At 36.5% G+C, this 522,968-nt stretch overlaps 3 protein-coding genes and 2 pseudogenes across 8 annotated transcripts; 1 reads left to right on the forward strand and 4 right to left on the reverse strand.

Moving 5' to 3' along the window:
• Nucleotides 1-16,315: 16,315 nt before the first annotated feature.
• GPM6A (glycoprotein M6A) lies at nt 16,316-339,504 on the reverse strand. 2 transcript variants are annotated; one of them, XM_058524925.1, is made up of 7 exons: nt 339,427-339,504; nt 70,185-70,377; nt 54,809-54,965; nt 32,767-32,920; nt 26,325-26,401; nt 25,712-25,777; nt 16,316-18,425 (listed from the first exon to the last, which is right to left on the reverse strand). In XM_058524925.1, the coding sequence occupies exons 1-7, from the start codon at nt 339,428-339,430 to the stop codon at nt 18,273-18,275; spliced, it is 804 nt and encodes a 267-aa protein (XP_058380908.1). In that variant the 5' UTR covers nt 339,431-339,504; the 3' UTR covers nt 16,316-18,272. The 2 variants fall into 2 exon arrangements, with proteins under 2 accessions (XP_058380908.1, XP_058380909.1); XM_058524926.1 differs by lacking the exon at nt 25,712-25,777.
• LOC131393846 (protein dpy-30 homolog) lies at nt 204,365-205,355 on the reverse strand (annotated as a pseudogene).
• A 5,226-nt stretch (nt 339,505-344,730) lies between the features above and the next one.
• Nucleotides 344,731-346,968, reverse strand: LOC131393869 (serine/threonine-protein kinase MARK2-like; annotated as a pseudogene).
• A 58,532-nt stretch (nt 346,969-405,500) lies between these two features.
• WDR17 (WD repeat domain 17) lies at nt 405,501-493,173 on the forward strand. Of its 5 annotated transcripts, none has more exons than XM_058524927.1 (30): nt 405,501-405,566; nt 422,237-422,365; nt 428,147-428,330; nt 431,750-431,980; nt 437,434-437,685; nt 439,638-439,760; nt 442,496-442,680; nt 452,063-452,231; nt 454,791-454,882; nt 457,385-457,467; nt 459,454-459,540; nt 464,199-464,363; nt 466,827-467,029; nt 467,509-467,658; nt 467,746-467,876; nt 468,166-468,291; nt 469,327-469,482; nt 471,530-471,594; nt 474,393-474,525; nt 474,995-475,086; nt 476,106-476,205; nt 477,046-477,185; nt 479,379-479,406; nt 481,268-481,420; nt 485,552-485,693; nt 485,991-486,093; nt 487,045-487,146; nt 490,273-490,371; nt 490,686-490,869; nt 493,023-493,173. In XM_058524927.1, exons 1-30 carry the CDS (start codon nt 405,501-405,503, stop codon nt 493,140-493,142), a joined length of 3,993 nt encoding a protein of 1,330 aa, XP_058380910.1. In that variant the 3' UTR covers nt 493,143-493,173. The 5 variants fall into 5 exon arrangements, with proteins under 5 accessions (XP_058380910.1, XP_058380911.1, XP_058380912.1 ...); XM_058524928.1 differs by having other exon boundaries at nt 479,379-479,399; nt 481,309-481,420; XM_058524929.1 differs by lacking the exons at nt 405,501-405,566; nt 479,379-479,406 and having other exon boundaries at nt 422,243-422,365; nt 481,309-481,420.
• A 4,296-nt stretch (nt 493,174-497,469) lies between these two features.
• On the reverse strand, nt 497,470-508,693 carry SPATA4 (spermatogenesis associated 4). Its single transcript, XM_058525388.1, has 6 exons — nt 508,476-508,693; nt 507,528-507,657; nt 507,053-507,171; nt 506,722-506,942; nt 500,902-501,018; nt 497,470-497,728 (listed from the first exon to the last, which is right to left on the reverse strand). The coding sequence occupies exons 1-6, from the start codon at nt 508,691-508,693 to the stop codon at nt 497,622-497,624; spliced, it is 912 nt and encodes a 303-aa protein (XP_058381371.1). The 3' UTR covers nt 497,470-497,621.
• Nucleotides 508,694-522,968: the final 14,275 nt, after the last annotated feature.

Here is a 522,968-nt window from a genome sequence, read left to right on the forward strand (position 1 = left end):
TATTCTAGGCCCTAGTAAATGATGGTGCATATGGCTCAGTGAACGAAGCCAATCTGAAAAAGCTACATACTGTACATATCCAACTATATGACTTTCTGGGAAAGGCAAAACTATGGATACAGTAAAAAGATCAGTGGTTGCCAAGGATTGAGGGAGAGAGGAGGGATGAAGAGGCGGAGATAAAGATTTTTAGTAACTCTATGTCTAACCTTTTGAGGAACTGCCAAACTGTTTTTCGAAGTGGCTATGGTACATCTAGACAATGGAATATTGTTTAGCGCTAGAAATAAATGAGCTATCAAGCCATGAAAAGAAATGGAGGGCCTTTTGACTAAATGAAAGAAGCTAAACAGAAAAGGCTACATATTGTATGATTCCAGCTATATGACATTCTGGGAAAGGTAAAACAATGGAGACAATAAAAAGGTCAGCGATTGCCAGGGGATAGGGGGAGGGAAAGGGAAGAATAGGCAGAGATAAAGATTTTTAGGGCATGAAACTATTCTGTATGTTACTATAATGATGGAGACATCGTAATTATACATTTATCCAAACACATAGAATGTACAACACCAAGAGTGAACCCTAAGGTAAACTACAGACTCTGGGTGATGAAGATGTGTCCATATAGGTTCATCATTGCAACAGATGCACCCTCTAGCGGAAGAGGTTGACAGAGGGGGCAGCTGCACATGTGTGGCAGTAAGAGTATATGGGAAATCTCTGTACTTTCTTCTCAATTTTGCTATGAACCTAAAATTGCTCTAAAAAAAAAAAGTAAAGAATATTGGCTAAGACCTCCACTAAAATGTTGAAAAGAAATACTGATAAAGGATATTCTTGCCTTTTCCTGATCTTTGGGGCAAAACATTTTCAGTATTCACTGTTAAATGTGATCATTGTTTTAGGTTTTTTGTAAATACTCTTTATTAACTTGACAAAATTCTCCTTTATTCTTAGTTTTTTGAGTGCTTTCATCACAGATGGGTGTTGCATTTTGTTAATTGCTTGCTCTGTATCAATTAAGATAATTATATGTTTCTTCTTTTTGTGTGTACGTTAATGTGGTAAATTAAATTGTTTGATTTTTCAAATGTGAAACCTTGTATTCCTGGGATAAATCTGACTTGGTCATATTGTATTAATTATCCTTTTTATATGTGGGTGGATTCAATTTGCTAAAATTTTGTAAATATTTTTTTGTCTGTATTTCATGAGAGATGTTTGTCTTTGTTTTGTTTTGTTTGTAATTGAGTATCAGAGCATCGCTGGCCTCGTCTTGTATTCACTGGAAAGGTTTGTGCGGAATTGGCATTACTTATTTCTTAAAGCAATCACAATCTTCAGTTTCCTTTGTGGAGCAGTTTTCAACCACAATTTTACTTGCTTTAGTTGACATAGGGCTATTTAGGTTACTTATTTCTTCTTAAGTCGTTTCTTCATAGCTTCTTAGTAGGTTGTGTCTGTCAAGGAATTTGTACATTTCGTCTTAGTTACCAAATTTATTGACATATGGTTTTAAAAAATATCATCCTTTTATCATTTTGTCTATAGGGTCTAACATATTGTCCTCATTTTTTTTCCAGATATTGGTAATTTATGTATTTTCTCTTTTGGGATTTTTCTGAATAAATGTTCATCAATTTTATTGATCTATTCAAAGAACCAACTTTGGAGTTCATTGATTTTCCTCTGTTGCTTTTCTGTTTTCTATTTCATTGATTTCTGCATTTATCCTTATTGCTCCCTTTTGCTTACTTAAGGTTTTATTTGTTCTTTTTTTTATAGTTTCTTAACATGGAAGATTAGATCTTTAAGATTTTCATGTCTTCTAATATGAGCATTTAATGTTATAAATTTCTCTCTAAGCCCGGTTTCACTTGAATCCCACAAGTTTTGATATGCTGTATTTTCATTAGCATTCAATTCAAAATAGGTTCAAATTTCGGTTTTGATTTTTTTCTTTGACCTACGAGTTACATAGTAGTGTGTTATTTTGTTTGTAAATTTTGAAAGACTTTGTCAGACATCTTTCTATTATCGATTCTTAGATCAGTTTGTTGTGATCAAAGATCATATTTTGATTAATTTCATTCTTTTTAAATTTATAACAATGTGCTTTACGGCCCAGGATATAGTTTGTCCTGGTGAATGATCTACATGATCTTGATGAGATTAGCATATTCTGTTGTTGGATTGGGCCTGCTGTTAAGATTTGTTTAGGGTCAGTTCAGAGCAGTCTTTGGTCTGGAGCTAACTGATGCCCACTACTGAACTGATGCTTTTCCGAGGACTCTACCCAACGCTTGTTTATTGTAAAGTCCTTCTATTTTGGCAGGTGCAAATGATTCCAAACTCTGCAGGTGCTTCGGGAGTTTCCAGTGGTTCCCCATCTTCAGGTAGTGCCTCCCTGTACACAGCAGATCAGTGCTCAAAGACTTATGTGCCTCCCTCTGCAGATCTATAGAGCTTTCCTTTTGTGAAGCTCCTTCCTTTCAGATAACCTGCCTCACAAATTGAAGCCACCTTGGTTGACTCAAACTCCAATCTCTGTCTCCTCAACTAAGTAACTACTGCTTGGTTTTCCCCAATCTGTGTGATGGCTTCCAGACAGTAGGCTGAGGCAAATATATGGTTGACATCATTTGTTTCCTTTATTTCAGGGGTCACAGTACTCTGTTGCCTATGGTCCAATGTTGGAAATCTATCGTTTCATGTTTTGTCTAGTTTTCTAGTTGTTAAAGGTAGGATGAGAGTTGTAGTCTCATTTACTCCATCATGGCCTTCAATCTACTTGTGGCCTTCTTTTTTTGAGTTACATTTGCTTTGAATTCACATTTCTCACAGTTATGCCCAGTTTTTGAAAGAATGGTTATTAATTTTCCTATTTTACAGAGGAGAAAATAAAGTTTAGAGAGATCAATAAATGGGCTACAGCATGTTATTTTCTTTTTATTAGGCTTTCCCCACCCTTTGGTCCTCCACTGATTCTCTTAAGCCATGGTTCTTATTGGAATTTGGAATCAGACAGTTGTTTTGAATACAGCACCATCATTTAATAGGACCTAGGACAAGTTAATTAAAATTTCTGTCTGTTTTCTCACATGTAAAATGGAAATAATAACAAAAATATGCTCTCAGCAGTGCCTTATAATGGTAAGCAACATTACTTTGAATGATACAAGTTTGAATGATAAAGACGATGATTAAAAAACATCAGAACTCCTATAACTGGTCCCCATATCAACACTCAGTATTCTGCATTGCTTCTCTGATAGTATTAAAATTAGTGGTAAGGAAGGGAATGAACTCTGATGTCCTTCTTGCTCATTTATAGCTCAATTTAATAAGTGCCTCATTTTGTGTTTTATCACCAACTTCATGAGCAGTCCAATATATCATGAGTGTGTGTGTTTGACACTGAAATCTAGTGTAATGTCCTTATAGCGTCCGTCCCACTGAACCTTACGTTGCTCTCTGAAATTCCTACCATGTAAAGAAACTAAAGACAAGCATGACCCAAAGTAAAGAGTACAATTTACATTCCCAACAGTCAGGAAATATGACCTTTTTCCTACTTTCTTCCTTTTGAACCTGGAGATATTTTGAGTCTGGTGACATAAGGGATGTTACCCATTGCTGAGAAGTAGCATGATTCTTTAAATGCCTTGAATATGAAGATAACAGATAGAATAATTTTGAGAGAAGGGTAACAAAATTATTTGATATATCCAGACTTCATCAGCCGCAGAGCATTTTTAGAGACCGTTGATCCAACCAATGCATGCTAACCTGTCATGAACTGGAAAAGCAAGAGGCATAGTTCTGTGCACCCCCCTTCCTGGAGACACATATTATTCTTTTTCCACAAAGAAATCTGTGAATACTTGAACTGGATTTTTTTTCTCTTCTTCACATAGGGATTCAGGTGAAATCAAACCATGTGTTTTTTTTGGTTTCTTAAAAATAACTCCACCTGCTCATTTCCTGGCCTTCCTGTCTTCTCTCTCTCCTACCCATCTCTGTCCAACACCCAGGCCTTCTTCAGAGCCATGATGATTCTCATAGTTTCAAAAGGAAACAGAATGGTTTTGAAGTCAGTATAAATAGTAGGGATCAAAGAAAGTATAAAACCAGATAACCCCTGAACCTCTGTTATTTTGCTCTGGTCTCTACCAACTTAATTTTATTCTTCTGCTCATACAACAAAAATAAACAAAAGAACAGAGGGAAGTCATCTACATCTCACATTCCTGAGATGAGATGAAGGATGGAGATAAATTATTTGCTGTCTTCCTTCTGCCCCTTTGGTGTAATTAATAAACACCCAACTAAAAGAAACTTTAAAATTGCAAAATTCAGCACACAACCTACAGTTTTAGTATAATTCTCCCCATATCCATAGAATTTCTCCATTAACTTGCTAAATTCTTGAGTGGAGGAAATACATCTTGTTCAAATTCCGCAGTAGATTGTCCTATAATATCTGTCACTTAGTTCAGTGTTCAATTAATGCTAGTTAAAGAAGCAAAGGAATTAAAAATATTATAATTTCCATTTAGCTCCACTGAAGCTTGTTTGGCCAACATGAAGCATAATATTGGAAAATAAGCAAATTTCTATGATTATGTTATAAAATATTAGCATATAACATGGAATTAATAATCATATTTGAGGTCTACAAAATCACAATGCACTAATTTGATCACATTTGTTATTTTCATTTTAGTCAAAAAGGGACAGTTTTGGGTTTTTTTGCATGCTATTTGCAGGTCCACACAACATAATATCATCATTTTGCCTTTTATACATCTATAAAATCACAGCCCATAATTTTTATAAAGACATCGATATTATCCATGGTCAATTTCAATGTGTCTCATTAGTATGATTGAGACGGAGCTGTTCTCATGGACTTTTATATGGAGGACAGATAAACATAACGCTTAGTTTCATCACATACATAAATAGATTTCATTAATATCCATTCTTTGAAAAATTAATGAAAATCCAGAGTGTGACAAAACGTTCAACTTAAATTCAATTCCATAGATAATGAGTGAGGTATGGCTCAGACATGTGGCTCTCTGAAGACCTAGATCAATAGACAAAATAACTTTTAAAAAACTAGAAAAATGGTAGGAGAATATGTTCCTTAAACCAGTAATTCTTGGCCTTTAATAATTTATCCACATCAATCATTCTATCAAAGCTCAGATTTTATTGTTATTAGTAAAGAAAATTTCTCTTTTTCTGAGAAGAATCTTTCTGTTGTGCAAGCATCCTCCTTATGTCTTAATAATTTTGCAACTCTATTAACTATTTTGGTCTACCATTAATGAACATTACTATCGATTTTTATATTCTTCCTTAGCTCATCTTCTTAAAATATAATTGGCTTCAAATTAGCTCTTGCTTGTAGCTAGAAGATAAACATTTATGTTGTAACCTTTGATAAAGCCTGAAATATTAATTATTGTCCTTTTCTATCAATTAAGGGGGGTTTCATAATTTCAAAACTAAACTATATAGTATTTTTGATATAACATTATTTAAGATAAGATACCAAGCCAAGATTCTTGTGTGTATGTGGCACATTTAGCCTCTGCTCATATGTAACCCAGAGCCAAAAATCAAGATTTTTATTTTTTAAAAAAGATTTGAACATTCAATCTGTTGTTAAATATTTTCTGCCTATTTAATCCTTATGTAATCCTTGTATAATCCAATTTCTTGAGTTAATTTGTTGGCTTATAATGTTTCAACAGCCTTTAAAATTAATGTCATTAAATGTAGTCCTAAAATAAAAACAGCATCCTTTATAAATGTAATATACATTTTTGCTGAACATAAATTTATATATTGTATTTCAAAATTTTTCTAGTTTTAATGTGAACAGGCAGCATTTCAAACCACCCTACACAGAACTGGAATCAGGCCAAGACCCATAGTGGTTTTTGAAATCCATGGCATGCTCTTTATGGTGAGACCCACACATGTGCAACTGAGACGAACCTAGAAGCTCATGAACAGCTCCATGGGATCATTTTCCCCAGATACTCCCTCTCACTCTCTTTGCAGTGCTTACTATTTCCCCTGGGGCTCTCCTTCTTGGTCCTCTGGCCAGAAAGCTAAGGATTTCTTTACCCTCTCTGTCCCACAGTTTTCTGTTATTGCATCTGCATGTGAGGTCAAGCAACAGGAGGACAGGATGATCATGCCATCCTCTTGAGACAACAGTTCCTTCACTCTGAAAAAATGACCCCACTGTCATGGCTGTCACTACCACCCTTATCACAGGCTTGCTAGGGAGCTGGGGCATGAGAAAACAGAGAAAATAAAATAAACAGGATATTTCCTCTGCCCTTTCTGAGTGTTGGTAGATCTCTTTCACGCTCCTCAAGCCAGAACTAGAGGGGTCCTGCTGGAACTTTCTCTCTGTCCACGCTGATGCCCACTTCCAAATTTTGGGCTGCATTGAGACAAGGCCAAGGATAATGGGTGAAAAAAATGAAAGTTAAAACCACCACTAATTTAGGGGTACTCCAAGTGCTGTTTATCCCCCTAATCAGTCTATTACTATTGACTTTTTTAAAATAAATTTTAATTTTTAGAGCAGTTTTAGGTTCATAGCAGTATTGACCAGAAGCTACAGAGATTTCTCGTATGCCCCTACACATGCACAGCCTCCCCCATTATAAACACCCCCACCAGAAAGTACATTTGTTACAATTGATGATCTAGATTGACACATCATTATCACCCAGAATCCATAGTTTACATTAAGGTTCAGCCTTGGTGTTGTACATTCTATGGGTTTGAAAAATGCATAATGACATGTATCCATCACTATAATATTATACAGGGTAGTTTCACTGTCCTAAAAATCCCCTGTGCTCAGCCTATTCATCCCTTCCCCTTCAACCCCTGGCAGCCACTGATCTTTTTACCATGTCCATAGTTTTGTCTTTTCTAGAATGTCGTGTTGTCGGAATCATGCAGTATGGCAGTATGTAGCCTTTTCAGATTGGCTTCTTTCACTTAGTAATATGCATTTAAAGTTTCCCCATGTCTTTTCATTGCTTGATAGCTCATTTCTTCTTAGTATTGAATAATATTCCATTGTCGGGATGTACCACAGTTTATCCATTCACCTACTGAAGAAAATCTTGGTCCTTCATCTATCTTGGTTGCTTTCAAGTTTTGGCAATTATAAGTAAAACTTAAATATAAAATCAGCTTTGCCTTTTCTCTTTCTCTTTCAGGCCCCTCCCTATTTTTCAGGAAATCCACCTTAGGAATATTTCGAAACTGTGGCCACTTCACATTACCTCTATTGCTATTGCAATGGTCAGAGCTATCATCATCCCTTGGCCAAATTAATCTAATAATCTATATTTCTTCTAGAATTTAATTTACAAAAAGGCTAAAATCTTAGCGTTTTTTTCTATAGTGATATAGACAAGCCTTAAAACAGTACTTGGTACATAGAAAATGTTCAATAAATATTTTGTGGATGAATGAATGACAGCTAATACATAATTTTAATAGCTAAAATATGCTGTGCCTACAATGAGCCAAGTTCTAATTTAGACAGAGGGATGGATGGATGGATGGATGCACGGATGGATAGATGGATTGATAGACATATATATATATATATACATACAATTTAATCCTCATTAAAACCCTATGAGATTGGTACTGTTATCATTCCCTCTTATAGATGAGGCAACATGGACAACAATCTCAGAGTTAACCCCAACCCATATTGCTCATACAGTCACACAAGACTGGTTAGCTGATCTTTATACTCAATCGTGTTATACCTATTGGAGACAAAATCATTGATGGCCTATCCTGGATCGCTCAGAGACTCTTGCAATTTAAAAGGCTAAGTTAACGGCTATCCAGGGACAGCTGTGTCTATCTTCATCCTCACAATTGAAAATGAATGCAACTGTTGGGAGAAAATTTATAGAATTTTTATAGTATTATTTTACACTGCTAGACGGGCAATGTAAAGATGGACAATGTAAATATATAAGCCCTCTCTATATATAGGCCTACATCAGGGGACCCTCTCCTTTTCACAAAGATTTCCATTAACAATTAACATAATGAAAGCTGAAATTTGTCATTGAATTCTTCTAATTAGAGATGTTTCTCCAAAGTTGCAAAAATCAAGATGTACACAAACTGAACAATAGTTTTTATAGACCACACCTCTTATTAAACAAACTGTTAATATATTTAAAAGCAAAATAGGAAAGCCAACATACTTTCAGAAAGCTAGTAGACAAATGGCATATCATCCTTCGCCAAAACGAAGCTCTACCAAATAGCAGACACATCCAAATATTTCTGTTGTGATGAACCGTAGACCTAATCACTTTCTGCGGCAATTTATTTACTGTCTCCTGGGATAAATATTTTATATCAGATGGTGAGCTTGCTGTGACAGCATAACATTTGGGTTCGTTCTCATCCTTCAAGTAGTTGCTATAATGTACACTAACGAAAGTCAATAAAGCCACAGTAAACATTCTCTCAAGCACAATTTTAATGGAAAATAATGAAACAAAAATAGAAATACAATAAAATAGTATATTATCCTGGTACCTAATGTTTGCATTCTCAACACAGTTACAAAACTATCCTAAGGCTGGTCATTTGAAGCCACTGATGTTAGTTTCCCAGGATATAAATTCTACAAAATAATGACTCCACAGAAAAGTGATGAAAAATATCTAAGTACTTTTGAAATGCAAAGGGTTAGAAAAGTATTAAATATTACGATAATACAGACACGTACATATATTGTTGATCACAGAGATTGAGCCATTGTAATGAAATGACCAAGAAAGGGCACCAGCTTATTTCAAAGTTTGGAGTAGTCACAGACCTACTCTGTCGTTGGCTTCTGACAGTGATTCTTCAGTGGCACCTTAAAGTATGAAGAATATATTAAAGGTCAAAAAATAAGCTTCCATTTAAAATTAGCTTCCATTCACATCAGATGCACACTAACTCATATTTATATTTTAATTCACTCATCACTGGAATTCTTTGTTTGAGGTTGATTTCATTATTATGAAAAATCTGAAATTATGAGACAACTAAGTACACAAGAGTTTTCAATTCAAGACATAAGACTTTTCCAACGCCTTTGTGATGTTTTTGAAACTAAGGGCTAAAATACAAGTACTATTTATAAAAAATAAAAATAAAGATATACTCTTTGGTATATAATCACTTGTAGATTAATCAACCAAAATTGGCTATAATCAGTTGCAAACTCCTTCACAGAGTATTATTGTTGAAAGTGCCACATAATGAAGGAATTCTTTTCTTCAAAAACTCATATTCTATTTTTTATGTAAAAAAATTGCCATTTTAAATACAACTAATTTTCAAACACTAATTTTACAAAAAAGACTTCAATGCAAGGCCAACTGTTTTGCTTTTTAGCACAAGAGTATAAATTATAAACACATAGATTTCCCTTTTTTCATCAACAAGATGGGAAAATGGTAAATTGCTAAAATTATCACCCGGGCAGATGTCTGTGAAAATAGTTATAATATCAAATGAGTTCTCATCAGTTTAATACATTTAGTTATATTGTGCCTTTAATTTTTTCACAGAGGGCTTCATATTCACTGTGAAACACTCAACCCAAAATCCCATGGAAGTCATAGAAGCAAAGAAAAGATAGTATGATGTTACCTACTTCAGCCAGCCCTCAACTCAGTTGAATCATAATGATAGAAAATCTGAGATACAGCACAAGGTTGATAAATAAATTACTGTATTTCTTGGGCAATTCACTTAATGTCTATGAGTTTATTTATGTATAAATGAGAAATTTAAAAATGATTGAGGCTGGCCCATGGGTGTAGCGGTTAAGTTTGTGCGCTCTGCTTTGGTGGCCCAGGGTTCCAGGGTTTGGATCCTGGGCACAGGCCAACTCACTGCTTGTCAAGCCATGCTGTGGCGGCAGCCCATATAAACTAGAGGAAGATGGGCACGGATATTAGCCCAGGGCCAATCTTCCTCAGCAAAAAGAGGAGGATTGGCAACAGATGTTAGCTCAGAGCTAGTCTTCCTCACGAAAAAAAAAGTGATATCCACAGTCCTTTTCAGTCTCCATATCCAATGATTATGTTAATATAATTAACTATTTAAGACATATAATAATATAATGATCTGTCAGTCACTTCACACAGAGTATCTTGAAAAACTTTATGAAGTAGTTACCATTATATACCAATTTCAGTTTTATAGATATGGAAACTGAGACAAAAAGAGATTAATACCTTCCCCAAGACCACAATGGCAGAAACAAGATATGAACCCAGAGAGATGTTCTCAAAAGTCTGCAGGGCCGGCCCAGTGGCTTAGCAGTTAAGTGCGTGTGCTCTGCTACTGGCGGCCTGGGTTCGGATCCCAGGCACGCACCAACGCACCGCTTCTCCCGCCATGCTGAGGCCGCGTCCCACATACAGCAACTAGAAGGATGTGCAACTATGACATACAACTATCTAATGGGGCTTTGGGGAAGAAAAAAAGGAGGAGGATTGGCAATAGATGTTAGCTCAGAGCCGGTCTTCCTCAGCAAAAAGAGGAGGATTAGCACGGATGTTAGCTCAGGGCTGATCTCCCTCACACACACAAAAAAAAGTCTGCATTTTTCTTCTTTTGATTTTGTTGAATCTGATTTTTTTTAATTGAGGTATAATCATTATATATAACATACATAAAATGAACTTCATAGATTTTTATTTTTTTGGTGAGGAAGATCGGGCCTGAGCTAACATCCTTTGCCAATCTTCCTCGTTTTGCTGAGGACGATTAGCCCTAAGCTAACATCTGTGCCCATCTTCCTCTATTTTGTATATGGGATGCCACCACAGCATGGCTTGATGAGCAGTGCCTAGGATAGAGCCTGGGATCCGGGCCTGTGAACCCTGGCTCCATGAAGCAGATCCCGCAAACTTAACCACTATGCCACCAGGCCGGCCCCATGAGGTTCATAGATTTAAGTGTACAGGTTCATTAGCTTTGAGAAATGCATGCACTCATATAACCACCACCCCAGTAAGGATACAGACTACTTCGTCACCTCAGGAAGTTCTCTTAACAGCTTGTGAGAAAGTGAGCTGTCAGCGCATAGCCCACAAAGAACTGAATCCTGCCAACAACAATGTGAGTGAGTAAGATACGAAGGAGATCCCTCCCAGGCAAGCCTTGAGATGACTGAAGTCTTCCAAGAGACCCAGAGCCAGATAATCTAGATGGTCTAGATTAACTGTGTGTGGATTACTGACCCACAGAAACAGACAATAAACATTGTTTTCAGCCACTGAATTTGGAATAATTTGTTAGACAGCCATAGACAACTACACAGTCATAACAGGCTTGTCATAGGATTTGCATTTGGTTTGGGAGATTTAGGACAGTGTTCTAGGATGCATGCTCTGGATTGGACACTGTCCGAAAGTGGGGACAATTCTGTGATTGAATATCTTAATGATTTTATCTAAAATGCAGGAGGAAAAAGGTAGCATTGAAAGTCAAGTGGCAAAGAAGGAGCAGTCATTTAAATTAGCAATGAGAGGGAGAAGCAGACTGACTCTTTGTGAGGTTGGCTTGGACCATTCTTGTTTTTGGCTGTGCCCAAACATAATTCTGGAATGGTCTTGGTTTTGTCTTGCTCCATCATTGTCACAGATTGACTGTTTTTGATTTGGTGTTCTTTGAAACTGTGTTCAACTAGAGAAAATCTCTAATGGCTAGACCAGCTACCTCCCAGTTGAAAGCAGTCAGGGGTTGTTTGTCTCTTTCTCAACGCATAAATACGCTATGGAAATTCTCGTACAAGTCTTTTTTGTGGACCCGTGAGTTCATTTCTCTTGAATAATGTCTAGGAGTGGAATGGTCATAGTCTAGGCACATATACAACTTCATAAGGAATTGCCAAACTGTTTTCTCCCCAGTAATGTATGAGAACTCCAGATGCTCCACATTTTCAACACAGTATTGTCAGTTTTCTAATTTTAGCTATTCTAATGAGTGCAAAGTAGGACCTCATTTGGATACAATTTGAATTCCCCTGATGATTAAGTATATTGAGCGTCTTTTCAGGTGTCCATTAGCCATCTGTACATCTCCTTTGACAAGTTTCTTCTCAAGCACTTTGCACTTGTCCAATTTTATTGAATTTTCTTTTACTTATTGATTTGTAGAAGAAAAATGCATTCTGAATTCATTTTCTTTGTCCTTTGTCACATATATGCATAATGAGTACTTTCTCCCAATCTATGTTTTTTGTTTTCATTTCCTTGTCCTTTGATAAGCTGAAGTTTTTGATTTTGATAAAGTTTAATCCATCAACGGCTCCTTTTATAGTTTAGGCTTTTACAATCTGTCTAAAAATCTTTGCCTCTCCAAAAGTCATGAAGATATTCTTCTGTATTTTCTTCTAGAAGCTTTATAATTTTAGCTTTTATGATTAGATCTATGATCCACTTCAGATTAGTTTTTGTGATTTTTCCCATTGTGTTGCCTTGTCACTTTTTTCAACAATCCTTTGACCTTATATGTATACATTTATTATCAGATCCTGAATCCCATTCCATTGTGACATTTGTCCATTGTTACCCCCAAATTACACTATTATTTCCAGAGCTTTCAGATAAGTCTTGAAATCAAGTGGCGTAAACACTGCAACTTCACTTTTTGTTTTGAGTATATTGGCAATTATAGATCCATTGCATTTCCATATTAATTTTAGAATTGGTTTTAAATTTCTGCTCAAAAATGATAAAAATTTGAATGAGTTGTTTTTTAATCTATAGGTCAATTTTGGAAAATCAACCTATTAAAAACATTGAGTCTTCTTGTCCCTGAACACGGCATATCTTTTCATTTATTTAGGTCTTCTTAAATTTCTCCCTACAATGTTTTGTAGCTTTTATTATAGAAGTAGCATATATTATTTTATTACATGTATTCCTAAGTATTTTATATTTTATGATGCTATGACATTATTATTTAAATTTCATTTCCGATGTTCAGAGTATATAGAAATATAATTGATAACTGAATATGAGTCTTATATCCTGGGACCTTGCTAAACTCACTTTTTAGTTGTAGTAGGGCTTTTTTTGTAGATTTCTAAGGATTTTCTATGTATCATGTCATGTAGAAATAAAGATGTTTTCTTTCTTTCTTTTTGACCTATGTGTCTATTTCTTCTTCTTGCCATATTGAAACAGGCTAGGATTCTACCAAGTATAATATTGAATAGAGTTAGTGAGAGAATACATTCTTAACTTGTTTCCAGCATATAGTCTGTCTAGGAGAATGTTCCACAAGCATTTGAAAAGAATACTTATTGTGCAATAGTTTAGGGTTGTGTTTTAAAAATGTCAGTTAAGTCAGTTTGGTTGATAGTGTTGTAATCTTTCTTCCTCAATGATTTCTTTTCTACTTTATCAACTACTGAGAATGTGGTGTTATAATATCTGGCTATATTTGTGAATTTCTCTATTTTTCTCTTCAGTTCCATAAATTTTGTTTCATGTATGAGACACTCTGTTATTAGATGCATACACATTCAGGGTTACAAAATATTTCTCTGTGTCTCTGGTAATGCTTCTTGATTTTAAGTCTGTTTCTCTGCTATTAATATAGTGGCATCAAGTTTCCTAGGATTTGTGCTTTCATTGTATATCTTTTCCCATTTTTCACTATTAATCTGCATTTTTCATTATATTAATGTGTATCTCCTGTAAAGAGGATAAAATTGAGCTCTGCTGTCCATCAGTCTAACAATCTCTGCTTTTTTATTGAAGTTGAAAAGCCATTTACTTTTAATGTAATTATCAAGCTGCTTGGATTTAAGTCTACCATCTTACAATGATGTTTCTATTTGTCTTTTAGGTTCTTTACTCTTATATCCCTTCTTTCTATTTGAGCTTAATATTTTTAGTAATACCTTCTACATTTATACAGACTTTTCAGCTTTTCTTTGTATTCTTTCAGTTGCTCTGCCAATTACAATATGTATATTAATGTATTACATTCCATCTTGAATTAACATTATACCACATCATATATATATTGTAAGAATGTTACAAATATATCAAAAGTATTATACCGTTTACACACTTTCCTTTCCTTAGCACTACTGTTGTCTTATATTTTAATACCTGCAGTCTCAATTGTTTTTCTGTACTTTTTTTTTCATTTTGTAGGCTGTTTCTTGGTTTGATCCTTGGTTTTAGTATTTTTTACTTTCTTTTTTAAATTCCTCCCCATGCAATATATATCTTCCAATAAAACTGCTCCTTTCTTTCTCCCTTTTACTCAAAGAATAACAGTAGGATTACTTGGATTTATTCTCTTTCCTATTTTTCTATTCCCCCACTGTTTGTTTATTTGTTCTATTTTGTTTGTTTTTATTTCCATCTGTAGGAGGTTCCACAGGTTAGAAATAAAAATGGTCAAGATAAATTTTATTTCATTTTAATATTTTACTTATTTCATTAATACTTTTAATAATTCAACTTATTTCATTTTCTAAGTTCTTTTCAATTTTCATGCATAATGGATTTTTATGGAAAAGAGCAAAAGAACCTAAAACAATCAAACAGGTAAAATTCACTTTTGCGAGAATAAACTCAAGGTCTTGGGCTTATTTAAGTCAGTAGAAAGATGTTTACATTTGAGCTTTTTTACACAGACTTGCCTCCACTGACTTCAAGTGATCTGCTATCTGAAACCTTGCAAACAACTTTAATAGAGTATTTCTTTAAGGTATGATAATTTAATTCAAATTTCATCATGTTCAACATATTTCAGCTATCAGGTTACTTAATGGAAATACTCTAAAATAATATGTTTCTGTTTTGTCTAAAAGGCAAAAATAAAACAAATGGAACAAAAAGTCAAGTCTACTTAATCTTTGAGTGAATAAATCAGAATCTACTTTTCTAAGTTTTAACATGAAGAAGTAAACTGATTACAACCAGGTCAGAGCTGGCCAACACATCTTTTACTCTCAAAATGAGTAATCTCCTTAGTCTTAACATTAGCTTTATAATTCCCAAAAGAATTATGTCAATTATATCTCAATAAATCTAGGGGAAAAAATTCCCAAAAGGAAAATACTCACTTTAAAGATAGTTGTGTATTTTTGCAAAGAGAAATGGACTTTTAAATTTTCAAAAATTCTAAGTATCTTACAATGATCAGTCTTTTGAAAAGCATATATGCTAAGAATTCCATAAACACTGGAAAGAATAAGAATTATCATTTAATAAGATTTAGATACGAGATAATTTTCTTATTGTCTTAAAAGTGACTTTTTTAAAGCATAAGACATTTTGTCCAGATTCACTTATGATTACTGTAGATATTTGTAACCTAAGTATATGAAGTTTTCAAGTTGCCACTCAGAATAATGCATATATAATTGAAGACTAATACAATTCCTCAGGCTTTATGAAAATTAAGAATTTTAGACAAGCCAGCCCTGATGGCCTAGTGGTTAAAATTTGGTGCACTCTGCTTCAGTGGCCCAAGCTTGGTTCCTGGGCATGGAACCACATCACTCTTTTGTCAGTAGCCACGCTGTGGTGGTAGCTCAGATAGAAGAACTAGAAGGACTCACAACCCAAATATACAACTATGTACAGGGGCTTTGGGGAGAGAAGAAAAAAAAAAAGGAAGGAAGATTGGCGACAGATATTAGCTCAGAGTGAATGTTTCCCAGAAAAAAAATAATAATAAGATTTTTATTGATTATTATTTTATTATTTTTAAATTGCTGTCACTTCTAGTTTGGCCAGAAGAAATTCCATCCAAAACAAAGAAAACGTCTAGAAAATATTTTTCATTTTATTGCTCTCACCTTGTTATTTTGAAGCCAACCAACAAATCATTTTTCTTTCTCAAGTGCATTGGTCTTTTTTGTTTCTCTTTTTTTAGTTTATGAAGCACTAAAGAAAACACAAAACAATAAAAATTAGGCAAGGAAATAGCATAAATTGGGAATCATTATCATTTGCTAAATGAAATGACCTCCAAAGTCTTTACTCCTTCACCCTCTCCGCAGCTCCCTAGCATTCCTATACTGTATGTTCATGCACAGAATTTTAAGTGAATTTTGAAGTCTTAGGTCAGCTCAATCGAGGTAATGAGCATCCTGAGGAGAGTCTATTGCATGTGGAAAGAATGCACATACAGAGGAAAGAGGAATAAACAAAACAAGGAAAAAAAAAAAACACTGTAGAAACTAATAATAAGTACACAAAGTACACAAGTGTATTTATTACATTTTGCAAGCACTTTGTTCTACATTTCAAAAACGCCACCATCAAGCTGTTGGCACATTTATGTACAAAACAGATTAATTGTAATGCCTGCTACAAAGCATTCTTTGTGAAAATACAAACTCTAATACCAGAAAGAAAAGCCCAAAGCATCAAGATCATTACGTAAGTTTAAAAGACAGGTTTAAAAATCATCACAAACTGTTAAGACACAGAAACAAAACACTATCATATAGAATTTAAAGAAGCCCGTTAATACTTTTGCTGAATATCTGTAATACTGCATATATCAGAAAAATGTTGAACTGGTAAGATAATCTAAGTGTAAAAAAAGGAAGCAAAACCCCAAATTAATTAAATAATACTACAGAATGCATAATCATGCCACAGATAACCCTAGTAACATCCCCCTACCTACTATAAGAACTTGTAAAATTATGGATAATGCATGACTAGTCATTGTACAAAGATTGTTTCACTCAATAAATTTTATTAGAAATGCACTTACACTGAGAAAAGATTTCACAATGATCATATCAGTGCACAATACTACCTAGTTTTTATACACTGACAAAAATGTCTTGTCAGGCTACATCATTTTAAAAGACACTTTACAGCATTCTTGTAGCATTAGAAATAATCAAAAGAAGAGTCAAGGTTAAAACAAACACCAAATTTGGTCCAATAATACTGATTGCTTTTTTTTTTTTTTATTCCCTTGATATAGGTACTTCTTATAAATGAATACGAATGGATATTTGGTTAAAATGACTTACTTGAAATAAAAACACAAATCTATCACTACACTTTGAAAGGATACATTCTATAGTGGCCTTTGACCACATTTTAAAAAACACTACAGGTAAACCAACATAGATTGGAAGGCTGCAAGCAAAGCTATCATATTAATGGAAGCCTTTTCAAATATATCATACACATTTGAAGGATAGTCTACAGAGGTGCAATCCATTAAAACTTTTTAAGGTAGGTAAAATAACTTCTGAGGGGTTAGTGTGCTTATTTTTAATATACCACCTTCATAAAGGTAATTAATGTTCCACATTAGCATATTAAAAGTTCCAATCCAGCCATTGCTTAAATCACAAAAAGATCATTCTCCAATAGACCACAGTAGATATTTCCATTAAAATTGTCTCTATACTAAACTTTAAAAGGTAAGCATGGTGTCACAATCTTAAAAAGGCAACTAGCCATGCATTAGCATCATTGTTCTACATGCTCACAATATAACCATGAGTGATCAGAGAGAAATACCTTTTAAGTACATCAAGAAAAACTACAATGTTAACAAAGATAAGAAGCACTTTTTTTTTTTAACCTACTCTTACAAATTTAGAAATTGCACCTTAGATTGATGAAAACAGTAACCAGGGCCTATAGTAATGCGGCCACTGATCTTCAGACAAGATTTCCATATTTCAAGAAGAGTCATCATGATAGTATCTCTGTCTATTGTTCATAATGTACAGTGGTCCCTTTGAAGGTTACCTGTAGTTAAACTAGTTACCGAAATCAAAACTAAAAAGTATAAAAAGCTATTTTTCTTTTCAAAACATAAGAAATAATGCAAAAGGTGTTACGCATAACACATGGAAACTGGTTAAAAATCAAATAAATCTCTGCATTTGACAATGTTAGTATCTTCAATCTTACAGAATTATTAAATGTGTTTGAGAAATTTAAAAAGGAAAAAGGCTGGATAGGAGCTTGTAGAAGAGATCTGATTACACCAATTTGACAAATTAGGAAATTAAGTGCTCAACAACAAAGTATTGTATTCAGGTGATTCATAAGTCACCCTACATATCATTGATGAGAAGCACTTTCATTTTATTTTTCAAAAGGTTGGATGGTTGGATGGCCCTTAGTTAAACACCAATGCATCTGAATGGTAGAAAGAAAAGGAAGGTTTTATGTGTAAGCATTGAGCCGCTCTTTGGAGCGAGTAGAGTGGATGTCATGAAGCTCTTGCTCCTCCTTCGACTTGATGTCCTCATACTTCTGCATCCGGCAGGCATCTTTCACATAAGCCCAGTTGGCGGACAGAACCATAAGGTAGTGAACCTAAAAAAGACAAAAATAATTTATACTGCAAGACTGTTCAGTGTCTTCATGACGCCTTGCTAGCAGGAAAGAAATATTCAGATTATATGCTTATATAGGATATGTTCATTAATAAAATGGAACCAAAATTTCTGTGGCAATAGGAACGATATAAATAAAACATATTCCTTCCTCACCCCTGCAACTCTCTGACACTGTCTTCTTGGCTCCCTTTCTTTCAGTATCTCTTTTTCTTCTTCTTTTTCAACTCTGAAATATCCAAGACTGATTCTTAATCTTTATGTGATGTTTCCTGTCCATTCTGCCTTTATTTACCAAAACCATAAGGCTATACATTTCAAGTTCATGTATCTATGTTCTCTAAGCCATAATCAGAAATAGTCTCATATACAGTTAGAGTCTAGTCAACTTGAATTAATGAGAGGATATATTGCCCACTGAACAACAGAAAGAGAGATCATGGAAACCACAAGATAAATCAGTGGCTTTAATTATCAAATTAACTTTCCACAGAATGGAATTTGCAGTTGCCTTTAGATTGCAAACTGTAAGACAGCAAGTTTCATGTCATATGGATTTTGTGTATTTATATGCATTCATAATAGCTGGAATAGTGCCATGTTCAAAAAGGAAGCTCCTGATTTGTCTTGGGTAATGAAGTTACTCAAGTAATGAAGCTCCTGGTTTGACTGAAATTGATTCAGCAATGAGATCACTTAATTTTTTTTCTTTCTTTCCCTTCCTCTTGGTCCATAGAAGAGATAAAGCAATTTTCCAAATGAAGGATTTTGACGGATGAATAGGAAAGAGAAACTAAGTTGTCAGTTATTTACCTTCTCTGAGTTTTAAAGGGTGGGCAATATTTTCATCCATAATGTAGTAAAATAGAACACTACAATTTTGATTAGTCAAGAGTACATTGAAAGGCAGGAGGTAGGCTGTTTCTAAAAAGTAAAGATGGACAAAAAGAAAGCAAAGTCAATTCTAAATGGTGACTATTGTGGTATATTAAAGTAGTCAACAGTAGAAAAAGATTAACAAAACAATTTTGACACAATGATATAGGAAAAAGATGCATACCAATAAGAATGTCAGTAGGAAATTTCAATGAAAGAGGAGAAATTACAAGAGACAGAACATAAACACAAAGGATTATAAGAGACTACTATGAAAAGCGATACACCAACAAATTGGATAGCCTAGCAGAAATGGATAAATTCTTAGATCATACAACCTCCCCAAATTGAATCAAGAACAAATAGAGAATCTGAATAGACCAATCACAAGAGATTGAAACAGTAATCAAAAACTTCCCAAAAAACAAAAGTCCAGGTTCAAACAGCTTCTTTGGTGAATTCTACCAAACATTCAAAGAAGACTTAATACTTATCCTTCTCAAACTCTTCCAAAAAATTGAAGAGGGTGGGATACTTCCTAACTCATTTTACAATGCCAACATTACCTTGATACCAAAACCAGCCAAGGCCATACAAAGAAGAAGGAAAATTACAGGCCAATATTGCTGATGAATGTAGATGTAAACATCCTCAACAAAATTTTAGCAAATCAAATACAACAATACATTAAAAGGATCATATACTACAACCAAGTGGGATTTATTCCAGGGATGCAGGGATGGTTCAAAATCCACAAATCAATCAATGTGATACCACATTAACAAAATGAAGAATAAAAATCACATGATCATCTCAATAAGTGCAGAGAAAGCATCTGACAAGATCTAACATCCATTTATGATAAAAAACTGAATGAAATAGGTATAGAAGGAAAGTACCTCAGCATAATAAAGGCCATAAATGACAAACCCACAGCAACATCATACTCAATGGTGAAAAACTGAAAGCTATTTCTCTGAGAACAGGAAGAAGACAAAGATGCCCACTCTCACCACTCTTTTTCAAAATAGTACTGGAGGTGTTAGCCAGAGAAATTAGGCAAAAACGAAATAAAAGGCATCCAAACTGGAAAGGAAGATGTAAAACTGTCACTATTTGTGGATGACATGATTCTATATATAGAAAACTCTAAAAAATCCACCAAAAAACTATTAGAAATAATCAACAAATATAGTAAAGTTTCAGGGCACAAAATCAACAGGCAAAAATCAGTTGCATTTCTAAACACTAATAATAAACTAGCAGAAAGAAAAGTCAAGAATACAACCCCATTCACAATCACAACAAAAAGAATAAAATATCTAGGAATAAATATAACCAGGGAGGTGAAAGAACTTTACACTGAAAACTATAAGACACTGAAAGAAATGGAAGAAGACGTAAACAAATGGAAAGATATTCCATGCTCATGGATAGGAAGAATAAACATAGTTATAAAATGTCCATATCAACTAAAGCAATCTACAGATTCAATGCAATCCCAATCAGAATCCCAATGACATTCTTCACAGAAAGAGAACAAAGAATCCTTAAATGTATATGCAACAACAAAAGACTCCAAATAGCCAAAAGAATCCTGAGAAAAAAGAGCAAGGTTGGAGATATCACACTTCCTGAATTCAAAATATGCTACAAAGCTATAGTAATCAAGACAGCTTGGTATTGGCAGAACAACAGACACACAGATCAGTGGAACAGAACTGAGATGCCAGAAATAAAACCACACATCTACAGACTGATAATCTTCAACAAAGGAGCCAAGAATATACAATGGAGAAAGGAAAGTCTCTTCAATAAATGGTGTTGGGAAAACTGGACAGCCATATGCAAAAGCCACATTATTAACTCAAAATCGATTAAAGACTTGAATGTAAGACCAGAAACCATAAAACTCTTAGAAGAAAATATAGGCAGTACACTCTTTGACATCAGTCTTAGTAGCACATTTTGAATACCATGTCTACTCTGGCAAGGGAAAAAAGAGAAAAAATAAACAAATGGGACTACATCAGACTAAAAAGCTTCTGCACAGCAAAGGAAACCATCAACAAGAGAAAAGACAACCCACAAACTTGGAGAAAATAATTGCAAGTCATGTATCCAACAACGGGCTAATTTCCAAAATATATAAAGAACTTATACAACTCAACAACAAAAACATGAAAAATCTGATCAAAAAATGGGCAGAGGATATCAACAGACAGTTTTCCAAAGAAGATATGCAGATGGACAACAGGCACATGAAAAGATGTTCAACATCACTAATTATTATTGAAATGCAAATCAAAACTACAATGAGATATTCCTTCACACCTGTCAGAATGGCTATATTAACAAGACAAGAAATAGGAAGTGTTGGAGAGGATGTGGAGAAAGGGAACACTCATACACTGCTGGTGCGAGTGCAAACTGGTGCAGCCACTAAGGAAAACAGTATGGAGATTTCTCAAAAAATTAAAAATAGAAATACCCTATGATCCAGCTATTCCACTATTGGGTATTTATCCAAAGAACATGAAATCAATAATTCAAAGAGATGTATGCATCCCTATGTTCATTGCAGCATTATTCAATAGCCAGGCTTGGAAGCAACCTAAGTGCCCATCAATTGATGAATGGGGTAAAGAAGATGTGGTGTATATATATACATATATATACACAATGGAATATTACTCAGCCATAAAAAAGACAAAATCGTGCCATTTGCGACAATAGGGATGGACCTTGAGGGTGATATGTTAAGCAAAATAAGCCAGACAGAGAAAGACAAACACCATATGATTTCACTCATATGTGGAAGATAAACAAACACACAGACAAAGAGAAAAGATTAGTGGTTACCAGAGGAAAAGTGGGTGGGGGGAGGGCAAAAGGGATAAAGGGGCACATGTGTACGGTGATGGATAAAAACTAGACTATTGGGGGCCGGCCCGGTGGCGCAAGCGGTTAAGTGCGCGCGCTCCGCTGCGGCGGCCCGGGGTTCGCTGGTTCGGATCCCGGGCGCGCACCGACGCACTGCTTGGTAAGCCATGCTGTGGCGGCATCCCATATAAAGTGGAGGAAGATGGGCACAGATGTTAGCCCAGGGCCGTCTTCCTCAGCAAAAAAAGAGGAGGATTGGCGGATGTTAGCTCAGGGCTGATCTCCTCACAAAAAAAAAAAAAAAAAAAAAAAAAAAAAAAAACTAGACTATTGGTGGTAAACATGATACAGTCTATACAGAAACTGATATATAATAAGGTACACCTGAAATTTGCACAATGTTATAAGCCAATATGACCTCAATGAAATAATAATTAAAAAAGGAATTTTCAGAATGTTTTATTTCCTCTGAAATTTTGCATTTTGTTTAGTGGAAATTGTAAGCCACATGCAGGCAGGGGCTGTGAGTCATATTCTTGTACTCCACGGCATTTTCATAGTGAAAGCTTAGTCACTATATATGTGTAGAGTGAATAAGGCTTATACACATAGCCAAATGTCTGTGATATTTTGTTGTTGTTGTTGCTGTGAAAATATCAAGTGCTGTGGAGAGTGCTGAGCAAGTAGTAGGTACTCAAATTACTTGCCACCTGAATGAATATATTTTTAGATGTTCAAAAGCTTTCCTTTTAAAGTCTGAGAAAATATGACCTCTCAATTATTATTAAATATGCATGAGTGAAATACTAAAAAGAACTTTAATGTTCCTCTCATTCAGAAACCGGTACTTCTCAGTAGGTCCTCAGGCATTTCCTTGGGCCTTAGGGGCACACACGCTGTCCAGTTTGTTACTGTCCCTCACCAGATGAGTAACCATCGCTGGAACTTGGTGCAACGCCAAGCTGACTAATCTTATCAGCATACAGAACTTCCTAACATCTCTAAAAAATAATGGAGTAGAGCACATGTTCATTTTAGCACAAATTCTTATAATCTTTGCCTTAAATTATATTGATGTTTTAAATATTTTGGTAGAGTAGAATTCATCTCCATTTTCTCATCTATAATATGGAATTCACGATGGTAGCTACATTGTGAGTGCTGAATGAGATCGTGACGAAGTTAATGACAGCTGCTATAGTATGAGTACTGAATGTGTTCATGTATATAAAGCATTTGACCGTGCTTTTAACAGAGTAAGTTTTAAAGAAATATTAGCTAATAGAAATACTAAATTGGTAGTAGTATTAGTACCACAAACAGTGGCAGTAGTTACATTATCCCTGTCTCCTAAGACCTAAACTATCGCCAGAGCTGATACATCGGAAATACTGGTGCCAATCAGTGTTTAGATGTTATTTATTTCTTAAGGAATTTATGCTTTTCATAGATTTAGATACCCAAAAGGATGCTTAGTACTTTAAAAAAAAAATCTTCTAAACTCTCGCTGTTTGAAATAAAATTTATTTATAACTTAATATCTAAATCTATGCAAAGCATAGATTCCTTAAGAAATACATAACATCTAAATTTCTATTAGCTTAAAATCTTTTGATAATAGAATGGTTTCAGAGTAAGCACTTTTAGGGACATTTAAATAATATTATTCATTTAGACAAATACTTTTGGCTAATATATGCCTGAAGGCATGCATTTTTACACAGAATTTTACACTCACATGTATGTTGCAAATGCAAACAAATGCTTTATTATACACCTCTATCCACAAAGTACTTTGACAGACTTCTTATACATGAGTGTATATTGCTTGAACTTACAAATGTCCCTAAAAACGATACATCACGCAGGAACGTGTGTGAACAGAAATGTACAGAAGTTACCTCTTATCTCACAGCCAGGCTAGGTGCTGGGGGACCACGAGTGCTTAGAACATCACTGCCTAGAACATGGTGATCCTTCCCCAGGGCATATTGTAGCATTGATTTTAGATTAGGAATATAAGGCCTTTGCTTACTGTTTTATTGTGATTCCCTTCAATTTATCAGAACATGATCTTACTAAGCATCTGATATTCTGAAATGAAATTCTTATGTAGAGGTTTATACACTAAATTTAAAATGTTGAACAATAAACATAACATTAAATTAACAAAATATCTGAAAACTCACTTTAGCAGTGACAGTTTTTGTCAAATATTTTAAAAAATCATTTCTAATAAAACAGAATCAGATATTAACACAAAAGTGTTTATGAAGTGACCGAAAATAACCAGTCTGAACTGGATCATTAGCATTGTCTCATCATTCCTATATTTAGTCTTTGACAAGAGATAAAACACTCATATTTTAAAACGTGTTTGTTTCACCAACACAGTAGATAATGTATTGGCATCATAAGGAGCAGAATTGAGTAAATCCAAGTTAGTTCATCATTTTTGCATATTGAATTAGCTATTACATTTGTGGGGTTACTGGGAAACTTCTAGAGTTCTATTCTACTTATATTCTAGAATACAAAAATAAGGACTGGAGACCTTGGCTGCAGAAGCTATTACTGATGCTCAGAGCATTGGTTCATTGGTGACATTTGGCATTCCAGTGAGCAAACTGGAATTCATGCTGAGTTACAAAGGCAGAGACAGAGTCCAGCACACTGAAGGTCCTCAAACATCGGTAAAAGCCTGATTTTAAGGACTTGTTCTTAATATTTCTGAAGAAAATTAGATAATAGAAGACATGACATGAAACTACTGAGGTTTATTTTATGAAAAATAAATCCTTTTTTCATAAGTTACTCAATATGGCCATTTTTTTGTGTGTGTGGTGAGGAAGATTAGCCCTGAGCTAACATCTGTTGCCAATCCTCCTATTTTTGCTAAGGAAGATTGGCCCTGGGCTGACATCTGTGCCCATCTTCCTCTACTTTATATGTGGGACGCCTGCCGCAGCGTGGCTTGATAAGTGGTGTGTAGGTCCACGCCCTGGATCCGAACCTGTGAACCCCGGGCCGCTGAAGTGGAGCGTGTGGACCCAACCACTACACCACCAGGCTGCCCCCATAATATCACTTTTTATGTCCTTATTTAAAGAGGAAAAAAAGATAATGTAAGTTAATAAATTGATTAGATTACTCAGAATATCACACTGATACATACGTCTATGCTACAGAAATAAATTTTTATGTTAATAGTAATCTAATATCTAAAATGCTAACAAATTTACTTATTTTTAATATTATCAATATTATTGAGTGTTGTAATCCTTAAACTAATTACAAATATTATCTCTACTGTAATGATAATATCTGAGTTAAGCTTTGTTTTTAACTTGTTTATTTTGCCATTGTTCCCTCTCCTTTTTTTCACTGATACTAAAATAAATATAATTCATATGAGTTGCAGGCATTAGATATGAATTATCATCTCTACAAGCAAATACCTTTGTAATTCAAATTGAAAAACCAAGCTTTAGAGCTTTGAGGTCTTACCATAGCAATCACTGCTGCCCCAGCTCCAGCAAGCGCCACAATAAACAAGTGGAAGGTCATGTTCAGCTGCAAAGGAAACCAGAGAGAACCAAAACACGGGTCAAGGTTACAAGCAGCAGCGGGATCAGGGCTGCTGCTGTCTTATGAATAAGAACTTTGCACATCTCTAACAGAAGTGAGCCTGTGATCACTTACTTGATCAAACATTATCACAATATCTTTTCACCTGCAAATTACTTAATTCTTTGCAACTGCATCACTTTAATATAATTTTATTACAAAGATGACGTTGTGATTAGTAATGATGGTTTTCAGTAATATTATAACAGCATAAGGCTATGTTATCTCTTTTCAAATATAACTTTATAAGTTTTTCAACTTTCATTAAAATGATAGTTTCCAGAAAAAATTAAAATATTTATTACAATTTTTATTGAAATATGCAGAGCATCTCATTCAGATTTATTCTCTAGTCCCCCTGCAGAACATCACTACAAATAAAATTGCCTCTGAAAGCAAAGGGGAAAACTCAATGTACATTTAATTATATATTTTTCAAATAACAACATGAAGCTAAAATTATGACAAAATTAAAGGCTGTAAAAATACTCACCTCAGTGGATTCACACATCCTTAAGAAATTCTCAGAGACAGTGCAAATTTTCTTCTCGTCTCCAATTGTCACAATCCCTACAACATGGAGAAAATTACAGTTTAGCACTGTAAATGTTTTCAAGAACGCAGAGATAGAAAAAGAATCTTTTGCTGATAAAATCTAAGCACGTTCCATTTTATGTTATATTATAATGGAAAAATTCTTCCTCGGCTTTCATTGCTAGATGATAATTATAAATAGAATTATGAATGAAAGATAAAAACTATTTAGCCTTCAAGCAGTTTAAAACATTTTCAATCTGAATTCAATTGAATCTAGCCACCAGAGTCTTCAGATTCAATTGTAGCTAGTTCATTGGTTTGGTCCATTAATGCAATGGTGTAGGCATCACAATTATTTTGATAACTATGCCCCAGACTGTTCTGAAGTCTGGATCTAAATTTATTCTGCTGGTACAAAGCTTCTCTGTAAAAGCATATTGCCCAGGGGAGTAATTTTTCTCTGCTAATATTGAAAACAGTGCTATTAGAAAGGGAAAATAAAAAGATCTAATTTCACTCATATTTACTCTGGCTTCAGTCGGTTTATGGACCAACTGCATCAGAATCTCCTGAGGAATTATTACAAATATGTATTTCTGGACTCCAGTACAGAACCGTGAAATCACAATTCACGAATGTTTGCATTTTTAACAAACACTTGGATGATGCATAGCCACAGAGCTCATTTTAGAGAAGATCAAGTCCATCCTACAATGGGTCTTTAATTTTGTCTTGAGAAACTGAAGTGTTAAACGCACATATACATGAAAGAAAAAAATCACAAGTACCTGAGCTTTTAGCTCTTGCTGCTCTATATTTAGTTTTAGTGTGTGTATGAATTCACATATTCTGAGCTTTGAGGTACACCATCAGCTCTCCCTCTCTATGGAGCTGCTGCTATTCTGCTTTGCCAATAGTTTGTGAAATTATTTCAGTTTCAAAAAATAATCTCCTTGTAGAACATCAAATGCAGAAATCCTTCTCTGTGACCTTTCCTTTCTTCCAAGACAGCTCTAAGAGGTCGGAAAAAAGAACTCCCATAAGATTTGTCTAATAAACCATCATTATTGAGAAAGCTTCCTGATAAAGGCCATCTTTCTCCATGCTGATCTATTAAACTTTATTCACATGGAATACCTAGGCTGTACATACATTTCCTTACCCATTTCTTTATTCACCTTTGCAGCAAAACTCCTAGAAAGCATTGCTTATGCTCACCCTCTGCATTCCTTTCTTTTCATTTCCACTTACACTCTTGCCAGTCAGTTTTCACCCCAACCCTCCACGGGTTCTTTGTCATTCTTTGTCATATAGAGATCACCAACGACCTCCACATTGCTAAAACCAGAGATGATGTCTCAGTTCTCATTTTACTTGCCAGGCAGCAGTACTGGAGGCAGTCGATGGCTCCCTCCTCCTTCATGCTTTCTCCATTTGGTTTCCAAAATCTATAGTCTCCTGTTTTGGTCTTTCTATCGTTGCTGGCTGCTCCTTCTCAATATTAGTATTTTTGTGTGTGTGTGAGGAAGATCAGCCCTGTGCTAACATCTGCCAATCCTCCTCTTTTTTTACTGAGGAAGACTGGCCCTGGGCTAACATCCATGCCCATCTTCCTCCACTTTATATGGTACACAGCCACAGCATGGCTTGTCAAGTCGTGCGTCGGTCCGCGCCCGGGATCCAAACCAGCGAACCCCAGGCCCCCGCAGCAGAGCACGCGCACTTAACCGCTTGCGCCTCTGGGCCGGCCCCCTTCTCAATATTTTTGTCTGGCTCCTCCTCCTCTCCAGCACCTCTCTCATTGGAGCGCCCAGCCTTTAGTCCTCAGTCACCTTTCTTCCTTGCTGATCTCATCGAATCTCAGAGCTTTACATTTTAAATATTACCAATGACTCTTAAGTCTACATAGTCAGCCCCATACCTACCTCACTCCTGAAATCAAGATTCTTATATTCAATTTCTTACTTGACAACTTTAGTTAGATTTCTAATAAGCATCCAAAAATAAACATCTTCAAAACTGAATTTCTGATCTTCTCCCTTGCCTGCCCTACTCCAAAGCAAGCTCTTCTCTTAGGCTTTCCTATCTCATTTGATTGCACATCAGTCTTCCCAGCTGCTCCGTCAAGAAATAAATTCCTCCTTGAATCCTCTTTCTCTCTCAAATGCAACATACAATCTATCAGGAAATTCTGCTGCTCCTAATCTTCAAAATACATCCAGCATCAGACCACTTCTCCCACTTCTCTTGCTACCATCCTGAGGCAAGCCACAATATGTCACACCGGGATTACCTCAAGAGTATAACTGACACCCTGCTTCCTCTTTTGCCACAGTCTCTTCTCCATACAGCAGCCAGAGTGACCTTTCTATAACAAAAGGGAGACTTTGCTTGTCTTCTGCAAATATTGTCTACTTCCCTCAGAGTAAGAGCCCCTAATCTGATACGTCTTGTAATGCACTCATCATGATTCTATATGTTCCACGAGCTCTCAGATTTCATCTCAATCTATTCTCCCTACTTCCTTATTCTGCTTCAGCCACACTGGTCTCTCTGTTGGGTGAAGATATTGGGCAACGTATTACCTTAGTCACTTTGCACTGAATCTTCCCTCTACTAAGAATATTCCCAAGTCCCTCATTTCCTTCAAATGACAACTATTTAGTGAAGCCTTCCTCCATCACTCTTTTGAATATTGTACCCCAACCCCCCATCCAGTACCCAGCACACTTTATGTTTTATATATATATATAGATAGATAGATAGATACAGTTTTTATGATAGAAGTACCACATACCAAAAATATATATTGCAAATTAATTGTAGTTTGTACGTCAACATTTGTATAGTATGAAGCTGTAAAAATGAGCATGTGTATATAAGACATGCTGCAGTACAACTCTGAAAATTTGATTATTTTGATTCATGTGTATCTGTCTATGAGTGGCCAAATTAGCCTAACCCAAAATTAAGACCCTTGTGATTACATTGGGTCCCCTGGGATCATCCACGGTAATTACCCTATCTCTAGACCAGTTGATTAGTAACCATCTGTAACCTAATTCCCCTTTGACATGTAACCTAACACAGGAATACTCACACAGAGGAATGGCCTAGGCAAGAAAAATATAGCCAAGATTTTACCAAATAAAGTCTTGAATTATTTAGCAGAAACGAATATAGTTCAGTAATTAGCAATGACACATAGCTAAACACAAAAAAGATTTCCTATTAACAGTATATGTATCTAGTTTCTACACTAATGTAAAATGTCTTTGTGAACAGAGTGGGCTAAAGTCAAAAGTGCTGTTTATTTCTAGTTTCAAATCTGTTCTATCTTGTGCAAATAATGCAATATTCCTCGGTCATGGTTGCCTTCTCTAGAAAAAGCATGATGGGCCAGGTCCATGATCTGAGTGTTTGTCAAACTTTGTTTTATTTTACTTTTTTTGTCATGGAAATTTTCTTTTCTATCAAAATTGAGCAGAGCTTACACATAACAGAAGCTCAAAAAGTATTTGTTGGAAAAATAAGTAAGTGAAGTGAAATCCTACTGAGAAGGGCTTTCTGGAAATCAGAAAAAAGCAAACTGCTATTGCTAAAATGGCTGGCCGTGCTGGGCAGGAGGGTTGGCTAAAAGCAGCCCCACATGCTTTGGACCACTTTGGCCCTGAGGTAGTTTCATCAAATCTCCAGGTTTTAACAGAACACAGTTCTAAATCCTGGATCTAGATATTATGGGAACCAATTTCCACATTTTATGAAATTAATTTACTAGGATAAATTCCTAATACAGTCAATGTCACTAAATCACTGTACATATAATTGAAGGACAACAGAAATAATTATTAAAGCAAGAAAAAGTTAAAATTGCAAGTAAAATTATTCCATGACTCACTTTTTTCTTCTCTTTTTTTTTTTTTTTTTGTGACGAGATCAGCTCTGTGCTAACATCTGCCAATCCTCCTCCTTTTTTGCTGAGGAAGACTAGCCTTGGGCTAACATCCGTGCCCATCTTCCTCCACTTTATGTGGGATGCTGCCACAGCATGGCTTGACAAGCTGTGCGTCGGTGCGCGCCCGGGATCCGAACAGGCAAACCCTGGGCCGCCGCAGCGCAGCTTGTACACTTAACCGCTTGCGCCACCGGGCCGGCCCCCATCCATGACTCACTTTTAAATACAGCAAACCTTGATATAATAAACTATCTTTAAATTCCTAAACTGTATGAAGTAATGCCTCTGCTTCCCATTAGATCTATTTGAAAGGTATATGTTCATTACAAGCATGGGGATGAGTAGTGAGATGCACAGTAGAGACAAAGCAGGCATAATAGCCACTGCATGGTGACAGTTCCCATTATGCAGTTAAAAGACCTTGGTCTCCTAAGAGAAAAGACACCATCTAGATGCAAATGAGACAACTTTGCAAAACAAGGGAAATCGTTTTATAGTATGTTATTACCTACTAATTACTTTTTGATGAAATTACTAAACGTCTGTACTGGTCACATTCCAAATTTGGCGAGTGGTTCTTTTCTATTCTGATGCCCCTTGATAATAACATGATTGTATATGTACATTAAGGATTCTTATTAAGGACATATTATCTTGGGAGTGAATAAATGCTATCCAGGCAGTAGATTCTGTGTTAAGGGCAAACAGAAAATCTTGATAGCTGATGTAAAAGGCTACATGACATCTGAAAAGTGCCTTCTCTTCCGCATCAAGGAGAAAAGTTAAATTTGAATAAATCTTAATAACTATGTCGTAAACAGTGCTAAGGTTCAAAGAGCAGCTTGAATCATAGTTAACGCTTTGTACTTACTGTAAGGATGGCCTATTCAATATTTAGGATATACTGCCCTAAAAAAATATATTGTTTATTATCTGAAATTCAAACTGAACTGGATGTCTTGTATTTTACCTGGGAACCCTTTCTGAGAGACTAGTCATGTCTTCTCCAATTTCAATTTTTTGGATCAGCAGAATAAAAGGAAGACAGTGAGGGGGAGGGACTGAAGTCAGACCCGTGGTTTTCCAGGCAGCTGTTCTCCAGTGACCCCAGCAGCATCACTGAGGTTTCCTTTTCCTGTGTTTACAGGACATGATTCCAAGGTTAAAACCTCCCCAATGGAAGAGCTTCCATACTCCCTCTATTGTCTTCCTGCCAAGAATTTCATCCACAGAACAGATCATCCTGCTTTTCGTTTGGATCAGTCAAAGGGGCCTGAGAACTATGTCTAACAGGATGGTGGGTGGGCCACAGTTCTGGAACACACAGCTAGTTGTCGACAGGATAGTTATATCATACCCTACAATCTATCTGTAGTATATCTATAGATCGCACAGTCTGCAGATACCATCTGGTGAAACGTTTCCCACTTTCCTCAAGAATGAGGAAACCTCATTAGAGAAAAGCATTCAGAGCATTCCCAGATGTTTAATAGGTTAGATTTTAATAGCCGTACTGTGAAAAAATAATCCATTTGAAATGTGGATTTGCATATCTTTTATAAATTCTGTAGCGCCCATGTTTTTACAAATGATGGAAGAGAATTCCAAATAGGTTAGGTGAGATGAGCTTCCCCCTTTCCACTCACATAGTTCAGTAGTTGTTTCGACAGGAGAGGCAACTGACTTATAATGAAGAACACAGACTCTGAACCTGGACGGCCTGGGTTTGAATCCTGGCTCTGTCACTTACTAGCTGTATAACCTTGGGCAAGTCTTTAACCTCCTGTGTCTCAGTCTTGTCATTTATAAAGAGGATAATAATAGTGTCCACTATATAGAATTGTTGTGAGAACTAAACAAGTCAACACATATAAACCATTTAGAATAGGGTCTATACATCATAAGCCCATAAACACATACGAAACTATTATTATTACATGAGGTTTTAGCCCTAAATAAAAATAATCAAAGAGGATTGCTGATTTATTTAACAACCTTTGATTTTGCTATTACTAAATGCTAAGGTTTTTTGCTCTATTTCAGAAGACAATGAAGTACATATTTCTTAGGTGATCTCCACACTAGACTTCACAATTTGTATAGTTCATCACAGAAGAATGAAAAGAGGATGCAAACATCACACTGAGTCTGGAAAAGTGCAGAGGAATCAGGACAAGGAAATCACAATTAGAACTTGCCAATACCAGCAAGTACAACCTGATAGCCTGTTCAAGTATACATGTTTGCATGTTCACGTTATGAGATCAACTTCCCATAATCCTTGAATTCCTACTTATTTCAACGTAAAAAGAATGTCTTAAAAGGGAATACTCTGATACATTTATCTCTTTGGTAGATGAAGTAATTGGCCCCAAAGTGATTTACAATATTTCAGAGGCAGGTAACATATGAGGTGTTGTTCCACAGTTAGAGATCCACCTACCGAACTGACGGAGGTCCAAGCAGAGATTCGCTCCCTCCACTAAGGTGGTGTTTCGGCAGATGGTCCACAGATTGAAGTACATGTACACAGGCAGGGAGGTGAAGGCCGTGACCCCCAGCCACGCCAACATGAAAAGGTACGTCAGCATGATAAACTGCAACCGAGAAAAAGTCGAGAGAAAAAACATATCATCTACTGGAAAAGAAGAATTTTGCATTGAATCGACAAAGCTCAATATTGAAGGTTTTAAACGCTATAGGACACAGATCAATATGACAACACTGGTAGGAACTGCAGCGTGGGAAGCTGAGAGACGGTGAATACAATGGGTTATGCAAATAAACTTGCTAGAAAATCGCATCTTGGCAGAGGTTCTGATGTATACAGGAAGAAATAATGTCTGCATCTTAATGCCTGTTTCATTAATGTATTTATCTTAAAATTCTCACCACATGTTTATTAAACTTTGGAAAACATTAACTGGTATATTTAGAGAAGGATTCTGCAAAATGTTTTAAAACGTTGTCAGTAAATTTACATTACAGCTAAACGGGCACCATTTCATATCATACGTATTTAAGCTACTTAATCATGTTTACTTTTAACACTATAAATATGAGAATTCTCAAGTCATTTTACTATCTAATGATATTAGTGTGTACCTTTCTTCATTTTTAATGATGTTTGTAAACTTTAAATCTGTCTTCTTTCATGCATATTAATTTTACTTTTGCTATAGAAACAATAAAACATGATTTTAAGTTTGAAAATAAAGTTTTTTCTTCCTTTATTTCAGAAATTTTTTTAATATTTATAAAATGTAGTAACAGGTTGTTCATGTATCCTGGATATAGTTGAATAAGAGACAGTTTCAGCATAGGTTAAATGGATTTTTAGTTCAAGCATTGCTTAGATGCTGGATAAAAAGACAGATAGATGCACGTATTGGAAGACGGATGAAGAGCCGACAAAAAATAGAGAGGTGTATTAATGTTGCTTCAAATTGCTTATCAGTTATTTAATCTATATTATCTATACATAAAATTGTCTACATAAATATACACCCTTAATTGTCTCAGTTAACACTTGTATTAACAACTGTATTCAGATGTAACTGAAAAAGACCAAGTGTAAGTCACAATGCCCAGAGGTTTAAATGTACGAATCCACACATTGATACAAATTGATTATATTTCCTAATGCAAGTTATGCATCACTGGATTTATTAGCATATTTCCCATGATCATAGCAGTAATTCATTATATGAAATGTCCATGTAGGTACTGAAAAGTAGCCAAATAAGAAAATCACTACTGTAACAATTTTCTGGCACAATATCTACATCTGGTTTTTCTCATCTGAATCTTGAAATTGTCCTTTTAATCCCTTAAACGTATTCTATTAACTAATACAGCAACAGGATTATATTTGCAAATGTCTGAAATGTAGCCTTTGCCCACCAAAAGCTAAGTTTCTATAGATATTTGGACCCCTTCTGAGTTTCAGAAGCACACTTTCAGAAGACTTTTGAAGAGAAACAGTAGTGTATTCTGGCTTAACTTTAACACCTCAGGTAGTCACATTTTCAAAATGACCAACACAACATAAAATAAATAACGCTGGATGAAACTAAATCTCTTCAACTCTATTAATTCTTTTGGTGATGAGTTGTGGAGTGACTTTATTCCATGATTTTGGTAAAATCTCAAACATGTAAGACTTCTTTGATAACTCTCACAATACATACTAAAAATAACACTCTTGAAAAATGGGAACCTTGGTGTCAATGTCACGTTGGAGCTTATGCACATATATTAAAGTCAAGTTGTGATTAACACAGACAGAGATTATTGGGATTAAGGATAGTAGGGAATTTACATAAGAAATAGGAAAAGAGCCAGGATAAAGCCCATGAGACCTAAGAACAAATCTGTCCCCTATAAAGTACCTCAGAAACCCAGAACATAATTAAACACATGCTTTCTAATAACATTAACTCCTCTCAAATCTGACTTCCTGTTAGTAGAAACTAACAACCTCTGAAATACTAGTGGCTGGAGAGTTTGATGAGCCAACATCCATCCTAACAATGTCCTTAAACTATGATTTCAACAGATGTATTTACACCTTTTACATCCAAGATGAAACAAAGCCTGGTCTAAAAATACTAGCAAATAAAACTCGTCGAATATTAAATTATTCAAATCAGTGAAGAAACTGCAGTAAATATCCTTCAACGGCTATTTACTCTTGTAATAGAATTGTTAAAGTTTACATCACTTTTAGAATTATTTCGTCTTGCTCAACAAATACTTGATGATGGCCTAATATGTGTAACAGTAGACAGTAGGATTTCAGTCACAGAAAGCAATAAACACTTTCTCCTTATTTTACTTGTCAAAAGAACAAAAATATTCCATGTGGAAATCTAGGCAACATCTGGTCTTGAAACATACTGATTGTCTATGGTAAACATTTTATTTGACCCTACCAGAGAGAAAGGAAAATATTTCTTGGGTGGTCTTTATTCTTTCTCCTTTCTGGAATTTAGAATGAAGCAAATCAACACATGAAGCTCACTGGGCAGTGTGGCTGCCTGCTCAGGAGTCTTCCTTTCTCATGGCCCTGTGCACCCAGTCTACATAAATATAAACCCTGTTTAGCAGACATTTCTCACTAGTGTAGATGAGAAATGTCTGCTAAATCTCCAAGTATTGATCAGCATACTGCAAGTATCAGTACCCATTCACTCCTAACATTATTAATCTGTGTGATGTGAGGCAAGCCATTTCCATTCTTTGCCATTGGATTCTATCTGTAAGAGCGTAGAGATTGATTGATCGATTGATTGATCAAGCACTGACATGCCACATTTATTTAGCAATAAAGAGGGCTTTACAGCATGTTGATTAAAGGCACAGGCTTTTGAGTTGGATCGAGCCTAGGCTGCTCTTTATGCTTCTGTATCTGCCTGTGTAAAATGAGAATGCCTCCTAAACTGATCTCACACGACTGTAGTGAGGCTGGAAGGAGATAATACCTGAAAAGCATTTAGCATAGAACCTAGCACAAAGAAGCACAAACAGAATATTAGCTATTTTTATTCTAGGTAGTATTATTGTGATTACTGCTATTACCAAAATATATGTTTTGCCTGAATGATAGGACTATACAGAATAAGAGAATGAGATTTCATTTCATATTTGGAGACAATAAAAAGAGGGCCGGCCCCGTGGCTTAGTGGTTGGGTGCACACGCTCTGCTACTGGCGCCCCGGGTTCGGATCCCAGGCGCGCGCCTCCGGCCATGCTGAGGCCGGGTCCCACATGCAGCGACTGGAAGGATGTGCAACGATCACATGTAGCTGTCTGCTGGGGTTTGGGGGAAAAAAAAAAAGGAGGAAGATTGGCAATAGATGTTAGCTCAGAGCCAGTCTTTCTCAGCAAAAAGAGGAGGATTAGCATGGATGTTAGCTCAGGGCTGATCTTCCTCACAAAAAAAAAATAAATAAAAATAAAAAGAATGAGAAGTTCTTGAGTTTGGGAAAGTTATTCAAAGAGAGCTCTCACTCAAGGAGAAAGGCTCTAGAAAATTTACAAAACCACTCCAAAACTGAAGAAATCTTGTTAATGGAATTCCTTTGAGGAAAGAGCCCTCTTCATTAACATTTTCATTATTTGCAACTGTAGACCTCAAGGTTAATTTATAGTCTCAGGAACAATGAATGTGATACGGCAGCTTGAAGCCCGAAACTTTGGAAGGCTAAGAGTACCTCAAAAGTCCATGGGAGAATAACCAGCATGCTTTTAGCTACAACCTCTCTATCTTGCTTTCCTTTCTGTCCCAGGAGACTTTTCAAAAGCTTCTTTTGAAGGTGCTATTCACCGTAGAATGGGACTTAATGATTCAATAGGTTTAGATTCAAAGTGTATTGGAACACTTTGAACTGCGTTGCTGCGGCTACTATTCAAGGCGATGAAAGGCATGACTTCTGAAACCACGGTACTGAATCATATTTGCTTTCCTCCAGAAAGTATAATATTATAGCCCCTTAATAAAGCTGAATGTTATAGAGTAAATCATTACTGTGAGAAAATATTTTCATTTCTACTAACGCATAAGTTTTGTTCTAAGAAAGATACAAAAGACTTTCCTTTTGGGTTTTGAGTGCAAACTCGTTATATCTCAAGGCATAATAGTTCATATTCACCAAAGTACTCAAACTAAACAGTTAAAAATATAATTCTACCTTCACGTTTTACCTTAGAAGCTGATGATTATTAAGATTGAAAAATTATTCAAATTGATCAAATGTAATCCTAAATAAAAAACTCTCTATGTAATAAAATATCTCCTAATTATGTTTCTTTCTAGTTTTCTGTTGTTAGTAACATGACAGATATACATTTTGTCATCTAAGCATTAAATAAATAAATGAGCTACTCATTCTTATTAGAACAATCTCCAAGAATTTGAAAATTTCTTCTGATTTTGAAAATCTTTTTTTTTTTTTTTGCCTTTATGAACATCTATTTTTAGATGAAGATGAAACACTTTCTGAAATTCGACTCCACAACAGCTGTTTGGGTAGTACAGTGAAAACAAACAAACAAATAAATACTGGAAGAAATAAAAGTATAACTGGATTGAAGTCAGGGGAGGATTCACTGGTTGTGTGAGCTGGATGTATCATTTAAACTCTCAGAGTCACCTCTTCATTCCTAAACTGGAAATTAGCATACCTCTCTCACAGGCTATGATATAAACAGAAAAGAAGCTCATATATGAAGTCACTTAACAGTAAACACAGTCCACAATAAATCTTACTTTAAAAATAAACCCAAACAAAGGAAGTTGTTTGATTTAGCAAAAAATTAACTATTTTGTATTTCTAAAGGTTAGGTATGGACAGAAATAATCTATTTATGTTGCGATTCCTGTTTATTGCCTGAACCACACTGAATTTTAATTTTTAGTCACTCTGGCCCTGTTTATAGGAAGGAGGAAAGGATGGGTCTTGTGGAAGTTAGGTGAGTAAAGTGGCCTCATGGGCTTTTCTTACTTCAGCCATTGTTTAATATGTCACTCACCTAACTCACAAAGAAAAAAATTTCCATAAAATTTCCTTGGTTTGGTTTAGATTGGTTTAGATTAATTAACTCACCGATCTTGGACAGTAAAAACTGCCATAAAATGACAGGGATTGGGTGCCAGATTCATAATTAATGTCAAGCACATCTCATTATCACATCATTATTTTAGTACCATTTCATCAGAACATGCAAATTGACTGTCACAATAAGCATCTTCTTGCTATCATATTTCTTGTTTTGTTTTTATTTTCACTCAAAATACATTTGTTGAGGGCCTACTATGTGTTAGCATTAAATTCAAGACAATTGCTATGAATTATTTCTTAGTGGCTTGAAATTGAAAAAAACAACATGTAATTATTGTTTTGATCTCAATATGGATATTCTAATCATTCTTAGAAAATCAGTAGGGAGGTTGAAACACAGAACTGCAAGAGGGAATGTCTCTATAATCTTTGGAAGAAGCCTAAAATGGATGATTCCTCCTTGATCCTATAGCCATTGAGATTACAGTGTATTTAACTTGAGAATGATTTGCAAAAGGTAATTGATTTTTCATCTGAACTCTTATGAACTTAGACTTGATGTCTAAGAAAATCACACTTCATCGAGCTACAGACTTTCTGTGGAACTTGAGCAAATGTGCACCCGTCGAGGTAAAAATAACACCTTAGAAATCAGCAGCATTGATGAAAAGGAGCCAGCTGACTCTGACTCCACAAGTCTCTGAGTCTATGAACTACCTAAATGCTGAAAAAATATGCCACATATTGAATGGGATGTTATGATATAATGAACAGATTCGGGTATAAGGCAGATCCAAATGTTAGTGAAATGAGCAAAATAGATCTATTGATCTATGCAAAATCTCTTTGTAACCCAAAACATACTATCAGGTTCTACTCAAGTCATTGTCTATGAGGTCCCTTCTCATTAACTGTTTCCAGGCACAGGATATAGGGAGTTTGCTAAATCTTAGCTCAGAGCCCCATCATTTCACAATAATAAATTTTTATTTTTATTTGGCAACATTTCCTCATTTGGAATGCATTTAAAGAGTATCAATTCCATCATGTTTCCACTTCAACATCAAAAGGAAACAGCTTTAGATTTCATCAAAGGCAGAATTAGCTCAGAGTTTAGAGATCCTGTGATCAAGAAGTCTCACCAGGTAGACACTAGCTGAGGGAGCACAGCGTCCAATAGTGGTTTTCAACCATGGCCACACATTAGGAGCATCTGGCAAATGTGAGACAGAAAAAGATGCCCAGGACTTGCCCATGCCAATTATATTTATATGCAAAAATTTCTGCACGTGATTTGAATGGGCATCCAGTGTTAAGAACTACTACTCTAGTGGAGTCAATAAAGCTCTCATGAATACATTTGATGTGAAGGTTTCTTTGATGTTCATCTTTAGGTTCCTCACAGTACTACACCTGAAGTAACAACAACAACAATAAAAAATACAGTCGGGGTGATTTGCCAGAGACTCATGCCAGTGTCAACAAAACAGCCAAATGCACAGATGAGTGAGGTACTGGACATGAACCAAATTTCTAAGTCATAACCAAAAATTCAGCATTTTTGGAATTTGGGGCCAGAAAATTCTTTGTTATGGAGAATGTCCTGTGCATTGCAGTGTGTTTAGCAACATCCTTTACTTCTACCCGCTAGATGGCAGTTGCGTAATCAAAATTTCTCAGTGTCCCCTGGAAGGAAAATAACTCCTGGTTGAGAACCACAATTCTAATATGTGAAAATACCAAGTCAAAGACAAGCAAACGAACACCTGAATATACTATCACTACAAATGCAACATGACACAACATTAACAATATTGAACTCAGTAGGGTCTGAAAAATATACAGTGTAAAGCTTACTGCAGAAAAAAATTACATAAGTTATTATGTAAATTACTTTAAAATGTGAAATCATCATCATCATCTTCATTTTCATCATTATGGCTCAAAACTACCTAATCACAAGTAGTGTTTGGAAAATTGTTTAAAAACCTATTTATTATGTTTCCAGCAGCTTTATTCATAATTGCCAAAACTTGGAAGCAGCTCTGATATCCTTCAGTAGGTGAATGGATAAACTGTGGTATATCCAGACAATGGAGTATTATTCAGTGCTAAAAAGAAATGCGCTGTCATGAAAAGACATGCAGGGAACCTTAAAAATACATATGACTAAGTGAAAGAAGCCAATCTGAAAAGGCCACATAATGTGTGATTCCAATTATATGAAATTCTAGAAAAGACAAAACTATGTTGACAGTAAAAGAATCAGTGTTTGCCAGGGGTTAGGGGAAAGGGAAGGATGAATATGTGGAGTACAGGGGATTGTTATGGCAGTGAAAGTACTCTGTATGGTACTAGAATGGTAGATACATGTCATTATACAATTGTCCAAACCCAGAGAATGTTCAACACCTAGAATGAACCCTAATGTAAACTACGGATTTTGGGTGATCATGATGTGTCAATGTAGGTTCATCGATTGTAGCAAATGTACCACTGGTAGGGGATTTTGATAGTGATGGAGGATATACATATGTGGGGGCATGTGGTATATAGGAAATCTCTGTACTTTCCACTCAATTTTACTGTGAACCTAAAACTGCTCTAAAAAATAAATCTATTTAACAATATACTAATTGTAATGCTTTCTTCTTTATTACCTTGCATCTTCTTATTCATTCAACAAATCAAATTCAAACAGAATGTAATACATGATCCACCAGGATTTTGAACCTGCCTAATCTAACACCTGGATAAGTGCAGTATTCTAAGTATTTCATCCTAATTTGCACACTCCATGTTACTAAAGGAACTTCTTTCTATCCTCCAAACCCCAGAGCAAGAGCCCCTTTACTCATTAATTCATTAATAATTAAAATTTTCTGTGTGTGCACAATATGCACTGTATGACACCTTGGGCATATACTGGTCAACAAGTCCTCCCTATAACAGACTTTAATCACCTTCTTTCTGTGCAAATGACATAAAGTTACCCACGTTCATCAATATGCTCAGCATGTGTGTGCTTATGTACGAGTCTCTTGACTATTCCAACTAGACTAGGGCTCCTCAGCATCAGGGACACTGCCTTGTTCCTTTTCAGATCACCAGTGCCCAGCATGGCCTCTCAATCTTTGTAACAGACCCTAAAAAAATTGAGGTAAGGAGATTTTACTTTCTCAAGTGAAGGCAGAATTCAAATAAAATCAAATTATATTAAAAACAAAAACATCACTGTCCTAGTAGAATACATTCTTTTCCAACAAATATTACTATAGAGGAAACTATTTTTAGTGAATGCTATTTTAATATCAATTATATTGTAAATGTCTGAGAAATGTTCTTTTGACCAAGGATCCCAATATAATAATACCTGGCTTAGTGATTCCTCAGTGAACTTTTAATTTTTATATCTTCAATATACTTAGTTTCCCCATAAAGAATTTTAAAACATAAACTATGGTAGTTAATCTCAAAATGAGAAAAAAAGACAGTCTCAAAAATGTGGTGAAGTATGATCTGTTTTTGTATAATGCTACTGATTTAAAGCCAAAGTCAGAAAAATATATAGCTCTTACTTTTTTTCTAAAAGCAAACATAAAAATAAATATCTTTTGTCTTGAGATTATTCACAGCACAGTGACCATAAAGCTCCTAATTGGAAAAGAGAGGTATCATTAACCAAGTAATATTTTTTTTTTTTTTTTTTTGAGGAGATCAGCCCTGAGCTAACATCCGCCAATCCTCCTCTTTTTTTGCTGAGGAAGACGGCCCTGGGCTAACATCGGTGCCTATCTTCCTCCACTTTATATGGGACGCCGCCACAGCATGGCTTACCAAGCAGTACTTCGGTGCGCGCCCGGGATCCGAACCAGCGAACCCCGGGCCGCCGCAGCGGAGCGCGCGCACTTAACCGCTTGCGCCACCGGGCCGGCCCCCCAAGTAATATTTTTTTATTTTATTTTTGTGTGTGTGTGAGGAAGATTAGCCCTGAGCTAACATCCGTTGTCATTCTTCCTCTTTTTGCTGAGGAAGATTGCTCCTGGGCTCACATCTGTGCCCATCTTCCTCTACTTTATATGGGATGCCACCACAGCATGGCTTGACAAGCAGCTCGTCAGTCTGCACCTGGGATCAAAACCTACCAACCCTGGGACGCTGAAGTGGAGCGCGCAAGATTAACCACTACTGCCACCAGGCAGGCCCCCAAAGTAATATTTTTTAGAAGATCATTTGTAATCCATGATTTTTATTTCATCCCCAATCTAGTGGCCTATTTAAATTATAACTATTATATGTATGGAAATATTTGGCACATTAAAATCAATGGAACCAATTTTAAAAATTACACTTCTATAAAAAGGCAAGAGCATCATGGTGGAGTGTGCTTTCCCGTAAACTCTTCCCCCAAGAAGATACAACAAAAGGGACAGGCAGAGACCAACAATGGACTCCTAGAGCGCAAAAAGGAAGATCGGAAAGATCCACACTGCCACACATCTGAGAGTAGACGTGCTGGGACCCCCTGGAGAGAGGTAACAAGAAATCCTCTCCCTCCCCATAAGACCAGCAATCTGGGTCCATGCAGCTCCCAAAGAGGGGGGAGGGGCGGTCCTCTGCAGGGAAACCGTAGCTCTTCTGGCTCTCTCAGCCAGTGGGAAACTCCCACACAGAGGACTCAGAGATGCCGCAGGGGTGCCATCAACATCTGACCACCCCAGGAGAGCAGATAATGAGGGGCGAGTGAGAAGCCCCCCATGCCAAGAACCCAGCAGGCAAAAGAGAGAGCCCCCTCCCCCCTGCATGCCTGAAACTGCAGCTCAGCCAACCAGACCAGACAGAGCAGCTGGGCCAATTGCAGCAAGCAGCTGGGGCAGAGCACAGGAGGCTCAGATTACACAGCCCTTAACCCCAACACTGCAGCAGCAGGCAGAAACTGCAACCAGATATTCCCAGGATGAGGAAAAACAAAGCGAATACAGGAACCACAATGCAAAGGTACATGAAATCACCAGACCAGAAGGAAAATGACAAGCACCCAGAAACCAACCCTGAAGGCATGGAAATCCATAACCTAAATGACAGAGATTTCAAAATAGCTACCATAAAAAACCTCAACAAAATATAAGATAACACAGACAAACAATTCAATGAGATAAGGAGTTTCTTCACAAAAGAGATTGAAATCATAAAGAAAAACCAATCAGTACTGATGGAGATGAAGAACACAATGGAGGAGATAAAGGAGAATTTGGAATCTTTAAAGAACAGAGCTGACAATATGGAGGAAAGAACTAGCATTATAGAGGATAGGAATACAGATATGTTCCAGCTGGAGGAGGAGAGAGAACTAAGACTAAAAAGAAATGAAGAAAGTATCCAAGAAATACCTGACTCTATTAGGAAATGTAACATAAGAATTATAGGTATTCCTGAGGGAGAAGAGAGGGAAAGAGGAACAGAGAGCCTGTTCAAGGTAATAATAGCTGAGAATTTCCCAAATCTGGGGAAGGAGCAGGAAATACCAGTAGGTGAAGACAACAGGTCTCCTAAATATGTCAACAGGCAAAGACCCACTCCATGGCATATAGTGGTAAGGCTGGCTAAAGTCAATGACAAAGAAAAAATATTAAGGGCAGCTAGACAAAAACAAAACATAACGTATAAAGGAACTCCCATCAGGCCCTCAGCGGATTTCTCAACAGAAACCTTACAGGCCAGGAGAGACTGGAATGATATATTCAAAATACTGAAAGACAAAAACTTTCAGCCAAGAACACTCTATCCAGCAAAAATATCCTTCAAATATGATGGAGAAATAGTAACTTTCCCAGATAAACAAAAGCTAATGGAGTTCGTGGCCACAAGACTCCCATTTCAAGAAATATTCAAGAAGGCCCTCAGGCCTGAAAAAAAGAAGAGAAAGGGAATACAAAGCTTGGAGCAAGGAGAAAAATAGGTAGACAAAATCAGAAAAATAGTAAATCTTTACCAGAATAGGTTAGCAACCACTCAAATACCAAAATAAAAAAGATCAAAGGAAAGAAATCACCAAAAATAAATATAACCACATCACTGTAAACACACACCCACAACACAAGATAGAATAAGTTGTAACAAGAATGACTTAGAAGGGGAAGAGGAAAGAGATTGAATTGACTTAGTGTAAGAAAATAAGAGGTCATCAGATAATGGGCTATCTCATACATAAGATTTTTTATACAAACTTCAAGGTAACCACTAAACAAATAATGAAAACAAAATAACCTATGATAAACAAAGAGAAAACTAGAAGAGTCATAAGACAGAATAACCAAACTGAATTGGCAGTCTGAAACAAATGGGACAAGAAACAAAGGAAATGCAAAACAACCAGAAAAAGAGCAATAAAATAACAACAAGCCCCCATATATCACTAATTACAATAAATGTAAATGGACTGAACTCTTCAATCCAAAGACACAGAGTGGCGGGATGGCTTAAAAAAAAAGACCCAACAATATGCTGCCTCCAGGAAACACATCTCAGCTCTAAAGAAAAGCACAGGTTCAGAGTGAAAGGATGGAAGACAATACTCCAAGCTAATGGCAAACAAAAGAAAGCAGGTGTTGCCATACTCATATCAGACAAAGTGGACTTCAAGATAAAACAGGTTAAGAGAGACAAAGAAGGGAAATATATAATGATAAAAGGGACACTCCACCAAGAAGACATATCAATTATAACTATATATGCACCCAACATAGGAACACCAAAGTACATAAAACTATTAACAAACCTAAAAGGAGATATTAACAACAACACAATCATAGTAGGGGATCTTAATATCCCACTTACACCAATGGATAGATCATGCAGACAAAAAGTCAATAAAGAAACAGTGGACTTAAATGAAAAACTGGACGAGATGGACCTAGTAGATATATACAGAGCACTCCATCCAAAAACAGCTGACTACACATTCTTCTCAAGCACACATGGAACATTCTCAGAGATAGACCATATGTTGGGAAACAAAGCAAGCCTCAATAAATTTAAGAAGACTGAAATCATAACAAGTACCTTTTCAGACCATAATACTATGAAACTGGAAATCAATTACGAAAAAAAACCTGGGAAAGTGACAAAGATGTGGAGATCAAACAACAGGCTACTGAACAACCAATGGATCATTGATGAAATTAAAGGAGAAATCAAAAACTATCTGGAAACAAACGAAAATGAAAATATGCCATACCAAATCATATGGGATACAGCAAAAGTGGTCCTGAGAGGGAAACTCATAGCGATACAAGCCCACCTTAACAAACAAGAAAAAGCCCAAATAAGCAACCTTAAATTACACCTAACAGAACTGGAAAAGGAAGAAAAAACAAAGCCCAGAGTCAGCAGAAGGAGAGAAATAATAAAAATCAGAGCAGAAATAAATGAAATTGAGACCAAAAAAAACAGTAGAAAGGATTAATGAAACAAAGAGTTGGTTCTTTCAGAAGATAAACAAAATTGACAAACCCATAGCCAGACTTACCAAGAAAAAAAGAGAAAAGACTCAAGTAAATAAAATTAGAAATGAAAGAGGAGAAATTACAACCGATACCATGGAAATACAAAGGATTATAAGAGAATACTATGAGAAATTATATGACAACAAATTGGACAATCTAGAAGAAATGGATAATTCTCAGACTCATACAACCTCATAAAACTGAACCAAGAAGAAATGGAGAATCTGAATAGACCAATCACAAGTAAAGAGATTGAAATAGTAATCAAAAACCTCCCAAAAAATAAAAGTCCAGGACCAGATGGCTTCCCAAGTGAATTTTACCAAAGATTCAAAGAAGATTTAATACCCATCCTTCTCAAACTATTCCAAAAAATAGAGGAAGATGGAACACTTTCTAAATCATTCTACAAGGCCAGCATCACCCTGATACTAAAGCCAGACAAAGACAATACAAAGAAGGAAAATTACAGGCCAATATCGCTGATGAACACAGATGCAGAAATCCTCAACAAAATAGTGGCAAACCGAATACAGCAATACATTAAAAAGATCATACACCATGATCAAGTGGGATTTATACCAGGGACGCAGGGATGGTTCAACATTTGCAAATCAATCAACGTGATACACCACATCAACAAAACAGAATGAAAACCACATGGTCATCTCAATAGATGCAGAGAAGGCATTTGACAAGATACAACATCCATTTACGATAAAAACTCTCAACAAAATGGGTATAGAAGAAAAATACCTCAACATAATAAAGGCTATGTATGACAAACCCACAGCCAACATCATACTCAACGGGGAAAGGCTGAAAGCCATTCCTCTGAGAACAGGAATGAGACAAGGCCCACTCTCACCACTCTTATTCAACATAGTACTGGAGGTTTTGGCCAGAGCAATTAGGCAAGAAAAAGGAATAAGGGAATCCAAACAGGCAATGAAGAAGTGCAACTCTCACTATTTGCAGATGACATGATTTTATATATAGAAAACACTAAGGAATCCATTGGAAAACTATTAGAAACAGTCAACAACTACAGCAAAGTCGCAGGGTATTAAATCAATCTACAAAAATCAGTTGCTTTTCTGTACGCTAATAACAAACTAACAGAAAGAGAGCTCAAAAAGATAATACCGTTTACAATTGCATCAAGAAGAATAAAATATCTAGCAATAAATCTTACCAAGGAGCTGAAAGACCTATACAATGAAAACTACAAGACCTTATTGAAAGAAATCAATGATGACATAAAGAAATGGAAAGACATCCCATACACATGGATTGGAAGAATAAACATAGTTAAAATGTCTATGTTACCTAAAGCAATCTACAGATTCAATGCAATCTCAACCAGAATCCCAACGACATTCTTCACGGAAATAGACAAAAGAATACTAAAATTTATATGGGGCAACAAAAGACCCTGAATAGCTAAAGCAATGCTAAGAAAAGAGAACAAAGCAGGAGGGGTCACAATCCCTGACTTCAAAACATACTGCAAACCAATAGTAATCAAAACAGCATGGTACTGGTACAAAAACAGACACACAGATCAATGGAACAGAAGGGAAAGCTCAGAAATAAAACCGCACATATACGGACAGCTAATTTTTGACAAAGGAGCTAAGAACATACAATGGAGAAAGGAAAGTGTCTTCAATAAACGATGTTGGGAAAACTGGACAGCCACATGCAAAAGAATGAAAGTGAACCATCTGCTATCGCCATTCACAAAAACTAACTCAAAATGGATCAAAGACCTGAAGGTGAGACCTGAAACTATAAAACTCATAGAAGAGAATATAGGCAACACACTATTTGACATTGTTTATAAAGGAATCTTTTTGGATGCCATGCCTACCCAGACTAGGGAAACTAAAGAAAAAATAAGCAAGTGGGACTTTATCAGATTAAAGAGCTTCTACAAGACAAATGAAACCCGAATCGAAATGAACAGATAACCCACCAGCTGGGAGAGAATATTTGCAAAACATATATCTGACAAGGGGTTAATCTCCGTAATATATAAAGAACTCACACAACCGAACAACAAAAAAAACAAACCCGGTCAAAAAATGGGCAGAGAAAATGAACGGACACTTCTCCAAAGAAGATATATATACATATATATACACATATATATATTCATGGCCAATAGGCACATGAAAAGATGTTCAACATCACTAATCATCAGGGATATGCAAATCAAAACAACACTAAGATATCACCTCATGCCCGTTAGAATGGCTATAATCACCAAGACAAAAAACAACAAATGTTGGAGAGGATGTGGAGAAACAGGAACCCTCATACACAGCTGGTGGGAATGCAAACTGGTGCAGCCACTATGGAAAATGGTATGGAGATTTCTCAAAAAATTAAAAATAGAAAGACTCTATGATCCAGCTATCCCACTACTGGGAATCTATCCAATGAACCTGAAATCAACAATCCAAAGAGGCTTATGCACCCCTATGTTCATTGCAGCATTATTCACTATAGCCAAGAAGTGGAAGCAACCCAAGTGTCCCTCAACTGATGATTGGATCAAGAAAATGGACATATATATACAATGGAATACTACTCAGCCACAAAAAAAGACAAAATCGTCCCATTTGCAATAACATGAATGCACCTGGAAGGTATTACTTTAAGTAAAGTAAGCCAGAAAGAGAAAGACAAACACTGTATGATCTCACTCATATGTGGAATATAAACCAACACATGGACAGAGAAAACTGTATTATGGTTACCAGGTGCAATGGGGGTGGGAGGTGGGCACAAGGGGTGAAGGGAGACATGTATATGGTGATGGACAAACAAAAATATACAACCCAAAATTTCACAATGTTATAAACTATTAAAATATCAATAAAAAAATTACATTTCTATTTGCAGTGTCACCTGAATATATAGAATTGAGGTTACTCCCAGTAGTTGCAATTACAGTGAGTGAATGCACTCAGGATGTTACCTGGGATTCATAAAATCTGTAAACTTGAGAACATTTCCTATCCTTAAGATGAATTTCTAGCTTTATTATAAAAATTTGATTGAAAAACCTATACCTACAGAGGACTTCATTTAAACTAAAGTTTTTTGTTTTTTTTTGTGAGGAAGATTAGCCCTGAGTTAACATCTGTCACCAATCCTCCTCTTTTTGCTGAGGGAGATTGGTCCTGGGCTAACATCTATGCCCAGCTTCCTCTACTTTATATGTGGGACGCTGCTGCAGTATGGCTTGACAAGCGGTGCGTAGGTCTAGGCCTGGAATCTGAACCCACGAACCCTGGGCCGCTGAAGCAGAGTGTGTGAAGTTAACAACTATGCTATCAGGCTGGCCCCTAAACTAAGATATTTTTATAAGTAGAAATTTAAAATTCATTAGTTATAGTGATATCCTCCCAGAAATTTTCAGTGGCATTAAATTCTAAGAGTAATCTATGTTAATTAAATCAGAAACTGAAGGTTTTGAGTATTCTGCGAAAGGAAAATAGAGGTCTATAGAGTATTATCCTGCTATGTGCAGGTGACTTTATGATAAAATATATTTTAACATGATTATTTTTAATAGAACTATTTTGTTTAGGAAAACATGGATCAGATAATGTCCTATTTCATATCTTTAGTTTTTCTTATTCAATAATAGAACTTTAGATATACTATATATGATGTGACTAGAAAGACACTTTACTTCTGTAGTCTTCCTCATGTAGTACTTCCCTGAAGTCCAAAACCCCACAAGAAAAACATCAGACAAATTTCAATTGAGGTAGAGTCTGGAAAACATCTAACTAGTACTCCCGGAAACTGTCAAGGTCATCAAAAACAAGGAAAGTCTTAGAATGTCACAGATCAGAGTAGCCTAAGAGAGATGACTTAACTGTAATATGGTGTCCTGAATGGGATCCTGCAACGGAATAAGAACATTTGGTAAAAACTAAGGAAATGTGAATAAAGCGTGGCCTTTAGTTAATAATAACATTTCTATATGGGTCACTAATTGTGAGAAGTGTGCCATCCTAATATAAGACGTTAATAATAGGGAAAAATGGGTTTGATAGATACAGAAACTCTACCCTCTTCAGTGTTTTGTAAATCTAAAACTATTCTAAAATTAAAAAATTATTTTTGAAAAAATCCTTCAGGATTTTAAAATATAAAGCGTCATAAATGCTATGAAGTTATATCCTAGGATAATCTGATATGTAGATAAATCCAATGAGAATTAAAATGCCACTGAATATACAAATTAAAAAAAAAGGTTTAGCAGAAGACTATATCTCATGATTTGAGTAATCAAAAGAACAAACAAAACAAAACAAAACTTTGGCTCAACATTTTGAGAAGCTATTTTTATTTGGATTGAATTCCAGTCATGACTTTTGCTGATTTGAGAAGCATTAGCAGGATTCACACTTTTTTTTTCAATTTTTCATTTCCAGCGGCTCTAAGTCTCTTGAATTGAAAAATCTAACACTAGAAGGTTTACACTTTACAACAGAGTTTTCCATTTTGTCGATGTCATCTTACGAGACTAACTGACATTTCCTATCAACTTTTATGCCCCAAATCTGAAAAGAATGCGATCTGTGTTTTGTTTTTTCTTATAATTGATGCACTAGCATTGTTAATATCTGAACAATCACACTGAGATTGGTCCCCTGTCCTAGTATTTACAGTTCAGTTCTGAAACCATGTGTGATATTTACTTCAGATACTCCTGGCAAATGAAATTCTGGTTCCTTCTTCCACAATACAATCAATTTTGAAACATTTTTTCTAAATATTACCACTATGCCTCTTCCCTTCCTTATTTTTTTTTTCCCTACTGAGAAGCCAGTGTTAAAGTGTATTGTTATAATCTGAAAAAACAATGTTGCCTTCTCCAGGTTAGATTTGGAGTATCCTAGAGAGACACTAGGCTTTATTCTAGGAACTCTGTCTTGGCAGTCTTGGATCAAGCATCATTTTTAAAATTTTAATTTCAAAAGACACTGTATTTTAGAGAAAGACCGGAATGCAGAGTTCCTTGATGACAACCTGACTTAGAAAGTTGCCTTAAGACTCTTTACAGTTAGTCACCAAAATAGAAAAGTATCTTAGACTATTGAATTCTTTCCTGTTCCACAGAGCATCCTTCTATTATAAAAAAGAGTCAATTCACAACTGTGGATAAAAGCGAAGTTAAAATGAGAACATCTCTGCAATGAAGGAACTTTCCAGTTATCAACAGAAAGTGGCTGGTGAATTACAAAAGACCCTCACCACCAGATAATTATTCTATTAAATTAGCCCAAATAAACGACAAAATGATAAGGCAAATCTTGATCATGGGGTTAGTGACAGGGGCTTTGTGCAGATGCTTGAATTCAAATCTGGCCCCACCAACCACCAGGTACCCTGAGTAAGTCACTCATCTTCTCGAGGTCGCGGTTTCCTCATCTGTGAAATGAGGGTAATACTCTATCTACTTCACACAGTTGTGTGGAGGATTAGATGCTCTCATATTTTGTAAAGTGTATAGTACAGCTATTGGCACATACAAGCACCTAACAAACATTTGCTATTATTACTATGGACTTATTATTAAAACTTGACTTTAAGCTATGAAAATGAACTGTGAGGTACGACGTATTGAATAGATTTAAAGGTAATTATACAGAGTACTTCTTATAAATACTAGTCTACTACGCTGTGGTCAAAATCTATATACATCTGAGGCTAACAGGAAAGGTATTTAAAAATAAATCGAATACGTTTCTTCATCTGTAAAACAGGGGTAACAATAGCATCTGCTTAATTTCATTGCTTTAAACGTTGGTTATGGCATATTGTTGCTGTTATAAGGCACATTGTTCCTACAAAATTCATATGATTAATTCCTAACCCCCAGTACCTCAGAATGTGACCTTATTTGGAGATAGGGTTTTTACAGACATGAGCAAATTAAAAATGAGGTCATTAGGGTGGGCCCTAATCCAATATAACTAGTGTCCTTTAGAAGGGGAATCTGAGCACAGGCATGCATACAGCGAGAATGCCATGTGAAGATAAAGGCAGTGATCAGAGATGCTTCCATAAGCTTGGAATGCCAAAAATCACCAGCAACCCACCAGAGGCTAGAGGAACAGATTCTTCCTCACAGCCCTCAGAAGGAACCAACCTTGCCAACACCTTGATCTTGGACTTCTAGCCTCCAGAAATGTGAGACCATAAATTTCTGTTGTTTGAGCCACTCAGGTGGTAGTACATTGTTATGGCAGCCCTAGCAAATGAATACACATACTTTGAAAGTCTCCGTTGTTTTATTCAACTCTTAGAGCAGGTAGATTTATGGAAAATAAATATATTAACTTCCACAGACAGTAGCACATTTAAGAACTCTATTACTTCAAAACTATTGGGCTTATAATTCTTAACTGTCAGAACAAGCATAGACAAATTCTGAGATTCATATTGGTATCATAATAGTAATGGGAAATTTTTAGAAATAAGACAACTTAGTGATGGACTCAACAAATATCCCAAGATTTCAAGATAGGAAACACTGCCTGCTTCTCAAGTTGCAATTGAATAAATAAATTATTTGGATTAAAATTTAATAGGGAAGAAATTCAAAGGCAACAAAAATTTCTATATTAATTAAGCTTAATAAATTCATGTTTAATAACATATTTGACTTGTACTCAACTTGGTGCCATTTAATATTTAATTTAAATAAATTTTGTTACTTAAAATATTTTAATAACTTTTCACACAATGTCTTAATAAACTAGTTAACATTGGTTTTCATCCCCAAAGGTTAATACTGTGCTTTTGTGTTTTATGTGCCTCATACTCAGGATTTTGAATGACAGCATTTAAAATTTTGAAATGAACTCGAATTGGTCTTGATACTGCAAGAGAGGAAACACATAATGCAGATCAAGTGATGCTTTCAAGAACATTCATTAAGAAAAGAGAATATTGATTAGCATCCTCTATTCAGTGATATAATGCTGCTTTAAAATTAATTGCATTTGTGCTGATGCAGATTCACTTAGTAACCATTTTATTTTTTATACAGCACAGAGAGATAGAATAACAAGATTCTTTTAGTACCAGTTCTGGAAGCTTTTAATATAATATGATTGTTGCCAAAAAAATTTATTCCACTCTTTAATATTATTCATTATTCTGAATAGAAATGCATTGATCTAGCTTCAAAGGGACATTGTTAAAAGCTAAGGAAGACTGATGAAACAGGTTAAGAGGCATAGAACGTGAAGTAGACTGTAAAATACACTCTATCTACACGGTGGGGAAAAATGAAGCAGAATGGAAATAGGAAAAAAAGGAAGATAAGTAGCAGGAGAGGGTGATTGATAAAACTTTGTCTTTTTTTTTCTCCCCCTGATTCCATGAAGCCACAAGTCCCACATGATAAGCAAGCCGGGTGTCGGGGGGGAGAGAGGGTTGCAGGGTTCTGCAGCGCTGCAGCCATTATTTACTTCTGGGCCAGGGGAACCAGTCCCCTTCACACAGGGAGTGGCCATATGGCCGGGGCATGCTCGAGGCCGCACCCACTGCACTGCATTGCTGCTTCTGCTGTATGCACAAGAATGCAGCTTCTGCCTCTGCCTCAGTTCTGCTCATTCCCTGGGAGGCAGAGGGGGTGCTAAAGGAGTGGGTGGGGGCATCTTGGGGGGCTGGCTCCCTGCTGCATCGCCTCTGGAGGAGCCCACGCAGCTGCTGCCACCCTTCTGGTCTGTTGAGTGGGACTGGTGACACAATTGTTACTATTATAGAAAAAATGTTTTTTTCTATGTTTTTCTATGTGTTTTTCATGTTTTTGCTTTAAAAATTTTTATTTGAGATATCTTTGAGAGGTTTGAATGGCAAGTAAGTAATTATTAATTGTACATAGACATGCATTTTCTCCTGTGATTTTTTACTTCTGCGTACAATCCTATGAAGTGATTTCACGGTTCTCAATGACACAGCATAATCACAGGTACTCTTCCCGGCACAGGTTACTCCCCACTGGTAAAACTGTGCCTGGAGACCTTTTTTCTCTATCATTTCACCAGTGCTTTAGAATCATGGACTCTTTGAGCCGGAACAAGCTTTAGAGATGATCTAACGTCTTCATTCTGTAAGTGAGTGAGCTGTGATGCAGAGGAGCGAAGGGATTTGCTCAGGCCCACAGGTGGTACCATAATGACACTGTCCCAATTACAGGGCAAAGCCTATCGTTAATTGACTTCACTATACTCTATTGGCAGAGTTTAAATGAATCCAAAATCAGAACTTGCCTTCTTAATAGAGAAATTGCTTAAGTATCGCTGACAATCGGCCCACGGAATATTCGTATTTTACTTTTTTAACTAACCCAAGACCTTTAACTTAACTTCCTCCAGATCTATAATTTGACATCACTGATCCTAAAAACTTAGGTATTACAATAAGCATTGTCTCAAAAAGGAAATGAGTCTTACAAGAAATTATTCCAGAGACAACTACAAGTACCCACAACACAAGCAAACTATTTTATCAGATTATTATCACTACTGACACTGAGCAGCATAATAGAACTTGTAACAAGCTGGTAAAAAAATAATGTTTGGTAGTTAACAGGTATTTTTGAACTTTTCTGTAAGACTGAAATAAATTATATCATTCCTTACTAGAGACATCTTACTTAATATTAAATATATGCTGTAATTAAATACGTGTTCTTATGTAACGTTGGAAAAATAGAAAAGCATGTTAGTCAAGGATGGAAGCTCTAATGTTTCTTTTTAGGAAAATTATTCTTCATAAAAACACAAAAGTACTTTCAACTATATTTCTCTTACTTTTCACCACCTGTGTGCTTTAATAGAAATACAGGCTTTGTCTGCATTGCATTAGCTCTAGAGTGTGACTGTAAGTTTGATTTACCATTAAATATTATATCAATAAGAATTTAAAAACTAAATTAGTATAATTCTTATCATATCAATATTAAACAGAAATTACATGATATAGTTGCTCTAAATTTATAGTAAAATACAGAGACATGTATTTAAGTAGGAGAGACACATGTATTGTCTATAAATTGCAGATGGATTTTTCTGTTATTCTAAATATTGTACGGGAACCCCAAAGCCCTTTGGGAAAAAAGTCATGAGACAAGCATCAGTTTTGTGGCCTCTAGAAACAAAACTAAGTGTGTTGCCTATGATTTCAGAATGTGAAACTGAATTTTCACACGGCATAATCTTAATTTAGAAAATAATATTATTAAGATTTAAGACAACCATCATAGGAGGGAATGTTACTGTGTTAAAAAAATACTTTAATTCTTGGCAGATGAATACAAACACCTGTGTGCTATTGAAATAAACCCACATTAAACCCTGAGCATAGACAAATAACATACCCAGGCGCTCACGCATCTGCCGCAAGTGGTGATTTTGAAATCCCCATAGAGATCTTTGATGGCACCAGTTGTGAAGAAACCTTCCACCATCAGCAAAATGCCGTACACAAAGAATGCAGCTGCGATGCCATAGATCACATACTTGAAGATGTCAATCCTGGCGGAGAAGAAACAAAGTGATTTATTTCAATAACTCTTCAAGGCGGATCTGCAACAATTGATTCTCCCATGCTCATGGTTCCTTTGGAATGAAAGCTATAGAATATTTCTGTCCATAATGGAAGTTGGATATGAAAACATGTTTGCTTTATATGCCTAATGTTTGTATGTGCATTTTGTTCTGCCACTTCTAGTATTTGTTGACAACGGCTTTGCACATTTGTATGTTTCGTCCTTTTACCTCCCAGCTTCTCCTCTGGTTCACATCAACGTAGTTTTGGATAAGCAGTGAATCCCATTCCTAAAGGACTTTGCTGAAATTCATTTGATAAGTGGGATAATCATCACACAATTTCTCTAATTATGACAAAATATCAAATATAAAGATTTACTTATGTAACACTGAGTTTTTAAAACATAAAAGAGGAAAAAAGCTTTATGGTTAATGATGCGTTTATTTTTTTTTTATTTTTTATTTTTTTTGTGAGGAGATCAGCCCTGAGCTAACATCCGCCAATCCTCCTCTTTTTTTGCTGAGGAAGACTGGCCCTGGGCTAACATCGGTGCCCATCTTCCTCCACTTTATATGGGACGCCGCCACAGCATGGCTTACCAAGCAGTACCTCGGTGTGCGCCCAGGATCCGAACCAGCGAACCCCCGGCCGCCGCAGCGGAGCGCGCGCACTTAACCGCTTGCGCCACCGGGCCAGCCCCGTGATGCGTTTATTTTTGATAAAATGGCTACCCCATATTTTTCTTATTATAAATAGTCAATCGTAACTGTGTTTTATTTCACACTTACTGTAAAGCATCACTAATATTTTCTGCTGATGATAATGTCAATAATGAAAAAATTATGGTTTTATAGATGTGATAATTTTGACAACTAAGCCTTTTAGGCAGAATCACTAATGGATATTACATGGACTTGAGCCTGAGCCAAGTTATAGCATAGTTCCACAGAGGAACGGAAAGGTATTCTCTCTTTTCTCACAATTGAGTGCCCATGTACTTAAGGGGGAGAGACACATGTATTGTCTATAAATCACACATGGATTTTTCTGTTATTCTAAACATTATATGGGAATCCCAAAGCCCTTCAGAAAGAAAAAATCATAAATTAATCAGTTTTGCTGCCTCCAGAAACAAAACTAGTTTTGTGTAGCCATGGTACGTGGAGAGGCATATGTATTAGCTCTAGTTCTGTATTTGCAGTTGTTATCCCTTTGTAAAAAAATTGTTCTTTATTTCATATTGTCAAGCTTGATTTTTACTCTCTCCTCTCATTAATTAGAGCGAGTGGAGTAGAGAGGGAGGCAGCAAATGATAGAGAGATCCTGCTGACTTTAAACAAGGGGGAAATGAGGGCACAGAGAGCTCATTCATGCTGATGGAGATTTAGAAACTCTGGATGCTATGACAATATTTTAAAAATAATACACATAATAGCATAAGTGAATTTGTTGCACATAAAATGAACGAGAAGAGCTTGCTAATGTTCAGTGCACCAGAGCAATTTTTTAGTGACTGATTTCCACTGTCTGAAAAATCTAAATATTGCACGATTCTCTTTGTCAAGGGCAACGATGCAGATGATGTTAATTGTGTAAGCCTGTCATGCATGTGAAAGAATCTGAGGATGTCAACTCACAGATCTAATTTGACATCATAAATACTTTAAAGAGTTTGGTTTAATGGGCTTTTCCATAAAATTTTTAGGTTAAAAATGACTTTAAAATATATTTGTAGATAATTTCAAATTTACAAAAAAATTTGCAGAAAATGAATAGTACAAAGAAAAATTGTACATCCTTTATCTATTTTATAACATTTTACCTCATTTACCTTACTGTTTTCTTGTGTTTCTCTTTCTCTCTCTTTCTGGATAATTACATCTGAACATAGACAGATTTTCCACAGTACGGTTAACAACTTCAGGAAATAGAACTTTGATATAATACTGTGTCAAATCTATTATTTTTATTCCAGTTTTATCATTGGACTGACCCAATGATAAACTTTATGGCTTCTCCCTAACCAATATGGGATCCAGTCTAGGGGTTAGTGTTGCATTTATTTGCCATGTATTTTTTTTTTTTTAAGAGGTTCAGTCTCTCTCTTTTTTTTTTTTTTTTGAGTAAGACTGGCCCTGAGCTAACATCTGTTGCCAATCTTCTTCCTTTTTACCTTTTATCTCCCCAAAGCCCCAGTGGATAGTAGTATGTCATAGTTGTACATCCTTCTAGTTACTCTATGTGGGATGCCGCCTCAGCAAGGCTTGATGAGTGCTTGCGTAGGTCTGCACCCGGAATCTGAACCTGCAAACCCCAGGCCGCCAAAGCAGAGCGCGCAAACTTAACCACTGCGCCGCCAGGACGGCCCCTGCCATGTCTCTTTAGTGTCCTTTAATCCAGAACATTCCCACAGCCTTTCTTTGTCTTTATGACATTACCATTATTGAGGAATGCAACGCCACTCCCTCCTTATTAAATAGAATGCTCTTCCTTTTGAGAGTGTCTGATGTTTCCTCATGATTAGATTCAGATTACTCATTCTTGGCTAGAATAGCCTATAGGTGATATTCTGTTCGTTTGCCCCTCAGTAGTTATGCTAATTTTGATCATCTCGTCAAGATGATGTCTCATTTCTGTACTGGCTTCTGAGTTTGTCTCTCTCAAAACTCCCCTGGCCTATCTCTCATAAGGATACACGTGATTGCATTTAGGGCCCACCTGAACGTTCCAGGATAAGCTTCTCCTCTCAAGATCTTTAACTTCATCACAATTTACACCACATAAGGTAAAATTCACTCTTTGTCAAATAAGGTAATATTCATAGGTTTCCAGGGTTAAGAAGTGAATACATTTGAAGGGAAGCATTTTTTTAACCTACCACAGTAGAAGAAGCCAGGTGAGTAAAGGCAGCAACTTGGAGCATTAGAAGAATACATAGAAGCTGAAAGGAAAAGCATCTTTCTAGGTTCAAAGAAGGGACTAGAGCCCATTTCCATACGACCTAAAATAAATGTACACACACACACACACACACACACACACACACACACACAATCTTTTACTGATTGTTTTCACTTCAATCTATAAGTTATTTAGTAAAATTGCTATGTTTCCTAATAAACTCTTGATAAATAGGAATAAATGGATGTTTTCATTTATATATAAACATCACAACTCTAAACCCAAAATATTACCCAATGAGGCATTCACACTAAAGTCAGGAACAAGAAAATCAAGGATAATCTCTGCTTCTATTTAACATTATTCTGGATGTATTTGCCAATTCAATTAGATTAGGGAAAATTATCAGGGACATAAGAATTGGAAAACAGGAAATAAAACTACCTCTATTTGTGGATGACATGATGGTGTACCTGGAAAATCTTAGAGAATCAGTGATAAAATTAATTCAAATAATAAGAGAACTCAGCAAGGTAGCAGGATATAAAATTTACATGCAAAAATCAATAGCATTTATATAGACAAATAATAACCAGTTTGAAGATGTACTAGGAAAATTTGATTTACAGTGGCCACAACAGGTTAAATAATAAACTTAACAAGAAATGCTCAAAATTTACATGAATTAAACTGCAAAATACCTCTGAAAGATAAAAAAGTAGACTTGAACAAATGAAAGGTGTCTGAAATGTTAATACTCTCAAAATTAATACATACACTAAATGCACTTTAATAAAATTTCAGAAGAAGAGAAGATACTGTGAAGATGTAGGCAGAGATTGGAGTGATGTGGCCTCAAATGAAGGAATGCCAGCAACCACCAGAACCTGGAGGAGGCAAGGAACAGAATCTTCCCTAGAGTCTCAGGATGAGGTGCAGCCCTCTTTTCCCCTCTTGTTGTCTTCCTTTCTATTTCATTTATTTTTTGTAGTGACATGCTTTGATTCCTTTCTTCTTTTCTTTTGTGTATCTACTATAGGTATTTTCTTTGTGGTTACTGTGGTGCTTACATAAAACATAGCTAACAATCTATTGTAAGCTGATAACAGCTTAACTTCAATCATATGCAAATACACTAAACTTTTACTTCTCTCCCCCACACACTTTATGTTATTGATATCACACATTACATCTATTTTTTTTTTTTTGTCTGAGGAAGATTGGCCCCGGGGCTAACATCCGTCCTTGCCCATCTTTCTCTACTTTATATGGGATGCCACCACAGCATGGCTTGACAAGAGGTATGTTGGTCCAAGCCCAGGATCAAACCCAAGAACCCCGGGCTGCCAAAGCAGGGCATGCAAACAATCACTACACCACTGGGCCGGCCCTACATCTTTTTATATTACGTATTAACATATTTTTACAGCTATAGCTTTTTTTTTGTATATTTTTGTCTTTTAAATTCTATGCTAGAATTAAAGGTGACTTGTGCACTACGATTACAGTACTACAGTACTCTGTATTTGTCTATATGTTTACCTTTATCAGAGAGCTTTATATTTTCATAGACTTTTGTGTTGCTATTTAAAGTCCTTTCATGTCAACTTGAAGGGCTCCCTTTAGCATTTCTTGTACAGCGATTCTAGTGGTGATAAACTCTCTCGGCTTTTTTTAATCTGGGAAATTGTTTATTTCTCCTTCATATTTGAAGGACACATTTGACATATATAATATACTTGATTGGTAGTTTCTTTCTATCAGCAATTTGAATATATCACCCCACTCCCTCTGGCCCCCAACGTTTCTGCCAAGAAATCCATTTAAAGTCTTATGGGGTTTCCCTTACAGGTGAAGAGTTGCTTTTCTCTTGCTGCTTCCAAAATTCTGTATTTCACATTTGACAATTTGATTATAATATGTCTTGGTGTGGATTTCTTTGAATTTATCCTAGTTAGAGTTCTCTGATGTTCTCAAAACTAGATGCCCATTCCCTTACCCAGATTTGGAAAGTCTTCTGTCATTATTTCTTTAAATAAGTTTTCTTCCCCTTTCTCTCCTCTCCTTCTGTGACTCTCATAATGTACATATCAGTCCACTATGTGGTGTCCCATAGTCCCTTTGGCTTTCTTCACTCTTTTTCATTCTTTTTTTTCTTTTTTTTTCTCTGACTGGATAATTTCAAATGACTTGTCTTTGAGTTTGTAGCTTCTTTCTTCTGCTTTATCAACCTGCTTTTGAGCCCCTCTAGGGAATTTTCAGTTCATTTATTCAACTCCAAAATTTCTGTTTGGTGCTTTTTTATATTTTCTGTCTCTTTGATGATATTATCATTTTGTTCATGCATTGCTTGTTTGAGTTTTTAGAGCATCTTTACAATGGTTATTTTGAATTCTAAGTCATGTAATTCATATAGATCCATTTCTTTAAGGTTGGTTTCTGGAGATTTATTTTGTTCCTTTTTTGAGTGATGTTTCCCTGTTCCTTCAGGTGTCTTGGAACTTAGTGTTGGACTCCATGCATTTGTAAAAATAGCTACTTCTCTAGTCTTGAAGGAACTAGATTTGTATAGAAGAAGACTCACTAATCAACCTAGCTAAACATTCTGGGGGCCTCTCAAACCTTTCGTGGGGAGATATGACTTCAAAAGGCCCATGTATGCAATTTCTCAATTAGAGAGCCTTGCTGCTTTCTTTATCAGGAGCTCATAATCTTACTCCTTCTGGTGAATATCTGTGCCGCGACAAGTTCTGGTTCGACATCAGCAAGCTGCCCTGATCTCTCCTGCTCTCAGTTGCCACCAGGCATCTAAAGTATGCCAGCTCCCTATCACCACCCCGAGTTAGAAAAGACAGATATCATCACTCTGGTAGCTGGAACACTGGACACAACTCCACTCCTCTCCCTCCAAAAGGAGAATCCTCAAGTTGTGTGCTGTCTCCCAATCATGCTGATCTGTGCCACTGCAGCAAGCTGCTCCCCACCTTCTTTGTTCTCAGTGATCCCCAGACATCCAAAGACACCAGTTCTTCAGGGCTCCCAATGAGGCAAGACAGAAACCAGTTCCTTGCGCAGCCCTTGGAAAAGCCAGAACATTGGATGCATGCTCCACTTTTTCCCCCCAAAGGAGAAGTCATGAAGTAGGGCATTCTCAACTGGCACTGAGCTGTGTTTGTTTGCTGTTAGAAACTAATGCAGGTAAAGTGAACTTGGTCTACTTACCCATTTCAGTGTGGCTGTTTTTGGCTTTGTGCTTGTCTGGGGTATTACAACTTCTTAACTGGATTCTGGAAATAAAGGTATTTTGGTCCACATCTCATAACACTATTGATAAGCTGGTGTTTCTGTGTGGGAACAAGCACTGGAATTCCCATTCCACCATCTTGCTGACATCAGTCCTCCCAAATTCATGTTTAATTTAGGTAGAATTCATGTGTGCTTCAAGTCTGGCATTTATACTGGAAGTATAGTTGCAAATTATTGATGACAATTACATAGCAATTATTAACCCTTTAGTTTTAGCTTTCCAAAATTTAGCTCAAACACTGTGTAAGGGTATCTGGTAGTAAATACTACAATAAAGGGGCCTAGCTATGAATTAATTTGCTATGGCTGCTCCAACAAATTACCACAAACTTGGTGGTTTAAAACATCACACATTTATTTTCTTACAGTTCTGGAGGTCAGAAGTTTGAAATCAATTTCACTAGATTGAAATCAAAATGTTGGCAGAGCTTCACTTCTTCCAGAGACCATACGGAAGATTTTCCTTATACTTTTCACCTTCTGTGCATTCCTTGGCTAATAATCCCTTCTCCATCTTCAAAGGCAATAAGTAGCCCCTTGTTTCAATAGTCACATTACCTTCCTCTCTGGTCAAATATCTCTTTGCTTCCCTCTTATAAGGATACTTGTGTTTAGATTTAGGGCCCACTCAGATAATCCAAGAGGATCACCCCACCTCAAGATCCTTAACTTAATTTCAACTTCAAAATCTCTATTGCATATAAAGTAAGTCTCAAGTTCCAGGGATTGGGTTCTGGTTATCTTTGAGGGTCATTATTTAGACTTCAATAAGTTATATACTTTATTGAAGCTGATTGTTAATTTCTCGACATTCAAATATTCTTACCTAAAGTTTTTCTTCAAAAAATCTGAGGATGGAAATTTCCTAATCTTACATTCAAAAATGCATTTCAAAATTTTAAATCATGAAAATATTTTAATTATAATATATTTGACATTACCTTACTGGCTTGAATCTCTCTACTTGAGCAAAAAAGTAATTGTTTATAAACATGCAATATATGAACTTAGAACAAAGAACTTCAAATAAGATATTAGGAAAATTAAACTTTTTTCATGTATAAAAATGAGTTTTCCGTCAGTGCTCTGTCAACAAAATGCATTAATAGCCCTCTAATCGTGATGTCACTGATTTTATGTCCATGGTAGGGTGAAATATCAGAGAATCATTACTAGCTCTGACCTTTACTACACTACTTTCACTTTCCAAAGTAACAATCCACATTATCCTACTTCTTAAGGAATTGATGGAAGTACTTAACCTGTTTTCTAAATGCAAACTTTCAAATTTGACAATGTTTCTGTAAACAACAGTTTTACTGATAGTAAAGTAATATATGTTCATTATAGAAAAAATGAAAATAAAACCAGAAAAACACAGACTATTCACTATTTATCTTCCCAGTTTTTTCATATGAATTATAACTCATTCCAAAAGTTATGATTATTATATACTGCTGTGCAAAATTCATTTTTAGTCAATATATTATGAATATTTAAAACTATTACATAAGATTATCAAGATTTTTTAAAGATTATGGCACATTCTATCATTTGAAGGTTTCATGTTATATTTTACCAATTCTCTACTTTTGTTCAGTGGTAGGAAGGCTAATAGACCCCCTGGATTTTCATATCTAATCTCCAGAACCTGCAAATATGTTACCTTGGTAAATGGGACTTGGAAAACATGATTAAATTAATGATTTTGATATTTGGAGATTATCCTGAGTTATCTGGGTGGGCCCTATATAATCACAAAGGTCTTGATAAGTGAAAGAGGGATGCAGGAGAGTCAGGGTCAGACTCAGAGAGAGATCTGAAGATGCTACACTGCTGGCTTTGAAGATGGAAGGGGGCCATAAGCCAGGGAATGCAGGTGGCCTCTGGAAAGTAGAAGAAGTAAAAATATGGATTCTCCCTTAGAGCCTCCAGATGAAATACAATCCTGCCAATACCTTGATTTCAGCCCATTTCAATAAGCCCAGTAAGACTCATTTCAGGCTTCCAACCTCCAGAACTGCAAAAAAATAATGTCTGTGTTTTTTTAATCAACTAAATTTGTTGTAATTTGTTACAGCAGCAATAGGAAACTAATGCATCACTCTTACAAACAGCATGGTAATAATGATCATTTTACATAAATCTTTTTTCATTTTAGATAAATCTTTTTTCATAGTGTAGGTTTTTTTATGGGATAAATTCCTAGAAATTTTTATGGTATATATTGTCAAAATGGTGTTCAGAATGTCTGTACCAAAATAAAGATGCATTGATAACAAGGAAGAGAGCCTGTTCTTTCTTTGTTTTCCAATACTAGGTATTATCATTTAATTTTTCTGATAAATTGATAGTTAAAAAACCATGGTATCATTTTAATTAATGTTCTCAGTTTAGTCCTGTGGATGAACACGTATTTACAAGTTATGAATCATTTGTATTCTTTAATGCAATACGTTTTTATATTTTGCCAATTTTTTCTGTTAGAATATGTGTCTTTTTGTTGTTGAAATAATTCCAGATTTGTTAAAATTAAGAACTCTTGTCATGTAAGCGGTAAATATTTTTCTCAGATTTTGCATATCTTTTAATGTTTTTTAAATAATACTTTAATGAGTAAAATGTAATTTATATTATGTCAAATCTATAAATCTTTTCTTTTGTGATTTCTTACAATGTTTACATACTTCTTGCCCCATAATAAGTGAAATCTTAATCTATCTTTTCTTCTAATTTTACAAATCAGTTCACTCTTAAATTTTAACTTTCACTGCATCTGAAAGTTTTTTGGTAAAAATGTGAGTAGGGACATAATTTTATATATACTTATAAGTACTTAACATGTATGTCTGTGCCAATACCATATAGTATTAATTATTGTAGCTTCTCCACTCTGTCTATTTCATTACCTGATGCATCCTAGAAACCAGCTCAAGTACTACCATTCTCTGATTCACATCTGTCTAGTCTGATGTGGATGGCACTTTGCTAACCTATCTTTCCTATGTGAAAAGGAAATTGCAGAAAACTTGAGGAAAAGGAATTTGTCTTGTTCTACCTTGTATCCCTAAAGACTAGTCTAGTGATTAGCACATAGTACAACCCAGTAATTTTTGCTGAATAAATGAATTCATTAAAAGACAAACCAGACAAGAGATAAGCCTGAAAAAAGATATCTACATATTTGAAAACAAGAATATTATAGAAATATAATGAATTCAAAGAGTTTTAAATATGTTTCCATACTTGATACTCACATTCACCCAACTAGTGAAATAGGCACTAATACTAAGATAGCTGTTCTTGAATAAAAAAGACTAAGGTTTGGTAAATGAATTATAGATTGTAAACATGTCAGAATTGCAAGTTCATTGCCAGCCTTGTTGAATACCTTCACTTACAGGCAAATCACTACATTCCAAGGCAGCCCAAGTACTCTTTAGAAAACTCTGACTTTTGCAAAATTCTTTTATACTGAGCCAAAAAACTATTTCCCAATAAACTGGAATCCATTGGCCCAAATCTCTCTCTGAAGCACAAAGAGCAAAGCAAGTTTCCTTCTACCCGATAATCTTTCAAATGCTATTTGAATGAAATCATCATGTTCTTATTTGTAAATATTTTTTCCTATAAGTTGCTGTATTCCTGGGTGTTAGAAAAGAGAATAGAAATTAGATTCATGAATTCTAATCCAGTCTAAAACTTACTCAGTTGCTTACGTTGGCTGAAATATCTACTCTAGTCAAATAGTCATCAGTAGGAGTATTATAAGGTAAGTAGGGTGAGTCCAGGGACAATTAGACTTTAGAAAGCATGATAGTGGGCATTAAAATTATGATACAGCTTCAGGGAAGACATCATCATCATTATGATCACCATCATGTTCCTAAACAGTTGTATACTGCTTATCATGTGCAGCTGTGTTATAATTGTTTTGAAGTGTCAACTCATTTTATCCTTGAACAACCTTAGGAAGCTAGGCAGCATTAGTAGGTCCCTCTTACTGATGAGGGACTGAGGCACACAGGTTAAGTGACTTGTCCAGGGTAAGGTAGGTAGAAAGCTGCAGAGACCACAGAGACCATGGAACAAACCCGAAGAGTTTCGCCCCAGGATCAGTGTCCTTACCCACCACACTATGTTGTCTCTCTTTCTAAATTCCTCATGGTTTATGCATTTGGTTTCGTTGTTGTTGTTTTATATTAGTGGGTTTTTTATTTAAAACACTCATTTGAGGACTACTAGTCTGGCTGAAATATTGCATAAGGAGATGCTCACTCTTTATTACAACAGACCTTAGGAATTTAGTATGGTTTTCTAACATAAGTTCTAGCTAGGGCTGAAATTATTTTTGACTCTCCAAGACTAATCAGTAACCTTACATCAATACTAACTTGTCTGATCTTCAAGCTTCTTATAAGTAGAAGATTTCAGCAATCTGATTGGCTTGTCAACCCCCTAGGTCAGAACAGATGGTTTGCCCACTGCTGTGATTTCTGTCAACCTGCGAAACTGGCTTTGTCTTGTCATGAATTCCTGCTTTCTTCCCCTTCTCACTCCCATCTATTAAGCTACTAAGAATTGTTTTCTCTTTCATTAACTTCCAAGGAATAAAAATGAACTACAAGCAGACATATAGATTTACACACATATGAGGTTAGTTGAGGGCAAAACCAATATATCTATTTTATCTGAGCTCACTGCCCACTTTTGTTTTAGGCAAATAGGGGTGAATTTTTATGTGTGCATTAGATATCAAAGAATTCATTATTTAGTAAACTCAGTTTTTGATGCATTGACCTCAAGTCACAGTCATAAAATTTGGAAAATAAAATATATTCACTCTTGAAATCAATGATATCAGATGCCAGACCCTCACTATAATTTGTCAAAACCCAAATAGAGTCCCTGTCTAATAAATTATGGGAGGTATATTTGTGAATAAGGCTGTCCTTTGCTCAGTCCTCAGGGGAATTATTCAAGGAGCCAAGTCACTTAGCAACAGTAGTGGTTTGGATTGTTGGATATCTAATTTTCTAACCAGTTTTCATATTTCATTGTCCTATATGCATCTGCTTTGCAGAAGTAAAATACCTACCCTACTTCTTGCTCACTCAGTCAAATGAAACTTACGGAGCACAATAATAACACCTTGCCAAGGGGCTCTCAGATAAGAAAGTCTGAATCCCAAATCAGAACACAGATCTCCTAATCACATAGCAGAAAGTAGCAGAGCAGTGAGCTGCTTCCAGTGTTGAGGGGGCCTAAATGGCTATGCCAAATGAATAGAAGTTGTGGTTAGAATGTAGGTGCATCCCTCAATGCGAGCAATGGGTTCAGTTACACACTCATTGCCACAACAAGTTGGAGCCAACAAATGACCAGGGACTCGAAGGACTAAACTGACAGATTAAGGGATGAGAAGCTTCTGGGAAACTGAGTAGATGAGGAGGGATAGAGTTATACTTAAAAATACATCAATGGATCACAAAGTCTTTGAGAAGTTCACTCTTTTTTCTCTCTACAGGGTTCTCCACATCTCAAATTGAATATGACAAAATGATTTAATGGGCAACATTAGCCAAAGATGTAGGAGCTACACTTCAGATCACCTGCCATTGGTGAGGGCTGATGGTATTTAGAATTCTATGTCTAAAATATAGATTGCATGAGAATGGAGGTTATTTACAAACTTATTTATGAGAAGTAGGTTTCGCTGCTAGACAGATGATTAGTGAAATGGAACAGTCATATTTCAGTGCGGTTGCCCTTCATATGTCTCTCTGTAGACTGGGAGATATTGACCCCATTGAGATATGTGTTTGTGTTTAAGAGGAAAGAGACGGTGAGGAGACAGAGAGAGAGAAGCTGAGATAAAGAAGGGAGTAACTCCTCAGATCCTGAGGAGCACAGGTGGAAGACGGGCCTTGGGCCATTGGTTTTATCATTTAGTTCACATATCCAGCCAACAGGTTTCTTTTCCTTTTTAAGTATATGAGGTAGGAGTGCTTAATTTAGTTGAATCAAGCACGAGAACTATGGAGAAAAATACAGACTCTCTGTAAATTACTGAAGTTGGTCAACAAGTCTTTTCTTCACAATCATTCTCTTACACATTCTTTTCCAAACAGCTTATTTCCAAGCAACTTGTATTGTCTGCAAACATATCTCTCGCTCACCTGTGCTTTATATTTCCTTATTTCACTTCCTGTTTCTCCCTCACCTTGTCTATTCCTCTGACGTCCCTACAAGGCAGCCTGCCACAGGGTAATCTCCACCTCCTCTAGACCTTTAAGTGATTTTTGAATGTATCGATTGGCACTAACTGTACCCAGTAGTTTATGGCACCTATCTTCCCTCTGGTTTTTCATGAAGTGTTTGCTGACAGGGAGAGAGTCTTACTTCATTTGGTAGCTGCACTGGGCCAAAATAAGGAATTTTAGTTATTTGAAATATGAAAAGACAGATAATATGAGCTCTTGCTTTTATTCCAATCACAATGGTATTCTACCCATTCCAAAAATGCATAATATATATATTTATTTCCAGTATGACAGACCAAAGGTAGAAGTACCAAATTAATCAAATGATTTCCGATTTCTCTTCTGAGCTCCCACACATACGACTCCTTCAGAGCGTTAGTAGAGCTCTGTGATATATCGAAGTTTGCTGTCTAAATGTGGAATAAATATCTTGACTATTGGTTTCATCACCTCATGCCACTTGTCAGACTTATGATTTCTTACAAACTTCTATAACTAAAGTTAGCAATTTGGATGTAGTCTAAATATAGAGGATCTGTAGATTTTAAGGACATCTGTGGTAGCTTAAAATAACGCACAGTGAAAACATACTTTGTCCAGTGTAGGCTGAGACAAAACTGAAAAGAAAATGTCAGTTTTACCACATTAAAGTATGACCATGCAATCATTTTCTTAAGGCTCTCTGCAAACTAACCTGCAATAATCCAAAGCATTTTCAGATAGTGTAATTATATACCCAATGATGAATATCATTTATAAACTCAGGGATCAATTCATGCTATATAGCTAATGTAATGGAAATTGATCAACTGTCTACTACAGGCTTAAAGAATTCAATTTAATGGATAGAGCTAATTTTTCAGAACTAATTTTCAAAATAAAGTCACATTGGGAAATATAAGGAGAGTGATATAATTCCTTCACCTTTTGTAGGTCATGACTTTTTAAATTTGCTATTAATTCTCCATTTCCACTTGTCAGTGACATTGATGAAGCTCTAAATTGACACTTCAGCATTAGGGACTATGTTTATAAATAATGTTAATTTTTAACTGAGTGGCTAATCAACTTCCTCCTCCTCTTAATCACCGTGTGTGTGTGTGTGCGTGTGTGTGCAGGGAGGTGGTTGCCCAGTCTCACACATTTGCTTTGTTATATTTCTTATTTTCTGCCCATTGTTTCTCAAATTTGAAGTGGCAATATATTTTAGACAAACATAAATATTTCAGCTTTCCTTTTCCTAAAAATTTAGGTATGTACTCTGTCCAGGAGTACACGCCCTCTACTTCCCAAAGTAGCGAATTCTTCCTCTATTACTTCATAGAAATGTGTACTTCTTTTCTCTTTTCATTTTCACGGAAATCAGCAACTTTAAAGAATAAAATAACAAACACAATTTATGAGCAATACTTTGTTCAAGACAATCTTCCTTTAGCTGATGGATTATTTAAAAATGTATCAATATGATATATTTTCTGATACTGGAGTTGGAGGAAAATTGTCTTCTACCTAGAAAGTTGTCGGGATTGACCAAGTGTTGTCTTAGATTAGAGTCTTAGGTTATAATTACACCAGGTCAGCAGAAACTGCCATGAGTAGATAAGAAACATGATTAACTTCTTTTCGATGGAGTTACAAGAGTAAAAAGCAAAGTAACTCTAACCAGCCATATAACCACTAAGATTCATTAAGTCTAAAATCATCTTATTCCATAAAAAGTATATATAAATTAAGAAGGTTTGAATTTATTTAGAATGATAAAATAAAGCAGCACGAAAAACATTATAATCACACGGTATCAAGAATCATGAAATAAACGCAAGAAGTTGTAGCGGCAATAAATGCTACAGTGGCTAACGCAATAAAAGTCTACCCTCTGCTGGGATTGTGAAATAAATTGTACTAAGTGAGTTATTTTTTGTTGTTGTTGGCATGAAATCACTGAATAAATTATCTGAATCAGGAATTTATTTGGAAATAAATTCTTCTGTAATTCAATCCTCACCTTTTGCTCCTTTAATATTAGGCAATAAAGGAGTGAAACTTGAACAGCAAACTCTTTTTTACCTCCAAACTATGTTTGAGTCACCTTTTTAAAAAATATTAACATCACCATAATCTCATAATCCCAGGAGTTTACATTTTATGGGTAAAATGATCGTTTTAAGCATAACTGGCGCTTGCGAAAAGGTGCTCAATATTTCTCATGATTTATTCTTTGACAGAAGTCAATAAGAATCTTTTGCAAAGTTTACTTAAGTGTCACATCATTTTTGTGAGGCAGGGAAAGGAAGATAATAGCATACCCACGGTTGAATTAACATTTTTAAAAAGGGGAGCATCCACAGACTTCTGGTGATTTTCCTAGAATCAGCGAAGAGTCTACACATTTATACCTGGCTCTGTTCTCTGTTCTATTCTATTAGAACAGCCTCTGCTCAAATTTGAAGAGGAAGAGAAATGCAAGTATTCCACTTAATGATAACCGAATTTTGGATAAAACTTTACAGTCAAATTAAAACACAAATGAAGTCCAGATTAAGCTGACCTCTGATCTGCTGTGTCTGTATTCGTGGTAAAGGTCAATGTCCTTTTGACTCGTATCTGTATATCCTAAGAATTTTTTTCTTCGTATGTAACATTGCCTCACTTAACTCTAAATCCCTGTTTATGCAACACACAGCAATGTGTACATACACTCCCAAAATAAGAAGCAATACTAGAATGACTTACATGGTAAAGACGTCCAGTGTATCTCCAGTGGTTCTTGCCATCTCAAAGTAGGTTTGCAGAATGTTGACAGTTCCAGACAGCGCTTCATGACCACAGCCACAGAAGAGGGCAACTCCAGCGTAGAGCAGGATGGTGGCAATCAGAGATGCGTAGGGAATGCCTCCCAGGCATTTAATACAGCACTCAAAACACCCTGCAGAAGATCAACAGAAGAAAAGTTAGAAATTAATATTTTTGGTTAATCTGATTAAATTTCTTTTTTTTTCTTTTTGCTGAGGAAGACTGGCCCTGGGCTAACATCCATGCCCATTTTCCTCTACTTTATACGGGACGCCACCACAGCATGGCTTGCCAAGCAGTGCGCCAGTGTGCGCCCGGGATCCGAACCGGCGAACCCTGGGCCACCGCAGCAGAGCATGCGCACTTAACCGCTTGCACCCTCAGGCCGGCCTGATTAAATTTATTTTCAAACTTCAGCGTTAAGGGCAAGTATATGTGCACTTACAGATGACATCAGGTCAAACATATAAATCAAGTCCTAGGCTGCCCTAGAGGGTATAAAATCAAGTTTCTTAATATAAACCCATGCTCCACAGACAAGAGAATGCTTCCTTCCACTGAGGGTTTCCTCTTCCACCCCAAAACCAACAGAAGCCCTTCCTTCCCAACTCAGACTGCCTAGAATAATCTTCACATACATGCACGCATATCATTCTATCTTAACTTTATTACTTTCAAATTTCACATGCTTAAGTTTTTGCATCAATGACATTTATTCTTTTGAACTCCCTGTAGTTGTATCTTTTAAACAATGAGTCAAAACCTGTTAGCTGTGGGTGAGCCCAATTTAGTGAACTTTGACCAGCAATTTTTAAAAATAAAAGAGAATAGACTAGCCAATATCTGAGTGCATTGCATGTAGAAAGGCAAATCATTTTAGAATCCTTTGAGTTCAGATATTTCTGTACATCATCTTTGTAGTGACTCATAATGCAAAATCTATTTCTTGCTGTGGTTAAAAAAATATTAGAAAGATACTGTTACAATAGAAAAGAGAGACCAGGCAGGTTAGACCATATATCCACCACTGCATGTTTTTTGGCAAGTTTGTCATTTTGATTTCATCATTTGTAAAATGCTGACAGTAAGAATTTCCCTCAATGAATCTTGTGAGCATTAAATGAGTTAATACATAAAATAGTGCATGACATAGGGTAACTACTCATTAAATGTTACATCTACCATTCTTAGACGTTATTTTAACTATTATCAATATAAACTATTATCATGTTGTAGAATGATTTTCAAAAATTCTTTAACCACAGTAATCACTTTTGTTTTTTGAAGTTTCATCACTTTAGCCTTTAATTTTCAAAAGATGACTTTAAACATTTAGTCTGAGACATCAGAAAAACATGATTATTAATATTCAACATAAGTATCAGAATTTCCTAGGTGACTTCTAGATATTTTCTTCTAAGAGATTAACTAGAAATGCTTAAGTATATACATGCTTTGTAATAAGAAATATTGATGAGATATTACGTGCCAGTCAGTGGTGAGAAAGGAAACTTCACGTAAGACGAATTCCTAAGATGCTCTCAGTTTCACCTCTGTCCACTTCTGTCCCTTACCCATTCCCCATACATATCCTATTCCAAAGATTTCCTCCTACTTTTCTCCTTTTGGAAATTCTTGATCAAATCTCCTTTTGTAATGTTCAAAAACTCTCCACATAACTGACTTTTTCTTTCCTCAGAAACAAATATCAAATGAGATGAGAAAATGGATTAGTGTTTATTTTACTTAAGTAAGTCTTAGGAAGATCCGTGTGCACTTTATCTAGAATGCATATATGTTTAGAGCAACACATGATACATGCAATAATTGCAAAGTTCCTAGGTGAAGTAACTCTATATTCAGAAGGTGGCCTAGTCTGTTATTTTAATATTGATCACTGAACTGGCCTTCTTAAGAGAATTTATGGCTCATTTATTCTGCTCCAGAGGAGGTAAAAAAAAGAAGTGTGAACACCTCCTCACTTCCATAGCTCTTGGTTGTACAGGCAAAATCATTTCCTGAACATTCATCCCCCGACACACACACACACACACACACACACACACAAAACACGGAGAAGTAGAAAAGGATAGAACAGCTTGACACTTCATACGATAGGAAGAATTTCAGCAGCAGATGGATGAGACCAGTGTGTGTAGTATCTGAATGTCATTGAACACAGTTTTGGGTGGAGATTAACAGGGTAGCAGAAAAATCTTTGGACTATCTCTGTCTCTCCATGTCATAAAATTTAAAAATAAAGACAAAAGAAAAAGAAACAAAGCTAGTACTAACCCAAAGAAGACTTACCCTTAATTTTGGCAAGTGCACCAAACAGCCCCATGATCTCAAATTCCATTCCTTTCTGATTTTTCTCTCCTACCATCCACAAAGACTTTGATACAGGTGTGTGAGATTTCTACTGCAGACATTGAGGTGTCAAAACCAGATTAACCTTTCAATAAACTTCAAATTCATAGGTAGGAATTACCTTTGCTGGGTCCTAGACCTAAAGCTCATAACAGAGTAAAGATAAAACCAGAATGAGAATGGCCGAGGAGCAAATGAAGTGGTAAGCCCATAGCTGATCACCAGAACTGCCAAGGAGGACTTCTGATTAATTCTACTACTAATTTCTAATTTACAGTTTCTACTTATTTCACATTTTCTCCATTGTGGTTTAGATGGACCAATATGAGCCTCCAGGCAAGCAAGCCTAGTTAACTAGACTATACATGCAAAGGAGGGGGGAGCTATTACTGTCATAGTTAATTATATCCTTGAGTAGTGTCTTTTAAATTTGGAAAAACATGAGATAAAGTTCAATACTAGGTAAACCTAAATCAACCATCCTGAGTTAATAGGCATTCTCTAAGGAGAATGAGTTTAAGATCTCTGAATTAAATGGAAATATTTCTTTTACTCCCTATTTAAATGCCTCAGAATTATATTACCCCTATTGACAAATACAAATTCCTCTAAACCTCCATTACTTTCAGGTCAGGCTAGAATATTTCAATTGAAGTGTTGATCCTCTGCAAAACTGTTACTCAAAGGAAGAAACTTTAAGTATCTCATCACGCACATTTTGCACTTATAATGGGCTAGATCCTAATTAGCCCCGCTCTTCCGCAGGGCCTGAGTTGCCGATTGGATTTAAAAGAAGATTCTTAGAACTTCTATCTGGGGAAGTAGCGCATCATTTCAGCGTTCTCTCCAGCTGCCAGAATCCCACGTAGTTGCTGGCAGGGGAGTTTCTTTCCACCCACAGTGAGAAACAGCCTTGGCAGAGCAGCAGAGTCACCATAGCAACCATGCTCCAGGGCCCAGGATACGGTCCCAACAACCATCCTTTAAGGCTGAGGATTCTGCTGCCACCCTTCACCACGTTTTTACTGCACCTCAAATGAGAAACCACTCTATTAAATGAATATCAGTGAAAGCATTGTAAGTGGAGTGCTGGCACTGGAGAAAATACCTTTCTTGAGAAAATCTCTGTAAAAACAATAAACATTACTTTGCATAGGAAACATTTTCAATACAAATATTACAAGAATAGAGCCAATGATTTTCAAATAAAGCTGATGCTTCAAACACTGAACACAGAATTTACATGCTATAGACACTATCTATATACACAAGGAAGCATTTCTCATATCCAGTTCCTGGTTGTATTTTTTCAAATGAACTAACACTATGCCTTTACTTTCACATGAAAAAAAAATATATTAAAAGAATTATAAGACTTTCTTTCCAACACATTCTCAAACAATAGCATTGGTTCCATGTTTATGGGGGGATAGATTGACTTGTCCTAATATAGTAATTTCAAAACAAAATAGAAGCTCTTGAGATACTTTTAATTTTTAAAAAGAAGAAATATATGATAGTTTACTTCCTTTTAAACATGGTGAGATAAATACAAGCCTTTGCTTTTGCTCAACCCACAAAGTGCACCAAAATAAATAAAGGGAAAAGAAACTAAACCAACAAGAAAAAAAGCATGGGAGATAAACAACTGAGAAGAGAGGCCAACACAACGGTGGGTTCTGGAAAAGAGATTGACAAGTGAGATTGATAAGAGACTGACAATTTATTCATTGACAAGTTTTTCCTAGCACCATTTACCAAAGAGTTGATTTTTCCTCTACCGAATCACAATTGCACCTATGTCATTACCAAGCATCCAGAGAGGTATGGGTCTGTTTGTGAGCTATCTATTCTGCTCAGTGGGTCTATTGGTCCATCCTTGAGCGAATACCATACCGCCTTATAGTTTGTCTTGGTTTGTGGTGGAGAAAATTTCCGTTCATCTTCCTCACGTGTATCATGCTATTCATGGCCCTTTTACATTATCATACAAATTTTAGAAACAGTTTGCCTGATTCCACAGTTTAACTCATTGGGATTCTGATTGGTATTTTTATACAGATTTTGCATCTAGAAATTTTGCAAAATTCTTTTGTTGATCCTCTGAATTATTTTGAGTTGCCTATGTTGATAATTATACCATTTGTGAAGATTTTGAGCTTTCTTTCTTTCTTTTCATCATTTGTACCTTTTTATTTATCTTTCTGTTGACTTACTCTGTTGGGGAGAATACAGTGAGAAGAGTAGCAATAATGATAATAAGCACCTTTTCTTGATCCTAATATTAAAGAAAACACTCGCCAGGTTTTACCCTTAAGTGTGATGTTTGCTGTTGGTTTATTGGTTAAAGAAGGTCTCTAATTTTGAATTCCTTAGCATGCTTTTTTCCCATCTGTTGAAATAATTTTATTTTTTTCCTTTTATCTGCCATTCCAATAAATTTTTCTAATTTAAAATAAACTTGCATTCCTGAGAAAAATCCAACTGAGTCATGCTGTATTTTTTACTACAGTGCTGAATTTGTCATGCTAACATTTTCTGCAATACTTTTGCACTTATCAATTCATTCCACACATAGTTTTTGAGGCCTCACCAGGTGCCAGGCACTATGCTAATTGCTGGAGCTGTGGAAGTAAATTAAATAAACAAAAATCTCTCGTTCTAGAGGTGGGAGATGGATCATAAACAAGACGCAGAAGTAATATTTGTGAGATTGTGAAAAGTGCAGAGAAGAAAACCAAAACAGGGAAGAGGGGTAGGGAATATTGGAATAATGGTTTCATTTCTTCAGGAAAGGATTAACTGAGATGACATTTTTTAAAAGACGTGAAGGAGGTAAAGGAGCCATCCAAGAGGATCTCTAGGAAAAGTGGATTTCCAACAGAGGAAAAGTAAATGCTAAAATTCTGAGGCAGGTGTGTGCTTAGAGTATTTGAGGAAAATCCAAGAAGCCAGCAGTGGCAAAATAAACAAAGGAACCTAAGATGAAATTAGAAATGTAATGGATGAGGAGAGGGATATCTAGGTTAACGAATGTGACCAACATCTAATTTTTGCTTTCTTGTTTTGGAATCAAGTTTATACTAGTCTTGTGAAGTGATCTCCTCTTTCTGTACTCTGGGGAGGTTTGCACAAGGTTTAGCTGCATAACAAATGTTCGATAGAACCAGCTAGTAAAACCATCCAGGCTGCATTGTACTTTATGGGAAGAATTTTAACTACTGTCTATTTTGCTAATGGTTATAGAACTAATAAAGTTTTCTATTTCTTCTTAAGTCTGTTTGCTAAGTTCAGTTTTTATAGGCATTTGTAAGCCTAATATAAGATTTAAAATTTATAGTGAGGTTGTCCATAACTTTGTTTTATAGTATTTGTAATTTATTCATCAGCTGCACATATTTCCTTTTGTTTTCCCTGATGATTTCAATTCCCTTCCTCCCTACCTTCCTTCCTTCCTTTCTTCCTTCCTCCCTCCCTCCACCTCTCTATCCCTCCATCCCTCCCTCCCTGTCCCCCACTCTTCTCTCTTCTTCTTTCTCTCTTTCTTTCTTTATTCTTAAAGTGCATCAGTCAGGATAGCCTATGTTTTATGTTCTATGTTTGCTACAAAAATAAAAAAAAAATTCAATAACTTAAAACATCAGATTTTATTTTTCAATCAGTCTTTAATATTTCCATCCCAGGTTAGTAATGAGGCTCTCTGCCCATTATAGCCCATTCAGAAACTCAGGCCAATAAAGGAGACATCATCTTGAACATTGCCAGTCATAACATTAGAATAAAAAATATCAGGAAAGTCTCATCTTGACAATTAAATACTCTGGGCTTCAAGTGATATATGCCATTTCTACTCACAGTCCAAAAGCTAGAAAGAATCACGTCTCCCCCTCGACCACACAAAACAAAAAGTGCAACTCTACCATGTTTCCACAAGACAGAGGGCCACAAATACTTAGCAAATAACACTGATGGCTATCATAATAAGTAATGTCGATAGTTTTTCAATATTATTATTCTTTTCAAATAACCAATTTTGCATGATTATCTTATGTTTCATTAATTTCTTTTTTAAAATTATTTCTTTATTTTTACTTTCTATGGGTGTACTTTGCTACACAATTCATAATGTCTTGAGATAGATGCTAAACTCATTAATTTTCAGTCTTTCTTCTTTTCTAACATAAACATTTGAGAATATAAAGTTCCTTTCTAATTTTACTTGAGTGAATTCCCCAAGTTCTAATAGTAACCTTTTCATTATTGTTCAGTTATAAGAATTTTCTAAAACTTATTGTGATTTCTTTTCGACATGCAATTTATTTATATATTTGTTTGCTCTGGTTTTTTTTTTGGTTTAATTTCCAAACGTGAAATTTTTCTATTTTTTAGTTTGTTACTTGTTGGTATCTTAATTGCACTGTTGTTAAAAAACATAGTTTATTAGATAGCTATCTTTTGGAATTTATGGTGATTATTTTTAAATTAATTCTTAGACTTGAGTTTTTCAGTCTCCAAAGGCAGCAGAAATTAAGGTCACAAACTCACAGGACAACTGGCTTGTGTATCAAATTCTGAGAAGACTTTTCTCCCCATCAACCCACCCAAGGTAAAAGACAGGTAATTTTCTTTTCTGTCTTACACAGAATTTTTGTCATTATTGCTGTTCTGTTTTTTTTTTTATTTTGTTTCATTTTGTGTTCTTGGTTTAGCCTCTCACTGAAGCCTTTTAGAGTCCTGGTTTTTAGACTGTTTTCAAGTTGACTCCCCACCTAGGAACTCAGGCTGTTTCCTAACCTCTGCCACCAGGACACCAAACATAAAGCCAAGGAGACCAGGAACATGAAAATGATCACAGAGCCTGCTGTTGGCTTCAAAGCCATCTTGCTGATCCCTCTGAACTCCTCCTTTGGCTTTATTTTTGGCCTCTAAGGATTCTGCGTACTCTTTTGTCAGTACACCAATGTAAACGTATACAAGTAAATATGTTTTAATTATATCTATATTTTAAATATATCCATATTTTAAATACACACATGTATGAATTCCATAATTTTAATTGTTTTGGCACAGCAGAGTTTTTCATGTTATTTAGTCTGCCATACTGCTGGGAGTTCACTCTTAATTATAAAGGGACAACAAAAGATCACCAGGTATTTGAGGAATAGCTCCAATCTGAAAGAAGGAAACCAGAATAAACACACACAAAAGGGATGCAGGGAAATGAGAGACAAAGCAGGCAGCCGACGAGAGTTTAAAAAGGGTTCATGCCACACAAATACACACACACGTACGTATATTCCCCTAGGATATAATTAAATACATTGCATTCTTGACATGAAAGTAGATGCTGAAAATAGGTAACTGCAAAAAAGTTAAAAGCTCTTATTAAATAAAAATATGATAGCAGAAGTTTAAATTTCAATGGAAGGGCTAAAAGACAAAGAAAAGGAAATCTATGGCAAGGTAGAACAAAAAGAAGTTAGAAATTGGAGAGAAAAGATAAGCGACTTAGAAGATCAGATGAGGAAGTCCAATATCCACATCCAAATATAATGAGGTCTATCAAGGAAAACAGAGAAAACAAAAATTAGCAAATTAATGAACACTATAAAACAGTTTCCTAGAATTGAAGAACTTGAGTCTCCAAATGAACAGGACTTTCCTTTTGGGGCTGATTCCCTTTCTGTGGTCCTCACATCCCCCACTACCTACTGCTCTCCTGCAGATCACGCCAACACCAAAGAGGACGAGAGGTCTGATGCCAGATTTTGTGACCAGGATAGCTCTTCCAATTACAGCAGTTGGGGCCATGGATAGTATGTGTCTTAGACAAAGTCATCATCAGACAAGGCAAATGTGAAGTTATCAGCTAAAGTTAAAGGAAATAATTTTTCAGAGGACTATTTTTGAAAACTTGTAACAATTCAACATAGTCTTAGAATTCTTAAGTGTCTGGAAATGTAAGTGTCATGGAGCCAACCTGATTTCTCTTATTTTATTATACAAGGAAACATGTCCCTTGGATAGAAATGGTATAGTCACAATTAAATCAAGACTTGACTGTACTAAATTTATTTCACAAGCTCACTCTTTTTTCCTCTGCCTTGCCAGCAACATGGACACTGAAACACTATATCAATATTCAGCGAATGCTTTTTGACCACCTACTAGTTCTATACGCTGAGTATGCAGGAATGACAAAAAAAAAAATGTCTCTACTCTATGCAAGCCTACAGACTAGTGCGAAATAAAATTAGAAATTTCTAGCACCTTTGCAGAAACTTTTCCAAAAAATTTTTATCTAAATATCTAGTTTTGTGATATCTTGAGTGTCCAATCAGAGCAGCCAGGGTCACAGGATTCATCAACAAATGAGAGAGAGTGGCAGTGGGCTTGGAGTTCAAAGTTATTTAAACAATAGCAGAAAAATGCCCTTGGTGTAAAGTGTAGCATACTAAAAAGATGAGCAATACGGTAACTGTTCAAAATTGTGCTTCTGGAGCATGCTTTACGCTGTAAAGTTTATAGCAAATGGGCTTTCTAATAGTTAACCCTTTAGATTAATGACACGATCATCTACATTTTTAAAGCATTCTAGAATATAATCCAAATAATCCCCAAATATTATTATAAATTTTATTAACATTTTATTTAAGTATATTCCTGGCCTAAACATAGTACCCTAACACAGAGTTAGGGTAAACATTTGAATAATTCAGAATAAAGTGGCCTTATCAAGATAACAGACTCAAATGACAGGTTTTAATGTTAACTATTTTATTCATTGCTATAATCCTGTGCTTAAACAAATCAGTTCCTAATTTAAAAAGAACATCTTGAAAAAGGAAAAAGAATGCAGAGTTTGGAGATTTTCTTCATATCCTTCTAATTTTGTGGCTGGGAACCAAAATCACCAGGGTTTTTGTCAAAAATAGAGATCAGAGGATTCCCTCCATTAAAACTTTGTCTGTTTTTATCAAGTGTTTCTGTGGATTCTGATGTACAGATGTCGCAGCCTATGGAAATCATGCAGTATTATATAAATCATATTAAATACCTGACATGCTTTCCAACGAGTTGATAAACTAAATATACATGTAATGCAAGGATTAAAAAGGATTTAATCTAAGAATTTTGAACAAATTATTAAACAAAGTATGCAGTTTATAACTAAACAACATCAATAAGAATTTTTTGAACATTTCTAATGCATCAGAAACAGCGCCAAGATTTTTAACGTATTGACTGGTGTGATCTCCACAGCAACCCTATGAGAGAGGTATAATTACATACAGGCAATTTCTTACATGATTATTGAGAGCTAATATTGAAAAGCACGTGAAAGTCCATGTATTGTGAATTTTCCAGAAGAATGATGACATTTTTCTTTTAAAAATGTTTTTACTATGGAAATTTTTATAATATTAATATTTTATGATTCAGATAGTTTTTAAAAAAATATGTCACTAATTACAGAACATTCTGTACTGGTCAACATGACTTAGCAAGAATGTTTTGATTAATTAAACTTATTTCCCAAAGGCAGAAAAGTTAATTTCCTCAATAATGATTAGAACCATACTCTTCTGACTGTGATATATAAGCCCCTGGGTGAGAAAATAATCAGGTGGAGACATGTTTCTGATGTACAATGAGAGCAATCCCTGGAAGGACAAAAATGGAGTGCCAAAATTGGTCCATGTTCCAGACACCTGGAGGATTCTGTAGAACACATCTGGCTTGTTCAGATGATGCTCAGAGATCCAGCTAAAACCCTCATCCTCCCCCGTAATGAATGGACCAATGGACATCAATATTGGCCTGGCTTGTTTCCTCACAACATTCAGGCCTTTGTTCAAAATGCGGCTTCTTTTTTTGGATTATCCACTGCTGCCTAACAAGTCATCCCAAAAATATATTAGCTTAAAACAGTATATTATGATTTCTCACATTTTCCTGGGTTTACTGGACTCAGATGGACAGTCTTCACTTGGAATCATTCAAACAGTTTCAGCCAAAAGGTGAATGGGGCTGGAGTCATCTGAAGGCCAAAAGGTGAATGGGGCTGGAGTCATCTGAAGGCCAAAAGGTGAATGGGGCTGGAGTCATCTGAAGGCCAAAAGGTGAATGGGGCTGGAGTCATCTGAAGGCCAAAAGGTGAATGGGGCTGGAGTCATCTGAAGGCTTGATTGAGCTGGGTGTCCAAGATGGTTTCTTCACTTGCATGGATGGTGCCCCAGCTAGCATGCCTGGAGCAGCTGAGGGCTTCCTAAGAATATCTCATTTCAGGTGGTCTCTCCCAACAGCTAGTTTAAGCTGACTCACAGCACAGTGAGACATAATGGATGGCTCCATCAAAGCAGGAGCTCCAAGAGAGAGAAAGCAGAAGTTTCCAAATTTCTTAAAGGCTTAGCCCAGAAATGGCAGAGCATCTTTTTTGCCACATTCTACTGTCAAAGTAGTCACAGGCAGTCCAGATTCTTGGAAGTTGAGAAATTGACTCCAACCTGGATGGGAAGGGTTGTAAGGAGTTTGTCATCATCGTTAATCTGCCACAAGACCTTCCAGTTTAAAATTGAACTCTCTGGCCCAAGAACTGCTTTGTTTTTCTCCCCGACACTCATCAGCATCTGAGATATTATTTATTTTACTTGTTGACTTTGTTTACTCGTTTCTCCTCATCAAAGCGTAAAAGCTATGAGGATCCTATTTTCAATATTAAAAAGTCTACTGGAAACCACGTATTCATTGATGATAAGGTAGAATTCCCTTAATCGTAACATATCTTGTTTTTTTTTTCTGCTGGGAAAGATTCGCCCTGAGCTAACACCTGTTGCCAATCTTCCTCTCTTTTTTTTTTTTTCCCTCCCTGAAGCCCCAGTACATAGTTGTATATCCAAGTTGTAAGTCCTTCTCATTCTTGTATGTGAGCCACCACCACAGCATGGCTACTGACAGACGAGTGGTGTGGTTCTGTACCGAAGAACCAAACACAGTCTGCTGAAGTGGAGCGCGCATAACATATCTTAGAGCTCATCATTTATTAACAAACATTTATTGTTTAATTACATATTTTTCTGCATCAGTACTTATCACTTGGTCACCAGTGAAGAGCTGCCCAGATTGCCAACACTTCTGCTTTAGTTGGAATTTTATAATAGAGTACAGTAGCTCTAGTATTAATTGTCATTTCCATATGTGTACATATAAGTGAGCAATAAAATAAAAACATTAATCATTACTTAAGTCTCTTTAGATAGACAACTAGAAAGAAGGGAGAACCTGTGATAAAATGGATCCTCTAGGAGAAACTGGGGATAGGCTGCTTGAAATGGAAATATTTCACACTTAACGTGAAGTACACAATTTACCCTGCAGGTTTCATTCTTGGCTAATATGGTGAACCATGTATTATAAAAACATTTTTAAATGTCTTCTGCACGTCACAAAAGAACTGCAATAATTGCCAAAAATTTTCAGTATAATAAGGCATTCCTTGTTGTGAAATAAGCATTATGTGTCATATCCTGAAGCAATATGGCATTACAAGGTAATTTAAAAATTTTGAACAGTATATAATGCTTTGTTAAATTGCATTAATTAAATACAGCAGTTTAGATTCCAGATCAAGTATCCTAAACCAGTGCTATATTTGAACCTCAAGATCAAGGCAATTTTAAGATGCTTTTTATCTTTATGATCACTGAGAAATTTTTTATAACCAAAATAACAACAGCAAAAGCAGCAATAGTTTGCTTATGTCATTATGCCAGATACTCTCTGGATTTTTTAAAAATAAACTTAGTGTTTGCACACAGTATAAGTTTACTCTTATAATTAAATGGATTTATTAGCCTTTTAAAGGGAATATCTGAATGCTTTATGAATACCTTACACACAATTTAAATCATCAACAAATATCATTTTGATCTATATTTTGTTATATTGTTACTTTAAAAACAATAAGAGAATCAGTCTTGAAAAAAGAATAACGTTTATATTATTAAAATTAAATTGGTCAAAAAATAAAAAAAACATATTGATCAATGTTTCAAACACATGACAATAAAATAAAAGTATCGATAACAATTATCTTTGAAACTCCAGCGAAAAAAGGCAGAGATGGATCATCTACTAGCATACTTCAAGTATCTGATCAAATACGTATCATTTTAATAGAATTGGAGCATACTTAAAATATAACTGAGGAATTTGAAGGCATACTTGAAAATAAAAATATAACTTTAAGAGCTAGTCACTAAAATAACTACCAACTAATTCATAATTATGAATTAAAGTTGTAAAAGAAAAATTAGAAAATAAAAAAATACACATTCTCTTTTAAAAGCTAGCATGAATTACTTACAGAAACTTTATTTCTTTAATTTTAGTTCACGGAAATTCACTATGCCATTTGCAGATACAACCATATTTCTCTAAATGTAATGATAGGCTTTTAATGCAATCTAGTATTTTAGAATTTACACATTTATCTAAATTTAAAGAACATTTTGTTCAGAAAGGCAGATATTAAAAATTTCTATGTCATAGTTACTACAATATACAAAAATTTGGCATGAGGCAAAATTTAAAGCCATATTCTGAAACATCAAAATGATAGGACTATTTTAAAATACAATTCCTACATCAAAATGTTATTTCAAAACATATACAGTAAAGAGACCAAAACAAACCATCTCCTGATAATCACATTATGCTCTTTTACCATGAACATTCGCAGAATTTTCAAAATAGGTATAGAGCAGTATTTTTTCACAATTAGTCACAAATTGTCACAACTTGTTAGGAGGAAAACTCTCTTCTGTGGTCCTGAAGTACTGTGAACAGCATCTGAATTGTCTAATGTATATTTGGAAATAGGCAAAATGGCAGCATTTCAAAGTAGAAATGTCAGTTCTGCAGGCACTCTCTTTTCTCAAGCACCAGGGACTTTAAAAAGCTAAAATATATTTTTAAATCAACAGAATAATATTTTTCTTTTCCTTTCTCTCGCTGTGCCTGTCCCTATCCTTCTCTCATTAGAGGAGTTATTGTCATGTGCTCTGCTCCCTAAAGACCAAGGAAGCATCAGTTCAAAGTCTCTAATAAATCTTTTTAAATGTTGTCGAGGAAATGTTGATTTTATTTGAGCCAAGCAGAAGCCTGTCATTTGGTTGCTTCTATTACAATCTGAATGAGCACCGTGATCACAAAACAGAGATGCACTGTTTTCTTATTACTGCAATTTTCACTCTCTGCTAATTTGCCCCATACCCCAAACACTTAATGTCCTTTGCTTCTTTTGATCAGATCCCATATGACTCCTAGATAATGGCGGTTGCAAAATAAAGGTTTAGAGAGAGATAAGAAGACTCTACAAAGCAGCCTGTGAACATAACGAATAAGCCCTTTAGCTGTTTTCGTATCCTGCTCACCACAGGGTGCATCTTTAAGAGAGCTCTATGTATGAAAACCTGCACTTCACATAAATCTTTGTATTTCACGTTACTAATCCCCAGAATTTTATGAATACACACAAAGCTCATTTTCTGTTCCTGCCCGTCACCTCTAGTGGCTGTGAAGTAAAAGTAAGGATGGCTGGAAAAGTAACAGAAGAATGCCCAAGGAAAACTGAAAAGGCAGATGTATTAAATAAAACATACGATTTTTATAACCTCTAGTACAGCCTCTACACTTAGGTATAGTGCCCCCGTACTGTGGTTGGCGTGTGATTTGATAATCAGCTTCTGAGATCAGGGACTAGGATTTACTTATCTTTCTACATCCAGCATGTCATACAGAGTTTGGCTCATAAACATAGAAGCACGGACTAACTGCAAGAACTTACCTTCTATCTCTATTTGGTGCTGTTTTTCATTGTTTTCGTTACCTATGTACAGGAAGGCTAAGTCAACTTTACCCATCAAAATGTCTATCCGTCAATTTCAACATGTCAACTCAAATTATACTGGAAAAAAATATATTGGAGTCACGGCAATAGAATCAAAAGATGGAGCTAAACCCGAGGAAACCTTAAAAGTGTATTTCACAATGTAAAGAAAAATAGTAATCTCTGTCTTTGGCTGTGACCGGTCATTGCTGAGATATGATTAAAAGACCCCAGAGAAAGTAGCAGCAGAACAGTGTAATATTTCTGCTTTTTTCCATAACTAGTAGTTACTTAAACTTTTCTAGTGCTTAGTTTTTTTCTGTTTTTAAAAAAGCAAAATCTAATTTTAAAAAAACTCCACTGGGGTGTTGTGCGGGATGTGGGATTGGCTTTCTTACCCTTAAAGCTGCCGCATAGACTCATTAGCTTAACGTTTTTCTCAAATCACTGGAAAGTCCTAGGTTAGATAATTCTTAAAGACACTGCTTACTAAATAAATACATTGTTTGAAATTACAACATGGAAGACTATTTTGTATTCACGAAGAAAACTGTTGACGCTTTATGCAGCTTCAACAGGTATATATGATCAAATTTAGATAATAAAAGAATTATCTTTATCTAACACATCTGGTAATGTTCATGTTAAGACTGAACTTGGAAGTGAGAGAAAGTAATTGGACTGAAAGACATTTAAAATTGTTTTAATTAATGACAGTAAAAAATGTATTCCAATGGCATGGTAATTTTTACTATCTTCTTTTAGTTCTCAAATGTGACCAAATTCCATGCAATAATTGATAAAATTAGATGATGCATAATGTAAAATATGTAAAAAATTTCTCTCCACTGTTAAAAATAACAATATTTTAAAACATACTATTATTGTTTGTAGATAATATTCTGGGAGAAGAGGTTTACAGTAACTCCAATGGTTTCCTCTCATCATGAGAGTCTAAGTGAAACCTATCCTTCCTGCTGTTTAGTTACACAAAGATGATATATACGTCTAAGATTATTTTCCTTTCACTTAAGAAACCACAAGACCTGAAATATTTCATGACCAAACTAAATGAGGAAAATTTAGGAGAAATATGCTACAAAAGTGACCTTGACCATCTCATGACCAGGAAGCAAATGTCCCGGAGGGACGTGGCCTCCAGTTATGTTTGATCCCAGACAAATGTGCAATGAAAGTAAAGTCATTGTCTGTTGGGTTTTCGCCCTGTTTTGTCAGCATTATCACGACTCCCGTTTCAACCAGATATTTGATTTTTAAACTACGTAGTCGTAGCTGACTAGTCAGGAAGTCTATCAGTTGAAAAATTTAACAGATGCTGAAGTGGGAAAGGGCAAGCAAAAAGGATATTTCCAGGGGAATCTGGCCAGAATACTGTATTTTTATTAAAGAGCCCCAGAATTTTAACTGATAGACTACTGTATTTTAATCATCTATTACCTAAATTAAGAGAAAATATGGAACGTTCATCCAATAGCCTGGTTGCTTTTGAAAATGAAGACTAATAAGAGGGAGCCGGCTTTGTCATTTATAAAGATATATTAAGTTACTACATGTTGAATATGTTACTGGACTGAAAGTGGAGAAATTAACAGAAGATCTATGAGTCCAGACATTAACACCACTACATTTGGAACTCTAATATTGAAAAAAAATTGTTTTAAAACTGTATACTGTGCATTATATATGCCGTTTGTTAGTGGACAATAAATATGCATGGCAGTAGACCTGGGAGCTTGAGGGTCAGAAGAGAACACAAACAGACAGGCGTGAGGGTGGGTGCTTTGCCCAAAACCTGCGATGGCACTTCATTTCCCTTGGAGTAAAGCCCAGATCCTTACAAAGGCTTTCAAGACCCTGCCTGATGTTCTCCTTCATCACCCTCCTGACCTCAACCACCACTGTGCTCCTCTTCCCTCCCTCTGCCCCCTTCTCCTCCTCACTGTGGAGCTAGCGCCCTGCACACCCTGAGCCTTGGGCATTGCTAGTGACTGTGTGCTCTGCTGCAAACACTCGTCCCTCAGATATCTACTGAACTAACTTCTTCAAGCCTTCAGGTTTTTATTCAAATTCTATCCTGGCTCTCCAACTTACAAATTGTCTCCTGCTTTCCCCATATTCAGCGATGTAGAATCTAGATTCCCTTTACTCATACTTTACATACGACCTTCTAACATAACACAAAACTTACTCATCTGTGTTATCTATTGCTTATCTGTCTCCTCCACTGAAGTGTAAACTCATACATGGTTGGTGCTCAATTAACATCTGTTGAATGAATATTATCTTCCATACACATAAAAGCCTATGCTTATGATTGCCAAGTAAAAACTTAAAATTCACAGTCAACAAGGAAAATAACAAAAAGAATTTGCTTAAAAGATGAAGAGTTTATATCCAATATCTTACATTCATGTGTATTTGGAAGTAATAAACTTCTATTTAGCAATAAAACCTATATTCAATATATATTTCTAGTCAAAATATCAATTAAAATTCAAAAAATCAAAATCAAATCTATAGCCATAAAGATAAATGATAACCTTATATTAAAAACTGCACTATATATTCCATAACCACACACAAAAAAGAATGCACAGCCTAGGGCCAGCTCTGTGGCGTAGCAGTTAAGTGCGCGCGCTCCACTGCTGGTGGCCCGGGTTCGGATCCCAGGCGTGCACCGACACACCGCTTGTCAGGTCATGCTGTGGCGGTGTCCCGCATAAAGTGGAGGAAGATGGCATGGATGTTAGCTCAGGGCCAGTCTTCCTCGGCAAAAAGAGGAGGATTGGCATGGATGTTAGCTCAGGGCTGATCTTCCTAACCAAAAAAGAAAGAAAGAAAGAATGCACAGCCCTTTGACTGGATCCCGGGTTTCCACAATATCACAAGAATTCTTTAAAAATTCCTGGAGAGTAAAACTATAACATTATTTGGAGATTTTAACAAATTAGCAATAGAGTTCATACATAAAGATTTCATTCCCCATTTACTTCAGCCACCAATCTAATCAATATGGCAGGTATTTCAATAAACAGAAGTACTCATAAGGTTTAGTTATTGTTCAGTCTCACTTTGTGAAACATTTCTTCCAATAGCTTAAAAAACAAAGAAACAAATTAAAAAGTCTACTTGTATTGTAGCCATAAACACTGCAGTGTTTATATAGGAAATGGTACATATATATTGACTACATAGAACAGTGAATTCTAAACATATGTTCTAAATTATTACGTGGTAGACAAAGCTAGAGTCATTATTTAAGATTCAACGGCAAAGAGCTTAGACCGGGGAGCCAGTGACCTGGCTGCTCAGCAAGCTCTATGGCAGCTTTTATGTCAGAGGGCAAGTCTCTCAACCGTCATTCATTGTTAAATGTTCCAGTGAACTGAATGATCCCTCAGCTCCCTTTCTGCCTCTAAAACGTCTTTTAAAATCTTTTTAAAAATTCACTAGGTTTGATTTTCCTACTCCATTGCTCAGTAAATCATTAACAATGTATTCTGGACGCAGGGAGAAAGGGTGTATTTTTATTACTCCAGAAAGCTTTAACCCAGTTAGGACCCAGTATCAAGTGGCAAGAAGGAGTTTAGGAGGCCCCATAGCCATATTCGGGGGACATGGGGAGAAAATGCCTCTGGAGCACAGAATATTGGCCTACCCTTGAAGTCCAGTCATTACCTCTCTTCAAGAAGCCCCCGTGATTCCTTGAATCGCCATTTGTCTGGGAAGCTTTGGGAGGATGAAGGGGTGTTGATGAGGCAACCACAGTCCATTTTTGCCACTTGTTCACCTACCAGATTGTATATAGGAAATGCGTAACATTGCAATAGAGTGTAATGTTTTGAATTTTAGAGGTCTTTCAAAGAGTAGGGTTTGAAATTGTATTATAGTAGTAAATTTTCTTAGCTTTAAAATATTTGATATTACATTTAAAAATACAAGAAATAATTTAGCACATTATTTTATTTAAAATTATTAGAAAATGTAGGATTATTCTATAATGGGAGAGTAAACTCTAATATAGCTTTTACAAATACCTGATACCTAAACTTTACCATTGTGCATGTTCTGCCACTATATAAGATCCACTCAGATTGTGATAATGAATATTGGTACTATAATATCCATTTTTATATATAATGCAATGACTGGTTACTGACAAAGAAATCCTGCTACATTAGCAAAAATTTGAAGTAATTGTTTTTTTTTTAAAGACTTTATTTATTTATTTTTTCCTCCCAAAGCCCCAGTAGATAGTTGTATGTCATAGCTGCACATCCTCCTAGTTGCTGTATGTGGGATGCGGCCTCAGCATGGCCGGAGAAGCGGTGCGTCGATGTGCACCTGGGATCCGAACCTGGGCCGCCAGCAGCGGAGCGCGCGCACTTAACCTCTAACCCACGGGGCTGGCCCAGTAATTGTTTTCTCTTAATAGTTATTAAATAAACAATTTCATTCAAATAGTTAAATCTTGGTTTCATTAAATTTTTAGTAATTACTTGAAATTATGGAAATTATTTTAAAGCAAAAGATGAAGTTTGAAATCATGAAACACTTGCCAAGCCTGAGATTCTAAGGTCCACCTGCCGGGTAGGCAGTTTATTGCTTGCCCTCTTCCTTGTCTGTGGATGCCTGGCTATTTCCGTAATTTCTGAATCTGACAAGAATGAAACAAAAATTTTAAAGAACAAAACATACTTCTCTAATAATTCCACCCAATAATACTCTACACACGACAATAGCACTTGTCTGTAGTGTATATTTTTCAATCTAATCATACTCAAGTGAATGCTTCCTTATATAGTGGCTTGTGTAGTTCTCCAGTGGTATGTTCTACGTAAATTCTCACATTGTCCCCCAGTACAGCCAAAGTGGGAGCAGGGATCATGAATGTCATGGTTGAATTCAAGGAGAAAAAGCGAAGTAAAACATTAAATATGACTGGAATAAGTATACTTTGTAATGCTAAATGTGGCAGTCCATAATAAAAAGTTTATGCTTCAAAAGGAGTAATAGTAGCATTAATAAAGCTAGAATTATAGAAAATATTAACATGTAGAAAAAAAGGCATTGATAGTCAAAAATTTTAACCCATCTCTTCCTGTCTGTGGTAGATTATATGATTTTGGTAGACTGAATAGGTGAAAAACTAGATAAGTGTACAGAATACCTAAACTACATAATGATAAAAATAACACACACGCACACACACACACACACACACACGTAACCTAAAAAAGAGATAATATACCTTCCCTTCAAGAATCTATGGAAAAATTGCAAGATAGGTTATATTTTTCTAATATTTAAATGTTGGAAGATATAAGTATAGAACTGAATATGAGTTTGAGAGATGGCGGGAATCTGAGTCAATGGAGAAAATGACTATAGCAATATTCTGGGCAGAGGTAACATGATGAGCAAACGCAAGCAGAAGGTACTGGCTAAAGAGTGGGAGGTAGAGAGTGAGGAAAATAACTGACTGGAGAAGCATGCACTTGTTAACATGGGTCAGGGAAGAGAGATTTGTCCAGGAGTAGAGCACGCATTTTGTATATCGAGAAGTTTCCTGTTTACGTCACGGGCGCTTGGAAGTCCTTGCAGGTTATTGGAATGACATAGTAAATGAGGCTAGTCATCTAGTTTGTTGGTGCAAAAGTATTGGAGAAAAAAGAACTGAAGTAAAGATAAAAGTATTAGACTACTACTACTAGATATGTAAACTGTAAAATACATACTGCCGAGGAATGAAGATTTACTGCAAAGTGGTGGCAACAGGAGAATCAATGAAGGGGTGCATTTAAAGGGAGAATGAAGGAAAAATTGCAGGACACAATGTCAGGCTGAAAAATGAAGGAATCAAAGTTGACTCCAGATTTCAGTAGTGGGGAAAGGGCAGTAAATGCATGAGAAAAGAAAAATATGTGACGATATGAAAAGGTCCTGAGCTTCTCTCATTGCTATTTTTGCATTATTACTGCCTTTCTCCTAACTTAATACTGTATTTTTCATGTGCAGAATTTAAAACCTGAACTCTTGGAATTAAATTTGGATCAAACTTGGCCGCTAAAGTGTTTTGTTCGGCCAACATTAGCCTACTGTTTTCCAGCCGAATGTGAAACATTTAGGCATGGCAGGCTCTCATCAGTTTGCCCAGCCTTCTCCACGCTCCATCCCTTTACATCCAGCTGTTCCAGAGGTTTGTGTTATCTGAGACTCTAGATAAGGAGTGTTGACTGATGAAAGCTTCTAGAAAATATAAATATCTTATGGCAAAGGCATACATAAAAATAAAATATTAACATTAATAACAGGACATACTGCTCAGCACACTCTGGGCATTGCTTTTTTCTATGGTGTAGAATGGAGTTATTATCTAAATTTATAGAAGAATGAAAGTTTTGGTGATTTATAAATAAAGTGGAAAATCTGCTTAAATATTAAATATTATTTTACAATGCATTTTATTGTACCTTAAAAGGTTTGTTTCGTGGGAGGGACTTTAAAAATTTTGGGAGGGGCTCCAGCTTGGTGGCATAGTGGTTGAGGTCGTGCGTTCCGCCTTGGCAGCCTGGGGTTTGCAAGTTCAGATCCCAGGCATGGACCTACACCACTCATCAAACCATGCTGTGGCAGTGACCCACATACAAAAATGGGGGAGGATGGGCACAGATGTTAGCTCAGGGCCAATCTTCCTCACCAAAGAAAAAAAAATTATTTTTGTTTTTTAATTTAGCCTTTAGTGATGTAATACACATGCAGTATTTAGAAGAGGATTTGGTACATAATAAGAACTTAATAAATATAAGCTATTTTTATTATTATTAGCCTGAAAGCACTGGTGCTACTTTGTTTTTTTAACGTGCCATTGTCATTTTTTTATTATTCAAATGAAGAGTGTTTTATTAGTATATTTTGGTTCCCTGTCACATTGACTTTTATTCAGATTTAAATGATACAGCCCATAATTCAAAAACAGTATAGAAGAGTATAGTATAATAGAAAGTAAATTTGTCTGCTGTTTGTCATATACCACAAGCCACAAAATAAATTGATACGCTATTTTCCATCTTTATAATTTAATGAAACAAATGCTTTACAGTTCATTAAACTAGATGTAAGCCTGAAAATCATAATTCAACTTGTCAACATGAAAGATATATTTAAAAACAATTAATTTTATAGTAAAATACTTCATTGGGATATTACCAAATTTATCTTCATATATCATATCATGATTTCCAAATATCCTGTTTTTTTCCCTAATGTAACTAGAGCACAGTTGAGTTTTCAAAGCAGTAGGGTATGTTTAATTCAATCATTTTATATACCTGTACCTATAGAAAAATGCTGCTGAAAGTCTTTTATGAAAAACTCCTAAGAATTGTTTTTCCTTTTTCCCAGAAATGCTGTTCCCGTATTATAGAAAATACATCTAAATATATCCTAATAAATATTTTTGTGTTTGTGGTGTAAGGCAGATTTTAAAAAGCATATTATGTATCTAAATAGTGAATTTACTAAGGCAACTATCCTAAAGATTTCTATGTTGGTTACCATATTCTAGAATTGACTTTAGAATCGTGTTCCTATGAGTGAAGTTCCAAAGCATTACTGTAATTTACAATGCAGAGGAATAAGAAGACACCAAAGTAAAAAAGCAAAAACGTTACCTTAATTTTCTGTAAGAAAAAAAAAAAAACTCCCCATTATTTTCCAATTTTCAGTAACCAAAAAGAAAATGAACATATTGCAGAAATTCTATACCACATTGTACGAAAGGAAATAAAAATAGTACTGAATGATATTTTGCCATCGATATTATTGACAGATAACTTGCTTGAAATCTATGACACATACTTTGGAAGAATTACTTATTTACAAAACTGGAAGTGGTATTAGGCTTCAAAAAAGGCAATCTAGCCGACATAAAAACAAAATCCTACCAACGCAGTTAGTTTCCTCATATTGGGAAATCTACAATGTAAGAGATGAGAAAGAGCCAATAATCTTCTACCGTTGCAAATGAAAAAAATTCTTTACATTTAATAGAGAAAGAAACACAGAGAAAAAGTTATCTAGTCTGTATTTATTCAATATCGTAAACTTTTGGTTACAAATCTATGAGAGGGATCAGAAATAGGACAATTTCTGGTCTTTTTAATTAAATAACTCATTTGCCAGAGTATCACGAGTAGGTCCACGGGGAAAATGCCAAACTAATGTGGCCTGATTTGCTATGGATTTGTGTCTAATAGTTAATTGATTAGAACACCCATCACCCAGTGATATACTGCCTGCATGTCACCAATTATCCAGTCATTCTTCCTTAATGTCATTACACAATTATAAAGCCTTCTAACACTGTGTGTCTAGGAAATATTTAAATAATTTCAGATAATCTCACTTCTTACATACGTCTCATAACAATGGAGCAACTATGCATTCCTTTAATTGATTTATTATTATTAATCATCATAAATAAGATTATGATATCAAATTATAGGTAGGTACTTAGAAATACTATTAGGTAGAGTTAAAATATAAAACATGTGAGCCTATGCAAATAGATTACCATCATTTTCTTATGAGAATCGAAGAGAACAATGAAGTCCTTACCATTAAAAACACAAATTAAAAGTGATCCGTCGCCAACCAAACCAAACCTAACCAAAAGTATTCAAAAACTTCATTGAAAAGATCTTTGGCAAGTGCTATTTTGAGAAGAACATAGAGCATCTGAAGCTGGAGTCTATGGTTTTGTTTTCCAGGCTTTTTATTTACTGTTCTTCGGACTTTGTATATTTACTTCACCATGGTGACAGTTCCTAATTTGTCAAATGTAGATAAAGAATAAAATCACCACCACTGCCATCTCCACTATTACTAGAATTTTCTTAGTTGTGGTGTGGAGACCTTCAGTGCCTACAAATAATCACATTTCCTCACATCACTCTTTGCATTTCCTCTATGCATTTGTTCCTTGCAACTTCCCACCTCTCTGCTGACTCTCGGGAGCTTACCTTGACTGCACTTCACTTTGGTTTTGATGAAAACTGTTGGTGCACTCTTCATGTGACTTGTCCCTCAGCCCTTCACTTAGTTGCATGATAGCTCAACTTCCAAACCATAGTGTTTGCATTTCTTTCCCTGAAGGTGTCTTCAGTCCCACAAATGCTTTGTCTGCCATTGAGGTAAGTACAGGCAAATAATGTCTACCTGAGGACAACCCTCATCCAATGATTGGCAGGCGTTGAGTATAAATATCTCAGCTTCTCTTCAAGGGTGAGAGAACCCTACATTGGATCCCAGTGTTTGCCCAGCTGGATGAGGTCCCAACTGCTCAAAGTGATACCTGGCTTGAGGCACGCTTCATTGGTTTCCTTCTTTTCCCAAACTTTATTAGCTACCTCAGTTTCCCACTCCCCTAGTGGTATTTCCTTCACATTTCAAATATAAATCCAAACCTCAAATCTGTTTCTGGGGGAACTCAACTTAAGACAGTGACCGTAAGTTCCAGTTTGACAAAACAATCTCAGCTTAATTATGAACCATACCTACTTTCATTCCTCAAAGTGTCCTATTTGGATGACAAGTCATACCGTCATCTCATTCTAGGGAATATAGAAACCAAAGGATTAGAATGTTTGCTTCTTTCTGGTGGGAATCATGCAGATCTGCCAATGCCTTCAGTCTTGACCCATTCTGATTTTCTTCTACTTCAGAAATGAAAATCCCTTCACTATTGACAAGTGAGACGATCTCCCTACTTATTTAAAGCTAATTCCTCTCCTCCTGATATCTATGGATTCTTGTACAATCAATTTATTCTGTCTTTGTTGCATATTCAACTTCTCCACTGGATTTTCCCAATGGCTTCCAAATATTCTCAAATCTTTTTTATTTTAGAAATATAATTTAAGAAAGCTCTCCCTTATTTCCACGTCCGAGCAGCTAAAGTATGGTTGCTGTCTCAGTCCACTTCTCCCTTTCATAGCCAACTGCTTCTAATCACTGCATGCATGTTAGGAGACCTAGAGATAGCACCTATCTCACTCTACAAACTACCCCTCTAGTTTGGCTTCCTGATCATCACTACACTGAAACCATTTCCCATGGGATCCTATGTTCCCCAATGTACGTGATTCAATTTGCACCCAAATTGACCACCGATTGCTCCTCCCTCCTTGACAATTCTTTTACTTGGGCGGCAAGATCCAACAGTTGTCTGGTTTCTTGGTTTTCTCCCTGCCTCCCTGGCATCTCTTCCTGTACTCCTTTGCCTCTATCTTCTTCTACCAAGGTTCTAAATTCTGACAGCCCATCTTGCAATCCTCTCTCTTTGAGACCACTGAATGTGCCCTTCATGGGTCTTGCTGCATCCTCATGGGCCCATCTCAATAGAATACTTTGTTTGAATATAAATTTTATGCCCTTTCTTTGCTTTATAATACATTAATGACTTATATCCTAGGATAGCTTATAATGGTCTTGATCTTTGGATAAAAGACAAAGCTGGCCTTCAAAATTCTTCATTCTCTGGCCCTTCCTTAGTGGGACCTTTGTCTCTTGCTACAGCTGACACTGGAGTCTGAGTTCTTCTCTTTGTCATACTCAAAATTTCCTGCCCATATACTGACCCCTCAGCATCTGGAATGCACTCCCAAACACAGACACGCACACACACACACTCACACACGCACACACGCACAATGCACCTTCATTTTCACCTGCCTAGCTTTATACTTCTTACGATCTCTTCACCTAATGGTAACTTCATGGGACAACTTTCCCTGATGTTCCTGACAAAATCATTTCACTCTAGAATATGGTTTTAAGCATGTGTTTGACTCTTTCAGCAATGTTGCTGTGCATAAGGGTAAAGTACAACAGGTTTTTGCTCAATGTTCTATATTTAGTGCCCAGCACAAAGCCTGGCAGAAACCAGAAGCTCAAGAATATTTGTTGGAGGAACAATTAAAGAATCTGAAAAGTGTCTGTAAAGGGTCAGTTTTAGCTAGTATAACTTACTTCTGTTCTCAAGAGAACAGCCTGAATGATTGCATTAAAAAGTTAGATCACATGATCCCTCTTCTTAAAATCCTTCAATGGCTCTTTGGTAGACGCAGAGTTACACCCAAAGTCCTAATGAAGGTCAAAAGCTTCATAATTTCCCTACCTGTTATCTCTCTGACCTTTTCTTTGCCTGAGGTAATGCTCACTCACTTAGCTCCAGCCCCAATGGCCCTGCTGCTCCTCAAACATGTCTCAAGATGTTTGCACTGGCTGTTCCTTATGCCTATAATGCTCGTCCCTCAGATATCTACACGGCTTGTTCCTTCACCTCCAGTCTCTGCTCAAGTGTTATTTTTACAGTTGAGGACCCATCTTTTTAAATCTTATCTAAAACTCTGATATTCTCCATTCCCCAGTTTCTTTTTTTCCTGTAGAAATTATTGCCTTTGAGTATAATTGTAGTAGACTATGTAAATTACACATTTTTATGTCTGCAGGATGTAAGATACATAAGGACTTCTCGCCTGCTTTATTCATTGCTGTATCTCCAGCACCTAGGACAGTGCCTGGCGTATAGTAAATGCTTATACACACTTGTTGATCAAATAAAAAAATCATTACCATCAGATTAATCTCTCTTCTCTTAGCTACTAAAGTGAGAATAAAAATCTTAACCAATAAATGCCATGCAGATGAAATATATATTCTTAGCAAACTTTTTTTTTACTAATTGTTATTGTAAGCTGTCATTATACTATAGTTAATAAAATCAAATGTTTGTCCACCCTTCAAAACAATGATAAACAAAAATAAGAACCCAGAGAAAAGGAAATAAGACTTTATTACACATGGTGCAGATTTGCATATGAACATAAGAAATTACAGACATGAGAATCAATAGGCACATTTGTAGGACAATCAAAATACATGGAGAGCTAGAGCAGAGTGTGCTAAACTTGGAGATTTAATTTAGTACTCTTCCATAATCTTTTCAAATCATATAACATGCACCTCAAATTGCCTTAGTTTTATTTTCATATATAATAAAATACCATGCTGAATATTGGATGGGACTTGACTAGGCACAAGAAATATTAAAGCAGAGTGGGAGTGATAGTCCTAGTTGAAAATTCCAGGCCAGCCACTTAACTAGGGGTATGGATTTAAACCACCTACTTGCCCTTTCAGAAACTTATTTTTTTTTTCTTACTTAAAACACCCACCTCAGATTTTTTTAATAAAGATGCAATGTAAGTGACAATAAAATTTGTCTCCCAATTCAGGATACTTTTGGAAACAAAAGAGAAGTGAGTACTCAATAATTGAGCCTGGACAACAAGAAATATATGAGATCGTTCTGGATAAACTGAGACTGTCCTGAGAAACTGGGATATATGGTCACTCCAATTAAATGGGACTATGTATCTGGAAAAATCTGGTGTGGATCATCTGTTCAACAAACATTTGTTTTAAAAAAAGACTCAAATTACCTGCCAAAATTGATATAAATTAATTGTCTAATTTTGAGTAGGTCACTTAATTTTCAAACACTATGGCACCCATACCTTTAAAAAGAGAGGGACAGAGTCTTCAAAGTGTGTGTGTGTGTGTGTGTGTGCGTGTGTGTCTATGTATACATACACTTTTTCTCATTAAATTTATCTATATAATATGAAGTAGCAAGGGACTTTGGAGGATTTATATTAGTTCGGTAAATGACACATTTATACTACAGCAGATAAGAAATATTCCATCGTCTAACTTAAAAACATACAAATAAAGAGAATCTTTTGACATGAAAATATTACCCTATGTAACTAACTCAAATACTTACTGGTGCAATTTAAGGCTGCCTGGTATCCTGCCAGATACCAGGAGAGCTTACTGTAGTCTCTGTATAATATTCCTTCATAGAATTGAAGATTATCATTAACTTGCAACTTATCTCAGAGAAATATTATGAAATAATACTAGGATTTACATTTATATAGGGGTTCAATTTTGAAGAAATTTCCCATTTATTTAGGCCAACTATTATGCAAGAATTTCTATGTTATTATCTGTATTTTATAACCTGAGGAAACTCAGCCCTGGAGATATGAACTGATTTGCCTGAGGCCACGCAGATTGAGGTAGCAGAGTTCACATATAAGCCAGATCTACTGAGTGTCAGACCCATGTGAGGGATGGGCAATATAATGATGAGTGAAACTGACATGCTACTTCCCTCTTGAAGCTTTAGCCCAGCGGCAAAACAGGTTTCTATTGTATAACATCACCTCTTTATGTAAAAGATGCTGCTTGTGAAAGATGTAAAAACAGTGAGAAATCAAGCTATTTAAACAGTTCAAGCTATTTTCGAAATATCCTTTGTTGTTGCTGTTGTTTTACCTACTGTGGGGAGAAATATCTCTTTATTGGAGATTTGACTATCTCGATAACTTTTCTCCAGGAAGCAAATGTTTCTCACAAGTCAGCATGTGCTCTTTCCTTTAGCCACCTGATAACTAACTCATTCATTCTCTCTCTGAGAGCCCGTGAAAAGAATAGGATACAAAGATCCAGGTTAAAGACTAAGTCTTGTTATCTGCATAGTTTTTTAGCCTGATTTTATTTAAGGATAGTGGGTACACAGCATGGATATTTAATTTTGCTTAAAAAGTAACCTTAAACGATCTCTAAAATGGCATTTTAATTCCAATTTGAGAATCAGTTTAATTTAGAGGATTAAAATGTTGTCTTTCATTGATGAAAGAAAATATTATCATTTAATGATAATAGTAATGACATTCCTATTTAATCTTTCAACCCAAACATCTAAATTCCTATCGAGTGTGTCCAGTTCAATATTTTGTAATACTCAAAATTCCCAAAACTGAACTTTATCATCTCCTTCAAATTGACTTCCATTATCCCAAGCTAGAAAAATTAAATTGTATGTTTATTAAATCCCTCTCTTAAGTTGCCTATATTCTATCTGAAGCCAAGTTATTTTATTATTTTCTACCAAATCTCTTTTGTCTTTGATTCAACATTTCCCTGCCATGTTCAGCATTGCCATTTTAACTTGTAACTCTTCAATTCTTACTTGGGTTTATGGCTCAGAATCATATTCTGTTCCCTTGCCTCTAGTTGTTCTGTTTTCTAATACACATCCAAATAGTCATCAATTAATATGCTTCATCACCTTCTATTGGTCATTTCCCTATGCAAAAATGTGCAGTGGTCCTCTGTTTTATATATGATTGCCAATCTTCTTTGCTACTTTTCAAGGTTCCTCAACTTATGTTAAATTATTTCAAAGTAGTCAGCCTTTTACTTTAAAAAAAATGCTATAATATTTACATTAGGTAAATTATTCCTTATTCTGTTTTTGTATTTGGAATCTCAACTTATTTTATTTTATTTTTTGGTGAGGAAGATTCACCCTGAGCTAACATCTGTGCCAGTCTTCCTCTATTTTGTATGTGGGATGCCTCCACAGCACGGCTGATGAGTGGAGTAGGCCCGTGCCAGGGAACCAAGCCCGTGAACGCAGGCTGCCGAAGTGGAGTGAGTGGAACTTTAACCACTCGGCCACAGGGCCGGCCTCCTGGAATCTCCACTTTTTGACAGCCAAAATGTTTCTTTCTGGAGCAAGATTATACCTCTCAGAATGATTTGTTTATAAGAACTTTTTCATACCGCATATGCTTTGCAATAAGCCAAAAAGCAATTATTGAACGTTTACTTTATAAATGTCACAAAACTACATTTATTTTTGTTCATAACAATGCCTTCTATTCTATATTTTATACAGGTTACTTAGCAGAACTTATAATAAATTGTTTTCAAAGAACATCCTTCTGGATTTTTCCATCACTTCAGGATATTTTAAATTTCTAAAATCTAAAATTAATAGCTATGCTTATTTTTTCTGGAAAAAATAACTTCCAAGTAGTTACACCGTGAAGAGTGAATGTAAGGGTTAAACAAGAAAAGTATAAACAAATGGGCCTAGATTTTAGGAGTTTAATATCTTATAGGTCATATAAAGAGAAAATTGACTATAGTTGCATTCAGATTCTGTCCTAAATTCTGTCTAATTTGAGAAGCAAAGAGAAAGAGTTGTTATTTCTAATTATTGTTATTAAGTGGTCCATTCTTAGTCTCCAAGAAGGAAAAATACACTAATCAAGCTGTGAATGTAATGAATGCATATATGACACCACTGTAAGTTTTTTCACAAATAAAAATCATTAACCAAAAGTAGAGTACAAATTATGAGCCTATATTACAAATAACCATCAGAACTATTTATGAGTCTGAGAATACAAATGGGTCTGGAAGATAAACAATGTGCCTGTAGTCATTTAAAAATAGATCTGCATAAAAATACAAAGGCAATCACATCCCATTCTAAAAACAATCTGGTGGATTTCACCCACAAATTCCCTGATACTAAAAGACCCTTGTCTTGTAGAAAGTACTGTTGGAAGAAGGCATCTATAAAATGTGAATAAACCAATTTAAAGTCTTGACACATGAGGTTCCATCCTGTTTATTTTTTTAGAATGACCATCATGCTACCAAATGATTGTCTCCTGGTGACAATACCAACTTTAAAAAAAAAAAACTCCTTGAAATTAATTAAAATGCTCTAATAAGGAGAAGGATAATTTTTTCTCTATAAAATCGGCTTTATGTTGTTGAAATAAATAAATTTTAAACAATATCCCAAAACAGTTAAATTTACCAGGTGAAAACTTCCAGCAAAACAGAGCCTTCAGATTTAACAAGTATGCTTACCGGAATATTGTATAAAATGACTTTTAAAAGACAGTTATTGACTAATGGTAATAAGATGAAATAAAGCATAAATATGCAAATCATATCAATTACAAGACAAATTTGCACGTTTTTTTGTTAGGAGAGAGTTCTGACATTCGTGGGTTTTAGAGTCAAAAAAAATTATAGGTAGAATTTTCATAAAATCAAAATGCTTTTTCCTTAAAATAAAATTATAACCAAGTGCCTGGCTCTGCAAAAAAGTAGTTACAAATATCAATCAAAACAACATTATCCAGAAACTGGCTTCAGGAAATTAAAATTAATACTACTATTTATATTTACTTGAAGGCATGTTAGTTCCTTTTGCATTTTTTCTTATGAATGTGAAACGAGAAAAAGTATGGTTTTAAGGAGAATATTTTAATACTAATGAAATACGTGCCTGTTAAAAGCTTATTTATTGAAAGTGCTGTCTTGTTTTTTTTTAATTTTCAGATAAGAAAGGCATGGAAGAAGAGCTTTAGTCAATATTCAACAGCATTTACTGAGTGCCTGGAGTATACCAAGAACTCAGCTTTGTGTAAGTAAGACTTTATCCTATTTTCCCAATGTTCATAACCCAGCAAGACAGACATACACACAACAAACCATAATAACTTCTGCTACTGTTACGCTGACCTGCTCCCTCACTCACTCAGCTCCAGCCAACCTGACCCCAAGGCATCAGAGTCCATCCCACCTCATGCCTTTGCACTTGCTGTTCCTGGGCCTGGAATGCAATACCCCACTTTCTACCACCCAGTCTCTTCCATTCTTCAAGTCCTTGCTCAAATGTGACCTTCTCAGTGGGAGTGTCCCCGACGCTTCCCCCCAATTAAAACTGTAAACCCCCCGACCCCTGGGAACAACCTATTCTCCTTCCATTCTTAATTATTTTTTAACTTTACAGTGATCTTTTTTTATTTGTCTACTTCTTTTTTCACTTGTCTGTCACCCACCACCACAATGTAAGTTGAGCAAAAAAGCGGTTTTTGTCTTTATCTTGTTCTCTGCTAACCCCTGGCAGTACTTGCTACACAAAAGAGCACAGTTAAATCTGACAGATGATGGGAGGCAATGGAGAGTTTTTTTAGAGAAGGTGAGATTTTAACTGAGCCTCTGGGGAAACCCATCCTGGCAGGTAGCCTGGGATGATGTTTTCTAGGGAGGAAACAATGTGGGATCCAACCTACTTTGCTATCCCTAAAACTGCCTAAAGCAACCTAGAAAACCTTTCTGTGGACTACTTTTAACCACATCAACTAAATATTCTCAAGTCATCACTGACATCGCTTCCTCAAAAGTTTGAGTGTGGGATTCTGTTGCAAATGCCAAAAAAAGATCATTCTAATATTCTGTTACTCTAACAAATATTTATTAAGTGGCATTATCCTAATCATTGGATTTCACGAGTGGATATCACAAAGATCCCTGCCCTCATGGATCTTACATCCTGGAGTGTGGCAAAGAGACAATAAACAATAGCCAAGAAAACATAATTAAGAAAACCATTAAGTAGGTTAAAATGTGACACGAGCATCGACACAAAGCAAAAGTATAGCACGATAGGGATGGGATCCAAAGAGTGAAGAGGAAGAAAGATGGGCAGGAGGCAGAATTAAACTGGGTGGGCAGGCTTCATTGTGAAGGGGAGAGTGGAACAAAAGCTTGACGGGGATGGGAGAGTTGGCTGTGTGATTATATTGAGGGAAGGAATGTCCAAGGCAGAGGAAGCAGCCCCAGCAACGCCTTAAGTAGTGTATTCAAAGAAGAGGCAGACAGCCACTGCTGCTGGACCAAGAGCATCAGAAGAAGAGTAGCAGGAGATGAGGCCAGAAGAGTTATGAGGGCAGATTGTAAGTGGCCTTGAAGCCATTACAGAACACTGGCATTTACGTTGCCCCAAATGGAGAACGGAAGGTAACGAGCAGAAGGATGACATAATCTGTCTTTCTGAAACGATTGCTCTGCTTGCTCTGTTGAAACGAAGGTGAATCAGACCAGGGTTGTAGCAGTGGTGGTGATGTGAAGAGGTCAGATCTGAACGTATTTTCAAGGTGGAGTTATAGGATTGCATTACGGAATGGATGAAAGAATACAAGAGGAAAAGGAGTTTCTAGGGCAAATCCTTGAGCTCCAAGGACTTTAACCTGAGCAAATACAAGGGTTCATTTGCCATCAGTTGAGGTGAGAAATCAGTGGGCAGGACAGGTTTCAAAAAAGAGTGAATGTTGGGGCCGGCCCGGTGGCACAAGCGGTTAAGTGCGCGCGCTCCGCTGAGGCGGCCCGGGGTTCGCTGGTTCGGATCCCGGGCGCGCACCGACGCACTGCTTGGTAAGCCATGCTGTGGCGGCGTCCCATATAAAGTGGAGGAAGATAGGCACCGATGTTAGCCCAGGGCCGTCTTCCTCAGCGAAAAAAGAGGAGGATTGGCGGATGTTAGCTCAGGGCTGATCTCCTCACAAAAAAAAAAAAAAAAAAAAAGAGTGAATGCTATTTTGGACACGTTTGAATTTGTGTTATCTCTAAGATAGCCACGTGGAGATGTCAGGTAGGCCATTACATAAATGAGTCTGGAGTTTGGGAGAGAGAATCAGCTTGGAAAAATGTGGGAAGATATATGGTGCTGGAGGTACAAAAGTCAGACTTGCTTCCATCTTCAGTAACCTTACAACCCGACAAGAAGGCAGTGTTTTTACCACCACATTCCTAACTATGTCAATCTTTTAGAACCAATCAGTTTATAAGCCTCTGCCATTGGTAATCAGTATGTGTTAAACTCTGCAATAACTGATGAGACTAGCTAGAAGTAGGTAATCATTGATGATGGCGAAGATAGCATTCTTTCCCTACGAAATACAGATTAAAAATTTTGTTTGGAGAAACATCCTATTTTGATAGGCTTCAAAAATAATTTGGATATTTGTCACTACAAAATAAATGATGACATTTTAGCCTAGATATACACAAATTAAAAGATTCTTTCTGTCCCCTTGGAGGAGGACAAAGAACAGAACCACATAACTTACAAGAGCCTGGGTCAACCTTTGGACCCACCTCAGCTTACTAGGCCTTTCCAATATTGGTGTATGATGAAAGCTTACTTAATTTAAAAGTTGCTACATGAGGGAATAATTTGATAAATGAAAGCCCTTATCACTGAACCCGGCATATAGGAAACATTCAACAAATGAGATCATTATTTATGTTTTACAGAGTTCAGATGGGGCTTATAGAAATCCACAGCGGTAGAGAATGCTGTAAAGAACTCCATGACATTTGCTGATAGCTTGAAAAGTATGTGCCAAACTGAAACAAAGCTCCTTTACAAAAACTTTCCATTTCCTATATAAAATGGACTTCTAAATTCAGTTTTACATATGTGTTTCAATGCTTTGTGTTTACCAGTATCATTTTAAGCAAAAGTAATGAATACCAACAAAGAAAGTATCATCATTTTTTGGAGGGATCAGCTACTTTAATAGTTAGCTACTGTAAGCAATTAGTCTCTGAAAAATGTGACAGTAACAGGAAACAGAAAATGAAATTGGGAGCCCAAATGTTCATTTCCAATAGGTAACTAAAATTTTAATTTTTGAATATATTTGAACCTGTTTACTATATCATTTAAAATTATACTGAATTTCTATTATATTATAAAGTAATTAACTCTAACTTCTATACATGCAGCAATCAAGATAATAAATTGTACTACCTTTAATTATCACCTTAGTATTGTCTTATTTCTCCTATTGACATTTCTGTGTCTTAATATACACTATAAATTCTGCATTTATAAAAGGGTTCTTAGCATATGATGAATATATTATACCAGCACTTGCCATCCTAATATAAAAAACTAAAACTACATAAAAACAAAAAATGGAACTCAGCCAAATAGGCAACCAGCCTTTCACAAAGAGTACCAGCCAGAAAGAATTAGAAACTGTCACTCAATGAAAAAAATAATTTATTCTCCTCTTCGGGCATTAATATTAATTTTCCAAATTTGTATATGTACCTGTATTATTAATACACATTACCTTGAAATTTGTTTGAGGCCAAATGCAAACAACGAATAGTTATTATTCCATCTACATTTCCACTCACAACTGTTAAATGGCTGCTGAAAACAACCACTGTGCATCCAACAGACAAGATACAAGAGACAAGAACTGTTCTATGGAAAACATGCCAAAGCTATCCTCAGCTTTATCTTCAAGATAATTCAGTTATGGTTCCTAACAGCTATTTGATAAATAAAGTAGCTTGTGTGCACAGACATAGAGTCACATAGACATGTCACCTACCGATTTACATGTACCCATTACCAGTTTTAAAGTGAGTGAGGAGGGCTCATCAAAAACAGTGCTTATGAAAACTTATCATCAAATGTTAGAAAGCAAAACAGGTACAGATGATTCAGTTCAACTCCTACTTCATCCAAATCACCCACATTTTTTTTAGAGAAACAAATTAAAAATTTGTTTTAACAATTTTCTTGACCACAAGAAACTGAAGTAGCATTTCCATGGTCTCAGAGCCCTTGAGGAAGGGGCAGAGGAGGGATTCGAGCCCATTCCTGTGCTGGTCTCTCATGCTTATGGAACCTAAACTACCTGAGGGCAAACATCAGTCCTTCTTAAATATTTTTAAATATTAAATATTTACATTTATATATTTATCTGAAGTTTATTGAATGAATGAATGAATGAAAATTTAATCTGAGCAAATTCTCCATATTTAAGCTCAAGTATAATTACACATTTTAAAATAAATCAGCATTGCACCTCTTTGGGAAATGAAGCACTGATATTTTAAGACAAATTACAGTTTCATGACATTTCATAATCAACTGAAAAACAATAGAAAATAATCTTTTATTCAAGCATTATGCAAATAAAATATATGAAGGCAAAGAGAATTTATCTATGGAAGAATGAGCACTAAAATCCAAATTCCAGATATCACATTATTTACGAAATAAATAAGTCCAAATAATTCTTCGTTTTTTTTTTTTTCTGGGGTGCAGGGAGACGGTAGAAAAAACTAAATAAATTCACCTTTAGTATCTAAGATTGAAATGATGCCTCTTCTAGAAAAACGCTAAAAATAGATGTCATCGATTTCTATGTTTCTTAATAACTAGTTCAACAATATTCTGTGCTCACAGTTCAGTCACTATTCCAATTATTCTAACCACGAACTTCCAAACCTTCTATTTTAAAATCTTCATAACAACAAACACGTTTTGTTTCTTTAGTGCCGGGTTTCTTGTTCTGTGAAAATTCTGCTATATCAGAAAAATTGGTTTTCAAATATGTCTGACAAGTCAATCCATAGAGAATTAAAAAGAGGAGCTATTTAATGTAAGGCATTTTTAATTATATGTTAAAGGAATTTTAAAGCCAATTAAGCTATAATAAAAGAATATTAATAATAGCGCAAATATATGATTTTATGATGCTGACCACTCAGAGATAGCTGACGTAACAGAAGATAGGCATTTCCATTCCTACTTAAAAGGAATCAAAAGGTCTGAAACCATCCTTCTGATCTTGAAAGGACTCTAGGCCAGTAGCATCAACGGTAGAGCTCCCTTGGGCACTCACCATTATAGGAACATGGCGTGAGGTAGGAGGTGCTCACTGCTCTGGTGCTCTCAAATCCCAAAGCATCCCTTGGCCACCGAACCTCGAAACAAAGTGACTTTGTTCACTGCTCATCATTGGCAATCACTGACAACTCTTCTTGAAAATGTCAACATATTTTAGTACCAGTACTATCATCTTGCTTTTGTTGGCGGCACCAGCTTGAGAAAATTTCCTCCCATCCTTTCTGGAAACCACTCCAAACAAAGTACAGATACTGCATCAGCAAGCAAAGGCCTCAGGTCCCCTGTATTCTGCACTGTGTCTCCGAAGGTGATCGGTAAGGATGCAGTGAAAAGGGCAAAATGGGGCCTTTGCTAAAAAAAGAAAATGGGAAAATAGAGAGCTCAGAGATGGATGTTCAGTAATCTAAGAATTTTGTTTAACTTTTTTCTGCACTAGACAAGCCATCTTTGATAAATAAACAAAATGCAAAGACAACTTTTTGTTTTGGTGAGGAAGATTGGCCCTGAGGTAACTTCTGTTGCCAATCTTCCTCTATTTCGTATGTGGGATGCTTCCACAGGATGGCTGATGAGTGGTGTAGGTCCACGCCTGGGATCCCAACCTGCGAACCCAGGCCGCCGAAGTGGAGTGCATGGAACTTGAACCACTCGGCCACAGGACTGGCCCCAGCAAAGATGATTTTTCAAAATGCAACTCTCAATTTAAAATGGAGCAATGTGTTCATATCGTAAACAATTGAACATGCAGATAATTTGATTAAGTCAAAGAAATTCCATGAATTTTTGTTTCAGATGTGTTCTACAGTCCTACCCGCCCCACACCATCTGCTATCTGTTTTAGATGTACGCAGTCATAGGTGGAGTAGATATCAGATTGATTTTGAAAACCTTAATCTTCAAAACTCATGGCTTAATTTTGAAGCGTAGTAGCCTTCGCTGTCATGAAAAGCATTTAACTATAAAATTGACATAATTTGTGGAGGTGGTCATATCTTGTTCTAAGAAACTAAAGAGCATTTGGCGTAAGTCTAAAACAAGCATTAAAAAAACTACGGCTGTGGTTGACAAGGTGTTGAATAGAGGATATTTTATTTTAGTTTCCATTTGACAGCATGAGTTCCTAATTATTCTCACTAAGTTCTTTGCCTGAATTTAAAAATTGGTGTATCTGTTTTTCTATTTACCTCAGTCTTCCACCCAAATTTCATGTCATGTTATTTAGTCATCTGGGGTATATATTTTTGCCAAGGAAATATATATTCAATAATAAATAATAATAAATTAGATGCATTTTTTCCAAACATCCATGGATAGAGGTTTCTTTCAAAAGGTCTCAGGCACAAAAATCTGCCATATTTTCTACACATACACTCAAAAATATGGTCTATTCCTAGAAACAATATCTATTTCTTAATTAACGTCATTCATGAGTCACATTTTTATAAGTAAATAACTGTATAATATTAAACCTCTAATTCTTAGGGTAGTAAAAAAGGACATTTTAAAAATACTCTGATGAACCATTAGATGCCTGAGTCATTTGGCTTCACCCAGTGTGTTAAGCCATCATAATATCTTAAAAATTTCCTTTTAACATGTTAATCCAGCTTATATATGAAGAAGTAAACTTTTAGAAGTTATCAAATTATTCACATTTTCCTTTCATAAAAATAAAGATTTTGTTAATGATCATTTTATTTCTCAAACAAATCTGATAATTATCTAAAAATATGCCAGAAAATAGAAGACATAAAGCAAAGAACTTCAAAAACAGCTTAAAAACATAGTAAGTAGTATTTGACCAATAGTTTGCCAATAGAAATATAGAAAATATTGTCTCTAAAACACAAAGGGTTTTTTTTCTGGTTAATTTAGTTCCATTTTAGGAAGTCAGGAAGAAACAGGTTAATAAATTTAGGTTATCATATTGAACATGTTTTGAGGCACGTGATCTAATAAAACACTCAAAAAATACAAAATGGCTACTAGAACCATATTCTATGAGTAATATATTTAATTTAAGGTAGAAATCATACTAAAATCACTAGTATAATAAAAATAACGAAGACATGAGTCTTAAGACACTGTGCCACTACACATTTTTGGATGATACCTTATGTCAATTTAAATTTGTAAAGAATCAGCATTACATGCAAATTATGGATAGAATATAAATAACTTAACATTTTTAGTTACAACCATTAAAAAGAGTTTCCTTGTGGAACCTCATGTTAAGGACCAGCAAGAGTCATTGTGAACATCCTCAGCAGAAAAAAAAAAAATCTCTCATTTTGTTTTCTGTCAATTTTTTCCCGTGAATGCCTCTACACAGAAAGAAAAACTAAATTAATATATCTCATTAGTGATAGTTTCAGCCCCAGAAACATTTTGGAGGTGGATGAATTTTGCTTCATGTATGTATCTATGTGGAGAGATAAGAAGTTATTAGATTAGAAAAGATTTTTGTATCATTTTTATTTTATTATAATTGATTTTACAATTTTAGTTTTTAGAAGGTTTTATTTCATGTTCATATTTCTTTCAAAAACTGTCAATTTAAGGGGCTTCCAAAATAAGCTGAAAGTGTAGCATTTTAAGCAGCACTAAAGAAACCGATGAAAGGCATTTTAGAAGCAAACATGAAAGTATGAAAGTGTGGGTAGACAAATGCATAAAGACCATAATTGTAAGTTTATTCTAGTACTAGTGTTTGGGAATGCAGTTGCCTAATAAATATTATTGAAATATCACTCATTGTTTCTACTACCTTACCTCCCTAATCCTCAAATGTAACTCTACAATTTGACTCTACAGTTTGAGGTCACCTGATCATTCTATTGAAATGATGCTCAAGGTGGCCACTAATAGTCACTTACATTCCAGATCTAAATACAGCTTTTCAATTCTCTTCATCGAGGTTTTTCACAGCATCTGACATCACTAACGTTGTTTTCTTGAAAATCTCTTTACCTTTCTTCATTAACACCATTATTTCTCAGTTCTCTTCCATTCTCCTCAACTTCTTTATCCTCCCTTCTGGCTCCCCTTCCTGTCTCATATTATAAATGTTGCTGGTTCCTATGGTTCTGTCATCTTCCCATGTTGTACCCTTTTCCTCCATGATCTCATCCATTATCACTATTTTGTATATTACCTGCTTATACTTCTCAAATTTCTCTCTGTAGTATAAGTGGTCTCCTAAGAACCAGAACTGTCTAACTGTTTCTCCAACGTATCCACAGGCACCTTAAACTCAACATAATCAAAAATAAATTACTTTTGCATTACTGTGTAAAAGCTGATAGGGCTCAAAACTACTCAATTTAGAAACACAAAACCACAAGTTAGAAACATGAAAAGTTTCCCCTTTGTTCCTTTCATATCTCCTATCCCAATAGTCAGCAGGCTCTGTCTATACGAATTTCCTAAATCACATTTAAAACCATGTTTATTCTGGTTCTTCATCACTACCATCTCTTATCCAGACTACTAAGAATCTTCTGCATTACTTTAAAACATAAAACTGATGTTTCTCTTTCAATCCATTTTCCATAGTGCCACCATTCTTAGCTTTTGAAGTATGATCTGAGGATGTAGTTGCTAACTGAAGACATCCTTACCTTTCTCCACGTGGAATGCATGAACCTTCATTATCAGGATGTGACTAACAGCCTCATCTTCTACCAGGCTCCCACAGAACCTTCAGACATACCAAGCCAATGCACTTATAACATTGTTACAACTATGGGTTTGGTCTGCTGATGCCTACCTAGGTTTCAGGTTCTTTCAATCTAGGATGTATGTCTTATTCATTTATTATCTTCACTGCAGCATGGTAACCAGTATTTAGTTGGCATTAATATATTCCATAATTTCTCAATTTCATAACATAGGGTTTGTTTCACATTTTAATGTTTCTGGGATTTGTGTTACAATTACTGTATAATTCAAAGCAAAAAGTCTCCATTTTTTTTCCTTAAAAGTTGTTATTAAATTAATGATGGGTCTAGGCAATCAATGGTAACTTGGAATCCATGCTATGGCATTTATGGAAGGAAGAGTAAGAGTAACAGAGAGTTAGAGGCAAGAAGTAAATTATTCTAACCAAAGTCATCATGTGTTCACAGAAGCAACTGTCAATAAAATATTTTATAGTCATTATTTTATTAAAAATATTCTGGAAAATTTTTGAAAATAAAATATATGAGGCCAAAACACATAGAAAACTTTTTCCTTTGAACTAGACTAAATTGAAAAAGTATTTACCCCACTAACTACCCAAATACTCATAATATCTTTGTATTATACTTTACTCATTCTGTGAAGTGGGACTGAAAGTCTATTCTGATGCCTGAACCATGTACATTCACAATATAAAATAATTCCCTCTATTCCGTCGGGGTGGGTTGGCGCATTCCAGAGTGGTTGTAAATGCTTTGTTGTACCAAGGATCAGATAAATTTGCACAATGTCTCACTTGCTTAAAACGTAAATTAAATTCCCAGAAGCATTTATGAAACTGAAATACAGATATACAGAATATATCAATAATACACTGGTTTATCAGTGACTTTTTAAATATTCATTTCCAAAAATTGGATTACACTGTCTACTTTTCTCTACATTTTTTGATCCTCTTTGTATTGAGTAGCTATATTCATAAAATCCATTATTCAGGAATGAATATGAAAGTAGACATTAGAAAATAGGCATTTAACATAATGTATATTTAAGACCGAGCTATTGGATGTTCATTTCCAGGTACAAAAGCTGTTTCTTAGAATAATATTCCTGCAGAAAACAATATGAAAGCTAGATCAATATAAAAACTAACACAAAAGCAGATATGCGAAAGCTTCTAAAAGCAATCAAAGCAGCCATGATGCGAGGGGCCAAGATCCTGGAGAAAACTGAATCAAGGAAAGCTCTAAGTTTGCTGATTTCACAACATGAATAACGGAAGCCAAAAACATGACTTATATAAATAATTAAAGTGCTGGGGCTGGCCCTATGGCTTAGCAGTTAAGCGCACATGCTCCACTACTAGAGGCCCGGGTTTGGATCCCAGGGGCACACTGATGCCCAGTTTGTCCGGCCATGCTGAGGCAACGTCCCACATACAGCAACTAGAAGGATGTGAAACTATAACATACAACTATCTACTGGGGCTTTGGGGAGAAAAAGGGAAAAAAAGGAGGAGGATTGGCAATAGATGTTAGCTCAGGGCCAGTCTTCCGTCTTCCTCAGCAAAAAGAGGAGGGTTGGCATGGATGTTAGCTCAAGGCTGATTTTCCTCACAAAAAAAAAAAAAAAAGTATTTAAGTTCTAAAAGAAAATATTTTTTCAGAAACAAAAACAGAAAAAGAGAGAACAAACTAGAGGGTTTTTTTTCTTTTTAGAGACACAAAAACATAGAAGGAAAATGATGCCAGATAGAAGCAGGACAGATGGAGGGACAGAAAAATCATCATAAAGCCTAAATTTGTGGGTAAATCTAAATGAATACTGACTGACTAAAAAAAAAATGTATGTGACTCAAAATATAAGTACACCTAAATTAAATGTCAATAATAGTGCAAAAGGAATAAAGTAAGTGGAATTAAAGCAGTGTATGTTACGGTGCAAAGTCTGAACACGTATATTTTTTATTTAAGGTAGACTGAAATAACTTAGTGCATTTTGTAATCTCTAGGGAAATCACTAAAAGAATTTTAAAAAGTAAATAATATTAAACTAATAAGAAAGAAATTTTTAAAAACATGATTAATATAAAATAAGGTAAAAGGAGAAAGAATGAACAAATAGAAGTAAAGACAAATAGAAGTAAAATGATAGATTTGGACCTAAATATATTAGTACTAAAATAAAAGTAAATGGACTAAATTAAAGAAAAAGAAAAATAAAAAAGGTCAGAAAAGAAACTGATATGCTGTTTACAATTAAAAAAAAAACTTTTAAATATAAGGACGCCGAAATATGAAAAGTTTCAGGGCAGAAAAAAAAGTATAACAAGAAAATACTAAACAAAAGAAAGCTGTATGACAATTCTGATAACAGTCAAAGTGAACGTTAAGGCAAAAGTTATTGTTAGAGATAAAGCAGGACATTTCACATGATAAAAGATTTACTTCAAAGGGAATGTAAAATAGTTCTAAATTTCTAGCATCAAACATGCAAGGTAATAACAGGATCAAAAAGAAAAATAAACACAAAATCATCATTGAAGAGTTTTGCAGACTTATGTTACTAACTGAATGAACAAAAAGGTAAAGTCAAAAAACGATACACAAGAGATAAAATGATTAAAAAATTGAGCAAACTGACATATATTTAATAGCTGTAGGATACACATTCTTATCAAATGCACATGGAACATTTGCCAAAATAGGCCATAGAGTAAGCAATAAAGTAAGTTTCATCAAATGTCTAAAAGTTTGAAATATAGCATATTCTCTCACGAAAGTGGAATTAAGTTACACATGATTTTTTTAAAAACTAAGGGAAAATCACAAATATGTTATATTTAAGCAATATATTTCCAAATCACCCATGGGCCAAGGAGAAATCAAAAAGGAAATTATAATATACTTTGAAATAAATAATAATGACAAGAGGGCATGTCTCAAAACCTCTGGCATGCACTAAATCTCTGTTACAGAGAATTTATGGTCATAAATGCGTCAACTTTAAAATAAGAAAGACTGCAAGCCATGACCTAAGCATTCATCTCAAGAAGCTTAAAAGCCAACAACAACAACAAAAAGAATGTATAATTAAGCACTAAAAAATTAGAAGGAAGAAAATAATAAAAATAAGAAGCACAATCAACATAACAGAAAAATAAAAATGTAAAACTTTGAAAAGTCTAACACTATTAAAACCCCCTTGATATTAGATTAGCTCTCTGAGCTTTGTCTTTCCTAGCAAATTGCACAATATCACTTACTTTGCTGGAGTTTGGGAAAGAAAAAAAAAAAAACATGCAAAAAACTTCAGCAGTACTTGGCTCATACTGTGTACTCAAAAGATGTTAGTTTCTCTCTCATTCACTTTTATCTAGAAGATAAAAATTGAAACCTTGAGTGGAAACTGTCCATAAACACAAAACATTTTAGGGGAAACATTCTTTTTCCTTGAAATTGAATATATATCCTGCTTCTGGGTCTAACGGTCTGTCATATTTTTTCATTTGAGCATGAGGGTGGTGGGAAGAGATGGGGGTAATTGGGGGAGACTGTGTATTTTTACTTCAGAGAACTCTAAATAGTTCAGCACAATGAAGAGAAAAAGACAGAAAAATAAGCGCTTTTGCCAGGACCTCAATTTCTTTTTTCACTATTCTTTTTCTCTGAAAGTAAAGCCCAAAGAGCTTTTCCTCTCTGTCTGATCTACTGCCCAAGCTACAAAGGAGAAGAAAAGGAAGAAATCATTGATGCAAGTATTTTGATGAAAAATCAGAAAAGGCATGAAACGCCAGATTCTTTACAACATACACAAAATATTCATGCGCAAAGTCTGTTATCTTGGCATACAGTAAGCGTCTGCCTTTTCAATAGCAGGACTTGAGACTACAGGCGATGGGTTCATTTTAGAGATGCAAGAGCTAATGAATTTCAGTGAAAAATTAAGCAGGTGTAGAGCCTTTTCTGGGGCTGATTCCTCCATATTGTGAGTCAGCTGCAGCTGCCATTGTGGAGCACACTTAATTTGCAAATCAGCAAATGATAGAGCCAAAACAAGAGCTTTGTTTGATTCAGTTCAACAAACATGTTGCCCACTGCGCCGAGCACTGAGCTAGGTGCTAGAAGTACCACGGTGAATGAAAGCAAACCCTGTCTCAGGAGGCCTAGCATCCTTGGCAGGGAGACTACAGTCTTCCCTCTAAGATGATGTGTCTGTGTAGTTCACTAAATCCTCCTACAGAGGGGATGTCAGCATTATTATCATTCCTGTGATACAAAAGAATTATTCAAGTAAAGGAAGATGAGGTTGGCAGAGAGTATGGAATGACCAAATACACAAACTACTCAAGAAACATCATGGTACGTGGAGAGACATACCATCACTGCTGACATTGCAAGGGTGGACACTGCAAAGTGAGGAAAGATGTAATCTGAGGCTGGAGAAGGAGATGGGAGGCAGTCCACTAGGGGCATGGAGGGCCTCTTCATGCTAGCTGCTCTCAGTTTTATTTATTCAGAGGGTGACATAGTCAGATTTATATTTTAGAGAGATCACACCACTTACAGTGTGGATGATGGGTTTAAGCTGGGACCAGACCTGAGGCAAAGAAATCAGGTGTCAGTTTTAATAGCCTCAATGAGAGATGACTAGGGTTACATTAGGACAGCAGAAACAGTAGCAAGAATAAAGAAAAGGGAATGGATTCATCTGCTGAACTAAAAGCATACATTTTGAGCAGATCCAGAGAGACAGGCTAAAATTTCCATATAATTAATACGAACATCAGCTTTCCTCAAAAAGTGCTCATTCAAGTGCAAATTACAAGATATAGATTCGTAAAACTGAGTATTTGATGGGAGAACCACTACGAAAACCAAGGAAGAGGATCTAAACAGGACCATTATAGAAACACTTTCTGCAGCTACCCTTGACTGAGGGTTTTATTAATTCCTTAGTGAGAAAATATTAGAAGTTATCTTTTTAATTTCCTATGTACATCTTCTTAAGTTGCCTGTATATTAGCTGGTATATGTCATATAATACTATGAATTCAATAATCCTCAACCAACCCTTTGTGTGGTCTCTTAAAAGACCAGACTTAAAGATCAAAATCTGAAGCAAATATGGTATTTTATATTCTTTTAGGAAAGTTTCTGAAATGTGAAACCCATCATAATTAGAAACAAGCTTCTGAGTCTCAAAATGGGCAGATCAGAAATAAGATACCATTTAAAGATTGGACCCTTCATATATTCATTGTTCCCAGGGACTTTGCTCTTATATTTCTAAATCTATGCCAGATTACATTTGGTTTAAAAGGTAAAGAGTTCCCAGATTAGCTAGATGATGATTAAGTATATCTTTTGAAAACCTTAAATATCAGACATCAAGAGAGTTGAACCTTTACAAACTGATACAAAGCTATATCTACAGATTATCAATACTCTAACTGAAACAAAAAACAGGAAGTCAACCTTGTTTCCGTTTTGTCTGCTGCCAGGCAAGTGATTTGGCAAATTGTAACCCATTAAAATAGTCTGGATAATCTCTTGTCATGCAGACACTGCAAAACTTAAATGCATTGTTTTAAAAAAAGGAAACCTAGGGGCCGGCCCTGTGGCTTAGCAGTTAAGTGAGCGCGCTCCGCTCCTGGCGGCCTGGGTTCAGATCCCGGGCGCGCACCGACACACCGCTTCTCCAGCCATGCGAAAGCCGCGTCCCACATACAGCAACTAGAAGGATGTACAACTATGACATACAACTATCTACTGGGGCTTTGGGGAAAAAAAAAGGAGGAGGATTGGCAATAGATGTTAGCTCAGAGCCAGTCTTCCTCAGCAAAAAGAGGAGGATTAGTACGAATGTTAGCTCAGGGCTGATCTTCCTCACAAAAAAAAAAAAAAGGAAACCTAGAGCACAGTGCCTTTTTCATGCCTGTTATAATAAGTATTAGACTGAATTCAATATTAATCACTAAGTGAGGGAATATGAAGTACAAAGGAGATCATTATTTTAAGCCAATAGCTTTAAAACATATATTAGTATGTTCTTTAGTATCCTTATTATATATAATAAGTTATATGTGGGTCAAAGTTTTCTTTCTCTGCTCAAATAATGAACATAGAGCAGAACATTACATCTTGACTCCCATAATAGCACAGTTCTACATGACACTACTTATGATGAACATATATGTAAAAACAGATGGGTATCACCAAGTTACTCTTACTTTTTTTAATATATATTTAAGTAAAATTTCATGATCATCTGAATATGAGTTCCTCTTTTTAAGACATTCTTCTGAGAACCATTTGATGACAATTTTCCCACAACTAATAGGCCAGCATGAGTTGTCAGGAAAGAAAAAAGTTGTTCCACCATCATTTCTGCCCTCCGCCTCCTTCTGGTCTAACTATTCTCCAGGACCCGCCATTTAGCACTTGACTGACAGGTAAAGTTCTCACAGCCTCAGCCATTTTTAGTATGCGCACAAAGGTCAGATCCTATAACTACAGTCCTATTAAAAATATCTACTTATTTTTACCCAAAAGCATGCCTATTTCTAAACCAAAGCATTGTCCTTGAAGTTTATGTGGGTTATGACTTCTAGAAGCCCAGACTTTTATGTGTACAGAAGCACTCTTCAATTGAAAAGTGGCAGTCTTGAGAAATGCTCGTGACAAAGTCAATATGATAACATTCAAGAGGTTATAAAAGTGTACGCATACTAAGAGTTTGCATTTCTCTATTTCAGCCTCTTCTTAACTAAAGCTCTTTAAACAGTTCCAGCTGAAATGTAGAGAGGACTATAATTATGATTATAATCTTCAGAGAAATTCATCTAAAATCCACAAATAAAGTAGACATATTGCATCCTTAGTAGTTGCAATGGTAGATTACGTTGTAGTAAATTGGAAATGTGAGACTTGAGATGATGTGATTGGCAGGGGAGGAAAAAAGATCTATTTCTACAGTCCTGTAAACAATTTTGATTCTAAATGCTAGAACACAATAACAAGAATTTAAATTCAGGGAATTATGAAAGTTTTTTGAAGAGTCAGAAAGATGAATATGAGGGTATGATAGTGTTTAGCATCACAGGGAACATGGAAGACATGTATTTTCATAAAATATAAAATATCATTATGTAAAATCATTATATGTTACGAAATATGGAATGAGAGTCATATGAAAATTGTAGTCAATCAACAACATAAAGTTAATTTTTCAAATTTCTCCTTAAAACCTAGAAATGGCATTTTATTGTTTCAAGCATATCACAGAAAAATGTCCTGTTTCTTTCTAGTCACTAATCTTACTACATTCTAACTCTACAAGCTACCTATATTATACTGGATATAAACAGGTTTACCTTCAGCAAATTTCTTAAACTCTACAAAGTGATACTGTCTGTAGTAAGAACATCTGTATTAACTGGAGTGGGAAGATTGAGGTAGGACTTTTTTCCAGCTGATTTGGCAGAAGTGGTTAAATCTATTTTGTATGTACTCTGGGGCAGATCTTCAAGGATAAATTAGAACTGATATAATTTTACACGTGGTTATGTCATGGACATAAACAGAGGGTGACCCAGGGTCACATAAAGCAATGTTTATTTTTTACAATTCAGGGAAAATGGACTTATATTTTATAATAGGGTGGAGGATAAAATTTAGAAACAGTGGAGAACGAATGAAGAGTTGAGGAAGCAAGTTCCTGTATTTAGTGAATGTTGGAAATAAACAGCATGAGTAAATGTTAGCCTTGGAAATGACGGCAGACAGCATTTTCTCTGAACTTAAGAGGGTATTATAAGAAGAAGCAGGAGTCAATTTGATGTTAGCTCCCTTTTCCCTGGCACATTTTATTCTGGGTCCAGTCCTGTTTAATGGCACTAAGAAGTCTTCAGTTGCTAAAACCTATGGAGTCTTCCTGTTGTTTTCCCTTTCTTTCAATGCTCCCACATACTCTGTTTGGTCTATTCTATCTAGTAATACTTTTTAATTTGTTCTTACCTCTCCCTCCCACTACCATTCATAGAGATCATTTCTTGCTTAGGAAGATCATTTCTTTTCTCATTTCTTGTGTAGGTTGTTACCTCCTACCAATACAGGATGATGGTTTAAAATGCAAATATTATCAAATTCTTTCCCTTTGTAAAACTCTCTAGTGTTCTTCTCGGCCTTTCCATTTCCCCAAAAATAGAATCTAAACTCTTTAGTGGACAGAATATTGAACAGTTCCCTGATTTAGATGAGCTTATTTACAATCCTGTGCCTCTGTACATGCCGTCCTCCTCTCTACTGGAATTCTCCCACGTTTGCTGGATTAATTTCTACATACTTGTCTTTCAAGCACAGTCACACTCAGTCCTCCTGGCCTCGTCAAGCAGAATATGGTGATCCTTCCTCTATGCTCTAATAAAGTCTGCTCCAAGAAGGAAGGATTGGGCCAAAGAAACGGCCCCACAGAAGATGTTTCCCAAGAGTTTTGAAGGTTATTTTCAAGTCCTCAACTGCTAGGAATATCCACTTTTGATACATTATAATTAAGGGAAACAGCCCTTACTTCTAGCTCCCTCTATTTGCTTATATATCTCCTACAAGAAAATAAAGCCTAAAGGCAAAGATCTCTTCTTGTTTTATAAATTGTACCCTGAAGCATCTCTCTCTTGGTTATAATATTTCTTTTCTTAAAAGGGATTTGGGGACCTAATCTGGACAGTGAGATAAGGAAACAGCTTACTTCATGAAGCTGCGTTAAGGTTCCATCTGTATAGAGTGAAAGCCTTGCCTGTCAGTCCAATGGTTAGAAAGGCAAGCATCACACCTGGCAATGTCCTAACAACTAAAGACAGAATGTTCTCCAGTTTTGGAAAGTATCATTTAATCAATTCCATTAGTGTTCCCACTGACTGAAGCATAATCTATATTTCCCATATGGAACACAAAGTTAAAACCCCTGTACAGACATGAACTCATTTCCAGAGCTAGGTCCACAACCTTGTCCCTTGGTTATGGTACATGAAACAATCACAGAGATTTTCAACATCATTAATATTTGCTGTTCCACGTTCAGCATCCTTCAGTTACCTTTAACCATAAAAAAGGCATCAATTTTAACATGAAATGTATATCTACCTATGCGAAAAATCATATCCAGTGATGTTTTACATTTATTAGGAGAAGCTTTTAAAATGATTAGAAAGCAATTATAAACAAACCAACACAGCTGGGTTAGTAAAATTCATATATAAACAGAGAAAATATATTTTTACCTCAGATTTCAAATGAAAAATATCAAAGTGAAATAGACTGGAGATAATTATGTTTCATAGATAAAAATAGGAATGCCATTTTAAAAGGAAATCTGACTAGTGAATAGTTTTACTTGAATTAATAAACCCTGAAACAACTGACTGTTTTTACCTTCATGACCTATCTTATTCAAGGTCCCAATTTTCCTACTGCCTTCATTAAATAAGAAATTTTACTCTTTGGTACTTAAATCCTAATTCTTCATTATCTTACAACTCTTTGTGCCCTCATATCTAAACTAACAGCCTTCTAAATGGTCTTCCAAACTGGTTTCTCTACTTTCTAACTCACTATGTATACAACTTTCAGACATATTTTTCTGAAAATTCTATTTCCATTTTTAGTGTATTATTCAACTAAAATTCATATTACTTTGCAAGGACCTATGTTATATCCACAATTTGATCGTGTTTTGCCTTTCTCATCAAGTAGCATCACGACCTTCTAGGTACTCCATCATCTACTGTTCTGTTAGCTATGCAATTGTGCCCTGACACATATCAAAATACCAGGTAGGTCCACTCTTCATAAGAGAGAAGTGTGTTTTCTCTGCAGTGTTTTGTTACACCTATTACTCCACCTAGAAGGCTCTATGCTCCACTCCATCAATTCACATGTTTCCAATCTCTGTACTAAAAGTATTGCCAATTCACTATTTCTCAATATATATTAATAAGCAGATATGTCAACTACTTCTTTTAATCCTAATTCGTTTCACACCCACTGCTAATTCCAAGTGGAATACTAGGTGCATGGTAGTTGAATAATGCTGCATATTTGCTAGATGCATGAATATGTACATGGTGGGCTGAATCAAAAATCTCCTTGATGTCCTCAAGTTAGTTGTTTAAAATGACAATAATAACAGCAACAGTTACAAAGTCCTTGCTTTAGAAGATTAAGGTATTGAAAGGTATAGGTTAGCCTCATGAAAAGAACCCCATGGAAAGTAGAATCCTTTCAATCACAAAAGTAATTTCTAAGCAAAAAAAGATAAAGAAACATCTAAGGATAACAAACACCCCCAAACTTCTGTCTTTCTATATACCAGTGGGTTAATCTTAAATTTATATTTCTATTTCATAGTCTAAATACATTTTGTTCAATTGCAAAGCAATAACCTAAGAAGAAATGAAAACAATCCTGAAATGGTCAACATTAAACTTTAGGGCTCAGATTCTTAAATAGCTACATTTTTTAATGTACTTTCTTTCAAGGTGTTTGTTATTTACCTCAAAGCACAATAACAGTATTCAAGTTGAAAAACAGATTATACACAAAGCCAGTATCTGGAAAGATGTTCACATTTGTTTTACTTACACATAGAATGTATAATCCAGTGACAAAGACAAGGCAAGAACAGAGTTGTAAATTATTTATCTAATTAAAATAAAGAAAATATGCAGTTAATTATTCCGCCTTTACTTTCTCAACTATTTATTCCAGATGTCAGTGTCCAATAATTTTATTCCAGCAATAAAGTGAAATATGCATTGGTTCTGTATTCCTGTTGCTCTAAACCAAAGAAACATATATATTTCTTTGTATATATCACATACACACATGTATATATATATACACACACACACATACATATACACACACAAAAACACATATATGTATTTTTTTCTTACAGGCACTTTTCAATTTTGTCTCGAGAAATAGAGGCATAGAAAGTCTTTTAAAAATTTTTGTGTATTCAAACATTACTATATTGTAAGGACAAAATAAAACATCTAACTTTTTTTAATTTAAAATTCCCTCTTGTATTATAACAACATAAAGACTCAGAGAGATATGATTTGTTGTAGTTATAGGGGAAAAAAAGAATAATGATACTGTAGAAAACAATGTGGCATTTCTGGATGGCAATGTGATAAATGTACTGAAAAATGTTTTAAATGAAAAAAATAAATATGACATTCTTAGCTATAGCTAAAATAAATTCCTATTTCCTTCTCTGTAATTACATGAATGCCACATAACCCAAATTTTGAGTTTCAAATGCAGTCAAGAAGACTAGACCTAAAACTTATCTTGTAGCTTGCAAGAAGCAAAAGAGATTTTTCAGTTCTAAAAGGAAACTTTGACCCCTATAATCAGTAGTAACATTTTCAATTACCAAGCTTCAGGGTAATTAAAAAGGTTTAATTCTTTTCTAACACTTTATATGAAATAATCAAAACTAAGCCACATTTCCTTGAGTTCAATGTCATAGTAAAGAAACTATGAATTGCTTTTATTCAAAATTGTATATATAGATGTTTTCTAATCAAATGCTAGTAGTATTTACTTTTCTGCAAGTCCAACAAACAATTTCTTGGAAATGCCATCAACACACAATCAATTGTATTGTGGGTAATTAGGTAGTGCTCCTGAATGAGTCAGAATCTAGCAATCCATCTACTTAGGTCAAATGAATGAATTTCTGTTTCCATTTATTAGCATTTCACTGATGACTTCTGTGTTATCAGTCACTACAATGAGCTCAGGAGAACTGGAAAGAATTAGTCATAATCCTTGACATCTACAGGTTTGCAGGCTATCAGGAGAGAAAACTAAAGAAGGAAAGTCTCAGTCATAAGGTGAGTTTAAGGAAAGCTTTCCCAGAAGAGGTAATCTTTGCACTGAGTCTTGAAAGATGAGTTGGTGTTCTGTAGATGAGAGAGTAGGAGGAGAAAAGGCTTCAGGGTTGAGTGTGTCACCACAAGAGCTGAGAGTCTGCTGCATTGGGAATTCCAAGTTACTCAGATGATTAGGGGTCTAGTATGTTCTGGAAGGTATAGGAGTTAGAGGTGGTGGTAAAGGGAGCAGAGAGAGTTAAACAAAGAACAAAGTGTAAGGTTATGTTGCAGGGTAATGAGGAGCCATTGAAGGATGCCCTTCAAAAATTCTGAAGGATAAATTTATGATGGAGAGGTGAAAAGAATGATGAATATTTAGGAGACTAATGACATAGTCCAGTCAAGAGACGACAAGATTTGAATTATGGGCATAGCAATGCAGATGGGGGGCATATGGCAATCTCGAAAGGTATTAGGAAGGTAAACTCCATAAAACACTGTGACTGGTTTCATGTTGTGTATGAAGAAAAGAATCTCAAGTAACTAACAACGTTTGGCTTGTGAGAATAGCATATGGTGGAACCATTCACTAAATTTGACAGGATAGGATGTGGCGACAGCAGAAGGGAAAACACAGACATAAATTTGAGTTGTCACAGGGATATAAAAGCATGGATATCTAACAGGTAATAGAATATGTAATCTAGAAAAAATCTCAGAGCTAGATATGTGAATTCATGGAGCATCCATAGACAGTGAAAGAAATACTCTAAATAATAATGCAATTGTTAATAGTCATGCACTGTTGAATTGGTATGGAAAAGTACCCTGGATAATAAGCAATAAAAGAGAGTGAAACAAATTGTTCCTTTGATAAAATACTGGCCTCCTGAAGTAAATTGAGATTATAAGCATAGACAACAACTTTGAGGATAAAACAAATATTATTTATTTTATGAAGAAACAATAGTAAAATAATAAAGGCAAATAAAGGACAATCAATGGGTTTAAGGAAGCATAATGGAGACCTACTCTGGGATGTATACTAGCCAGTCTCTAAGATGGCTCCCAACGATACTTCTGGTATTCATTCCCTTAAGTAGTATCCTCCCACATTGCGTTAGGTCTCGTCTGTGTTACCAAAGAGGTACAACAGACGAGACAGTGTCACTTCTGAGGCTAGTTTATAAAGGGCATTGTGTCTTTAAACATTCTGGTAGAAGCTATCTGCCAAGCCATGAGGATGCAGAAGCAGTCCTGCAGAAAAACACAGGCGGAGAGGAACTGCGCCTTCCCACTGACAGCCAGCACCAACTTGGCAGGTTCAACCTGCAAGTGAATCATCTGGGAAGTGGATCCTCCACTCCTGTCAGACTTTCATATAACTACAGACCCCACTGACATTTGACTTCAGCCTCATGAAAGAACCTGATTCAGAACTGTCTAGCCAAGCCACTCCCAAATTCCTGGCCCACAGGAACTGTAGGATATGAAAAAAAATGTTTATTGTTTTATGCCATTAAAGTTTATTATTAAGCAGTAAATAACTAATATAGGGTGCATACTGCAGATCAATTACACAAGTGGGGACTACACACAGTTCTTCTAGGGTTTCTAGCAAGAGTAAGGTCCAAAATGAATGTTCATTATACCAAATCCTCAACATAAAGGGTATTTCTTACCAAGAAAGGAAACAACCTATCAGGTACACAATCAGAGATTGGGTAAATTGGTTTATATGCCTTAATTTTAAAGTTCATGAAAAATAAATATAATGAAAATTATCCAAGAGAACCACATAGGTCTTAAGAAAACATTACTACAGGAACAAGAAGTGGGAGCAGCCCTGCATCCTAAAAGGAAGAAAGATAACACTTGATTGACTGAATTCAGAATCAGCCATAGAACCAAAATAAATATGAAAATCTACAGATTAGAGATGTTTGAACAGATTAGGAAGAAATAGAATAAAAAGTAGATTAAAAGGCTAATATTATTATAAAATAAACAAAATAATACAATTTCAATTATATAATTGCAAATACATTATATAATCTTCCCTTTCAAACCACAGCAAAAGAATGGGAAATGAACAAAGAAAACAGAAGCATTTTGATTTCTCATCAGTAACATTTTTATGAAAACAAATAACTTTTGAGAAATCAATATGGAGTAGTAGATAATATGATCGAACTCTTAAATGTGGCTAGAATCAATCAAACCTGCTGGCTTCACCAGTTTAATTCCAAACCTGTGAGAATATATGTGAACTACCTTTCTAACTGTACAGCACTGCATAACTGTGAAGTGTTCCTTGGGAGATACCAGCAGAGGGCATCAGTTGAGTCAACAGGGAGTAAGTAGCAAATTAAATCTAAAAATGACCATTTTTATAAATGCTAAAAGGAACATTGAGAAAACTTTTTTAGAGTTACAAAAACAGAGTGTTGCTCAGTGATTGTTCCTGGGGCTGTAATAGTATGAAAGTCCTGGTACATAAAAATAAATCCAAGATAATGAGCACATCTCGCTGTCCTCTACTGGGGCACAGCAGGAAATGAAGACTCTCCACACAGGAAACATGCGGTTACCTCCAGGGTCCAGGAGGCAGTCGGCTTTCTAGTTAGCCCTTTAAAAGCTGCCAAGACATCAAGTTTTATTTCTAAGTCCATGTTAATTTATACATGGTAGTCCATCTCTTCCATTTATAAGCAAATCAAAGTCACAAAAATCACTAGACTCTACACTCCTCGATGGTAGGGACTGGGTCTTGTTCGTAATGTCTGGCACACAGCAAACAGTTATACTATAAAATCAATATGGTGCAAAATTAAATCTTTGGCTCATTCATTCAAAACCATCAAGCACCCATTATGTGCCAGCACAGTCAGGGTGTGGATGACTCGGAAGGCACGTCAAGGCTTGTGAGTCTCACTGTTAGTGTCTGAAGAAAATATCCAGTTATTTGATGATTTTCCATAGGTGCTTATCTGCTTCATGATGATGGTTACCTTCAGAAAAGAAAGTTATTTTTGTAACTTTGAGACAGGGAACTAAAATAAAGAGAAGCTAAAGGAATACAAGAAGACAAGATAATGATTTTATTTACGTGGAGATAATTCTCCAAGACAACTTAGCACTAAAGATAAAAGATCAAGATGATAAGAAGTTGAATCTTTTTATAAAACATGTAAAATGCCCTTTTTCTGTATTCTTTTTCTCCCTTTTGAAGATAGCTGGCTAAATAATTTGCCTTATGAATTTTGAGGGTCTTTTTTTCTTTCTTGAAAAAGACTTCCAAGACTATCCTGGCGTTCTATCTAAGTAACTCAAAAAGAGTACTCAGGTTACTTACTGACAGATTATGAGCGTAAACTGGTATCTTGTGTTTGAATTAAAAGTTTACAGACGTGTATAAATTTATTAATGATGATTTATCCCCAAAATGAATCTTAGGATTTTGGGGAGGACTAAACGGGGCTGTTAATTTTTCTCTTACATCACCCATAGCTTTTGATGTTTTACCATGACTGTACATCACTTTGTAATAAAAATATTTCGTATCTCTAAAATATGAGGAATTTTATTTTAACAAGGGAGGATAATTTTCTCTTTCAGAAGGAAGGGGTTTATTCTTTGGAATATTACCAGAAAGAATATAAGAATGCTCTGAGGGCCAGCCCCAGTGGCCTAGTGGTTAAGTTCAGCACGGTCAGCTTTGGCGGCCCAGGTTCCATTTCCAGGCGTGGACCTACAGGGCTCTGTTAGCAGCCATACTGTGCTCACGACCCACGTACTAAAAAGTAGAGGAAGACCGGCACAGATGTTAGCTCAGGGCGAATCTTCCTCAGCAAAAAAAAAAAAAAAAAAAGAATGCTCTGTTTTTCACCTAAATTTAAACACTTTCTCTTCAAATCAAATTGATCCATGTATATATTTTTTGACGCTTGATAGCTCCCAAGTAATTCCCAGGGACAGGTTAGCGATACTGAATCACAGTGTGATGATACTCAAAATGTACAGATCTATAAGAAGGCATCTGAGAAAAGAGGCACAAACAAGTAACACAACATGCCTTGGGGAATTATTTTTATGTCTTATATGTTTTCACATTATAGAAGTCTAGGGTGCTTTACAAAAATATATTCACAAGACTCTGAGCTTGACGAAATATGTTAAAAGCTTTAATATTAAATTCTAGATTCAAATGCAGCTTATAAATTAGAGAAAAATTATAGGAAAAAGATAAATGTTCTTCACGAGTTGAAAACTTAGGGAGTATTTATAAAACTATAGCTTCAAGAATAGCAAATTATTCTGTCATTAAACAAGTGCAGAAAGAAAGAGAGAGAATGATAGATGTAAAGATAGAGATAGAGACATAGATCAAGATCTTTCTGCTTGGGAATTAAAAAAACACAGAAAAATAATACTTTTAGAATGGGAAATGCTCATCTGGGTATGTCTGAAATGTAAACAGTAGTGACGGAAGATCAATAGACACCTTAATTACTTCAGAGTGACTGTGACATAGGAATAATAGTTAACAGTTATTAAAAACTTATTTTATGCCAGTATTAAGGCCTTTTATTTCCTTTAATCCTCCTAAAATCTCCTGAAGAAGGTGCTGTTGTTATCCTGAATTTACCGACTCCGGATCTCATGCAGAGAAGTAATGACTTGTTCTCAAAGTCAACAGTTAAGTCCTACACTGAACTAGAAGCTCGGGCAGCCTTATCTTAGAGCCCACACTGCTGCACACCGTTTGTGCTCAATAAATGTGTGTTGAATGAATGAAATGATGATTGATGTTACTATAACTTAACATTGTATTTCTATTAAAATATAAGATCTTTCTACCAATATTTCAGGTCAATATTGATTCACAAAAGCTATGCACTTTTATTCTACTTTTTATATCTATTTTGCCATAATTAAACAGTTAGGTAATAGATTTCAAACTGTGGAATAAATAACCTAGAAATTCACAATTTAACCATTAATAACATACTGATAAAATTTTTTTTAAAAATTAATACAAATGACCTGAATAATATCTCTCCCTCCCCGCAGAAAATTAAAGATAAAAATTATGAAATCTAAATGAATATAACCTTTGTGGTCTATAAACATGATGAATAACATCAACGATTTCTTACCCGTCAATAATAAGCTTTAAATATCTGAAAGAGGGCATAGGTTCCTCAAGCATAAGTGTCCTCTCAATGTGTCTGAATTCCCTCATGCATCCTATGCTCACTTGACATCAAATAGGCATTTTATGAGATTTTGCTGAGTTCTTAATTGAATGCATAGATGCCACTTAATATTATAAACAACTACAAAAGAAATATAGCCATGAGCATCTATAGTCAGTATCAATAAAACATATTATATTCTCCATATACCATCAGTTTGCCATATTTTTATTCACTCATTCATCTATCTTTCATTCAGTCACACAAAAACCTTTACACTACACTAACATTCACTATATGTCAAATATTGAAGCCACAGGAGTAAATTCACTATTCTAGTGCCAATTTGCTACTCTCTTATTGATTGTTGTTGTATTTATTATGGAATATATTTAAACTCTGACTGAAATAAATACAGGACATTGGTCAGACTACTAATGTAATAAAGGATTTAAATGCTCAAATCTAAGTATATATTTCTGGGCAGATAAAATGTTATTCATATATATTATAAAAAGCTGCTAGATTAGGGGGAAAAAAAGGATTGTGGGGAAGGAATTCCAGCTGCAGAAAAGAAAAAAGAGAATCTATGAGCACCCCTGCAGTTGGCCAGAAATAAATATGACTATCTCAAGAACAAATGCAGATGATTGCCTTTTCTTTCCCCACAGCCTCCAGGGTGAAACCTTAATTCAAACACTAAGAACACCAGAAATAAAAAACAAAATGGATTACCACTTCACAATAGAGCTGCCCATCCACAGAGACAGAAGGTAGATTGATTTTTTTTAGTGATTGCCTAGGAATGGGAGAGTGGGAGGGGAAATGGGCAGTGACTGCTAATGGGTAGGAGGTTCCTTTCTGGGGTGATGAAAAGGTTCTCAAGTTAGATTGTAGTAAAGATTTCAAAACTCTGCCTATATACCAAAAACCACTGAATTGTAAACTTTAAGTGGGTGCATGTTATGACATGTGAAGTATATAAATATAAATCTGTTAAAAAAATAGATGCTGCCAGAATTTTTTCATAAATAATCCAATGCCTTCTAACACCTTTTGCAATACATATATATCTATTATTTTTTTTTTATAATCATCCATATATATTTTTTTTTTTGCTGGGAAAGATTCGCCCTGAGCTAACAACTGTTGCCAATCTTCCTCCTCTCTCTTTTTTTTTTCCTCCCCAAAGCCCCAGTACATAGTCGTATATTCTATTTGTAGGTCCGTCTAGTTCTTCTATGTGAGCCACTGCCACAGCATGGCTACTGACAGATGAGTGGTGTGGTTCTGCGCCCGGGAACTGAACCCAGGCTGCCCAAGCAGAGTGTGCTGAACTTTAATCACTAGGCCATCAGGGTTGGCTCGCAATATTTTTGAAATTTATTTCAGAGCTGTGTCTACTTCCAAAACTGTATTTTTTTAGAAAGTAATCTTTCCTTCTGGATGATCATCAATTGACTCATGTGAAATGAGTTTCCTTCCTGTTATTGTGACCAAGTATTTTTTTCTTTCAACAGTATGCTGTTTTTAATAATCATATTATTTGACTAATACTATTAAAATTTTCAGGTTTTAAATACAGCATGGCTGACTTAATGACCAATGAAAATTAATTTCACTTTCCACTTAATGAAGTGTCAAATTCTTAACATTTGCAATGAAGCCTCATTAAAGGTAGTTTATCTAGGGAATAAAATGCAATGATGTAGAATAATATCAGACTATTTAATTATAAAATCCTTACTTAACAGTGTGAAAAAAAAACATCCTACGTGTCTCAATGATAAACTTTAAGTAATAACATGGATTTCTTCTGGAAATAGGTCTTCTATTATCAGAAAACAGGCAGATTTTTTCCTAAACAGTCTTCTATGTATCCAAAGAAAATAACTTCAAGTTTGTTTTTCTTCTCCAACACAAAGTTTTCAATTTTAAAAATCCTAAGCTACTGTTGATTTTAATAGAATATAATCAATATCCCTGGAAGTTCTGCAGTTGGTGTTATTAGACTTATTCTTCAACAAACACTTTTCATGTAGCCTTGTGGAACATGATTTGGGAAATGCTGTTTTAGTCAATAAATATTTTATTTGACCCCTTCATTATTGTGGTAAAAATATGTAAACATAAAATTCACCATTTTAAATATTTTAAAGCATACAATTTTCTGTATTTAGTATATTCGTGGTGTTGTGTGACCATCACCACTATCTAGTTCCAGAACATATTCGCTACTCCTAGAGGAAACTGTGTACCCATTCAGCAGTCACTCCTCATTTCTCCCTTCTCCTCAGTACCTGCCAATGACTCATCTGCTTTCTGTCTCTATTGATTTGCCCATTCTGGATATTTCATATAAATAGAATCATATAATATGAGTCCTTTTGTGTCTGGCTTCTTTCACTTAGCATATTTTTTTCAAGATTCATCCAAGATGTGGCATGTGTCAATATTTCCTTCCTTTTTATGGCTGCATATTATTCCATTGTGTGGCTATACCACATTTCATTTGTCTGTTCATCAGTCTATGGACATTCAGCTTGTTTCTACCTTTTGGCTATTATTTTAGCACTGGTCTTTTGTCAGCACTGGCCTTTTAGCAGTTCATTTTGCTTGCTTTTCAGAAAAATATAGATGCCATGTGATATGTTTCTTTCTAAATTACAAATTAAGAGAACAAGAATATAAGATTTGGGGAAATTTCTTTTTCTCTCTAAACAGGAAGAAAACTTTTTTTCCATTCAAGACCTCACCCTTCATATGCCAAACATAAAATGAATACCTTCAATGAAGCATGAAACTCAATGAATTTTAAGGATATAATAAAATATCAGGATTGATAGCCAAGAACCTACTTGATATATCAAGTTGGATATCTTTATACATCGCAAACTTAACATGTCTGATTTATTTATCTGCATCTCCCTCGGCCTTCTCCATTTCTATAAAATGGCAACTCCATTTATCTGGTGACTCAAGCCCTAAGCCTGGTAGCCGTTCTTTTTTTTTTTTTGTGAGGAAGCTCAGCCCTGAGCTAACATCCATGCTCGTCTCTTTGCTGAGGAAGACCGGCCCTGAGCTAACATCTATTGCCAATTCTCCTCCTTTTTCTCCCCCGAGCCCCAGTAGATAGTCGTATGTCATAGTTGCACATCCTTCTAGTTGCTGTATGTGGGACGCGGCCTCAGCATGGCCGGAGAAGCGGTGCATTGGTGTGCATCCGGGATCGGAACCCAGGCCGCCAGTAGCAGAGCGTGCACACTTAACCGCTAAGTCACGGGGCCGGCCCCAACTGGTATCCATTCTCAGCACAGTTTTCTCTCTCATTACCAATGTAAATTCCATCTTCACATCCTGTGCATTCGATGTGCAAAACAGCTTGAACTCTTTCGCTTTTCTTTATTTCCACTGCTGCTACACGAGACCAAGTCACCATCACCTTTTATCTGGACTGCTCCCTCTTGTCTTGACCATCACAAATATATTCTCTACCAAAAAGATTGGAGGGATTCTCTTAAGAATTTAAATAAATTATGTCACTCCCTTGCCTTAAACCCTTTGGAGGCTTTCTGTTACCCCTAAAATAAAACCCCAATCCTCAATACAACCAATCAGTCTCTCTATTACCTGGACTCTGACTTGCTCCACAAATTCATCTGATAGCACTCCCTCTCTTCCTTATAATACCCCATCTACACCGGCCTTTTGTCAGCATCCTCCCTGCACTGCATTGTTCTAGAACCTTCCCAAATGCAGTTTTAATTCTCTCACTGTCACCTAATAACTCTTCACTTAACTTTCCAGTCATTTTTCAGGCCTCTACTCATATGCCATGTTCTCCAAACTACCTTCCAACTCCCCCAATCAAAATTAGAGTGTCCTAATGCTTCTCCATTGAAATGAACTTAATTAATTGTGTTCTTAGAACTTAAGGTAGTTTATTACTATATAGTTATTCTACTGTTTATTTGTTTAATCTCCCATTCCCACAGTAGACTGTAAACTCATTGGGGCTTTTTATAGTAAGAAACAAATATCCCTCTTTTAAGTAATACGATCATATATCAGTTCATTAAATGTTATTCTTTGGTCTCTAAAAAAGTTAACTAAGATGTTTCAGAAATGTTAGAAATTAGGCACAGGGTTTTCATTAACTTTATTTTATCCCTTGAATTTTATGGATGAAGAAAATAAAACAGTGTCCAAGGGAACGGATGCTGCAGAGCAGCAGGTCAAATTTTGTTAGAGAAACAGTGCTCGGTAAAAGAAGCCTCTCTCTGGGGAAAAAAAATCTGAAAGGATGTCAATCCAAATTACATGAGTGATTTCAATTAAAGCAATTTCAATTTATGCTAATCAGTTGAGTTTTGGTCACTAGCTTCATTTTTCTTCCTTTTTTTTCTTTTTTTCGAACTCAGTTGCACTTGATTGTCTTTAATAGATCAATATGTAAGTGAAATAGACTCAAATCCACCTAATATACTATCATTGACGCAGTTCTGACTGCCCATCACGTTTCCAATGGTGTATTAGGATATCAGTGTGTCCACTCACCCTTTACCTCTGAGTTTGCTCCTCTGATCATAACCTTTTTTAGCAGTTAATCAACCAAACTAGTTGGCTTTCTGCCATTGCCTTTCAGGGCATGAAGAGAAATGCAGTGAGAGGTAAAGACTGCTCTTCTCTCTTCTCTTTCTTTTTATGACTAACGAGTCTAACACAGTTTCTTGAAATAAAATCAATCAGAACTGTTTAAATATTCAGCGGGCACGTCAGTTCTCCTGAAGACACATACCATTCTTTCAAAAGAAGTTAGAGAATTTATCAAAAGGATCAAGGGCTACAGAGGGAGCGGCTTTTTGAAAGCCAAGATTCAAAATCTGCCCCCTTTTTGGCAGAATAGTGCTACATATGTTGTGATGAGGTGACACTCCTGTGGGGGACAGGAAGATGCCTTCTCTATACATGAAAATTGTTTGTCATCTGGCCAAAGAAAATGTGTTTGCACGACGTACAGCAAACCTTTGCCAAAATCAGACCCCCCTGACTGGGTTGCTTCATCAATCAAACTTCAAAAGAGCCTTTACAAATTCACTGTCTAGCTTTACAAACCAGAAAACAAACACAGTTTAGAAAATTTATTTTCTCAGAGGAATTATTTTCACTTCTTATTTCTTTTTTATAGGCTATTTCTCATAAAATCAACTGTGTTTCTATTGTGCACCATCAAATCAAATACACGGCTGTCATCAAGGCTTTGGTCATTTGAACAATAATGCACTTGAGGAGTTTTGTAATATTCTTTCTATTTTGTTCATTACATTGACTAGCTAGATAGTTTGGGTTTGCTGAAATATATTCATCAGACACAGGCTTGGCACCCATGAATTCGCACTTGTAATAATGATATAGAGTGGATGGTTCACTCTAGAACATTCTAAGGCCTCCAGGGCTCTACCACTGGGAGAAAATATAAACCCTTTGTATAGAAGATATCTAAGATGCAATATATTGCAGATACAGGAGAACCACGTAGTCTGATTGGGAGATTCAAATGGATATCACATTTTTCAGGAGGTTAAGGGTTACAGCATTTAGTTTAGCCTTTTCCAAAATGGACAGTATTTTTATATTCAACCCTCCAACTGAGATAAAAACACAGCTAAATAAGAGCTTCCTTTAAAAACAACAATATGCTTCATGTTTATCTAGAAAGTGGAAGAATTTCTATTTTAATTATCACCTGATTTTGAATTACTACTTGATTACAACTTGATGGTGCTCAGTTAGCCAAGTATAATTCTAAGAAAGAGCTTTCAGCTGATTAAGATTGGGAATGATATGAAATGCTCAAAAGTGGTTTAAAAAAAGGCTCTATTTTTAGACTGTGAATGTTGCATTAAAAAGTATCAAGTATTCTAGAAGGAAGTATCGCAGCAGTTTTGTGTCACTGATTAGACAGATTGTGACTTCCAGACTTCTTCCACTGAAAAAATATATAAACTCTGTAGAAGTTGTTTTAGATGCCACATATTACAAATATAGGAAAAAGAGGTAGTGTGTTGGGGAGATTCAAGTGGCTATTTCATTTCTTAGGAGTTTAGGAGATGCCAGAGCAATGAGGAAGGAGAAAATAAACAAAAAAATTTAGTTCTATGCAGTGACTAAACCCCAAGAAGATGAAGGAGATATAATGACGGCCAAGTAGAAAGGGAAAAAATGATCTATTGCCTACAAACTTAATTTGTAACTCAATGAAAGTAGCTTGTGCATTTTTAATTTTTTATTGTGCAATATACTGCACTTTACATGTATTACAAAAGTTGAGTCTAAATATTTAGGGACTATTTATCATTCTGAACATAAATATTTAGAGGTAGATATAGACAATTATGTGTAATGCAAAAGACACCAAGGTACTATTTGAAAGATAGTTTTTAGAAATATCCATTAGATTCCTACATAATAGAAGGTTCATTGAAAAGCAGTTCATTAACTGAGATTGTGTATTATCTTACCTTCAAACAATCTTGGGTTTAAACCTTGACTTTCCAATGAAAGTGTGCAAGGGAGTAGCAATGGGAATTTGGAAAAACCACATAATCTTTCAAAGCCTCAGCTAGAAAATGGGGATCATTTTCCTTACCTTATGAAGTTAAATGAGATAATGCACACAAATACTTCTTAGAGTGTCTAACTGAATTAAGCATAAAAAGGCCAACCTGGGTTTGACGTTTGGAGAGAACGAGACAGACCAGTAAACAAGTTGCGTAAAGGATAAAGATGAGTTTACAGTTACAAGTGAATGGAAATCTCCCCCGTGCCTCTCTGTGCATCCTGACGGTTCATTCCATGGTCAGTGACCCAAACAGCACAGAGTAAGGTCTTGGCCAGGTCTGAGGAGTCCAGGGCTGCATGTTGACCAACTCTGAGACCACAGCCTATAAGAGGGGCGAGGACAGCACTCGAGGATCCACCACTCTCCAAGCAAATTATATATTCCCACATCTTATTTCTTAATTTGTCCTTGGACCCAAAGAAAGTCTGGCCATGGACCACCACACTTATAGTAAATGCTAAACTTGTCTGCTAACTGTTTTCATTCTGTTAAATTTTATATTTCTAGTTTTTCTTCCAGTGGAAAATTAATGTCCAGAAAATATTAAACATATATTGAAAGTTAAGAAAAATGTTATATAGTCTCAATAGATTAGCAGTCTCATCAAGTGGCTGAATTTTATTTCTAAGTGACATTCTGCTAGAATATTCAAAAAGAAGAATAGCATGGTGAATGTTACTATTTGAGCACTTTTGGCCTATTATCTTCACTTTTAGGTATTATGAAAGAGACACCAAGATCCTTCAACAGCCAGAATGGCCGCCAGTCTGGCCTACCCTTAACCTCTTAGCTCTTAATCTCATCTCTCTGCAGCCAGAGTGACATTTCCAAAATGCTAACTTTAACATTATCACTTACGTTATTAACACCTTTTCTAGGAGGTTTTCCATGCCTCATTTCAAGTTTTCTAGAATGGCTCATAAATTCCATTCTGTTTGGGCACTTACTTAGCTGTCTCACCTCATCACTCATACTTTCTTCTCTGCACTCTATGCTCTCATGATATTGAATTACTTTAAATTCACTTTCTTCAGGATTTTACATGTGCTCTATTTGTGCTAGAACAACCTTCCCCTTCAAAATTTTCCTCCGTGGGTCCTGTCTCTGAAGACTGAGCTTTGACCTCCCTGCCAAGTCCCTGTCCTTCCCACTCATCTCTGACCTCACTCCACAATGCCCCTCTGCTGCATCTTTAATACCTCTCTTTCTACTAGTTCCTTAGCCATAATATCCTTACATGCTCAAATATTACCTACGCAGATTGTTTTTCATCTCTTTACATGGTTTTCCCAAAAGTTATCACCTCTAATAACCTAACTGATTTCTCCCAAAGTGACTTCACCCATGGCACATCCCTTATTCACCAGTATTGAGAATTGCTTCCTGAACTTTCTGAAGAATGAAACAGATGGCAAGGAAAGTCAAAAAAACGCGAAAATATTTAGATTTTTATCTGGATATATATCTAGAAGTTACCTCTCACAAATATGTGATGTTTCTTTGTTCACTCTTGGAGGGGTGTGTGTGTTAAGAACTATTTTATCTATTCCAACCTTTATCACTTTGATTATGGCTATAGTCTCCTAACTTCTGCTTCTTTTATTCCTGTTCATTCCCAACCCCACAACCAGTAAGGCAACCTTTACCAATTCAAATTGGATTTTGCCACTTTCATTGCCTAAGATCTTTCAGTGTCTAAAATGCTTTCATTTTTTGTTCTATGAATTTTCATAAACACCATAGCTGATGTTTATAAAACATAAAACAGATTGAAAGCATGGAAAAAGCAAATAAAAATACAAATACAAATTCAAATAAAAAGAAAATACAATGCCTGTGATTACATTGCAACTGTACAGACAGATAAATCATTTATTTATTCATTAATTCAAAAATGTTTGTTACTGCTATTATGGACCAGTCATGGAGCTAGGAACTGGATGTACAATAGTAAACAAGACAGACAAGATCCCTGCCCTTATTTTTTTGAATAAATGGGATGGTTTTACCTTGACATAATCTAATCTAGTTCACTGACTCAAAACCTCAGTGAAAATCTTACATTCCCTGTTTCAAATTTTTAAGTTAATTTTGTATATCATCATTAATCTTAAATAATTCTTATTCATGTGAGAGGCCACCAGACTGATTTTAGATTCTTGCTTCTGTCCTGTCCTCCTGTGCATTACTAGGAATTGCCTCTTGTATTATTCTTCTGTTCAGTACACATTTGTAGCTCTTCCCAGGTCAACCACAAGAGAAAGGAAAAGGGTATCTTACTCATGAACATTTCCCCCACACCTTCTTGGGGCTGTAGACAGGAACCCTTTCATGTGGCGTCAGCATATCTGTCAATCACAACTTATTATCAGTGACTTGAAATAGGACACTGCTTCTGTACTTATCCTCAGTAAAAGCCAGTTTTTAATTGGGAAGAGAGGGATGAATGCTGAGCGAAAGCCACTTTGAAAGAGGATTTGGTTGGAATAACAGCATCAGGAAAGGTTAAAGCCCCAGGGGGTTTAAAGGATGAAGAGCAATCTGAGAAAAGGATGTTGTCTGCTGGCAGAGGTGTATCACTGGCACAGAGTTCTGTCATAGCCTATGTCACCGGTGTTTCACCCAGAAATGTCACCAGCAGATTGCAGAGGAAGAAACTTCAGCCTATCCTAATCCAAATCGCACCTGTTGAGACTAGCCAACCCGCTTTCCTACCATTGTGCTGAGTTTGAACCTCAGATCCTCCTTAATGGGCTTCTATCCACAAAAGTAAAGGCAAAAGGAAGAGACATCACACAGAACAGACTCTAGTCTCACTTTCACAGTCTCTTGGGTTAGCATCCATCTTCCTTTTTTCTATTTATTACACTGATCCATAGATTTCCATAGTTTTCCTCTCTACCTATTAGGTATATACTGAAAAAGAAAGACAGAGAGATAAAGAGAGAAGGATATTCATCATATAGAAGAAAACATAATCATCTACTATTCAGAAATCAAATGGAAGCAGAGAAAGTCCAATTCATATAAAGTAATGTGTTCACAGATAGAAGCATCCTGAATTTCCTCACTCCCTTGGTCAATAATTCATTCTAGGTCTTAACCAGGGCATTGGAATAAATCAGCATACTAAAAGTCCTTTATGATTATTTAACTAACCAATACTTTTCCATTTGTATATCTTCCTTCAAAACATCCTGGTCCACTGACATTTTTGTGGGGATTCCATACATCTCTATGGACATTCTCCATCAGCTCATATAGCCAAATGTTTACCAGCTGTCTTATATGTTGAAAAACAGTTGAATGGGTTTTCAGGAGATCAGTTTTCTATGTTCAAGGTTTATTAATCGCTACCATCATTATGCCATGTCAAGGAATAAGATCATCATATGCCATTAAGGACTTAGTGGAAAAAAATCTCTATTCTCATAAACTCAAAGCTTAAATAGAACAAATATCTTGCACCGAAATTATCACCAGACTCAATATTTCATCTTTACAGTAATTATAGAAAATAGGAGAGTCTACTTGGCATGATTGGTTGCAAATTGGAAAAGAAATAAAATCTCAACATTCAAATTTAAGGAAACATTTTTATCTGACATAAAAAAGGACAATTCTCAAGATAAATATTGATTTTGTATTTATCAAATGATCTTTAAAAATAACAGTAACACTAATACTAAATAACACTAATTTGATACAAAATGCCATATGCCTATTATGACATTTATGGGAAAAATTAATGGAATTGCATTTGAATTCCTTAGAGAACAACTGAAACCACAATTATATGTTAATGAATTGAATAGGGAAAGAAACTCTGATTGGCTTATCACTGTGCATTGTTGGATAAGACCTCGGTACCTCAGAGTCCTGCCGTTTCCATAGAAACCCAGCAATAGCTAGTGTAAAAGCTACAGTCACCACCAGACAAAGGCCATGTCTGAGTTTTCATTTCGGTACACTGAAATCTGAAGAACAAAGCCTTTATCTTTAAAAACAGAAAGGAAAATTTTCAATATGCTAAATGTCAAAACCAAAATGATATACCGTTTCACAAATATCTTTAAAAATAAATCCCTCAACAGAAATTAATTGGAATGGAATAAATAAAATTCCCTTAATTATTTCTTTAATCCACATATCAAAGTAATGAAACCCAATTCTATCAAGATTGTTGCCCAACATAGCTCGAAGTTCATCAGCAAAATTGAAAATCCCAGTTGTTTAATGTCCATGAAGGACAATCAAGGTTTGTGGACTACAGTTCTGTTAATATCACTGTTTTCAATTTAGATATCTGCTTAGTGAAAATATGATCCCATTAGTGTGTATGAAGCCAAGTGAGGAGGAAATTTGCATTTGAGTTTATCTTTTGTTTCCCTCTTATACTGTACCAAAAGTCCCTCAAAAGGTCAGCAATTAACCATTGGGTTAATAACATAGTATCTAATATAACTTACCCTGGTAATTACTCAAAAGTATTAATAAGCTTATTCATTTTTTTCATATAAAATCTAAATCCATCAAATAGCATGTCATTAGAGTCCCCTCCCTATCCAATCTATAATACTAATACTGAAGTACTTGAAATATATGTTCACAAAATGGAGACATTAATACAGTCAAATAATAAAGCCAATTTAATTAACTTAAAAAAATTGATATTTTATTTTGGCATAGAATCCAAAAATAGAGAAGTTCCAAGGAGAAAATGAAAACAGTCAGGCACTGAGATTTTCAGATAAAACAATTTAAGTAATGAATGAACTTCACAAATATTTTATGCAATGAAGAGTATCATAAATAACGCTAAGATCTTTGTAACAACTGAACAATAGAGCAAAGAATACATGTCAATGTCAACATTGGATCACTAAACTACAATCAGTTAAAAAAAAACTCATGTTACAATCACGACTGTCTAACAAACGGCATTTTTAAAAGGGAAACAACTGACAAATCACTAAAAAAAAAGATAGGTAAAACATAGTTATTTTCTAATCTCTGAATTTATAAAATTGATGATACATAAAAAAATACATTCTCAAACACTTAATAATAAATTGAATTTTGTTCATTGATTCATTGTTTTAATTAAGAAGGTCCATAAAATAGTTTTTGTTTTTAAGTTAACCTGATGATCCCAAAATTGTGACCAGACCATATTTCAACATGAATGCAAAATAAAATCAGGCTATAAGGTGAGCCGATTTATGTAGTGCTTACATTTTTATTGTCTCTCTTATATTCCTGAGTGTGTAAAAGCTACCATGACTGAGAAGGCTCATACCTATATCAATTTTAATGTTCAGTTAAAACATTTGGAAGTATTTATAGTTGCTCTAGAACTCTGCAAGGCCATATAAAAGTAGTATTGCCAACATATTTGCAGTTAAGAAATATCTCTGTGCCAAACAAACAATATTACCCTCACAAAATTTCAAAAAGTTGAGGAATCCAGACTCAATTGGGTATAAAACACATATCTGAGGAGGACCCCAGATGTTTTGTAGCCACTGAAGGACATGAATGCGAAAAGACAATGTGTTTTCTCTATTTCTAAGATTCCTACTTAAAAAAATCAAGGTAAAACAAGCAACACTTCTATAATGGCCTTTCTCCAAAGTCATGCCCAAAAAAGGAAAGTGAGGACTCTGATGTTTAGCATATCTATTCAGGATTTTACTAAACTCTCCAGATTTCTCCATTAACCCAAATGCCATTTCAGCCTGCTGGTAATTTTTAATCCTCTGCTGTCCACTACCAAATATTTTCTATTTCAAAATAATGTGGAAAAAAATTGACACACTAAAGGAAAAAAATGACGGCTTCCTTCCCCAAACACCTTGCTTTCATATTCCTTTAAAGAACATGTAAAGGACTATCTACTGAATTTCAAAACAAGAGAAATCAGGAAAACTTCTGATGATATAAAAAAGCGTACAAATTATTGTAAAGCAAATCATGTGTGAAATACACTCCAGAATGTAATCTACTATCTTCAGAAAAGCCAATTAAAAGTTTATGAAAATGCAGCCATTGTTTTCTACCATCTTTGATCAACATGCTGTGAAAATCTAAGTGATAAATCTATAAATCAGCCCAATGGGATGAGAGCACACAAAGAGACATTATATTCTATTCCATATAGATTGACATTGGACTAGAACACCAAAGAGGAACGCTTGAGAAAAATGTAAAAATGTCGAGATATACTAACAGACTGACACCAACTTCAAGAAAATCTTCAGGTTATAAAAAGCCAAGGACACAATATGCCTGACATCTTTACTAATTTGTGGTGTGAAAATTACCATAAAAATTGCAAGAAGTTGAAACAGACATTTTTTTTTTAAAGGACAGTAAAAGAGATAGCACTTTGATGAGAAAAGGCTTTTTTAAAAAGAGATCTATGGCAAGACCCTTAGTAAAACATTCTTAGATAAAATTTTCAATTCAATAATATACTAGGCATTATACTAAGTGTCTCTCCTAAAAGTGCCCTGTTTTGAACTGACTTACCCCCTGTGTTAAGTCAATTTATATGTAAATTCTATGGAGAATTAGGTTAATGTGCCTTTTTCATGTAACTGACAGGAAGAGCACGTGTATCTTGCCACTTGGCTTCTAAACAAAGACCTAGCCAACCTTGATGTGAGGAAGGGAATCTGGAAGGAGTAACAGAAACTCAGACTCTGAAAGAGCGAACTGTACTGACTCATGATGTCAAAACTTGAGCTGCTGCCAAAAAAGTCAGGTGTGTAAGGGATCTCTGAGCATCTTTTAACTTATTCAGTCTCTAATATATTCAAACATTGATCTCGGAAGAACGACAAGGGCTAGCAATAAGCTGCCCTGGGAAATCAATTTCATGAAGAGGAGGAGTAAGAATTTCCATCTGAATAATATTTAGTTTCATTGTATATTAATTTTCTAACAAAGTTTTCATTTCCTTACTAAAGGTTACCATTCAATTTCACATTGACATATTATGTATCCATCCCCCACCATGATATCTAAAACCTGTAATATATTTTAATATATACAAAGGAAGAGGTATGTAAAATAAGTGGACGCCCTGAAAACAAAGAGAAAATAAGAGTATATGCATTGAAATGATGAATCCAATAGTGATGTAAGTCTACAAACCACAGATTGTCAAGGCCTATGCACCCAGCTCAAATCCAACAGCAAGCCCTATTTGGAGAAATTCTAATCTTCTCCAAAAGCAAAGAAACAAAGACTATATATATTTTAATAACAACATTTATAAGTTCCCAACTTAATTTTTTATTTTCCAAATAACAATGGATGCATGGGTGGGGGAAGACAGAAGCAGAGAGGAGGATAAGTAAACGCAACATAGTGAGGCCAGCTGTTGTTATGGAAACAGTCTTTGGAAGTCTATAGGCTTGTGTTTGAATTCCAGTTCTGGTGATTATTAGCTATGAGACTAGATTCAAGAACTGGCCTAATATCCTAGCTAGAGATGATGAAGATCATAGGTTTATTTAATTGTCTTTATGAAAAATAGCACCAAGTCTTTCAGAATCTTTGCAAATGGGTTCAATATTACCTAGTATTGAATATAGAATAGGTAAAATTACATATCTTAGTCCCTATCATATAGTAGGCACTCAATAAATTATATAAGAAATATATTTTTTATTATATAAGAAATATATTTTTGGGGCCAGACCCGTGGCACAAGCAATTAAGTGCTTGTGCTCTGCTGCGGCGGCCCAGGATTTGCTGGTTCGGACCCTGGGTGTGCACCGACGCACTGCGTGGCAAGCCATGCTGTGGCGGCGTCACATATAAAGTGGAGGAAGATGGGCACAGATGTTAGCCCAGGGCCAGTCTTCCTCAGCAAAAAAAGAGGAGGATTGGCAGATGTTAGCACAGGGTTGATCTTCCTCCCAAAAAAAAAAAAAGAAATATATTTTTATTACCCTAAACATGAAGTTATTTCTCTGTATAACATGCAATTATGACAGAGGGAACAGTCTCTTCTTTATTAACTTAGTACAAAAAATTATAATACAAATTTTTTCTACAAGATTCCGTGAGTATATCTATTTGTAAGTTGCAGGGTTAGATTTCATATTTTGTAATTAGTAATGCAATTGTTAATTAGAAAATATCAAAACATTGCAAATCTTAAATATAATTAGTTTTCTAACAGTATATTAAATTAGCATAAATGAATATGTTAAACTATAATCTTAAGCCATTGCTTCAATATTATTAGAATTCAATAATGTGTCCAATGTATTATCTACATATAGATGATGAAGACCACAGGAGTTACTCACTTTTCTTAGAGAAAAAAAGATCTCATTCTGGAGTAGGGAAACTGTGAAGAATAACTAACGAAACATTTAAGTTCTTCACATGACACCATAGCAATGATCTTTGCTATACACTTTACATATCATTGAGAACTACCCCAAAAAGGACAGTTTGATGTTTAAAAGAATGTCTTTAATTAATCCATTTGGTATTTATTGAGCAGCAACCATGGAAACTACTGTCTTTAGCATGTACTTATTTTCTCCCATTTATTTCACTGCATAAAGGAGCAAAGATCTAACCCACTTACCTTTCACTACTCCTCAAATTCAGCGCTACTGGACTCCCAGCTCAGAAATGTCAGAACACAACTACAAGACTGCTAGGGCAGGCCCAGCAGAATTCTGTGTTCTTATAGGATCAAAGTTTCCTGGGGGAAAAATCATCCTAAAGTAATGTGAAGCATTTAATCTGGGCTATAAATATTACACTGATCATAAGAGGCTTGGAATGATATTTATAATTCAAGTTTGGTATCTGCCACTGACATTTATCCAGTAGTCCAGGTCTACTGTGTTTCTCCAACTAAATATTTAAGATGATGACAAAGAACACTCTGTAGAGCAGGAGAAAATCAAACACGACAGAGATTTCCTTATTAAAGACTCTTCCATTTTTTTCCACTTAATATGGCATAGTTGACTACTATTACCTAATAAATCTTTCTCATTCATAACATATCTATCTATTATATATATAAAATATAGCATAGTTACTATATATAAAAAACTATCATTTATTATATAATTATAATATATGAATATATCAATATATAAATATCATATATTAATAGCATATAAACTGCCATATAATGATGCATAGAATTATAATATAGAAACTGTTACATTAATTATACAATTGGAATAAAATTAATTCTTTATTTACAAATTTATTATATAACATTTTTCAGTAACTGAGGTAAAATCAGTCTTACAAAGTGATATTCCAGCAAAAAAAAAAAAGTTACTAGTAAGCTATCAAGTTCTCACAAATGTTGGTCGAAATGATGGCAGAGTAGTTTCACACTATCTGTGTACCTCTATCTGTATCCTCACTCTCTCTGCTTGTTTATCTATCCCCGTGAACACCACTGATATTCTCATGATGTTGCCGGTTACAGCTCACCGAGCTTGGTGTAATCACAGCTAACCATTTGACATATAAGTCTCTGTAAATATTCCCCTGCCTGCAAAAATATGTAAAAAGCATGATGCATATGGAGAATGATTTCTAACTTGTTTTGGTTTTATAATGTATACTGGACATCCTCCCAAATCACTCTATGCAAAGTATATTCCATTGTAGAGCTTAGGATATTGGGTAACCCTCTAGTGGTTCCCAGTTTAGTTGGTGAGTTTTATGCGGAGCAACATGAATGAGTGTTTGCCATGAGGTACTGTTCTAGCACACTTTCTCAAGTTTCATGGCCCTCGGGAATATATGCTACCCTCACAAGCTAAATCAGGGGCATTCTGTTCCACACATCTCTGGAAGAAAACACTGAAGATCAATTAACAAGATTTAGAAGAGTTTTCTATTAAACAGAATAAAAATTAACAACTCTGTGGGGTTTTCTTCCCTTTGGCAGCAAATCCACAAGTCTTGGCAATAGTGTGAATATGTTGCCTAACCGGCTAGTACTACATATATTCTTAGTAAGGAAACATAAGGGTAAAATTGTTAAAAGGAAATAAGGGGAAAACTACAAGTTCAAAATTAATATGCTTTATGAAAAGAATGACTTCTTTTAAAAAAGATAATAGATTTGTATTCATTTTGCAAAACAAACAAAAACTGTAATAACATATAATAACTTAAAGGTGGCAGTACGCTCAGTGGAAAGAACATTTTGCAGTCAGAAGAAATGGTATCTTAATCCATACTCTAACTTCTTTTGTGTGTGTGTATGTGTGTGTGTGAGAGAGAGAGAGAGGCAGATTAGCCCTGAGCTAACATCTGTTGCCAATCCTCCTCTTTTTGCTGAGGAAGACTAGCCCTGGGCTAACATCCATGCCCATCTTCTTCTACTTTATATGGGATGCCGCCACAGCGTGGCTTGATGAGTCATGCATGGGTCCATGCCCGGGATCCGAACCTGCGAACCTCAGGCCACCAAAGCGGAGCGCGAACTTAACCACTATGTCAGCGACCAGCCCCCATACTCTGACTTTTGATGGATTACAGATTACCTGCGTGAGCTTCAGGTTCTTATTCTGCAAAAGGAAGTGCACATGTACAAGAGCACGGCTTTCTGTTACTTTTGTTCACCCCAAGTGTCTGGCACAGGCTAAGCACTCAGGTATCTGTTGAACGAGCGAATAGCTATAATGCAGGTATAGTGAGAATTAAATACTATAGTGTAAACATAAACATCAAATTAGCTCATGTTTTCTGATTAAGACCTACAATATCTGGATACTACAAAGCTTTAGATAAGCAAGAAAACCAATTTCACAATCAGCCAACAAGGAGTTCCCTACCTCCAAAATAAGCGAATTTGTAATCACCCATCTAGAATAGCATTGTATTTGATTCAATGGATACAATACCTTTGAATGGATACAACACTTGTAGATACCTTTCTACGGCAGGACTAAGTCAAAGCTTCAGTTCTAACTACTAGACTAGTCAGGTTAAATGATAACACCAGCACAAAAGACTAGCACGTTGTCGAGGAATTTAGGAACCTTAGAAAGTATATGCTCCATCAATTGGAAGGGCAAGATGTTCAGAGATACAGGAAATGAAGTACATAGTTCCTCACCAGCAATACCAAATGACTCAGAGTTGTGTAAAAACAGCCTATAAATGAAGCAGAGAGCCTCAGGGACAGGAATAAAAAACCAAAAATAAAATAAAAATGACAGCCATCGCATTGACTTGTTTAGTTTTAATAACACCAGTCAAATAACACTCCCAGTGGGAAAATAAGACCACATAAGCACATAAATTTTTCTATCCAAGACCCAAGTGGCAACAAGAAATCCAAGTGGTTTATTTGGATGCCCTGAAGAAAGGAAGGGAAGGGATGGGAGGGGAGGGGATCCACAGCTCCTCTCTCATGTTGACCAAAAATTATGAAGCCAGAACAGGAAACATATTTCAAGTATTGTCACTGACATCTTAATATCCGGATCTGAAATTAGTCTCAACCTCAACCACGTCAAGCTTCTTAAAACGCCTTCTTTTTTGAACTTCTATCTCACTGCACTAACTAATCTTCAATATAATTTTCTGATACCTTTGCTATCTCTTTTCCCTCGTTTGTCCCTCATTTGTCTGCTAAATATGAGCATTCCCTGAATTCGGTCCCTTCCTCAATCCCTTTCTTTCTTTCTTTCTTTTGTTTTTTTGAGGAAGATTAGCCCTGAGCTAACATCTGTTGCCTATCCTCTTCTTTTTTGCTGAGGAAGATTGGCCCTGGGCTAACATCTGTGCCCATCTTCCTCTCCTTTATATGTGGGACACCTGCCATAGCATGGCTTGATAAACGCTGTGTAAGTCCGCACCAGGGATCTGAACCCTCAAACCTTTGGCCAGCAAAGTGGAGCGCGCGAACTTAACCGCTATGCCACCAGGCTGGCCCCACAACCCCTTTCTTTTCGTCTCTGATATCCTCCAACCCAAACCTTTAATTAGTGTCTCTATGCAAATTATTCAAATTTCTTCATTCACAAGCTTGTTCTTTCACTTGAGATTCATTTTCACATTTCTAAATGCTTTGGACTTTCCACATGCGGCATAACATAGTCATCTGGATGACCATCCAGTGCAAACTCCCCACCTAAAACCAAACTCACCTTTGAATTTATAGTGATAGGCCCATCAGTCACCTGGTTACTAAAGATCAAAACTGTGTCATGATTTTGGTTCTTCACTTTCTTATTCCCTCTACATCAAATTGGTCATCTATCAAGTCCTGCCGGTGCTGTTAGCCACTGTCTGTCCAGTCATATCACATCCCTATCATTCCATTAACATTTTGATTCTAAAATAGATATGTAGATAGCTGCAACCACTTCCTTAATGACCTCAAATCTCCTCTCCAGTATACACTTCTGAATTCTTTTTTTTTTTTAAGCATGGCTTTAAATACAGCTCCCACTTTCGTAAAGATTCAAAGGTCACATCGTATAATGAACTTGAGCAGAGGAGCAAGTAATGGAACATCTCTAAACTTCAAGTTTCTCAACTATACTACGTAAAAATAATAATGGCATCTCTCTCATTGGATTGTTGCAAGGAAGATAGCAAGGCTCAGTAAGTGCCAGCCATAACACACATCATCATTTTTATTACCAAATTCTGCTGCTAGAGTCTAAGAAGTTTAGGCTAACATCTTCCCATTATCTGACCCCGATTTGATTTCACAGACCATTCTTCCATAAACCGTGGGATAACAAAGAAGAGATTTTGAGTTTCTCAAAATTCTTTTTCCTTACCCACCTGGGGCTTCCACTAAGACTGTTTCTCTCTCACCCATTTCCACCTTTCAAAATCTTAACTATCCTTAAAGTTTCACAAGAAAAGAATCACCTTTGCAGGGAAGCTCCCTGAAATCCCACCTGAAAGAACACTAAGAAAATCATACCAGCCTTGTAAGGTGAAGACATAAATTCATATTTATGTCTCCCTCCCCTACTGAGTCACCTGTTCTTTAGAGATGGAAATAATGCTTCGTTTATCATTGTATTCTTGATGATCCTTGGCTAAACAACATAGCAAATTAATAAAACTCAAGTGCAGTTATACTCTCCAGCCTACATAAATTCATTACGTTTGATTAACCAGAAGAAGAACAAGTCAAACAAGAAAGAGCACTTTATTATCTGAGAATATTTGCAATTATGGAAATTATAGATAAGTTGTATAAATTACATTATTTGCATATAACTTAAGGAATAGAGCTGATTAATAAATAATTTTCAAAATTAAGTAGTGTAAATAATTATGTTATTCTCATTTCTACTTTTAATATATAACTACTAAAATGCTATTTACATACAGAATGGATGGTTCAATGACTATCATTCTAAAATAAACATTTATTTCGTTCTGAATACATTGAGTAAAATCAATGCATAATTTGTAATACATCTCTAATACAGATTTGAAAAAAATATATTGCCTTAAATTATCAGCAAAAATGAAAGAAAACTCAGAAAAACTAATATTAATACTAAATTATTTTAAAAACTTTCCTAGTTTAAAAATAGTTTATTTAATTTGCTTCTGCCCTTGTTAGACTTATTAAAATGAGAATTGTTTCGAATTAACTTTATTTCCTTACAAAGTAATATTTTTGTTTCCTTTCTTTTCTATAATAGTAATGTAAAACATAAACCCAAATTATCAAATAATCAGGCATTGCCACGACATCCATATTTTCAGCTGCATAAGAAACCTAACTCAAAAGTAGAGCTTGTTCTAGATTGTCATATCAATTACACCAGTGAAATTTTTTTTAAGAATTGATAAAGAAATTGAACAATTGTGAATTATTCATAGTAAGTGCTGTATATTTCTCTATTTTCTTCGGAAATTTTAAAAATCTTTCTGACTTTAATATTCCATAAATTAAATTCTTTAAGAAATTTGATATTGTAGAAGACCAAATTTAATAATTCAGAAATAAAAATTAGTGGCTTAAAACACTGCACAACCTATCAAAGCACAATACTAAAGCCTAATATTTATTTGTGCCAAATTATATGCTTTAATATAATTACATAAGATGAAGGCATCTTTGATTTGATTTATTAAGATAGAGCTAGTAAATGAAATGCGGGTAGAGATAAAATTTTGTAAACTATATATTTTAAATATATTTTATCGTTTGGTAAATAGATTATATTAGAAATTATGTAGGTTAATAAAGAATTACTTGCATTATATTATGGTCCTCCATTTTGCTACATTATACCATAGCATTTACAGACAAAAATATCGAATAATTATAAAAATAAATTTTATAATTAAAAGTTCACATCTGAGGAGAAAAATCATGATTAATCAGGAGCGTTTCAAATGCATTCTATGAGTGGCATCATATTTGCATAGCCTCAGAGGATCTCTTGGAAATATTTATTAATGGAGGTGGTGATTTTAATATGTTCACAAACATTTTGATAGCACTTCCTCCAGGAGATGGAACTTGAGTGGAGCTCCTTATGGACAGGATGGACTTAGCGACTCGCTTCTAACAAATATAGTGTGAAAAGGGAAAAATAGTAACTTTACAGTGGAGCAACCTGCTAGACAGTATCTTAACCAAGTGATCAGTGTGAACATCACCTCTGATGTACTCTTCCTCAACATCCATAACCCAAGCCAACCATAAGAAAACATCAGACAAACACAAAACCAGGGAAATTCTTCAAAATACTTGACCAGTATTGTTCAAAGGTGTCAAGGTCATGTAAAACAAGGAAAGATAGAGAAACTGTCACAGATTGGAGGAAACCAAGAAGATATGACTAAATGCAATTTAGTATCCTGGAGGGGATCCCAGAACATTGTAAATGACATTTATGAATAACATGAGAATATCCAAATAAATTCTGTAGTGAATTAGATCATATTGTAGCAATGTTAGCTTCTAAGTTTTCATAAATGTACCATGGTTATGTAGGCTTTAGAGGAAGCTGGGTGAAGTTTCGTATTATCTTCGCAATGCTTCTGTAAATTTAAAATTATTTCAAAACTAAACTACTATAGAAAAAATTCATTCCATGAGTAAATAAAATGATCAATGTGAACCCCAATAAACTAGGCAAAAACAGTGTATCATAGCCATTATCATCATTACCATCATGATCTCTAAATATATTTAACGTGTGCGTGTGTGTGTGTGTGTGTGTATGTGTGTAATCATATATGAGCAAGAACAGTATTGCTGGAGGTAAGGCAGTAATAGGTTGTGATAAAGAGCACAGACACTGGGGGTAAATTCCCCAAGTTTAAGCCCTGGAAGGCTGCATTTATCAGCTACAAAACTAAGTTACCAACATCTCCTCATTTCTAAAATAAGAAAAATAGTACCTACATGTAGTGGATAGTCAAAGATGGCCACTCTTGATTTCATTTCCTCTCTTTTTATGCATGCTGCCTCTTATATAGAAAAGTGGGATCTAATTCCCCTCCCCTTGAATCTGGGCTAGCTTTAGTGACTTCCTTTTACAAATACAATGTGGCGGAGGAGAAGTTCTCAGAATTCTGAGATCATAAGAATCATTGCGACTATTGCCTTGATCTCTAAGAACACTTGCTCCTGAGATGCTCCCTCTCAGAAGTCAGCCACCATGCCCTGAGATGTCCAAGTCACGTGTAGAGGCCACACATAGGCGTACTGGCACAGTCTCAGTAGCTCACAGCCAACAACTAGCATCAACTGAGCCCTCTTGGACATTCCAGCCCAATCAAGACCCCAGATGACTGCAGATTGCCTCAGTGTCTTGCAGCTAATATCACACGGAGCAGAATGAATCAGACAACCCACATGACTGTAAGAGAGAAAAAATAAATTCTGTCTTAATCCACTAACTCTGGGGGTAGTTTGTTATGCATTATACTTCCTACAGCTGTTTGGAGAATAAAATGAATTAAGTGCGTCATAAGAATTTTAACAATTGTTATAGTTATTATTCTCATGTCTACCACAACTCCCTTAAAAATGTACCCAAACTGATTATTCATCTAATTCACTTTCTTTTATCCAGAACTAAGAAAGCAATTCTTTTTTTAGCACTTGTATTCATTCTGTTCATAGATTGTCAACAGATGTCACATAGACCATTAAGATGACTCCACTAAAAGAAAATGCCAGATATTAATTTAGAGTTTGAAAAATGCACGCAGATAAATTAGCATTGTACATAAAGACTAATATGATTAACCTACTCATAATTTGGATTAATTCAACAACTAGTTATTGAACACCTGCCAGAAGCCAGTCACTGTGCTGGTGCAGGGGACACAATGGTGAACAAGACAGACGTGGTCCCTCTCCTTGTGTGGTTTGCAGATTCAGTCAAGCAAGAAGGACAGAAAATCACACAAGGAATTATGATAGACTGCAATATATGTTCTGATACAGAAAGAGGAGTAAGATACGAGAAAGCATAGCATTAACCTATGGTTTCCAATCTGTGACCCAAGGCACCTCACAACGCTGTAGCAAATTCACAGGATACCACTGGATATTTTTTAATTTTCAACAGAAAACATAGTAACATCTATCTGAAACTATTGGACTACTATTATTAAGTTAACTATTTAATAAATAAATGTGCAAGGTATTTCTTTGGGCCTAGAGATGCAATGTGTTTCATCAATTTTTCCTCACCATGTTCCCTTGAATCAGTTGAATCCTTTCAATTTACAGTCTTTATCTTGGTCTGGCTCATGTCACCACCAACCTTAGTCTCTTATCCTCCAGTTCATCCTGCACAAAACCTCCAGACTAATTTCACTACAACTGTGCTTTCTCCAACAGAAAATGTTGGAGACCAGACACACAAAAAATGAGACTTAGACAAACCTTCCTTCTTTGTGTTCAAGAAACACATCTAAACTTTACTGTTTAAATGGGGATGGGAAAAAAATCTGTGGTTGTCTTTAAAAGTATTTACTAACCTTTCCAGCTACTCTCTAGACTTCAGCACCTCCCCACGTGAACCTTCCTCTATCAGTTTCCCATCAGCCTATAATTTATGGGGTTTTTTCTTTCATTTTCTATTTCTCCCACTATTCTGATTCTTTGCCTTTGACACAAATGTATATTCAAATCCCTACCATATCAAAGATCAAACCAACACATGAAAAAATAACATCCTTCTTATAGGATGTGACATACCAGGTAATTAAAATATATCTTAAAGCTTTAGTAATATATTTAACATGGTATGAGCTACAGAGAAATACAGCAGAAAAGATTTACCCAAGGGTTTAACTGACACTGCTCTCACCAAAGTTACCCTTGACCTTGTCCTACTGGTCATCACGAGAATGTGATGCTTCTGGCCACTTCATCCTTTGTGACCTCTCTCCTGCCTTCACTCAAGGACACAATACATCCTTTCTAACCCTAACATTCTTTTCCTATTCTCAGTTTCTTTCTACAATGATTTCTTTAACAGTCTATTCAGAGTCCCTTCTAGATCTACAAACACTTTTAGTTTGATTTAATCAACACCAATATCACCAGTGGTCGCATACTTGATAACTTACAAGCACAGAATTCCAATGCAGATTTCTCTCCTAAATTCTGAACCCATACGTCAAACTGCTTACTGGACACCAATCGTCACAGTCAAACAAATTTAATCCATGCAAGACATAATTTTCTGGGAAAAATCTTTTCCTTTTGTTCTTACTTCTGAAAAGAATATATTCATAAACAATATAAAGCACCATTTTTAAACTTAGTTTTTATCCACTAGATTATAGGCTCCAGGAAGACTAGGACTTTGTGTCTTTGTTTGTGTTAGTGTTTTTAACTGCTGTATCCCAAGCAATCTAATTAGAGCTGGCACAAAGTAGGCACTCATTATAAATTTATTAAGTGATGAAGGAATGACTCAATCAATCCAATAAAAAATGAAAAAATATCTTATATAAATATATACCATGAAGTTTTAACGTACAAAAATAGCATTCCTGTCCCTGATGAATGAATGAATCAATTAGTCCAATAAAGAATGAAAAGATATCTTATATAAATATACACCATGAAGTTTTCACTTACAAAAATAGCATTCTTGTCCATTGTTTTACCCTTTTTCTCCCATTTTTTTCTATGCCCACACTCCTCATCTTTCATTTCAGCTTTTCCTTTCCCAGCACATCTCTTCTCCATCTCACCCTCCTTCTCCACCCACTCTTTTTGTTCTTTTGTAGATTTTCATTAATGGGCGTTAATCTAGTCAAAGCAACTGGAAGAGGGGGAGAGAGGGTGTATTTGAATAGTAAAGAGCAAGACAGAGAAGAGACCGGAAATAGAACGGAAAATGAGAAAGGTCTGAGGACAGATCGAAAAGAAGAAACAACAGAGCATGAAAACAAAGATTTTTAACTGACATGTCAGAAAAAAACAAAAGGAAGGGTAAGAGGCATGTGTATTTCCAATCCTGAAATGAAGGAAAACAGGCAATTTTTTCTCAAATAAATATCTTTAAATTGGTAAGATATATTTAGTTCATATTCATTAACTGAAATAACAAATATAAAACAGAAACATACAGACACTGATTTTTTTTTAAATGTAACACTTCTGAGTCATAATGTTTTAAAAGCTTTAACCAAAGCATCATGAGGATAACACAAGACAAAACCTTTGTCCTCAAAACTAGAAAATGTAGTGAAAGAGCCAGTTCTAAAACAAACTGAAGCTACATTTTATTATTGTTAGTCATCATTTGCACAGTAATCAATGAAAATTTTACAGAAGCGTGTATCTATAATGCTACAGATTAACTTCAAAAGTTGATTTTGTTTTTCAGAGTTGATTTTTAAATGCCAGTCAATGACAGGTAAATATTTAACCTAGGCCATCCTTCAATAACTCTTGATGAACAAATAAGACATTTAAATATAGTAAAAATATTAATATGGCTATCTCAAAATTAAATAAACAAAAACCAACACATAAAGTAATAAATTAGAGCTCATAGCTCCAGACAGGGAACTGTAATGAAGAAAGAAAATGGAGAATATCAAATTAAAGTCATTGTACCAACAGTGTTGGTTTCATTTGCACTAAATGGACATCTCATGGAACTAGGGAGTTACCACGTCTGCCCACAGTATGGGTGGTGGTGGATTAGAAGGCATCACGGTGCTACAAAAAGAGCCTGCATTTGAATGAGGCCACCGGGGTTTTAGGCCTAGTTCTATCACTAAATAGTTCCTTAATCCTACACAGTTAATTTCCTTTTATAGAATGAAGATGATCTGTAATATCTCTTCCTCTCAAAAATGTTATAATGGATACTGATTTTTTAAATTTATTTCTACAACAGATTTTTGGAATGATCTTGGCCTATGTAAAATTATTTATTTTTATAGTTGATATCCATATTCTGTTCATTGCTTAATCAAAACATCCAGATTTGAATGTTCATATAGGCATACTAATAAAAAAGAATCAAATTAAAATATGCTGCCTTCAGCATATTTTGATTGTCTTGCCACCTAAACTGAGTTACAAAAACAGTAAATCTGGTATGTCCATTTTACCTTGTCTTTATTATTTTATTAGCCAGATAAAAGCAAGCTAGTTAAAAAAAGAAAAACTTGCTAGATAGTCGATTTCTTTTCCTCCTACCCAAATATTGTCTGAGGTATTGGAAATAAAAGAAAATGAATGGCAAAAAAATATGAAGTGTCCTATGATTATAATAACTTTCTTTCATTTACTATCTCCAAATTTTGTCTTAGGTTAATAGTTATGTACAGGCCAAAGGAATAGAGCTGAAATACAGAAGAAAAAAGATATTAGTAAGCCATATTTTCAGTCATCCTTCAATGATCTGTTTCTCTCGTTAATGAGTTATCCTTTTACCATCTTCCTGGTCCCTAAATTTGGCTGTGGCAATACTGACCAACAAAGGCAGTGCCTGTATGCCAATACGCCAATCCATGCCATCTGCATATGTCATCTGCCATGTGCTTCACGGAATGGTTTAAAAAGGAAAGAGCTAAATAGAAATTACCATTATAGCAATTACATTTGTTCCAAGTCTATTAGTATTTTCTCTAAAAGAATACTTAATATTTTAAGGCTATTTCAACCTTTTCTCATTAAAATCCACACAAAATTGAAAATATATCTGGTAATCAACTAAGTGAATTTTTCAACATCTAGCCTTTGGACATCTTATGTTTATCTTATTAATACTACGTAAATAAATATGGAATAGCACCTTCAAGGCAATGATTAGACATTTCTGTCCATTTTACCATTCTCTAGACAGTTTTCTATTCCCCATCTAGTTAACATCTTCTGAGAGGCACAGCTTCTCAATTTCTGAGCATGTTTAATCGACCACTATGGTTGTCATGCCAACCAACACAGAGAATTCTGAGCTTACATGGGGCATTTCAATACGGTGACCCAATTACTATCCGTCAACAAATTCAGCAGCAAAATAAAGGGACTGATACATTAATGAGATTTATTTCCTAAGACTGAACTATAGAGATGTTTGCAATAAGACTGTCATCAATTTTTTAAATAATCAGAATACTGCATCACAAGTATTTTAATCCTTTGCCCTGGTTATTGCCTTATGAATTTATTTTCTATAAAAAATGTCTGAGGTCAATATATATTTAGCTTCCCTTTTACTACAAAAGCAATGCCACTGGGACACTTACGTATACACGGCCTAAAGATACCGGATTCTCCAAACTGGAAATCACCAAATAGCAAAATTATCCCAATTTTGTATTATAAAATGAAAGTTTATGAAGACGTGGGTTAAGTTGTATACTCGTGTTAACTATTGTTTAAAGAAGTCTTTAGTTCAAAGGCAAGAACAACAAATGCTATGGATTGGAGGACTTTGCAACATGAGGAAGTCACCTATTAATTGCAAAAAAAGATATATTGTTCCTCCTTGTAGAGGAAAAAAGATCAGCAAAAATGCCAGCACTGGGCTGAAAGAAACATTTAGACTAATCCTTTAGATACACAATATGTGAAATGTTTTACCTTCACTTGACCACTTTTTCTTATATTTATGATAATTTGCTTTTGTTATGTAAGAGTGTGTGTGTGTGTGTGTGTGTGTGTGTGTGTGTGTGTGTGTGTGTGAGAGAGAGAGAGAGAGAGAGAGAGAGAAAAGGAGAGAGAATAAATGAGTAAAATATAAATGTTTCTATTTTCTGGTAAATACTTCTATGTGCTTTGAACTACAGATTCTTTGTAATAAAATCCATATAATATAATTCCATATAATGGAATCATTTTATGTGTAGGCTCTATCTACTAGCTAACAGAATACTGATGCTCAGATGAGTTTATTTTACAAATAATATCACATGACAGAAGAGCTTATTTTATAAAAAATAAGTAGAGGAGGCCAGCCCTGTGGCCTAATGGTTAAGTTCAGTGTGCTCCACTTCAGTGGCCCAGATTCATGAGTTCGGATCCCAGGCGCAGACCTACACACCGCTAAGCAGTCATGCTATGATGGTCACCCACATACAAAATAGAGGAAGACTGGCTCAGGTATTAGCTCAGGGCCAATCTTCCTCACCAGAAAAAAATAAATAAAGAAGTGGAGATTAATAAAACGTATGAATAGGAAAGATATTCTAGTTCTAGTAAAGTGACAAAAATGTAATAAAGTTCTTACATTAACTTTGAAAATATTAGCTTTAAAAGGCATGTCTAAAATTAATAGAAAGCATAGCATAGAACTCTAAGTGCATTTCCTTAACATTACAAATAGGCAAATTAAGGTCCTAGAGGTTAAGTGATCTGCCATATGCCACCCAGCCAACTAGTGGCAGCCACATAATTTGAAGCTCACTTCATTATTCCACACGAATTTGCAATTTTCTTGGATGTGCTGTTATAAATATCTTATATATAAAGGAAGATTAATTTACAAAAGACTAATTTTACATGTTTAAAGTTGAACTTAGGAATTGATTGCAATCATCTTAATCCATGGAAGGAAGAAGTTTCTATTATCTCTTAGCTAATAGAAACTACTCATAGAATGATTATATTAAAATGGAAGCACCAATCTAAAACACAAAGGAGAAATATTTACCACAAAATAGGAACATTCATATTTTACTCACACACGTACACATACTCCACAACAAGACCAAATTATTTTCCAAATATTTTGTGGTTTTTCACTATCTTCCTGAAAATGGACGTATTGTCCCCCAACACCTCCCAGAGCATTTCCATATATTAACATCTTTATGGGAAGCATACCTTTTAATCAAATTAATGCCTTGATGTCATAGCCTCTGACTGTATTTATTTATTGATTATACAACCTAAGGAATCTTCACACCACCTAAGCAGTCATCAGTAAAATTAGCGTCGAAACAAAAGAATTTATTAAGGCAGGTAATAATGCTGCAAATAAATGATTGTTTTGCTTAGAGCATAACATTGACTCTGGATGAATAATTTGATCTTATTACAAAAATGTATTTTAGTCTTCTTAATTTCCATCTAGAATTTGGACGCTCATATGTGGACTTTCAATCCCTGTGTTTACTAATAGTAACATATAGCATTACATCATCTGGTTTTGCATTAGATTAAAATTGCCAACAAAAAGCTGAGTCAAATTTGCAGAAAACATTAAGCTCAGAGTGTGGGTTGTACCAAATCTTTTTTTACTCTGGATTTTCCACAGGATATTTGGGGTCCACTTTTAAAAGTTTGCTTAAAAATAAAAAAAAATCAGACTAAGAAATAATTAAAGGAAGAAAATAACCAAAAAGAAGAGGCAATTTTATATAGTCTTTGTTACTGCTCTTATAATACATTTATTTTTAATGCACTTGGAAAATATACCTATTCTTATAAAGATACTCTATAAAGTTTGAAATGGCATTACTTTTTAAAATAGCAACTAAGTTTACCTGGCGTATAGCAGTTGATAATTAAAATTAATGAATATTAGGGCCAGCCTGGTGGCATAGTGGTTAATTCTGCCATGCTCCACTTTGGCAGCCCAGGTTCGCGGTTCAGATCCCGGGCACGGACATACACCACTCATCAAGCCATGCTTTGGTGGTGAGCCACATACAAAATAGAAGAAGAGAGGCACAAATATTAGCTCAGGGCCACTCTTCCTCAAGCAAAAAAGAGGAAGATTGGCAGTAGGTGTTACCTCAGAGCCCATCTTGCTCACCAAAAAAAAAAGAAATTAATGAATATTAGTAAAATTTGGGGTATTAAATTCCACTTTGCTTAATAAATTTATGTTTTAAAATACAATATAAAACTTATTATCCTGGAATTTAACTTCTAATTGTTTAGTATTTAATAAAAAATTATTGCCTATATCAAGGGAAAAATTGAAATCAAAGACAAAAGTATGTGTCGTATCTCCATTTTATTGCATTGGTGTCTTTACTTTTCAATTTTTAAATTATGAAACATTTCAAATATAAAGCAAATAATATAGCGAGCAATTATATATAAATGATATAATGTATGTACTTACAAGCAGTACATTTGTGGGCTTTTAAATACGTTTTTCATTTAACATTATATTTCAGAAAGTAATCCATGCTGAAATATTCTTTGAGTAGTAAAGATCAGTCCATGAGTATGGACTATATTATGGATTCTGGGTAGCCCTCTCCCAAAAATACTAATAATAACTGCCATTCTGAAACATGTTCTATGGCTCCACACAATATGGGATGCCACCACAGCATGGCCTGACAAGTGGTGCGTCGTGTGCTCCCGGGATCCAAGCCTGGGCTGCCAGCAGCGGAGCGCGTGCACTTGAATGCTACGCCGTGGGGCCGGCCCCTGATTAACTCAATATTTACTGAGTATCAATTGTTACCCCATTGTACTCAGAACTTTGAATTCAAAATTAACAGTTCTTGGATTTTATTCTAAAAGGAAAGTATAGAAAGAAAAAAAAGCAAACATAATTGTTAACTCAATGAGCTGAGTGACATTATAGAAATTTACTAGACCTAGAGAAATTCATGGCTTATAAAGAATGTAGGAGTCTGGGAAAACTTCCCTGATGAGGCGTTGGTTGAGCTGTGGCTGGAATGATGAATGTGATTTAACAGATAAGAAAGAAGATAAAGAAGGAAATCAGGATGGGCACATAAGAGGGCATGCCACGCTGAGAGAACCTACTCTACCTTTGGCCCATATTGCTTTGGGCATACTCTATGCACATTGCCCATATTGTAAAGGGCCTGATATGCCAAAATAAGGATAATGAATTTAATCTTACAGCGAGTGAGAACAATGGAAGCCTTTAAGCTACAGAATTCATGAATATACTTAGTTTGAGAAAAATGACTCTAATTAAAATGAGTAGAGATTAGATGAAGAGAAGCACAGAGAAGACAATTGTGCTAGCTTAAGGCAAGAATTGATTAACAGTCTCAGGGCTACAACTGAACAGATGCAGATGAGAAGTCAGAATTAGGAGACATTTCTGAGGTAAAAGCATATGATGACCAATTAGATGTAGATGAAAATGTGGAAGGCATTTGTAATGACCCCTAGACTTTCAGGTTTGGGCACAACATGTATAAATGATGGAACATAAGTGATGGAATCGAGAACAAAGGATGTAGAGTAGATTCAGCAGTAAAATGATAAATTCCATTTGGTGCATGTTACATTTGAAGTCCCCGTGGATATCTGGGGTAGGCAGCCTCTTAGATGGTACTCAAGGATCCCTGCCTCAGAGCACCCATGCCTTTCTGAAATCTCTCCTTGAGTAAGGGCTACATTTATTGACTTCATTCTAATGAATAGAATATGCAGAAGTGATGGAATGTTGTTTCCAAGATTACACTATAAAAGCACTATGGCTTCTTCTTGCATGCTCTCTGGCAATTGCTCTTAGATCCTTTGCTCAGGAGAAGCCAGATACCATGACACGAGGCAACCCTGTGGAGAGGCCCACGTGGTAAGAAGTTGAGGCCTGCCAACAGGGTGGCATGTGAGTAAGCTACCAAACAGATTCCCTCCCACAGGTTGAGCCTTCATATGAGACTGCAGCCATGGCCAACAGCTTGATTACAATCTCATCACTATCTAACATATCGCTCTGTTATTCTCATAAGCATGTCACTGATATTTTCTTACTCATCTATTCATTCACATGTGGATGTTGTGTTAGTTGTAGTCTGTCTCCACTTTCACATCAAAAGTTCCATAACCTAGTCTGCCTTGTTCAGTGATTGGCACATAGTCATTCTAAAATAATTATCCATATATAATCACAAAAATTTACAGATCTGAGGGCTTTTAGCACGGACAGGGAGGCAATATAACATAATGAATGAAAATAATATTTTAAAAGATTTTTAAAAATCCATTTTGATCATCTATAATTTACCAAGCAGCATCAATCGTGTAGGTGATTTACAAACATTATCTCATTTAATAATATACCAATGCAAAAATACAGATATTATTTTTCCTATTTTATGAATGATAAAGTTAAGTCTCTTGATCTGAAGTTAAGTTAGTTACCTGACCAACAACATGGCCAGTATCTGGCAGAGTTGGATTCAAATCCATATTTGAATGGTTCTGGTTATTTCCACTATCTTCCCCCTGGAAGTTTAGGGTTTTTCATTATGAATATGTAAACACTAGGATAAAAGCCATTTGCTCTATTCTATTGCATTAACAAAACTTTTACATTGTGTTTACCAAAAACAGGTCATAATTCAGCAACGATGTTTACATCTGAGAATTCTGGAAGAAGCGGTGAGGTAGAATTCCCAGGGGTAGCGCTGAGGGAAGACATAGTCTTCAAGCTCTTTCATCTGTGCAAGCTGTTTGCTATTTTGTTTTTCAGCTAATGAGCATATAATAAGTTCTAATAGGCATTTCCTTCCCCAGAGCATACTGAACTCACTTTGAGAGTTGTTCTGATCCAAAACAATAACTTCAAGAATTTCTATAAAGTCTTAAACTGTGTTTTCTGTGTGTCAAGCCTCTGTCTTTATTTTTCATAGTGAAATAATGACCTCAGATTCTTAAGGGTTCTCTTCTCTAGAAAAAATACCTAATTTGATGCCATATTCCATACCACTGTGTGAAAAACTGCAAGTTATTTTATTTCTTCTAGATAATATATGTACACTTTAACAGGGGAGTGCAAAAAACTAAATAAATAACTCTATAACGCACGATAATTGGGATCTCAACGGTTACATTTTTTACTTTCCTTTTATTTATTCTATTTGTGAATAAAAAACACCCTGTGATCTTAGTCACAATATTGATAACCAACTATTTCAACTACGTTTATAGCTGGTCTTCATTAGATCTTTCATAATCTCTGACACCAAATTTTTTTGTTTACAATGTTCGTTAATTACTTGGTGAGACTGGCAACAGTATTAATACCAGAAACAATTTATGACAGTCAAGTTTGATGTGGAATCAATGTATATACCCTCCCCTCAAATAATTGAGCTCCTTGTATACTGAATACATGATAACTGTTTTATTGTTGCATTCATTAGCATTTTCAATAACTGTAGGTTTCCCATTTCAATCAATTTCTCCCCATCATCTCATGGTTATAATTTTCCCCTATATCTACTGAATAATCCAGATGGAAGGCTATATATCATTGCACATTTCACAGAACTTTTTGAAGTAATCAAGAGCTTCTGCACATGATCATAGATTTCAAAAATCCTTTTGATTTTCAAAAGCAAAATTTTTGAGTTATTATCCAGAAAGTTCTCATTTTAAATGACTGCATCTCTGACTACGTCTTCCTCTCAGACTTTGGGACTTTGGGATTTCGAATCCATAATATCTTTATTTTGATATATACCTTATAAATCTCAGTTGGGCAATTTACCATGAGTTTCACTCAGTGGCAGTAATCGGCCAAACCAGTGGTTCTCTATGTGTGTTCCTAGGATTAGCAACTATAGTATGTCTTGGGTAAGTGTTTGAAATGCAGATTCCTGGGCCCCAGCCCAGACCAACTGAATCAGAAACTTGAGGTGGGGGGGAGGGGCAACAATCTAGTTTTAACACACCCAAAAATAGATGATACTCAAGCAAACTGAAATTTGAGAACTACTCTATTAGACTATGGTACTGCCTCTCATGTTTAGTTTACAAATATGCATAAATCCCAAACGCACAAAAATAGCACATCCATTACAAAGTACAGTTAATAATCATTCTTCTTTTATAAGTTATTCATTTCTAACAGTTTACAACAAAATCATCACTTACCTCTAGCGAAGTTTGCTGCTACACCATTCAATAATCTTTAAGGAAGCTCAGTTATTTAAACGTGACATTAAGATTATCTTGAAACCAAATGTCTTAATAGTTCTCAATTTACCATTTTAAGGCGAATAAAACTCTGTTTATGACATTTATAACCCAGTTATGTAGGGTGGATAAATATACCCTTTGTAGCCCTGCTCCATCTAACTAGCCAAACAGAAGCACGTGGTTATGGAAGGAAGAAAACTTGCGGAGCTCAGCTTTGGTATAACAATGAGTAATGTGGTCAGTTTCCCTCATCTTCCTTGCGAATTTACCAAACATTGCCTTACCAAAAACATATCAAACAACACAAAAACTCTTTTTAACTATTTTTTGGTAGGGAGAGGGAAGGCAACTTAACGCTTTTATTGACAGTCACAGACAGGGAGTCTGATTTGTGCTCTTCTCAATTGTGTCATTTCCATTAATCTCTTCCACCCAAGTCAATTCTTTGTCAGAGCAAATGTAGCACACAGTTGAAATGGAAAGATTTTTTTTTTCTTTCTGGCCTACATTTTCTCCTTAGAAAATAGTGGATTTCCTCGGGAAAGCAATTTTACCAAGGGAAATATAAAATGCATTTTTTTTACCCTGCTCCAAAAGAGGTATTCAATTTTTGTCTGGTGAATCCTCAGCGGTATTTCACATAAAAGAAAACGAAGGAAATTGGAAATCCTTGCCAGAGGCTAGTTATGAGCAGACAGTTCAAAGATTTCAGTGGCCTAATACATAGTAACATCTCCTTTTTTTTCTTTTTTTTCATTTTGCAAATGGGAAACAACATTGTTCTTTCAACCATGCCCTCGAAACAGCTCTCAGTCTTGTTCCCTGCCCCTGGACATCTTAGGCAGAGCCCACACATCTGGATCCTCAGCTACCCCAGGGAGCTCCAGCCAGCTCTCTTCTCTAGACTCTTATCCGCACCACCCCTCTTCTGAAATATAAATCTGTTCTGTTTTGGACAAAACATATATTCATTTCTTAAATTTTTGACTGAACCACTGTCATTTCTGGGCAGTAGCATTCGCTGGCCTCTTCCAAAACACCAGACACTGGGCTGATGGTCCTTCATGTACCCCTCTCACCCTATGAACTGCTAGAAATTTCCATGAATCTAAGAATCAACTGAAAACAGTTTTGGAACCTCAAGTTATAATAAAGACTGATATTAGCGATACAAAATGAAAGCATATAGAGAATATTGACATTTTTATATACAAAGTAAACATTTAAATGTTGGCATGAGGAGAGGGCTGAGGTACAATAGACACTTCCAAAAGACTTTTATTCATCACCCTAGAATAAGACATATCTTCAAAAATAAACAAAAAACCCTTAGTCAAAAGGCATAATGCAAAACTCTTTTGATAAAAATATGATTCAACTATATTTTCACATTTAGTATTTTTTCATTCAACTTGTTATGATCTCTTAAGTCAGATGGGTTTTTGACAATAAATTTTGAAGAAATTTTTAAAATTTTCATTTCAAATAATATGATCCTGAGAGTGCAATTTTTTTTAACTATATGGATTTCTCCATGGTCAAGAAGTCATTAAATAATTCCAATAAATGTGTAACTTGCGGTGGATGATTAAACATTGTCACAGAGATTGAAGAGGAATGTTATTTGAAATTTTACAAAATGGAAACCTAAATACCTAAAAAGAATATATAAAATATAACAAAATAAAATATAACAAAACAAAATACATGTACCAAAATCTGAGTTAGAGAAATAAATTGCTTTACTTAATCAATGTATGCTAACCACGTGTATCTAAGTCCATTTTTCATAATGTCATATTAATTGTGCTGAATGGAAATCACCTAAATTATGGATGGGACACTCCACTCTCGGGGCCAAAGCTGGTCTAAAACAATTTAGTCCACCCTAGAGCAAGATCAGGTGCATCCAGTTCTTTCCTAACCATTCCCACTTTTTTCTCACACCTAACTTAAAAATTAACAGGTAAAATTATATATCTACATAAAACAAACGGCATTTCATTGTTCTCCAGTGCTGTCCTGCATTATCGTCCTACTCTGAAGTCTAAATTATTGCTTCATAATATTTCTAAAACATAGATCATAAGACCCTTTCAATGAAGGCTTCTGTTTCATGCACAATAAAACTTCAAAACAATCAAAGAGATAATAATAATTCAAGTTAATGTCTGGGTTACATTCAATATTGAAATAGTATGTAATTCTTTGTTCTTCAAGGACCACAAACAGCCTTGCAAATTTTTCTTAAATGATATAAAAAAGGACCACTCGTGACAGAATGGTGTTCAAAGCTTGTAGGAGTTGAGATTCCATTGAGTCACACCACATATATGAAAAATGATTCTGGAGTGTTATTTTATCCAAGGAAAAACAAAACAGGTATTCCACTCTCTAGATGAAAGGACATGCTGTCTACTCTGAGGCAGGCAAAGTAAATCATAGACATTAATTTAGTACTACGTTTAACAAGCCCCCAAAGTCCCAAACAGACATGACCTCAAAAATGAGAAAAATGTTAGCTTTGTCATTATATGAATGCATCAAACAATAAAGTCTCCAAATATTTTGCCAATTTTTGCTAAAATTGAAACTAACACAACAAATTAATAAGCTCACAAAGATTTTGGAGAATGTTTGATAAGCTTACTATACTCCAAGTAAATATAATATGCAAACCTTAATCATGTCATATCATATATTATTTTTCTGTTTTCTATATGGGAATGATGAACACATTAAAAATCTTATAAATGTAGCATGCTCATAGTATGGATATACTAAAGTGCCATTTTTGTAGATCAAAATTGTCTAATATTAGCAATTTGACACGATTCAACCTACTACATCTATAATATAGTCAAATAAGTCACAAATCACACACTAGACACTTAAAAATAATTATTTTAATACCTAAAGGCTGAAGCAAAATGGACATGGATCAATAAATAGAAGACGACGTGCCAGGAACCTGACAGAGATGGAATGCAGTGAGCAGTGGATCTGATTTTTTTTTAATAGAGCATATTAGATGAAAAAACACACTTTATATTTTTAATATTTTAAAAATTATGAAATGTTTGGTGGCACAGAGGCATGGGGAATCCAGCTGCCTGAAGAGACCTCAGCACCTTTAGGTCATAAGGATGTTGCTTTTGCAACACTGCAGGATTTGACAGAAAATAAAGCAGAAGAGTTGAGGCCAGATATTGTAAAGATGATACAACTGTGAATGTGACACAAACTTCCCTTCCAATTTACAAGAAACAATGGGTACAAATATTTTTAATATTCTTATAAAAATAGTGGCCACACTTGATACACAGATGGTATTACCAAACATCATAATGGAAGAAACCACATATGCCATATATTAGTAGCTCCTTTCATTCTTTTGTGATATAGAAACCAATGTCAGTAACATGTCCTCCACCCCTGTGATGATTAAATTTTTATCTAGTGTTGCAAGAAGTCACTGTATAAAAATGACACATAGATAGGGGCTGGCATGGTGGCACAGCAGTTAAATGCGTGCGCTCCTCTTCCGCGGCCAGGGGTTCACAGGTTCGGATCCCGGGCACACACAGATGCACCACTCGTCAGGCCATGCTGTGGCGGTGTCACATATAAAGTAGAGGAAGATGGGCGCAGATGTTAGCTCAGGGCCAGTCTTCCTCAGCAAAAAGAGGAGGATTGGCATCAGATGTTAGCTCAGGGCTGATCTTCCTCACAAATTAAATAAATAAATAACACATAGCTAACTAAATAATCTTTTCCCAAGATTATGCTTTTTGGCCTGGCCATAAAACTGGCATATAAAACATGACATTATTTTAGATGTTCAGGAAGAACTCACTCTCAATTTCATCAAATCATGGTATCACATGTTTACCCCAAAGCATAAATTAGTGATTAGGTTATAAAAAAATTAGTACACCAAAACTACAGAGAGAAAGAGATAACCATTCAAATGCTGTGTGGAAATACTCCTCACATACCATTGGCTAGAGGTCGAACGCCCCGTTTTCAGACTGCACCTTGTTCACAAGCACAATATCAGGCAATTTTTAAAGACTGTATACTGATAAAAATATGAAAACTGAAAGCATAAAAGCAAAAAGGTAAAAGGAAACTTGTTACTCATTGACATGATAGGCTTTGAATTTATGATCTTGAAAACTGACTGACTAGATACAGCCTTGGAAAAGTCTTGTTAAATTGTCCTTGATAATTTTTTTTAGTTTTATTTATTTATTTATTTATTTATTTATTTATTTACTTACTTATTTGTTTTTGTTGAAGAAGATTCACTCTGAGCTAACATCTGTTGCCAGTCTTCCTCTTTTTGCTTGAGGAAGATTCGCCTGAGCTAACATCTGTGCCAGTTTTCCTCTATTTTGCATGTGGGTTGCTGCCACAGCACGGCAGCTGGCGAGTGGTGTAGGTCCATGCTCAGGAACCGAACCTGGGCTGTTGAAGCAGAGCATGCCAAACTTAACCACTAGGCCCCGGGGCCAGCCCCTGAATAATTTTAAACTGCTATTTCTTATACAGTTTTGTTTCCTTTGATTAACACTTTCTAATGGATACAGTGAGCCTAGTGTCAACAAATTTATAAATCACTATGTTACATTTTCCTTATCAGCATTTCATAAAATGTTATAACACATAACTTTCTAAGTTTCAGCAACCATCTGCTGAACTTAACAATGTATTTCACTTAATTGCTAGAATTGTAATGTGAAAAATATATGGGCTCTTTAATAACGAAAACAAAAATCTATTCATTTTTCATGAAGGCTGCTATCAAACTACTGAATGTATTTCAGGTGAAAAAAAAAGAATTCTTTTTAATTTAAATCTAGCAGCATAAAGTGGTAATGGCAGCATTTTTCCAAGCTAGGTTTAGCTGCTCTGTAAGATCTGTCTTTATTTAGAAAAGAAAAGGTTTCATCCTTCCTTTACCCTGAATGGTTGACCTCATTTTTTTTTATTCCCCCTCCCTCTTTCTTTTCCTCTCCTCCTGATCTCCATCATCATCATCATCATCATCATCATCATCATCATCATCATCATCATCATCATCATCTGATATGAATGGCACTGTATTCAGACCACTTTGCAGGTTGGGTTCAAGAACAAAAGATAAAATCTGTACCCTTAAGGAATTTGTACTTTGAAAAGGGAAATGAGGCATAACATATACATAATAAGATAAACAATAAGAGATTCCATTTATTAAATGCTAAACAAGTATTTCGAAAATAACAGTTACAACAATTCAAAAAGTGATTAACCTTTTAGCATTCTTTAATTTTCATTTCTGACTATCTGTCTCAAGGAAAGTTGCCTAGTGTTATTTTTTAAACAGTCACAATGTGTTACGATGAGGTGAAAGGAGACATGAAGAAGCAATCTGAATTGACCAAACTCCTACCGTGTTGCAGATACTATGATAGGCACTTTCCCCTATTCATTGTTGCATCTAACACTCACATTAAACTCATCAAACCCAAAGATAATGGTAGAAAAAACTAATGCTCAAAAAAATGGGTTTTGAGAAAACTAGGATTGAAAATACCAATAAAGTTATACAGAAAGTGAGCTTCATTAGAGGAAAAAAGCCAGGGCTGTGGCAGAAGTCATCTCTGATCTGGGAACCCATAAGTTAACTGGCCACTCAGTATGACGGTTGACTACAAAAATTGCTGGCTTTTCTACACGTTCAAAGTTTATGGAGAGAATTTGAGTGCATGGTTTCTGAATTCTAGATCTTATGATTTAATTACAACTTCCTATTGTGGATGGTCGAGTAAAGAGATTTAAAATGTTTTTTAGTTCAATTATTCTATGAGTAGCATTCAAAATCAATCATCTTTTGCTGTAAAAGGATGAGGTTTTAAAAAATTTGATGAAAAACTATAATAAAATCTCTGAAGTATAACAAATTATTAAGTGAATTTGGGTTTGGTAATATACTGACACTACTTAAGAGCATTAGAACTTCTCAAGGCCTAAGGTTGGTTTTCATGGACATTCATGGACAAACCATATTCAATGTCATATCTAAGAGTTCCATAGCTCAAACAATGCTCAACCCTACATTTTTAAAATTAACTCTAGTTGCAAAATACTTAAAGGTGTTTTATCAAAAATAAATACAATTCTTTACTACCACCGAAAAAGAAATTTTCAGTCTATAATTCCAAAATTTGTATTTGAACACTATTATTATGGGAAAAAAATGATTTTTCTAACTAGACACATTTTTTTTCTTAGGGCTGAAATGAAGACTATTCATTTCATTAAGTTAAAATCCTCTTTGTTCTCTGGATATTTGTGAGGTTTTCTTCTAGTTCCCTGTAGAGTTGAGTTTGAACTAAATAGTCATTGACTAAATAGTTTGCCCATAAAGTCAAAGAACATTTGAAATTGATAAGAAAACTATCAATATTTATTAGTTAATTAGACACTAGATACTTGATATGAAATACTTAGAACAGTGCCTAGATTATTAAATATTAGCTATTATATTTACTATTTTTCCATGAAAAATAAATCATCTTAATAAAGGCAGTTAGCTATGTTTCAGATGTGCAACCACTAAATTGAAGTGCTAAATTCACATGGTATAGACTATTAAAAAGCCAAAATAGATATCTACTAACACAGGAAATGTGAAGAGGTGTCTCAGAAATTGAAAATAATGGCTGCTAAATTTTAGGGGAAAGGAATTTGACCATGTACTCTTTCTTTATTTGAATTTTTTACTAAAACTTTTTCTCATCATAAACAATAAAAGAATATAAACGATTATAATGTTTTTCTTACACATTTTATTTTATTAAGAAAGTACAGCTAATTCATTCAAAGAACCGTTCCAATAGGGGAAATAAGTTGCATTAAAAAAATATTTGTCGAGGGCCAGCCTGGTGGCATAGTGGTTAAGTTTGCACATTCTGCTTCAGTGGTCCAGGGTTCGCTGGTTCAGATGCCGGGTGCGGACATATGCACCACTCCTCAAGCCATGCTCTGGAGGCATGCCACATACAAAATAGAGGAAGATGGGCACAGATGTTAGCTCAGGGACAATCTTCCTCCAGCAAAAAAAAAAAAAAAAAAGAATATATATATATATATATATTTGTCAAAACATTGAAATTTCTATTATTAATTAGCAGAAAATGATAGCAAAAAGTTTTAATTGCCTCACTTTTACTTGAGAATAAAGAAAAGGCACGCATGCTCCATAACAATGTGAACAATATGTTTTATGTTCCCAGCATCATTCTCAGGGATAGATTCCATCAAATTATTCTCTTTTGTAGAGGTAGGTATACTAAAAGATTATTGATTCTCATATGATAGAAATTTAATTCCAAAAACATTAAGCAATTTAAACAATGTGCCAAAATGTCTTTCTTTCTTTTAGAAATTATTCTGGTTATTCACAGCAGTAATGTTCCAACATGTTGATATATCTTAATATTTTAGGAACATACATCATTTAAAAGCCAACAGTCCTCCTTCCTTTTTCCTCTGATCTCAGCTTTGCTCATACTGTAACTTAATTCCCTGGGGAACTCTATAAACAGACCCCAATAAGCTACTGACTTTCATCTGTAACAAAAGTTAAATTTCCCACTCACAATTTGAGAGAAACAAATCAGCTATCTTCTGTTTTTCTTTCCTTTTATTTTCACAGAGCAAAGAAGGAAGTTTCTTTGAGATTAAGACTATCCAAGACAATGCTCACAACTTGAATAGAGAACACATGGGAAAACATGAATTATTTTTATAACGTCAGCTAATCCACAGCTGTGCCACCTGTTACTAGGGATGCTATCCAACAGGATTTTGAAAATAAGCCAGGCAGTCTGCCTTCAATGTATGAAAAAGAAAATTGTCAAACATTTTGCAAGGAGGGAGGAATGTATATATGGAGGAAACCGGAGGCAAAAATTGACCAACTAGAAGTTATTTCCTATGTTCTAAGAATCCCACATGAGCCATTGCCTTTTGGATTAATTAAAAAATAATTAATTTCTAAGAACCATTTTGAAGTCATCACTCCAAGTGATGTATCAATATCTCAGTCTACCACACTGTATTTCTCACTTAGTCTCCTTAAATATTTAAGATTAAGTTTCAGTTCAGGGAGGTAATGAATTAACTATATCAAGCACTTTCATTTTAAAAGGTGAATGCACTCATTCTAATGATTTTGTAAAAAACAAATCTACATATATCCTTTATCCTAACAAGATGGTAGAACGTGTGTCATTGAGCATTTTGGATCTCTGAGACAAACAGTACCACAGTTATGAAAAACATAATTAGCAACTGACCCAATGAAAATATAAAACGACAAAATTCTAAAACATTATATCTAAACCACAGAAGTCATAATAACCAGAGCAATGCAGAAGGTGTGGGAATATCTGTTAAATTTTATGAAAAATACACCTAATTTTCCCCACTGACAGGTGTCTTAGAACTACATTTGATAACATGAAGTTAATTTCTTAGACTCCAGCATTAAATGCCAGTAAAAGCACAGCTGTCAAATTATAGGACAGATTTCTATTATATACTTTATAAAATATGAATCTCTATGTTTCTTCTAGCTTTGTTATTCAAATGCTAAGATGGCAGTTGACAATATTTGTTGAGGTGAAATTTGTCCACATAGAGCTAGAAAAACAAGAGAAATTCCCTTTTTCATTGATCTGCAACTAGCCAACAAGAAACAAAGGAGGCTAATTAATTCTTTCATTTCAATAATTGTTCAAAGTTTTTTTTTTTTTTAATCGAGGTCATAATAGTTTGTAACATTGTGAAATTTCAGTGGTACATTATTATTTGTCAATCACCATATAAATGCGCCCCTTCACTCCCTGTACCCAGCCCCCCAACCCCTTTCCCTCTGTGTACAAAGGTTTTTAGTCTTGTTACTTTCCCAGCCACTGGTCTATGGATTTCAATGGCATACTATTAAGGATTCTAATTCTATTAATAAAGCAGACACTTTGGCTCATTATGGATCTTTAATTCCTTTGCAATGGTTCTCAAAATATTTCACTACCAATACTTACTTACTGGTAGGTAGTGGTTTTAGGATAAACTAATTATTCAAATTATAAAAACAAAAGATTGATGAGGGAAAAATTCAGAATCACCTAGGATATGTTAAAGAATAGTGTCAAGTTGAGATTTAAGTATACAGTAAAGTACATGTTTTGTTACATATATACAATTTTATACATTTTGGTTCAGCTGCCACTTAGCAGGTTAAACATGGGGAAAAGTTCTTAACATTAAGCCTCTTTACACAAGACTCCTAAAAAGATCTGGACTTTTTTTATTTAGAGGTCTTTTGATTGCAAAGATCAGAGATTCACTCAGATTAGCTGCAGGATGGGCAGCATAGTCACTATAAAGATATATGGAGGGATAAAGAGACCTTCAGGACACTCCAAAAATCATCTTTTCCCAATTCTCAAGAGAGGAGTCCCATTGACCCAGCTCATCTTGGACTCAAGACTTACAGGTCATAGTTTGCTGGCACACCCAGGGATTAGATGCCCTTGGTAAAGCTGTCCACATCTGGCCCAAACAGCCAGAGTTGGTGATAAAGAATACAGCCGTAAATTACAGAGCGTGGCTGATTAGTGCAGTAGAAGGGTGTGGTTGAAGCAGAGTCACTTAGAAGGGGGTATGGCAGACAGGCCATTATTGACATCTAGTGCAGTGCAGGGTGTGGTGGAAAGTCAGGCTCTGGCCCCAGACTGACTGTATTGAACCCTGGCTCTACTACTTGCTACTATGTGATGATTTTGGTCAAGTTAATTCACCTATTTGATTTTTAGTTTTCTCACTACTAGTACCAATTCAGGTCATCATGAAGAGTCAACAAGTTAATTTAATAGGCCACTGTCTGGCATTGAAATCATTGGGCAATTTGGGTTGACCAATATCATCCAGTCTCATAGAGCGAAACCTACCTCCCTTTTCATTTATTATAGTGGTGTCTCTCCTTCAGGGATGAGGTCTGCCTAATGAAGGGTTAGGATCCAAAGTCATTTCTCAATGCAAAAACAACCCTAGTCAAAAAAATTTTTGAAAAGACTTTCAGTCAACTCATAAATATGACAGATATGCTTTTGTGCATAGATTCCTTTATACCAATATGTCTGTATAAATGTGCAATGTAAAATGTAAAGTATATAATTCTGAGCAGACGTCAAATATAATTGAACGAGACAGAAAGAAAATAAACCTGTGCACTGTCCTTTCATATAGATACTCCTGCTGGTTTTAATAAGTTAAGGATATGCTGACATGACACATATGTTAGTGGTGTTGGGCTAAGGATGAATGATGACCACTCAACAGTGGCCATATGATGGGTGTTGAGATGATGAACCTAGGCCCTGTTCACATCAAGATTGACCTTCTACTTCCTCTAGTGATCCATCCTTGAAGGTCACCAAGGATTCAAGGATTGATTCTCTTGAGGAGATGGTAGACCAGGCTTCAGTGTCAGAGAGGACGTCAGTGGCTGACTCTGTTCAGCTTGAGAAGTTGACAGCATAGATTCATAAGCTGCTGGTTAATTATACTAGAAAGACATGGTGAGTACCACCGTGGCTGTTATCTTTTGAGCTGATCAAACATTTCCAGTACATTACATGTAATTTTGAGGCTTTGTTTCATATGACGTTCATGTTCAGAAATTACATCAGTCAGGTTTAGGGTTTGAACAGTTCAGCCAGTTCATGAAGATTACAACTTGCTAGCTCTTCGTGTTCATTTGCCATTTTCTTTTTATCTCTATATAATTTTTTCACTTCTTCTAATCACTGATTCATCAGCCATCCCCTGTGACCTCCTCCTAATTCAGTAATGCATTCATTGAGGTCATCTACAAAGTAATGGTCACCCACTTGCCTGGCTACCTGAACATGCATTCACTAATTCACTAATGATAAGATACTCTTAAATCATTTATATCTTTTCCCATAGGACTTGGCAAAATATTCCAGACATAGTTGCATGTCCACAAGTAATAAATGTATACCTTTTAAAACTTTGTAAAAATCTCTTCGTGCACTTTGCTCAACCCCTCTACATAACTGAAGCCCTTGTTGCCATGATTTGGTGACCACGTATCTCAATTTTTGATGACAGTGATGTTAGGTTTATTATGGTTGTACTTAAAGGCCAACCTCCTTTTCTTTTTTTCTCCAATACCAGAACACTGTTGCCTTGGTTGAACACAAGATAAAGTCATTGGCTTTCATTTAGAGGATAAGCTTTATAAAAAATACATGGTTCTCAAAACACTAGACTCCCACACAGCACCATGAGATACTCATCATTTGGGAGGGTGGCAGAAATGGATGGGGCAACAGATTAATAACCCCCTTTTCAGTTTCACACCAGTGCATGGGCTCACTGAGCAGAATGGCTGGGGAAGTCACCCACTCTTTTAAATTATCCTCTTTCCCAGGATGAACACATAGTTAAACTAGGGTAAACGTTAGGATTGTTTTCAATTGCCTTTTAAAGATTAAGTGGGGAAGAGAGATCTCATTATGAAGAAAAACGTATTTCTCATGGGAGATCCTTTTAAGTCCTTAAGCATCAATTGCATTATTTTTTTCAAATATGTTTATGAAACCACTGGCTTCCACTTTACGTTCTAGTTGAATTTGGAAGGTGACATGGGTAAAAACTGACATGAATTTAGGTCCTAATTTGTAACAGGGAAGAACAGATTTAAACTATAAGAAGGGACAGGAAAGCATCTTTCAAACGGAAGAGAATTCTGTGATATCTGAATTATTATTTAAGACAATTCTACACAATTTAAGAAAAACAGGATAAGAATTCATGCAAAGTGTTGCTGTCCTTTAAAGCATATGGATTATTAAATCTTTCCATCTAAAACCTGGAAAAATCTTTAATGATTTTATCTACCCGTCAAGTGGCTCCTGCAACTTAGATCCCATCAAATTGCACCTTGTTCTTCCACTCCTGCACATGTAGAGAGAGGGTTTATATTCAAATATAACTTTCTAACAACAAACTTATATAGAAAAGGTGTCACAGGCATAGTTGAGAGGAATAGAAGACCAAGAATGAAGAGAATTAAATCTTCTCTTTCTCAATTAAGGGAAGAAAAATCTTTACCATAGATGTTTTACTTATATATCTTTATATACTTATAGACCATTATACAACTTTACTTTCAATTTTTAGAAAATTGTTTTCCACTGCTCTGCCTGATTTAAGTATGCACGTCTTAACGATAAAAAGAGCCCACTGCGACAGGATCTTCCCCATCACATCACCACTGCCCCCGCCCTGCAAAGGAAAGATTTTCAGTGTTACCTGAGAAAAAACATCACAACTAATTACATCATTTTTCTTGGTTCCCACATCTTATCAAAGCTTGCTCAGACATATTCAACCTGTTACCACAATCCATGATTTATCTCAAGGATTTATTTAGTGTAATGTGTATCATTTCTCTATTTAAAATTATCAGTTTGTCTTTCTTTAAGCAAGTTGACTGGCCAAGAAGCAATCTCACTATGTGCTATACAAAAGATATTAAAATTCGATGTTTTATTCCTAAAGTAAAATAGTCAATTTAGATGCCTTTTAAGGGTGGAAATTACCATAAAATTTGCCATTTCAAATCACTGATGAACATGTAAGCTATTTATTCAAATGATAAAGGTAGCTGAGATTTTTTTAATTTTAAAAATAGATTACATGATATCTATGTAGATTATTGTGTTTCTATTACAGAACATCATTAATAAGTGTGCTAATGACTAAAACTTAGACATTAGCTTATCTATTATTTTCCTCTATTCCTTATAAAAAACCTTTATATATTTAATGTCACTGGCCTCTGATTATATATATGTGTGTGGGTGTGTGTGTTAACATAAGAGACCCAGCAAAGCCAAATGGCTCCAAATAGTGAAAAAACTATACTATGTTTCCGAACTAGCTATTTTATCATGTAAAATATAGTTTTCTAAAATAATGCATTTACATACATTAGTAATCAAATTCGACAGCTAAATCTTTTAAATACTACTCTTAAATATTACCTGTATGTAGTGTTACCTGTGTTACTGTTCCCATCCTAAGAACACAAGAGCGTTTTCTATAACATTACATAAGTCTGAGAGCAGACATGAGAGGAAACACTGCTGATTCTGGGGTGAAAGCTACAGTTCCCTCCAAAGCTACCACTGGACACACACACATTCTAGAGTGTTTGAATCGTTTGAAATTGTCAATATTTGGTCATTTTGAACCTATAAAAATGACAATTTAACTTTAATTTATACAGCCACATTTACCTACACAGGCTTAAAACATGCATGGGAAAATATCCCTGACATCTATTACTCAAAAGTCAATTACAGCCAACTTTATAGAAAGGAAAACCTTAACGTCACTATACACGTTGAACAGTGATGAACCTTTGCTCCATCTATATTAAAACTAAACTGCATCCACGCAAAGAAAAAAAGGTTTTTTAAAAAGGTGCACCCACCAAAATAGAATAAAGACACTCTCGGTCTTTGTTCCATCAGATATCCATTCAAAGGTATCGATAACGGTCACATCATCAGATTTTTAACTAGAACTAGCTCCAAACATTGCATTTACGGCTTACACCAGGAATCCCTTGACCCAGCCCGACAAGCGTGAAAACATGAAATAAATGAAGGTTAACAAAGACTGGTCTAAGGGATAGTTCGCCACAATACTGCAATGCTCTGATCACCAACACTGGACTGTGCATCTGGATGCTTATATCTGAAAGATTTGCAAATAATGACAACATTCATGCTGGACGTTACTGCAAGTGAGAAACAGACCAAATGGGAAACAAAAATGCCTTCCAAGAGAGAAACATTCATTAGCTTTACTGGCAAGAGTCTAAAGCAAACAAGGAAACTGCGAAATAATTACTTAGTTACAAGTAAACCCTTTTTAGCACAGTACCTTTTTGTGTCTGTCCCTCTTCCATATTCTCTTCCATGGCTACCTTTCTTCAGTAGAATCTGGTACACGGAATTAATCAAAAGCTCAATTAGATGTTGGAAAAACTGGCGATTTTTTTTTCCCTGGGAAGCTCCGACAGCAGTGGCTTGGGCAAGTCCTCGGAGCTTAGCTGAGGCTCCCTCGCGCCTCTTGCTTGCTTGGAGACAGGCTGTCAAGTGTAATTTCATTCAAATTACTCTTCCGTGAAGATTATCAATTTTTCTTCTCAAAGCTGCCCATTGTGTACCACTGTAGGCAGGTATTCAAGCAAAGAGCCTGCGAATTTTGGGGGAAAATTTGGTCTGAATCCCAGTAGCTGAGACTATGATGCACAAGCCTGGCTTTGCATTTAAAATGGGGAAAAGAAATTGAGGTTTGTCCTGAAATCTGTGCTTTAAATTGGAAACAGGCTGAGCTGTGAACAGATGGAGGGGTGTCCTCCTAGCATGAAGCAGACCACCAACCCATAATTCCCCCTCTTCACCACCAGAGTGGGAAAGCCCAGATTGCTGTCGGTTCCTTATGCTGCAGCAGTTGCTCACCCAGTCAGACACCTCAGAAAAATGCGTTTTCCTTTTCTCTCCTCGCTGAGTATCTAGTTAATTTGATTTAAAAGTGCCAAGAAGGGACACAATTATACCATCTCAGCGTTTATCTGTAAAAGGTGATTATTAAGAGAGGACTTACAAGCTCACAACTTGCAGATTTAAAAGATATAGAAGTATGGTTTTCAAAAGGAGTATAAACCTTGAAGCCTGAGAGATATGTTTTAAGTAATTATCTTACTTCAGTGCCGTAAGACCCTTAAAGGAAAGGGAGAAAAACGCCGAAATTTAAAAACAGAATCTATTGATGTCTTTGTAATGTATCATTATGATTTTAGCCCACAAATGAGAATCTCTTGAAAGAGAATTTTTTCAAGGGTCATTATTGAGGAATGAGTAGGATGATAAAAGAAAGGGGCAAATTCCAGAGAAGGAACAACGGGATAAGCAATTTATAACGGGAATCTGCAGTCTGATTTGGAATGCAAATCACAACGCTGCAGTCTGGCAGTAAATTAGCATTTGTACTTCAGCCTCCTGAGTGACAGGGCACAACCCAAGAGTCTCAATACTTCACAAAAGGAATAGTAAGAAAATAAACAGTGTCTCTTTCAAGGGGGCATAAACCTTTACTAGAGTATAAAGGAAGAAAGATTCCCTGTCTCTATGTCCATCGCTAAATAAGCAAGCACACAGGGAAACACACACACACACAAACACAACTGTAATTCCTTACCTTTAATGATAAATAATTTACATCTAATTATCCACAGTATAAGTTTCTTGTACTATAGCATATGTTTCTGATACATTTCTTAAAGTAGGTCAGTAGCATGCTCCACACCACCCTTAAAATCATTACAAAAGCAACTGCTTAGAAGAAAGACAATTCTCGTACAACATTCCACTTTGTTTCTCATTATTTCTCATAAAAGAATGCTTGGCCTTCTTCCTTCTACAATCATTTGCTATTTACTTTCTCTATTCAAACGGATTTAACCCAAAAATAAACACAATTCGAATAAATCGAAAACCTATCTCTTCTGAATATACTGAATCTGTATTCAAGGGTTTGTGAGAGAGCTGCTTGCTCAGGGCACGGATTGAAAGAAGAAACCGTAAGGGAAATCAGACAAATCCTCGCAGCATCTCTGCCCCCCACGAACCCCTAGGCTGACGTAACCTGGCACAGAGTCACAACGGAATGGAACATCCCTCCTCATTTATATTCTTTATTCTTTTTATACCACAGAAATCAGCAGTGAAACAAATCATTAATAGTAATAGCAGTAGAAATAATAACGCCACTTTAAATTTTTAGAGCAATTTACAATCTACAAAACTTGTTCACATGCATTAACCCATTTGGAGAACAAATAAGGAAAGTGTTATTCCCTCCATTTTATGTTGGAAAAACTGAGACTTAGGAGGACCCAGGGACTGGGCTGGTAGAGCACCAGCCACGTGGGTTAGAACCCACGTCAGCGATTCCTTGTCTAATGCTCTGAATCTGAAAGCCGCTTTTCCTGCCGGCCCTCTTCCATTATGAGCGTCTTCAGTGTCTTTAAAAATCAGCCTCAGTTCCAGCTTTCTTCTTGACCGTGCATACGAGGGGAAAAAGAGGAAAAGGAAAAAAATATTCATTGGGCAAGATGAATGGAAAAGTAACTATGACTTCTTTTCCTCCTGGAAACCTGTGCAGCAGAGCAACAAATTCTTATAATGATCAACTTTTTGTCTAAAATAGACTTTTTCACATAAAAATTGTTACCAAAAGGAGACAACAGCAATTTATACTGATTTTTTTTTTTTTTTTGGTGAGGAAGATCAGCCCTGAGCTAACATCCGTGCTAATCCTCCTCTTTTTGCTGAGGAAGACCGGCTCTGAGCTAACATCTATTGCCAATCTTCCTCCTTTTTTTTTTTTTTTTCCCCCAAAGCTCCAGTAGATAGTTGTCTGTCATAGTTGTACACCCTTCTAGTTGCTGTATGTGGGACGCGGCCTCAGCATGGCGGGAGAAACGGTGCGTGGGTGCGCACCCGGGATCTGAACCCGGGCCACCAGTAGCGGAGTGCGTGCACTTAACCAATAAGCCAAGGGGCCAGCCCTATACTGATTTTTTAAACATACAATGAACCATCTCAAATCTAGGCTAAACGGACTTTTATGAGCAGAAACACGCACAGACACAGCTTCCATATGGCAATCACCTGTCAGTGAGCAGAGATTAATGGTGGTAAAATAGACATAGCATAAAATGTACCATTTTAATCATGTTTAAGTGTACACTTCTGTGGCATTAAGTACATTCACATCGTTCTGCAACCATCACCATTATCCATTACCAGAACTTTTCATCTTCCCAAAGGTAAACTCTGTCCCCACTGAAGACGAATTCCTCATTTCCTTCTCCCCCTGTTTGAGGGCAGCTGAGTTGCTGTGGCTGATTGTTGTTTTTAGAATTGTTTTTTAAAATCTTGATCTCATTTGAATGAAAAATATTCTGAACAACTAAGTATCTGAAAACTAACTAGAAAAGAGAAACGGTTGACATTATCGTAGGTTAACTTCATAAATTCTAAAATATACTACATGAACTTTAATAACTGACAATGCTCTTTCTTCTAGATCTCCTTTAAGACCCTCAAGTTGAGATGACAAGATACCTTATCTAATATTCTTTCCATTATATCACATTGTATTTGCTCCATTCTATTTCTAAAATATATATAAGCTCAATACATAGCTAAAAATGATAATAAATGTTAAATACTATTTTCCTTTCAAATACTGTCTAAGAAATATTTATAATAAATATTGCTTTTTTTCTGGTGTAAGCTAGAAGACACATTGCTCACTAAACCTAAACCCATAGTAAGTCCTCATTTCTCTTAATTCACCTTAATTTGGAGCTGGCTCTTTCTTTAACACTTCATCGTATCTTTATAAAACACTTGATTATACAAACCAAGAAAATATCTATATATTCCACTATTATATAATTCATCATCTTTGTGATACAATGTTCAAAATATAGTCAAGAAAAGAGGTACAGATGAAACAAGTTAATGCTTCCAAATACAGCATCAACTGTCAAAAAATGGAAAAAAAATCTTCAAGGTCCTTGAGCTAGACGTGGAAAAAAGGAGATGTGGAAACATGTTTATATGAACCAAGTATAGCACACAAGACAAATAGACATGAACATTGTTTAGAAACTGGTTTTTTACCTCTGATGTTTCAGACACAGATCCAAGACTATCTTGAGAACAAAATGTCTTAGTTGGTTTCTTCCTATATTTTGACAAAGAAAACAACCTTTTTGACTGCTGGCTTAAGCTCTAGGTTAGAAATTGACTTCCATAAAATTTTTGTAAAGAAAATTAAAACCACCACCCACACTTGACTGTTTTAAATGTGTTATAAAAGTAGCATAACATTCCTTGGCGTTTTACAATCATATAACGCAATCCAGTCACAAAATGACCACGGTCTTTATTAAGTATCATTACCCTACTTCCTGACATTCTTTAATTGTACAAATGTTTATTTAGTTTATTTAGTATTCTTACAGATATAGGAACTCACTGTAGGCAAGAAAGATACTAACCACAAACCCCTGCCCTAATGATGCTCACAGCCTAACAGCACAAGACAGGTCAGAATCACAACGCTGTACAACAAGTGATACCCAATAAGGATAGAAAAACACAGGCTGCTCCATGAGCCTGGAGCAAGGATACCTAACCTATTACTCAGTTTTGATAGTTGGGAAAGTTTTCCTGCTATCCTAGAAGGTACAGGTTGATCTGACCTGATACCAAAGGAGGTGATATCTGCCAGGAATAAGGGAGGGGGGTGGTGTAGGGGAGAAAGAAACGGTTTGCTAGACAGTCAAAACTGAATACTCAAAAGCACATAAGGAGAGATGTTCTTCTGATTGCAGGTAATGGACTAACATCTGGCCACATGGGAGGAAATCCCCTTCGTTAGGCATCTTATCCCCAGGGTGTTCAGTAGTCCTGGGCTGGAAAATCCAGTGCTGAGTCTTGGCCCTCAGTTTCCCTACAGTTACTAAAGAGGCAGAGAGATACTTGAGAGATCTGTCCTGTACCCTAGAAGATTGAAGTCTTAAAAGGGAGGAGGTGAGAAATCTATTATGATTTATCCCAAAAAATCACCTTCAGGTCTTTCACGCTCATTCATACCAAGATATTTCCTCTCGAATCTATTAATACTGTATTTTCAGAGTTAGCCAAGCCTGCTGCCATGACAGTGTCATGGCCCTGTGGTTTGCCAGAACCTTAAGATGATGTTTAACCTCCTCAGACTGGCTGAAAAGATGAGGCGTGACATGGCAGGAACCTGTCTCTCCCGCCTAACCTCCCTCTCTATTTTTCACTCACTTATTCCCTTCTCATTTCTCAGAATTGTCTATTTTTACACATTACTTCTTCTGCCTAGAACAATTTTCCCTCCACCTTTAGATACCTAGATCTACTCATTTTTCAGATCTCAGCTTAAATGTATTGTCCCCTGGCAAAACTTCCCTAACCCACTAAACAGGCCTCCTTTAGTACTGATAACACATGTCCTTATAGAGTTATCCCCCAAAGTTTGCATTTGACATTATTTTCCCCACCGGCCTGCAGCCTGCAAGTGCCATGAGGTCAAGAACTCACTGCACCTCCCCCAAGACAAGCACATAGTAAGCTTCTAGAGATATTTGTTGAATGCAGGAAGGAGTGAATGAAATAATAATGAAAAATGAATGGATAAATTCAATGGCTTAAAATTTACTTTCTCTTACGTTTAGCAGCTTCCACAAAGTATTTTGGAGTGTGAACCTTACTTACAATAATTCCAGGAGATACACGTCATATTCATATATACCAAATGCCATGCCTAAGAAGTTGATGATAGAATGATAATGAGATAGTTCAAAAAGCAAACAGTAAGACAAAAAGGCACTGGGAAAGCATTAATTGTGTGCCATGCTTCCCGTACTAAGAGAAAGCCGTAGTGTCAGAGCACTGAGGATAGTAAGGAGAGAGAGAAAAAATTCAAGAGTAACACCTACCAGATTTACCCTTTCAAAATAGGAAGAATCAATTCTAAGTATTTATTGTAAACTCAAAAGTTTATAAAAATTTAAAAACTTCTTGGAGATGTGGTATATATATATATTTATATACAATGGAATACTACTCAGCCATAAAAAAAGACATTTGCAACAACATGGATGGACCTGGAGGGTATGATGTTACGTGAAATAATCCAGACAGAGAAAGACAAACGCTGTACGACTTCTCTCATATGTGGAATATAAACTATCACATGGACAGAGAAAACAGTTTGGTGGTTACCAGGGGGAAGGGGGTTGGGGGGGTGGGCACAAGGGGTGAAGGGGCGCATTTATATGGTGACTGACAAATAATAATGTACAACTGGAATCTCACAATGTTATAAACTATTATGACATCAATAAATAAAACAAAAAGAAAAAACTTCTTGGGGTGGCCCAGTGGCATAGTGGTTAAGTTCGTGCATTCCGCTTCGGCGGCCTGGGGTACACGGTTCAGATCTCAGACCTACACACTGCTCATCAAGCCATGCTGTGGCGGGGTTCCATACACAAAGTAGAGGAAGATTGGCACAGATATTAGCTCATGGACAATCTTCCTCAATCAAAAAGAAGAAATTGGCAACAGATGTTAGCTCAGGGCCAATCGTCTTCACCAAAAAAAAAACCCCAAAAAACAACAAAAAAAACTTCTAAACAGTTTTTGTCTTTCTCCAAAATGCTAGCAAACCAGAGAACCAAATTCCTTTTTGGTAATTACGTTTTCCCTAAAACATTGCAGAAAGCAAGGGGGTCGGGGAGCACGCTTCCAAGAAGCAATGAGGTAACCACCAGTGGCCTGTGCTTAACAACTCAAAATCCAAACACTTCCACTGATTCAGAAAGAGATAAAAATTGGCCCAAGCTGGTTCTTTAGTTTCTCAAAAATGCTACTTAAATTGAGCTCACCAGAAAAATCAGCTCTACAGCTCACTCTCTGCCTCACTCAGCTTGTGTTGATTCAATGATGACCATGTGGCAGAAGCTGGGCTGGGGGGCAGGACAGACGTGGGTCCCTGCTCTCACAGAGCTAACAGCCCAGCTGAAAGACAGAGACACACAATTAAACAAGCAATCGGAACAAAGTATGATAGACGCAATTACAATAATAATAACGAAAATTATACTCAGCACTGAGCATGTGTGAGCCCTGTTCTAAGGCACTTACAGTATTTATCTTACTGAAGCTCCACAAAAATCCTATCAGGTAGTTACTATTATCCTCATTTTTATAGATAAGGAGCGGGGCACAGAAAAGTGAAATTCTTTGTATGAAGTAACAAGGTGGTGGAGCTGGGATTCAAATCTAGTCATTCTGACTCCTAAGACCATTCGTCAAAGCACCCCTATATCTGCCTCCACCTATGTGAGTAATAGACCCAAGAGCTGTTTTTGGTTTTGTCTTTTGGAGTTTTTATTATTTTTTTTTTATTGATGTCATAATAGTTTATAACATTGTGAAATTTCAGTTATACATTATTATTTGTCAGTCACCATATAAATGCACCCCTTCACCCCCTGTGCCCACCCCCCAACCCCATTCATCTTGGTAACCATCAAACTGTTCTCTCTGTCTGTTAGTTTATCGTCCACATATGAGTGAAATCATACAGTGTTTGTCTTTCTCTGTCTGGCTTATTTCTCTTAACATAATACCCTCCAGGTCCATCCATTTTGTTGCAAATGGTACCACTTTGTCTTTTTTTTAAGGCTGAGCAGTATTCCATTGTATATATACACCACATCTTCTTTATCCAATTATCTGTTGATGGACACTTGGGTTGCTTCCACTTCTTGGCTATAGTGAATAATGCTGCAATGAACATAGGGGTGCATAAACTTCTTTGGATTGTTGATTTCAAGTTCTTTGGATAGATACCCAGTAGTGGGATAGCTGGATCATAAGGTATTTCTATTTTCAATTTTTTGAGGAATCTCCATACTGTTTTCCATAGAGACTGCACCAGTTTGCATTCCCACCAGCAGTGATTGAGGTTTCCCTTTTCTCCACAACCTCTCCAACATTTGTTATTTTTTTGTGACCCAAGAGCTTTTAATATGGGCGAAGGCCCTTTTCACAAAGTCCGATTTCAACATAGATATAACATTTAACTTCTTACCACATGCCAAATATGTTGCCAGATGCTATGAGGGACACAAAAAAAGCTGAAGAAAGGATTTCTGTATTCAAAGAACTTACGGTCGAGGCTAAAAATAATAATAATACTCATTTTAAACAGCAATAAATCAATGAATAAGTGTGTTTCAGATTAAAACTACTAGAAGAAGTTGAAGTAGAGAAAGTCCTTTAATAGATTTAATTAAAAAGTACAGCTATCATAGAATAGAGAGTCCAGAAATAAACCCATGCATACATGCTGAATTAATTTATGGCAGAGGAGCCAAGAACACACAGTGGGGAAAGGACGGTGTCTTCAAGAAATGGTGTTGGGAAAACTGAACAGCCACATGCAAAAGAATTGGTGCAGCCACTATGGAAAGTATGAAGCTTATGAAGCTTCCTCAAAACAGTGTGAAGGTTCCTCAAAAGATTAAAAACAGAACTACCATATGATCCAGCAATTACATTTCTGGGTATTTTTATCCAAAGGAAAATGAGTGAAAAGTGTCCAAATGTACAAATTCCAGTTAAAAAATAAATAAGTCCTGGGATCTAATGTACAGCATGATGACTATAGTTAATAATATTGCACTGTATATTTGAAACTTGCTAAGAGAGTAGATCTTAAAAGTTCTCATCACAAGAAAAAAAATTTGTAACTCTGTGATGGATGTTAACTAGACTTATTGTAGTGATCATTTCACAGTATATAGAATCATTATGTTGTACCCCTGAAACTAATATAATGTTATATGTCAACCATATCTCAACAAAAAAATACAACTATCTTCATATTCAAAGTGATTTAGCAGAAATATGGAGAGATTTACTTAATGGACATATTTCTGATCTAAAAATACTCAGTGCCACAATTTAGCAATTGGGACATTATGGACAATTCCTATTCCTTCTTTTTTTTAAATTAACTTTTCAGACATAATATTGTATTTAAATAATAAGCACCTGTATACCTACCACCCGACATATAAAATAAAATATTGTAAAGACAACTGTGCCCGTTCGTTAATTGCATTCCTCTCCTTACCTTTCCTCAATCCTACCTCCTCACTCCTGTTAACCATCTGTCAGTATCAGGGTATTTTATTCCTGTTTACTGTCCTCATAACTTAATATAACAATTTTATAAGCCTGACAATGGTAAGTTGGTTACCCCTGTGACCTACCATATTCTAGGTATTGGGCTATCAATTTACATAAATTATTTCTAATACCCACAGCAACGCAAGCTAGGTGTCTGTCCTTTGAGAAAATTGGGGCTTTCAAAGGTTAAGTGACTTTCTCCAGGAAACACACATGAAGAATGAAGGAATTGGGGTTTGAATTTTGGTCTTTCTGCTTCTAAACTCCCCCCACAAAAAGATAAGTCATTCGGTACTTAATTAACCAAGTCATAAGGCATTTCATATGAGCATTTCTTCATTTTTGAGTAAAGTCTTGTCACATCAATGACAACAGACATAAATTATACCTTAGTTAAAGCATGAGATTTGTTGGGTTTTTTTGTTCCATTTATTTGAACCAAAGTTTAACAACTTAGAAATCAGTTAAGCCTAACCTTACATATCACACCGGATATTGCAAATGACAAGCCTGGAAAAGTAAATAAATAGACAAGAACAGAGAGCGAGAGAGAGAGCGAGAGAGAGAGCGCGAGAGAGCGAGAGAGCGAGAGAAAGAGAGAGCGAGAGAGAGAGCGAGAGAGAGCGAGAAAGAGAGAGAGAGAGAGAGAGAGAGAGAGAGAGAGAGAGCGAGAGCAAGAGAGAGAGGGCAGGAGGCAAACACCATGTGACGCAAAGCTGCAGCTTGTCGGAAGCTTTGAGTGTTGAAACGCTGATTTTAAATCTTGCTTGGGATGTTCCTGCAGACACAGATGATAGAAAAAAATCCTCTGAAAAAGCTGATTACACAACATGATGCATAGAGAAATGAGGAGGAAAATTAAGATTCAAGTCTTCTCAGCTTTATAATAAGCATTTTGGTCTTTTTGCTTATACATTAGATTGCAAATCCTTTTATGGACAAAAAAACATACATTAAAGTCTAGTCTTACATTTCCAGAGATCATCTCAGGCAACCTAAAGATTCTTCTTATCTCATAAAAGGAAACGACTCACAGATGGACAACTTTCCTCATTCTTCAAAATGCCCTCTACCAATACATCTGAACTAATGACTCAAAAGCAGGGAGTAACAGGCTTCTCCAATGGGCAGTCAAGATGAAAGGCTCTTCCTTTTCTACTTCTAAGAAGGATGTGTGATTTTAAGCATTGTTCCTTTTTGTGAGCTGAATATCTGAGGATATTTTGGAGGGTTGTTAGTCTTGAGTAAGAGGCCTTTGATTGTCATCTACTCTCCATTAACTAAGGAGAATACAATATGCCCAAGTCCTCAAGTACCAGAACAGCCAGAAAACATTCTCCTGAGAAAGTTTATTGGCAATGATGTGGTCTATTTGGATGACAGATCATGTCTCCAAGAAGATCGACACACACGAGCCTTCAAACAACACAATTTACAACCTACAAGTTTCTTTGCTCCAGGTGCACACTGTTAGGTTCAAAGGAACCCTGGAGAACACCACTCAGCTCCAATCTGGTTGAGCAGCAGCCACACAATCCATCAATTTGCAACTGTTCTTTATGGTTTTCTGCAGTATGCTCAAGTCACCAATAAACACCGCACTGTAGTTGTCCTAGACAAAATGCAAACCTGTTCTCAGAATTTGATATTGCGACTATTAAGGGAGAACTTATTTATTTCCTCTCTGCATCCCACTGCCTGAATTTCAATATCATCTGTCTACAACTCATATTTGCCAAGTATCGTAAATTTTTTCATTTTTAATACTTCAATATGGATGATATGTCTTTCCTTGCCTATTACTGAGACCAGAAACCATGAGCTACACTTGTTTCTCCATCATCGTTCATGAAACCAGACTGAGGACAAACTTATTTTGAGATGCCCAGCTATCCAGGGACCAGGTTAAATTCTTCTTATTCAATAATATTTAACAAATATTTGTGTGTCATCTGCTGTATGCTAGGCATATTTTTTATCTCAATGATTATTACAATCCTGAGAATAAATGGTATTCCCATTTACTGAGATTTAGAAAAGCAAGTAATTTGCACAAGTTCCACAGCTAAGAAGCAAAATTTGAACATAAAATCTCTCCAAATTTAATTGTTTCCATTACATTAAATGACTCTATAAACAAAAAGTGAGCAAGTGTTTACTAATGAATTCCTGCAAATAAGTGATATAAAAATATATTAAAAAGTGGCCCTTGTTTAACAGTCTTAACATTTGTAGCTAAGTAGGTAGGAGGCCAGTATAAATTTCTAAGTATTTTTCTAGGCATTTCTTATTCTATATCCTGTGTAGATCATAAAGAATCATCAATGTAAATTACACTGTAAATTAAAATGAATTTAAGTTTTAAAAAAACATTATCTTAAAATACAAGATGTTCAAGGAAATCTTGCTCAGGAGTAGTCTTTCATTCATGAATTCATCAACTATATATTAAGTGCTTACCTTCTTTCAGATACAAATCTAACTTCTGGGGCAAGTTTAATGGAAACATATACTGAGTCCCTGTTCTCAGAGCATTTACACTCTAGAACAGGAAGGTAAGAGGCTAAACAAACAACTACACAAAGAAGACAATATCAAGTTCTGATATGTGCGATGATGAAATAAATCAGGGTGATAAACTAAAGAGTGTTTGAGGGGCTCCTTTAGCTTGTGTTGTCAATATATAGGGCCCTTGAACATTATCCACAGCCATAATAATAAACATATATCTGAAAATCCCTAGAACGAAATGGTCACCGTAGAATTTTATTATTTATTAGATAGGAAGGAAAACAATGAGAGAGAGGCTTGAGCAATCAGCAGTGGTCATAAATGCTGTGTTTCCTGTCCAGATTGGATCTTTTGTAATTGTCTTGATGTGCTAACAGCGTAACATTTTTAAGTGTAACATTTTCAAGTCAAGTTGAAATCAAGTTGTAGTTTAAGAAAAAGTGGCTTGTCACATTCCATCTCAAAAACAATTTGTCATCAAACTATATCCTGAGGCTTAGAACACCCTGAAATATTACCTAATGCGCAAATCCATTCTGTGTGTGTGCGTGTGTGTGTCCTGCATTAGGATCAGGATTGAGACACAAGTCTGTGTGGCTCCAAAGCTATCATACTTTTCATTATAAAACACTGCCTTTTAAATATACTTAAGTGGTCATTCAGCATTTCTGAGTTAATATAGTAATTTCTTTTGATCACATTCACTAAAGAAGGTAAATATTGACATATATAAAACAAAAATAGTAAACAACCCTGGGTGGTAGAAGCAGATGGTAACAAGCAGCCTTCTCTGGATGGTCTAGAGAGGAGAGCGCAAAAATGGACAATGTGTGCAGTGAAATCTACATCTTTTGTAAAATTTCCCATGTCTGAAAAAACAGAGATTACTGAGTCTCTTATGAATGAATTCATGTTATACCCACCATGTCCATGTATGTCAAATCAGGCAGTACAATAAAATGGGGGGACCACTAGCCTTTAGGGAAAAAATGACTTCTAATGATAATGTACTTCTTTATTAACAAGCATTCTGTTGGGTACTCTGCTAAGGGCTAAGATGTACCACTAACTCATTATATGATTCTAGGCAAGGATATTCTTTCTCCATTTCCTTGAATACATAATGAATTTCTTAATACTTGCCCTGCTAGCTTCCCACGGTGACTGCATCAGGTGCCAGATACCATGCTAAATGTTTTATATACCTCATCTCATTTTATCCCTCCAACATCTTCATGAGATGGGCATCACTCATTAAAGCCACTTGGCATGGGCCGGCCCATGGCTTAGCGGTTAAGTGCGTGCGCTCCGCTACTGGTGGCCTGGGTTCGGATCCCGGACGCGCATCGTCGCACCGCTTGTCTGGCTGTGCTGAGGCGGCGTCCCACATACAGCAACTAGAAGGATGTGCAACTATGACATACAACTATCTACTGGGGCTTTGGGGAGAAAAAGGGGGGAAAAAAAGGAGGAGGATTGGCAATAGATGTTAGCTCAGGGCCGGTCTTCCTCGGCAAAAAGAGGAGGATTGGAATGGGTGTTAGCTCAGGGCTGATCTTCCTCACAAAAAAAAGAAAAACCATTTGGCAGATGAGGGAAATAAGGTTCCAGATGAAAGTAAATGAAAAAGTTCTTTGAAAAATATAAAATGCTATACAAAAATGAAGTAATTACAACCATTGTTATAACTACATGAGAAGAAGTCAATTAAGCTGTATGAAAAATATTATCCACTAGGGTACCCCTAGAAAATGCAAATTGATAGTAGCACATTAGTCTAGCTGATACGATTCAAAACAACAGTGCAAAACACCTAATTAGGGCTTATTATGTGCCAGAAACAGTCCTTAGCATTTTTATCCATTCTTTTACTCAGTCATCTTCAAAATAACCCTAGGAGGCACACACTATTGTTATGCCCATTATACAGATGTGGAAACAGAGGGAGAGAAAGAACAAGTGACTTGCTCCAAGGAACAGCTCGGAAATGGCAGAGCTAGGATTAGAGACCAGGCAGTCTGGTTCCTAAGCCTGTGCTCTTCATTATAACACTAAACTACTTCTGTGGAGTAGGCTATAAAGGAGGCAAATCAATTAGCTATTTATTCAACAAGCTTAAGGAACAAATAGCTGGATTATTTTTCCTCACGTAGAGGCCTTTCGGCTGTTCTCTAGGCTCAGTTAGGTCAGCATGATGTACCGGAAGGAGCTTGGTTTAGCAATCAGTTTCAAATGGCAGCTCTATCGCTCTGTACATCCTCCACGCCCTCTTTATGGTTCTGTTTCTCATTTGTAAATTAAGAAAAAGAAAGCCTATTCAGGGGGATTTTGCAGGATCAAATGCATTCAGCACAGATCTTGGCACAGGTATGGCTGGCACTCAGGACATATTAGACTCCTTCTTTCTCCAACCTCGAATGTGACATCAGTTCAAATAATTTACTCTCCCATAAACTGCTTAGGAAAAGATAAGAGAAAGGCTTCGGGTCATGAAATGTTAGGTTTTAAATTAACTATACATTGTCTGGAGTCATAAGGTCATCTGCTTTGTGAAAATAATGTTATCCCGAGTATCTATAAATAGGAATTTTTTTTTCTCCCTAAAACAGTCTGTATCGATTTTCTCAGGGGTCAGTATATTTGATTTGATAGACTGGTAGACTGATCTGGTTTGACGATTCCTGGGTCAGTTCTATACTTGCCCAGGCCATAGGTCTGCCTACACAAATTTGATCACGAAGTAGAATTGTCTTGTACCTGCTATGAGGCTGGGTAGGAAGCATGAGACCTAGAGCCTGCTAATAAACCACACTGAACGTCAGGGGGCACGTGAGCTTCTCATATTATAAACTGTGTCCAAGGCTTAGCAAAGGGCATAATTTGGAAGTGTCATGAGTTTGAACTTCAGAAACTTCCATGACCTCATTTTAAAACTTTATTTTAAGAGTGTCTGAAGAATAAAAAATAAGGCAGGTGACAATCTTGCCATGTTGTTTCAAGACAATGGTTATTCTTTGTAGAGTGGTTGTGCTGTTTACAAACAATATAATAAAACAAAATAAAATATCTATTTTTGTGAGGAATTTTTCATATTATAAAGGCTCTTTAAGTCCCACATGCTGTGTTTTTAATTATAGTTAATAAAATTAGCTTAATTGCTACCAAAATTTGTGGTTTTGTGGCCCTGTTACGTTTCAAAATCCCAATCTGTGGGTGGTGTTAGAGGCAAATATACATACACACCATGTCGAGTCTTTGAAATACACTAAGCTAGAAATAATAACAAATACAGTGATTATAAAAGGAATTGTAGAACCCATAGAGCTTATGAATTATTAATATTAATTAGGAATTTTAAGAAATACTTTAAATTGTTCTTGTGTAGTTGATATTTGCAAGGAAAATTTCAATTGTATTAAACATTATCTTTTAATGATGCAATATACAGTTTGCATATGTAGAAAGAGTGCAAAGTAATATTTCTTGTTTAGTGCCAGCAGTAAAAACATTATTTAAAATTTCAAAAATTGGAAGGAATGTTAAACTTTTTATACATCTAAAATAAATTAAAAATGGATTTGATATATTTCAGCAATAAAGTATAACCATATCAACAGAGAGAAAAGTTTCAAGTTGCAAGATCATTTAATAATATCCTTTTAGACCAGAATATATGCTGGAAAACACTACTCCAATATGAACAATAATTTGTTAAAGAGGCTGTGTTGGGGAAATTGCAACAGACAATGTTACAATTAGTTAAATGGTAAAGTCAATGATACAGCCGGATGCCGAGTGAAAAAATTTTTAAATTAGTGTTTCATCTGCAGAGCTACTAGTTAAGGGATTTTAGCAGTTTTCAGTTTTTGCATGTAGAGACTTTAATAACGTTATTTCAGAAAAATTACCAAGATGAGCTGCTTATGTAATAAATGCAAGATAAGAACCTATCCATTATTCTTAGGGGATTTAGGAAGTTACTATAAGACTAAATGCAGATACCATGAACAGGGTAGATTTAGAATGGACTGGACTGGGATGGTCCCGTAAATTGTTTACTTAAAACGTATTAATTTAAACATTGGATACTAAATGATCAACTTCTCATACTTGCTATGATTTGAGCAATGGAGGTCAGACTGAGCCCAGTGCCTGGGCACGGCGGTAGGCCCTGCATGAAGTGGACATCCATTTTCTGGAGGTCAATACATAGACTGCCATTGGTTTGGAGCAAGGAGAAGAGGACCAGGGAGAGACAGAGAGAAAAGAACAGAGAAGTGAAGGCATAGGGTCAAAAAGATTTATAGTTGGTTGGTGAGAGTAGAGCTGGCCATGTGAGTTTAGGACCCACGAGCTAGCAACAAAAATGAAATCACTCTACCTTTTAATTCCATTGAAACTCAAACATTCAGTAAGGTTGTGTTAAACATCAGAGGCTGATCTTAGCTGAACTTCAGAGAGTTAACAGTGGGCATATTTGTCACATCACATTTGTTACACACATAGACATACACAAACTTTTCACAACTTTTATTGACACACTGTAGCTATGTAGCCCATAGTGTGTATAATAATAGCTAATGTTCATTTAAGCCCTTTCCATGTGCCAGGCATTTTGCTAAGAACATTACGTATATTATCCCATTTAATCTTCACAACATCTCTATGAGGTAGATACTATTGTTAACCCCATTTTGTAGATATCAAAACTGAGGCACAAAAGATTTAAGTGATTTTACCCAGATCACACAGCTAGTGAGTGGCAGAGTTGAGACTCAAAGCAGGTAGTCTGTCTCTAGAGTTCATATCCTTTATCCATTTTGAGTAAAGAGTATATACATAAAACAGAGGCTCTTATTATACTTGCAGTCCATGCATGACACCATTCTGTGCTTATCTCCCTTCCTGTATTCGTTTAGCTTCATATACAGTCTCCATTATTTCTGATTAATTTCTCCATTGATTCTTTGACATATTTCCTGATGGATTTTTGTCTATAGCCTCATAGAAGTCCTAGACTAACTTGGCTAAGAAAAAAAAATGAGCTGATTAACTTTAGATTTATTTTGGTGAGTTTTATTCATCCCCTGAACTGGAAAAGGAATCCAAATTGCTGAGCCCATTTGATTCATGTATCTCACTTATTTATCTATTTTTAAAAACTTATACAAGAATTCTTTTTTATTGGAAATAATATAGCAACTATTTCTACTTGTCTTTTTATTGTCAACTAGTAATTAAAGCTGGAGTTTCATCAAAACACAGAGTGGTTGAAAGAAATGCCCTTTATTTAATTACTGTGAATCCCTGTAGAGCTACACTCTGGATAAATTAAACTCACTGGATAGAAACAAAATGATATTTGAATCTAATAGATTACATATTTAAGCCTGAAGACACCAAGAAAGAACAGGAAAAAATTATTAGTCAAAACTGGAGGTGTCTTTGAATGGCTGCCTCCATTTATTGTAACACTACCTCCTTTGGCACAATTTTTTAAAGAAAAGCTCAAAAGCACTAGGCTTGCATTCCCAGAGTCTAAATTACAGAGAATAATTTATTTTGAACAAACCAATGCCCCAATGAACCAAATACTAATTCCTCAACATGAAATTGAAAATATTCCATTGATGGGCTCGATGTCAAAAACATAACATCTTCTTTCTCTGTTTTGCAAAGCAAATCCATGTCTTAATTAGATTAATTGGCAGGCTTCTCCCACCTCTCTCCACCCTCTAGAAAGTCCCTTGCAATTTGATTTCCATTCATTTCATTCCTCTAATATTGCTTTCAAAAGTCATGAATGGAACTTTTGATTTCTGAATTTAAGGACCAGTTTATCATCTTAATCCTACATGACTCCTCAACAGTGAAAGCACCTCCCTGATCTCAGACATAGATTTGTCTAGATAGCGCCCCCCTGATCTTTCCTCTGATTACCAATTCCCTGTCTCCTTTTTTTGTTTGTTTCTTAAAATTCTGGTTCTCTAATCTCTTTCTCAAAGAATTCAGCAACTCATTTAGTAACAAGCATAAAAACAAATAAAAAACTATTATTCTTCAGCCGATTGACTCCAAAAACATTTTTTAATCTTGATCTCTTACAAGCATTTGAGATTCAGACCTTAACTCCAACTAAATAAGAAGATAGTAGTAATTTTTTCCCTTTTAAATAAATTATCTGACAGTAAAAGGGGAAGCTTAATATTATTGTTTTTTTCCTTCATAAATACAAGGATTATAAAACAAAATAGTGTAGTATATAATGTAACAGACTTCTACAAACTGTCCTGGCTATTCCAAGGATTTTGTTTCAAGATAATATATTATTATATTATATTATAATTAATAATATTAATATATTACTTCAATTCAAAATTATTCGTATGTAGTCATTCACCACATAATGACATTTTGGTCAACAACAGACCACGTATACGATGGTGGTCTCATAAGATTAGTTCCACATAGCCTAGCTGTGCAGTAGGCTATACCATCTACGTTTGTGTAAGTACACTCTGTGATGTCCACACAATGACAAAATTGCCTAACAACACATTTCTCAGAACATATCCCCATTGTGAAGTGACACATGACTGTAGTTCTTATTGGGTATCAGAAATTGTGCTAGGTGCTAACAACCCAGAAATCAACAAAGCATATCTGCCTCCCAAGAACTTAAAGTCTGTTTAGGATCTGGCAGAAGGAACCAATGATAGCTGGAACAATAGGAAGGAAACATTAACCTGGGTATTATTTTATGTTCCTACAAAACTTTAACACATATGACAGAAACTAGATTGGTATCAATAAGAAACCACCAGAGACAGAAGAGAGGCTAGAGTAGATCAGCTCATCTGAAACAAGATCAAGAAAGAGGCAGCATTGGCAGTGGACGTCGAAATTCCTACCAAGCATGAGGTCACGCTGACATTCTCAACATCATACAGAAAACTAAGCAAACAGTAAATCCAGCACTGAAGTAGACAAGGCCAGGGTATACACAAGCCTAGTGTCATAGTCCATCATGGAGGTCGAAAGCAAACTTAGACACCTGCTTGATTACAGTCCTGGGCAGCAGATCGCTATTGTTTCTTCTACTCACAGTCCATGGCTTATATTTGCCATCCTGGCGTTTCGGCACCATTTTGCTTTCTGGAGCTGTGCAGTGTGAAGGAGAAATGCACAGACTCAATATAATGTTGGTTTGTTTTATTGTTAAGTCTCTTTACCACATCCTTAATCCATCTCATAAAGCAATCTTCAATCCTCATGCTTATATCTTCCTAGCCAACAGATTTCTTTTTTGGAATAAGGCAAGATATAAACATGCAAATAGATAAATATTTTTAGTCAAATCTAATTCAGCTTCACATTATTCCCAAAAGAGAAATTAAGATATATTATTTTCCCATTTAACAAATAAGGAAATTAAGGGACCAAGAATTTAAGCAGTATGCCCTGACAGTAGAATGAGTCACAGCAGAAACTGATTCACTGTGACCATCCAAACTTTTCTCCCTAACCACCAGCTTCAAATTATTTTTGGTCCCTAACGTGCACCTCAAATCAGCAATACAAGTACCTAAAACCAACAAACAGTTGCCAGGTCTGAGAGAGGAAAGAACAGAGAGAAAAGCAGCCTCACTAAACCCTGACTTTGGCCAGTAAGATTTAGGCAACCGTTTCTTGAATTATAAATGAAGAAACTGGGCTAGAAGCCTCCCCGGTCCTTCCAAAGAAAGGCTACAAGGCCAAGTCTCTGAGCCAGTGTGTTTTGGAAAAAGCCAGTTCCACTGGGTTCTGTGTAGCTACCGTACTAGGTAAATGAGAGACTGACACCCACAGCAACTTCAGAGGAAAGTGGACACTTAGTGCTGCCAAAGTGGTTGTTGACTACCCAACCGAGAGACGTGTTAAGACTTACTCAAATATTTATTTGTAAGGCCTTTAATCTGAAAATCATGCCCTGGCTTTCACAAAGCAAAGTGAAATCGGCTATAGAATGTCTCCACGCCTCAATGCTGGCTTCCAGCCCAGCATGGGGAGGGAGAAGAATATGCTTCAGCAAAAGGACAAAAGACTCTACCATCCCTTAGAACTGTTCAACTGCTTTTTTTAGCTTATTTTATTCTTGGCTTGGTTGTTTGCTTGGGTGGATACAAAATCTTTAAAAAGTGAGAAATGATGCAGAATTCTCAGTCCTCCTACCCAAGGATGCAGTCTGCTGGCATATTCACAATTGAGGTCTGCATCTCTGACCTTCCCAGGCTGTTTTTCCCTTCTTTACTCCTTTTGTATTGAATGTGTACTGTAAACTCACACAGCTGGAGTACGTACACAATGTCTCCATTATATTTCTAATCCTGAATGGAATGGATTAAACTATCAGCATTCTCTCACCTGGGCACTTTTCCCTTTACAAGAATTCTTTTAAAAAAGAAAAAAAAAAAAAACCTGTTTATACGTTTATACTGACAAGAGCTGAGAGAGCCTGAATCACAAAAATAATAATTATAATAATATTAGAATTATTATTACCATCTCTACTATTATAAAAAAGAGCACATCCCTTCTTCACGCTATTGAAGCTCCTGTGAATCGTTTGCATCATATATCTCCCCCAAAGAGAGGAAAGAATAAAGAAGCATACAGGTCATTTGGTCGATTACTTGTCAGTTTAATTCTTTTCATCCTTGAATACTCCAAACTGGGTCAGGAGCCCCATGGCTGGGCCACATGGCACCTGCTCTCCCCTCTGTTCTGGCACTTACTATACGACTCTGTTCTTCCCTCCCTTATCTGTCTCTCCAGGTCTGCTTGCCCTCACCATAGGATCCCATTATGTGTTCATGTGTTGGCATTGAGAAGCTGGTGTTGTAGATCTATATCTTATTTTCTTGGGCTTGTTACAAAATGCCAATTCCTGGGAGCTCAGGAATGCCCTCTAGGACTGCTTGGTCCCTTTATGCTGGAAAACCACTGCCATAGTGTTTCTCCTTAGGAACTATGAATACATAAAAAGTACATGAAAATATCATTGGCTACAACCCATTTAAGTGATTAGGAAACATAAATTATATCACATGATGGAAATTTACTTACTTTTGTTGACTTCAGTATAAGTTTCTCAGAAATAGCTTACTCCCTGCAAGAATATAGTGTCTTAAGGAACCAGAGATGATTTTCTAACCCTGGCTTTATATCTGAATCACCTGAGAAGCCTTTAAGAAAATACAGATCCCAGAACTTACTCTATACCTACTGAATCAGAAAATTTGGCGGAGAATCTCAGAATTGTTTCTGAAAGCAATACGATGTACAAAAATATATCTGAAATTAATAATCTTCTGTGTCCCTCCCCATTCCCTACCTCCACTATTCCTCCAAGAGGACCAGTGTTAACATCTGCTATGTATAGTTCCACTCCGTTAGCATGCCCATATACACACACACAGCTATCTAAGAATACATAATAGAGTTGAATTTGGGTGTGTTTAAAAAATAGGGGCTACACCACATTTACCAATTAGAAGAGTGCTGACATATAAAAATGTTATAAAATATAGTTACTGTTTAATTTTCTTATAACAAAGAGAGAAAGATACATAGATATGCAAGATATTAACAGAAACTAGATATATATGGTAGGATTATGAATTTATCTTCCTTCTGATTATCTATGTTTTCCAATTTTTCTACACTTATTGATTTTGTTATAAGAAATTTAACTTTCCAAAATTATTTGGTTACAATTAATTTGCCAAATTTATTTACCACTAGAACACCATTCCTACATTAATGTATATTATTTGTTGTATTATGCTCATTGTTGTAACAAATCAATCCCTAAATGTAAAAATGTAAAATGACTCAAAGATAATAGAAGCTTATTTCTTGCTTGTTTACATAAGTTGCTAGGTGAAATGTTTGGTACTACCACCCTCCTACAAGTAGTCATTCAGAGATTCAGGTTGACATGAGCTCCGCCATCTTTAAATGTGGCTTCTATTGTTTTCCTGGAAGTTGTCTCCTGTTCAAAAAGCCAGAAAGAGAAAAGAGTTTAAAGGTACAGAACATGGGAAGCTTTAATGGGTCTGACCTGGAAGGGTGCCCTTGAATCCACTGAGATCCTTTGGCTCGAGTTCTGTCACATGCTATACCCGACTGTAAGGGGGACTAGGAAGTGGAATCACTAGCTGGGGAGACACTTCTCAGCAATGGCTCCATGTTTTAAACGGGGAACATGAATCTTTGATGAATCGGTAATTTTCTCTGCCACATTATGTTCCAATCACATCAGCTTTATTGACATTCCCTGAGTACTCCACGTCCTCTGTGCCTTTACTCACTGTCCTCTCTCCACCTGGAATATACTTCTCTGCATACAACAAGCCTGCTTACTCTTCTAGCTCGGTTCCATTTTCTTCTGCTCCCTCAGCCCCCATTCCTTTAGTCTGTTCTTTCATTCAACTAACATTGTTTGAGGTCTACTACATGGCAGGAATTCTTTTAGGCAATGGGGAGTGAAAAGTAAATAAAAAATACAAAATCACTACCCTCTTGGTATAGAGGTCAAGAGAAAAACAAAAAAAATTTAGTAAATAAACCATACTGTAGGATGTGTAGCAGTAAGTTCTAAGAGGATGAATAAAAAAAAAAAATGGAAGAGAAATATGAAATTTCCAGGGGTGAATTTTTAGATAGGCTGGCCAGGGAAGGCAGCATTGAGAACAGGAGTTTAAGTAAAGACTTAAAGGAAGTGCGAGAGCTAGGTAAGTTAATATTTGGGAGGATTCTAGACGGAGAAAAGAGACAGTGCAAAGGTCTTAAGGCAGAATGTGTTTGAACATGCGCCACTGACAGCATGGATGACTCTATGACTTAAGCGTAATGAATGAAAGGGAGAGGAGGTTATGATGTCAGAAAGACAATGGGGCAAGGCCAATCACGTAGGATTTGCAGGCCATTTAAGAACTTTGGCTTTTATTAAGAATGAGTTTAGAGCTATTCAAGGATTTTAAACTGAAGAGTGATATATGATCTTATTTACTTTAAACAAGATCATCAGGTGTAGTAAGAAGATGTTATTTCACACAAAAAAAGGGATTTGGAAGATGTGATTAAGTTAAGGATCTTGAGGTGGAGAGCTTATCCTGGGATATCTGTGTGGGTCCAATATAATCACAAGGGCTCTATAAGAGGAAGGCAGGAAGGTCAGAGTCAGAGAAGAAGATGTGACAACAGAAGCAGAGGTAAGACAGAGGGAAAGACACACACCGAGACAGACAGAGAGAGAGGGAAAGATGTTACACTGCTGGCTTTGAAGATGAAGGAAGTGGCCGCGGGCCAAGGAAGGCAGGTAACCTCTAGAAACTGGAAAAGGCAAAGGAACAGATTCTCTCCAAAGGTTTCCAGAAGGAACCACCCTGTTGACACCTTGATTTTAGCCCAGTGCAACCCATTTCAGACTCTGACCACAAGAACTGTGAGATAGTAAATTTGTGTTGTTTTTTTTTTCTTATCTTTTTTTTATTGCGGTAACATTGGTTTATAACATCGTATAAATTAAATTTGTGTTGTTTTAAGCTACAAAGTTCATGGTAATTTATTACAGCAGCAATAGGAAACGAATACACCAAGCTGCCGTGTTGAGAACAGACTACAGGGAGCAAGAGCTGAAGCAGGGAGTCCCGTTAGAGGACCACTGAGGTAACCCAGGAGAGAGAGAGGAGGATGGACCGAACCATGGGGTGCCTGGGTGATTAGTGAGAAAATGTCAAAGTATGGAAATATTTTGAAGGTAACACTGACAGAATTTTCTCAGAGCTTGCTTGTGAGGTGTGTGAGAAAGACAAGTGAAGAAGGACATGGAAGTTTGCAGCTTCGGCACTGAAAGGGAGTTCCTATCAAGGAGATGGAGCAGGACGAGCTTGTTTGGGGAAGTAAGAATCAACCATCCCTCTTCTCTGCCACATATAGGACTTGGTTATTTTCTTTAGCATTAATTATACAGTCATTTGTGTCCATGTCTGTGCTTGTGGCTAGATGATAAGCACGGAAATCTCTACTATGCATTTTCAACTTAAGAACTTTGCTAGATACAAAATTATACAAAACGTGGCTCTTCAACCTATGACCAGCACACAGTGATGGGACAACTTCTGGAAACAAAACACACTCTTAAATAGAGGATTATCTGCACCTGAGACCAAAAGCCAGGTCTCTGGATTCTTTGATTCCACAAAGCACCAGCACAACACCTTGCAAAGACTAGCCATTCAATTGGTGTTGGTTCAACTGCACACATGCTCTTCCAATAACGACTTATGATTAAATCATCAGTTCTGCTTCTGTTTTCCAAGAAAAGGGATTGAAGGGAAAAAAAGTAAGGCAATTCTTAACCTATTTATGAGAACTTCCCATTCCATTTGAAATTATTCCATTTCTCCCATGGAAAAATAGAAATAAGCATCATATTATCATCTAAGCTTCAGACAGTAAGGATGTATGGACTTGAATTATACCATGAATTGCAGATAAACATTAATTTGTAACCCAGCCCAAAGACCTTCATGATTCATGAAACGTGTCTCCCTTAGCATAGGAGGAAATAACTCCCTTGAAGTCAAGTCTTGGATCCAACTGTCTACCAAAGAGATCTACTAGGCATATTATAGGCATCTCAGACTCAATCTTTCCAAAACTGAACTATTTCCGCACCCCCTTCACCTAAGGCCCCTCAGAAGAAATCTGCTCCGCTTATAATGGTCTTTATCTCTGAAGATGAAAACTCATATTTCCAATCGCTCAGGAAAAATAGAAATAAAAACACACTTGCTCACATGAAATGCTACTGCCCTAAATAAGGAAGCTATCGCTTTTCCTTTTGTCTACTGCACTAAATGCTAGTTCCCTGCAGCAGAATCAGCAATCCACTCCAAGGAAGTAGTACTGATTATAAACAGATATAATAAACTTTGTCACTATATCCGCATTCCCATTTAATCTATTACTCCCTCCTGGCCATCAGGAAAACTTTTTGTGAGTAAAGGATATGGTGTTTTTAAGAGGCAAGTTGTAAATCTATATGTGATACTAAATCTGTCTTCAGGAATAAATCAAAAGAAACAGCTATTTGAGGCACCATTTTTCACTATTCTTTTATTTTAATATTGCTGATATATTTCATTTAAGGCTATTCAAGATAAAATAAAAGTTAATAGACTCTTTAAAAGGCTGGACTTTGAAATAGTTGCTATTGGTGCAAGATAGTATTTTGAAAAAGAGGTTCAATCCACACCTCACATCATACACTAGAATAAACTCCAAATGGATCATAAAAAAATCAAATAAATAAGATCAAACAAGTGCTAGAAGAAGACACCGATGAATTCCTCGGTAGGCTGAATAAGGGAAGCAGCATTTCTAACTATGACTAATATTCCAGATGCAATAAAAAGAAAAATATTCTACTACATTAAAATTCAAAAAAACTTTGCATGAAAAATAAGCTAAATAAAACACAAATGACAAACTGGAAGAAAACAGTTTTGACTTCATCAGAAGTAAAAACATTTTTTTTTGAAAAACACTGTTAAGAAGAAGTAACGGCGGGGCCAGCCCGATGGCGCAAGCGGTTAAGTGCGCGCGCTCCACTGCGGCGGCCCGGGGTTCGCCCGTCCGGATCCTGGGTGCACACTGACGCACTGCTTGGCAAGCCACGCTGTGGCGGCGTCCCATATAAAGTGGAGGAAGATGGGCATGGATGTTAGCCCAGGGCCAGTCTTCCTCGGCAAAAAAAAGAGGAGGATTGGCAGATGTTGGCACAGGGGTGATCTCCTCACAAAAAAAAAAAAAAAAAAGTAGTAATGGCGTCACAGACTGAGAGCAACGTTTGCATTATTTGATAATAACTTGTGTGCAGAATAGATAAGGAGCTCTTCTAACTGAAATTTAAGAAAACAAACATGATGATTAAAAAATAATAAAATCAATAGGCAAATGATTTGAACAAAAACAGACACTTCACCAAAATAGTAGGTACGATCTAAACATTTTCACTGTAAGAACAGAACAGGCTTGGACACCAGTTTCCTAGTAAAACACTTAATAGCTTGAAGCTATTAATCATTGCTGATTCTCATTTAGCTTGTCCGCTTATTATAACTTCAAAGAATTTCCTCATGTCCTATTGCTATCAAATGATACACACCTTTATCTGAAGAAGTCAGAGAGGACCCAAACCAATAATACTCTACCATGATATCTTTTAAGAACGTCACTTACATTATAATTCCTAAAAAGAGAAAGCAATGTAAATGATGTCTAAATGAGAGCCATCTCAATCAAATTTCTTATACAGGTAATCTAACGATATTCTTCAGGCTGATTCATCAAAAAGAAATAATAACAGTCATCTCCAATACAACAGGAGGACATTTTGTTAGATTTGATGATAGACAGTAAAAAACAGCCAGGGCTATAGCTCACTCCAGAGTATAAACAAGATTGTCTCATACTTAACAGTAAACCTAACCCATGACAAGTTCTCCAGAACATCGGATATGCCTCGTTTGGAAATTTAGGAATCATTTCTATCCTTAAAATATCTATTTAGTGGGGGGCCGGCCGGGTGGCATAGCAGTTAAGTGTGTGCTCCGCTTTGGCAGCCCGGGGTTCACAGGTTAGGCTCCTGGACGTGCACCGAAGCACCGCTTGTCAAGCCATGCTGTGGCGGCATCCCACATAAAGTAGAGGAAGATGGGCATAGATGTTAGCCCAGGGCCACTCTTCCTCAGCAAAAAAAGAGGAGGATTGGCATCGGATGTTAGCTCAGGGCTGATCTTCCTCACACACACACAAAAATATCTACTTAGTGATTTAGGAAATGAGCAAATATCTGGGCAGTTTAAATTAATTTTCCCCATTATTTACTACTTCAATAAATATGTATCCTTTTCCATGTGGAAGAACAGAGAGTAAACTAGAAATAAAATAAATATACAATTTCCAAGGCCTATAAGCAGCAAGGAAGTAGCGTATCAGTTACTGTGAGAGAGAAAACAGGATGTTAATGATAACTCAATGAAAAAGTCATAAGGCAACAAACAGTTTCAAGTGCTTGAAGAATGAACAGGAGAGTGAAAGATAATAATGGCAGAAACAACATTAATCGAGCACTTATTTGGCTCAAATTACCATTCTAAGTACTTTACATATATTAAAACGTTTAATTGTCACAATAACTCTGTTATTATTTCTGTTTTACAGATAAGGAAACTGAGAAAGAGATTGTTGAAATAATTTGCCAAGGTCACACAGCTGGTTAGTGGTAGAACCTATACTCAAATCCAACAAATTTCTCTGCAGTAATGAATTCTAGAGGTAAGTGGCTGCTGAATCATGAAGGAACACGTAGGCCAAGGTTAGGAATTTGGATAAACAACATGATTCTCTTCATGTTGCAAAATGTTTTCCTATGTAAACTGTACTTATACAACTAATAATAAAGTAAGAGTGAAATACAACTTATTAGCTTGAAATTGGAATTGAATCTTGCCTTTTTGTTTTCCATTATAATTCTTTTTAAAAAAAAATCCAGGTCCGGCCCCATGGCTTAGTGGTTAAGTCCACACACTCTGCTACCGGCGACCCGGGTTCAGATCCCAGGCGCCCACCGACGCACCGCTTGTCCGGACATGCTGAAGCGGTGTTCCACATACAGCAACTAGAACGATGTGCAACTATGACATACAACTATCTACTGGGGCTTTGGGGAGAAAGAGGGAAAAAAAGGGAGGAGGATTGGCAATAGATGTTAGCTCAGAGCCAGTCTTCCTCAGCAAAAAGAGGAGGATTGGCAATAGATGTTAGCTCAGGGCTGATCTTCCTCACACACACACAAAAAAATCCTAGTTTTTAGAGCCAAGAGCTAAGCATTTATTTATTATGTACACTCCTGGAAAATCTAACATTCCCCCACTCCAAGGTTTTTAAGAAATCCTATTGTGAAAAACATTGAAAGATGGCAAAGTAAAGACTGGTGTTTTTATTTAAAGGATAAGGATGCTTGTCCAAAACCAACTTGAATGATAGAGAATCTATAAAAAGCAAAGCACAGCAGATAAACCTACTTGAAAATCTTATTTCCATGACAACAGAAACAGCATTAAAGGGCCAGCACACCTCTGCAATGCGTCATTGCCAACATATTCAATCATCTAAAATATTTTCAAGAAAAGGAATAATCTTTCATATACAGGCTAAATTATAACTAGTTGAACATATGAAAACATGCTAGCCCTTTTTAAAAACAGAGAGATAAAAAGCTAATGTTTTTAATAGTCATATACAGATTAGCAGGTTTTCTGCTGATTCTGGAAAATGCAGAAATGAAATGTAAGATATAAACTGATATTGCATACAAAATATGAGTTTTATAGTTTCCATATTTATCACTGAATTTATAATTTTAAAAAACATCCAGTTAATCTATATTGTTTTAAGATAACATAGAGAGTGTCTGGTCATGAATATACACGTGGCCAAAATAATTTTTTATTTAAAAAAACCCAATATTATTTTATAATATGAGACATACATAGTCATTCATACTTGGTTCTTCTGTAAATTGGAATTTACTTTTTGGTTTTGTATACATAAAACATTTGAGAAAATTCTAGAAAAATAGCTTTCATCCTCTAAGGTAATAGCAATATTTTGTACAGAATTCCTTTTTGGGATAATATTTCTAAGGCTTCCTAAATTTAAAAGATTCTCCAAAGGCAAATTTAGCATTAAATTATGTAGGATAATTTTGACTATGCTATTTAAAATTACATATATATTACATTACATATTTTAAAGGCATTATGTATTGAGTTTGGTCTTCACAGAAACCCAGTGGAAAGTGGAAAGGGCAGATATTGTTTTCAACATTTTTTCATTGGTGAGGTATTTGATGCTCACAAACATTACATGCTAAGTGGCCATAAAAAGAATAAACACTGTTCTTTATGTTTCTATGTCCAGCTTTTTTCTGCTCCATGATGCTAGCTGCCACACTTAATTTAAAAGATTAAGAATTGTCATCATAGTTCAATTTAATTACACTTTAGTAAGAATGTGAATTAATAGTTTTATGCAAAAAATAAAAAAGAGGGCATTCTTAATCCTCAATCTGTGCTTACTTAATTACAATAACAAGTGATGCAAAATTTGTTTTTGATTTGAAATTTATCAAAATTATTAGCTATGTACCTATTCTTTATACCATCAGCAGTTATATATATATATATATATATATATATATAATATCTCAAACTTCAAGTAGGAACTCTTTCAGTCTCTAACTCTATAAAATAAATATGTCAATCTCTCTACACCCATGAATGCTAAGAAAAATGACCCCTTTCCAGAGCATAAGAGGATGAGTTGGAAAGCCCACTGGATCAGACCATTTCATCTGTAATCCTAATTCTATCACTAGAATGCTGAGTGACCCTCACAAAGTTACTTAAACCTGCTGAGTCTCTGTTTCAACACACAACTTAGGGCTTTAGCAGAAAAGCAAACCACAGACTCTACTCTCAAGAAGTTGGGACCTAGGTCTACTTCATGGATGGATGACCTGTGGAGTCATGTGGGACCCCATACTTAGAAAAGCCCAGTGCTTGGTTTAATGCCTTACTGTAGCTCCTTTGAAATTCTTTTCTTTTTGTAATTGAAACTTTTTATTTTGAGATAATTGTAGATTCGCATACAGTTGTAAGAAATAACACAGAGAGTTCTTGTGTCTCCTTTAACCAGTTTCTCCCAATGGGAACATCTTGTAAACCTATAGTACAAATTCCAGATGGGCATGATGCATTCTGCGAAGAGGGAATAAGATGGAGCTTATTTCTATTTTTGATGTTTTAACAGTTTATTTTGAAGGTCATTTTTAAAACAAAGACAATCTGAGAAAAGACTGCACAGAATACACTCATTAAATAAGTATTGTGATTAAATCAAAATAAGAGAATATGTTCTCTTCTGCAACTCCAGAAATAAGTTCTGTTGTCCTTAAGGTTCTTATACTCCCCAAAAGTGGAAAAGTCATGGCAACTAAAACTGCCTCTTAATCATGTAAAGCTACAGTAGCAACCAAATTTTTCTGTTCTTCCCAATAAGTCAGTTTTGATCTTCAAACTGTGCCCTTTTTTTTTTTCTTAAGAGATGATGCTGGAAATTCAAGGGGATTTGGTGGTCCTTCCTTCACAAGGGCAGCAAGTCCTGGCAATAAGACAGGCACAACTGTCTGAGCAGGTAGGCACAGGTGGCAGACTGGAGATCTACCTTCTATTCTGATGACTTTTCTGCATTAATCTTCCCATTTCTACGATACTCTCAACGTTGTCTGTGAGGCTGTACTCAGAGTGAGGATTTTCTGCAACCTGTGTCTTGTCCTTCCAGCACCTGCTCTGGCTCCACGGCGGATCCTGCAAGTCATAGTCCCTGGACACCAGTCCATGCCCAAGCCATTGGCTCCTAAGAGCTCGGCACCTTGCCACAACATTTTCACGTTGCACCAAGGCTCGCAAATTATGTAGCCAGTCCTTGCTGGGACAATTACTTAGAGGCAATTTCATCTGTGAAATAAGGCAACTGGTACATTCATCACTGACAAAGACTCGCAGCTTGATCAAACTTTAGACAGGCTCCTCTGAGCCCTCTTTTCAACTAGGCTCTGAACTTGCGCCCCGTCCTCGACCTGCTTAGCCCAGTTTTAGGAAGAGTCCTGCTAAGTCAGATTAGAGAGGATCCCTCACCCTGGGTATCTGATCACCCTTGGTAACTGATCCAGGTCTTCATCCCCCGCCTTTGATGTATGAATCCTTGGCCAGTTTAGCAAGAATCCCCCTACCCTTATGACTCCTCTTAGTCATTTTCCAACCACTAACCCTCTCACTCTGCTCCTTGGCCACACATCCCCCACTGTCTTTGCTGTATTCGGAGTTGAGCCCAATCTCTCTCCTCTGTTGCAACAGTCTTGACTCCTTTTGCAGGAGTCTTGGACAAGTGCCAGAATAATTTTTATTTCACGTGACAAATACAAAATTACTATATGAGTCTAAATCTCTCTCCCTGAATAAAACTCTCACCTTCAAACACAGAGGTCATGGGATTCTCAAGGTAGTCTAGAAGACAGAGCAGTCTGTCAAATTCCCCCCCAACAAGGCTGAGCAATCTCAAACCTGCTTTACCCTATGGCAACATTACTTCTATTCAAATGGCAACATTTTCCCTCTTCACTGTATAAAACCAAAAATGTGAAATATCCTTCAATTTCGAAGTCTTATTTTGGTCTTTTTGTCTTGTCTTGATTTGTCCATTTTAGGTTTCAACGACAGAACAATTTTCTTTTCTCTACACAGACAGCAGATGTTCGTTTTCACATAGAAACCGATTTCATGTTTGTTCTTCTCGACATCCTTTAAAATCCAGTATTATTAAAACAGGGGAAGATCTCAGTAACCATCGTCCATGATCATTCAGATCATGAAATGGTGGTTAAAAAAGTCCTGTAGCTTGCACAAGACTTATCTCAAAATATCGAAGTTATCTCAAAAATAACTAAGGATTCATTAAATTCCTCTTAATTTTCTTTTAAATACTTATGTCTGATTTTCTTATCACTGCCAAGAATTTATAAGTGTCTCTTGGGCTCAGGGCATTGAGTTTATTTTTTTATTATTTTAATTTATTTTTTATTGAATTTATTTTTAAAAATTTTCTTTATACATTGCTCTTTCTTAAGAAGATAGGTATAGGTGAAAATTATCTTAAGCTCTTTCACCTTTTCCAGATATAAAGGCTAGAGAAAAGGGTCCTATTATATATTATCTAATATTTGCATTTATCCTTGCTCTACACCAGCTTAACTAAATCCTCTTCTAATACCTGTAATAGTGCTGGTATCTTGAATTATTCCTTTATACTCAATAACAACACCAAAAAAGAAACAGACTTTTTTTTTTGCAACAGAAGTCAATTAAGAACATTTTCTCAGTTAATTCCAGAAAATATGAGTGTACCCTTAAAATGTTCTTTCATCGTGGTGGGTCTATGCCAATGAGATATAGGATTATATTTTCAAGGACTTCTCAGCCAAGTGTTTATAATTACAATAAACAAACACAAGTTCCTATTGTAGAGGAAAGTGTGCTCCACATTATTCATTTCTAATGTAAATATTTTACTTACAGGGATAACATGATTTTCTCAGAGTTTACTTCATTTTACCAAACAACATGGATCCTATATTAAATTATTTTAAATTCTTTAATAATTGATATATTGATTAGTAACTTCTCATCCATGCTAAATGTTCACTTATCACTGTAAACATCTATATGTGCATCGAGTTACCATTCTGCTTATGAACTCATATTCACCACTGAGTGAGTTAAACTACATTTAAATTTCCTCAAAACAAAGAACATGGAACCAAAAATGCAGGTTCCACTTCAGATTACTCTTTCCCTCGCCCTTACCCAGTCTGATGAAACTCCTTTTCTTGAAATTTCTGTAATAATTTAGATCTTCCTATTCCCACAATTTCCACATTTAGCAATCCTTATCTGGATCGTTACAACAACATCCCAATTAGTTTCTATGATTCAAAAGCTCCCCTTCCTAATATTGTCAGGACAATCCTCATAACAGGGATTTTATCACATTAATCCCATTCTAAAACACTTTGTCTCCATTATTTAAATGATTGAATTCATGAATCTGGCTCCAAGCTACCTGTGTAATGTATAATGCACTGTACCCTTTCTTATACTTTATACGAGGGACAAATCAAATAATTTGCTGTTCTCAAAACACACCCCAAAAGTGCTCAAGCTCTTCTCTTGGCCTGGACTGCCCCTCATTCCACTTTAGTTTTCCAAATATTAGCCAACCTCAAGTTCACAGCACCTGTCCTATATGAAATATTTATTGAGGTACTGCAAGGGACTGAACATTTGTGTTTGTGCCTGCCTCAAATTCATGTTGAAACCCGAGCCTCAGTGTGACGGTGTCTTGGAAGTGGGGGCTTTGGAGGTGATTAGGTCATGAGGGTGGAGCCCTCATTAATGAGATTAGCACCCTTATAAAAGAGACTCCATACAGCTTTCTCACTCTTTTTCTGCCACGTGAGGACACAGCGAGAAGACGGCCATCAATGAACCAGGAAGCAGGCCCTCACCAGACACTAAATCTGCCCAGACCATGATCTTGGACTTCCCCAACAGTAAGAGATAAACGTTTGGTGTTTAAGCCACCTAGTCTGTGGTAATTTGTTACTGCAGCCTAAATGGACTAAGACAAGTACCCTTTCCAAATCTTAATATTCCATGGGGGGCTAGCCCGTTGTATAGCAGTTAGATTTGCGGGCTCCGCTTCAGCAGCCCAGGGTTCGCAGGTTTGGATCCCGGGTGTGAACCTGCGTACAGCTTATCAAGCCATGCTGCGACGGCATGCAAAGCATAAAGTAGAGAAAGATGGGCCAATCTTCCTCACACACACACACACACACACACACACGCAGAAAATATTCCATAACACTGTGTCTCTGCTCTCAATTTTGCTTTTAAGTCACTTATTCCAGTTTACCGTATATTTAAACAAAAGAAAGAAACTATTATTTCAATGATTCCCAAATTTTTGTGCATCATAGGCCCTTTTAATAACCTGATAAAAGCTTTCGACCTTCTATCCCATCCCCCTAAAAATGATTATATGAAAACCAACAAAGTTTTGTGTACATTTTTGGTGTTTCAGGAAGCTCAATATGAAACCATGCTTTAAAGTCCTACAAAATTCAATTTAAAAAACCTAGAATATTGGAAAGAAAATTTAAACATTGATTTTTCTCTGAAGAAACTTACAGGGAGGAGCACCCAGAGGCAGGGAGGCTGATTTATCTATGTAACCCCTAGGCACTATGCCCTTGGCGTATGTCATAAGGCCTTGAACCTGAGAGGAACTCTGGTTTAATTAAATACCAAGTATATCATTATGTTTTTATTTCTTTTATTTCGAAAAGTATTACATAGCAAATAATTGGTTAATATATTTACAACTTTTAATGTTCAGAAAACACGATTTTTTCTTAGTGATTAGAGAAATGGATGTATTGAAGCATAAGGTTGCCTACTGCATTTGACTGATTCTGCCATATTGCATGACAATCCAAAAGTCTGTATAACAGGATATTATGCAAAGTATCAAGAAATAGAGGTATAGAATATTAAATTCAAATAATCTCATATACGTAGCAATTATATTAAGTACTTAAATACAAACATCCAAAGCTTCTATGTGCTTATTCAATCTTATACCTGTAAGACGTGTGCTTCAATGGGACTTACTCTAAATATGAAGGAATGAAGGTGAGTTCAATGCATTTGTCTTACATAACTTCATTTTGAGCTCAAAAACAAACAATATTTTTGGAACATTTTTGTTGCCAATAAGTAAGAACCAGCAATCAATGAATTTCCCTCTTTAGCTTAAAGCATACTGGAACATATAGAAAAAGACATAATGCAGATAGTTACTAAACCAAAGTAGTAACTCAGTGTAGAAGCAGGAGGCAGTATGGCCTCATAGAGAAAAAGAAACAGAATACTCCATCCAATACATGTTCTAATAAGTGAACTTAAGACTATTCCACATACTACAGATTTTCATTTGAAACTACCCACGGTATGCTCTCCTTTCCTTCAATCTAGAAACAACATTTCTATACGTACATCTGCCCATTATGGCAAACTCCTATCCTTAAGAAACTCACAGTATTTTCTAACCAAGAACAGTATTCTTCAAATAAAATATTAAATTGTTTAATTCTCTCTCAAGATCATATCTTCATTTCTCTTCTGCCCTCTCCACCACTCCCTGATACCTACTTCTTTTCCCATTGAAAGTTGGCAAGATAGCTCATAGAGCTCTTTTTGAATAGTTGTCAAGACACCAAGGCTGTAAGCTAGCGACTCGAGGCAGCCGCATGCGGAAAACAGCGTTTTCTGGAACATTTGCAGTAATGTATCATCATTTTTAAGGACAGCCTGTTTTGTAGTTGTCTAGCCTTCCAAGTTTCAAAGATAGCAGCCCCTAATGAAAAGCCTTTTCATACATGAATACATTTCCATTTGTATCTCGGAAAGCCAATGAATTGAAACTATTTGGTGTCTTTTGGGACTCACTGGATGAATGTGTTCTTAATTGGATGGCCTTAACTCTTCCTTCGCATTTTATGTTTAAGTTCTAAAACTATCCAACTGTCTTACAGACTTTAAAATAAAATATTTTAGATACTATTCTTGAGGTTAAGAGGCAAACTAAGTTATGATTAAGACCTCCAGTACTCGACCCGAGAACATATTATAACTTAGAGTCTAGCATTAGGCATAACAGGTACCAAATTCTAGCTTTACCTTGCACTAACTGTGATATTTTTAGAAAGTCATCATCCTGTCTTACCTTCAATTCCCTTTCATATAAAATGAGAATATTAATAATTTGCCTACCAAAGAGGAGTGTTCTGAAAATTTCAGAGGATGATGTCTACAACGCTCTTGGCATATGTTTCTAGTACACAGCAATAAATATTGTTATTTATTAACTAATAAACATAAAACCTAATAAATACTGTTATTGTTGTTATTATTATTAAGCTAAGGAGCTATTACAATAATTTTGGAGCTTTATTGATCTGTGTGTAAATAAAAAAAATCTGAGTAAGAAACTAATAAGACAATAAATATATAAAATTCAGATTCATAGTAGAAAAGTGATAAGCCATTCAATTTTAATTTTGGATTTTTTATTGTTCAACCGATTCACTTACAAGGAAATCATATTGAATGGTATGAAATATTGTTCCTTGATAATTGTTTCTATGTATAAAATTTATTAATTTCAAAATTGGTGATTAACTTTATGAATCTTTATAGTTCATAGTGTAAAAGATTTTCCTATTCAGAGGTACGGATAATCTTCCTATCCAGAAGTAAGTACTAGCTCATCTGCTAAGGGAGTGTGGTAAATGCTGCACCAAATATTCATATGCTCCCCAATTCTCTCAGTCCCTTTGCAGTTGGATGGGACCCTGTGACTAATTCTGGTTGATCAATTATGAGCAGAGAACCTGTGTGTCACTTCTAAGCAAAAGCTTGGATAAGAGATATGAGCAATACAAATCTGTGTCTACTTTTTTGGTTTATGAAATATGATAGAAGTTGAGTCTCCATTGGCCCAGCACTCTAAGTAACTATGTGGCACAAAGTTCCCTTATGATCCACATCAGACCTGTGGCATCCACAAAAAATAATCCATTGATATCAAGCCACTAAGATTTGTGAGTTAATTTGTTATTGCAGCATCATCTACCCTGCTCTGGTTAATATAGAAATGGTTTCACTGACAAAGAGATGAAAATAATAGTTACAGGGCATTAAGAATTATCCCTTGATAACTGTCTTTATCTATGATATTTCCCAATTTCATAACTTTTCTTTCATTTGATAAATAGATATTGGAACTTATGTTCCAATATGCACTTTTTCTGCTCAAAGTAAGTCATTGTCTTGTAAGAAAGAGAAGACATAGACATTTATAATAAAACATAGAATCATAGTGTTACATAAGCACAGATAACGTGTTAAATGAATTTTGAGAATAGAAATATGAGCCCTACTAGAAGATTTCTGGGAAGAGATGTGAGATGGTCTAACTCTGGAAGAAGGGGATGCTTTTAGACATGTGTGGATGAGCAGAACATGGGAACAGAGTCATGAGTAGGAGTCCAGAATGAGAGAACAGCATGAGCAACTTCATAAACAAAGAAGAGTGGTTGAGACTGGAAGGAGGGAAGGATGAAAATAAATCAATAAAAAGTTACCATCCACCTTCATGTACTTCTACAAGAAATAAGAGATAAATCTGAGAACGTTATTTAAGTAACGATCTGAAGAGAGAGATGGAAACTATTCAGTCTGAAAGAAGAAAACCCGGAAGGATTTTAATCAGGAGAGGAGCATAATTATACACTGTGCTTTAGGAATCTCGTACTATAAAAGGGACGAATAGAGACATGACAATTAGTAAGAAGTTTATCACAACGCCCTGCATGGCCCATAACAAGAAACTAAATTAGAATGCCAAGGGGCTAACGAGGGGAATTCAGGAGAGATGATGAACATTTTTAGGGATGCAGATTCAAAAAGTTGAGGAAAACAAAAATATGGATATGAGGACAGCAGGAAGGGAGGAGATTCAGATGTGAATGATGAAGGACTGTCATTAGAATAAACAAAACTAAGAAATGCAAGAACAGGGGCTGGCCCGGTGGCATAGTGGTTAAGTTCACACGCTCCGCTTCGGTGGCCCTGGGTTCACGCGTTCGGATCCTGGGCGTGGACCTACGCACTGCTTATCAAGCCATGCTATGGCAGGTGTCCCACACATACAGTAGAATAAGATGGGCACCGATGTTAGCTCAGAGCCAATCTTCCTCAGCAAAAAGAGGAGGATTGGCGATGGATATTAGGTCAGGACTAATCTTCCTCACAAAAGAAAAGAAATGCAAGAACAGAAACAGGTTTGGGATGAGGCAAATTGATTTGGGACATGCTAGCTTTGATACACTAACAGCACTCAGGAGGAAGATGAAGGTGGGTCTGGAAGTCAGGGAAGAGGCACAATCTAAGAGATGCATCCTTAACAGCAACAATAATCTGAGTTATTCCACCTCAAATGATTTGGGACACCCTAATGTCTATTTCTATAATACATTAGGAAAAAAAATATATATATATACACACAGACATACATATATATAAAACTAATATCCCTGCCAGTTAGGCGCTCTTTCTTTCCCTGTCATAATTTCAACAATTTTTCTTACTAGAAACAGTCCTCCTAAAATGCACAAAGTATATTACCACAGCCCATTTTCTCCTTTTTTCTGCCCCTTTGCTCTCTGGAGGCTGCAGTCTCCAACTGAATCTACAAAGGCTCTTGATGTGCAAGGACAGGACTTAATATCCAGGTTCCTTTGAAGAGGGAGGGCACCTGGTCCTCTACCTGGGGTAAAACAGGGCTCATGGATACAGCGGCTTTGGAGTAAGGAGGGGGACACGTGACCCTCCTTTCAGGCTGACATCGCTTGCTCTATCTACAGGTGGCAAAAGATGCAAAGGAATTGTGATCTGCAAGTCCAGTTTGCCCACTGCAGAAATTTCATTCACACCCAAGGTTTTGTTTGGTTTTCAGTTTAATAACGAATTTAAATAATTTTCTATTCTGTATTGAGCTATAATTTACTCTATTATCTTAGTTTTCAGTAAAATCTGTTTTATGTGACAGACGTGTCAGCAGTGCCTTAACCAATGAAAAAAGAGGGCAGTGGCCACACACAGGGTAGAGCTATGTGGGAAAAATGCAGCCTCAGGAAGTGACTGGGAATTAAAAGATCAGTTAGAGCAGGAATTTAGAAGAAGAGATATATACAAGAAAGCAAGGGGCCAGCCCTGGCGGCCTAGTGGTTAAATTCGGGCACTCTGCTTTGGCGGTCTGGGTTTGGTTCCTGGGCGTGGATTTATACCACTCATTGCCGGGCATGCTGTGGCAGCGACCCACATACAAAATAGAGGAAGATGGGCACAGACATTAGCTCAAGGCGAATCTTCCTCAAGCAAAAAGAAGAAGATTAGCAACGGATATTAGCTCAAGGCGAATCTTCCTCAGGAAAAAAAAATAAAAGGAAGAAAGCTGTCAGGAGAGGGTGTTGAACTCCCTCTAATACTGGGAATGGGAGCTCCAGTCATCTTTTTAGACGTTAAACAAAAGGATGAGACCAAAAGGTAAAATCTATATTCCTAGCATTTGGTATTATTCCTGGGACATAATAGATATTCAGTTTGGAACGAATATATAAATAAGTGGAAATGCATGAGAACCTGATGGAGAAAATATCAAGAGAAAAGATAATGGAAATAAAGCAACTTTTAAAATAAACCTATATTACTAAAGGGTAGTAATAAGAAAGGGTTGATAAGAAGTGAGGGATAGTTAGAGAGACAGGTGGACCACCACCCACAGAAGTCCTGTGGTGCACAGAGCAAACGCAACCAGATCAAATAAAGAGTGGTTTTTAAAAATTTAACAGCTCTTTCAGGGCCCAGACTCATCTTCATTCTTGCTCTAATTTGCGCTTTATTAGAGATGACAAAGAAATAGTGAAACATCCCCTTATTGCGTCGTTATAGCTTCATTCCAAACTCTTTCAGTCTCAAAGTGCTTAGAGTTCATATGAATCATAAGTGTTTCTATGCCCAAATTTCAAAATGCACTGAGACTTTTTTTTTTTAACTTAAAGAGTGGAGTGTGGAAAATCATTTCAGAGTGCTAATTGTACAACATTTAAGTTTCTCTCCTATTTATTTAATATTCTGCTGCCTTTAAAATATAAAAAGGAAAGTCTCTTTTTGCTCCCAGAAAAATATGAAGAAAAAAATCTTGACACTGTAATTAAAATGTGGAAATAGTAATCAAATAAAATATTTCACATTCTTACAGCAAGGAGGAAATTAAAAAAGACGTACCCCTTGTATTAAACAATTTATAATAGATTACATAAGATGTAGCAAAGTGTCTGAACAATACTCAATAAACATTGTTTTCCTTTCCTTAACATTGTACCTAAATGGGCCAGACAGTCACTGCTGGCATCACATTTCTTCTCAGGTCTAACATTCTCTTCTTTAGGGTACATGATTCCTACAAAAGTTTGGTTATGGAAATCTCTGAAGATAATTGACTGCTACAATTAACATGCCTTATTTTTCCCCATTATTTATAATTTAAGGGAAAATTTTCAAACCACTTTAGTTCAAAGAGATTAAAGCACTTTAAGAATAATTTACCACTTCTATCCTTAATAATTAATACATATTTACAGTGATTACTTCCACTCAACTCCCAAATATTATTGAAATGAGGCTTTTTTGGCACAATATCAAAAAGGATTATTTAATAAAAAAAAAAAAACTGGTGCTAAGTTTACAAGAAAGTATTAACAAAAGAAGCTTTTCTTTTTCTCTTTTTACCTGATCTTACCTAAAAACTTAAATTGAAGCTTAACACAATATTAAGGAAGTATTAAATAATAGTGCAGTGTAAACCAGTTAATAATTGGGAAATCAAACAAGTTCTTTTTTTGGTGTTTTTCTTAGCTTTGCAAAGCCACAGAAACAATGAGATCAAGAAGTAAGAAAATCAGGAAATCTTTATTGCTCTTTACAAAGAATCAATAAGATTACCAGCAGAGTCATTCTCTGCTTTTATGTAAGGGGTTATGTTCTAAGGAATTTAGGAAAAAAGAGAAAAGACAATACCCAACAAATAGGAGTTGTGGCAACTTGAGAACTCACATGACTCACTGAGATTTTATTTCTCAGCAGTACTTTTGTAAGAAGATATTAATATCACTCAGTTACCAAAAATAAAAACTTTAAGACTTCTTAGCAAGTTCAAACAATCTTTGTAAGCCTAAACATTCTTAATTATTGCACTATCAAAGAGTGAAATAGAGTCTATAAAATATATTTTATAACTGGTCCACATCAATTTAAACTGTAGCTACCCACTTTATCTTGAAATTAAATGCAAGCTGCCAATTGATTTAAACATGCCAATAAGTTAGAAAACAAAGGGAATCCCATAAAAGGAGAAATAAGATAAAACACAGGGAAAGCATATTTCTGACCTGGCAGCTTAACTGAAAATGTTGCTGACCAAAGTTCTGAGGACCTAATTTTTATTACAAAAGAAGCACATATTTTGGAAATATGTTTGTGTCAGCACAAGTTAGCAGAAGATAAGTATCTCTAGGATAAAGACACTGAGATAATCAGTTTCTTAGAAAAAAATAAAAAGCAAATCAAAAAAGGAAACAGAACAAGGAAAGTAAGAAAGACATGAAGACCGAGTGAAGGTGTGTCATCCAGAAATTACAGGAAGCCTCTTGAACTTAAAGATGGGGCCAGAGCTTAAGTTTCATAAAGAATGTTTTCATCTGATACCAGTGAGAGTTCTCACAGGTAAAAATCCTAGGACTTAAGAGAAAGGAAAGTTCTAATGAATGACTAGTGGGTGGACTATTGCTTCAGGCCAAGATTGAGTAATTGGGATTGGATTTACTCTCACACCTGAAACAACCAAAGATTGAACAAAATCTATGAAACAATGGCTTTCAAGACAAACGCCATCATGCAACAAAAGATGGAGATCCCTGAGAGATGGGCTACAAAAGACAGATCCCTGAGAGATGGGCTACAAATGAGGTGGATATGCTCATGATCTCGACTATGGTTACAGTTTCATGGATGTATAAATATGTCAAAACTTATCAAATTGTACATACTAAATATGTGCAGCTTTTCAACTCAATTATATTTCAATAAATCACAAAGAAAAAAACTTTTAAAAATCGAAAGAAAGTTAAGTTAAATCTTCAAAAATTTTAGAGACAGGACCCTCTAAGTTTGGGAATCATGATGTCCCTGTACACATAAAGGAGAGAGAACAAAAGATGGAAGCAGTTTAATCTTCTAAAGTAATGCTAAACTAATTAAGGAACATGAAACCTAATGTGTATTATTCACTTTTAGTTAAGTATATAATTTGTTCCATGAAATTCTCTTCCACTAGAGAAAATATCTCCACACCCTTCGTGAACCCCAGGTGTGCTGTACAGCAGAAGAACAGAAAGGTGCACATCCTACAGAAAGAAGATCCCAGTGAACCCAGAGAAATAGTATTTAGACGAGATTTTCTCTCCACTTCCCTCTCACTTGACTCACACGTTCTTGTGAGATTCGGGATACAAAGACAAGAATCCAGATGGAGTGTTCTCAGATTTTCTTGGAGAATACCACAAAACATCAAATTGCTAGGAGCTTGATGCTCATAAACAAAACCAGCCGTGCTGTGACTCCATGAATTCAAAACAACTATGAGTAATATCTTAAGAGCTTTACTATAAAAAGTAAACAACATAAAGATAGCTGGAAAATCCCAAATATTTGGAAATGAAGCAATATACTTCTAAATAACACATGGGTCAAAATGTTTCAATAGAAATTTTAAAACATTTTGACACAAATGAAAATGAAAATATAACTTATGGAAATTTGTAGGATGTAGTGAAAGCAGTATTTAGAGGGAAATTTCTAACATTAAATTCATACATTAATAAAGAAGAAAGATCTGAAATAAATAACCTAACCATCTGTCTTAGGACACAAAAGTAAAAAGACCAAATTAAGCCTAAAGCAAGAAGAAAGAAGATAATAGCAATTAGAGCAGAAATTAATCAGATTAATTAAGTGTAAGCAACTTTCAATTAATTATATGAAACTGTGTATGTTTAAGCAACTTCTTCAAGCATTAGAAAAAGAAAGGACTAGCTTTTGTTGGGTGAAATCTATAACTTTGGTCTTATTATTCTAATGGGACCATAGGCAAACTAGGCTTCACATTCTTCCAAATGGCTTCGTAAGGCAGCCATCCCCAGGATGGTTATAAAACACCAGTGAGAAGGCTATATCCCATTAAATTATTCCACTGCATAATCCAAGAGAGTTCTGACATATTGTCCAAATTTTCACTGTCCTAATTTCCATGCTTTTAGTCCTATTTCAATATATTCTACTAAATAATTTACCTTGTTCTATGCAGTTTATATGCTTTAAATATTTATAGGCTATTAAATAGGCATTAGAATGTTTTCTGCTATATGTGCTCTGCCTTAATTATCCACATTTTTCAGATTTTAAAAACTGAATCGTGTATTTCCTCTTTATAATTAATTTAAATACAGCCTACTCCAGATATCTATTATCCAAGAAATTGTATGACATTTAAAGCTTTCCCCAAAACTGCAAATACGCATTTTTCCACTTATTAAGATATATGTTTGAAGCTCAATGACACAAAACAGAATCCCAGGGCTCGCTTACTCTCATGCTAATCTACTAGCTCATATCAAATCTATGGCAAGGTTGTGACTTAAGGTAATTCAATTTGGGAGATGAGGTAGAAATGGTAATGTATATTCCAATGTTCTGACGCCTATGATCATGACATCTTCAAAGCACCACTTTTAAAATTAAAAAAAAAAATCATTCCTAAAGAATCATGATCATCACACACATTTTTCATGTGTTGATAGTCTATGACATTTCCAAATTTGATTTGCTACTTCTCATTCTTACAATAATCTGGACAAAATTTGTAATCATATATAGGAATATATATTTTTTCTGTGGCTGGTATTTGCACTATTTTAAGTGTCTTTTGAAGAACAAACATTTTAATTTTGATTGAATTTAATTTATCATATTTTGTTTTATTGGGAAAACGTTCAAGATATTCCTTTATTATCGTCTTAACGTCTGTAGTGATACACCCTTTGTCATTCCTGATATTGACAATTTGTGTCTTCTCTCTTTTTTCACTAAATAGGTTGGCTAGGAGTTTACCAGTTTTATTTGTCCACTCAATCAGCTTTCGGTTTCATTGATTTTTGTCCATTAATTTCTTGTTTTCTATATCATTAATTTCTTCTCATCATTATTATTTCCTTCCTTCACTTATTTTGGGGTTACTTTGCTCTTCTTTCCCTAATTTCTTAACGTGAAAGTTAGATCATTGATTTGGGATATTTATTCTTCTTCCTTCATTCTTCTTAATATATGCAGTTAATGCTATGAAGTTTCCTCTAAGCAGAGCTTTAGCTGCATCTCACAAGATTTGATGTTATGTTTTTCTTTTCTTTCAATTCCAAATGTTTTCCAATTTTTCTTGTGATTTTTTTCCCTTAACTTATTAGTTATTCAGAAGTGTGTTGAACAGTTTCCAAATTTTTGTGGATTTTCCAGTTATCTTTCTGTTATTGATAGCTAATTTAATTTTGTTGCTGTCAGAGACATGCTATGTATAATATCAATCAGTTCAAATTAATTGAGACTTATTTTATGGCCTGGAGTATAGTCTACTTGGTACATCTTATTATCATTGAGTGACAATCTTTGTAAATGTTAAATCTTTACTTGATGAATGAATGACATCACCTTTCTTGGAAGTCACTCATTTCCCCTTCTGTGCTCATTAGTTGTATGATCTCAGAAGACTGTCAATTCAGTCTGGCCCCCGTAACTTATACTATTAATGACTTGAGTTAGTCTACATCAATTGCTAGGATCTTTCTAGTTTCTCATGTTATGATTACATTTGTACATAACATCCCAAATGCTAATTCCAGGCCTTATAACTTATGTAATCACCAGCAATTTACTTCAAAAAACTACCACGCCTGAGAGAAGCACAAATGACTAAATTTCACATATTTTCAAAGTTACTCTCAATTTGTCAAAAACCTCAAAACTTGGGGCCAGCCCGGTGGCGCAAGCGGTTAAGTGCGTGCACTCTGCTGCGGTGGCCCGGGGTTCGCCGATTCAGATCCCGGCGCACACCGACGCACCGCTTGTTAAACCACGCTGTGGCGGCATCACATATAAAGTACAGGAAGATGGGCATGGATGTTAGCCCAGGTCCAATCTTCCTCAGCCAAAAGAGGAGGATTGGCAGATGTTAGCTCAGGGCTGGTCTTCCTCACCAAAACAAATAAATAAATAAAAATAAAACCTCAAAACTTAAACCCATGAATGCCAATGATTTATAATGCTTTCATCTTTTTTCTATGTATTTTTGCACAGTTGTAATCATTGTTATAAAAATTAAATGAAATAAAATATATCTTGCCTTTTTTCTAATATGATATTGGCCTACTAGCTAACTGCTAATGACTTCAAAAGTCTCTTCTTTATATAAATATGTGACTCTGTGTAAAAAACAAACAGAAAAGAAAAACGTGGCACATAAACCTAGAGAGACTCTTTTAGTCACTTACAAATATATGATATGTATTTATTTTTTAAAAAACACAGCAATGTAGCACTTACTATGTGCGAAGCATTGCTCTAAACATTTTACAAATTCTAGTTCACTTAATCCTCCTAACTAAATCCATGATGTAAGTGCAATTATTTTCCCCATTTTAGCAGAAATTTAGGAATTTAGAACATTAGAATTTTAGGAAATTCAGCAGAGAGACATTAAGAAGTTTACCTAAAGTCACATGCGAATAATTTGCAGCATTAGGATTTGAACCCCAGCTATCAGGTTCCAGGGTCTGTGCTCTAAATTATTGATCTACATGAGAAGTATGTCACTACTTATTTTCTTTTACTCACAAATTGATTAACAAACTAAATTACAATACTAGTGTAATTAGTATCATTAGTTCTACTGTTCCAAAGAATATACAACACTTTTACGTATGTTATCTTTGTCTTCAAATATTTATTAGTGTTTCCTTGAACCAGAGTATAGCACCCAAACTTCACTTTAAATACAAGATCTACTTGTTCCTGAAACAAGTCTTGACATTATCTCAGTTTTTTTTCAGTGAACTAATTCACTTCCTCAAATATCAAACAGCAATGCATCATAGAAGAGTTCCTGTGAGAGAAAAAAGGTTAACCTAATCTTTTTTTTTTTTTTTTGTGAGGAAGATCAGCCCTGAGCTAACATCCGTACTAATCCTCCTCTTTTTGCTGAGGAAGACCGGCCCTGAGCTAACATCTATTGCCAATCCTCCTCCTTATTTTCCCCTTTTTTTCCCCAAAGCCCCAGTAGATAGTTGTATGTCATGCTTGCACAACCTTCTAGTTGCTGTATGTGGGATGCGGCCTCAGCATGGCCGGAGAAGCAGTGCGTTGGTGCGCGCCCGGGATCCGAACCCAGGCCGCCAGTAGCGGAGCGCGCACACTTAACCGCTAAGCCACCGGGCCGGCCCTACCCTAATCTTTTTAATTCAGGTTCTCAGGCTACCTTGTTGACATTGAACATTCAACTATCAGGTGGTCTTTTGTCTCTTTACTCACTCTTTCAATAAAGTTTTATTAGACACCTACTCTGTGACAAGCACCATGCTAAATATTGAGGAGAGAAAGGAAAAAAAAAGTACATAGATTTTTATTTATGCAACTTAAACTTTCTTAAGTTTTTACTTTACATTCTAAATCTCACAATTCTTATGGACTGCTAACACAGGGTTCTATCTAGAACCCTGAAAACTTCCTCTTCTAATATATTGAAGTCCTGTTTTCACTACATGGTTTCTTTGCTCTTCTAATTTCTCCTTGCTCCCATATTTTTTTTTCCTGATGAAAAAGTGCTCTTTCAGCAGACTTTCTCTCCTGTCTCCTGTCTATAGTGATTAAGAGCTCTAGCTCCCATGGGTAAACAACTAAAACATCCAGTTTCTAGCAGCCTGGATCGTGGACAAGTACCTTTGTCTTTCAAAGCCTGTTTCTTCATCTATAAAAAGAAGACTAAAGGAAACTTATTCTAAAGAATTGTAAGGATTAAATAAATGCACTCAAGAAACAAAATGTTCGTGACACATAAGAAATGTTCAATAAATATGAGTTGCTACTATTATTTATCTTAATGATGTTAATATCATGTTTTTAGAGCTTATTTACAACCATTCATCTTCTTTTTTCCAAACTTCCTGCTTTATTTACTTGTACATTAACAAGTCTTCTGGTGTTTCCCTAGTGTCTCCTTGTGATTTATTTTAATCACTTTACCTTCGCCTTGGACAAACAGTTTTAACCAAAATATTGGAATTTTTATATTCAAAAGAAGAAAATCTTACCAACAAAAATAGTTGCTTTTTCCCCATCTCTGAATATTTCTCAAAGCTCCTTTTTAACTCTTGCCATTATTTTTGTCTCTCTCCTCCTCATTACTTCCTTTGGCAAGCAATGACACCATTCCCTACACCCATCCACACCATCATTTCTGGCTTATTCTGACCTCTTCCATCCCAGGACTACCTGTCCTTATATTTCTCCTGTATAGGAACATTGCATGTTCAGGGCCTTTGTGTAAACTTTATAGCATTATGATGTCTTTTTACCCTTAACCAATACAATCCCTAGTGACCATTTTGTATATAAATATCTGTGATCTACTCACAATTTTTGCTACAGAAACAGATCAAAAGTTTTATTCTTTTTCTTCCTCCAGATATTTCCAAAGAGATCATAGACTGTTTCATTACTAAAGCTCAACTAATTTGTCCCTGACATATGCATTCAGAGAAAACGTCTGATGCAGTCTACTGAGAATTTTCAATTATGGTTTATAAAATATAATCTCTTTATGCTTTTTTTCTTTTTTCCTGGATTCCTTGCAAGGTAACATCCTTTAATCTTTCTGTTGTTCTCTTACTTTCAGAGATATCACATATTCATTCATTTATCTCTACTGCCTTCTCCTTTTTCTCCTGGTCAATTAGACAAGCTAATATGTTAAATCAATATTAAAAGTAACTTTAAAAAAAATCTCTCCTCTCATTGTCACAGTTTACAGAAGTGCATATTCATCAGGTGTGGGTCTAGTGCCCTTCAGTTCTGTACACCATTGCAGTGTCTCTGATCACTATGCCACACAGTGGGGTCCCCCTGTTTACTCTATCCCCACCTCCTCCCTCACTACTCTACTTCAGGCTTAAGCTCTTCTCCTCTATTTCCAGGTATATCTTAAAATTGCTTCAAGAGCTTCTTTGATTTCTTTCTTTCTTTCTGAGGCATCAACCATCTTTGTTTTTGCCCAGGAAGCATTAAAATATTCTTATAAAGTAGGTATGGTGAATTGCCATGCAAATTAAAGTATATAAAACTGAGGAGAAGAGAGAGACTGAAATATTTCTAAAATTCATGTAATAGAATTCTCTGTACTTGGCTTTCATTGAGAATTCGAGGAAGCATTATAAATTTCATCTATTAAAGTCAATATAGCATAAATATTCTTGTCTTTAAAGTTGCTCTATTACTTGGAGTACGTAGAGTAAAAGTTCTTCAATTCTATTTTAGAAATACAAGGGTTAATAACTAAAAAATGCCAAAATTGGTGTGACAAAAGGTGCAAAATAGTTAATGCATTTGAAGCAATAAATTAACATGTAGACAGATGGTATAACCTTCCTGTGAAAATAAGATTCTAAAATGTACACTTCTGTGAAACCAAAATGTGATCATCAGAGTTCTCTTTAACAAGTCCTATTAGGATTGATTAAATTATATCCCTCTGGGTTTAGAAATAATGCTAATTAACCCTCATAGAGGGCTAAAAAGAAATGCATTATTTACTGGACAAATACATACCTGCTGATTTTATTTAAGGTATTTATTTAAGAAGAAGGAGAAAATATTTCGGTGTATTTTTAAAATTTTTGTTCTTCTGAGTCTGTGTCTGTGTGTGTGTACATTCTAGCTATTTTGATTGAATATATATATTATGTTAATTTTCAGATGAGTAATGAAGGGAAGTGTGTATGCCTGCCTCAGCTTAATGAGTTAACATCAGCAGGCTTTTTTCTAAAAAATTATCATTTACTTAGTACTCATAATTAAATGTCACATTAAGATCTTTCTTTATTAAACTAATTACTTTGTCATTTATAACTTTATGTCTACTGAAAATTTACCTACAAGTCTGCAAAGAAAATTGCTTAGTAAAGAAAAAAAAAAAATCACTGTTAATATTTCATATGAAATATTGTTACAATTAAGAACATAATCACATTTTCTGCTAAACTAGGTAGCTGTTTACATTTTAAAATATACATAACAATACTTTATTTGCTATTCAGTTATATTATTATAATTTTCACAATAATGTGAAAATATATTCTAATAAAATTAATGGGAAAATATATTCTAATAAAAACATGACCAAATTATGAAGCAATTAATTGTAATAAATCAAAGATCTGAAGGATCAATTCTGTTTTTTCTCATTGATGACTAATAATAGTCAATGAATTAACTTCATTTTTCCAAAAGAAGGCATTAAATTTTTGTTAAAAATTTCATGTTGTCTCATTATTTCCTATATAGTTGTAATACAAATCCTTAATTTTTAAGAGAATAAAATGTGACTGTCTCTTTTAGTACCTTTTCTATGACAGACTCTCAATATGAAAACAATTTATAGTTCAAAAAACTCAGTAAACAATTGTGCTTATATTCATTACTGTGCCCCAAGCTGTTCAATTATCTAACATTTGCTTCTATTGTACTCCATTTTCCTACCGACTTTTATTTTCATTGTTATTAATTTTCTTCATCAATTTAACCATTATTTATTGAGCACGTGTCATATAGTGAAAAAGTAATGAAACAGTCCCATAAACTCCAGAAAACTACAATCTATAGAAAACTAGAGCAAAATACACAAATAGCTAATCTAAAAGGTAAAAAAATGACATCTTTCATAAAGGAGGCATATTGAAGTACAAGGAAAAGTGGAGCTCCAAACTCCTGAAAGAAATGGGAATCTGGGCCACATATCTCCACGTTGCTCAGGTCAGTAAAGATGGTGGAATAAAGAATAGAAGTGATGACAAGCCTAAGGATGTATCACTGATGAACACCCACATACAATTTGTTAGAGAAACAAAATATTCCAGAAGAAAGTCAGAAAATAAGAGGTTAAAGACATTTTAAAAATAGAATGTAATGCTGTGAAGCCAAACAAAGATTTTTCAAGAAAAGATAATCAGTCAACAAGAGTTCAGAGAGCTCAGTGAGGGTAAGGAGGGATAAAAGTCCTTTGGCACGGGGACAGTTCTCTGGTGACTTGAGAAACAGTTTGAGAACTTGACATGGAGGGGAGAGAAAAGAGTAGCTACTGAAGGAGCAAAGCTAATGGGTATGACCTACACTTTCCTCGTTTTCACTGAGAAACTGGAGAGACTTTATGGTACTTTAAGGCAAGAGAATGTCAATGGCAAGGTTTGTTGATTTTTTTTTAATAATTTGGAAATGAGAAGGTGAATATCTTAAAAGTCAAGAAGAAAATGACAGTGATAATGAGATTAAATATGAGAAAGAAGGTATGTGATAACAGAAATTTCCAGAAAATGTAGATGAGATTGAAAATAAGGGATCCTTGTTTTGAAATAAATGGGAAATGGGAGAAGAGGAAAATTTACACAGCTCACTGCAATTGACATTAATCTTTTCAATTAATCCAGTATCACGGCCATCTGCAAAGAAGGAGAAGGAGAGTATGCAGGATTATGGAACAAGTGTTGTTTTCCACACTGAATCCTTTCCTACTTCTTTATAGCACTTCCATTTCCTTCTGTGGAATTCCCTATTCCCCAGTGTTTGTGGGTGTGCTTCAACACGAAATCCAGGTGCCTGCCTCCAATTACAAAAGCTGAAGGGGCCAGATCTTGCTTTTCATGACCACGTACAGCCAAGAGGCAGACCTGTGTCCTGAGCTTAGCTGGAAGATTTACTCCTGGGACTTTGGACTTGAAGCAAGACCAGAGAAAGGTGGGAGTACATACTCGCCAGCAGCTGTGCACTGACCTACTCCTGCCAAATAACCATTCCCATCGCTCCTCCTTTCTGGCTCCCCGAGTTGCCTTGGCCTTGGCCTCTTCAAGGCTGTTTCTTGAGCATTCTTGCAATTCCACGAGCTTTTGATACAAAGCCAGTAACTTTTGTTTGCATTAAGTTATCCATATGTCCATAAGTAGTTTTATTTCTTACAACAACACCCCCCTGTTAGAACAAATGTAACTGGCACAGGAGTTGGAGACTGAAGGAGGAGAGAAAGCATTTGTAACTGAGATCACGGATAATTAACAGAGAGTCAACTAAAGTTGAAAGGCAATCACCAATACCACTGATAACCTAGTTAAAATTAATGGACATAAACTTACAGTTTTATAATGGCCAAGCCTAATGTCCTACATGATAACTATTGTCCATGTTACATTTTTTACAACAAATCATGTGGTACATTCCCAAATTTAGACAATCAAGATGCTGGTTACTCGTAAAGGCACTGTACATGGCTCCCTAAAACATCATTGCATTTGCCAAATAAAAATGCAGAGATATCCGAATACAGCAAAATGATTTATAACACATCGAATTTTTCCAAGCTCAGCAACCTATAGAAAAGTAGTGGATGATCATTCATGATCATTCCAAGGTCCCTAAATTCTTTTAAGAATGAACGCCTTGGAAATAGAAATATTACCTTGGTTCTCAAGGGCGGACTATATAGAGGATTACTTATCTTTAAGAGCTATAACCAGCCCCCCCGGTAGACTAGCCTTGAATGTCTGGTCATGATAAAGCAAGCAGTAAGAAACCTACAACAAGTGCAAGAAAATGAACACAAGGTCTAACAAGTGCTGGTTTTATTTCTAACCACTGGCTTGACTAGATAAGTCAGATATCTTTTTTGTCTTTTACTTTTTCATCTGTGAATTGAGATTTTTGTCAAAAATTTTCACCTAGCTCAAGCCTTCCAGAATCGGTGCTGTGATTTCTCCATGTAGTTTAATTCCATATGGTACGTAGATCTAAAAATAGCATTAATGTGGGAAGAAACCTAAGAAGAGTGTGGTGACAGTCCCACGAGTTTCAGATGAGCAGTTTCATGAAGTAGCTCCTATTAGATTCCCAGAATATTGACTTTCTTACCAGAATAAGCTATAGAAGTAATAACATGACTCATGCAATGGCCAAAGTCATGATTATAATTCATTAAATAGATTAGATTTGAAGTAACAAGGAAGTTTTAAAAACTAAAATTACACTTTGCATTTTACTAACATATACTGTACTTTATGTCCTCAATTTCTGGAAAGAAAATATGCCACTCTATTTTCAGTTTTTACTTCTGTTTGTAGAGGAGATGCATTTCTCTCTGAAAGCTGTCTTTTGAGTACCATGGTAACCACATCCCTGCAGTTAAGTCTGTCCTGTCGGATGCGCAATTTAAGACATTTGCAAATGCCACCTAAGATCACACACTAAGCAGACAGGAAAGGGTATGCTTTAAGATGAAAATGGGAACAGTGCTTAGTGTTGGTCAAAACGAAATGCCAAGAATGGGGAAGAGGAACGGGATTCAACCAATACAACAACTTTTGCCACTGCTCTGAACAATCCAGGAGTTCTTTTTTTTCTATGCATCCTCACCATTAAGTCAGTCTGGTATTTGCTCCTCACCTGGTTCTCTGCGCTGGGGTGAATCCCATGGTTAGAGAAACACAGGCCGGAAATGATAAGATTCCAGCTAAGGGGTAAGAAGGGTAACAGAGACGGTGACACTGTCCCGATGGGATTGTGCACGAGCAGAGAGTGCCTCAAGGTCCAATTCTGGAGGCTCTAGCAGCATTATTAGAAGGAATACACCTGATGATTCCCTGCCATCAGGGAAATAAAAGTCAGCGGATGTCAAACGGCAAAGTCAGCGGATGTCAAATGGCAAATCCAGCAGGAAGTGACATTTGCCCTGAGGTGAACGCAGCCAGCAGATTCATCTGCGAGCACACGTGAGGCCCACGCCACCATGATCACCTCCGGAGAAGTTTTGTTCCTGCTTCAGATAGAAGGAAAGGAGGGACAGCAAATCAAAGTCATTTTAATGTGGCAAACAAAGTAAGTGACTATCTATAGCAGGACAGCAATCTAGCTAGAGTGTTCTATACTCTAATAACAAAAAAGGACAATTGAACACCTTTATACAAAAACATCAAAATAGTGGGGTAAATGGCTTTTTTTCCTCTACTAAATATTATGTATAAGAAATTGATTTTCCTTTGCATTATACCCTCAGTGTCCATCCATGTGTACACCTGAAATTTTTACAATGCTATAAGCCAATGTTACTGCAATAAACAAAAAATTAAAAAAATAAAAAATAAACAACAAAAAAAAAGAAATTGATTTTATTTTTGATACATATTTTTTGGCTAAAAAAATGCTATTTATTATTGAATGCTATTTATTATTGAATAGTAATGATAATAATCATTAAAAATATTGAAACAGCCTTTTCTAAAAACCCACTATGTCAAGCAACAATCAAAATAAAATTTCTAGTCAAAAAGATTTTTTAAAATATACTTACGGAAGAAGTTGATTAAAATAATTCACATCTAGGGGCTGGCGCCGTGATGTAGCAGTTAAGTTTGGCGCACCCTGCTTCAGCGGCTGAGGGTTCGCGAGTTTAGATCCCAGGTGTGGACTTACGCCACTCGTCAGCCATGCTGTGGCAGCAACCCACATACAAAATAGAGGAAGACTGGCACAGATGTTAGCTCAGGGCTACTCTTCCTCAAACAAACAAAGAGGAAGACTGGCTCAGGACCAGTCTTCCTTAACGAAAAATAAATAAATAAAATAATTCATATCTAATTTTTTAGATTAATAGTTTGTTATACATTTATTTATCCATAGTTCATTATTATTTTAATCAATTAAAATTAGAAACCTTATGTCTCATTTCCTCCATTTCCAATTAATATAAGGGAAGAGAGAATATATATTTTCCACTTTGCCTAAGGTACTGTGGTTCTTTAATAATACCTATTATTATTTTTTGGTGACATAATTTTTCTTTAATATTTCCCATGAGGTCTGCTATGTACTTATCAAAATATTTAAAGGTAGCTGATACAGTTAGTAATTTAATGCAAGAATGAGCACTGAAATTATTTTATGCTACTGGATGGTTAATAAAACTGTCAGTAAAAAATGATAAGGACTCAATATTAATATCTTGCATTTATAGGTTGCCTTATTTTATATTAAATAAAAAATGGAAAGCTCATATTTTTTCATATTATTTATCCTCAGAGTTTTGACAAATATTTAAAATTATTCTTCCACAAAGCTACGAAGATTGCCATAGAGACCCAGCCTATCATTTTTATAAACTTTGACATTTTTATTTTTCCCTCTTGCATTTCATCTTCTCTTTAAAATCAGATATTTTACTTTATGTTTTCCTCGTTCATGCATTTAAAAAATATTAGTATACACACTATGATCCAGGTGCCATGCCAAACACTGTAAGGAACATGTAAGGAAACATAAGGAACAGGCTAAAAAGAATTCGCAGTCTAGTAGGGAATAGATTTGTAAAATAAGACTACATGGTAAAGGGCAATAACAGAGTCATGAGGAAGACACAATGGTTACACAGAGGAAGATCAATCTTCCATTGGAAAAAGTCAAGGAACTTATCAAATAGGAAAAAACAAGAGTTGAGTCTGGGAAACACTAGTAGGAATTCACCAGTCGGTCAGGTGATAAAGGGATTCTAAGAAGCAGGAACAATTTATGGAAATTTTTAAAGCTCTTGAAATTGCGTGACATGATCAAAGGTCTTAAAAAGACTCATTGTTTAATGCATACTAAAGGGCAAGGGGGAGAAGAGTAGGTCACGTTGCTGGAACAGGAGTCAGGGTCTAACCACGGAATCTGTACAATCCTAATGAATTGATATTACTTCCTACAGCCAATGGAAAAACATGAGATCAAAACATGAGGTAATTGGGGCCTGCCTGGTGGTGCAGCGGCTGGGTGCACACGCTCCGCTTCCACGGCCCGGGATTTGCAGGGTCAGATCCCTGGCGCACACCAGTGCACCACTTGTCAAGCCATGCTGTGGCAGCGTCCTATATAAAGTAGAGGAAGATGGGCCCAGATGTTGGCCTGGGGCCAATCTTCCTCAGCAAAAAAAGAGTTGGATTGGCATAGGATGTTAGCTCAGGGCTGGTTTTCCTCACAAAAAACAAAAAAAGAAAGAAACGAGGTAATTCATCCAATTTGTTCTGTAGCATATTGGTTTGGAGTTTCTTGCTCTGAAAATATGCACATCTAAGCTACTGCTCTAGATTATCACTGTACAGAGAACGATAAAGTGAGCCTCATATGTTAAATTTTCTAGTAGGAACATTTTAAAAAATAAAAATAAAAGAGGAAATTAATTTGAATGATACGTTTTATTTAACCAGATATTCAAAAGATGTAAATATTATCATTGCAACATTTAATCAATATGAGAAATTATTAAGGAGATATTTCACTTTTTTTTGTTTTGGTGAGGAAGATTGGCCCTGAGCTAACATCTGGGCCAATCTTCCTCTATTTTGTATATAGGACACTGCTACAGCATGGCTTCATGAGCAGTGTGTAGGTCCGAGCCTGGGATCCGAACCTGCAAACCCCAGGCCACCGAAGAAGAGCACACAAACTTAAAAACACTACGCCACCAGGCTGGGCCCCACATTTTTTTCACCAAGTCTTCAAAATCTGCTATGTATGTTATACATACAGTATATCTCAATTTGAATGCTAAATTTTGATCAGAAATACTTAATCTTTATTTATATTTCATAGAATTTAAACTAGGAAAAGTAGATTCATATTTCCAAGTTATTCCAAATCTACTTAAAAGTTTCCTGATAACTGAATTGGATACCAAAAACTAATTTTCCTTCAATTTGTGCAATAACACTGACAAAACTGGTTCATGTTTTTTCAGAACAATAGATTTGGCTTTAAAGCAAAAACAAATCAGTTTCTAAACTATGTTTTGAACGTACATCAGTCCAAGGTAAGTAAATTAACTAACTTCTATGACAACTCAGTATTAACACCAAATTCAAAGAAACGTCAGATGAATTGAAAAACAACTCTAAATTTACCAACAGCAAAAAAGTATTGTTCAAATTTTTCTTGTCGCTTTTACAGCCAATTTACATAATGCTGTTAATTACAATTAAAATGTTCTACACATTGATTCATATTACAAAAATGTTTCAAATCATTATTGATTTTTATTATGAAATGTTTCCATTTCAAAATAAATTCTCACTGCTATCTAGCTAAATCAAAAATAAGCTTTTCCTTTTCTTAGAGCTTCAAATTTAGCTTATTCATATGCAGTGTGATATTGATGACAAAATATAAATCACATTGCCATTTTCATCCCTTATTATTGAATATTTGGCAAGCATCACTTTGTTTCAAGAAATCTTTGAATGGAGTTAACAGAACTGCAAACTTTGTAAAACTCTTCCGTGACTCAACCAACAAGCATTGGCAAAGAACACAAGATCATTCTGTTCATTGTCTTCCACTTCTTTTGACATTTCCATACACTAGTGGTGATTCCTATCATTTACACATAGATTCTGAACAGTTTTAACCACCATATCCATGGTTCATTCATAGAGTCTGCTTTAGGAAACTGAGCAAAATATTTTCAAAATATATTATACAGTAGAACAAAGCAAGAAGGCAAAAGTCAGTCTCTTGTTTAAAAATTCCAATAAATCCAATATTTGACCTAACATAGCTGAAGCACCACTTATTGTTAGAGAAATTATTTTTTCATACCTAGATGAAATGCTTCTTCAACATAGGTAAAAGATTCAAAAGTATCTACTGTTGAGTTCAAATGTCTTTGTAAATTTGGAAGTCTTTTGAGACACAATGGTGAAATGAAAGAGACAGACAAAACTAAGTGCTGATGGGAATACTGAGAAACTGGACCTTTCAGACACTGCTGGAAATAGTTTAAATTGGAAAACTTTTTGACATTAGCTACTAAATCTGAACATATCTGAACTGTGTGACTCAGCAATTTCACTTCTCGAGAATATACCTTTCAGAAATGTATATATGTATGTGTAGCAAAAGATAGATAAAAAGTGTTCGAACCAGCCCATTTCATAGTATCCAAAACCTGAAAACAACCAAATATCGATTAATGTTTGAATGAAAAATTAATTGTGGTATAATGATACAATGAAATACTACATAGCAATGAGAATGAGTGAAATACTACTATACGCAACAAAATGGATGTCTCAGAAGAAGAATGTTAAGTGATAGAAACCAGATACAGAAGAGTACATGCTTTATGATGACTGTAATACAAGCGACAAACCAGTGGCAAGTTTTATCAAGAATAAAAGGAAGGGAGGCCAGCCCAGTGGCGTAGTGGTTAATTTGTGTACTCTGCCCTGGCAGCCTGAGGTTCGCAGGTTCGGATCCTGGGCACAGACCTATTCACCGTTCATCAAGCCATGCTGTGGCAGGCATCCCGCATATAAAGTAGAGGAAGATGGGCACAGATGTTAACCCAGGGCCAATCTTCCTCAGCAAAAAGAGGAGGATCGGCAGATGTTAGCTCAGAGCTAATCTTCCTCACCAAAAAGAAAAAAAAAAGGATAAAAAGGAAAAGACAAAGACAGTTTTAGGTGTAATAGGATATAACTATAATAAAATTTTTGAAAAAAATAAGAAAACATTGAAAACAATTTAAGTATATTCAAAAATGTTGATAAAATGGACATTTTAAATGTTTCAAAAGGAAATAGAAAACTTAAATATGATTATAACAATTTACATAATGAATCAGTAGTTGAAAATTTACCCACTGATGAATAGCAAGGGCCAGACAGTATTAAACAAAAGCCCAATGAAAACTTTAAGAAAAGATAATTCCTATTTTAAATAAATCCTTTTGCAGAATAGAAAGACAGTAAACTTTGCAATTAAATGTGATGATACCAGATAAATCTTGATGCTAAAGATAGATAAGGATATCATCAAAAAGGAAAATTTAAGGTTGATTTTATGAACATAAATTCATAAAAATCTTATTCAAAATGTAAAAATAGTACATAACAACCAAATAGAATTCAAGGATGGCTTAACATCTGAATACAAAGATGGTTTAACATTAGAAAATCTTAATGTAATACACACAAAGATATTATCCCATGTTCACTAATAAAAAGTCTCAATATTTAAAGGCAGATATTTTCCCCACAATTTTATAAACTAACGCAATTCATATTGAATTCCCCAAGGGATCCTAAAGAACATATCATGGTGAATATGAAAGCAATATAGAAACATAAAGAGCCAAAAATAGGTTAAGTAAGCTTTGAAGAAATATAAAAAATAAAGAGTTAACTAAAACATTGTGATATTTCCATTAACAAATTGAAGAATATAAGAAAATATAGAGCCCTGTTATAGATCCATGCATATATGAAAACTAGACTCAGGAATGCGGTAACATCATAAATCAGAAGGAAAGGTGTGCTGGACAACAGACTAACCATATGGTTGAAAAAGAGAAACAGATCCCAGCCTCAAACTACATACACACACACACACACACACACACACACACACATATCAAGTGAGCTAAATACCTAATGTAAAACATGACCCTTTAAAACTTTTAGAAGAAAACTGAAAAGACTAACTTTATATCATCAGGATAGAGTAGGATTTCTTAAAAGACATGAATAATACAAACCATAAAGGAAAAAACTAACAAATTTGATCACACTGAAATTAAAAACTTCTAGATGAGAAAATTTGAAAAGGGAAAAGATAAGTCACAGACTGTACAAATGATTAGTGTCTAAAATACGCAAAAATAGACTACAAATCAATAAGCAAAGGATCTAAAATTCAATAGGAAAGTGACCAAATATTATAAAAAAGTCATGCCCCAAATAGAAAACCAAATGGCCAAAAAACGCATAAAAATATGTAGGCTCATAAATTAGAGAAAAGCATATTAAAATATCAATGAGATTCTACTGCATACCCAGAAGACTGGCAAAAGTTAAGTTTGATAACAAGTACTGCTGAAAGACATAGGGAAAGAGAAACTCATACAGTTCAGGACAAAGTAAAAATGTGTAGAATTAATTTTTGGAGATCAACTTAATACCTAGTAAATTTGAAAGGGTCATTTTCTTTTAGAATAAACACCTTAGATAAACTCATACACGTGTATGTAACAGGTATTTATATTTATGTTTTTGGCAGTGCTACTGCAATAATTATAATAATAGAAAACCCACATAATTAAACTGACTGTCCACCCGTAGATGATTCAATGTGGCTTATTCATACAATGGGACTGTATCGTGTGTGTGTATTATGTATTATACACACACAGTTAAACACAGTGGACCGGATGCATCAAGAATGAGCATTTTAAAAAGCAAATTATTAAAGATTATGCATACAGCATGTCATTTGTATAAATTTTAAACAAAAATCAAAATTATAAACATTATATATATGTATATGTATACATATAAGCATATAGATATATGAAAAAAGCAGCCCTTGACATCTGGGAGCAGATCCAGTACTATCAACTAGGAACTGGCCTGGTACTTATCTTTATGAGTTTCATAACACATGGCCTTTATGTTCTTCTGCTGAAAATAAATAATTTCGTAGAACATCAACATCATACAAGGCTGCTCTGTGACCATCATGGATCAAGATAAAAAACAAGACCACTATGAATTCATGTGGAACAAAGGCAAACCAGGAATACTGATCAAACATCCCCCAACCCGGCTAATATGAGTGCCTGTGGCTTCTTTCCCAATTACAGCTTTAGCTTCATCCTATTGTTCCTTTCTTTTAGGTAAGATTTATTAAGATATACTCAGTAACAGAACTACTTCTGCTTCCCAATAGTAATCAATTCAGAGCAAAGCCCTACTTCCTTAAATCCTACCCAAAATCATCTAACACAAGCCCAAATCTATAATAATTCCTCTCTAACACCCTCTGAGATTCTTCACACTTCCCTATGACATGCACTCTCCATCACTGAAATACACCCAAACTACTCAAATGCAGGAGTGTTCCTGGTGGACTTTGGAGGACATTGACTAATGTAAGTAATTAATACAGAAACATACATAGGAAAACATCATACTAGTTTCAGGACAGAGGTTATTCCTTGGGAGAGAGTAAGGGAGAAAAGCAGGTGGTGAGCACTCAAACTATAGCTTAGAATTTACTTTGCTTTTCTCTCTTTTTAAGAAATATAAAATATTGAACGAAATTTAGACTGGGAATAGAGGAATCAGAGACTAGTCTGAAGCTTTAACTCATAATTTCAAAGCTCATTTAGATAATTATAGTACTAAAGAAAGACTAAAATGAAAAGGCAAGGCTATGACTCATAATACTGCAAACTGGGATGCTGCAGTATTGGCAAGAGCAGAGATCAACACACAGGACTGAAAGCTTCAGTGTGGCTCTTCCCCATTGTTGTATTGTATGTTGTGTGTGTGTTGCCACTGAGACTGAAAGAAATCAGAAGGCTTGTTTGGGAAGCAGTCTACTAAGGATGTAACTTTGCCACCTTTTGGTAACCGAGGCAAACTACATCTTCCATTATCAAGAAGAACAAAATTAACAAAATGGCATCTCGTTAATATGAATCCACCCCAGAGAGATGCTGTCACAGGCATCCAGCGTTTGAATAATTAAAATTCTCAGATAGGAATTCAAAGTATTGTCTTATCTCATTCCAATTTACTTTATTAACCTTAAAAAAATTTTAGATCTGGAAAAAATGTGCTACTTATTATTCTCTATCCCTTTTCTATTTTTTGTCAGTTCTCAATCGTTATTTATGCTCTCTTCCCTCTGCTTCATGTCCTTCCTTCTTCTCACATGTTCCAAACTCTGTCTTTCAGTTTGTAATTCGTGTGCTAACAATTTCATAAAGCATTCTTGAGCAACCCTACTGGAAGTAACGGGTCACTCCTGAGAAATCTTGTTGCACTTTATTTTTACTTCTCTTGTTTATTTGTGCATTCTTCCATTCAATTATTCAATAAATACTTTTACTCATTTTGTAAGAGACTGAAGAACTAAGAATTTCCCACAGTGGCTCTTGCTTGTCCTTGATCCCCACAGTTGTGCCCTCTTCCTACCCTCTCTTGCACATGCCCTTCACCGTAACTGCTCCTTCCCGCCCTGTTGATAGAATCTGAATTGCCCAAACAATGGCAGTGAATGCACAAGAACCGCCTATGACTGACTATTCCTGCTATTAAGTGAATATCAACTGAGCCCTTTTGCTAAACCTCAGGAAAAATTCCATCTTCCTTCTGAGTCTTCCTTGCCTGACATTTTTTAATAAAGGTTTTACTGATGTTCTGGTTGATTTCCTCCCACCATTTTGATGCTGGGATTCAGACTAGGACTGGGTATTCTAGCACTCAGCCTGGGCCCTTCAACATGCCAGACACCCTGTAGATGTCTTAGGAGTCCTAGTGACCACAGTTGGGCTAGCCCTTCCCCTGACCAGTGCTCTGCTCTCTCTGCTTGAGAGCACCGCCTGAGCTTTTATTCTTCCATCGTTATTGTCCTGGGTATAAGCCTTTTGTTTCACTTTTTTCACTACTTAGTGAACAAATGGGTAAGGTGGAGTTGGGGGGCAGTGACGGTAGACCCAGGATACCAAGAGTCTGACTCTCAGATTCTCTTGTTTCAGCCAGTTGCCTGGTCATTTCAGTGAGCCTGTCGGCTGCTGTCTAGCTTCCTAAACTCTAGGATTTTCCCCATAAACAATTTTGAACTTTATTGCCCACACCAGAGGAACTCGGGGTATAAATAAAAATAATCATTTTGTGAGAAGCCTTACAAAAAGAGATTGAAATACTCAATGAGCTGCATTTTTTACTGTTATGAGGAGGCCTCTGAAACTTAAAATTGCCTCCCTTAAAAACTCCTTAGAAAAGGTAATAAAAACATGCAGTACCTAATATCCAAACGTGAACACTTTCCTCTCCTGACCCGATTCCTATCAGCGTCCTTCCTGGCTGCTTGCAAACTGACATCTTCCTCCTCCTTGGTCTGTTCTTTCTCCTATTCTTCTAGCACCTTCGCGTTATCCTCTTTCCTTCTTAAACACATCCCTCTGAATGTATGATATTCCTTCCTAATGTCTTATAATATTGGTGGAGATGATGACCGACCTCATTGGTTTCATAGCTTCAAATCTTGGTTTAGGTTGGCCTTGGTTTGTCTTGCATGATTTAGTTAAGAAATTCCCTAACTCTTCTGAGAAAAGACACAGAGGAATTTAAGTTTATCCTAGGCATTTATAGTCTAGGATACCCTAATGTCTATCAATTAACCCATCTCCTTGAGGGACCTAGAGACGCTAAAACTTAGTTAGAAAAAGCAATGTGAATTTATATATTAACAAAATGATAGCAAAGATAATGATCATAATTTGACCCCAGATAGCTCCAAACTTCACATTATATTTCTAAGATCTTATCTGTCAAAATTGACTAGTCAAAAATCCAGTCTTACAAATAGGGAATGAATGAATTAATCTCTGATTTCAGAGACCATTTAACTCCACCTTCCAAGAATACTCCGGTCTCAGCGAAGGTGATAATTTCATAAGTGCCTTCTTCACCTTCTTTGTTGATGATCTTAAAACTGAGGTGATAGATCTAGCTGGAAAACAGAAGATAGGACGGCAGACTATCCCCATCTCTGAATTGCAAGACTTTTGTGAGTGTTTTGAAGATACTTTCACTCAGAAAAAAGGAAAAGTTACAGACCAAATTAAATGCTCTCAATTAAGTGATAAGATAAGTCCAAGAACGGGGAAATCATCTGTATCTAATCCAGACAAAGACATTTGTGTATATTGCAAAGAAAAGAACCTCTAGAAGAGCAAGTGCTCTATATTAGCTCAAAAGATACACTCCAAAATACAAGAGACTAACTTTGTCTGACAGAATGAGACCCCTCTGAGGAAGCAGCTGCTCCATTCTTCCCACAATTGCTTTTCACAAAAAGGGAGATATTTCCATACAATTGCGAAAAAAGAATGTTCTATTTCTAGTTGATGATGGAGCTACTTTCTCTACCATAAACCTTTCCACCTTTTCACCACTGCTTCTTAAGAATAACCCGCACAAGCAACTAGACATAAGGATTTTCATGGTAGCAGTATTTTTAATAGAACATCAGAAACCACTCAAAACCATCAAGAGGAGAAAGGTTAAGTCATTTTAGCTAAATCTATCCTAAGGATACTCTGCAGCAGTTAAAAAAGGTTAATTGTGCATTAAACAATGTGTGAAGATCTCCAACACAAAATAAACCAACAAACAAAAAATGTAGCTCCAGGTCAATAGTATCATTTAGGGGGAAAATTCATACACAAAATACTATAAAGGGGATATATGATCCTCTTTCTCATGTGAGGAGTATTTAAGTTCAGAGATTTAATATCATGTTTAAGGTCATTCAGATAATAAGTACCAGATCCAAGTTTTAATGACAGTCTCTGTTTCCAAAACCCAAGCCACTATTACTACAACACACTGCTGCCTAAGTCAGTATATAGTATTGATGAGACAAGTTACAATGGGTTTCTTGCTGTCCATTCACTGTGTTACTTAGTACTTCACGGGGCCTCGAATTCAATAGAGTTGGAGACCATGAGTCTGTCAGCTAAAGCACACTCAAATACAACTGAAGTAGAAAACAAAATCTTATTTTATCTTTAGAACAAGATCACCTTATGGTCCAGAATGTCAATGGACACTTGAGATACTACTGATGAAGCCAACTTACTTTTAAATATTCTCCCCATATTTCTCTGTTTGGAAAGCTTTCTTAGGGGCTGGAATAAAGATCAAAGGATTCCATGTGCTCAATATAAAAAATTCAAAATTCTATTTTTTCTTCTCAGAATAAATTTTGGTTAATATCAACAAAAGTAATTTTGATATAAAGTATGTATTCTGTTTTCCCAAAAAATTAGTGAATACATTAACCTTTCCTGTTGTCAATTTCAAGTAACTAAGGACTTTGAAAGTAACTAATATTTTATGATCATTTCAAAAGTTATAGATTTTCTTTGTAGAAAATATAGATGTGGAAAAAGGATATCGACATGTATCACCAAGAGATAGACAGTTACTAATAAATTTAAACAGATGAAAACACATTAAAAACAGGTCAAAAATTCCAGGCCAGCCTATTAAGTAACACATAGGCATATTCTCAGTAATTGTTTCTGGTGCTTATTAATATAGAAAAGATTTGAAAAACTAATATTTATGGAGTTTGTAATATTTGCTAAACTCTGTGTTAAGTACATTGGCATTGATCTATCATACACAAGCATAATGGGTTTTTTTTTTTTTGCAATTATTCTTGAAATTAAAACATGTTTTGACAGCTTTTTAAATAACTATTCATAATCATACCTTAGCATAAATTGTTACTCCAAAATCTTTAATCTATCTTGCACTTGATTTTATTCTGTTTTGGCTTCTATTGCTCCCGAATCTCTCCATTTGTGGCCTTCCCACTAACTTTTATAAGCAAATTTGCTGTTAACATCTGGTAGTTAAAATATGATTTGCAATAGCTTTGCAAATTAAAAAGCATGATCTAAATATGATTATTTTTGCAACAGGTATAAATGTGAGTCAGCAGATCTAGATGTACCTTTAGTATTACTGTTATTGATTTTCTTAAAGTCAACCTAATTCTGGCTTCTAGCTTCCGTCCTTCAAGACTGGCAGGAAATTCAACATCCATCTTTTCTGGGAGCTCTGCATTTTAGGACAACAAAGGCTCAGGGGTTTTCTGGGACTCTGTGGCACCAAGACAGATGGCAAGATTCCACGTCCATCTGCTCTGGCAATGACCATGATACTCAGTGTCCCCATCCACGTGGTTCCTCAGGTCAGAAAGCTCTGGAGTTTCTGCGGCAGCCTTAAGACACTGGACTCACAAGTACCTAGGACTCTGCCACTGATAAGGTTCTCTCATTACCCAAATTCTACTCAGGCTTTTCTGAGCTCTTTTGCAACTAGGCTTGACTTTCAGGCTTCTGTGTTCATCTCTGCATTGTTCAATTTTAGCAAGAATCTTGATAAGTCAATTTTGCCATCCGAGATATCTGAGGGGGTTCCTCATCTCCCACCAACCCCCAGGTGATGCCTGACCACCTGGCCTGCCATCAGAATCCTGCTAGGTCACTTTCCTCAGAATCTTCCCTTACCCCTGAGGTTTAGTGATTTCCCATCCACTGGCCCCCATCCTGCTCCCTGGCTGTAAATTCCCACTTGCTTATGCTGTATTCAGAGTTGAGCTCAATCTCTCTTCCCCACTGTAAAACCCCATTGCAGTGGTCCCTACACCTATTATGTTAGCCTACCTTGAATAGCGTCTGTCTTGTGCTTTAACAAGTGTCATGAATAATTTTTTTCCTTTAATAGAATATTATTTTTTCTTCAACACCTCCTAAATGCACCAGAAAATAATTCTCTGAGATCCTGCACCCTGCTTTGGGAGGTGCCCAGGAGCATGAGGTGAGTCCCAGCTACCTCTGAGATCCAGAGATCTCTTCCCCCTTAGGAGCCTGAAGGCTTTCTACAACTCCACAAAGGCCGTCTCACCCCAACTCAATCCTCATTCTACCCCAGGCATGCACCAGACAATATTACTTAAAGAGTTGAATAGAATCAAGTGCCATTGACTTTAGGAGCCCTCTACTTCTGCTTCCTGTCTTGAAAAAATCCCCCAGTTAGATGATCACAAAGAGACCTGTCTGTCTTCTTGAGTTGGGGGACGAGCAGAGTGGAATTTGAAGAGAAATAAAAAAACTAATATTCAGTAAAGCAACTTGCCACAGTAGTTATATTCAAGGCCAAATTCTGCATGTGTCAATGAAAAGAGGTTGAAGTTTGACAAGGTTTTTGGTTCTTTTGTTTGTTTGTTTTTATATCACCTAGAAATCCTCTTCTGTGGGGTGGCATCTTTCATTTGAACAGTGTATCAGGGATAATGATTATAGTTACTGAAAGTGTTTAATTCAGGATGATTTAACTCAAGCCCTTAAAGAACACACTTGCCCTGTGAGTCAGTCAGGGTCCGACACGGAAAACCAAAACCACTCTATGGGAAGCCCATGGAGGTCAGCATCTCTCATACACTGAGCATAGGAGAGGGGGGACTGGACCTTCGAGCAAACAGTCCAGAAACTGGCATATCTAGGAATTCCCAGTTTAACACAGGGCAGAGCTACACTCATATACTGAACAAAATTTCTAGCTACAACTGGATTCCTTTAATGAATTTGCTTCTTGCCTAAACTGGAAAAATATTACAGAGCTATTCTTTGAAATATAAGATATTTAAGACCAGCGAGGCATGCAATTGAGTAACCAAGAGAAAAGTGTGGTACTGGACTCTGCATTTCCTTCCATGCTAGAATTCCTTCCCAAATCTCTGAAGTATATCTAGAATGGCATTGTCAATTAAGTCAACTGAACTACTTCGATTAAAGAATAAAATCAGCCTAGATTTCAGAACAGCAGTATTAGATCCTCTCTACAAGCTAATGAATCTGAAAAATGACTGTACTTAAATTAGAATCCCTTTTCTTTTTGCTATATTAGTGATGCCTATTATATTTTACTGAAATCGGCAAGGAAAACAGTTCAAGCATTTCTTTTCAATTTCAAATTGTGAATAATCAGAGATAGGCAAAATAAAACTATCTTAAACCAGAATCATACCAGTTACTTTGATATGGTTAGTTAATTTTGACAAATAAAAGCCATCACTCTGAGTGGAAATTCTCTAGCTTCCTTAATAATTTCTCTCTTCAAGTGATGCAGCTGGTTTCTCCACATCAATCTTGCCTTCTTTCAATCCGTTAGACAAATTTTTTTTTTAATTTTATTTATTCATTTATTTTTCCCCCAAAGCCCCAGTAGATAGTTGTATGTTATAGCTGCACATCCTTCTAGTTGCTGTATGTGGGATGCGGCCTCAGCATGGCCAGAGAAGTGGTGCGTCCGTGCGCACCCGGGGTCCGAACCCCAGCCGCCAGCAGCGGAGCGCATGCACTTAACCGCTAAGCCACGGGGCCGGCCCTCAATCCGTCAGACAAATTTAAAAGTGATCTATATAAAATATCAATCTGGCCATGTCATTCCCCTGCCTATATCGCTTCAGTAGTTCCTCATTAATGACTCGATAAAACCCAAACTCTTCGATTTGTAACTATAAGTTCTCTGAGACCTGGCACCCAACTGGCTCTGACCAACTCTACCTCTGTTTTTGACCTTATATCAGTATGATTTCCAAACTGCTAGCTATTGACTGTATGAACACACACCCAATGCTGAGTCACAGGGAGTGTCTGTGTTCATGCTGGATCTCTGTAGAAACATCTGCCCAACTTCCCTCCTCTGGTTGATACCCAGGTAGATCCAACTCAAGTCAAGGGGGTCCTTAATGCCCAAAGATGGACTTGAAAACACATGCCCAGGGAATACATTCATCACTATAATTACTGCACTACATAGTTGTCTGTTTCTGTTTCTACCTCCCCAACCATACAGTGAGCCCCTAGAGAGCAAGGGATTTTTCATCCTTAGGAAACCCACCAAGTATGTGAGGCACACATGGCCCTCAGTAAATATGTGCTGAATGAATGACTAAATGCCACAAAACCTACTTCTTCCACTCTCTCCTTTCTGCCATGAATTATACAAATGGCCACCAAAGTTAATCTTCAAAATAAATAAATGAGATCATGTCATTTCTCTACTGTAACATTGCTCTTGGTATTCATGCAGCTGTAGGGTACAAGGATTCAATGATTCATTTTTCAACATATGTCCATGGAACACCTACTAGTTTGCCAGATACTGTGCTAGGTACTGAACATCTAATAATAAATAAACAGATGAGCACCTGCACTTATAGAACTGACTTTCTATACTCTTTCACACATTTCCTTCCTTACACACACTATTATTCTCGTGACTTAGCAAAACTCTAGTCACCTTCAGGCCATGCTCATATATTACATGTTTTCCAACACTCATACCAGAATTATTTGCTTCTTCCTCTCTCTACCACAGCTCATGCTGCTACTAAGCCACTTGAACTGTATAATGTATTTATGTGCTTTCTCCTGTAGTATTCTTCTGGTCCTGGAAAGCTGGACAAAAGACCTTGCGCCAAGACTATATAAAATATTTCTAACAACTCAATATTATAAAGGAAACAGTTTATTTTGAAAATATGCAAAAGAGACATTTCACAAAGATAGATGTACAAACAGAAAATAAACAGGTGAAAAGTGCTCAATATCATTAGTAATCAGGGAAATGCAACTGAAACTATAAAATATGAGATAGGACTATCTCCATTAGAATGGCTAAGATTAAAATGAATGACAACACAAAACGTTAGCTAGGATATGGAACTACCAGAACTATCATATATTTTTGGTGGCAATATAAAATAGTACAACCGTTTTAGAAAAAATTTGGCATTTTCTTAAAAATATTTTTAAAAATAAAACATACTTCAGCCCATAACTCCACTGCTATATTTTTACCCCATAGAAATAAAAATAAATGGCAACAAAAAGACTTAGACAAAAATGTGCATAACATCTTTGTGCATAGTAGTCCAAAACTAGAAACAACTCCATTGTCCGTCAACAGGAGAACGGATAAAAAATTTGAAATATATTCATGTAAGAATGCTTCTCTGGAATAAAAAAGAATGATTTGCTGATACATGGAACAACCTGAATGCCTCTCATAACTATTAAGCTGAGTGAAAGAAGCTGGACGCAGAAGAGCACATAGTTGATATTCCATTTATATGAAGATCTACAATAGTAACACCTAATGTATGATAAATATATATACGAATAAATGCATATAAATATGCACACATTTATAGAGAGAGCCTAGAAGCAATAACACGTCAATAACAATACGCACATCTATGACCCAGATCTTGTTTCTGAATATCAATCTCCACTAACAGGAACCAAGGCTTCATAGAGAAATGATTGATTGTGGGGCTGAGGAAAGGAAAATACAAAATGAGCTGGAATGTTGTGTTGCAATTGAAAGTAATAGACATGTTTAAAAGACGACGGAATCATATCCCGAAGACCCCGAAGCCAGCCTGAAGAGGCTCTCACTAGCTAAGTCCAAGTCATTTGAGCATCAAAATAAATAATTATAATAATGAATTAGAACTTATTGATAAAATAATAATCAATGAGTAAGTTAATAAATAGAAAAAGTCTACCTTAAAGTGTAGTGCACACTAATAAATATAGAAGGAATAATGAAGTTTGAAAATCACCAATTGAAGCTAAAGCTAGTGGGTGAAAAATTTCATGAGGAGGAAAATTTATATATAATCTCAAAGTACCTCCCCACAAATTATTTATTAATTAGGAAGGGAAAAAAGAATATCTTTACACTAGAGAACCTTTAATCAAGTGATCAAAGTTAATATCACCAATTCCAGGCCAAACAGATTCACATGTTCCTCATGTGATGCCCTGGGAGCAACACAACATGCTTCTGTGGGACTCCTGCTGAAAACACAAAGCCTGAGTTTAATCTTGAGGAAGCATCAGACAAACCCCAATTGAGGGATATTCTATAAAATAACTGGCTGGTACTTTTCAAAAAAACCTCAAAATTAAAAAAAAAAAAGGCTGAGAAACACTTTCAGATTACAGGAAACTAGAGAAACATGAGAAAGAATACAGTGGGGGATGAGGGGTGGGAGAGGAATAGCTATAAAGGGTATAATGTGGACAACTGACCGACTGTGCATATGGACTATGGATAAGATGATACTATAGTATCGATGAATAAATGAAGAGCAATACATATATTGGAGTATATGAGGAAGCCATTTGGTTTAAAACTAATTTGGTCTGATCTTGTTTTTCCAGAAAGGCCTGACGTGGCCTGTTGAGCATGCATTGCACATCTGCTTTAAACATTTACAATGTCCCCAAAACAGGAATGATGCTCTTAAAGGTAGCAATGTTGCCTCCCCTATATCAGCATTTCTTTAAGTATAAGCTTTTCTCTCCAGAAACTAAGGACTAATTACCGACATGCTTTAACTCATCTTGTGACCACTGACCTGCTGATCACCAACTTGCTGTGCTCACCTTGTGCCCACTGACCTGCTGTGCAGGCTAACCAACTCATGACAGTACTAAAAGAGATATTCCTGTCATATGTGATGTATGCTCTTTGTTCCAAGGTGGTATAGAACCACTCCGTACACTCCACTTCTTTGGAGAGCTCCCTTCCTTGGTGCAAAAGTTCTTCCTGGTTATAGTCCTCAAATGGGCTCATAATAAATTCACCCCAATTTTGATTTATAGATTGATTATGGATTATTTGCATCAATAGTATCAATACCACATAGCAAGATTTTTATCACTGCAGTATGGTTACATCAGAGAACGTTCTTCTTCTGTGGAAATATACAGGGAAGAGAATATTTTTCTCAAAATAAAACAATATGAAACAAAGCAAGAAAGATGTTTCTACTCTATTTTGTGTATAAGGGGTAAAAAGAAGGAGTATAGAGAAGCTGGAGAGTAGAAGCTACTATCTTAAATGTTTCCAATGACATTCAAAAACCGAATTCATGAGAAGATAATAGTCACATTTATGAGTAATCTTTAATAGCATTTGTAATAAAAACTCATTCTTTTATTAATTTTTCATGAAAGACACTATTTACAGAAGAAACTATTCTGTAAGAATAGTTTCACTATTAAGAAATCTAATAGTTTTAACTATTCTAATAGTTTCACTATTAATTCTAATAGTTTTACTATTAAGAAATCCAGGTTTCTTAATCTGCCCAAAATAACAAATGCATCTTTCAGTTTTACGGCAGGCAACTGATAACGTTAGGAATTATCAAGAAAACAAAGAAAGAGAAAACTTCATTTAAAATATCTGCTTTCAGTAAAGTGTCCAGCTTTATCAGTCAAACTTTTTTTAGATTTGGGCTAATATAAAAAGTATTTGACTTTGAGTAGATTTTTATACATACATGTATATATATAAAAATACATGCAAATATATACATATATATATTTACACATACACATGGATATATATACATATATGTACATATATATTTACATACACACAAAACACATGTATAAAATAGATATTCTTTTCTTTAAGACAAATTCCAAAGATGGCAAAAATGAATATTAAAGTATATACTCTTCTAATTTAGGAATTTTTTCAACTGCAATTAAAAATGAGTTTCAAAATCTTAAGTTTTCAGACCACCTTGAAAGTTCTACTCAGGCAGAAAATAAGACCTCCTGAACAGTCACACAGAGGTCACTACCTCTTGCCACTCAACAATGGTCACCCTGAAATAGTGTGAACATTTAGTCTTTATGGCTTGCTACATTTGAGCACTAAAATTTAGTATATTTAAAAAATGTAAAACCTATTCCTGACAGCAAAGTTCCTGCAACTTACAAGAAAAAAATTTAATATTTTAACTTCATAATTCCTAAGTGTTTTTTCCCCAGCCTTGTGTTTTGTGTCAATTGTTAAGTATTTGCTGAAATTTCTAATTTTAAGATATATCAAAAGTAACCAAAGAAATTATTTTCAGCATCTTCAGAAGGCATATCAATATTAAATTTTGGCATTTCCTAGTTCATTTCACTAAAAGGAATGGACATTGTAGCAGAGCAAACACTTTTCCTCTATCCTCCTATGTCCTGTGAAAGGGACCCTGCAAATTAAACTGACAAAAGATTAACGAGAGAAATAGTTTATTCCACACGCATATGGAGGCCTTCACAGAAAAAAGGTGAAGACCCAAAGAAGTAGTCTCAAAGGGCTTATATACAATTTTAACAAAGAAAAACAAATTGTGAAGACAGACAAAGGAAAGAAAGTTAAGGCTTTTAAGGGTAGTAAATTGTGGGAAAGTAAATGAGGGAAACTAATGGAAGATGGGTATTGTTTGGTGAGGTTTATTATGCAGATTCCTCTTCTTGCAGTCTCTGGGCTAATATCATTCCACCCTTCCTGTACGAGGGGTGGGAATGGGGTTGGGCTCATCTTCACAAAGGGAAACTTATGCCCTTCTTTTAGGCAAATGGGGGATGGTAGAGAACTTTTCTGTGTCTGTTGTTTCTCAATTGCCTTTAGCTCAAAATCATCCTATACCAAAGTGGCATATTCCGGGGTGGCATACTCTGAGCTCCTTCAATACATATATACTCTAACATTGAGGAATCATCTTCTCAAAGAACTGGTCTTCATATTATATAAGTATGCTAATGTTGGAAAAAAGTCATCTGTCATGCTTACATTAAATTGCGAAAATGTAATGCCCTTTTGTCCTCTCATCATTAAGAAAAGAAGAGCATTTTAGTGGAGTGTTCTGAACGTGAGCACTTGATTTCTGTCTAAATTGGACTGAAACAGCTGGTGTGGATGCATTTCTTTGTATCTTTGCTGACAAGAACCATTTGGGAAGTAGAAAGAGTAACATTTCAACAGGGACTTCTTTTGGTAATGAAAATTGCAGAATAGTTTCAATAACAGTCAACATTTAAGACCCATTAAGTCGTCTTTCTTATTGTGCTTAACACCATCAAATTCAACGAGTGAATCAGTGGCCACAGCTGGATGCAAGAAGCATTGAAATTCAAGCAACTATGTCACTGCATCAGTGATAATAAACCTAAGAAGTAGTGGGTGAAAGATACAAAGTTATCACTGAATTTTGATTGTAGATCAGCAGCGAGATAAGAAGATGACTTGATATTTCACAATGATTTGTTAAAGATAAGATTCATAATATCTAGAGGAGGGAGACAGAGCATAAACATTCTTGAATTTCAGCAGTGAGCATTTAAAGACAAATTTATGATTTACTTTTGGTTTTAATTTAGTCAAGATAATGCAAGCCACAGGATCAGACAAGTAGATAAAAACCAATCTTAGAAAAAAAAAATGTTCAAACTCCAGCGCTCTTATTTTCCTCTCCTCTTCTCATTATTTTTGTAGACCGTAACCATGGTGTTATTCAGAAACACAGCTCTGTTCCTTGCACAGCTTCTAAGCTTGCATATCTGCACATCACCACCTCCTTGACAGCAGCCCAACTCAGATTCCTTTGAAATCCAGTTTTAACTTTCTTTCTTTCTTTCATTGCCTTGTGATTCTAATGAGTTCAAGTTTATACTGCCGACTTGGGGAGACCATCAAACACATCTTTTCCTTCTCAGAGCTGTAGGCACAGATGCTGCAATTGACTTGGATAGAAATCTCCTCCGATGAGAACCAAATTAAGTTGGGAAATCTCAGCTACAGATGTTAGGAACATTTTCAGCCATTGAAACAGATCAAAGGGAAGGGCATTTATAGCATCACTGAAAGTAAATATTGTCTTACAGATTCTGTCAATCTGTAAAATTACCTTTACCGTCACAGCACAACCACAACTCACCACAAGGACAAATGACCTGTGACCATTTCTGTTAAACAGCTAGCATTCCTTCTTAAACCTCAAAGGCCCAACTTGCTTCTCAGTCATTTTAGCTGCCAGGCTCAGCCAGTGCTTCAAGAGTGATCTGGCTTCTCTGGCTTACTGTAGTAGCTTCTGGGCTGTCATGCCACCTCTTCCTGGTCTGTCTTACAGAGCATCTGCTGCCTCTGATCTCTGGATCTCTGGTTTTCCTCACCTACATTATCACTTGCTATGGGCTGAATGTTTGTGTGTCCCCCTCCCCCCATTTATATGTTGTAATCCTAACCCCCAATGTAACGGTATTAGGAGGTGGGCCCTCTGGGAGGTGATTAGGTCATGAGGGTGAAGCCCTCATGAATGGGATTAGTGCCCTTATAAAAGAGAGCTCAGAGAACTGGCTTGCCCCTTCCACCATGTGACCTTACAGTAAGAAGATGGTTGTCAATGAGGAAGTGGGCTCTCACCAGACACCCAATCTTCAGCACCTTAATTTTGGACTTACCAGCTTCCAGAACTGTAGGAAATAAATTTCTATTGTTTATAAGCCACCCAGTCTCTGGTATTTTCTTATAGCAACACGAACTGTCTAAGATATCATTCTTCCACCTCTAAACACACAGACACACACACACACACACACACACACACACACGTCTCAGAGGACTACATATTCCCATAAGAATCCTCTAATTTCATTTTTGTTCTTTTCCAATATCAATCCTAACTAAATCCCTTTTGTTCTTTGCTTATCCTTGCCTTTTATTAAATTGCCTAATCTCAAAACCTCATCTGTTTGACGTAGTAGAACTTCTAGATATAGTTCAAATGAACCTGCATCTACACCCGTGTCCTCCGATATTCCATAAATCCTAAATCTATACAGTATCCATGCACAGTCAGCCCTATCCTCAAAGTCAAAGATCCAAACTGTCAAGTAGTAAAGCCTTTAGGAGTATTAACTAAATAACTATTTGGCCATAAATGATTATGTTAATTAGTTATCACTATTTGATTTACGAAATCATAAGTCAAAACTCCATTTGATAAATTTTTTAAAACACAATCTATTTAATCAAACTAGAGAGTCTAAATAGTCTGTACACACACTCTGTTCCCCATCCCACACACAAACACCAACATACCAATGACACCATGCCTATGGGTGCGACCATCCACTTCTAACCCTCGTGACATTGAACATGCCCAGATTCTTCAGATCCCTGAGTCCTCCAAATCCTAATCCTCAAAATGGAATTGATTGGATGATTGCTAGGATCCTACTGAGCTCAAAGGCTGATGTTAAGGATTCTCCTAGCTTTATTTTAGGCTGTAGACCAGAAGGTCTCTGTAGCAACTACTCGACTCTGTCACTGTAGTCCAAAGCAGCCATATATAATACATAAAAATGAATGAGTGTGGCTATATTAAAATTTTTTCCAAGAGGCAGTGAGATTTGGCCTGAGAGCTGTAGCTTGCCTACCCCTGCTTCACAGCCTTGGGCAGCATGCATCATGACACCTGCTGGCGCCCTCTCACATGTGCCCCCACAAACACTCATACATCCCATGTCCTGATAAACCAAGAGGGTGAAATAACTCTCCAAACCTTGGGTCACTAGGTCAGATATATGCCGTTTAGATTTCTCAGGGGTCTTAGAATCAGTCCACCCTGTCCACCAAGTGGCAAGGGTGTGTATTAAGCTATCTGAGTGTTCTCCTTAGAACCTTCCTTTGTTGACTTGAGTGGAAGGTTTAACACAAGTTTGGGGGGAGGGAGGTGAGAAGAATGAGACTCATAGCACAGAAGCTACTCTTTAAAAAAAAATCCTCTTACAATCTAAAAGTTCTAATGTTTTTTAATGTCCCACATGTTGGCAAGAGGTTTTTCCTCTCTTAATTTGGAAATACTACCTAAGGCCTGATACCTCCTCAGAATGTGTTAACTATTATCCCTTGTACTTTAGCCCAAACTTCCATTTTAGCATCCCATTGTAGAAGGTTTACTAGGAGTATTGGCTCAGATCATATTAGGCCATCTATCCCAAACGAAGTGATTTTAACTCTATTCAGTGAGTAACAGTGAAGTATTTAAGGGTTGCGAGTTGATGAGTGATGTACGGAAACTCCTGTTTAATAAACAGAAATTCAGTAATGAGCGGGATATATTGAAAAACAGGGGATATTCTGACAGCAGGGAACTCAATTAGCAGGTTCATACAGATAAAGTGATAATACAAACTAGGATTATATGCATGAAAATTATACCAAAAGAGAGTGTGTGTGAAAGAGATCAAAAATCTGAAGATGACTGATTACATCAAACGAAAGAGGAGTAAGTAAACTTTTTTCTTCAAGTTTAGATGTCAGAAAAAATGGCAGAGAGAAATAAACAAATCAAGAAGGGGACAGAATGGAGTGATGAGAGAGATGATGAATTCCACTCAGGACAGGTATGATTTGAGGTAACGTTGACAAACCAAACTGAGGCTGTCCAGAAGGCAGCATCAGAGATAGAATAATAATTAATGCTGAGATGTGGCTAGACTTATAGAATTTTTGAAAGCTAAATAAATAGATGATATTAAGCAGAAACAGGATTAGTTCACACAGCAAAAGAATAGAGAGAGAGAAGAGAGGAGGGAAGGGGAGGCGAGGGGAGAGGAGGAAAGGGAGAGGAGGAGAGGAGAAAGCTTTTGGAAATGGTCCCAGTCAAGGGCAGGAGGAAATAACATAAAATAGCAAAGAAATTGAGTGGTTTTTTTTATTATTATTATTAACTCCATATAGGAATTCTCGGGAAAAAGTAAATTCTCTACAGTGGCAAAAAAAAAATCCCTTAAAGTCAATTTTTAAAATAAGATATTGAAATGTTTGTGTTCAGTATACAATTAAAAATGAGAAATATTGTTTTACATAAAATAGTAACGTTCAGTTATATACAACTGTAGAATGTAAAGTCATGGTTTAAGCTTATAGGTCTTAGTACCAGTTTGCCGTCAAAACACTGTGTTATCCACTTGGCAATTCACGTCACCTCTCTGGGCCTCACCTCCGCATTTTGACAATGTTGCTAATGATGGCACCTATATCCCAGGGTGGCTGGCAAAATTAAACGAGGTTACGCATATAATGCAAAGAGCATGCTGTCTACTACCTTGTAAGTGCTCGATAAATGTTAGATACCATTATTATGATTATCATAAATTCATAAAATGAGATCAATTACACCTTGTTTCTCTCTTTACTGGAAAACATTGCTTGTGGGTTGCTTGTTTGTGTGTCTTTTCTCCACAAAAGTTACTTTTCTTTATGTATTTGGCAAAATGATTCTAATAGAAACAAACTGCCAGAATTTTCTCCAGAAAATCTAAAAACTCCTGTGTATGAATAAGATTATAGACATGCACAGTTGCAAATAAGTGGAAAAATATGTTGCTGAATTTCTTTTTATGCTGTTTTTCCAGCATTATTTCAAATTGTCTCTACATTTTACAGTAACAACCTCAACTTCCAAGACAAGTGTCTACTCTATAGGTACATACACATCTAACAAAGAGACGATTTCTACCAACAGAATCAGCCACTCGTGTCCTTCAAGAATTTTTTCCGTGCATATACATTCACGTATTTTTAATAGCTAAATAGATATGGATAAAGAATACATCTGCGCATATATACTTTGTTACATACATGAGATCGCCTTATACTTCTGCTCAACAACTTGCTCCCTTTCTCCCTGACGTCCTACCCAAAATGGTAGCCAGTAGTCCTTTTAAACTGTAAACCACATCAGTCACTCCTCTTCTCACAATCCTGCAAAGGTTCCCATTTCACTTGGAATAAAAGTCAAAGCCCTTACAACAGGATTCAGTGCTCTCCATGATTGGACGCCGTTACTTCACCAGCCTATCCCCTACCTCACCGCCTTGTTCATTCCACTTCGGCCACACTAGCCTCCTTGCTGTTTCTGGAAGAGGCCAGGCATGCTCCTGCCTCAGGACCATTGCACTGACTATTGTATTTGCTGGATGCTCTTCCCCAAGGTCCATTCCCTCATTTCTTCCATGTCTTTGCTTAAATGTCACTTTCTCAATGAGGCTGCTCTGACCACCCTATTGTAAATGTCTCCCCAACAGCACAGCACTCTTGATCCAACTTTTTCTGCACTTCTTTCTTTCACCACAGTACCTACCACCTTGTAACACAGAATAAAAATTCTTTACTGGTAAAGTATATTTTTACTTTTCCTCTCCCCTTTTGCATTGTAAATTCCATGAGGCAGACCCCAAGGAATACACTCCAAGAACCTAGAAAAGTGGCTAACACATGGACATGCCCAACAAATATTTTTGAATAAATGTTAATTAATATTTATTTTAAATGTTGAAAAACAGTGCCAAATTGGCCTCCTAAAAGTTTTTTTGATTCTTATTTCTTTCCCCATGAGAAAGACAAATGTAAAAAATAAAACCATGATAGTATTGAGTGAAGAAAGATTTCAAAGCAAGATGTGAAAATCAAATGCTATAAAGAAAAGGCAAAACACTGACAAATGTAATCATATTACAATTTAAAATGTCTGTCTGAATCCAATAGGTAAATGATAGACTGTGAAAAAATATTTGTAATATGTTTATCAGGGAGGAGGCTCTTCTTCCTTAATTAAAAATCAGTGCATAGAAATCAACGAGACAAAGACCAACAGCCATAGCGAAAAACTACAAAGAAACAGGTACTTGACATAGAAAGGGTCAACAAAAATATAAGGAGTCAGTCTCACTCGTAATTAGATAAATGCAAATCAGTCCAATAATGTTATTTTTCATCTCCCACCCTGGCAACGTCCAGGGTGTGGGATGAAGAAGAGTGCAGGGAAATAGACAAAGTTGTCTAGGTAAGATGATAGTCTTTCTGTGTTGTTCTTGTTATTTGCTGTGGTTATTCAATGATTTTGTTGTTTACTGTTTTGCTTCATTGTTTGTGCATCTCCAAACGAGAATGGAGCCACATGGACCTTACATTTATCAGTACATAGGGAATAAGGATCTCTTTCAGCCACTTGTATGCACACAGGTGCTGGGTCATCCATCAATCCCGTCTCAGCTCTAAGGCTGAAGGGGAGGCTGATGCAGGGTACTCAGAGTAATCTCTCGGTTGTCCTCCGCCTGTTACTATTAGGCTGAGATGTGCTATTCTCCTGTCCCCACTGCCAGGTCTCTGATGGTCTGACCACGTATATAAAGTAGATGCATGCAAAACAGCACTCTTTAAAATGCCCTGCGCTCTGTAGAAAGCACACCTCCCATCCCTCCCTACACACCACACCATTTCCTCACTATTTTGTTTTCTGTTATATAGTGGGTTATACAGGGAGTATGGGTTAAAAACCTCGCATCCCTGCTGTACAGATTGTTGTTGTTAGTAGTTGATTCCAACTCCTAGTGACCCTGCAGACAGCAGAGCTGAACCCTGCCTGGTCTTTTTGCGCCATCCTCTCACCTTCCGGTGCTGTATCAGACAATGCTCTGCTGCTATTCATAGGACTTTCACGGCCGTTTTACAGAGGTGGGTGGCCAGGTCCTTCTTCCTAGTCTGTCTTAGTCTGGAAGCTCCACTGAAACTTGTCCACCATTGGTGACCCTGCTGGTGTTTGAAATATCGGTGGCATAGCTTTCAGCCTCACAGCAACATGCAGCCGCCAGAGTATGACAACTGACAGATAGCTGTTAAGGTTCCCTGACCCGGGACGTGAACCCGGGCCTCGGCGCTCACCACCGAACCTTAACCACTAAACCACCAAGGCTGGCCTCTGCACAGATACAGAAGCCCAATATTCTGTTTAGTGCACTCCGTGACTCTCTTGACCGTGGAACAGACAGCACAAGGGTGGCTCCAAGGATATAATATATACAGGCTAATTCCACCACCTTTGGAGGTAAATCAAAACTACCCCATATTCTGGCAAAATTTTAGGTAAATCAAAACTACCCCATATTCTGGCAAAATTTTTAAACATTAGCTGAAATAACTGCTTTAGTAATAAACCTGAGAACTTTAGGTTCTCAACATCATTGAGAATGTTGTCTTTTTTCTGTGCCTACTATTTCAGAGGGAAGTTATAAAAGCCTGTAAAAGGAACTGCTAATTGTAGATCATATTAATCAGAATCCTTGAACATCAATTCCTTGACTCCAGTGCTGATTTTGTATTTTATTTCCCCCATTCTGTATCACGCCAGGGGCAGCCCTGGGAGAGGAAATAACTCAGGAAGCTGGCCTAAAGGTTGTACACATCATGGGGAAAAGGTACTAATCTGAGCTAACCCACACTTATAAACTGTCAAATCAGACTCCATAAATCAGAGTTCTTACACAGTATCAAGTTTACCAATAATTTCAAGGATAAGAACCATCAAGGGGCTCAGATAAGGAAGCTGGGATACCCCACGTAACTCCCCAGGTCCCTCCTTCCTGCAGTGGACATGGTTTCTCTGGCCCAGAGTAACAGATGAGTGCAGGAGAGGTTTTATAGGTTATTACTCACATAGAAGAGTTTTTAATTAATGAAACATCTTCATTTTACACCAAAGCATTTTGTGGTTGAGGGGGATTCTCCTGCCCCATAAATCCACGGCCTCACGGTTTCCTATACTCAACCCTTTAGTCAAGGACATCCTGAAACGCATGCCTGCTGAAGAGATAAAGTCTATTTTTTCTGGTAAATATCATTGGTCTACAGGAGTCCACTCAACAAGGGAACCAGATGGGTTCACCTGACGGTTTACACGGCCCACCTTTCCACCCCCCCAACCCCCCCCCCCCCCGCTTCCACCCCGGCAGGGGGCTGTGGGGCAGAGGAAGGCATCTCCCCGGTGAAGCAAGAGAATGGATCACAGGCAGCTTCTTACAGTTTGCCCTCCACATAATCACATTTATCTTTAGGGGTCCTAAAATTTAAAATGCCCTTCTCATTTTAACCTCCCCTAAAAAACCTACCTTCTCCCCTTAAAACTGTTCCTTACCTGCACTGTAGGGCCCCGCTACAGGCTACTGTTGGTTGCCTGTTGTAAGAAATGAAATGTTAACAGTAAATAAGCAAAATAATGAAATATAAGGGCTTAAGATAGCGAAGGAATTCTTACCAACAAAAAGCAGCATATGATTCTATCAAGAACAAAGAAGTGCAAAGCGGGCTGACTAGATTTTATCTGGCCACGTATGTTAGCACAGGAGGGCGGGCGGCTATTAAAAACTCACAGAAGAGATGATTTTTTTTCATTCATATTCCTTGATACAAAAATTTAAAATGGGAGGAGGGGAGAAAGATCATAAAATAATTTGGGATGAACATGTTAAAAACTATGAAATCTAATACGTGGGAGAAATGAGTTGGTACAAAAAACACAGAAAAAAAAGGTAACGGAAAAATAATCCAAATGGTTCAAGACATCTCAACCCAAGGAGAGGAAGGCATTCTAAAGAACACATTACAGAGAGACAACAAAGTGAAATTGACTTATAAGTGAGTAATTTGTAAGTAATTATATACTATTATTATAATTTTTAAATAATTGGATCCTTTCTTCCTGATTCTCTTTAATGAAACTTAAAACAGTCATCTCATTTTAAACATTAGCTGAAATAACTGCTTTAGTAATAAATCCCATCAGGTAAAAAAGTAAATTGTCATAATTCCTTTTCTACCATATCATATTCTCACAATAAAGAGTTTTTATGGGGGCATATTTTGCATACATAATTAAAGCCCTGACATTGAACGTGGACAGCAGAGTGAACAAAGAAGAGAAACTTTATAATGAAGAGATATTTCAGACAAACTTGAGATAACTATATGTGCAAACTATGTATTTTATTTAAAAACTTTGGACAAACTACAACAATGGAAGCTGGGAATTTGTCAGTTTTTAAGAAAGGAAAGTTTTGCTTAGGTAATGGAACTGACACTGGGCATAGCAGCCCCTGAGCTACATGTGGAAGAAGCTTTAGAAAAAAACAGAATCAAGAAGAAAATTCTCTAAATAAGGATAAGGAACAGATACTCAATATTGCAGTAGTTTCTGAAGAAATATTAGTATATGCTGAGAAGATACAGACATGGCTCCTTTCTTTAACAAAAAAGGCTGATGTCAGACAAATAAATTCTGGGAAGATATCTTAAATTATTATCTACCAGTTCCATAGGGAAGAAAGCTTGGCAAGAGTTATTAGAATGCTTGTAACTAAAGACAGCATTTCCTTAACACAGGATTTTTGACTGAAAGATTTTTAACTTGGTTTCTTGGAATTTACTAAGAAAGCTGCATACCATCTTTCTGAAGTTTTTCAAAAAATATATTCATAGCGCAATATCTGAAATATACAGAAATGTATATATTTTTAACTATTGGTAACTTGTTAGGCTATAGCACATCACTCTTTTTTATCTTGCATGTCTTTGAATATTAATAAGAAAGAATTATTTTCATGTTTATGGCCATTCTTTTCTTTTTTTTTTTTAATTTTTTGTTTATTGCAGTAACATTGGTTTATAACATTGTAAAAATTTCAGGTGTACATCATTGTACTTCTATTTCTGCATAGATTACATCATGTTCACCACCAAAATACTAATTACAACCCATCACCACACACATGTACCGAATTATCCCTTTCACCCTCCTCCCTCCCCCCTTCCCCTCTGCTAACCACCAATCCAATCTCTGTCCCTATGTGTTTGTTTATTGTTGTTATTATCTACTACTTAATGAAGGAAATCATACGGTATTTGACCTTCTCCCTCTGACTTATTTCACTTTGCATTATACCCTCAATGTCCATCCATGTTGTCACAAATGGCTGGATTTCATCGTTTCTTATGGCTGAGTAGTATTCCATTGTGTATATATACCACAGCTTCTTTATCCATTCGTCCCTTGATGGGCACTTAGGTTGCTTCCAAGTCTTTGGCCATTCTTTTCTGAGTTGTCTGTTTATGGTGTCTGTTTTATTTCATAAAATAAACCCTTGACTAATAAAGAAAAAGACCTTTTCATATTTGTTGATTTTATAGCCTCAAACTTTGAAAGAAAATTGAGCACACTAATAAGTTGATCTAAAACTGGGGAAAGTAGAAAGATTACCTTTTATAGTTAGGATAGGATGGGGTATACTTTCAGTACATCTAAAAATAACTGTACGGTTAATTAAAATATCTGCTTAGGACTGTTGCCCGCCACTTATAAAAAAAATTCAACCCTTTCAGTGATCTGTCTTGTAAGAATGAGGTCTCTGGCAGTCTAATTAAATGTAATGACTTTCTATTGAGGAACTTCCAAAAATTATGTGTATCATAAAACTTATTTATGATATCTAAGTGGGCCTCATTCCACCATCACCTTCTTAAATCCAGGGTCTCACTTTTGTAATAGAGTAAGATCCACAGACCAAAAAAAGATTTATGGCTCAAAATAAGCTTAATTAACAATTGACACTTTCACCCAAACATTCCTAACTTAAATACAGCAGGGGTCTTTTTATTTTCCAATCATCAACAAAGCTCACCCTTCATTAGAAGAATCAATGAAGTGTGCCAAAGATTTTCCAGCAGCTTCTACTTAACAGTATGCAAGGGCAAACAAAGAGGAATTAGACCAAAGTTTTTATCTTTCATAAAAAGATATAGTGAAGAGGGGCCGGCCTGGTGGCGCAAGTGGTTAAGTACGCGCGCTCCACTGTGGCAGCCCAGGGTTCACCGGTTCAGATGCAGGGCACGCACTGATGCACTGCTTGGCAAGCCATGCTGTGGTGGCGTCCCATATAAAGTGGAGGAAGGTGGGCATGGATGTTACCCCAGGGCCAGTCTTCCTCAGCAAAAAAAAAAAAAAAGAGGAGGATTGGCAGATGTTAGCGTAGGGCTGATTTCCTCACCAAAAAAAAAAAAAAAAAGATATAGTCAATAGATGAGTCCATGACTGCTAATTGCCTACCAAACATACATTCTCTCTTTTTCTTTAAAATTAAAAGAACTCCCATTTAGAACTGGGCATCCTACTAAAGGAACACATTTCCCAGCTGACATTGCAGCTGGGTAAGGTTTATTGCCTAGGTTATGGACGATGAGCTAAGTGGAGCTGAGCAGGGATCTACTTCAGTCTGGAATCTAGCTGTTACCTCAGAACTTTCCTATAATTGATAGCCATAGAGTTCCAGAAATTTCCTTATGTTTTCATATTACGAAGTGTCATCTACGTAAAAGAGCACACTCCCTCTGGTTCAGATCTTCATCTCTGTCTAGACCCCTAAGAAGGATGTAGTGAACCAAAAAGAGCCTTACATTTACAGTTTCTTCTTTTTGTCTTCTCACATCTGGCCATCTTTGGTCCTGAGTTAGAGTCTCATTAAAAGTAAACTGGGCTTTGGTACCGAGAGTGATTTCAGCACCATGGCATAGTGAGTTGTTCCCTTTGTCTCTCCCCTCTAAGTTACAACTCAATGGACATTCATTAACCAACAGCAGATTCCCTACACAGCAGGATGCCTGACAGATCCATGCAGCCATACATCTGAAGGTAGGTGGACTGGATCCCCAGGAAGCAGTGGAAATGGGTGAGTGGACCCCTCTTACTCCCTGTGAGCCAGGTCCCAGATTCTCACATAGCGGCCAGCCCAGGGCAACTGTAAGTGGAGGGAGATGCAGCCCTGCCTGTGTGTGAATGCTTTCAGAGTGGTAGCCTGGTCCACAGGAGCGCCCATCCTACTGCAGCGGCCTCACCCATGGGAACACTCCCCACCAAGTTGAGGGTGCTCAGCCCCACATAGGTGCCCCTCCTGCTTAGTGCTGCAGAAACACCCACAAGCACAGCTCTGGCCTATGCGAAAGAAAGAGCCCCTCCCATCTGGTGCAGTGGCTCAGCTGGTCCCCATGCGCATGCAAGAGTGACCTGCCCACTGAGCACAAAGGCCCCACCCACATGAGTGCAACCTGCCAGGAAGCTGCAGCCAGCCCATGCAAAAGCTGAGCAACCCTACCAGCACAACTACCAGCATTTGGGGCAGGATCAGAAAACACATCTCCTGCCCACCCCCCAGTGGTGGCAGGTGGAATCTGTGACCTGATACTACCACAAATGCAGTGGCAAAGGATCAATTCATTAAACTCCACCAAGAACTACAGTAACACTTCAGAGAAGATGGAAAATGACAAGTCTCCAGAAACAAACCCTGAACTCACAGAAGTTTACAATCTAAATAGCAGAGAATTCAAAATAGTTGTCAGAGAGAAATTCAATGAGCTACAAGAAAACTCAGAAAGACAGTTCAAAGAGTTCAGGAGTGAAATTAATGAGCAGAAGGAATACTTCCTCAAAGATATTGAAGCTCTAAAAAAAAACAGAAATTCTGGATATGAAGAACACAATTATTGAGGAAAAACATAATCTAAAACCCATCAAAAATAGAGCTGACATTATTGAGGACAGAATTAGTGAATCAGAGGATAGAAATACAGAAATGCTTCAGGTGGAGGAAGAGAGAGAACTAAGATTTAAGAAAAATGAACAAATTCTTCAAGAAATATCCAATTTAATTAGGAAAAGCAATATAAGGTATCCTAGAGGAAGAAGAGAGGGAGAAAGGAGCATTTCTTTCTTGTTCAAAGAAATAATAGCTGAGAACTTCCCAAACGTGGGGAAGGAACTGGACTTACAAGTACATGAAGCCAATAGAACTCCTAATTACATCAATGCAAAAAAGACTTTCTCTGAGGCATAATATTAGAACTGGCAAAAGTCAATGACAGAGAAAAAGTACTAAGGGCAGCAAGAGAGAAGAAAATAACCTACAAAGGAACCCCTATAAGGCTTTCAGCAGATTTCTTAGCAGAAACCTTACAGGCTAGGAGAGAATGGAATGATATATTCCAAATACTGAAAGACAAAAACTTTCAGCCAAGAATATTTTATCCAGCAAAACTACCCTTCAAATATGATGAAGAAATAAAAGCTTTCCAGATAAACAAAAGCTGAAGGAGTTCATTGCCACTAGAACTGCCTTAAAAGAAATGATGAAGGAAGCCCTCCTACCTGAAACAAAAAGGCAAAGGTTTACAAAGCTTTGAACAAGGATACAAACAGACAAAATCAGAAAATTGCAGCTTTCTATCAGAACACATTAGCAAACACTTAATTTTAACATAAAAGATAAAGGGAAGGAAAGCATCAAAAATAACTATAAACACTTCAATTTAGTCACAAACTCACAACACAAAAAAGAAGAACTTGTGACAACAATAACTAAGAAGGGGAAGAGGAAAGGAATGGAACCTGCTTAGGCTAATGTAGATACGAGGCTACCAGAAAATGGACTAGTTCATCTATGAGATCTTTTAAACAAACTTCATGGTAACCACTAAACAAAAAATCAGAGTAGAGCCACAAATGATAAATAAACAGAAAACTGAGAGAACCATCATAGAAAACCACCAAACTGAAATGGCAGTCAAAAATAGAAAAGAAACCATGGAAATACAGAACAACTGGAAAGCAGAGATAAAATGGCAGTATTAAGCCCTCATTTATCAATAATCACCCTAAATGTAAATGGATTGAATTCTCCAATCAAAAGACACAGAGTGGTACGATAGATTTAAAAAAAAGACCCAACAATATGCTACCTCCAGGAAACACATCTCAGTTTGAAAGACGAACATAGGTTCACAGTGAAGGGATGGAAGACAATACTCCAAGCAAATGACAAACAAAAGAAAACAGGTGTTCCCATACTTATATCAGACAAAGCAGACTTCAAGATAAAAAAGACAATGAGAGACAAAGAGGGAGCACTATATAATGATAAAAGGGACATTGCACCAAGAGGACACAGCACTTTTGAATATGTATGCACCTAACACAGGAGCACCAAAGTATATAAAGCAACTATTAACACACCTAAAGGGAGAAATTGACAGCAACACGATAATAGTAGGGGACCTCAACACCCCACTTACATCAATGGATGGATAGTCCCGACAAAAAGTCAACAAAGAAACAGTGGCCTTAAATGACACACTAGACCAAATGGATGTATATATATATATATATATATACACATACATATAACATGCCATTCAAAAACAGCAGAATACACATTCTTCTCAAGTGCACATGGAACATTCTTAAAGATAGATCATATGCTTGGAAACAAGGCAAGCCTCAGGAAATTTAAGAACACTGAAATCATATCAGGCATCTTTTCTTTTTTTTTTTTTTTTTGATATTTTAAAACAACATTCATTTATTGTCACTCAGGTATCTAAAAGAGAGCTGGATTTTGGCTGATCCAGGCTGGGTCACTCTGTTTTAGGTTGCAGCAGGCAGGGTGCTCTGCTTCTTGCTGTTGGTCTGCAGGGTGGCTCTACTCCACATGTTTCTCACCTTCCTTGGACGAGTAGGCCAGTCTTGCCGTGTTCCTCTCACAGTGGTGGCTGACGCCCAAAAGCAAAGCAGAAACACACAAGGTCTCTTAAATCCTAGATTTGGAAGGGTACACACATTTCTGTTTACGTCATTGACTGAAGCAGGCACCAAAATCAAGGCCGAAGTCAGCAGTGTGGATGTGGGGAGGGGTGAAAGAGTCAACATACCACATCTTCCTCTTCTTTACTTCCCATAGCTGACACGTAACATTGGCTTGCTTGGCTTATTGATTTTATCACCATCATCTCCTGAATATGTCTAGTTCTCATCCTCTCTTCCAGCACTGCCCTAGGCTAAGCTACCATGGTCCGCTTGGACTCTGCAATAGCCTCCTAATTGGTCTCTACTTATCCAATCTTGGACCAAACCCCAAAGTGATCTTTCAATGTCACAGATCTGCTCATGTCACTTCCTATGACTGTTCTTTGTTCTGAAGATAAAGATAAAAATTTCTTATGTCATCTAGGGACCCACATAATCTGACAGCCATTAGCTCTTCTGTCTCATCTCATAAGATTTCCTATGATTTCCTTCATTAAGTAGTAGATAATAACAACAATAAACAAACACATAGGGACAGAGATTGGATTGGTGGTTACCAGAGGGGAAGGGGGGAGGGAGGAGGCTGAACGGGATAATTCGGTACATGTGTGTGGTGATGGGTTGTAATTAGTATTTTGGTGGTGAACATGATGTAATCAGGCATCTTTTCTGACCATAGTGCTATGACACTAGAAATCAACTACAAGATAAAAGCTGGGAAAGTCACAAATATGTGGAGACTAAACAACATGTTACTGAACAACCATTGGATCAATGAAGAAATCAAAGGAAAAATCAGAAAATACCTAGAGACAAATGAAAATGAAAACACAACATACTAACTCTTATGGGATGCAGCAAAAATGGTACTAAGAAGGAAATTTATAGAAATACAGGCCTATATCAACAAACAAGAAAAATCACAAATAAGTGATCTTAACTACAAAACAGGAATAGAAAAAGTAGAACAAACAAAGCCCAAAGTCAGCAGAAGGAGGAAAAATAACAAAAATTAGAGCAGAAATACATGAAACAGAGACTACAAAAGCAGTAGAAAGGATCAATGAAACTAAGAGCTGATTCTTTGAGAAGATAAACAAAATTGACAAACTCTTAGCCAGACTCACTAAGATAAAAAGAGAGAAGGCTCAAATAAATAAAATTAGAAATGAAAGAGGAGAAATTTCAATGGACACCACAGAAATATAAAGTATTATAAGACAATACTATGAAAAACTGTATGCCAAAAAATTGGATAATCTAGAAGAAATGGATAAATTTTTAGACTCATGCAGCCTCCCAAAACTGAATCAAGAAGAAATAGAGAGTCTGAATAGACCAATCACAAGAAAAGAGATACAAACAGAAATCAAAAACCTCCCACAAAACAAAAGCCAAGGACCAGATGGCTTCTCTGGAGACTTCTACCAAACATTCAAAGATTTAATACCTATCCTTCTCAAACTATTCCAAAAAATTGAAGAAGATGGAATGCTTCCTAACTCATTCTACGAGGCCAACATCACCCTGATACCAAAATCAGACAAGGACAATATAAAGAAGGAAAATTGCAGGCCAATATAGCTGAGGAACACAGATGCAAAAACCCTTAACAAAATATTGGCAAACTGAGGGGCTGGCCAGGTGGCACAGTGGTTAAGTTCACACACTCCACTTCTGGCAGCAGAGGGTACACAGGTTAGGATCCTGGGCGCGGACCTACACATCACTCATCAAGCTATGCTGTGGCAGGCATCCCACATAAAGTAGAGGAAGATGGGCACGGATGTTAGCCCAGGGCCAATCTTACACAGCAAAAAGAGGAGGATTGGCAACAGGTGTTAGCTCAGGGCTAATTTTCCTCACACACACACACAAAAAAAATGGCAAATTGTATACAGCAATACATTAAAAGGATCAAACACCATGACCAAGTGGGATTTACACCTGGGACACAAGGATGGTTCAACATTCACAAATCAATCAATGTGATACATCACATTAACAAAATGAAGAATAAAAATCATATGATCTCCTCAATAGATGCACAGAAAGCATTTGACAAGATCCAACATCCATTTATGATAAAAACTTTCAACAAAATGGGTATAGAAAGGAAAGTACCTCAACATAATAAAGGTCATATATGACAAACCCATAGCCAACATCATACTTCACGGTGAAAAACTGAACACCATTAGTCTGAGAACAGAAACAAGACAAGAGTGCCCACTCTCACCACTCTTATTCAGCACCATACTGGAGGTTTTGACCAGAGCAATTAGGCAAGAAAAAGAAACAAAAGGTATCCAAATTGGGAAAGAAGAAATAAAACTCTCGCTGTTTGCAGACAACATGATTCTATATACAGAAAACCCTAAAGCATCCACCAGAAAACTATTAGAAATAATCAACAACTATAGCAAAGTTCCAGGGTGCAAAATCAACCTACAAAAATCAGTTGTATTTCTACACACTAATAATGAACTAGCAAAAGGAAAAGTTAAGAATACAATCCCATTTACAACTGCAACAAAAAGAATAAAATATCTAGGAATAAATTTAAGCAAGGAGGTGAAAGTCCTCTACATTGAAAACTATAAGATATTATTGAAAGAAATAAAAAAATACATAAAGAAATGGAAAGATATTCCATGTTCTTTGATTGGAAGAATAAACATAGTTAAAACGTCCATATTATCTAAAGCAATCTATAGATTCAATTCAATACCAATCAGAAGCCCAATGACATTCTTCACGGAAATAGAACAAAGAATACTAAAATTTATAAGGAACAACAAAAGACCCCAAATAGCCAAAACAATCCTGAGAAAAAAGAACAAAGGTGGAGGCATCACAATGCCCAACTTCAAAATATGCTACAAAGCTACAGGAATCAAAACAGCATGGTATGGGCATAAAGACCGACACACAGATCAATGGAACAGAATTGAAAGCCCAGAAATAAACCCACACATCTATGGACAGCTAATCTTTGACAAAGGAGCCAAGAACATACAATGGAGAAAAGAATGTCTCTTTAATAAATGGTGTTGGAAAAACTGGACAGCCACATGCAAAATAATGAAAGTAGACCATTATCTTACACCATACACAAAATTTAACTCAAAATGGATTAAAGACTTGAATGTAAGATCTGAAACCATAAAACTCTTAGAAGAAAATATAGGCAGTACACTCTTCAACACTGGTCTTAGCAGCATCTTTTCGAATACCATGTGTACTCAGGAAAGGGAAACAAAAGAAAAAATAAACAAGTGGGACTACATCAGACTAAAAAGCTTCTGCAAGGCAAAGGAAACCATGAACAAAACGAAAAGACAACCCACCAACTGGGAGAAAATATTTGCAAATCATATAACTGACTAGCGGTTAATTTCCAAAATATATAAAGAACTCATACAACTCAACAACAAAAAAACACACAATCCAATCAAAAAATGGGCAGAGGATATGAACAGACATTTTTCCAAAGAAGATACACAGACGGCCAACAGGCACATGAAAAGATGTTCAACATACTAATTATTAGGAAAATGCAGATCAAAACTACAATGAGATATCACCTCACACCCTTCAGAATGGCTATAATTAACAAGACAAAAAATAACAAATGCTGGAGAGGATGTGGAGAAAAGGGAACCCTCATGCACTGCTGGTGGGAATGCAAACTGGTGGAGCCACTATGGAAAACAGTGTAGAGATTTCTCAAAAAATTAAAAATAGAAATACCATATGATCCAGCCATCCCACTACTGGATATTTATCCAAAGAACGTGAAATCAACAATACAAAGAGATTTATGCACCCCTATGTTCATTGCAGCATTATTCACAATAGCCAAGACACAGAAGGAACCCAAGTGCCCATCAACTGATGAACGGATAAAGAAGATGTGGAATGTATATACAATGCAATACTACTCAGCAATAAAAAAGACAAAATAGTCCCATTTGCAATGACACGGACAGACCTTGATGGTATTATGTTAAGCAAAATAAGCCAGACAGAGAAAGGCAAACACTGTATGATTTCACCCATATGTGGAAGATAAACACATGGATGAGGAGAATAGATTAGTGGTTACCAGAGGAGAAGGGGCTGGGAAGTGAGCGAAAGGCATAAAGGGGCAGGTATGTATGGTCACAGATAAAAACTAGACTATTGGTGGCGAGCACGATGCAGTCTATACAGAAATTGATACATAATAATGTACACCTGAAATTATACAATGTTATAAATCAATATGACCTCAATAAAATTAAAGAAAAGAAGAAATGTCAAAAAGGAAAAACAAAAGAAGGTTTGTACCTTCCAAGATTGTTTATTTTTGAAACACTTGAAAGAAAACTGGCTTTAATTCAGAAAATGGCTCATCCATTTGTTTGGAGGGACACCGTGAGGTAGGGTTGATGAAACAGTGACAGAGGAAGAAGCTACAGGGCCTCAGCACCAGGCCACCTCCCCCTGGGCCTCCATGACTCCCAGAGGAAAAGGGAGAGAGAGAGAGTGGAACAGGAGCCCGGGAGAGAAGTGATCTAGGCGAGAACTGACGGGCCCAAGTGAGACCTGCTGGATCCGGTACACAAGTGGACCCATGCCCACCTCAAATGGCACGACACCTGCAGGAAGGATCAATATCTTTCCCCGCTCAGGAACCTTGGATCTGTTCGTGCTGGAACAAGCATTGAGTTTAGCACCAAGGGCTCTAAGCCATAGCCTGGAAGAGCCTGCATGTCAGAGCTTGGTGGAGAGACAACGTTGGGGGTGCTGCAGATGCCAAGAGAGGTCAACAGAATCTTCAGTGCCTGGGAGGGAATTTGGACTTTATCCTGGGCAATGAGGAGCTGTTGAAGAGTTTAAGCCAGGAAGAGGCAGAATAAAATTTGATTTAGAAAATATGTAATGAAAAAAAAAAAAAAGTAAAGTGGGCTTTAACGATGACTGAACCTGGCCTACACTCACAGTACATGCACATAAGTAAATATGTGATGTGATGGATGTGTTAATTAACCCCATAGGGGAATCTTTTCACAGTGTACACATATATCAAATCACCACGATGTACACTTTAAATATTTTACAATTTTATTTGCCAATTATACCTTAATAAAGCTGAAAATAAAATAAAAAGACATCAAGACAAAGAATAAAAGGCTACAAACATATGTATGACTTCTAGCAATTATACACATTTGAAAAAAAAATGTGCTGCCAAATGACACAAAAAATAAAGAACTTAGAACTGCCCCATGCACACAGCAAGCACTCAGTAACCATTAGTTACCAACATACCAACATTGGTGTTGTCAATCTAGATAATGATATCATTTGGTAATTTAGTCACTTACTGAGTTCAAACTATGTTCACAGAAATAATAGTTATACTACTGTTTATAGGAATTATGCTTGGAATATACACTAAAGGTCTCTGAAACATTATTACTCCGTATTAAGTTGCAATATTGATATAGGTGATTAGTTATAAATACTTTCTTGCATCAGAATGCTGTCAAAGCATAGACTTACACTGTGAATGAGGAAACATAATTGCAGTATTAGTACTTTATTAAATAAGAACATAATTTCTAAAATGAAGAAAATTAGCAGGATTGTCATTTAACCAATCTATTTATATTTCTAATGTGATATTTTACGTTCCTTGGAATTGATAGGGAAGGTGAAATCTTTATGATATTGACTTAATTATTACTCACTAACAACTTTTAGTAACACAGGATTCAGAATCAATGTTTTTATTTATCAAATTCAATTGTGATCTATTAGAAAAGAATGATATCCAGTCTTTAAGCATCTAATCTCAAAAACTCATATCTCATATTGCATCATTCAATCCCAAATTCCCTCTAGTTTAGATGTCAACATTTAGCTTTGCTTCTTGTAAACTCAATATGCATTTCTTCTTCAGTTCACTGGAGTGCTCAAAAAGGCAATCTTGTATTGGATAAGGGTAGTTAAACCCTGGGCCTTAGTTAGCCAAAATAAATTACTTTAAATTACTATCACAGAAGAAATAGTAATGATTGCCAGGAGGGGCCATTAAGACATTTTTGTCGTCATCATTTATTGCTAAAATGCACAGCAGAAAAGTTTTACAAAAGGCATTAATTAGTTCCAAGGGCAAACAATCAAGGTATGAAGAGTTGAGGAATGGAGTCTCTTCAAAGATGTCTGCTTTTTAGTATTAGGGTCTTGGGTGTAGCTGTCGCAATGATGAGCTTCAAAACACGTTATTTGCACAAAATGGATGCAGGATGAATCAATCTAGTAAGTAACATTTATGCTTTAACAATTGGCTTTTCTTGTCAAATAAGCTTCCCTTCTATAGCTCCTCGCACTAATACGTGCTTCATTAAAATATAATATTAAGCAGTACGGCATTACAATATCATTTATGTCACACTTCTATAACAAAATAGCTTTGATAGTTTATCACAAAATGTCTAAAAATAGTTCATAGACATTACATCAAAAATTATCACTATCCATAAATATCCTGAGGAAGGTCCTTCTTCAGGGCCAGCTGAGTGTCTTCGAGGAAGACAGTAATATAGGGCAGGGATACATTTGCAATTATTGGCAATCCTGAAATGAGTGCCTCTTTCCTAGTTGAGACTCACTAGTTGATTTATGCGAAAATGATTCCGCAATATTGCTAGAGCAAGAGTTGTAAAAGAAAAGGAAATTACCCTGCAAATGCAGTGAGAGAGCAAAACTATGTATTAGAAAAAATCTTCAGATTAAACACAAATGGCAAATCATCCAAGATCTGCAGTAACAGATTTCATTTAGACTCTGCGAACTTTATATCAATAAAACCATCCTTTAAAACACTTATAATACACAACCATGACTAACGTCTTTCCTTTAAAAAAAAGAAGAAAAGATTGCCCAAATAGATTATAAACTCATTTGGTTAATTAGGCAGGCAATGTAACAGGGACTTGAATCTGAGTTCCATGGGTTCATGGATGTCCTCCAAAACCTGTGAACTGACTGAGGTTGAACACAAAATTTTGTTCATACGTGGAGAGGAGAATTTCAATATTTTAATCAGATTCTCCAAGGAGGTCCATGCCCTATCCAACCAAAAAGTCAAGGACCATTGTTCCCAATGAAAAAAATTGAATATAAAGAAGATGAAATGTTCTATAACCTGTCAAATACATGAAATAACTAAAGCCTCAAGGAACTCCTAAGAAAGGTAGAATGCGGCCCTAATTTTGTGCATACAGTGAGTTTAACACCTTTTGGAAACCCAGTTTTTTATGGAAGAATAGAATGGGATGATACTACATTACAGAAAGGATTCAAATTCTGACCATGATTTATCATCTTGGTTGCTACACTAGGTTTCCTACCACTTTTTTTGTTGTGTTTTGGGAGTGGGATTTTGCATTTCCTTATTAGAGTGTACCATATTTCCCAAAATAGCAAAAATGAGAACCCAAATTGTAGAGGCCTGATGCAGGTGGTACAGGAGGTCTATCCAGGTTGGTTATCCTTCTCCAGCACTTGATGTCTCGCCAGCAGTAATCTAAGAGCCCAGATGGGGAATAAGGAGGATATTAGCTTCTGAGGAGGACAGTGGGGGACCCAGTTCGTGTACGGACAGAACACAAGCCTTGAAAGACAAGAGAGCTGAGCTCCAATCCCACCCTCCATCCTAAAATGCAAATGACACACAAAGGTGGGAGGGAAATATGTAACTATAAAATAAAATACATATCTTCCAGGGAACATGAAGATTGCATGAGACAATGTATGTGAAATATCCAACACGTAGCAGACACTCAGTTAATGTTACTTTCCTTTCTAGGCTGACAGCAGTATTGAGGGAATTTCCAGTAATATATGATGACATTCAAGTGTGCAATGTGCTCCACAGCGGTCTTCTTGAGCACCCGAAATCAACCCACTGTAGCAGATTTTTACCTCCCCCATATCTTTATGCTAGAAGTTCCTTTTGGACTCTCTGATCAGATATTGCTCCAGCTCCATAATAAACTCAGAGCCCCAAAGATCCTTAGATATAGGCCAAGGTTACTTTATCGTTGTATATTTAAGCCAGGCTGGAAAGAGTCCTAAATTCTTTCAGCCTTACCTCTGCCCTGAAGTCCACACCAAAAAGAAGAAATTTGATATTGGAGAAATAAAAATGTTTCCATAATGGCATAATGAAATGAAAATCAGGGAGCCCAATTCTAACATCTCCAGATAGACGAAACCATCTCAGTTCATTTCCTTTCTCCTGGCATCAAGTTTGAGTTCAGATAAAGATCAGTTCATTTGGAGTTTACAATAATATTTGCATGATAAAATTTTTATCAACCCTCAAGCAAAATCCCTAATTACTAGTAATTTTAAATCGATTGAACATAAAATCTAATTGAATATTAAAGTCTCTTTTAACCTACTTTCACTACATTTTCTTCACTTCTTTGATGAAAAGGGATACTGTATTAGCAGTTATAAACGTAAACACATCATCGTCCACCAAAAGAATACTGTTCTATAATTTAATCAGTGCACTTTTCCGATCACATTTATCTCTGTGTTGGTGAATTACAGTGCAATCCCCATACAATGGAGCACACGTGACACCAGTGGCTAGGGAGAGACTGAGGTAGCAGTGGGAGAAGTATTTGATGCAGCTATACCACTTTGGCACGTGTTGAACCTGCCAGGTGTGCTGCGGCCTTTGCTAAGGACTGTGAGAGGAACTGAGCTGTCAGGCCCTATAGTCGGAGGGATGGGTGAGGAATACTGGGAATTATAGGTTAGATGTATGTGAAATATGGGAGAGAAATAGAGAATGAGCAGTTTCGCCTGAGAACAAATGAAGAGAAGTCTCAACACGCATGCAACAGTGCTTGTGTCATTAAATCTACATTTATTTATCATTTATTTTGGCAAAGCCTTTCATTTTGCAATGAAACATTTTGCCATCAATTAGCTCGAAAGGTCATTTTTAATGAAAATATCAAGTACCGAATTTCCATCATCAACCAAAGAAGTCGATGATGAATGTGCAATTTTTCAAAATGTTTGTTGACTGAGTCATGGTAATATATCTAATCACATGAAAACCAGAAAACACAAATCTGCCGAGGGAGAATACCTTTTTAAACGTTAGCAGTTACATTAAGAAGCCTGTCCCTAAACACAATGATTTAAGATGTGAAGCTACAGAAGGGGGTGTTTACATCACCCTGTGAAGCATGCCTGACTTCGAGATTAGTTTTGTGCATTATTTTATTCTGTTTTCTTGTGCCCATCAGCAGAGCTATTAATACATTGTTTCCATTTAGCAAATAAACTGCACAGTTAAATGATTCTATGTCATAAACGCTTTAAATAGAGAAATAAAAATTAGTTAAATTTAATTCCCAGAATAATTTGAATTTTAAAATCTAATTTATATATTTGAAACAAAGCTTTTAGAAATTCATTCTGTTGAAACTGAAACACGTAACATTATGACAAACACTTGTAATTGTAGTTAAAAAGTTCATCATTGACAAAACAACTATTTGCTTTTATGAATTCATATGATAATATGAATACAAATTGTGTTGGAGCATGGCTTTGGAATAAAAATAATGTTTCTAATAAATGTACTTGGTTGGAATTGGTTGAGATGAATTATAATTTGTAATAACATCCAAACTAGTTTCTAGTTTCAATATTGTACTAATCAAAATACCGCTGTAGGTGTCAAAACTTATGTGTGCGTACATATATTTGCGTGCATTTATAAACAAATTCTCTAAATTTTTAATGTATATCTCTAAATTTTGAATGTTTTTTCAAAGTATTCAATAAATGGAGTGCCAAAAATGTTGGCTTTTGAAGTTTTGGGTCAATTGTAATTACTGAGAATAAGCTGAAACAGAAAACAATAGACAAGGATAAAACTGAGCAAATTAAACACTGAGAGATCCAATGGACTTCAAGATCTAATTTTTAAATTCTCTGTGTTTAAGAATAGCTTGATTTGTGGGAAGAATCTTTTAATAGAGCACCTATTTTTTGTTGGATAATTTTATACTTTGTATGAGAGTAAAATAAAATTGAGATGACCTAAAATTACATGGTGTCTAAATTTGATAAAGCATTCAAAAGAATCAACTTGTTTAACAAATTTTATTTTATATATTTTTCCAAGAAAATTCCTCTGAATCAGGGCATAAAGATGGTATTTGTGAAAATATTTGACCTGAAATATTTATTATTTTTCAATATGAAAATATTAGAATTAAGAATATTTTTCATTTAGCAAAATTTTCTCTGAGCCCATGAGAATCTCAGCATTTATAGAGAGATGATATTGAGAATTCAAAATACTATGGTTTACAGAGAAGTGCCAATTGAAGGAGTACTAATTTTGAATTTAATAACCACATAATAAAATGGTACCTTTTAAGGTACTTAAAATCATACCTTCAAATCATTGCCTTAACCCATATTCATATATATGGGAGTTTATTTAGTCACATTGTTTGCAATAAAAATATTATTGTTTACAATTATACTTTAGTAAAACCAAATAAATGTCTATGCTCTTAATGAAATTTTATTTAAAATACTGTTGACTTTATCTCATGCTTTTCTAATTTTTATTTTTAAAATATTTTTATAATCTACATATTATATAAGTACAATGCTATGTGCATAGAATTTATAAGTGTACACCTATTGGGTATACATGTGGAAAATGTTTTTACTGATAGGGTCCATAAAAGATAAAATTTGGAGACCAACACAAGAAATGAAGCTACCTATTGGGACAGAAGAACATGGCTTTGAGGGGATGACTCTTTTTACTGAGAAACGTCCACTCATTTCTGAAAGCATTATGCCGTTCCCCGCGACCACAGTTCAAATACAGACAAGGAATGCAGTTTCCACGGTCTATAGGAACTAAGCGCTTGCTCCAGACAGAAGCTCAAAGCTTATTAGCACAAGTTCACCACAGTCTACGAGCATTTGGCTCGAAGAGATGCATGAATCCCTTAAAGAGAAAACTGAGGCCCGTGGATCTGTCCAAGATGACGCAGTCAGTCAATGGCTGAACTAGATCCAGATCTTCCAACTTCTATTCTCGTGCTTTTTCATTAACTGTACCATGTTTTCTTCACAGTCCTATTTAAGAGAGTACTGATTAAGAATAAAAGTATAACTCATCTCATGCTAATCAACCTTCTTTATTTCTACCTACTTGTTTCCCTGAGGTTAACTAGTTTGTGGAGGGAGGGTCGTCCCTGTTTAGGAAAGTGCTGTCCTCATTTTTCAGAGAGGACATGAAATGGAAGTCACTGTTAGAGAGAAGACATTCAAAAACGGAAGACTTTCCTATTTTTTCATAAATTTACACTTTGCTTTATAAAATGAGTGTCCTGAAGTGAGCAAATTCTTCCTTCTGAATCCTGAAGACTTGAGAAGACTATATATTGCAAAGAAGTTCACAGTACGCCTTTCAATGATATAAACTTACTAACATGATAGCAACAAAAAGGTTGGAGTAAACGGAATGAAATACTACAGTTTTGAAGGCATTATTCTCAAAAACACATATATTGGAGAAGTCTTGCTCTATTGACACAAACCCTAACCCGGGAAAATTATCCCACTTTTTTCTCTTTAGTTTACTTGTCCACATGGAGCGTCTGGATGTAGGATTTCATAACAATGTGTTACAAGTTTATAAGACTGGGACATTGCTTCCCAGTTCTACTACAACTTCCTCCACTCAGAAATAAAGATTAGGGCCGGCCCAGTGGCATAGTGGTTAGGTTTGCACACTCCGCTTTGGCGGCCCGGGGTTCGCAGGTTCGGATCCCCGGCAAGGACCCATGCACCGCTCATTAAGCCATGCTGTGGCAGGCATCCCACATATAAAGTAGAGGAAGATGGGCACGGATGTTAGCCCAGGGCCAATCTTCCTCAGCAAAAAGAGGAAGATTGGCAACAGATTTTAGCTCAGGGATAATCTTCCTCACCAAAAAAACAAAAAGATTTAATTAAAATTAAAAACTCATCCATAAGAGCTTGGCACAACAGAGGAGGGTATTTACGAGTCATTTCAGAAGAAAGATGTGTACTGACCAGCTGAGTGGGCGCTGCAGTGGGCCTGGCTGGCATGTGGTGGGCAGAGAACCGAAAAGGCACCAAGAAAGGCAGTCATGAAAACATCAAGTTGTTGTTTTTTTCCCCTGTTTGAATTATCATGTGCCAAAGAGTCAGAATATAAATAAGCATATTTAACTCCAATTCATCACATTTTAACATATGCATTTTTATAGTGCAGTTTAGCCAAAGAACTCTGATTTATAAAAAGAATTTCTATTTAATATCAAACTCTCAAAATTAAAATAATGAAGGGAAACATCCTAATCATTATTAACTGGTTACGGGCTTGATTAATTTGCATGGATGGGGTTGTCTGAAAATACATTTTATTGCACATTTCTACAATACATATTTCCGGGAACACTGACTTGATTAGGTGGCTAATGCAGAAGGAAGTCATGGATGAGGTGACCTCACGCTGCAAGTCTAAGGCTCATGTGGAATAAATAAACAATAACTCTCAATAGTTTCAGGGCTGTGATTAAGTAAAAGAAATAAACAAAATTTTAAAAGCAAGAGCCTTCCCAGAAATAGCTATGAAAATTAAAGATGACAGCCCTATGACACGGAACACAGCACAGGCTTTAATTTTAGAACACCAAGGATTTTTTTCTGTATTTAGGACACTTTCATAAACGAAAAGGAACATCTTTATATTTCTGAAATCATCTATCTCAGTCACAATATTTTGAAAGCTAAATCCCATATTCTCATTAGCTCATGCTTCAAGAAGCCAGGATTCCTTTGGAAGTATAGAGCTTATTCTAAGAGGCCTACTGTTTTGTAGTTATTTTCTGAAAGGCATATCCCCATTGATAGGAGTCCTGGGTTAAACAATGATGAATTCAGTTATTAAAATACAAGTAAAATAGTACTGTTCTGCATTTGTAAAATGGTCCCGGAACATATTAATTGGATGGGTCATGTATACAACTTGCAACTGGTGTTTGCAGTGGGGGAGCAGTCTTGCGGGACTGAGCCCTTAACCCGTGGGATCTGACGCTAACTCCTGGCAGATAGCGTCAGAATTGCTTGGTGTGGGAGGAAAACCCACACATCTGGAGTATAGAAGTATTCAGGGAGTAAACATACTGAGATTTTTTCCTTTCAGCTATCATGACCCACAAATTCTCCAAGAAATGTGTACAGAGCCTTGGTCATGTGTCAGCCACCATATTAGTTAGTGCAATAGATGTAAATATAAACAAAACAATGCTACTAACATCTTGATGCTTCCAGGTCAGTAAGAGAGAGAAGTATATAAACCATCAAATTATAAAGCAGAATGTGATAAATGCCTAGAGTGGTAGAAACACACAGAGAAGTATAATGTCAAATAATGGAGATATCAAACAAGAGTAGGAAGGAATATGTTCTCCTATATATATCATGGCCTTGTACCTGTTTTGGGGTGACTTGAGCCAAAGGGTATTTTGAAATGAAGAGCTAGTCCAGTCTCACCCCTGTCCCCAAGGAACCTTCATATTCCCTATGGATGAAGGCAAACCTAAAAATCACTTAAACTCAACTTCCATTCTCTGGTTCTTTCTGTTTTCAACAAAAACAACCATCAATAGTTGTTTTATTTTATTTGATGTTCTACGTGAGCTCCAGAGATGAATAACGTCACAGTCATGAAACACAGGGATAACACTGACTCTCAATTGAGGCAATCTTCTTTTGCTAATAAAAACATCTTGTAAAAATTGTGCTTTTCTGCCATGGCTTGAAAATAGCATCAGCAGTTTCAAAACAAAAATACCAGAGCAGTTTAGCTCATGGTGAAGATTACTTCCATGTAAATATTCTTCTTTTTAAAGAGAAGGTTTCTGGACGAGGCGAGCGCATCAACAACAGAAAGCATAACATAAGCATAAACTTTAAAAAAAAAAATCTTTATAAACCTTTCTTCTGCTATTTTTGAAAAAAGTTTCAACATGAACTCATCTTCTAAGGAGCATTTTGGGTATTATACAGCATATTTTATGCACTTCACAAGCTAAACTTAGACAATTATACTCAACTCTAAATTAAATTCTAAAAGAATCTTTTTTGCTTGGAGAGGTTCTTTTGAGTCTCAAACGCTGAACCTCGTATTAATCCCTTTGATTCTTAAGAATAAAAGCTATTCAAATAATGTGAAAACTTCTATCAAGAATCCTGGCACTTTTCCTGCAAATAAAATGGGCATTCCATGCCTCCCACATACCAAACAGCGAAGGCAACACAACTATTTCCTAAACATAGACTTTTCCTTCTCAGTTAACATTACATAATTTTGGTACAATATGTTATTAAATAATTGATACTCTGATAAATAACTATGTGGTACAATGTATGAGATTTAGACAATATATAGCTAAACTGCCAATCAGATTCTTGAGACAGGAAATCATGTCTATTTTAAAAACATAAAAAACAGTAACAAAAACAAACAATAATAGTAGCAATCACAGTGTCTTGGTATGATAATCATTCTTACGGTCATCAACATCACAGTGAATATTTACCAAGCACTTAGATTAAGACAGGCATAATTCTAAGCACTTGTTTCTCCTATCTCAATCTACACAACCATCCTATTAGGTAATCACTATTATTGTGCCCATTTTACAGATGAGGAAAGTGAGGCAGAGAGAAACATGGAACAAATATTGGCTAATGCAACCACTATTGAAGCCTGAGCTAAAGTTGGTGTGAGGGTTAAGATTCTTCTATCCTTCCTCTGCTCATGGATGGCAGTTAGGGGTGCTGGATAAAGTACAAGATGCCTAGCTAAATTTTAATTTTAGATAAATAACAAACGATTACTATAACTATGTTCCATGCAATATTTGAGACATACTTATACTAAAGTTATTTGTTGTTTATCTGAAATTCAAATTTTATTTTTATTAGCTAAATCCGGCAATGCTAAATTAGCAGTTTATTACTTCCTTCCATCTCCCAACCCAGATTCTATGCCTGAAGTTTTAATAACCAGTGCACACAATATACACACGTGTGTCACTATATAAACACATACACATGCACAATAATAATTTTGAATATCCTATATTTTAGAGTTTTAAAGTTCTGATAATAGTTTCCAAATCTTACTGAGCAGTTACAATGTGCCATACCTATTCTAAGTGCTTTACATGTCTTACTGCTTTTAATCCCCATCACAACCCTGTGATGTAGGTATCATAATGTATCCCATTTTTAAAGATAAAGAAACGGAAGCAGGGAAAGTGCTGTGGTCTGAATGGCTGTCTGCTCCAAAAATTCATATGTTGAAACCCTAACCCCCAAGGTGACAGCATTAGGAAGTGAGGCCTTTGGGAGGTGCTCAGGTCATGATGGTGGAGCCCTCGTAAATGGGATTAGTGTCCTTATAAAAGAGACCCCACAGAGCTCCTTAGACCCTCTGCCACATGAGGACACAGTGAGAAGTCAACAGATTGCAACTCAGAAGAACGCAACCATGCTGGTGCCTTGATCTGGGATTTCCCAGCCTCCAGAACTGTGAGAAATAAATTGTGTTGCTTATAAACTACCCTGTCAGTGATATTTTGTTATAGCAACTCGAACAGACTAAGACAGAGAAGTTACAGACTTTAGCCAAAAGCACAAGACAAGTGGTGGGATCTGAGCTCAGGCAATTGGCCATAGAGGACTGACTCTAAATCACAATTGTATATAGAAGAACAGCCAGGGAGATATATGCTAAACAACGTGCAGAGAGCTTTTTGAATTTCAACCAGCCATAGTAGATAATCCCTGTCGAGGGCTCAAGGCAAACAGCAGAGACCTTAGAAGGGTTCCATCTTAGCACTAGGGCTGAACTAGTCAGTCCTAAACTAAAGACAACTGTAAACAAGCCTTTGCAAATTTTAAACGCGAGCTTACAAGGATCAGGTTGATCTACAAGTAACTTCACTTCCCGCTAAAACAAACATCAGCATTCTTAATAGAAGACACAAAATCCAAGCACTCATAACCTCAGACAGCCAATGAAATATTACTAAAAGTCAAACCAGAGGAAAATCAATCAATAGCACAGACTCATATATCCTAAGTGCCAGAGATAATGGAATCAGCAAACAAGAACTTTAAAACAGCTATTATAAATATGCTGAAGGATTTAAAAGAAACAAATGGAACTTCTAGAAATAAAGAGCATAATATCTGAAAAAACGTGCCTTAGATGGACCTAATAGTACAATATATTCTGAAGACTTGAAAAGTTGAGGGTCCAGTCCAGTGGTGTAGTGGTTCAGTTTGCGTGCTCTGCTGTGGCGGCCTGGGGTTCACGGGTTTGGATCCCGGGTGCAGAACTACACACCGCTCCTCAAGCCACACTGTGGCAGCGTCCCACATAAAAAATAGAGGAAAACTGGCACAGATTTTAGCTCAGGGACAATCTTCCTCACCAAAAATAAAAATTTGAAAACATAGCTACAGAAACCATGAAAAACAAAGTATAGAGAGATAAAGAAAACAAAAGAACAGCAGAATCTCAGTGATTTCTGGGACAGTTTACTATATCTGTGACTGGAGTGTGAGAAAGAAGAGAGAGAGGTAAGACAGAAAAAACATTTTCAAGAAATAATAGCTAAAATTTCCCCAAATTTAATAAAATCTCTAAATCCACTGATCCAAAAAACTTAACAAGTCTCAAGGTATATAAACACAAATAAAATCACACCAAGACATATCATAATCAAATTGTTGAAAACAGATGATAAAAAGAAAATCTTAAAAGCAACCAAAGAGGAAAGACACGTTACATGTAGAGGAACAAAAACAAGATCTTCAGACTTCTCATCAGATACCAAACAAATCTGAAGGACGATGAAACATTATTTTTAACGTGCTTGGAAAAAAAACTGTCAACTTCAAACTCTATGTCCAGGGAAACATATACTTCAAGAAGAAAAATGAAACGAAGACCTTTTTCTTATAAACAAAAGCTTAGAGAATCCATTTCTAGCAGAAGAGCTACAAAAAAAATTGTAAAAGGAATTCTTCAGAAAAAAGAAAATGATACTAGATAGAACTCAGGTCTACAAAAAGGACTGAGGCAGTCCAGAAATGATAAATATGTAAGTATATCTTAAAGGCATTTTCTCATTTTTAAAACATTTCTTGATAATTATTGAGACAAAAATAACAGCAAAGTATTCTGGATTTATAACATATATAGAAGTAAAATGTATGACAACAATACTGCAAAAAAAAAGAAGGTGGAAACAGTACACTGTATTAAGGTTAATACATTATATATGAAGATATATATTATATGAAGGTAGATTGTAGTAAGTTAAAGTGCATATTGTGCATCCTAGAGCAACTACTAAAAAACTAAAAATGAAATATAGTTGATAACAAAATAGAAGAATAGTAAAAATACTCAACTAACCAAAAAGAAGTCAGGAAAAAATTAAATAATGAACAAAGAACAGATGGAACATATAGGAAACAAATAACAAAAAACACTTAAATCCATTCATATTGTCAATTACAATAATATTCCTGGTGTAAACACTGCAAATAAAATGTCAGACTGAATGAAAAATCAATGCTCAATGATATTCTCTCCATAAGATATGCACTTTAAACATAAAGAAAGAAATAAGGTTAAAAGTAAAAGGTTGGAAAAGATACACCATGCAAATACTGATCACAGGAAAACCAGCAACTCCATTCAAAATGGGCAAAGGATAAGACATTTCCAAAAGTAATATAGACAAATGATCAATAAGCTCATGAAAAGATCCTCAACATCTCCAATCTTCAGAAAAATGCAAATTAAAACTGTAATGAGATACCAATATATACCTTCTAAATGACTAAAATAAAAAAGTTGACAGTATCTCATATCAGTGAGGCTGTGGAGTAAGACGAAGTCTCGTGCACTGCCGGTGGGAATGCAAAATGTACAACTTTGGAGAACAACTTGACAGTTTCTTACAAAGTTAAACATACACTTGCCATATGACCCTGTAATTACACTCCTAGTAGTTAGTGAAGAAAAACGACAACGTGTCCACACAAAGACTTGCATATAACGTTCTTAAAAGTTTTTCTTTTTTCATAGTAGCCCCAAACTGGAAACAACCCAGCTGTCTATCAACAGGTGAGGGTATAAATGAAATTATAAATCCATACAATGGAATACTATTCAGCATGTATAAGAAATGGACTATTAATACATACAACAAATGAATCTCAATGACTCAGAATCTCAAAAGCTTTGTGCTAAGTGAAAGAGGCCAGACACAAAAAGCTAGATTCATTTATATCAAATTCTAAAGCAGACAAAACTAATCTATAGTGGCAAAAGCAGATCAGTGATTGCCTGGGGGCGGGGGGGTGATAAGAAGCAAAAGGCACAAGTGATCTTTCTGAGGACCAATGGTGGTTACACAGGCTTCACATTTGCCAGGAGTCATTGAATTCTACACTTGAAATGGGTGCATTTTATTATAGGTAAATTTTTCGTCCACAAGGTTGATTTTTGTAAATGTTAATTTTGCAGCATTTACTCTCTTTTGTAAACTGGTGATTCTCCAACTTTCATCAATTAAGACCTGAGAGGAAAAAGGTTATATCCATGAATCTAGAAAATCATAGATACACCAAATTTTGACTGTAGATCAAATTAATCAATAATTTATGACTTAATAAAAACTAAATTGTTTAGTGAAATTGTTAATTTGAAGTATTACTGACTGGAATGCTCTAAAATATCACCCAAATCTGGAGATGCAGGAGAAATTACATAGACTATATTCATCTCAATAGATGTCGGCACCATAATTTTCAAAAGATACTGTTCAAACACTAAAATGTATATTGCTTGAGGGCATGTGCCAGTGTTTTGCTTTTGGTTCTCAAATTTATGGGGTTTTGTTTGAAATTAACTGGCTCAATAAAAGTAAATATAAAAAAGGAAATTAACTTTCTATAAATAAACGCTTTCAGATACTCTTTCACATAACAGCAAGGCAATAAAACCATCACATTTAATTTATTTTCCTTCCATGTATAATTTTGAAGCTATCATTTATGCCTCCAAGCATTACAAATGGTATAACAAACTGCTTCATACTGACTATGTTAGTCATAAAGTGTAGCCCATTTTTTAGATTGTCGCTTAAACTAGCTAACCCTCTGTATATATCCTTAAAAACAATAATGATAACATTAAATTATTGCTCAAATCCCCATCTCCTGCTCAGAGGTCACAACCAAGCATAAAATTCCAAAGCAGATATTAAAAACTGTTTATTTAAGAAGGAACGATAATCTCTCAGTCCCATTTAATGCCACGTGCATTTCCTGATTATGGAATGATGATGACATGACTCCTAAAACGTCCTCTGTGCTAGGCATTGTGCAAAGCACTGACCCTGCAGAGTGCAGTAATGTGCTTTTATCTTGAGTTCCAATAGAAAAGACAGTTGTTTGGGCACTGTCGCATTAATTCACTGTCCTAGATTTACCCAGCCGACTACATAAGAGCCTGCAGTTCACTTCTCACCTCTACACCTCTGATCTCCTGGTAGCAGATCCCTTGAATCCACTGACTTTGGTTGTTTATCACAGTTCTCAGGAATTACTCACTCAAAGGTGAGTGAGTACTGGGGAAAGAGAAGCAAGACATTGCTCTAGGTAACTCACCGCATCCAAAGGTAAAGACCCTCACTGTACAGAAAAGAAGATACCCTCCACTATGAAAGAAAGCCCGCCCAGTCGTACATGGTCTACTTTCCCTCTGCCACCTCAAAGCCAGTGAAAGACCTGGATTTCTAAAACCACCACCAGGGGAAAAGAAATACTCACTTAGAGAAATTACAATTTTTTAAATCCCCATTTAAACACCAACAAATAAAAAAGAAATGTATATGACTTCTGAAGAAAAATATAAAACATGAAATGTACTTAAGAAGTAAAATATGACTTGAATAAATTCACATTCCTGAATTCAAGGAGTCATTAATATAAAAATCTCAGTTCCTCCCCCCATTCATCTAGCAAATCAGTAAACCCCAGTAAAATTTTTATAATATTATAAGTTTTATACAACGTAATGAGCAAATCCAAAGTTGATCTTGCAGACTGAATGTGCTAGACTCGTTAAAAATAATTGAAAAAGTACAATGATATTATTGCTTTAGTAAAATTAAGTTCAGAAACATGCTGATTCATTATTGTTACGTTTTCAAGTTTTAAAGTCAGTAGACCATGAAGTACTATGCAACAAGTTGAATAGAACATATTGGCTAAACATTTGGTAAAAAATAACTATATTTCTATTTCCAATAAAATAAAAATAAATTCCACGCATGCCACTCCTTCACTGCACTTATCTCAGTTTGTAATTACCTTCCTTAAAGTGCTTATCTGATTAGTGTCCTTAGGACACCAAAGCCCATTGGGAGCAGGGCTCCTGTTGGATTAGCTCCACCTGGTATCCCAGCACAAGACACAGATCTTAGCAGCCAGCGGACGGACACTTAAGGGTATTTTATGAATTACTAAATTGTATAACTAAATGTTAAAATATATATAAGCTATCTAGGAAAATATATAAAAGAAATTTCAAAATCTTGGGAAATTAAAGGAGAACCTGAGACGTAAAACCATAAGCAATATGAAAAAAAAAATTTTCCTAATAACATAAAAATTTAAAACATTTATAAAGCAAAAATATCATAAAGTTAAAAGATAAGCACAATACTGAGAGAAACTGTTTATTAAATTTATATTATCCATAATATATTTAGAACTATAATATCCATAATATATTTAGAACTTTAAATGATAAAAAGACAAGCAAAACAACAGTAAAATAGGTTGCAGAAAATAAATATAAATGCCTACTAATACACGAAAAGATGGTCAATCTCACTCAGAATTAAAGAAATTTAAGGGGCTGGCCCCTCCACTTTGGTAGCCCAGGTTCAGTTCCCAGGCGTGGACCTACACCACTCCTCAGCCATGCTGTGGTGGTGACCCACATACAAAATAGAGGAAGACTGGCACAGATGACAGCTCATGGTGAATCTTCCTCAGCAGGAAAAAAAAAATTAATAAAATATATCTTTTATTATATACCTATAATTAAGAATGATGATTTCTAACATTGCCAGGAGTACAAGACAACAAAACCATCATTCGTTTTTTCACTTTTAGTGGAAAAGCTTTTGAGGGAAGCAATTTATCAAAATATCAAAATTATAAATGTCTGTCTTCTTTGACTCAGCCGTTCTACTTTTAGAAGCCAAATCCACAGAAATTCTGACATATGCACGTAAGGACAAACTTTTCATTATAGCATTTTTTGTAAATAATAAATAAAAAGGAATCAACCCCAATGCCCCTCAATTAAATACATTACGTACCTAATACAGGTATATGCAGCCCTTAATGCAAATGAGTTGTATCTATATGTCCCTTTATAGAAAAACTTACTGAAAATTAAAAATAAGAAACAAGTTATAGAACAGCTTGCATAGTGGGAGCCAATTCATGTTATAAAAATATACAAATGTGCCTGACACATACAAACAGATATGACACTCTGCATGATACATAGTACTTAAATGTTTGATTAATGTGTGAACAAGTCATTGAATAAATAGGAAGAAACATGAAAGCATCCAGCATGTTGATAATGGTGGTTACTTATGGATTGGAAAGCAAAATGAGGGAGGGGAAATGCTGTGGGGATAGGTATCACATTTTATATTAGATGTTTACTTGAATTTTTTAAAGAAGTTATTTTTGAAATCTTGCATCTAAAATTAAATTAAAATCTAAAGAAAGTGATCTGGCTATTAGAAAATTGTTCACATAAAAGCACTAAGTGAGAGCAAAGCCAGACGAACAGGCCAATTTTTAGAATGAAAAATTGCACCTAAATTGACAAGCGCCACTTAGATCAAAATCGGAAATCAAATAATGCAATTGGTTTGGTCAATAAGGTGACTCTCAATCAACCAATTTAATTTTAAAATTGTTGATCAATTATTTATATAGACGTGACCTCAAGTGAATGGATAACATAGAGTCTGAGATTCATCTTTTCATACCTCAGGCTTGTTCTCAAGCATTTTATTTTAAAAATTAATAATTTATTTAATAAGCACATTTTTGAAATTTGCTTATTAAAATTGTTTTGAAAAATGCTCGTACTTAAAAACTGTAACTCTGTTTATGATTGCTAATTGACTGTATCTGCATAGAAATCTAAATTATGTCTGTCCACATATGGATTAGAGTTCAGGATAAATTCTTAGAAGAGCCAATATTATTCCATCGAAGACAACTAATGGCACTCGGATGCTGCCATGCCAGAGAAATAGCAAGGAATCCTGAAAAAATATATAGACAAGCTCATGTAGCAATATTCATGTCTACAATTCTATTTCTAGAGTATTTAGAATTGTGAATGATTTAATAATCCATATTCTTCCTGATGGAAAACCTGTTATCCACATTAAGAGACTTTTGTCTCTCTTAAATCAGTATAGCTAAATTTAATAGAATTATGCTTTCCTAGCTGATTTACATTTTCTGCCAGGCAAGTTAAAAATACCAAATAAAAAGCCAATAAACATGTCTTCCCCAATTAAAGACAGGCCACTCTTCACCAATTTAAATGGCAATTAAACAGTTCGCTAATTTTAAAGCTATTTCAGTTAACAACATAATATACTCATTGTATGTGTCCATTAACTATAAGTCTACGAGAAGGAAAAAGTCAGAATAAAATTCAATTAGAAGTTAAAATTTATTTTGTAATCAACTACATATGAGGGGCTACATCTTGGCCTAGAAATAGAGTATGATGATTTTAAACATAAGCAACAAGAAAAAGAATCAAGTCTTTGCAGCAGGAAATTTTTCATGTTTTTATTTTACATTTATCTGCTTCAGTCTTAACAGCCAGGAAAACATTTACAGTTTGGCTGTCACAGGTTTCCCATAAGCACAAATGGAATCGTAGGGCCTAGTTCCAGGCTACATACGTTATTCCTGGGGAAATGCACACGTGCCATAAAGATCCCACGGCAGGTCAAATAGGAACCCAGCAGCAGAAGATTGCCAAAGAAAGTCACATTAACGATGATGCCCCAGTCCATTTATTATTGTATAATAAAATATACTTTGTGTGACAGTGACCAGTTCTATTAGTGAAATTGAAAACGCCTGAGGGACTAGCATTTATGAAATATGTAAAAGGTTTTAAAAACAGAGGAGGGCATGAAACCACCACACACTAATTGTTTTTAAAAATGTATATGTTGGGGCCAACCCGGCAGCGCAATCGGTTAAGTGCATGCGCTCCACTGCGGCGGCCTGGGGTTCGCCCGTTCAGATCCTGGACGCGCGTCAACACACCACTTGTCAAGACATGCTGTGGCGGCGTCCCATATAAAGTGGAGGAAGATGGGCACGGATGTTAGCCCAGGGCCAGTCTTTCTCAGCAAAAAGAGGAGGATTGGCAGATGTTAGCTCAGGGCTGATCTTCCTCACCAAAAAAAAAAAAAAAATGTATATGTCAACCAATGTAAATATGATTCAAATATGTTTGGGAGCATAATCACAACAATCTGTCATAAAAAATACTTTGAACAATCTAACAGAAAAGGTTTACCTATAGGTTTGCGGAAAAATATATTGTAATTTTCTGAGAAAAAAGTAATGCCTTTTTGGTTTATCAAACATTTTACTAAGGCAGAAATGAAGGTACTATATTTTAATTAATAATAATAATAATAGGGGCCGGCCCTGTGGCTTAGCAGTTAAGTGCACACCCTCTGCTACTGGCGGCCTGGGTTCGGATCCCCGGCGTGCACACCGATGCACCACTTGTCTGGCCATGCTGAGGCCGCGTCCCACATACAGCAACTAGAAGGATGTGCAACTATGACATACAGCTATCTACTGGGGCTTTGAGGAGAAAAAGAGGAAATAAAAAGGAGGAGGATTGGCAATAGATGTTAGCTCAGGGCCGGTCTTCCTCAGTAGAAAGAGGAGGATTGGCATGGATGTTAGCTCAGGGCTGATATTCCTCACACACACACATACACACAAATAATAATAATAATAGCATTTTCACATTAACAATAAAAAGGTACGTAAAAGTAATTATACTCTAAAATTTCTATTGTTGATAATGTCTTTGACATCGTAAAACAGTTGCTCAGCTGCAAAATGATAATGAAAAGGAATGAGAATGTCTATAACATTTTTTTGGTATCTGCTCTAACTAGAATGACGTAGTTAGGATTACTGAAATAGTAGCTAAGGAGCCAGATTTAATTCTGTCTAATCCTCCATCTCATTGCATGATGTTGGACGAAATGACCTAGGGTCCCTGGTATATAAGTTTGACACACAATAAAAAATAATGGTTTGTCAAACCTGAAATCAACAATCCAAAGAGGCTTACGCACCCCTATGTTCATTGCAGCATTATTCACTATAGCCAAGAAGTGGAAGCAACCCAAGTGTCCCTCAACGATGATTGGATCAAGAAGATGTGGTGTATATATACAATGGAATACTACTCAGCCGTAAAAAAAAGACAAAATCGTCCCATTTGCAACAAAATGGATGGACCTGGAGGGTATTACGTTAAGTGAAATAAGCCAGAAAGAGAAAAACAAACACCGTATGATCTCACTCATATGTGGAATATAAACCAACACATGGACAGAGAAAACTGTATTGTGGTTACCAGGGGCAATGGGGGTGGGGGGTGGGCACAAGAGGTGAAGGGAGACATGTATATGGTGATGGACAAACAAAAATGTACAACCAAAAATTTCACAATGTTATAAACTATTAAAACATCAATTAAAAAAAATAATGGTTTGTACTAAGTGATCTCCAAGACTCTTTAAAAATTCAATAAACAGAATGTTGATGTAGATTGCCCATATTTTAGAAAACATGAATGTTCAAATATTGGTTTCTGGCTCAACTGCTTAGTCACAGCAATCTAATAATTTTGGTTTCTAAATGATGAACATCCTTTAGTAATATTTTCTGATAGGAAAAGAATGTTAAATGCATATAAATTGCTATTAATTAATATGTTAAGGATAACACTAATAATGTCCCACTTGTAATAGATCTTCATCTCTTAAAAACATTTCGCATCACTTATTTTAACATCAATCCACTTTAGAGACTTATTTTCATTTTAATAACAAATAGCAGAAAATAACAGATTTAAAATTATGTACAAATATCTTTTTCAGAATAGGTGGTAATAAAGTGCCAAAAAGCAAGCTACAAGCTGTTTGTGGCCTAAGACATGCAAAGAATTAAGTTTTGTGCTGGCATATACTGTAATTAGAACTGGTTCTGTGCATCACGATTAAACCAGTAACTATGGTAACGAAAGCAGGAAAGCACAAGGGCAAAAGGAGAGAGCCCCAAGAAGCCAATGAGAGGCTGGTTTTCTTCTGTTTATTTTTAAAGTCTTTGTAATAAGCAGATCTATAAAATGCATATTAATTTTTATTCCAATTCCTGTAATTCATCAACGACAGATTAAAACACAGTATTCCTTAAACACACGCATACACACACACGCACAGTATCAGCCAGAATAGATTAGGATTATTATCACATTTAGAGAGCATACAGTTCTTTTAAAATATTATTACCAGGGGAACACTATTACAATCTACACACATCTCCCTGGTTTTCATAGAGTCGCATGGAGGCAATGACAGAGCAGAAAATTCAAGTAAGAAATTCACTGTTTTTGGAGTCTTAGCCTTTTTGCCACAAATTTATAGCAAAACCACCTGTTTCTTAGCTGCATGAGGCAACAGGTTCACGTTAGTAGGCAACAAGGTTGAACAGAAAGAAGGAAGGCAACCACCAGCAACGCATTTCCTAATGACCTGTCTCGTGGGCTTCACCCATGGCAGTCTGCTGGGAGACCTCAACACAACGCCTCCATCACCCAGACCTGGAATCATCCTTGGGCTTTAGGGTACATTTTTGGTCTCAAAACCATGAAAGAATATGAGGAATATTTAGAGCAGTTTCAAAGGAGATCATCAATCAAAACTGATGAAAGGTATAAAAAGTAATAAGTAAGGTAAAAAAAATAAGCTATTTGAGAAGAGGTGTTTTTTTTCTTTAATCATTTATTGAGGCTTTCTAGAAAAGACTCTGAGGAAGCTAAGTATGTGAGTGTGAACAGCAATTTTCTCTTTATAGAAGACAGAACACTACAGAATAACACAAATTTCAGAAAAACAACTTTAATTTGTGAAATAACTTATTGTACAGATATAAAATATTGAATATATCACTAAATAAGCTGTGGAATCAAATTGAATTTCATAAAAAAGACATAAAAACATCATGTTCTTGTTTAGCACAAGAACTCATTAAACATTCTCCCAAATGTTTAAATTTCATGATTCTATAATAGAGCTTCTGTCTAAAGAATTGCAAACCTTTCACAAACCTTATTTCAATGTGAAATAAATTAGGAAGTTAAATTATTTCAAAGGTGGAAAAATGAGTCTCAACTAATACAGGGCACCAAAGAGTATTTAATTGTTCAGTAAAACTTTTAAACAATGGACATCAATTAGTTAATATCATTTTCCATTCATTTATTCATTGTGTCAACCAATATTATGCATCCGCCATGTATGAAGCGCTGTTCTAGGTTCTGGAACACAACTGTGAAGAAGACGAACAAATCTCCCGCCTCGTGCAGCTTCCATTTTTGTGAGGGATACAGACAGTGAATAGATTACACAGTCATTGAGATCGTGATAGGAGCTCTGGAGTAAATAAATGGGCGATATGACAAAGATCAACTGTCAGAGCCTACTTTGCTAGGTTGGTCCGGGAAGACATTTTGAGATAGGTGAGGTTTGAGCCCACAGGAGCCAGTGATGTGATGAAGAGCACACCAAGAACAGCGAACTGCAAGTCCAAATGTGCAGCGTCTGAGGGACATAAAGAAGGCACCACAGCCAGAGGACTGTGAGCAGTGGAAGAACAGGACAACGTAAGGCTGTAGAGGTAGGCTGGCAGGGGAGACAATGGTGGACCTGGTAGGCTGTGCTAGGGCTTGGATTTTTTAAATGTATCAATGCTCCCAACAAGTTAAAATGTTTTTTTCCTTTTGGAATGATTTCTTAAAAGGTGCCTGTAAGAAAGACCAAATATGCTTACTCACCCAGAACTTCTGCTCAACTTCCTGTGAGGAAGCGGAGATGGGAGATTACCGCAGTGCTGCAAGCAGATCAGGCAAGCAGGCAAACCGCCACCTCAGAGCCTGTATTGGAAAGAGCTTCATGCATATGATGAAACGGAGCGTGTGCGCCTTCTCTCTTGATTCTTCCAAGCCTAGGATGTCTTAACCATCGTCTCCACTCAAATCAATTAGATACCATACAAGGAGCAAAGAATTTTCTTCTTCATTTTCAAAAACTGAGTCTCACATAATTTTAAAAATCCAACTGGATAGTCTTTTAAAAAAAGCTAGCTAACATCTTCTCAATAATTCAGAGCATTTTTTTTAATTCTTTTTAGTTTGATTGTCTTCTTTTCCATTCGAACATTTAGCATTACAAACTCTCCATGTGATTTCCCCAGGAACCACTAGAGGGAAAACTTCTACTGAAGAAAGTCATTTTAAAATGTTATCTTCATTTGTTTCATAAATCTGAAGAACTCAAAAATAATGATGTCTCGAAGATGAAATATTATAAAAGCATCTCAAAATCCCACATGTATTTTCAAATTAGTCCTGATAATGATAGTATTTGTGCCATAATATATATTCTGCAAATGCTCTTATATTCATTCCCTCATTTGCTTCTCCAAACAAGTGGCTAGTAGAGCAGGCATTATGACCACTCAGCTAAAATTAAAAAATGCAAATGATTTAACCAAAGGCACTCAAGATTTTAATTTCACAATCAATATCAGAACTGAGATCTGAGTATTTTTTTCAAGTATATTATAGTCTCCCCACCACTTCTTTTAGGAAAACTGAAAACTTTATAGTCTCAATTTTCCCATCATATTCTAGAATTTTAGCAAGATAACTGGAGCATTGTAGACACTTAGATAATTACTGAATGTGTGGATTAATTAACATATGACTAAAAAATGAGCGAATGAATGAAGTGCCACTCTTTTTCTCGGCAACAGTATGTGCCAACTTAGCACCCAGCGATGGGACACCTGTTGACTTTCCAACCACATCCCTTTCCGGAGTTAGTAACTGCAGGGGACACATGAGGATATTACTTGCAGCTTAGTAAAGTAAGTCCTATGAAGAAGGAAAGGACTTTGTAATTCTTTCTCCAATATCACGGAACCCTCATGTTAGGGACTGAATGTTTGTGCCCCCCCAATTCATATATTGAAATCCTAGCACCAAAGTGATGGTGTTGGGAGGTGGGGGCTTTGGAAGGTGGTTGGGTCTTAAGAGTGGAGCTGTCATGGATGGATTAGTGAACTTTTAAGAAGAGACATGAGAGGGATCATTTTTCTCTTTGCTGTGTGAGGTTATAAGGAGAAAACAGCCATCTATGAATCACAAGAAGGGCCCTCACCAAGATTTCGAGCATGCTGGCACCCTGATCTCGGACTTCCAGCGTCCAGAACTGTAAGAAATAAATATTTGTTCTTTAAGCCACCCAGTCTATGGTATTTTGTTATGGCAATCGGATGACTAATATACCTCATCTTGTTCCACTTTCTCTATACTGTTTGACTTTAAAAAATTTAAACTAGGAAGTTCTGATTATTCCACTAAATCTTACATAAAGCATTATTATAAATCAAATATAAAAATAAATCACATGGGTTAATACAACTACAGAGAAATCAGAAACAACTAGAAAAGATGAGAATTATAATTGTGACTCTATCCTTTCCTTTTGCAGGAATCTTGAAGCATTTGCCACCAAGTTATGCAGTGGGCCTATGTCCCATCCAGTAAAATGAAAATATTAATACTATTATTCATAATAACAATAATTACCACCAACCAATTGTTACTAGAGTAGGGAAAGGGCAATTGTTGAAATCAACTAAATTTCCTTGAAAACAAGTGATAACTTCCTGAGAAAGACCAGACACTTTCCTTTTCTACCAAGCAGGATGCAACGGTGGTGTGTGTGTCTGTGGGGATGGAGGCGGGGAGAGGAACCCAACCACCTCTTCTCCCAAAGCTGAACTTTCCATACAGCTAAGGAGTCAAGAAACAGCTCTTGAAATCAACAGCTAACCCAAAGTTTCATATAATCCCAACACATCATAAAACATTTTCAAAAGGAATTCCCAGAAATACTACAAGTACAGTTCTTATCGATGCGGAGTGTGATTACAAGCCATATTGATGTTCTTTTTTATGCTTTTCTATAATTTACAATTTGTTCACAATGAAAAATGAATTACTTTTTTAATAAGAAGGAAGTTCTTTTTTGAAGTCAAGTAATATAAATTTCATCCCTGATCTTAAAATTATCTTAGCTATGTTTGGCATATATTTTGTGTAAAAAAAAAAAAGGTAAAGTTGTTTGTTTCTTTTTAATCTAAGAAGCTAAATAGTCAAGGGCTATTAGCCTAAGTCGTACCTAGTACTCCCTGTTTCTTCTTATCAAGAGCTGACTTTAGTAAAGATTCCTTGGAACCAGCAGAGAAACAAGGGCGTCTTCTCTGGCCGATCCTTCCAGAGTCCTTCACCAGCCTGATTTTAAATGCACGAAGAAGATAAAGTTGAACTGATTGGCTTCACAGCATCTGTTCATTCTGCACATTGAGTACATTCCTTGAATAGGTGGGATTGCAAACAGCTTGTTTAAAAATTATCTGATTACCTGCATCAAGTGTTTTGTATGAGAATCCATAAGATCAAATAGAAAAAGCACTTGTAGCTTTGTAAGTTCACATGTCATATTTCCAATGAATTTTTAAAATCCATGAGTGAAAGGAGATAAAGTTATTAGCAGTCAGATCATACACAAGAAAAACCCAACGGCAAACAATTTTGAAAAGAAAAAACATGTAAGAACTCCCTCAGAAAATAAAAACACACAGTGTTCACCATTTAGAAAAGTAATTCATTTCATAATGAATATCGGGGGGGAAAGATTCAGTGCACTTTGACAAAGTTAATATATTTGCTTTTTTACCATATTGTGATATTTTAAGAGGTCTATGGCCCATCCAAATACAGACACCTTAGTATATCGTTAGAAAAGAATAAATAAAATCATATTAGCTGTGGGTCTAATAGAGCCCTAGCGAGACTGAATAAATATTTATATTTATTCAATTTTTTATTCACATCATTTTAATGACTTTAGAAATTAAATATAATCACAAGTGCCACTGGTTCCCAAGACAAAAAATTTCAAGCACATAACAGTAGTCCCTGTATAACTAGGAGGTTATGAAATATGAAATATAATTATGAAAATAGGACTATAATACTTGAGGATTATTCCTAAGTTTTAACAAAATGCAAATATTCCAGGTTCAACCACAAATTTCAAGGAAAGGACTTGCAAAATAATTTCTGGTCATTGAAATGTGTGTCAGGAGTGAAAAATAGCTTCTGGGGAGCTTTAGAAATAAGTTTACTCTCAGAATAACCTACGACAGTCTGCCACAGTCAACAGATTGGGCGGTGCCTAGTGAACCATTTTTTGCTATGTCTAAGTGATTAAGTGTGGAGGGGGTCAGGGGATGCAGAAACAAGAGAACAAAGTCCTCACTTTAATTTAAAGAAAAAATATTATTTTAATAAAATTATTTTTAAATGGCACACAATAGTTTTAAATGCCTTGATTTTCCCTGTTGTCTTAAATGATTAACAGCAAGAATTCTATTATTACAGCAAAAATGACCAACTGTAATTTCAACTAAATTTCCAAAGTATCAAAAACAATTAGTTAGCCATTTTAGGAAACTGAGCTCTCAAAATTGAAATATCTACCAGGAGCTTGAATAATATTGAATTACAAAACATGGTATGTATAAGGCATTTTTTTCTTTACTACCAATATTTAGAAAGGCTTTTTGATTATTTCAGGCTTCTGTTACAGTGAATGCCACCCATTCCAAAAAGACCCTAGAAAAGAGATATTCCTCTCCACAACCTAGAATTTACTACTCTTTAATATGAAATGTTGGTAAATGATACGAAATCTTCATCTCTCATCCTGCCTACTGAACTCACCATGGGGTGAAAAATGTCACCTTCTCAAGATGATTATCTGTCCAACCAACCCTTGCAACAAGGCATTTTCTTTATAAATAGCGTATATGTCTGGAATTTTCAGTAGGAAAAAAGAGTGGAAGAACGATGCATCATGAATTTTTTGCTCGTGGATACAGTACCGAAGAGAGAGGCAAAGCAGTAGAGATAGGTGTTGATGCTGATCATTTCCATAGCATCAGGTCATGAACTGAGAGAAAAGGAACAAGGCAGGAAAGAATGATAAGAGCCCTAGTCTTTGCACCAGACACTTCTGGACCGCATCCTTACGCTACCACTGACTGGCCAAATCTCCTGTTACATCCTCAGTGACCTCGACTGAAAACGAGATCAGCTGCACTGGAAGATTACTGAAACAAGGAGAGATTAGGCATTTAAAGCACCTACAACATACACAGCTAATAAGGAGTAGCTGACTGCAAATATGAATGAATTGTAACAATTTTCTGAAAAAATAACTGGTTTCATCTTAGAAAGATGTAGCTTTGTGTAAGTCAAGGCTTCTTCACATTTATACTTCCATGATGGCATATTTTATTTGTTATCTTGGGGGATGCTTTTGGATTACATTAACATTTAAATCAGTGAACTCGGAGTAAGCAGATTATCCTCCTTGAGGTGGGTGAGCCTCATCCAATCAGTTGAAGGCCTGAATAGAACCAAAAGACTGGTCTCCCTGATCAAGAGGAAATTCTCCAGAAGATTGCCTTTGAACTTTATCTGCATCATTGGCTCTCCTGGTCTCCAGGCTGCCAGCCCACACTGCAGATTTTTGACTCACCAGCCTCCATAATCATGTGAGCCAATCCCTTATAATAAATCTCCTTTTGTATATATACACATTCTATTAATTCTATTTCTCTAGAGAACCCTGACTAATACAATTATGTTAAAGGGCCTTGGAAAGCTAACCAAATACCTCAGAGCCAAGTAACAAAAACGCGCCTTCTAAGAGACAAAAATCTGTTAGTCTTTCTGAGATCTTTCTTTTAGATTTGAAATATTACAGAGTTAAAATATTGTGGGAAAACTTATTTAATATAAAATAAACTTATATTCTTCAAAGAGTCTTAGGAAACAGTTTATTTCTTTATATACTCCAAAGCTTGGATACTGTGATGGAATTCTGAATTACGTAATGGATTCCCATGATTGTGGCACAAGGCAGTGATCACAAAGGGGTGCCCCAAAGGGAACTGAAATAAGGCATTATTCAGTTACTTTCCCAGCTACCCATTAAACAAGGAGTCAAAGCTACAGTAGCTCTGCTTTGTTAGGGTAGGATTTCAAAGAAAAATTTTAAAATGCTTCTATTTAAGCAAAATGAAACTAGGACTATTTAGGAAGCATTAATTCATTCACGTATTCCACAAATATTTTTGAGTTCCTCTTTCACGCCAAGTTTGTAGAAGTGCCTTCCCCAAACCTATGAAATGATACAGTAATGTGGATAATGACCCATCTTGTCCACTAATGAGTCTGGTCCTGCCATCATACAATGCCCAAAGAAAATAGACATCCCCTCATCATGAGGATCAAATAGTGGAAAGGTTCTGCTTTGATCAAATAATACAGCATGCATTCTAAAATGTCTGCAATCTTAAATTTTATAAAATAAAAAAGGATATCAAAGGGCAGGGAAATTTTATTCTATATCAAACTGTTCCCAAAATTCTATAGGTTTTGCAGCTGAAAAACCTATAAATATACTGTGTTGGAACTTCTGCTGTATCACGACAATTTTCCACAGAGAAGTATTCTAAGACAATAATACTTTGTGCACTAGATGTGAAAATGGCTCTGGAAATAGCATTTTCAGAAACCTAAATTATATCCATTTTAAGACTTGTAGTACAAATGGTTGGGAAAAAAAGACTTTCTCACCACAACAGAAGCAGTCAAATGCCTGCAAAGTGAGATACGGCAAGAATTTAACTGATTCCTTTAACTGTCATTTTTCTTAGTTAACATAGTATTATCACTTTCTTTATCATGACACACTATACCACTTTCAGGCTTGCTGGGCACATGGTGGATATATAGTATATATTTATACTACCATGGTGACTATTAAAAGGGGGTTAATCATGCTTACCCAGTGGCTATAAAATCATCTTTTTTTACGGTCATGATAAACACTGGCAGCAACGCAAGCTGGGTGATAGAAATTTGTACAATTAAATTTCCTTAGCTCTTCTTCCCACTCAAGCATGTTACCTTGACTACTCCTAGAGAGGAGGGATAGTCTAGAGCTCACTGTCCAGTAAGGTAGACTGCAGTCATGTGTGGCTATTTAAATTTAAATTTAAGTCAATTAAAATGAAATGAAATTAAAAATGCATTCACTCAGTTGCACTAGCCACACTTCAGTTGTTCATTAGCCACTTGTGTGTAAGGCTCTGGTATGGGACTGCACAGACAGATCACTTTCATTGTCTCAGAAAGGTCTACTGGACACCCTTCTCCAGTGGCTACATGTGTAGTCCCTACATCCAGATGTCCCAGTTCAAACCCTGATTCAAACATGTAAAAGCTATATAAGCTTAAGCAAATGTCCTCATCTTTCTATGCCTCAGTTTCCTCATCTGTAAAAGGAGGATAATAATACCAACAGAGGTACAATAAAAATGTATGTAAAGTACTCAGAACAGTGACTAGTAAATAGAAACACCACACTAAGTATATGTATCATTTCCCCACCTAAAGGAAAGTCCTAGGAAGTCTAAAGATTAGTGAATCTGAGATGATAAGTCAGGTGGTCATCTCTTGAGAGTGAGAGAAGTCATCATTTCTCTTCTCCTTCAATCATTAAAGAAGGTGATATATTTCTATTTTCTGAGAGAAGGGTCAGCTTGAAAAGTAAGCCTATTAGGTATCTCTGGTTGTACAAGTAGTTCAGCCTTTACAGTCCAAGTATATCCCTGTCACTCTTCCTCACAGGGCCACATATCCCACTATTTCTTTGGGTTTTAAAGATAATTTGGACTTTAGGCCTTTTCTACCTAACCAGGGTAGGAGTAACACCTTACATCTGCTGTCTGATGGCAAAGAGTAAGGCCTTGCAGTGACTGAACAAGAGAGAGAGAATCAGAAACTGAAGCAAATCACCAATAGTACAGAGAAAGTAGTGCAGGGAGCTGCGAGGACCTAATATTTAAGTCAAGAAGACCAGACAATAACCTCTAACATAGGTAAAATGTCCTCTGTCTTTTGAAGTCCAAGGCAAACCAGAATTTTTCTTAGAAGGCATCCTAAGGAGAGACAGTCCAATTTCTGGAAAAAGAATAGCTGGGCTTTTGCCACACAGGTAATCCATGACCAGGCGGAATCCACACTTGACATCTCTCCTTTTCAGACTAGAGCTAGAGAGGAAGAGCAAGTGACAGTTTTTCCACCTGTACCAACAGGCTACATGCCACACCTATTCCTGGAGTTCACGGGGGAGAACAAAATCTAATGAGTTTATTTTAAAGAACAGCTTATTCAAATGTCTTGTGCCCTTTGCTTTATCCAAAAAATATTCAATAGCTAATAGAGAATATGTTTTAAGAATTTGGAATATGGTAGACTTATGGAACCAGGTGACCTGGGCTCAAGTCCCTACTGCACAACTCACCAGCTCTGACCTTGCAGTAAAAGGGGTAATGATAAGAATAGGACCCAACTCACAGGATTTGATAGTACTGAAGCTGCTAATACATGTAAGGCCACAAAAACTGTGGCACAAACCAAGCGCTCAAATACAACACTAGCTATCATATGTCTTTATCAGTACAGAGGTAAAGTAAAATCTTTTCAGGCAGAAGTCATTTTCAGCATTCTCAGTTTTATTTATGGGCATAGTCTACCTCTGGGTCACCTGATGGTGAAATCATTTGGCTCTGCTCTTAACCAGTAACAAGGAAGAACTTTATTCCAAATAATTATTAATGAGTATAATTCAAAATCACTGCAACTTGATAGTAACAACAACAAAAATTGATTTTGTAAAAAACAGTACTGATGGAGCCCATCTCCATCAGTGTGATGAATAAACTACCCATTCCTGAAAGTCTATATACAGTTTGAGATAAAGCCAGGATTTTGGGAGAGCTGTGATGGGGCCACACAGTGCTGTGCTGGGGCTGGCTTGTGCAGTCTCTAGAGAGCCAACTGCACACATCTCTTTCCAACTCTGCCTTCAGTGACATTGAAATCAGCATTTCTGGAAATATTTACACCATGAAAACGGACAAATGCTTCAAAGAAGGGCTTCCCCCGACCCTCACCAGAGAACCAGCTGTTAAACGTTTACCAGTATACCAGTGGGACACCCCCTCTAGGTCCCACAGAACTGCACTAGATGGAATGCCATCAGCCTGAGGTGACGCTAGTCACACAAGATCAAATGCTATACCATATGTATTAGAAGATCTTGTGGGAGGATATTGGTCATCAAATTTTTAAAACTCCTGTTCTTTGAGAACCCACTGGGCAAATTTCTCCCATATAAATCAGAAAAACACATGTGCTGTTTTGTTTTCATTCTATAGACAATGGTGTTCACATAACCGCCTTTTGGGTTGGATGTTAGAAAAATTAGAGACAATTTATAGGTTACACATAACTGAAATGTAGGATGTAATGATATAAACTCTGTTTAAGAATCTCACCCCAGCTTCATCTCATTTTTCTAAATTAAATTCCCTTCACCCTGATTCTTCTCACCATTTTTCCATCTCAACTTTTTACTTCTTTGTTTATATCTAAGAATTTATATATCTCTGTAAGGTACTAACACTTTTTTTTATAATGTTTCAAATAACTAATTAGGCTGTATAATTTGACTGTCAGATTCTATATTATTTGTCATTCAAATAAAAATTTTGAATTACCTAGGCACAGATTTGATGAGATAGGAAGCTATCCACCAGTTAATCTGTACACGGAGGTGTTCAGTTGATTCAGCTTGACTGGAAGGTCCAAAAGAAAGTTGATCAGTTCATCTTCTGATTCTAATTTTTAAATTTTTAAGTATTCATTTCTACTGAATACTACATTCATAAGCAATGTAATGCAATTTGAATCCCAACCAAAAGCAAAATACATATTAAATGAAGGTGGGACGGGGAATGAGGACCATTTGGTACAAGTAGTAATGTTATGGTATTTATTATTCTCTAATATAAATATGAGAATAAAACAAATCATGTAGTTTAGTGTACATATTGTCAGGGATTACTTCACAATATTTTTGTGGGGTAAGTATGCAGAAATTACTCAATGGCCCAGAGTGAAATAAAGCCTATCAAAATATACTTAACAATCATTCATATAAACACAGGAAAAAGAGAAATGGAAAAAAACACGTTCTCCACCAGAAAAGCATGCAAAAAAACACTACGTCTTACAGAGCACACAGCTCTGAAATGTCCAGAAGTGAACCATCAGGCTTTCAAGAAGGCTGACAAATGAAGGTAGCACACACTGAATAGATGCATTTTACCCATTGCTAGAGCCTCGGGTCTCTCACGGGTTTCCATTAGTTCTTCTCCACCCTGGAGCCCCCATCCACACTTTTTGAGCAAAAATTCTGTGCTTCACACTAAGCTAAGTGCTAAGGTAAGACATCAAAGATATATGACAGGGCACCAGCTCTCAAGGAAGCTCAATAATTAATTTCCATTTTAATTGAACAAATCCAGAGTTAAGTCCCTACTTTATACCTACGTACCTGACTTTCTATAAGATGCTGAAGGTGCTCGGGAAAAATACTTAATTCCCTGCCCATAAACAGCCTATAGCCTGACTGGAAACATAAAAGTGAAATAATTCTTACAATAAACTGAAAATTGTGTGATACAGAAGGAACAAGAAGGTTGGCCAAGATAACCAAACCACATTAGGATAGGGAGTAGAAGGAAGAGGAGTATAATTATGATAATCATAATGACAAAGCTACTCCGTAATCATTCACTTTGGCTTAGGCATGACCATCAGAGGTGTTTTATCCTGAATATGTAAGGATCCACAGGAATTGTTCAGGAATACAAAGAAGCAAGACAGACAGAGACATCTTTTGCCATCTATTGCAGAGTTCTGCATGATTCAAAAATTGTAAGAGTCATGAGAAAATGTGTGCATGTGTGTTGTGCATAGAATGTATTCGGAGAAGAGGGTAAATGAAGGAAGGATCTTGAAGGGTCTTTGTAGCACACTAGAGATCTTGAAGTCCATGAAGAAGCACTGAAGGGTCTCAGCCAGGTGAGAGAGTGGGTTAGTTTTGCATTTATAGACAAGCCGTGAGTAGAAGGTGGAATGAAGAAAGGCAATCCTGGAGGAGAAAAAAAAGCCAAAAGCAAAATATCTTCACAATCAAGGCAAGAAATAAATGCATGAACTAAGGTTATGCCAATGGAAACAAGAGATGATGAGATTGGGAAGTTGAATGTTGCATGACTGGGAAGACAGCAAAATCATGGGATTTACTATTTCTGAAGAACAACTCTGTGCAGCGCCAGTTGCATGATCATGCGGACAGGCTGCTTAAGAGAAGTGGCGATGAATGTCACTCATGGAGAATAAGTCAATAGACATCAACAGCGAGAATGCTGCATCCTCGACCTGGATAGCAGAGCCTCTCAGTGTAAGGGCAGGTCTTGATACAGAGAGGAAGGCAACCTAAGTGCTTGAGAAATGAACAAGAAAGGAAAAAACACAAGATAGTCTCCGACACAATGCTATGATATATTGAGGAAATGTTTAATATCTAAAAGGCAAGAACTCGGTTTTGACTAGACAATTCAATCACATGGTGAAAAGGTGGTTACAATCAAGTTAGAAAAAGAGCAGTAAAAAGATGAATATAGCCTGGCTCGTTAAAAGCAGAGCTCAACTTGGAGACAGGTTACCCCAACCCAGATCATGACCCTAATGTGTCATTTAGATAAATTTGTCATTGTGTCCTTGAGCAAATAAACTTCTCTGATTTTCAGTTGTCCCCTCTATGAATTATTATCATCAAATCTATTTGAGAGTACTTTAAAACTGCAAATTAATCTATAGATGAATTGTAAGTATTACTATTCCAGGCAAACGAAATCTCATGGGGTGAGACACAAAGGCGATGATGAAGATAACCCACTTGGGACAGTGAGTAGACTGCCCTGAGAATCCATATACACCGTGGGTAAGAGAGAGCAGTGAGGAGTGAGAGAAGGTTACATGGGGATGCTGGGGGCATGATCTCTAAGATAGGGACCAAGAGGAACTTCACCTTTTCTTCTCTTTTCTGACTCCTATGGATGGCAGTATGAATATCAAATATTTGTTATGCCTTTCAACGGCCATCAAATATAACAAATGTAAAGCTATGATGGAAACAGTCTCCTAACCACTTCTGAATGCATATTGTTACATGTTGGAAGTGCATATACAAAAGCAACATGGAATAAAGCATGGATCACCTCTCCGAACTTGTCCAATAAGCCCAAATTCATGTGCCAGACTTAGCATGAGCACTGAAAGCACAGCCTATGATCTTAGAAACACAGACACTGAAGTCTGTCACCAAAATCCATTAGGCACCCAATTGCTTGATGATATATGGGTTAGTAAAGAAATAGAGAACTTAGTCTAGAAGTTTAAAGGCCTTTAGGACAACGGTAAGATGTGATGCAAATACTGCATGAAGTTCCAGATCAAACTAGAGTTCAGGTTAGCACATCTGTTCTGTAATTCTTTGTATGAAAAAAAATGTTATGAATATCACAAAATAGAATAAAAATCACCAAAGGGGAGAAAAGTCTCTATAGAGTTTTTACTGCACAGTCTCAAATAGAACAATACTTCGAACAAAATATTGAAGAGAGATTGAATAAAAGTCCAGGTTCCCTTTTTGAATTAAGTCTTGGGGCAACCAGAAATACAAGAGGCAGCTCATCTCTTATAGTATCTATAACTAATCCAAAGCAAATTCCACGGTCAGAGAGCCTTTTCCCAGAGCCACATGAAAACTGAAATCAACACCAAATAGCATCCCCTCTAAAAATGTAGGAGAACAAAATCAAAAGTAAAATGTTTTCATCTTGTTAAATAAATTTTCCAGATTCATGAAATTTAAAGCAGTGGATTACATCTACCTATTCACTCTCTGCAAAGCCAAAGCAATTTATTTGCCCTGTGCTGACCTTCACTTAAGAGAAATGAAGTATCAAAACAACGTGCTTTTGTGTGTGCCTCCACGATAACATTCCTGGAACCTGTGATCCTGGCACAGCACTGATTGTGAATTCTGGAGCATTGTGTATTCTTTTATTTCCTGTAGAAAGTTAGTGGAGCCAAATAAGATACTTGAATGGCATCATTCATCTTCAAAGTACTTTTCGAATGGTAGCCACTTAAAGAAACAAACGCCACAAAGTGTAGGAAACCATTGTTCATTCAGAGACTAGTTGGTTGTTCTACTATGTAGCGTTAGGTTTCAGGAGCTTACACTGCGGTTGTATTTGAAACATATTTTCAAAGCCACTGCCATTGAGAACGATAAAGCAGCTTTCAAACCCTGGTTCTAAATTCATTTGCTAAGTAATAGGGCAACAGGGAAAAGTGGTCAAAGCTATTCTAAACAAAGATGTTGGTCTTTTTTTTTTTTCCTGACCTGAAAGACAAGTTTCCACAGATCTCTGGAGAACATTTGCTTCTGGTCACTTTGAGGATATATTAGCAGTCCATTAAGCTTGAATCTAGATCATATCTTAAAATGAACTACAGTGTTATCTGCCGTTATCTACTTTGCCAGAGCACTAGAGTTTCCAAAAGCAGGTATGGTTCACACTAAAGGAACCCTCTATGGTTTCACCCTCGAAGTCTCAGTTGGCCCTATTATTGCTGCCTACAGTAGTCTTCACTTTGGACAAAAACCTACTTTGATCCATTTCCCTCTCCATGACAAATGACCAGGATTCCTTGTCTTCATATCCAGGCTGAGTATCACAGGCCTGGGAATGAGATAAATGAATGAAGAGTGTCATTAGTGTCTGGATAACTAATTCTGCCTGGAACCCCAGTTAAAAAAATTCTGCCACTTAACCTACTGTCAAAAGAACCGGACAGTTGCAGGGTAGGGTGTGAATGGTAGATGGAAGAAAAACCAAATCAATTCAAAAAATATTGACTGAAAACAGAGACACTTTGCGAGGTGTCAAAATGAAACATAAATACAAAATTAACTACTTTCAGAATTTCTGGGTAGATGCAGCCTGGAAGTCATAGGGAACTTTATATTCACATTTCATGAACAGTAATGTCCCCATCTTCATAATACATAGTTTAATGCTGTACACATGATGAGAGTTCGCAGTACAGCCAGCATCACACTTCATGACTTGAGCTATTGCACATTACCTTTGCATGCTTCTTATTAAATAATAAGCACCCATGCACCTAGAAATGATCCTCAATACACACACACGCATGTCACATGCACACAATTCAGTGACTGCTGCAATTACACAGCTTTACTTAAAATTATCTAAAAAAGAAGATAACAGAAAAGATGAGCAGAGCATCAGAATGTTGGGGGACCTGGGGACTTGGGGACTGTACTAGCTCAGTCATACCGATGTATGGTTAAGTGCAATGAATTTTAAGACTAGACTTTGCTGCTCTCTGTGACAGCAGAGTCAATTATCAAAACTCATTGGAGGGGCCGGCCCGGTGGCCCAAGTGGTTAAGTGCCTGCGCTCCGCTGCGGCGGCCCGGGGTTCGCCGGTTCGGATCCCAGGCGCGCACTGATGCACCACTTGGCAAGTCATGCTGTGGCGGTGTCCCATATAAAGTGGAGGAAGATGGGCACGGATGTTAGCCCAGGGCCAGTCTTCCTCAGCGAAAAGAGGAGGATTGGCAGATGTTAGCTCAGGGCTGATCTTCCACACACACACACACACAAAAAAAAAAAACTCATTGGACATATTCCTGCCTCGCCCCCCCCACACACACATATCCATAAAAATTAGTGGAATGAAAGGAATTATTTTAGAGGCAACATAGAAATGGCCAATCATCCATCCAGGATGGATTTAGAAAGGGTTTTAAACGGAAGAGGGCCGAAAATGCAAATCCTGAGAGCCTGATTCTCTGTCCTCTTTAACTATAACAACTAACATTAATCAGCAAACTACTGTCAGACATTGTTCTAAGCAACGTATACATCTAATTTGTTTAATCCTTATAATAACACTTTGAGATAGAAACCATTATCCACTTCCCATTTTACAGAGGAGAAAATTGAGGCACCTAGAGGTTAAGGAACCTGACCACGGTTGAAGTTACTAAGCAGCATCCCTATTGAATACCACAAAATCATTGCCAATGTCAACAGAAATAATCCATAATCAATCTATAAATCAAACTTGGGGTGAGTTCATGATGAATCAGGTCTGAGGACTATAGCCCGGGGCCTCTTTCCTCAAAGAAGGAGGGTCACCAAAGAAGTGAGGTGTACCAAGTGGTTATCTACCATCTTGGAACAAAGAGCGTACATCACATATGACAGGAAATGTCTCTTTTACCACTGTCAGAAGATGCTTGGCTGGCACAGCAGAGCAGCGGTCAGCAGGTCAGCGGTCACAAAGTGAGCACAGCAGGTCGATAATTAATCCTTAGTTTCCAGGAAGAGACGCTTATCCTTAAGAAAACACCAACATGGAGGGAAGCTACATCCCTATCTTTAGGGGCATCATTCTTGTCTTTGGGACACTGTAAATGTTTGAAGCAGATGTGCAATGCATGCTCAATGGGCCATGTCAGGCCTTTTAGGAAAAACAAGGTCAGGCTGAATTAGTTTTAAACCAAATGGCTTCCTCATGTACTCCAGTATATCCTATTGCTTTTCGTTTATTTATCATCAAATATTCTACTTTGGAATTCAAAACTATCCTGGCAGATTTTCTTAAATAAGCTCCTATTTCGTCACACAGGCTGGCACTAACGTGTTCTAACTAAACTTTTTTTTTAACAGAGCTGCCAAACTTGAGGTAAGTTTTCAAATAATTTGAATAAAATAAAATCTAAACATTTTAAAACTAGAATAGAATTCTAGGCATAGAATTCAGCCATTGTGTGATGAGTCAGATATTGCTTTGAAATTTCTCAGGGTCTCAAGGGCAGCACTATAAATTCTACTGTACCTTAATCCCCTAAGCAAGTAAATAAGAACAAGATGACCTAAATCTGTTTTAGGACCACAACTGAAAGTCACATTTAAAAAGTCCATAACACAGGTCATGCCACATACTAGCTTTCTGACCTTAGATAAAACACTTAACTTTTGTAGGTTTGATCTGTTCAATGTGAAAATAAAAACACTAAATGAGTTTAAAGATCCCTTCAAATTCTAAAATTCTGCAGCGCCATGACTAATTCCAGAAAGTTGCTACGTTAGAATGTACTAACTTTACGTTACTTTTAACTACAAAGTTGTTTGAATTTGGGAAAAATGATAGTAAATTGTGAGATGTAGGTACTTTTCCATTGAGAATAGGGACAAAAGCAAATAATGTAATTTGACACACACATGTTTAACGTACAAGAATGTATACCTTATAAGAAATAATATTACTGGCTTCTGCATTCCAAAGCCTAGGAAAACTAGTGTGCTAATTTCTGAAGCTTTGCTAACCCAAACATTCTTTAAATGTAGCTGACACTATAAAACACATTTCGAGACCACGGACTGTCAGCTGCAGATACTACCATTTGATCACCTCTCACGACGTTAATACACACTTCTTTATTGGAAACTTATCATCCTCTTGAAATATATGAATTTTCAAAATACTTACAAAAATCACCATCTGATTACTTTTAAGGAAGAATGTTCATTCAACAAAAATCAAAATACCATGAAATAGATTTCCAGTTTCTGGAAGGAGCTTAGAAGTTGTCACTCTGTTCTAACAACAAGTAAAGAGCTGAAAAAACTGAAAATGAAGAACAATTAGATCCATCAGAGAATTGAGGTCCCAAGACAAACTTTTGCCCCCAGATCTGCGGGACAGACAGGCAGATACAGACAATCTCAGCTTACAGTGGCAGAAACCTCTGCTGGAACCAGGGCCGGGGTAGGAAAACCTGAACTGTAATTGATGGATTGTTGGAAGCTCAGTGTGGACACATTTGAGGGTTTAAAACTCCAGTGGGGCTCTGATTTAGGGAGGCCCCTACAATTCTGTGAGTTCTAACCCCAGGAGTCCTACTAGGTTCTCACAGAGAAGATCAGGGAAAACTCCCCTCTTGATTCCAGTGGAAGCTGGCAGTGAGGTGTAACTCTTTTGAAACACAACCCAGAGCACTCTGTTCTTCTTGACAAGACCTGCCCTCAAGGGAAAATATTTTACCTTAAGCCAAACTGACCTTGAAGAGGGGATACAAATACCCAACTCCAGCCTACTCTAGCCTTTTATGGAGACGAAGGGAGATACCCAATTCTAGCCCACTCTAGACTTCTTCCAGTCTAGCCTAAGGGAGTGGTGTTGGAAACTGAGAGGGACTTATCAAGGTCAGAGCCCAGGGGCACAGGCTCACTAAAAGACTAAGACCTAATCATAGGACTGTAGAATACTTCTCTTCCCCCTACCTTACCACTGGGTCAGTAGGACTCCTGTATATGACCAAGGAGTACCACTGAAAGAACTACAAGTCTCAGACCTTATTTAAGAAATTTCCCATGAAACACTCAGTGGGAATGCAAAATGATACAAGACCCTTTGGAAGACAGTTCGGAAGCATTCTAAAAATTCTCTTACCATACGATCTAGCAATCCCATTCTTTAGTATTTACTGAAAAGAACTGAAAACATGTCCATACAAAAACCTATACACAAATGTTTATTGCAGCTTCATTCATAGTTGCAAAAACTTGGAAGCAACCAAGAAGTCCTTCCCTCCATAGGTGAATAGATATATTGTGGTACATCCATACAATGGAATACTATACAGCAATAAAAAGTAGCAAGTTATCAAGCCATAAAAAGACAAGGAGAATCTTTTGTCTTAATGAGTACTGCTAAGTTAAAGAAGCTAATCTGAAAAGTCTACATACTTTATGATTTCAATTATATGACATTCTGGAAAAGGCAAAACTGGAGACTGTAAAAAGATCAGTGGTTGCCAGGGGTCTGGGGGGATGAAGAAAGAGATGAATAGGTGGAGCACAGGGGATTTTTATGTGTGAAACTATTCTGTATGATACCATAATGGTAGATATGTGTCATTATACATTTGACAAAACCCATAGAATGTACAGCACAAAGAATGAACTCTAATGTAAACTATGGACATTAATTAATAATAACGTATTGGCTATACATATGTATTCAATAATAATGTATTCAATTGATGAGCCACTATTGGCTCATCAATTGAAACAAATGTACACACTAATGCAAAATGTTAATAATACCAGAAACTCTGTGTGTGTAGAGGGATGAGGGGCTAAGTAAGAACTCTGTACTTTCTGCTCAATTTTTCTATAAGCCTAAAACTGCTCTTAAAAAAGTCTATTAATTTTAAAATAAATACCACAGAACAGCATCCAATGATTTTTTTTTGAAGACGAGTAATCATTAAGCATGAAAGTAAAGCTATTAAAATTATTTTTACTTCCAAGGCCAATTAAGCAATAGCTTTCAGATATTATTGTTCTTTAAAACACAATGATACTGAAATATTCCACTGTGTCATTCCTTTCTCTTTTTTTTTTTATCAAAGAAAATTTTCCTACCAAAAAATATTTGGCAAATTGTCTGGAAATAAAACTATTTTGCCCATGCACTTTGCCACCTCTCAATAAACAAGTTTGTTTTCACCGGAAATCTGGTTTTTTGGCTTTTATAAAAACGCCCCAGACGTGGCTTTATAACAGAGAAGGAAACCGAAGGTTGAAGGTCACATTCTGGTTGCAGTGAACACATGGGCCACTTGGCTGCCAAAAGCTCTGCAGTTTTCAGAGACCCAGTAAGGAAAACTCCAATGGAAAAGCAAAAATAAAGAAATCAGGGAAAATGAAGAAAAACTGCTGGTAAACAATAACAATAGCCCCTGTAACATAGTTCTTGGTTTGTTCGTACATATTTGTGTAGGTTTGTGTGTTTTCACACACATATCCACTGCCAAATGTTGAATAAATAGGGGGCTATAAGGAATACATGCAAAAGGAGCTGCACATGATTCTTTCCCTCTTTGAAATAAAAAGCAAATTCGTTCTAAGCTTATTTCCTTCCTCACTCAAATTAGACTTAAAGGGTCATATACAGGGTGGTGAAGCTTGATACCATCACAAGTGAAAAAAGGAAAAAGGAGAAAGGACTCGAAGACAGCCTCATCTTCAAAGCCACAACAAACTTCCTTATGCTGAAATAAAGGTCACCTTAAAAGGCAGGGATAGCAACTGTAAGAAAAACACGATTTTAAGTCCTTTATCACTCCTTCTATTCAAATTGGTAAGCTGTCAGAAGACGGAATCTTCTGAATGTTAGGTCCACTGTGCTCACCCACTGTTCAGCATCACCTGATACTCACAGCCCGTTTTTTCTGATTGAAGAGCAGAGACGGCAGTACAAAGCAGTAAGCCAGTGCCTGCAGTCCGTCCTGCCAGTGACCAGCACGAACACTGCTGGGGAATTCAGCGAAAGTTGCAAATACAATACAGCCTCAGTGAGGAAAGTAAAGGATACAGATCCCAGAAAGAGTCCAATTGCTAGAAAAAAACCTGCTTGTCTGCAGCATCAATCACCATCAGGCATTTTTCATCACCAATTTTATAATACAGACCATGTTTAGATTTTCTATAGTCCTAATATCTTAGCAACTTGGATCAAAATTGTAGACTGCGTGGCCCATTCCTGCTGCCAGCCCCTGTGAAGCCTGTCCTTCCAGGCAGTATTGAGATATGCTGTGTCTTTATCTGCTCTAAAAACACAGGGACATTTAAAGGAGCCTCTACTTGCCTTTAGGTTACTACTCATCAAAACCTAGATAACCCTATCCTCTGAGTCGTATGTATTTTCAAAGCTGAAATCAAATAAGGAAATAAAGTAGGTGCTTAATATGCCTAAATAGTGTATGAACATATTTTTTAAAAAATTCATCTCTTCCATGGACCAAACACGTTCCTAAAGAATCACATCTCGTGTAACTCCTTTCCCCAAATCTCTCCCCTCTCTCCCCTTTATACTTCTCTCCAGCTCTATTATATTCCGCTCTTGGGAGGAAAGCAGGCCAGGATTGAACTAATGAGAGAACCAGACAAAAAAGAGCAGAAGATGTGCAAGGTAATCAAAGAGAGATGGTGCAGGAAAAACAGCAGTCTTTAAGTCTCTGATGGATCCTGTCTTTCCATTTTAAAGTTTTCAAAATAAACTATTTAATGTATTTTTCCAGAAAAATGAAAGTAGGATGGCGATGGTGTTGAAATCAACAATCCGGAATGGCTACAATTTACAGAATGTGTAGCTTCTGGATTGCAGAAGGAGAAACAAATAGAGATAAAAATGACATCTTGTGAAAGTCACTTAAGGGTTCTCTTGACTCGGGGCGGGTGCAAAGAGAGTTACTTGTGTCACAAGTGCTGCCATACTGCTGGGGCTGCAGCTGAACACATTGTTCTCTATTTGAAAAATATTTCCAGTCAGAAGAGAGTCACGTGCAGTGTAATTGACCTAATTCTCCCACGGTGCTATTATTCATACTTCCCTTCCTTTCACATTATGATTCTCTGCATATACTTTATCTCTCATCAGTTCATTCAAAGTACCCGAGCTTAGCTCCAAAATTTATTAAAAAGCAAAATGTTTTTAGATTTGTATCAGATGCAGCTATGAAAGGCACTAGAACTTCTGTTTGTGCTCGAAATGTCTTGAAGAACAATACAATACTCCAGTGTATCATAATACAAATAATAATAAAATGTGTATTTTATTCAAATATTTTACTCAAAATCATTTTATTTGCATTAAAATGCAAAATCTTGAATGACTGTTAAATTCATGCCAGTAATTGTTTCTAACAAGATTTATAGATAGAAACAACAAAAAAATCCTGAACGTGGTATTTTAAAATTGATCTTAAATACAAAAATTTTGATTTGCAAACTGTATTATCTCACCAATGACCCTTTTAAATTTTCTTTCAAATCTTTGTTATTGAAAACGGTTAATATATATATATTTTTTAATGACATGGAATTTGCTGAAGATGAGTTTGTAATATATACTGCCTAGGCAGATAAAAGCAAGTGAAAAAAAAATCTCCCTAGAACCTCCTATAATTTAAGATGTTAGAATTTGTATATATTTATATATTCTAAGAAATATGGCAATCGCATCGTAGCTACTCAACATAACCCCCGTACCCTGCAAATGCTGACCTGGTAGCTGTGAAAATGTAAACCTCTTGGGTAGAACCGATTCCTCTGGTATTCCCCTGTGCTCCTCTGAAAGATGAGTGTACATGTTTCTTCATAGCCTTCCTTTACTTAGTGGAAATCAACTGGAACCTGAATCTCTGACTCAAAACCTCTCTTGCACTATAATTTTATTTCCTTCATAACACATTTCTGTCCACGCTAGAAAAAAGTAGAACAGATCACCACTCTGCCAAAGAGCCTTTATCTTGAGCCGTGGGACTAAAATCGTCTTTAGTTGTCTATGAACACTTCTCTGGAAACTCTAGACAGAAGCCTCTACTCAAGAGTTACCTTCAGTGGCAAACAAGTGGCAGAGCGACCAGCTCTGATCCAGGATGATGCTAAACATCTCGAACAAAACCGTGGCTAATAGTAACCCTGATAACATCCCTGTACTTGTGAGAGTTTAGCCCAAAATTTCAGAACCTTTCCTAAGGATTCACAAACAAGAAACAGAAAATAAGGTATCAAAGATAACAGCGCTCTTTACTTCTCATGCGTTCCCAGAGGCTATCAGGCAGGGCAGTTAGAGTAGCTGGGGGCTCTTGCTCTGCCTTCCATCAGCCATACTACCTGGGGCAAGTCAATTCACTTTTCTGGGCCTCAGGCTCCACGCTATAAAATAAGCTGTTTTGGACTAGGATCTCCAAAAATAATTTACAGCTCTAACAACTCTAGGATCTACATAGATAGTCCATCATTTAAAATTTAGAGATAACGTTCCTTGATAATACAGGGAAAAACAGAAATATAGGACATTTCCATTATTTTTGTTTCTGAGCTCTTTTTGCACACGCTAATACTTCTACTCGGCTTATTCTCACTCTTTGTGGTTTGACACACTCCCTTCCATTCTTCAAACCCTTATCCACTGTTTCCTTCCTTGATAATGAAGGGAAAATTAGTCACTCCCTTTCCTACGCTGTGATAGAAGACAGCTCTGTTAATATTTACCATGAGCGGTTATATCTATAATCACTGCCACTGTTTACTGCCCCGTGGATAGTATTATATATATTATATTATATCCACAGCATTAAGTGTTAGTGGAATGAGTGGATGATCACATGACTATCATCTATGACTATTAATGATACTACCACAATGCTATGTCAATGAAAACAAGATGTGTCATCAAAGTTAATGCTCATCTCAAAAAGATGGTAAAACATGGAACCAGACAGTTAAAGAAATGACAGGGCAAAATTAAGAGGACTGACCTTTGTAGACACAATAGCTTCTAAAGTCAGGTCAAAGATTAGATAATATTGTGACTATTGAGCCTTTGGGCATTAGGTGTCCACTCTTGGTCTTCAAACCCAAAGCAACCCACTTCAACAGTTTACACAATAAGGAAAAGTTTATTCTCAAAAAAATAGTATGATCCAAGAAATGATTTAGGTTTGCATCCAATCCCCAAATGAACTTCACAGAACTTGAGAACATGGCTTTGGTACTTGTGTTGAGGTTGTTTTCCGTAGGGCGCGTCTGACTGAAGCTGTGACTCCTTTGATGTGATCAAATTAAAAATTTGCAGAAAGCTTACAAACTATCACAGGCAAAAGGAGGTAATTAAAAGGGTCAACTAAATAATTTAAATCACTTCCACCTCAATCATACATGATAATGAGATCTTGGGACAGGATGAATAAATGAAATTTTCAGTAAATCCCAAAGCACACTGCGACTATTAATTGCAATTAAAATAATTACTAAGAATTCTTCAGAACAGCTGTTCTGAAAGAACATTAGAAAGATCTGATTCAGCTCCTCTGTTCTACCCTCTTGATGGAGGTGCTAATGAGCAGTGAAATGGCTAAGAGGCTAGAGAGATGAAACAGCAAATATCTTCCAACCTATTCAGTCAAACTATTATTACTCCTGTTCACACTGCATCACCTCTACCTTCTATTATGAAAACAGCCTGTTGAGCAGACCCTTTATTCTGTCTTGCCCCTTTCAGATCTACCCTGTACAATGCTTCCCAGATGACATTTAAAAAAAGAAATGATGGAGCTGGCCGAGTGGCGTAGTGGTTAGGTTTGGTGCACTCTATGCACTCTATGCACTCTATGGCAGCCCAGGGTTCACAGGTTCGGATCCCAGGCATGGACTTACATGCCACTCATCAAGCCAGGCTGTGGTGGTGACCCACATACAAAGTAGAGGAATACAGGCACAGATGTGAGCTCAGAGCCAATCTTCCTCAAGCAAAAAAAAAGAGGAGGATTGGCAACCGGTGTTAGCTCAGGGCCAATCATCCTCACCAAAAACAAAAAAATAAGCAATGTGACCATGTCAACTATCAGTTTAAAATCTTTCAATGGCTCAGTGCTGCTCTTAGGACAAAACTGAAACTGCTCAACATGACACAAGGCCCTGTACCATAATAATCCTACTTATTTCCTCCAGACGCCTCTCCTAATGCTCTTCCTTTATACACCAATCTGAACCACACTGAATTCCCTAACGTCCGTAATCTCTCATGTCTCCACTTTCAGCCTTCATATATGTCTGTAATACACCAGTTCCCGCCTGCATTCTCTGCTGCTCCACACCATTCATTATTAAAGGGGCTCTGGGAGGTGGCCATTGGTACCTGCTGCTTCTGTCGGGGTAAGTCTGTCCAACTCAGAGCTGAAGTACTAACAAGCCCCTTGGAGAGATTAGCTAAAATCCTGTTCTCCGATATCTTTATCAATAGTAAAAGAGCTAACATTTTGAGTTCCATCTGCCAAAGCATTTGTCTTCAATCCAAACTTGGATGAGGAATAAGGGTTATTTATTTACTGGATTCTGTCAAATACCAACGCCTGAGTTCTAATAATCTACTCTTCTTTCTCCCCCATTAGTTTATGAAGATCTGTGATATCACTCACCATGTTTATTTTCATCCTCATTATATTTTCAGCACCTAGTAGAGCGCCTGGCACATAGTAGTTACATGGTGACTATATTTATTTAGTGAATAAATGAATGGAAAAAAACAACAACGACAAAATCCAAATTCTCAGCATTGCATTAATGCCTGTAGAGTTTCAATTCTCACCAGTTCCCAGCTACCTTTTTAGAAATATTTAAACACGCCATATTATAAGACATTAATAATTCTTATTCAGTTAATTTAGTATTTGATCATTTGATCTATTGTAGGTTAACATTTACTTTTATTCAACAGAAAAGATTTATTAATCAAAGATAAAGTCATCAGAATCACAGAGTCTTAGGTTTGAAAAGTACGTTATTAGTTATCTATCTGGAAAACAAACTACACTAAAATCACACAATTAATTTCCACATAAAAAGTGCTGAGGTAATTTAAAATGATTCTTATCCATTCATTGAGGTAGAAATAGAATATTTTTCTTTCCAAAACCATGGTAACAGTTGTTTTGAAGCCCTTCTGTATGGTAGGAATTAAAAACATGCTACGTGCATTTGAAAATTCAGTGATTTCGACTTTTCTCTAATTCAGATTTGTCTGATCCAATTTTCATAACTTATCTTATGATGCTTTACACTGAGGGTTTTCACCAGTTTTTTATTACTTCACAGTTTTAAACTCATTGTGGTTTAAATATGTTGTCTCTCAAACCAGTTTCTTATGTTAAAACTATCATTTTTGCTCACAGTAGGCAATTGTTAAATAAACCAAATATGATGATGTGACATTGTAATTCAGAACCAATGATATGTACCAGATGTACTCATTGAGTGTAGGTTTACGATGAAGATGGCCAAGAACCATAGAGGCTTGACTCTGTGTAATGGGTACACAGATGAATGGTGATCCAGTAGTAAGTTCCATTGATCAAATTCTGCCATGTGTCAGGGACTAAGGCAGTCACGTAGAACCCAATCATTGTGATCCTACAAGTAAGGTAGAACTGTCCACATAGAGAAGCTGCCACTCAAAGAATTCAAATATGCACTCAAAGTGTATAACTAACAAGTAGAAGTGCCTAGATTTAAACAAAATAAGACAGAGTTGAATAAATATAGAAAAATAAAACAAATACGAAATCCTGCATTCCCTAATATGGTTGGATATAAGAAGTGTAGGTGCCTTTACATAATTAAGCCACTAGAAACTATCTGGTTTTTTAAAATCATCTAACTACTCTGCAAACTAATATACTAATATGCTAATATACTCACTGAAATCAGGTTGTAATACTAAAATAATATTTTATTCTTTGAATAACTGATTAATAGGCAAATCAAAGAATAGCTTTTAGAATAGCTTGATAATTATTCAAAAGAAATGACATCTAAGACAGAAAAATTCATCAAAGTTAGACTTTAGAATATGACATAAGTACAAAATAATCAGGCAGAGTTTTGATGTGCTAATACTGGAAATTCCTTTTAAGAACGGAAAATCAATTTTCATATCTTTAATATTCCTACAATGGTAAAAATATCCACGTACAATCAAATTTTTGCAATATTTTATTTAGCACTCTCTCTTGAGCAGGCTGTCAAATATTTAAATACGCAACTTATTTCAACATCTTGAGTTTAGAATAACGGAGAATAACAGTCTTATTGCTCTTATAACAAGATCTTGGAATGTGAGTTTTAATTTACCTTAATTCCTCATACCTACTAGAACAACCTGGACATTCCTGGTGAATGAAAATATACAACATTCTTCTCATTGTCTGAAAACAGCAATAAATTAACCCTATTTTAAATAGAAACTCCACAGAAAAAGCATTATGATTCAAAACTTATATTTATAAAACACAATATCCATACAAAACGTTAAAGGCAATCTCAATAATTCCCTCTTTGCCATATGAGCAGCCTTACAGTGGGACAATCAACAAGAGGTTGAAAAGTAGAGTGCATGGAACCAAACTGAGTATCTGCGTGATGCACCGACATTAATCTCAAAATAAAAGCAGGGATTTCCGGTCCTTCTTAAAAGGTGATCTTTGATAATCAAAGGGTGGAACTTCTCTTCAACCTTTCTGAATTCCTAAACACTCCAGGTCAATACTCTTCCTCCCCACGCATGCTACCTAACCCTCTCCAGACTGACTACATGCTCCCCTCACTGCCGTCAGCTTCAAGAGTCTTTAATCCAAATCCCAGGACCATGTAAAAATATTTAAATGTTATTTTTTCAAGACTCTAAACAAAAGTTTGAGGAAGAAAGCAATTTTTGATGAGCTGTCATTTACTACTGTCTTTTAGAACAGCTCTGTGCTTGTTTTAACCAAAATCTGTTTCAGGTACCAGATTCAGAGACTGTGGTAGAGTCGCTGTGGACTCACCGAACTGGGTTTCCTTTCCTCCAGGGCACAGATTCAGACTAGAATTCAGACTTCCTTGAACTTCAGTGGAGACCTCAAGATTGTATCTGGCTAATGTAATATGGATGTAAGTATATTTGCCAATTCAAGGCTGAAGAGAAAACCTCCTATTGATCCTACCTGTCCTCTCTTCCTTCTTTTACCATGTGGAAAATTCTGAGGCCTGTAGGGGATGATGGCACTGCTAGATAAAAGGGGACAGTTCCCACCCTCACTAGCCTCCACACACTCTCCCCACACCCACACTGGACTGTGACCTGAGGGAGAAATAAATCTCTATTGTGTGAGCCACTGAGATGTGAGTATTGTTTTTTACAGCAATTAGTCTATCCTGAATAAATGAATAATATAGTAATAAAAGACCCTAGTGTCCAATTCAGGTGCTCGCAATCTTGGCTGTGTACTGGATTCAAGTAGCGAGCTCTATAAAAATGGCAGTGTCTGGGCTATAATCTGAATCCACAGAAATTGTATCTCTATGTGTGGGCCAAACATCACTAGTTTCTAAAAGCTCTCCGAGTAATTCTGATGCACACTAAAGGCTGGGAACCACTGCTAACCATGCAACTAAATTTACATTCGTCATAGGAAAGGTGGTGTCTTCATCCAGTATTTTATCTATTTAATCATAGTTCATGTAAAGTCTAAAACTATCAATTTAAGGCAAAGATTATGCCTTTTGAAAATCTGGAACCCTTATGGAAAAAAATCCAACAAATATTTAACAATAAATTTATCCTTTAATTTCAGGCAAATGTTAGCCTTCCCTTAATTAAAATAAATATTCATTTGGTCAAAACCTAGTGTTTGAAGAAAAATTTAGTTCCACCAAGAAACAATTGCCACAACAATGTAAAAACTAACTATAGTTTCATGAGATATGAGTTTACAAACATTATAGACTACCTCAATTCTATTTCAATTCCATGAACTAATGGTTTGTTTTTCTAGCAGGCACCAATCTATGCTGCTGAATATTTCATCACAACACTGCCTAAAAGGTTATTTAAACACAGCTTTTCCAGATGCTACGGGATAAGCCAAAATGATCATATCAACTGAATGAATTATTCTTTTCTTAAGTTCAGCAGTCTAATTCTAAACCATAATCAAAAGCAAACATCAATCCTATTAAATCTTTTTATTTGTGGGGCTCCTAAGTTTTTAAAGTTGGCCTCATCCATCTGGAACCACATCAGCAGTTCACATGGAGGGGCAGAGAGAAGAAAAGGAATTTTACCTAGGCTGTGCTGCTGAACACCACCAGAACAGCTAAGTTTCTTAATCTCCAACAAATAAATAGCTTAATAAATAGCTTTCTTCTACTTACATTATATTGACTTGAAAGTAAATAATAATAGTAATAACAAGTGTTAGTAATAGTAAGGCTAATATAGACATCTGCTTCTTACTCTGCAAGTTTTACAGCTGCTCCCCATGCGGTCCAGTATATTGACTATTATGTGAGCCAGCTGACCCTTCTGTCCTAACTATAATTTACAGTTTTATTTCACCCAATAATAAAATTTATAACAGCTCATTTTGAGCATCTACTAAGCCTGGGTACTGTATGAGATAATTTACATAACATGAGTAACAGTACCATAACTTTACACAATTTTTTTTAAGAAAACAGCTTTGGGGCCAGTCCCGTGGCCTCGTGGTTCAGCTCAGCACACTCCGCTTCAGCGGCCTGGGTTTGGTTTCTGGGTGTGGACCTACACCACTCACTGGAGGCCATGTTGTGGTGGCGACCCACATACAAAATAGAAGAAGATCAGCAACAGATGTTAGCTCAAGGAGAATCTTTCTCAGCAAAAAAAAAAGAAAGAAAACACCTTTGAGGCCTCAGTAAGATTATTCAAATTGCCTAAAGTTGTTACAAATGTAATAGCAGTAAAATCTGAACCCCAGACCCATGATAATTTATTTAGCTTTCTTTCTGAGACAGGCCTTATTACTACCTTCCATATGTGTAAGCTCAATTCTACTAACTGGATTATCTAGAAAAAGTGTGAATGCACTTCCTAAATAAATTCAAGTTCTTGATGCTAGCATTGAATTGGTTCGATGAAATATAATAATAATTTTGTTTTCAAATTCTACTGGGTAAAAATCAAACAGGTTTTTTTTGTGTGTGTCTATGTGAGAAAGATTAGCCCTGAGCTAACGTGTTGTCAGTCCTCTTTTTTCTGAGGAAGACTGGCCCTGGGGTAACATCCGTGCCCCTCTTCCTCTACTTTATATGTGGGACGCCTGCCATAGCATGGCTTGATAAGTGGTGTGTAGGTCCACACCAAAGATCCAAACCTGCAAACCCCAGGCCAACAAAGCCAAGTACGCAAACTTAACCACTACGCCACTGGGCCAGCCCCCAATGACGTTTTGAAAATGTGTATTTTCAAACTTGAAATAATATATAAAATATTTATACTGGTAATAATAACAGTGATGTGGCCTCTGAAAAGACTTATGGACATGTCACTTCTCAAGAGCCAGGGATCCTAAAGCTCTCTCTCAAACACCAGCTTATCGGGTATATGGTTTGATTTTTGTTTGTTAGCATATTTTGCCATTTAAAATGTATTCAATTTTTAATACAAAGTAAAATGGAACACATTCTTTAATGCTTAATGATGGAAGAAACTGAAGGATTTTAATTAGAAGTTGCGTAAGCAATTCTCACTTTTATTATGTCTAACACCTAAAGATTTTGTACATTGTATGAAACTGAAGGAAATGGGAGGAAAAAAGAAAAGAAAGATTAGATGATCAAAGGGAGAGGAGATTACAATCAGGGTTTGGTGCAGGAATGGGGAAAATTGTTATCTAGAGGGAAGTCTTTTTAATCTGTTAACAACTGGGCAAAATAATTTTTGTTATTTTAATTTTTTTAAAAAAAGCATAAAGGGGCCAGCCTGGTGGTGTACTGGTTAAGTTCAGCACACTCTGCTTCAGCAGCCCCGTTTTGCAGGTTCAGATCCCAGGTACGGACCTACACCACTCATCAAGCCATGCTGTGGCAGCATCCCACATCCAAAAATAGAGGAAGATGGGCACAGATGTTAGCTCAGGGCCACTCTTCCTTACCAAAAAAAAAAAAAAAAAAAATGACCTGCCACTCAAAATTAACCACAGGTCATATTTAATCATATCTGCTTCAGATTATATTTGTTTATTGGGGTATAATTTGTTGTACAGTAAAATTCACCCTTTTTAGTTTATAGTTCTTTGAGTTTGGGAAAATTTATACAGTAACATAACCATCACCACAATCAAGATATAGAAAAATTTACCCAAAATTATCTTGTCCCTTTGTAGTCAACCACTCACCCTACTTCCAGCCCATGTTAGCCACTAAAGTGTTTTTTTGTCTTTAGACAAAACTGTCTTTAGACAGTTGCCTTTTCTAGAATGTTACATAAATAGATTGATAGCCCTTAAAGTCTGACTTCTTTCGCTTAGCATTATGCTTTTCAGATTCATCCATGTTGTCAGGTTATCAGCAGTTTATCAGCAGTTTCTTCCTTTTTGTTGCTGAGGAGTATTCCATTGTATGGCCACCCCAGTTTGACTATCCATTTACCTGTTGAAGGACATCTGGATTATTTCCAGTTTTTAATGACTATAAATAGAGCCATTACAAACATTCATTCATAGATTTTTGAGTGAACATAAGTTTTCATTCATCTTAGATAAATACATAAGGGTGGACTTGCTGGGTCATATTAGATGTATGTTTAACTTTACAAGAAACTGCCAAATCATTTCTCAAAGTAGTTGTACCATTTTGCATTCCCAACAGCAAAGTATGAGAGTTCTAGTTGCCTGTTGCTAGCAGTTGGTATCATTAGGATTTTTGGTGCATTTGCTTGGTATTTTGGTTTGGTTTTTAACTATTCTAATATGTGTATAATGGTATCTCATCGTCAGTTTGATTTTCATTTCTCTACTAACAATGTTAAGCATCTTTTAAAATGTTGATTTGCCGTCTGTATATTTTCATAGGTGAAGTGTCCGTGTAAATCTTTTTCCCACTGTTTTATTGGGCGTTTGTTTTTCTGTTACTGGATTTTGATTGTTTTTATATATTCAAGATACCAGTCCTTTATCAGATATGTGTTTTGCAAATAATTTCTTCCAGTGTGTGGCTTGTCTTTTCATTTTCTTAACAATGTGTTTCACAGAACAGAAGTTTTCAATTTTGATTGTGATTAAAATTTTTTCTCCTAAAATTAGGCCTTTAGTGCCTTTCCCAGGAAATATTTGCCTAAGCCAAGGTCACAAAAGTTTTATAATTTAATGTTTTACGTTCAGGTCTTATATCCATTTTGAGTTAATTTTTCTATACAGAACAAGTTAGGTCAAGGTTCATTTCTTTGCACATTGATGCCCAATTCTGCCAGCATCATTTGTTTAAAATACTTTCCTTTTTCCATTGAATAGCCTTTGCACCTTTGCTAAAAATAAGTTACTTTTAATGTGGGTTCATCTCTAGACTTTGTACTCTGTTCCATCCATGTGTATGTCTATCCTTTTTCCAACACTGCATCATTTTGATTACTATGGCTTTAGAATAAGTCTTGAAATCTGGAATCCTCCAATTTTGCTCTTTTTCAAAATCATTTTGGCTATTCTACTCCCTTTACTTCTCCACATAAATTTTAGAATCAATTTGTTAATTTCTACAAAAATTCTTGCTTGGAATTTTGATTGGAATTGCATCGAATCTATAGATGGGTTCGGAGAGAACTGACAACTTAATATTGAGTCCTCCAATCAATGAGCATGGTACCACTCTCCGTTTATTTAGGTCTTTGTTTTCTTTCATCAATGTTTTATAGTTTTCAGCATAAAGATCTTGTACATATTTTGTTAGATTTATGCCTATTTTATATATTTTGGTACTATTATAAATGGTGCTGTTTTTAAATACCAGTCTCCAATTGCTCATTACTAGTAGAGGGAAATACAATTGTTTTTACATATTGATCAAGTGTCTTGCAACCTTGCTAAATTCACATATTAATTCTAGTAGCTTTTTTGTAAATTTATTGGGACTCTCTACCGATACAATGCTGTTATTTGTAAATAGAGAGTGTTTGATTTCCTTTTTTCCAATCTAAATAAGTTTTATTTCTTATTGTACTGGGTAGGACCTCTAGTACAATGCTGAAGAGCAGTAGTGAGTGTGGAAATCTTTGCATGGTTTCCAGACTTAGGAGAAAAGCAGTCTTTCGCCATTAACTTTGATGTAAGCTCTAGGATTTTTGTAAATGTCCTCTATCAGGTTAAGAAAATTCACTTCTATTCTTTGTTTGTTAAGAAATTTTATTATGAATGGATGTTGAATTTTGTCAAATGCTTTTTCTACATCTATTGAGATGATCACATGGTTTTTCTTCCCTAGACTGTTGTTTTGATATATCATGCTGATTAATTTCCAAATGCTAAACCAGCCTTACTTTCCCAGGCTAAAGCCCATTTTGTTTATATATCTCAAATTATAGATTTTACATATTGGATTCAACTTGCTAAAATTTCCTTCAGGATGTTTTCATCTATGATCATGAGATCTATTAATCTGTAGTGTTATTTTCCTGTAAGGGCTTTTCTGCTTTTGGCCTCAGGGTAATGCTAGCTTCACAAAATGAGTTGGGAATTGTTTCTTTCTATTCCTTTTCTTGGAGGGTTTTGTGATAGAATTTCTATTTATTTTCCTTAAATGATGGGTCAAATTCACCAGTGAAGCCATTTGTGCCTAAAGTTTTCTGTGTTGCAAGCTTTATACCTACTAATTCAATTTATTTAATACATATAGAACTACTCAGGTTATCTCTTTCTTTCTCAATATTTTGTTTTCTCCCTCAGACACACACAGACACACACGCACACACACATGATTTTTTTCTAATTACCAGAGATTGGAACATTTCTTGACATATTTACAGGACATCTATGGTATCTTTTTCTATTAAATTCTTTTTCTTTTATTTTGCTCATTTTCTACCATCATTTGTCTTTTTCTTAATGATTTATAAGAGTTATTTATATATTCTCAAAACTTATATTTTTACAACATAGTCTGTATTTTTTAATGTTTTCATTTCATCCTAAAGGCACTTTAAATTTTGGAATGGTCAAATTTGTCAGTCTTTTCTTTTACTATTACTATTTTTCCTCTATGTTTTAAAAATCCTTCCCTATTCTATTATGATAAAAATACTCTCCTGTATTTTTCTTTCTAATTTTAAGTCTGATTCTTTACACAATTAGATCCTTATTAGATCTCTCTTATTAGCTCCTTCTAGAATTTACTTTCATCTATGGAGGGGGGTAGGAATATGTGTGAGGCATAAAAATATTTATTCATTTTCTATATGCAAAGCTGTCATTCCAACACCATTTATTGAATAGTCCTACATTTATTAGTAATTCTTCTCCTATTATACATCTAAGACACACAGAAATCTGAATCTGTTTTTGATAACTTTATTGGGTTCCATTCATCTCTGTATTTATTTAGTGCTCAAACCACAGGTACAATTACTATAGTTTAAGAAATAAATCTAGATATTTGGAAAGCCTAATCCCCTGTCCTTCTTTTTCTTTTTCAGAATTACGTCAACAATTTGTAGAACATCACTTTTCAATACAGAGTTGTAGAATTAGTTTGTCAATTCCATGAAAAATTCTTTGGAAATGTTATGGGAACTACATTGACTATATAAATGAATTAGAAAGAGAATTCGAATATTTCTGATACTGACATTTCATAGTTACTAACCAGATATATCTTGTCATGTATTCATATTTGCTTTTTGGCATTAAAACTCATATTTTTGGCACATTTATTTATAGGATTCTTTCAGGATTTTTGCTACTTTTGACTGGATTTTTAATTATCCTTGTTTTGGAATTGTTGACATATAGGAAGTCTCTTGATTATATATGTTGACCTTATGCCAAGTGTCTTTGCTCGTCTATCTTGTTACTTCTAATTATTTATAGAACCTCTTTAATCAACTATATAGATAAGCATATCATCTTGATTTTTCTCTTTCTTTCCACTTGTAATTTGTTTCTTTTCTAATTACATTGGTTAGAACATCTAAGATAGTGCTAAATGGTAACAGTGAGAGTAAGTATACTTTTCCTGTTGGTGACTTTATTGGGAATGTTTTAGTGTTTCATCATTAAATACAATGATACTTGTAGGTTTCTTTAGGATATCTTGGATCAGTTTATAAATATTCTATTCTGTTCCTAATTTGCTCACAATTTTTACAATAAATTAATATTGAATTTTATAAAATATATGTTACTGAGATGATCAAATGGTTTTTCTCATTTAAACATAAACATGAAATTTCAGGTCTTCTTTTACCATCCTTCCATTACAAAAAAAATGTTGCTTGGACATAATTATTTTTAAGACACTTTTAGATTACATCTTTTAGTCTTTTATTTGATATTTTTACCTCTATTCTTAAAAATTGTCTTTCTTTACTTTCCAATTTTTTTAATCTCTTACTTTTCATATTTTTCATCTCCAGTCCTGCTAGAATGATCTTAATAAAATAAAAATCTAAGTATCTTATCCCCCTACTGAATACCCAGCAGTGGCTCCCCATGCTTAGTACACTAAAGGCCAATTATTTGGTATGTCAATCAAATCCCCCTCACCTGCCTCTTGTTTATCTCTTCAGCCCTCTTGATCAATGCAAACTTCCCACATCTCTTCGCTCAGGTCAACTGAGCTGCTTACAATTCATTGAACACCTCATGCTTTTGTCACATCAATGCCTTATTCATATGACTACTCTGGCTAGAATGCCTTTACCCTGATCTAAGCGTCAGGCAAACCATTTTCAAGTTTTATGGCTCAAGCCTATACTGCCTCTAGGAATCCTTTACTGATATTTTAGGAGGAATTTTAACTACTCTCTTCTGCCCGTATACACCATACAAATGTCTATTGCAGCATCTATATACCTTATAAATCTTCCTGCTATATCACTGCATCAGGTACCATATTTTATTCACCTTTCCACTGGCAATATCCAGCACTAAGTATGCTGTCCAGCAAATAATGAGTTTAAAAATTGCTTAATGAATGGATTATGCAGATAGACTTCTCAAGTTCTGATTTTTAGGACCACTCCTAAACACTTTTTTGAGCAGTGTCTTGCTCTTAATTCCAGCTTATTCCTAATAATACTTTCTATTCACAAAGCCATAGCTAATTGGAAAACGTGACTACACTGTGTCCTGGTTTTGAAAGATAAGCATTGCTGATTGAAGTTTGTCTTAGGCTCTCAAATCTGGAGTTTCCTATATGATAGAGTTAAAAACAAATTAAGACTAAAGACTTAATTAAGACAAACTTACTTTCATAATCAATTGTGAATGTGTGTGTGTGTTTATATGTATTGAGTACTATGTCTTGGACGGGCACTTGGTTAAAATATTTTATATACGTTCCCTCATTCATCTCAACAATTCCAGGAGGTGCATATTATTATTATTAACATGCCTAGAAACAACAAATGAAATAAATGAAGCTTAAGGAAGTTAAATCATTTTTCCAAAGCAGTGAATCTAGGAATTGAAAACAGACTTTTCTAAATCAAAACACGGAACCAAAGTGCCAGGAATATGCCAGGGAAGGCTGACTATTCAGGTATGCTTAGAAATTAATGAATTGGAGAATATAAAATTCTAAGTTGATTTATAAAGTAAAATAATCTACCATTTTTTCCACTGTTAACCTGTCTGGGAGAAATCTAAACTTTATAATTCTATGACTTCAAACGAGTCTTTATGTAGAGAGAAATTACAACTATCTGTGGCTTGTAAAAAGAGAAAAGTATTCTGTTCTATTCCTATTTTATATAGTAGTAGAATTTAAGACAAAAAAAATAGATTACCTTTCCAAATCTACCTTTCTCCAGAAAAAATGAAATAACTATAGCTCCTCTCAAGACAATACTGTTGACAATAAAATGTCCTGAGTCTTTGTTGAAAACAAAACTTAAGTATTTCTTGCCATTATAGCAACTTCAATGCACTTCTCCTTGCTATCACTGGGTGTGTTTATCTTAGTAACCTAAGCAATGCACCCAACAACTTGGCAATTAATCATTTTAAAATTAAAAGATTAAGTCCATTGAAAGCCTAATTATGAAAACTGGAAGAAAAAAAGAAAGGAGTGCAAATAATTTCTAGCTTAGTTCAGAAATGAGCATTAGAAAAGAATGCTTAATTAACTCTATGAGGTTGTTCTCCAATAAAAGAACGTATTCATTTTCCCTAGGAGATCAAACCTTTTTGTAGTTATATGTTCAAAGACTAAAGAAACTTCATTGAGATGCCTGAAAGATAGTAAGTAGGACTTGTTGCTATGACTTCAACAACCAGCATGCAGCTAATCAGCATGCATTGCAATCACTGAGAAGGAAATGGCTATTTTCATCCTTAGCTTTAGTTCTAAAGAGGCAGTGATCAAAACTGAAATTTGACCTAGAAGCTGTCATGGTTCTAAAGATGCACGACAAAAGGCTTGGCAAGTGTTAATAGGAAGAGGAAAACAACCAACAAAGCAGCCAGATTTCTCAAACTTTCAGGACAGTAAAGTGCAGCAAACCAGCCAAGAGCCTAACAGCCAAAGATTATACCCAATGTTCCGTGATGGGCAGGCATATTACACTGATTTGTTGTCAATGATAAAGGCTGGATGTTCTTTCATACTAAACAGTCAATAAACAAACAGTGAGCTACAGCCACAGGGACAGAAGAAAGCCAGTGACAAAGAAAACAGAAGGACTCAACTTGAGGAGAGCAAACAGCTGCTTGTACCTCAATTCTGTAGTCCTTGCAGGAACTGGAAGATGAGAGTCATGCATACCAGGACTACTTAGCAGCTGCGTCTAGAGAAACAGTCCCTGCACACATTTGTATCTAGACATTCACCTGCATGTAGCACCACACACTAACTCAAGAAAGCTCCAGTGGAAAATGAAAACACTATTGACAAGTACCCAATAAGTTTTCAAAAAGTCACCTATACAGAATGCTTTGCTTCAATTATGTACTGTTTATTTTAATTATGTTGTTTTGGGTCAGTTCTTTACATAGAAGATGAGAGAGAACTGAATGAGTCTTTCAATCCCAAGGATAATAGCCTTCTTCAAACATTCATCATTTTGAACTTTAAAAGCCAAGAAAAAGGAACAAAGAGGAAAATATAGAGTGGAAAAAAAAGAAAGGAAATGGAAGAGAGCTCCAGAATTAGGAAGACCTAAAAGTAAGAATGTGTAATTTAAGATGTTAAGAAAAATGGACCTTTCCTCTTTGCCCTTCATTTCAATTAAATCATGCATATTAAGTATTAAAAATATGAAAAAAGGAAAAGATTTTCATAATGCTAAATAATTAGTGATATTTAAAAAACTGCATCTTATCATTATCAACACTTAACTATATCATTCTCAGCTATCTCAAGTTTCAAACTTTTAATTTTTAAACTTAGTTTGAACAGTATAATAGTGGATGAAGTTATAGTCTATGATTAAATGTTAAATTAATCATTTCACTTATAATTAAATGGATGTCCTTACATCTTTGGGTCAAATTTCATAAATTTCTGAATTTATCATGACAGTCAATGGGAAATTGGATCTTAAAAGCTTGTTTGGAGGTTCTATTTAGATGCAGAGGGAAGCCAACTGTATAATCTTAGTAAAAGACTCTCTCATCCAGGAAGTTTATCATCTTGCACAGTTTCCAGGGAGGATCACATGAGGTAGCAGGAAGTAACAGAACATCCCTCTGCACAAGTAGATCAACAAAGCAATCTCAAATCATGGGGTTGCTAGAGGTCATACCCAATCATCCTCCTATTTAATAACATGGGGTTGGATATATAGAGTTTAATTAATTGGTAATTGCCTGAATTGTGAATATTTTCAGTTTATTTTTTCCTGTTCTTGATGACTCCTTCCTCTCTTTCATCAGAATACCAACTTCTTCTGGTTGGTATTCTAACAGATAAAAAGAGAGCTTTTCATCTCATTATCTCTCATATTTCCTCCCTTTCTATTACATCTGTAACAAAATCTGCTAAGTTCCCTGTCACTCCCTGTCTGAAATGCTACAATTGCTTGATCATGTAATAGAAACATTTTCTCAATCCTTGTAACGAGCCTTCCTCCTATCTATGCTGCAATAATCCAGACTCTTTGGACAAAGGGCCAAAGGAGTCAAGAATATTTGCAAAAGAGTGGTTGGAGCTCTGGGCCATGAGTGAACAGAAAGGAAGTAATGACTACGTGACTACAGAAGAACTACACAACTTTAAGGTAGGAAATGATGACACTGAAATTGTTAAAGATTTTGTTTACCTTGGTTCAGTCATCCATTTAAATGGAGACTGCGGCCAAGAAATCAAGAGAAGACTGAGATTTGGAAGGTCGATAATGAAAGAATTAGGAAAGATCCTCAAGTGTAAGGAAGTGTCATTAGAGACCAAGGCCAAGATTCTCCACACCCTCGTCTTCCCAATCACTGTGTACAGGTGCGAAAGCTGGACAGTGCAGAAGGCTGATAGGAAAAAACGGATTCATTTGAAGTATGATGTTGGAGGAGAGCTCCAGGGATAATCGGGACTTCCAAAAAGACAAACAAGTGGGTCCCATAGAAAATTAAGCCTGAACTATCTCTGGAGGCAAAAATGACTAAACTGAGGCTGTCCTACTTTGGACACATCATGAAAAGGCAGGATTCTTTGGAAACAACAATAATGCTGGGAAAAGTAGAAGGCAGCAGGAAAAGAGGCAGACCAAATATGAATTGGATTGACTAATAAAGGAAGCCATAGACATCAGTCTACAGGAGCTGAGTAAGGCTGTTAAGGACAGGACATTGTGGATATCACTCATTCATAGGAGCCGGAGCCAACTCGATGGCATGTAACAACGACGATAGGCTGGAGCAGAAGGAAAGGAAATCAGACAAGGCTCTAAGGGCTCTGTGAGGACAAGGAGAAAGTGTAGAATTGGAGTAACAGAGAGAGCGAACAGAAGGATAAGATGAAGTGACAGGCAGAACCCCTACTTTGCTGATCACCAGGGCATCATTCAACACAACGTGAATGTGTTCTTTGGCACATGTATAACACAACGTGAATCATGCCCTCTGGTGTTGTGCAATGTTACTGGTGGTGCGAGCATGACTGGTTTAAATTTACATATTCAGAAAGTCTCACTTGAAAAAGCCAGGGGTGAGGGGCCGGCCCCGTGGCGTAGTGGTTAAGTGGGCACGCTTTGCTGCTGGTGGCCCAGGTTCAGATCCCAGGCATGCACCGATGCACCACTTGTCAGGCCATGCTGTGGCGGGGGTCCCATATAAAGTGGAGGAAGATGGGCACGGATGTTAGCCCAGGGCCAGTCTTCCTCCCCACCCCCAAAAAAAAAAAAAAAAAGGAGGATTGGCATGGATGTTAGCTCAGGGCTGATCTTCCTCACCAAAAAATTAAAAACAAAAAAAGCCAGGGGTGAGTTATGGGAGCCACAGCTGAGGGAGAGTAGAGGAGGTGGAAATAGTTAATGATGAAAGGGTGGCCCACATGGGCTGAAAGTGTTTGTACAATCTTGGGGAATACCATAAGAGAACAAAAGAGTTGACGACATATTCTATAAATGAAAGGGAGTGAGTAAGAAGTCAGTCCATTGTGGAGGTCAATTAGAAAGCTGAGTAGACAAATAGCCTGAACATCAACAACACAAACATCTGTTAGGGCCGGACCCCATATCTCATTCCAGAGCTCACGGAGAGTGGGAAAATTAGTGGCCTTCATATAAGAGAGCTGGAGGGGAAGCAGATTCAGATGAGTCCCAGAGCATCCTCATCCCACCTCCATGGCTTTGTTCCTGCTCTTCCTGGACTGTGCCCACACCACTACCACTCTACTTTCTGACAAAGTCACAGACAGCCCAGCTTCTCTTCAAGGTTCCTCATCAGAAAACTTCCCTTGATGACAGTAGCCTCCACTGATCTCTTCCATTCTTGACCAATGGTTTTAGCAATCATTATATTTAATCTAGATAGCCATTATCCAATCTTATAAAATTCTCAAATAGTTTTCTGTGCTCAAATCTTCTATTTCCAATTACCATAGAAGTCTTTTCGGAGCAGAAATTATACCTACTCAGTTTCCTTCACTATGTCATTACACGTAGAAGAAGGGTGGGCATGAGGTTGACCCTTAAGAAATACTTGTTCAGTCAAATCAAGATTAAAATAAATTTAAGAGGTTGCTTTTTGGGGAGGAGTACACATTTTTTAACCTAGTTTTTTATTTTCTTAAATTTTTTTAGCTTTATTGACGTAGAATTGATAAAATTGTATGTAGTTAAAATATACATCATGATGATATAGGTGTACATTGCGAAATGATTACTATAATTAAGTTAATTAACACATCTATCACATAGTTACCTTTTTTGTAATGGTGAGAATGCTTAAGATCTACTCTCTGAGCATATTTCAAGCATATAATACAGAATACTCTTTTATCATGGAAGTGTTGGTGGCCCTTGGTACAACGATTCTGCCACAACAGTGATTTGAATATGATGCAATGAGATATATGAGTTACCACTGGCATTTTAAATTTTTGTAACTTCTTTTGAGTTGAGTATCACTTTACCTCTCAGTTTATTTAAACCAGGAAGTATTTCTCATGTTCTGTAGAGGGAAGTCTTTTAAAGTAACTGCTCTGAAATGAATGAAACTAATTAATAACACTAATTTTTCTAGGGATCTCCGCTTCATTTACACCTAGGGAACCAACTACTTACAAACTGTGCACATATATTAATAGCTGCTCTGGCTTCTTCCTCCCTAGAGACTCGTCACTCTGAATTTACTCTCTCATACATAATTAACAAACAAAAGTGTATACTTCTCTGTAAATCTGTCTTTAGAAGGGAAAGACTGTTTAAAACAGTGACAATAATGGATAAGTTGCCATACATGTCTCATATATCTAGTACCTCCTTGTCATAAATTTTTGTCCTTTTTGTACTATTTAAGAAAAAAAACTGAACCAGGAACTCAGAAAACTCTCTTATTACCCAAGGTTCATTATCTGTGCTTCAAATATAGATGGAAGTAAGTAGTTGACTTATCTCAATAGCAGAAAATGTCTACTAATCTACTAAAGTAAATATATTACCGTGTATTTGGTCTTCAGAACTTTTGAAAATACAATTCCATTTCAGGTCTTCTCCTTTACATATTTATGTTTTTTCTTTAATAAAAGAAATAGTAAACAAAATATTACACCCAGAATGAATAAGCCAGCAGTGAGTTATATTTGATTTTTATATTTTATATTTTACTTTATATTCTCAGATAACATCTCCTTCGCTATGCCCTGATACTTCTTAAAAAACAAGTCCATTTGGGACTTACAGACTAGGATTTAATCATGGTGGTATTTTTCACCAGCAGAGAATGCTACTGATGGTGAGAAAAACCATTTCTAAGACTTGCAAAACAATTCCTTTTGCATTATAACAACCTCACAGGACACTACCTTGTACTCACACACAGAAAAATTAAACAAATCAAGCAAAATGCAGAAACAAGAACCAACCTTCCCCCTACCCCACCCCCAGCCCACATACCCACACACAGCAAACTTCAAAAGTTTAGGACCCTTGAGCCAGCCCTGGTGGCCTAGAGGTTAAGTTCTGCACGCTCCACTTTGGTGGCCTGGGCTTGGTTCCTGGGCATGGACCTACACCATTCATCTGTCAGTGGCCATGCTGTGGCAGCAGCTCACATACAAAAAGAGGAAGATTGGCAACAGAGGTTGGCTCAGGGCGAATCTTCCTCAGCCAAAAAAAAAAAAAGAAGTTTAGGATTCTACCAGCATAAGAAATACAAATCTATATGTTAAAACAGATCAACCAGTTTCCTCACTTATTAACAATATATTAATCATGATATATAATGAATTCTAAGTGAGCAATGGAGCTTCAATGGATAATTCCTGGAAATACTGTATGTTTGGGTTTTGTTTTGTTTTAGTTGTTTCTTTATCCTCATTTGATAAGTATAAAAAAATATATCTAAGGTCACGAAGAAAGAAAAATACCAAAATCCTCTGGTTGAAGCCTTAAGAGTCTTCTCTGTTAGAAAGTCTGGGTTGAAACCACAAAGCAATTACTAAGAAGGACACATCTGCTTGCAGTTTTGAGAAACACTGCTATGAAACCATCCTCTTCAGTAATCTGATGAGGATGTGGGCATCAATGTGTTGTATTTATCTCTTTGCCTGTTTGTTTATTAGCTTATGGGTATTTAGAGCTGAATGGAATCTCATAGGCCACTTAATTCAAGTCCTTCATCTATACCTGAGGAAAAAGGTAACACAGAGCAATAACAGCCAAGCTGGGACAAGAAACATCATCTTCTGATTTCTGGTCTACTGACATTCAACCACAGTATGCTTTATCTCTGTTGATTCATTTAATGGTTGGAATATAGGTCATGTGTTTTTCTATATGTTCTTAGTATTAAAGGTATAAATATTCTCTATAAATGAAATACAAGAAAAATAAACACAATATGCTTGTCAAAACAGAGAAGTTACAACATCTTTACTGGACATAGTACAAGACAATTTAAATCAGTCAAAAAACATAGTCTTTCATTTAAAAGAAAACACCAAATGCCATCAAATATTTTTATAGACAAAATAATTTTTTTTTACTTTAAAAACTATGCTTAAGTAATACAAAATAAGTTCATATTACTAATCTTTTTGTAATACGTTGCTCAGGGATTCTGTCATTCCACAGCATTTTCAGTCTACACTTCTCTCTTAGATCATTCCCCTCCTTCTTAACACATGAAGCAGTTCCTGCAGATCTTTCCTACCTGATAAGAATCTTCACTTGACCTTGGATCCATCCAAATTCTTTCTCTCTCCCTCCTCCCTCTTTCTCTTTTTTTAGTCCTTGAAATCTGCTCCATGAGAGCAGGCTTGTATCTTCACCCCTTTATTGAAAACACTTAATTTCAACAGGCTTACATCAATGAAAAAGGCATTAAAGCAAAAGAAATGTCATTGCTCTCTTCTTCCTTCTGTTGCACTGAACACTGCAGGTCACGCATTTCTCAAAATGCTGTCCTCCTTGACTCTCTTGAAACTGCACTGTCTCATCTGCCTTTCAGTGGATTCTTCCAGGTCCTTTATGCCTTAATGTTGTCCATCGCATCAAGGCCTTTGGTCCAGTGTTGAATCCCTCCCATGACTGATCTCTAACCCTGTCCTGGGCAAATAAATACATTCATTCCACAGTTTTGCCTTCTTTCCTGTTTCCTGCTGTGACTAATTCTAAATATATTTTACATAAATAAGAGTCAAATTTTGTATTGCTTTAACTTTCTACTAAGTGAGCAAGGTGGGCAATATAAGACGAACAGCTTAATAGTAAGAGTATTTGTTGGTTTCTTTGCCAATTATCTGGAAGTTGCTACCTTCAGAGTCTAGACATGACCTCAAACAATGGGGGACAAAATACAGATTCACACATAAGTGTCATAACAGACGCAGAGATAAGGCACTGAGAGCGTACAGAAAAGACTGTCATCAGACGCAGAGTTGACTAACCTCCAGGCACTTGTACACCATATTCATGGTTTTTACCATATTCTCCTAGCAGTGCATAAAAATATCATAGTTTATTGAACATTTATTATTTTCAAAACTCTTTTCAAATATCTCTTTTTTCTTTCCTACAAACATCCCTATAAGGTAGATATTGATGGTATTATTCCCATCACTTATGCATTGAGGCCCAAAAGGTTAAGTGACAAAAATGTCAAGTTCCACAGCTAATTAGTGGATAAATTAGGATAAGATTTTATTAAAATATTTGCTTTAACTGCTTCTACAGCACCAAGTTGCCTCCCAGTATATGGTTTGTCCCATATTTGAGTACCATCATCACTCTCATATACTTCATATTTTAAAACACAATTTAAATTTTTACTAAAATATATTTTAAATAAAACTTTAAATCTCTACCATAAATAGAAAATCAGTATCCCTTGTCTTAAAAACAGTGATTACCAAAGGCTCAAAATCTAGGGCCTGCTCTCTCTTTATTATAAAGGGAAGTATCTGAAATATGATTGGTACTCTTTTAATTATGTGACCTTTTTTTGGGTGTGTGTGAGGAAGATTAGCCCTGAGCTAACATCCATTGCCAATCATCCTCTTTTTTGCTGAGGAAGACTGGCCCTGGGTTAACATCCGTGCCCATCTTCCTCTACTTTATGTGGGACGCCACCACAGCATGGCTTGATAAGCAGTGCATAGGTCTGCACCTGGGATCTGAACCTATGAACCCTGGGCCACCAAAGCAGAGTACGCAAACTTAACCACTACCAGGCCGGCCCCCTATGTGACCTTTTTTTTTGACTTGAGCAGCACTTTACCTCTCAGTTTATTTAAACCAGGATGTATTTATCATGTTACGTAAAGGAAGATCTGTTAAGGTAATTGCTGTGAAATGAATAAAACTAATGACACTGAATTACAATGTCTTCCTGATTTAATCAAAAGAATTGAAAGAAAATTGAGATAAGAATAACTTTATCCCTGTAAGATTCAATTTTATTTAATGCCATGTCCTTGAACCACCTCAAATAAGATCACGCTCCTCCTAAGATGGAAAAGCAGTATAACATAGCGTGTGGGGACACAGACTCTGCAGCCAGCCTGCCTGAGCTCAAATCTCCTCTCTGCCACTTACTAGTTCAGTTACTTTGGGCAAATTATTTAAACCTCTCTGTGTAAAAATGATGATACTAATAATGCTTATATCATAGGATTGTTATGAGGATTAAATTACTATGTACTCATAAAGTGCTTAAAACAGTGTATGGCACATATGAAATACTGTAGAAGTATTTGTTAAATATATAAAATTAAAATACTCTGCATTTCACTAGTACATACCCCATGCTTGGAAAATACTAAGCTGGGAAAATCATGGAAGTTTTTCATGCAGGAAATATATTTAAGCTGAGCCAATGAAAGATCAATAGAGTTGCATTTCCACGGAGAAAGAGAAAGGGCATGCCAAGGAGTAAAAACCAGCATGATCAAATAGTTGGAGGTAAGACAACGGGAGTAGATGAAATGAGTTTGCAGTTTCTTTGGTTAGGGCATAAAATGCATGGGAGAGAACAGCGGGAAATAAAGTTGGAGAGGATACACGGTATGGTAAGAGCTGTGCTTGAATGGGGTACTCTGATCATCACGTGGGGATGATCTGGGAAGAGACTGGAAGAGGAGAAGTAACTTGCGGAGGACAGATCATTGGAGTCCAGGCAGGAGGCGGTGAGGAGCTGAATGAAAACAGCTGATGAATGAAATACGGTAAAACAGTTTGGACATCAAGAGACGCTACGACGTTAGATGAACGAGGCCAGGTATTTGCCAGTGTCATCAAGAAAAAGAAAGAGTGGGGAAGATTGCAAGGGAAGGCAGAAGAGAGAACCACTTAGATCTGGGGAAAGATGAATTCAGTTTTGAACATAATGAGGTTGAGAGGCTAGAGGAACAGCTGGGTGGAGACGGATGACAGCCGAGCAGAGTGATACAGATTGGGGAGTTCTGTACACATAAATAACACTTGAAACCATGAGACTGGAAATCATTAGTAATTTTCAGAGGAAGAGTTCCAGTACATTGGAGAACATCTACCCCATCATAAGGCTAAAGAGTGGCTGGTGAGGAAAAAGAGACAGCAACTAGAGAGACTTAATGAGTAACAGTGAAATGAAACAGAAATGTAACAGCACTCCCATAATGTAACTCTTCGTAAGATTTTTTGGCATTAGGAACCAGATTAGAAATTAAAAGCAATATATTAGATATACAAGTAAAGGAATAACAGTTGTCATAAGTAGCTCAGATAACCTGATGAAGGAGAGAGACATTCTGGAATAGCTATTTCTCAAAGCATGCCCCAGACTTCCTGTCTCAAAACTGGTTGGACTGCACATTAAAATTACAGGTCTGGAGGCCGGCGCCATGGCATGGTGGTTGAGTTCGGCACACTCCAATTCAGCGGCCCAGGTTTCGGGATTCGGATCCCAGGCGCAGACCTAACACCACTCGTTAGCCATGCTGTGGGGGCAACCCACATACAAAATAGAGGAAGACTGGCATGGACATTAGCTCAGGATGAGTATTCTTCAGAAAAAAAAAAAAAATTACAAGTCCACCACTCAACCTTAGACCTTCTGAACCTGAATCTTGGCACTAGGATCCAGGAATTAGTATGTAACAATTCTCTAAGTTATTCTAATTAGACAAAAAAATTAGAGGTTCTAAAACAAGAAGTTTTATCAAAATAGCAGGAATATTTATTTTGCTATTGTCTAGTTTTGGTATATCTTATACACTATAGAGTAAGTAGTAGGTGACTATTTTGACAGGTCATCTTAACAAACTAAAGAGGAATATGTTTTAACTACATGTCATATTATTTTGTGGACTCCGCATGCATTATTCCAGTTATATCAGCTATGTAGGTCAAGCCTTTCTTTCTTGTTGAGATGTGGTTTTGTTTGTTTGCTATATCATGAGTGGTGTGCAGAGAGGACATGGCTTCACATTATTTATCCTCATTTCCTCATCTCTTGTCAAACAGTTGAAAATAGAATGACCTCAAATCAATCAAGTTAAAACAGAATCTAATTCTTTTTTAAGGCCTCTAGGTTTCTAGGTTAAAACTAATTCTGTCCTTAAGTTTAAACCCATCTCATTTACCCGAATTTTCTTTGTTTTTCAATTGTCTAGGAGAAAGACCTATATATTTTGGTAATTATAAATGACAGCTCTGACCCTTTCCAGTTAAAAATAATTAAACGACATTTACATTTAAAGGTTTTTTTAAATTTAATCTTACATATTTAATTTAGAAACATATCTTCCCCCCAAAATAAGTATAATTAAGCCTATGCTTCTTTTTAATTGACACTATACCAATTCAAATATGTATGTTGTACAATTAACATGTTCTTGAAAAATAAAGCAAGCTTCTAAACAGTTCACTACAAAGCATTTCGTTTATTGTGACAAGAGGACATTGAATTAAGGATGTATGCTAATTGACCTACATTCCAATTTATGACAAACTCAATTCTAAGTAAAATAAACAGTAGTTTACAATAGTTTTATAAACTTCGGAATTAAACTAAAATAAAAAGGATTAGCCAATCTGATTTGAAATTATTCTGAATTGAGTTTATCCCAGCATTCTACTAACACATTTCCACCCAGGCATGAATTTCCACACTCCACTGTTTTGCTGTGAAATTTTAGTGTGACTGTCCAGATTTCTTCATATTTCTAATTAAAGATTCAGTCTTTTATCATATGTGTTTCAGAAAACTTACATCAAATTTTCAGTTGTAAAGCTGATAGTGTCTGTATTGTGAACCACATTTATAAGACACATCTTTTAGGAATGAGATCCATTAGTTGGCTACTCAATTCCTTCTCTCCTTGTGGAGCATACTGGTCCTCGCATCAATGCCTCTCCCCTTGAATCTGACAGTCCTTGCTGATTTTTGTGACTGACGAATAGAATGCAGCTGAAGTGATGTTCTGGGACTTAAGATGTTCTAGGTCACAAGAATCTTTGCAGCTTCTGTATGAGTTTCTTGGAACATTTGTTCTAGGGAAGCTGCCTCTTGGAACCCAGTCACCATTTTGTGAAAAGCCCAAGCCACTTGGAGGCAGCCTCAACTGAACTCCCAGCCAAGAGCCAGCATCAGTTGCCAGCTACACCCGTGAGCTATCTTAGATGGCCAGCCCAGTCAAGTCTACAAATGGCTGAATCCCCAGCAGATACTGCACTGCAAAGGTACATGACCTCAAATAAGATCTGCTCAGGAGTCAACCCACAGAACCATAAGAGATAGTAAAAAATTGTTGTTTTAATTCACTACTTTGGGGATAGTTGTTATACAGCAAAGATAACCATAAGATTAGTTTATCTTTCTCTGCTCAGGTTCAGACTATCAGACTTTTATAACTTTCTAGGGAAAATAATATACTAGAGGCCAAATTACCTTTAAAAGTTTTACCTAGTAGTCTAGCATCATTTTCTTGATTTGCTTAATGGAAATAACTCAACCTTATCTTATTTCTATGTTTTTTCCTCCAATTGTTACTGAATCAAGATTTGAACAACATAAATTTATACAATCTTGCCCAGCCTCCTTATCAAATAAAAGAGGAAACAGGATCTTCAAGATTTATATGACCCACCCAAAAACATATGGGATTATCATCTGCTTCTGCTGCGTCAAGTCTTGGTTCTTTGTACCTTGTTCATAACTGCCTCTAGGGGGTCACATTTCTCCTGAAAAAAGTATGAATGCAAGAATATACTATGTCTCATTATTCTTTACCCAAACTTGCAAACAATTTTACAGAGCCTTAACCAAGGCCATTTTTGCTGAAATTGAATGAGAGCAAATTGTTTCCATCTAATTTTCTTCTCTTGCCAAAATTTATGGACTCCTAGATCTAACAGTGAATGTTAAAGATATCACCTTTCACTGTTGTAATTTTAGGGCATTTAGTACATATTATGTAGTTGATGTTCCTCTTCCTGCAAATAGTTTTTATCCTTTCTCTCTCCATCCCTCAACCACCACTCCCTCTACTCTTACCTTCAAACAGATAATTCACTACATGTATTTACCACTCACTAAAGGTCGGTAACCCTCAAATCTTTATTGTCCTTCTTGTTCCTGTGCTCTGATTAAACTCTCATTATGTATTTGCAACCTCCTAAACATCTCTGTTTAGATGTCTTGCCATCACCTCTTAATCAGCATGTCAAAAGTGAAATTAACCTTCTGTCCAAAGCATCCAGAAAATAAACCATTTGGTTTATCCCTTAAATATTCTATCAAGGGGCTCACTATTTCCCCAATCTTTAAGGTTTCAAGTCTCCAGAGAATATCTGCTATTCATGCTCCTAGCTATTGCTCAACTGCCTAATTGTATAGATTTTTCATTAGAAATATCTTTCATCCATCTTTTTTCTCTCCATTTCCATCATTACCACTGTTCTACTATGACTAACCTAGACTTATGTCATATCATTCCAGGATTACTGTGACCACTAGTTCTATCCTCTCCAGTTTACCCTTTGTCTTAAACAACACTGTTCAATTTATCTTCCTTCAACACTAATTTCATTATAAATCTTCCCTGCTCAAAAACCTTCCATGACTCTCTATTTCCTATTGTGTGGAATTAAATAACGTTCAACATCATCTTTTAAAGAAAACAAAGAACAGTAAGCAATTTGATTCAAGGAGAAATTAAAAATATTCCTGACCTGTCTCACCCTGGAGCCTGACACTCCACAATTAGCTTGCAGGTTAAAGTCAACTTTGCACCTAAAATAGAAATACTTTTAGCAAAGAATTAGTCTTGCACTTCTTAGTATGAAATATTTCATCATGTCCTTTCTAGAGAGCAAAACCTGGGGGCGGAAGAAAAACCTTGTTGCATACCTAGATAAGCTGAAGGCATCACTGAGGAACGAAAATAAAATAAAAGGAGGGAGCATGAGATGCCAAAATCTCAATTTGCCTACTTTGCAAATAACTTTTTTTGAGAATTAGCCTCGTGCATAATAGATATGTTAACTATGAATTATTCAGAATATTTGATTAACCAATTAGTCTCATTCTTCCACAGTACTAGAGCACGGATTTCTTCTTCTCAGTCAAACAAGAATTGATTGCTATATTTACCCCCATAGCACCATCTTCCTTTCTTTAAATGATAAATTTCAGTTGTCATGACATCAGCAAAAGATGGATTCAGCTTGCTGGCATAGTTGGGCATTCTCCTACCCTGTTTTTCCCCCTTAGCCTAGCAATTTGGACTCCAGTGCTGAACCCTCACCCCCCACCACCACTAAATAAAAGAAGTTCTAAGTAATGAAATTCTGTGTTTTTCACAAGTACCTTAAAAGAAGAGGGAAAAGATGACCTTAAGTGACCAAGTGCTTTTTCTCTACTTCCTGGACGTACTTCCTTCCTTCTTTCTCTCTTTGGCCCCCCTCTGCTCTTTGGCTCTTCCTATTTCTGGACTGTGCATCTGGGTCAGTGTCCCAACTCTTGGCTTCATGCTCGCACTCTCCATTGCTGCATACCTGCTCTTTCTCTACCTTCCTGCTCTGTGGTTTTTCACCTGCTTCTTTCACCCACTCTCTCCTCCTAGCCATCTGACGCCTACATGAGTTTTTAGTGACCCCAATTACAATAGGAAAAATGTAATCCATTCCTGGCAGAAGAAGAAAGAGACAAATTGTAGGTATCCGTCAGACTGCAGACAGGAACCAGAACCCTTAAGAGTTAGAGACCAAGGGCAGGATTATCATAGAAGCTCAGGTGTCAACTCCACCCACTTTCCACAATAAAACTTCCTATAACTTAGATCGTGCATCATTTATCCAAGGACATTGAAGTAAAATCCAGGACCAACTGTTTTCATTACAGTTTGGAAATGCAAGCTAGAGAAATAATTAACTTCAAAATTATGAGTACCTTACCCTTTGATAGTCCACTCAAGCTTAAGGTTACAAGGTAAACATTATTCTTTCCAGAGATTTTTTTGTTGGATCCAAATAGCATCTTAATACTTTTAGTAGAGTAAATGAATAGACTACAATAAGTCAATTATGTTGGCTTTCCAGGCAAGAGAGCTTTTTCCCTCCTTATGTTATTCTAATAAGAGTTTACATGTCCATATACAAGGAAAAAAAAGAAAGAGAGAGAGAGAAAGTAAGCCTGAAACACGTTCTGCCACACTTGGGAAAGTGTTTTATCTTTCCTTTTCAACTTGAAAATATTCCTCTCTTTCAGAAAACTATTAAAAACAGTCCATTCTGCAGATCCTCTGCAAGACTGTTTTATTCAAAGGCCCTAAAAATGGGTCTTTCTATGACTCTTCCAGGGTCAAGCGAGAAGAGACTATGAATGTCTTGACCACAATTAACATTCATAGGCAAAAATGTCCTCAGCTTTCTCTTTTTTCCTTTCTTCTAAGTTGGCCAGTGTCTATAAACTCCACCGATTAGCAGTCAAAGCATCCCCTAACCCTGGAGCCTGTGGGAACTTGTGGGAATGTCAACCGGACACGTCAATCCCAAAGGCCTCCTTTACTCTGGAAGAAATCCCTCACAACAAAGGAAGAGCTGGGGGAGGGGCGCGCGATGGACTTGGACGAGAAGTGAGCGCTATGCTGGCGTTGAATAGTAAACCGAGACTGCTGGTGGATCGCTAATCAGTAACCGTGGAAAAGCAGCAGTGCCCCGTCCACTCGGGATACACCGAAGAAACCACACCACGTCTGGGACGATGCGTAATGCCTTCTCTCCCGCGCCTCCCTTGCCCTTCTCCGAACTCTTCTCCTGGGACCCCCACCTCCTCGGGCTGTTTGATCGACTCTTTCACAGTCCGTTCTCCCACCCCTCCACCCCACCCGACCGCATTCCTGGGGCCGTTCCAAGCTGCGGCCGCTGAACTCCCAAGGAGTGGACTCTGCAGAGCAACTTGAGCTGAGCCGGACTGCGCGAACTCCGCCGCCCCGAGACCTGAGCCGGCTGGGACGCCCTTTCCACCTCGCCATTTGCCCAGCTCTGGTTTAGGAAGAATCAGCCTTCAGCCTCAATTTTAAACCTGTCGTGCAAATGTGGCACCTGGTTGAGACAGGGACTAGACAGTGTCCCCGATCTCGCCCCGCCCCAGCACCTTCCTGGACACAAACTTTTACGCATGGAAGTTTTACGAAGTTTCCATGTCTCCTGCCCCATCTCAACTTGCTCCCCGACCTGCACACCGAAACGTGGCAACACGTGGGGACAGCGACCTCCCGGGAATCCGCTTGCTCTCTCGAACCCCGGGTCTCGCAGTCTCTCTTTATTCCTCCCCCGCCGCCCCAAGCGCGGCGCCCCCCGGGCTGCGGTCCTGGCGCCCGGGCGCAGCCTCCCACGGCCCTCGCCTCCAGGTGCCACCCCATCCCCACCGCCTCCTCCCAGGAAAAGTCCAGAGATAGACCGGGGGAGGCGGGGAGGGATGCAATCAGAGGCCGACCACACATCCACTGTCTTTCCGTGGCTTCCCACCCATTCCCGAGGCCGAGGCCGGGGGCGCCGCGTCCCCACTCCGGCGATCGCGCACTCACCCATGGCCTGACGTCCTGCTGTCCTGCGTCCCCGGGGAGCACGAGTGACCGGGCGCTGCGCGCGGCCAAGTTCTCCAGGCGGCTCGCCGCGGCCAGTGACAGCCTCGCCCCTCCCAGCCGAGCGGGCTCTCGGGGCTCCGGGAAGCTCCGCGGGCGCGCAGGCCCCTCCCGCTCCCACCTGGCCGCTCCGGCTAATGGCTACCGCCCTCCCCTTCCCGGTCGCTCCCCTCCCGGGCGGCCCCACCCCGCCCCTTTCACTTTCGGGCGAGCCACGTGCAAACGCCTCCGCCCTGAAATACGTTAAATACACATTACTTACACATGCACTGTCTCGGCGGCCCCTGAATGACCCGGGAGCCAAGATAATCCCTAACCCGCAGACTAGGAAAAGATTATTCCAGAACAAGGGACAGGTTTGGTGTGACGATTTTACATTCCCTGTAATCTTCTCTTGTCTTCAGTATACTCTTTTTTCCCTTAATAATGATATAAATAAAGACAAGAGGAAGAGAAAAGTCTCCCTTTAATTTATGCTATGTCTCTCTTCTTTCTTCTGTGTTAAATATGTTCGCTTCTGTAAGCTGGCAAGGCCGTAAAGTCCTAAAAGCCACACACACACACACACACACACACACACACACACACACACACACACACGCCATAATATGCAGAAGTCACCTGGAAAATAAATGACTCAATCTGAGCAGGAGCTGACGCTGGCGAACGAGCACTGGGCTTGTCAGTGGGGGGCGATGGGTTGTGATCCTGGCTCTACCACTGATACACCCAGACTCAGTTTCCTAATTTGTAACATGAAGGATCCGGAAAAAGTGAGCTCTTAGGTCCCTTCAAGCTAAAAAAAAAAAAAAAAATTATATAATTCTACTGGTTATTGGCCTAGTTCTTTCAGGATTCATACTGGAGAAGTTATTTCAGTCAGTCAGTCCCCAAAGTGTCTTAAGCATCTTTTTCATTCAGAGCACGCCCTAAAGTCTACAAACCTATACCATGAGCAAGGGGAAGAATAAAATAAAGTGGATATGATTACCAACCTTGAGGAACATTGCTTTCTCATGGAGAAGATATGATATGAAAAATAATTAAGAATGTGTTTGGCAGAAATACACGAAGAAATGCAGAGTGTATCATTAAAATGGCACAGAAACATTTGCAAAGCAATTTCTCACATAATGGAAGAGGTACACTCCTGGAAGGGATGTTGTAAATGCATTTCGGTTAAATGGGAATAGAAAGTTATTCTTGTGGGAGGGGAAGGAAGTAGCCGATAAAAGTTGAAAGTGCTCAATACACAATTCAGAAATGCATCACAGTTCTGGAAATTGACTAACATAAACTGTGATTGCAACAAAGCATAACATTTATACATGGGTTCAATAAAGATAAATGATGAATGTTTGGAGATTAATTTGTAAGCACAGCTTTTGGGTCAACACAGACAACTTATTTCCTGAGGATCTATTTCAAGATATTATGATTCTAAAAATTAGAACTATTCTTATTTTTTCCAGTGAAACTGCATCATGATTCTGAAATATGAAATAATGATAATAATATAAATTAGTCGCAATTTACTAAGTGTTGGGCACTGTTCTAAAGGTTTTATATTAACTCATATAATTCTCACAAAAATCTTGTAAGGGAAATACTGTTATTCTCACTTTACAGATGAGGAAACTGAGCCACAATGAAATAAATCACTCACCCCAATTCACATAGGTAATAAACAGGAAGGTGAGATTCAAACTCAAGCAGAACTGCTCCAGAGCCCACGATTCAATCAGTTCCCCACACTCTCTCTCAGGATCTATGTGGACTGTTACAAGCTCGAGAAAGATGGCAGTATCTTCCAACACTGAGTATGATTCATAAATATTTTAGACAGTCTCAGTGACATATAAGAATTTCAAAATTACACTAACATATATCTTATTATGTACTGCCATCTAACAATCAAAATCATGATACTATCTCTCTTTTGGCTGATTATATATGAATATATCAAAATTTTGATGTTTGAGTAATCCATGTTAGAGGGCCCATATAAATGGGCATCAATATCCTGCATCTCAGGTATAGAGAAAACATTATCTCACCTGAGATTTAACAAATTACATAATTGCATACAGGAATTCAATAAACATGTCAATTAATACATAGCGTTAATTAATATATTCTATTCATAATGCTAATTCTCCATTATTTCTGCTTTCTCATTCCTCTCATCTAGCTGTCCATCAAGTGCTAAGATTCTGCCTCCAAACTGTCTTCCCACTCATCCCTTATCTCCAGCCCCACAGCCTGGGCTGCCTCTTCACAAGTAGTGTGGGGATGTGATTAGCACTTTTTTTTTAGAATATGGAGGTTCTTATCAACCATTGAACTCAAAATTGAGACATTAGGTAAATTCTGATATGAGTGGAGAAGTTTCATTACATATTCTGTTGCAAACTCAAAGGGTTTGATCCAGGCCTAGAGTGACTGGAGGTCATTGGTTGAGCATTTTATGTCTCGGTCAGATATTCCAACATCGCCAGTGGTTTGATTCATTTAGGGATAGTGTGGCATGAAAAGAAAAGAAAACCAACAGTGAGAAATTGGAACACACAAGCATCTAATAGCTGCAGGCAAGAGGAGTCCACGAATAGGAGTGCAAAAGAATAACCCTAGGCTGGGGAAAAACCCAGAGAAAGTCCTGTGAGGGAAGTTTCCAGAAGAAAGGAGTGATCAATTGGATTAGATATCACAGACAGAGCAAATGAGAGGACTGAAAAGTTCCCTTTGGATTTGGCGGTTGTGAGGTCACTGGTGAAACATTGGTGTTGGTTTGCAACCTCGGGAGTTCCCAGCTGAAATCCCAAACTGGCCCCTGGACATGGAGGGCAAAGAGAGACCAAAGACAGAGGCAGGCCACTCCAGATTATAGGGGGCAGTTTTAATAAGGACGGGAACTTACAAGGCTTGTCTTGGGCACTGAAAGATGAGGAGCTCTCTGTACCAGCCCGCCAGAATCTTAAAGTTTATACAGAGGCCTTAATGGGATTCAATCACGTACATCGTCCAGGTGATCTCAACAATACGCTGCTCTCTCAAGGCTGCGTCTTTGAGGTGGCTCCTAGTACAGTGGGCACATTCCAAGGACAGGAGAAGGATTAAGGAGCGTCTGATTGCCCAGGCCTAGCTCTCCGGTCCACCATCGGTCACATCCTCTCAATGACCTCTTCCATCAATTAGCAAGAGTATTGTCAAAGGTGAGGAGCAGAGAAATTCCGAGAATAAGTAATGAGGAAGTGGGGGGGGTGGGTAGGAAAAGAATATAAACAACCTATTCATGGCTCAGCAGGGAAGGAAAGTAGATAGGCCAGGATCTTGAAGGTGTAAGGGTCAATTTTATTTTGTAAATCATAAAAGAAATGTGAGCATGTTTAATTTTTGTAAATATAGAGATGATGATCTTAGAGATCTACTTCTTAGAGTAGAAGGCAAAGATGTGATCTGAGACATAGCAGAAGGAGTAAGCTAGGGAGAAGAGGAAAAATTCCCAATCCTCTGAGATAGAAAAAGAGGTTAGGAAACAGAGTGAAAGGAAGAAAAAAGGAAGATTTTATTTAAGTATGGAGCTTTGGCACAGAAGTGGACTGAACAGAGGCCTGATAACCTTGATGTTCTTTGGTACTAGGAAGGAGGTGTGCTGAGAAGGAACAAATTAGGTCTATGGTTCCATTTAAGGGAAGTAATGAAGCTTGGTAAAGCTGCCACGACGTACAGGAGAGGGAGCTGACCGTGAATATAAAAGAAATACCAAGTAGCACTGAGGCCCCAGCCAAGACGGAACACACAGTTAGAGAGAAACCAATCGATATCTTGGTGATTACTTTATCATGCTTGGTTACCTGGATATGGGAGAGGATGAAACAGGTAGCTGGATTGATAAAAGGCTGAGAGCTTTCATGGAGGTTACAGCAGAGAGATAGGGAGAAAAATGTGTTAAGGCTGCTGGCAAAAATGTAGTCTCAATAATGCATCTTGGGTGTAAACTAGAACAGGAAGGAAGAGGACTCCAGGGGAGTACCAATGGCTGGGTACCAAAAGTGGTCAAGTTACTAAAAGTATAAATGAAGTTTAATAGTGGATTTAGTGGGACTAAAACTTGAAAGAAGGGGGTAGACAGAAGCTTATATTCAAATATTGCTGAATTAGACCTTAAGATTTCAGAGGTTGGGAAATTCGAAGTGACTATAAGGATCAGGGTAAGGCCAAAGGAGTAGGTTTGCAAAGTGCAGTGGAAGTGATGGTTCCTGGGATTGAGGTGAGTGACTTTGAGGACAGGTGTTGGGAGGGTCATCCAAAGGGATTCTAAAGTCATTACAGTAATATTAGGAGTTGGAAATAAAAAACAAAGTCGGAGTCAAATTTAAATGAGATAATGCATCTGAAAAGACTGTGAAAATGTTAAAGAGTTATACAAGTGTTAGTTACAAATGTAAATATTAAGGGAGAGAATGAATGGGCATAGTTTACGGATGGCCATAAAAGTCAATCGATATAACTAATGTATATGAAAAAGAGTCTAGAGGAAACCATGGATCCTTGAGCAGGACAACAAATGATGAAGGGGATGTTTTAGGGAGATCAAGTTGGGTTTTCAGGGAGTGGAGTTTCCATCCACAAGACTCATATCTTTTTTGTTGTTGTTTTGTTTAGTTTTGGTTTTGGTTTGTTTCTTTTAGCTTATAAATATTGGGATGGTTGTTTCATAGCAATATTTATCATACAGATGTGACTCTCAGGCCTTGTTTTCCCAGCAAGAAAAACCAGCGCCACAGCTCCCGAATGTGGTCCCCTTCCAATTCACTGACATTTGCTCCATTCTTAGGATGATTCCAAGCTTTGGTTTTCCTTGAGGGAAGAGCTTGGATTTTTTTGTTTTGTGTTTTTTTCAGTTGGGTCACAAGAGAATGTTGAAGGATTCAGGGCCTTCTATTGTAAAATTGTAGATAAGTGTCTTGTGACAGCTGTAGCGATAAGGCAAGGTGCTGTTTGTTTTATTTAACTATCGTATTTAAACACAATATATAAATTAGCTTATGTATACATTTGTGTGTGTGTGTGTGAGGTGTGTGTTTATTTCTACAAAACCATCCCTCCTCCTCCGCAAACGTGGAAGAAAAGGCAAAGAAGAGCAGAAGAGGAGAGATGTACCCCCAGGGAAAATCATCAATTTTTGAAGTTTCACCCAGGTGAGAGTGGAGGGTGGGGCCTGCTTCTGGGACCAGAGCTTCTCCTCTAGTTCCCAGACTGCTCCAGGCAGTCTTTTGGAGTTATTGAGGAGACAGTGCTTTTGAAGGCCGTGCAGGTGCTGGATAGCCTCTTAATTTGAGCCCCACTGAGGGAACTCCGAGGCATTTTGCAAACCTCCATCCTCCCCTACTGGAAGTCCTCTAGGCAGGTGTACTGCACACACAGCAGCATGTACTTCTTGCCGAGCTCTCACCCACAGCTGTTTTCATCCAGCACCCGGCTCATCTCCTGCACCATCTGTTGGGCTCCGAGGAGTGCATGATCTTCAAGCTCCGTGTAAACCGCAGGAAGCATACCTTGACCTCCTGACATTCTTGATTTTATCATTGCCTCGCCCACCTCCGCTGCCCACCATGTGATGTCTGATTGACCTCAGTCTGCTTTCAACTTCATGCCAGTTTTTTCTGGCTAACTTGAAACACAGGTGTTCAGAGATGAGAGATGAAGATGAAGAATCTCCCAGTGGCCCCCTGCCAGCCCTGGCTGTTGCCTGAAGAAGGGCTTGGGGTCACACCTTCAGGCAAATTCCACCAGTTCTGCACCTGTCCCAGCTGCCCAGAGTGGAGGGAGTGTCCTTCAGAGGATATACCTTGGGGGAAGTTTGTTCTGTCTGGGGCTCCAACATGGCTGCTGGTGTTGTGGGTGGAGGGGGAGGTCACAGGACCACTCTGGGGGTCTGTGCTGGGGATGGTGGCCTTCCTCTCCAGGCAGATACAGGACTAGAAGGCCCTCTGGATGTGCTGCAGGTCTCTACCCCGACTCCTGGTCCTCCTCGGCCACTGATTTCCTGTATTGCTACTTGGACTATTCTTAGAGTAAATATTAAAGATGAGAACAGACTCATTGAAACTCCACTGCTTTGGGTTGGCAGAGACTGTATAGGGTACCTTGCAGGGTGGGGAAGGGGTGCAGCTCTTGGTGGGATCATCTGAAGGCAGAGGCTTCAGGGTGATGGTGTAGCCCTGCGGCTCAGATCTCTTGTATCCTGGGAGCACATAGGTGGTCATCACTTTGCCATACTTCTGGTTCATTGATGAGTCCTGGATCTCTTCCCATGCATAACCCATGGACACCATTACTCAGTCTGTCAGGGATCCTTGTAATCAGGGAGCGGCTCAGTGTAGGGCTGTAGTTCCTCCTCATGGCCCATGTTCATCCATGGATTCTTCACGATTTCCTCTAAAGTACCTCTCTTGCTTGGGTTGAGGATGAGGAATTTCTTGAGCAGGTTTCATACTCCGTGAACATGTAGAAGAGAATATTGTATACACTGCTCAGTACCTACTACTACAACTCCTTAAGGTTCTGTCTATAAAAAGGCAGGAACCCACTGGCTGGCCTGTAGAGGATGACTCCCAGGCTCTACGCATCCACACGGGGGCTGTTGTACTTTTAGCCCTGGAAGAGTTCTCAGGCAGCATACGGGGGAATGTCACAGATGGTCTCCAGCTTGTTGCCAAAGGTGAATTCATTGGTGAAGCCAAAGTCTGCAATGTCAGCGTCCAAAAGCAGGTTTTTCTGCCTTAGGTCCCTCTCTTCGTCAGTTTGGGTTACTATAACAAAGTGCCATGGACTTAAACAACAGATGGGTGTCTTAAACAACAGATATTTATTTCTCACAGTGCTGGAGGCTGGGAATCCAAGGTCAAGGTGCCAACAGATTCAATTCCTGGTGAAAGCTCTCCTTCTGGCTTGCAGAAGGCTGCCTTCTCTCTGTGTCTTCACATGGTGGAGAGACAGCAAGTTCTAGTCTCTCTTCCTCTCCTTATAATCATGGGGGCCCCACGCTCATGACCTCATCTAAACATAATTACCTCCCAAGGGCTCCACCTCCAAATACCATCACATTGGGGGTTAGAGCATAAATATAGGAATTTGGGGGTTGGGGAGGACATACAAATAATCAGTCCACAACAGTCCCTGTGAACAATACACTTCAGTGACAGGGCTGCACAATAGACACCATCTGGTGGAATTTGCCTTAGGCATCTTTTTCTTTCTCGCTGCCATGGGCCATGAGGTAATGGAACAGCTCTCGTCACTAGTTTACTGCATGACAAGGCAGAGCATTTCCTCAGTCTCAATCATTTCAAATAATTTCACTAAGTTGGGGTGACTCAAGGCCTTCATAATTTTGACTTTTTGAGATAGTCTCTGGAGGCTGGGGGAGTTCTGCTAAATCTTGTTAATGATCCTCACAGCCACCTCTTTCCCTGTCAGCATCTTCTCCTGTCCTCAGCCTGGGATTTACACCATCATCTCCTCTGGTTCTCAGCACTTTGGACTCAGACTGTACTGAATTACATAGATATTAGAAGTAAAAGTGTGAAAGGCAGAAGTTAGAATGATTTGTATGAGAATGTAGATTCTGCATATAAAATAAGCTCGTTTAACAATATGCCATTCTGTATGCCCCAAAGGATATGGGGAAAAGTTAAGAAACTTCACTTTCAATCTATTATGAAATGTGGTCCAATCACCAGAAGCAAATGAAACAATTTTTTCCACCAATAAAACAGTTTCAAATGTTGTTCACTTTATGTTAGATATAGTGAGGATAAAAATGATTTGGTAATCCTAGAAAAAAAATGTTGGAAGACTTTCATGAGTTCAAACTTATTTGTAGCATAATAAATTATTTCAGGATATCAGAAGCACAATAGTTTAAATGCCATTCAAATGAGATCTACACTTAATGTAGAAGAACCAGACATCCCTTATCTATCCTGAGTCTACCATTCCTGCTGTGAACTATACAGCGAGGAGGTTCATTGTGTATGTGGCTGTGGAGCCAGCCTTCAAAGCCCCATTTAAGCCCCACTGCTTCAGTCACACCGCATATATTTCTTTAATGAAGATAAGCACTTCCAAGTTTCTTTATTCATTTGCATCTTTGGAGATGCCTCTTATTACATTTTGTTTTGTTCTGTTTTGTTTTTTTGGTGAGGAAGATTAGCCCTGAACTAACATCTATTGCCACTCCTCCTCTTTTTGCTGAGGAAGATTGGCCCTGGGCTAACATCCGTGCCCATCTTCCTCTACTTTATATGGGATACTGCCACAGCATGGCTTGATGAGCGGTGCATAGGTCCACACGTGGGATCCGAACCTGTGAACTCTGGGCTGCCGAAGTGGAGCACACAAACTTAACCACTATGCCACTGGGCCAGCCCCTGGTATTATGTTTTTACTGAAACATTTGAGTTATGACACTGTCTGTTGTACTGATACACCTAAATACAGTTATACTTTAGTTATTTTGATTCCATCTATATGTTTACTCTAGGCAGTGAGGGGAAGGAGTTACATGAGAACCTCAAGTCTCATGAGGAAGGAACTGTGTGGAAGGTCATTTCAACTATAAATAATAATCATGTGTTGTATTGTAATGCCTACTAGGTACCAGCTCCTTTGCCTAAACATAACGTATGTGGTCCTCCCAACAACCCTGAATTCAGCACATTATCACTATTAACTTATAATTATACTGTTAACTTTCATATGTAGAGGCGGGTTCCGAGGAGTGATCAAAGAGCAGAGTGAGGCTCAGATCCGGAAGTGACTCATAGATCTGCATGAGAACAATTAGTGGCATTCTTAGCAGAGCTCTGAGGACATGATCCAAATACAATGGTGAAAGCTCGATAGTGAAAGACATGAGTTGCTCTGAGACCACCAAGGCTCTAGTGGTTTTGATTATGTAGGCTGGAAGGGGGACATCTAGACCAGCATAGGAAGTGACAGCCTGGGAGTGACAACAGAGCCTCAGAGAGGGAGTGGGCTGTCAGAAACTATCCGATTTACAACAATTTCTTAATGATGTCCCTGCCCCTCTCCCTATCTTATCCTCTATTCTGCAGCCAAATTTATCATCCTAAATGCAAATCTGGTTATACAATTTCCTGGCTTAAAATCCTCCACCTAAACATTAAAATAAAACTCAAACATTTTAAATGTCCTGTAAAGGACTTATGCTGTGGTTGTCCTCTGCTTAGCTCTCCGGCCTCCCCTCATGTGGTTGTCACTCAGCGTCAATGCTGATGTTCGACCTGTATGTTATCATCTAGGTTCCTGTAACTTGCCAGGCTTTCTCTCCACTCAGGCCTTTGAATAAGCTGTTCATTTGGCTTAAAACAGCTCTTTCCCCCATCAAATCTCTTTTCCCACTTTGCTCTGTAAACCTCTACTGGCTTTATTTTCCAAGTTGGATTCAGTGCTATCCATGACCTACACTTGGATAGGCACACTGTCCAAGTGCTCCAAGCAGACCCTGTGTTCCTCCATCATAGAGCTCATCCAATGGCACTGTAGTTCCATCTGTAACTGTCTGTGTTTCTATTAAACTATAGGCCCTGGGAGGGCAGGAATCAGGTTTTTTTCTCATCACTGTAATCCCAGTATCTAGCACAGTGCTCAACACATAGTAGAAGATCAAGACTTGAAGTTTCACACACACACACACACACACACACAATCTCCAGGTATCATAGACATACAAGATATTTTTGATGTCACGATCTCTCATCCTCCAGCTTGTGTAGAGGAGAACACTGCTACCCAGAAATCTTAAATAATTTGCCTTAGTTCATATATTTTATTAGTGCTTAATAAGTATAAATATCAGTCCACAAATTCAGATGTAAAAAAAAAATCATTGTTTTATTTTCTAGAAGTTAATTTAATGTCAACTTAAATATAAACTCCCTTGGAATGGCAGGGCACCGGAATTTGGGGGTCCCAAGATTTCTCCCCTAAAAAATATTGCCCATTCGTTGGAGTCTTAATGTGTTATTTTCAAATCATGCTTTCAGGCTCTCATCATCCCATCCCCCAGGAGTCTTTCAAGCCAGCCAGCTCTGTAGCTTCCATGGCCCACTTGGCTGTGGTTTCTCTGCAGAAGATGATGCAATGGAGCTAAGGGTCTTACCTCTCATCATGCACCACCCTGTCATCCCTTCTGAGGCCTGGCCACCTCCTCAGGGTACCGCCATACAGACAATTTTAGCTTTTTACTTTTATTAGTTGGAACTCTTCTGGTCACATGAACAGACAACCAACTCATACAGTATTACACACATAGAGAAATGAATTCGATTGCAACACTGAGAAAACCAAGGTGGAGTTCTGGGTTCCAACGACCTAGATTCCAGGACTCAAATCATGTCATCAGAGTCTGCTTTTCCTCTCTCCAGCTCTGGGTCTACTTTCTCTGCTTCAACCTGTTCTCTGACCCATTCTCTATTCATTGTCTCTGGTTAGCAGCATGATTTTAGCTTCAAGGTAACTAGGGAAGAGAATGAAGATCTCTTTCCCAGAATGACCAGAAAAATAAACTTTATTGCACCCACTTGACTTTGATCAGATCACATTTTCACTCCTGACCTCAATGGTTAAGGTAATATGGTGCACTGAATGACTTAAACCCAGATCCTATACCTTACACTTGAGCTAGGGATGGGACTTCACCAAAAGCATACAGATTGAGAGTGGGAAGAATAATTTCCTGAGGAAAATGGGTATAATTATTGAAAAATTGGGGAAATTAATCTAGATAGCATAAAAAATGCACTTTTCTTATAGATAGTTTCAAAAATTAGCTGCCAACAATTCCTTTCCTTCCTGTGTGCACACCACGCTCATTCTATTAAGAGGTGGGATTGATTTCCTCTCCTCTTGAATCAGGCTGGCCTTGCCCAATAAATGCAGCAGAAGCAGCACTCTGCCAGTTTGGGGACTTGCCCTCAATAGGCCCAGAAGCCTTGACCTTTGCTCTCTTAGATCCTTGAGCCTCCCAGTAAAAAGTCCAGGATGTCTTGATAGAGAGAGGGGCCATACGGAATTTGACACAGCGTGGAGAGAGAATGAGATGTCTCAGCTGATGGCCAGCACTAAGGCCCCAGACACGTGAAAGAGACCTTCTCGGACCTCCCAACTCAATACAGTTGTCAACCGAATGCAGTCATGCTAGTGACTCCAGCCAACACTACGTGGAGAGAAGAACCACTCAGCCAATCAATCATGAGAAATAGTCACTCGTTGTTTTAAGCCACTACATTTTGGGGTGATTGGTTACACATCAAAAGGGAACTGACATGCTGATACATCTCCTTCACCCACTTCAGGAAACTTCCACTGAGACAAGGAAGCACAGAGCTTGTCACCTGCTTAAAGGAGAAAGTTGAAGGGCCTGGGGTCGTTTCTCCATCTACCATACTTGGAAGCACTCAGATCTGTGGCTCCTAATTCAGTGCTCTTTTCATTAGGATTCACTGCCACTCGTAGGAGTGTTCCCTACTATTCAGACTGGAAACGCTACTGCTAAGCATGAATTGGACAAAAAGGTGCATGAGCAATTTAGAGTCTGACAAAAGAATAAATTGGAACAGTAATAGAAAAAAGAAATCATTCAAGAACAAGCTTGACTGTGGTGTGACAAACACTGTAAATCTGATTTGATTATTTGTCTGACTGCAGCAAACTGCTAAAATCATAAGCTGGTTCATCTAACTTAGAGCAGAAAAATGAGATCAAAAGACAGTCGTGAAGCTTTGGAGCCCTCTTATCATCATCATTTTTCTGTTGCTTCATTGATCCTTAAATTATATGAAAATAGCTTCAAGCTGTAATAATGAATCGTTTAATGAGAATTTGGAAATGTCTTATTTATCTTTTGGCTGCAGTCATGTTAAAAATTGCATTGACTAAAGAATAGCAGTTAATTCATTAAATAATTTATATATATATTTCTCTCTATATATGTATATGCCATGTCTATTTCAGAGCCAATAGTATACTTTAAGATTCAGATTATTTCAAGTTTGTAAAAAAATGTTTGTAAAATGTTTTATTTTGTAAGTAGATTTTAAATCCTTGTACTTACATATATTTAAGGGGTTTTTTTGGTCAATTTTGAAAAGATCTTGATGGTTAGAATAAAGCCTCCATATTCTGCTCCATAAATAGACCTAATCTGTGAAAACCACGTATTATAAACACTCATCTCTCAACAAAAAACTTAGTTCTAGTTAAGCTATAAGAAAAGGAGGTCACGGATGGTTAAGGATTGAGAAGAGGGATGGGAATGGAGTAGATGTGGAGGTGAGGTGGTTTGGGACAGGATAATTATAAAGGTTATTATAATTTTATAAAGGGAGAGAGAGAGAAAGTGTACATGAGTTCTACCCTCACAAAATTATGGTACCTTTTGTCCTCTTTGCTACCAATTTTGTTGCTTCATTGCAGTGGATAAAAATGAATGCTAACATCCTTTCAATAGACTTATTTCCTCAAACTTTGCCAAGGCAAAGTAAGAAGCAACAACAACAAAAATAAGTAAGTTAAATCTGAATTATCAACAACCATGGAATGAATATACTAAGGTACTATTAATGTAAACAATTATCTCAATGAGCAAATATACAGGTCACATTTATGGTAACAACAAGTTATACATATAAAAGTATAGGTCCAAAAGAATTAAGCATTTATATAGGAATTCATTGATGATAGTGTTGGTAATAAAATGGCAGTTATACCTAACTATCAGCAAACCACCAGTTAATGTCACTCCAGAGTTCCATATGAGAAATTTTCCCAATTTTATTTCCCATTTTATCACAAAATAATTGCCAAGTTTTCTTTGCACTATCACCAATTTATATCATTTTTAAAAGATGAAGACCTTCTCCATTCTTCTTAACTGTGTCACTAAAATTTAGCAATTATGACATTTTAATATCCAGAGATAAAGCGTGTATAAATTTAGACGTAATGTTTGTGGATTGGTAAACACTATCTTCACCCTACGGATCCCCATGCTATATGTATATAGAGAGAAAAATCCCTAGACTAGGAGCAGAGTCTACTCTAATCAGGTGGGCAAATTTAAAAAATGCCGTTGTAGGGGCTGGCCCAGCGGCGTGGTGGTTAAATTCACGCGCTCTGCCTTGGCAGCCCGAGTTTTGCAGGCCCAGCTCCTGGGCTCAGACTAACTCACCACTCATCAAGCCATGTTGTGGTGGCATCCCACATACAAAATAGAGGCAGATGGGCACAGATGTTAGCTCAGGGCTAATCTTCCTCAGCAAAAAGAGGAAGATTGGCAAAGGATGTTAGCTCAGGGCCAGTCTTCCTCACAAAAAAAAATGCCATTGCAAAGACTACCCAATAATATATAATTTTTACAACTTTTTTGCCCAGTAGTGTTGTTGCTAAAGTAGCATTTTCTTTAACTAAGAGTCATAACGTAAAAGCAATAGAAAACTCTTTGCTGTATTATGTAATATTAACCACATGCTGTCATATAGTTAAGAAATTAAAATGAATGCCATTTGTGATTAAAAACTTTCTTCAGCTCCTGCTCTCTTCTACCAACATCTGAATGCTGTCAACAAATGGACCCACACCTGGTAAATTTAAGCTTTAGTGATGGATGGAATCTAACCCCAAGTCAGTGAATGGAGAACATCCAATTGTCTTAAGGACATCCCTTTACATACAAAAAAGTTGCACTCCTCAAATAGTCAGCATCATTACTTTTAAAATTATTAAAGAACTATAGCTAATGCAAACAATTACTTATTATAAGAAGGAAATGAACTATAAAAGCAGTAGCTTTTTATGAAATAACCTAGGCAATTTTTATAGATCTTTTAGATAAAACTAGCAGTGGGAGAAAAATGAGGACATAAAAATCCATTAAGAAAATAATTAAACTGTGGAAAGATAAAAACAATTTAGAATATATCTTATTTCTGATTGAAGCAGCACTATTACGAAATTAGATCATCACCATTGGCAACCCCATCATAGTAATAATTGATTCCAAAGAATCATCAGCAGATGCTAAAACTAGTGGATAAAAGTGAGTCTGATGAGTAACAGGAAACTTATATTGCTTATTCCCAAATTATCCCCCAGAATATGCTCATTTATCAAAATGGGAAAAATATGACTTTACATGGGGAAAATGGGCAGACACCACCTTAGTGATTGAAGTAAGCATCACCAGGAACAGGACAGAATGACATCATGTGCCTCCTAACATGATGCACAGTGAACACCACATACTTCTGCCATATTCCTACCAAAATGCATGAGCATTATTATTATTATTATTATTATTATTATTATGTGAGAGTGTCCCATAAAAGCAAGTTTAAGGACATTCTACAAAATAACTGCCTTATATTCTTCAAAATTATGAAGGTTATGAAAACAAAGAAAAACAGAGCAATGTGTAATCAGGATTTTCTTTTCCTATAAAGGACATTATTGGGACAATTGGAAAAATTTGAATAATACCTATAGATTGTATCATAATATCAATATTAATTTTTTGATTTTGATAACTGTACTTTGGTTAGTAAGAGAATCTCTCGGTTTTTTGGAAATATTTTCTGAATTATTTAAGAGTAAAGGGGCATCATATCTGCCACTTTCCAAAAATGAAGAAAAAACATATACAGAGAGAGAAGATTATACTCTATGTGTGTGATACAGATAAGAAAGAGCAATAAAGCAAAACAAAAGTGGTAAATATGATCGTTTGGGGAATCACATAAAAGATATACGGAAATTGTCCATAATATTCCTGCAACTTTCCTATAAGTCTGAAATTATGTCAAAGTAAAAAAATGAAAAAAAATCTAAAGTACTATTTTTTATCATTTTTTTCAAGCACTATCAGTGGTTATGATCTTCTCAGATGTATTTTCAGTCAAAAGTCCAAAATTTTGTAACCAAGTCCTCCTTTTTTTTTTTTTGTGAGGAAGATCAGTCCTGAGCTAACTCCATGCTAATCCTCCCATTTTTGCTGAGGAAGACCTGCTCTGAGCTAACATCTATTGCCAGTCCTCCTCCTTTTTTTCCCCCAAAGCCCCAGTAGATAGTTGTATGTCATAGCTGCACATCCTTCTAGTTGCTGCATGTGGGACGCGGCCTCAGCATGGCCGGAGAAGCAGTGCATTGGTGTGCGCCCGGGATCTGAACCCGGGCCGCCAGTAGCAGAGCGCGCACACCTAACCACTAAGCCACGGGGCCGGCCCTAACCATGTCCTATTTAACCAAAGAATATTAGCAAGAGAAGTAGCTCTTATTTTCCATCCAATATTGAAAATGTGTAGCATGCATTACTGTAAGTTCTGTTTGCATGTCCTCATTAGTATAAGCACCAAGTAGTTTTTTATATGCACAGTGGCAATTTAGCTGGACTATAACAAGGACAACGTTAGTAATCTATATGAAGTACACATATTTTGAAGGGCAAAATATATATGCCTTATAATATTTTAGGCTATTTAAAAAGTTTTAGTACTGATTTAATGTCAATGGATAAATGAACAAAGAATCTTTAACTTCCCTGAAACTGTGGTACAATTTGATTTATAAAGGAAAAATAACAACGACAACAGAATTCCTGTTTTATGAACAAAGTTACATTCAGAGACTTGGTAACAGCACAAAAAAGGAATGGTCTTAATCATCCTTTTTTTTTTTTTTTTTTGCAGTGTAAGATTTGCCCTTAGCTAACATCTGTTGCCAATCTTCCTTTTTTTTTTTTCTCCCCAAAGCCCCAGTGCATGGATGTGTATCCTAGTTGTACGTCCTTCTAGTTCTTCTATGTGAGCCACCGCCACAACATGGCAACTGACAGATGGATGGTGTGGTTCCATGACCAGGAAATGAACTCGTGCTGCTGAAGCTGTGAAAGTGCTGAACTTTAACCACTAGGCCATCAAGGTTGGCTCTTTATCATTGTTCTTAATGAACTTCCCAATTGCTTGAAGTAAAATGAATGTATAAAACACAATAAGAAGTACGAATCTGTTTATAAATAATTAAGGAATAGCATGAAACAAATAAACACTGCCTCATTTACACACCTTTATTAGAAAATGAGATTTTTCTATGTAAGCTAATATTCAAGGTAATTGACACTTGGTCCACCAAAATAAGTTTTAACAATTGTTGCTTAAAATATCACCAGAAAGCATTGTTTGATTTAACAATAGATTTGGAGCTGACCATGATTATTATTTCTTGTTCTCTGTAGTAATACAGAAGGTTTTGTTTCTGGAATATTTCTTACCTTATGATGTCCAATTTACCAATTCTTTCAGCTTTCCCCGTTTCTGAGTGCTTTGAATGAGCTAGAGTTTGATAATTCAAACAATTGTTAGAATTGCTGATAATGTAGAATTAGCATGCTCTGAATGTTGGTCTGTAGTCTTCTGACTCAAAATAAAATTGTGCTAGCTTTAATACTTATAATTTAGATAACAGAAGCATTTATAAAGTTATTCTCTGATTCTTGGCTAAAGTCTTGGCTATAGATAAATTTCGTGTTACTGTGATTATCACAGCATAAAGAAATGATAAAATGTTGGTGGAATGAAAAGCAGTTTTCTTTGTGAGTATGGCGCTAATTAATCAACAGAATTGACGATGAGGACTATAGAGGATACTTCTACGAAGGGAACTTTCATCCAAATGGCAGCAAAGATTCCTAGGAATTATGAGGTAGGAAAAAAATCTAGTTAATTTTATTATGATGTTTTGATTTTGAACAAAGAGAATAAGAATAAAGTGAGAGAATACACGTGGATGGCCTACCACCTTGAAGGAAGTTCAGTTAAGAGACAGTGAAATTATCAAATCCCTATATTTCAAATATGTGCTATATTTATATAGCATATGTGCTATTCTATCCCATGAATAAGTGAAAGAGGAATCTGAGAATCTTGCAGTGCCCCTAAGTTGTGGGGTGACCATTTGCTGCCATGCTAGTCTTTGATCGGCCATTTATAAACTAGCAAATAAAAGATAGTGGGATATACAGACATCAGAGAAGAATGGGAAGACCAAGTTACCATTTGGAATGTTTAAAGTGGAGGTTTTATATAGAAGGTGCGGTGAGGTACACACAGAATGGATTAGCATTTAAAGTTCGAATGTCATGACTTCCCAATAATGCTCGATACATGTGTTAGTGTGGACCAACAAGACAGCTAACACTTACCAAGTGACTCTACATGGATTATTTCATTTATTTATACTGATTTCAACGTGAGAAAAGCGAAGCAAGGCTTAACTTGCCCACATTTACAAGGCGAGTAAATCCCCAAACAAAACCTTAAACCTGCCACCTCCCAGAAATGCTTATCTGTCCACACCAACATGGAGCTTGGCCTTTTAATGGAGCACTTTCCAATCTTCCTGCCACTCACTTGCCATCCTTTTTGGCTGTTTATTTCTTTGATTCATCCAGTCACCCTGAAGCTTAATGTAGCTTTTCTAGCTCTGATCTCCTGGTTCCTTGCCCAGTTGAGTTTATACGCAGCTTGAGGCTCCTCAGGAGAACTACTTGAACACAGCCTAGTGCGTGGGGCTCTGTCCTATCTTTACGGCCAGCACTGTGCCAGGCTTGCCCGGGCCTGTGAGGGACACATGCTATCACTACCACTCTATTTCCACTTCGTGAAATTAGGTAACTAGGACATTTACTTGTGAAAGGACAATCTGCCGTGTGATTTCCGTTAACTAAAACTTTCCTTTGCAAGGACTCATGCACTGTGTTTGGGCACTGGCTGTCTTTCAGAGAGTTGGTATTGTGCTAGTTAAAAACTGACCATTCATTCATTCAACAAATATATATTGTGTACCTACTGGTACCTACCAGACATCCTGTCCTGGATGCTACAGGTATAATAGTAAAAAATATAGGCAAAGTCTCTGCCTTTTTCTAGTAGGAATAGTGGTGGAGAGAGAGAGAGAGAGATGATAGATAGATAGATAGATAGATAGATAGATAGATAGATAGATAGATAGGTAGATAGATAAATACTAAGAGAGAGAGAGATGAGATAAAGAGAGAGACAGACGAATAGATATGAGGTGGTATTGACTGGTCTAAAGAGGACTAAAGTAGGCTAAGGATAATAGAGAGTATCAGGGACAGAGTTGCCATTTATATAATGTAGCCAGGAAGGACTCTCTGATAAGGTAACATAAGATCTGAAGGATGCAAAGGAGAAACACACATGGAAATCTTTGAGAATGGTATGTTAAGGTCAAGGGTGCACCAGACGCAAAGACCAACACTTAAAGACTCAATTTTAAATTAACCGTATTGTTATAAATTTCCAAGTAAAGCACATTCTCCCTACTAATAACTAAGAAAACTCGGGTACCAACGGTACAGTGAGAACCATTTTTCCCACTCAGTGATTACATGGCACGGCCCCACAGCATGATAAAGTGCATCTACAGCATAATTACAGAGAGCTTCCTCCATCTGTTTGATATCAAAGGAGAAACTTTATGTGAAGCATGCTTCATTCCTAATAGAAAAGAAAATAAAAAACCTTAAAGGAAAAATCCAATTCACTTGAACTCTCTGCTCTTGAATAATTGTAGCTGAAAGCATACGTCCACCAGGGGTCAGCCTAACTACAGGAATGCACTGTTAAGATTCTTCAAAATAAACTGGTCTCGATTCTTTACAAAATCTCATTTTCGTGAAACTGTGACTTAAATCTCTTTCTTTCTTTCTTGTTTTCCAAAAGCTTAATTGCAATGCTAAGGATTTGCAAACACTGCGTTGTTTTTGTTATTGTAGCTAGATCTTGGTGATAAATTCTGCTTGCTGGGTGGCTGCCCATCCTGGTTTGCCTGGGACTGTGGGAATTCTCACAACACCGTACGGATGTGGTACCTTCACTGCTAGAACCAGGAAAGATCTGGGCAAACTGGGACGAGGCAGTCACCCTGCTGTAATGACTCCTAAATATTTGTGTTTAGCAAGCACCTTTCTTTTTTCTTTTTTTAATTTAGAAGTTTGAGCAACACAAAGTTCTGATGCAGAAGGTCTAGGAAGCTAAATATTTTAACAAGTTTCTTGGTGGCTACAAGTAGACCTTGCCTTCAGAAACAGCAATTTTAAGATTTTGTACTTAAATTCTCTGAAAAGAGGGGTACGTGATGTTAGCTTAAGAATATAAACACACAGATTGGGCAGAACAATATATTACAATGACTTTTTCTTCCCCTCCCTCCCAAAAATTGCTTTTACCTGGCAATAAACAAATAATTTATCCTCTATTAAAATGATTTGTATATAAAGATAAGTATTTTGTCTACCCATTAGAAATGAAAAACGGTAATTTAGAGTCTATATTACTATCTAAATTATAATCATAATAGTGATTATTTACTGTTATTGCCTACTATATGCTAGCAGGGTGTTAGCCACTTTTTCATCCTTCCCTCATTTAATCCTTAAAATAACTATGTAAGGTAGATACAATTTTTTTTTTTTTGGTGAGGAAGATTGGTTCTGAGCTAACATCTATTGCCAATCTTCCTCTTTTCTTTCTCTTTTTGCTTGAGGAAGATGGTCCCTGAGCTAACATCTGTGCCAATCTTCCTCTATTTTGTATGTAGGACACTGCCACAGCATGGCTTGATGAGCAGTGTGTAGGTCCACACCCGGGATCCAGGCCTGTGAAGCCCAGGCCACCAAAGTGGAGCACACAAACTTAACCACGACACCTCTGGGCCAACCCCTGGTAGATGCTATTTTTTATATTTTTCAGATTAGGACACTAGCTCAAAGACGTTAAGTAAGTCTCTTGCACCAAACAACTAGAAAGTGGCAACCTGGAATCCAAGCAGGTCTATGACTAAAAACCCATGTTCTTTTCACTAAAACGACCATGCCATCTCCAGACTTTAACCTTTTAACACTTCTCAGTGTGTCTTTCTCTAGGCCTCAGTGGAGAAACTAAAGAGACCAGATTTATGACTCACCAAGTGAATCTCTGAAATACTTTCCCCTCAGAAATAATTAATAGACACCAGATACAGATTCTCTACCTTTGAGCAAAGGCCTAAATCCAAACTCTCAAACATGCTCATTTATTTATTTCCATTGACACAAGCTCAAGTGCTAGCGTCTTTGAGATTTTAGCCTTGAAGTATAAAAGATCACAGTACCAGGCCTACAGAGAAAGAGTTGGGTCTAAGACTGGGTCGAGTTAGCCCTAAGCCAGTTTTGAATCATTATATGGATGCTTGTGTAGTTAGGATGGGCCCATCCATTGAAGTTCCTCAGTATCACCAAACAGTGGGGTTGAAACCAGGTAGGGAATGCCTGTGGAAGGCTCCCTAGAGTTTGTCCCCTATATTTTCCCACTCCCATCATGATATCTCTTACTCCTTTTTTTGGTCACAATTCTCCAAGCTCCCTACTTCTTATTTCGCTGCTATCTTCTTTAAGTCTGGCTTTAATCTACAGTCCATCCACTGACCTGGGGCTCTATTCTACCCACTCTTGCAGGTGGAAATTTATTTTAATGTTGTCCAGTTATGATATGGCTGGGAGCATCAGCATATGCTGCAGAGTGTATGGGTGTATTTCTCCTTGAGATGGAAATCTAAAGACATAGTGTTTTATCTGTTTTCACTGTGTAACTAACCTCTGTAGCTACATTAAGACACTTCCTCCAACTCTCAGAGAAGAGCTAAAGAAGTAACACTTTGCAGCTCACCTCCACAGGGTGCGCAGGGGGTACAGGCTTGTCACCTGTACTTCCCTCCTCCCTTGCTGTAGTCTTCTTTCCTCCCTATTCTCCCTGTGATTGTTTTCATCATAAGCCTGGCTAAAGAGTAGGAAGCAGTCACTGCTGCCCCACAATCTCTATGAAAATCAGCCCACTGACCTTTTGGTCATAAGGGCTTTACTGCTAATTGATTCTTTTCACAGAGTACCTGTTCTTTGAGATCTTCCATTTGGAGAGGGTAGGAATTTGATGGATCATTCCAGGATCTAGTGGAAGAGTTGGGTTGAGAACAGCCGTGGGGCAAGTCTATGCAGTACACCAGTGGTACTCAAAGTGTGACCCACAAACCCCTGGGCTTCCTGACATCATTTCCAAATATTTCACATGAAAATACTAAGGTATGATTTGCCTTTTTCTCTCTCATTCTTTTACAAGTTTTCCAGAGGGCTCATAATGTGTGATATCACAATAGATTGAATGCAAAAAGAGATATGGGAATCGTATGGTCATTTTCTATTAAGCCATTCATTAGAGAGATTTCAAAAATGTTAAACAATGCCACTCTTCTCACTAAAGTTTTTGTTTTGGCAAATATAGTTATTTTTCATAGAGAATGGATTATTTGTGTTAACCTGCTATGGGTTTATTAGTGTTGTTGTTTCTAAATAAATTAATAAGTAAAAAGTTTTAATTGCAAATACTGTAAATATCGATAAATACAACCCTCATAAACACAAACTCTTTGGGGTCCTCAATAATTCTTTAGAATATGAAAGACCTTAAGACCAAGGCCATTAGGCCATGAGACCTGCTGCTGTAGACCATGAGGTCAAAGGTCACCTAAAAGAGAGCAAACAGGGAAAAACCAGAGTCAAGAATTAAACTCAGGGTTAAACAAAGTATTGATCCAAGAAAACCAGCCTGAAATAAAATAATATTAGTCAAATGTCAGCAACCAAAGATAGGTTGAGCCAGCAGAAAATCAAACTCTACCTTCCCTGAAAATGGAACAGTCGTGGAACAGATGACTGTGCTCTCACTGGTAGGTGGATAGGGAGCTACCAGGTTCTGGGAAACAATGTCTATAATTACCAATATGAAATGTTTATATCCTAGAGAAGCTTACAGTCTTGTGGGGGAACACTGTATTTAATTCTATATGAGGTTTACAGTCATGAATTAAAGTGAAACTAGTTAGTCTAGTTGTGCGACATTCTTTTCCCCAATAACACTCAAACACTTAGGTGCAGGCAAAGAAAAGGTTGGATTGAGGTGTTTCTAGGATGGAGAGAGGAAAAATAGAATTAAGATATGTATACATCAGTTTGGGTTGCTATAACAAAACACCATAGACTGGGGGGCTTACAAACAACAGACATTTATTTCTCAGAGTTCTGAAGACTGGGAAGTCCAAGATCAAGGCACCCGCAGATTTGGTGCCTGGTAAGGGCCTGCTTCCTGCTTCATAGAAGGCTGTCTTCTCACTCTGTCCTCACATGGAGGAAAGGGCAAGGAAGCTCTCTGGGGTCTCTTTAATAAGGGCACTAATTTCATGACCTAATCACCTCCCAGAGGCACCATCTCCAAATACCATCACATTGGGGATTAGGTTTCAACATATGAATTTTGGGAGGTCAAAAACATCAATCTATAGCAATAAATGAGCAATGATAATGATGAGACATTAGAGTTAGACTGAGTTAAAAGGGAGGTGAAGGTAGCAGGTGGTGGGTTGGATACTTCAAAAAAATAAAAAAACAAACAAGCAAAAAACCCAATGAATTAGATGTCTTGAAGAAGGCAAGAATTGTTGGGGTGTGGGTACTTGAATAAGTGAGCTAGAAAAACAGGCACAGGTAGTCAGAAAGTAGGATGCCTGATACAGAGATTTTTTAGGTATTGGTTGTTGGAAGATAGTCTTGCCTGAATTTCTCCGTATTCATAAGTGGTCAAGATCTTCTGAGCAATGGAAATTGACATACTATAAAGATAGAGAATGTCTCCTCCCCCCCAGAGACAACTGCTCACATTTTATGGATAATAAAGTTTAAAGACAGCTTTCTTGCTTCCACCAGAGTCAATTGCCTACATTCCAGTTTCAAGACCTTCCCATCTTCCCCCAAGAGAGGATTTGTTTACATTCCAGAATAAAAGATAAAGTCTCTCTCTCCCTTTCTCTCTCCAGATGGGAGAATGGGACGATATGCCAGCAGTTTCAATATAATCTCTGGGTTTCATAATTTCAGAGTTTTTCTGTTGTAATGCAAACCCCTTCAGACACAGATATATCTGACTCTTCCCGTGTCTCCCCATGGGGAATTGGGGGACAGATGTTCTCTGAGTACATAAAAGGTCCTTTCCCTGATCCCAAGGTTTCATGTTTCTGTATACACACACACACACACACATTGTGTCCGGGTTCTCCAGAGAAACAAAACCAATGAGATACATGGAGCAATATAGAGAAAGAGATTTGATATGGTGGATTGGCTCACACAATTAGGGAGGCCAAGCAGTCCCATAATCTGCCTTCTGCAAGCTAGGGGCCCAGGAAAACCAGTGGTGTAGTTCCAGTTCAAACCTGAAGGCCTGAGAATCAGAGGAGCTAATGATATACATCCCAGTCAGAGTCCGAAGGCCCAAGAACCGGGAGCACTAATGTCTGAGGGCAGGAGAAGACGAATGTCCCAGCTCAAGCAGAGAAAGCAAATTCGCCCTTCCTCTGCCTTTTTGTCATATTAGGGCCCTGAATGGATTAGATGATGCCCACCCACATTGGTGAGAGCGGGTCTCTTTACTCAGTCTACTGAATCAAATGCTAGTCTCTTCCAGAAACACCCTCACAGGCACACCAAGAAATACTATTTTACCAGCTCTCTGGGCATCCTTTAGCCCAGTGAAGTTGACACAGAAAATGAACCATCACAAACGTGTACATAAAACTGTGGCAAGCTAGCTTGTTAGCTTGCAGATAAGGTAACGTCTTAGACTCTTCAGAATTCCAGTCTTAACACTGATGAGTCCAGGATTCATGGAATGCAAAGCTGAGGGTACTAGAGCAAAAGATCAGAAGGTGATGGCCCAAGTGGCCTGACTGCTTGACAGGTCATCCAGAAGGACGCTGATCCCACTGATTATGGAAGCAGGGTTAGAGAGGAAGACCTTGTGTCAGGACCTAAGGTCTTCAACTAATTAGGGAACTGCAATGCAGACTGACATATACAAGCTAGATCATCATATAAATAAACAGCAAAAGCTTCATAAAAGCTGGCATTTTGGTTCACATCACTTTCTCCCCTGAGAGAACCAATATATTCAATACCTTCATCTTCGTTTCTACAACACTACGATTCTCAGGATAGGGATGAGGAGAGGGAAAGGAAAGAGAAAAGGAAGACACACAGAGGTGAAGCTAGCAAGGGTGCTGGGTGGGGGCTAATATGAACCTGGGAGCAGAGGGGTCAGTGGAGAACTTGTAATCCTTTTAATGACATGGAATAAATTAGTCCTACATTTTGTTTATTTAAAAACCAGAAAGATGGGATGAAAGCATTTGATGCTTCATTTTATTCTTAAAAGCCCATTCGTTTCATTAAGACATATATAAAATAATGAACTTTTGGATATGACAGTCATATTACACACATGAAACCCTGTCTTCAGAGAGTGGCATTTAAATCTCAGGCAGTGAAAATATTTGAAATATCTTGTTTATGTTGCCGTGCTTGTTTGTTTACAACAGTAAATGAGCTCCTTTCATTTTATTTTTACTTCTCTGTGAACTGAGCTTTTTTTTTTTTATGTTAAAGAAAACACAGGAGAAAAGGGAGAGATGACCAATTCTTCAGTTGCAGATTCAAGGTTTATAAAAATGAATTTACAGGTGGAATTGTAAATTTCCAGTAAACATGCATGTCCTTGAATCCAAAGAGACAGTGGATTTTCAAGACGAGGAGTGATCATATAGACAAAAGTTATTTTTATGAATATCACTAGAATAAAAATCGAATTGTGAAAATAACATTTGTCTGGGAACTTAAAGTTTAGGAAGCTACAATTAAAATTACCCTCCTGTACAACTTTTGCAATTCTAGGTCTTCGCTTTCTCTATCATCTTAGAGTTGCAGTCTCTGATCTCCTTGGGCTTTCCCATTAAATTCCCAAACAAACTCTGCCCCAAGAAACGAGTGTCTTTCAGTCCTACCTTCTCTTTCCCAGGGTTATTCTCCTATCATCTTTGGGCTTTTCCAACAGAGTTTCTTAACCTAGTTCCTCAGGATCTTGGTTGGAGGCTGTAGGACTGATTTCCATCTTGGTCCACATTCTAAGATTCTATTCAGTGGACTCTCTAGATCTCTCAGTCTCCCCTGAGGACTAAGTTTATTCCCAATGGGCTATAGCACTACATTCAGCCAGTTAGGATCCTGCTCTCTGAAAGCAAATCTTTCCTTCCTCATTTCCTTTTTGCCCCCACAATTGGCACACCTGCTACTTTAGTTTGACACACCCGACGCCAACCATCTACTGAATCAGAACTGGAGATTTCCAAGCCCTCATTGAAATACATTGCACCCTACTCACTCTCTTGAATCTCAGCTGAGTGTTAGCTTTCCCATCCTCTAACCCCTTCCTTCCTACCCCTTCACTGTCTCCTTGGAGGAACACTGCCTTAATTCACTGATGGATGATGTTCTATGACAGTGAAGCCTGAATCTTCGAGAGGCTATATTTAATTTTGCTTCTGTAAAATAAACATTCAAAGCAAACTGAAGAAAAATAAATTCAGCATGTGTCTTAGGATTCCTTACATTGCTAGTTATATAGGTCTGATTATGCTAGCTTAAGCAAAAAGATAATTTCTTGGCTTGTAGGGTTTCGAGTCTATAAATGGGTCCAGCTTTAGGCATAACTTGATCCAAGAGCTCAAATAATGTCATCAAGTCCTGGGTGTCTTGACTCTGGGTAAATCCTCTTGGTTCCATTCTTCATACAGGGATTTCTTTTTTCCTTTCATGTCAAGGAGTCAAGATGGCTCCTTCTCAAGGCCCATTAATGTCCTCTTAATTTAGCAAAAGAAAACCTCTCTCTTACAGTCTCCAAATATCCATCTCAGGGCTTCTTTGGATCCTCTGACCCTGCTTGCACCAGTCACTGTGGCAGGAAATGTCATGCTTTTATTAACAAGGACTGAGTCCACACATGGTGCGAAGAGAAGGTCAGGACGCTCTGGTTGGACAGCTGAACTCTCGTGCCCAGGCTGAGGTGGGGGGGAGATCACATACAAAAAAGGCAGGACGTAATTTCCATAATAAGAGAAAACAGACACTAGGCAGAATTTCAGCACACCACTTCTGAAACGTGGTTAATCCTGTCCTATGTCTGTGCTTCTCCAAGTCACATATAAGGTAACCAACCATCCCAGTTTGTCCAGAACTACTCCAGTTTTAGCACTGAAATTGCTGCATCCCAGGAAACTCTGCAGCTCCAGGCAAACCAGGATGGTTAGTCACCCTGGGTATACATTCAAGGCCCCAGAAAAAAGCACAAATCACCTTCCCGAAACATCAATTTTAGTTAACAGTAAATATCTTATTAAAAATGTATTTGGTATTAAAAATATGGATACATTTTATGGCATGGAATGTGAAATTATCATGAATTTCTAACATAGTTTGAAACTTCCAAAAAATGTTATAGTTACAGAATGCCCTGGTTAAAAGTCCATGCTCCTTTTTTTTTTAGGGAAAAACTTGGAAAGCACTGATCTAATCTATACTTTGGTTTCAATGCTGCTTTAGCTATTATAAACCACTTGGATACCATTAAAAATGGTTACATTAAAGGGTGCACCATTTAAACACACATACTCAAAGACTTGCAAGGAAACAATTTTTACATGATGTAAATCGATACAGTAGGTTTTAATTCAGTTTATAAATAGAACAGAAAACCAGACAGGTGATATAAAAACAGCTATTTGTGTTTTCAAACAGAACTACAAGGAAATAGTTAGACAATAATAATCATTTAGAAGTCACAAAAATATACAATTTAAATTAGAAAAATGCATCAAATGAATGGAAAAATCTGTATGATTATTTGTTCAAAATGTAGACACTAGGTTTTTGTTTGTGGTCCTGAGCTAACATGTGTGCCAATCTTCCTCTATTTTTTATGTGGGATGCTGCCACAGCACGGCTTGATGAGCAGTGTGTGTCCGCACCCGGGATCCAAACCTGCAAACCCCAGGCCACCGAAGCGGAGCGTGCAAACTCAACCACTACACCACTGGGCTGGCCCTTAGATACTAGTTTTAAAAAACAGGATTATCTACTTGCAACTCTCACAGTCCCTGACAATGTCATGCTCTACTAGTGTCATAACTTTGCCACATTAACATTTTATTCCATAAGCACATATAGCATTTGCCACATACCTGGGTCTGAAACACCCTTGAACCCTTGTCTGTTTGGTGAATTCCTAACCAGTTTTGGTGAATTCCTAATTATTTTTAAGTAGACTTTTTTCTTTGAAGACATCTCTGACTGCCCCTTCAATTTCTGAAACTACATAGGCTGCTTCTATCATAACACTTACCAGGTTGTATTAGAGTTATTTTTGTATTTCCATTAGACTATGACATTGTGAAACCCAGAAAATTTGTCTTTCTGAGTTTATTATCCCACAACCAAGCATAGGCTCATATACACAGAATTAGCAGCCAAAAGTGGCTCAGGAAATAAAGAACGAATATGGTTTCTGGCAATAGAAGGTCAGTATGGATTAAGAACAGCACGTTTTGCTTGACATCTTCAAAATAAGCAAGAGGTTACTCTATAGTGTTTCCTACTATATATTATATTATAATTATGTTATTTTACAAAAGTAGTTCCTCCAGTTATGTAAGGTTTCTACTAGTTATTTCTGGGAAAACCTGGAGGTATCCCTATCCAGTTCCTTGGGATGGTGTTACGAGCAATCATTACAGGAAATTCCTTTTATTTATTTTTTTGTTTAATGAAAAAGACAGCTAATGGCTATGGGAATGGTCAAGCCTGACAGTGGCTGGCATCTTTAAAGGGCAACAACGCCGATCCATGAACTGATCATTTCAAAGCACATCACAGAATCTGAAACATTTTCTACTAGCCCCTTCTTAAAGCACTTCTACCAAATTCTCCTGATTTTGCCCCTACTTTGCCATCAACAAAGAAGAAAATAGGAGAAGTTTCTGTTACCCATTCTTCAGAGCAATCTCCTTCCCACATTCTATGACCTACCATCTCCCTAAAACCCAATGAGTTCTGATTATTACTATTCACTCCAAGTTTCTTTCTTTCTTCTTCTTCTTCTTTTTTTTTTTTTTTTGTGAGGAAGATCAGCCCTGAGCTAACATCTGCCAATCCTCCTCTTTTTTTGCTGAGGAAAACTGGCCCTGGGCTAACATCCACGCCCATCTTCCTCTACTTTATATGGGACGCCGCCACAGCATGACTTGACAAGCAGTGCCTTGGTGCGCGCCCGGGATCCCAACCCGCGAATCCCGGGCTGCCGCAGCGGAGCAGGCACACTTAACAGCTTGTGCCACCGTGCTGGCCCCTCACTCCAAGTTTCTTGAGGCCAAAACAATCTTATAAATCTTTTTCTTCTTCCAAATGTGAGATGAGACTAAACTTAGTCATATATAACTTGTGTTTTACTTGTATCTCTCACTTCCTTGAATTCTCCTTCTGTGAGGGTAATAGACACTACAATTACTTAAAATGCCATAATTACAGCCATTCTTCCTCATTGTCATAGGGCTTGACTATTAGGCCTAGGCTGTGAGCTTGAATCTTCCTTAGAATATTTCTCAACAAGTCCTTCATGCAATGGGCCAGTCTTGTAAAAGCCAGTTTATTTCTGAATCCAAGGATAAGTAAAACTATAATAAACAATGTTGTAGACAAGAAGACTGATCATTAAAAAGGCTGGCTGATTAATTTATTCAAGAGCACACAAACCTACTGCTGTATTACCTGAAGATAAAACTTCCCCTTTCACTTCTGCTCCCACATCCTCAGGATGTTCACGCAGCTAAGTGAAGAGCATTCTGAAATAGATTGCTAAGCAGTGGGGTCATATTTTTGTTTTAATGCAAAAAGACCTTGGTAACAGTCAGATGATAAGTGAGAGGAAAGAGGTTCAAAGCTGGTGACTAAAGGGATGGTCACTCCTAACAATGGCTGAAATTTCTGCCTGGCAGCAACGCTGAGACATCAACCAATTACGTCAAAGCATCACATGGAGATGGAAAGAGGTCCAGTTTGAAGCAATGGGAGAGAGAAGAAGGAAGGAAAAGAGCCAATGGTGCTTTGCAAAATACACACTGTCAAGTACTAACTCTATTGTGATTGTGAAAGAAGTGGCCTTACAATTTATGGGACAGTTGGAAAAATATTCATCTTTTCTCCTTAAGACTTTAGTTCAGGGTTTGCAAAAATACATAGCTACAGTGGCCAGGCAAGTACTGTAAATGAGTTAAGGCAGTGGGTGCAAGAAAGAGAGGAGTAGTGACTGGCACAGGAAACCCCGCCTCCTCTGGAGGGTCAGTGACTGCTCAGCTCCAGCCGACGGCTGTCATCGGGGATCAGGGCCCCATATTGCCAGTGCTTCTGATTTGTGTAGAAAAGCTGGAATAAGGAAGTTTTACAGTAAAATCTCCTGATTTTTAAATACTGGTTCATTTTTAAACAAATTGTGTAAACCTTTAAGCCAAACACAACACATATATTGGTCCTGACCTGTGTGCAAGCCCTGTTTACACTCCGCTGACTCTGCTAATTACTATTTGTCTTCAGAGGGGTGTACGTACACCCACATATGCATGTTGCGAGTCTGTGTTTAATCTCTCAGCCGCCCATTTGACAGTCTGAAGAAACGAGCATGCCTTCAAATCACAATACTGGAAGAGCTTGAAGGGGACAGACCTGGAGTTCTTGTTTCTGCTGAATCATTATGATGGACTAGCAACGCTAGAGGCTACACCAACACACTGACTCTGCCACTGCAGCTCCCTCTCCCCTCTCCCTTTTCCCCTCTGCCCTTACACCCCCAAGAAGTGTTATCTTAGAATGGCTATTTCTTTTTTTTTTCTTGGTGAGGAAGATTAGCCCTGAGCTAACATCCGTTGCCAATCCTCCTCTTTTTGCTGAGGAAGATTGGCCCTGGGCTAATATCTGTGCCCATCTTCCTCTACTTTATATGTGGGATGCCTGCCACAGCATGGCTTGATAAGTGGCGTGTAGGTCCGCGCCCAGGATCCGAACTTGTGAACCCCAGGCTGCCGAAGCAGAGCATGTGAACTTAATCACTATGGCACCAGGCCGGCCCCTAGAATGGCTATTTCTAACTTGGGGAAACGCTCTACTAGCAGGAGGAGGATGGATCTTGGGATGAAAATAACCTTTGTGGGTAAGGAGTAGGTTCCCTGAATTGGGGTTGGAGAGCCTAACGGCAGAATTTAGAAGGAGGAGGTAATTTTACAAAGTAGCCTTTACTGAGGAAGAAGTATCAAGGTCAGGAAATTCAGTGTACCCATCAAGTAAAACCCCAACCCTGTAAAAGTTGTATCTTAAGTTCTTGGGTGTTTTTCCTCCGGATGATAAGAAAAGGCATATTTAGCACGTAGTTTGAAGTTGCTTCCTCCAACATTATAGCTCCTGGGTTACACCAGTCCTTCAGGAATTTTGATCTAAGTTTGAAGTTGCTTCCTTCTACATTATAGCTCCTTGGTTACACCAGTCCTTCAGGAAGTTTGATCTAAGCATTGGGTGGTGCTGCTGTGGAGTAGGAAGCGATAGAGAAGTCAAAGGAACTATGAGTTCTCCAAAGTCACCCTCCTGCTGCTGGCTTCAGAGAAGGAGAGCATCCCATCAGGAGAACCACGCCTGTGCATCCCAGGCAGAGACCACAGTACAGTGGTAAGCGACAGGAGGACAGCTGCCACGTAGGCAACTTAGCAGGCACACAGGTATGACCGACTGCTTTATAAATACCCACAATACCAAGTAGGTTAACCCCTGGAAGGGAGGATGGCGAATGCTTGGGTTTCATTGGTTTGGCTCCAAATAACTAGGTAGAATCACAGCTGTCAGAATCACTCTGTCATTTCAGGTTGAACAAGCAACAGGTTGTAACCGATAGCTGGTTTGAGTGAACCTTCATGAGTGAGCAAACAGAATCAGATGAAGGCGCTGGGAGCCAAGCCTGGCCTGACAGAACTTGCATTTCCTTCTGGACCACCAACAGAAGAGAAACCAAGTGCTACCTTTACTAAGGATGCAATAGTGTCATCTAGTGGCAGCTCAAAATTGTCACTTAAAAATCCTTAGAAAAGTTAGGATTGTCCTATTAAGGCAATCTATACTCTTTTCAGATAATGTCAGAAACTTTATTTTTAAACTCTATATCTTAACCAAGCAAAGAATCACCAGAGATTTTTTTTATTCTTAAGAGATTAATACATTTCTCACTATATACAATCATAAGACACTCCACCTGTTCCTTCACCAAAATGTCTTGGCTATGAACCACTGTAAATTCGACAATAAAGGTTTTGGAATGCAATGGTGAATAAATAGACTAAAATCCTCTTTTAATGCCTTCATAGCTATTAGATAATTCTAGTTTACAATCATGCCAATATGCTATTTTGAGTTAAGCCTTAAATACTATTTCAGTCTTCTTATGCCCTGAGATTATCTTTATTTCCCAAGTGAACCTACATGGGATGTTTGTTAGGAATCAGTCAAGTCGATTAAATTTAAATTGTACATATTTGTCACCTCAATAAGTGTAGTAGGTGCCCAAAGCTAGCTCCCCAAAATCACCAACACGACATGTTGAAAAGACGATGGAAATCTGTGCATCGACTGTAGTCCCTCCTTCCGGCTGTCTGAGTCTAGCTGTTTTGCAATTTTTAAATTGTGGTTAATTGGTGGATATGTAAATTTTGTCCTATCTGGTATAGACTTAATCGACTTTCTCCTCTCTCCCCAAAACACAGTTTTTATCTCCATTTGAAATTCATTTCACTATTCCTTTACACACTATAAATTTGTGAGGTTTTGAATTTTTCTACGAACTGGTTGTAACATCTGTCTGGTTCCTTCTTATATGAGTAAAATGCTTATAACTGAGGAAATGGCATACAATTGAACAACAAATTTCTAAAATTTGACCATGCTTTCATGAACTAGAGGGAAAAGTCCTTTTGTACACCAAGAGCAACTTTACTAAAATGCACTGGCAATTAAAACATTAGAGAGTACTTATAAATTAATCCCTAAGGATCTTGTCTCATGATCACTCTCTAAGTTTCAACTTAAAAATAAGGTATTATTCAACGCAAAGATTTGAAAAGCTAAATATAACCATCTCTTTAAGTACTAATTTGTTAAATATAAAGTTAAAATTTTTAACATTCATTTAACAAAACAATTTATGTATGTGGCAAATATCAGACATTCACTGACCAATTCGCTTACTGACTTATTTATTTTGTCCACACTCTCCTTCTGAGAATAACAAATTTCAATATTCACTTCCCCAGAAGAGAATTTGAATCAGTTGCTTTCTTATTTCTCTTTCATTCCTAAAAAACACAAAACTGTAATATAGTGGTGGGGTCAGGGTGGCATAGGTACAAGCTAGTGTGGAAAAACAATGTGCAAAAAAATAAGATATACTTTTTAAATTAATTTAAGCTGTTGTGCTCCTTAAAAAAAATTATAGGCCATAAAATTAACCAATTTATCATTCTGCCATCAGAAAAACACAATGTAACATACATCATTTTCATATTCCTTAAAATATACATTCGAAGATGGGTATGGTTGGGAATACAGTAACACAGAATAAATCCTCTGAGGTTTAATTTTACAACTGCTCTCAAAAAGTGTAGTCAAAGGAAATTTGGCCATGAACTGAACAAGATTTTATGAAGGCTAGATTTTTACTTATTATTGTTTATGACCTTAAGAATTTTAAAAACAGGTGAAAAATTATCAAGTGCCCCTCAACCTGGTGTCACTAAAGGATTAAAATTGTGGGTTAAAATAAATGCTGGCAGTCACCCTAGAACCTAAAAGCCTTGCCTTCAGGGCCCAAAGTCTTCTGAGATATTGGCAGTAAATTGCTTCATGTGGGACTCGCATTCATAGCAACAACATCTTGTGTTTTCACAGCAAAATGGTCTAAGGCATATTTTCCAGAACCAGAAGTCTCAACTTTGTTTTATTTTGCCTGGTCTTGGTCTGTCACTCTGCGTCAGTCTATTTTATTTACTTCTTCAGTGCTGTTTATAAGACTTTGATAAATTTTACTTAAATACATAGACAGCAAAATATATATCACACACACACACAGGCACACATGAATGCCCATATTGGGGAGTTTTAGATTTACAGAGTTATAATATTTATCTCAGATAGAAATTGCTTGTATTTTATACCCAAAAGTATTTCTATTTGGGATATAATAAGCTGAAAATATTATTATTTAAGAGAAACATGGTAAAATTAAGAATATAAGCTCAGGTGGCCACCCAAGTATACAAGAATAATTTTGCCTATGTTTCTTTTTTTTTGTGAGGAAGATCAGCCCTGAGCTAACATCTGCCAATCCTCCTCTTTTTGCTGAGGAAGACTGGCCCTGAGCTAATATACGTGCCCATCTTCCTCCATTTTATATGGGATCCAGCCACAGCATGGCCTGACAAGCGGTGTGTCAGTGCGCGCCAGGGATCCGAACCCAGGCCGCGAGCAATGGAGCGCGCTCTTAACCACTATGCCACGGGACTGGCCCACTTGTTTGTTTTAACTCCCAATATTCAATTCAAATATATGTTCAAATAGCATCTTCCATCTTTTAAAAAAATGTATTCACATAATTTTCCTTCAATCTGATGGGCCAATGGCATACTATTGGGACATTTAATATTCACTGGGACAACTAGTTATTTGCCAACATCAAACAATGATTATTGAGACAAAATTTACCTACAGTGAAGTGTAGCTTTGACAAGGCATAGTGATGGATTCAGAGCACAGTAGCTGGGCCATCCATCCTTTACATTCCCATAGCCGGAGATGAGTGGCACATTTTCAAGGCCATGATAGATAGATAGATAGAAAGACAAGTAAATGGATACATAGACAGATGGCTTTAGAAACACTGAGGTTCATAATGCACTAGTGCACTATGTGGCACATTTTTAGACACATTGAAGTATTTTGTAGTGGTGTGCTAATAAATGTTTAACAACCAGCTCTCTGAAAAAAACTATGTGTACATACATGTATGTACACAAATTTATTATAATTTTTTCCAATATAAAGGGTGTGTTGCACACAATTTAAACATCATAATATAATATGCAATATTCTTTATCTTCTATTCCATGTAGCTAGTTGATTTCCCCAGAATTCTTTCATTAATTTTTGCCAAACTCTTGTATTTTTAGTCAAATCATGGTTGCAATTGACAAATGAATACTTGAAATTGAATATTTGAAAATTTGAAATGAAAAAGCGCCGCCTTTACTGTTGATTGACATTTTCATTTATGTTAATAAGTAAGGCAAAAGCAAAACAATGAAGGTTTCTTTATCATTGACCAGAGTAAATTCTTTGAAGCACTGGATAATAGTTTTTGAATATTGGAAGCATAGTTCCTCAATTTTTTATGCTATTTACAGTGTAAAAGCTATTAGACACACCCCATTTTACAGCTGAATTGCATTATTAATATTTTCTCCATCACTTTCTTAAGTTTATACCAGGCATTGGCAAATAGCCTGTAAGTCAAATCCAGCTTGCCTCTTATATTTGTAAATAAAGTTTTTTGGGGGACCCAGCCACACCCATTCATTTATGAATTGTCTGACTGGTTTTGAGCTACAATGGCAGAATTGAATAGTTGAGATGGAGACTGTCTGGCTTGCAAAGTCTAAAATATTCACTATCTGGCTCTTTACAGAAGAAGTTTTCTGACCCCTGAAATAAACCAGCACTTGTCAACAGAACTTTCTGCGATAATGAAAATGATCTTGATTTGCACTGTTTAATATGGTAGCCACTTAACCACATGTGACAAGTGAGCACTTGAAATGTAGCTATTGTGACTGAGGAGCTAAACTTTTAATTCTATTTAATTTTAATTAATTTAAATTTATATAGCCACATTTTGCTAGTAGCTACTTTATTAGACAGCATAGGTTTAGACAATCAAAGAAAACCATGAATCATGCCCTGATTAGTAGCATTTGCTGATTTCTGGAGTGTAAATACACCCACTGTGGCCAATTTCAAGCCACCAGTGTGACATCACTGAATGACAAGTTGGAAAGAAACATACAATATTAGATAGTATTTCTACCATACAGACATAGATATAAAGAGACATAGTAGATGTAAATAACCTCAAGAGCAAAGATAAAAGTAAAATACTAAGAAATAATTAGGAAGTGATGAATTTTGAGTATTTATTACTTATTTTTTAATAAATTTTATTTAACTATGAATTTATGTCATTTAATTTTAATAATAGCTGTATTAACGAATTGCAAAAATCCTGGAAAATGTAACAGTTGTCTCTCTCAAGTCCATACAATCTGGCTTCAGTAGCCTACTGAGTGAACTCACCATATTCTTTGCTACTACATATAAAATAAATTGAACTGAGAAAAAGATGTTAAGGAACTAAGGTAAGTGAAAGAGAACATAAAAAGGGTGCATTTGTCTGAGACTCAATTTGTGCAAGTGGATGTACTGTTAAAGGCAAGGCATTTCCAGTTGTGCACAGAGAAATGTGCTACAGAAGTGTGGGACCAATAGAATAGGATTTGTAACCTAGGGTCAGCAGATCCTTGAAGGGAATTCAGAAGGTGAACCCTCTAAATTCACATGCACAATTAACGCTAATGTACAAAAAACGTTCTCCCAGAAATAAGTCAAAATTTCGGGGGTGATTGGGGAACCATGATTTAGAGAATTTGAGTATGAAATGTTTATTGCAATATTCTCTATATTTCCTTGTTTAAATATTTTATAATTTAAAAATTTTTAAAGATTTCAATCAATATTAGTATAGAGATAAAAATTTCAAATTTTATGTAATTATTGGTTTATTAATTTTAAGCCTGTTTGGTACCTCACGAAGTCCAAGGAGTAATGTTAGATAATATATTTCATAATAACAGAAATGCTAATTTTTCAATATATGGAATATATATACACCTTAATGGCCAATATTATGAAAATAGATTATATTTAAACAAATCTTCAAGTTTTAAAAGCGTGTTTACATACAGTAAGTTTTAAAGTATTTAGTTCTCTAAGTATTTACTGCACAGCAGTTTGATCAGTTTTTTTGTCATGCTTGTTTCTGTTCTACCATTTTTACATTAAAAATAGTGTGAGAGGGCTTTTCAGTTAGGTAAATCTAAAGCACTTTTGGCTAAATTTTCCTAAAATTTAAGTTTAAGAAGTTCTTCCTGGTTGGTTTTTATTTAGAATATCCACTAAAAAGGCACTTGCCACATCAAATAACATTGAACATCTTTTCAAAGCCACTGCTCTCATAGAACATGCCTAGCCTTGAAGATGAATGGACTAGCCATTCGCTTCTCCTAATCACTGTGCTTAAATTTAATCATGAAGAACTCTATGTACTCTAAGTGTTAAGAACTAATGATTGCCCTGAAACTGTCAATCAGCCTGGGTGACTCACCACTTTTTTTTTGCTGTGAGATGAGAACATCACATTAAATATTTGTTGAATAAAAGAATGAAAATCAGAGTAAAGAGATTTTTTTCCCTTAGAAATTAGGTTATATTGTTTCTCTGGGTTCTAGATCTAACTATATTTGTGATTATTTAAATCTTCCTTTCAAAACTAATGGTAAAGGGAGAAGAGGACTGAATTAGGAGTCTGGGATCATGATATCAATTCTGCTACTAATATAGCTGCACGACCTTGGCAAATTCCTTAACTTTCCAGGTTTCAATACTGTCATTTTTAAACTGTGAATGCATAGCCAGATAATTTCTAATGTTTCATTTGTTTTTATGATTCTTTTTTTTTTTTAAAGATTTTATTTATTTATTTTTTCCCCCCAAAGCCCCAGCAGATAGTTGTATGTCATAGCTGCACATCCCTCTAGTTGCTGTATGTGGGACGCGGCCTCAGCATGGCCGGAGAAGCGGTGCGTCGGTGCACGGCCGGGATCCGAACCCGGGCCGCCAGCAGCGGAGCGCGTGCACTTAACCGCTAAGCCACCGGGCCGGCCCTGTTTTTATGATTCTTAACTGGAGAGTTGGAGCAATTATGAACAAATTAGACAAAAAAGACTTTTTAATCCAACCGATGGACCGAGCTAGACATTTTGTCTCTGACAACTTTTTCTCTTCACGTATATTATTCACGATTTAGCACTGTACCTAGCAAATAGCAGTCATAAATGAAAACGCTAGTCTATTTTCCCATAACTGTTTCTTGTGATCTTCCCTCTTCATCATTCTTATTTTCATTGTTTTAATTCAGGCCATCAGCATCTTTTCCATGAACTGTTGCATTTTTCTCCTAATCTATCATGCTTTTCATTTGTCTGCACTCCTGTGTACCTCCAACATTTCCAATGTCTCTTTCCTCAAGAAAAAAGCCCTGGTTTTAGAGGTTAAAGTCTAACCTAAATAGGGAATCCAACACTCTTTTCAGTGAGGTTTTCTTATTTTCCAGTTTACTCTTTTGCCAGTTTCATTCTCCCCTCATATCTTTAGATACCCGCCCTCACCTCTTCCAGAAAACGCAATTAAGTCAAAAATAGTTAAATCAGTCATGCATTTTCCCCATTTGGTGCTTTTGGCCAGGCTGTCCCTGCTGCATGATATGTTCCTTCTCCTTTTCCATTAGGTGAAACCTATTTATTTATTAGATGTTCAAATACCACTCTTATTGAAAGTTTCTCTGAATACAGTGGAAGAAAAATTTCTCTCTCGTTCATCTGAAATCATCTCATAGAACTTTTATATAACTCAATTTTAGAACTTAACACATAGGATTACATTTAGTTGTTGCCCTGGTAGATTATGAGCTAATTTATTTTTTTATCCATCCATCTATCAAACATTTATTCAAGGTCTGCTATTCATCAGGCACTTTGTTAGAAGGTAGACAACAGAATTGTAAGAACTGGTTTCACCTTTTAACAAGTTTATTGTCTAGGTGGAGAGGCAACCTTTAAGCCAATTTTAATTTGCAAAATAGAATATTAAGCGTGGTAGGGAAGAGTCTGCAGAAAATACTCTTGAAGAAAAGAGGAGAAAAGTCTATGGCATAGGAAGGTAGGAATTATGTCCAGGGAATTTCCCTAGTTGGGGTAGACTACTAATTTGTTAACTATTCAGAGTCTGACATATAACTAAAGCTCGATATATGTTATTAAATACACTTTATTCCAAGTATATGAGGACTTATTTTCTCCAGTGTTTGATAAAAGCCATAAGTAGTGCAGATATTTCAGAGATATGAAAAAGAAAATATGAATGACAGTACCAAGCATTTCCATTCACCAGATTCCTCAAGGAAAATGTCAGTTTTGCACACGCTGAAGGCAGGCGTGTCAACTACATACAACTCCACTAACAGAGACAAAGAATCGCATCCACAGGGCTCTCCCACAGAGCTACCTGAGCCCAAGCAGACAGTAATGAAGTGCAGGAGAGACTTCGCTTCTGCACTCACTCACATTCCAAGCGAGGGTTCAAGACTAGAGCAGCCTAGCCTCTGAAGGTGCCTCAACTCTCTCCTCCAGCCTCCTCAAGAAGGAGACGGGGTGATTTATTTATCGTACATTTGATCCATTTTCCTAGAAAGTGCAGACCCGACCTGTGCAAGGTGGTCGGTGGTGAGAACGCTGGTGGTTCACTATTTTTCTCCACTTTCAGCATCACTGTGAACTCTCCGCTGAAGCCTCGCCCGATGCCTGGGACCCAGGTCGCCGCGCAGACTCCCCGTTGCCAGGTAACCGCCGCCCTCGCACTCTGCCCCCAGGAGTCACGAGCCGCTTCCCCTCCCCCAGGCGCTCCAATCAGCGACCAGTATGGCTATCACGTGACCTCGGGGCGGGACCGGGAGGGCGGGGGCCGCGGTCGCGCGGGTGGAGCCCGCCTCCCCGCCCCTCGGAGCGCGCTGCCCGGCCGCCCCGCCCCGGGAGCCCGCGGCGCGCACGAGGGGAGGGCGGGGCGGGCCCGCGGCAGAGCCCGCGCCCGCGCCGCGCGCGCTTCAGCACCTGCCGCTGTCCGCCGCCCGCGTCGCGTCCTCCGGCAGGTAAGGAGCCGCGGGGCCGCGGGGTCAGAGACCGGGACAGGCGCAGGCTGGAAGACAGTGGTCTCCGAGCCGGCGTGGCGTCCTGCGAGCGGGCCTCTGACCGCCGCTGCCACGATCGCAGCCCGGTTGTGTGCGTCCTGCAGGGCTGTGCACACTGGGATGCTAATGGGTGAATCCCCTGACTTGTGGAGTCACACACCTGATTGTTACAAGGCACAGCAGGCAGCCAGCATTATATATCTGAACTACCACTGGAGTGTAAACTATGACCATTACCAACGACACTGTTTCATTTTTATTTTGTAAGGTTGTGTGTGTCTAGCGTCTAGATTGTGATTCCCATCACTGTGCCCGCTAGGCAATTCTGTATAGACGACCTATCCCTTTGAAAACGGTCTTAAGATCAGGTTGTACCAAGAAAGCTTGGAGTAAAAAGGAAATGTGTTCCAGAAAAAAGACGGCATTGAATGTGAGAGGAATAGTATGTGTTAAGTAAATTATAAAAATAGTCTTTCCTGTTTTTCTAAAAAAAAAACCCAGACTTTTTTGCGTGTGGGTGTTAAAAGGATCAGAAACTTAAGCTGACTTTTTTACTATATTAATTAACAGCAATTGATTTGAATGAAATTGAGTGATAACTTTGATCATGTGTCAAAAATAAGTCACACTTGTTTTTGTAACTTCCATATATATAAATATTCATATTTCTTTATGGGAGTCCTTAACAAGGGTTTAAAAAGAGATATTACATTTCTGAATCTTTCAGAAATACCCTTCAGAGAAACTCATTTCCCTACCAATTTTTATAACCAAAGTTACAAGTCCTCCTTGAACATATTAAGTAACCTCAAGTAAAAAAAAAAGGTTTTCCTTTAGGTTTTGTTTCTCTGCAGAGTAAATTCTCTGGGGAATTTCTAAAATTCTCTTCAGGTATCTACATCTAATTTCTTGCTCGCTTGTCTCCAAGGATAGTCTCATCAACAGTGAGAGAAAATCTCCATGTGATTATCATAGAACACAGCGTGGTCTTGGATATTATCTTATCACTACCCTGCTTGAGGTGAGCGGATGCTCGGCTTGTGGTGATTAAAACTCCTATGGAAAAAGCACCCTCTTACATCCTTTTGAGATTCTGCCTGACTGGCCTAAGTGGGCAAGAAAATGGGCATAGTCATATCTTACCTGTGTGAAGGCAGAGACCTGAGACAAGTGGTCTGACCATCTTTCCTGTTCTATGATCCAAAATAAACATAGGGGGCCAGCTGGCTGGCGTAGCCGTTAAGTTCATGGCTGCACTTTGGCAGCCCAGGTTCTTGCTATTGCATCCCCAGTGCAGACCTATGCGCTACTCATCAAGCCGTGCTGTGGTGGCATCCCACATACAAGATAGAGGAAGATGGGCACACGTGTTAGCTCAGGGCCAATCTTCCTCACCAAAGTAAATAAATAAGAAAGAAAGAAAAAAAGAGAGAGAAAGAAGAGAGAGAGAGGAGAGAGAGAGAAAGAAAGGAAGAAAGAAAGAAAAGAAAGAAAATTAAATATAGTAATTGACTATAAAACATTGTCAGTTAATTCATCAAAATTTTGGAAAAGACACTTTAGTGGATTGTTCAGAGATTAATGTTACAAATGCTAATTTTAGGTCATTGCGTTAAGAGTTCCTGGGAAGTTTTCTAAATTGGAATAAACCAATGGCTTATTCCAAAGGGCGTATGTAGAAAGAAAAATCATATATTTCTTAAGTGAGCTCCACAAACTTACTCTATATTAAAATGGCTCATTGAATTTTATGTATATTGATCTGATGTTTTTCCTGTGTTGATATTAATAGAAATACTTAAAGAACTGTATCTCTGAAAAAAACATTAAATATGTTTACTTGCAAGTTTTAAAATTCTTCATTCTTTCTATTTTTAATAAATATTGGTATACTAAAAATTTTTGTTACACATTAGTCACAGGATAATTCCATTTATTAGAAAGCCTCAATTAGTTTAGCTTAGAAAAGAATGTTTTTAAATTCCTCTGTTTCCAGTAGAAGTACTACACGGCTGGGGTGTTTTTGTTGTTGTTTTCTGTAGACTATGTTGTAGCCTGAAAATTGATGAGCCAGTGGCAGTTTTCAAATGACTCGAAGAAGAGTTGGAACAGTTTTGTTTTTGTTTGTTTGTTTTGCCCTGATAGATACTAGAAGTCCAACATGAATGTTTAGGTTGTCACTATCAATAAAATATGTGCCAATTCTCCAGACTAATTTTTTTTTGCCTAAACTCTGTAATGAAGACTAAAATGAAATTCAAACAATTTTGAAGGATTCACATTTCCTTGCTATATTCCAGAATTTATTTGAAGTCTGACATATGCAAGAAAGGTGACAGTTTATCAGATTACTGAATAACCAGTTTACACAGCCGTTCATGGTGATGATGTATATGCGAGCCTTACAACTACTTTCTACTACTTTCTGCAATTGCCAGATTATCTCCTTTTACATTTTGTACGTATATTCCATTTAGCAGATTGAAATACTAAAGTGAAGTCATGTAACTTCCAGTGTGTCTTCAGGAACAGAGATTGCAGTGCGAGTATGTTAATCCATAGAAATCGTATTAAGAGATTGGGAGGGATTTCCTATTAACTCTGACTCCTTCGTTTCTTTTGTATCTGAAACATATATTAAACTGAGTTGGCTGGAACTTTTCAATATCCAAGACCCTGCTTTGTTCTGTGATAATCACATGGAGATTATTCTCTCACTGTTGATGAGACTATTCCTGGGAGATTTCTGAGCAAGAAATTAGATATGGATACCTGAAGAGCATTTTAGAAATTCCCAAAAGGATTTACTCTGTAGAGACACAAAACCTGAAGGAAAACCTTCTTCTCACTTGAGATTACTTAAAATATTCAAGAAGGACTTGTAACTTTGGTTATAAAAATTGTTGGGGAAATGCTATAAAATGACAGGCTTTGACCTATGCCTTTGTATAGTGAAGGAGAAAAACAATGTCGTCGTGATTGATTAGAAAGATTTCAAAAGTTCGCATTGTACAACATGGGCTGTCACATTAGGAGATGGGGTTCAGGTTGTTTTCACTTGATTTCAGTGACTAGACACATACAACTGAAGAGAAATTCAAACACGTGAAATAGGCTAGACTTTGTAAAGAAAAGCAACCTGAAATTGAAGCCATTTGTCATCCGGATGTCACATTATCAGCTTCTTGAGTGAGATCATTTTTTAAAAATAATGATAAAAGTCTTACTTTATATTGCTTTACATGTACTTACAAAGTGTGATTCAGTAGCCTAATTATCTCCTAAAACTCTGGAATTCTACATTCTAATTTAAGAAGTACATATATCATAGAAACAGACAGTAATACAAATCTTCTACAGTAAGATCATACAGGAGATAATTCATCAGTGTTTTTTACTATTATAGGGATAATTGATAATTTTCATGTTCAGGAAAACTCTATCAAAAGATGTAAGAAATAATTTTCCATCTTTCCGTGAGGGTGTTACAATATTCAGTACTTGGTTTATAGATTCAAATGCTCGGACATGGAGAACTCACAGTAGAGGTTGTTAAGTAATTTTCCTTATGCTTAAGTTCATTGTTTTCTTCCAGACTATTGACATGTTAGTCGTGAGCATGTACCAATATCCCAGGCAGGCTCATATGCAATTATGTATAATAAGTTCAATTTCATATCTCATACCCAAAAAAGCTTACTTTCAAATTGGAAAGTAGAAAGTAATTCTCATTACACAGAAGAGTCATGTTTCATGTGCTCTAGGAAAACCATTTTCCAGTGTAAGACACCTCCACATGGAGTCTGGAAAATTGAATAGCTGGTTAATAAGAAATAGGTAATATTTAATTGTTTGGTCCTTTAAGAGAAAACATTGCGAATGAGTCTTAATGAGAAGAGTTATGCAACATTTTATTTTTAGGGTAAACGTGGTAACAGGTTTGAAGGAGTCTTTTCAGAATTTAAGCTAGAAGGATCCTTAGAGACTAATCTAATACCATTATTTTGTAGATGAGGTCACTAAACACATAAAGATTATGTTGCTCAAAATTAGTCAGTGGGAAAGCTGGTCTAGAACCTCCAGCTCTGACAGTCAACGTTGTGCTGCTCCCTAAAAAGGTGCAAAATATGTCACCAACATCATTTTCTCTTTCATTTTGTTTTTTCAAATGACTGATTCGAAAGTTTGAGTAGTTGAGATTTAGATTGCTTTTGTATTGTTAAAATAATTATTGTACATAATGAACGAAGAGCATGCGTTTGGTCTCATCATATAGAAAGTTTACTTAAGATATTAGTTAAAAAGTGTTTTCCCATAATTTGTACAATTTTTTTATTTTCTCGTTAATACAAGTTTTGCTCCAAAGCCTTTTGTTATTTTGGGGGATCCAATTATCTTAGACATTCTTTATCCTAAGGCACTCAAATGATAGGTAAGTATACATACCCATCACATCTACAGTTGAATGTTAGGAATACTAGAAATGAGCTTTAGGAAGTTACATCTGAAGCCTAGACTATAGTTACCATTAGGTAACATTTTGAAGTTGGATAGGTTTATTGCTACACCGTCTTTGGCACCAGAAGGCATCTAAGAGCAGAGTTACTCAACGTGTACCTCAGACCAGCAGCATCAGCATCTCCTGGGAGCTTGTTAGAAATGCACATTCTTAGGCCACACCCCTACCAAATCAGAATCTGGGTTTTAATAAGCCTCAAGTGATTCTTATGCAGGGTAGAGTTTGAGAAGTACTGGTGTAGAATACATTATGCCACTGGACATGGTCACCTCTCGAGCTGGTAATGTTCATGTACAATTCCACTTTTGAAATTTTTGTGGGAGTACCATGAACTACTAAATACATGAACTCATTTCTTTTTTGTTGTTGTTGTGAGGAAGATCAGCCCTGAGCTAACATCTGTGCTAATCCTCCTCTTTCTGCTGAGGAAGACCGGCTCTGAGCTAACATCTGTTGCCAATCCTTCTCCTTTTTTTTTTCCCCCCCAAAGCCCCAGTAGATAGTTGTATGTCATAGTTGCACATCCGTCTAGTTGCTGTATGTGGGACGCGGCCTCAGCATGGCCGGAGAAGCGGTGCGTCGGTGCGTGCCCGGGATCCGAACCTGGGCCGCCAGTAGCGGAGCGCGCGCACTTAACCGCTAAGCCACGGGGCCGGCCCCTGAACTCATTTCTGAAAATATAATAGTGGATACATTTCATAAACATCCACATTTCAGTAGTAGCTTTTTGGACATATCTCACTTTCATTATTAATTACATTAGTTCATCTTTAAGGGGAATTTTGTGTTGGCTAAGGACATAAGTTTTGACAGGTGGGCTGTCAAGTAGATTAATCACCTGTCTGATCCATGCATTGGTCCTGCCTTAGTTGATACAACCCTTCACTTATCAAACTATAGGAATTATTTCAGGTCTTCTATCAATATGTGGATTCATATATTGAAGAACTTTTTGGATTTAATGACTTTATGTGGGATATTTCTTTTTCATTTTAAAACTTGGAAGCTTTAAATACATTTGATTTCCTTTGCTGGTTTTTCTGAATTGATTTGCCAAAATAATTTTTAGCATTCTTTGCCCAGAACGTGAAAATGCCAGTCTAAGTGACCATTTCTGTCAAATGGGAGTCCTGATTTTCACAGACAGATGAGGATAAAGGCCCACCCTACTTTAAAAACTCATATGCAAACTCCATCTCAATAAACAGATTAATTAGAAGGGGAGGAGGGATCCTCAGGTTTACAGAATGACTCATGGCATAGTTTCTCAAGTCTTCATTCATGAAGAATAATCCTATTTTTAAAAATAAAGCTACATATTTTTGCCGTACCCTATTATAGAAATAATGCTATATCATTTTATGTCAAATATTTACATATTTACTTTCATAATGTCTCTCTCAGTGGAATATTTACTTCTAACTGGTTAGTTTATGGGTGAAAATATGTGATTTCACCCCTCTATTTTTCTTTGACTGACTCTCCCAGAATGGTCACAATGAAGGTATATGATGATCCTGTTGTTCAGGAAAAGTAGATTACTTCTTCAATCACATTAAAAATCGTTTCCACATTGCAGCTCAAGAGATTCTGTAATCCTCCAAGCGCCTGGAGAAATCTAATTCCATAATTCAAATTCACATAGTTTTCATTTTGATAGTTAAAATGTAGGAAAGTATAAAAATAAATATGTAGATGGATGATAGAATATGTGTGTAGATGGATGATGAAAAAACTGCAGTCACTTTGCCACGTCTTTGAATCAGTGTCTTGGTCTTACATGTAACTCCTGTGTTTTGCTGATCAAATTAAAATTCATACTCTGTAAGTGGTCATTTTGTGAGTCCAAACTGGAACTAATATAAGGACCTTATTCTTTTCTATTTGCCACTTAATCCAGGATTTTAACATAGGTTAATGCTGTTCTTATTGTGACCTACTTTATCATCTAAGCTTTTAAGAACATCATGATCTGACATATGTTGGGAATGCTTAGATAAAATACCCTGAAAGCTCCAGAAAGGTAAACTTAGAAATAATAGAAATTTAAGAGATTCATCTCGGTCAGTAGAAGATACCGGAGGCAGTTTTTCTGCTAAGTTATCTTTACTATTGTTGAACTAAGTAAGTAATTCTCAAGTTTTACTGTGCGTTTAAATCACCTAAGAGTGATGTTCAAAAGCAGATTTCCAGACTCTACCCCAAGATTCTGATCCACTAGCTTTGGGGAATGATCCAGGAATCTGCATTTTTAGCAAGTTTCTCAGTTAATTCTGATGTTAAAGACCTAAGAACCACACTTTGAGATGCCCCAATTTAGAGATCTTTAAAATTGTAGCATCCTCGATAATCTATGGCTCTGCATATCACAGTGAGAATAGTGGTCATTTAAAATTGGGTACTAGACAGAGGAAGAAGATCTCAAGTTAGTGGGCTAATGGCTGATTGAAAAAAAAATCCTTCCAATTTTTTGCCATTTCCAAATGTTTTCTAATAAGGACATATTGATTATATAATTAAAAAATATTTTTTGCAGAGCTCCGAACATATGGTGTATTCAAATTTTAAACACTGATTTTCAGCAAGATGTTTTTAGGGTTTTTTTTTTTTTTTTATTAATATAGGAAACAGATTTTTATTGAAATGCTTACAAAATTCCAAAGAATAAAAAGGTGAGTTCAGTGGCCAGTCTGGTGGCATAATGGTTGCGTTCGCATGCTCTGCTTCAGTGGCCTGGGGGTTGCAGGTTCCAATCCTGGGCATGGACCAATGGACTGCTTATCAAGCCATGCTGTGGCGGCACCCCACATACAAAGTAGAGGAAGATGGGCACAGACGTTAGCTCAGGGCCAGTCTTCCTCACAAAAAAAAAAAAAGGTGAGTTCAACAAAACTGCCTTGAATCTCTGCATCCTGATATGTCTCTGACCTTTGAATACACATTTTTATACAGTTCTCACAATTCTTACAATTTCTCAGACCTGCCAGGAATGCTCCAGTCTCAGAGTCTTTTCTTTGCCACTCCCTCTGCTTAGCATGCTTACCCCCCAGATGTCTTTGTATTTTGCCTCCTCATCTCCTTTAAATCTGGGCTCAGTGTCACCTCGGTGAGGCCTCCCCATACCATCTTTTAAAAAATTGCAATGTCAGCTCTGCCTCCAGAGCGCCTTATCCTCTTTCCCTGCATTATTTTTCTTCATACTACAAATTGTCTTGGAATATACATCGTTTACTTATTTGTTTTGCTCATTTTCTCATTCCTTCCCACAAGAATAAAAGTTATGCAAAGGCAGGATTTTTATCTGTTTTGCAGAGTGCTTTATCTTCAGTGACTGCCTGGCACAGGTTGGTGCTCAATAAATGTTTGTTGAATGAACGAATGGAGAAGTGATTATGAACATTTTAGAAAATATAAATAAGTCAAAGGAATAATAAATTTCCAACTATTAAATAGGCGACTCTTTACCTTGTGATATGTATTCTTTTAATTTTTAATGTGTGTGTGTGTGTGTGTGTATATGTATATAAGTATATCTATAAATGTTTAAATACAGGAATATAACTGTTTATAAATACCTTCTAATTACAGAGACTTTTTCAAATCATTGATATAATTACTCTTTGGATATTTAAGTAAGATGTTTTATATATAAGTTCATATGTTTTTATCTAATTTTTTTTCTTTCAACCTTGCTTATGGTATATTTTAACGTAAAAATTTTAAATTTGTTTCATGATGATTACTTTTGAATTATAAAAATACTTTGAGTCAGTTTCTCCCCAAATATCAAGAAACAAATTGTGCTATTGGTTACCTTTGTAAAATGAGAAATTTAGCACACCTTTGTTTTCTTCTCTTCGTTTCCTAAATCTCAGTACTTGGGAAAAAAATCTCAGATTTTTATATCTTTTATATTATTGGTTTTCTCTTTCAATACTCACTCTAGACATTTGGATTTTTATAACGATATAACTTAGATATTCAGGCTTCTTTGCTTAATATCTTTTTTAAAATCACATGAATTTCCATATTTGAGTTGTTTGTTTTGATTCATTTTTCAAAAGCCTGTGATTTTAATTTAAGTAATTTTTAAAGGCAGATTACATGGTTAAATTGCCTTCTAAATCCTTGCATTTATGACAATGTCTTTCTGTTTGTTTTCCCTTCACACGTGAATGATATTTTGGTTGTTTGTTGAATAGTGAGATCACAGTAGCTTCAGTTTAACACAGTTATTGTACCACTGATTTCTGGAATTCAGTGTAGTGGTGAGATCTGATGACAATCTGACTTCTCCTCATTTGTATATAACATTAAAAAAAAAACTCTACTTAGATGCTCTTAGGGTTATAAAAAAATAAATTAACCCATGAATTTGCTTTAATATATCTAGGTATGGATCTTTTTTAAAAAATGTATTTTGCTTGAAACAAGAGGAGTACTTTCAGAATCTGCCTAATCAGAGTGTTTTTTCAATCTTGGAAATTTTTTTTTGGCTACATCTTGGGTTGTTGCTTTTATTTCTATTATTGTACTTGTGTTTTGGTTTTCTCTAAAAATGTTTATAATACGTAGTTTGGGTTTTCATGCCCTGTACACTATATATTTCATTTTCTCTCTACTTTTTTTAAATCTCTTTGGTTTCCCACAATGTTTTTAAGATTTTTCCTTGTTCTCTGAATCACTGAAATGATTTTTTTTTTTTTGCTGTTTCAATTCTACCCTTTATTGCTCTTTTGATGTGGATCTTTTCTCTGCTGTTGACTTTTATTTCCTTCATGATCTTTATTTTAACCATCTGATCCTACAGCCATTTTAGCTGGTAGTGTCCTCATTCTTATTCTTGAATGAGAGGATACCCATATGGGCTAATGATAACCAAAAGACAGAATATTCAGGTTGCTGCAAGCCCCAAACTCTGTCTTCTTGGATACTGGATCAGTTACATCACTGTTTGATCAATATCCAATCTCCTTCTTATGTCAACATTGATAGAAGTCTTGTGTCAGTATCCTAAGCTCATTGCCATCGTCTAGCAGGCTTTTTATTATCTTGTATAGTTCTGTTGTCCTGAGATAGAATTTTCTCCTCTCCACATTGACTAAATGGATGGAGGAAATACATGAAAAAAATACAAATTCCCTTTGCTTTTTGCCTCCACTTGTAATGAGTTACACTTCCTAGAGTACGGTACTACTATCTTATCTCCTATTTTTATCCCAATTTTTTTTCTAAGAACTGTAGTCCCTGAGTAGATACAGATAGAAGCCATGGGCTGAGGGAAGGACAGAGAAGAGGTGCATGAAGGGAGTGAGAAAGAGACAGCACTGTGGCTCCCGTGGCATAGTGGAATTTTTCTGGTTGACATAGATCTTGTTTTTCTAAACTGGGGACAGCTAGTGAGGCAGTGACAATGTAAATTTATACACACTTCTTGGAAGAAAGGCTTTTTAGATTTCTAGCAGTATTGTGGGAGATCCACCTATGACACTCTATAGTACCTTTCACATAGTACCATGACAGCAATTAAAGTACCTTTGTATTTGGTGGGAATTCCTCATAGGACTGATGCAGAGATCTTGTTTTGAGTGCTTCTGTGAGGTTTTTTTGTGTGTGTTTTTTTCTGTGATCTTCTAAGAGCCAATTAGAATTCCTTCACTTCCAGCAACAGAAAATGCAACTTACATTACTAAATTTAACTAAAAAAGTTCATATAACTAAAAAAACTAAAGACAGAGTTGCACAAGTGGATGTATCACTCATAGCTAACTCCACTGCTCAATCAACACCACTGTGACTCAGCCCCTCTCTACTGTGCTGGCTTTTTTCAGGCTCTAGGTAGTAGCCCCCAGAAATTCTAGATAACTTCTCATGCTTCTCAGCAGGATGGTTACATTAGCTCTGACTTCAGACCGTCTGTGGCTCAAGTCGACAGAAGACAGAGCCTCTTTTTCCCATAGTTCTTATAAAAGTCCTCAGTTTCATGATTAGGCACATTTAAGCTATGTTCCCATCATTGAGCCATCAAAATGGCCAGGGAAATGAATGGCATCAATCTGAATCACCTGCTCTGGTTCGGAGACTGGAGTTCCTCCTAAACCTGGACAGAGGCAGAGGAGGGGGATCACCAAGTACAAATGTAGAGCTGTTTCTGAGAGCAGGGAATGGTGATGAGGAGGCAAACAACAAGGTTTACTACTGTGTGTGATGGAAAGTTGTAAGAAACTCTGTCAGAAGCGGCTAGAAATGGCACCCAGAACACCTCTCATGCCTCCGTAACACAGGTTTTTGCAGGCAGACTAACCTGTGAACAAAATAGGGCTTTGAACCTTGAAACTTGGGGGAACAAAACTCCTCAATTGGAATCTGAAACTGTTAACAAGTTATTATTATTATTTTTTTTTTGTGTGAGGAAGATCAGCCCTGAGCTAACATCCATGCTAATCCTCCTCTTTTTGCTGAGGAAGACCGGCTCTGAGCTAACATCTATTGCCAATCCTCCTCTGTTTTTTTCCCCAAAGCCCCAGTAGATAGTTGTATGTCATAGTTGTACATCCTTCTAGTTGCTGTATGTGGGACACGGCCTCAGCATGGCTGGAGAAGCGGTGCGTGACTGCGCACCAGGGATCCGAACCCGGGCTGCCAGTAGCGGAGCACGCACACCCAACCGCCAAGCCATGGGGCTTGCCCGTAACAAGTTTTAATTAAAATTATATTTAGCTATTTATCTCGATAGTTCTCATATTTTAATCTTTGTCATGGGCTTTTAATATGTAAGTAATGAAATGTAAACTAATTAAGCAATGCATTAGTATTGGAAAAATGAAACCCAATAATAAATTGTTAGTAATGTAAATATTCTCTACATCTTAACCCTTTTAAAAGTTTATGAGTACAGTCTTTACTAACACATCGACACACACACATGCACACACACACACACATTTGAACTAAATAACTTATATTTTGAGTATCTCTATCATCAGAAGGTCCATATTGAGTCTAATTAAGGAAACATCAGTTATTCATTATACCCATTCCTCAGCAGTTACTTGCTATAGACAGATTGGTGATCATTTATTGAATTAGGACAGGTAGGAACATATTTTGTGAGGAACATCAGAAGTTTGGTTTTGAATAAGTTAAGTTTGAGATTCTATTTAATAAACAAATGAGGATGTTAAAACAGGAAATTACATCCCCAGAACTTGTTTATCTTATAACTGAAAGTTTGTATCTTTGACCACCTTGATCCATTTCACCTTTCCCCCACCCCGCCTCTGGCAACCACCAATCTGATTTCTATGAGTTTAGTTTTTATTTAAATTCCATGTATAAGTGAGATTGTGCAGTATTTGTCTTTCTCTGTCTGGCTTATTTCACATAGCATAATCCCCTCAAATATATTTGAAAGTTGCTAAGAGATTAGATCTTAAGGGTTCTCATCACAAGGAAAAAAAATTGTAGCTATGTGAGGTGATGGATGTTAACTAATCTTATTGTGGCAATCATTTTGCAACATATTTCAAGTCATTATGTTGTGCATCTTAAATTTAGACAATGTTAGAGGTCAATGTATCTCAGTGAGACTGGAATAAAAACAGGAAATTAGATGTATGAGTCTGGAGATCAGGGAGATCTTCAGACTGAAGATATAAATTTGGGAGTAATCAGCATTTATATGGTTTTAAAGTCGTAAGACAGGATGAGATCACCAAGGGGACAATTAAGAAGAGATCCAAGGACTGGGGTCCCTGGGGCATTCTAAAGTGTAGAGTTCAGGGAGATTATGAGGAATCAAAGCAAAGAAACAAAAACAAAACAGAGAGTAGACACTGAAGGAGAGGGAGGACCAAAGGAGAGGACTTTCCAGAAGGCAAGTGAGAAAGTGTGTCCAGAGGATGGATTCAACTGTGTTCCAAAGTGGCTCTGGCTGCTGGCAGCCAACCAAGTGAAAGGAGAACTGATAATTGACTGTCGGAGTTTTTATAGATTTGCTAATAATAACCTGCTTCTTAATCTCCAAATACAAGATGAATATTTCAGTTTTATTCTTGCTACGTCTGTCTGAAATATTTGACCTGTTTGAAAACGTTCTCGTTTGACATCAAGCGTATTCCTTCCCCAATATTTTTATTTCTTGTATCTCCTCTCTCAGTTGTCTTTTCAGCCTCTTTCTCCTCCCCTCTCCCCACCTGGTCCCTTACATGTTGGTGTTGCCCCAAATTATATCCTAAATGTTTGTTTATCTCTAGCTGGTCTTCGTTCTCTGGTTCGTGATCTTTATTTCTCAGTGACTTCGTGGCATCTCCACCTGGATGTCCCACGCACACTCTACAGTCAATGTTTCCTAACAGAGCCTCACCCCAGACCCCTCCTATGAAGTTCCCTCTTGCGGTGAATGGTGCCAAGTCACACAGTCAGGCAGCTGCGAAACCTAGAAGTCTTCCTGGAGTCCCCCCCTCTCTTGCTTCCCACTAGGTTATTAGTTCAGTCCGTCATCATTTCTCGTCTACTTCTTTATGTTTTCCTTCTGTCCTCCATAAGCCTTCTCCTAAGAGTGCCAGCATATTTGTAAATCAGAAAATCTGATATCATTATTACTACACTTCAGCTGTTTCAAAGACTCCCCATCATGTAGAAAATTAAATCCACAATGCTTGTCATGATCTGCATGATTTTCCATCATTTTATCTGTGCCTATTTGTCCAGCAGACAAGTCAGTCCTTGTCACTATTTCTCCTTATATGCCATTATACTGTAGCACAGAAAAATAATTTTTGTCTAAAAGTTCAAACCCCACCTTATTTGGTACAGCCTTATTGACTGCTTAGAGCAGATTTGGGAACATTTGTCTTTCTGCTCCTCTAAGCCCTTGTTCATTCTCTATTATAGCAGCCACTGCAAATTGTTTCCTGAATGTATTTCTGTCTTTCAGAAATGAAGTCAAATACAAATAATAGGAAACTAGTAACTAAAACAGACACCATTTTAAAAAATATCACAAAAGACTGAAGATGGTGCATCAATAATGTTAGAACTGCAACTTTTCTGCATTTTTCTTGGCCTTTACTTCATGGATACAAGATAGCTGCTGCAGCAACAGCATCACATCAATGTTCAAGTCAGAAGAAACGGGGAGAATGACAGCAGAGATTTCTACTTATTTCTCATTAGTTGAAAGTGAGTCAGATGCCCACACTTAGTCCAATAATTTTCCAAGGAGGATGGAATTACTATGACTGGTTTAGACCAATCATTCATCTCCTAGGAAAAGGAAAAAGTCCTATCCTCCTTCAGATCAGTGTAATTCCACTTGTACCAGAATAATTTGGGCTTCTGTTGGCGGGAAAGGAGATAGGTGGGAATGTTGTTGGTTAGACAACAGATAGGTCTGTGCTGTGTCTAGTTCTCCCAATGCTGTAAGCTTTTTGAAACACGTTTTTTTGTTTGTTTCTCGTTCATTTTTGTATCTTTAGTAACTAGCATTAGTGCCTAGCCATGATATATACTCACTAAATATTTGCTAAAATGAATGAAATAAAATGATACAGCAGAAATGCATGGAAAAATGTATTTTTTCTCTAAATAATATGTGATATGAATGAGGTAGATGCCTAGGCAAACAATATATTTGGTAAGGCAAAATACTTAGCACCAGCTCTGCTTATTGTGTTATTGTAGATAATAATGACTGAATTCTAGTAATCATGTATGCCTGTGGTGATGAAAGCATGATAATTAATTATATTTAAGGACAAGGAATTAAGAACATTATAACTAACTGACATTATTGACTAATTGATAATTCTGCTTTCTAAAATATGACTTGAAATCATGCAATCCAAGGGCCTACCTGAGATTTGGCTGCAAATAACATAGAAATGCAAAATCATAGTGGCTCAAACAAAAGAGAAGTTCATTTCTCTCTCACGTTAAAAAATAAAGAAGGCTGGAGGCAGGAAGTCGAAGAAGCTTTCAGGGATCTCGGCTTCTTCCAGCTGAGCATTCTGCCATTCCTTGAGTAGATCCTATCTTTCTGATCCAGGATACCTACGGGGGCCTCAGTCTTCATCTCCCAGTGCCAGGTGAGAAAGGATGAGCTGAAAAATGGTACACCCTTACTCTTAATGTGAATAATAAATCCTGGTGCTTTTTATTGTCAAAAATTTGTGCAAATAGAGTGTTCAGTAGTACACTTTCTTCTGTTTCTAAAGTTATTTTCTCTAATGCTACATTCGTCTGCATTTTATAAAATGTTTTTCAGAGGACGTTTCAAATTCATTTACTCTAGGTTTTATGAAATAGCAAAGGCAAAGATGACTTTTATACAGAGAAGTGCACCCTTATCTAAAAATACAGATATTTTGAATAGTTCATTATACTCTTTCTGCTGCCTCCACTACATAAAAAAATCACTTTCGTTAGAAAGTAGAATGTTTTTCTTTGAATTTTGAAAAAGACTGCATTTTTATGTCTTAGAAATACAGTATATTTAAGAAACTAATCAAAATAGGTTTTATTAGAGAATCAAGTTATTAAATAACAGTTAACTTAGAGCTCCATTATATAGCCTAAAAAACTAAAAATATTCTTTTTATAATGCACCATAACATGTGCTTGACATTTTAGATTTATTAAATTACCTTAGTGCAAGTCACTTTTTATTTCTAGACTGGGTCAATTTAGAGATTCTAATTAGGAATTTTGGTTAAATTTTCAGGAGATGAGGATTCAGTAATGCATTAAAAAGATCTTATTGGCTCTGATGACTAGGATACATAACAAAGAAACCTATCATCTAGAGGCAATTCTTCTCTCAGATTTCTTTTTAAGCATAAACAGAATATCATCAGTATTCACTACGACGACCAAGGATAACCACTATCCTGACTTCTTGCAGAGTAGATTAATATTGTCTGTTTTTGTACTTTATATAAATGGAATAATATGATAATGTTTTATCTTTGTATCTGGCTTCTTTCAATCAACATCTTTGTGAGATTAATCTATATGGTTGCATGTAGTTGTTATCCATGCATTCTCATTGTTGTAAACCGTTCTATGTGTATACTAAATTATTTATCCATTCTACTGTAAGTGTATATTTGAGAAGTCCCCAGTTTGGTGCTGTTATAAATAGAGGTGCTATGAACATTATAATGCATTTCTTTTGGTGAACATAAATACCCATAACACCCATTGCTGTTGGCTGTGCACTTGGGAGTGAAATGCTGGGTCATAGAGTCTGTGTTTGTTCAGCTTTAGAGGATCCTGCCAACAAGTCGTCCAAATTGGCTGTTTCAATCTACATTCTCACGAGCGGTACATGAGAGTTTCAGTTCCTCTACATCCTTGCCAACCTGTGGTATTTTGCATGTTAGCCCTTCTGTTGGAAATAGAGCAGTATCTCTTTGCAGTTTTAATTTGCAGTAATAGTCAACAACTTTTCATATCTTTGTTGGTTATTTAGATGGCCTTTTTTCGTGATGGTGGGGCTCTTTTGTCTTTAGTCCATTTTTCTGTTGGCTTGCCAGGTTTTTTTTTTTTGTAGTAGACTAGCTCTTTGTTGAACATGTGTTGTAAATATTTTCTCCTACTCTGTGGCTTGCTTTTCACCCTTTTAATGATGTCTTAATGAACATAAGTTTGTTTATATACTTTAATATGGTCCAGTAGTCAATTTTTTTCCTTTGTGGTTGACATTTTTGTGTGTCCCTTTTAGTAAATCTTTTCCTACTCCAAAGACAAGATATTCTAATTAGTCTTCTTTTAAAGCTTGAATATTTTACCTTACAGATTTAGATTTCCAATCTCTCTGGTATTGGTGCTCTTTTTTTGTATTATATAAGATTGGGGTCAAGATTTTTGTATATTTTTCCATAAAAGTGTTCAGTTGAGCAATATGCAATTATTGAAGGTCTGTTCTTTCCCCAGTGTACAGTGTTATCACCTTCATTATAAATCAGTTAGCAGTAAATGAAGGGATCTATTCTAGACTCATATTCTGTTCATTAGTTTTTGTATCCTTGCATCAATACCACAGTGTCTTAGTTATTATAGCTTTGTAATAGATATTGATAACTAGCAATGTAAACCTTCAGCTTTGTTCATTCTTCTTCAAGACTGCCTTGATTATTCTTGGCCATTTACATTTCCATATGAATTTTAGAATTAGCTTGTCAATTTACACACACACGCACACACACTAAACATGCTGGGATTATGATTGTGACTGCATTGAATCTGTAGATTAATTTTGAGATAATTTACATCTTTACAATATTAAATCTTCTAATCCATTAATAGGTTATATCTCTACTCTTTTGTAGGATTTTTACATGTAACTTATGAGAGAGGTTGCTCTGTAATTTCCTTTCTTGTATACAAGTCTTTTTCAGGTTTTGGTAAGATATGAAGAGTTGATAAATGGATTTCTTTTACTATATTCTCAAAGAATTTGTGTAAAATTTCTTTAAATATTCGTAAAAATTCACCAGTGAAACCATCTGGGCCTGAGAAATTGTCTGTGGGAAGGTTTTAAATGTAGACTCATATTCCTATTTTAGATTTTCTCATTTTTTTAATCAACTTTGGTAATTTGTATTTTTTTGAGGAATTTGTCTGTTCATCCAAGTTATCTACTGTATTGCTGCAAATGTGTTCATAATATTCTCTTGTTCTGTTTTTGATTTCAGTGGGTTCTATAGTGATATCTTTTTTTCATTCTTGATATTGATATTTGTAGTTTTTCTATTTTTTCTTGATTAGTCTTCTAAAAGTTGATCTAAAGGAACCAGCATTTGGTATAGTTGATTTTCTCTATTATATCTTTGTAAATGTAAATATACTTTCCCCTCTTTTGGGAATGATTTCTTTTTCTATATTTTTTAAGATTTTGTTTGCTTTCCTTTTTCTAGCTTTTTGAAGTAGAAACCTAAATATTTGATTTTCCTCCTTTCTCCTTTTCTGTTAGAAAAAAATAAAATTAAGGCTACAACCCTCTGCCTCCAAGCATTGCCTTAGCTGTAACCCACAAATTTCTATTTCTGTGGTTGTTGCCATTTAGTGCTAAATATTTTCTAACTTCCATTTTTATTTCTTCTTTGATCAAAGGATTATTTAGAAATACATTGTTTAATTTCCAGACAGTTGTGGGTTTTCTACTTATCTTTCTCTTATTGATCTCAGACTTAATTCCATTGTGACCAGAAAATATACTCTGAATGATTCCAATATTTTGGACATTGGTGAGCTTTTCATAATGGCTCAGCACACGGTTTATTTTTATAATTACTCCCTGTTCACTTGAACAGAATGTGAATTCTATCATCATTGGGTATAGTATTCTACATATGTCAATTGGGTCAATTTGGTTAAATATGTTGATCAGATCTTTTATACTCCTATGGAATTTTCTCTATTTATTCTATCAGATATTGAGATTTGTAGCTTAAAGTCTTCCATTATGATTATGGATTTGTACATTTCTCCTTTAATTCTGTCATTCTTGCTTTTATATATTTGAAAGTCATGTCGCTTGGGTGCCGGCAGTTTTAGGACTGTCACATCATTTGGTTGGATTCACCCCTTTATCCTTTATTGAGGTTGATCTTTGACTACATTGTGACCATTTTTAGGATTTTTTTTTTCGTTGTCCGTGGGTTCCAGCATCCTACTGTGATGTGCCTAAATAAGGTTTTATTTTAACTTATCCTGCTTAGGATTTGATCAGCTTTAGGAACTTGATTTTTTAAAATCAATTTTGGAAATTTCTCATTCTTTATCTCTTTGAATGTTGGTTCTATTATATTTCCTCTCCTTTTTAGACTCCCATTACATGTATGTTTTACTATTCAGCATATCCTATTTATTTCTTGTGCTCTGTTCTATTTCACTCTTCTTTGTCTCTATACGTTAGTTTTGGTATAAACTCCACTGCACTAATACTGACTTCTGCTGTATCCAGTCTACCAATAAACTCATTTATTGAGATCTAAATTTCAGATACTGTGTTTTTCAGTTTTAGAGTGTTCATTTTGTTTTTACTTTTTATATATTTTGATTCTTTGGTAAAAATATTTCATTTTTCAACTATTTTATTTGTAAATACACATTAAAAATATCACATGACCCAAGCTAAAGAGAAGTAGACTGTATAAGTTGTCACTTTGTTACTAGTGATCAGAATCGCTATTAACTAGAGAGTGTTGTCAGCTGTATTGATTTGTTGTTGTGCAAGGGTGAGCTTTCAAGTTTGATTTGTTCTTTGGATGTAGCTATACTTTGGAAGGTCTGGTCAAAGCATGAATGCTTGGATGGGAACTATTTGTCTATACAGACCTCTTCAGGCATTTAGGAGCATGCTCATGGAGATGTGCTCAGGTGCACATTCCCTGTGGAATAGTAGGCATTAAGAAGTTAGAGGATCTATTATGGATATGGCACTAACAGGCAGCCACTGTGGATGATCAAGGCAAAGTCATCGAATACCCTGTTGGTGTTCCTTTTGACCCCCAAACACATATCCTTCATCTCGTCCATCTCAGCCTCCTGCAGCTCGTTTAGGTAAACTTTGGTTTTTCCTCATTTTCTCTTGTGAGATTATTTATTCTTTGTGTCCACCTTCCTCATCTGCTTGTCCCTGACATTGCTTCTAAAACTGCTTCTGGATTAAAGAAGTGTTAGTACTATATCTGAGAGAGAGACTTAAGTTAATGTATTCCGAAATGTGATGGCTGGGGGTGGTGAGTGGGGCAGGAAACTCTAAGGGGAAGATAAAAAGGTAAATGAGATTGTCCAAGTGAAGTTAGAAAATACAATCCAGTTATACAATATCCGTATGTGGGCAAGTTGATTTTGGGCTTTTTCCTTTCTTAATTTTGTTAGTATTAGAAAGCACCACTGTGGACTCTTAGTGTATAATTTCTTTTTTATTTAGATTATATACCTGACAACAGAAATGTGAAATTTGGTGTTTTGTAGCAGCAAAATTTGCTCATTAGCATAATTAGCATCAAAGAAACATTGTAAACTTCCTAGAAAGCCCCCCTCATGGCTCCTTCCCGTCACTACTTCCTTCTCCCCAAAGAAAACTCTCTCATAATAACTTCCAATAGCGTAGATTAATTTTGCTTATTTTAATTTTTTTATAAATGGAATCATATGTATCTTTTTATGTTTGACTTTCAATCATCATTACATTGTAGGCTTCATCCATTTGTGTATAGTTCATTTTAATTATTGTATGATATCCCAATGTATGATTATACTACAGTTTTTATCGCCCAGATTGGGGGGAATTTGGCTCTTAGGGGAGATGTGTGTGTCTCTCCCTCCCCACCTTGTACCTGTGGTGGGTGTTGAGAGAATTAGGAGAGAATTTTTTTGCACCTCCTCGAACAGCAGCAGATCTGTGCTTTGTTTTGGTACAGAATGGGAGTCTAAGATGTCTTGCTGCCCAGCCCCCAGGAGTGGACAGCTGTTGCTTCTTCCCTTCTCCAGAAGGAGTGGATCTTTGCCAGTTCCTGCAGTCAGGAAGGAGGGTTTTCTGTCCCTCCCTAGAGGCAGATGAGGTTTGCTTTACTCCTTCCCCATTGTCCCTGGAGTGAGGGTGTTCGGTTCCTCTCTCCTAGAAGGTGAAGGATTTTGCTGCATATGAGAGAAGGTCTCAGGGAAGGATACGTGGTTCATGTCTGTCAACTATCGGTAGCCAGTTGCTCCTACCTGTCTGAGCCATGAGGGGGACTACCTCTAATTGCCCCTGGTCTTTCTCCTATGTACCCGCTCAAGGCCTGTGGAGAAGATCTTCCAAGTGAGTGCAAACTGACCTTGCATCTGAGACCTCCAGTTATTCTACTCTGATGCTCTAGCTCATGATGGCTTTTAGGAATTAATTGCAATTTCATCTGATTTTTTCTTACCCACTTTTATGGCAGTCGCCTCTTTCTGCCATGCCATGTCAAAGGTGAAACTGTTAGTATGTTCACAGAGGGAGTTGTTACTCTTTGGTGTTCCCTTGATTGCTTTGCACCCTGACAATTTAATGTTATCTTCCTCCAGAGAGAATATTCTTTTGTTTTGGGGAAGTATTAGGGTAGGGAACACCACCTTAATCCAATCATCGAATGAATTTATTTGATGCTGAGCCTCAGTCTTTGTGAGGGATGGTCTATTTTCTGTTTCATCCTTGTTCTTAAGGTGTGGACCTAGGTAATTCTCGCTTAAAGGACACCATTATTAGATCACATTTTTCCTTGGCAGCAGCCCCGAACTCCGTTTTATTCCCTCCAGCCCTGTGAGATTACCAGAAGCTCTCCACAGCTTCTCGGTATTTCACTACTTCTATATAGGCAAATCCTGTTTGGGAAAAAGTTGTCCCCCACCCCTGCCCCACACCAAAGAACAAGTGTCTGGCTTGACTTCTTGGACTTCTCTTGGGGCTTCCCTTCTTAGTCTGAGATCATACATATTTTTATCCAGCTTTTCTAGTTGTCTTCAGTGGGAGAATTGGAGATAGATACATACTTGTCTGCCATTGCTGGAAGCCAAGGTCTTGTAAGTAACTATCTTCCAAAAATTCAGAATCTGACTTTTCGAAGCACACTGAGGAAACTGTCTATCTGCTCTCTAACTCAGACTTCCTTCTGATGTTTTTATGCAGGGTTTTAGTCTAGTGAGGACGGACAGCTCCCCAAAACTAGCGAGATAATGCTTTTGACATCTGTCTTCCACTAATTTTGATTCCTCAAGAGGAATATCTATTCACAGTAAGATTAGGCAGACGAGTGAGCCCAGATCTGTATCAACTAGTGCACCACCTTCAGCGTGAGGGACATTTACAGTCCTGAGTCTCTCTCACAGCCCCTGTCCTCTCCCCTAACCCACCCAACCACGATTCTAGACAGAACACATACAGATATATGAAGGAGAGTGATTTTGAGTGATGCCATGTATTTTATAGTTGATTCTGCCTGTTTGATTGAAAAGCAATGGCCTGTGCTTATTTCAAATGTTCACCTAGTTTGTTAGGAAGTTTTGAATAAGTATCATTGCTGCCTCATGAAACAGCGGAGGCAAGAGCTAACTAAGAGAGTATAAGAACTGCAAATAGTACAACAGGTGAGAAGATGTAACTTGGAGGGGATGGATTTAGTATGGGAAAGGATAGCCTGCAAATTACAGAATTCCAGAGGATTAAAGCCAACATCTTCATCTGAACTATCAGGTAGAACTGAGTGGAAAAATCTAAATGTAGAATCAGGGCAGACGTGGCTGAGGCTAAGCTTTAGACCATAGGCAAAACGGGTCATTTTACTCTGTTTAGGATTTGAAACAGGCATGAGTAAATACAAACATTATCCAGTTTAGGCAGAAGAGAGTAGAAATAAACATTTCAGGATCTGATATAAATAGGTTCACATAAAATCACAACCAGAGAACTTGCATTGCTTTCAATTCTAGGCCAGGGACTGCCTGCCTGTGTCTTGATTTTAATTCCATATTTATAGGAGGATGTTGATGATGGCGGATGCAACCAGCTTCTCAGAAGGAGAGCAGGACCCTACTTTATATGCTTAAAATTGCTCTATCCACTAGGTAGTCCTAACTGTCCTAACACAAAAAATTACAAAGCATTTATAACAAGGAAGAGAGATAACAAAATGGAAACATTGCAGGCGTATGAATGGATCACACAATATCTGCCAATTTATTTTCCTCTTATGAAAAGAAAGACTCATCTTAACTATTTGTTAATGATTAATTGTTAGATACTGAGAAAAATAATGTAACTCAGATTCTTTATATAAATAAATATTTCTTGCTATATTTAGTTAATTTAAGAAAATCCTGTCTTTTAAACCTGTTCTGCTACAGGACATGGATTATCATAACACTATAAATCTTGCTTATTTCCTACAGTCTTTAGACCCCAATTTCCTAATGTAGGAAAGGTGAGAATGTTGATTTGATTAACTAATCTCCATGGAGTGTGCGTGTCCTGTACTCCAGGATGCTGGTTCTTGCTGATGGCCTAGTGTTTAAAGTTCAGTGCTCTCACTGCTTCAGTGGCCCGGGTTTGTTTCCCAGGTGTGGAACTACACCACCCGTCTGTCAGTTGCCGTGCTGTGGCCGTGGCTCACATAGAACTACAACTTACACACATAGTCACATAGGACTTACAACTAGGATACACAACCATGCAGTGGGGCTTTGGGGAGGGAAAAAAAAAGAGGGAGATTGGCAACAGGTGTTAGCTCAGGGCTAATATTTCCCTGACAAAAAAAAGACTCCTTGTTCTCAGTACTACTAGGAGTAATGTATCAGTTAGCTATTGCCCCAAAAATAGTTTGTTATAAACCACTCCAAAACTCAGCAAAGTATAACAGTGAGCATTTATTATGCTCACAGGTAATTATACTGGGATTTTACTAACAGGTTTGACTTGGATGAATGGTTCTGTTTCTCCCTGGAGGTCTGTGATTTGACTGGGGCAGCTCTGCTCCTTGTGTCTCTCATCCTTCCTGGACCACTGGAGTAGCCATGGAATGTTCTTGCTGTGTTGAAGGCAGAGGCGTAAGGGTGAACGGAAACAAGCCCAAAAGCCAGAGCTTGGAAGTGGACGGGACACTCTGACTTCTGCCCGCATATCATTGGACAAAACAGGTCAGATGGCAAGTCCAAAGGCAACAGGGAGGGATACATCGCCTGCCCAGGAGGAGATCATGGGGAAGATGTAGATGCAGAGAGGCATATAAAAAGTCAGGACCAATAATCAGACCACAGGCTACTTGTGTGTTTGGATATTAATGCCTGCAGTAAGTTTTCTGATATTGCAAAACATTTTACTTCGTTATTTTTATTTATTTTCTTTAACATGATGACATTTAGCCTTTGATTATTGTCATTTCTTTCCATCACTTATCTTAACAGGTAGTAAGAATTTTCTGACTATTAATTAAGTTAAATTTGTGATTTTAACAGTATATTAGTCAATTAGACCCGTGGACTAATACACAGATGTAAGTATGTAGAATAAGTGCCACCAGGACTCTCTCCATCCTGTCTCAGTTACTGCTAAGTGATCATGACACATGTCCCCTCTGAGGTCAGCTCAGGGTTTCAGCTCTGCACTCCAGACAGACCTAACTGATCAGGGAGATGTGAGAGTTGAATCCATTCTTACAGTAAATGAACCAGATTCTGTTTACTGTCAGATCATCAAAATACCTAGAGGACAGCCAGGAAATATGTCTTTCTGTGTAAGATAATATTTCGTCTGAGATTACATGATGTGAAATGTTTTGCTTTTCCTAATTCTTGCAAATATGGTAAATAGTGCTCATGGAAAAATACCAGGAAATAAGACATAAAAACTGTTGTGTGCCCCACAAACAAAGTATTAATATTAACTACATTGGATTTTCAAGGGTATATTAAATACATCCTTGGTACCTGGAATGATTATAAAATAATTTTACCAATTCAAGTTTGCGTTTTATTTTACCATTTTAAAAACAGTTTCTTAAATGATTTGGTTAGCCATTTCCTTACAAGGAATTGAATAGTAATCCCATTTCACTTGTTCGTGAATATATTACCTGTCACTGGGATTCATTTCTTTAGACCCTTTCCAAGTTTCAGTGAGATGTACCATCAGTTCATGTGAACTGCCACTAGTTGACAGACTCTTCTAGCCCTGCACGTGTCGAGTCACTCAACAAACATTTTGTATCTTCTATACAGGTATGAATAAGGCATGCCTTAGGAACTCATAATTTATATCTACACAATGCACACAAATATAGATTTAAAGGAACACAGAGGAGGGATTTGGTGCATTTGAGAAAGGCTTCGAAGAAGAGGGATATTTAGGTTGGGTCTTGAAAGACCCTAAATATGAAAGAGCTCATTATTCACAGCAAAAGAGGAAGGGGAAGGACAGCTCAGGCAAAAACATTTAAAAACTTCAAGGCATAAAGTCATGACAGTATGGAACATGTTTAGGAATTGCAGTGAAAGCAGGGAGATTAGTAAGTAAACTACTTCATTAGTTTATACAAGACATGATGAGGGGTTTCGCTCAAACAGTGGCATTAGGGATGGAGAGAGGGGCCTTTTGAAGAGACATTGTAAAGATAGCTTGATAAGACTTGGTGATCAAATGTAGTGAGAGGGGAAGATAATGAAATAAGCAAAGATGGTGACTTTTTTATCTGGGGTTACTGTCTAGAGTGCTATGATAGTCACTGGAATGGGGAATGCAGGAGAAAGTAAAGAATGTTTGGGAGTGATAGAAAGGGGAAGCCTCACTTGAAAGCGATAAGCTAGGCTTTACACATGTTCCTGTTGAGATTACCTGATAAAAGGCTGAGGGATCTCAGTTCAGTAATGAGTTTGAAACAGAGTTTAGGAGCTTGGCATGGGTAGAAGTAGGTTGAGTGTATTAGAAGTGAGACTGGAACCACTGAAAAAGTGGGAAGGTAGAGTTGTTGTACAAGTGCTAGATGTAGGTTCAAGGTGGGGCCAAAAGTTTAAGGCGGGACATAGACACAGAATTGTAACCCAAAACAGGATAAGCAATAGACAAGAGAGACAGCAGTGGCGGGGGTGTGGGGAGGGGGGTGGTGGCAGATCCAGAGGGTAGGACAGTGCGGGAGAGTCACATTCTGAGCAGATAGGCAGGAGCCCAGGTCTCTGTGGGAACTCAAAGGGCAGGACTGATTCAGGGATGTCATCAAGATGTAAACAAATTAAGCAAGAGATTGTAATGGTTCTAGAACTTCCTGTGGAAGCGAGAGCCTCTTCCCAAGCATTTTGACCTGAGGCTTCAAGCAGATATTATTGAAAATATTTCTAGAGAAAAAAGAAGAAGAAGAATTCTGAAGAAGAATGCATGTTGTTCCATTTGATAATTTTTTAGAGCAGAGACAAGGCTGTTCTTAATGAGCTGCAGTGATATTTATATGTCATACAAGTATATCTATCTTTCTGTACCAGAATACAAGCTATTTTACATGTTGGAGGTGAAGAATGAAACACTCAAGTTACTGAAATTATTTTCTTTTTCTTTTTTTTTGTGAGGAGATCAGCCCTGTGCTAACATCAGCCAATCCTCCTCTTTTTTTGCTGAGGAAGACTGGCCCTGGGCTAACATCCGTGCCCATCTTCCTCTACTTTATATGGGATGCTGCCACAGCATGGCTTGCCAAGCGTTGCGTCAGTGTGTGCCTGGGATCTGAACCTGCGAACCCCGGGCCGCAGCAGTGGAGCGCGTGCACTTAACCGCTTGCGCCACAGGGCGGCCCCTGTTTTATTTTTCTTTCTGCCCCTCTCTTTCCCATCCCCCGCTCCCTCCCTTCCTTTCTTTTTTCTTCACTGAGGTGTAAAGGTTTGATGAGTTTGGTCAGGAAAAGATCCCTCAGAACCTGTCACATGTTGGGCGAAGCACCTAAACTTTATGGAGGATATTTTGAAGTCCAAATATTCTCCAGTATACCAAGAAATCTTTTTTTAACATGACTAGTAAATAATTTCTTCCAGAAGTGAATAAAACTAAAATGAAATCAAATTCACGTGATTTTGACTCTCTCTTGAATGTGTTAGACTCTATTCAGTGATATGCTGTCTCTGAACTTTTCAAGGCACTTAAGTAATTAGCAATCAGCTAATTGTTTAAACGATTTAACTCTCAAGAATGGAGCTGGAAGCAAATAGAAATACAGGATTCACCTTGTCATTTTCTACCTTTTAACCTAAAAGCTTTCTTCTAGCTTTCTGTCCAACTCTTAAGGTTGAAAATGGAACTAATTTTCTGCTTCCTGTTGTGTTGTGGTTTTTCTGGATTCCTTATTTTTAACTTGGTAACTTTTAGAAATAATTTGCCTGTTTCTTTCAAAAGTTAAATCTACGATGTTTTTTAGAATAAAAACTGGAAGCCTTTATTCATCAAATAAAATATTTGATAAAGCATTCTCTGGTACTGTACATTCTCTGGTACATCAACATAATTATTTGATTTCTTTTCATGTTTGAATATAAGCTTACATTTTTCTAGTTTAGCACAATTTTTATAGATACTGTTATTTGTAAACTATTAAAACTGTTTCAGCTGAAATGTTTGTGTACTTCTAGCTTCTTATACTGAACAACATTTGGCAACACAGATTTTGGTAAAGCTGTGTGGTTGAAATACATTATTGTTACCTTAGGTGCTGGCTATTCTGATGCTGAGTTTCCAATTGCCTTGGTTAAAGTAGAAACATTCTATGGCTTGGATGACTTACATTTCAAATTGGTTTGAGCAAGATGATTGGTATGAAGGACTACAAAGAGTAAGATATATTTATGTTGTAATTATAATTTTCTTTGTTTTTTTCCTGCTTTACTTTTCATGCTGCTGTATTTCTGTGTCATTTGTATTGTGGACATTTTTGCATTGGAAAATTCTGAGGGTAAATAAAATACTTATTTGATAGATTTAAAAGCAGAGGTAAGAAGATAATATAAGGATAGTCATAATTATACAGTGAAGAAAAAGCATTTTTTTCCTATCCTAATTTCGAATGAACTCTTAATGTTTTCAGATTGTCAATTCAATTAAGATTGTCTTTAGGCTTTAAATATAAAATATAATTCTTTCTGATGAGATTAATGTACAAAAATAGCAATAAGTTCAACAAAGTCATTTTACATAAAGAAAAACATTTAATGAAATAGAAGATGTGTTTGATGGTACCGTGTATTATAATAATATTGTAAATGAAATGCAAAAATTTTCTGAAGGAGAGTGCCATGCTCCATTTGATAAATTTTTAGGCAATTAATTATGTTTCAAAAGGATTTTCACTGTTACTATGGCAACTTGGGCATAGTAGTTTGAAGATAGTTGTTCTGCTCTATTATAGCACTGCTATAATAGCTGCTATATATATATAAATATATATATATAACTTCTATTTGAAAATATACCTTATCGAAATGGATTTAGTTTAGAATAATATACGATTTCTCTTTGATTATTTTCACCTTTTTAATGGAAGATTTTCTCATTATTTAAATGAAGGCAATTTGTAGATTTTTCTTTTCATTAATGAGTGGAACAAAAGAGCCGGAATCCCTTTCTGTAGTTCCACCAGCTTTTTCCCCATTGATGTTTAAGAGCATATGCTGCTAAAGATATGCACTACTGAATTTGTCTTCCTCGTTACTTCTTCAGGTTCCCATTCTAATCACATCCTTCAAAGATATTTTCTCAGTATTTTACTTCTTGTTAATTATCTTTTTCATTGTAAATCCTCAGCAGTTTAAAGGCTCTTGCCTCTTGGACTGTTTTCCAGATTTTTTTTTCTTCAGCTGTGAAGCAAGCTTCTAAACCTCTCTGGAGCCAGTTAATACCTAACTCTGGAGAATAATCCTCCCACTGTGAATCCTAAAGCATTCTTCAGGAAAGAGGTTGAGATTTAGTGGGTATCTTTCCATCCTGAATTCACACCTTATCTGTAAATGATGGAAATATTTTGGCTTATAAGTTTAATAGTAGCACTCCACGTCCCACTGGACACCCCTCCCCCCACATACACACGTACATACGTGCACACACTACAGTGCCAACATCTTCTGTTTGTATTGTGTATGTGCATTTTAAATGTAATAACAAATACATTTCTGATGTTAAAACAGAAGATGTCTTTTCAAGCGCAGTCCATATATTTCTCAATGGCGGGTAGTCTAATTTGGGAGGAGAGGAGTGACGGTTTTAAGAAAAATGCTTTTAACTAAAATTGTGTGTTCCTTTATAGTGACTTTGGGGCAGTTCATGGAGACTATGAGAATTCAAAAATCTTTCCCTCCACCATAACTCCAGTCTGTCCTCTAGTACAAGCATTAGCCTTTATAGATGAATTCCTGGTTCTGAGACGTATTAAGAATAGCTGTTTTTATATACAGATATAGTTCGACCCTAAAATTACCATATCGTCTTCATGAGTTTGAGCTTCTTCTGGGGTTCAAATTTTGATCAGTTTGTATACAGACTTAGATGAGAATGAAAGATCTTATTCTAAATAATGAAAATTGGCACATGAATATTGACTTTAATTTCATCTAAAATCCAGCTATTATTTTTCAGATAATGTGTATGTACATATGTCCTCTATATAATTAGCACTCAGCATAGCAAATTTTTCAATACAGTGTTTTTTAAAAATGTTCCCAGGAAGAGATAAGTTGGATTTTTGAGTTAGAAATTATAATTTAGAAATGCAGTGTTTGAAAAATCACATACAAGTGTGAGTTTGATCTTTAGAGCATGAAATTGGCCTTTATACTTTGATATAATTAATATTTATGCTATATGTATATATTTCTACAGATACACAGACACATATATATGAACTTAATTTTAACTTAGTTTTATAATTTAATTTTGGCAGTGTTGTAACTCTATATAACCGTATGTTAAATTTCATTATGATTATTTCATATAATACTCTTTCATATTCAAAAGTGAGCTTTAATTTTATACAAATCTAATGTAAATATACTCTTATCACTTGTTTTTTTACATCTCATATACTTACTGTGCAAAGCATCTTCCCTGTAATTATAATGTGTGTGTATGTGTGGGTGTATTTCATATAATATGAGATTGAAGCCAAAAATTGAATTTAGGTTAAAAAAATAAAAATAATATCTCTCCCAGGGCTGTAGTTGCTAGGCTACTGACACTGTCAGTTGCATGTGGGGTGACACAATGCTCAGACTTTCTTCCTGAATCCTTTATAAATCTGCATTATTCAGTGAACTACAAAGTTTAGTACTTCATTTTTAAAGTTTGTGTATTGTTTCTGGGCCAAAAAGATTATATTTTCTGAAGCAACAGATCTTTAGAATGGACATGGAAATTCTGTCATTCACATAAAAATGAAGCATATTCTGAAGTAAGGGTGAAAAATGGTAGATAATATTTATCTGAAACATATAAATACCTGTCACATACAGTTAAAATATATTTATTTACTTATATATATGACATATTTTGTAGGATTTATATTTAATATATTTTGAAATGGACATTTCATTATTTAGAATAGGATCTTCAGTTGAACATACTCTATTTTCAGTAATACAGAATCATTAATTGTGTAACCATTCATGCTGACTACAGAGATAACAAAAGCTTCTGGACATTTCTTTTTATCTCCTTGGCAACTGTAAATATCATTTAATAAATACTATGAAGTATTTTATAATACTTTTGAAAAATAATCTAGAAGTTTCAAACACTACCAGTTTAAATACATAATTCAGATTTATAAATGCAATAGTATTCATATATTTAATATCGAATGAATTTCCTTCAAAATCGTAGTTTTTTTTAATAAGCTGCTATTTGTTTTGTCCTGTTTATTCAACTCTGAATTTAAAAAGTATTTAAGTAATGGGACTGTAAGCCTTATAAAAGCTGCTTAGGAACAAACAAGGACATACTAAATTATGTGACAATGTTGTAATGTTTATATATCAAAATTTGGAAGAGAAAAAGTAGTAAATCAAGATACACTGACAGTTAAAGTAAAAATGTATTGGCCTGGATTTCAAAGTAATTTGGTTTTAATAAATCGAGAGTTAGAAGAGGGACTTCTAGTTTCCAGCCCCACATGTGAGGAGCTTAGAAGTTTTCACTCTGGGCTAAAACAATAAAAAAGGTGAATGAACTGAAAAATCAACAGCTCTTCTTAGATCCATAAGAGAAGTGAGGTCACAAGGCAAACTGCTGCCCCCAAAACAGGAGAGACAAACAGGCAGTTACAGAGCGTCACAGCATAGTGGAGCAGACACCTCTGCGGGAGCCAGAGCCAGAGCAGGAAAACCTGAGCTGTAACTGATGAGTTGCTGGAGGCTCATGCAGCATGCATGAGAGTGAAAGCCTGCAGGGAGGCCCCCAAGCTTTTGTGAGTTTTACCTCCAGGACCTCTACCAGGTCATCACAGTGAATATCAGAGAAAATCGCTTCATGCTTCTGGCAGGAGGAGAGGAAAAAGAACTGCTGTGAAATATGCCAGTGCCCTCTGTTCTTCTTAACAAGGCTGCCCTCAGGAGAAACTATTTTACCAGAGCCTCACCCTCCTGGGGGAAGGGAAATACCCAATTCTAGCCCCCTCTCGCCATCCTGTCCCACCTAAGGGGCAAAAAAACCCCCGAGAATCACTGGTGAAATTCGCATTCCACAGGCACAGCCTCAGCAAAAGACAGAGACCTAGTCATAGGACTAGAGAATGCTTCCTCTCCTCCCACAACTTAACACTATATCACTAAAGCTTGATTTACTACAGTTCTTTTACCCAGTACATTGTGTCCTCCTTTCAACAAACAATTACAAGGCATACTAAAAGGCAAAAAACACGGTTTAAAGAGATTAAACAAGCATCAGAACCAGATGCTGTCAGATATGGCAGGAATGTGGGAATTATCAAAGAATTTTAAGAAACTCTGATTGATGTGCTAGGGCTTTAATGGAAAAAGTAGACAACGTGCAAGAACAGTTGGATAGTTTAAGCAGAGAGATGGAAATTCTAAGAAGGAATCAAAAAGAAATGCTAGAGATCAGAAACGCTATAGTAGAAATCAAGAGTGCCTTTATTGAGGTTGTTAGTAGACTGGACATGATTGAGGAAAGAATCTCTGAGCTTGAAGATATGACAATGGACACTTCCACATCTGAAAAGCAAAGAGAAAAAAAAGCCAGCACAGAATATCCAGGAACTGTGAAACAACTACAAAAGGCATACCATACACATAATGGAAATACCAGAAGAAGAAGAAAGAGAAAAAGGAACAGAAGCAATAACTGAAGCAATAATGACTTAGAATTTTCCCAAACTAATGTCAGACACCAAACTACAGATCCCCGAAGCTTAGAGAACACCAAGCAGGATAAATGCCAAAAAAAACAACATCTGGGCAAATCGTATTCAAACTACAGAAAATCAAAGACAAAGAAAAAATCTTGAAAGAAGCAGAGGAAATAAACACCTTACCTATAGAGGAGCAAGGATAAGAATTACATCCGACTTCTCAGAAACCATGCAAGCAAGAAGAGAATGGAGTGAAATATTTAACGTGTTAAGAGAAATAAAACACCAGCCTAGACATCTGTACCCTGTGAAATTATTCTTCAAAAGTGAAGGAGAATGGGTCGGCCCAGTGGTGCAAGCAGTTAGGTGCGTTTGATCCGCTTTGGCTGCCCTGGGGTTCGTGGGGTCGGATCCCGGGCGCGCACCGATGCACCACTTGTCAAGCCATGCTGTGGCGGCATCCCATATAAAGTAGAGGAAGATGGGCATGGATGTTAGCTCAGGGCCAATCTTCCTCCGCCAAAAAAGAGGAGGATTGGCATCGGTTGTTAGCTCGGGGCTGATCTTCTTCACAAAAAAAAGAAAAAAAAACAGTGAAGGAGGAAAAAAGGCTTTTTCAGACAAACAAAAATTTGGGCGTTTGTTGCCAGTAGACCTGCCTTGCAAGAAATGTTAAAAGAAGTTTTTTCAGAGAGAGGTAGATAATGTAGGTCAGAAACTCAGATCTACATAAACAAAGGAAGAACATTGGAGAATGAATAAGGGAAAATAAAATAAAAGCTTTTATTTTTCTTATTCTTTTTTTTTTTTTTCTGATTTTTTTTTTTATTTTTTTTTATTTTTATTGATATTTTAATGGTTTCTAACATTGTGAAATTTTGGGTTGTACATTTTTGTTTGTCCATCACCCCATATATGACTCCCTTCACCCCTTGTGCCCACCCCCCACCCCCACTTCCCGGGTAACCACAGTCCAGTTTTCTCTGTCCATGTGTTGGTTTATATTCCACATATGAGTGAGATCATACAGTGTTTGTCTTTCTCTTTCTGGCTTATTTCACTTAACATAATATGCTCCAGGCCCATCCATGTTGTTGCAAATGGGACGATTTTGTCTTTTTTTATGGCTGAGTAGTATTCCATTGTATATATATACCACATTTTCTTAATCCAATCGTCAGTCGAGGGACACTTAGGTTGCTTCCACTTCTTGGCTATGGTGAATAATGCTGCAATGAACATAGGGGTGCATAAGCCTCTTTGGATTGTTGATTTCAGGTGCGTTGGATAGATTCCCAGTAGTGGGATGGCTGGATCATAGGGCATCTCTATTTTTAATTCTTTGAGGAATCTCCATACCGTTTTCCATAGAGGCTGCACCAATTTGCATTCCCACCAGCTGTGTATGAGGGTTCCTGTTTCTCCACATCCTCTCCAACATTTGTTGTTTTTTGTCTTGGTGATTATGGCCATTCTAACGGGCGTGAGGTGGTATCTTAGTGTTGTTTTGATTTGCATTTCCCTGATGATTAGTGATGTTGAGCATCTTTTCATGTGCCTATTGGCCATCTGTATATCTTCCTTGGAGAAGTGTCTGTTCATTTCCTCTGCCCATTTTTTGATCGGGTTGTTTGTTTTTTTGTTGTTCAATTGTGTGAGTTCTTTATATATTATGGAGATCAACCCCTTGTCAGATGTATGTTTTGCAAATATTCTCTCCCAGCTGGTTGGTTGTTTGTTCATCTTGATTCTGATTTCATTTGTCTTATAAAAGCTCTTTAGTCTGATAAAGTCCCACTTGTTTATTTTTTCTTTAGTTTCCCTAGTCTGGGTAGGCATGTCATCCGAAAAGATTCCTTTAAACCCAATGTCAAATAGTGTGTTGCCTATATTTTCTTCTATGAGTTTTATAGTTTCAGGTCTCACCTTCAGGTCTTTGATCCATTTTGAGTTAATTTTTGTGAATGGCGATAGCACATGGTCCACTTTCATTCTTTTGCATGTGGATGTCCAGTTTTCCCAACACCATTTATTGAAGAGACTTTCCTTTCTCCATTGCATGTCCTTAGCACCTTTGTCGAAAATTAGCTGTCCGTATATGTGTGGTTTTATTTCTGGGCTTTCAATTCTGTTCCATTGATCTGTGTGTCTGTTTTTGTACCAGTACCATGCTGTTTTGATTACTATTGCTTTGTAGTATGTTTTGAAGTCAGGAATTGTGATGCCTCCTGCTTTGTTCTTTTTCTTTAGGATTTCTTTAGCTATTCGGGGTCTTTTGTTGCCCCATATAAATTTTAGTATTCTTTTTTCTATTTCTGTGAAGAATGTCATTGGGATTCTGATTGGGATTGCATTGAATCTGTAGATTGCTTTAGGTAATATAGACATTTTAACTATGTTTATTCTTCCAATCCACGTGCATGGGATATCTTTCCATTTCTTTATGTCATCGTAGATTTCGCTCAATAATGTCTTGTAGTTCTCATTGTATAGGTCCTTCACCTCCTTGGTAAGATTTATTCCTAGGTATTTTATTCTTTTTGATGCAATTGTAAATGGTATTATCTTTTTGAGCTCTCTTTCTGTTAGTTCATTATTAGCATATAGAAATGCAACTGATTTTTGTAGATTGATTTTGTACCCTGCAACTTTGCTGTAGTTGTTGATTGTTTCTAACAGTTTTCCAACAGATTCTTTAGGGTTTTCTATATATACAATCATGTCATCTGCAAATAGTGAGAGTTTCACTTCTTTGTTACCTATTTGGATTCCTTTTATTCCTTTTTCTTGCCTAATTGCTCTGGCCAAAACCTCCAGTACTATGTTGAACAGGAGTGGTGAGAGTGGGCAGCCCTGCCTCGTTCCTGTTCTCAGAGGAATGGCTTTCAGTCTTTCCCCGTTGAGTATGATGTTAGCTGTGGGTTTGTCATATATGGCCTTTATTATGTTGAGGTACTTTCCTTCTATTCCCATTTTATTGAGAGTTTTTATCATAAATGGATGTTGTATCTTGTCAGATGCCTTCTCTGCGTCTATTGAGACGATCATGTGGTTTTTATTCTTTGTTTTGTTGATGTGATGTATCACGTTGATTGATTTGCGGATGTTGAACCATCCCTGCGTCTCTGGTATAAATCCCACTTGATCGTGGTGTATGATCTTTTTAATATATTGTTGTATTCGGTTTGCCAATATTTTGTTGAGGATTTTTGCATCAATGTTCATCAGCGATATTGGCCTGTAATTTTCTTTCTTTGTATTGTCTTTGTCTGGTTTCGGTATCAGGGTGATGTTGGCCTCATAGAATGATTCAGGAAGTGTTCCATCTTCCTCTATTTTTTGGAATAGTTTGAGGAGGATGGGTATTAAATCTTCTTTGAATGTTTGGTAAAATTCACTGGAGAAGCCATCTGGTCCTGGACTTTTATTTTTTGGGAGGTTTTTGATTACTATTTCAATCTCTTTACTTGTGATTGGTCTATTCAGATTCTCCATTTCTTCTTGGTTCAATTTTGGGAGGTTGTATAAGTCTAAGAATTTATCCATTTCTTCTAGATTGTCCAATTTGTTGGCATATAATTTCTCATAGTATTCTCTTATAATCCTCTGTATTTCCATGGTATCCGTTGTAATTTCTCCTCTTTCATTTCTAATTTTATTTACTTGAGCCTTTTCTCTTTTTTTCTTAGTTAGCCTGGCTAAGGGTTTGTCTATTTTGTTTATCTTCTCGAAGAACCAACTCTTTGTTTCATTAATCCTTTCTACTGTTTTTTTGGTCTCAATATCATTTATTTCTGCTCTGATTTTTATTATTTCTCTCCTTCTGCTGGCTTTGGGCTTTGTTTGTTCTTCTTTTTCTAGTTCTGTTAGGTGTAATTTAAGGTTGCCTATTAGGGCTTTTTCTTGTTTGTTAAGGTGGGCTTGTATCGCTATGAGTTTCCCTCTCAGGACCGCTTTTGCTGCGTCCCATATGGTTTGATATGGCATGTTATCATTTTCGTTTGTTTCCAGATAGTTTTTGATTTCTCCTTTAATTTCATCAATGATCCATTGGTTGTTCAGTAGCATGTTGTTTAATCTCCACATTTTTGTCACTTTCCCAGTTTTTTTTTCCTGGTTCATTTCCAGTTTCATAGCCTTATGGTCTGAAAAGATGCTTGTTATGATTTCAATCTTCTTAAATTTATTGAGGCTTGCTTTGTTTCCCAACATATGGTCTATCCTAGAGAATGTTCCCTGCGCGCTTGAGAAGAATGTGTAGTCAGCTGTTTTTGGGTGGAGTGCTCTGTATATGTCTACTAGGTCCATCTCGTCCAGTTTTTCATTTAAGTCTAATATTTCTTTATTAACTTTTTGTCTGGATGATCTATCCATTGCTGTAAGTGGGGTGTTAAGATCCCCTACTATTATTGTGTTGTTGTTGATTTCTCCTTTTAGGTTTGTTAATAGTTGTTTTATGTACATTGGTGCTCCTATGTTGGGTGCATATATATTTATAAGTGATATGTCTTCTTGATGGAGTGTCCCTTTTATCATTATATATTTCCCTTCTTTGTCTTTCTTAACCTGTTTTATCTTGAAGTCTACTTTGTCTGATATGAGTATGGCAACACCTGCTTTCTTTTGTTTGCCATTAGCTTGGAGTATTGTCTTCCATCCTTTCACTCTGAGCCTGTGCTTGTCTTTAGTGCTAAGATGTGTTTCCTGAAGGCAGCATATTGTTGGGTCTTGCTTTTTAATCCATCCTGCCACTCTGTATCTTTTGATTGGAGAGTTCAATCCATTTACATTTAGGGTAATTATTGAAATATGAGGGTTGAATGTTGCTGTTTTGTCACTTATTTTCTGGTTCTTTTGCATTTCCTTTGTTTCTTGTCCCATTTGTTTTGGACTGCCAATTCAGTTTGGTTGTTCTGTCTTATGATTCTTCTAGTTTTCTCTTTGTTTATCATATGTGGTTTTAATTTGATTATTTGTTTAGTGGTTACCTTGAGGTTTGGGCGAAAAATCTTCTGTATGAGATAGTCCATTATCTGATAGCCTCCTATTTCCTTATACTAAGTCAATTCAGTCACTTTCCTCTTCCCCTTCTAAGTTGCTCTTGTTATACCTTATTCTATCTTGTGTTGTGGCTGTGTGTTTACAGTGATGAGGTTAAATTTATTTTTGGTGAATTTCTTCCTTTGATCTTTGAGTTTAGTATTTAAGTGGTTGCTAACCTATTCCGGTAAGGATCTACTATTTCTCTGATTTTGTCTACCTACTTTTCTCCTTACTCCAAGCTTTGTGTTCCCTTTCTCTTCTTGTTTTCAGGCCTGAGGGCCTTCTTGAGTATTTCTTGTAGTGGCGGTCTCGTGGCCATGAACTCCCTTAGCTTTTGTTTATCTGGGAGAGTTACTATTTCTCCATCATATTTGAAGGATATTTTTGCTGGATAGAGTATTCTTGGCTGAAAGTTTTTGTCTTTTAGTATTTTGAATATATCATTCCAGTCTCTTCTAGCCTGAAAAGTTTCTGTTGAGAAATCCGCTGAGAGCCTGATGGGAGTTCCTTTGTACGTTATTTTTTGTTTTTGTCTAGCTGCCCTTAATATTGTTTCTTTGTCGTTGACCCTGGCTAGCCTTACCACTAGGTGTCGTGGTGAAGGCCTTTGTCTGTTAATATATATAGGAGTCCTGTTGGCTTCGCTTACTGGTATTTCCTGCTCCTTCCCCAGATTTGGGAAATTTTCAGCTATTATTTCCTTGAATAGGCTCTCTGTTCCTCTTTCCCTCTCCTCTCCCTCAGGAATACCTATAATTCTTATGTTACATTTTCTAATAGAGTCCGATATTTCTCGGAGTCTTTCTTCATTTCTTTTTAGTCTTAGTTCTCTCTCTTCTTCCATCTGGAGTATATCTGTATTCCTATCCTCTAAAGTACTAATTCTTTCCTCCATATTGTCAGCTCTGTTCTTTAAAGATTCCAGATTCTCCTTTATCTCCTCCATTGTGTTCTTCATCTCCATCAGCCCTGATAGGTTTTTCTTTATGATTTCAATCTCTTTTGTGAAGAAACTCCTAATCTCATTTAATTGTTTGTCTGTGTTGTCTCGTATTTCGTTGAGTGTTTTTATGATAGCTATTTTGAAATCTCTGTCATTTAGTTTATGGATTTCTGTGTCTTCGGGGTTGATTTCTGGGTGCTTGTCATTTTGTTTCTGGTCTGGTGATTTCATATATTTTTGCATTGTGGTTCCTGTGTTGGTTTTGATTTTCCTCATCCTGGAAGTCTCTGGTTGCAATTTCCACCTGCCGCCACTGTGTGGTGGTAAAGGGCTGTGTAGTCTAAGCCCCCTGCGCTCTGCCCCAGTTTTTCTGCTGCGATCCGCAGTTTTGTTTTGTTTTGTTTTGTTTCTTTTCCCCACTGCGATCCACGGGTCCAGTCCAGTTTATTCAGGTCTGCCTCGGACCGCTAGATCTGGTCGAGCTGCAGACTCCGGGTTGCGGGGAGGGGGGAGCTCTCTCTTTTGCCCTCTGGGTCCCTGACGTGGGAGGCTTCTCGTTTTCCCCTCTTTATCCGCTCTCTGGGTTGCTCAGATGTTGATGGTAGCCCTGTGGCTCCTCTGAGCCCTCTGTGCGGGAGTTTCCCACTGGCTGAGAGAGCCCGAAGAGCTACAGTTTCCCGCCGAGGGCCGCCCCTCCCCCCTCTCTGGGAGCCGCGCGGACCGGATCGCTGATCTGATGGGGAGGGAGCGGAGTTCTCCTTACCTCTCCCCACTTCCTCCGGGGGCCCAGCACGTTCCGCTCTCAGATGTGCGGCAGTGTGGATCCCTCCGCTCCAGCTTTTGACTGTCTGGGATTCCGTTGTTGGTCTGTGGCTGTTACTTTTGTTGTATTTTGTGGGGGAAGAATTCACGGGAAAGCTCACTCAGCCATGATGCTGACGTCACTCCTCTATTTTTCTTATTCTTAATTGATATAACAAATAACAGTTTGTCCAAAATAAAAACAGCAACGATGTGTTTGATTATGTATGCTTATGTGTGTATATATATACACACACATCCAACACACACATATATACGTATATCTGTGTTATGTATGCTTATGTATAAGTGAAATGAATGACAGCAATGATACAAAAGATAGGAAGGAGGAATTAGGGATTTTTTGCTGTTATAAGGTACTCGTACTACCCAAGAAGTGGTATAGTGTTATTTGAAAGGAGACTTGGATTAGTTGTAAATATAGATTGCAAAGTCTAGGACAACCACTAAAACTTTTTTAAAATGAGGTATAATTGATATGCTAAGGAAGGAGAAAAAAATTGAATTACGTAAAGTGTTCAATTGAAACCACAAAGAGAAGAAAAAGTGTAAAAGGCAAAAATAGGAATGAAGAACAAGGGCAACAAATTGAAACAGTAAAAATATGATATATATTAATCCAATTATATCAATAATTACCTTGACTGTCAATGGTCTAAGTGCACCAGTTAGAGTCAGAGATTGTCCGAGTAGATTGAAGAAAAGACCCAACTATATGTTGTCTACAAGAAACTCACATTAAAGACACATATAAATTAGGAGTAAAGGGTGAGAGAAAGATATACCTTCTGAACACTAGTCAAAAGAAATGAGTATATCTATATTAATTTCAGACAATAGACTTCAGAGCAAGGAAAGTTATCAGGGATAAAGAGGGACATTACATAATGATAAAGAGGTCAATACTCCAAGAAGACATAACAATCCTTAATGTGTATGTACCTTAACAACAGAGTATCATAATACGTGAGGCAAATACTGATAGAAGTGCAAGGAGAAATAGATGAACCCACTCTTATAGTTGGAGACTTTAATACCTCTCCATCAGAACTGAGCAGATCTAGCAGACAGGAAATCAGTAAGGTTCAAATAGTTGAACTCAACAATACCTTCAATCAACTGGGTATAATTGACATCTCTAGGCAAATTCATCCAACAACAACAGATTACACATTCTTCTCGAGCTCACCTGGAGCATTCACCTAGATAGTCCATATTCTGGGCCATGAAACACTTCTTGCCAAATGTAGAAGTATAGATGTAATACAATGTGTGCTCTCAGATGACAATGGAATGAAACTAGAAATACATAACAGAAGGAGAGCTGGAAAATCCCCAAATATCTAGAGATTAAACTCTTCTAAATAACACATGGATCAAAGAACTCTTAAGAGAAATTAAAAACTATTTTGAACTAGATGAAATTGAAAATATAACTTAAAATTTATGGGAGGCAGAAAAAGCAGCACTTAGAGGGAAATTTATAGCATTTAATACATATAGTAGTGCGGAAGGAAGATCTAAAATCAATCATTTAAGCTTCTGCCTTAGGAAACTAGAAAAAGAAGAGCAAATTAAATTTAAAGCAAGCAGAAAAAAAGAAATAATAAGATTTAGAGCAGAAATTAATGAAATTGAAAATAGAAAATCAATAGAGAAAATCAACAAAACTAAAAGCTACTTCTTTGAAAAGATCAATAGAATCAATAAGCTTCTAGCAAGGCTAATTAAGAAGAAAAGAGAGAAGGAACATATTACTAATATCAGTAATGAAAGAGGGGACGTCACTACAGATCCCATGGACATTAAAAGGATAAAGGAATCCTATGAACAACTCTATGCCCATAAATGTGACAACCTAGATGAAATGGACTAATTCTTTGAAGACACAATTTGCCAAAACTTACACAATAAGTGGGATTTATCTGAGGTGTGCAAGGCTGGTTCAACATTCAAAAATCAATTCATGTAATCCATCACATCAACAGGCTAAAGGTGAAAAAATGACGTGATCATATCAATAGATGCTGAAAAAGCATTTGACAAAATCCAACACTCCTTCATGATGAAAACTCTCAGAAACCTAGGAATAGAGGGAAACTTCCTCAACTTGATAAAGAACATCTACAAAAAAACCTGCAGCTAACATCATACTTAATGGTGAGAAACTCAACGCTTTCCTGCTAAGATCAGGAACAAAGCAAGAATGTCTGCTCTCACCACTGCTTTTCAGCATTGTACTGGAAGTTCTAACTAATGTAACTAGACACGAGAAGGAAATAAAAGGTATACAGATTGGCGTGGAAGAAATCAAACTGTCTTTGTTTACAGATGACGTTAGTGTCTATGTAGAAAATCTGAAAGAATCAACAAAACAATTCCTGGTACTAATAAGCAATTATAGCAAGATTTTAGGATACAAGGTTAATACGCAAAAGCCAATCACTTTCCTGTATACTAGCAATGATCAAGTGGAATTTGAAATTAAAAACACATTATCATTTACATTAGCACCCCCAAAATGAAATACTGAGATATAAATCTAACAAAATATGTACAAGATCTATATGAGGAAAACTATAAAAGTCTGGTGAAAGATATCAAAAAAGAACTAAATAAATGAAGAGAGATTCCATGGTCAGGGATAGAAAGACTCAATAGCGTCAAGGTGTCAGTTATTCCCAACTTGAATTATAGATTCAACACAATCCCAATCGAAATCCCGGCAAGTTATTTTATGTATCTTGACAAACTGATTCTAAAATTTATATCAATAGGCAAAAGACCCAAATTAGCCAACAATGTTGAAGGAGAAGAACCAAGTCAGTGGACTCACACTACCCGACTTCAAGTCTTAGTGTTAAGCTGTAGTAATCAATAGAGTGTAGTCCTGATGAAAGATTAGACAAATAGATCAATGGAACAGAATAGAGAGCCCAGAAGTACACCCACATAAGTATAGTCAGCTGATCTTCAGCAAAGGAGCAAAGGTAATGCAATGCAGAAAAGATACTCTTTTCAACAAATTGTTCTGGAAAAACTGGACATCCACATGGAAAAAAATGAATCTAGACACAGACGTTATACCCTTCACAAAAATTGACTCAAAATGGATCATAGACCTAAATGTAAAACACAAAAGTATAAAACTCCTAGAAGATAACATAAGAGAAACTAGGTGACCTTGGGCATGGCCGTGAATTTTTTGATTCAGCACCAAAGATCCATGAAAGAAACAATTGATAAACTGAACTTAATTAAATTAAAACTTCTGTGAAAGACAATGTTAAGAGAATGAGAAGACAAGCCACAGACTTGGAGAAAATATTTGCCAAAGACCCTTTAAAAAAGAACTGTTATCTAAAATATGCAAAGAACTATTAAAATTCAACAATAAGAAAACAAACAACCTGATTTAAAAAATGGGCAAAAGACTTGAACAGATACCTCACTGAAGGAGATAGATGGCATGTAAGAGTATGGAAAGATGTCCAACATGCTAAGTTATTAGGGAATTGCAAATTAAAACAACAATGAGATACTACTACAAACCTGTTAGAATGACCTATCCAACACACTGATGACACCAAAGGCTGGTGAAGATGTGGAGCACCAGGAACTCTCATTCACTGCTGGTGGGCATGCAAAATGGTGCACTCCTTGTTATTTATGCAAAAACCTGCACATAGATGTTTATAGCAGCTTTAGTCATAATTGCCAAAACTTGGAAGCAACCAAGATGTCCTTCAGTAGGTGAATGGATACATAAACAGGGGTACATCCAGACAATGAAATATTATTCAGTGCTATAAATAAATGAGCTATCGAGTCATGAAAAGATATGGAGGAAACTTAAATGCATGTTACTAAGTGAAAGAAGCCAATTTGAAAAGATTATATACTGTGTTATTCCAGCTATATGACATTCTGGAAAAAGAAAAACTATAGAGATAGGGGTTAGGAGAGAGGGAGAAATAAATAGGCAGAACACAGAGGGCAACAATCTATCTTGTACAATACTACAGTGGTGATTACGTGTCCTTATACATTTGTCAAAACCCATATAATGTATAAGCCCATGAGTGAACCCTAGTGTAAACTGTGGACGTTGGGTGATTATGATGTGTCAGTGTAGGTTCATTGTTGTAACAAATGTACCACTCTGATGGGGGGTGTTGATAGTGGGGGAGGTTGTGCGTATTAGGGGACAGGGATGAATGGCAACTGTCTGTAATTTCCACTCAGTTTTGCTGGGAACCTAAAACTGCTCTAAAAAGTAAAGCTTATTAATTTTTTGAAAAGGTGAAAAAAAATTAGCAGGAAGTGAAAATTTTAAAAATGACTTTGTTTTACCAATATGTTTAAATATCTTTCTCTTATGTTTCTTTTCCAAATGTAAACTCAAAATTTGTTTAAACATAAACCATAAAGCTTTTTTACTTACACATAGATATTAATAGTAATCATAGAGCCCAAGGATAAACTACAAAATCCTATTTAATTCACATTGAGGTTGAAATAATACATATTTTCAGTGAAAAGGAACACTGTTGTAACATTACTAATTGAAAAAAAGAATGTGTATATCTTTTTTATTTATCTGGAATGCTAGTGCCTGAGAAAATACAGGTGTCATTAGAGGAGGAAGAAAGGGGATTTTTGTAGCAGTTTTTTAATACTTGTAAGCACTCAAAGACTGTTGGCACAGTTTCTTCATCGTGCCAATTTTCACTTCAAATAATTTTTACTTTTTTTGTTAATACATTACTAGTTCCACTCAGATAAGGGGATTTAATGGGATGAAGAGAGAAAGAATTGGAGAAGAAAGAGAAGAGGAAAAAAGAAGAGATCTTTTCTAGAAGCGGAAATAGGAAATAGAAATATACATTTGCTGCCCTGAATGAATTGCCAGTATTTAAAAATTGGTACATTTTATATAAAAATCTGGGTAGTTCTGTTTCTCTGGGAAGTTCTGGAAATCTGGCAGCCAGGGTTGGCCTTCTCCAGCGGTATGAGAGCCCTTTAGATGGGGTATGCACCTTCTGTTTCACTCTCATCCCCATCACTCCTTATGGGATTCCCAACCCTCAGCCAAGTGTCAATTGTCATTTATCGTTTTATAATCTCTTGCCTAATTTAAATACCTGCCTTGGTGTCTATAGACAGTTGGGGATTTAAGCTCCTGTTCTCTGAAAGTATAAATTGAGGTTAATATACCTAGTAGAAAAGTTTTTCAGGGCATACAGGTAAGGATTGAGGAAGACAGATGTAAAACAATGAAGAGGAAGTGTAGTGAATAGTGAAAATGACTGATATTTCTCCACATTTGTTTCTCGAGGCAAACATGTCCCAGGTAAGGCAAGTGGGACTGCTGGCTGCCGGGTGCCAGCCATGGAACAAAGATGTGTGTGCTGCCCACGGAGACAGGTTTGCATATTGTGCTACCCTGGCCATCTACGTTTATCAGGTAAAATAATACCCATTCTTTTTGATTTTTAATTTTATTAGGTAAAATTAATATTTAATTAATACTTATTTTTAAATCCCTGTCACGTGGAAAGCTTAATGCTATAATTGTATTGATATATCTTATATTTTGTTGCTATTTGTATTCTAGTGGTTTTACAAGTCAAGCTTTTAGAAAATGCTTATACCATAGATTAAATTATTAGCAAAATCTGAGTTGATTTCACAATCCTTTATGTGCTTTTCATCAAAAAGAATTTCTTCGAGAATTAAAAGTTCTCATTTTATAAATGATGAGTAAGTAGTTTTTAATTCTTTTAAACTATATTACCATATAAATAAATGGAATTCATTTATTCCTTTGTTTCAAACTTTGCTCAGTAACAACATTTGACATGAGAAAATTGTCGTATCAGTTGAAAAATGTGGGTAGTGAATTAGAGATCATTATATTAAAAATAGTGCAGATATAATATATTTTGAGATAGTCTTTGGATAAAAACCTTTATAACTCCTTTTTTCTATGTCCTTGCTCCATCCAGACGTCTCTTATCAGTTTGCAATCTATAGAGCCAATGGCCTGCTGAATTTCTCCATATAGAGGTGCCATAATCGTCTTGAATTCAAGTCCATTCTCTCTCCTTAAACTCGGAGTCAGTATTTCCGTGTCACCAGCTAACCGTGTATCTAAACCACAACGTCAGAGTTATCATTGACTCCCTCTTCTACTCACATCTTATACCCCAGGTCACCAGGAATGATTCTAGTATTTTGTATCTTTTACTATCTTCTTTTTTTAAATTTAATTTTATTATTTTATTTTTTTGTGAGGAAGATTGGCCCTGAGCTAACATCTGCCAATCCTCCTCTTTTTGCTGAGGAAGACTGGCCCTGGGCTAATATCCGTGCCCATCTTCCTCTACTTTATATGTGGGACACTGCCACAGCATGGCTTGCCAAGCGGTGCATGGGTCCGCACCTGGGATTGGAACCTGTGAGCCCCGGGCTGCTGAAGCGGAGCCCGCAAACCTAACCACTACGCCACTGTTCTCTTTGCCTCTATTTTGACTCCCTCTAATTTATCCTTCAGTGAAATCAATCGTCTGTAATGCAAATCTAAAATTTTAACTCTTCCATTGCTCCTCATTCCTCGGTATTAACATCCAGACTTCTTAATGTGACATTCTTTTGCAGTTTCCCTGTCTGTTTCCCTCTCACCTTGTGCTCCAGACCTCCTGAGATAAGTGTGTTTTCCAAAACCTCTCAGACTCTTATATCTTGCCTTTGCTTTCACTCATTTTTCAGTTTGCCTACACTGCCTGTCCAGAGCACATTTTCTCATCTTTCAAATCTCAGCTCAAGTGTGTAAGCTCTTTTCCACGTTCTGCTTTTTCCTCTCTTATTAGTGAAGAACCTCATCAAATGGACTGCCTTTACATGCTTCCATTTACCAGCATGAATCTTCCTCATCTTTGAATTCTCAACTTATTGCATACTCTCTGCCACTTAGTAGACGCTCATTAAATGTTTTTTGAATGATTTTTTTTTTTAATCTTGCAACACCAACTCTTTTCAGTTAAGAGTGAAAAAAATTATTGTGTTATTCTGGAATAAAAATTCCCATTCATCACTAATAGTGTTGTAGTTTATTGAAAATTTAAGAAATAATAGCATTAATCTATAAACCAATTAATATTCCACCATATAGAGTAAGATTTTAGGTAGTCCATTCCTCAAGATTGTGGAAATATCCAGCAATCAAAATGCAATTTCAATATAACTCACATTTTTTTTACTTCCCATCCCCCCCATACGGAAGACAGCAGCAACCCTTCTAAGGGTCTCCTTTTTTTTCCTGTCTACCTCCTTTACACTCTGCATGTCCTCCCAAGCTTCTCACTCCCAAATTCCTCCTAGAAAACTTCTCCCTGACTAAGTTCCTGTCTTCTTGTCTTTTATCTCCTCCTAAAGAAGAACATATCAGGCAAGGCAAACCATTCCTCTAAGGAGTAAGGAAGGTCAGAAAATGGATGAAGGCAGACCTTAATTTTTTTCACGTTTGCATGTGTCTTAAGTTTTATGATAACATTTTATGACTTGAATATTTTAAAGATTAAGCTAAAATTATTAATATAAAAAACCTATATATAAAGTTTGCATGTCATTAAAGACTGAAACAAACTAAAAATTACCGATTTAGAGGTTAATACAAATAAACTCATATGACAGGTCGTTAAAGAGTCCTCTGTAAAACCTTGTTTCAAGGTATGCAGATAGAAAATTACGTTATTAAATGGTGACATTAACATTAATTAAACTTTTATTAATAAATATTCCTTTAAACATTATCATCTAAATTAAAGTGCTTTGAAAATTATGCTATTTAATGTATAATATAATTATTTTCAGAGGGAATATTTATTAAATAACAGCTAATGTCAATGTACAGTCAAAGTCTGATAGTCTGTCACACTCTGTATAATGACATGTATTATCAGATTTTTGTGAACTCTTAAATGATACTTGTAAATGCCTTAAGAACTTTTCTTTAACCATTGAATTGTAATGTACTAATATATTGTCTTAACTACTCTAAAAATAGAGTAATTCATGATCTAACTCAACGTAACAGTACAGTTTCATAATACTGAATTGTAAATATAATAAGAATGTATTAATAAATTAATCCCTACAAATGGTTTAGTATTTTATATTGTGCTTAAGATACTATATGGATAATTTGTAAAGTCAATGAAGATCATTGATGTGCAACATAACTTCTTCATACATTTATTGTATTTATAGACTCCTCCACTGAATTTCTGACTTATATAGCAGTTTTTTCTGTTAGTTGCATTAGACACATTCACAATATCTACCATAGGTAACTTAAATCACTGAATAATTTAAAACTTACAAACCTATTCATTCCTGAATGTACAGAAAATGCATTTATATATTTAAACAGACCAACTTAAAATTATTATAGCTGCAATACTAAGCAGAGTAAAACTCCATTGGTACTGGGTTATCTTGAATAATATTTTCATCCAGAGTTGTTCAGGAATAGCTGAAGTTCAAGTAGTAAGAGATCCAGAAACTATAGAAGAGAAAGCCTTAGGAAATAATTAGATCGTTAGTTAAAATTTTATGTACAGAGATCTTCACTATGGCATTATTTGTGATAGCAAAAGTTAAAAGTTGCTTGAATTCTGAACAGTGGCATGATGGCTTGTTTTTTCAATAATATTAACTGAATCTCTTCTCTTGGCCTAGCATTACTAGGCACTAGGAATGCAACAAGGAACAAACCAGGCAAAATCTTCTCATGGAATTCATAATCTCAGTAGGGACAGGGAGCAGGGAGATGTCATAAAATAAATAAGTAAACAAATAAGTAAATGTTTCAGGAATAAGTGTGTTCTACAAAGGATATAAAAACAGGTAGTAAGGTAGTCATTGACACCAAAAACAAAGGCAACAAAAACAAAAATAAACAAGTAGGGCTACATCAAACTAAAAAGCTTTTGCACGGCAAAGTAACCATCAACAAAATGAAAAGGCAGCCTACTGAATGGGAGAAAATATTTGCAAATCATATATCTGATAAGGGGTTAATGTCCAAAATAAAGAACTCATACCGTTCCATAACAAAAACCAAACAATCTGATTTAAAAATGGGCAGAAGATCTGAATAAACATTTTTCCAAAGAAGGCATCCAGATGGCCAACAGGTACATGAAAAGGTGCTTGACATCGTAGTAATCAGGGAAATGCAAATCAAAATCACAATGAGATATCACCTCACACCTGTTAGAATGACTATTATAAAAAAGACAAGAGATAACAAGTGTTGGTGAGGATGTGGAGAAAAGTCACCCTTGTGCACTGTTGGTGGGAATGTAAATTGATGCAGCCACTCTGGAAAACAGTATGGAGGTTCCTCAAAAAGTTAAAAATAGAACTACCGTATGATCTAGCAATTCCACTTCTGGAAATATATCTGAAGGAAACGAAAACACTAACTCGAAAAGATACATGCACCCCCATGTTCATTGCAGCATTATTTATGATAGCCAAGACATGGAAGCAACCTAAGCGTCCATCGATGGATAAATGGATAAAGAAGATGTGCTATATAGACATACAATGGAATATCATTCAACCATAAAAATGAAGGGAATCTTACTATGTACGATAATGTGGAGGGACTTCGAGGGCATTATGCTAAGTGAAATAAGTCAGACAGAGAAAGACAAATGCTATATGATCTCACTTATATGTGGAATCTAAAATGAAACAAAACAAAAACTGAGCTCATAGATACAGAGAATAAATTGGTTGTTGCAAGAGGTGGGGGGAGAGGAAGTGAAATGGATGAAGGGGATCAAAAGGTAAAAACTTCCAGTTATAAAATAAATAAGTCATGAGGGTGTAATGTACAGCATGGTGACTATAGTTAATAATACTCTATTGTGTATTTGAAAGTTGCCAAGAGAGTAGATCTGAAAAGTTCTCATCACAAGAAAAACATATTTGTAACTGTGTGTGGTGATAGATGTTAACTAGACTTATTGTGGTGATCATTTTGCAACATATACAAATATCGAATCCTTACGTTGTACACCTGAAACTAGTGTAATGTTATATGTCAAAGGTTCCTTGTGTGTGTTTTTTTCTCTGTCTTTTTATTGAGGTAACATTGCTTTATAACATTACATAAATTTCAAGTGTACATCATTATATTTTGACTTTTGTATAGACTACACTGTGTTCCCCACCAAAAGTCTAGTTTCCATCCATCATCATTCAAATATGCCTCTTTACCCCTTTCGCCTTCTCCCTACCCCCTACCCCTCTGGTAACCACCTATCTATTCTCTGTGTCTATGTGTTTTGTTGTTGTTGTTTTTTATCTTCCACATCATATAGTATTTGGCTTTTTTTGTCTGACTTTTCTGCTTAGCATAATACCCTCAAGGTCCATCCATGTTGTCACAAATGGCAAGATTTCATCTTTTTTATGACTAAATAATACTCCATTGTGTTTATATACCACATCTTCTTTATCCATTCATCCATGGATGGGCATTTAGGTTGTTTCCAAGTCTTGACTATTATGAATACTGCCATTATGTGTTAAAGGGAAAAACCAGGTATAACAAAATGAAATATACAGTATAATCCCAAACATGTTAAGAATGATAGAAAAATTAGTTAAGCCACTAACCAATGGCACATTTACAAAGGAAATAGGAAAATTAGCCCATTCCTTTTGTTCACTCACATATAGGAACGCAACATAATGCCCCATCCAAAAAGCAATAACATCAAACGGGTCCAATGATACCATTGCTCTGCAAACTTTGGACATCTTAGTAATGTAATAATGAGCAGTTTATTTACCCTAAATTTCTTTTGATTCAAATATAAGTGAAAAATTGTAAAAAAGATTTCCAAAAGCAAGGAGTTTTTCCCCTCATAAACAGATATAGCTTAGAAAATGTAATAAATCTCTGAATTATTATCCATATTTAAATGTACATTTATTTTTACTTGTTTTTAAAATTAATATGTTTCATTTCAGTTCTCTCATTTTTGTTTTTAAATGGTTTCTTTCAGCTGATGGAATACACTTGAAAGTAGACCAAGGCTTGAAATGTGTTACTGTTATTAGGTGTAGTAATTTTCATGTATGTAGCTTTTTAAAAGTAATGTGGTTATTAATGGAAAGTGTATCATCTAAAAAGGAGCACTGAAATGTTTTATATATTTTTTTTTAGTTGGATCACCGTTATAATGAATTCAAACTTCATGCAATTATGTCTGAACATAAAAAAACTATCACAGCTATCTCTTGGTGTCCACATAACCCTGATCTGTTTGCAAGTGGCAGTACCGATAACTTAGTGATCATTTGGAATGTTGCAGAACGAAAAGTCGTTGTTAAGCTCGACAATACAAAAGGTATATTTATAACTGGGATTTATTTTATTGAATGAAATACTTTTATTTCAATAAGCAAAATATTTTATTTCAATCAGCTCAGATTTTAAAGTAGTGTTTTTCAAACTTTCTGTTGGTAATCAATGTAAGAAACACATTTCACATTTCATTACTGTGTGTGTGCCTGTGTCCAAAATTGAAACCAAATTTCGTGGAATAATTTTACTTAGTACACTGATCAATTAAAAACATAGTCAATACCAAATAATTGTATTAATATTTAAATATAACAAAAATTTCCAAAATAAATATAAAAATAGTAATTAGATAAGATTTTCTTAATGAGACAAATGGCCTTGCCTGTTCATTACTCTATTCCTTTCTGAAACATGCTGGGACAATATTATGCGTATAGTCAGTGCCCTGCTGGGCTGGTTTCTTTCCTGTATTTTTAATTAGGTCAAGATAGAATGTCCTAGTTCACACAAATAGGTCTTGGTGAATTGAATAAAATCATTATACTCTTTCTCCTTAGCATCTTACTCCATAATTATGCTGAAGTTAAGAAATCATTTTTTGGTGTTAAATGTCACGATAATTCAATCTCTTTTTGAGCACCAAGTGTGGCTCGATTATTGCTTATGGTTTGAAAGCTACTGCTGGATATGTTTTCCACATTCAGCTTCTTCTCTAAAAAATACTGATTATAACTTTGAGACTGAAAACTGAGATGTGACAATCTCACTAACAATTTTGTTGAAAATTTCTTTATAATATTCTTTTCGGTATGTAGCAAAAATATTGAGAATTCATAGGCAATTATATTTAAATCTTGCTTCTAAAATAATAATAATGCCTTTGGAACCTTTGGATATGTTCAACATATTTGATATAGCTTTTTCCTTGTCTTTTCAAATTTAGGTCATTAGGAATGCTGAAAATACCAGCAAAATATATCAATTTTGTTACATAACTTTCATTTTAAAAAATATTTGCTAAAGTTAACTTTTCATCTAGAAAAATGTGAATCCCAGTCCCGTGTTCCTTTACCCTGCTTATTATTTCTGCTTATTATTTTCACTTGCAACAACCAAAGAACTTCACTATTGGACAATGAGTAGGTGGCTCCAATCTCTGAGCAAAATATTTTTAAAAGTCAACTATTCAGTGAGCTTCCATTGATGTAAGTAACAGTTTTCCTTCAGGTTTTTAACACATCAGTGAGAAAACCCCAAATTACTTTTGGTACAAAGTGCTGTGATGTATAAACATCAATTGATAGCCTCAATCAAGACTTTTCATGTTTTTATGGTCATATCTGTTTCTCCACCAATCACAAATCCTACAGGTTTTTCCAGTATTGTTGATATTGATCAACAGTGCATTTTCCCAGTACGTTAAGTCCAGCTTTGTGTGAGACTGATTTTAAATAACACAATAAGTACTCCTTAAAATTCTTTCCATATTTTATGTGACAAACTAGAAATGTTACACAATGTCGTTCTCATAAAGCTGTCACACAAAATCTATACTAGACTTTAACTGCATAATAATGTATTTTCTAAATATTATGTAAAAGTGCAGATTAGACAACCTATTGTTGTATTATCATCTAGTTTATCTGCTGATTTTTCATCAACACCATATACACCATGTCCGTTCATGGTGGAAGATTTTTTTTCATCAGCTGTGTGCGCCCTAGCTTCCTTTGCTGCTGAATATGCAATTAAATAAGATTTTTTTCAATAACATTTGTAGAATGGTTAAATAATAGTGGTAACAATTTTGAACACTTTTACATATTTCTCCTTTTTCTGAAAATTTTCAAAGACTTATCAATAAATGCTGCTCCCAAATATCTTCTTAATTTGAAGATTGAAAGCTTTGATATTTTATTTGCAAAAAAAGAATATTTTTGATCATTTTCGTTGTAAATAATCCCCTTTGAAATGTCTTAGACTCTGTTGTTTCTTTTCAGAATCTAGCTTAAAGAAAGTAGAAGCTTGCATTGTCAGTTTTTTTTAAAATCGATATTAGAACTTCCACATCCAGCAGTTGAACTTGAACCTGCCTCTGTATTTTTTACCTCATCATTCTTTTTTTTCCTAATAATCAAAAAATTCAAAAGGAAAATAAGTATTGGTTGGTTTAAATGTGACATGTTAAAATTGTCACCAATTTGAAAAATGTCACACCTAACAGGAAAAATCCTGTTAACAGTGGATAATACTGCCATCTACCTATCTCAGCATATTGTTGGGAGAATTAGATGAGCTGGTATTTGCAGAGCTCTTTGAAGTGCTTTCACACAATAAGCCACTATAAAAGTGTTTTCTGTTATAACTTTATGACGTTGTCTCTGATCCCTTCTCTTCCTTCCTGCCTTTCTCGAAAGTATGCATTCAGAGAGCCAGCATTCTAGTGGCTTCTTCAAGTGTGCTATGGTGGTTTGATCCATACAGACTATCTTATCCCTTCTTGGGGAAATTCTGCTTCTGTTAATGTATCCTAAAACCACATTAGCTTTTTATTGGCCCTATTCATACATTTATTCATTCGTTCAATAAATATTTATGGAGTTCCCAGTATATGTCAGGCCCTGAACCAGGCATTAGGCTTCCAGTTTCCGCCTCTTGGTGCATTATTGACCGTTGACACACGTTGAATTTACTGTGAGTGAGCAACTTTCAACTCGTGTCTTTGTTCACATCATTTCCTCTTCCTAGGAAATACTGCTCATCCGATATATTTAAACTCAACTGCTCCTTCAAGTATAATTCAAATCCAGTTTCTTTCCAGGACAGTGGCCCAGCAGTTCACAGACCCCTCTACACATCAAAATCGTTTGGAGACCCTTGTGAAAAATAGATTCCTGGACCCAAATTCCATATGATCTGATATACATATTCAGTTTGATGATTCTGATGCAATTGATTTAGTGTATCAATTGTGTCAAATTTAACAAAACGCTTATTTTATATATGATTTATTTGATCACAAATTGGTTGTGGGGAGATTAACAATTAGCTTTTGTATTTTGTGTTACAGTTGAAGAAGGATTTTTTTATTTTTATTGAGATCATAATAGTTTATAACATTGTGAAATTTCAGTTGTACATTATTATTTGTCAGTCACCATATATATGTGCCCCTTTACCCCTTATGCCCCCCAACCCCCTTCCCCTCTGTTGACCAGTAATCTGTTCTCTTTGTCCATGTGTTTATTTATCTTCCACATATGAGTGAAATCATACGGTGTTTGTCTTTCTCTGTCTGGCTTATTTCATTTAACATAATACAAGAGGGTAATAAATATTTTTTAATAGCAAACGTATTCCTATATTCTAAGTTGTGTTAGAAATGTACAATGCAGATAATATTTAATGGTACAGTCTTTTGCCACATCTCTCCATTGCGTATCTATATTTAATCTATCCCAGGGATGCCGGCCTCTCTTAGCTGGTGCTGGAATGCAGACGATGCTGTGGCATTTGCTTCCCACAGAGGCCCGCTGTTCATTTGGACCATCTCAGGACCAGAGAGTGGAGTGACTGTACACAGAGAAGCTCATAGCTTCTTGTCTGACATCTGTCTATTCAGATGGCACACCCAAAAAAGGGGGAAAGTTGCATTTGGTCATATCGATGGAAGTCTCTCAATTTTTCAACCAGGTAAGAATTTAATTAGTTAGGTCTCTTCACTTTTTTTCTTAGCATATATAATTTCTTATTCACACAGCATAAATCCAAAGGTAACAAAATTTTCATTTTAAAATAATAATATTATTATTATATAATATATATATTATTATATATAATACGCAAATATTATCTAGCATTGTACTGATTCCAAATAATCATTTAAAGTAAATGTTATTCATAAGGCATTGTAATACATTGAACTCAGCTGTGTGGATTGTAGTTTGAGTTAACCCAAATCAGTCATTTGTGCCATATTTTTACTTTTTTAAGTCAGTTCTTTACCTCTGCATATTTACTAGGAAAATGGCGTGACTCAACAAAGACATACAGCTCGAGTATGTGATGACTTACTAATACCACTCAAAAACATTTTCCCCCCTGCTCGTAAAGTACCACTTTAGTGCCATAGCTCCTTAGCAAGGACTTTGAGCCTGATAAAAAGGAACAGTAACTCTTTGGACCCCTATTAGTTAATTAATCTGGATCAATGAAAGAGTCTGAGAAATTAGTTTATGTTTATTTTTAAAATTTAAACAATAATAAAATGTATAATGAAGAAATTGAAAAATTACCTGAATAGCTCTCCACTTGTGAATAAGTACTGCTAATATTTGAGAAATGTTAAAAAGCACAATCTTGAAGGTGCTTTTTCAGGATTAGGATGACTACTTTCACAAAGCATATTACATTCAATTTATCTGAATTTAATAGAAGAAAAAAGAAATTGAAATTGGATAGAAGAAATTGTGAAAATTCAAATAAATCTCTCTTAAGGGTATGATCTTTCTAAAATTAAAAAAAGGATATATAAAACATCAATACATAGGGCCATTTAGTCTTAACTACCTTTTGTGTGTGTGTGAGGAGATCAGCCCTGTGCTAACATCTGCCAATCCTCCTCTTTTTTTGCTGAGGTAGACTGGCCCTGGGCTAACATCTGTGCCCATCTGCCTCCACTTTATATGGGACGCAGCCACAGCATGGCTTACCAAGCAATGCTTTGGTGCGCGCCCGGGATCTGAACCTGCAAACCCCCGGCCGCCGCAGTGGAGCATGCGCACTTAACTGCTTGCGCCACTGGGCTGGCCCCTTAACTACCTTTTAAACAGGATCTATTATTTACCTTTTAAAGAAAGATAAAAATAAATATACATACACTTCTTTACCACCTCCCCTCTCCACATTCTTTCTGGTTGTACTAATTTAACATGGGGACAGTTTCATTGTTTTAGATTAGAATGGGGAGGGATTAGTGGTTGTTTCTTGCCTTATTTGGATTTGTTGTCTCAAACCCCTCCCCCAGTCTGTTCCATCCTCTGCACAGGGAGCAGACTCTGTTTGAGAGTTGGTTATTAAGTCTCACAGTTAAGCGATGTAATTCACAGACTTTCTGTGTCTTGATCTGGTGAATACCACTTCTCCCCCTGTGCTCTTCATCTCTGGCAGTCCTACCTTACTTAGGAACAGTAAAGATGGCTGTGTGCTGTGTGGTTCCAGATCTGGGGTGTATAACTGGATCTCGTTGGGGACGCTCCTCACTTCTCCCCCTGCCTGGCCTACACTCAGAGATTGCATGAGGATTGTGACACTTTCTGTTTGGGGAATCAGTGTGCTGCCTGATCTGTGAGGAGGATAATGAGGAGTGTGCTCTTATTTTGGTCCAGATTTTATTCTACATACCTTTCTTATTTTGTAATTTGTCATTGTGGGCATCTGCTTTTTCACTGACTAGGGCTCTCTTTTCTTGCTATATTATTGTTATTAGGCATTTTGGAAGGTTTTAAGCCATAAGACATGGAGACATTGCATTATGTATTTAAAATATACAACACTGAGGCATCGTATGCTTCTTTTGGCATAGAAAGAATGGGGAAGAATAAAGGCCTCATTTGCTTTTCTCTTTCCTAGGTTTATGTCAGGATAGAAAGAATAATATTTCAACGGTCTGACCTATGTAACTTCCAGAAGAGGCCCTTGTTTTCCAGTAACTCAGTCTTCCAGTCATTAAATAGAGAAATTTGTGCATCTGTACACAAGTCATCAAGTGTTATTTTTCTGGATCCATCCATGTCTTAGTTTGCTAGGCTTATGTTAATGAAGTACCACTAACTGAATGGCTTAGAACAACAGAAATTTATTATCTCACAATTCTAGAGACCCGAAATATAAAATCAAGGTGTTGGCAAGGCCTTCTGAAGGCACTAGGGGAGAATCTGTTCCAGGTCTTTCTGTTAGCTGCCAGGAGTTTCTTAGCTTGTGGCAGCATAACACCAATCTTCACATGGTGTTCGCCCTGTGTGCATGCATGTCTTGTGTCCAAATTTCCCCTTTTTATAAGGACATAGTACTATTGGATTATGGTCCACCTTAATGACCTCATCTTAACTTGATCATCTGCAAATACCCTATTTCCAAATAAAATCTTATTCACAGATACTGGAGATAGGAATTCACCATCTTTTGGGGGGACACAATTCAACCCATAACAACCCAATACAGACTTCTTGACCTCATTTATTCCATAGGATTTTTAGCAATGAATATGCACGAAACAACATGAAAAGTATAATCATGCTACGTATTTTCCCTTTGCGTATACATGAGCTAATGGGTCAAGAAGAGAACACTACTTTTTAATTCTACTACATTCTGAATTGTGTGTTTGAAACTTTGAGACTGTTAGCATTAATACCAGCATTGTTATGTTTTCTACTTTTCCCGAGGAGTGGTTGCCCTTACCTTCTTAATGACTTATTCACACTGCAGGTGGTTCTGTCTCTATGTCACAAGATAGAATTTCTGTCCTCCAGGTTCTTGGAGGAGACTGTGACCTCAAGCTCTCTGCTATCCAGTCTTTATCTTTCTTGGAAGAGAAAAGAAAGTTTCATGGAGGGCTGCCTACAATAATGCAGCTCATTCATCATTTTAAATCAGTGATTTTTAAACTGTGCTTAGTATGTTTGTATTTTTATGTGTCTGTATTGGGGTAGGGAGGTGGGAAGACTTGGTAGGTGATCCAGCTAGGCCTTATGCCTTCTGCTGCCTCTCGGCCTGAAAAGCACCACTCTATTCTGTATTATGTGTTGGATTTTTATGTAAAAATTCTCATATGAACAAAGGATTCCAGGGCCGAAAAAGTCAGAAAACTACTACTTTAGCTATTTCATTACATTCTTGGACAAAGCCAGATGATCAGAGAATTTTTTTTTTGATCTTCCTAATAGAAATATTTTAGTTGAATGGACTTTAGTATTATCCCAGGGATGTGCATTAATCAAATTCGCACTGTTTTATTTTAGAGATGTTGTTGGTGACATTGTCCCTATGTAATACTGTGTTCCTCTTCTGAAAACACACAGGAGGCATTTATTTCTGGTCTCAGTTCTAGGAAAAGCTGGGCTTCTCCTGAGCACATTTTTTTTGTTTGTCATTTTGTTTTATTTTTATCCTATGGACATTGTGAATTGTGTAGCTTTTCTTTCCTCCTTGCTTTGGCCACCTGATCACAAAATCAAAATTTGAATATCTGTATAAGTTACATGTTACCCTCATTATTTTCTCTTTCAACCCCAATTTTCCCTTGCCCCAGTCTTTGTTTTTCATACAGAAATTGTCAACCTCATCTTCTTATTGATTATTCATATCATATGCTTCTGTCCATTTCTGACAACACAACTTGCCTAATATTTGTATATTAAAATAGAACACAAATAATAATAATAAAACAAATAACATATATAAGTAAAGATATTATCAGCTGTTGTTCTAATGACTGGCTATAACATTTTATAGTTTTAGTTTTCTATCTTTTATAATAAAAATGTTGATACCAGATAGAACAGAAAATGATGACTATAATTCATTATCGTTTTGACTGTAAGCATGGGGCTTTGTAGCAACATGATTTAGATATTAGAGCATTTGAATTGCAAATTTTCCCATGTTTTGTGTTGCTGTTGTTTTTATTCTTTTTCATATGTGGGAATATTTTTAGTAAACCACAGATACTAACTGGCACATGCAAATACATAAAAATTACTTAAGAAATAGTTAGTACAACTTAGATTAATTATCATTTTTTACTTCTCTCTACCTTGTAATGATCAGCTATATTAATATTCATTACTGTTTATTGTATCAAATAGCAATTTAGCAGATTATTTTGGGAAAGAAGAAGCAAACTTTTCTTGACGGTTATTGCAAAAATTGATAACGCCAAGTAGAAGAAACCTCACATGCACCTTCTACGATTATATATGCAAAATTTCTAAATAAAATGCTACCTATTTAAGAGCAACATTATATTTAAAGAATAATGTATTCTGATTAATTTAATCTCAAGCTAGAAACTCTAAGGTTTTCAGTTCACTTTACAAATATCTTATATCCAAGGACATCTATTTTTTCTGCTTTTATAATCTGATATGTTGAAAAACATTGTTATGATGACATTGCAGAAAAAGCTGTGGTATCTTTTGGTTGTGTTATTTTTTAATAAACACTTCTTTTAACGTTTATAATACTTAGGAATAATTGGTACTTTCTGTTAAGGTTTCAGTGTCTAAACTTAGTTGTTTCCCTGCCTTTCTGTTGAGTTGAGAGGGCTGACCAATGGGAGTCCCATGTGGTACATCAACAGAAGCATTTTTTTCTCTATTGCTACTTGTGTATATAATTTGGAAGGAACAAGAGGATTGTTTGATGATCCTTTGCTTTATTTAATTCCACTTGTTTTTTCTCCTTATTTGTACTGGGAGTCAGGAGTGATTGATGATTAGGACAAATGATATAATGAGTGAGAAAGGAGTTACGGTAAATATTGGTATGCTGTTTATAATGTGCCCCACTGCTCTAAGCACTGTAAGCAACTAACGCATTTAATCTTTAAAACTCTGCAAGATAAGTATTGCTATGTTTTCCATTATAAAAATAAAAAACTGAGCACACAGAGACAAAGTATCTTGTCCAAGAACACAAAGTAGTAAGTGATGGAGCTAGGATGTGGACCCAGGCAATCCACACCGAAGTCTATGCTTTTAATCCCAACACGATGTTCTTCCTTTCAATAAGCACTTCCCTGTCCCTGTGCTATTGTAACTCAGCGACATCGTAGTTGTTGACAAGATGACATGTATTGTTTGTCTGTGTCTTTTTCTTACAGCTTTTCAGTAGCAAATAGGAAAGACATTCAGGGTACTAGAGATTGCCAAATCAAAGCAGTTCAGTCTGACTTTCATCATTAGGACAAACTCTACTTCCCCTGCATTCACATGTCAGTTATGACTTTTGAATAGAAAATACAAGATTTGTATTCTCAGTACTTTCAGAGATCAGCGGTATACAAGGAAAAAAGTAATATGATCTCATTTATTGACAGTTTTTGGGGAATTTTGTTTAAAATCATTTTCTTTATATTTTAATAGGTAATAAAAGTCAGAAACATGTTCTGAGACCTGAATCTCTTGAAGGGACAGATGAAGAAGATCCAGTTACAGCCTTGGAATGGGACCCACTGTCTACTGATTATCTGCTTGTGGCTAATTTGCATTATGGAATTCGCCTCGTTGATTCGGAATCACTTCATTGCATAACAACGTTTAATTTCCCCAGTGCAGCAGCTTCTGTGCAATGCTTGGCCTGGGTTCCCAGTGCTCCTGGGATGTTTGTGACTGGAGGTAAGTTTACCCTATTCCCCGAGTTTTAAATATATGTATATTCTTTAATTAAGTCAGGGAAATTATATTCTTTTGTTGGTTAATTTTGTGTAAAACATTAATATCTCAAATGTTATCATTTACTATAGTAAATGCCTCGTTTACCTTTGTTTGTACTGTATATAATTAACATAGTGACAAGTAAAAATGGAAGTAAGGCCCAGTTTTCCGGGTTCCTGGTAATAAATTGGAATATATTGTATATGTGCACACATGTGTGCATGTCTGTGTTTGTGTGTGTAGAAAAGACAGTTCAATTTCAGGCATGATGAGATGACGGTAGAAGTACTGACTAGAAAAACAATGTATCTGGATGGGAACTCTGTTAGCCTCACTGATAATTTTGACAGCCAGTCACCACATATGCCTAGGTAGACCCAGGGACTTTCAGCCTAGGTTGAAAATGAAAGCGGAATTTATCACCATGAGCGAGTGAAAGGGTGCTCCTTCATGGTTACCTAATCATGACAGAATTAGCAAAGCTAGGAAGTGTTGGGGGATAGGGAGATGGGGGAATTTACAATAGTAATTAGAAATTACATGACTCTACTTTTACCATTTACTTAGGTTCAAAGAGAAGTCTCTGAAAAGACAGAGGACTTTCAGCTACTGTGTAAATACTTCCCATGTTTGCTTCGTGTAAAATAAAAGAGAAAGAGTTTTTATCCTCTCAACAATTTTAAAGAAATTGCCTACTTTTTTAAGCACTTACATTACATATGGAAGCAGATGGATTTTTATTTATATATCTTCATTGCCTTTAGTTTCACAGGTTGTAGTTAATGATAGACGTGGGAATTTTTTATATATTATTATTATTATTGAGGAAAAATTCACATGCCATAGAACTCACCATTTTAAAGTGGACAGTTCAGTGGTTTCTACATTCACAAAATTGTACAACCATTACCACTGTCTAATTCCAGAACATTTCCTCATCCCCCCAATAAACCCTGTACCACTCTCCATTACCCCTCTCCACAGCCCCTAGTGCACACGTGTAAGTATGTGTGCTAATCTACTTTCTGTCTCTGTGGATTTGCCTATTCTGCATGTTTCATAGAAATGGAATCATTCAATATGTGGACTTTTATGCCCGGCTTCTTTGACTTAGCATAAAGTTTTCAAGGTTCATCCACGTTGTAGCATATATGAGTACTTCATTCCTTTTTATGGGTGAATAATATTCCGTTGTATGGATATGCCAGATTTTGTCTATCCGTTTATCAGTTGATAGACATTTAACTTATTTTCACTTTTTTGCTATTGTGAATAAAGCTTCTATGAACATTTGGGTACAGGCTTTTGTGTGGAGCTGTGTTTATAATTCTGTTGGACATACACATAGGAGTGCAATTGCTGGGTCATGTGGTAACTCTGTTAATCATTCGAAGAAATGCCAGACTGTTTTCCAAGTAGCTTCTGTGAAGGTGAGATTTTAGAAAGGGCGGGGGCTTTCTAATTGGTCTTCAGGTATATTAGGCAGTCCTTATTTGGTTGCAAGTGAGCAAGGGAGCAGTTTAGGAACATTTCAAAAGAAGAAAGATTATTTAGTGTTAGGGGTGGAACATTTTCTGTGGCTGGCTTTCCAAGAGCAGGTGTGTCAATGGGTGCTTTTTTGTGATCAAATTGTCATAACGATCTTTGTGGAGGGAAGCTGCCTAAGCAGGCAGTCTCTCACCCTAGGAAAGGATTTGGAACAGAAAAAATATCAAAACATGCCAAAAATTTAAAGGTTGAAAAGCATTTCAGCTGTTTCTTTGTATTATTGCACAATATTATTGTTTGAAGAATGTCAGTAAGTGATGCTAAAAATCTTGCAAGTTAAAGTTTTTATTATTACTTTTATGTTTGGGCATTTTATGTTTTAAGTAAAATTTGTTAACATAACGCTTTTTTCCTGTTCTAAATAGATTCTCAAGTGGGTGTTTTGCGCATTTGGAATGTTTCAAGAACAACACCTATTGATAATTTTAAATTAAAGAAAACAGGGTTTCACTGCTTACATGTACTTAATTCTCCTCCTAGAAAAAAATGTAAGTAAAAATATCATCAAAATTTAATCTTTTAAAAGATTGTATTTGTGCTGCCATCAAATAAAAGGACTGATATAATGATATAAAAATATCAAATACAGTATGCTACTGAAAAGCTAATTTTTAAAAATAGTCTTTGACAGGGCCGGCCCCGTGGCTTAGCGGTTAAGTGTGCGCGCTCCGCTACTGGCGGCCCGGGGTTCGGATCCCGGGCGCGCACCGATGCACCGCTTCTCTGGCCATGCTGAGGCCGCGTCCCACATACAGCAATTAGAAGGATGTGCAGCTATGACATACAACTATCTACTGGGGCTTTGGGGGAAAAAAAGGGAGGAGGATTGGCAATAGAGTTAGCTCAGAGCCAGTCTTCTTCAGCAAAAAGAGGAAGATTAGCATGGATGTTAGCTCAGGGCTGATCTTCCTCACAAAAAAAAAAAAAAATAGTCTTTGACAATATATGTGCTAAAGGAACCATCAAAGCCACACGGTATCTAATGTTACTAAATTGAAAATATTTAGAGCCAAGTTACATTTTTAAAATGCTGTTAAATGAGGATATTAAGATAATCTGAAATTATATCTACATGGGGATAATGAAAATGATATTGGTGAAAATAAGAAATATCAAGAGTGATAGGATTAAATAAAATTGGTCTGAACTAGAAGGCTTTATGTTTTAAACGTGGCTCTTTTACAATCTGTATGGTTTATAACAAAGTCAAAATAACCTAAATATTCAAAGTACAGGCTCTAAACATATATTCCGTGTTTAAATGTCAGTTGTCACTGGATTAGTAGTTAGTATTATGGATGTTCCATATCTTCCTCATTTATTTTTCTATTACACTTCATTGCTTCTGTAATTAAGAAAAAATAAAATACACTTAAGCTATAAAAGAAAAAATCTGGAATTTGAGGAGAGGTTTAGGATTCAAATTTTTCTTCAATGTGAGGGAAAAGAAATTGACTTCCTGTTAAGTCAGTTGTGATTTCTCTTCGTGGGTGGCAGTGTTTTCATTGTTGTGTGGAACATAAAAAACATGGCTTATGGAATTTAGTGACTGAGCAATCTAGAGTTATGATTCCTCCTGCCTCACCACTGTCCATAATATACTAAATAATTAGCAAGGGCTATTCAAAATACTGTGATTTCGGTTAGCAAATTTAATATCTAATATAGTGGAAAATGGCAAGAACTAGAAAATCTCCAGCCTTTTCCCAAATTTAAGTTTCTCTGTCCTAATACTTCTGAATCCTGGAAACTGTCGGGTCTTGAAACATTAGAACTGCCGAAGTAATACGCTGGGGCCTGGCATGTTGTTTATGCATCCTGCATGTTTTTGGAGTTATTTGTTTCTTTGTTTACTTGCTATGAACATCCATATCATGGGATGACCGAAATGTCACAGATTTTCTTCTTTCATATTTTTTTCTTATTACAAAGGTAGTCCATGTCCATTAGAGAAAAATCAGTAAATGTAAAGCAGCGCATACCAATCTTGTCATTTTTGAGTAATTCCTTTCAGGTTCCCTATTGGTAGCTATCTGGGTTTTTCCCTTACTTTTTTAATGTAACAGAAAGTGTGGAATAAGAAAAATTACATGAAAATGAAAAAATTTAAATGTAGATATACTCACCAAATTCTAAAAAAACATGAATTATGGATAGATAGGTGCATAAAGGGTGTCAAAACCATCCATAATGTCAAATTAAAATATTATAAAAACCAGTCATGGATCATATTAATTTTAACCAAACTGTCAGCAAATTTTATTGAACCGAAAGCATCTTTTGTTGTTAGTAGTTCATTCTAGTGTGGACCTCCTGTCATTCTCATATTCTGACAACTGAGTATTGTCCCAATGAATGCAACAAGGAAGACTTGGTTATATTTGAATCAAAAAGAGAATATACTGGGCAATATTTATCTATATTCCAGTATATAATTAACATAGACTGGTCTGATAATTTACAGTGGTATCATTATTTTGAGTTATGTTTACAAGAGAATAGTCAAATTCTAAGAGAAAGCTTCTTGAAAGAAGACAAAATATGGGATAAAGAATATACAGAAAATAACTAATCAAGGGGACATTTATGTAATTCAAAGTTGGAGAAATGGAAGTCTATGAGCAATAAAAATAAAACTGAGTAAGGAAAAGGAAAAATTGAGCTGCACGTGTATGTCAGTTGTAATTCTTAATTTGGGTGCTAAATTAAAGTGAGTTATAAATAATCTTCAAAATATTTATTTTCATTGGATTGGAAATTAGTGGAAGAGAGTTATTAGCTTTAAAAGAAAAAAATTCATATGCATGTTTGTTTGTGTGGGTGGAGGGGGATGTAAGCTATTATATCAGCATTTTGAAAGAAGATTCTAATTCAAAAATAATCATGCTGTGCTTTAATTAATAGGGAGATAAGAAACCAAATATTCACAACATGCTGTGATTCGTCGTACACTAATTTTCATCCCTTTTGCTCCACCTGCACTTCTATAGCCCTTTTAAAAAATAATATACAATTTTGTGTATATGTGTATATGTATTTTGTCAATACTGCCAGAGGAGTCCTGTGGCAGAAAATGTGGTCATTGCCTAATGGGTCACAGATGTAAATGCTGGATAAAAGAAAACAATGGGGCAACATTATAAATTAAGCCCCATGGTTTCATTCCAGCATATGGGAAGCAATTGGCATAAATGTTTACGTGTTTATTCATTTGTTTTTTTAGTTTCAGTCCAGTCTCCAACCAAAAATCATTATATGTCCTCAACGAGTGAAGCAGTTGCAGCCCGAACTTTGACGCAGAATCAAGCCTTTTCTCTTCCTCCTGGTCATGCCGTGTGCTGTTTCTTGGATGGGGGAGTTGGCCTTTATGACATGGGAGCCAGGAAGTGGGATTTTCTTCGGGACTTGGTAGGTCTGTGGTCATTCCTTCTTTTGTACACAATGCTTATTTTATGTAAGCTCATGATGTTCATTTTTACTTACATATTAATATTGTTAAAATTATTTTTGTAGAGGATCATATGTTAGGACTTTATCTTGGTTGGCTGAAACATTTTAGAAAAATGTATAGAATGATGACAAAACTATTAAAATTATTTACATTTTAAACTTTAAACTTCTTTAAATATTGGTATCTACTTAGCTTATCGTGATGACTCTGCATTTGGTAATGTCCCCGTTTTTGTGTGGACCACGTTAATTCTTAGTATAGTGTTGGAAAATTGCAGTGCAGTACTGTATTTTGGAAACAAAGTGAGAAATAGAATATTCTTTCAGGAAGAAGGACAAGTCCATCTCTGTCAGTTACTCCAAGCTTTGTTGTTCTCTGTGAAATGAACAAGATTAGATTGATTTCTAGATTTATTTCTATTATCGAGTCATTATAATGATTCTATGAACTTCTGTTATGATTATTAAGCTTCTATATAAAACAGGATACAGCCTGGCTGAGGACTCACATTTTTGTCTGGTTTTGTTTTATGCTTTATCCTCACTACTTAAAATAGTGCCTGATACATAGCAAGACTTTATTAAGTTTTGTTGAATGAATGAATGAGTGAATGAATGAAGGCATCTAATAATGTATATTTTGTTGTAATTAATATTTGTCAAGAATCATCCTCCTTAATTCTTCCTAGTTCAGAGTTAATGAAAATGCCCCCTTTTTTCTACAGATTTGAGTTAGACTGATCTAGACATTTAAGAAACTTTAAAAAAAAATGTTTTATTGATGTTTTAATAGTTTTTAACATTGTGAAATTTTGGGTTGTACATTTTTGTTTGTCCATCACCATATATATGTCTCCCTTCACCCCTTGTGCCCACCACCCACCCCCATTACCCCTGGTAACCATAATACAGTTTTCTCTGTCTGTGTGTTGGTTTATATTCCACATATGTGTGAGATCATACAGTGTTTGTCTTTCTCTTTCTGGCTTACTTCACTTAACATAATACCCTCCAGGCCCATCCATGTTGTTGCAAATGGAACGATTTTGTCTTTTTTTATGGCTGAGTAGTATTCCATTGTATATATATACCACGTCTTCTTGATCCAATCATCAGTCGAGGGACACTTGGGTTGCTTCCACTTCCTGGCTATAGTGAATAATGCCGCAATGAACATAGGGGTGCATAAGCCTCTTTGGATTGTTGATTTCAGGTTCGTTGGATAGATTCCCAGTAGTGGGATGGCTGGATCATAGGGCATCTCTATTTTTAATTCTTTGAGGAATCTCCATACCGTTTTCCATAGAGGCTGCACCAGTTTGCATTCCCACCAGCTGTGTATGAGGGTTCCTGTTTCTCCACATCCTCTCCAACATTTGTTGTTTTTTGTCTTGGTGATTATAGCCATTCTAACGGGCGTGAAGTGATATCTTAGTGTTGTTTTGATTTGCATTTCCCTGATGATTAGTGATGTTGAACATCTTTTCATGTGCCTATTGGCCATCTGTATATCTTCTTTAAAGAAGTGTCTGTTCATTTCCTCTGCCCATTTTTTGATTGGGTTGTTTGTTTTTTTGTTGTTCAGTTGTGTGAGTTCTTTATATATTATAGAGATCAACCCCTTGTCAGATGTATGTTTTGCAAATATTCTCTCCCAGCTGGCGGGCTGTCTGTTCATCTTGATTCTGGTTTCATTTGTCTTGTAGAAGCTCTTTAATCTGATAAAGTCCCACTTGTTTATTTTTTCTTTAGTTTCCCTAGTCTGGGTAGGCATGTCATCTGAAAAGATTCTTTTAAAACCAATGTCAAATAGTGTGTTGCCTATATTTTCTTCTGTGAGTTTTATAGTTTCGGGTCTCACCTTCAGGTCTTTGATCCATTTTGAGTTAATTTTTGTGAATGGCGATAGCAGATGGTCCACTTTCATTCTTTTGCATGTGGCTGTCCAGTTTTCCCAACACCATTTATTGAAGAGACTTTCCTTTCTCCACTGTATGTTGTTAGCTCCTTTGTTGAAAATTAGCTGTCCGTATATGTGTAGTTTTATCTCTGGGCTTTCAATTCTGTTCCATTGATCTGTGTGTCTGTTTTTGTACCAGTACCATGCTGTTTTGATTACTATTGCTTTGTAGTATGTTTTGAAGTCAGGGATTGTGATGCCTCCTGCTTTTTTCTTTTTTCTTAGGATTGCTTTAGCTATTCGGGGTCTTTTGTTGCCCCATATGAATTTTAGTATTCTTTTTTCTGTTTCCGTGAAGAATGTTATTGGGATTCTGATTGGGATTGCATTGAATCTGTAGATTGCTTTGGGTAATATAGACATTTTAACTATGTTTATTCTTCCAATCCATGTGCATGGGATGTCTTTCCATTTCTTTGTGTCATCATCAGTTTCTTTCAATAATGTCTTGTAGTTCTCATTGTATAGGTCTTTCACCTCCTTGGTAAGATTTATTCCTATGTATTTTATTCTTTTTGATGCAAGTGTAAATGGTATTATCTTTTTGAGCTCTCTTTCTGTTAGTTTGTTATTAGCATACAGAAATGCAACTGATTTTTGTAGATTGATTTTGTACCCTGTGACTTTGCTGTAGTTGTTGATTATTTCTAAGAGTTTTCCAACGGATTCTTTAGGGTTTTCTATGTATAAAATCATGTCATCTGCAAATAGTGAGAGTTTCACTTCTTCGTTACCTATTTGGATTCGTTTTTTTTGCCTAATTGCTCTGGCCAAAACCTCCAGTACTATGATGAATAGGAGTGGTGAGAGTGGGCAGCCCTGCCTCGTTCCTGTTCTCAGAGGAATGGCTTTCAGTCTTTCCCCGTTGAGTACAATGTTGGTTGTGGGTTTGTCATAAACAGCCTTTATTATGTTGAGGTACTTTCCTTCTATTCCCATTTTGTTGAGAGTTTTTATTATAAATGGATGTTATATCTTGTCAAATGCCTTCTCTGTGTCTATTGAGATGACCATGTGGTTTTTATTATTTGTTTTGTTGATGTGATGTATCACGTTGATTGTTTTGTGGGTATTGAACCATCCCTGTGTTCCTGGTATAAATCTCACTTGATCATGGTGTATGATCTTTTTAATGTATTGCTGTATTCGGTTTGCCAATATTTTGTTGAAGATTTTTGCATCTATGTTCATCAGCGATATTGGGCTGTAATTTTCCTTCTTTGTATTGTCTTTATCTGGCTTTGCTATCAGGGTGATGTTGGCCTCATAGAATGATTTAGGAAGTGTTCCATCTTCCTCTATTTTTGGAATAGTTTGAGAAGGATGGGTATTAAATCTTCTTTGAATGTTTGGTAAAATTCACCAGAGAAGCCATCTGGTCCTGGACTTTTATTTTTTGGGAGGTTTTTGATTACTATTTCAATCTCTTTACTTGTGATTGGTCTATTCAGATTCTCCATTTCTTCTTGGTTCAGTTTTATGAGGTTGTATGAATCTAAGAATTTATCCATTTCTTCTAGATTGTCCAATTTGTTGGCATATAATTTCTCATAGTATTTTCTTATAATCCTCTGTATTTCCGTGGTATCTGTTGTAATTTCTCCTCTTTCATTTCTAATTTTATTTACTTGAGACTTTTCTCTTTTTTTCTTAGTAAGCCTGGCTAAGGGTTTGTCAATTTTGTTTATCTTCTCAAAGAACCAACTGTTTGTTTCATTAATCCTTTCTACTGTTTTTTTGGACTCAATTTCATTTATTTCTTCTCTGACTTTTACTATTTCTCTCCTTCTGCTGACTTTGGGCTTTGTTTGTTCTTCTTTTTCTAGTTCTGTTAGGTGTAATTTAAGGTTGCTTATTTGGGCTTTTTCTTGTTTGTTAAGGTGGGCTTGTATAACTATGAATTTCCCTCTCAGGACCGCTTTTGCTGTATCCAATATGGTTTGGTATGCCATATTTTCATTTTCGTTTGTTTCCAGATAGTTTTTATTTCTCCTTTAATTTTATCAATGATCCATTGGTTGTTCAGTAGCATGTTGTTTAATCTCCACATCTTTGTCACTTTCCCAGTTTTTTTTTTTCATAGTTGATTTCCAGTTTCATAGCATTATGGTCTGAAAAGATGCTTGTTATGATTTCAATCTTCTTAAATTTATTGAGGTTTGCTTTGTTTCCCAACATATGGTCTATCCTTGAGAATGTTCCATGCGTGCTTGAGAAGAATGTGTAGTCAGCTGTTTTTGGATGGAGTGCTCTGTATATGTCTACTAGGTCCATCTCGTCCAGTTTTTCATTTAAGTCTACTATTTCTTTATTGACTTTTTGTCTAGATGATCTATCCATTGGTGTAAGTGGTGTATTAAGATCCCCTACTATTATTGTGTTGTTGTTAATGTCTCCTTTTAGATTTGTTAATAGTTGCTTTATATACATTGGTGCTCCTATGTTGGGTGCATATATATTTATAAGTGATATGTCTTCTTGGTGGAGTGTCCCTTTTATCATTATATATTTCCCTTCTTTGTCTCTCTTAATCTGTTTTATCTTGAAGTCTCCTTTGTCTGATATGAGTATGGCAACACCTGCTTTCTTTTGTTTGCCATTAGCTTGGAGGATTGTCTTCCATCCTTTCACTCTGAGCCTGTGCTTGTCTTTAGAGCTGAGATGTGTTTCCTGGAGGCAGCATATTGTTGGGCCTTGCTTTTTAATCCATCCTGCCATTCTGTATCTTTTGATTGGAGAATTCAACCCATTTACATTTAGGGTAATTATTGAAATATGAGGGCTTGATGTTGCTGTTTTGTCACTTATTTTCCAGTTCTTTTGCATTTCCTTTGTTTCTTGTCCCATTTGTTTTGGACTGCCAATTCAGTTTGGTTGTTCTGTCTTATGACTCTTCTAGTTTTCTCTTTGTTTATCATATGTGATTTTGTTTTGATTACTTGTTTAGTGGTTACCTTGAGGTTTGTATAAAAAATCTTCTGTGTGAGATAGTCCGTTATCTGATGGCCTCCTATTTCCTTATACTAAGTCAATTCAATCACTTTCGTCTTCCCCTTCTAAGTCGTTCTTGTTATACCTTATTCTATCTTGTGTGGTGGATGTGTGTTTACAGTGATGAGGTTAAATTTATTTTTGGTGAATTCCTTCCTTTGATCTTTGATTTTCGTATTTAAGTGGATGCTAACCTATTCTGGTAAAGATGTACTATTTTTCTGAGTTTGTCTACCTATTTTTCTCATTGCTCCAAGCTTTGTATTCCCTTTCTCTTCTTTTTTTCAGGCTTGAGGGCCTATTTGAGTATTTCTTGTAGTGGGGGTCTCATGGCCATGGACTCCCTTAGCTTTTCTTTATTTGGGAAAGTTACTATTTCTCCATCATATTTGAAGGATATTTATGCTGGATAAAGTATTCTTGGCTGAAAGTTTTTTCTTTCAGTATTTTGAATATATCATTCCACTCTCTCCTAGCCTGTAAGGTTTCTGTTGAGAAATCTGCTGAGAGCCTGATGGGAGTTCCTTTGTACATTATTTTTTGTTTTTGTCTAGCTGCCCTTAATATCGTTTCTTTGTCATTGACTTTGGCCAGCCTTACCACTAGATGTCGTGGAGTGAGCCTTTGCCTGTTGACATATTTAGGTGATCTGTTGGCTTCACTTACTGGTATTTCCGGCTCCTTCCCCAGATTTGGGAAGTTCTCAGCTATTATTTCCTTGAATAGGCTCTCTGTTCCTCTTTCCCTCTCTTCTCCCTCAGGAATACCTATAATTCTTATGTTACATTTCCTAATAGAGTCAGATATTTCTTGGACACTTTCTTCATTTCTTTTTAGTCTTAGTTCTCTCTCCTCTTCCATCTGGAGCATATCTATATTCCTATCCTCTATAATGCTAATTCTTTCCTCCATATTGTCAGCTCTGTTCTTTAAAGATTCCAGATTCTCCTTTATCTCCTCCATTGTGTTCTTCATCTCCATCAGCACTGATTGGTTTTTCTTTATGATTTCAATCTCTTTTCTGAAGAAACTCTTAATCTCATTGAATTGTTTGTGTTGTCTCATATTTCGTTGAGTTTTTATGATAGCTATTTTGAAATCTCTGTCATTTAGGTAATGCGTTTCTGTGTCTTCAGGGTTGGTTTCTGGGTGCTTGTCATTTTCCTTCTGGTCTGGTGATTTTATGTACCTTTGCCTTGTGGATCCTGTATTGGCTTTGTTTTTCCTCATCCCTGAAATATCTGGTTGCAATTTCCACCCACCACCACTGTGTGGGGTAAAGGGCTGTGTAATCGGAGCACCCTGTGCTCAGCCCCGGCTGTTTGCGGTGATCTGCCCCGTTGCTTGGTCTGGTCTGGTCAGCTGAGCTGTAGAGTCTGGCTTGCAGGGAGGAGGGGGCTCTCTCTTTTGCCGTCTTGGTCCCTGGCATGGGGGTCTTCTCATTCGCCCCTTGTTATCTGCTCTCTGGGGTGCTCAGATGTTGATGGTACCCCATAGCAGTTCTGAGTCCTCTGTGTGGGAGTTTCCCACTGGCTGAGAGCCCAAAGAGCTATGGTTTCCCCGCAGAGGGCCACCCCTCCCCCCTCTCTGGGAACCTCGAAGACCAGGATCGTTGATCTGATGGGGAGGGAGAGGAGTTCTCCTTACCTCTCTTCACTTCCTCTGGGGGCCCAGCACATTCCTCTCTCAGATGTGCAGCAGTGTGGATCTTTCTGATCTTGTTTTTGCTGTCTAGGATTCCGTCGTTGGTCTGTGACTGTTCCTTTTGTTGTATCTTATCGGGGGAAGAGTTTACGGGAAAGCTCACTCTGCCATGACGCTGACGTCACCCCTCTCTTCTCCCATTTTAACATTCCAAAACAAGTTCACCATACTAATGAGGCCGTCTTGTCAAGTTCATGTCTGTTTAGCCAAAAGTCATTCATGTACATGGTAAGATTTACTTGATTTTTTAACAAAGATAAAATGATGAATGGCTTTTTGTATTTCTGCCTTTCATCTATAAGGATCTTACATTATAATTTAATAGCTTCAGCCTGCTATAATAATTTAAAGAGCCTTTTGAAACTTGTAATATGCCATGTCCAACAGGATCTCTGCGCCGTCTCCTGCCCAGTGCTCCTCCACACTGCCTAAGAAACTTTTAAATGTTAATTGTTTTTCTGAAGAAAAACTTAGAAAGCAATCTAGAGCCATAATTGCCCTTGTAAAAAAAGAGAGGAAAGAATAAATAATACTGTATCATTTCAGGACTAATTTAATTTTGTCCACCAATTTAAAAATTGAACTATAGCAAAAATATTTTTGTAACAATGTGTAGCTTAGTTACATTAAAATATTCCTTTTATAGATATTCTTTAGATTATTTAATTTTCTTTCCATGTAAACTCTTTCCTAGTGTGGTAAACCTTTTCTATATGTCAAATTACCATTTACTTTCAAAAAAAATTGTGAAAGGGAAAGTAAGAAAAAGAATACATGTATAAGAATACATTTAACACTATAAAAATTTATATTAGCAAAGGAGAAATCATGCAATCTAAGTTCAATAGATTTTCTATTGAGTGACTATCCTCATATTAAAATATGTTTTATTTTAGAAACTATGTTAAATTTATAATTCTAATAAAAACTAAAATATTCCTTGATTATAAATTATTTCAGTGGCTGTTCTGACTTTAACAATGTCTCTCAGTCAGAAGAGACAGTGATTGTTTTCCTCATAATTTCTCTCATCCTTAACACAGACTCAAATGTGAGATTTCTAGAAGTATTACCAGAAGAAACATCTGACTCTCATGTGTTGTATCCATGAAGCATCTCCAAGATTCCAGATTACATGGGATAAGAAAAATCTCATCAATATACTTTCTAAAAGGTGTACTTCCACATAAACATTTGTTTGATTAAAATTAAGAAAAATCTTTCAAAATTTTTCCTTCATCCCCACCTTCCTCCCGATAAGATGTAAAGAAGAAACATTCACAATTTAGTTCTTACTATATGATTTTTCAAATTTTAAAAATAAAATTTCACAGGCCAGCCTGGTAGTGTAGTGGTTAGGTTCATGCGCTCACTTCGGTGGCCCAGGGTTTGCAGGTTCGAATCCTGGGAGCAGACCGATGCACTGCTCATCAAGCTATGCTGTGGTGGTGACCCACATACAAAATAGAAGAAGACTGGCACAGATGTTAGCTCAGGGCCAGTCTTCCTCACCAAACAAACAAACAAATAAATAAAATTTCAAGGCATAGCAGCGAACTAACATTTAAAAATGCACATACAGGCAGTCCCTGTGTAAGTATGTTCTGAACATTGGAAATGATGACCTGGAACAACTCTGGCCCGGTGAACCTGTGGCTGTACCAGCCTCTCTTCCCTCTTGCAAACCCTTGAGAGTTTCCTCTCCTTTCCACTTGAAGGAGAGACTTGCAGCACTCATGCAGCATCCTAAAGGTGGTGGCTCCTGGTATCCATGGAGTACAGAGAGTGTACAGGCTCCCTCTGTACCTTTTCTAGAGGAGCTGGGAATAGAAAGCCCTGTCCCCAGGCTTTAAGTCTTCCCGGATCCAGCATGTTATAGTTTCTGCTGCTTGGAGTTGGAGTTTAAATTCCCATTTCCCAACGTTTGGGAGAAGACAAGTGGTAACTGGCTATTTACCTTAGATTCTTAACAGATTTTCCCGGCGGCACGTAGTAATTAAGCTCCACTTTACAAGTGTATGTTTACATATGTTTGTATATCCCACTTTACAGTTCCGTGGGATGTTGGACATGTAACATGTAACAAATCGACATGTAACAGGAACAAGTATTTTGAGTTCCAAAGAATAAACTTGCTAGAAAATTTTGGAACAAGATTCATTAAAAATTGAGGCCATGCCGAATTCTTCTTATTTCTGCCAAATTTGTGAAGTTCTTTTGGAGTTTGTCATTGGTAGAAAAAAAGGCATACTTGCATTAAAAGACTTTTAGTTGCAGTTTTATCTTGGTCTTTTAGTTTACTATCAGAATGACATGATAACTATTAATAGTTAATTGCTTTATACATTTCTAGCATAGTGTCTTGTATATGATAAATAATCAGAAAAGATATGTTTCACATTGAATTGAAGTTGAAAATGAGACTTTTGAACATCTTTGTATTTAGTTGCTGAATTCAGGAACTGTGGCTGAAAAAAATCTAGGTTTGTAGAAAATAGTACAGTACTAACAGCACAGAGAACATTCAGTCACAGAAGTGATTCCAATTTTGTAGTTTTTGCTTGCCTGTATATTTTTGTATTAATATTTGGAAAAACCACAGCCACTTGATTCTACATTATGGTTTGTTTATTAATAACATGAATTTTACTCAGTAGCTATTACTTTTTTATGCTGTACTCCTAGGGACATGTGGAAACTATCTTTGACTGCAAATTCAAACCTGATGATCCCAATCTTTTAGCAACAGCTTCATTCGATGGCACTATAAAAGTCTGGGATATAAACACATTAACAGCAGTGTACACTTCCCCGGGTAATGAAGGGGTTATTTATTCCCTTTCATGGGCTCCAGGTAAGAAGTGTTTTATTAAAATTGGGAATACAATTAAATTAATTTCATAACTTTTATTTTCATTTGAATTATCTTCTTCCTCTCAATGCCATCTTGCTCCAAATGACTGTAGAGGCAAATGAGTACCAACATATTTGTTGGTTCATTTTTTGTGGGGACAGGCACTTTGATTTCCAGGCCCTACTGCATGACACTGTCATGTAGAAAAGCCACAGTAAATCGGGATGGTCTTGACCCATCTAATTTTAGCTGCATTTGTATAGATATGCCTTTAAAGGTAGAACACATTTTACATGAAGAAATTTCCCTTAAAATTTTCCTGTGAATCAAATAGATAAACATGAAAATAAAAAATTTATTTTCTAAAAATTATAATACATCTTTCCCCAATACATCTGTTTTGTAAATATGAATGATTATATATCATCACAGTTCAATTGTGACCCCGTAATTCTATGTAAATTCCACCTTTGTAATATTGAAGAACTTTTATGTCATAATACAGTCTTTGATCTCAGAAAGATGCTACCTTTGTACTTTCTTGTACATAAAGGAAAGAAGAGATGTCCTATGAAATCTCTGACATTTTCTCCCAAAACATTATTTCTCTATAACAAATAATTTTACACACCTAAATGAATTTTTCACTTTATAAAGTATGTAGAATGCTTTAGTTATTTGTCTTAATAAGTAACATATTAATTTAAAACCCACATATAATCAGGATATAGCTTATTTTTTAGCTTATCTCCTCATGCACAGGAATTTTTAGCCTTGGATTTATGGGCTCTCAAGGGTTTTAGATGTCTTCAGAGAATCAGGGAATCTCTTAGAATTCTATGCATTATTTTTAGCATATGTGTATATGTGCCTATATCTGTCAAAGATTATTATAGTAATCAGATTTTCAGGGAGGTCCATAATACAGAAAAGGTTAAGGACCAACCACTGTTTTATGCATCCTTCATCTCTCACAATGAGGAGAAGATCTAGAAAAAAGTTTTATTTCCAACTCTCAATGACAGTAGTTGTTCTTTTATGCAGAACATACTTATTGCCATTATAGATACAAGACTAATTGAAAAAAAAGTCACTTCACTGATTAAGAAGTGAGGTCCCAAAAGAACTAATTAGTTCTCTTACCTGCTCCCTTCTTCACATCTGTCTTTATTTTCCTTTTTGATTGTGACAGCCAACATTTATTAAAGAAGAGTCTCGGGTCAGAGAGGTTAAGAAGTGTACCCAAGATTACAAATGCAGCATTCGTGCTGGAACCAAGATTTGAACAATTGTCAGTTTGACTTTTAAGCCTGTGCTCTCCATCACTGCAGTGTGCGTCTTCACAGCAGGTCCCCTGGCTAGTGATACAGGAGTTGACCAGCCAGTGCAGTGACAGCAGTGTAGCAGCTGTTAGTTGAATATTCTTCCTCCTATAAGATGCATATAAGTCTCAAACCTAAAACTTAAATAGAAATTGTGACTGTAAAAACGATTGTTCCAAATCATAACAGAGAAGGCCTAATACTAAAGCATTATTTCATTCTCTACATTGAGAATTTGCCTCAAGAAAGTAAAAATGTTGGAAATTGGAAATTCTGTGATTTTTGTTTTGAAACATGACAACTGCTAAATCACTATCTTTAGGTAACTATGGGTGAAATTTAAAAGATTAACAAAGGTTAACATAAACGGAATTAGAGTAGGATATAGATTTTGCCTAATTTCCTCTATTTTTAGAGTAGATACCACAGGAAAAGGAAAAAAAAAACGTGCAAACAAATATGGAAACTTCTCCCTAATAATTTAAGAACCCCAAATGGGAAGAAGAATGAAATATGGTGAGGACTTATTTTTTTTAGTGTTTATAATCATTTACCACTAAGTAATTCCTCCATATTTCTACTCCTGGGTGGCAAATGACAACTGTTCTTCCTTCTAACAGAGTAAACCTCTTCTTCGACTGCCTTACAAAAAATGCTTAAGTCCTTGACTGCCTGCTAACCTAGAAGCAGCTTGATTTTCACAGATGTTTTAATTTCTTTAAAACAAAGAGCACTGTTTGTGTTTTTGATAGAGTAACTGAATTTTTTCATGTGTTCTGCTTACAGAAATACATTTCTAAACCTTAAAAAAATTACTAGATGATCAGAGAAATGTAATTACTGACTAGGTATGTGATAATATTGAGGAACTATTGATAATTTTTGTATTTGAGATTGTGAAGGTTCGATCATGTTAATAAAAGAATCCCTGTCTTGTAGACCTCCATACTGAAGTATTTATTGATAAAATGATATAAAGTCAGAGACTTGCTCAAAGAAATCTGGTAGGCGCTATAGACAAAACAAGATTGACCATATTTTGATCATTGTTGAGGCTGTATAATGGATACATTCATTATACTATCGTCTCTATGCTGGCATACATTTGATAATTTCCATTTTAAAAAATTTAAAAAGAACTACTTTGCAAATCTCAAGTCTTACTTTTTCAAAACTTACGTTTTTGAAAAGAATTACATTTGTGGCCAACATTTCATATGTCTAATTGTTTCCTAAGGTGATTTAAATTGTATTGCCGGAGCAACTTCCCGAAATGGTGCTTTTATTTGGGATGTTAAAAAGGGCAAAATGGTACAACGGTTTAATGAGGTAAGATGTATTTACTGCCAGCTGAATAACCTAATGTCTTCTACGGCTGCATATATTTTAAATGCTCTTCTGTCTTAATGTAATAGTTAATCACCAGGTGGCATTATGTTCTCTCAATTAGAAGAAAATCCAAAAGGACATTCGCTGCTAAAATGAATTCTGGAAAATGTAGATTAGTCTAAGATATAAAAATTCACCTAAAGTTACATTAGAGATTCAAAGGAATTTTGAGTCATTCTCCATAAAGTTATCCAGGCAAATATTCAATGGTTGGAAGAAGACTAAACTCAGAGCAAGTCCTAAATTACAGTCCCAATTCTGTTACTGGTTAGCTCTTGGCATAGGGAGAATCATTTTATTGCTTTGAACCTGATTCTGCACCTCTAAGATGGTGAAATTGGATTATATAATTTCTTAGATTTCCTTCCAGTTCTCAAATTCTATTGTTCCATGACAAGCCCTAGAAGCTCCCTCTTCCTATTTGTCGTGTCACATATTGTTCTTTTACTTCTGCATAGAGTTAAATTGTCATCCCATATTTTACTGAGTTCCATTAATATTTGGAAAATACATATGATCTCATTATAGTATGTTAGATATGAATTGAGGGAAATAGGACAGGATCTAGGATTGTCTGTCACTATCTTGAAATTTTATTCATTTCAAGTGATTACTGTTGAAGTTTATGAAATATATGACTGATTTGAAAATTGTTTATATATTTGAGCCTTTAAAACCATTTACACAAAAGACTGTTATCCCTTTGAGGATCAAGTAGCCTTGATCTTCTGGGAGATACTGAAGTAATGTGGCAAATGCAGACTATTACAGAAACTTTACCAACCACCAGTAAGCAATTTAGCTCTTCAGAAAAGGAAACTTTTCTGAAGTTTTTTTTGACCAAAGATTGTCTAGTTACATCCTCCCCTCTCTACGTAACGACAATACTCCTTCAGTTCAGCAATGTCCTCAGCCTGCCCTCTGCCCTCCGCATCACCAGGACAACACTTATCCCCTAAGAAATAGTGATATAAGAAGAAAACCCAAGAAGAACCCGAAAAACAGACTTTTGACTTAAATTCAAAAATTTTATCCTTGGGTGTCTTATGGCATCCTGGCATCTTGTGATCTGAAATATCTGCCCATTAGCACTAGAACAGTTCCAGCCTGATTCCAGCAACACAGCATCTTAGCCTCAAAGACGTCTCTTATAGCCATTCATGTCTTTCCCAGCATTCAATGGCATAGTTAAGAACAATATCAAAATTGCTTAAATCTAGGATAATAAATATGGGAAAAAATAACAATGGCAGCTTTAATTAACTAAATTACATATGCCTCACAAAAGGAGGTACAGGATAGTAGAGAGCCATACGTGCACTGTTCATGGGGATAAAGCTGACAGAAGGCCACCACTCTTTCAACTGAATGAGTACAGACTATTTCCATTTTTGTGTGCATTTTTATAAACCTTCCTAGTATGACCCCCAGAGAAGTAAAAATAGCAACTAGAGACCGCCTTAGTAAACCAGCCTTAAAACTCAGGATAAAAAGTCACTTTAGTCTCCCCTTAACAGCAGCCACAATTTAAGTACTATATAAGATTGAAGTGTTTTAAATAAAATTTGGAAATAGATTCATTGCAACATTTATTCACCCATAACCCAGCTGATGAATGACAATGCAACTATGGTATATTCTTTCTGTTTTTAAAAATTCTCATCATAGCAGCTGACTATATCCCTTTACCCTTCCCTAGTCCAAGAAAGCAGAGGAACCCGTAAATATAGTGATGTGTTGTAGGAGTACTCATGAATCTGTTCTCCTTTGTTTTTATAAAAATAAAACTTTGAAATTGAGAACAACCAGTCATAATAATTGCTTGCACTATTTATAACACTGTGCTTGTAGTAGCACTGGGTTAGAAAGCAGATAGATAACTGTCTTTATCTCCAGATTGGCATTTACAGGAAAAGGCATTAAGCAGAGCTTAATTCTACAGATGGTTGAAGAGGCAGATCCTGGCTCTTTATTAGTGTTTATTAGTGTCTATAAAAAGAACGAGAGCCGCCCAATTTATGTCTTAAAACAGTGGTTTTGTTTCTTAAATGTGACAGCTTTACACATTCTTAAAGTACGTTCAGCCGTGCACCACATAACAATGTTTTGTTGGATGACGGACTGCATATAGGACGGTGGTCCCATGAGATTAGTACCATGTAGCCTAGGTGTGTAGTAGGCTCTGCCACCTAGGTTTGTGTAAGTGCACTCTAGAATGTTTGCACAACAGTGAGCATGCCTAACAAAGCATTTCTCAGAACGTGTCCCCGTGGTTAAGCCATGCGTGACTGTATCCAGATTTCTGCTACTGACGGTAATGTCTCTGTTAGCATCATCTAGAGAAAGTTCCTAATAGAAAAGTAATACTTAGAAGAAGTAAATAAATAAGAGAAAAAAGGGGTGAATTATTTCTTATTGATAGGTATTTTGCATTTTTTGAAGCACGGAAAAAATGGAATATTCTGCATTGCCTGGAGTCATAAAGATTCCAAAAGAATAGCAACCTGCAGTGGTGACGGTTTCTGGTAAGTACTATGTATGAAATTACATTGTTTGTAACAGATACATTTTATAATACCAGTTGTATCATGTTTGCAGATAGTATATTAAAATATTTGATAATATTCCATTAATACACCTCTACCAACTATCGTTTTATTTATAAACCTATATTATTGCTATATCAGTAATAAGTAACAGTGCAATGATGTTTAAAAATAAATGAATAAATAAACAAACCGGTAATTGCTTTCTAAATGAAAATACTACCTGAATTATAACTAAAAGACTGTGAATTGCCTCAAAGAAACATCAAGGACTTTTCACAAAAAGTCTCTATAATTCTCATCACATTTTGGAGGGAGTGGTATCTCAGTTGTACAAGTGATTCAAGAGATATCACGGGCTCTAGATCCTTGTTCACAGTTTTGTAGATGATATTATTTACAGAAGGATAAAGAGCCTTTGCAGAAGGAATACGGTAATGCATGTGGGACATGCCTTTTTTCAGAAACTGACTAACTTTTCTGACCCTGTGTTTCAGAAATATGTGCTTTCTTAATTCTGTTAAGTCCCAGGAAAAAGCAGCTTTCTGAAAAATATTTGTAAGAGAAGAATTGACTTTACGTTAAAAAATGTTTTCAATCGGGCCGGCCACAGTGGCACAGCGGTTAAGTGCGCACGCTCCACTGCAACGGCCCAGGGTTCGCAGGTTCTGATCCCGGGTGCGCACCGATGCACTGCTTGTTGAACCGTGCTTGGCGGCGTCCCATATAAAGTAGAGGAAGACGGGCATAGATGTTAGCTCAGGGCCAATCTTCCTTAGCAAAAAGAGGAGGATTGGCATTGGATGTTAGCTCAGGGCCGATCTTTCTCACACACACACAAAAAAATGTTTTCAATCAGATGATGCTGCCCTGTAGCTATAGGTATTGTCGGCTTTGACAGGTGGTGTAGACACTCATGGTTGTTGAGAATATAGTCAAGTTTGTCTCCTATTAGATTTTGCTATACCCAGCCCAGTTTTCTCATCCTCACTTTTTAATTTCAATGGAAAAGACAGTAGTTATGTAAACCAAAGATCTTTACCAGGAAGTTAAAATTTTCAAAAATAACAATATTAGTCATTTTTTCCCTTGAAGAGAACTATTTGCTAGTTGATACATACCAAAAATACAGGAATGTGCCCAAGAGTTTTTTGATGCAGTGATACATAATTAGCTTTACCATATACTTCAGGGCACTACTTAGATAAATACCACAGTCAATGACTGAACATTCATAAGCACATGTCACCACCACTCGCCAGTAACCTCAGAAGTTTTGGTGGGCCTAATGATGTTTTAGAAGGTCTTTCCCAAAGACTTTTAAAACCCTATAATACATTAATTTATGCACAGCTTTTTTTTCCCCCTAATGCAATCAATAGCCTTTCCATTATGGTAATAATATAGTAGGGATTAGAGCTTCTTTTATTTTTGCAGTTAAAGTATATAGGACCCTTTTGGGGAGAAGGGGTCCTTTGAATTCTTAGTAATATCATTCACAATATGCCACGAAAATGTTATAACTCAGATGTCTTGGACTTGGTGTAATAGTACATGCAACCAGCATTATCAGTGAGGTGTTTTAAATATAAATTTTGAACTGCTAAATTTTGAAACTGAAAATCTAATGCTGTGTTAGTTATATCATTATGTTTTAAAGTATATATATTAAACAGTTTTTCTCAGTTAAAAAAATGTTCTATAAGAAATAGTTTCTAAATCAAAGTTTATCACCTTTCAATTGATTTAAATGGATTACCATAATTAATACTATGTGATGTAAATAGACTTACTCATAATTGGTAATTTCATTTACACAGTACTTTTAAATGTTCCTTGTGCTTTGCAGACAAGGTCTCTATCCTAAAATACTTATATTTGAATTCTACAATTCTGGCTTTATTCCCTTGAATAATGTATTTAGAATGTTGGTTTTTTCTATTAACATATTATACTTAATTTCAGTATTATTCGAACGATTGATGGTAAAGTGCTCCACAAATACAAACACCCAGCTGCCGTGTTTGGGTGTGATTGGAGCCAAAACAACAAGTAAGTAATTTTTTCCTGAAATAACTAATAATTTCATTTCAGAGATTTTAAGTAACCATACAGTTTAATGTTATTCCCATAGGTAATACTCATCACTCTTTTTAGGTAATATTCCCCTTGCCTAGCCTTGTGATTGCTTGTTTATTTTAGCTAATTTTATTCCATGAAGTTTTTACATGACTTAGAAATATTGATTTCCTGCTTTCAAAACAACTTTCTGATGCTTTAGTATCAGAACTAATGAAAAATGGAAATCAGTCCAATCTACGTGTGGCTTCCACCATAGAAATGGGGCCCTTCCCTCTAAATCCTTTAGGAATCTCTGCAATGGTATTGTTCTGCCATGACCTTCTATTGCCCCGCACCTAATGCTGATGCCTCCGCACTGGATGATGTTCCCAAGATGTGGAACTTAGGTGGATCGTTCTGAAAGGTCAACCTTGCTTAAGAGCCTAGTATTTACCATGTAAAAATCAGCTTAGATTTAAAAATTAGTCCAAGTCAAACCTCCACTGAAATTGGTCCTTCAAGTCACTGCACGTCCAAGAATCCTCAAATCTGTTTCAAACCTCTCTGTGATGAGATATAAATTATATTTAAAAATTCAAACTTTCTTTAGATATTGTGAAAACGATGTGAATTATCTTATGTTTTTCCATATTACGGATGGAAAATATACATATTAAAATATTAAAACTTTAGTATACTTGTGTTCTGAGTCAAATCACATATTATACAAAATGATGGATCTATATGTATTTCTTCCAGTAAACATAGAAGAGTTTATAACAACACTGTTAGAGGCTATATGCAAAATGGGCTCCTCCGCAGTATTTCCCATCTCAGTGGCCTGATAATGCTAACAACAAATCCTTGGCCTCTTCTTTTATACTTTATCATCTCTCAATTTCCATTTCCAGTCAACCATCAATTTCTGTCATATCCTCCATCTAAATATTCTTCTTTTTCTAACCATGCCACTTGCCACTAAACCAATATTTGCTTTTGTTTTTGAGCTTCCATGAAAGTCTTCTAAATCAGTTCCAGAATTCACACCCTTTATCATCACTTCCTCTCTCCCACCTCCCCTTCTCTATGTTGCAGTCAGAGTGAGCATTAAATACACAGATCTGAGCATACCATTCTATTGCTTAAATCTTTCAGTAGTTTCCCACTGATCGTACAATAAAGTGCAAAATCTCAGCAGGCCCTACAAGGAAGTCCCTGTATAATTAGGTTCCTGTGCACTTTAGCAATATCATTCCAAGCCTTGCTTCCCCCTTGTTCTTTGTCTCTAGGCACACTGGTTTTCAGTTTCTTGAACTAGCCAGCTCTTTTTCACCCCAAGGCTTTCACTCATGTTGTCATGTTTATCTAGGATTCCACTCCCAGCTCCACACCACGCCACCCACCAGGGTTGAATATAGATAACTTCTCCCCATCCTTTAGCTCTCAGCTTAAAAACCACTTCCACACAAAAGTCTTCCCTGACCCACAGATTAGGTAAAATTTCCCTACAATGTACCTTGGGAGCGCTTAACACTATAAAATTAAATTTTAGTTGCGAAATTGGCTGTCTCACCCTCTAAAATGTAAGCTCCATGAGATCAACAACTGTGTTACCTAATTTTAGCAGTATATTCTTAGCAAAACACTGTGCTCCTAACCCTCACTGTGCCTTGAAAAAAAATTTTAATAAATATTTTAATAAATATTTGTTCAGCATACAAATGGATGGAATTTTCTTGCATCTGGCCAACAGAACAGTTTCACATTCTATTTCTCTGTTTTATAGGGTTAATAAGCATTTGGCCAGTTGAAATAAAAATTAAACATTATTGCAGTATGCTTTGTTCGTTAAGAAAGCCTTTTTTAAAAAAGTCATTTGTACCTAACTATTATACTTACAAGCAAGCTTACCTAGTAAATTTCATTTTTATTTTTAAAAGTCTTTTCAAATTTTTCTAATTGCTGTATTCATATTCCACTTAGCATCTTAGGTGATAAGTGAAAAACATCTTGAGCTTATAAAAATTTATTCATAAGATATCTCTGAATTTATGATTTAGATGTCTGTATGTACATTCTTTGAATTTTTATTATTTCACTTCTGATTTTATATTTATGTATCTGCATATACATATATAAAAATACATATAAAATATATATATAAATAAATACATATATAATATGTATAATACAAATGCATAATACAAATACATACGTAAAAAATAGAATCATGTATCTGTGTAAATATTGGTATTATGCAAAATATATTTTCCCACATATAGAAACTGGCCCGTTTATCAGTGGGCCTTGGGCAGATATAATCTGTGCATTTACAGATTAGCATGCCAGTTTGCAAACTGGTGTATTTCTGCATATGGGCTTGAATAAATGTAAGTATTATAACCCATGTGACAAAAATCAACCATTTGAAGTTTAGGGAAGGTTTTGATGACAGTTGGATCCAAAATGTGTAACTTCCCCTCTTTACCTTTCAAATGTGGGGACTGTTTATGTGATTGTTAATGTTCCCCAGGGAGACTGTGTTCTGGCGGACACTTGATTTCCCCAGGTCTGCCTGGTATTCATAATTGCTTTTGGAACAGTATTCCAAGGGTGACCACTAGGGTACAAATAGTCGCTTAGCTTATTCTTACTCTTTTGAGGATTAGGAGCCAAGATGATTGAAAGATCATATTCACATATATTTCCAGAGGATCCTTAGTTGGATCATACAAGGTGATCCCCAACCTTGTATGGTGACCTCAAGGTGGGGAAGCCACCAAAGAGAATTGGAAAACCATTGGTGACTTGCTGTCAGGTGAGACAACCCAGGTCTGAGGGGAGCTTTTCCAGCATCCTTCCAGGGGAAACATTGCCATTTGTACCCATGCCACAAGAAATTTACCAGTAGTCAGGGCGTGTAGTAATTAATAATGTGCTTACCAACAAGTAAGCAAATCTCAACCACTCACCAATGGAGACCCTTCTTAAGACCCAATAGTTAAAAAATATAAAGTTCTGAGAAATATTCAAGAAGTTATAAATCTGGACATTTTGAAAAAGAACCTAGAGAAATATAAATACCGTTATCTGTGATCTAAGATAAATAAAATTAAAATTCAACTGTTTAAAAGGGAACATACAATGGGGAAAAGAAAGTCTCTTCAACAAACGGTGTTGGGAAAACTGGATAGCCACATGCAAAAAAATGCAAGTAGACCCTTACCTTACACCATACACAAAAATTAACTCTAAATGGATTAAAGACTTGAATGTAAGACCTGAAACTATGAAACTTCTAGAAGAAAACATAGGCAGTACGCTCTTCGACATCGGTCTTAGCAACATCTTTTCAAACACCACGTCTCACCGGGCAAGAGAAACAATAGAAAAAATAAACAAATGGGACTACATCAAACTAAAAAGCTTCTGCACAGCAAAGGAAACCATCAACAAAACGAAAAGACAACCTAACAATTGGGAGAAGATATTTGCAAACCATACATCTGATAAGGGCTTAATCTCCAAAATATATAAAGAACTCATGCATCTCAACAACAAAAAAACTAACAACCCAATTAAAAAATGGGCAAAAGACCTGAACAGACATTTCTCCAAAGAAGATATACAGATGGCCAACAGACACATGAAAAGATGTTCAAAATCACTAACTATTAGGGAAATGCAAATCAAAACTACAATGAGATATCACCTCACGCCCGTCAGAATGGCTATAATTAACAAGACAGGAAACAACATGTGTTGGAGAGGATGTGGAGAGAAGGGAACTCTCATACACTGCTGGTGGGAGTGCAAACTGGTGCAGCCACTATGGAAAACAGTATGGAGATTCCTCAAAAAATCAAGGATAGAACTACCTTATGATCCAGCTATTCCACTGTTGGGTATTTATCCAAAGAACTTGAAAACACCAATTTGCAAAGGTACATGCACCCCTGTGTTCATTGCAGCGTTATTCACAATAGCCAAGACTTGGAAGCAACCTAAGTGCCCATCAAGGGACGAATGGATAAAGAAGCTGTGGTATATATACACAATGGAATACTACTCAGCCATAAGAAACGATGAAATCCAGTCATTTGTGACAATATGGATGGACATTGAGGGTATAATGCAAAGTGAAATAAGTCAGAGGGAGAAGGTCAAATACCGTATGATTTCCTTCATTAAGTAGTAGATAATAACAACAATAAACAAACACATAGGGACAGAGATTGGATTGGTGGTTACCAGAGGGGAAGGGGGGAGGAAGGAGGGTGAAAGGGATAATTTGGTACATGTGTGTGGTGATGGGTTGTAATTAGTATTTTGGTGGTGAACATGATGTAATCTATGCAGAAATAGAAGTACAGTGATGTACACCTGAAACTTTTACAATGTTATAAACCAATGTTACTGCAATAGACAAAAAATTAAAAAAAAAAAAAAAAGGGAACATTGAGAGAGAAACTCTTTTTGTACTAGGGCAGTTTCTGCAAATGATGTTTTAAGTAAGTTTTTAGTCTAACTTCGTTAAGGAAGCAACAAATTCTAGTTTTAGAAGTTAGAACTGTGTACATTTAAAAATTATCAGTAACAAATAATATCAAATTTTTAAATATTTTAATGTGCCATTGGTGATATTTCAGAGACATGATAGCCACTGGCTGTGAAGACAAAAATGTTCGTGTCTATTATGTAGCCACCAGCTCTGATCAACCATTGAAAGTGTTCAGTGGGCATATGGCAAAAGTGTTCCATGTTAGATGGTCTCCTCTGAGGGAGGGAATTCTCTGCAGTGGTTCTGATGATGGGTATGTATTTTTGGATTCTAATTTTCTAGTCCTTAAAATTATAAGCTTATAATTTTCTAGAAATGTACTTTATTTATATTATCCAACTTATACCTGGAAATATTTAAAATATGTACTTAACAAGTAGACAGTTAATGAGAACCTAATGGCATTCAACCAAAAATAAATTTTTCCATGCTTATATTATCATCATATTCATGATTTCTATTTCCTTACTTATTCTGCTGACTACGAATGGTTGTATCTATCTTATTAAAAAACTTATTAGCAACAAAGTTAACAGAAACAAAAATTTTAAAAGGATCTGTTGGGAAAGGGGAAAAGATCTGAAACAAATCTCTGTAAAATATGGAAAAGAGTTTAATTTAAAAAATGTTCTTGTGTTTAATGTGGAAAACAGCTGTACTCTGTTTTCACTAAGAATGGAATAAAAGAAAATGAGGATATATTTTAGCATGAAGAGAAGATACTTTAGAAATTAGTGATTTAACATTTTTTTCTGGGTTTGTGAAAATTTCTGAAATCTTTTCAATATATTACTTTCAAACAAGATAGATTTGCAAGTACAGTTTGGTCACTGTTTGAATATGAGATAATATTAGGTAAGAAAAATCTTACTTTATACAGGTAAAAGTCATAGTATATAGTAACCATAGGTTTAATATTGAATAAGCATTTTCATCTTGAAATTTTGGCATAAATCCAAATTTAGTAAGGAAAACAGTTGTGAGATTTTTGTGAGTTATTACTTGAAATATTACTTATTATAAGGTTATCAGGTGAAAGTGAGTATGAATTCATTTATGAGATTGTTCCAATCTCTTAACACAGACTTTGGCATCTAAATTCTATCTTCAAGAAAAAAAGTATAATCTGTAATCATCGTCTAAGAAATATTTGTTAGAAAGATAGCAGTAAGCATTTTACTGACTTACGGTAATGAAAGTTTAAAGGTTTTACTAAGTTCTAGTAATTGGTCCCTTTAGTAGCCATATAGATGAGTAGTGTTAACTGATGTTATCTAGCACCTTTAAAAAAAGTCAAAATTGTAGGGAAACCATTAATTGCCAGTGTGCTCATTAGAGAACTCACAGATACTATGCTTCAGCCTGGAAGCCTCAGGCTCTCCTTATGTACAGTGGGGCCTATAAAAACTTTTCTTATGTTTGACTAAAAAGTATACATTAGGCCTTCAAAGCTTGATGTTTGTCTAATCTAACTTATGTCATAAAAGCAAGGATGCCTGTTCTAGTGCCTCCTACGATGACATTAAAGAATTTTGATACAAATCACTTAATATAGTCTTATTTATGAAAGTCTGATATCAACCAAAATAATTTAAGTAGTAACATATACAAGAAATTAGTAACAAAAAATTAGATTATGGTATGCCTGGATACATTGTACTGTCCTAGTGTAAGGGGAGGAAGAAGAAAAAAGTCTTTTTATATAAAGCAGAAAGAGATGTGCCTTAAAGAAATAAAAATATATCTGTGTCTCCTTTATGGTTTAATATAACCTTTGAAGTAAAGTCCTGCGCCGAATAACAACGCTTCAGTCAACAACAGATTGCATATATGATGGTGGTCCCATAAGATTAGTACCATATAGCCTAGGTGTGTAGTAAGCTATACGATCTGTAGTATGGGTTTGTGTAGTAGGTTTGTGTAAATACACTCTATAATGTTTGCACAAAGACAAAATTGCCTAACGATGCATTTCTCGGAACGTACCCCTGTTGTTAAGCGAGGCATGACTGAGTTCATATTTTGGTATTATCAGGTTGATATAAACCTGTGACTAAAAGATTATTATTAATTGTCCAAGTAAAATTGGCATTTGAAGGTCTTAAATTGATTTTGAGTTCAAATTTTTTTCAATAACATTTGTACTTTGTACAATCAGTAGATGCAAGTAATATCATGAATCCAGTTATATTTAAATTTTGTACTTGATCTGCAAGTGATTCCACATTGACTAAGCAACTTAGTTTACTGACAAATCATGAAGGAATGATTTACTGTATTGACAAAAGCATAGATATGAATTGATTTTTCAAATAATACACATCATCATACATGCTATATTATCATGATTTACAAATAATTTGAGTGCTCTTAAATTATTGTATCCATGTTATTAGTCATATTTCTTCTTTGGTTTTATCTGTTCTGGATATTTCATTTTAAGAAAGCAATTTTTTAAACCCACAAACTGTGAAATAGTGTATTTAGTATCAGTAGTAAATGATCAGAAAAAGCAAGAGAAAAAATTTTGGAATAGGTTAGCTCTAGCCTAATTATTTGTTTCCATCTGCTCTAAAGAAGAGAATCTTAACGTATCTTGAAACATAAAAGCTTTTTCTATATACTAAGAAATAATCGTTGTGCTCAATGAAGAATATGTTAATATCTAGATAAATTATAACTTGAATGGTATTATATAATAAAATTCTGTTTTCAGTTCTGTGCGAATCTGGGACTATACTCAAGACGCTTGCATAAACGTTCTTAGTGGCCACACTGCACCGGTGAGGGGCTTGGTGTGGAATACGGAGATCCCCTATCTGCTGATATCTGGCAGCTGGGACTATACCATCAAAGTATGGGACACTCGAGAAGGAACTTGTTTGGATACTGTGTACGACCACGGTGCAGATGTATATGGTAAAGTGTTTTTCATGTACTTTTAAATTTTACTCTATTGATGATGATGAAAATTTCTGAGCAAAACAATATTTTTTGAAAGTCTTTTAAAATAAAATAAGTTTAATAAAAAAGTAAATAGAAAGTTTCATTTTAAAATAACATTTTTCTCATTAGAAACTATACATGTTTATTACCGAAATATCAGAAGACACAGAACATAATAGAAAATGTTATCAAAAATTACCAGAACATGATTGTTAGCATTGTGGTGTCTTTCTCTCTATCTCAGCAGGTGTATTTGTGTATGTGTCTATATATATTTACAGAATATGCTAAATAATTTATTACATTCTTGTATTATGTTCAGCCAAGATGGAAACGTTATTTAAAACATTTCTTCATAACTTCGATTCTGTAGAAGTTTTATAAGGTACATATAAATACAAAATATTTTTCAGTGTTTACTTTAGTTAAAATAGGCTTATTTTTTCCATCAGGTTTAACCTGCCACCCAAGCCGCCCCTTCACCATGGCCTCTTGCTCCCGGGACTCTACAGTGAGACTCTGGTCATTAACACCTCTAATCACGCCTTTACAAATAAATATTCTGGCAGACAGATCTTGGGAAGAAATTATCGGGAACACTGGTATTGAAAATATACATGAATTAGATTTTATTTTTAAATTATATTTTCTAAGCAGTCTTTTCTCACTGAATTATGTCTGTTCTCCAGATTATGCTGTAGAGCAAGGCGCTCCTCCTCTTTTGTGTGGTAAAGTGTCAAGAGATATTAAACAGGAAATAGAGAAACTAACTGGTAATCCTCGAGTGGAAAAGCTAAGATGGTTTTCAGAGTGTTTATCAGTAAGTATTATAGGATTGAAATGTGAACATTTTCCCTTTGGCCAAAATGAATCATTACAATGATTGTCATTAAGTTGTCACATTTTTACACGTATCATCCCAATTCACTGGGTCCCTCTGAGCATAATCTGTATAGTGTAAGGCAGCAAATGGAAACCAGAAACAATAAATGAGATAAAGTTATTATTTTATCTTTCAATTTAGATATGCCTGCATTATATTTTTGAAGCTGCGAAATGCTGTGGGGTTTTTAATTCATTCCTATATCTTTGGTCATTCGACTTCTTAGCCTCCAGGTGGCAGTGACAACTTATGGAATTTAGTTGCTGTGATAAAAGGGCAAGATGATAGCTTACTTCCGCAGAACTACCGTAAAGGAATAATGCATCTGAAACATCTGATTCAATTTAGAACGGTAAGTAAGGTATGCAAATATGATGTACTCAAACAAAAATTATTTTTGCCTTTTCACTATTAAAATATAAAAATTATCTTTAAAAGTGTATATAATTAGAGTTGGTAGACTGAAATAAGCGAACATTGGGGAGATAAATTTTCAGTGAAAACCAGTCATATGAGTATGAATTGTTTGAGAACAGATTAAGGCAGCCATTGTTTTCTTAGGTTGAATCTCATGAAATTCTTCAAGGGTCACTTGGAACTCCTGGAAAGGCTTTACGCTTATCCTATTACCAGATGATCATGACATATGGACTGCTCTGAGTTTAGTCTCAGAGGCCTAATAGGCTGTATTGTGGGACATGTTTTATTAAAACTGATCATATTATAGCTCTTAACGAATTTCAATACAAAATTGTTAGTTACTTTTTGCCCGGAGCGATATCCAGTACCAACAACAAATGAGTCCTGGGTCCAGAAAGAAGAAATAGCTTTTATATTTGCAGTGAACTGGCAATGGTTATCTTAACCCTTAGAGCATGGAGAGGATTGTGCCAGGGATGTGGATTTGATGGTCATGAGAAACAGTTATTTTCATAAAGAAGAAGTACTTTCTTTAATTACAAAGTTAACACCCAGTGACGATAATGGTGACCTGTTGACAGTGTAGGAGCCAATTAGAATGAGCCAGTAATTTTTTATTTATATTAGGGGCCTTTATATATTGTCTCACCAGTTGTAGGTCATGTTATCACTCACTACCTTTTGGCCTCTGGACTTCTATATAACCACAACTCCCGGTGAGTTTTAAGGACAATGGGATTTAGCTTCTCCTAGAGACATATCCAGTCTCTACTCCCCACTGACACCAAAATATTATGTTTAAAGAGGTATCATATTTTATAGAGAAAAAGTATTGATTTTGAAAAATATTTAATTTCCAGTGCTATATGCTTTTAAAATATGTATCCATATAATGCTTTTATGATCATCTGCTATCACCAGCTCTTGTGTAACAAAATTTAAAAAATTTTGTTTTCTTTTCAACCAGTCTGAAGCCCAAGAACTAACAACAGTCAAGATGTCTAAATTTGGTGGTGGTATTGGTGTGCCTACTAAAGAGCAGAGGCTGAAGGCAGCTGCTGAGATACACTTGAGATTAGGACAAATTCAGAGATATTGTGAACTCATGGTTGAACTTGGAGAGGTAATATGCTATTAAAGCAGAATTAATGAATTTAACAAAGTATTCTAAGTGTTAGTTAAATGCTAAATATTAAGCTTCTCTTTTTCCAGAGCTAATTGGTTTTCTGCCAATCTGGTATCAGGTGTATACCTCAGAACAGTAGTTATCCAAGTGAGATCCCTGAGCTAGCAGCTTCAGCATTACTGGGAGACTTGTTAGAAATGCATTTCCCACCCCGAACCTGCGGAATTAGAAACTCTGAGATGGAGCCCAACATTCTGTGCTTTTATAAGCCCTCCAGATTATTCTCACAAATGCTAAACTTTGAGAACCACTGCCCTAGGCTGGACTTTTTGATTCCTAAAAAACATCTATGATGGCTAATTTGCTCACAGTGGACTCCCCTTGCTAACACTATTTGTCATGACTAAATCTCACACTGGCCAGAAAAAGGATTTCCACTGAGGATCATCCGGTGAAGGATGCTCCTAAGGCACATCCTGATTTTTATAGGGGACTGAATCAACAACATAGAATTTTCAGAAAAGGTTAGGATGAATCTATCCTATTAAAATTCAGCATAGTGGTTACCTTTGTGAGGTGGGGGTGACTAACATGGAGCAAAAGGGGGAAGGGGCTTCTGTTTCTTGATCTGGGGGCTGGTTACATGAGTGTATTCAGTTTTTAAATTGTAAAAATTTAGTGAGTTTTTCATTTTTCTGCATGTGTATTTTAGTTGAACAAAAATTCTTCACCCCTCCAAAAAAAAAAAAAAAAGATTAGAATGACATGGACTCATTTCATTGTATACTATTTTTGAAAAGCTCTAGGTTAATTTTATAATTACCAAGCAGGATATTAAAAATACTTATAAATAAAAAAAAGTAAAACTAAACAATAAAGTATTACATTAAAAGATATCAAAATTAAACTTAACTCACCTTTTTATTTCCCCATACATTAGAAACAATGAATTACTGCTTAACCTAAAATAATAAAGTGTACCATTTAAAAATGTTATTGAGGGGCCGGCCCAGTGGCACAGCGGTTAAGTGCGTGCAGTCCGCTTCGGCGGCCTGGGGTTCACAAGTTCAGATCCCGGCTGCGGATGGATGCACTGCTTGTCAAGCCATGCTGTGGCAGCGTCCCATATAAAGTAGAGGAAGATGGGCACGGATGTTAGCCCAGGGCCAGTCTTCCTCAGCAAAAAAGAGGAGGATTGGCATCGGATGTTAGCTCAGGGCTGATCTTCCTCACAAAAAAAAAAAAAAAAAATATATATATATATATATATATATATATATACACACACACACACACACATATACATATAAATTAAAATTTAACCTATTATTTTCAGGCTAACTACCAATTTTTTAGCCTTAATTACAGTAGAAATCTACTGTTTTGGAAAGCCTTAATAAAAATGAAATTTTGGTTCATCTAGTGGTATTTCAGAATATTTTCTCCTCAGTTCCCTTCATTGAAATCCATATTTTCGAATAACAGTCACAATTATCCTTGACTAAACAATGAACTTATTTAATAGTAGTCTAATTTTTAGCATATGAAGACAGGTATTATTAACTATAAAGGAAGAAATGAAAGTAAATAAAATTTATAAAAATGAGTAAGGAAAGAATAAAAAATAGAAATAAATGTCATATTTGTTAAATGTAACAGTGAAATAAAAATTTCAGCATGTATTATTTTGAACATAGAATACCACAGAACAAATTACTCTGATATTGTGTTAGAAGATGAGTTAATGTATTTTCAAGCTACATACTTTAGTTACTATCCCTTCCCCCCACCTCCTTCCCTCTTTGTATCTCTCTAGATTTGGGATTTTCCCTGCTAAATAATGGAATTTACATATTTTATTTTAAAATATGGTAATATTTATATTCTATTATACTTTATTCATAGAGTACAAAATTATTGGTGGAAATGCAAACACTCTAAAAACTTGCATTATAAATATGAGTTCATTTAAAAAAAGTCTGTTAAGAATTAGACAGTATAATCAAAATAGATATGTTTCTGCTTTTCTTTTCTTCCATTCCAGTGGGACAAAGCCTTATCCATTGCACCAGGGGTCTCTGTGAAATACTGGAAGAAGTTAATGCAGAGGTAATGCGATGTACAAATAGGTGTTTTAAAATATGTTAAAATAGAAGCAGTATATAAGTATGATGGTAGCTTTTGAAATTTTTTACTCTTATGTTGTTTTAAATAATAATTGACTTTTATTTCTACTGATACACTAAATTAAACAAATCGGTTACAAGTCATTTTGGTGTTCTTATATTTGCCCAACATCTGGTAAAGACAGTGGAAGGCAAACTTCCCCATGTCAATGGAGGAATGATAGATCAGTAAACATAGTCATTAGTTAATATATTGCTATTGAAATATAAGTGGTAAGATTTTCTAAAGGTTGCCAAAAGTTTGTGGAATAGTTATTCTATAAATAATCTCAAGAATTCTCTCTGTAGACACTAATTCCTACCATTTTCCGTCCACGGATATAAGGGAAGTACTGATGATAAAGAAGAGTTTTACCACTGAGCAGGCTTAACTAGATGTCCTTGTTCTAGAATGTAATAAACAAATATCTGAGATGTATTAGTTTCCTAGGGCTGCTGTAACAAAGTACCACAAACTGGGTGGCTTATAACAACAGAAATTTATTCTCTTATAGCTCTGGAGCCTAGAAGTTCGATATCAAGTTGTTGGCAGGGTTGGTTTCTACCGAAGGCTCTGAGAAAGAATCAATTCCGTGCTTCTCACCTAGCTTCTGGTGGTTACCGGCAATCTTTGGCTTCTGTTGGCTTGTAGACACGTCAGTCCAGCTTCTGACTTGTCTTAACATGGCATTATTCCTTGTGTGTCTCTGTGTCCAAATTTGCCTCTTTTTGTAAGGACACCAGTCATATCGGATTTAGGGTGTACCCTAATCCAGTATAATTCTATCTTAACTAATTACATTGGCAAAGACCCTATTTCCAAATAAGGTTACATTCACAGATACTATGGGTTAGGACTTCAGCATATCTCTTAGGGGGACGCATTTCAACCAGAACATAAGACTATTCTCTATTCTATTCATTCATTCTTTCATTCATTCATTCATTCAAATATTTATTTAGTGCTCACTATGCTCCCATCACTGTGCTAGACCTGTAGGGTACTGTTTAATGAGTAATCACTTTGCTTCTGGTATTAAAAATGAAAAGTTTTGATTTTTCTTTTATGTAACATGGCTTAAAAAAAAATTCAACTGCAACTCATATGTACAAATAAAAATGAATCAGAGGCTGAGCGTGAAACCCAGAAGGATTAATGCATTTGCCATGGGAGAGCAGACTGTCCCCGCGCCTACTTTCCCAGCAGTAAGTTAAGCAGGAGGCTGTCTCCAGCCCTTAGACCGTCATCTCGCCATCCTAAACTCTAAGAATCCCGATTCTGAGTTCCTGTACCCTCACTCCACCATTGCGAATGTTACCTCTCCCACTGAAACTTTAAGTCAAGTTAGCAGAGGATATTTATTTCACAAAACAATTTTGTTTCAGCCTCTGCAAAAACTCTATTTCAGTTATCTTTGAAAACCAACACCTGATTTTCTCTGCTCCTTAGTTCACATGGTGGTCGGAAATTGGTCTCCCCACAACTCCAAAGTTTATGTTTTATGGGTCCAGCCATTCAGAGAGATGGATTGGCAGTCTCTCAGTCCTAGTCTCAAACACCCAGAAAGGGAATATTGTTTCTAAACAGCTATAACAAGGAAATCAGGGTCACACGGTAAAAACAGAGCTGTTGGGGAGAACCCCAGTGGCGCTATCAATTGGAGATTGTTCACAGTGAGCTGGGCAAACAACATAAAAAGTGTCTGCTATACCTACCCGAAGATTGGCAACTGAAATGTAGTTTAAGGCAAATGCCAGCATAAAGTAAATATACCAGATTAATTGTCAACAAAACTGAAGTTAAACATTAAGAGTGGAGTTAACTAGGTTGATCATTGAGAAAGTGCCTCGGACTTCGATAGAGGAACAGAGACAGGGGGCTGGCCCGGTGGCGTAGTGGTTTAAGTTCGTGCATTCTGCTTCGGCAGTCTGGGGTTTGAGGGTTCGGATCCTGGGCATGGACCTACACACCACTCGTCAAGCCGTGCTGTGGTGGCATCCCATATAAAGTAGGGGAAGATTGGCACAGATGTTAGCCCAGGACCAATCTTCCTCAGCAAAAAAAAAAAGAAAGAAAGAAAAACAAACAGACAGGTAGTGATGGATGCAGAGAGAGACAGACAGACACACATGTAGTCTTCACAGTGTCCAAGATCAGGATCCTCTTTCTCCCTCACATCTGGAACATGATTTTTCTTTAAACTACCTTGCTTTGGGCACTTACAATATTCTGCATTTTATTACAATATTTATGTTCTTGTATTATGCTTTTTAATGATTTTTAAGTTACTTGCATTTAGAGGCTCTCTATTCATTGTTGTGCTCCCTAAAACATTTAAAATTCTTGTCTTTAATAAAGTAGACACCCACATATTTATTAATCCAATTGAGGGTAGATATTCCATCACACATATCTAGTTTACAACTTATTTTCATAAAAACATATTACTCATTTTAATAGATAAGCTATATTAGTTTTAAGACTTGAAATTTTCAGTGCATTGAAAATATATAGTGTTCTAAGGGAAAACAAGTGCCTATAGTATTTATTATTTTAGAAAACTTTTATTTGTCTTCTATATAGATTTGCTTATATAATCTGTCTTTTTAAAAAGTGATATGCGAAAGGGCTTTATGAAATCTGCTGAAAAGTTTAGATATTTAGCTATTTCAGAAAATCTCAGTCCAGCTGAGAACCTCGAAATTAGTGTATTGAAAAAAAAATTGTTCTTCTTTTATTAGGAGAGCTGATCAGTTAATCCAGGAAGATAAGGATGATGTCATTCCATACTGCGTAGCCACTGGTGATGTGAAGAAATTAGTCAATTTTTTTATGTCAAGAGGTCAGCTTAAAGAAGCTCTGCTGGTTGCACAGGTAGAACCATGTGGTTACACAAGCTGCATACACTGGTGGGTGGGCGTGTGGAAGGGAGGAGATTGTGTTGACTGGCTCGCCTTCACATGATTGACAAAGTCATAGATGGCTTGGCTTCTGCCCACCTCCCGGCCTTTTTCTCGACGTTTCAGCCACACTACCTGCTCTGGTCACACTGAACTTAGTTTAGATCTTTAAATGTACAAGCATCTCTGAACTCTGACCTTTTCTATGCCGCTGAATGTTATATATGCTTGAGCAACATTTTCCAGTATCCATTTACTTAAAGCTTCACGTTGATACTCACAATGGAGTTCACATTTTTTTTTTACAAATTCCAAGGGTATCTTCAAATTGTAGTGTAAATCTCTAACATGATTTAAGTATACTTTGCTCAAAGTAATATTCTGAAATTGGTCACCTATTAACAATTAGCTAAAGATTAATTAAAGATCTCATTAAATTCCAGGCTGCTTGTGAGGGAAATATGCAAACCTTACATGTTTCTACACCTAAAGGGTCTTCATATTCTGATGATATCTACAAGGAAGACTTTGATGAGTGAGCCATTTATTCTTTGTTTGGGGTCAATATTTCATGGTTGGTTTCTCTTTAGGGGTTTTCAAGGGCCATGGAGTTCATCCTTCTTTGTGTACAGAGGACTTGGCTGGCTCATGTCCTCAACTGCATGTCTCACCACCATCTAGCGCCTTCACAGCACCCATTTCTGGGTGAATAGGGAAATGTCAGGCATATAGATGCAGCCTACACACATTTTATATAGCTTCCAGGAAAGCAAAATGCATTTCAGTAGAGAGATCGCAAATAAAGCACCTAAATACTTAAACTGATCAATTAATGTTTCTCTGTAAAGTCAGTATAGATAATATCACAGAAACATAGTTCATAATCCCATGATCTGGCATTAGTATCTAGAATAATATTTAGGCCTCTTAGAGAAGAAATCCAAATAGTTATGTTTTTAAAAGAAATGGAAATTAGAATTCTTCAGCCTTTTGACCTTTTTTCAATCTAATAATCTACCTTCCCCTGCCTCATTTACTGGCTGCTATTATTGCCCTAGAAAATAGGATATTTAAACTTTTAGGACACTTATGGATCATAAAATGTTAAGCAAATAATGTGTTGGAACTAACATATTTCTTCCTGGTTCTTTGCCACTATTCTCGGCCGTTTCTAAACTTGGCATTTTAAAGATCTAACATACACTACCCACATTTTGGTTACCACCTAAATTTTGAAAAGTTTCACTTCAATCTCTAATTCTTATAAGGTTAACTGCCCCTATAGCTGAGTCATACATTATGCCATGTAGGATGATAAATTTTGAAAATTAGATTTTTCTTCTGACAATTGGGGGGCAGGGGGTTGATCAGCTCATCTATTAAGAAAGACTGCTTTCCTAATTTTTCCCCCCAAATCAGGCTTTGTACCTAAATCAAGGATATCAAATTAAATCCTATTTGATCCCTTAATCAGCTTGTTAGCAAAGGGCATTAGTTCACTTTCATGATTGAATCTTTGTATTTGTGTAGAATATATATTCTTTTTCTCTCTAGCCTCCTGCACAAAGTCAGCAAAGAACTGGCAGAATGGTATTTTCAGGATGGACGAGCAGTCCTAGCGGCATGCTGCCACCTCGCTGTAGATGATATTGAGGTATGACATTTCAAATTGGTTTATGTGGATGAAGAGCTCTTAAGATGTGTCCTGGTGTTTGAGGGAAAAAAAATATGATGACTTCCTGTGTACGATCTGCTTTTGCATGCTTTGCACACCGGAGTATTTACGTGCCTAATAAGCACACACAAACTCTACAGACTATCAGATCTTTTTTATTTATTTGTTTATTTTTGTCACAAGATACACATTTGTAACAACCTTACTCTAAGTATTTCATCGTGTATGAGAAGCAGTAGTGTGGTAAAGGGAAAAATTGCTAGACATGGTCTCAGAATACCTGGCTTTTGAAAGCACTTATTTTTAAGTATACTTGAGCATATTCTTCACAAGTTATGTTTTTAAGGTATTTCCCATTTGACCCACTAGTGTAATAAGGAAAATATTAAGTAAAGATTCTATAAGTATAGATGATATTTTACATATATCCTTAGATATATTGATTTTAGGGAATAATTGATAATCATTGTACACTATTGAAGAAGCTTTCAAGGATTTACGTTTTTTCCAGATAGACTGAAGGACACGTTGAGGATATTGCAGAGAGACTGTTAGTCATTAATTACAAAAATATGAGCAAATGTTCTAAACTCTTAAATTCTGACCTTATGAAATTCCCGGTGTCTCTTTATCAGCTTTTCCATCTGAAAATTGCAGTTGCTCTTGCACAAGGCCTTTGTAGAAATACTGCATTCAATATTTTATAAGAATAATTGATTATAGGTCAATACAGCCTTATCTACTTTACGAGCTTGGCGGGGAGCGATGATCCTACCCAGCACCTGTGGGACTGACGACGTTGTTTTCTTCTTGAGCAAGCTTGCTATGGCGTACCTGATTCGTGGGAATGAGCTGGAGTTGGCCGTCTGTGTGGGCACAGTCCTGGGAGAGGCTGCGGCACCGGCAACCCACTACGCCCTAGAATTATTGGCGAGAAAATGCATGATGATTTCAACATGGTAAGAATTTCTGAATTCAAAGAATAACTTTATAGTGATGGAATACATTTTTTGACTATTGTAAGTTGCATTTGATAAGATGTGTGTTGGCGTGATAATGTCTTGGGAGGAAATGGTGATGTGGGAATGAAGGAATGGTGAGAGCTATCATGGTTCTGTAATGAAATCCACCATGGCCTATTCTGAAGTAGCCCAGTTGTAATTCCATAATATTTTAAGCACATAAAGCATCATGAGACAATAAATGTGCCCTTGTTAGGATTATCGGGACACATCCCCACATTTTAAATTCTGCGTATCTACACTCACTCTTCTCGGGTTTTGTGTCTTAGTTTAAGGTTTGGAAAATAAGGTTACTTTTCTAATGTACAGTAGTAGATGGTTTAGCTGAAGATGTGGAACAGGCCATTTCCCCAGACTCGGGCAATACTCTAAGGGATAGACCCTGGAAAGTCCCTGAGTAACCTGGAAATCCAGGTCAGAGCAGTTCTCGCTCGCATCTGCAGAGCCCTGTTCATAGGGCAGGCAGTCCTTCACTATGGAGGCACCTTCAGGAAAGATATGATGCTGTCACTCAGTAGATGTTTGTTGAATAAAGGTGATTTTAGACTTTTTATCTTCTCTTTTCCCCAATACTTAGAACCTCAAGAAGTTTCTAAATAAACTTGTTTATCAGGACTTTCACCTGTCCCCGTATAAACCCCATGCACACACGCACCACTCTTAAGATGGAGCTATGCAGGCTCCACTACTGAACACTGCAGATAGTAATAACAATAATGACAGCTAACTAGCACTTCTGTACTGCTCTCTGTGTGCCAAGCACTGTTTTGAGCACTTTACATGTAGTAACTCACTAGATACTCTGCAGTAGATATGGATTTGCCTCAGGTCTCTGTGCATGGTAGAGCCAAGATTCAAAGCTACATAAACTGGCTTCAAAGTTTGCACTTTTAGCTGCTGTCTTAATTCAGGCTACTATAACAAAATACCACAGACTGGGGGGGCTTATAAACAACAGAAATTTATTTCTCATAGTTCTGGAGGCTGAGAAGTCCAAGATCAAGGCACTGACAAATTCAGTGTCTGAGGAGAGCCGGCTTCCTAGTTCATAATCAGCCGTCTTCTCCCTGTGCTCACATTGCGCAGGGGTCAGAGAGTCTCTGTGGCCTTTTTTATCAATCTCTAATCACTAACCATTCATGAGGGCTCTGCCCTCATGACCTAGTCACCTCCCAAAGGCCCCACTTCCGCATACCATCATATTTGGGGTTAGGTTTCAACATAGGAATTTTGGGGGGACAAACACTCAGTCTGTGGCAGCTCTCACACTATACCACCTCCTTAACTGAGGCTAACTCGGAAAAAGAGCAACACTGTCCATTCTCCTTTTCTGTCTGGATCTGGGGGCTTTATAGTAAATCAGGAATCTTAGAATTATTCTAATTTTTAATATCTTACAGTGATATCAGACCTCCCTACCCCTACCAAAATGTAGTGGTACCCCACCATCAGACTTAGACTTAAATATATTTAGTGCTGACCATCCTTTGAGAGTACCCAGCTTTCCCTCTGTCAAGCACTGTGGTAGTCAATTACATGGTTACCCCAACTTGCCCTAGACCCATCCCAAAGCATGAGGTCTCACACAGATTATTTATTCACAAAGGTGACTGAGTCCATGCTAAAAGTCATCATCTAATCTAAATAAAATGCGATTTTTTTTTAAAGTAAAGGTACAAAGTAGCAAAACATAAATAGAAATTACATTTAACAGAGGTTTAAAAATCTTTCAACTGACTATATGTCTTAGTTACTTTTAATGTAAAACAAATTTCTGTTTCCTTGTACTTCCTCCCAAGAGTTTTCCTTTATATATCCATAGTTATGGATATGTAAGTTCCATATATCCTGATATATATGGAATTTATGTCTCCAGGATAAAGTTCAAATTCTGAAATATATGGTGCTGATCAGGTTTATTTCCAGGTGAAATCTATAATCCTCATGGCTATTAGTAGAGCTCCACAAATTAAAAAAATAATAATTGATAGCTGCATAATTTCAAGAGAATGTGCATAATTGTATAAACCAAGAACACTACATCTTTTCCATTTATTGGTAAAAGTTTGCTTCTTCTTGGTTCTCATTGCTTATTCGTGGTATTCATATTCAAAATTATTTTCTTTTTAGCTTCCCATCTGTTGGATACAGGTATTATGTAGTTTTATGAAACTGTTTAGCTTTAAAAATTCATGTATTATTTTATTTTTAGAATACCAACTCTATATTAAGATATGATCATTAACTGCCTTTGCTTTATTGTTTTACAGAATGGCAATTCATTCATGTACTTTGTAGCTTATAAAACCTAACTCCAAAGTAATGATAACAGTCCCTATAACCTAGGTACAAAATCACTAATGATTTTATACTTAAAGCTTGTGTAATAAATGAACTGTGGCTTTCTACAGTACAAAATAAGAGCTGACTCAGCTAAGCGACTTAAAAAACCTGTTCTGATAGTGAAATTTAGGAGTTTAGATCATTTGGTTGGTCTATATCATTACATATATGTACATTTTCCCCAACTGGTATACTGAATTTTTAATAAATAGTACATTAGACTAAAGAGTGAATAAAATTAGCTAGCATTGCTGTAAATTTCACTATAGGATATAATTCTATGGTAAGAAAGTCAGATTTTTGTCTGTAGTTCATAGAAGTTTGAATAGAGTTTTAGCACAGCTATTTTGCATGCTGTAAATGATGATTTCTGTATTCACATGGACGTTATTGAAAACTGCTATTAAATGTTGGTGTCAGAAAACAAAGCCATTTGTACTTTTTAGTAGAAACAGATGAGTTACTCAAATTTGGAACTTGGGAAAACACTCAAAGACTTACCTGCCCTATGATGATAGAAATTTGACACACATGAATCATCTCTATTCCTGCTGTATACTCACTATATTCTTGATTAAACATCTCTTAATGTTAAAAATAATTTATTTACATAAATGACCAATGTAGATTTTACTGAAGACTTCACAATAAGGGTGAAGGAGGATTTTACTCTCAGAGTCCACAGCACACCTTTCATAAATTCACATGCGAAATATTGCCTATTCTAAAGTCATGCCTTGTGTATATATGTCAGTTTCTTGAAAATTGAATAATAACATCTTGAATCATTAAAAATTAGTGTTTCCTCAGTTATGATGCATTCAATCAAAAACTTTTCACCTTGTCGTTCTTAAAAAGGATTTTGTACACAATATTTTGATGTAAAGCTGTTATGTCCATACAATTTTTTAAGTGCCTTATATATGTATTTTTTTGATTGTCCCTGAGCTAACATTTGTTGCCAATCTTCCTCTTTTTGCTTGAGGAAGATTGTCCCTGAGCTAACATCTGTGCTGATCTTCCTCTATTTTGTACGTGGGACACCAACACAGCATGGCTTGACAAGTGGTGTGTAGGTCCACACCTGGGATCCGAACCTGAGAACCCTGGGCCGCCGAAGCGGAGAGCACGAACATAACCACTATGCCCCCAGGCCAGCCCTAAATGCCTTATTTTAAAATTATTTATCCCATTGATTGAATCTTTAAAAAGTAAATCAGAAAATTGCCTTTCTATCTTTGATATCCACCTAAAGTTTAAGAAATATGTAGAATACCCCAAATTCTAAACTTAAAATATCTAAGTATTCTAGTAGCTTTAATGAGCTGGCTATTACAATTGTCCAGTGTTGGCAAGCATAACAAAGTTGATGAGAATTAGCTTTCACACATTTGCTTATAATTCCCTCCAAAGAACATATCTACTACTACTTAGTTTGGTTAGAGAATTATTCTATAATACAAAATGAATTGTAAATATGTAGACTCAGTTTAAATTTTTAAAAAATATTTAGGAATTTCATAATTCATTTTTCTTTCATGCCCTTTGGTTTCTATAATCTACATTTAGAGGAGTTTCATAATTAAACATGAAATTAGTACTGTTTATGTAAAGAGAAAAGCAAGAGAGGTAATAAAGTCTTCTTCCTTTGAAATTGTCCTAAATGTTATTTTTAGATTTTTTCCTCGTTGACGTTTCCCCTTTGTTATGTGAATAGGAATTTGGCAGCCGATCTTCTCCTGCTGACTCCTGATAATGAACTACAGTTGGTAAAACTCTGTGCTTTCTACCCAGGGTGTACTGAAGAGATAAATGATCTTCACGAGAAGGTATGCTGACGATGTTAAATAGTCTAGTTCGGAATGCAGTACTAATTGAACTAACTTTAGGTTCCAGCAAATAGAGATGCATTCAGAGAACCAATTATATGGTCCCTTTAGGGCTCTTTTATAAATACAGCAAAAATGATAACAATAAGAAATAACATTGAACTTCTACTGTATACTTGGAACTGTTCTAAAATTTCACATATATTTGTATTTTACTCAATTCTCATGAAACCTTGAAAAGCAGGGGATATTGTTCTTATTTACAAAGAAAGTGAACTCAGGGAAAGTAGGGAACTTGCCTGAATTAGTTAATGGTGGAGTGAGTGAGAACTGCAACTTCAGCATCTCTTATTCCCAATCCCAAGTCCTTCCCACTGCACCACCTCGCCTCTTAGGGTTCACGTATGCTTGCTTTTTAAAAATAGACAATTTAGGATCTTTACAAGAATTAATGAAGTTTTTTTTGGAGGGGTAAATCACTTTTTTATTATGCTAATGTGCATACAATTATTGCCATCCCTACAGAATGCCATGATGTAAAGATGCAAATGGATAGAGCTCCAGACTGGGTCCAGTACCATGGGCGGTAGAAAGGTGTCGTGGGTGGAGGGAAGCACTCTGGACCGGGTGTCAGAAGACCTCTGTTTCAGTTCTCATTTCCTCTCTAACCCTTTGTTTAACCCTGGGCACTCCTTTTAGCCGCTAGAGTTCAGTTTCTTCATTTCAGAAGCTGTTCTTCTTGGTAGAAGAAATACTGGAGAGGCCACATTCATTGTTTCTGTCTGAGGCTCAAGGATAGTTTCTTTTTCTTTTTTTGTTTTTTCTGCTGAAGAAGATTCGCCCTGAGCTAACATCTGTTGCCACTCTTCCTCTTTTTTTGCTTGTAGAAGATTAGCCATCAGCTAACATCTATGCCAGTCTTCCTTCACTTTATATGTGGGTCACCACCACACATGGCTGACGAGTGGTATAGGTCCACACCCAGGATCTGAACCCGCAAACCTGGGCCGCTGAAACAGAGCACGCTGAACTTCATCACTACACCACGAGGCTGGCCCTTGTTTTTTTTTTTTTTTTAACTTTATGGTAGCTGGGAAGTCTAAGATTAGACACCAGCAGACTCATTGTCTATGAGGGCTTGCTTCCTAGGCGGCCATCTTTTTGCTGTAACCTTACGTTACATGCATTATTCTAAAGTGCTTTAAAAAAAATACTTCTTTGCAGGATATATGAATTTGTGTACCAAGATTATATATAAAAACAACCAAAATATCCAACCATAGGGAGATTGTTTATGTAAATTGCAATACATTTCAGTGCTGTTAATCCATTAAGAAGATCATGAAGTTCTGTTTTTATTGACATTGCTAGGTGGCTATAAAATAGTTAAATAAAATGCAGATTATGAAACTATGCACGTGCCATATGACTTTCATTTTGAAAATAACTGTGAACATTTTAATTTTATTTATAGCATATTTAAGAAGATATGTATCTTTTTCTTTTAAGAAAAAGATAAAAGTAAAACATTTTCTTTTTTATTTATTTATTTATTTTTTTGTGAGGAAGATCAGCCCTGAGCTAACATCCATTGCCAATCCTCCTCCTTTTTATTCCCCAAAGCCCCAGTAGATAGTTGTATGTCGTAGCTGCACATCCTTCTAGTTGCTGTATGTGGGATGCGGCCTCAGCATGGCCGGAGAAGCGGTGCGTGGTCAGTGCGCGCCCAGGATCCGAACCGGGGCCACCAGTAGCGGAGCGCGCTCACTTAACCACTAAGCCACGGGGCCGGCCCGGTAAAACATTTTCTCATTTTTAACTCTCAAAATAACAAAATTTTGTTTCACTTATATGAACTTTCATTTTTCCCCAGTGGGTGAGGCCCTTTTCATTCAGCAACGGATGTGTACTGAGTATTGTGTTAATAAAGCTAGACCAAGAGTGTGTGAGTGTGCACGTGTGTTGTGTGCATGTGTGTGTGTGTATGTGAGTACTTGTGGTATCAGGGGAAATGCTGTGAAAGGATAAATGTTCAAAGTTACCAATGGGTTGTGAGATTATGGGTGACTTTTACTTTATACACTTTATATTCTATGAATCATGTTTTATATAAGCTGCACTTTGCTTTTATAAACATGACAAATAAAAGCTATTTTTGTGTTGGAATTAAAATGCATATGGAAGGAAGCAGGAGTGTTTTTTTCAGTTATACTTTACATTTACTGTGTCGTGTTTTAATGTACACTAGCATCTCCTCTGAGGCAAGAGGGGCAGGTGTTAATATCGAGGCTTAGAGAGGCTGAGTACTTGTCTGTGTTTACACAACCATTAGTGATGGGGTGAGAGCAGCACTCACCTCGTCTTTTCATCACACATTCTGAAAGGATATAATTAGACTCTCTGGTCTGACTTTATTAATAACACTTTAGAAAGACTAGTTCGTATGTGTAAAGGTGTTAACAACCGTGGGCAATTTCACAAGTGATACTAAACATTATATATTCAAATATTATGTTAACTCATGTAAATTTTAGAATTTTAAGAAAGGATAAGAACTACAGGGATGGTCATCTTACTCTTCTTACTGTATTCTATTTGAGAATGGAATTTCAGTGGGAACAATTTTTTATTCCCTCTACTTTGAGCATATATCACCATGAAGAAACTGTCTCTATCCAGCGGGGCGCGGCACTCAGCACATAGTACTTGCTCAGTGCATAGCTGGCCTTTGGTGAATAACGATGGGGAAACAATGTGAAATGTCATATACATGAGAACTCCTTTAATTAGTTTGTTGTAATTGTTTTTGAGAGAGAGAGAGATTGAGGGATCTAGAATGTTCAGTTGACCTAACTTTTAAATAACAGAAAATTTGAAACTGTTGAATAAATGCATGAATAAATAAATTGGACAAACCACCTTAGTAGCTTAAGGGGATGTGAAAGACAAGCGAGAGGGAAGAGGGTGACAATCTCAAAGCAGAGGAGATGGACGACCTTCCTGTGGGTGAACCACGTCTTCTGGAGACACAACACAGAATATTTTTGCAGTGGAAGCTGTCTCAGTGGTTGCCAAAGACTGGTGAGACAAAGCCCTGAACCTTGATAAGTGTTGCTCAGAAACAAACCAACAAACTTGAACACTTATGCTTCAAAAATCATGAACATACCAGAATTTGCTCTAAAAGATAACTTAATTCCTGCCTACATCATGGATGCAGAAGAACTTACCTGAAGGAGGAGTAGACGCTCAGTTTTGCAGAAAAAAAAATTATTTGAAAAAATGAGGAGTATTGCTTTTCATTTTACAGTAATGAGATTTCACAGGCTCAAAATCTCCACTTGGTGGCATTTCAGAATGTCAAAGCTAAAAACTTTTAGAGCTTGTACATTTTGTGCCTTTTTGCTTGAAATAAAGTTGCTTTGTCTCAAAGGCCAAGTGAAATTAAATTACCACGTAGAGGACACGTAAGGGTGCACCTTTTATGATTTCTACATTTAATGTAGTTTTTTTTTTTTTTCCTTGAGGAAGCTTGGCCCTGAGCTAACATCTGTTGCCAATCTTCCTCCTTTTTTCTCCCCAAAGCCCCAGTAGATAGTTGTATGTCATAGTTGTACATCCTACTAGGCTCTATGTGGGAAGCCACCTCAGCATGGCTTGATGAGCGGTGCGTAGGTCTGCAGCCAGGATCCGAACCGGTGAACCCCGGGCCACTGAAGCGGAGCGTGCCAACCTAACCGCTACTCTACTGGGCCGACCCGTTAATGTAGTTTTTGACGCTGGTCAGTACATTTGTTCTAAAATAACTAATCTCAGCATTTTTTGCTAAATTACATTTGCAGGTACTAATTCCAATATCACAATCAGGGCAATTTACTTCCACCTCTTTTATTAATTATTTGTGTGATGAAAGACTGCTGACTCATTAGGTAATACCCTATTTATTGTAATCAGATCTTAAAGGTATTTCCATAAACGTATGCTCTTAATACAAATTATTTCACCTACATCTATTTTGGAAACCTTAATAAGAAAAACATACTAGGCATATTGGAAATATTTACTATGTATACTGTTGCTTTTATCCCTATAAGTTTTAGTAACATTGTCATCAAACCAATTCTTTTCTAGTGCAAGCTACCCCCAGTGGAGGAATGTGTGCAGTTAGCTGAGACAGCCCATACAGAAGGCAATCTATTTGAAACTGTAAAGTATTACTTGTTAAGTCAAGAACCTGAAAAAGCCCTTCCTATTGGTATTGACTTCATCAAAGGTAAGTTTCTAGTTGGTAATATAATTTAAAATCTACTCATTTATTTGATCTTTTTATTCATATTGATAATCAGCCTTAAAATCAAGCACTAGCTAGTCTAAATTCAAAAAGGAAAGAGATTTGTAATTATACAGTGTGGGGACCTGAGAGAGGTAAATAGGCAGGTACTTATGATCTAGAAAATAAAGAAGTAGATAGGATTGACCAGAAGAGAATTAATTACATAAGTTAAAAATGGGATGAACAAGTTTTATTAGTACTATTTAGAGAATCGTTTATTTGGTTTTATTTTGCCAGAATGCATCAAGAGTTCAGATTGGACTTTGGATACCATTTACCCTGTTCTTGACTTACTGAGTTATATTCCTACTGAAAAATTAGTCTTGCATACGTGTACAGAGTGAGTACTTTTTTTCCAAAATGTGTAACTGAACCTATGTAGTGTTTCAGAATGGCTATATTATTTTTGGTGTTCAGGCCAAGAAATAAGATCATCTTGGACAGGTAGATGCACTTGCAAAGAGATTACATTTTTATTTGTTATATTCTTAAGAAAAAATATGGAGATCAATTTGAAACAGAAACAATACATCTTAGTTGTCCCACTTACTACCACCCACTGTGTGTAGGTTTATATATGTGTATGCAAATACATACAAACATATACACGCCTGGTTCAAATAGGGCTAATTCAATGCTTTGGGCTGGTTTTGGACCTCAAGTCCTCAAGAAACTAGTGGTCATATCTATTAAATATCCACTGTGTGCCAAGCATGCTAGGCTGGGGGAATGGAGAGAAAGTGCTAGAAAGTAAAAAATAAGACACCATCCCTGAATTCAAATATCACCTAAGGACATTGTTAGCCATATAACTAAAGTCCCCAGAGACTATGCATAATTTGTAATAGAGGCTTTGGGCTATTTTTGTTTTAATGCCCATGTGGAAAGGATGATGCGGCAGCCTGCGAAGCTTTGGCACCTTTCCCCAGCAGGAAACGGAGTGGGTGTTCTTTGCCCTTTCCTAGAGTTTACACCATATGCCAGGAATTCCTAAATCTGACCAAATGAGTTACTTAGGGAGAAATTAAATGAAAAAACAAGAGAAAAACAAGAAGGCAAGAGTTAAATATGATGTAAAAACTTTTATTTTAAATTACAATTCATGTTATAGCATAAATGTCTGAATAGAAGTTAACTGATTAATAAAACATCTAAAAGTTTAGAAAATTTTTGAAGCATATTTTGCTGTAAATGTCACCCATCAAAATATATAGATACAAGTACAATAACTATATATGAGAGTAATGTTCTGCACTTCAAATTATGGGATTAAAAAAATATTCTCTTTCAGATCTCGAAATGAATTGCTCATATTATGTGGTTATGTTGGTGCATTATTGGCTATCCAAAGACAGTACCAAAGCATCATTCCAGCACTTTATGAGTACACAAGGTAAAACAATTTCTCTTCTTTTATGAAATTAGAGAAATTCTTTCACTAAGATGATTAGTCTCTAAGTGTATCATAGAAGGCAGTAAATACATATTGTATGCATCCATTTATTCACTCAGCATGTACTTTGTAACAAAGCGACAATAAACTATATGGATTAGAAATGAATTAGGCTGTAAATGACATAAATCCTAATTCTGGCTTAAACGCATAGGGATTATTGGTCGTATGACAAGACACTTGAGGTAGGCATTCCAGGGCTGTTACAGCTGCTATGGATTCCATCAAGGACCTGCATTCTTCCCTTCTCTTGACCCTGACATTCTTGGCTTCCTTCCTGTTGCTTGAGTTACCTGTGGTTACCAGGTAGCTGCAACCCCTGTCTATTGTGTCTGCATCCTAAGCAGGAGAGAGAGGTGGAGGTGAGAGGATGGAGACCACAGAGGGCAAGACCATTTGATTCCAGAGGAAAGTTCTCCGTGAGGTTGGTGCCTGCATCCTCACTGGCCGGAAGTGTGGAACGCTACCTTTAAAAGATGAGAAGCCGGGTGTCTTGGCTTTCCAATCTCTACAGTAGAAAAAAAGCACAGTAAGAGAGTTTGTGAGTAGCAGGTAGCTCGCTATTTTATATTCAGGCAGAACCTGTCAAATTCATGTGTTTTATGACAGTTCAGTGAACTTCAGCCATTATGCTTAAAACTTGTTATACTCAACAGTAAAATCCAGTGCCTTCCCTAAAAAACCATTATAGGAACAACAGGATGTATCACATGGAATGAAAATACTATTTAAAGAAATATGTTCAGCTGTATATGACTTGGGTGATGGTGAAAGTAAAGAGACAGAAAATGGTCACTTGAAATAATATTAAGAATAAAAAGAAGGCTTTTTATTTGTAAGGCAGGAGAGACTTGAGAGAATGTGTCTAAGTTAAGGGAAACATGTGAGTTTAGAAAGAAATACTTAAGACCACCCTAATTTTAAATAACTCCTCTTACGTCTATGACAGCGGTATCTTTGCTGCCCTGACTTGCTCCTTAGATTGATTCCCCAGCCTGCTCACACCAGATTCCTCAAAGTTGTTCTCTCTGGTTCTCTGCTCTTTCTTTCCCTTTTTTCAGCTCCTCCAGCTCACTCTCCTCCCATGTCTCCACTCCTCTTCTCTCCTCTCTTCTTCCTACACTCTGTCCTTCGGAAACCTCACCATTTTTCTGGCTTCACCCGTCACCTGTGAGTTATGGAGATAACTCACTGTTTCATATTCAGGCCGAGCCTACTCCGAGCTCTTCTGTGTATATCCAGCAGCCTGCTCAACTCCAGCCTTCAACTCAGCCTGCTCAAAATGAAAATCATCCTCCTTCTCAGATCTACTCCTTCTCCTGTGTTCTCTCTTTCTTTTGACAGTGTCATTACATTTCCGTCATCCGGAATTAAATGATCAGGGTCATGATAAAGTGTTTTCCCTCACTGTCAACATCCGATTATTTAGTCAATGCCCACATCCATCCTTTTCTCATTTTCTGTACCGCCATAGCTATGTCTTCATTAGCTCTCACTGGCGGTAGCCCTCATCTGCTCACCCTCCCTCCATCTTTCTCCTCCTGTCCCCCATCCCATGTACTGCTGTTGCATTAGCCCTCCTAAAGCACCACCCTTCTTTAATGCTTTCCAGGTCTCCCCACTGTCTACAGATAATGTTCTAAATCCTTAGCCTTACATTAAGGGTCCACAAAAATTGGGTTCCAACCTTGTCACCCACTGTATCCTTTTATCTGTTCTCTGCTCCGGCCAAACTGAGTTACTTGTAATTCCCTGGACAAATGTAAGCTTTCCCTGATACTTTTCACAGCGTTTCCTCAACCTGTTTCCCCTTGCTTTTTCTCCTTGCTCTTTAACAGTGCTTTACATACAGTAGATCATCAAAATCTACTGGGCAGAAGTACTGTCAAGTGCAAAATTGTGGACAGGAAGCCAGATTATTTAAGGAATTCATTTTGGAGCTATCCACATTCTCAATGAAAAATTTTTATGTTCAGTAATTTTGGGTTGAACAAAATAAGCGCCTGGGGCCGGCCACTTGGTGTAGCAGTTAAGTTCCGCAGCCCAGGGTTTCCTGGTTCGGATCCGGGACACGGACCTATGCACTGCTTATCAAAGCCATGCTGTGGTAGGCATCCCACATACAAAATAGAGGAAGATGGGCATGGATGTTAGCCCAGGGCCAGTCTTCCTCAGCAAAAAGAGGAGGATTGGTAACAGATATTAGCTCAGGGCTAATCTTCCTCAAAAAAAATATAAGCTCCTGATTTGAGATAATATTACTGAAATGTTAGATGTGTGTGGGGGGAGTTATTTATACCTTTTGTCCTCACCAATTCATATCATGTCCAGCAGAGTGACGACGGCTATCAAGAGTAACCATAAAATGTAAATTGCAGAAATGCTTCTTTTACTTCATCTCTAAGGTCTTATGGTCTTTTTCTTTTTACCCCTATTAGCTTTTACTTTCAAATTTCAATTTAGTTCCTTGAAAAACACACTGAGTTTGTAACTTATTCTAGAAACTAAGACTAGTAATTCCTTATCTAAAGCTTCATAATTAATAATAATCATATCTGTTTTCCAGTTTTTATACACAGATGTGATGGATTACTGCTGCTGTTTCACTGCTTCTTTTCACACATCTCTGTCTCTAAAGAATTGAAATCAGCATTTCCATTTTTGGTGCTGGTTGACATTCTTCTCTTCCTGCTCTCTCGCTTGCTTTCTCACTCCTAATATCCATTTTTCATACAGACACACACTGTACCGTACAGTAGCCAGATGTGGCTATTCCTCAACATCTCTTGGCTTGTCTAACCTTTCTCCATACATTATGCAGTTCATTTATTCACCCGCCCACTCACTCAGACTGTCATCCAACCAATATTTATTGAACATCTTTGACTTGCCAGGGACTTAAAGGCTAAATATACAACTGAGCACGCACACACACACGTATTCATGTGTACAGATATATTTTTGAACAATAGTTGTTAAGTCTAAAATTGCAATTATTTAAAATTCATTTGCTTTTTCATGTCTTAGTCTTGGATGTCAGATGTTAATTTCTTTTTCACGTCTCAGTCAGCTATTAAAACGTCGGGAGGTGTCAGTGCCTTTAAAAATTGAACACCTTTCTGAGGAACTGGATGCATGGAGAGCTTGCACGCAGTCCATCAACCGGTGAGTAAATATGATAGAAAGATCAGATTGTGTTACTTAATATTATAGACAAACTTGTTGACAATGTGTATTGTCTCCTTATTAATCTTTGCAGAATAATGAATCTTAGTTTGTTTAGCATCTATCCAGTAATAATTTACAATGCTGTTCTTTTCTGCCTTAAGTCACTTGTTTTACTATAAATTAAGTCTAAAGTTAATTTGCTGTCATCTATAAAGGGGGACTAAATAATCATCAAGGACTGTTTCTAATCTAGACCTCAATAATTTTATGATCCTATAAAAATGAAAATGTAATATCTGTTGAAAATATAGATCATCAGAAGAATCTCCATATACAACCCCTTCTGATTCACAAAGAATGATTTATGCAGCTTTACTAAAGAGACTAAAAGAAGAACCACTCAAAGGAATTATTGGACCAGATTATGTGACTGGATCAAATCTCCCCGGTCATTCTGATATTCACATCTCTTGTCTTACGGGATTAAAAATACAGGTACAGCCTAATGTCAGGCATAAATTGTGCATTTCCATCATTTTTATTTGTTTTATTATTTTTTGAAATGTGTTCTTAAAATAAGCATAGTCTGAATAAAAGTGGGTACCTATAAACAAGCCTGAGGCCTAGTGAGAAAATATTGCCCTTACTCCTTCCATAGTTAGTATAAATAGTCTCTCTCTCCTTAAAATAAATTCACAGAGATAGTCATTGTACTATTATCATAAAAGTAATGCATGTCATAGGTATACTTAGTAACAAATGATTTTGTATACTTAGTAACAAATGTTTTAAAATACATACAGATCACATCCTTAGGGAAATTAAATAAGGAAGATGAAGCAACAATCAACACAGTTACAAATTATTATATCTCAGATTAATTTTAATTTTCTAGTCTCCATTTATTTTTTATAAACACAAAGAAAGTAATTAAAAACTGATGGATGTATAAAATATTATTGATATATTATGCATGTTCTTACATTGACTTACTGAACTTTTAAGCAATTAAAAATTATTGGGATCAATCATGAGGGATGGTGAATTCCCAAGGAATGGTCCCTAATGTACAATCAAAGTAATGATGGTGAATGATGCCAGAGCCTCCCAGTGTGACTCAGGGGTGCCATTATCTCCAGAAAATGGAGAAGCCTTCATCATCTCAGAGCCAGGACTAGTTGTAGGTGTCCCCATGAAGTAAACAAAGGTGAATCCTGATGAAATGCTAATTGAGACTACAGATTCGACTGAAAGAACTCCACCTTCCAGTAATAGTCACATTGTACTCAGTTGATTCTTTTATTTCTTATGTAACTGGCCAATTACATTTCTGATACTGACATGCCAGGCCAATGGAGAAAGGTACTTTTTGGGATAACCACTCAAAATAAATTAAATAGCGTGCTCCTAACGTAAATCCTAACTATAGCTTGACTTGACACTGCAAACTAACTAAGTCTTCAGAACAAATCAATATATTCCAAAAAACGGACAGGACACATAGTTGTATACATGCTTATTATCCACTTATGTTCAGAGGTAAAGAACCGAAGCAGTAAATTCAATAACTTAATTAAGAGCAAAAAACATGATGCAATTTTTAGAATATATCTTGAGTGCCACTCACTGCCCTCTGTGCCATTTCTAGTACCTGATACTTGCGTGTCCCTATTTCCTCTTCGAGTCCTTTTTCTCCATCGAGATAGCCAAGAGACCTAATAGAAATGCTGTCTACCCTCTCTGCACCCAAACCTCTGTTAGGAAAGGATCTACTAATTATCTTAGATAGACTAAGGCACAAATGACTAATTTATATGGAGTGCTACCCTCCCAGGATATTTCTATTTCAACAGAAAATTAATGTGTTCTGGTTATAACTGTGAAATTGTCAAGTACCTGTGAATGGGAAGCTGTTTACTTCACATGATGGATTTTTCAATATTTAGAAATAATTTGCTAACAACAAGCTGAAGCATTTGAAATCATGATCAAAAATCTGATAACTTTAGAACATAATCTAGAAGATAAATGTTTATTCCATTTTGATTTTTTGAATCATGCTTTTCCTTCTAAGAGCTGGGAAATATAGATTGAAAGGTTTTTTTGCATTTAGTTCTTCAGAACCACCCTTGATGTAGAAAATAACTGATGTAACTAAATTATAAATATGCTAGTAAGTCATTTGACTGACGTGATTTTAAATTATGTATACACTTACGCAGCAATATATTTTTCATCTTCTGGAGGGCAGGTTCAGAGTTTCTGGCTTAAATAATTTCCCCAGCTGTATTGACATAGGCTATGTGATTAAAATAGTGAAGTATATTTAAGTCTATTACTAGGTCTTTATAAAATGTTAACTTTGTAGTAATTAATAGATTAACAATACCTATTTAAAGAATTCAAATTATAAAACTAAATTCTATTTTGAAAGACATCAGGGCATAACATTAATATATTTTAAAATGTTTCTACATTTGTTGGCAGTTCAAAAAATCTAATTTTCCTCATATTTTAAAATTTCCTATCAGCATTGCCTAAATATCGCCAGTGGTTTTTTATTAGAGTGATTCTGTGTCTGGAAGTTAAGAAACATGTTGTGAAGTTGTAATCTCATCTTCTCTTTCCTCAACTCTCCCTATGTGCAGGGCCCTGTATTTCTCCTTGAAGACGGGAAGTCTGCTATCTCATTGAATGATGCTCTGATGTGGGCAAAGGTGAATCCATTCTCACCGTTAGGGACCGGAATACGACTCAACCCATTCTGACAGAAGGTTCTTCTCCATGTTTCATTGTTTTTTAAAGACCTTTCGTGGTTAGTCTTACCTAAACCTTTGTTGTCCAAGAGCCAAGGTGGGGAGGAGGAGGAGGGGAGATGGGGAATACCAATTGATTTTATTCATTAACTTCAAAAAATAAAATATTTATGTAAATTTCAAAGAAAAATAGGTGTCTCCTTTATAAAATATAATAGCTATATTTGGGAAGAAGGTCGTATTTAAATTATAAAGGCCTGAATAATTTAAATGAGCATATAAAAGTTTCAGAAAGCACAAAAGGTACCAAAATATTACATTGTTGAAACAATGAAACATATAAAATAGTGCAACATCTAGAATAGTGCTCAACATCCAGCAAGTCCTTAATGAATACTTGAATGACCGAGTATCTCGAAATATCGAAATGTTCAGGTGTGTGTGACTGATCTTCAAGTTAACAAGCACCTATATTGTCCTCTATAAAATGTATAGTAAGCCACTACTTGTAGTTTATATTTAATAAAAGTTTTCAGTTACAATTTTAATATATATTAATAAGTGGATACACAGTCAAAATACTTTTGAGTTTTATTTTTTTAAAAAGAAAATATTACCAAGATTTTTTTATCTGAAATTCAAATTTAGTTATAAAGGAATAGGTTATATAAGCATGAAGAAAATTTAGGGGTGAAAAACACAAAATGCAGTCAAAGCTGTATGAGAATTTGCATTTACTGATAATTGACTATTTTAAAAGATATTTGGTACGTATAGATATTAGTTTTGATTAGTGCATTTAATATTTAAATAACCTCTAATCAATTTATATTAACTCTAAAACATAATTTATTTGATAAAAATTAGTTTCAAATAAATTTCTGTAAGTAAATAGGATATTAGTTGAAATTTTGGGCATTTTATATAAATTCAAATTTTTAAAATATTTATTAAAAGAGTAAAGCTTTATTTAATTAAAAAAAAAAGCCTGAGGCATGACTTACAAGTATTTCAATTGTACTAGAATTCTGACTTTGAAATTTATGAAATTAATGTATACTAGGAAGAATAGTACTTTGATACTTAAGTTGTTTTACAGGATTTATAATATAGATGTTTTTGTCTAACTAAAGAGTGAGCTCATATAACTAGAATGTGGTTTCTATTATCTTTAAACTTGTTGCATTTAAAATATTTTAAAATTTTTCTTAAGCAAGCTTCTTAAAACAGAAAACAATATATATTATGTACCCATCTATCACACTGACCACTTCTAACTCCTCAAAAAGACATTATAGGCTTAAATTCCATTAAAAAAAAATTAATATTATAGAAGAGAATGTATGCAACTCAGAGATGCAATGGATAATGTAAAGTATATCTGAGAAGTATAGTTTTCAGCCCTTAGTGATATATGTAACTCAAATTTGTTTTAGGTAAGGAGGATTATTAATTAGCACATATTAATTGGCATATCCTCACCTAAAAATGTCAGTCTAAATCTTGCTATCATTCTCTTTATTTTGTTTTAAAATAGATTAAGAAGCCTATCTTTTGTTCTTTAAATACTTCAAAAGGTATCATTGAGTTTAAGTTATACATATACAAACAATTGTAACCTTTTTGTATATTTTGAATGAATGCAAGAGAGTAGTATTTTTGTGTATAAAATATGAAAAAAATCATACAACTCTTTAGCACTTGAAGACAATAGAGGAGTAACCCAATTTCTGTCTAAAATCTAAATTGGATTGATGCAAGTGCAATTCTATTATTCTTTGACTTCTACAGTGTTCTATATGTTAATATTAATTATAACTATTAATCCTTGACATAATTATTAATGTCATTTGACTATGTCAATGTGTATATACTATGCCTTAATATGTAAAACAAAGCAATTTTTTAAAATTATAAAAGTATTTTTCACTATTAGATTTCGTATGTATGAAAACCCAAACAAACAGTATGAACTTATTTTACTATTTGAAGATGTTCATATTACCAATAATGATGTGGACAAATTATCAAAATAGTAAAGTTTAAATATGCTTTTATGAAATGTCTCATTAGAAAATGATTTTAAAAGCATTGGAAAAACATTTTGCGTATAAAAATTACCAGGTGGTTAACAAAATTGCAATATCAAAATGAGTTACATAAAAATATTTGATTTTTATGTCAATTGAAATTAATGAAATATATATATTTTTTCATGAAATCACACAGACATGTTCAGGAACATGGTTGCATTAGAGCAATGACTCTTTTGTTGTCCTTGTAACAGGAAAATTGACGCTTTTTGGTCTTAAGTCAAAAGGCATTCTGAATATAGTAAAAGCCTCAGAAATTATTTGCAAAATGTAGGGTTTCATATTTAGTATACCAGTAATATAGAAGATATCTTTAAGTCAACTCTTAATAAGTGTTTATTGTACCATATCTTTGAAACATTTGTACCTAAATAATTGAAAAAAGTACTTTCATGCTGAATTTAAATACCATGTAACTGTGCTATATTATATGGCATGTAGTTATCTAGGTTTTATGTATGTATGTACATATTTCAGGTCCCCTAAATTTTAATAAATACTGCAGTTAAAGCCGAATATGACATTGTTAACTGCTAAAATGAGTGTCAGTCTTGTCTCTGAAACCATCATTGAGAGAAAGCTGTTTCGCCATAAATGCTGCGTCAGAGTCATCAGAGGCATGAAGGGTGGAGCTGTCCATCTGGGTTATTACCCTACTCGGAAACCTAGAAAAATGGTTTCATTGGACTATTCAGGAGGATGATTCTCTGCCTGTAAGAAACACTGACTACCAAAAAAATCCCCTAGAATTAGTATAAAAGGGAAAAAGGGCTTACTAATTAATACAAAAAGCATATCACAGAGGCTTCCATTCCCGTGATGAGCATTCTGCCAGTTGATTGAAAAGGTTCTGTTCCTATAGGGGCTGCTGTAGCTCCTACAAAAGCTCATTCCCTCCTTCTGTTAGCAATCCTTTGTGAAGTCAGTGGCCTTCCCAAGATTTGCCTGTAGTGTTGGCTTCTGCTGACACAACTCAACCTCCACAAGCTCTTGAAGTTACCTACCTGGACCACACCTGCTACCTTCATTTACTTATTCACTGTGGAATGAAGCTTCCAGACTAGTTCCTATTTTCCACAACTCTCTACAGGTCCCACAGGAGTCCTGGGAACTTACCGTAGTCAGGCCAGGAGTGATTAGCTTTTTCAGGAACTTGATCAGTCAGGAGAATAAGGAAACTTATTATTTGCCTGTTTACCCAAATCCCATCCTTTCCTCTGGATCTTTTCCCCAGCTGAGCTTCAGAAGACTTGTTTATACAACCCTTTCCTAAGGAACTGTATTTTATAGGTTAAAAATGATTCTCATAATTTTCTACTTGAGATTTGTCATTAGAATGCAAGGCAACAGGTAATACATCCATGGCTGGTTAAGATATGCCTTTGAACTGTATCCTTTACCTCAGATGAAACTAGATTCTAAATACATTCCCAAGAAGTCATCTATGTCACCAGGGCTCTCTTTAATTTCTTTTAGTAAACACTATCTATCCCAAAATATAAAATTAAACTAGGAAGTCTCTGGAGGTAGAAATTCTAATAAAACTGTCGAAGCGTTCAAAAATGCAGAAAAATTGATAGAGTTTAGTAGAAATTGACATGCATATCATGGGATTCAGCATGAGTAATATTCATCTTGGAAGTCAAATGATAATGAGATGGCATAAAAACATGAATAGTTCTGGTTGAAGAAAATTTTCCGAATATGAACATAAAATTACCAAGAATATGTGAAAGATAATCAGTCTTTTCTTTCCCTTCAATAAAAATACGGGGCATGGCAGCAACCAGTAGGAATTTTTAAATTGAACTAAATGGATTGCTAAACACCACAAACAAATTCCACGTGAAGCATGATTTTCCTTCTCCAAAACTTGGTATCAACAGGAAAGACACCTATATTTTAAAAATGTTTAAATCAGTCTATTTATGGAGGTGGGCAAGATTTTCTATGCACCAATGTATAATAATAATCATTCAGAATAAATTTTTTTTTAATGCACATGATGTTTAAACATATAATATCAGGCCAAGTGGTAGCTCTTTTCATTTCTAATGAGGAAAACACATCACAAAGTAGATTCACTATTCCTACAGAATTTATGAGGAAGAACTCTTACCTGTCCTGGTGAATTATGTTTAGCTGTATCTTTAAAATTATTTTTGCTCATTCTATGCTAATTAATTTGATTTTGTATTTTCAGCAGTACCTGGCACAGGAGTTGAATAAATCGTTGTTGAATTGAATTGAAAAAATATGTTCTTCAGCCCAATTATGGATAAGACACCAGTTTAATTAACTTATTGAAATATATCCCAGACTAGGTGCTTATATCCCTTTAGGATGGCAAGGGATGGGGGCACCCTTCTTCAAAGCCATTAACAGGTGCTTTTCAAGGTTACTTTTCCATGTTGCTGATAGGTTTCAGAGCAGATTCACAAGAATGTTTTCCAGCTTGCTTCACATGAATTTCTTTAAGTGCACTGCCGCGAGTACCTGTATTTGCTGGAATATATAAAGAAACAAAATTAAAATCAATTTGTGGTTATTAAATATTTACATAACCATCAGTGTTTCTAATATAGCAGACATATGCAGAATGATCAGCAACAGGCTGAGCACAGGTTAATTTTAATGCCTGGGAAACAGAATATTTGAGGCATGCATCATAGTAGTCATAAATAAAGTCTGAGTGTCAGCGCCCTCCAGAAGTCATCAGCAGTGCCTAAAAATATCCTGGGCTTATTTGGTGCATCTGATACCGAATACGACTCGACTATTTTTAGATGTTGCTTCAGAAAGCAGCTGAGGCAGCAGGGCCACGATGTTAGCCGTGCTCAGATTCGGCAAATTTACATAATTCATAATTCACTTTCTGGAATTCCGATTGCCCTGAGGCATCCAGACTGGCCACCAGACTCTAGGTCACTCAGGTCTAAAGTGAGGGGCCAAAAGAAAATGAGAAATTTATGTTCCCTTGGCCCATTATTTGGCTAGACGCTAGATTTAGGTAAACAAATAGAGGAAGTTGTGTTAAAAAAAAAGAAAAAAACAAAGGTAACACCCTATCTTACAGTTAATTTCCATCACCCTATTTGACCATTAGAAGCTTTTCAGAGGAACAGCCTGTGATTTCAGTGCCATGATGTGCAATCTTAGCTGGTAAAACAGGGTTAATTTCCCACAGTCTAGTGTTCTGCCTCTCCTCCTTCCGTTAACTTGCAAATAATGTTAGCCGACCTGAACTAATCACTCTCTTTTATCAGAAGCAACTGAAATGGAATCCCTTTAACAAATTTGGAAAAAAATAATTTACAGCTTAGCAAAACAGCTCTCATCCATATAATCAGCAAAGTCAGATCAACATCATTCATTAACTTCCATTATGCCTAGATTAAGAGAATCCACTGATCTGGGACAGGATTGAGAGAAGTAAAAAGATAAAAACATGTCCCTTCCATCCTGATCTGCCCTGTCCAGTGAAGACTCCCATGAGCCCATCAGCCATTTTGAAAAGGAGAAGAAAAGACAGTTAAAGAGAAAGAGATTCATAACAGAGAGCATTGAGAGAATAAAATGGGGGAGGAGTTATTTATAGCAGTTCATACATTATTAAAATTGTAAAAGCAAGAATCCATTCTACTTGGAGTCCTGATCTGAAATAATGATAGCATACGGTTTTTCTAAAAACTCATATATGAACCTTGAAAATTTTCTGAAAAGATGATAGAAATGAGGAATACTCTTTAGCAATTCAAATATCAGTAGGCATCATTTTTTATATATGGCACTTTGCATCTGTTTGTCACACAGGAAGGAAGCCCTGCTGTGACAAATGACTGCTTCTACATTTTCATTGCAGGTCCCAAAGCAAAGGGTCATGTCCTTTTCTGTCCCCAGTCAGGCCCAATTAGCCACAGGGGGAAAGAGGCAAGCAAGTGCACAAAAAGAACTCATGTACCATCTCCTCCCCATGCCTCTCGTCCACCACAATCCCCCCCTCCCTGCCTCTGCCTGCTGCCCTGGCTTCTGCAGCCTCCTACCAGCACACTCACTGCGGATATTCCTGAGGGAAGAAGGTTGAGGCAGGTTGAAGGGGAGGGCATGTTTCCAGAATCTGAAGGGGAAACTATGGATACACTTTTTTTCCATAGAAGCATTGTTATTCACTTCTGTTGGGTTCTGTCATGCTGAGTACGATGGCTCAGGCATGATGAGTTAAAAGGGTTTTGAGGGAATGGCCTAATGTCTAGATACTAAAAAGTGTGCTCTGAGCAATGGTAGTTCTACCAGGCCATTAGCAAAACAAAACTAAATAAAGTGATGTGAGAGCACATAGAATTTAGAAAACACTTCCTTCTGAACCTCTCCTCTTTAATATTTACAATGCATATTAGCACATTAAAGGCTCTGAGAAGTGATAAATTTAAAAGAGGAATCTGTTCACATTGCTTTCCCAGACCTGATGAAAACAGAGACCTTTTCCCCCCATGAAATCCATCTTAACACTTTAGGAAACATGCTCTGTAGCACAGGTCCACAAATATTTTCCATCAGGGCCTGAGAGTAAATATTTTAGGCTTCGTGGTAGGGTTGTCAGGTAAAATATGGGACACTCAGTTACATTTGAATTTCAAATAAACAATGAATAATTTTTAGTGAAACTATGTACTCCATATGTCCCAGAAATTATTGGTTGTATTACTCTGTATTTTTATTGGCTAAATCTGGAACCCTCCTTTGTGGGCCTTACAGCCTTTGGCAACTCCTCAGGCCAGCTGTCATAGTGCAGAAGCAGCTGCAGACAAGGCATCCAAGGGACAGGCGTGGCTATGTTCCAATACAACTTTATTTATGAACATGGAAATCTGAATTTCATATAATTTTCAAGTGTCAGGAAATATTTTTCTTTTGATATATTTTTTCAACTGTTTAAAAAATGTAAAAGCCATTTTTAACTTGTAGGCTATACAAAAATAGGTGGCCGACTGACCTTGGCCCGTGGGCTATAGTTTGCTATGGTATAAATGCTTTCCGAATTAACAGGATTTAAACAAGTGGCTTCTTGTAATACAGCTGATCGGGAAGGCCAGATATGCGTGTATCTCTATCTGCCTTAGGACTGAGTTGTCATTGAACTGCTAGAGAATTGAGTTTTGAGCTCTGCCAACAGGCTTCACCTGTTTCAGACTCACCTATTTGAGGACAAATCAGAACTGAAATGGCTCCTATAGTAGCAGGTGGGGCACCCTGGTTTGGGACCCTCCCCTGATGTGACTGGTACTTAGCAGACCACATGTCCCTCCACCTATCAAAAAGCACAACAACAGGGGCCAGCCCCGTGGCCTAGGGTTAAGTTCAGCATGCTTTGCTTTGGCAGCTCTGGTTTGGTTCCAGGGCACGGACCTACACTACTTATCAGTGGCCATGCTGTGGCAGCATCCCACATACAAAATAGAGGAAGATTGGCACAGATGTTAGCTCAGGGTGAATCTTCCTCAGCAAAAAAAAAAAAAAAAAAAAAAAACCCACAACAACATACCAACCTCCCACACGGTTTTAGACTGAATGCCTAGACCAACATTTTAGCTATTTTTAAAATTTTAAATGAACAAAGTAAAACCAACAAATCCATTTTAACAGATAAAAAGTTAAAAATTAAAAAAAAAAAACCTTACCTAAAACAGGAGCAACTCTTTCCCTTGCTATCACTGAGTTACGTTTGTACCCGTAGGCTTTGGCAGGAAGATGATCAAGAGTAAATTCTCCCACAGTTGGTTTGACCTCAAACCACTCTATAAAATATAAACCCCAAAATTCTTTCTTAAAAATTCACTATGGCCATTGTCAATATAAGACATCATAATTTAAAAATTAAGCAAATTATTTAGACACCTATTTTATCATATTCCTAAGAGTGGTGTGAATACATAGGTTAATAACCCTCTCGCCACATTGCTCACATCTTTGATGCACAAAATAATTGCCTTAAAAACTTACTTTAAAGCAATATCTTTATATTTCTATTAGTTTTTTGGTATGTTTTTACTCAATTCACTTTTTGTAAGTTTTTATTCTGTGTATACAGAAAAGTGAAGAAATAATATGTTTACAGCTTGATAAATTTTTGGAGTGAATACACCTGCGGTACCATCACCCAGATCAAGAAATAATATATTGCTAGCACCCCAAACTCCCCCTCCTGTCTCTCCCATACAGTACCCTAAAAAGAAAACACTATTGTGACTTCTATCATTACAGGTTTTACCTATTTTTATATTTCATATAAGTATAATCACATAGTATCTGTTTCATTTTGTGAACATTTTTATACTATAATAATAGTGACTTAAAATTATTTCTGTTTCCCATATTTCTTATTAAACTAATTGTATAAACTGCCACACTTGGGCATCAATTTCCCTGTACTTCTAAAGATCACTTACTCCTCTGCAGCTGACCCTGCATTAAGGCTGGAAGAAGTGTGTAAGGTAATTTCTACTCATCAGCCATGTCCTGTTAATGCTAAATACAGCTCTGGTCAGTAACATTCCCAGAACTATAATTATCACAATTAATTACTTTGCTTAAAATCAGCATTCTCAAAAATCAACACCAGTGATAACAGAATACTATTCGAGAATCTGAAGGGTTGAGGTGACCGCATGGCTAAAGAGGAATTGTGTTCAAAAGAAGACAACAGAGATACCAGTTAGCTTTGCACCAAGATGGACTTTTAAACAGAAGATTAAATAGAAGAGTTGTTTTTTGTTCTAGAAATTCCAACTAGAACCAACGAGTAGAAGTAATAGTGAGATAGATTAAATGTAAGCAAACATTAGGTATAAAAAATAATGATATCTGATTTGTGGTGTTAAAAAATAACTTGATGAAACTAAAATGCTGGACAGCAAAAGAACTAAAGTGGGGTAGGGGTCTGGCAGGGAGTGATCAGTGGCATAGTTTCTAATGTCCTTATAGTTTGAGGAAGAGAGTAAACATATTAATTTCAGACTAAAATAAAAATGCATGTTAAAATTTCTAGGGTAGCACTAAAAAGAGTTAAAATTTGAAATTTTCCATATTAGTAGGAGGTAAAAAGTCTTTGGGAAAAAAATTCAGTCCAAAAGAAGAAAAGATAGGTGAGAGAAAAACAAGAAACAGAAAAAGAGAACGAATCAAAAGCACTAAATACTGTAATATGAGAGATATGAATGCATATATAACAATTGGCAGTATTACTGAATTCATAACAATAGAAGTCACAGTCAATGACATGACAATGGTCCAGGCAACAGGGTACTTCATAGAAGAACAAATTGCAGGATTCGCTTTACCAAGTATCGACGCTTATTATAAAGCAACAGTAGGTAAGACAGCATGGGTGTAGAAGTGGCACACATGCAGACAAGGTTGGCTAAAGCTCAGAAACAGACCCATGTTTACAGAGAAACTCAAAATATTTGAAACATGAGAGTGTTACAAACCAGTGGGAAAAGAACAGACTGTTCAAAAAAATGGTGCCTAGACAATTGGTTCTCATTTCAATTGCAGACCAATTGGTCACCTTAAAAGTGAAAGGCTAACCTCTTAGCAGATATGTGCTTTGCAAATATTTTCTCCCGTTCTATAGGTTCCCTTTTCACTCTCTTGATTGTTTCCTTTGCTGTGCGGAAGCTTTTTAGTTTGATGCAATCCCACTTGTCTATTTTTGCTTTTGTTGCCTGTGCTTTTGATGTCTTATCCAAAAAATCATTGCTAATACCATTGTCAAGAAGGTTTTTCCCTATGTTTTCTTCTAGTTTCAGGTTTCAGGTCTTATGTTTGTCTTTAATCCATTTGGGGTTGATTTTTGTTTACAGTGTGAGATAAGGTTCCACTTTTGTACTTCTGCATGTGGATATCCACTTTTCTCAACACCGTTTACTGAAGAGATATTCTTTCCCTGTTGTGTCTTCTCAGCTCCCTTGTTGAAGATCAGTTGACTGTAAATGTGTAGATTTATTTCTGGGCTTGCTATTGTGTTCCGTTGGTCTATATGTTTTTATGCCAGTACATGCTGTTTTAATTACTATAGCTTTGTAGTATATTTTGAAATCAGGAAGTTTGATGCCTCCAGCTTTGTTCTTCTTTCTTGGGATTGCTTTGACTATTCAGGGTCTTTTGAGGTCCCATATGAATTTAAGATTGATTTTTCTTTTTCTATAAAGACTGCCATTGGAATTTTGAGAGATTTCATTGAATCTGTAGATCACTTTGGGTAGTACGGACATTTTAACAATATTAATTCTTCTATTCCATGAACATGGAGTGTGTTTCTATTTGTTTGTGTCTTCTTCAATTTCTTTTATCAGTATTTTATAATTTACTGTGTACAAGGGGTTAATATTCAAAATATATAAGGAACTCATATAACTCAATAGCAGACAAAACAAATAACCTGATTAAAATAGAGCAAAGGACCTGAATAGACATTTCTCAAAAGAAGCCATAAAAATGGCCACAGGTATATGAAAGGTGCTCAACATCACTAATCAGGGAAATGCAAATAAAAACCACAATGAGATATCATCACACACCTGTTAGAATGGCTGTTATCAAAAAGACAAAAGACAAAAAGGGTTGGTGAGGATGTGGAGAAAAGGGAACCCTTGTGCACTGTTGGTGGGAATGTAAATTGGTGCAGCCACTATGAAAAACAGTGTGGAGGTTCCTCAAAAAATTAAAAATAGAACTACCATGTGATCCAGCTACTCCACTGCTGGGTATATATCCAAAGGATACAAAATCAGTATCTCAAAGAGATATCTGCACTCCCATGTTCATTGCACCATTATTCACAATAGCCAAGGAAACAACCTAAATATCCAAAAGTGGATGAATGCATAAAGAAAATGTGGTGTGTATATATGTGTATGGAATATTAATCTGCCTTAAAAAAGAAGGAAGTGCTACCATTTGTGACAACATGGCTGAAACTGGAGAACATCATGCTAAGTGAAATAAGCCAGACACAAAAAGACAAATACTGCATGGTCTCACTTCTATGTGGAATCTAAAATAGACTCATAGAAGCAGAAGGTACAATGGTGATTACTAGAGATAGGGTGGAGGGGGACATGTGGAGATGGAGGTCAAAGGATACAACATTTCAGTTATATAAGATGAGTACCTTCTGAAGGTCTAATGTACAGCATGTGACTATAGTTAACAATAGTGTATTGTAAATTTGAAATTTGCTAAGAGGGTAGATCTTGAGCGTTCTCACCACACGAGGAAAGAAAGAAAGAAAATGGTAACTATATGAGAGGATGGATATGCTTGATTGTGGTGATCATTTCACAATGTATATTTATATCAAAACATCAAGTTGTACACCTTAAAGATATACAATTTCTATTTGTCAATTATCTCACAATAAAGCTGAAAAAAATTGAAAGTGAAAGGCTAAATTTTAGTAAATTTAAATATAGGAGAATATATTTATAACCTCATGATGCAAATAGTATCAACTATGAAATTTGTATTCATTTTTCATTTCTGCCATAACAAATTACCATTAATTTAGTGACTTAAAAACAGCCATTTTTATCTTCCAGTACAGAAGTCTGGGTCTTCTATTTAGCGTCTCACAGGCCGAAATCAAGGTGTTAGCAGGGCTGCATTCCTTTCTGGAAGCTCTGGGGATGAAGCCTCTTCCAGGCACATTCAGATTGTTGGCAGAATTTGTCTCCTTGCATTTGTAGGACTGAAGTCCCTGTTTCCTTGCTGGCTGTCAGCGGAGGGAGGGTTGTTGTTTGCTCCTGAAGGCTGCACCGGGTACCTTCTCGTGCTTTCCGCGTGGCCCCTGCAGCTAGGGCAGGTTGAGGCTCTCTCACACTTCAAATCTCTTTTACTTCTCCTTCTGCTGCCTCTCTCTGATTCCACTTGCAGAAAAATCTCTGCTTTAAAGTGCTCATGTGATTAGAGCGGACCGACCTGAATAATCCAGCATAAACTCCCTACTTTAAGGTCTGCAACTTTAATTACACCTGGAAAGTCTCTTTTGCCGTGTAATGTAACATATTCACAGGTTCCAGGGATCAGGGCATGAACAACGTGGGCGCCATTCTGCTTACTACAAAGTTTGATAAAATCAACTGAATTAAAGTTAAGACATATATATATAAATGAAATTAGAATAATGTAAATAGTATGCATAAACTATTCTTTAAAATCAAGGAAATTATAAACAGGTAGTAGGATCATGGTTACTCTTGGAAGGAAGCGTGGAGAATGCAGTCAGAGCGTAGACACAGGAGAATGGAAAGGTATGGGTAATATTCCATTTCTTAAACTACAAAGGATACACAAGTGTTTATTCATTTTTATTAGTCTTCTTTAAATTGTACATATACATTATATGCATGCATAATAAATTTCACAGCAAAATTTTAATGTTTAAAGACATACAAATATTTAATTATAAAGTTATAAATATAAAAATATATATAAATATAAGATACAAGATTAAATGTAAAATTCTATGGCAGGATTAATAACCTGAATTCTTTCTCTACTCACGAATTCATGAGTAGAACCAGAAATGAGAACAAATCAATGAAGAGAAACAAAAAGTGACAGAAGATGGAAGAATGGACAGAGTAAAAGCAGGACAACAACTGGAATATCTACCTTGCAATTTGGGGAGGGAGTGAAAATAGCTGCTCTCCTCTCCTTCCAGAGACCACAGAGAAAAATGGCTCTTTTCTTCAGAAAATTGGCATCAAAAGAGAGAGAGAGAGATCCTAATGACCTCCATCTGCCTCATTCGTGAATGCTTTGGGTACCCCAGCAATGGTGAGTTCTCCAAGTGTCTGAATCCAAGTGAGACAAGATTCCAAGACACGAGTGGTGTCCTAAATAAGTGTCAGAAAAGCAAAAAAGAGAAAGTTCACTTACTGTGTTTGCTGTTTGCTGGGATTCTGATGGCAGACGCTTTGGATACTTTGAGAATTATTTCAGTCATACTTTTGGAAATCTTCCACAGGTTGCCTCAATCTGCCTTACCATCTAAATACCAACAAGGCTACTATGGAAAGGATGACACTGACCATACTCTAGAGAACATCTTGAGTGAATCATGGTGATCCAGGCTTTTCCCAACGTGCTTATACCCTGATGAACCCTTAAACATGCCCATCCTCTTTAGTAACTTGAGTTGATATGTGAACTTATTTCCCACAACATTTTATGTGAACAGATTCGCTAACATTTTTCTAAAAAGTGTCTATACACTATGTTAACCTATGCTTTCATCAAAAAGAATGAATTATAACATAAACCACTCCAATAATAATAATTCATTCCATTGCTAGCATATGAGAAGTATTTTCCCTTTAAACGAGTGACAGAAGAAAGCAGAAATGGGACAGTGGCAGGCCCCCTTTCAGCTGTGCTCAAGAATAGCCTCATTAAGCTTGGAAGAATTCAGTTGACTATTTCCAAGGAAAACTTACCTGGATTCAATTTTCTGCTTAATTTTCTTTGCAACATTTGTAAAAGGAAGAGGAACTCTACTTTAAGTTCATTGCTGAGCATGTTGGGATTACTTATTAATTCTGATAACCTAATGTTATCTTTAATAGACTTTGATGCTGTAGACCTGGGAACCAGGGGCAAACGCATCTGGTAACTATAGTCTGTGAAATTCACGGGGTCATCCTGAATACTTTTAATTCTGGAAATAAAAAATAAAATACTGTTGATAAGCCACATTTTAGTAATAAGATTTATATTATCAAAAGTTTCATGTTAAATTGTATTACTAGAAAATTCCAAATGACTCACTCTCGATGTGTTAACAAGGTGTAAATCTCTTGTATCAGTATTTCGGGTACTCCAGCTTTACAATGAATTGTTCCATGGATTAGTTCTTTAGGTAATTTAAATTTTTTTTTGGCCAGGAACTTTAACAGTAGAAAGAAAATATTTTCATCATAAGAAGTTCTATAAAAATCTCCAGTTACTATGAATTCACTTTAATCCCCCTCTTATCTCTCAAATAAATTTTTGATGTTTGTGTTAAATATTAAAAGATATTATTATTCAGCAAGAAAACCAACCATTGTAGCCCATTGCAATTTGAAATGAGTATGCTTAGTTTCACAGGTGATTCATGATATAAACTTTCGTAACCTTTTCGATGCAAGGAAACCAGCTGCCAGCGCAGCAGCACTGTATCCCCGCCCACAGTCCCGTATACAGACACCTTTTAAAACATAAACTTCTTAACAGTCGGAAGTATCAGTGATTGCTGATTTACCTTTTCCACCTGTGCCCAGTTATCCAACTTGACTTTTAAAGAAGTTCCGTTTTCAAAGGATGACAATTTAAGGTCCTGGGGGTAATATATTGTGAATATTTCTGCTATCAGGAAGCCATTTGAAAAATCCCTGATCCATAGCAATAAGGAAATGAAATAAAATGTAGTTACTTATGCAGTTTGTATTATTTTACAGTTAATTAACACCAATCTAATAGTCCATACTGACAGCAAGTAACATAAAATTAGAGTTTTGTTGGATCATTGCTCTGACGAGAACCTACTATGGAATGGGCAAGATTAGATACCACCAAAGGCTTTGGTGTTCTTTTTATGAACCCAAACTATTAATTTGTGTTGAGTCTGCATTTAACAAGATCCCCAGATGATTCCTATGCACACTGAAATTTTCAGGCGCGTCTTTATTAAGGAATAACGAAATTAGTAAACAAAAAACTCATCATCTTCACTTTTACAGAATTTAGTTTCCATTCCCAGAGCAAATATTAACTGCCAGTGACGTTCAGGGCGGCTGCAGTTAAACAGCAACTTTTTTCAACCCCTGATAACCCTCAAACTACATGCCATCTCTAACGGAGGGTAAACTGATGCCCACTAGTATTAATGTCCAGTGTTCCTAAAAAAAGAGCCTTGACTATTTTAGTATTTTTGTAGTCACCAAAGCTTTCTATATTAGCTTAAGTCTAAAATGGAATGAACGGATGAACGAATGAATGAGCAAATGCAATGTTTCATCGTATTTTTTTCAGGCCCGCTCCCTAATAGGGCCAGGTGAGTTGGGGTGTGTGGTGGGTGGGCGGGGGTCTGGATCTGAAACCTAAGCTGGGCGGGGGTGGGCGATCCGGGGAGAGCGGCCCTGAGCGGCGGCGGGATCCCCGAGGCCCCGGAGGCGGCCGCCCGGGCGGCCCGGCCCGCTCGCTCCCGCACCTGTTGATGTTCCTGGGGAAGAAGCTGAGGTCCAGGCCCTGGAGCCAGCGCAGGACGGACCGAGACAGGCGCGAGCTCTTCGGGGGATGCGGGTAGACCAGACACTTCTTAGGCCTCCCTCGGATGGGAGTTGCTGGCTGCGGCGAAGGTGACAGTGACTTGGGGACGGCTGCCGCCGGCTGTGTCACAAACCGCCCTCCCCTGCAGGCGGCAGCCATGTCGCTTTCTGCGTTTCCATGGCAGCATCGGCGCGGGGCGGGGCCGCGTGGGGGCGGGGCCTCGTGGGGCGGAGCCTCGTGGGGCGGGGCCTCGGCGCGGGCGCCCGGGGCCTCGAGGGTACCCCAACACTGTGGGTTAGGGGTCGCGCATCCTGGCCCCATTGGGCGTGGGCGCAGTCTGGGGAGCTTAAGCCTTGGGAGGAACTTGCAATCTCGGTTTCAGCGGGCCTCACTGGTGAACAGTTTAGAGGTCCCCCCACAATCCCTTTAGAAGTTCGTATTTTAAATATTGTGGTTTCTGCCCAGCTGAGGACCTATTTTCTGTCGAGCTTTTGGAGAAGAGTGTAAGGAGACTGCAGAGGACAAGGACGGTTTTTGTTTGGAAATTGGACAACAATAGGGTTTTTGCTCCAAAACACCAATGAAAAAAATCTTCAAAATTAAAATGAATAAATGTTTAATGTCTACAAAATTTAATGTACCTATTTTCTTAATTATTACATTGTGTTCATAAAAATGACATAATATTTGCAAGCAATTTGTAAGTTAGATTTTCACACTTCACAAAGATGCCCAGTATGCACGGTTCATTCATTCATTCAACAAACACCTATTGAGTTCCTACCAAGTGCCAGGCACTGATCTAGTCACTTGGGATTATCAGTGAACAATGCAGAGAAAAAAAAATGATTGCAGAGCAGACATAGACTATTATATATTAAATATGTACACAACAAAGTTACCAAAATCCTTTAAAAACTTTTACAGCAAAAAAAAAAAAATCACAATGTGGCATGTAGATACACATTATTATGCAAGATAAAATATGGGATAGATCTTGATAGTGGAGCTATAGAATATTTTGTCGAATGTTTATTCATATACATGTTTATTAAGAAAGTAAACCAATGTGAGTTTGTATACAGTTAAAAAGAAAAACAGAATGAAGCTATAGAAGTGTTTTGTCTTTGATCAATGAAGTTTTTCATGAGAGATTCATTCATTCAATAAACTTTTTTTGAGAAGCTGTTATTCTGTGTGCTATGCTATGCAGTAGATCCTCACTATCCAATGTGGTAGCCACCAGCCACATCTGACTATTTAGATTTAAATGTAAATAAAATAAAATGAGTAATACTGATTACATTTCAACTGCTTGATAGCCATGTGTGGCTAGTGGCTAGCGTATTGTAAGCACAGATAACAGCACTATCACTGCAGGAAGTTCTCCTGGACAGCTGTGCACTAGATTATTTATAGAAGGTACAGAGATATAAATACCTGTAAAAAGATCATGGACACGGAAAAGGTCTGCCATGGTAAAAATATATTAGCATCGGGGAGGAAGCAAATAATTTGGTCTGAAGGAGTCTAGGAGTCTTCTCAGAGGAGGTGACCTTTGATCTGGATCTCATAAGGCGGTATTTTTTGAACTAGTTAAGACACAGACTTTGGAGCACCAGCTCTACTTTTTATTATTTTTGTGACTTTAGGCAAGTTATTTAACCATTCTCATTTTTAAAATGTAGAAATAAATAGGATAAATAGCTCCTAGGGTTGTGTTGAAGATTAAATAAACAAGTTACATATGCAAAGAGCCTAGAACAGGGTGCAGCACATAATCAGTGCTCAGTAAGTATAAATTATTGTTTTTTTTGTTTTTTGGGTTTTTTTTTTTGCTGAGGAAGACTAGCCCTAAGCTAACATCTATTGCAAATCTTCCTCTTTTTTTGCTTGAGAAAGATTAGCCCTGAGATAACATCTGTGCCAATCTTCCTCTATTTTGTATGTGGGTCACTGCCACAGCATGGCTGATGAGTGGCTGATGCCCAGGATCTGAACCCATGACCCCGGGCCGCCAAAACAGAGTGTGTGGAAATTTAACCACTGGGCCACAGGGCTGGCCCCATAAATTATTGCTTTTATGACAATCGTGGAAATCTGTGTGATGGAGAGGGGAGGGAACAATTCCACAAAGAATGACCAATGTGAGCAGAAACATAGATGATATGATCTATGATGTGAGAGTTTTTTTAATAAGTTTTAGGAAATAACAAATAACCTATTAGGGTTGGAGAAAGTGTTTAGGCTTTTACATGGGGCCTAACCCAATACTTAGGTGGTAATGGCTACAGAGGTAGATTAGGCCTATAGACTGGGGCTTAATTGAGAACAGTCTTGCTAAGGAGTTAGAATTTTACCTGTAATAAGTGTGCCGATTGTTAAGCAAATACGTCTCTGTTTTAAACACATCCTTTTATATTCTGCCCTGTGGAGTTGGAACTCCACAATGGGATTTCTCCTTTGTTAAGAGTTTTATTGAATTCTGCCAATAGGGGGAACTAAATAGAGACTAAGAGGCCAGAGGAAGGAGAAGGGATTTGCTGTTTTCCCTTTGCTTGTTGTTCATATGGATGTCACCACAACAAAGCTTCACCTGGCAGTGGCAGTTGGTTCCAGTCTCCAATTTTTATAGTACTCCTGGAGTAGATTTCCTCACACCCCCTCAGAGGTTTTAGCAACCACAGAGAAGGCCCGCAGAATTCCCAGTCCCAGATTTTACTCTAAGACCACTCCTCTGAGCTCCTGAAGAATCAGCACCAGCTGCGTCCTCTCCCCCTTCAGAAGTCAGTCCATAAGGCTTTTCCTTCAAGTTCTAGATTCTTAGAACCCCAGCTTCTTCCCTTTGTTTCCTAGCACTAGGGGTGGCAATTGCTTTCTGAATCATCTTATCTGTAATTTGATGGTTGCGCTTTAGTTTTTCGGTTCTTCAGCATCTGTTTAACCATTTCCTTATATTAAACTCTTGTTGTCGAATTCATGGAGTGACTTTTGTTGTCCTGACTGAATGCTGAATGATGCATTGCTTCCTACCTGGAGTGAGTGAGGTTTCCCTCTACACTAGCTCACCTACACCGTACTAAGGCATCTAACAAACTTGCTAAGGAAGTCAGCATGATACCATCGATAGCATGGACCAGCATGATGTTCTGTGGGGTGTTAAGACACTCAAAACCCTCTGCTGATCTTGTGGCAGAGAGCGAGAAAATTGATTTGACCTACGGCAATGTCATGAATGTGCTTTATTGGTCCTGCTAAATAAAAGCAAACTGCTTTTGGTGGCTCTTGCAGACTGTTATAGAGGGAAAAAGTACTTTCCAGATCAATAACAGCTTCACAGTTGCTAGGAACTGCAGCGATTTATTCCAGTAAAGATACTTCAAATGGGAAAACAGGTATCACTGGATTTACCTCCTAAGTTTACAGTAATCTATAGTCATCATCTAAGATCCATCCAACTTCTGCATAAACCAAATAGCCATGAAAGTCAGGAATTGTCATTGACCTATCACCTGTCAAAAGAAAAGTCAGAGAGCTTTACTTGATATGAGTATTTTGTTGAGTGAGAAACAAACTGTTCTTGAACAGGAAGATTTCCAACTGAAAGAGGTTAGAAGCTGGCTTTCAGCAGTTCATAAAGCATGAATGCATAAGTGCATTGTTTTCTCTTGTGACTGGTGACTGCAAATTTGCACTCCTTTTCATTGCATAAGCTCCTTGTTTGTAACCAGTTAGCTAGGAAGCTGTGAGGTCACGATGACATAAACAAAGCTTAAAGTTTTGTTTAGGGTCAGACTCAGCATTTTGGGAAAATCAGGACAGTTCATGTTTTAGTTACGTGACTGGCGGTGTTTGGTCTAGGGGTATATTCCCGCCATGGCCTCGGTTCTTATTTCTCTACAGCACGCCTTAGCTCCACCTTTCTTCCACTTTGGAGTTTGCTGGATGCAGACAGCAAGCATATACTGTGTTCAGCTCAACCAGAGGCTGTTGTGCAGCTCGAGAGGGACCTGCCCCAGTCTACTTCTACCCATGGGAAGGACGGTCGGTCTTCCTGATTCTGGAGTTCAGATGGAGGGTTTACTTGGCCCTCCTCCTAAGCTACTTCCTCCAACTTCCACTATATCCATAGTGAGGTAATATTTTAGCTTCCATCGACACATCTTTATTTTATTTTTCAATTTGGTCAGAATTTGGCCGGGAAAGAGAAGTGCTAATTATTGAGTCCCTCCAAGATCCCAATATTTTTAAAGATGGCAAAGAATGTATAAAACAAGGAGGGGATTAAGAAAATGCAGAATAAAATGTGCACATTTCTTTTAATATGTAAGCTGGATGCTTGTCATAAATATTGATATTTTCTTTTGATATTCCTCTTAGATATTAGAGGGCAGGATTTTAATAAATTATAAATAGTTACTCATTGAATTTTGACATAGATATTTTATGTCTCTGTGATCTATAAATCAATAGTACATGAATGAAATTTCTCAAAAATTTGAGGCTTCTATGTGATTGTTTAGAAAAAGTTATTTTTTACTCCACCACGATCATAATTTAAATTTCATTAAGATCTGCTAATTTCATCACCCGGCTGAAGGTAGACTTTAATAGCAAGAAAGTTAGTTTTGATCATTGAAAATATGCAATATGATATTAATTTGAAGGTACCTGGAGTTTAATAGCTAATAGACTATTAGAGAAATGGAGGTGTTCTAGCCTAGTTGTTCCTGTTCTAGAATCACTTGTCCCTAGGATACTTGAGTTAGTAATGGCTGCCTGGTGACGTTTGTCCTTACCCTATTTTCGCTGTTTCGAAATACAAAGATGTGTAGTTGTCGCAGGGGTCACAGTGATATTGCTGAATGTGTCCGCTAAAGATAAAGGATACAAGAACTTCACCGCCTAAAGAAAGGACGCAGATTAACCAAAGATGTGCAGCACTAATCCCGGAGAGAGAGAGACAACCTTCTCCGTCCCAGGATCCTGGGAAAGATACCCAACAAGCTGTGAGACGATCGTCTGGTTAGGATGGGGAGCCCATCACAATTTCAAGATGCTCCATCTGGCAGCCCACAAAAGTTTTTAAACCATCCTGACCTCTTTCAATGTTCTGGACTCTGGAAATGTACTTTCTGTCCATCAGGTGCAAGTAATTGCTACCAAGACCTGTACTGTCCCTCGTGCTTACTGGGAATGGATGAATCGATGGTCCTACTGAAGGATCTACTAAAGGTCATAAAGGATTTTACTTAATAACTAGTGCTTGGTTGATAAATCTCTCAAAATATGGAATCAATAGAGGAGAATAATAAAAGAGGTTGAGAGTCACTGACCAAAAGAAAGAGAGTGAACCCTAGAGAGTTAAGCAGCTTATAATCGCCAGAATCAGGACTGCAAGCTCACCATACTGAATTTTACTTCCATTCGCTTCCATTATTATGGTGATGTGTACTTCTCTCCATATGAAGATATATGGGGTATTAGGTATTAGATCACACATGGCTTTTAAAGTGTTAAAATCTTTACCATCTATCTATCCATTGCCTACTTGTGTGCACTGGATACTCATTAAGTCTGTTGAAAAAGTGATTAATTTGGGTTACATTCGTTGGTCACCGATGTATAGAATAAACTAGTAACAGAGACATAAGTCTATGTATTTGTCACAATTATGTGGTGGGTGAAGGTTAGAATTTGGATAACTTTCACTGAGAGTAATTTACTAGCCTATTACACAGAGGGTTGAAGGGACAACACTGTCAAGAAATGTGACAAGTATGAGATGTTCCCTACTTGCAAACTAACAAGTTAGCCTGCCACAGTTTCATGGAGGTTGGGAGAAGACACAAGACTCCTGGGTGGAGATAAATTTACAGCATAGGAAGCAGCGTGGCTTCAGGTTGTGCTGGTTCTCCTTGCCCCTCAAGTCCCACAAGATGAAGTGAAGCAGGTCATCCAAGTGGAAGCTTAGGGCACAGTGGGTTCCATCACAGCCGAGGAGTCCTGAGCTTAGTAAACCTCAGCCTTTTATAACGGTCTGCAAGAAAACCTGCCCAACGTTGTCCTGGAGGGAGACATTATCTTTATTACACTGGTCAGTAAACAAACCTGCCGTTTGCTCAGGGGGAAGACGGATATCTATCTTCTAATGCTGTTCACTACATAAACATCTTTGAAAAAACCATTGTGAACAAAAGCTGCCAGTGCCTCTGCTCACAAGATGTGCAGAAACACAAGAGACCCGTAACAGATGGGTCTACCAACAAGCACTACCAAAGACATGCCCGTTTTCCGATCTCCCCCATTATTTTGGCTGCAGCATTGGACTACTTTTGTCTTCAGCTGTATCTAAGCTTAACTTCTTGGGGTCTGACCCTAGAACTATATTTTATTTCATAATTGTCACTGGACTGTGGATTTTCAGAGGTGGTTATGCTGAAAGAGTATAATCCAGTTTCTAAGGTGCTCATGATGGAGAAATAACTTTTATCATTTACAATGCCTCCTAATCATTTTTCTAAGTTGAAGGGCATAACTGTGAGGATGCAATAAACTAAACAGATGAATTGGAAATGATATTAATATTTAAACAAACTGAAGTATAAACTTAAGTAAGAATGCATCTACTACCTAAATTACTGTTTAAGTCTTTTCTGTTCCAATGTCAGTATCAACTTTTTTTTTTTAACCTTTTTTTTTTTTTTTTTTTCTGTGAGGAGGATCAGCCCTGAGCTAACATCCGTGCTAATCCTCCTCTTTTTGCTGAGGAAGACTGGCTCTGAGCTAACGTCTTATTGCCAATCCTCCTCCTTTTTTTTTTCCCCAAAGCTCCAGTAGATAGTTGTATGTCATATTTGCACATCCTTCTAGTTGCTGTATGTGGGATGTGGCCTCAGCATGGCCGGAGAAGTGGTGCGTCAGTGCACACCCGGGATCCGAACCCGGGCCACCAGTAGCGGAGCATGCGCACTTAACCGCTAAGCCATGGAGCCGGCCCATCAGTATCAACTTTTTAGAGGGGGCTGCAAGATTTAATCATTTACTTAAATATATTAATATATCAGATGCTAAAATTAGTTTCAACTAATTTTGAAGCAGAGATGGTTGTTTATCTTCCCTTAGGGTGATCCACTCTCTCATATTCAGGCCAGATGCATGTTAGAAGCATTTTCCTCAATAGTGTATTAAAAATCTATTTGGCCATTTCATGTCTGCATCCATATAGATGAAACTGTGGATAATGTTCACCCTGTAATTGTAATTACAGCTCATGGTCAAGTCAGTTACAGTCGATAACAGCTATAATAAGCTATAACCGTCGCATAACAAATGAAAACCTCAGTAGAAACAGATATCTTTCTCCCTCCATAAATACGCCAAGACTTAAAATCAAACCTTTCTAATGGCGTACACTGTGAGTTTGTATAGGAGTGAATTGCAGAACTACAAAGTGACAAGCAAATGCATGAGGTCATTGGATTTTATACTCTGATTGCTGAAGGTTAAACATATGGAAGTTAATATATTAGTCAAGTAATCATTATTACAAGTAATCATTACTACAAGTAACCATTGCTACAAGTAATCATTACTACAAGTAACCATTGCTGCAAGCAGTCATTACTACAGCACATAAACTCAAAAATCTCGGTGGCTCAACACATCAAGAGTTTATTTCTTGCTGACATTACATGTCTACTGTGGGTCTGTGGGGAGGGGGGCGGTTTCCACACACAGGGATCCAGGCTGGTGCAGATGGCTCCACCTGGAACATGCGGTCTCTGAGGTTGCTAGGGCATAGGGAGAGAGAGACAGAGGACACACACTGGCTCTCCAGTCTCCCAGCCTGCAACGACAGCCTGCATGTCACTTCTGCTCATGTCCATCATGTCGTCTCACCCCACCCGTGAGGGAGTCCTAGGAAAGCAGACGAGCATGTGGACTACGTAGTGAGCACTAGTGATCTCTGCTGTGATTGGAAACCTCTTCTTGAAAGGGGTCTGGTCCTCCTTGATGTGCAGTGTTTGTGGACATGAGAAGAAATACCTCTGTGGCTTTTCCTTGAAAATTCAACCATGACTCAATTTGGAGGATTCTAGGTAGGAAATGGTCTTAAAGATTTTATCTGTCAGTAACCATATTTATTTACATGTTTTTCTCCTGGTTAACTCAGAATTTGATCTTATGTACCTGGAAGAATGAAGGTGTTAAACAGGAAAAATTTCCTGTTGGTGAGAAAACAGCATGCCCACCTTCAGTCAATACCACCAATAGCGACTTCCCGTATCCCACACAGAACTGCTGGGGGTCCCTCCCAGGTCCTTACAAGATAAGGACAAGTGAGAAGAAGTAATATGGAAATCCTCATAGCAGCCTGGTAGGAAGTACCTATTTCTTACTGGTTATCTATTGCTGTGTAACAAAACCATTCCCAACACTTAGTGGCCTGAAATATTAAAAAATAATTGATTTTCTCACAGTGATGTGAGGCAGCATCTGGGCTGGGCTCAGCTGGCGGTTCTTCTTGCCTGGCATCACTCAGGTAGCTGCAGTTCTTTGGATGCTTGACCTGGGCTGGAGGGCTATGAGGCCCTCACTCACATACATGGCAGTGGTTGGTGCTGGCTGTTGGCTGGGCTTCTCTCCACATGGCTTCTCATCCCTAAGAAGGCTAGCCCAGGCTCCTTCACATGGTGGGCTCAGGTTTCCAAGAGGATGAAAGCAGAAGCTGCAAGGTCTCTAGAGGCCTAGGCTCAAAAGTAACCCAACATCTCTTCCACCGTGTTTTTTAGTCATGGCAAGAAATGAGACCAGTCCAAATTCACGAGATGGGAAAATAGACTCCAGCTCTTGATGGAAAGAGAGAGCAAGTCATATTGCAAAGGAATGTGCACAGGGACAGAAGGAATTATTGGGGACATTTTGTAAGCAATCTACTTCAGTTCCCCTATGCCCTACAGGTCTTAAATTTAATTCAGTTTCATGCAGGATTCAAGAGACTAGAGAGAGAATTTACATTCACAAGGAGAAAAGTTAATGTTGCCTTCTGCCTTGCGAATGTAGCTTTCTCCCTCTAGTTCTTTTAAGTCTCAGAATGGGGCAAAGGAATTGCCTAAGAAAGTTACATCTGACTTACCCAAAGAGGAAGAAGCCTCTCCAGATGGATGTTATTTATTGGGGTGTTAATAGTGTCACAACAGAATAGGAGCAGGTACACAATTTGCAGGACACAGTGCAAAATAAAAGTGTGGGGCCATTGTTCGAAAATTAAGAATTTTGAGATGATGACAACAGGCCATCAAACCAAGCATGGGGCCCTCTAAGTGTGGGCCCTGGGGCAGAGTCCAGCTCCGTGTTACTTAAATGAGTGTATATAGGGGTGTTGATGATGTAATTTTTCCTCCTCATACACAACTCAAGAAGAAAGCTTGTGAGATTCTTTTCAAAACTTTCAATTTTTTTTTTCCCAAGGAGAATGTAACTGAAAGTATGAAATTACTGCTTTGCATTCCCCCAGATTGAGACCATTTGGCTGAGAATTAAATTGCCTCCTTCCTTACAAGGAGTAAATTCTTACCCAAGGCAATATGTCTCTATGCACACAATGGATATGGATCTGCATAATAATTTGAAACATAATGTAACTTCACTTTGAGAGAGATCCCTCAGAAATTATGAGGTAGTTAGGAAAATATTTCTTTTCTCACTTATGCATTTAAATTGTAGTGTCCCTGAGAATTAATATTTGTCCTTGGGTGGTGTAGAAATGGGTGTGTTTAATCTACCTTCTGGGGAAAAGAAAGAATTTAAAAGGACTTCTGCCCTCACACTGACAGAGAGAGTCCAAGCCAGAACAGGTTTTGAAAGCCTAAATCCACCCAGACTCTGCTGCAGGACTGCTGGCTTCATGGATGTGCAAACTGTGTAGTGGCATGAGGCCCCCCACACTTAGGGGGGCTCTGTCCCTGCGACTGGTAAATTATGTAGTTGTTCCTATTTTATTGTGATACTGTGAATCCAAATACCCCTTAACACCCCCCAAACTCATCTCAAATATGTCTTCAGAAGTTTGCCTGTCAGAGGAATTATGCCTGTTCTAATGAGGTCACTGAGGGATTATTCTACGTCAGTGGTTCTCAGAGGGGACCTTTGGCAATGTCTGTAGACGTTTTGGTTGCCACAAGTAGGGTGGGGGTGGGATGTGGTATGCTGCCATGGGTTGAGAGTATTGATCCCAGAGATGCTGCTAAACATCCTACAACGCACAGGACAACCCATCAGGACAAGAATTATCTGGCCCCTGATGTCCATAATGTTGGCAACTCCAGGTCTAGATGAATTCAAACCTGCAAAAATGTAGTGCTGAGAGGAGGCATAGATTCTCAGGTTAAGTATGGTGCTGTGGGTAGATAGTATGAATTCTTGAAAAACATATGAGGGTAACACGATGAATGAAATGCAGCTACCTTCCCAGACCTGAGGACAGGAGGAGGAGGTGGGTAACATTAGACCTATGCTCTATGCACACTTATCTGGCCTGGAGAAATGGGGAAAGGGAAACAGCATATGTATTGATGAACAGTGAGAGCTGTAATGAGAAACAGAAGTTATAATTGTGCTGTTTGCAGATTTTATTTCCTAGTGTTCCTAGACATTGTGGCTGCAAGATAATGTAGATAATGAAAAGTCAGCTCCTGCTTATGATCTATGGGCCTTGGGTGTAAGCTATTTTGTTGTTCTATAAAGGGGTCAAAAACCCTTTTTCTTCTCCTCCTGAATTCTGAAATAACTCTGAAATCAGACAGAAGACTTTGACAGTTGGAAAAAATCCAATCTGTTGCTGATGATGTTTTTATCTGAAAATGTGGCTTGTGTCTATGGGCCAAGGTCTTCATAACATGGAGCCCCTGAGTTAGGCTGGAATGCTTGCCCAGTCTCGGGGCTCAGTACTAGGCAGAATTGACAGCTGCAAAATGTACGGCCTGGAGAAGCAGAGCGGAGGCTGGCTGCCCCTGTGGGTAGCTCAGTTCAGGTCAGGAGAGGAAGGGGTTGTGCATGCTCAGTTTCTCCTTTCAGCTTAGCCAACCCCTTTCAGTAGTCCCTTGCTTTGAGAGGTGGCAGTGGTGGAGGATGGGGTCCTGGGGGAGTGAGGGCAGAGCCCAGCAGTGCTCTATGTGGGAGAACACAAAAGGAATGGGAGAAGGACACCACCCTGCTCAGGTTGCAAACCTTATCAGTATGCGGTCAGTCACCGCCCTTGAGGAAAGGGGACCAATGATGATCAAGCCCTTATGAGAATGGTGGGGGGTGGGATCGAGAGAGGCAACTCTAAGAAGATTGAGTCCTTGCTGCAGATGTAACTGCTAAGGGGCACAGCCTTCACAATCAATATCCCTGACTCCCTTCTTGAACAAGCAACTGAAATTAGGGGCTTGAAAGATGATGTTGTGTCTGAAATGCTAGCTCCATCCATGGTGAGGAAGGAATAAACTGTAAGAATCCTGACTTGGGCCCAAGAATGATACATAGAGAGATGGAGTCACTAGTTCCTTCTTTGTCCACAGCACCCCATCCCCCAGCCCCCAAAAAACCCTCAAATTTTCTATTTTAAAAGCCTGGTATACTGTGTTAATTGCATCTTGTCTATGGGTAAGCAGAGATTGGAAACAATGTTTTCTCCATATCTTTATCCTTTTGGTTTAGTTCAGGATGCTCACACCACGATAAAGGAAGTTTGAGGGCCTCTCTTCCCATCTGGTCCAGCCTCGACTATTCCTGCAGGGAAGAAACCCTGTTCCTCATTCCTCACATTTCATATGTTCTCTGCCAACACTTATCATGTTGGGTAATTTTGTAGGACCCTGTAGAGGGGAAACCTTCTTCCCATGATGGGAGCTGTCCTGACATTGAATATCCTGACTCATCACTTCTCCTACCCTGCATCAAATGATAGATTTTAAATCCTCTCCTGGGTGATATCAAGTCATATGCCTCCAAGAACCCAGCTTTTCTTCCTCGAGACTTTGGGAATTTTCATTGTTTGTTGATTCACCAGCGTGTTCTGTTAGTGTTCTGGCACAGAAACACTGCAATCTCATATTTCTAGCAACTGGACTTAATCCATTTTGCTGGTATGATGCAGAGTGAATATATCCACTTAGAAGAGCAGTAGATGTTTGTTTTATGCATTTAGGTCATTTATATTCCCAAGAGTGCACCCCTTCCATTGCGGAAAATCTTTTCCTGGACAATTATTTTTTCAGGGAGGGGGATGTCAAAGTTAAAGATCTTGATATATTAGCTTTAAAAAATAAATTGCAATATTATTGGCCTTCAGGAGACAGGAATTTTAGAGCTTCACTCTCATCACATTCAAGATTTTAATGGCCTTATCTCTGGAGCTATTAAAGATAATGATTGTTGGCAGTAAGAGTTGCTGTGTCACCTTTACGTGTCTCCACTGTAGACATATTACTGCTTAGCTCCCTTGCAAGAGGATGCAATTCATGTCAATGCTTATATTCCCTGTCAAGGCACATTTTGGTTGCTTGGACTCACAAAATGGCTTTAAAGATTTAAATATTTTAACTACTTAATGGAAATTAGTATATATAATCCATGATGAGGACCTCAGTGCCAGAGCTGGTTAAGCAGGGCCAATGGGTCCCTAACTAGACTATTTGAACAATGGAAGGATGGCTTCCCTCTGGGCTATGCTTTTAGACATTCATGAATTTGCCTTCACTTCATAGGACCACATGAGATTAGCACTAGAGAAAAAAATTTAATTACTTTAAGAGAAAGATTTCCATAGTAGATTATATCATATTTTTATCCCTGCTTTCTCCCATCTTGACTATGGGTATTTTGGACATGCTAAACAATGACCATTTATCCATCATTGTAAATGGCCGTTTACGATCTTTGGCATTGTTACTTAGTCTGGTGTGAAGAGGACTAGCTATAACGGATAGAGATCAAAAGTCTTTCTATCTCTATTGATAAACTTCTGCCGGTTTAAGACCAGTTGAGCAGGGATATCCAAGTAGGATTTTCTTCTCTTTTAGAGGGGATGTGGATGTTTGTGTCTTATCTTTTTATTTTGACTTTCAGTTACCTCTTTTTGTTTCAAGGAAGAGAGACTAACATTACCTCAGATAGTTAGAGGGAACAGGGTATTATCTGCAGGGCCAAAGAGTTCATGTGCAGTGTTCAGCTATTATAGTGTCCCAGCAACTCTGAAAGTTCTGGGATTCTCCTTATTTATTGCTGCTGTGGTGGTGGCCCTCGAGTTGAGTTGCCTCAGACATGTGGGACGCAGGCAGGCAAGGAAGGAAAGTCCATGAAAAGTCTTCTCTCAGAGTCCATGGTTCTGCTTTCTGTGCAGAAGCTCACCATTGATATAAATCTGTGGCTCTTTGAATCTCTAATGCCTTCACAATCTTATTCTCATGACATTTCTATGTCATATCATTTGTTGTGTCTCACATCCTTTTGTTAATTGCTTTATGGCATATTTATTTTTCCAACATCTTACATCACTCAGAGAATTTCATTGACCCAACTCATCTTTTCATGCCATGCCACACCACAACTCACCTTCTTGTGGTGACGGTTGTCTGCTCTTGGGGAAAATGCCCAATCAACTATGGAGGTAGGGTGGCACCTGACTCATACTGCATGTGCTGGACTTGGTAGTGGCTGTAGGTGTGACAGATTTTCAAGGGCTATATTGTTTGGTAAAGATGAATAACTTTTGGGTGGATTTATTTATTTTTTAATAATGTTCTTAAGAAAGCTATCCTAGTCTGATTGCATAGCGCCCCAGAACTTAGGTTGTATTCCAACCCTAAGTCCAATCATCGTGGGAAGAATTGTCATCTAACGCCCTTGTAAGAGGGAACTCAGTGGTAACTGCTCCAAAGACCTGGGGTCAGGGATCCCCGACTCCTCAAATGTCTCCTTTCCACGGGATAGAATCGCTCTCTTTATCAAGGAAGTCCTTTACTTTAGTCTTTGCAATAGAGAGACTGATTAAGGAAGCAGTGGAATTAATTTAGCATCTCCTTTCTCTTGTTCCCACTCTAGGAGAGAGGATGCTATCTTGCCATGTGTAATCATACACATTCCTAGTGGGCAGGGAAGGAAAGAGCTTTTGTGTTTCAAGCGAATTGAAGAGCCATACCATGGTCCTTAATGGGAAGGACATGTAGACAGTCTTTGGCTGATGAGGAGGAAGATGTGAATATGACACAGTCCTGCCTGCAATGAACCCATGGTCTATGTAGAAGACAGACAAGTAAATAAAATTCACTCTATAGCATGATGAGTGTGATGAGAGGTCTTCACAGGTTCCCAAAGGGAATACACAGCTGGACGCATAATCCAGACTGGGGGCAAGGGTCAGGAAGGTTTCTTGGAAAAATAACTT

The sequence above is a fragment of the Diceros bicornis genome, chromosome 29, assembly GCF_020826845.1.
Source record: "Diceros bicornis minor isolate mBicDic1 chromosome 29, mDicBic1.mat.cur, whole genome shotgun sequence".
NCBI classification, from domain to species: Eukaryota; Metazoa; Chordata; class Mammalia; order Perissodactyla; family Rhinocerotidae; genus Diceros; species Diceros bicornis.

What these genes read in the sequence shown, in the direction of transcription:
- GPM6A (XM_058524925.1), bottom strand. An exon ending in GCAGATGCGTGAGCGCCTGG is followed by an intron (nt 32,921 to 54,808) that starts GTATGTTATTTG and finishes TCTCGGTTGCAG; the next exon opens with TTTATCATGCTGACGTACCT. An exon ending in CTTGGACCTCCGTCAGTTCG is followed by an intron (nt 26,402 to 32,766) that starts GTAGGTGGATCT and finishes TCCATGTTGTAG; the next exon opens with GGATTGTGACAATTGGAGAC.
- WDR17 (XM_058524927.1), top strand. Translation starts at nt 405,501, where the DNA reads ATGGCTTGGATGACTTACATTTCAAATTGGTTTGAGCAAGATGATTGG. An exon ending in TGGGATGTTTGTGACTGGAG is followed by an intron (nt 437,686 to 439,637) that starts GTAAGTTTACCC and finishes TGTTCTAAATAG; the next exon opens with ATTCTCAAGTGGGTGTTTTG. An exon ending in GCACTTTATGAGTACACAAG is followed by an intron (nt 487,147 to 490,272) that starts GTAAAACAATTT and finishes TTCACGTCTCAG; the next exon opens with TCAGCTATTAAAACGTCGGG.
- SPATA4 (XM_058525388.1), bottom strand. Translation starts at nt 508,693, where the DNA reads ATGGCTGCCGCCTGCAGGGGAGGGCGGTTTGTGACACAGCCGGCGGCA. An exon ending in TTCCCCAGGAACATCAACAG is followed by an intron (nt 507,658 to 508,475) that starts GTGCGGGAGCGA and finishes GCTATGGATCAG; the next exon opens with GGATTTTTCAAATGGCTTCC. An exon ending in ACTGGGCACAGGTGGAAAAG is followed by an intron (nt 507,172 to 507,527) that starts GTAAATCAGCAA and finishes CTACTGTTAAAG; the next exon opens with TTCCTGGCCAAAAAAAAATT.